Here is a 546,479-nt window from a genome sequence, read left to right as displayed (position 1 = left end):
TATAATCCCCTTTTCTTTAAAACCCTTTTATTGACCGCCCTGGGTCACGGACCAGGTCACTGCCACTGTGACATCCCCTGCACCGACCGGCCCGGCACCGAGTACCCCACGGCCCAGGGGGCGCGTCATATTTGGCGTCACGAACAGGATGCAAACCAACCGTTATAACCGGATAGTGTGCGCCTACAGACTGTGTTTTATACGGAATGTGGCGCCCGCCCCAGAAGAACGGGCGTCATTATGTGCGTGATAAAAGACAACAAGAAACCTCCCATTGTGGGCCGGGTCCCAGAATAGCGCCAAAAGCGCAGCCCGCCCCATGCGCCTGTGGCCATATACCTCCATCAGTCTGGGGAAGCCGCCCCCAGGTGTGGCCGACAGCTAGCAGCCATGGGACCGCCCCAGAAAGGGGAGAGGAGAGAAGAAACCTTGGAGACAGGGCAGGGTCTCCAGCAGAACAGCCAGTCCACACCCGGCAGGCACGATGGCGGAAGACCAGCCTCAAACTCCGGCCCGTGGCCTGCCACCTGGAGCAGTATCCCTCAACCTGGAGGGAGTCGTGGCTAAACTGTTCCTGGAGGATACTGGATTCCTCCGTGATGAGGTACAAGAGCTGGGCCGGCGGATGGAGGAGGCCCAGCAAGCTGCCGTCGCTATATGGAGAAGCGAGTTGCTGGAGAAGTTGGTGACCCGGCAGCAGTCAGCGCTGAGTTTCATCAGCAGCGCCCCAGCCCCGGCGGGGCCCCTCCTGGAGCGGGAGGCGATGGATAATGCCGGAGCGACTGCGGGAGCAGGTAGGAGCAGCATCCCTGTCCCGGGCGCCGGTGGTGCTGATCTACTCCTGGTCCCCCTACAGGAACCTCCTTTCCTCGGTGCTTACAACACTGACCTGCTCCTGGGCCCCCTGCAGGAGCCACCTGCCCCCACACCAGAATGGGTGTACAGACATGCGGACTGGGATTGGTCCGCGAAGGTGGAGGAGAGTGTACCCTTGCCATCCGAAGAAGATGACCCGGCTGGGCCATCTAGTGGTGGGTCAATGTTCCCCCAGAGGGGGCCTGACTACTGAACTGTTAGTTAGAAATAAAGAGACTGTATATAGTTACCCATAAGGGTAAAGCAGGAATGCTGCGTGTTTGAAAAGTTTTGTTTATTTGCCTAGTGTACCCGGTTAAGGCACAAAGAACTGACAGGTTGTGGACAGTGAACAGCCAGGACTTTTATTTGTAAATAGTTTGAACTTCTTAAGGTGCTTCTTATTGGTTTTATACAGACCGCAGAACAAAAACCCGTTTGGAGTGGCTGAAGACGTGGTCCAACAACTGGATTACCCATGCCCTGCAGCCACGCCCAGGGCCTACGTTGAGGGTTTTCGGACAGGTCCCTCAAATTGCACCTTCTCCAGTGAGATGAACACCCGGTTATTGATCTCACTGTATTAAGATGAAAAATGTTTTATGTGTAAAGAAAAATGCTATTTAAAAAGTTTTATATAGTAACCCAGTAACGTTTAAGAAAATGTGCCTCCCATAAAGGTAAGAAAATTTATGATTGTTCTTCTATGTGAATGCATTCTAAAAATTTGCATGTCTTTAAAATACTTTGTTTTTACTTTGTTCCAGCCCGCGGACGTGCTGTGTTTTACCAGGAGGGTATGTGGCGCCTGAGGGTTCAGTCGCCACAGAGGTACTGCATCTCACCCAGAGGTGTGGTATCTCACTCTCAGGTAAGGATGGAGTACTGCCTGGGACCCAACCACTTACATACATTACACTCCACTTCAGAGGGCAGGGCGAGATTGCTCCTAAGGGAGAGCACAGTCCCTGGTCCCTAGCTGGAGGGTGGAACCATGTAGTGGGTGTGGGTGGAGGAAATAGTTTAGGGGAGCACTTCAGAAGGAGTATAAGAAAGCAAGGAACCATCTAGAAGCAGCCAGTCCTGCTCAGGAAAGCAGTGGGGGAGGTCCAGGCTCCTGGCTCCAGTGCTTGGAGCAGGAGTTGAGAGGAGGGGGCCTAGTAAGAGAGGCCCAGGAGAGAGAGAAAAGACGGGAGCAGAGGAAGGCTCCAAGAGGAACAGAAGGGATCCTTGGGGCACGGGAAGTGCGGATGCCACCCATGCATCCGAATCTGCAGGAAAGTAGAGGGATCAGGCCGCAAAGGGGACCGGCCCCTAAACTAGTGGAGAACTACAAGGCTCAGCTAGAAACCGGAGGCTGCTGTACTTTCAGGTTGCAGCTGCCAACCACCACAATTACATCGCCGAAAAGGTGGCCACAGAGGGTCCAGGGGACTGTAGGTTGCCCGACAAGATCCAAGGCTACCGGCTTGAAACACTGATTGTGAGGAGCAGGGCAGGAGGGTGTGAGCCAGCGCAGGAAGACGACCGAGGAAGGCACATAGAACGGGGTCCCGTTTAAGTACTCCTGAGTTACTTGAGAGATTGCTGAATCCCTTCCTTGGTGAACGCAGGATGACATGGGAGGTTACTCTGGTCCTGGTAACCTGGAGTTCAACAACTGTGAGTAAACCTTGAAGACTGCACCCCCACTGTGTCCTAGCATTATTATCTGCGCCATCCCCTGCACTACACTTCACAGCAACATCTACCTCATCATTAACCATCACAGCACTGCCCTGGAGCTAAGCTCTACCTTTGGAGAGCTGAACCAACTCTGCTGCGTCACCATCAGCTCTAAGGGATCTGCACCGCAGCGGCGGCTCCATATAGCCGCATACCACAGGTGGCGTCGCGAACATTAAACTATAAAAACTATAATCCCCTTTTCTTTAAAACCCCTTTTATTGACCGCCCTGGGTCACGGACAGGGTCACTGCCACTGTGACATCCCCTGCACCGACCTGCCCGGCACAGAGTACCCCACGGCCCAGGGGGCGCGTCATTTACGCAGAGTAGTTGCTGATGACCTATTGAATGATGCTGCTGTACCAGTAGCTGATGACATATGAGTTCGATAATGCTATACTCTGCAGAGATACACATTCCCAATGTCCGCTTTTTCTAGTGGCTTCATACCTGCTGAGTGCACGCTTTGTAGATTTCTGGACCTATACAGACTAAGCCAATGTAAATATGCCATCTTTTTCTTAAACCACTTGAAACTTCAGGGAGAAATTCAATGTTCTTACACCCACCCTGTGCCTTTTTTAACCCCTGATGTCTTATTGCTCCATCAGAATTCAGCCAGAATAGAAGCTGTCTCCGCTGATTTAATGATGGGTGAAGTTTTTTTATAGCTTCCCTTTTCCCCCTTTTTTAATTTAGAATCCATAGTATTGCAATTACCTTCTACCTGTTTATCTGAAATTGGTAAAGTGCAGGAAAGGTGCAGAATGAAGAATGCAGGGCCATAACCACAACCGGGGCAGCCGGGGCACTGCCCCGGGGCCCCAACCACCCAAGGGGCCCCAAACTGATGGTAAAAAATGTATTTTAATACTTTAATTTCTCATAAAATACCCAGCTCCTATATTCCTGTCAGACAATGTCACCCGGAGGACATGAGAGACTATCATTTCAATAATTTCCAGGAGCTCTGCCAGCTGTCAATGAATGGAAACCTGCACTGGCCTGGAGAGTCTCATAGCACAAGATTTGTAACAATATGTTAGTCTGGAGATCACAGAGCGTTGGCAAGGCAGGCACAGTGCACACTGACTGTAACAAACTCTCAGCATGAGGGGAGACAGTCTCAGCAGACACAAATATCTCTGTGACAAACTGTGAGAAGCCCTGCTATAGGTCTATACTGCTGCGAGGGGGAGGGGAGGAGGGGGAAGTCTCCATAATCACACATTCCTCCCGGCTCCGGGTCATGCAGTATCTATCTTCTCAGTCATCTGCCTCTTGTTTTCAATAATCAGAGCTGTGTACAACCCCCCACTCTCCTCACAACCGGGAGGGAGCAATAGTGACAAATACAGTTATTTGAAAATTGTGCAATATTTGGAATTATTCACCTTATTAATTTTCCAAACATATTCACTGAATATTTAACTTCTAAAACTTGCATCATAAACAACAAAACCTATTAAAGGTCTTGCGGAATGTGGTGAAGCCTGTGTGTTGTATACAACAATGCGTAGCTGGCTTCACCACGTTCCGCACAACCTCTAGTGATTTAAATGTTAAGGGGCCCCACTATGAAGTTTTGCCCCGGGGCCCCAAAGTTTATAGTTACGGCACTGGAAGAATGGATAATATAATATCCATTAAGGAATTTAAAGGGGTTACCAGTCCGATACACTGTGACAAGGCCTGCACCTGTATGAGCTGGACATGACCAGGATGGGTTTTGAGACTTTGGATGTAAAAAGTAACAGCAAGACGAGAGCTTAAAAATGGCAAAATCCAAAAAGACTATAAAATACAAAGCTTTTCAGAACATGCAGATTATTTTCTTTTCTTAGTTTCTGGCAGGGAGGGCTCTACTCCTAGAGTGTCAGTTCTGGTGAGTAGCAGAGATGTAGTATTGGTATAACTATAAAGCTCAGCATAAGTTCTGCTGTAACAAATTCAGCCATCAGTGATTTTCTCTGAGTCTACACTGTTATTACTGTATTTGCATACAGAGATAACAGGGCATTTGAACAATCACACAGCTCTAGCAGTGATTAGGATAACTGCACTAAAAGCAGCCAATGGTGGAAACTGGTGATTTTACAAGATTTATAACAGCAGCTTGTCAGGAGCAAAGAGGGGGACAGAGATGAGCAGATAACTGCTGTTTTCTAAATCAATGGGCTGGAGAGAGGTTGCTGGTATATTAAAAGTTAACCCCTCTTCTGGATTGTAATTACCGCAGCCTATCAGCCAGGGTCTGGGCAGGCAGTAATGCAAGATAAATAAATAAAAGTTCTTATTGCCAGGAAAATAACAGCAGAGAGAAAAAGCAAGTCAATTGCAAACTTGCTAATTTTCATGATAAGTACAGCTATTTAAAAGCTTGAGCATAGCCCTTTAAAGAGAAACTGTCTCTATGTCAAAAGTGTCAAGTTTTTGCGCTCATTTTATTCCCTCTAGTCCCCTGAATATTTTTTTCTTCTCTAAAATCTGCAATACAGTTTCAGAGATATGGGCCTTTTTAAGTAGTTCTAATTTTTATGTTCTTTTCCAAAGGAGTGTTGCTCACAGGGTAATTATGCAGAGCAGCCTAAAGATTCTCCCCCAGAATTAACCTCTCCCTTGTCCAGGGAAATAAATCCTCTGCTGGACTATTTCTGGATAATTACCATATCATGAGCAGCAATACAAAGGTGTTTTTGCCAGTTTGGGGGGCCTTGAAGAACCAATTTACACCAAGATGTATATTTGTCACATGTATTGCTACAAATACAGCTATGGTATTCCTCTTATTTTCATACCACTTCAGGTACTTGAGTCCCACGTTTCTGCTTCATGAACTATGCCATGTACTTTGTGCCCCTCCTTTCCTAAGTTGTGCCCCCATCCCGATAATGAAGATGCATATTTTCCCTTTAACCAACTGGTTGTATACCAAAGAACTTTTCTGTGGGCGTTTGGCCAGCGTCAACAATGAGAAAAGGCAATCAAAGCATGGCTGCTTCATGGAGGAAAAAAATAAAAAATTGCCCCTGAGAAGGTCCAATCTGGCTCAGCATGGTTTCCGGAGATGAGATTTGTCTCACGTGACCATGCTGAGAACTCTGTAGTCACCACATCTGTTCCTAGTATTGGAGGAGAGAAGAGAAGCACCATTGGAGCGCCAGACCCGTCTGTCTTGCAGGTGACGCGCTGCTGCTCTCCTGTGCTCCAGAATTCCAATAGCAGGAAAGGATGTGGTGACTGTGGAGATCTTGGCTTGGTCACGTGACAAATCCTATCACAGGAGAACACTCTGTGAACTTCTCTGTGGGCGTTTGCTTTTCCCCCTCTATGATGAGGCCATGTTTTGATTAGTCAGCATCATAGAGGAGAAAAAGCAAATGCCCATAGAGTTCTATAGTATATGCCCAATTGATTGAAGAGAAAATGTGTATCTTTATTACTAGGGGAGAGTGCATATTTTTAAAACTAAGGGGCACAAAAGCTAAAAATAAAACTTTCAGAATTTGCTTTAAACCCACCGCCTGACATCCACAAGAGAAGTGTGTTTTTAAGACCCTGCTCTTTCTCGCCTTCATTCCACCATCACCTCTACATGGTGCTCCACATTGTAGTTTGACTCCTCATGTCAGGCAGAAATGGTGCCAGCACCTACAAACCCACATAGGAGCAGCTCATCTTGTTTCCAGGGTTGGACAGGAAGTACCATGTGAAATCCTGTTCCCGGAGTTACAGGACAGAAGATTCTCAATTGATGACTAATGGACATTCTTACATAACTCGTGTCACTTGGCAAGAACGGCTGTGAGCTCCACGTGTCTGCCGCTTGTCTCTTGTTCTAGAAGAAACAACCAGAATAACTGCTATTAAAGATGTATGTGTGTGCATGCCCGAGGTGCTAGTACGGTTCTTGTCATTCTTTACAGCTTTTCAAATTTATGAATATTTTTACTCAACAGAGCACAAGAGCACAGTAGTTAGAGTAACAGTCTGTGTGGTTCAGTCTGTTCAGTGATGTAGTCCAGTCATCCCAAAACTTTCCATTTATCTTGATCATATGGCAACCAACAAAAGTGGCTGAAAAACTGAAGAATTTGCAGATCTCACATTGAGTTTTTATTTATGGTGCTTTGTAAAAAAAATATTTTCAACCTGGATCTGGGTTTACACTTTATTTGATTTTTGGAACAGATAAAACAGAAGGAAGGTACAATATTAGTCTTGCCCTTTCATCAGTTTTTTGTTCAGGTTTTTATTTAGAGTGTATTCCAGTAATGTGCCCAATTTAAGATGCCCCCCTTCCCCATCTATTAACTGGGTCAGACAGCTCCTTTGTAAGAACAGCTCCCATCTGGCCTTTCTATGCATTTAAGTCTGCACAAAAATAAAACTAAATACTACCAGGTACCTGTTTAACATACTGCAAAGTATAACCAATTGGGCATTCTCAAGCCTAACCCTGGGAACCTTTGCCATATCAGGGCGATGACCCATTTGTGATGAGGGTCCATCTTTCCATCAGCTCTGATAAAGGTGCCACAATCATTAAGATAAAAAGTATTTTGGATGCATGTGATACTAATGCCCAATACTGTCATATGCATGAAGCCTAAATCTTGAAAGTTGAGAAAGTTTGGTTTCTTGTTTTTGAACAAATTTTGAATTATTTCATATTCTTTATTCTGTTCATATACACAGCGGCTTTCACGAGTCATCTCCACCCCACCTGCAGCCGTCTGACCTAGTGGCAGGGCCGGCGTCAGCACCTGGCGAACCCGGGCAAATGCCGGGGCCCTGAGCAGGCAGAGGGGCCCACTGGCGGTCGCGCACCCCGCTGGGCTGTGGGCGGAGGAGAGCGGTGTCAGCGCCCGCCCTTCTCCGCCGCTTGCTCAGGGCCCCGGCAGCTGGATACTTACCGCTCCCCATGCCTCCGCAGATCAGCTGTCTTCCTGCTCTGCGCTCCCTGTGATGTCTCAGGTCAGAGGGCGCGGTGACGTCTTTACACCGCGCCCTCCCCTGAGCCGTCACAGAGAGCGCTGAGCGGGAAGACGCAGACAACGCTGGAGTTCGGACCCGAGCAGCGGGCAGCAGGTAGCAGGTGAGGAGAAGGGAGGTGAGTATTTGATTTTTTTTTTTAATGTATGGAGGCATGGGGCAGTATAAAGAGAAGGGGGGGGCATCCTGCATGGGGCATTATAAAGAGAGGGGGGGACATCCTGCATGGGGCATTATAAAGAGGGGGGGGTGACATCCTGCATGGGGCATTATAAGGTGGGGAACAGCCTGCATGGGGCATTATAAAGGGGGGGGAGGGCAGCCTGCATAGTGCATTATGTGGGGGGGAACAGCCTGCATGGAGCATTATAAGGGGGGGGGCAGCCTGTATGGGGCATTATGTGGGGGGTAACAGCCTGCATGGAGCATTAAAGGGGGGAGGCCTGTATGGGGCATTATGTGGGGGGTAACAGCCTGCATGGAGCATTATAAGGGGGGGACAGCCTGTATGGGGCATTATGTGGGGGGTAACAGCCTGCATGCAGCATTATATGGGGTCCAGTATCCTGTATGGAGCGGTATAAGGGGACCGGTATCCTGTATGGAGCGTTATATGGGGGCCAGTATCCTGTATGGAGTTTTATAAGGGGACCAGTATCCTGTATGGAGCGTTATATGGGGGCCAGTATCCTGTATGGAGCTTTATAAGGGGACCAGTATCCTGTATGGAGCGTTATATGGGGGCCAGTATTCTGTATGGAGCCTTATATGGGGGCCAGTATTCTGTATGGAGCCTTATATGGAGGCCAGTATTCCGTATGGGGCCTTATATGGGGGCCAGTATTCCATATGGGGCCTTATATGGGGCCAGTATTCCGTATGGAGCCTTATATGGGGGCCAGTATTCCGTATGGAGCCTTATATGGGGGCCAGTATTCTGTGTGGAGCGATTCACCAGTTTCTGAGCTATTGTGGAATTTACAATAGATATCACTCATGTAATGTAAGAAGTGAAATCTTTGCATTGTACTATATATATATATATATATATATATATATATATATATATATATATATACAGTGCCTACAAGTAGTATTCAACCCCCTGCAGATTTAGCTGGTTTGATAAGATGCAAATAAGTTAGAGCCTTCAAACTGCAAACGAGAGTAGGTTTTATGAACAGAAGCATAAATCTTACAAACCAAAAAGTTATGTTGCTCAGTTGAATTTTATTAAATTTTAAACATAAAAGTGTGGGTCAATTATTATTCAACCCCTATGTTTAATATTTTGTGGAATAACCCTTGTTTGCAATTACAGCTAATAATCGTCTTTTAGACCTGATCAGGCCGGCACAGGTCTGTGGAGTTATCTTGGCCCACTCCTCCATGCAGATCTTCTCCAAGTTATCTAGGTTCTTTGGGTGTCTCATGTGGACTTTATTCTTGAGCTCCTTCCACAAGTTTTCAATTGGGTTAAGGTCAGGAGACTGACTAGGCCACTCCAACACCTTGACTTTTTCCCTATTGAACCAGGCCTTGGTTTTCTTGGCTGTGTGCTTTGAGTCGTTGTCTTGTTGGAAGATGAAATTACGACCCATCTTAAGATCCTTGATGGAGGAGCGGAGGTTCTTGACCAAAATCTCCAGGTAGGCCGTGCTATCCATCTTCCCATGGATGCGGACCAGATGGCCAGGCCCCTTGGCAGAGAAACAGCCCCACAGCATGATGCTGCCACCACCATGCTTGACTGTAGGGATGGTATTCTTGGGGTCGTATGCAGTGCCATCCAGTCTCCAAACGTCACGTGTGTGGTTGGCACCAAAGATCTCGATCTTGGTCTCATCAGACCATAGAACCTTGAACCAGTCTGTCTCAGAGTCTTCCAAGTGATCATGAGCAAACTGTAGACGAGCCTTGACATGACGCTTTGAAAGTAAAGGTACCTTACGGGCTCGTCTGGAACGGAGACCATTGCGGTGGAGTACGTTACTTATGGTATTGACTGAAACCAATGTCCCCACTGCCATGAGATCTTCCCGGAGCTCCTTCCTTGTTGTCCTTGGGTTAGCCTTCACTCTTCGGACAAGCCTGGCCTCGGCACGGTAGGACACTTTCAAAGGCTGTCCTGGCCGTGGAAGGCTAACAGTAGTTCCATAAGCCTTCCACTTACGGATGATGCTCCCAACAGTGGAGACAGGTAGGCCCAACTCCTTGGAAAGGGTTTTGTACCCCTTGCCAGCCTTGTGACCCTCCACGATCTTGTCTCTGATGGCCTTGGAATGCTCCTTTGTCTTTCCCATGTTGACCATGTCTGAGTGCTGTTCACAAGTTTGGGGAGGGTCTTAAATAGTCAGAAAAGGCTGGCAAAAGAGATCTTTAATCCACACATGTGAAGCTCATTATTCTTGGTGCCTGAACTACTTCTTAATACTTTAGGGGGACCAAACAGAATTCTTGTGGTTTGAGGGGTTGAATAATAAATAACACTCTGAATTAACTTTTTACGTTTTAAAAAAACAAACAAAAAAAAAACAAAAACAAAATTTGCTGCAGTGCATTTCCCACTTCCAGGCTGATCTACAGTACAAATGTCACAATGCCAAGTTAATTCCGCATGTGTCAACCAGCTAAATCTGCAGGGGGTTGAATACTACTTGTAGGCACTGTATATGTATATATATTTCTCCGCCGTATCTGTGCATCATGAATCGTGGTATGTGTTAAAGGGGCCCACTGAGACTCTTTCGCCCGGGGCCCAGAAAAACCTGGAGCCAGCCCTGCCTAGTGGCTTAGAATCACTGTATGTAGTTGTTATGAACTGCTCTTCAAAATAGAGAAGAACATTGAGGGAATTTAAGGGGTTCTCCCCTTTCAGAATAGCCGTGTCCATCAGCTGGAGTTCGTTATAAGCAAAAACCCATGGATTCTTTACCCACCCGGGTCCATGGCTCAGTCTCCATCACATCTCCCTCTGTCTGATATACTGGCGCGGCAGCCAATCACTTATCTCAGCGATTCTGCCCGTGCAGACGGAACAGCCCACACAGAGCCGCTGGGCTCACTGACTGGCTGCCACATGGCTGACATTACGTCAATTCTGTAGCCAGTATCAGAAATCGGGAGCAGTGGCGGAGACTCAGAGCTTGACGTGGGGATGGTGAGTAATGCTCAGTTTATTTTTTTTTATAATAATCCCATTAACTGGAATTTGCTGAAAGGGAACAACCCTTTAAACATTTACTCAAGATTTTGTGGTGATTTTAAGGCTCTGAGCGCATTGGAGTTTTTCTTTTGAGCACTCTTTTTGGAGGATGAATTGGGGAGTTTCTGCTCAGTTTCTGCTCCAAAACCTCCTAAAAAAAAAACCTCAAATGCTGTTGTGCACACAGAGTTTTTCGGTTTGTTTTTGCAGCAGAAACTGAGTGGAAACTCTCCAAATCCTCCTAAAAACCTCAGAACTCCTCAAAAACTTTTAGTTTCCAATCAGTTTCTGCTCTGAAAACTCAGCAAAAAGACTCAGTCTGCACACAGCAAACCTACAAAGAATACTTCCATACAAAAACTCATTTAAATAGTTAATCTTTATTTGTATACAAAGAATTTATAAAAACAGGTAAAAAAGATATACTGCAGAATGAAAACAGCTGGTATACAAAACCTATGTGTGTCACATGCATAGAATAAATTCAGATTAAATACCATATAAATATGTTCACTTATATGCAGAGAGACATATATGCACACACATGCCCCCTTAATATATACAGGTAAATATAAATAAACCAATATAAATATGACATCAGTAGAGAAAAAGCATGTATATTAATGGAGATTGTAACTCCGCTATGCAGAAGAAGATCACTTGAACATTTTGCCTAGGTATTTTAATTTGGCAAACAAAAATGCAAGTGCAAATGTAGCGCCCCGAGGGTTCGGTTGCTACAGGGGTATTGCACCTCAACCAGAGGTGTGATATTCCACTCCCAGGTAAGGATGGAGTATGGACCAGGGCCCAGTAGCTGCATACACACACTCACCCCATTTCCGGGGGACAGCTCGACGGTGCTCCCATTTATATATATGCAGGCACAAATGACCATGTCCCTGGCTGGAGTGGGGAGGGGGGAGAGAACCCAGTGATGTAGGAGCAGAAGGGGACGGTTTCTGGAGCATAGGAAGGAGCTCATTGGGTGCTGGTCACCTGAGCTCAGGGACAAAGGAGGTATAAAAGGTGGGCACCATCTTAGTTCTGGGAGAAGTTCAGTGGAGAAGTGACAGGGAGCAGAGGCTCTGTAGGAGCTCTGTTCAGAGGCAGGCCTAGAGAAAAGGCCGGGGCCAGAGAGGAGGAAGGAAGGAGAAGTAGGCCTAGAGAAGAGGCCGAGGGAAAGGGGAGAAGAAGGAACAGGAAACAAGGAGAAGAGACAGAGGAGTAGAAAGGCTCCAGAAACAAGAAGGCAGAAGGGACCCTAAGAACCCACGAGATATCGGGTGAAGGGTCAGGCAGAATAAGGGTACCGGATTCCCAAGTTGGTGGAGGTAAATCATCCCTCAGCCAAAGACCGGAGGTCGTGATCATCTATTGGTGCGACCCCCCGCCAAACCTGCTAGGAAGGCACCATATAGGATAGCGGGAAACGGGGCCCACGTTTGCCCGCATAGATCCGCGGCAGCTGGACAGAAGTTTGGTCACTGGTGGGGCACGAGAGGCCAGAGAAAGGACAGAAGGGGGTCCTGTGCCATACTCCTGAATTGCCTGGGGGTTGATCGAGCCCCTCACCTGGTGGACGCAGCACGGCTTGGGCAGTGACATGGATAACAACTGTGAGTAAAAACCCTGGACTGCATCATCGGACTCTGTGTCATTTATGCTGCGCCTGCACCATCACTCCCAGCATCCTATTACACTGCCCTGAGGCTACACTCTTCCCGTGGGGAGTTATCCTATCCCTGTGCTGCACACTAACACCAGCCTCAGCGGTCTGCCTTGCAGCGGCGGTCATCCCTGACCGCAATCCACGGGTGGCGTAGTCGGACATTCAAAACACTGATAAATAGACTGCCACATAATTTGGTCTGACCACCCTGAGCCACGGGATCGGGTTGCCACTACTACCCCCATCATCGCATAGAAGCCCGGTTCCGAGTGCCCCACGGCCCAGGGGGCGAGTCACAAGTACAAATAAATTCTAAGGAAACCACCTTCTCACATGTGTGCATATATATTTATCTGCTTTACCAAGAAGCACTTGCGGTTGCCTTAGAATTTATTTGTACTTGCATTTGCATTTTTGTTTACCAAATTAAAATACCTAGGCAAAATGTTCAAGTGGTCTTCTTCTGCATAGTGGAGTTACAATCTCCATTAATATACATGCTTTTTCTCTACTGATGTCGTATTTATATTGGTTTATTTATATTTACCTGTATATATTAAGGGGGCATGTGTGTGCATATATGTCTCTCTGCATATAAGTGAACATATTTATATGGTATTTAATCTGAATTTATTCTATGCATGTGACACACATAGGTTTTGTATACCAGCTGCTTTCATTCTGCAGTATATCTTTACCTGTTTTTATAATTTCTTTGTATACAAATAAAGATTAACTATTTAAATGAGTTTTAGTATGGAAGTATTCTTTGTAGGTTTGCAGTGTTTTGCGCTTCCAGCTAATATATGACCGCTTAGGTTTATTTTTCAGTGTGCACACAGCCTAAGTGTGGATTGTTGGTCAATAGCAGACTTTTCCTTTAAAGTTCGTCAACTTCCATATGACAAGTGCTGAATATGTTAAAAATAACTAATAAATAAATGATGTAAAAGGAAGTAGCTGCGCTCCATAATTAATAAAGAAAACAATATGCAGGTGGATAAAACAAAAGGTCATGTTAGCACAGTTGTGGGCAGTGTGAATGGGCTGAATGGCCTTATATGCTAATTATTCATGGAGCTGATGCAATGTAATACAGATTCCGAGTATGTGGATTTTTAATTGAGTATCTGAAAGGAAAATTCATTAAACTAGCTGCCGATGTCTGAATATCACCTATTTCTAGACTACACAACACATACATAATAATTGCAGCTTGACCTCGTTCCCAAGAAAATGAAAAATGATTAACGGGTATGTAGACTTTTGCAACATTTTGCTTTAATACATCTACAATAATAAATGATGCAACTCTGGGTGAGATATTTTAAGAAGACATTCCCTTTTTTTTTTTCAAAAAAATTATTCGAAAATAATCTTGGATCTGGGTATCAAACGATATGGCCGTTGTTACATCTCTGTTCTTTCTATTCAGGACCATGAATAGTAAATTTTCCTAGTTTTGTTTGTATATGGTAGCGGGAACTGTCTCTTCACATATTTAGGAAGTTTTGTTATTCAAGGCTGTAGGAAAGCCGGTGGCAGGAAGGTCAGCGGCAACCTTATTCCTATTTGGGTGCATGTCCCCCAATGCCCTAGTTGGAGCCAAAGCTAACACTAGAGGATCTGATTGTTCCATACATCACAGAGTAGGCCATTGATTTTTATGGACAGCATATATTGCAATAGTGATGAGATAAAAACTGGATATGGTTGTGCTAAACAGTTAGTGAATGGACATGAAACAAACAGAAAAAAATAAAAAGGGGAGTGCAATGATAAATAAATCAATAAGAATTGCTCAGATAATCCCTTCAAAAATCATGATCATGAACACAAATTCGACCTACCCCTTCGTTTTCCATAAGGGCTCTTGCGCACATCACTTTTTTGTTTCTTGTGCTATCCCTTATTTTTCCATTTTTCCCATTACAATCAATGTGCTTTTTCGCTTTTTTTTTTTTACCAATTTCCCCCACCCCAAAAAAGAAAAGAGACGTCCTACTTTGATCAAACTTGCCAATGAATGTCAATGCCCCTAGAAAGAAAACGGATAGGAAAGAGATGTCATCCATGTGCACATTCTACTGGTTGATGGGTAGGAGAAGGGAAAAAATGTTTTTCTTCATACAAGAAAAATGGATGCAACGGACTGTAAAAACTGAGACATAGACCAAAAGTAGGTGCAACACAGTGAGAAAAAATATGGAACCTTTTTCATATCTAACAAAAATGAAATGACGGGTGAAACCAGCGTTATAGATGATCTCTGGATTTCCGTAAGCACAATTATAAATAAGGGCTGTAGATGTTTAGATGAACCATGCAGGGCCTGCCTTCCTGTGCATATGGCTTGTACATGGAGTAGCACCCTAAGAACATGTTTACTTCATTAATAATAATTGCTCCGCCAACAGACGAATGCAATAGTTGCATAATATAACAGTGCGTAAATCTGAAGACATTTTTCAGAGGAGATGAAAGTTCCATCTTCCATAAGCATTTGAGATTATCTATGCCATTGTAGCTTATGAGAGCCATGAATCACGGTATAATACACACATCCTACAGTCTCATCCCACGTATAGACCTCTTCTTTTGTCTCAAAGTTGCGAGACAGACAAAGTGCATTCTCCTTTCTAGCATGGAGGCTGACTGACAGCCCTTTATTCTATGGCGTTATGACATCAGTTGGACAATCAGTTGGACACATCTATCAATTAATAACATGGGGGTGTGCATTCCTTTAGTGATTGTGCTACACAATATGAATAAGCCATGAATCTGGGGTGAGTGGTCTGTCGTGAGAGGACTCATCTCAGCAGAGCTCTGCAGAGCTGTTTGGTTTAAGGGGCATTTTATGCTTTGTAAGCCTCACCCACCCAAAGCTAGAATCGGCACCGAGGGACTGATAGGAACACTTTCAAACCCCTCCAGGGCTAATCTCTACTGTTTCCATTGCAGCTTAGCAAAACCTAAGACTAAATTTGTATTAGGCCTTCAGCACACCAGCGGCAAAGTAGCGGCTTGTGCATGCGCGATAGCACTTATATAGTGCCAATTACTGTACGAGCAACTACTCAGCCCTTGGCCTTTCTGGAGCTTCTTATTATAGTGGAATTACTTGGGCAGTCATTTGAAAATCACCACTACATAAAAACCAACTTAAAGGGGTTGTAAAAAGTTTGGAAGTTATCCTGTATCTATAGGATACTGATGTATTAGACACTGGCTGTATTATTTCAATCATATATGTTTGACTGTGAAACATTAGGGTGCCGGGAGAGACCTGTCACTCAAAAAAAAGTGGGCAGGGAGAAGCCACTGGGACCCGCATGTCTTATTATTCTCCTGTGTGGCTCAATCCTTAGGGGCTTTTACAGAATGTTTTCCTCTGAAACACCGCAGTGTTTTAGAATCAAAAATACCTGGCTGCAATCATACAGGCAGTGTCTGATACATGCTCCCCATGGGCAGCATGTATCAGCTGTCAGGTTCCCTTTAACCATTCACCTAGGGGCTGCCACAGAAAATGTTGGCTTATGTGCTTCAGCTGATACTCAGCTTTTGGTGTAGCTACTGAAGGGTTGACATTTTTCTATACTTATTTCTACTTTCTTTGTTCTCAACCTCCCACCCTATACCTATCCTTTCTTCCTTTTTTTCACTCCCTCCCAGTCTCCCTATTGATTGCAATTGAAAATGTGTTCCCTGAAGATCAGGGGGATTTAACATTCCCAAAAAACGCTCTGTGCAGAAGGAACAGATATTTTTTTTCACAAGATGCACATTGTAAAATGCGTCACATGCCCCATTTTGTTAACAGGAATTTTCCAAACTAGCTCCATAACACTGATTCTGGTTCTAAGTCAAAAGGGGTTATCCATTGGCATTGATAAGCCTTTGCCAAAATGGTATTGGAAGTACAGCACAAAAAGACAATATATTTTTGTTAAAATACTGCTGCATTCTGGATTTTTTACATTGGCTAAATTTTTATCCTCCAAACCAACATCAGGTTTGAACATGTATATGATTCGGTCGACAGGGTAGGGGTACTCGGATACCGGGATGGATGGGCTACTTCGGTGGGGATCACGGTTGGTTGGTTCCCGGTTCCGTGCCCTGGACCCTCAGTGAAGTGATGGGGGTTAGGATGACACCTTCTGTGGTAACTGGTAAAATCGGTTACCAGCGCTGTGAATGGTCGCTGAGGTGATCGGCATACGGCTTGTCCGAACGCTATAGGCAATAATCACAAAATAGGCAATAATCACAAAGTAGGCACACACACACACATTAAGTCTTTGTTTCAGTACCTTTTTTTTTACTGATGTCCGGTAACAAGTACAGTTCAGGAGGGTAACCAAGTTTTCGGTGCAGGTAGAGTTATTCACCTTGGAGATTTGTGAGACCTCCTCTAACACTGTGTGCGTTGTTTGGGGTCAGTCCTGCCTTAAGCTGAACCTGCCACCTTGACTTTCTTTGGGGTCCTTCTCCACAACTGACAATGAGGACCTTTCCTTGGGGCTACCAATTCTCTTTTTGAGCCCCTGGTCCTATACTTGGTCAAGTTTGGCAACTCTTTCCCCTTCTTCTTCAGGGAGAACAGATCCTCCTGATCAGTCCAGGTTTTCTATGCTATTCCTAAATTAATAGCAATCTCGGACTCCGGTGTCCAGGTGAGCTAAAGGGATAATCGTTTTATCTCTTTCTTTTTCCTTCTAGCCTCAGTCCCTCTCTCTAGGGCACTTTCACAATGCAGACTGGTTTCCTAGTTCAGGGCTTAACTGGTCCCCGGCCAACAGCTCTGTTTTTCATCCTTCCTTCACCCCTGTTTTCCAGACTAACTGCCGCTTTGCTGTCTCCCTGGAAACTGACTCCTCCCCTTAGACCTGGGGTGGAAGGTGTTGTGTGTGCCCAAGTGTACATCTCCCCCTGCACCTATGGATCCTGTGGTAATCCCCCGCAGGGGTGACACATTCCCCCCTAGTCAACTTCAGTCCTCCGGGACTGAAACATTTTTTTTTTTAACAAAGATAACATAACATTAACATTACATTTGTAATTTGAACAGAGTCCCAAAAATAAAATTTACAATAACCAAGTAAAATGGGAAAACCAGATAACCAGTCCATACAACTCTAGTCGATCTGCTGCAGGCTGTTAAAGGGAATGTGTTTTTGCTACCACCAATCCTGTGGCTTCAGTCCATTCTTAAAAATTTGCAAAAAGTTTCAGACGTCCAAACAGGTAAAGTCTCTGTAGGCTTAAAGATTCAAATAGACTTAATAATTCGCAATACTCAATAAAACATTTACTACGTGTGCCTTGGCGCAATAGTCCTAGGTACTGCAGGGGCCTCTACCGGTCATAAGCACTGCAGGCCTTTTGGCCCTGGGGTCACCTATTGGCCAAGATTTTGCTCTCCCTAGACAGCTTCTTACACCCACCCTACTCACCCCTTTTTTATGTTGTGTACCTGGTGTAACCTGTTTTGGTCTACTCGTCACCCTTCTATATACTGACTTTAACCACATATTTACATTTTTGAACCTATTTACATTTCCCACTTGTTATGGTTTACTCCCTGTATCTGAGTGGAGGGTGTCCAAAATTAATACATGATGACCTCCGTAAAACTGGTATCCCACTGGTGCGTAAGCTTGGTGTGGAGCGAACACTACTTACTGACTCATGTTTTGGTCTACGTAGCACAGGTATGCCAGAGTGTCTTCCCACTCCTCTAGTGGGAATGGCAGGATTCCCTAGCTCGGCTGCATCAGGTGGTTCTTCTGCTCTTGATCCTTCTACTGGTTTTGGGAATGTCAACATGGGAATTAAATATGCTCCTTCTATTTGGGGCCAATCTGCGGGTAACTCTCCTAAGATTGTCTTAATTGTCCTTGGCGTCTCTTCTTCTGGTATGGGACAAGGGATATATTCTTTTTGTTGTAAGGGTTGAGGACATTTCTTTAAGTGGTCTTGGGACACTGTTGCTGTTGTTTTTCCGTTATCCTTGCTGATTAGACATGTTTTCTGGTTGTCAAAATTGGATGGTAATACAGTGTATGGTTCTTCTTCCCATTGATTATCTAGCTTATGAAGTCTCTTTTTCCTTTTCAAAACCAATTCTCAGGGAGTTAACGGGATTCCTTGTGCGTTTTTATTGAAATTGGTTTCTCGTCTTTCTCTGGATTTTGCTAGACTTTTATCAACACACTCCTGTATTTTCTTGTATTGTTCTGTTCTTCTAGTATCCCAATCTGCACTTGAGGAGTCTTCCTGAGGAACTACAATGCCCATTTCAAAGTCCACTGGCAATTTTCCTGGTCTCGCTCTCATCAAGTATGCCGCGGTACAATTAGTTGAGCTTACTGGGATGTTGTTATAGATGTCAATAAGATCTGGTAATTTCTCTGGCCATCTGTTTCTGTCTTCCAAGGGTAGAGTCTTCAGCAATTCTATTACCACGTGATTCATTTTTTTCGCACATTCAGTTAGTTTTGGATGGTAAGGCGTGGTACGAATTTTCTTGCATCCATACATGCTACAGAACTCTTGAAATATTTCCGCTTCAAAGGCAGGACCCTGATCTGTCAATACCTGTTCTGGATATCCATGTGGCCTGCAGAAATAAGCTTGAAAGGTTCTTGCTGCTGTCTGAGCTGTCAAGTCCTTCACAGGAGCTACCACTAGGAATCTGGAATAGTGGTCCACCATTGTAAGAGCATAAGTATAGCCTGATCTACTGGGTGTGAGTTTGACATGATCCAAGGCTACTAGTTCCAAGGGCTGTTTGGTTATGATAGGCTGGAGTGGTGCTTTCTGGTTGTTACGATTTCCTCTTCTTAATGAGCATGGAGCACAATTTTTACACCATTTTTCTATGGAAGACCTCATGCCCATCCAATAAAACCTCTCACGTAACAGTATTTCCAGTTTTCTCCATCCAAAGTGTCCTGCTCCATTATGGTACGCTTCCAATACCATTTGGACGTCTCTCTTTGGAACCACAACTTGCCATACCATTTCATGTATCCTTGGATTGATATGCCGTCTGTACAATTGGTTTTTTATAGATAAATATACTGCTTCTTTCTTTCCACAGGTATTGGGCCTCTGGGGGAGCATTCTTCTCAAATTTGGAATCCGGTTGGGTTACCAGCCTCTTCACTAGGCTCACTGCCGGATCACTATCTTGGGTCTCTTTCCATCCATAATGAGGCAGCGGGTTTAGTGCAACATCCTGACGGTTCTGGTAGATATGGGTTTCTGTCATTTTCCATTTTCTACTTTTATGGAAAGCTGGAAGTTCTATTTCCTCCAAGTCATCTGCTTCTTCCTCAAGCCCTTGCAAATGTACTTGAGGGTTTCTGGAGTGGGCATCAGCATTTGCATTTCCACGGACTGCTCGGTACTTGATGGCAAAGTCATAATTTGATAGCCGGGCCATCCAGCGCTGCTCCAATGCACCAAGTTTTGCAGTATCCAAGTGTATATAACGCAATGGTCAGAGTAATACTTCCTAGAAACTAGATATATACCACACAAGCATGAGCTACATCAGCTGAGCTTAAAAGAAAGGTGTGATGCAAATAAATTAAAATAAATATTTTTATTAATGTATATTTTAAAGCAAAAAATTTTTTTTTTTTTTTTTAAAACAATTAAAAAGCAGAGACCTTCAGGTTCCCTTGGCATAGACACTTCACAGCTGTACAAATATTGCACATAGCCCAATAAATGGATAGATGGTAGTAACAACTATACCTACTGATTCATCTTTATAAATAATCAAGTATAAGATAATAAATAGAATAATGTCTTTAAGCCCAATAATGGAATGACAAAATCAATTATCCCCACAATCATTTGCAAGTGCGTGTACAGAAAAAGGGTTAATTGAAATGTATCCAGAATGGGTCACAGGCTAGTACTTACATATGAATAGAAGGAATACTAGGGAACTTGCCCCGACGACGCCGTTTCGTGAGTGCTTCTTCAATGGGGGCGTGTTTTTTAAAGGTAGTGTCCTGTCTTATATATACTACAATACAGCTGCTAAGGGTTGCTTTAATTGCGTGGAGTGACTGGGCGCATGCGCTCATTACTTGGATCTACTGCTATGAATAAAGTGACTTCCGGTTTCAAGCATCTGACACGCATGCGATGGAACGCATGGCATGTCTATTGCGCATGACAGGAAGTCAAGCAGGTCCGTTCATGCGCGCTCTCCGTTGCAGAATCCACATATGGAAGTAGCGTCGTTTAAAAGGGGCGTTTAATTTATTTGCATCGCACCTTCCTTTTAAGCTGAGCTGATGTAGCTCATGCTTGTGTGGTAAGTATCCAAGTGTGTTAGCGGATTGTTGTCCGTAAAGATGGTAAATTTTGTAACTGCTAAGTAATGCTTGAACCTCTCCGTGACTGCCCAGACCAAGGCCAGAAACTCCAACTTAAAAGAGCTGTAATTTTCCGGGTTCCTCTCGGTAGGTCGAAGTCTTCTACTGGCATAGGCAATTACTCTTTCCTTGCCTTCTTGTATTTGGGACAGTACTGTTCCCAGGCCTACATTATTTGCATCCGTGTAGAGGACAAATGGTAGGCTATAATCTGGGTACGCCAAGATTTCCTCACCGGTCAAGGCCTGTTTCATTTGTTGGAAGGAGTCTTCTTGTTTCTTTCCCCATTCCAACGGCGGCTCTGAAGACCTTCTCTTCTTAGCTTGGCCTACTAGAAGATCTTGTAGGGGCGCTGCCATCTTCGTGTAGCCCTTAATAAATCTTCTGTAATACCCAACCAAACCTAAGAACTGAAGTACCTCTCTGACAGTGGTCGGCCTCTGCCAGTCCTGGCTAGCTGTCACTTTTTCCGGATCTGGCGCTACGCTATCCGCGCTGACCACATGCCCTAGGTATTGGACTTTTGGCTTCAGCAGGTAACAATTAGATGGTCGGAGTTTCATTCCATACTTTGTTAGAGCTGTAAATACCTCTACCAGGTGTTCCAGATGTTCTTCATAGGTTTTGGAATACACGATGACGTCATCCAGGTATAAAAGTACCGTCTCAAAATTCCGGTGTCCCAGGCAGCACTCCATGAGTCTCTGAAACGTCCCCGGTGCATTGCATAACCCAAATGGCATGCTATTGAATTTGCATAGGCCCATTGATGTTGTGAATGCTGTTTTCTCCCGGTTTTCTTCTGCAACGGAGACCTGCCAATACCCACTAGTGAGATCTAATGTGGAGAAATACTTAGCAGTCTTTAATGCAGCAAGAGACTCCTCTATCCGGGGTAACGGGTAAGCATCTTCGTGAGTGATCTTATTGACCGCCCTGTAATCCACACACATCCTCATAGTGCCATCCTTTTTTCTGACTAAGACTAAGGGGGAAGCCCGGGGACTATAGCTATCTCTTATAACCCCGGCCTTCTTCATGTCCTGCAGCATCTCTTTAGCACACTGGTAGTGGATTGGTGGGATGGGTCTATGTCTCACTTTAATCGGGGGATGATCTCCTGTGGGTATGTAATGGCGTAACCCTTTTATCCTCCCAAAATCTAATGGATGCTTGCTGAAAACTTGGCTAAACTCTTGTACCATCCGGTAAACTCCTTGCTTCTGGTGGTAGGGAGTGGCCTCCATCCCTATGTGCAACTGCTGACACCACTCCTCCAGCTGTCCCTTGGGGTTGTTGTCCTCCGCCTGACCTGATGGGGGCAAGGGCTCTAGTGTCTGTATGTTGTTATTACTGACAGTGTACAGCTTTGCTACAGTAGCATACCGGCGTAGTTTCACTTCTTCCTCCCCGCAATTCAACACACGGATTGGTACTCTTCCCCTGCGTACATCCACCACCCCTCTAGCTGTCAGCAGTGTAGGTCTATGCTCTGAATATATTGGTTCTACAACTGCCTGATATTCCTTTCTTCTGATACCCATAGATGCTTGACACCATATCATCATTTCACTGTTTGGTGGTAATACAATGGGAAACGGGTCTGTTACCCGTGCACTGCCAATCTCACCCCCCAGACAGATTTACATGTTGCTTGTGAATTAAAGCACAGATTTCTCTTTGAATGGGATGAAACTGAATGGGAGGAGACACAGATTAGATATTAGAAAAAACTTTTTGACAGTTAGGGTGATCAATGAGTGGAACAGGCTGCCACGAGAGGTGGTGAGTTCCCCTTCAATGGACATCTTCAGACAGAGGCTGGACAGATATCTGTCTGAGATGATTTAGTGAATCCTGCTTTGAGCAGGGGGTTGGACCAGATGACCCAGGAGGTCCCCTCCAACTCTACCATTCTATGATTCTATGACTCTCCTCCGCCCAATGCCAGCAGTCTCTGTAATCTGTTGGAGTAAAAACAGCACTTCTTCAGTTTTCAATCACATTAGTACCAAGCACCATGTAAGGATATTTGTTATTGGGGTCATCTTCTACCACACATAACCCTTGGTCCCTCAACTCCACCCTCCCTAGCTTTATTGTCACTTCTCTAAACCCCACCTGATTCAGTGGTCGACCATTAGCTGCTAAAATGACAAGACTAGAGTCTGGGGGGCTAAGATCAGAATCAGACCAAAATTGTTTGTAAAGGATATGTGGGATGGTGGTGACTTGTGACCCAGTGTCCAATAGGGCCGATGTGGGGATTCCTTCTAGTGTAATGTTGAGGTACGGACGTTCTCCCACATACCGACTATGCCAATCATATGGGCGATGCCGTTTTATTCCTGGGGATTGGCCCTGGAACCCAGGAATAAAACGGCAGGGCCCATATGACTGGCGTAGTCGGTATGTGGGAGGCCGTCCGTACCTCAACATTACGCTAGAAGGAATCCCCACATCGGCCCTATTGGACACTGGGTCACAAGTCACCACTATCCCACATATCCTTTACAAACAATTTTGGTCTGATTCTGATCTTAGCCCCCCAGACTCTAGTCTTGTCATTTTAGCAGCTAATGGTCGACCACTGAATCAGGGTTTAAACGACATCCTCTTGCAAAGTGGCCCGGTTTGTTGCAACAAAGGCAAACGGGTTGTCCTGAAGAATCCATGTGGTCGGTGGCTCTGCGTCGGAATGGTGCGTTGGACTCCTGAACGGGCGACTTGTTGGTCTCCTCCACGGGCGACATGGCTCTGCGTCGGAATGGTGCATTGGTCCCCTGCACGGGCGACATGAGCTTTCTCCTCATCCATGGAACATCCTCAGGGGATTCAGCTAACTGGATTTTGCTTGGTGGTTGTGCCTCCGGTCTGGCTTGCAAGAGTTTTAACACGTAGTCCATGTTTTTGGTTAGTTGTAACACCTGATTACGTAGGTCATCAGCAGATTCGGGTGCGACAGCTTGTCCTACCGCTTCTACAGAGTTTTTAGGGGTAGACTCCAAGTTCATGTGAGAGGTATTAACCTGCCAGGATGGAATTGCAGGTTTTGCAGGTAATGGGTCTCGTAGTACAGTTATAGCACAGTCCTTTAAGGTATTAAAATCCACATCTGGATGATCTAGGACCCACATGTGCATCTGCTGACGGTGAAAGTCTGATCTCAACCCATTCATAAACTGTTCTGCAAGCAATTTATCTTCATCTTGCACACTTGCTGGATCTACCTGTTTTATGGACCAGAGTGACGCTTGTAAACGTAGGGCAAAGTCTCTGATGGTATCTTGCCGTCTCTGCTTGCATTGGTAGAATAGCATCCTTAGTTCAGACTGTGTGCGTTTTTCAAAAGCAGCTTTGAGCTTATCAAACACATTTTCTATAGAGTCTCCATCAACATCGCTCCAAGTCTCAGCTTCTAGCTCCGCTGCACCTATTAATTGTCCCTGCACAACGGAGGCTCGCTGCTTTCCTGTCATCGCATACATGTCCAGCACCGCACACATTTTACGTTTGAAAGCTGCCGCTTTGCTGTCTCCCTGGAAACTGACTCCTCCCCTCAGACCTGGGGTGGAAGGTGTTGTGTGTGCCCAAGCGTACATCTCCCGCTGCACCTATGGATCCTGTGGTAATCCCCCCGCAGGGGTGCCACATATATCTTCTCTATGAAAACTGGAGGAATTGGTAGATGGGCTTTTAGTGATCGGAGGGGACTTAAACTTAGTTTTTGAGCCTTCTTTGGACGTGTATTCTAGTAGGAAGTGTTCCATCCAGGGGTTATGAATTTTACATATTTTTCCCCATTGACTTCCACTTATAGTAGTTGTGGCCTCTTTCTAATAAGTCACCACCTATTGACTTGACACCCTTCGACATTGATAGAAGTTGTTCCGACCATTCTCCATAGGTTGTACATTTGTGGTCCATGGTTCCTCACATAGCTTTAGGCAATGGAATCTAAACTACAACTTGTTAGAAGATAAAATATGTGTCTCTGTGTTGCAAGAAGCTACCAGGGATTTCTCTACAAGACATGTACAGGTTAATATTGCATAACCACTACAGTGGGAAGCACTAAAATAAGTATTACAGTATTAAAATAAGTATTACATGGCATAAGGTTAAAGAAAGAAAAAATAATTTCAATTTCTTGCCAAAGAGGGGAAAATTAAAATCCTATAGACCCAACATAAATCTACACTGTCCACTCAGATTCTGACAGAATTGCTTTTGGCTAGTGACAAATTATGTACTCTTATTGATCAGTTACATGACAGGTTTATGGATTGAAAGAGTCATTGTGATTATTATGAGCATGCTGACAAGTGTGGTCATCCTATGATGAGACTGTTGCTTCCATGATCACAGAGAAGGGTTTGGGAAAGTTAGTAACTTCAAAGTTAACTACTGTATACTAAATCCGAAGCTCTTAACATCTCCTAAAGTCCTAACTTAGTACAGCGTCTATTTTTCCATTTAAATGGCATTGAACGTGCATCAATTATAGGTATTCAAATCCCAGCTAATCTCTATGAATTTTTCGGCTGAGCCCTGTGCCTATCCTGCAACACATTTTTAACGTTTTAGCCAATTACAAAATGAGACAGCTCTCTTTGATTGGCTGTATTAACACAATTGAAATGAACAGTTTACAAAAAATGTTACACTTATTTCTAACAGTTTCTGACTAAGTGTCAGTGTTTTTTTTTCTCATCGTATTACAAAAGTTATCAGCAAATTTGCTTGCGGGATGACTCACCCTAAGTTAAGATGGCAGGTGCTATATTGCTTTAACTTGCAGGAAGAAGCTGGTTTAACCAACCTTCTAAACTACAGTACTATCAGTAGCTATGCGAGTAAGCTGTAGGTCTTTAACTACTAAACAATGGGTAAAGTTGGAAGAAGACTTGTCTCCGTAGACCCTAATGTTTCTTCCTTGCATTAATAAAATGCAACAACTTTGGAGGTTCCTCTTACTCAATCAACACTTCCTATCCACCTGGGAAAAAATATTATTTCAACTATCTTTTAAAACAGGTCCCATTATTTCACAATCCAGAAATCCCTTTGGATGGAAGAAAGGAGACCCTATTGACATGGGATAGATCCATCCGTCCTCGGAACGGATTCTCTGCCTTCTTTGGGACTCATCCCCAGAGAGACAATATATTGGAAGGATACATATCTTATTTACAGCTTTTGTCATATTTGAGGTCCTTCCTTCAGATTCACATAGTCTATCAAACTTGTACTTCTATGGAGAACATTATATTACAGTCGGAAACTCCAAAGAATCTGTACTACATACTATGAAGTCTTTCGAAATCTGCTCCATTCATCCAGCCCTGAGAACAGAAGATGGGAATAAAGCTATCTGCAGATGATTGGCATAAGATATATGTCCTTGTGTATAAAATACTTCTAGACTGTAATGCACAGGAGAAAAATTATAAAACCATGACTCATTGGCATCGTTGTCCCACTTTATTGCATAAACATTTTTCTTCTGTGTCTGAATCATGTTGGCAATGTGACAATGCCCCCAGATCTATGTCAAACATCTGGTGAAAATGTCCTACAATTAATCGATTTTGGAATAAAATTCTTTCACTGTTCAATAGTCTTGCTGGTGATGATCTCAGTGCGTCTCCTTAGATTTGCCTCGTGTCAATCTTACCAGGTTCTCTTTCTTGTATAAAGAGAGGAATAATTCACCATTTTCTTAACTGCACCTAGATTGGTTATCCATAGACATTGAAAGTCTTCTGTTACTCCCTCACTAAATAAGTGGGTTGCTGAATTGAATTACCTTATAAGAATGGAGAGAATGACTGTGGAGGTCAATGGCTGAAATGATGCATTTATACGTAGGCAGTATGGGAAATGTTCATATTTCTCAATTGAGTCATGTTCTAATCCTCCCTTCCTTTCCTCCTCTTCTTCCTCGTCATCTTCTCCTTTCCTCCTTCCCTCTTTACTCCGTTTCTCTTTTCTTCCTTACTTCTTTACTATCTCTTCCTTCCTTTGTTCCTCTCTTTACTGTTTATCTTTCATTTCTTCCTTCATTCTTCCCTTCCTCCCGTCCTTCCTTTCTTTCAACCCTTCCTCTCTTTCCTCACCTCTTTCCTTCCTTCCAATTTTTTCTCCATTGCTCTTTCTTCTCTTACTCTTTCCTCACTTCATTACTTTACTACCGTCCTCGTTTTCCTGTCATCTTTTATCTTTTTACTTTCTTGCATTCTACCTATCAATACTGAAAGAGGATAAAAGAATACAGTGCTCACTTGCAGCGCTGTACAGCACAGTTCTTTCAATGATATAGTGGGCTCGGCAGTACTCGGGTACTGCACATCCACTCCTATTGATTCCGGAAACAGCTGATCGGAGGAGGTGCCAGGTGTTGCACTCCCATTGATCAGATATTGATGACCTACGGATAGGCTATTAATGTAAAAATCCTCGATAACCTCTTTATGAAACTGTATATAGTAATGTTGAGGAAGAAATACCTTAAAAAAGTGCAAAATTAAAGGGAACCTGTCAGCAGGATTTTGCTAAGTAAACTACAGGCAGTGTCATGTTGGGGCTGTTGCACTGATTAAAATGATACCTGAGGTGAAGAAATCTGTCTTGTGGTTCTTGGGTAAACAGTGTTTGCAGTTTTGAGTTAATGAGATTCTCGTGCTCTGGGGCGGAACTGTAGGCAGGGACTTATCTTGGTGCTCTAGGCCCAACCAGCAAGAAAAGATCTGACCACAGGTCACCCCAAAGCACAAGTATGTTCCTCATCATAGAGACAGACACAGAGAGAGACTGTCTCTCTCTCTGTCTTATACATCTGTGGCACCCCAGAGGGTCTGGTTGCCACAGTGGCATTGCTTCCCTTAAAAGAAGTAATGCCATGTCTGGAGGCAAGCAGGGGTTTCCTGGTCAGGAACACAATACATGCAACACTTCCTGTCTCCAGGCCAACAAGGGGAGGCACCTCCCCTTGGCAACTGATATCTGGGGGCAGGGTTAGTTAGTCTCAGTGTGAGGAGTTGAGTTTAGGACATCAAGGAGTGAGGAGCTAGGGACTGGAGCTGGAGATAGCTCGTCCTAGCTGGACTACACAGAGAACCGGACACCGGAGTCCGAGGCTGTGGGGAATTCTAGACCCAGCAGCAGATACCGTAGGGCAGGAGATTGCAGGTCTCCTGGCCCCCATCAGACGCCCGGAGGCTCAGCAGCACCGAAGGACCAGTACCGCTAAGGAGGAGCGAGGCATCCACAAGGCCCGTGCTGCCAGCCATACGGGTGAGCACAGCACGTTACACTCAGGGACGTGGGCTACAACACAGCTATAAGCAGAGAAGCCAAAAGAGTATAGTAAGGATGGCAGGCCTACAACTCCACCTGGCCAGGAAGACTCTATGCTTGCTCCCAGACTGACCAGGCTCTTATCACTAGCCAGTACTCCAGTCCAGGCCTGTCCAATTGCTACCAGTAAAGACCCTGGGACTGCACTATACGGACTCTGTGGTTATTTCTGCACCGCGATACCCTGCACAACCACCATCATCCACACACACTGCCCTGAAGCTAACTCTTCCTGTGGGGAGTTATTCCACATTTGCTGCTATACCACCGGATTCAGAGGACTGTTCCGCAGCGGCGGTCTCTATTAACCGCACTCCACAGGTGGCGTAGTCGGACATTATATAACCTATATACATCTACTAACCTTGGATTGACCACCTGGGTCACGGACCAGGTTACCGCCACGGTGACTACAACCCCCAGCATCTACAGGCCCGGCTCCGGGTACCCCACGGCCCCGGGGGGCGCGTCAACTTTGGCGTAGTCGGCATGATTACGTGCCCGTTACCACCGGGTACTGTGCGCCTTCACAAACTGTGTCGCATACCGTGGTGAAGTTTTCCCACCATTGCCGCTGTTTTCCCGCCATTGTCCGCCATTTTCGGGTCGCCGCGCGGGAAGAAGGGGGGCGTGACCGCTGGAAGCGCGCGAAGCCCAAGCCCCGCCTCACGCACTGATGCAGCGCCAGGTCCTGGAAGGAGCCCCAGCGAGCGCTGACATCAGACGCGTGCGACGCCAGGTCCTACCAGGAGACCATCACCTGCGGAACTGCGGCCTACGGAAGAAAAGTGAAAGAAGGTAGTCTACGGTTCACTAGGGGGGAGGAAGACGCCCGATATGGAGGGAACTTCATCCGCAGGCGAGGCCGCTGCCGCAGTAATGCCATTCTCCATGCCATATATACCGGGGGCGGCGTGGTTGCCCCAGTACTCAGGAGAGTCACACACCCTGAGTGACTTTAAAGAAAGATTGAGCAGCTTGTTTATAGTGTACTCCCTGTCCGAGGAGCAGAAAGTGAGCATCCTCATGGGCCAGTTAATTGGAGCAGCCCAGAGAGAAGTGAAGTCCTGGTCAGCCAGAGACAAAGGGACTGTGAAAGAGATACTGGCATGCCTAAAGGACACCTTTGACACCCGTACTATAGCTGAGATAAAAATGAAGTTTTATGGGTGCAAACAACGGGCGCAGGACAGTGTACGGGACTATGCTTTAAACCAGCAGGAGGCGCTGAGGGTCATCAAACAGGTAGACCCCGACAGTGTGCGAGATGAGAACAGACTGTTAACCGAGCAGTTTATTGAGGGGCTCCTGTCCAGCGCTCACCGGACACAGCTGCGCATAATGGCTCTGCAAAACCCTGATCTGGACTTTGCACAATTCAAAGACAGAGCCATCCGGGTGCTACGAGAACCAGCACCAGGTGGCGCCACATCCCACCGGCGCCCAGCTATCACCTACCACCAGGAGGTGGCCCCCTTTTCCCCAGAACCTGTAGGAGCTAATGCACAGACTCTGGACAATGCTCCGTCTACAGACCTGCACCTTCAGGTCCAAGAGCTGACTAAAAGTGTGGCTGCTCTAACCAAAACTGTGCAGTCCATGCAAGTGTCCCCCAAGGAAAAGATCCAGCTGGCTTCCAGTCCAGAGGACGTCCCGTGGCGACGACAGAGGAGGATTCCACCAACCAGAGGGAGGAACAGCGACCGCTACGACCAGGACGGACAACCCATCTGCCGCCGCTGTCACAAGCCAGGACATTGTGCAAGGTACTGTAATTTAAACGAGCAAAACCTGGGTCAGAGGGCCAACCCCCAGGCGTAAGACCACCAGGCCCACACAGCTGGCGAGATAAATACGTGGGAGGACGGCCGGCCCTACCTGTCGTGCTTGATGGCATCCCAATGAGAGCGTTGCTGGACACTGGATCCCAGGTGACCACCATCCCCTACATTCTTTACAAACGGTACTGGACTGATTCGGACATAACCTGCCGTCCGGATGAACATTTAAGTATCTATGCCAGCAATGGTCAGCCCGTACCTCAGGTGGGGTTTAAAGAAGTGACCATAAAGGTTGGCAAAGTAGAGTTGCCATCCCAAGGACTGATAATTGTTGACATTGATCGCCGAGAAAGTCATCCCATGATAACCTTAGGCACTAATGTCATTGAAAATTGTCTTTCAGAGATTATTGTCTTGTTACAGCAGGTTGCGGAGACCGCCAGTTCCAGCCAACAGCGGGTTCTGCAGAGAGAAATCAGAGCCCTGATGAGAAGACAACAGGTAGAACTGTCTGGTGGTGAAATTGGCAGCGTCAGGATGAGTGACCCATTACCCATTGCCATGCCCCCAAGAAGTGAAATGTTGGTATGGTGTCGGGCAGCAATCGGTCTCAGGGGTAGAGATTACCAGGCCCTGGTAGAGCCCGTATACTCCGACAGTAGGCCCACCATCTTGACAGCCAGGGGGGTAGTTGATGTCCGCCATGGGAGAGTGCCAGTCCGCATCCTGAATATTGGGGAAAAAGAGGTCTATTTGCCCCGGTATGCTACCCTTGCCAAACTATTCACTGTCAGTAACAATTCCTTAAAGACAGTGGAACCCTTACCTCCATCCAAACCGGCGGAGGATAATGGCTCCAAGGGACAGACGGAGGACTGGTGTCAGAAGCTACATGTGGGCACTGACTCCACCCCTCAACACCAAAAACATGGAGTATACCGTGTGGTCCAGGAGTATGAAAGGGTCTTCAGCAAACACCCACTCGATTTCGGGCAGGTGAAAGGGGTACAACACCATATCCCCACGGGAGACCATCCACCCATTAAAGAAAGGTACCGGCCTGTACCACCAGCACACTACCAAAATGCCAAAGGGATGTTACGAGACATGAAGGAGGCTGGGGTGATAAGAGATAGTTGTAGCCCCTGGGCAGCTCCATTAGTTCTCGTAAGGAAAAAAGATGGCACAATGAAAATGTGTGTAGACTACAGGGCAAATTAACTGCATTACACATAAAGATGCATACCCATTACCCAAGATTGAGGAGTCACTAGCTGCATTAAGATCTGCTAATTATTTCTCTACTTTGGATCTCACTAGTGGATATTAACAGGTTCCTGTGGCAGAGGCGGATAAAGAAAAGACCACGTTCACAACCCCGATGGGCCTCAGCGAGTTCAACTGCATGCCATTCGGGCTCTGCAACGCCCAAGGAACCTTCCAGTGGTTGATGGAGTGCTGTTTAGGACATAAGAACTTCGAGACAGTCCTGCTGTACCTGGATGACGTCATAGTATACTCCAAGTCCTATGAAGATCATCTGAAGCACCTGGAAGAGGTGTTTGAAGCCCTAGCTGGTTTTGGCCTAAAGGTGAAGCCGTCAAAATGCCACCTGTTGAAGCCCAAGGTAAAGTACCTAGGCCATGTGGTAAGCGCTGAAGGTGTAGCACCAGACCCTGACAAGGTCACAGTAATCAAGGACTGGCCAAGACCCTCCACTATCAAGGAAGTGCGACAGTTCCTCGGGTTGGTGGGCTACTACCGAAGATTTATCCAAGGCTTCACCAAGATGGCGGCACCCATGCAGGACCTCCTAATAGGCCAGTCCAGGAAGGCCAAAAACCCGAAGCCTCCATTCAAATGGGGTAATCTGGAAGATGAATCCTTCAACAGGCTGAAGATGGCTCTCACGGGAGACGAGATCCTGGCCTACCCTGACTATGGCCAACCCTTCATACTCCATACAGACGCGAGCAACATGGGGCTGGGAGCGGTGCTGTCCTAGATACAGCAGGGCAGAGAAAGAGTGATTGCCTATGCCAGCAGGAAGCTCCGGCCCACTGAAAGGAACCCTGATAACTACAGCTCCTTCAAATTGGAGTTCCTCGCCGTAGTTTGGGCCGTGACAGAGCGCTTCAAGCATTATCTCACCTCCTCCAAATTCACCATCTTCGCAGACAACAACCCGCTGATGCACCTGGACACTGTGAAACTTGGTGCCCTGGAACAAAGATGGATGGCCCGACTGTCTAATTATGAGTTCACCATTAAGTACCGGGCTGGGCGCAAGAATGCAAATGCTGATGTGCTGTCCAGGATGCCTAACTTGCCAGACGGGGGAGAAGTCCCGGAGGAACTGGAGGAGATAGAGATCCCCGCTTTCCACCGTCATGAGGTAACCCAGTGCTCCCACTGTGTGAAGAACAGGTGCTCCGCCAACAGAAAGGCCACGTTCAATCCATTACCCCACCATGGATGGGCAGAAACGCAAGATAGTGACCCGGCTGTCCGCCTAGTCAAGGAGTTGCTGACACAAGCTGACTCACACCCTGATACAGATGCTCCAGAGGAGACAAAACAGTTGTGGAAGGAGAAGGGCAAGCTATTCATCTATGAAGGGAAGCTGTGTCAAAGAGCCATCAACTCCCGGACACATGAGCTGGTCTGGCAGGTGGTAGTCCCGAGGCAAGATGTGTCTATGGTCTTAAAAGCGTACCACGATGGAGCAGGACACTTCGAATGGAAGAAGATGGAAGTCCTGCTACGTGAACGGTTCTACTGGGCTGGCATGAGGAAGGCAATCGAGAGATGGTGTTGAGAATGCAGACCATGCAACCTGAGACGAAAAGACCGCGACAGCCAGAGGGCTCCCCTGCAGCCCATCATCACCAAACAGCCACTCGAACTGGTAGCCTTGGACCACGTGAAGCTAGCCCCAAGCAGGTCAGGCTATGTCTACGCTCTCACCATCGTAGACCACTACTCCTGGTTCCTAGTAGTAGTGCCAGTAAAGGACCAGACGTCTCAGACAGCCGCCAGAGCTTTCCAACAGCACTTCTGTCGCCCGCACGGTTACCCTGACCGTGTGCTGACTGATCAAGGTCCAGCCTTCGAAGTGGAGGTGTTCCAGGAATTCTGCAACCTGTATGGCTGCAAGAAAATCAGGACAACGCCGTACCACCCCAAAACTAACGGGTTGTGTGAGAAGATGAACCAGGTGGTGATAGACCTGTTGAAGACGTTGCCCCTGGAAGAACGCAGTCTGTGGCCAGAGAAGTTGCCAGATCTGGTGGACCTATACAACCATATCCCAGTGAACTCTACCAACTGCACACCTGCTTACCTGATGAGAGCAAGACCGGGTAAACTGCCCATCGACCTGGACATGGGAGTCCTAACACCAGAGACCGCCTCACCAGATGCAGATTGGGACACTGAGTGGCAGCAACAATACCACAAAGTGCAAGAGAGTGTTGAAAGGAGTCTGTCCAAAGCGAGACAAAAACAAGAGAAGACTTACAATCAACATGCACCTGCTGTTCCCGTCACCTGGAGAGCAAGTCCTTAAGAGGAAGAGGCGACTCCACAAATTGGATGACCAGTGGGAGGTAGAGCCGTACACCATCCTACCCTCGAGTCATGATAACACCAAGGTGTGCCTCATTAGTAAGGATGGAGGAGAAACATCAACAACAGTTTCAACAGACCACTTGAAGAAATGTCCCAAGCAACTGCAACACCCTAAAGAAGACCAAGAAAGCCCTCAACCCACAGAAGAAGTGGAAGAAATGGTCAGAACGGTACTCGGAGAATTTCCCCGGTCGTGGACGCAAATGAACAATGCAATTGTTGTGCCAGTCCTTACCTTACTCCAACCAGCCCCTCAGGAAGCTGCAGAAGTCCCAGAAGAGTTGGAAGAACAGTTGGCCCCGGAGGCAGAAGTTTCATCAACAGCAGACCCGGAGAATCTACCCTCTGCTAACAGTGAACCTGTCGTACCCACGCCAGCAGACCCTCTACAGCAAGTAGAACCTGTAAGTGCCCCAGAAGAGCCTGCTCAAGAAGAATCCCAGGAAGAAGGATCCCCGGCTGGAGAGAAGCAAGAAGGCCCAGCCAATGGTACACTTGTCAGTTCCATGGACAGGTTAAGGCAGTTTTACAATCTACCCACACGTAGGACTGACAGGGTAGCAGATAGTGCAGAAATAGATACCATCCACACTCCCGTACTACGCAGATCAACACGTAGCACCAAAGGCCAGGCCCCTGTCAGGTTCAGTGAATAAGTAGAAATACCAATAGTATAAATAGTTGCCCCTGGGGTATATTATTCTTGTGCGATTTTCATGTATTTAATTATTGATGTGTTTTGCCTTACAATGGACAATTTAGGTGACTTGGACACTTTTCTTGTTGCATTTAGTTACCCGTAGGGGTATATATATAAAAGACTCGGTGGCTGAGAACTGTGAGCAGCCCAAAAACTGTCCTGTAAATAGTTGCAGTTGTAAAAGTGCCCCTTCGTGACAGACCACAGAACGAAAACCCGTTGGAGGTGGCCAAAGACGTGGTCCAACACCTGGATCAACTATGCCCTGCAGCCACCCCAGGGCCTACGTTGAGAGTTTGGGACGGGTCCCTCAGATTGTACCTTGCGCAGTGGAATGGACACCTGGTTGCAGATCATACTGTAACCTGTTAAAGACTGTAATGTTTGTAATATTCTAATGTACCTTGTTTATTGTTACCTGTTATTTTGCAAAATATTCTCAGTCCCGGAGTGCTGAAATTAACTAGGGGGGAACGTGGCACCCCAAAGGGTCTGGTTGCCACAGTGGCATTGCTTCCCTTAAAAGAAGTAATGCCATGTCTGGAGGCAAGCAGGGGTTTCCTGGTCAGGAACACAATACATGCAACACTTCCTGTCTCCAGGCCAACAAGGGGAGGCACCTCCCCTTGGCAACTGGTATCTGGGGGCAGGGTTAGTTAGTCTCAGTGTGAGAAGTTTATTTTAGGATATCAAGGAGTGAGGAGCTAGGGACTGGAGCTGGAGATAGCTCGTCCTAGCTGGACTACGCAGAGAACCGGACACCGGAGTCCGAGGCTGTGGGGAATTCTAGACCCAGCAGCAGATACCGTAGGGCAGGAGATTGCAGGTCTCCTGGCCCCCATCAGACGCCCGGAGGCTCAGCAGCACCGAAGGACCAGTACCGCTAAGGAGGAGCGAGGCATCTACAAGGCCCGAGCTGCCAGCCATACGGGTGAGCACAGCACGTTACACTCAGGGACGTGGGCTACAACACAGCTATAAGCAGAGAAGCCAAAAGAGTATAGTAAGGACGGCAGGCCTACACCTGGCCAGGAAGACTCTATGCTTGCTCCCAGACTGACCAGGCTCTTATCACTAGCCAGTACTCCAGTCCAGGCCTGTCCAATTGCTACCAGTAAAGACCCTGGGACTGCACTATACGGACTCTGTGGTTATTTCTGCACCGCGATACCCTGCACAACCACCATCATCCACACACACTGCCTTGAAGCTAACTCTTCCTGTGGGGAGTTATTCCACCTTTGCTGCTATACCACCGGCTTCAGAGGACTGTTCCGCAGCGGCGGTCTCTATTAACCGCACTCCACAGGTGGCGTAGTGGACATTATATAACCTATATACATCTACTACCCTTGGATTGACCACCTGGGTCATGGACCGGCTCACCGCCACGGTGACTACAACCCCCAGCATCTACAGGCCCGGCTCCGGGTACCCCACGGCCCAGAGGGCGCATCACATCTCTTATACATCAATCACTCATACGTACACAGCCCCCTCCAGAGACCCTGCCACAGCAGCACAGAGTATGTCAGCGACTCCACCACAACAGCACAGAGTATGTCAGCAACTCCACAGCAGAACAGAGTATATCAGTGACACCACCACAGCAGCATAGAGTATGCCAGCGACTCCGCTACAGCAGCACAGAAAATGTCAGTGACCCATGTCTGAGACAGACAAAGAGAGAGAGAGACAGACAGAGAGAGACAGACAGAGACACACAGACAGAGACACAGAGAGGTACACAGAAAGAAAGAGAGAGACAAAGAGACAGTGACACAGACAAAGAGACAGAAAGATAAAAAGATAAGAGACAGATATAGAGAGAGATACCGTATTTTTCGGACCATAAGACGCATCTAGGAAAATAGAAAAAAAAATTGAAGACTAAAATGTGGTCATGATGCCCTGTTAAGGGGGAGGGGGTCTGCTGCTGATACTGTTTTAGGGGTAATGTCCCCCAATTCTGTTAATATCCCCCATCCTGGTATATATGGCCCCCTCCTTCCTGTTATACGTTGTCCCCATCCCCATCCTGGTATGCATGGCACCCCAATCCACCATCCTGGTATGCATGGCCCCCCTCATGCTTCATCCCTGTATATATGGCCCCCTTCATCCCTGTATGTATGGCCCCCTCATCCTGGTATGCTTGGCACCCCCTGATCCCAGTCACACTGCACAGAAAAAAAAATAAACAATCATACTCATCTCCTCTAGTGCTGTGTCTCGCTCTGTGCTGGAATAGTCACTGCTCCCCAGGCCGGGACTGCATGCATGGGGAGCAGTGTCTATTCATTCTCCCTAATAACGCGCACACTGAAGCCACAGCGCGGTTCCTGCTGCGCTCGGCGTGCCCACTATTAAAGGTCATGAATATTCACCAAACCTATGGGTGTGGGGAGCAGTGAATATTCATTTTGTTTAGTAGTGTCACAGAGTTTTTCCCGCAGCTGGCAGCGGCTGCCTCCTGTGCCCCGCTACTCCACCACCTGTCGCTTCCCCCACATCCCCCACCACCCACAGTATTTATGTATATCGGACTATAAGACGCACCCCCCACTTTTCTCCAAAATTTTGGAGGAAAAAAGTGCACCTTATAGTCCAAAAAATACGGTACATAGAGAGATACACAGAGAGAGACAGACAGACAGATGCTGTGGTGGGGTGGCTGACATACTCTATGCTGCTGTGGTAGGGTTGCTGACATACTCTGTTCTGCTGTGGCAGGGGTCACTGATATACTCTGTGCTGGTGTGTCAGGGTCGCTGACATACTCTGTGCTGCTGTGTCGGGGTCGCTGACACACTCTGTGCTGCTGTGTAGGGGTCGCTGACATACTCTGTGCTGCTGTGTAGGGGTCGCTGACATACTCTGTGCTGCTGTGGCGGGGTCGCTGGCATACTCTGCGTTGCTGTGGCGGAGTCCCTGACATATTATGTGCTGCTGTGGTGAAGTTGCTTACATACTCTGTGCTGCAGTGGTGGAGTCGCTGACATACTCTGTGCTGCTGTGGCGGAGTCGCTGACATATTCTGTGTTCCTGTGGCGGAGTCGCTAACATATTCTGTGTTGCTGTGGCGGAGTCGCTGACATATTCTGTGTTGCTGTGGCGGAGTCGCTGACATATTCTGTGTTGCTGTGGCGGAGTCGCTGACATATTCTGTGTTGCTGTGGCGGAGTCGCTGACATACTCTGTGCTGCTGTGGCGGAGTCGCTGACATATTCTGTGTTGCTGTGGCGGAGTCGCTGACATATTCTGTGTTGCTGTGGCAGAGTCGCTGACATATTCTGTGTTGCTGTGGCGGAGTCGCTGGCATACTCTCTACTGATGTGGCGGAGTCGCTGGCATACTCTGCTGATGTGGTGGAGTCGCTGACATACTCTGTGCTGCGGTGGTGGAGTTGCTGACATACTCTGTGCTGCTGTGGCAGGGTCTCTGGAGGGGGCTGTGTACGGATGAGTGGTTGATGTATAAGAGAGAGACAGTCTGTCTGTGTCTGTCTGTCTACACAGAGACAGAGAGATACGCAGAGAGAGACAGACAGACAGATGCTGTGGTGGGGTCGCTGACATACTCTATGCTGCTGTGGTAACGTTGCTGACATACTCTGTTCTGCTGTGTTGGGTTCGCTGACATACTCTGTGTTGCTGTGGTGGAGTCGCTGAAAGACTCTGTGCCGCTGTGGCAGGGTTTCTGGAGGGGGCTGTGTATGTATGAGTGGTTGATGTATAAGAGAGAGACAGTCAGTTTCTGTCTCTATGATGAGGACCATACTTGTACTTCGGAGCGGCCTGTTGTCAGGTCTTTTCTTGCTGATCTGGCCTAGAGCACCAGGATAGACCAGGCCTGCAGTCCCACCCCGGAGCACGAGCATCTAATTCTCTCAAAACTGCAAACACTGATTACACAAGAACCACAAGACGGATTTCTTTACCTCAGGTATCATTTTAATCAGTGCAACAGCTACAACATGACACTGCCTGTAGTTTACTTCGCAAAATCCTGCTGACAGCTTCACTTTAATTATTAGGTGCTCAATGTGAAGCGCCTGAGCCAAATACTCCTTAAATACTGGTGATGCTGCACAGAATTGTGTGTTAGCAAATAAGGGGTTAATTGCAGTGAACTCCGTGTGCAGCATTAATGAAGTGAATGGTGCTCCTGTGAATGATAATTAGGCTAGGTGCCCACGATGCAGAAATGGCCCTCGGTATTTTCTCCGCTCCGTCTGGTCTGTTGTATGGGTCGCGGTGGTGTGAAAGGACCTGCGATGACGTCAGCGGTCGCGTGACCTGTCACATGACTCAATGACGTCATGGCAGGTCCTTTCACACCACTGCGAGCCGTACAAGAGACCAGACGCATCGCTGAGGAGACCGGGGGACATCGGAAGGCAAGTATAATCTTTATTTTTAATTTTAAATTCTTTTTTTAACAGGTTCTATGGTACCTGGGTCTGGAGGAGAGTCTCATCTTCTCCAAACTCGGGTACTGCGTATTTTTCCACAGTGATAATCCGCAGCGGAAATTTCTGCAGCATGTGCACAGCATATGCGGATTATCATTGGGGATCATGGGGCACGTATTACCAAGCGTTTTCGCTGCGGAAATTCCGCGGCAAAAACGCTTGAAAAACGCATAGTGGGCACGCAGCCTTAGTGAAAGTGTCTCGTGCTGATGACCCTGCGCAGTGATGTGAGTGAATGGCTAATTTTACAGGAACCCTCCACACATCCTGCAGCAGATATTCTGGACATTGTTGTGGACTCTCAGCCATCCATTCAGTGAATGAAGACTACGTTATGCAACAATCAGTAGCAGGCTTGGTTGTTTCTGCAGCAGGCTTGGTTGTTTCTGCAGCACAATCAGACGTCAATAAGCCTGCAGCTGGGAAGAGCTCCAGCACTGATCCACCTGCTGACCGACCTCAGCTCAGGAGACTGTTCTTCAGCGTCACAAGGCAGGCTAATCCCTCATCTCAGAGGAAGAACAAGGTCAGGATAAAGTACACCGGACCAGAGGAGAACATCCCCTCCAGGATCTTTACTGGGCAAGTTCTGCTGAAAGAGTTCATGAAAATTAAAGCGCATGACGCATACGCTCTGATCCACATTGCCTCCAACAGGGTCTGTGACATTAGCCCTAAACTGCAGTGCCATCTCGATCTGTTATGGAACATCTATAATGACACTAAATAAAATATAAAAATAAGATGAGATAATTTCCATTGCATCTGTCTAAATTGCAGGTAATAACAGCCACTGTCCTGTTGCAGTCGGAGGTGGTGGCGCTGGTGTATCTGCAGCACTGGCTGAGCCGGCAGTGCATGGTGAGAAGTCATAAAGAGAAGATCTATGACGAAGAGCAGATATGGAACAGAGGATAATCAGTGAAGATCCAGCTCATAGCAGAACGGTGTGAAAAGACCACTCCTTGTACCTGGGCTCAGAGAGAGGGATATGCTGCTACCCCGCTCAGCCACCTTGAAATGAACTGCTCTTTTAACTGCGCATTACGTGGATAGTCCAGAAGTCTTGGAGGAAAGTCAGGAACATATTGAAATAGGGAAAGAAGTGCGCTAAGAAAATTGAGATCACCAAATAAAATATAATGCAAATTTATTTAAACAACACAAGCCAAACAATGACATATATTAATTAAAAACATTTAAAAAGCAAAAATAGCTGCAAAGTGAATAATCCACTGGGTGCATCCGTGTTGGGATTAACACTCCTCCTCGAGTGTCCACTACGAGGTTTACCACTATGAGGTTTAAATAACCTCAAATAGTATCATGATGTAAAAAAAAACATGTACTGTATGTTGGCAAAAAGATAGATAGCAGGGCTGTGTAAGAAAATCAATGAGAGACACTGACACTGCATGAACAACCTAAATAGACACACTCCATGTTTGGAGTGTTAACCACAGTTATTGTACAATAATATTTAAAAGACCATGTATAATGACACAGAAGAAATAGAACTATATATTTTCTGTCTATAAGAAAACACCATATAGACACCCCAAAAAATATAAAATAAAATGTCAATATATCATGGATCAATAAGTTAAGACATAAGAACCAGGTCTTGTATACTATGTGGCTGTAAAGAAAAAATCAGTGCCAATACTCTGTAAGCACAGAATAATAAGTGGTAGAAAATATAGATAAGAGGGACCAATGGTTATGGAGAAGTGGAAAAACCCCATGCGTATCGCCACCTATAAGTGTAGCTTCATCAGGGGTAAAGGGCACTATAATAATAGTTATATTCTTGTACATGTAATATTGCCCATAATATACAGTAGTAGTTACACTCAAAGTTATTGAACCACCATTGCAAATTAAATTTATTACCAAAATTTACAAACTTTCTGCTGTTTGCAATAAACCAATCAACAATTTAATTAGCTGAATAATATGGTTTCTCCAAATTCAATACAAAATGCCCTTTTTAATAACTAGTACAGTCTCAAAATTAATCAAGCTCTTCATGGCAAGTATCTTTAGTACTCAGTATAGCACCTTTGGCTGTTATGACCTGCTGCAAATGTGATGCATGACCAGATGCCGGCTTCTGGCAACATTCTTGAGAAATGTTAGCCTATTCCTCATGGGCACTTGCCTCCAGTTCACTAATATTCATGAGTTAGCATGAAGCAATTGCATCAAAAATGTGCTGTGGGGTTTAAGTCAAGTGACTGTGACAGCCACTTCAGAATTTCCAGATACCTGATTTAATCCATAATGTCTCCCTCATGCTGCAGGTTCACAGTGTCAGGGGAAGCAAAGCAGCCCCAGTGCATCACCATGCCACCCCCATGTTTTACTGTATACATCACCGAGCCACCACTGTGTTTTACTATAGGCAGTGCATTTTTTAGCATATGCTTCATTCTTCCTCCTAAAAAGGCTTCTCCGGGAATATAAAGAAATAACTAAATTGAAATGTCATTATAAATAAATTTGTAAATACTTTTAATTAGCAAATCACAATTGTTTTTCTAGGGAGGTAATCATTATAAAATTAAAGCGGCTGCCTTCTTATTTCACAGACAGAAACCTGTCTTGGAATGTTATTAGGACAGGTGCTTATGAACATTTGTAATGGAAATTTCCACTGTTCATTCATATAGACCAGGGATGTAAAACTCAAACAGACAGTGGGCCAAAATGAAAAATTTAGACAAAGTCGCAAGCCAACCAGTATACAGTATAATTGGTCCCACGTAGTCTTCCATACAGAATAATTGGTAGCTCATAGTCCTCCATACAGCATGGGCCCCCCATAGTCCTCCATACAGTATAATGGGCCTCACATAGTCCTCTATACAGAATGGGCCCCACATAGTGTTCCATACAGTATAATGGCCCCACATAGTCCTCCATACAGAATAATGGTCTTATATAGGAGTCGATCGCAGCATTGCGGTGGCAAGGGGAGGTGATCGCAATACTCACCTCCTCTTCTGGCCTCCAGCGCTGTCTGCCACGGCTTCCCGGATGTTGCCATGACGACACGATGTCGTCATGATGACACGATGTCGTCATGACAACATCCGGGTCACCAGACAGCAGGAAGATAGTTTGGTCATGCACTGCGCATGACCAAACTATCTTCTCCCTGTGCAGCATTGACAGCATGCATAGCACAGGGATGGTGCTCCATTCCTGTGCTATGCAGGCGATCAGAATAAAAAAAAGTGAAAGTCCCATAGTGGGACAAAGTATAAAAGTAAAAAAAAGTGTCAGAAAGTGAAAAAAAAAAATAATCCACAAAAAATAAAAATATAAATGTAGCCATCAATAAATATTATTATGAAAAAACAAATAAATAAATAAAAGTACACATATTTGGTATCGCCGCGTCTGGAACGATCTGACCTATAAAATTGTCCCATTAGTTAACCCCTTCAGTGAACACAGTAAAAAATAAAAATAAAAGACGAAGCAAAAAACAATGCTTTATCATCATACTGCCAAACAAAAAATGGAATAACACATGATCAAAAAGACGAATATGAATAAAAATGGTACCGCTGAATACGTCATCTCGTCCCGCAAAAAATAAGCTGCGATACAGCTCCATCAGCTGAAAAATAAAAAAAAGTTATAGCTCTCACAATAAAGCGATGCAAAAAAATATTTTTTTTCTAGAAAATTGCTTTTATTATGTAAAAGCGCCAAAAGATACAAAAACTATATAAATGTGGTACCGCTGTAAATGTACTGACCAGAAGAATAAAGCTACCTTATCAATTTTACCACACGCGGAACAGAATATAAAAAACAAACAAAAAACAAAAAAAACACAAATTCCTGAATTGTTGGTTTTTGTTTATTCTGCCTCCCAAAAAATCGGAATAGAAAGCGATCAAAAAATGTCACATGCCTGAAAATGACACCAATAAAAACGTCAACTCATCCCGCAAAAAACAAGCCGTCACATGACTCTGTCGGCCAAAATATGGAAAAATTATTGCTCTCAAAATATGGTGATGCAATAACTAGACTTTACAAAAAAATGCGTCTTTTAGTGTGTGACTGCTGTCAATCATAAAAACCCGATATGATTCTGGTATCGCTGTAATCGCACCGACCCGAAGAATAAAGTCGTCTAATCACTTATACCGCACGAGGAACGGCGTAAAAAATAAACTCTCGGGTTAGGATTGTGATTGGGTTGGGATTTTTTTCAAAAGTAAAAAAAAAAAAAAAAAATATGGCAACTAGTGTTGAGTGCAAGTGCTCGCTACTTGAGTTTACATCGGGTGCTCGGGTATGCACAGAGTATCGCGGGTGCTCAAGTGACATGCTTGAGTCTTCGCCCCATATGCTTCGCGGCCAAAAAAAACCTCGCGGAGATTGCCAGCCATGCACAAGTGATCCCCACATGTTTTTTTTGGGTGTCTAATAACCATGAAACATGCGGGCGGGGACTCGAGCATGTCACTCGAGCACATCAGGGGCTCTCCAAACGCGACATGGCGTCCGCTCTCGATTCCTGCCAATTTTGCGTTCAAAAAGTCACACAGTGCTCCTTCCCTTCTGAAATGTGCCGTGCGCCCAAACACTGTATTTTCCCCACATATGGAGTATTGGCGTACTCAGGAGAAATTGCACTAAAGTTTTTGGGGTCCATTTTCTCCTCTTACCCTTGTGAAAATAAAAAAATTGGGGCTAAAACATTTTTGTGGAAAAAGTTTGAATTTTTTATTTTCACGGCTCCATGTTATAAACTTCTGTAACGGACTTGGGGGTTCAGGGTGCTCACCAGACATGTAGATAAGTTCCCTGAGGGGTCTAGTTTCCAAAATAGTGTCACTTGTGGGGGGTTTCCACTGTTTAGGCACATCAGGGGCTCTCCAAACGCAACATGGCGTCCGCTAATTATTCAAGCAAATTTTACAATCAAAAAGTCAAATGGCACTCCTTCCCTCCCGAACCCTGCCATGCGCCCAAGCAGTGGTTTTCCCCCACATATGGGGTATCTGCTTACTCGGGAGAAATTGCACAACAAACTGCATGGTGCAATTTCTCCTGTTACGCTTATGAAAAGGCAAAATTGGGGGCTGAAAAACATTTTTGTGGGAAAAATGTGAAAATTTTATTTTTACGGCTCAATGTTATAAACTTTTGTGAAGCACCTGGGGGTTCAAGGTGCTCACCATACATCTAGATAAGTTCCCTGAGGGGTCTAGTTTCCAAAATGTTGTCACTTGTGGGTGGTTTCCACTGTTTAGGCACATCAGGGGCTCCCCAAATGCAACATGGCGTCCATTAATTATTCAAGCAAATTTCACATTCAAAAAGTCAAATGGCCCTCCTTCCCTTCCGAACCCTGCCGTGCGCCCAAACAGTGTTTTTTACCCATATATGGGGTATCTGCGTGCCCAGGGGAAATTGCACAACAAATTTTGGGGTCCATTTTTTCCTGTTACCCCTGCGAAAATAAAAAAAATTGGGTCTAAAGTAACATTTTTGTGAAAAAAGTTAAATGTTCATTTTTTTCTTCCACATTCCAAAAATTCCTGTGAAGCACCTGAAGGGTTAATAAAGTTCTTGAATGTGGTTTTGAGCACCTTGAGGGGTGCACTTTTTAGAATGGTGTCACTTTTGGGTATTTTCTGTCATAAAAGACCCCTCAAAGTGACTTCAAATGTGATGTGGTCCCTAAAAAAATGGTTTTGTAAATTTTGTTGTAAAAATGAGAAATCGCTGGTCAACTTTTAACCCTTATAGCTCCTTAATAAAAAAAATTTGGTTTCAAAATTGTGCTGATGTAAAGTAGACATGTGAGAAATGTTATTTATTAACTATTTTGCCTGACATATCTTTCTGATTTAAGGGCATAAAAATTAAAATTTTGAAAATTACAAACTTTTCGCCAAATTTCCGTTTTTTTTTTCACAAATAAACGCAAGTGATATTGAAGAAATTTTACCACAATCATGAAGTACAATATGTCACGAAAAAACACAGTCTCAGAATCAGTGGGATCCATTGAAGGGTTCCAGAGTAATTACCTCATAAATTGACAGTGGTCAGAATTGTAAAAATTGGCCTGGTTATTAACGTGCAAACCACCTTGGGGTGTAAAGGGGTTAAAGGGAACCTGTCAACAGAAATAACACTATTAACCTGCAGATATGTGTTATTATGCTGCCCGGCGCCAGCACGCAGCCGAATGCATCAGGGAGAAAATGAATTTTATTCACCACGTCAGCATTCGGTATTCAGTCATGGAGGCGGGGGCACCACGGATTCAGTCATCGCTCTGAGAATACAGAGAAGCCGCTGTAACAGCCGGCCCTAATGCAGGGGGCGCGGTTACAGCCGCAGCTCTGTATTCTCAGAGCGATTACTGAAACCGCGCCCCTGACTGACCCTCCCTCTGCATTGGGGCTCAGCTGTCAGTCAGGGCTGGGGGTGCGGTTACAGTTGCTGCTCTGTATACTCAGAGCGGTGACTGAATCCACAGCGTCCCCGCCTCCATGACTGAATACTAAATGCTGGCGGGGAGATTAAAGTTCATTTTCTCCCCGCTGCATTCGGCTGCGTGCAAGAGCTGGGCAGCATAATAATGCTATTATCCTGCATATTAACCGCATATCTGCAGGTTAACAGAGTTATTTCTCATGACAGGTTCCCTTTAAGGGCGATAGCAACATGTTAGACATTTCCAGTCACTGGAATCATGTGGAATTTTTAACTGTTTTGAAATCAAGATTTTGGATTTTTAGAAAATGGATGAGCCGGTACCCCGTATTTCCATTTGTGCATGAAGTTTACAGTTGGAGTAGCAGCAATAATAATATGATTTTCCTGACTTACTTGGTGAGCTCTGTCTATAATCTCGTTACAAACAAGTGCACCAGTACATAGTGTGTTCACAGTTTCACAGTGCAGTACTCAGTGTGCTTCCATACAAGAGGTCTACGGAGTATTGGCTAACTGGTATATGCCCTGCTTTCAGTCCATGCATTGTGGAGGGACAGTTAGGTGGAGGATGAAGTTTTTTTCTGCTACTTTTCTATTTTTCAAAGTTTGCTCCTTTATTTAAGTTTTGTTCCATTTTATAACCTACTTTTCCTGCACATTATATCAGTCGAGTCTTCATCGACAATGCCTACTAATATAAATTACACTGCTGATACAATGTATCCTCAGGTGTACAGTGTGGAAATGTTACTTTGTGAGGTCACAATGAGTGAAAAATAACTTTTTATATCTATATAAGGAGCCTTGTTTCTATTTCTAAACATCCAGCAGAGTAATTACTATTAAGATAATTATTTCTTCCCTCCCCTGCTCTCTATAATAACTCCAGATTTACAAGACTGTCATTTACAAAGTGTAAAGAATGTAATTTGGATGGAAATATGACACAATCAGGCATTTTGAATATAAATGACTTTGTTATGTGTTATTATGAAACAGCCAGGCTTCCACATAGAACTAAAAACTCCGGCTGGCGTCATCAGACTCTCATGAATGGCAAATGAGTTATTTTACTGTATCAAAGAGCGGAAATCATTATTTAAATTAGCAAATAAATGATAGGATGATAGGTGTCATAATTGTAACGGGATACCCCTCACACAAAGGTTGCAATGTCCTCTCATTTATAAATACAGATCACCTTTGTAAAGTAGAGAAGAGTAGACGAGGACCACTTATGTGTGAGTAATCTCCACTTCACATGGAATATTAGTGCAAGTATATGAACCCAGGGCAGGATGATACTTGGAAATACATAAAATGACAAAATAAGCATGAACTACTGGAAGATAATCAAAAATCATGGAGATCATACAAAATGCTAGAAGTATTCGTTTTTGATGTGGTGTGTATTCATTTTTTGCATCAATTAATTTATGGAAAACTGGAAGATTTTATAATGAAAGTTATACTATTAACCTTATTTTCATGTTATGGGTTAATAAAATGTTCTATGAAACTCAGTCTTTTGGAAATTGTTCTTGTGTCAGTGAGACATTAATTAAAATTGTACTTTTCAAAAGGGGAGTGTACTCATTTATGCTGAGCACTGTATGTATAGGAGCTGAGGTACTCACCAGGTTTTGCTGTTTTCAGTTCTGACCCCAAAAATGTTTAATAGTATGTTGTTTTCCATTTCTTCAGCTACTAAGGTACCAGTACAGAGGAAACCCCCAGAAGTGGTCACATTTTAAACTACACATCTTAAGGACAGTGTAGTGTGGTCTCAGCACCATGTGTGTTTTGTAAAACTATTACATTTGGCTCTAAAAATTGTCTTTTTTCTAACAATATTTAGATTTAATTCCAAGTTCTTATTCTTCACAAGATGTGATAGGTAAAAAAAACAGAATACGGTTTGTTAAGAAATTCTTCTTGAGTGCGGCAATACACCTTATGTGGCTGCAAAATAACAAAAAAAAAAACAAAACAAAAAAAAAACACGTCATAGGATCCGAGGTGAAACCAATAAAAACAAAACTAGAAATAACACAATTTTGGAAACTACAACCTCTAAAAGGGTTTATCAAGGTTTGTAGAGAACATTTTGACCTCATGTGTTTTAGAGAATTTAATTTTCCAGAAACTAATGACCAGCGCAAAGTAAAAATTGCAATTTTTCTACATTTTAGCACCCAATATGTTGTGCTCAACTTGTGCCACCGGAGATACACAGCCCATAAATTCTTAAGCAGGTTTTCTAGGACAATACCACATATCTTGACTGCTGTTTGGGCACACAGAAGGGCTCAGAAGGGAAGCAGAGACATTTGTCTTTCAAGGTGAGAAGTTTGCTGAATTGTTTTTTGGCACTATGTGGCTTTTGCAGAGCATGAGATACCATGTACAGTGTAAACCCACCAGAAGAGACACCACTCTGAAAACTAATAACCCTTAAAGGGGGTTTCCCCGAATTTAATGTTACCCCCATAGCGTAGGAAATTTTTATGTAATTTCTCTACTGCAATTCATTTAATGAAAAATTCTAAGGGTTCTGGGGCGAGTGAGTATTGAATAAGGGGCCTAGGCACAGAATTAATAAATTGGGGTGAGAGGCACAGGGGGGAAATATTGGGGAGAGCACAGTGGGTAATAGATATATTCAATAATTGAGAGAACAATGGCTAATAAAATTATATTTTTAATGGGGGCACATAGTAATTACCTTATAATTGTTTGGGTTGGGGGAAAAATAGCTTATTAACTTGAAGTTAATAGGGGTACGCAGCATGCTGGCTTATTAACTTATATTTACAGTAATAAGTGGCTAATTATACATTAATCATGTTGTGCTTATTTATATTCAGGCACAGTGTGGGAAATGTTGTAGTCAGGAGTGTGCATATATGCAGTGAAGGAAACAATTATTTGATCCCTGTTTTTGTAACTTTGTCCACTGACAAAGACATGAACAGTCTATAATTTTAAGGGTAGGTTAATTTTAACATTGAGAGACAGAATATCCCAAAAAAAAATAAAATAAGAAAATCACATTGTATAAATTAGATAAATTTATTTGCATTTCGCAGTGAGAAATAAGTATTTGATCCCCTACAAACCATTATGAGTTCTGGCTCCTACAGACCAGTTAGATGCTCCTAATCAACTCGTTACCTGCATTAAAGACAGCAGTCTTACATAGTCACCTGTATAAAACACTCCTGTCCACAGACGCAATTAATCAGTCAGACTCTAACCTCTACAACATGGGCAAGACCAAAGCGCTTTCTAAGGATGTCAGGAACAACATCATAGACCTGCACAAAGCTGCAATGGGCTACAAAACCATAAGTAATACGCTGGGTGAGAATGAGACAACTGTTGGTGCAATAGTAAAAAAATGGAAGAAATACAAAATGACTGTCAATCGACATCGATCTGGGGCACCATGCAAAATCTCACCTCGTAGGGTATCCTTGATCATGAGAAAGGTGAGAGATCAGCCTAAATCTACACGGGGGGAACTTTTTAATGATCTCAAGGCAGCTGGGACCACAGTCACCAAGAAAACCATTGGTAACACATTGTGCCTTAAAGGTTTAAAATCCTGCAGTGCCCGCAAGGTCCCCCTGCTCAAGAAGGCACATGTGCAGGCCCGTCTGAAGTCTGCCAATGAACACCTGGATGATTCTGTGAGTTATTGGGAGAAGGTGCTGTGGTCAGATGAGACAAAAATTGAGCTCTTTGGCATTAATGCAACTCGCCGTGTTTGGGGGAAGAGAAATGCTGCCTATGACCCAAAGAACACCGTCCCCACTGTCAAGCATGGAGATGGAAACATTATGTTTTGGGGGTGTTTCTCTGCTAAGGGCATAAGAATACTTCACTGCATCAATGGGAGAATGGATGGAGTCATGTACCATAAAATCCTGAGTGACAACCTCCTTCCCGCCGCCAGGACATTAAAAATGGGTCGTGGCTGGGTCTTCCGGCAAGACATTGACCCAAAACATATAGCCAAGGCAACAAATGAGGGGCTCAAAAAGAAGCACAGTAAGGTCATGGAGTGGCCTAGCCAGTCTACAGACCTTAATCCCATAGAAAAATTATGGAGGGAGTTGCCAAGCTGAATCTGAATGATTTAGAGAAGATCTGCAAAGAGGAGTGGACCAAAATTCCTCCTGACATGTGCGCAACCCTCATCATCAACTACAAAAAACATCTGACTGTAGTGCTTGCCAACAAGGGTTTTGCCACCAAGTATTAAGTGTTGTTTGCCAGAGGAATCAAATACTTATTTCTCACTGCAAAATGCAAATAAATTTATCTAATTTATACAATGTAATTTTCTTGATTTTTTTGTTTGGATATTCTCTCAATGTTAAAATTAACCTACCCTTAAAATTATAGACTGTTCATGTATTTGTCAGTGGGCAAATTTACAAAAACAGTGACATACAAAACCACTGATAATCTCCCTCGATCTGGGGCTCCACACATGATCTCACCCCATGGGGTCAAAATGATCTCAAGAACGGTGAGCAAAAATCCCAGAAACACACGGGGAGACCTAGTGAATGACCTGCAGAGAGCTGGGAGCAACGTTACACTGGCTACCATCAGTAACACACTACGCCGCCAGGGACTCAGATCCTGCAGTGCCAGACGTGTCCCCCTGCTTAAGCCATTACACGTCCGGGCCCGTCTAAAGTTTGCTAGAGAGCATTTGGATGATCCAGAAGAGTATTGAGAGAATGTCATATGGTCAGATGAAACCAAAGTAGAACTGTTTGGTAGAAACACAACTCGTCATGTTTGGAGGAGAAAGAATGCTGAGTTGCATCCAAGAACACCATACCTAGTGTGAAGCATGGGGGTGGCAACATCATGCTTTGGGGCTGCTTCTCTGCCAAGGGACCAGGACGACTGATCCGTGTACATGAAAGAATGAATGGGGCCATGTACTGTGAGATTTTGAGTGCAAACCTCCTTCCATCAGCAAGGGCATTGAAGATGAAACGTGGCTGGGTCTTTCAGCTTGACAATGATCCCAAGCACACCACCAGGGCAATGAAAGAGTGGCTTCAGAAGAAGCATTTCAAGCTCCTAGAGTGGTCTAGCCAGTCTCCAGATCTAAACCCTTATAGAAAACCTTTGGAGGGAGTTGAAAGTTCGTGTTGCCCAGTGACAGCACCAAAACATCACTGCTCTAGTGGAGATCTGCATGGAGGAATGGGCCAACAGACCAGCAACAGTGTGTGCCAACCTTGTGAAGACTTACAGAAAACGTTTGACCTCTGTCATTGCCAACAAAGGATATATAACAAAGTATTGAGATGAACTTTTGTAATTGACCAAATACTTATTTTCCACCAAAATTTGAAAAAAAAAAATTCTTTCCAAATCAGACAGACAATGTGATTTTCAGGATTTGTTTTCTCATTTTGTCTCTCATAGTTGAGGTCTACCTATGATGTCAATTACAGGCCTCTCTCATCTTTTTAAGTGGGAGAACTTGCACAATTGGTGGCTGACTAAATACTTTTTTTCGTGTGCGTGCGTGCGTATATATATATATATATATATATATATATATACACACACACACATACACACATATATATATATATATATATATACATATATATATATATATATATACACATACAGTACAGACCAAAAGTTTGGACACACCTTCTCATTTAAAGATTTTTATGTATTTTCATTACTTTGAAAATTGTACATTCACACTGAAAGTATCAAAACTATGAATTATCATATGTGGAATTATATACTTAACAAAAAAGTGTGAAACAACTGACAATATGTCTTATATTCTAGGTTCTTCAAAGTAGCCACCTTTTGCTTTGATGACTGCTTTGCACACTCTTGGCATTCTCTTGATGAGCTTCAAGAGGTAGTCACCGGAAATGGTTTTCACTTCACAGGTGTGCCCTGTCAGGTTTAGTAAGTGGGATTTCTTGCCTTATAAATGGGGTTCGGACCATCAGTTGTGTTGTGCAGAAGTCAGGTGGATGCACAGCTGATAGTCCTACTGAATAGACTGTTAGCTGTTTTTTTCTTGCCATAATACAAATTCTAAGTAAAGAAAAATGAGTGGCCATCATTACTTTAAGAAATGAAGGTCAGTCAGTGCGAATAATTGGGAAAACTTTGAAAGTGTCCCCAAGTGCAGTTGCAAAAACCATTAAGCGCTACAAAGAAACTGGCTCAGATGAGGACCGCCCCAGGAAAGGAAGACCAAGAGTCACCTCTGCTTCTGAGGATAAGTTTATCCGAGTCACCAGCCTCAGAAATCGCAGGTTAACAGCAGCTCAGATTAGAGACCAGGTCAATGCCACACAGAGTTCTAGCAGCAGACACATCTCTACAACAACTGTTAAGAGGAGACTTTGTGCAGCAGGCCTTCATGGTAAAATAGCTGCTAGGAAACCACTGCTAAGGACAGGCAACAAGCAGAAGAGACTTGTTTGGGCTAAAGAACACAAGGAATGGACATTAGACCAGTGCAAATCTGTGCTTTGGTCTGATGAGTCCAAATTTGAGATCTTTGGTTCCAACCACCGTGTCTTTGTGCGACGCAGAAAAGGTGAACGGATGGACTCTACATGTCTGGTTCCCACCGTGAAGCATGGAGGAGGAGGTGTGATGGTGTGGGGGTGCTTTGCTGGTGACACTGTTGGGGATTTATTCAAAATTGAAGGCATACTGAACCAGCATGGCTACCACAGCATCTTGCAGCGGCATGCTATTCCATCCGGTTTGCGTTCAGTAGGACCATCATTTATTTTTCAACAGGACAATAACTCCAAACACACCTCCAGGCTGTGTAAGGGCTATTTGACCAAGAAGGAGAGTGATGGGGTGCTAGGCCAGATGACCTGGCCTCCACAGACACGAGACCTGAACCCAATCGAGATGGTTTGGGGTGATCTGGACCACAGAGTGAAGGCAAAAGGGCCAACAAGTGCTAAGTATCTCTGGGAACTCCTTCAAGATTGTTGTAAGACCATTTCCGGTGACTACCTCTTGAAGCTCATCAAGAGAATGCCAAGAGTGTTCAAAGCAGTCATCAAAGCAAAAGGTGGCCACTTTGAAGAACCTAGAATATAAGACATATTTTCATCTGTTTCACACTTTTTTGTTAAGTATATAATTCCACATGTGTTAATTCATAGTTTAGATGCCTTCAGTGTGAATGTACAATTTTCAAAGTCATGAAAATACATAAAAATCTTTAAATGAGAAGGTGTGTCCAAACTTTTGGTCTGTACTGTACATATATACACACGCGCTCACTGTTATATATACACTATATATGCTACCACATCCTATATATACTTTCGGCGATGTATTAATCTACAGAAAAATAGATAAGCATCAGACTTCTGTGCAGCAAAATCTGGTTGGAAGAGGTAGACATGAAGGTCTTACTTGATTAATAAATGAAAGAATAGACTCCCTTATGTATAACACCATCTATTTTTACAGTGTCCTCCCCTATGACATATTGCTCCATCCATTATTACAAAGTGTTCTCCCTTACTATATACAGTAACACATGATATGGTTTCTAGTCTCCTAGGGTGTGACCTGTATTCATTTTGAAGAGTTATCGGCAATCAGTAGGGCAGTATATAATGGAGGAATAAAAATTCTCCCTCTCTTTTATTGCTTCACAAATGTGCACCTGAGCAACGGTGTGCTTGAAGGATCATCTAATCAACACAGTTAGGTGACTGGGGGCTCCATACAGACTGAACAGCCAGGGACCCTGGCTACACTTAATTTTGCCCCTGCCTTTCACGTTACTTTCTAGCTCATCAGCCAATTCAACCACGGATATCCAATGCCTCAAGCAACATTTAGACTCGTGACAATTTCTCTCTCTTGCATCTGAAGCTTTGTGAGTCCTTATTTCTCAATTTTCCTTTGAAGAACTCAGTAATACTGTTTAAGAGCTTCCCCAAACGAAGTCCCGTGGTCCAGATGTTTTTTTCCCCATCTGTATTAGACTTTCCTAGACATCCTAGCCACACATATGTTATATGTATATTTGTCACGGGGGTGTCAGAAGTGACAGACAGTCGCCCTGCAGTTGGTTGCAGGAGATCTCTTTGTTTGGCATTACAGACACCTTCTTAGAGACTGTCTCTCTAGGACCCAGCGGCTACATTTCTCTTGCTAATTAACACCCTACCCTGGGTGTATAAATAAATACCTGCTGTCTGCTAGAGAAAGGTGCCGGTGATACTCACATTACCCCTTGTGAAGGCTCGGAGCAAGTGCATTACTTCTCCCTCTATGGAGCTATGAGGACAGGTGTTCATCTCTCTGAAGTCGACTAAAAGCTAAGCTATCTTCCCTTGTTTGTTTCCCCTTGTTGTCTTTAGTTGTCAATGGGGATCGACTAGCGCTCACCCCCCTCCCTTCCCTAGCCAGGGGCATACACCAGGGAAAGACAGGGCGAGGTTTGCATGCGGCGATTGGTGAAGAACCAATATAGGGACATTAGTGGAGACAGGGTGATATTAGATCAGCCTAGGAGGTCTCCACTCCCCCCTTTCCCTAGTGTCTGGGTTCCCTTTCCGTTGCACTAAGTCTTTTTCACACCTTGCATGACCATATTATTGTGTGACCTATAGAATTTGACTTTGTTAGTAAAACTAAAGCTTCAGATCTTGTTGTCTGTGTTGACACAGAGAAGGTGTTTGACTGCTTAGTTTCATGCTCCTGGGTTTGAACCCTTGAGCCTGTGTTTTGTGGTCAGCTTCTCCATTCATCAAACCACAGCAGAGACACCTTTTCTCCAGGCGTTTAGGTTCTGTTATTCTGGCTGCAGTCGGTTTAGCATAAGAGGTGTTTTCATTTGTCAGCCCTATCACCTTTTGGGTGCGGCTTTATATTATTTCCCCCTGCTGGCATTTCCTGCTGGTGATATTCTTATTTGGATGTTCAGCCATTCTGCTGTAGCCAGTCAGTGAAATTCCAGCTAGGGTTAATCTCTTTGCTGTTTCTGTTCTTTGCTCTGCACCAATCTTCTGATTCTTTTTAGGAAGTAGGCAGCATATTTGTTACGCTCGTGTCCGGACTGACTGGCGTGAGCATGATTAGTGATCCCACTGTACCATGAACCGAGCAGTGCCTGGAGGGGCGTAACTAAGTATCAACCCGATCCGACCAAGGTCGCATGGCGGCTTAGTCAACTCCGTGGACCAAGGAGGAACCGAGCAGAGGGACAATGGTGCGACTCCAGGTCAGACCCCGGTCACAGGTGTTGACCCACACCGGGGAATGCAGGAACAGGCAGGTTAAATTGGCATACAGGCAGGTGGGTATTGGCAAGAACGGCTGGTATGCACACAGGTGGGTACTGGCAAGTACGGCTGGTATGCAGACAGGGAGATACTGGCAAGCACGGCTGGAGTGCAGACAGGGAGGTACTAGCAGGTTGGAGCGCAGGCTGGATAGGGTCCAATACAGACCGGGAGACAGGTACAGAGCCGCAGATGCGGTAGACAAGCAGAGTAAAGCGAAACCGCCGGAGCGGAGGACAAGGCAGAGCAGAGAGGAACTGCTGGTGCAGTGAGCAAGCAGAGCGGAGTGAAAACCGCAGGTGCGGTGGGCAAGGCAGAGCAGAGCGGAACCGCCGGAGCGGTGGACAAGGCACAGCAGAGAGAAACCGCAGGTGTGGTGGACAAGGCACGGCAGAGAGAAGCTGCCGGAGCGGTGGGCAAGTCAGAGCAGAGAGAAGCCACCGGAGCGGTGGGTAAGGCAGAGCAGACAGAAGCCGCCGGAGCGGTGGGCAAGTCAGAGAAGAGAGAAACCGCTGGCGCGGTGAGCAAGCAGAGCCAAACAGGGCTGAAGGTGCAGGCAGAGAGGACAGGGCTCTGTTCACATGGAACAGACTGGAAAATACAGGAAGATGACTAGAACACAGGAGTAAGATACGGAGGAAGGGAAAAGGGACAAGCAGAACCAGATACACACAAGGTACTTGCTATGAAGCAGCGAGTGGACACGAAACTCACAAACAGAAGTACAGAGACAACGAGTTGGAGTTAGGTGCAGGTTCAGATACTGCAGGAAAAGGGAAGGTACGGACATAGAGACAAACAGGTAACAAGCTAGGATACAGTTCAGACAGGAACTGCTACTGCAGAGAGATACAAGAACGAGCCTGGGTGTACAGCCCCCAGAGTGGCGGAAACAGACTAGAAGTCACACATAACAGGCCTGGGTATACAGCCCCCAGAGTGGCGGAAACAGACTAGAAGTCAGAGATAACAGGTCTGGGTATGTGTGATGCACTAGCCCTCCCTGGAAAATGGGGTACCCAGAGCCGGGCCTCTTGCTGATGTTGAGGGGATGCAGTCGTGGCTTAGACCCGTTCCGTGCCCAGGGCTGTCACATAAAAATAATAGGCTTCTTTTAGGATGAGTGGTATTTTGACTATGCCACTTGTGGTGTCTGGTGAGGACCACCAGCGCTGCTACAGTCCACTGAGGCTGGTGATATGGGCAGCTAGGGTGGGATGGCTCCCCACAGGCGGAGCAGGCCTCAGGGCAGTGTTTGGTGATGATGGGTGCAGTGCCGCGCGGGAAATGACAGGCTGAAGCGGGGTGTGAAGTCATCCAGGGTTTTTACTCACATTCAGATGAACTTTAGCCGCAAAGCTTCCCTCTACTACTCGCAGCGTGCTGCAGCCACCAGGAAGGGGGTTCAGCACTTTCCAGGTAAATCAGGAGCACCTGTCGAGACCCCTCTGGTGTGTGTTCCTCTCCTTGGTAAGTTCTCCCACTAAGTCTTCTCCTGACTGCATACGTGGTGCGAACGTAGGGTAAGGTTGGGTCCCACTGGGTGAACGCAGTGTGAGCGATACAGGTGGTGTATGCCGCTCCGTCCGTATCCCCCTGGGATCCACTAAGCCTCCGGGCTTTTCTGACTGAGATGTGAAGTAATAGAGTCAGATATCGTGGGCCGGTCACCCCTCTTGCAGCAGGAATCCCTCTGACTAGGCCAGAGTGAGGTATACAGGTGGCGTAAGCCGCTCCAGCCGCATCCCCTGGGATCCTTTTGCCTGTGGAGCCTATCTCCTCTGCTCCCCTCCGAGGCCTTCTTTGGTCAGGACCTTGACCGGGTAGAGACAGTGATTAACTCTGATCCGCTCCTCGTCTCAAGGCCAGAGAACGAGGACTGTGTATCTTCAGTCAGATGAGGCCTATAGATGAACTCTGGTGGGTGACCACAATCAGAGATGGAGACCACTATCACTGATGAAGATAACAATCAAAGACCTTGAACTTAAGATGGCCGTTGGTTAAATATGATGCTGTTAGTGCATCCTAAAACTGTGTCGTCCACCCTCACCCACTACATGGTTCCCCCCCATCTCCTCTATCCCGGGCCGGGGCAGCACCCTGGTGCATTTAGGCCCCCTACAGGACAGGAGTGGTGTAGTGTTGAGTTGTAAAGTAGGGTCCTGAGAAATGCTCCATCCTTACCTGGAAGAGGAGATACCACACCTCTAGCTGAGGTGCAGCACCCCTGTGGCGACTGAACCCTCAGGGACGCCACATATGCAGCCCCAAGAGAGGCGTAAACAGACTAGAAGTCAGAGATAACAGGTCTGGGAATGCAGCCCCCAGAGTGGCGGAAACAGACAAGAGACAGGACAGGACCTGGCAATTCAGTAGCAAAGACTAACTGAGTGAAGGTGTTGCTCAGGCACCTCCTTCTGGGTGGAGGGGGTTTAAATATCCAGTGACTCACAGCAATAGGCTGGAGACGCATTAGGGGTGCGCCCACAGCAGCTATAAGAATCAGGAAGTAACCGGGCCGCCGCCCTAAGCAGTCAGTCAAGAGACATGCACACAGCATGAACTGGAGCAAGGTTTGTAGGCTGGACTGACAGGTAAGATTGCGGTCTTGCATAGTGGGAGGTGGTGCACTATGCAAGCACGCCGCCAGGGATGTTACAGTACCCCCCCCTTTACGCCCCCTCTTCTTCAAGCCTGCAAGAGTCTTCTGCAGAGAATTTGGAGGCCAATCCTTCTCTTCAAGAGGATTACCTCTTCGGTCCATTAGAGGAAAAGAAACTGGCCTCATCATCTTGGTGACTAGGATGCTTCCTCCTATCAAGCCATCCTCAGCAACAGATGAAGTGGGTGAAGTAGCAGGAACAGCACACAGGAAAGTCTCTCCGTTTGTTATCAGGTAGCACCCTGGTGGATTCAGGAGACAACTGGAGGTCCTCCACCTGGTTGGAGGGGTGCAGAGACTCGGGGGTAATCACGGCTTCGAAGTTCACTTTGCCAAGCTTACTGGATGAAGTGGGCGGCGTACCAGGTACCGGGTGTAGGAAAGTCTCTCTCCGTTTAACAGGTAGCACCCCGGGAATTCAGGAGACAACTGGAGGTCCTAAGCCTGGTTGGAGGGGTGCAGAGACTCGGGGGTAACCACCGCCTTGATGGACGTAAGAACAGATTTATTAGAGACGGAGGGTCCTGGCTTTGGGACCATCTTCAATCTGGTTTCAGAGATGACATGTCTGTAAGGCGGGACGGTACCTGAAGCCAGATCATTGGTACAATCGTCGAGACTGTGTGGGGACATCGCCTCCGCTTCTCTTCCTTCGGAGACTTCAGCGCACAAAGAGTCAGCGACTAGCAGATCTGGTGAAGAAGAAGAAACTGCTGACTGTCCTGAAGATATGGGGACTGGACACCCCTTGTACCTTAGCAGTCACCCAGGATACACCATGCAGGATCTCGAGACCTGAGCGGGCACTAGATCTCTCGGCTCTGGACGACCTGTGGGTAAGCCAGTCAGCACCTGGAATGTGAACTTCTTCATGTGTAATGCTCCAATCTGGAGCTTAATTTGTACAGACATATTTTGACTGCTTGAGTACAGCTCGTCCTTCTGCTGACAATGCCCAAACCGGCTTCTGGAGTTGTCGGACGGGAATCAGACACTGACTCTTCAAGGCTTTAAGCCCGAAACTTCCGGTTAATCCGAGGCCTTCACTTGCCATGGAGACAGTCATGGTCATCTGTGGAGAGGAAACACTAACGCCAAGGGCAGCCTCTCCTACAGGCCTAATGTCTTGGGATTCTCCAACCTTCGCTGGACAAAGTCAGTCAGGGGGTCCCAAACCACCGCAGTGGGACCGCAATCCGATTTTGTGACTGAGTTCTGGCTTCTGCTTTGCTTGACGTATGTAGTCATCCTTCATGGATTCTGTGCGGAAAGCTGCCTCTACAGGCTGGGGAACAGGAGGTCTTTGTGAGGACAGAACCTGGCGTGACGGTTTACTTCTACGCCTTGCACGTCTGGACTGCCTCTTGAGGTTGGGAAGAGAAGTATTCTGTGGAGCATAGTCATCCTGTGTGGATTCTGGGTGGGCAGCAGTCTCTTCGGGCTGGAGGACTGGTAGGCTACCTACACACATTACCAATCTGGGCTGCTCCGGGATATTGGGAAGGGAAGCTTTAGCAGAGGCTTCAGGATTAGGGTCATCGAAGACCATTAGAAAGGCCACCAAGAAGGCCTGCAGGTCAAAGATGATAGGATCCCATGCTTCCCATAGGGGGGGTGATCCATTTCAAGGCGTCACCCGCTAGGTAGGACATCATAAATGCCACTTTAACCCGATCGGTAGGAAAATAGTGAGCATAGAACTTGAAATGCAGCATGCATTGCTCCACAAATGCACGGCTTCGTTTTGGATCCCCATAGTACCATGGTGGATCCGCAGGAACGAGTGCTGATAGATCCATTTGGGCTGGTGCGTAAATCGCCGGGACCTCGGCTTGCGCAAAAATTTTTTCTTGGTGCACGTATTCGCCACACAAGGATTCAAAATGTCTCTGAGAGCGAAGGGCCATGGGGCTCAACGGGAACCATGGCCTGAGCAAACTGTTACTCTCGCGCCCGGACTGACTGGCATGAGCGTGATTAGTGATCCCACTGTACCATGAACCGAGGAGTGCCTGGAGGGGCGTAACTAAGTATCAACCCAATTCGACCGAGGTCGCACGGCGGCTTAGTCAACTCCGTGGACCAAGGAGGAACCGAGCAGAGGGACCAGGTGCAACTCCAGGTCAGACCCCGGTCACAGTTGTTGACCCACACCGGGGAATGCAGGAACAGGCAGGTTAGACTGGCATACAGGCAGGTGGGTACTGGCAAGTACAGCTGGTATGCAGACAGGTGGGCACTGGCAAGCATGGCTGGTATGGAGACAGGTGGGCACTGGCAAGCACGGCTGGAGTGCAGACAGGGAGGTACTAGCAGGTTGGAGCGCAGGCTGGATAGGGTCCAGTTCAGACTGGGAGACAGGTACAGAGCCGCAGATGCGGTAGACAAGCAGAGTAAAGCGAAACCGCCGGAGCGGAGCACAAGGCAGAGCAGAGAGGAACTGCTGGTGCGGTGAGCAAGCAGAGCGGAGTGAAAACCGCAGGTGTGGTGGGCAAGGCAGAGCAGAGTGGAACCGCCGGAGCGGTGGACAAGGCAGAGCAAAGAGAAACCGCAGGTGCGGTGGACAAGTCAGAGCAGAGAGAAGCCGCCGGAGCGGTGGGCAAGTCAGAGCAGAGAGAAGCTGCCAGAGCGGTGGGTAAGGCAGGGCAGAGGGAAGCCGCCGGAGCGGTGGGCAAGTCAGAGCAGAGAGAAGCCGCCGGAGCGGTGGGTAAGGCAGAGCAGAGGGAAGCCGCCGAAGCGGTGGGCAAGTCAGAGCAGAGAGAAACCGCTGGCGTGGTGAGCAAGCAGAGCCGAACAGGGCTGAAGGTGCAGAGAGGACAGGGCTGTTCACATGGAACAGACTGGAAAATACAGGAAGATGGCTAGAACACAGGAGGAAGATACTGAGGAAGGGAAAAGGGACAAGCAGAACCAGATACACACAAGGTACTTACTATGAAGTAGCGAGTGGACACAAAACTCACAAACAGAAGTACAGAGACAACGAGTTGGAGTTAGGTGCAGGTTCAGATACTGCAGGAAAAGGGAAGGTACAGACAAAGAGACAAACAGGTAACAGGCTAGGATACAGTTCAGACAGGAACTGCTACTGCAGAGAGATACAAGAACGAGCCTGGGTATACAGCCCCCAGATTGGCGGAAACAGACTAGAAGTCAGAGATAACAGGTCTGGGAATGCAGCCCCCAGAGTGGTGGAAACAGACAAGAGACAGGACAGGACAGCAATAGGCTGGAGACCCATTAGGGGTGCGCCCACAGCAGCTATAAGAATCAGGAAGTAACCGGGCCGCCGCCCTAAGCAGTCAGTCAAGAGACATGCACACAGCATGAACTGGAGCAAGGTTTGTAGGCTGGACTGACAGGTAAGATTGCGGTCTTGCATAGTGGGAGGTGGTGCACTATGCAAGCACGCCGCCAGGGATGATACAATATTATCTAACAGTACGTACTTTGTACTTTATTTTGAATTTTGTGGTTTATATTATCAGGAGTATGATGTCAACACCAGTAAAACAGAGGCAACACCCCTTAATCTTCATACCTCTATCTCCAATATTCTCTGTCCAGGCTATAAAGCTTTTCCTATAAGGAATCCAAGCTGAAATACCTGGGGATTAATCTAACAATGGCACTTTGTATAACTAACACTTCCTGTGACACTTTGTCTAAATCTAATTTCCCAATTTCAAGATGTCAAAATCTTAATTTCTAAATTTAATTTCCTAACTCTTTTCTTTCTTGAGGGAGTTATGATAACATAGACCATTCTACCAAATTTTTAGATCTCCTGGAGACTCCGCTAGTGCCGATTTGATAAGCAGCTCTCATTAAATTTCAGTAATCTCTTAATGTCGTAGCAGTTAACAAACGTCACCATATTCTAAAAACTGTTCACCTGTGCAGAACCCTGTAAGGCGGATTGGCTGTCCATTATATATTTCGCTATTATATAGCAGTTTATCTACATAGGATTCCAAATTGGTCCTTAAAGGGGTATTCCCATCTTCAAGATCCTATTCCAATATGTAGTAGGTGTAATAATAGTAATATTAGCAAATATCTCCAATTAGAAATGTGGTATATTTTTTCTGATTTGCTATGTCTCTTTCTTCATGTGCAGGCATCGCACGACCTTGGGTATCCATGGTTACATCCACTGATAAAGTCACAGTTAGTTAGCTAGTTGCTAGTGGTCGTAACTGTGGATACCTAAGGTTCTGCGATGCCTGCACATGAGGTAAGAGAGATAGTGAATCAGAAGAGCTATACTACATTTCTAATTGGAGGTATTTGCTAATATTATTATTATTACACCTACTACATAATGAGATAGGATCTTGGAGATGGGAATACCTCTGTTTGCCTACAACAAATGGACTGAGATTGGCTGATTCCCTCCCATCCTCAGTTTTTCTAACTCACTGTTGTTGTCCACAAGCTCAGACTCTCCTCCAATGCCTTTACTGAGCCTCATGGCATTTAGTTGTTTGGTTGGCTAGCATTAAAAATTACCCTTCAACTTCTCCTAAGTAGAGATGAGCGGTGTTCGACTAGAACTGTTCGCCAATCTCAAATTCGAGCTGTTTTGGGCGGTGTTCGAGTTGTTCGACGAACCCGAACGATTTGCAAAAAATTCGGCTGTTCGAGGTTATGTTCGATAACTGTTCGTGCACCAAAAGCGTGTCCTGCATGTCTGGCGCTATTTAGAGCACCAATCATGCAGGGATTGTCTGCCACTCACTGTAATGCCACAGCCATGGTGGTTGTGGCATTACAGTGATTGCCCAAATCGATGGGAACAGTGCTCACAGTGAAACATGAAAAGCCGGCAATTCAGCAGCGGCATACACCGGTACCCCACAATTTAGAACCGAAAGAATAGAGCTTCACACATAGATTAGATAGATAGAAACATGTCAGCCACATATATATGAAGTACAGTGACAGTGTTGCTTACTGTACTTGTCATTTAGTGTAAAGGATTTATCAAAAAAAATAATAGTGTTTTCATGCACCGTCTCTTTAAAAAAGCCGGCCGGCAATTCAGCAGCGGTACCCGACAATTTGGAATAGAAAGAATAGAGAATCCAGGGCCGGCGTCAGCACCCGGCGCACCCGGGCAAATGCCGGGGCCCTGAGCAGGCAGAGGGGCCCACTGGCGGTCGCGCACCCCGCAGGGCTATGGGCAGAGGAGAGCGGTGCCAGCGCCCGCCCTCCTCCGCCGCTTGCTCAGGGCCCCGGCAGCCCGATACTTACCTCTCCCCGTGCCTCCGCAGATCCGCTGTCTTCCTGCTCTGCGCTCTCTGTGACGTCTCAGGTCAGAGGGCGCGGTGACGTCTTTACACCGCGCCTTCCCCTGAGTCGTCACAGGGAGCGCTGAGCGGGAAGACACCGACAACGCTGGAGTTCGGAGCCGAGCGGCGGGCAGCGGGCAGCGGGCAGCAGGTAGCAGGTGAGGAGGAGGGAGGTGAGTATTTGATTTTTTTTTTTAATGTATGGAGGCATGGAGCATTATATAGAGGGGGGGGGCAGCCTGCATGGGGCATTATAAAGAGAAGGGGGGGGGGCATCCTGCATGGGGCATTATAAAGGGGGGGGGCATCCTGCATGGGGCATTATATAGAGGGGGGGGGACATCCTGCATGGGGCATTATATAGAGGGGGGGGGACAGCCTGCATGGGGCATTATATAGAGGGGGGGGGCAGCCTGCATGGGGCATTATAAAGAGAAGGGGGGGGGACAGCCTGCATGGGGCATTATAAAGAGGGGGGGGACATCCTGCATGGGGCATTATATAGTGGGGGGGGACAGCCTGCATGGGGCATTATAAAGAGAAGGGGGGGGCATCCTGCATGGGGCATTATAAAGGGGGGGGGACATCCTGCATGGGGCATTATATAGAGGGGGGGGACAGCCTGCATGGGGCTTTATAAAGAGAAGGGGGGGCATCCTGCATGGGGCATTATAAAGGGGGGGGGGGACAGCCTGCATGGGGCATTATAAAAAAAGGGGGGGGCATCCTGCATGGGGCATTATAAAGGGGGGGGGACATCCTGCATGGGGCATTATAAAGGGGGGGGCAGCCTGCATGGAGCATTATAAGGGGGGGCAGCCTGTATGGGGCATTATGTGGGGGGTAACAGCCTGCATGGAGCATTAAAAGGGGGGGGACCTGTATGGGGCATTATGTGGGGGGTAACAGCCTGCATGCAGCATTATATGGGGGCCAGTATCCTGTATGGAGAGTTATAAGGGGACCGGTATCCTGTATGGAGCGTTATAAGGGGACCGGTATCCTGTATGGAGCGTTATATAGGGGACCGGTATCCTGTATGGAGCGTTATATGGGGGCCAGTATCCTGTATGGAGTTTTATTAGGGGACCAGTATCCTGTATGGAGCGTTATATGGGGGCCAGTATCCTGTATGGAGTTTTATTAGGGGACCAGTATCCTGTATGGAGCGTTATATGGGGGCCAGTATCCTGTATGGAGCTTTATAAGAGGACCAGTATCCTGAATGGAGCGTTATATGGGGGCCGGTATTCTGTATGGAGCCTTATATGGGGGCCAGTATTCCATATGGAGCCTTATATGGAGGCCAGTATTCCGCATGGAGCCTTATATGGGGGCCAGTATTCCGTATGGAGCCTTATATGGGGGCCAGTATTCTGTGTGGAGCGCTATATGGGGACCAGTATTCTGTGTGGAGCGTTATATGGGGGCCAGTATCCTGTATGGAGCGTTATATGGGGGCCAGTATTCTGTGTGGAGCGTTATATGGGGGCCAGTATCCTGTATGAAGCGTTATATGGGGGCCAGTATTCCGTATGGAGCCTTATATGGGGGCCAGTATTCCGTATGGAGCCTTATATGGGGGCCAGTATTCTGTGTGGAGCGTTATATGGGGGCCAGTATCCTGTATGGAGCGTTATATGGGGGCCAGTATTCTGTGTGGAGCGTTATATGGGGGCCAGTATCCTGTATGAAGCGTTATATGGGGGCCAGTATTCCGTATGGAGCCTTGTATGGGGGCCAGTATTCTGTGTGGAGCGATTCACCGGTTTCTGAGCTATTGTGGAATTTACAATAGATATCACTCATGTAATGTAAGAAGTGAAATCTTTGCATTGTACTATATATATATTTCTCCGCTGTATCTCTGCATCATGAATTGTGGTATGTGTTAAAGGGGCCCACTGAGACTCTTTCGCCCGGGGCCCAGAAAAACCTGGAGCCGGCCCTGAGAGAATCACACATAGATTAGATAGATAGAAACATGTCAGTCACATATATATGAAGTACAGTGACAGTGTTGCTTACTGTACTTGTCATTTAGTGTAAAGGATTTATTAAAAAAAATAATAGTGTTTTCATGCACTGTCTCTTTAAAAAAGCCGGCCGGCAATTCAGCATCTGTACCCGACAATTTAGAATAGAAGGAATAGAGCATCACACATAGATTAGATAGATAGAAACATGTCAGTCACATATATAAGAAGTACAGTGATAGTGTTGATTACTGTACTTGTCATTTAGTGTTAAAATAAAGGATTTATTTAAAAAAAAATTGGCGTGGAGTTCCCTGTAATTTTAGGCTCTAGCGGAGGTTAAGCAGACGGCTGGGGCAGATGTTTGAAGCCTGGGAAGGGGGTAATACCCACGGAGGTTCCCAGGCTACTAATATCAGCCCCCAGCGGAATACTTAGCCTTTACTAGCTATTAAAATGGGGGACCCCCCCCCCAAAAAAAATGACATGGGGTCCCCCCTATTTTAATAGCTAGCAAAGGCTAGGCAGACAGCTGGGGGCTGATATTAATAGCCCAGGAAGGGTGCCATGAATATTGGCCCCCTCCCAGGCTAGAAACACCAGCCGTCAGCCGCCCCAGAAATGGCGCATCCATAGGATGCGCCAATTCTGGCACTTAGCCTCGCTCTTCCCACTGCCCTGTAGCGGTGGCAGTGGGGTAATAGGGCTGGGGTTGATGTCAGCTTATAATGCCACCTGACATCAAGCCCAGGTTAGTAATGGAGAGGCGTCTATAAGACACCCCCATTACTAACCCCATAGTCAAAGTTAAAAGAAAACACAAACACCCAGAATGAAGTCCTTTAATTGAAATAAAGACACAATCCTTTATTGTTCTAAATTAAACCATACTTACCACCACGCCCATTCCAGCTGAAGCTAACGATCTCCTGCAATAAAAGTAAAATAATAAAGCAACCTCATCCTTACCTTTTGTAACGGGTCTGGGAGGCGGAACCTCTGAGCTACTATACAAGGGGGCGGTCCTTGTAAGGGAGCGGGTGGCGACCAGGCAGGCAGTCACAGCAGGTGACCGGGACAGTCTCTGGGTGTACGGGCAGGAGGTCACGGCAAGTGACCGGGACAGTCTCTGGATGAACGGGCTGGAGGTCACGGCAAGTGACCGGGGCAGTCTCTGGGTGAACGGGCTGGAGGTCACGGCAAGTGACCGGGGCAGTCTCTGGGTGAACGGGCTGGAGGTCACGGCAAGTGACCGGGGCAGTCTCTAGGTAAAGGGTAGGTACGACCTGTGATGGCTGAACCTCCAGGTAGGCTAGCAAGGCAGATGGAGGATGTGTGCTCCCAGGTGAGCAAGCGAGAGTCTCTGGAATAGCAGGTGGTCACAGCACGTGACGGCGAAGCCTCCAGGTAGGCAAGCAGGCAGGTAGCGGAGAAGCGCTCCCAGGTGAGCGGGCAAGAGTCTCTGGAATAGCTGGTGGTCACAGCACGTGACGGCGGAGCCTCCGGGCAGGCAAGCAGGCAGGTAGCGGAGAAGCGCTCCCAGGTGAGCGGGCAAGAGTCTCTGGAATAGCTGGTGGTCACAGCACGTGACGGCGGAGCCTCCGGGCAGGCAAGCAGGCAGGTAGCGGAGGAGCGCTCCCAGGTGAGCGGGCAAGCTGGTCCATAGACAGACTGACAGGAGTAGAAAGGCAGACCGTCGGACCTCAGGCTAGCAAGCAGGCAGGTAGCTGATGTGCGCTCCCAGGTGAGCGGGCAAGCTGGTCCTTAGACAGACTGACAGGAGTTGTAAGGCAGACCGTCGGACCTCAGGCTAGCAAGCAGGTAGCAGGAATAACAGGCAGGAAACAGACAGCAAACTGGCAGGACTCTGGCAGGAATCAGGCAGGTAACTGGCAGGTAACTGGCAACGGGACCTGAGGGCTGAAGCAGAGTAGAACAGTGCAACAACATTGCTCGGGCACCTCCATTTTGGAGGAGGTGCCTTATATATGGTGAAGTCCTCCGGCCATTGGCCGGGGACTCCTTAGGACGGCGCGCGCGGCCCCTTTAAGAGGAAGGGAGAGGGCGCGCGCGCGCCCTAAGCACAGTGGCCGGGAAGGAGCGCGCGCTGCCAGCAGAGCGGGAGGAGGACGCCGGGCACGGAGCAGGGAGGTGAGGGGAACAGCGTCCCTGCCTAGCAGAGGGCAGGGACGCCGGCGCTACAGTACCCCCCCCCCCTTTAGGCCCCCCCTTTTTTAGGCCAGACAGAAATTTAGCAAGGATAAGAGGGGCATGGATGTTCTCCCGGGGCTCCCACGTTCTCTCCTCAGGACCAAACCCCTTCCAATCTACTAGAAAAAAGGTCTTTCCTCTTACCCTTTTGGTGGCAAGAATGTTCTCTACCTCAAACTCGTCCTCAGCAGAAACCGGAGCAGGAGGCGTACCTGTAGACTTGGAAAAAGAGTTAAGTACCACAGGTTTGAGGAGAGATACATGGAAGGAGTTAGAGATCCGTAAGTTGGCCGGGAGTTTCAATTTATAGGCCACCGGGTTGATCTGACTGATGACCTCCAGGGGGCCGATGAACCGAGGCCCTAACTTGTAAGAAGGTATCTTGAGTCGGACATATTTAGATGAGAGCCAGACTTTATCTCCGGGACGAAATTGTGGAGGATCCAGGCGTTTTTTGTCAGCGTGTCTTTTCATCCGTTCGGACGACTGAAGGAGTGCGGATCGGGTACTCTCCCAAATGGAGGAAAATTTGCCAACGAGAGATTCCGCAGCCGGGTTGTCCACAGAGGTGGAGACAGGAAAAGGAATCCGAGGATGCTGACCGAAGACTACAAAAAACGGGGATTTGGAGGAGGATTCGCTCTCGTGATTGTTATAAGAGAACTCGGCCCATGGTAGGAGATCCACCCAGTCTGAATGATGGGCATTAACGAAGTGCCGGAGGTAACTGGTCAGGTTCTGATTGATCCGCTCCACTTGACCATTGGACTGTGGGTGGTAAGCGGAAGAGAAGTCCAGGGTGACGTCTAGCAGTTTACAAGTGGCTCTCCAGAAGCGTGAGGTGAACTGTACCCCACGATCCGACACGATGTGGAGGGGCAGGCCATGAAGATGGAAGATGTGACGAATAAAGTCTTTAGCTAGCTCGGGTGCAGACGGGAGGCCTGGCAGGGGAACGAAATGAGCCATCTTGGAGAAGCGGTCAGCGACCACCCAAATGACCGTACAACCGGCAGAGACTGGGAGGTCTGTTATAAAGTCCATTGCTATATGCTGCCAGGGGGCAGCAGGTACTGGGAGCGGAAGGAGGCGACCGGCTGGCAGATGTCTCGGAACCTTGTTGCGGGCGCAGGACACACAGGCAGAAACAAAGTCTATTACGTCCTTGTGCAGGGTAGGCCACCAGTAGTGCCGGGTAATAAGCTGGAGGGTCTTTTTCTGACCGGCATGGCCAGCCAGTTTAGACGAGTGACCCCAGTGAAGGATCTTCTCCCGATCAGGTACTGATACGAACGTCTTTCCGGGAGGGAGACGATTTAGACTCACGGGAGCCACCTGCATTACTCTGGCGGGATCGATGATGTGTTTCGGATCTTCCTCGAGATCAGACACCAGAAAGGATCGAGACAAGGCGTCCGCCTTGACGTTTTTGTCAGCCGGGCGAAAATGAAGAACAAAATCAAAGCGAGCAAAAAACAAGGACCACCGGGCTTGGCGCGGGTTAAGTCTCTGGGCATGCTGGAGATAAGCCAAGTTCTTGTGGTCAGTGTAAATTATTACCGGGTGAAGAGCCCCCTCGAGCAGGTAACGCCACTCCTCCAATGCCAGTTTGATGGCCAATAACTCTCGGTCTCCTATGGAATAATTGCGCTCTGAGGAGGAGAAGAGTTTAGAGAAGAAGCCGCAAGTTACCATCCTCCCGGAAGATGATTTTTGAGTAAGTACCGCTCCGGCTCCAGAGGAGGAGGCGTCAACTTCCAGGAAGAACTGCTTGTTGCCGTCCGGGCGATGCAGCACCGGGGCGGAAGAGAAGGCCTGTTTTAAGGAAAGAAAGGCCTCCTCTGCTTCGGGCGGCCACTCTTTGGGATTAGTACCCTTACGGGTGAGCGCGGAAATTGGGGCAGTCCGGGAAGAGAAGTGTGGTATGAAGAGGCGGTAGTAGTTGGCGAAGCCCAGGAACCGCTGAATGGCCTTCAACCCCTCCGGTCGAGGCCATTTCTCGATGGCAGACAGTTTCTCTGGATCCATTCGTAGGCCGGTCTGAGAAATAATGTAGCCCAAAAACGGAAGCGAGGTCTGCTCAAAGAGGCACTTCTCGTATTTAGCGAAGAGGTGATTCTGCCTGAGCCTGAGCAGGACCTGACGAACGTCCCTCCGGTGAGTCTGGAGATCCGGAGAGAAGACCAAGATGTCGTCCAGGTACACCACTACGCAGGAGTAGAGAAGGTCCCGGAAGATGTCATTGACCAACTCTTGAAAGACGGCAGGAGCGTTACAGAGACCAATGGGCATTACCAGATATTCATAGTGGCCGTCCCGGGTGTTGAATGCCGTCTTCCATTCATCCCCCTGACGGATACGAACCAGGTTGTACGCCCCACGGAGGTCCAGTTTGGTGAAGATTCTAGCCCCTCTCAGACGATCAAATAACTCCGGAATGAGCGGAAGGGGGTACTTATTCTTCACCGTGATTTGGTTAAGGCCTCTATAGTCTATACAGGGACGGAGAGAGCCGTCCTTCTTTTTTACGAAGAAGAAGCCTGCTCCCGCCGGGGAGGTAGATTTCCGGATGAATCCCCTGGCCAGATTCTCCTCAATATATTCGGACATCGACCGGGTCTCAGCAGCGGATAATGGATAAATACGCCCACGGGGAGGAGTAGTACCGGGTAACAGGTCGATAGGGCAGTCGTATGGTCTATGAGGGGGTAGTGTCTCTGCTTCCTTTTTATTAAAGACATCAGCATAAGACCAATAAGGAATCGGAAGTCCAGGTAGATTAGCTGGGGTAGGAGAAGGACGGACGGGATGGACGGGAACCAGACAGGTCTTATGGCAGTCCTGTCCCCAGCGAAGGACTTCTCCGGTCTGCCAGTCAAGCACGGGTGCATGTCTCTGGAGCCAAGGTAGACCTAGCAAGAGGGCGTGAGAGAGTCCAGGCAGAACATGAAAGGAGATACTCTCAGAATGCAGCATTCCCACCTGTAGAGTAATGGATTCGGTGATGAGTTGGATGGGGCGTGGTAAGAGACCCCCATCCACGGCAGCAACAGACAAGGGTACAGCCAGAGGTTTGGTGGGGATGCGGTATTTCTCTACCAGGGACTGTGAAATAAGATTCCCGGCTGCTCCAGAGTCCAGTTGGGCTAGTTCGAAATAACGGTTCTCCCCGCAGACGATTGAAACTGACAGCAGCAGAGATGGAGAGGATTTATTCTTGTCTAGGTCGACCTCTCTGAGCGAACCTAGACACAGGCGTTTCCCGACCTCTCTGGGCAGGCACGGATCCGGTGCTCCTTACTGCCACAGTAGAAGCAGCTCCCCTCGGCACGGCGTAAGTCCTGACGGGTTTTGACCATCTTGGTCTGGTCGACCTGCATAGACTCAGGAGAGTGTACCTGGGGAGAGACGGAGGGAGTGACGGGTTTCTGAAAGGTAGGAGCTAGACGTGGAAACCTCCTCTCACGGGTGACCTCTTTGGCACGCTCCTGGAACCATAGGTCAATCCGGGTGGCAAGAGTTATTAGGTCATCGAGAGTGGTAGGAATGTCCCGACCGGCAAGTTCATCTTTAATACGGCCGGACAGACCCTCCCAGAAGACGGATACCAGAGCGTCGTTATCCCAGGCCAGCTCCGAGGCAAGGGTACGGAACCGTATGGCATATTGGCCCACGGTGAGACTTCCCTGACGGAGGCGTAGCAGAGATGATGCGGATGAGGTCTTCCGTCCGGGTTCGTCGAAGACTTTCCGGAAAGCCGTGAGGAAGGCAGGCAAGTCGGACACCAGGGGGTCTCCTGTCTCCCATAGAGGATTTAGCCAGGCCAGGGCCTCCCCGGTGAGATGGGACATGATGAAGGCAATTTTGGCCCGGTCGGAGTTAAACTGGTGGGACAATAGTTCAAAGTGCAGGGTGCACTGATTTATGAAGCCTCGAGCCTGGGCGGAGTCGCCTCCGAAGCGAGGAGGTGCAGAAAGCCGGGGTCCGGGGTAGGATACCATGGTATTGGTGGGCAGCGGAGCTGCCGGGTTGCGAGTCATGGCACTGGCGGTGGTTGCTGGTGGAGCAGTCAGAGTATCCAGGCGAGAATTGACATTCCGCAGGTGACCCAGGATGGACTCCTGTTGGGACCTCTGACGGGACAGTTCATGACAGAGGTCCGAGAGCGAGGGAGCTTGGGTGCCACCGGGTTCCATGGCCCGAGCAAACTGTAACGGGTCTGGGAGGCGGAACCTCTGAGCTACTATACAAGGGGGCGGTCCTTGTAAGGGAGCGGGTGGCGACCAGGCAGGCAGTCACAGCAGGTGACCGGGACAGTCTCTGGGTGTACGGGCAGGAGGTCACGGCAAGTGACCGGGACAGTCTCTGGATGAACGGGCTGGAGGTCACGGCAAGTGACCGGGGCAGTCTCTGGGTGAACGGGCTGGAGGTCACGGCAAGTGACCGGGGCAGTCTCTGGGTGAACGGGCTGGAGGTCACGGCAAGTGACCGGGGCAGTCTCTAGGTAAAGGGTAGGTACGACCTGTGATGGCTGAACCTCCAGGTAGGCTAGCAAGGCAGATGGAGGATGTGTGCTCCCAGGTGAGCAAGCGAGAGTCTCTGGAATAGCAGGTGGTCACAGCACGTGACGGCGAAGCCTCCAGGTAGGCAAGCAGGCAGGTAGCGGAGAAGCGCTCCCAGGTGAGCGGGCAAGAGTCTCTGGAATAGCTGGTGGTCACAGCACGTGACGGCGGAGCCTCCGGGCAGGCAAGCAGGCAGGTAGCGGAGAAGCGCTCCCAGGTGAGCGGGCAAGAGTCTCTGGAATAGCTGGTGGTCACAGCACGTGACGGCGGAGCCTCCGGGCAGGCAAGCAGGCAGGTAGCGGAGGAGCGCTCCCAGGTGAGCGGGCAAGCTGGTCCATAGACAGACTGACAGGAGTAGAAAGGCAGACCGTCGGACCTCAGGCTAGCAAGCAGGCAGGTAGCTGATGTGCGCTCCCAGGTGAGCGGGCAAGCTGGTCCTTAGACAGACTGACAGGAGTTGTAAGGCAGACCGTCGGACCTCAGGCTAGCAAGCAGGTAGCAGGAATAACAGGCAGGAAACAGACAGCAAACTGGCAGGACTCTGGCAGGAATCAGGCAGGTAACTGGCAGGTAACTGGCAACGGGACCTGAGGGCTGAAGCAGAGTAGAACAGTGCAACAACATTGCTCGGGCACCTCCATTTTGGAGGAGGTGCCTTATATATGGTGAAGTCCTCCGGCCATTGGCCGGGGACTCCTTAGGACGGCGCGCGCGGCCCCTTTAAGAGGAAGGGAGAGCGCGCGCCCTAAGCACAGTGGCCGGGAAGGAGCGCGCGCTGCCAGCAGAGCGGGAGGAGGACGCCGGGCACGGAGCAGGGAGGTGAGGGGAACAGCGTCCCTGCCTAGCAGAGGGCAGGGACGCCGGCGCTACACCTTTCCATGGTTCCCAGGACAGCTTCAGCTCTGCTACATCGAGATGACAGGCTGGACCGCAGCAGAACGCTGCCATCCAGCCTGTCATCCCGCAGACACTGAGAAGCGCAGGCATGCTTGCGCTCCTCAGTGTCTCGCTGTGACGGCATCCAGATGAGCCGACAATGAACTCGGCTCACCTCATGCACGTCACTGACAGCGTGGGAGAATTCTCCTGCACTCAGCGCTTCAGCGTGAGAATTTTCCCACGCTGTCAGTGACGTGCATGAGGTGAGCCGAGTTCATTGAACATGAATGAGCTCACCTCATGCACGTCACTGACAGCATGGGAAAATTCTCTTGCTGAAGCGCTGAGTGCAGGAGAATTTTCCCACGCTGTCAGTGACGTGCATGAGGTGAGCTCATTCATATACATTGAACTCAGCTGACCTCATGTACGTCACTGACAGCGTGGGAGAATTCTCACGCTGAAGCGCTGAGTGCAGGAGAATTTTCCCACGCTGTCAGTGACGTGCATGAGGTGAGCTGAGTTCATTGGACATGACCTCGGCTCATCTTTATGCCGTCACAGAGAGACACTGAGGAGCGCAAGCATGCCTGCGCTTCTCAGTGTCTGCGGGATGACAGGCTGGATGGCAGCTTTCTGCTGCGGTCCAGCCTGTCATCTCGATGTAGCAGAGCTGGAGCCATCGTGGGAACCATGGGAAGGTAAGGATGAGGTTGCTTTATTATTTTTCTTTTATTGCAGGAGATCGTTGGCTTCAGCTGGAATGGGCGTGATGGTAAGTATGGTTTAATTTAGAACAATAAAGAATTGTGTCTTTATTTCAATTAAAGGACTTTATTCTGGGTGTTTGTGTTTTTTTTTTTAACTTTGACTATGTGGTTAGTAATGGGGGTGTCTTATAGACGCCTCTCCATTACTAACCTGGGCTTGATGTCAGCTGGCATTATAAGCTGACATCAACCCCAGCCCTATTACCCCCTGCCACCGCATCAGGGCAGCGTGGAAGAGCGAGGCTAAGTGCCAGAATTGGCGCATCCTATGGATGCGCCATTTCTGGGGCGGCTGACGGCTGGTGTTTCTAGCCTGGGAGGGGGCCAATATTCATGGTACCCTTCCTGGGCTATTAATATCAGCCCCCAGCTGTCTGCCTAGCCTTTGCTAGCTATTAAAAAAGGGGGGACCCCACGTCATTTTTTTTGGGGGGTCCCCCATTTATATAGCTAGTAAAGGCTAGGTATTCAGCTGGGGGCTGATATTAGTAGCCTGGGAAGCTCCATGAGTATTACCCCCTTCCCAGGCTTCAAACATCTGCCCCAGCCGTCTGCTTAACCTCCGCTAGAGACTAAAATTAGGGGGAACCCCACGCCAATTTTTTTTTTAATAAATCCTTTATTTTAACACTAAATGACAAGTACAGTAAGCAACACTGTCACTGTACTTCTTATATATGTGACTGACATGTTTCTATCTATCTAATCTATGTGTGAAGCTCTATTCTTTCTGTTCTAAATTGTCGGGTACCGCTGCTGAATTGCCGGCCGGCTTTCTTAAAGAGACGGTGCATGAAAACACTATTATTTTTTTAAATAAATGCTTTACACTAAATGACAAGTACAGTAAGCAACACTGTCACTGTGCTTCTTATATGTGTGACTGACATGTTTCTATCTATCTAATCTATGTGTGATGCTCTATTCCTTCTTGTCTAAATTGTCGGGTACCGGTGTATGCCGCTGATGAATTGCCGGCCGGCTTTTTTAAAGAGAGCGTCTTCTGAGCAGTTTGTCAGCTTTTGGACACCTTTGAAGGTGTTTTCTATGTGTTTCTATGTGTTTTTGTTTGCCTGCCATTGGTTTTAACGGTGTTCGACGGTGTTCTAAGGTGTTCGACGAACAGTTCGACGAACAGTTCCTCGAACATCCCGGTGTTCGACGAACCGAACCCGAACACTACGGGGGTGGCTCAACACTGCTCCTAAGTCACCATCGACCTCATTCCTTTTTGCAGCAGCAATGACCAGACCCGTTTTATTCCTTCTCATACACTTTAAGTGAAATTTGTCTTACCAACTTCAGCCCATTTTCACGGTTTGCAGATTCTCTACTTTGCATCCTCACTACACAGTGACAGTAGATTTTCCATGTTCACGACCTTTGGATGCCCATGTAAACATTGTCCCTCCAGGAAAGGCATAACCAAGGACATCTATTAAAATTCTCTCTACTGATCCACCAAATACCCCAAATAGGAGGAATATCTAAGTTTAGAACTTTCTCCTTCATTTTGGCAATTTATCTGGTCTACAGCTGCTACATGCCCCCTTTGAACTTCTCTTACAAAGAATCAATAAAAAGTCTACATGCACTGGTCTCACACATCAGCGTTACTACAAAAATAATTCCCTACAATGCAGTGTTGAAAACGGTGGAAATGTGATAAATCGCTAATATATTTTGGGAATGTGTAGGGATGTGGACTGTCTTAGCTGTTCCTGTCCTTGAACAGACACACTATACGAACACCGTTGTGCGGTTTTATACAGTGGCATGTAAAAGTTTGGACACCCCTGGTCAAAATTACTGTTATTGTGAACAGTTAAGCAAGTTGAAGATGGATTGATCTCTAAAAGGCCTAAAAGTTAAAGATGACACATTTCCTTTGTATTTTAGGCAAAAAAAAAATATATAGTCATCTTTTACATTTTAAAAAAATTACAAAAAGGAAAATGGGCTGATGCAAAAGTTTGGGAACCCTGCATAGTTAGCACCTAGTAGCGCCCCCTTTTGAAAGTATCACAGCTTGTAAACGCTTTTTGTAGCCAGACAAGAGTTTTTCAGTTCTTGTTTGAGGGATTTTCTTCCATTCTTCTTTGGAAAATTCTTCCAGTTCTGTGGGATTCCTGGGTCATATTGCATATACTGTTATTTTGAGGTCTAACCACAGATTTTCAATGATGTTCAGCTCAGGGGACTGTGGGGGCCATTCCAAAATCTTCAGCTTGCGCCTTTTGAGGTAGTCTATTGTGGATTTTGACTTGTGTTTAGGATTAATTATCCATTTGCAGAATGGCCATGATGACCCTCTTTTCAACTTCAGCTTTTTTACAGATGGTGTTATGTTTGCATCAAGAATTTGTTGAAATTTCATTGAATCCATTCTTCCCTCTACCTGTAAAATCTTCCCCGTGCCATTGGCTGCAACACAGCCCAAAAGCATGATTGATCCACCCCTATACTTAATGGTTGGCGAGATGTTCTTTTCCTGAAATTCTGTGCCCTTTTTTCTCAACACATACTTATGATCATTGTGGCCAAAGAGTTCTATTTTAACCTCATTGGTCCACAGAACTTGTTTCCAAAATGCATCAGCCTTGTTTAGATGTTCTTTTGCATACTTCAGACGCTGAATTTTATGGTGAGGGCGCAGGGGAGGTTTTCTTCTGATGACTCTTTCATGAAGGCCATATTTGTGCAGGTGTCTCTGAAGAGTAGAACAATGTACCACAACTCCAGAGTCTGCTAAATCTTTCTGAAGGTCTTTTGCAGTTAAGTGGGGGTTCGGATCTGCCTCTCTAGCAATCCTATGGGCAGCTCTCACTGAAAATTTGCTTGGTCTTAAAGACCTTATCTTGACCTCCAATGTTGCTGTTAACAGCCATTTCTAAATTACATTTCAAACTGAGGAAATGGCAACTTGAAAACGCTTTGCTATCTTCTTATAGCCTTTTCGTGCTTTGTGGGCCTCCACCATTTTAATTTTCAGAGTGCTAAGAAGCTGCTTAGAAGAACCCATGGCTGATGTATTTTGGCACAAGGTTAGAGGAGGCTGAGTTTTTATAAAGCTGGGAAATTTGCATCACCTGGCCTTTCCTAGCGATGATAGTGAACAAGCCATAACCCTAATAGGCTAATTAAGGTCTGAAACCTTGGTCAAAGTTATCTGAGCACACAAATCTACAAAGGTGCTCAAAGTTTTGCATCGGCCGATTTTCCTTTTTGTAATTTTTAAAATGTAAAAGATGAAAACTTTTTTTTTTTTGGCCTAAAATACAAAAGGAAATGTGTCAGCTTTAACTTTAGGCCTTTTAGAGGTAATTTCATCTTCAACTAGCTTAATTGTTCACAATAACAGAAATTTTGACCAGGGGTGCCCAAACTTTTACATGCCACTGTATGTGAAAGTAACATGTGTCTAATGTAATGTGATATAATGAATTATGGTTATGTAGAGTATATAAAGTGTTAGAGCATAATGTGAGTATAGCATAAGGATAAGTTTAGGAGAGTATAGCATATAGAATAGGTTAGCAGGTAGATAGGAAATGATTAAGGTTAGGATTAGCCCAGTGGGAGGGCACTAGTGCTGATAAGAAGGGGGGCACTTCTTGGTTAGAGGGAGTACAGTATTAGCCAGTGAAGTGTGGAGGAAAGTTCAGGTTCAGGAGGGGTGCTGGGTTGCTATGGGCAGCATGGGCCAAACAAACGTTCAGGGCAGTGGGTGCACAAATGAGAATCCCTAATGGACATTCCAACAGCGCCCGGAGTCTAGGGCTTGGGCAGGTACCATGTAGTGGGCCTGCCTTTCCGACATCACGAGGTCAGTGGACATGGAGGTACATGGGGGACAGGTGGCTGGTGCCGGGTGCTCTGCCAGAGTGGATAAGGAATCCGTGAGGCTGATGGAGTCAGTGGGCTTAGTTGTAGTCCAGAATGAACAGGTGGCCAAACAGAAGAGGAGTTGTGCCAAGGAGTAAGGAAGTGTGAATTGCTGTGCCCTATTCCACCTGTGCAAAGAATCTAGTATCCCATGCATTGTGTGCGGTGGCTCCTGAGGACAGAAGCCTGGAGGCAGCGGAGACCTGCGGCCTACAAGTGAGTGTGATGCACCCCAGACCCTACTGCACACTCGGACTGGGACACCGTTTGTCTGTAAAGTGCCAGAGCGCAACTGGACAGCAGCTCAGTCATGACTACCGCTCAGCAGCACTTTACATTTGGCGTAGTCGGCAGGATTGGTCCATGCTTCAAGAAAACTTGAAAGAAGTGGGGAAAGATCCAGCTAAAATGAAGATCGTGCTGAACACCAACAACAAGATGGCGGAGTATGGTGCATAATGGCTAGAAGAGAAACCGCTCGTAAATCTGTCCAGCCTAGGAAGAGGTTGTCTATAGAGGCCGGCCCATGGTGAGCAGTACCAGTCCTCAATGAGCACAACAAAAGAAGAAACCACGCCCGTTGCAGCATGTCAATGGAGAACAGGCGGAGACTGCCAGAAAAAGGGCAGGTGAGCCGAATGAAGCCCCACCCCGGAAAGGGTGGATCTGTGTTGGGTCTCGGAAGCTGGAAAGGACAATGCCATTCGTGGGCGACAATGCGAAGGCTGACCGAAGACGGGTGTGCCAGCTGATGGAGATGGCGGACAAAAAGGTGAGACCAGGCGGCATGTTGGAGAGGTACAAGGCAGAGACCCCGCAGGCTCAGATGCTGGAGAATGCACCACTGACTCCGAAAGTTCCTCCACCCAGCCCAGAGGTGACCCCCGACCTGGGGTACACACCTCTTGCCACATAGGCAAATTGGGCTGTGGTGGTGATGCTACAGGCCGCAAAGGAAGGTATAGACGATGGGGATGTCACCATTGAAATTCAGTTGAAGGTGCATCTCCTATGCGGGAGACACGCCAGGAGATGTCATCTGTTTCTCAGTGGTCTCCTGCAAGCTAGGTGGCGAAGGGGGGCTGCGGCCTTTGCCTGTGCATCAGGAGCCTCCTCCATATTTGAGGAAGAAGGAGATAATGCAGATGCCTTAATCCAAAATGGTCATAAGTAAAATGCGGCCTGAAGGCTTAGATGTGCCTGTTGCACAGGAAGGAGCCACTAAAAGGAACTGTTCAGCGTTCCTGAGGGCAGGAGGCCCTAAAGTGTGCCGAGGACTCCCGGATGCTAGCCTGGATGGTGAAAGTGTTTTTCTTCCCCATCCCTCTCCAAGTTTGTTTTGCGCACACCCCTGCTGGATAGCAGGACCATGAACTCTTAAAGGGCCAGAAACCCTTTTCTGTCCCTATGAACTGTGTAACTTAAAGGGAATGTTTTTGGATGCAGTTTTTTTGTATGCGTTTTTCAACATGAGTTTTTATTGTGTTTTTGACGCAGTGTTTCTTGTCTGTGTTTGGTGTGTCATGCTGTAAATAATGCTGCTTTGTTTTTGACACTTCCTGGTTTTTTTCTTTGACTAAACTTTGACATACTTAGGTGCAGATTACATGTGTTTTTTGATGCGTTTCCGCAGCGCAAACGCACTAAAAACGCCTGTGTTCTGAACGCATGAGAGGATCGCAGCACAGCTGCGGAGGAGACATAGAAACTAATTTCTCCATCTCCTTTGTGGCCTGACTCGCCGTATATCGGACTGCACTGAGCTGACATGCGAGTGCAGTCTGATGTTTCACTCGCACCCATATACTTGTATGGGTGCGAGTAAATCGATTCTCGCTGCGAATCGCAGCATGCTGCAATTGTTCTCTCATGCCGAATCAACATGAGAATATAATTGCTGATCTGCACTGCCCCATAGTGTAACACTGGGCCAAGCGCAATGCGATGTTTAATCGCATAGCACTCGGCCCTGTTATACGGTAGTGTGACGCCGGCCTTAATCTAAGTCTCCTGCCCCCAGAAATATACTTACCCTCCGGGGTCTTCATAGTTTTTGCGGTGCCGCTCCAGTTCCCCCGCGCCTTCTTCTGACTGGCCGGAAATCAGAAGCTAGGTCACAAGCTCTATGAGAGCCAGAACGAGGATCTCATAGACTTGTATTGAAAAGTGACCTCCGCGCTGCTCCATGAAACACTGGAGCTGCTGGAAGGTCACTTTTCGCCGGAGACCGACCGAAGCGACGGTGGAAATGGATGAAGGCGGCGGCAGGTGAGTATGAGACAGGGGAATTACATTTAAAGGGGTATTCCTATCTCCAAGATCCTATCCCAATATCTAGTAGGTGTAATAATAATAATAGCAAATACCTCCAATTAGAAATGTAGTATTTGTTATGCCATTTACCTCATGTGCAGACAATACAGGACCTTAGGTATCCACGGTTACGACCACTAGCAGCTAGCTGTCACTTTATCAGTGGATGTAACCATGGATACCTAAGGTCCTGCAATGCCGGCACAGGAAAGAGACAGTGAATCAAAAATACTATACTACATTTCTAATTGTAGGTATTTGCTAATAGTATTATTACACCTACTACATAATGGGATAGGATCTTGGAGATGGGAATACCCCTTTAAAGCACCACTCCAGCAGTGCAATAAAAAAATGCTGGAGTGGTGCTTTCAGGGTTAAAAAGCAGTGACCTACTCATACTTTGGGCAGCCTCTGCTATGAAGCCGCCCGTGCTCTATACAGAGAGTACAGAGTGAAAGCTGAAAGCCGACGGTGGCCGAGCCGCTACAAGCATGGCGTCGATGCCGCCTCAGAAAAACAACAGCCGATGCCCTCCTGAAGCGGCATTGCCTGGGGAAACTCAGCGGCTGTAAGAAGAGAATTCACTTGCTGCATTTTTTATTTTAAAAAGACATTTTTAGTTTCAGGTTAAAAAAAAAATCATTAATATGCGCTTGTCTGTTGCCTCTCCTGGTGTTTCTATCTTGCTTATCTCTTCTTTTTTTTTTAATTTTTGTATTATAAAAATGTAAATAAAAATATTTTTTAAAAAAAGCAATAAAAAAATGGGATTATAGAAATCATTCTCATTTTGCTGTTACTGCATAACTCTGTAGCTCCCCCCCCCCCCCACATAAAAAAACAAAGGGGAGCAGCATAAATGCAATGTGTGAATTAGTTCCTCAGGCTATATTCAAAGCTCAGGGAAGGAAATCTCTTCAAACCAAGCACAGCACTGTCCAATCAAAAGGCAGCAGAAATACTCTTGTTTGGGGGCTTTTTTTTATTTTCCTGAGGTGTTTTGCTGCCTTTTGCTTGGACAGTGCTTGGTTTGAAGAGATTTCCTTCCCTGAGCTCCCCCCTCCCCCTCCCAATACGTTTTTTTCAAAGCCTGAAATAAAAATATAAATCCCAGAAGCTTCTCATATGAACAGCAAAGGGGATTTCCCATAAAATGAATAGGAAGAGATTCCTGAGGAAAAGTTATATCAGGAAAGAAAAAAAAACCCTCAGCAAAAAGGAGCATTTCCACACATGGATTCGCCCACCTCAAAAATCTCTGTGTGAACATAACCTGAATCTGTGCAGTAAAGTAGAAATCAGCGTGTGAGCACAGAGCAGATGAAGGCTGAGTGCCCACGTAGCGTTTTTCAAGCGTTTATGCTGCGGAATTTCCGCAGCGTAAACGCTTGTGAAACGCATGGTAATCCGCACTCCATGGTCCCCAAGGGGATTCCGCATGTTCTATGAACATGCTGCGGATTTTTCCGCAGCGTTTATGCTGCGCACAAAAATCCGCAGCATGTCATTTAATTTTGCGGAAGTGCAGCGGAACTCCCGCCATTGACTTGCATTGAGACGCATAGAAACCGCGACTGTACATTTGTACAAGCGGCTTCTATGCGTCTCTATGTGCGGATGGTACCCAGTTCTGGAGGAGAGGAGACTCATCCATACCTGGGTACCATTGTACCTGTAAAAAAAAGAATAAAATAACAAATAAAGTTTATACTCACCTGTCCGGCGTCTTCTCTCTGAATGCCAGCAGCGCTGAAGGACCTGCGGTGACGTCACAGTCATGTGACCGCAGGCCCTTCACCGCTCTGTCTCGCGATATGCCGGCAGCCGGGAACCAGACGGGAACGAGCGCTGCAGCCACGCCGGGGCCTCGGGGGTGAGTATAGCTTTAGGCTGTGTGCCCACGTAGCGTTTTTCAAGCGTATATGCTGCGGAATTTCCGCAGCGTAAACGCTTGAAAAACGCATGTAGATCCGCACCCCATGGTCCCCAATGGCATTCCGCAATGTCAATGCCCATGCTGCGGATTTTTCCGCAGCGTATATGCTGCAGTCAAAAATCCGCAGCATGTTCATTAATTTTGCGGAAGCGCCGCGGAATCAATGTGCGGATGGTACCCAAGTCTGGAGGAGAGGAGACTCTCATCCAGACCTGGGTACCAAAGAACCTGTAAAAAAAAGAATAAAATAAAGTTTATACTTATCTTCTGATGTTTTCCCTCCGTCGCGCTGTTGTCTGAAGGACCTGCCACGTCATTGAGTCATGTGACCCACCACATGACTCAATGACGTCACCGCAGGTCCTGCACACAGCAGCGTGAGCCGCTCAAGCCTCCGGACGGGGCAGAGAATGCATCAGAAGGTGAGTATAAAGTTTATTTTTTTATTTTTTACCATTCTGAACAAGTTGTCAAGCACTTTTCCAAGTGATGCTTGGAGAAGTGCTTGATAACCCGCAAGCGGAAATGCATGCAAAGACGCCTCACAAACGCTTCTACCTGGCGGGAAAACCGCATGTAATATCCGCATGCGATTTTCCCGCCAGGGAGAAGCGTAAAAAATATGCTTCAGGTCCGCAACGTGGGCACATAGCCTTATTTGTTTTAATTTTTACGGTTCACACTGTATATCCATGCTGTTTCCATGGATTTATACAGTGTAACCTAGTTGTCAAGCACTTTCCAAGTGATGCTTAGGCTATGTGCCCACGTTGCATTTATGAAGCAGAAAATTTCTGCTGCATAAATGCAAGTCCTCTCCCGGAAAAACGCATGCGGAATTCCGCACGCGTTTATCGCGCTTTTTTCGCGCGTTTATCATGCGTTTTCCACATGCGGAATTGCCTTGCGTTTTTTATGCATTGGACAAAGGCAATTCCGCTTGCGGAAACGCAAAATTAAATGACATGCTGCGGATTTTTGAACGCGGCATAAACGCTGCGGAAAAATCTGCAGCATGTGCATAGAAGTTGCGGAATCCCATTGGGGATCATGGGGTGCGGGTTACCAAGCATTTTACAAGCGTTTCCGCTGCGGAAATTCCGCATCAAAAACGCTTGTAAAACGCTATGTGGGCACACAGCCTATCGCCTGGAAAGCGCTTGTCAATCTGCATGCGGAAACGCATGTGAACCCGCATTTGGATCCGCATGTATTCTGCAGGAAAAACGCATGCACAATCTGCATGCGTTTTTTTCTGCCAGGGAGATGCAGAAATGCTGCAGAAATTTTCTGCTTCATTTCTGCATCGTGGGCACATAGCCGAAGCCTCCATGCCGCCTCCCGCAGGCTGTGCTCACTGCGGCCGGGGCGGCCCCTATACAGCACGAGGCGTGTCGCTCACTCGCCCCGCCCCCCGTGCTCTGCTCCTCGGCTGTTCATGTAACGTGCCTAGACAGGTGACAGGCTACCGTGTCCCGGAAGCAGCACCAATGGTCGGCTGGAAACCCCGCCTCCTCTGTCACGCCCCAACCAATGAGAACAAGGCGTGCTGGAATGTGCAGCCAATGGGAAAGTGGAGGGTGTGGTCTCGTCACGTTGCACGGTGAATGTGTGTTGTGTGTATGTGAGAAGATGGGGAGTCAGACGGGGCGCAGAGTGTGAGACGGGCGGCGGACAGAGAGCTGTTCCCTGCTGAGGTGACCGACCCGACCGGGGAGCACCCGAGCTGTGCTGCCAGTGCCAGGTATTGGGGGTCACCGCCTGCTGTGAGGCCTAGGATACAACATGAGGCACCCTGGGAGCTGCCACCTGGGTAAGTGCTGGGCATATCTGAACTATATATATATATATATATATATATATATATATATATATATATATATACACACACATACACACACACACACACACACTGTGCGTGCTTACATCTACTATGTGTTTTTATATCTGTATAATATATGGGAGTACTATGTATATAACATATATGTCTAATTATTTGCATCTGTGTGTTTATCTGTATACAGTGTGTGTGTGTATATGTGTATATATATATATATATATATGTACTGTGTATAGGTAATGCATGTGCTGAATATACATACACTTGTAATTTTGTGTACCTATGTGCAGTCCATATAAACTATTTACCTACAGTAGACACACTAATTATATATATATTTATTAGAGGAGTGGAGTATGCACTGTTAGCCTGGCATTGCCCATGTCAGGTGCCCGCACATCAAGCCTCCTTTCCCCCTTCAGCCCTTGCAGTTTACCAGCCTGGACATTTATAATGGTGGTAGACATCTTTTGCCCCCCCTCCCCCATTATACGACCATTGTGGTCCTGGTTAGTCGCCAGGACAGGGCACCTCCCTGCTAAGATGCCAACAATGCATAACAAATTGCCACCACAATGGCACTGCCGTTGGTAGAAGACAAGAGATGATTGGCTTTTATCCTTCCAGGCCGCCATGTGCCCACTGTCCGTATATCGGGGAGGATGCCCCCAGATGACACCACTGTTACCCACTTGGTTATTTCACCTCTAGAAATCAGTGACTCTGCCAATTTTGAAAATGTAAAGCAAATGGGGTGTTGTTGCGTGCAGGCGTGCTTGTGCAATGGGTGCTGGGAGCCACTGTTCCTGAGGTCTCTGCTCGCCATTCCTGTAGATTTTGCAAGTTGCTGGGAGTTGTAGTTCCTCAGTTCAGGCTGCACATGGCACTCGTGACACATTGTTGGGTGCTCACAGCTGGTGGGGGTCGTGCCCATTGCTCCCTATATTTCCTGGTGCCACTGTTTGCAGGGATTTTGTAGGATTGGCGGATTATTTCTTTTCTTGTTGATTGATCATTAGGACGTCAGAGGGCGAGGAGCCGGTGACAGGATCATGTGGAGGCGACACCTGACCTCATGCCTCACTACCTGTGCTTGCTGGTGCTCATCTATGTCCTTACAGTATGAACCTGAGCAAGCTGCTGGTAAACTACATCTCCCAGCATGCTCCAGCAATTGCAGGCCGTTAGAGCATGGTGGGGATTGTAGATCCCAGGCAACTGGAAAACGTTAGGTTGTCTATCATTGCACTGGAATGTATTTTGTTCGTTCATTGATCATAATTTATTTTACTAGCAAAAGAAATATACAACAAAAATAATACATTTGATTTGAAACTCTGCTGGGAGTTTTACTTTCAGTGATTGTATTTCTATAGGGGTTATTCAGTGGGGAAAGAAGCTGATGAATGTAAAAGCAAAGCATGCTAGGAGTTGTAGCTGTACAGAAGCTGGCAATAAACAGGTTGCTGACCCCTAATTGCATTGCTATAAGGGGCAGCTTAGTAAACTAAATTGGTTGGGAATGTCAGTGCATGCTGGGAGTTGTAGTTGCACAGCAGCTGGAGATCCACATGTTGTTGAGCCCGATTGCATTGCTATAGGGGTCTGCTCAGTGGTCTACATATGTAGGAAGGGTCAGTACATATTGAGAGTGGTTGTTGCACAGCAGCCGGAGAGTCTCAAGTTGCCATTTACTTTCTGAAGGCATTGCTAAACGTGTTATCTGGTGGGCAGACTTGATGGGGGCGGTCAGAGTATGCTGGGAGTTGTTGTTCCACTATAGCCCGGACGATATCAGGTGCAGATTACTGCCTCATTGTATTATTATGGTGCACATAAAGCCAATGGGGGTATCATTTTGACATGTATAGGTGGGTATGGGCCTTCTACTCTCCGGTGTTCTGCTGAATCTACTAGAATTCATGTATTCCTCTTCCAGAATAAGGGACGAGGATAAACCTCATCATTGTAGGTCTGCGCCAGACACATGCAGCAGATTGGCACTTAGGGCACAGCCAATGAGAGCGGCTGGGCTCAGCCTGGTCTCTCTATTGGTCCTTCCCTGATTGGATACTCTTAGGCTGGGGGGGATTCACGTGGAGCAGACATGCTTTTCTGAGATGCTGGGCTCTGCACATGCCTCCCCCAGCAGCAGCGGCTGCAAAGTCTCAGCACTTGCAGAAAAACCCTCTGTCGGCCATTGGCCTGGCTGAGGTTTGCTAATTGCCTGTTGTTTTCTGGGCTGCAGATTTTGCAGAACAATCCGCTCTTCTGTCGTTCCAGAACACAGTGCATGGTCTTTTCAAATGTGTGAATCCAGGTGTATATGTTGTGCAGATATATAGAAATGCCTCTATCCGGCAAAAGTCTTATTCCTGAACCACAGTGTAATGTGATATGGCAGAAGAGAAAACAATGTGTAACATTTTTCAGGCCGTTATATTGTGGATGCATTTTTAACATCTGTTTTGCGCCCCCATTACCCGGACCCTTCAGAAATATTGCACCGATGTTTTATTTTGATTTTCATATTGAGTCTCCTCCCTGAGTATAATGGACAACTGCATAAATGGCAATTCCATAATATTAGAGTCTCTGGTGGCACAATGGTACCTGATGGCAGCTGAGATATAGGTGGTTTTGGATTGGTATTTCACAGGTGAATTTTTTTTTTTCCAGTTTAATGTCAAAACTCTACTAGAATCGGGAGCGAAGCTGCCAGGGGATGTATTAATATCCCCAGTTTCTATGAGTACTCCCTACAGACTCTTAGGCTATGTGCCCACGATGCAGAAATGCTCCGGATTTTTCCTGAGCGTTTCTGCATCTCCCTGGCAGAAAAAACTCATGCGGATTGTACATGCATTTTTTCTGCCAGGGACATGCGGATGTGAAGCGTTCTTCACATGCATTTCCGCATGCGGGTTGTCAAGCGCTTTCCAAATGATTTTAGCATCTCTTGGAAAGTACTTGACAACTTGGTCACACTATATAAATCCATGGAAACGGCATGGATTTATATAGTGTGACCTTAAAGAATGGTAAAAAATAAATATATACTTACCTTCCGATGGCCCCTGGAGTCTTTATTCGATCCGTCCTGGCTGCTGGCTGCTCGCGGTACACTGAAGGACCTGCCTTCACATGACTAAATGACGTCAGCGCAGGTCCTTCAGTCCACCGCGATCTGCCGGCAAGCCAAAACAAGGACACCGGGGGCCATCAGAAGCCAAGTATAATATTTATTTTTTAGTTTAATCTTTTTTTTTTTTTTTTTTTTTTTTTTTTTACAGGTTCTTTGGTACTCGGGTCCGGAGGAGAGTCTCCTGTCCTCCAGACCCGGGTACCATCTGCACATTGAAACGCATGTACAGATCCAGTGATGCGGATTCCATGCGTTCCAATGCAAGTCAGTGGCGGCGAAAACGCAGCACTTCCGCAAAATAAGGCTGTGTGCCCATAATGCGTTTTTTAAACGTTTCGGCAGTGGCAATTCTGCTGCAGAAACGCTTAAAAAACGCTTGGTAGAAGGCCTGCCATGGTTCCCAGTGATAATCCGCATGTGCTGTGCACATGCTGGCGAAATTTCCGCTGCGGATTATCATTGCGGGAAAAAACGCAGCGCTACCAATTATTTTGCGTAAGTGCTGCGTTTTCGCCGCCATTGACTTGCATTGGAACACATGGATTACGCATCACTGTATATGTAGATGCGCATTCCATGCATTTCAATGTGCGGATGGTACCCGGGTCTGGGGAAGAGGAGACTCTCCTCCGGACCCGGGTAGCATAGAACCTGTATAAAAAAAAAAAAAAAAAAGAGAGAGAATAAAATAAATATATTTACCTTCTGATGGCCCCCGGTGTGTTTGTCTTCGCTTGTCGGCAGATTGCGGTGGACTGAAGGACCTGCGCTGACGTCATATAGTCATGTGATGCAGGTCCTTCAGTGTACCGCGAGCTGCCGGCAGCCAGGACGGATCGAATGAAGACTCCGGGGGCCATCAGAAGGTAAATATATGTTTTATTTTTTACCATTCTTTCGGTCACACTATATAAATCCATGCCGTTTGCATGGATTTACATAGTGTGACCAAGTTGTCAAGCACTTTCCAAGTGATGCTAAAATCACTTGGATAGCACTTGACAACCCGCATGTGGAAATGAATGTGAAGAGCGCTTCACATCCGCATGTCCCTGGCAGGAAAACGCATGTACAATCCGCATGAGTTTTTTTCTGCCAGGGAGATGCAGAAACGCTCAGGGACAAATACGGAGCATTTCTGCATCGTGGGCACATAGTTTAATTGGTAGTGCTGCTTTTTTTTCCGCAATGATAATCTGCAGTGGAAATTTCCGCAGCATGTGCATAGCACATGCGGATTATCATTGGGGAACATGGCAGGCCTTCAAGCTTTTTTTTAAACGTTTCTGCAGCGAAATTGCCGCTGCGGAAACGCTTAAAAAACGCATCGTGGGCACACAGCCTTATTATATTCTGTAATCTGCATCCCTGCTGCTAGATTAGACTGCTACATTCAACAGCCTGGTGGGTGTATAATCCTCCAGATAAGAGGGAATTTCTTGTCGGATCCTTTAGAAATAGAAGACAACGGTTGCCGCATTAACGGATTCGTTGTCCATTGACTCCGATGTTAAAAAAAACAACTTATCCCTCAGAGATCAGTTAGTGAAAAACGGACTAAAAAGTTGTCAGCTCAACCTTTTTTCCTAAGGGATTTCTGCTGGATCCGTTCGGACCGATCATTACTCTACATGTGAACATAGCCTAAAAATGATGACTTTTTCAATTGGAAACCGTTTCAGGAAATGCTGAGTTCTTTATTTGAGCTTTTGAAAGTTTTTTTTTTTTCCTTTTATAATATATATATTTTTTGATAAGGAAGCCTTACATTGGAATTTTACATTGCAAGCATGTGTGCACCGTGCCTGATATGTGCTCCTTTATGTGGGTCAGTCATTTCTAGTGTGTGGTGGGAAATTCCACTTTATAGTCCAATTGTATGAATGTCCTGTGCCCAGGTGGCTGTCAGTAGGCGACACCCTTTGTGTGCCAGCCCTGGGAGCGGGTGTCTGTTGTGTAATGAGTACAGTGTGGGCCGTGTACCTGCAGCGTGTTCCTTAGAAGAGCATGTTCCCACATCCTAATCACACCCTTACCTGCTGGGCGGGCGGCCACACTCCGGATCCACCTCCCTCTATGTACCTTTCGGCCAGTTTGGAGAGATGCTACTGTGCTTCTTCCCTCACCCGGGCTCAGATCTCTTTTCCTAATGGTAAGCTCTAAGGACTAATTCTCACTATTTCTGATCTAGTTAAATTCCAGAACAATACTTTAATTTCGCCCTGACTTCTTAGGTGTCTCCAGTGACTCAACTTTTGGCATCTGTTGTCTAGGAACAGAGATGAAAGCTGCGCTCTGTATTAACGCTTAGATGTCAGCTCTGTTTATGTATTTAGCACCTACATATTTTGGAGGGCTTTACTTGGAGCACACTGACATTGGACTGCAGCTGTTCCCTGAGGGACATAGGATTACTATGCTGTTTTGAAGCACTGTGTATGGCTGATATCACAGGAATCTTATAAACCTATGGCTATGTGGATGGAGTACAAGGAGGAATTGATCATCGGTTTTTAGTTGTGGGGTGTGAACTCCGATTATAAAAATTGAGTGGCTCCAATTCTGATTTAATGCTGCATCCACCCATAAGTGGTGGTCACCGCCATGCGGATGAAAACGGCGAAAGTGGCGCTGTACTAAGTTAGCGCCGTGGTCCCTTCATTCTAAATATCGGCTACAACTCAAGAGGTTTGATATTATCTAATGTAAGTTTTGAACTATATATTATATATTTATATTTTTGTCATTTTCAAGATCGTCGCTGCCGTCATTGAATGGCACGCTGTAAGAGCTCCATGTTCACTGGATGTGAACATTAATAGCTCCATGAGCAGAACTGCTGATGAAAAAGTTTTACTTTCTAACAAGGATGCTTGGAGAACATCTCTAAATAGATTCCTGTGACTTTGCAAAATCTACAGTCTTGCATTCCCTGTCTTGAGTTGGCGAGGTTCTGCAGGAAATCGGGGTGAGCTGCTTTTTAGTCTGAGGGTTTCTATGTCCACAAGGAATTTTTTTCAGGCGTTTAAAAATACGTTTTTCATAACACTTCAGGAAATGCTCTATTTTAAGGGATTTATTTTTTTTGGAAGAGTATTCTCTTTTTCTTAAGTTGTTTTGGAAGAGGTTTTTTTCCTGGACCTTTCTTTCCAGCCTCTTGATTGGACAGTGCCTATTTTGGAGTGGATTCCATCAGGATCTGTTTCAGAGAAGTGACATGCACTATTTTTTCCTACAAGGTGGTATTTCAAACCTTTTCAGGTGGGGGAACAAAAAAAGCTAAACACCCCCTCCCCCAATATAAGTGAAAAGTAGTGTATCGGCCAGCAGAGGGGGCCCTTTTTGTATGGATGGTGCAGGCAGATCATGGGACCTTGTTGCTGCATTTGCCAGTAGGAGAGTTCAGATTTCTCAGCATTTAGCAATTTGTGGACATTTCATCTTGCTCCAAAGTGCCATAATTCACCATATCTGAGGAAAGCCCCACATACTGGGAGGGGGTACAATTTGTACTTTGCATGTTACACGTGAGCCCTCCTTAGTGCTCCTTTTCTATTCTGAACAGCCATTTCCTGGAGTTGAAGGCAGGTTATTTACTATCCTTAGAGTACAGCCTGTGCAGCCTCTCGTTCCTTTAACCTGGCAGCCTTTAGCTGTTGTCACTGACTCGGTGCCAGCTTTCTGTTCCAGCTTTGGGTTATGTAATGTTGCACTTTCTACACATGCAGCATTGAACATTATGTTCAGATGTGCTTTTTCTCGCCCGTCCTACAAATATTCTGTTAAGATAAGTTCCAGAACAGGGAGCAGGGCACGTGGACGGCACACATGGGGTCTGGCCATAAACTAGAAACACTGTGGCAGAGGTCACCTCTTATTTAGGAAATAAAATGAGTGGAATTGTGGTTTTGGTGGTGGTAGTAGTAGTATTGAACCTGGCTGGCCCCTACATTAGATGAGTGAAATGATGGGGTGTACTACAGTTATTGTGTGCAATCAGATGCCCTCTGAGAAGGGTTTGGTATGAGTTCTTTCTCTTGTTAAAGGGGTTCTCTACTTTGGACAATGTTTAATTGCTAGAACTGTCCTTGATAATCGGTAGAGATGAGCAAACCCAAACTTAAGAGAGAGAATTTTTCCTACTCAAAAGTTTGGGTCTCTATTGTTTTCAATGGGGTTCTGGTTCAGGTACAGTTCTAGTACCCGAAACGAACTTTGAAATAAAGTCCAGGTCCGGTACCAGAACCCAAACTTCCACTGGTCCACTCATCCCTAATAGTGGGCTCGGCAGAGTGTCCCTCAGCTTGCACCCTGAGTGGTTTGCTGTTGTGTGGGAGATCCTGGTAGTTTAATGTCATAGCGCCACCACTGGGGATAGTTTGGCATTACACAGTGCATCCAGATGGAGGTCACTTGAGGATCCTGAACAACAAGGACTTCTCCTCTGTAAACTATTCCAAAGGATGTTTATATGAAAATACATTTTCAAAACTGGACATTAAGCACAGTGTCGGGGTAATTTCTTACTTGCTCCTTTTTAACAAAGGGGATTGTACAGATGCATCCTACTTATAAACTGTTGCTGCACAGCAAACTGCAGTGCTGAGATCAAATCCAGTGTAGGGTAAGCTCGAGATCAGACTGTGTGGCTGCCCACCTGGCCGAAAATTTCACCCAGTCACAGTGGTCAATGGCCTCACAAATTTAAAAAAAAAAAAAATGCTCATCAGCCATCGTGGTGGGCTGAGGCTCGGCCGCTTTCTGTGTCCGCACCGTCTGATCTCACTTTTTTTTTTTTTTATCCCCCAGCATGTTAAGACCATCTTGCATGTATCGGTATTGGCTTAGTTTGCATTGTACTTATTTTCTTTTCCATATCTATTTTTTTTTTTTTCTTGTTCTATTGGGGACGATGTGTTGCTTTTGGTTTAATGTTGCAGAGTACTTTTTATGCACATCTGCCAGGGGGTGCAAATGCAGGTTTGTGTTTTGTTTTTTTTAATGAGCAAGTGAAGGGATCTGAGTAACCTAGACATGGGCTGAATTGCAATGGTTAAATGACTTTGCCAGAGCATCTCCAAGGTGGCCTGACTTGTAGGGTGTTCCCAGAATGCGGTGACTAATACCTGCCTAAAGTGGTCACAGGAAGGATGTCCAGTTTACCCAGGGCACAGTCATGAGCACAAATTGCTCACAAATATTATGTAGACTATGGTAGAAAGTTAGTTTTATATACATTATATTTTAATTGTTGAAGATTAATTTGTGGTTTAATATACTCTTAGTGTTTGGGCTTTTCTTCATGCTCGTAGTTTTGCTTTATTGATAATTTTTGAGTTATGGCCCTTGTTATAATTGTGACTCCATATGGGATTTACTTTAGTCTGTATGATAGAAAGGAGTCAGAGTACACCCTGCATCAGGGCCTGCTGCATAGGGGGCTTTACATCCCTCATGTTACACACAACACATGATGTCAGGGTCAGTAGAGGATCCGGCATCTCTGATTTTGGACTTTTAATCCTTTTTTCTTTTGGTGCAATAAGCCGGCACTCAGCGTCTGTCGTCAGCACCAGCGCTCCTATGTATTGAATAGCCAAAGAGCTGCCAACCATACGATCGGCTGAACCATCATTCGGCCGGCAGCCTTCTATTGTAAGAACTTGGAAGTAACTTGTTTACTACGTTTTCTGCAGCGTCTGAACTTCCTCATCAGATGTTTGAGAACAGCCTCACGTGGAGCGGCACTCCCAGTGTACAGTACATTCAGCCAGTAGGTGTGTCACCAGACTGTACACGACGTGCTGATTAGTACATCGCTGGCTGCTTTACAGTACCAGCAGATAAATATAACCTCACCACAACTCATTACGTCACCGGCAAGACTCCTGAAGATGAAGAGGTTTTTATTTTTGCAGAATCGTTACTTCCTAACCAAACCTAATAATTGCCCCACTCATCCCCCAAACCAATTCTTCCCTTGTGCCCTGCCATCAGCAAAAACGCAAATGAACAGAAGGGGGGAAGCGCTGCCTACATAGAGTTAGAAAATGCTTTAAATTGCTGGTTAAATATAAAGGGGCTTGATAACCGGTTGCATTTAGCCGCCTAATAACGAACTAATTGCAATCATTACTTTTTTTTTTGTTTGTTTCCGAGTCTTTTTTTCTTATTTTCCTGTTGCACATTAACGTCACAGAACGGCTACAGGGATGACGAGGGCTGCGGTGCTCATGAAATGGACTTTATGAAAGAAATCTGCAGGAGCGTTTTGGACATTAAATAGAGATCGCAGGCATTGGAACACTGCTCCTCTTTAGGCAGTATCAGTAAAGTTACTGTAGATCCAGTATTCAATCTTGAAGATTTTTTTTTTTTTCTTTTAAAGCATTAAAAAATGATTCCAAAGGTGTTCACACCCTTCATGCTGGTCATAGATGTAAAGAGTTTTCAGTTTGTTTGTGCACTTCCATTTTCTGAAGAGGCGATCTTCCAAGTGTGCTAATTGATGGAGCCATTGGAACAATTTCTAAGATGTTCTGTGAACTGTCAGTGTTTCATGGAAATGATAAATTCAGTTGGCTGAATGTGCCCTACTCAAGGTCTCAAAGTTGTATCTGCATGTAGTGTTAAGTCACATAAGGTTGGCACATAGTTACCTGAAAGTACCCTGTGTCGCCACCACGTAGGCGGCCAGCTGACAGCTGTGCACTGTCCATGATTCATTTCCCTGCAGTATTATGAAGCTGATGATAGAGGTGATCACGTCCCATTGCCCTAAAATCTACATCAGTGTTTGCTAATTGTGTGATTCCTTTTAGCTCATTGTCATTAATCGTTTCCTGCACATATTTAGAATTAGCTGCACTTACATAACGGCTCTGAGGAGGCAGCGTGGGCATCAGATATCAGTGATGGTAGCCTGCTCCTGAGTGCTTCATCTGGGGTGTTTTGTCTTTTGTTTGTTTTTTTGTGGCTACTGCAATAAAATTAGCCATGGTCACTGGCCAGACTGCCGCTGCTCCAGATTGTGTCATGGGTGCTCCAGACTACGGGTGCTCCAGACTACGGGTGCTCCAGATTGTGTCATGGGTGCTCCAGACTGCCGATGCAGGAGGGTGGGCGCTTCAGGCGTGCAGAAAAGAAGTACATAGCACAGACTATAACTTTGTATTGAAGTAATTCAGTTTGATTTCATTTTCTTTCTTTTTTTTTTTCCATATAGGACACTTATAATACTTTGTGAACAGACTTCGTGCTTCTGAAGCTGCTTAGATAACCACAGGAGAACCACAAATGCCACAAACTTGGAAATCTCCTCTAAATCGTTTTGTTCTCATCATCTTATACCAGAGGTTAGAGGCGCATATAGAAACCTGAGCAGTATTATTCCAGATCCTCATCATGAGCGCAGAGGCCCAAAGTGAGGACTTGATCCAAAATGAGGTCTGGTCTACAGCCACTAGAACAGAGGAGGGAAGTCCTCCCGAAAAGACTTTTAGCTGTGAAACTTCAGAGGAGCAAAGCTCCGAGCACCATGAGGATATGGAGATGAACTCCAACAGCAATGAATCCAGTGGCAATGACTGCAATGGTCACGAGTCTAGCGGAACAGATTCCAATGTGAATGAATCCAACAGGAGATCAAGCTGCAACTTCCGGAGACCGAGCAAATCCATTGGCAGCAGCAATTACAGGTAATTACGGAATAGTATTTCTATCCAGCGCGGTAAGAAAGAACAGGAGAGGTGAATTCACACCAGATGCATACACTGGATTTGTGGGTGTAAACTTTGCATCTTGTTCCAGTAGTAAAGCAGATGCCCTGTGCAAATCTGCAAAAAAATCATGCAGAAATTGACAGGTGGCTACAACATTTTTCACTGTTTCCGATGCATCGGGTGAAATCTGCAACAAAAGCCACCACATGTTATGCATGCAGATTTTGCGAAGCTTTAGCCTTGCATCCACTACGTGTGGACATAACCTAAACGTGGAAAAGGGTCATTGTTTCACCAGTGTATCCTATCACCTTTCAACGCTTGTTTTATTCATCTCCTACAGTGAACAAATGGACAGGATCCGTTCACACAAGGAGCTGATGAATGTGGTGCAAGAGATGAAACGGCGGCTCCCATCTGAAAAGCTGAACCACAGCAAACCCAATACTTTCGATGCGTTGAACTACGCTTTGAAGTGTGTTCGACAGGTTCAAGGTGAGAGGAGCCTTTGTGCTTTGCTGTTGATGGAATTATGTGTCATCTGGTTGTATTAAATAGAAATTTAGCCGTGGGTAGGGTTTTACACACAGAGCCTCCATGTGCATTAGGTGAATTTTATGAAAGTACCGATTTTGTGGTGATTGGGTGACCATATATTCTGTATGGGGGTCTCTCCAATCTCTCAGATGTCACAGGTCATAAGGACGGGGCGGTCAGACTTCAAACTCCAGATGCTTTTTGTTTTTTGAGTATCTAAGCTGCTCTCCCCAAAGAGAACACAGGAATGCTCACTTGAGCATAGCGTTCCTGTGTACAGGGGGAGTCGGAAGAGATGACTGCCGGCCAAATGATTATTCAGCCGACGGTTATCTAATGTGCATGGCTAGCTTTATTTAGTGTTACTCATTTTGCAGCTTACTAATTATATATTTTTTGTAGCTGGCTAAAATCCGCCTCTTTTCTGGGCTTACCCCTTCATGCTTTACACTGCAGCTCTGCTTGTCCAGATTGGCTGTAGTGTAGTAGCCCAAGTACACCTTTTGGAAGTGGATGAATTACTGATTTCCATTACAGTAAGAACATAATAATGATAATGTTGAAACAACTAAACCACGTTGCATAAAGTTCTTTAAAGGGTTTGTCCAGAATTAGGAATACACCTCCTAAGAAAACTACCATATCTGTCCACAGGTTGTGTGCGGTATTACAACTTGGCACCATTCACATTAGTGGAACTAACCAAACATGGGCAAGTGTTTCTCTGTTTCTGAAAGAAGGCAGACATTTTTTTTCTAATCCAGTACAACCACACTTTCTGGCCAAAAGTATCTTCTTTGCATCCAAAGGTTCCTTTTTCAGGTTTACCAAATTGATTTATCATTTTTTGGAGTTTCATAGCCTTTTTTTCTTTTCAGCAAACAGCGCCTTTTTCCAGGTCCTCAGTGACAGCAGTACATCGAGAGTGGACACAAATGTACATACAATTGAAAATCTTGGGACCATAACATCAGAGCATCCACCGGTAAGCCGCTGTGCCCAATATTTCTAGAGCAACACACGCCAAGTATTTGGAAAGTGGTAGGAATCATTAGTTAGACACTATAGCATCGGATCCTCTGCTTATACAAGCCTCACTCTTGTGGGCTCCATCTGACACATGGATATGCTCGACAGATGTTCCTGGAGCTATCACAGTGTATATGCCAAATATTCATTGAACATTAGTTTTACATTGGTTTAAGTAAAAATTGTTTTAAATACTTGTTAAAGCTCAAATGAAACCAATAACGCATAAACTGCCCCATTTCCCATTCTGTAAATTTTAAAAATAAAAATCTAAAGGAACATCCTACATCCCCCAAACATTTGGTATCACTTTATTCGTAAAAGTTCTCAATTTTAGAAAACATCCCATTGCTTGTCCTGTGCCCAGGTTTCACAAACAGCAGGCATTCCTAGTTTTGCAGTAATCCATCTCCACCAATATAAATATGGTAGCTGGCCTGTTTCTACAGCCGCATCTGACTTGGATCCTTCTTTCCCCCTTCCTCTCTTCTAGGACACCTTTGTGATCGTGGTTTCTCTGGCGTCTGGGAAGATGGTGTACATCTCCAGTCAGGCGGCCTATATCCTGAACTGTAAGAAGAAGCTGCTGGACTCCTCTTGCTTTGTGGAGCTTCTGGCCCCTCAGGACGTCAGCGTCTTCTACAAGCACACAACGCAATCTCATCTTCTACCTTGGAACATCGGAGCAGAAACTGGTAAGAGCCTCAAAACGCAGCCATTAAGGACCAACCGCAGTATTGGGAAGGATCCTTTCAGTTAAACTAGATTTGTCCCCAATGTTCAGTTCTTAATTTCTTGCTGAAGGTCAAATTTATAGTTCGTGACATACCTATAGATGCCGGTGACTTCTATTGGGTTCAGTATTGTACTGGTTCTGCCACTAGAGGGAGCTCACTGCAGACAAGACTATTCATGTGCCGTCTGCTTCCCCTAATGGTGGCTACATGTAACTAGAATAATTCAAAATAAAATAATATCTCCAATATACAGATATCTTGTATAATTAGTCAATTATTTTTTAAATGTGGAAATCACAGAACATGTGCTGAAAACACGGCTGTCTTAATGAGGCCTAATACATACCATCGCTCTATGATCAGCTTCATGGGCCATGCTGCTGTCTGTGCACTCCGTCACTTATTGCTTAGATGATTATTGCACAGAGTTTCTTGTAGAAACTGCACATCCCAGAAAGCAAGCTGTAGGTAGACCCTGAACCTGCAGGGCAGGGGGGTGATTTCAGTTCTGATGCTGTTTGCTATTAGTTTACTAAACTATGTACATCTCTATATTAACCTGTGTTTTATTTTTGCAGCTTCGGTTTATGAATATACTCAGGTGAAGTCCTTTTTCTGCAGAATAAGGTACGATTGCTGTATGTTTACACACATTTTGGAGAATCTGTTTAATGCAGCATATTCCTTTTGTGTCATTTTAGATTTGTCCATAAAATTTAAAGGGTTTGTCTGGGATCCACTTATATTTCAACATTGTCTTGTAGAAAATAACAAACTTCAATACTCAACCTCCCCAGGTGTAGTGCTGCTTCCCAGCTACTGCCCCTGACTTTTTTTTTTACAGGCTGCAGTGATGACATCAGCACTGGATGGCAAGTCACCACTGCAGCCAATCAGTAGGCTCAGTAGCTTGTGCCATCTACATCGGCGTTGAGAAGATTAGATCAACAGCTGCTTTAACTAGGAGCGTTTAGTGGGAGTCACATGGTCCTGCATTTGCATAATAATAGTCTTGTAAATTGAGTTTTATCCTTTTTTATTTGTATCTCGCGGCAGATGTCAGCACATTGATGGTGAAGCAGCTTCACACGCTGTGCTACCTCATTTGTAACTCTTGTTTAGAATCTTTAAAAGGAGCTAAACAGAAATGGACAAGGAAAAAAACTAATAAAAACGGAATGTCAGTCCACAGGGATTAAAAAACAGGGATAATTGGGTGGGGCTGAACATGATGTGGGGTCTATACTAGCCCACACAGCACAGCAGCCACTCAGCATTTGGAAAGACAGGGTGGACCGCAGTGTGAGCAGTCTCTTCCTACCTCAGCACCCCTGGTATCTCCAGTATTAGATCAGATAGACAGGGTGGACAGCAGTGTGAGCAGCATCTTCTTACCTCAGCACCCCTTGATTGTCAATTTGTCTGAGAACACATGCCCGCTCAGCTATAAGTGCATATGTATGGGGGTTGCTTTTGGCCAAATAAGTATTTGTCCGGCCACTGTCTTCAGTGTGCTTAGGTTCATGGCTGAACATGTGGTTTCTCCTGTTTGTGTAGCAGTAACAGAAATAATTATTGGAATCATCTTCTCTAGCCGCACTAATCAGCCCATTGTAGATCAGTGAGAATGCTGGGTTTTCTAAGTGCCGCCGCCTTTTGTGTACTTGTGGCAACACTTGGAGCCGCAGCTATTGAATCACATTACTTGTTGAACACGATTTCCTTTTCAATCAATCTCTCATCAAAGCAACTAGCAATTAAGCACGGTCCATCCATGCCTCCCCTCCTCTGAAAAGCCCTCCATTCGTCTTACATAACCGTATGCCACAAAGTGACAGGAACAATGTTTACAAAAAAACGCAGCATCTGTAGCCTTCACAATGGAAGCACCGACCTTCTGCTGAAAAGACAGGAGACCTGTCGTTTTTAGCCTTGTATTATCACAATTAGAGGAAGCATAGTGAAGTCGCTAAACCTCGAGCTTTATGCAAACACTGACACTGATGAAAATAGATTGCAGGTTCCTAAAGTAAACCCATTATTATCTGCTGCAATACACGTCACCCTGTACAGTTCAATGTAATGTTACCTCCTGCTCCAGCTTGGCTCTCATCCTCTCCGGGCATTGTTGTCTGCTCATTACATAATGCTGACACTTATACCTTATAAAGGGGCTTTAAAGACTAGATTTTGTTTTGCAACCAGACTTAATTGCTCTAATACATCTAAAATGAAAAAATGCATATAGCCTTTGTCTAAAGACGTACTTCCGTCTCCATGATTAGACTTCATGCAGAATTGTGTCTAGCCTGACTGCAGTTTTTCTCCCCTCCATCTGTTTCTTCTGCTCTACTTTTCTCTTGCTTTACGTCTGACTCTTTGCATTTTAATTCCTTAAGATCTTTGACTGCCATCAGTGTATTGAAATTATTTTAAGAATATCTGGAGCCTAAGAATTGAAAATGTGCCGCTTATTACCAGATTTGGGCCGCTGCATTTCCATGGCCCATGGGTCTATGTGTGGGCACCCAGGGGGATTTCTATAACTTAATTTATTCATTTTGCATTAAGGTAACGGAGGATTGTAATTTCTTTTCTTTCAGAAATGGCAAGGACCGGGATCATGAAGTCCGATACAATCCCTACCGAATGACACCGTACGGTGTCAGGGTCCGCAGTTCTCCTGATGTCGAGCCAGAGCCTTGTTGCCTTGCTTTGGTGGAAAAGATTCACTCAGGATATGAGGGTAAGTGGAGACACAGCTTCTGCCATTAGGACAGGCCATCAGTAGGTGATTGTGGGGCCCTACCCTATTATAGAATATTATTAGTCCCTCTAGAGGATATGGACCTGAAATCTCACTTAGTCGTTGGTATCGTAAAAGTACCACAGATTGGGCTTCATAATTGTACAAACATGGCAGATACTGGGGTCTTAAGCAAGCTCCTGGCTGCCATAACAATGCCATCGGCACACTACAATTGCGTTGCGACGAGACTGATGAGCATCAAAAGGGATACCTACCCTTATTTCCAACTGCATAAATACCACTATCATCATTTGACAGTAGCATCTAGATGGTTAACAAATGCAATCACAGCTGTAACGCCGCCTGCACCTGCACTGTATGGAGGGGGCTTAGCTACACACATGCTGCGTGCACATCGCCATACGTGTAGGACAAATGTCGCCAGTGGAAATCTGGGCTGAGTGGACCCCCAGCCTCAGTGGGTTGCTGGGGTGCCTTACTGGCCAGGCCCTCGCCATACATTCAGAGAGCTCCTTTCCCTTTTGGAAACACTCCTTTATAAGACTGATGTGTATTCTTTTTGCAGCTCCCAGAATCCCCCTGGATAAGCGGATATTTACCACCACACATACGCCCGGTTGTATGTTCCTGGAGGTAGACGACCGGTGAGTTGTTGTTTTTTCTCTTTCTCTTCTGTATGAAGCAATGGCTTTCAGGAGAGCAGATCTGAGTCATGTAGTGACCATCTCTGAAGTCACCACCGCTGTTGCATACCTGCTGGTTTCTTCATTGTGAACATGGCCACCTCATGTACCCAGACTGTATTAACCCCTTATGACACAGATTCTGTCAGGAGGCTCTGTTCTTGCATTTTGAGTAAGCTTCTGCTGTCTTCTCTCTTCTAGAGCCGTACCATTATTAGGTTACTTACCACAGGACCTAGTAGGAACCTCGGTCTTATCGTATTTACACCCCGAAGATCGTCCTTTGATGCTGGCCATGCACAGGAAAAGTAAGCTGGTTATAATTCGTAACAAATGAGACGGTTGTAGTTTTGGCAATGAGATTTTGCTAAACGTCTTGGTGTAATATCCCACTCTTTCCACTATCTAGCTGTAACATCCTGAAGTATATGGATGATTACGTTTTCTAAAATGCCCCCTATTATTCAGTCACTACTGTATGAAGGAAAAGCACAGTTAGTAGAGCAGTAAATCTGCCACTCCAGAGGAGTACGACTGAAAATGATGTCCCATATATTTAGTTCCTTTAAACCACTGCTTAGTGAATGACGGACTGGATGTCATCATGTGGAAAGCAGATTTAATTTATTTTCTTTTGTGATCATTTGCTATAAAGGAGGTTTCCCTGCTGTCTAATGAAAAACCACACACCTATGTATCCTCATACTATCCCACATCATCCTGAGGCTTGCAGCTGCACTAGTTTAACGATGTATTAAATGTATTAGCCATTGCCTGCTCCTCTCTGATTTGGTGTAAGCAATGATATTTGATTTTCCTTCTCCTTTCTCTCCTCCTGTTTTCTTCAGTCTTAAAGTATGCCGGGCAGCCTCCATTTGAGCATTCCCCAATTAGGTTCTGCACTCAAAATGGTGACTACATCACCCTGGACACCAGCTGGTCGAGCTTCGTAAACCCCTGGAGCAGAAAAGTGGCGTTCATCATTGGTCGGCACAAAGTCAGAACGTAAGCATGGTCAGAGGGGCTTGCCTATCACTGCAACAGGCCCCATGTTTAACTACTTTCCCATAGCAGCTGGACCTTTGGCGATCAGCCCAACTATGGAAAGAGTGAACACCCCTATTAATGGCTGTGAATATGAAGCGATCACTAATGAAATTGCTCATAAGTAGAGTTGGCCCAAATCGATTCGCACATCCTGTTCCATCAGTCACAACAGTGCTCTGTTGCCACTGCATGGGAGCAGACGTACCACCTCTTGCCTGACGTCATCCCCTGCTTCTCTTTTGATTATATGACTTGGCAAGGTTACGGTGCGACCTCGCGGTTAATCAGAAGAAGAGCCACAGATTCCACCAGGCGAGAGGCGGTACACCCGCTCCCATGCAGAGGCTACAGACCACTGTCATGGCCAGTGGAATGGAACTTCACCAAAGGGCGATTTCATAGTTGCATCATTTTGTTTTGACATTAATGAATGTAAAGTCTGATTTCTATAAACGCAAAAAATTCCACTTTCTTTCTTTTTTCTTTTTATAGGGGTCCCCTCAATGAAGACGTCTTTGCTGCCCGAAGCACAGAAATTAACAACGTTGACAAGGAGATTAAGGAATTGCAAGGACAGATCTACAAAGTACTTTTACAGGTACAGTCAGTTTTAGTGAGCTATTAAACATTTAGGCGGTGTAGTATTCCTTTCATTTCCAGTTCTTCTCCAAAAACTAAAGGCCCCCTACTCGCATTAGATAAATGTCGGCAGGGTTGCTTAGTCATCTAATGCCTTTTTGGAAGTTGGATGGGCTTCCTCTGGAGGGCTGGCAGTGTTATTCCTGCAGTTCTCATTTTGTCCCACGGTCTGATCGCCTCTCTTGGTCCTTGTTCATTCTCTATGGATATGGTCCGTATCCAGCGTTACATCAATTTAAGAAGTTTTTCAGAACATAGTTGTTAGTCCGCCAAGTATTTATGGGGTCTCGGAGCAAAGCGATTATGTAAAGACATGAGAAGAGAATTGGTTTTGGGGTTTATTTAGGCCAGTGTGATTGTTTCCAGGCAGTCTCTGAAAGGGCATCCATTGTTCCTTTGCTCCACTGTCATTGTGAAAGGTAATTTGCCGCTGCAGGGAAGAATGGGGTATTACGTCACTGCCCGCCGCACCGAGCTGCTAATATCCTGCCGTCTTACACAGGACACATTTCCCTGACCAATCTGCCAGCAGTGACTCAGTGCCATCACATGGATCTGTATCCGCAGCCTTCTGCTGCCTATCAGAAATGCCGCTCGGCTTTGGCTTTGTCTCTAGTTCTTTTCTCTACAGGTTGTTTTCTCTTTTTGCATACAATGAGGCATGTGTTGAGCCACACAAATGCTTACGAGAGCACGCCATGCATTGCTAAAAGGTTCCAAAGCTTGCAAATAAAATGTTAGTTTTCTTTTTTTAAGAAGAAAATGTACTTTTTTAAATTTTCTCTCCCTCCCTCCAGTCTTGAGAGTGATTGTGGCTTGGTGTTACTGATGGAAAACATTTTTATTTGGAAAGAATGAAACTTTATTTAAGTAAAATAGAACTTTCTAATATACTTTTTGAATCGGTTCCCTACAATTTCCTAGAACGTTCCTTGCTGTCAATGAATGGAAACATTCTTGTTCATTTTTTATTTATTTCATACCGTTCGCCAAATCGGACCACAATGCTCGGACTGGCTGGCTTTTCTCCCCAATCCAAGTGTGCACGCTTCCTAGATTTCTGTGCCGCTTTCACACTCTGGTCGGGAGAGCCGCTGGCCAGTCTGAGCATTGCAGTCTGATATCTGTCTGATTTATACGGCCGTCTGTGGCTGTGCCCTTAGCCTGAGGGTAGACAAACACTCTGGACTGGAGAGAGATTTGCGTTGCTGATGTAGAGACTCCTTTATCTGATCAAGAGCCCTCTGCACTAATTCATTGAAGTAAATTCTTATGTAAGATGGCACTTTCCTTTATAATGATGACTCTGTGTCAGCCATAATAATGCTTCTTCTCCTGTAATAATCATCCCATGTATACACTTCACCATTCACACCGATCGATAGGGACATTGATCTTGAAGAGGAAAGTAAGTGACTCTTGTGTTTCATGGTTACACAATCCAATGATCCACTTCGGAGACGTAAAGGCTCCATGTGTCAGACTTCTATAGACTCCTCACATAGACTTTATAGACTTCTTCTAAACTTCTTGCTACTCTCCACTGGCTGCTTTTTTGGAATCCAATCTTTTGTTCCTTATTATCAGCCATTTCAGGACTGACCTGAACATTTTCTGAATGATGGTTATTATAGGATGCTGCTAGGTAACAAGGTTCACATTGGATGAACAATAATGTACACAATAGTTTAAAATCAGGTCGTCTCATGCAGAGCCACAAAAGGTCTCATCTGTTCTCCTGACATTCATTTTTATTAAGTATTTATGTTCCACTTAAAATAATTTTTAGGTATTATTTTTTAACTCTATGTTGCAATGTTCCTCTTTTGTTCCTCCTGGAAATGCATGAATGAATTGAAAAAATGTGTTATTATTCCCATGACACTGGCAGAGCATGGAGAGACACTCTGCCAGCTAGTAACACTTTCATCTCCAGGAGGAAAACTAGGAGAGGTGACAAGTAAAGTGTGCAGAGAAATCTGGCCTACCAGAATCATAAATATGGGGACCCAGTGACTTCTCACATGCCCATAGTGTGATCCTACTATACAGCGCATATTAGTACTTGGTTACTCTATCATATATACTTCTATAGCACATGCTGGGGTCTGTAAGATGGCGGCACAGATATAAATGTTGCTTCTTTGTTGGAGATTTTGTTTAGATTGATCATGCAGCAATTATCATAAGATGTTGTGTACCTTTTTATGCATAATTTGGCCGGATTTCACATCTTCAATCATTTCCTTCCAGCCTGTTCACAACAATGGCTCCAGCGGCTACGGGAGTCTGGGCAGCAACGGCTCCTACGAGCATTACATAAGCATGGCCTCGTCTAGTGATTCCAATGGCAACTGTGTGGATGAGATGCACAAAGAACCGGTAAGGATTGTCAATGGCAGGAACATCAATTATCAGACGTGTCTAAATATGTGGTCCCCCTTCCTGTCATAGAAATGTCACAGTTCTCAAGTAGTAGAGGCATTTTAGTGTCCCATCACTGCCATTGTGCCAATGTGGTCACCATCAGCTGCACTAATACCGCCACGTCCGTCCCTGCAATCAGCTTCTTTGTGGCAGCACTGGGTTCTGTTGCTTCAGTGCTTCACTTGTGTGCAGCCCCTTCAAATTTCCAACGCCATTCTGCAAATGTTTTCCTTTCTTGGTGTTTTGTAGTCTTGCCATGACTCGTATGACATTATTGACTTCTCCAGTCATAAAAATATACTGTATTTTGTGACCATGCCGCCAGTACCTTCCAATGTCCTCATGTTGTAACGTGTCCGTGTTAATAGAAAACAAATAAATTAAATGTATATTTACATACATTTATTTTCTTCATATTATATATATTTTCTCTGTGTAATATATATTTATATTACAGAGAAAGTATATATAATATAAAGAAAATATACACTGTTTGCTGTGTATATCTAATTTAAATACTTAATGATGTCTGTAAAGCGCTATAGAAAGGAATGCCATTTTATAAGCGATAGAGAAATACGGTACATTATTTTAATCTATTCTCCATCAGTTTACATGACTTGCTTTTTTTTTCCCCTCCCTTGTTGTTGCAGATGACGTTAAAGCAGGTGTGCACAGACATTAACCGCATCAAGAACATGGGGCAGAAGGTATACATAGATACGAGAAGTAAGCCTCAGCCCAAAAGACGAGAGGTGCTGGACAAGGAGGTTGTGAAAGGTGATTATACCCAACGTCTTCCTAAGTTTTGTTTGCTATGGGTGTACCAAACTGAGCTGTGGACACTTTTAGGGCCCTTGGTTGAGTAGTCATGTGCCACACAATAGACTTGTAGCCACATTGTGTCCTCCGTTGTTGTTGTGGGGTTTTTTTTGTTTTTTTTTATAATTATTAATGGCCCATAATAAAAATTGAAAAAAATGTAATTGCGCCACCTAGTGCTGAAGTAGTAAAATATAAAATCTGTCAGTTATTGACCAGGGAAATGAGGAAAACTGATCATTTGTTCTTTTAACAGCCAAACCGAATCAAAATGCTTTCTTCAGGCCTCATCAGGAGAATGTGATGGTGGAGGGACAAGGAGAGTCCTCGTGTGATGCCTCCAGAAAAGGCCAACACATCCCCTCCTACCAGCAGATCAATTGTGTGGACAGTATTATTAGGTAAGGCACGAGGGTGTGTTTTCTAGGGTGAATTGTCAGCATTTGGGGTTGATGAGATTTTGATATAATTTTTTACTTGAAGTGATGTCATTTTGTTTTCTGCTCCATTTACATCTAAAGCCAAAGAGCAGACAGAGAACAGACATCACCGGCCGTTGGCTACTCGTAAAGGAGCCAGCAGGATCTGACAGTTAGCCCCTGTTCTAGTGATTGTCTTGACTCCTGGGCAAATATTGTTTAATAACCTGTGTCAGAAAAATGATGCACCACAGCGCACATTATCTCTACTGCAAATAGTTCTACATGTAAATCAAAATCATCTGATAAATTGGACAACTAAGGTGTTAGCAGGGAGTGTGGTTGCAAGTTTGCTGATTATTTCCAGCAGGATCTATAATGTAATGTAATGTATGTACACAGAGACTGCACCAGCAGAATAGTGAGTGCAGCTCTGGAGTATAATACAGGATGTAACTCAGGATCAGTACAGGATAAGTAATATGTGTATAATTTTGTAATTCTCCATTCCTCTTCTTCACAGGTATCTGGAGAGCTATAACATCCCAGCTTTAAAAAGGAAATGTCAGTCCTCCACCAATACCACCTCCTCCTCGGAGGACGACAAACAGGGTGTCCCTGGACAGAATGACCTAGAGACTTTGGAAGGTAAAAACTATCTCTGTGTGGGGGTATAAGCAGCTTCATTCAATGGGAACACACTCTATTTTTTACTTTATGAAAAGTTGCCACTAAACACACACACACACACACACACACACACACACACACACACACACACACACACACACACACACACACACACACACACACACACGTACTGTATATTGTGTGTACAAATTAATATGGCTGTGATGACTTGCCTAATTCCTTTTTATGAAGTAGATCTGCTTTGTACTAATATTATCCTATTCTTCCTATTTCTTCTTTCTGTTGCTTGTCTTTTTAAAGGGGAATAGTTGGTTGCATTATCACAATCTTGCCTTACAAAGAATAAAAGCAGACCAGTTGTGTTTTTTTAAATGAAGGTTTTTATTGAGATGGTTGTGCAACCATCTTTACTCTAATTTCTCAATGTGAAAAATGATTCTCTCCACAGTTGATTAGAGGCATAAATATACCATAACCACCATCAGGTGTTTGTGCTTATTATTCTAAGGGATATAGTAGGCATCGTGATTGTTCTTTTTTTAGGTTTGCTATGTTACCAGGATCTTAAAAGTTTTGTATTTACGTAAACCCTATTTCTTCTACCTGGAAGCCCTAGTGATTACATTCTTCAAATATAATTTTCTCATTTTGAAATCTTTGAGAATTTCTATGCCTCTTTACAACTAGTGCAGACAAATAGTCACACGTTTGCCCATACAGACCAATGAGATCACTAGTTTTAATGCAGAGTCGAGAGGGAAAAAAAAAAAAGTGTAGTAAACTCAAATAAAACCTCCTGGCAGCATATAGTATTCCAGTGTGGTTGTTTTTTTTCCTTCCTGATTCTAGTGTGGTTTAAGCTTTTAATGTGCTTTGTCTGTTTACGCTGTTTAACCAAAATAATTTTCTGAGATTGTACATTTTACATCTGCATTGTTTTTCCACACACAAATCTGATGGATTTTCACGGCAGTAAAAGGACAGATCCATTAATAAGGCTTTAGACTGGACCCCAATCGCCAAGCATTATGCTTTCATGAATGTCCATGTCGAGTCTCTCGGGTCATCAAAATTCCACTGCTGAGGAAGAGGGAGAATGTGTGCAAATTTGTGAAGAAACTGGAAAAGTTAAATTCACCTAGTGCCGTGTTGCTAAGACAATGGCCAGTGCTGCGAGAGCCTGTGTGGCATGCTCCCAGAAACCTCTTTCCTAGCAGAGTTCTTTTTTGTTTTTTTTTGGAGAGTAGCTGCTGAGATCCTTAGACAGGACTCTGTCTGAAAGAAACCTGCAGCATTAGACTTCATGGTGACTCGCGGTAAGGCCACGTTCATTCCTTCAGTATTTGGTCAGTATTTTACCTCAGTATTTGTAAGCCAAAACCAGGAGTGGGTGATAAATACAGAAGTGGTGACGTGTCTCTATTATACTTTTCCTCTGATTGTTCCACTTCTGGTTTTGACTTCCAAAATCGGGAAACGTATAATAGAAACACGTCACCTCTCCTGGTTTTGGCTTGCAAATACTGATGTAAAATACTGACCAAATACCGGACGTGTGCAAGTGGCCTAACCTGCCGGTTAGGTTGGTTGTTTTGTTTAGGGAAATATCAAAGTCACTGATTAGTGGTGGTAACACAACTGATTCACGGATTACTCGTGCCACCATGAAGCTAAATAAATGAGAGCGTTTCCTAATCTAGTGGATACGTCTCAGATGCATCATTAATTACACTTATTAAAGGTTTATTCACAAAATGTTAAGTTGCCCTCTATCCTTAAGGGATCCATAACTTACTGATTTCTGTTGATCCAACTGTTGGGCCTCCTCCCCTTCCACACCTGAAATACTGAGATCAGGGCTTGCAGCACTCGGATTTGTCCCCGTCCACACCTGCAATACTGAGATCATGGCTTGGAGCGCTCGGGTTTGTCCCCGTCCACACCTGCAATACTGAGATCATGGCTTGGAGCGCTCGGGTTTGTCCCCGTCCACACCTGCAATACTGAGATCAGGGCTTGCAGCGCTTGGGCTTGTCTTGGTCCACACCTGCAATACTGAGATCAGGGCTTGCAGCTCTTGGGCTTGTCTTGGTCCACACCTGCAATACTGAGATCAGGGCTTGCAGCGCTCGGGTTTGCCCCCGTCCACACCTGCAGTACTGAGATCACTAAGATCAGGGCTTGCAGCGCTCAGGTTTGCCCCCGTCCACACCTGCAATACTGAGATCAGGGCTTGCAGCGCTCAGGTTTGCCCCCGTCCACACCTGCAATACTGAGATCAGGGCTTGCAGCGCTTGGGCTTGTCTTGGTCCACACCTGCAATACTGAGATCAGGGCTTGCAGCGCTCTGGCTTGTCTCGGTCCACACCTGCAATACTGAGATCAGGGCTTGCAGCGCTCGGGCTTGTCTCGGTCCACACCTGCAATACTGAGATCAGGGCTTGCAGCGCTCGGGTTTGCCCCCGTCCACACCTGCTGTACTGAGATCACTAAGATCAGGGCTTGCAGCGCTCAGGTTTGCCCCCGTCCACACCTGCAATACTGAGATCAGGGCTTGCAGCGCTCGGGTTTGTCCCTGTCCACACCTGCAGTACTGAGATCAGGGCTTGCACCGCTCGGGTTTGTCCCCGTCCACACCTGCAGTACTGAGATCAGGGCTTGCACCGCTCGGGTTTGTCCCCGTCCACACTTGCAATACTGAGATCAGAGCTTGCAGCGCTCGGCTTTGTCCAGCAGTCCCATAGACATTGAATGGAGCTGAGATTGAACGTGAGCATTTCCGCTCCACTCAAGGTTGGGCTTTGCAGATGTCAGGTTTCAGAGCCTGGTTCTTGTGATCATGGGGGAATCCAACAGTCAGACCTACTGCAATCCGTATATATGGGATAGGGGATAGCTTAACATTTTAGAAATGGCCATTTTAATGTAACTGTGTGCACCCCTCCGCTCAAATTATGATGCACTGGGACAACTTCCAGTAATCTAACATTTCTGATATTTTGCCGCTTTGCAAGTTATGGGAATGTTACTGTACTGGCTGAGGATCCCTTCATAAGTTTGCACAAATTAGGAAAGAAATCTGGATATTTAAGTGAAAAAAACTCAAGTGTCCTCGATTTTCTTGTATCGTTGCAAGATGTTCCAGCACCAATATCCACGAGTCAGTTATCAGCAGAATCGATGGTCACCGCCGATGCTCAGACAACAGCCGCTGTGGTGGGAGCTCCACTGACCGACCTTACCCTGTCCATCAAGGCAATGAGTGTGGTTTCAGTCACCAGCCAGTGTAGCTACAGCAGTACCATTGTTCATGTTCCTCGGCCCGAGTCAGGTGGGTTACATTCTGGGGAGAATTTCAGAAATTCTCCCTTCTTTTTCTGCAGATTACAATGTTTGACTTATGCTTAATGCATTTGACTCTTAGTTTGCAGGGTTGTGCTCGAGGAACAAGCCACACTTACTTGCTTCATAAGACTCAAAAATATAAAGGAAGCCTCCAGCTAAAGCCTTTGGATTTCAGCACAAAACAAAGCTGGCTGTAGCCAAGCTAACCATTAAAATAGACTAAGTTATGCAGATGGCGCGCAGCAGCAGTTGGATATTGTAGACTCCTCTTGTCGGCAATTCAACACCACAGATCTATGGGATTTTTTTTATATAATATATATATATATATATATATATATATATATATATATATATATATATATGATTATAGATATTTTTGGCATAAAACCTTTTTTATTTTTTTTACTTAACTTTTCTATTCCAATTCAGATCTGCTATGCTGCAGTCTTGGGGGGGATGATAGTCCTCTGATGTCCATGATAGGGTGTTCTCCACCAGTTACAATTTCGCTGCACTGCATATTTGTAACAATGTAAGAAAAAATAAAAGATTTCAAGGAAGATCAAAATATGTAATCAGGTGGAAATTTATAATAATCTTTTCTATTTGTGAAACACGCAAAATCCAAAAATTGGTGAAAAATATTTTTCATAGTCATTTTTAAATAAAATATATATATATTTTTTTTCTTCCATGTCTTTCTGATTTGGATAAAAGTATGGGGTGATGTGGGGGTCTGATATGGATGACTCCGCCCTCCTTTATTTTCCCAAAATGCCTTTTTTTTTTTTTTAAATGGCCGATCACCGGCAACCCCTGTTGGATTCTCTACTAGCACAAAATCCAACTACAGGGACCATGGAAGTGGTGTGAAGCATTCTAATAAATACTGTCTGTTTTTATTTTGTTTTATTTTTGATTTTAATTCATTGTCATCTTCAATCTTTTTGCTGTCAGTGAATAGAAACCATCTTGTTTATAAGCGGAAACTAATCCGTGCATGCCGCAGCTGTGAGAAGTATCAGGTCTGCACAGGTTTTAGCTTCTGGATATAAATAACAATGTTCTCAGTACGTATTGGAAGCAGAGATCTTATTGGATGGTGAGGAACAAAATTGCAAACTATATTAAAAAGTTACATAACTTTTTTTGGTTTTTAAAAAATTGTCCGTTTCATAAAACTGGGGGGGGGGGGGGGCATTTAAAGGGAACCGATCACCAGGAAAATGCAGTCCGATCTTAAGGCACCATGAAGGGGGGGAGCTAAGCAGATCGATTTTATATAGTTTTGTGAGAAAAGATTCAGTATAACCGGAGTTTTAAGCATTTAAACCTCTGGTCTCTGGGTCCAGTGGGTGGAGCCATCAGTGACTGACAGCTGTCTCTGCATGCACAGTTGTACAAAGAAAGCTGTCAATCACTGATAGGACCGCCCACTGGACCCAGAGACCAGAGGTTTAAATTATTAAAACTCCAGTTATACTGAAACTTTTCTCACAAAACGATATCTATCTCCATCTCCTCCTGCTGTATAACATTGTGCCTGCAGAATGTCCTGGTGACAGGTTCCATTTAAACTATAATCGCCATATACCTTGTACACAGGAGGCAGAATGGGAGCAGAGTGTTTATTAGAAAGCTTCACCTAGCCCCATGACTTCAGCCGTACCTCTTATTGGCCCCTGTAGTGCACATATTTACAAGGCAAGCTGCTGATCATTCTTGAGATTTGTTGTATTTTTTCTGCTTTTTTTTTTGTTTGCTGAATTTAATTCTTTTATTTCACAATTAAAAATGTGTTTAGATTTATATGACAATGTTTGTTAGGGGATCATGCCAAAAAAGTTGACAAAGTAACTTGATAATTTGGACTGAAACTGTTTGATTATGGCCACTGTTTACCTGCATTTTTCCTGTGTTTTGTGAATGTGTAATTCGGACAAATAACCCTTTTACTTGCCTTTCCTCTCCAGAGGTGACAGCCATAGAAGACGCTACAGTTGGTAGTGAACTGATAGATATGAAATCTTCTCAAGCTGCGGGCTCCAGTGTGGCCCCAGAGGAGTTTAAGCAGGTCGGATTAACCAAGGAGGTCCTGTCTGCCCATACCCAGAAAGAGGAGCAGAACTATGTGCACAGGTTCCGGCAGAGGATCATGCAGTCTCCATACAGTAGTTACCTACAGCAGGACAGCCGGAGCAAAGCCTGCTCCCATGAACAAGGTTTGCAAGGTAGCCATCATGGCCTACTGTCTGTGTTGTCTCTTATCCTGATAATGCCCAGCGTAGTTCACAACTTTGGCTTTCCACTTGAACGGGGCAAACATCTTTTAGCTCATGTGAACACCACTTAAGTTGAGAGATGTTTTGGTGTGGTGCCTCGCCCCAAAAAAAAAACAAAAAAAAAAAACCTTTTTTTTTTTTTTTTTGCTAAAAATCATGACTTAATGTAAGCAGCTTAGAAAAAGACAAAAAAAGGGTTACAAACTCTCCCATCAGCTGACTGACAGATTCTCAGTTAACTCGTTTAGCAGCCAGCAATGTGGCTTTTACTGGCTCTACAATTCTCTGCAAAAGATGCTATGTATTAAAGAAACACATACAAAAACCACTTTCAGCCCAAAATGCATATATTTAACTGTAAAAAAGTTACAAAAATGTCCCAAAAGGAGGTTTTTTTTGGACTACTTGTAGTTTTATGTTGGTACCATTTTGTGGTGCCGATAACTTCTTTTTTTCCATATTTTTTTTGCCTTTTACCTTGCAGGATAAATAGCACATTAATTTTATAGTCAGGGTTGTAAAGGATGTGATACCAGATAAGGTGTTTTTCTAGGATTTGAATGATTAAATGGCATGGGTTGGAGATCACTCTGATCCTAACCAACACAGCTGACCATTGGTGCAGATGGCACGGGCACAGCTCCTGAGCCTACTCCATCCGAGCGCCATAATAGTATGGCATGGTGCAGGAAGGTGTTAGTTACATTACCATTCGGGTTTCCATAACTTTCGGGATTTTATTGGCTTTGTATTCTCAGGAGAACATTCGCCTCAGCGCACTGCTCCGACTGCTTGGAAAAAAGGTAAAAAACAAAGCAAACACAAGAGGCAGAAACCTATGGAATCATCGGACAGTAACGGATCTCACCCCAATCTACCACCACGACCGAGAAGGCAAGGACCTTTGCCACAGTCTTGGCCATCGTCTGAAGTCTCAAACCCAAGTCCTTCAAACATGGCCTTTCCAGCTCCAATGATGATCCCAATTCAACCAGCTTATCCCATGCCAGGGTTCCAGGTCCCACACATGGGCACCACGGTAGCAGGAGACTGTACCAATTCCACTGTAGCTCCGGAGTCTATCCCACAGTCGAACATCTCCTACAACATGCAGCCATTCCCAGCGTTCCCGTCTCCATACATGGGCCCATTAATGGCTGTGTTCCTCCCCAATTATAATATGTACCCGCCTATCAACCAGCAGATACCTCAACCTTTCTTTCCCGCTCAGTACCCATGCCCACCTTCTTATCCATACACTGGAATGCCAGTTGCTCCCCAAACTGTGCCATCCCAAATTCCCACAGACTTTATGGACCCAGAATCTCGTCCATCATCTCCCATGTCAGCAGATGAGCTGCAGGATGTTCAGAGTGATGATCCGCATCTTTTTAGTAACTCTAGAAGCAGTTCTCCATTACAGCTGGTCCTTCTCCAAGAAGAGTTGCCAAAACCAGCAGAGCTTCCCGAAGGTACCACAACAGAAAACCAAGCGGACATTAAATGTGTGAGTTGTGCTCTTAGTTTGTGTTCTTAACCATGGCATAACATTTTGTACAACATAGATAGTTAGAATGTATCAATATGTAATTAGAATAACTTGTATTTTATGCTTATCCATGTATTATTACTATTATTATTATAGTAGTTATATACTTGTACAACTCCTTTTTAGATGCAGACTAACGGGCAGATCTAATTTGATGCAGGTGTTAGTTTTGGAAATGAAAATTTACAGGGTGATTCCATAATTTTTTCCCTCTGCTTGGTCTGAAAAAAATTACCCTTACGGAGTACCACATTTTTAATCTTGATTTCTTTTAGTGTTTCTTAAAGCCCTAAAGTTGGCATTTGAAATGACTTTAGTTTTGTGCCATGTCTGTGATCTGCTTTTTTTTCAACAACGTTAAACAACTGAATGAACATCCTCCGAGCCCGGTGATTCCATAATTTTTGCCAGAGGTTGTAATATTGGGGCGCTATTGGAGTATTCTTATAAGTACATAGGGAGCAGTATTATAGTATAGTCTTGTACATTGGGTCAATTATAGTAGTTATATTTTTGTATATGGGGCAGTATTATAATAGTCATAACTATTGTAATACTGCCCCCTATGTACAAGAATATAACTACTATAATACTGCCCCTATGTATAAGAATATAACTACTATAATACTGCCCCTATGTACAAGAATAGAACTACTATAATACTGCCCCTATGTACAAGAATATAACTACTATAATACTGCCTCCTATGTACAAGAATATACAGTGGGTACGGAAAGTATTCAGACCCCTTTTAAACTTTTCACTTTGTTTCATTGCAGCCATTTGGTAAATTCTAAAAAGTTCATTTTTTTTCTCATTAAAGTACACTCTGCACCCCATCTTGACTGAAAAAAAAACAAATGTAGAAATGTTTGCAAATTTATTAAAGAAAAACTGAAATATCACATGGTCATAAGTATTCAGACCCTTTGCTCAGACACATATTTAATTCACATACTGTCCATTTCCTTGTGATCCTCATTGAGATGGTTCTACTCCTTCATTGGAGTCCAGCTGTGTTTAATTAAACTGATAGGACTTGATTTGGAAAGGCACACGCCTGTCTATATAAGACCTCACAGTGCATGTCAGATCAAATGAGAATCATGAGCTCAAAGGAACTGCCCAAGGAGCTCAGAGACAGAATTGTGGCAAGGCACAGATCTGGCCAAGGTTACAAAAGAATTTCTGCATTACTCAAGGTTCCTAAGAGCACAGTGGCCTCCATAATCCTTACATAGAAGAAGTTTGGGACCACCAGAAGTCTTCCTAGACCTGGCCATCCAGCCAAACTGAGCAATCGTGGGAGAAGAGCCTTGGTGAGAGAGGTAAAGAAGAACCCCAAGATCACTGTGGCTGAGCTCCAGAGATGCAGTAGGGAGATGGGAGAAAGTTCCACAAAGTCAACTATTACTGCAGCCCTCCACCAGTCGGGCCTTTATGGCAGAGTCGCCCTATTGAAGCCTCTCCTCAGTGCAAGACATATGAAAGCCCACATAGAGTTTGCTCAAAAACACAGGAAGGACTCCCAGACTATGAGAAATAAGATTCTTTGGTCTGATGGGACGAAGATAGAACTTTTTGGTGATAATTCTAAGCTTTATCTGTGGAGAAAACCAGGCACTGCTCATCACCTTCCCAATACAATCCCAACAATGAAATGTGGTGGCAGCATCATGCTATGGGGGTGTTTTTCAGCTGCAGGGACAGGGTGACTGGTTACAATTGAAGGAAACATGAATGCGACCAAGTACAGAGAGATCCTGGATGAAAACCTTTTCCAGAGTGCCCTGGACCTCAGACTTGGCCGAAGGTTCACCTTCCAACAAGACAATGACCCTAAGCACACAGCTAAAATAACAAAGGAGTGGCTTCAGAACAACTATGTGACCATTCTTGACTGGCCCAGCCAGAGCCCTGAACTAAACCCAATTGGGCATCTCTGGAAAGACCTGAAAATGGCTGTCCACCAACGTTCACCGTCCAACCTGACGGAACTGGAGAGGATCTGCAAGGAAGAATGGCAGAGGATCCCCAAATCCAGGTGTGAAAAACTTGTTGCATCATTCCCAAGAAGACTCATGGCTGTGCTAGCTCAAAGGGGTGCTTCTACTCAATACTGAGCAAAGGGTCTGAGTACTTATGACCATGTGATATTTCAGTTTCTTTTTCAATAAATTTGCAAAAATTTCTATTTTGTTTTTTTTTCAGTCAAGATGAGGTGCAGAGTGTACTTTTTAATGAGAAAAAAAGAACTTTTTAGAATTTACCAAATGGCTGCAATGAAACAAAGAGTGAAAAATTGAAAGGGGTCTGAATACTTTCTGTACCCACTGTAACTACTATAATACTGCCTCTATGTACAAGAATATAACTACTATAATGCTATCTTTCTATACAGTTAGGTCCATATATATTTGGACAGAGACAACATTTTTCTAATTTTGTTTCTAGACATTACCACAATGAATTTTAAACAAAACAATTCAGATGCAGGTGAAGTTCAGACTTTCAGCTTTCATTTGAGGGTTTCCACATTAAAATTGGATGAAGGGTTTAGGAGTTTCATCTCCTTAACATGTGCCACCCTGTTTTTAAAGGGACCAAAAGTAATTGGACAGATTAAATAATTGTAAATAAAATGTTCATTTCTAGTACTTGGTTGAAAACCCTTTGTTGGCAATGACTGCCTGAAGTCTTGAACTCATGGACATCAACAGATGCTGTGTTTCCTCCTTTTTGATGATCTGCCAGGCCTTCACTGCGGTGGTTTTCAGTTGCTGTTTGTTTGTGGGCCTTTCTGTCTGAATTTAACAAGTGAAATGCATGCTCAATTGGGTTGAGATCAGGTGACTGACTTGGCCATTCAAGATTATTCCACTTCTTTGCGTTAATAAACTCCTGGGTTGCTTTGGCTTTATGTTTTGGGTCATTGTCCATCTGTAGTATGAAACGACGACCAATCAGTGTGGCTGCATTTGGCTGGATCTGAGCACACAGTATGGCTCTGAATACATCAGAATTCGTTCGACTGCTTCTGTCCTGTGTCACATCATCAATAAACACTAGTGACCCAGTGCCACTGGCAGCCATGCATGCCCAAGCCATCACACTGCCTCCGTCGTGTTTTACAGATGATGTGGTATGCTTTGGATCATGAGCTGTACCACGCCTTCGCCATACTTTTCTCTTTCTATCATTCTGGTAGAGGTTGATCTTGGTTTCATCTGTCCAAAGAATGTTCTTCCAGAACTGTGCTGGCTTTTTTAGATGTTTTTTAGCAAAGTCCAGTCTAGTCTTTTTATTCTTGATGCTTATGAGTGGCTTGCACCGTGCAGTGAACCCTCTGTATTTACTTTCAGGCAGTCTTCTCTTTATGGTAGATTTGGATATTGATACGCCTACCTCCTGGAGAGTGTTGTTCACTTGGTTGGCTGTTGTGAAGGGGTTTCTCTTCACCATGGAGATTATTCTGCGATCATCCACCACTGTTGTCTTCCGTGGGCGCCCAGGTCTTTTTGCATTGATGAGTTCACCAGTGCTTTCTTTCTCAGGATGTACCAAACTGTAGATTTTGCCACTCCTAATATTGTAGCAATTTCTCGAATGGGTTTTTTCTGTTTTTGCAACTTAAGGATGGCTTCTTTCACCTGCATGGAGAGCTCCTTTGACCGCATGTTTACTTCACAACAAAACCTTCCAAATGCAAACACCCCACCTCAAATCAACTCCAGGCCTTTTATCTGCTTAATTGAGAATGACATAACGAAAGGATTGCCCACACCTGTCCATGAAATAGCCTTGGAGTCAATTGTCCAATTACTTTTGGTCCCTTTAAAAACAGGGTGGCACATGTTAAGGAGCTGAAACTCCTAAACCCTTCATCCAATTTTAATGTGGATACCCTCAAATGAAAGCTGAAAGTCTGAACTTCAACTGCATCTGAATTGTTTTGTTTAAAATTCATTGTGGTAATGTCTAGAACCAAAATTAGAAAAATGTTGTCTCTGTCCAACTATATATGGACCTAACTGTATGTATTTTTGTATATGGGTGGCAGTATTCTAGAAGTTATACATAGGCTCAAAAATATTCAAAGGTTCCAATGCAAGATTTCTGGAAAGATGATCGTAGTTTGCGTCTGATAAGTCTTTCTCATGGTATTCCTTTTTTCAGGTGGACACAGGAGAGGACAGCGGGAACAATGACAGCCATTCGGCATCTAGTGAACTCTTCGACCTCTTACTACAGGAGGACTCCCAGTCTGGCACTGGATCGGCCGCTTCAGGAAGCGGATCTGCTAACTCCAGTTCGTTAGGGTCTGGGTCAAACGGTTCTACCTCAAATGAGACCTCAGGAAGTGGCATAGGTATGAAGTGACTGAAAGTTTGCTGGTCACCTGAATAAGTAGTGTTTTATTGTAAGTATCCATTATCCTAGTCTGACGATGCTCAAACAATGGACTTCACAGCACAATTAATATGTCTTGTTCTGCTTTGAACTGTATACCAGATTGTCTGGTATCGGTGCATAACTGAATAAAGCGCGTACATTCTAGGTGGTGGCAGGGCTGGACAGACCTTAGTTGCATTGACCATATAGCCAAGAGCCATGGGTAAGTAACCTGTGACGGCTTTATGTCAAGGCTCTTCCTTTTGTGTCTTTCAACAACAAATTAACCAGTTGTGGAAATCACTAATCATAAACTTCTCATATGAAATTTTTCAATTTTAGGTTGTTACATTTTTTTTTTTTTTTTTTCCTTTTTTTTTTTTTTTTTTTCTTTTTGTTTTGACCATTGTTTGGTTACTTTACTAAAGATAATGTTTCTAATGTGTTTTACAGGTAACACATGTGTCCTTTCCTCCACTTTCACTTGCCCAGAGTGACTGACATTTATGTCTTTTGTTTGGTTTGTATTCACCTTTAAAAGGGATAACATCCAGACAATGGGTGGGTAACGTACAGAGCGGGTGTAGATATTGTGAATTGTGCTGAGGTTTCTCTATATAATAAAGCTGACGGTTGCATTGTAACAGTCTTTGTTTTTCTATACATCCTAAAAAGAAAAATTAAGGGGCACTTCTAATAAGAAAATCCAGGGTGCTACACAACTGTTGGAGACCGTAAAACACAATGAATGTGCACACCCAAAAATGGTGATAATATTACAACTGTATTGATTAATCAAAGTAAAAAAAAAATGGCTGCACACACAGGGCATCATCCAATGTAAGGAAAAGAAATAAAGGGAGTTGGTGATCTACTCACCTGGCAAAGTTATACAAAAACTATACAGGGTGAACGAGCAACTGCTGCTGCCGACAGATACTTATGGAGAGGAGTTATTCCATATGTATAAAACTGTGAGAAAGATGATCTGCTGCGGGCGCCGTAGTTGGAAGAGCTGGTGTCTAAAAGAGTTGTGTCCTCTAGAAGTAAGAGGCTAAGCTCACGTCAATGACTGGGACAACTTTTGTTTTAGCATACAGAGGCAAAAATCGCCACTCGTTTCGAAGCTGACCGGCTCTTTTTTCAGGTGAATTCAGATGTGATCTTACCACTATGCTAAAGTAAAAATCGTCTCAGCCATCTTCTAGTGGACAGGACTACCACCAGCTCTTCCAACTACAGCGCCCGCAGCAGATAGTCTTTTTCATAGTTGGATCTTTTTATTGAATAATGTAGGACCCAACAGCTACGGAACTTCAATGCGATATCAAGAACTTATATGTAAGTGTGTGTGTGTCTATATGTACATACTTGTATGTATGGGACACGTTCTTGACATCGGATTGATGTTCCCTAGCGCAGCTTAGTCAGCCTATCATATAGATAATGGTGAATAATTTGATATCCAGATGCATGCAAAAAGGGAAAGAGATGCACAGAAATCCTGTAAGAGATAGAAGCAATAACCAGCTTGGTGTTGCAGCTTTGTCAAGTAGCCCATGATTTCACAAAGTTGTGATAATGTTGTCATTTTTGACGTGCTCTGTGTTTGGATATATCTTGTGATATATAACTAATCGGCTGTACGTGACGTTTGCCTGGTAACCACCTAAAGAGTTAAAAAAAAAAAAAAACCTATAACGCTCAAATACATATTTAACTACATGTTTAAAGAGTAGGCTCGCTTTTGAGCGTATTGTTAAGATACTTCACAAATTATCCTTTTGCTCCAGTCACATCCAGAACTGCATCCAGAAATCTATTGCACGGCCTCACAACTTGTTACTTTCAGCCCTTTCCACTGTGATGCATCTATGGAGATGTTTGTTTATTATATTTTTTATTTATTTATTTTTATGTTCTTCACATTTGACAGATTGGTGGGGGTCGGGGTTCTGAGACCTTCACTGATCCCTCAGACTGCTCTGAAGTGATGAGCTCAGGAGGTGGAAGCACTCTGCTTCTGTATGGCACGTGCACAAAGAGGTGTTACGCCACGTAGACTTTCTATAAGGCCATGTTCACACCTTCAGTATTTGGTCAGTATTTGTAAGCCAAAGTCAGGAGTGGAACAATCAGAGGAAAAGTATAATAAATACACAAGTGGTGACGTGTTTCTATCTCCTGGTTTTGGCTTACAAATACTGAACGTGTGAAAGTGGCCTTAACCCTGGACACCACTCTGTGTGCATGCACGTGCCAAGAGCTCAACGTTTCAGGGTAGTTTTTGAGCGATTAGTGAAGGTTCTGACCCCCACTGATCTGAGGGATGTTTTATGTATTTTAAAGGGTGGGGGGGGGGGGAACTAAGTGCATTTGTTATTGAGGCTTTGGAGATAGGCATTGTTTGGATGGACAGTGTGAACCAGCTCAAGTACCCCGAGCATCCCCCTTACTCTGGAACTCAATTTGTCTTCCATGATTGAAGACTTCAGCTGCAACCTGAAAACTCATCTCTTCACAAACGCCTACAGCCTGCAATAACCCTGCTCTCACCTCCCCACCACCGGAGCTGCTGCTAGTCAGACCTCCTACCTCCTTCCCCACTACCCTATAGATTGTACGCCTGCGAGGGCAGGATCTTCTCTGAACCAGTCCGTCGCTGTTAGTTTCTGTTTATTGAACATCTTTTATATCGGTTAGATGTATGTGAATCCTTTGCACATGTACAGCAGAACTCTGAATGCAGCTCTGGATATATCTGGAGTAAATGGTGTAGTACAATAGAAGTTAAGCAATTATTTGTGAAGTTACTCAACATTATATGTAAATGTCAAATTGTATTAACAGTGGAGCTACGCTTTACATTCTTCTAAACAGGACATATTAAAGGGGTTCTCCACTAAGATGCTCCCCTTGTAATGTATGTGGCTAAGGGAGAGATTTTATTCAGTGCTTGCTATATATATCCACATTTGTCATTTTAGAGGCTGCAGCATCTGCACTTGTCCAATGCCTTCTACTTTTTGTGAACCTGGATAATCAGATGCACGCTGCACCCTCTGAACAAGCTGTAATGCTGGGAAAGCCTAAAAACCAGCATATCTGATTTACCTCTTTATACATAAATCGTAAATATTAGCCTATCACCACATACATGATCTTATGGGAAATGAGCTTCTAGTGTAGAGCCCTTTTATTTGTGCCTGTCCATTGTGGCGAGCGCAGACCAGGGAGCTCAGACTGCAAACGGAGCCTGAAATGGGGACAGCGGAGGCCGTGCAGAGATGACGGAAAGATAAATCTGCATTTATTTATTCGGTCAAGTACAGACTCTGCGCAGGGACCAGCGATCCCCATTTCAAACCCCCTTTTTTTTGCTTTCAGATGATCAGAGTGCACACAATGCACAGTTGTTTGTACTGATTTACGTATTGTTTTTGCACCCTGAGCATTAATAATCATCTGCAGGTCTAGACCTGGATAATGGTGAGCTGTGTACCTGTATGCATGAGAATGGCGGCCTTCATTATTACTGTGCCATACGACTTATTATTTTATTTATTATTTTTTTTCTCTATTACCCCTTAAAGGGAGTAGTAACAGTAGCAAGTATTTCGCTAGCAAGTCCTCCGATACCTCCAAGAAGGGACGTAAACGTCAGGAGATTGTGCAAGCAAACGCTTTTCCCAAGGCTGCCGGAGACTCCATATGGACGATGATAGAGCGTACACCTACCTCTGTTATGATGACGTATCAGGTCCCCACGAGGTAAGAATGGGCATGGCTAGAGCCAGTATTGTGCTGGCAACTTCAAGGAGCTGCGACTCACTATGCACCCTGTCCTAATGCTGCCCCCCCCCCCCCAGCAATGACCGCAGGTTTTATTGAGAATTAATGTTAGGGCTAGGCAAAACCATGTCACGAAAGTGCAGTATAGGTCATTGAAAGGTTTTTACATAAGAATGTGAGTGCACAGATGAGGTGTGTGTTTTTGTTTTTTGTTTTATACAATTTTAAGCTTCATGATAAAATGGGGCTATATAAAAGAAAGTTGCAACCTCACCCAATTTTATCTTTCCAATCATCTACATGCTTACACTGCCATCATCTGCAGCAGCAGCGAGTGGATTTGTGCCTCTGTCAATCTCACATTTAAAGCGCGCTAATATGGGGTTGCGACGTGACATGCGACCATTGTTCCCACGCGATTTCAGGGTGCCGATGAGTTGCTATTGCAGCCAGAGGTCTGTTGGTGACGCCCCTGCCTGCCATTACAGCCTGTGTCTGTTTTTTAATAGGCCATGATAATTACTATACAGTATACTACATTACTTCGGTACTTCAGTATATAGTTTAAGCGATCTGACGATAGTAGGCTCAAGTGCTGTTAAATAAAAATAAAATAAAATAGAAAAAAAAAAGAAATTAAAAAAACAATCCATTTGTATCATCACCCTCCCTCCCCATTAAATGTAAATGCTAATTTCTCAGGAATGCGGCAACAGATACAAAGGTGACAATTGATTTACATTTTAAATGCCCATATATACAGTTACGGGAGTTGATCTTACTGGCAGATTCCCTTTTAAAGAGGTTATAGTTATAGGAAATTGAAATGCTTATTGTATTGCTCACAAATTTTGGTAAATTTTACCAAATTTCAATATGAAGGCGTCAACATTGAAATTGCAGCACCAAGAATGAAAAGTCTGCGATTTCCAGAATTCCACGTATTGTTTGCTTATTAACATTTCTGTGCATCCTGTGATTTCCATAAAGCCACGACTTTTCCTTCCTGACGTTAGTTTCAGTGTTGAGAAGTGTGTAACATATTTTCTTATTTTATAATATGAATGTGTACATTTTAAGGGCAGTTGCACCTAAACCTTACATTATCATGCATTAGATATTTAGTTACAAAAGTCTTCCTCGTCTGTTTAAAGTGCCGGATCCTTTTTAGATGCTTCCTGGTATATTAATTCTGGGCTCTCCTGCTTCCTTTTTACAGAGATATGGAGACTTTGTTGAAACAAGATCTGGAGAAACTGACTGCCATGCGGAACAAGCAGCCCTGGTTCACGGAAGAGCAAAAGGAGGAGCTGGCGGAGGTGCATACGTGGATTCGAAACCGGACAATCCCACAGGAGATAGACACTCAAGTACGGGTTACAATTCCATTTATTTTTCCTTTAAATTCTCATCTTATGGCTAGGGTCACATCAGCATATATTATCTCATCTGAGAGAATCGGACCATTTGTGCAAATCATACTGTGATCAGAGTGTCATAGTGTGCTCAGATTCTCTTGGATGAGAAATGGGGGGAAAAAAAATTCTCCATCTGAATTGTGTTAGTCTGTGAAAATCAGACTGCATTCAGATGTTATCCGAGTGCAGTCCGATGGTTGCCATGGACTCATTGACCTGCGTGCAATCTTAATATCTGAAACAACTCGGACCAAGGAAAAATATCAGACGTGCACTGCCGCATAGCATAACATTGGTCCGAGTATATCAAGGAACGTAACTCCGCTGCCCCCAATCGTCATGACAATTTCGCAATTCACTGACGAGTGGTGGACAAGGCCACAGGTGTTTTCCCCACTAGGCCACTTGAGGAACATTATATTTATTAATATTATATTCCATGCATTGAAATCGGAGGTGTATGTACCATACGCTCATTGTGAGCTCCCCAATAACTGGCCTAGTAGGGGGAAAAAGCCGCGGCCTCATCCATCACTAGTCAATCAATATATATCCCGATACGATCACTGCCAACTCCACAATAATAAAAGGAACTACTAGCTGCCACCACCAATCATTTATACAGGCCAGTTGAACACCCGTTAGAATGTAACATTGCTTCAGGGGTGTGGTTTACAGAGCAAGAGGACCGGAGCTATTAAATTTTATATATTTTAATCCAGAAAGAAAAAAAAAAAATAACAAAAAGTACTAAATCTGTGTCATGGAAATGGCTCAGAGCTTAGCGGAGGGAAGCACTCCTTAGAGCAATGGACTGAACCACCACAGAGTACTGTCTTCCAGAACTGACACAAACTCTGCTTTTTATTAGATCAAGGTTATGTCCACATACCTTCCCTTGGTGAGCTCATATGGGGGGGGGGGGTGGCTGTTTGATGTGCTAGGTCTTTAGAACATTATGAGATCCCCCAACTTTCAGGATATCTTTGCCCCTGGAGGTCACAGGCGGGAGATACTGTTATAATGTTTCCCATCAGGATTTTATCTTTCTATAGATGAAACATGGCATCTATAGCATCATCCATCTGCCTGATATTAAGTTGGAGGTGTTAGGCCGGCCTTACGGTGATATGAGTGAATTTGAATTTGTTATGTTCATCACTTCGCCACGACTCCGAAAATATATCTCCCATTAATATCGGATCTATGCAAACCCCAATTTTTATCACTGACTGACTCTAGAGTATCTGAGATTCTTTTGAACAGAGGAAGCTCTTACCTCGGAAGTGTACTTCTCCACCTCTGAGTATACGAATCCTAGACTTGGTGGCTAGCTCTCAGAAGAGCCCCCATTGTAATTACCTGTTCATGGCAGGAGGTCGCTATTTCAATGGAGGTTGAAGTGTCAGCACTTTCTCACTTCCCCAGTTATAATTTATCCTGTATGTTCAATGTGAGGATGAGCTGTCCTCTCTCCAGAGATGTCTTTATGGACTCTGATGTTTTGTCGGATCACACACGAACCAAAAGTTCGGTCATGTGCAGGAGCCCTATAGGAGAACAATACAAACCGGCTTCTTTTAGGGATTAATGTAAAAAATGTATAGCTAGAGTAGAGTCCTTACCACAGGGCAATATTGTGAGTGTATGTATTGAGAATCTTATGCCTGTGTCTTTTGATGCCGACAGGGATGCGTCATGTGTGTGAAGGGCATCAGAGCAAATACTCTCGAAGAAAATAATAGGGAAGAGGGAGACTCCACCAAAGCGACAGAACAATCAACGACGCAACATTCTCCGTGCCTGCTCAGTCTCTCTGACCCTGGAGAAAACACATCAAACTCAGAGACTTGACTTTTTTTTTTTTTTCTTTGTAAATAATTTTTTTATTTTATATATAAAACTCTTATTTAATTCCGTTAATTGCTGCACAAAGAGGAAACTTCATATTCCTTCAACAGCTCTCACAGCCCAGGGAAAGAAGCCAAGCGCTTTTATGTTTTATGACCAACCCTGTGCCAAGACTTTCACTGTCCACTCCGGAGTTTGACATTCTGACTATCCACACAGTGGTAGCATTTCCCCGGTGGACCCATACTGACTTATTTTGGAAAAAACATTCTGATTTTCTGTGAACATTTTTTTTTTTTTTTTTTTTTTTTTTTGTTTGTTTGTTTTTTTTTGGGGGGGGGGGGGTTTTGTGCGCACTTGTCCTGTCTGTAAATATCACTGTTATTAAACATGTGCTAGAACAGAGTGAGTGGTTTCAAGACGTTTCGTTTTCCTTTTTATTTGTAAATTTCTATATTGATAAAAATGAACTTTGAGGATTACGTTTGTCAATACTTGCATTTTTTTTCTTGCGTTCTCGTCCCCAAGTCCACGTTCACACACTGCATTTTTAAATACCTCTTGTTAATGCATTACTTATGTTGTACTAAGTTTATAGCCTGTGTTGCACTCCACAGTGGCACTCGCAGTTCTGCAGAGATCAGAACCTCTCAACATTTCCTGCTTGCTCTGGGGATTTGCATTTTGACAGGCGACTTTTTTCAATAGGCATCTGATGTAAGGCGAACATTCCCACCCTATTTCAATCTTCACCAGCAAAATACTGAGCGCGGCTCTTGAGATACAAACTGCAGAGGGTAAGTTTTGTACATAAAGTGACTTCGTGTTTGGGATTAAATATATATTGTGCTTTTAATGGACACTCGCTTGAGGAATATCTTGGAATGGAAACAAAGAACGTAGACATAAAGTGTCTGTGTGCGTGATAATAACTTTTATTTCTATAGCTCCAACAAATTCCGCAGCACTTTACATTTAAAAGGGGACTTGTTCAGACAATAAAGACATTAGAGTAACACATAAATCAGATACCAAATGGCGTGCTTAAATTGTATGGTCCAGCCATTCAACATAATAAATAGGGTATTCGCATAAGTCTGCATGAACCAGTCACCAGCCAGAAAGTGTACATTACATACACAGAGGGCTATTAAGTGCATGTAGGGGGTGTGAACACATGCTACGAGGGTACTGATTTTGAAGAAAATTTTGTATGGGCAAAACGGGGATAGTTAAGTTAGGTGAGGCGATAGGCCAGTCTAAAGAAATACGTTTTTAGGCCACGCTTAAAACTGTGGATATTGGGGATTAATTGAATTGTCCTGGGTAGTGCATTCCAGAGAATTGGTGCAACAGGTGAGCAGTCTTGGAGACAGGAGTGGGAGGTTTGGATTATTAAGGATGTTAATCTTATGTCATTAGCAGAACTGAGGACACGAGTAGGATGGTAGACTGAGACCAGGGAGATGTACGGCGGTGCTGAAGCGAGGAGTGCTTTGTGGGTGAGGGTGATAAGTCTATATTAAACTCTATAACAGGCAACCAGTGCAACAACTGGCACAGGGAAGAGGCTTCGGTGTAGCAATTGGAAAGGAACATGATCCTGGCTGCTGCATTCAGGACAGATTGGAGAGGGGAGAGTTTACTAATCGGTCTTCCTCTTACTAGAGAGTTGCAATAGTCCAGACGAGAATGGATAAGAGCAACAATAAGAGTTTTTGCTGAGTAAAAGGTAAGAAAAGGTTGAATTTATAGAGTTGTTTTTGAAGTAAAGGTATCCCAAGGGTAACGTTTTTCCTTGCGGCGAGTGACGTGTTAAGCATGTCAAGGTGAGGAGACTTTTAAGCCACAATGCTCCTCTGGGAAATGAGGTGTAGGTGACACAAGCGAGTGATCGGATGTGGGGAGGGAAGGAATGATCTGGATCAAATATGACCCCAAGACAGCAGACATAGTGGTAGAACCACACACGGAAATGGCAATATCAGGCGTAGGGAGGAAACACAAGGAGCTCAGCTTTTGACTGATTCAATTTTAGATGTCATCAGCATACGGATGGTACTGAAAACCGAATCTATTGATGGTTTGTCCAATAGTTAGTCTGTAGTTAGCAGTGCTCTACTGGTCAAGGGGTGTTTTTTAAGTAATGGATGTATGCTGGCATGTTAAATGAGGAAACAAAGATAGCAGATGAGCGAGAGAGAGGGCTTGAATATTTTAGTCAGGTGAGTGGTGACAGCCGGTGAAAGGGACTGAAGGAGATGTGAGGGAATAGGGTCATTGGTGCAGGTAGTAGGGCAAGGAGCCTAGTCACTGCTTCCGTGACCTGTTCAAAGACAGAAAGTGAACTAGATGCAGTGCAGGAGCAAAGAGAATGCATGATATTATGGGCTTTGGAGAAAATTGCCTGTCGATTATGGTCAATTTTTCCTTTAAAATAAGTGGCCAGATCGTCAGCACTGTAGTTGGTTGTTGGGGCCTGTACTTTTAGATTGAGGAGAGAATGAAAAGTGTCAGATTAGTTTAGGATTGTTGGATAGTGGGATGATAAGGATGTTGGAGTTGATATGTTTAGAGAGGTGAAGGGCAGAGTTGTTGGTTGTAAGCATGAATTTTATAATGGATGAAATCTCTGGCTAGATTGGATTTTCTCCACAGAAAGTTGAGCACTGCTGGAGAAAATGTGTTTGCAGCGTGTGCCAGGGTTGTCACCGTCTGTGCCCATTTGTTCTAAATGTAGGAGGTGCGGCTTGATTGGAGGTGGGGAAACCTATAAAGATGTGCAGAAAATACTTGGCTGCTCATCTAAAAAGAGTTCAAATGCTTAAAATGTCAAACAAAACCTGAAACCCATGCTAGAAAAAAACTACTCCTATACACATAGATCATAGAATGGCAAAGAAGCATCCAATGATCAGATCCAGGGAGATCAAAGAAAATCTTCCGTTACTACCTGTGAGTCCTGCAACTATCAGAAGATGCCCATGTGAAGCCAAACTATTTCCCAAAGAACACATGGACTAGCCTAAAGGGAAGTGGAGCAACATTCCATGGACAGAAGACAGCAAGACTGTTTTTATTGGATCTGAAGGCCGCAGACAGTCTGTGAGACGACCCATAACCACTGAATTCAAGCCACAGTACACTGTAAAACATGGAGGTGCAAGCATAATGTTTTCGATACGTTTCTGATACTTATGAAGTTGGGCCCATTTATCGCATACCAGGCACCATGGACCAGTTTGAATATAACAAAATATTGGAAGAGGTCATGTTGCCTTATGCTGAAGAAGAAATGCCCTTGAAATGGGTTCGTCAGGATAATGACACCAAACACCAGCAAGCAGGCAATATCCTGGTTCTAGACCAACAATATTGATGTTATGAAATGGCCAGCCGAGACCACAGTCTGATTAACAATTTGTGGAGTGACCTCAAAAAAGCCAGTTTTGATACAAAAACCTAAAAAATGCAAAATAACTGTGGAATGTAGTGCAGTCAGCTTGGGCTGGAATATCTGTCCACAGGTGTCAGATGTTAGTTGACTCGATGCCGCACAGATGTAAAGCAGTTATCAGAAATAAAGGTCATATAACTAAATATTAGTTCAGTGATTAACAGAAAAGCTAAGTCTGGAAACAAATTCCAGTTTATGCTATAAATATTCCAGTTTGTAAATGAAAATGCAGACACAATTTTTTTTTTGAGCAGCCTATTATTCCATTTTCTTCATTTTCAGTTTAAAAATTGATGGTTCATTTTATATTAAATGTGCTAGTCTTAGTGCCTTTGTGTATATGGAAATAAATGTTATGAGAACTGAGTTTTTTCTCCGTTGTTTTCAACACCCTTATTTTGCACTAACACACATGCTGTAAGGCCAGATAAAACTAGATCCATAATCATAAGGTGTCCACTTGCACTCCTTCACGACCTTTGAAGTATATTTACGTCAAAGGTCGTGTCCCTGACTGATGCAGGCACCGACGCTGAGCCCTCATCTTTCACCGCTCTTGATGGCTTTAATCAGCCATCAAGTGCCTTTAACAGCTGCCGGTGGAGCGGTGTTCCACCCGTGGCGGTTAACCAGTTAAATCCCGCTGTCAATCACTGACAAGTTACGTCACAAAATTGGCGGCTCTGTCAAGTGATTGCGGGGCGCCGATGGGTTGTTATGAGAGCCGGGGTCTGTAGAAGACTCCCGTGCCGTCATTGTGAATCTCCTGTGAATGCCGGCTCGTGGCTGGCGTTCATAGGATATCGTGATTTCTGCTATACATAGTACTGAAGCCCTGCTGTGTATAGCACTGTCGATCACACGAACAATTGCAGCTTCAAGTCTCCTTAGGGGACTATTGCTAGTAAAAGGTTAAAAAAAAAAAAAAAAAAAAGGTTCAAATCACCCTCCTTTTGCCCCATTGAAAATAAAACAAAAAATACACATATTTGGTATCCCTGCATTCAGAAATGTCCGATCTATCAAAATATAAAGTAAATTAATCTGATGGGTGAATGGCATAACGAGAGAGAAAATCAAGACGCCAGAATTACGTTTTTTTTGGCCCCTGCAACATTGCAATACTATGCAATAAGAGGTGATCAAAACATCGTATCTACCCCAAAATGGTATCAATAAAAACATCCGCTCGGGGCACAAAAATAAGCCCTCACCCTGCCCCAGATCCCGAAAAATGGAGACTCTACTGGTCTCTGACAATGGCGACATAAGAAAAAATGTTTAGTTCTTACAACTTTCATAATGTTTTTTCACCACTAAAATAAAAAAAATGATACATGTTTGGTATCTGTGTACTCATAGTGACCTGGAGAATCCTATTAATGGGTCAGTTTTACCATATAGTGAACATGGTAAATAAAAATAAAAAATAATTGTAAAATTGTACTTTTTTTTTTTTTTTTTTTTTTTTTTTGCAATATCACCGCACTTGGATTTTTTTTGTCCCATTTTCCAGTACACGAAATTATGAAACCAATGGTGTCATTCGAAAGTACAACTCTGCCCACAAAAAAATCAATCTCTCATACGGCTATATTGACCGAAAAATAAAAAACGTATGGCTCTTGGAAGAGGAGAGGGGGGGGAAACAAAAGCGTAAAAAAAAAAACGGAAAATTGCAAGGTTATGAAGGGGTTAAGATGGACACATTTAAGAGTGTGCTGTCTTCTGCCTATTCTATCACGGGGAGTTTAGAGAGTGACCCCATCTACAGTGGGTACGGAAAGTATTCAGACCCCTTTAAATTTTTCACTCTTTTTCATTGCAGCCATTTGGTAAATTCTAAAAAGTTTTTTTTCTCATTAAAGTACACTCTGCACCCCATCTTGGCTGAAAAAAAAACAAATGTAGAAATTTTTGAAAATTTATTAAAAAAGGAAAACTGAAATATCACATGGTCGTAAGTATTCAGACCCTTTGCTCAGTATTGAGTACAAGCACCCTTTTGAGCTAGTACAGCCATGAGTCTTCTTGGGAATGATGCAACAAGTTTTTCACACCTGGATTTGGGGATCCTCTGCCATTCTTCCTTGCAGATCCTCTCCAGTTCCATCAGGTTGGATAGTGAACGTTGGTGGACAGCCATTTTCAGGTCTCTCCAGAGATGCTCAATTGGGTTTAGGTCAGGGCTCTGGCTGGGCCAGTCAAGAATGGTCACAGAGTTGTTCTGAAGCCACTCCTTTGTTATTTTAGCTGTGTGCTTAGGGTCATTGTCTTGTTGGAAGGTGAACCTTCGGCCAAGTCTGAGGTCCAGAGCACTCTGGAAGAGGTTTTCATCCAGGATATCTCTGTATTTGGCCGCATTCATGTTTCCTTCAATTGCAACCAGTTGTCCTGTCCCTGCAGCTGAAAAACCTCCCCATAGCATGATGCTGCCACCACCATGTTTCACTGTTGGGATTGCATTGGGCAGGTGATGAGCAGTGCCTGGTTTTCTCCACACATACCACTTAGAATAATCACCAAAAAGTTCTATCTTCTATCTACTTTCCGTACCCACTGTAGTGGCTCATTACACCAGATACTCTGATAGTGACATGAAGCCCCACTGGGTTATCGCCGTCTCTCCATTTCCTTCTCATCCTTGATGCAGAAAGCAATTAACCCTCTACTAGTTTCTCACCATTCATTGTGTGAAGAGCTAATCTCCGCAAGTACAGAATCCTTTGATTGTCATGCAAAATGTAAGGCCGGTGCACTTTTAGGCTATGTGCCCACGATGCAGAAATGCCCTGGATTTTTTCCTGAGCATTTCTGCATCTCCCTGGCAGAAAAAATGCATGCGGATTGTACATGCGTTTTTTCGGCCAGGGACATGCGGATGTGAAGCGTTCTTAACATGCATTTCCGCATGCGGGTTGACAAGCGCTTTCCAAGCGATTTTTAGCATCACTTGGAAAGTGCTTGTCAACTTGGTCACACGATATAAATCCATGCAAACGACATGGATTTATATAGTGTGACCTTAAAGAATGGTAAAAAATAAAAAATATATACTTACCTTCTGATGGCCCCCGAAGTCTTGATTCGATGCGTCTCGGCTTGCCGGCAGCTCACGGTACACTGAAAGACCTGCTGTCACATGACTATGATGTCAGCGCAGGTCCTTCAGTCCACCGCGAGCTGCCGGCAAGCGAAGACAAGCTCAGCGGGGGCCATCAGAAGGTAAATATAATATTTCTTTTTTATTTTATTTTTTTTTTTTTTACAGGTTCTATGGTACCCGGGTCTGGAGGAGAGTCTCCTCTTCTCCAGACCCGGGTACCATCCGCACATTGAAACGCTTGGATTCCACATGTACAGATGCAGTGATGTGGATTCCATGCGTTCCAATGTAAATCAATGGTGGCAAAAACGCAGCACTTCCGCAAAATAATTGGTAGTGCTGCGTTTTTTTCCGCAATGATAATCCGCAGTGGAAATTTCCGCAGCATGTGCACAGCACATGCGGATTATCATTGGGGAACGTGGCAGACCTTCTACCAAGTGTTTAAGCGTTTCTGCAGCAGAATTGCCGCTGCGGAAACGCTTAAAAAAACGCATCGTGGGCACACAGCCTTAGGGTATATGCAACCAATGTCTTTTTCAGTCCAGCAAATCATTAAAATATGCTTCAGGAAATTCCTGCTTTTTTTTCCTTTTAAAGCATCTTTTTTTTTTTCCATTTCAAACTTTTTCACCATTGATTTTTTTCATTATTTTTGCATTCCTTCCAGCATTTGAAGCAATCTTTATTTTATACTGCTCTTTTGTTGCTTTCAATTCTATTCAATAATGAAGAAGCCACTATTGTTTTTTTTCAAGCAAAAACTGAAGCCGCCTGAAGAATGGTCAGTTCACTTCTTTTAACCTTTTACCATCTTTGTAAACTTGAATTGCTTAAAGGACAACTTGTCAGCAGTAAATTAGTTGTTTTTTTTTAACATAAAACTACATGTGTTTTTTTTAAGCTTTTAGTTAAGCTTTTTAAGTGTGTTTTCAAAGCGAAATTTGACTGTAAAAGACATTGTTGGCATATAACCTTAGAAACCTGAAAACCTTATCCAATCTCCTGGTATTATTTTTTTTCAAGCCTAAAGTTAGATCCGTGTAATCTGACCCTGAAACCATCCATCCTCCACATGTTGTCACCTGTCGGCAGGGATTTATAATTTTCTAAGAAGTAATGATTGAAAAGATGACTCCTGTATCCAGTAAGATCTATTGATCTGGGGTCTAGACATGTGGGATGTAATCATTCTGAGGCTTCTCTGTGTCTTGGGTGTCGTGCTTTACAGATTTAAAAAAACGCTCCAGCCATTTCCAGCAGTAAATATCCCTGGCTTATTCATGGAATATGATGAAATCCTATAATAAATCGAGTTCAGAAAGATACATGCAATGCAAAGGGTCCTACGTCAAAATGGGTATCTGTCCCTATCTGCCCCTTGGCCTCCGTATTTCATATTTTTAGTTTCCGGTGTATGTGGGCCCTTCCGCAGTGCCACATTGTGGGTTCCCTGCCTAACCTTTTCACTTTTTACAAGCATAGACCATTCCTTTACCCCCAAAATCCTGTTGACTCAGGTGTTCTTGCATACTAGGGAGATGCCAAACGCCTCCACTGAGTACCCAACTTTCCATTTTGTGACATCAATGTAAAATGTCTTTAGTTAAAGGGGTCATATACCTTTGGGGACATCTTTTTTTTTTTAATGTAAAGCATCTATTTGAGGCTAAAAAATAATTTCTGCAACTGGGTTTCATTAAAAATTTTGCACCATTTTGGCTTTTACATGCTCTTTGTTTCCCTGCAAATTAAACTGGTCTGGTATAAATCAGCTGAGCGGAGCTCAGAAAAGTACAGGTAAGAGTTACAAACTCTATGTCAGCTTCTCATAACGGGCTGACTGACAGATTCTCAGTTGACTTATTCTGCAGCCATCAATACAATGCAACTCAGAGGCTATAAAAGGCAAAAAAAAGTGAAACATTTTTAAAGAAACACAATTGCAAAAATTATATTTTTTTAGCCCCTATTACAATGCATATCCAATAAAAAAAAAAAAATTGTCGCCAAAAGTGAACAGTCACTTTTTAAATGTCTCTTAGGGCACAGTCAAACGACTATAAATTGGAACGCAGTGCACGGACTGGCCGGCGGCTCTCCCCACCTGAGCATGACAGCTTCATGTATTTCTATGCAGCTTTCAGTCAGGTCAGGAGAGCTGCCGGCCAGTCCGTGCACTACGTTCTGTTTTATATGGCCACCTGACTGTGCCCTTAGTCATTCACTCAGTTATGAGGGGACTGATCAGCTAGTAGAGAAATGGTGAACGTGCCCCATTAAATTGGTCCTTTTGTAATATGTTTTTACCCCCATTGCGTTTGTTCTGTGTTTTCCTCCTGTGTCATCGGTGTCTCTTCTTGGAGGAGATAGAAGGGTGTATAGCGTGTTAAGCGCACATGTTGCTAGTATGGCCCGAGTAAAAGTGTTTCCTAAGGCTTCATTCAGACATCAGGTTTTTTGACATATGAGAAAAACGGACCAGGTTCCATCAGAGTTTCATCTGTTTTTTCACTGTTGAGGAAATTACAATTCTCAACCTTCTATCAGTCAATAAAAAACAGGCAGCACACGGATGGCATCTGAATGCTGATTTTTTTCACGGACTCATAGATTTGCTTTGCCGATTTTGTTCCAACACTCTGATCAATATCTGACGTGTCTCTGAAATTTTGCACTTGACCCAAGAAAAAAAATCTGATGTGAACAGTCCCATAGACTGTGATAGGTACAAGTTCTATCCATGAAAAAATAAAACTGATAGCACTCATATATAAAAAACTGACGTCTGAATGAGACCTAAGGAGAGGCCCCAAGTGAATACTGTCGTATGTCAGGTGAGGCACTATGTGCTGTAACCCTATGATGTGCCACAGGGACCTGCTGACCGAGCGCTTAGCAAGTAGGACCCAAGGTCAGTGGACTACAGCCAGAATAAAAGTCATGTACAGTAGATGGGGCAGCTGCAGTTTAGACTCCGCTTGACTGACCAGTAAGCTAGTAAGAAACTAAGGATGTGCACACAAAGATTTTTTTTTTCAGGTGGTCAAAAACTACAAGTTTTCTAGTCCAAACATTTCTGAAAACGCTCCTCCTTTGGGGATTTTTTGGAGGAGTTTTTTGTTTCCTGTAGAGCTTTCTGCAGCCTTTTGGTTGGGCAATGCCTAGTTTGGTGCGTTTTCCATCGGGAGCCGTTTCAAAGAAGTGACATTCACTTTCTTATCCCCCTTTGCACTCATTTTTCAAAACCTGATGTGGGGAAAAAAATGTTCGAAAGGCTGAACATATGAACAGCAAACTGGTTTAACAATAGAAATGAATAGGAAGATTCCAGACATTGCTCCAGAGACTAAAAAAGAAAAACCTCTGTGTGCACATACCCTAAAGAATTTGGGAGTCGTTGCTGGTGTGAGTTGCAGAAGTGCCGGCCGTGTATTGGAGTGGCCAGCAGATCGTGAGAGACTGGCTGTCCTAAAGGCCTACTGAGCGGGCTCTTCACCAAAGTCAAGAAAGTGGACTGGATGTATTAAAAGAAATCTCACAAGGTTTTTTTGCTACCTAATCTTGAGAGCAACATAATGTATGCGGAGACCCTGATTCCAGTGATGTCACTTACTGGTCTGCTTAGTGTAAAATTCCTAAAATCATTATTTTATCAGCAGGAGGTTATCACTACAACACTATTTGTCCTGTGGCCAGGTAGTCCAACCACGCCCCATCACTGATTGGCAGCTTTTTGTGTGCACTGTGCATAGGCAGAAAGCTGCCAATCAGTGGTGTGGGCGGGGTTATACAGCATTCAGTAGCCAGAGAAATGGTAGATCTGCAGCAGATAAAACAGTTTTTAATCAAAACTGCATCAACTAATAAAGTGACACCGCTGGAATCAGGGTCTATGACCCTACATCATGCTGCTCCCAGATGGGGGAGCAAAAAACCTGGTGACAGATTCCCTTTGAGAATAAACCACATGGACAACCAGGAAACTAGCTGTTTTATACTGATCTTTTCTTATATAACAAAGTGGAACAACAGCTATATGTTTATACTGCCACCATCAATCATGGCATGCTGCAACCATCACATATTGTATATTCTAACCATTAAGGAAGATGTTTTGTCGCAACTTATTAAATGGGTAAACTGCTTAGTCCTTGCAAAAACAAGCCAATTTTGCAATTTACTTCCTATTAAAAATCCTATCTGTTCTCAAAAACCAGAGAAACTTTTAGTTTTGTAGCTTACTACTCGTTGCCTAGATTACCGGCCACCTCTGAAGTCGGAGAAGTGGCTTCTACATTCTGATTGAAATGTTAAGTGGTAACCTCGAGTTCAGTTCGGTAAGTTTTGCTTAGCTGCAGTTGACCGGTGTGTAACGTTTGGATGTGCGGTCCAGGTCTTTTTCTACAGTTGTGGCTAATAAAGGTTTAGTTATTCTTCAGACCGGAGTCACACAAGCGTAGATTCTCTCATGCGAGAGAATCGAAGCGATTATATAAATGACTCTCAGATCAAACTCTGATCAGATTTTGAGCTGAGTGTCATCATGGTGTGATCCGATTTTCTCGGATGAGAGACCGCAGAACAGGTGCGGAGGAGATGTCATCCAAGGAGGTGTCATCTGAGTGCAGTTCGATGTTTCCCACGTAATTCTTAGACTTGAATGAGTGAGTGCGATCCGGTAGAAACACGTCACCACTTCTGTATTTTTCACCCACTCCTGGTTTTGGCTTACAAATACTGAGGTAAAATACTGAACGTGGCCTAAAAGTGATAAATTCTCTGCCTGTTTGAGTCACATTTGAATCTGTCATACTATTTTCATACATTTGGTTGAGCAAGAGAGCCTTGTTACAATATTATTTCTTTGTCACAGTGTGGTAGTATTATTTGTGCACTGTGTAACAGTATGTGGCACTATAAGGAAAGGAGGTAGGATCTCAAAAGATCTAATTTGGAGCCGCCTTGTAAGCTTCAACACTTGTTACTCAATCTTCCCCTATCCTTTAGCTGGCATACGTGCCCTGCCGACTTCTGCTGTCATTGGCAGCACTGCCTGCTACAACACTAGAGATCAGGAGATACATGACAAAAACTCCATCCATCTGGTTCTCATTAGCAGGGGTGCAATCTGCCTTTATAGTAGCCCACTGATTGGGTGCACAGTCTAATATGAATTTCTGCATACTATGGTTTTGTTCATGATGATTTTTTGAGCCAACCACTGTAAATTGTAATCCATTCTCCATAGTTATACATATATGATCCACAGTGTTTGGTGAACGTTTGAGGAGCAGATTATGCAGAACCTGTTGCCACATTTGTCTTCTCTGCAGACATGTGTTGAAAACCCTGTGAACAAGATTTATATGACAAAGGGTCTGGAGTGTAGAACGCTTGTCGGTGACTGATGCTCGATACCAAAGGGATCAATAAAGCCTATATATAACATGGACGTCGGGCATAAATGAACAATTATAGGGGGGGAATATGTCAGATATCTCCATGGGCCTCATTGAAATGTAGTCAATCAGTTTGCAACTGATAATAATAAAGTTGTTTTAACACATACACATGTTATTGACGCACCCCTGGGCCTGTGTCGCGCAGCGTTGCGCACGCGGGAGCTTACCCGGAGCCGGATCTGTTGAGGGTTGTAGTCTCGTGGCGGTGACCCGGTCCGTGCCCAGGGAGTCAGACTAAGTGGCGCTGTATTAGCGGTAGATGTTGGACGACTACGCCACCCGTTGAGTACAGCTAAGGAGCTGCTGCTGCAGGGCAGACCGCTGAGGCCGGTGGTAGGATTGTGCAGCGTGATAGTATAACCCCCAACGGGAGGGGTATGGCCTCAGGGCAGCCGACGTGGATGATGGGGGTAGCAGGAACCACTCAGAGACGGTACGGTGTAGTTCAGGGTCTTTACTGGTGACAACGATAGACCCTCCCGGAGTACTGGCTAGCGATTGGGGCCTGGTCAGTCCTTGAGCAGATGGGATCTCCCCTGGCCAGGCGGAGTTGTAGGCCTCCCAAACTAACTGTACTCTTCTGGCTACCTTGCTAGAGGCGGGTATAAGTAGCCCACGTCCCTGAGTGTACCGTGTGGTGCTCACCCGTATGGCCGGTGACTCGGGGCCTTCTAGTAGCTTCCGCTCCACGATGGCGGTGCTGGTCCCATGCGTGTGACCGTGCCTTCGGGTTTCTTGGCCAGAGGACCTGAAATCCCCTGCCTGACGGATTCTGCTGCTGGGTAGGAGTTAGTCCCCACAGCCTCGGACTCCGGGTCCGGTAAGAAATCTTCTCAGTCAGGGCGAGCTCTGCAGCTGCCAGCCCCTGACTCCTTGTAACACTGCTCCCACAGAGCTCCTGTTGTTTCTTCCCATAGCTGCTTCTCTTCTCTGTCTCTACTTCTGGCATGGCCCAGGAGCTGGGCCCAGCCGGAGCCACAGCTCCCTGTCAGCCCTCCTGGCTGAACTCTCCCTCTGAACTCTCTAACCCTGCCTCAGCCCCAGGTTTATATAGGGGAAGTTCTTCCCCTCCCAGGACTGGGCAGGAGGTGTGGCATGCATAGGATTCCTGACCAAGAGACCTCCCACCTGCTCTCAGACATAACATTGCATTACTGTGGAAACCAGACCCCTGGGGTGCCACATTCCCCCCTAGTGAAATTTAGTACTCCGGGACTAAACATATTTTTAGAAAAACATAACAAGGTATAAACAATAATAATACAATAAGAAAAACACATAAAGATGGTTACGGCGTGTCCGCAACCGGGTGCAGTCTTTGAAGAAAAGCAAGGTGTCCATTTCACCAAAACAGGGAGACGTAACCAGGTAGGGGTCTGTCCTGCCCCGAGTCCTTAACAGTTTTTTCAGTCCGTCCTGGGTTACGCTCCACTAACTGTACAAAGGATTCCCGGTAAATCCACCAAGGACTCCTATAAATTACTAGAAACACATAATTATTTACAGGATATGGCCGCTCTCAGTCCTCGGCCAGTGGGGATAAGGATTGGCTGCTCACAGTCCTCAGCCTGGTAAGGGATAGGGGATGGCTGCTCACAGTCCTCAGCCTGGTAAGGGATAGGGACACACGGGGAACAATTCACTAATCCCAACGGGGACCATATTTTAATTAGCAGCAGTCCTTGTACCCTTACGGGTAACTATTTACAGCTCTTTATTCACGCTACTTCCCTTCAGTAGCTATGTCCTCTTTGTGCTCCCTCCTGAGGGTAGTCCTCAGACCCGTCCGGGTCCTCTTGGCTTTCCTCGTATTGGTAGTACTGCAGCTCCTCCTCGGTTAGCTGGGTTAGTATCTCTGCGACAGTCCTCCTCCCAGGTGGCCAGGACTTTACCCCCCTTTGGGCTGCCCCGGTTAATTGGGCCACCAGGATGCTCACTTTTTGCTCCTCTGTGAGGGGGTACACCTGGAAGAGGCTATCCAGCTTTTCTCTAAAGTCATGCAGGGTATGTGACTCCCCTGAGTACTGGGGTAGCCAGGCTGCCCCCGGGATATAGGGCATGGTGAAAGGCATGACCGCAACAGCGGTGGCGCTGGCGGGGGTTGAAGCGGTGAAGCTCTCCTCCATATCCGGCATCCTTCTCCCCCCTAGTGGACCGTGGCCTACCTTGCGATGATCCTCTTCCGTAGGCCGCGGCTCCGCAGTGGATCGTCAGGGTTGAGGACCTTCCGTCGCGCTCCTGTGACGTCGGCGTCTGCTGGGCTCCTTCCAAGACCTCACGCAACGTCCGGACGTGAGGCGGGGCTTCAGTTCTCGCGCGCTTTCGGAGTCCACGCCCCTCTTCTTCCCGCGCGGCGTCCTCAAGATGGCGTCCAATGGCGGGAAAACTCCACGTATGGCGGGAAGAAGGCTGAAGATGGCGCCGGATGGCGGGAAAACTCCACCGATGGAGGGAAGGAAGCGGAAGATGGCGCCGGATGGCGGGAATCTTCACCACAGGTAAGTTTGAACAGTCTTTTTCAGGCACGCAGTACCCGGTGGTTGCGGGCACGAAATCCTGCCGACTACGCCAAAGTTGACGCACCCCTGGGCCTGTGTCGTGCAGCGTTGCGCACGCGGGAGCTTACCCGGAGCCGGATCTGTTGAGGGTTGTAGTCTCGTGGCGGTGACCCGGTCCGTGCCCAGGGAGTCAGACTAAGTGGCGCTGTATTAGCGGTAGATGTTGGACGACTACGCCACCCGTTGAGTACAGCTAAGGAGCTGCTGCTGCAGGGCAGACCGCTGAGGCCGGTGGTAGGATTGTGCAGCGTGATAGTATAATCCCCAACGGGAGGGGTATGGCCTCAGGGCAGCCGACGTGGATGATGGGGGTAGCAGGAACCATTCAGAGACGGTACGGTGTAGTTCAGGGTCTTTACTGGTGACAACGATAGACCCTCCCGGAGTACTGGCTAGCGATTGGGGCCTGGTCAGTCCTTGAGCAGATGGGATCTCCCCTGGCCAGGCGGAGTTGTAGGCCTCCCAAACTAACTGTACTCTTCTGGCTACCTTGCTAGAGGCGGGTATAAGTAGCCCACGTCCCTGAGTGTACCGTGTGGTGCTCACCCGTATGGCCGGTGACTCGGGGCCTTCTAGTAGCTTCCGCTCCACGACGGCGGTGCTGGTCCCATGCGTGTGACCGTGCCTTCGGGTTTCTTGGCCAGAGGACCTGAAATCCCCTGCCTGACGGATTCTGCTGCTGGGTAGGAGTTAGTCCCCACAGCCTCGGACTCCGGGTCCGGTAAGAAATCTTCTCAGTCAGGGTGAGCTCTGCAGCTGCCAGCCCCTGACTCCTTGTAACACTGCTCCCACAGAGCTCCTGTTGTTTCTTCCCATAGCTGCTTCTCTTCTCTGTCTCTACTTCTGGCATGGCCCAGGAGCTGGGCCCAGCCGGAGCCACAGCTCCCTGTCAGCCCTCCTGGCTGAACTCTCCCTCTGAACTCTCTAACCCTGCCTCAGCCCCAGGTTTATATAGGGGAAGTTCTTCCCCTCCCAGGACTGGGCAGGAGGTGTGGCATGCATAGGATTCCTGACCAAGAGACCTCCCACCTGCTCTCAGACATAACATTGCATTACTGTGGAAACCAGACCCCTGGGGTGCCACATTCCCCCCTAGTGAAATTTAGTACTCCGGGACTAAACATATTTTTAGAAAAACATAACAAGGTATAAACAATAATAATACAATAAGAAAAACACATAAAGATGGTTACGGCGTGTCCGCAACCGGGTGCAGTCTTTGAAGAAAAGCAAGGTGTCCATTTCACCAAAACAGGGAGACGTAACCAGGTAGGGGTCTGTCCTGCCCCGAGTCCTTAACAGTTTTTTCAGTCCGTCCTGGGTTACGCTCCACTAACTGTACAAAGGATTCCCGGTAAATCCACCAAGGACTCCTATAAATTACTAGAAACACATAATTATTTACAGGATATGGCCGCTCTCAGTCCTCGGCCAGTGGGGATAAGGATTGGCTGCTCACAGTCCTCAGCCTGGTAAGGGATAGGGGATGGCTGCTCACAGTCCTCAGCCTGGTAAGGGATAGGGACACACGGGGAACAATTCACTAATCCCAACGGGGACCATATTTTAATTAGCAGCAGTCCTTGTACCCTTACGGGTAACTATTTACAGCTCTTTATTCACGCTACTTCCCTTCAGTAGCTATGTCCTCTTTGTGCTCCCTCCTGAGGGTAGTCCTCAGACCCGTCCGGGTCCTCTTGGCTTTCCTCGTATTGGTAGTACTGCAGCTCCTCCTCGGTTAGCTGGGTTAGTATCTCTGCGACAGTCCTCCTCCCAGGTGGCCAGGACTTTACCCCCCTTTGGGCTGCCCCGGTTAATTGGGCCACCAGGATGCTCACTTTTTGCTCCTCTGTGAGGGGGTACACCTGGAAGAGGCTATCCAGCTTTTCTCTAAAGTCATGCAGGGTATGTGACTCCCCTGAGTACTGGGGTAGCCAGGCTGCCCCCGGGATATAGGGCATGGTGAAAGGCATGACCGCAACAGCGGTGGCGCTGGCGGGGGTTGAAGCGGTGAAGCTCTCCTCCATATCCGGCATCCTTCTCCCCCCTAGTGGACCGTGGCCTACCTTGCGATGATCCTCTTCCGTAGGCCGCGGCTCCGCAGTGGATCGTCAGGGTTGAGGACCTTCCGTCGCGCTCCTGTGACGTCGGCGTCTGCTGGGCTCCTTCCAGGACCTCACGCAACGTCCGGACGTGAGGCGGGGCTTCAGTTCTCGCGCGCTTTCGGAGTCCACGCCCCTCTTCTTCCCGCGCGGCGTCCTCAAGATGGCGTCCAATGGCGGGAAAACTCCACGTATGGCGGGAAGAAGGCTGAAGATGGCGCCGGATGGCGGGAAAACTCCACCGATGGAGGGAAGGAAGCGGAAGATGGCGCCGGATGGCGGGAATCTTCACCACAGGTAAGTTTGAACAGTCTTTTTCAGGCACGCAGTACCCGGTGGTTGCGGGCACGAAATCCTGCCGACTACGCCAAAGTTGACGCACCCCTGGGCCTGTGTCGCGCAGCGTTGCGCACGCGGGAGCTTACCCGGAGCCGGATCTGTTGAGGGTTGTAGTCTCGTGGCGGTGACCCGGTCCGTGCCCAGGGAGTCAGACTAAGTGGCGCTGTATTAGCGGTAGATGTTGGACGACTACGCCACCCGTTGAGTACAGCTAAGGAGCTGCTGCTGCAGGGCAGACCGCTGAGGCCGGTGGTAGGATTGTGCAGCGTGATAGTATAATCCCCAACGGGAGGGGTATGGCCTCAGGGCAGCCGACGTGGATGATGGGGGTAGCAGGAACCATTCAGAGACGGTACGGTGTAGTTCAGGGTCTTTACTGGTGACAACGATAGACCCTCCCGGAGTACTGGCTAGCGATTGGGGCCTGGTCAGTCCTTGAGCAGATGGGATCTCCCCTGGCCAGGCGGAGTTGTAGGCCTCCCAAACTAACTGTACTCTTCTGGCTACCTTGCTAGAGGCGGGTATAAGTAGCCCACGTCCCTGAGTGTACCGTGTGGTGCTCACCCGTATGGCCGGTGACTCGGGGCCTTCTAGTAGCTTCCGCTCCACGACGGCGGTGCTGGTCCCATGCGTGTGACCGTGCCTTCGGGTTTCTTGGCCAGAGGACCTGAAATCCCCTGCCTGACGGATTCTGCTGCTGGGTAGGAGTTAGTCCCCACAGCCTCGGACTCCGGGTCCGGTAAGAAATCTTCTCAGTCAGGGCGAGCTCTGCAGCTGCCAGCCCCTGACTCCTTGTAACACTGCTCCCACAGAGCTCCTGTTGTTTCTTCCCATAGCTGCTTCTCTTCTCTGTCTCTACTTCTGGCATGGCCCAGGAGCTGGGCCCAGCCGGAGCCACAGCTCCCTGTCAGCCCTCCTGGCTGAACTCTCCCTCTGAACTCTCTAACCCTGCCTCAGCCCCAGGTTTATATAGGGGAAGTTCTTCCCCTCCCAGGACTGGGCAGGAGGTGTGGCATGCATAGGATTCCTGACCAAGAGACCTCCCACCTGCTCTCAGACATAACATTGCATTACTGTGGAAACCAGACCCCTGGGGTGCCACATTATACACATGCATCATGCATATGGTTTCTCCTGCCGTGTGTGTACTGTACGGCTGTATGTGCCATAATGGCCATGTGTGGCTTGTAGAAACTACTCCAGTCACCTCTACCAATAAGCCCAGTAACTTTAAAGGTGCCTTTACGATTGGACTAATTGCAATTGTCGCTCACAGTTGTCCATTTGTCTTCCTACTCGTGCACAGATATATACGAGTCGTACTGGCTGAACTGCTGTATTGCAACCCTAAACACCAGTTTAATGAGCAAAGCTGCGCACGTCTAGTTGGAATGTGGCCGTCTAGTTGGAATGCATATCACATACTTGTGATCACATGACAGCCCACTCCCAGTACCATAGAATCCTGAAATTGTATGCAATGCGTGATGTGAGGATGCACAAGTCTGCAGTCACATAGAGTTACTGCAGACTTTTGTGCCAAATCTAGACAACCCCTTGAAGGTGGTAGGGGAACCCCAAACTCTTAGTATACTTAAGTAACGAGTCAGGTCACATTACAAGAATAAACTTGATTTTACTGTGAAATTTGATTAAAAATATATTCAATTGATAGCAGGTACAAAGCTTAGTGGTTACTTCTTCTGTACTGAACAGAGACACAGGTATAATAATTACGTATGGCAGAACATCACTTTTGAGAAACATTTCAATTACACAGCATAGCTGATCTGAGCCTTCAATACTTTCAGAACTCCTTTCTTTCTTCTGATTACAGCCCCCATCTGCACAGCACCCCTGCTCTGTGTCTTCTTTCACTAACACTTCTGTTGCCTCAGTCCATTCTTTTCCTTTGCTGTCTCTGGGTCCCCACAAATCCGCTGCTATGCCTTCTTGGGCTCAAGACCCACTGCAGCTGAGCTCAACTCTCTCTCTCCTCCACTCTCCATGGCACAAAGCAGTTTTGGACTGGGACTGAAATTCAGCCCTAGCATTTGAAATCATACAGGCTCATGCGGTCCCCACCACTCCATCCCAGGATTGAGGTCTCTATTACATATACAGGTGCATCTCGCAAAATTAGAATATCACCAAAAAGTTAATTTATTTCAGTTCTTCAATACAAAAAGTGAAACTCATATATTATATAGAGTCATTACAAACAGAGTGATATATTTCAAGTGTTTATTTCTGTTAATGTTGATAATTATGTCTTACAGCCATGCTTCCTCAGATGCTCCTGGAACTGCCTCTGTAAGTTCCTGTACTTCTTCGGAATCGCCTGGTTCCACATGGTCTGGTAATTCCGCTTCTCCTGAGTGTTGATCGGTCTCTCCAGTGACCGATGTTCGATCATCAGATCTGAATTGGACTTCATCTGTACTTCTTGGTACAAACTCTGGAGCCTCGGGACTTAGTTCACTTTCTTGAGGATGGTACATCGCTCTCCTTGGCGGTCCGAGAAATACAACGGTGTGCTCTTCTTCATCGGAACTTTAAAGGTCACTATCCACGACCGGAGCTTCAATCTGTGGTGGTCTCTTAGTCGATCTCGGTCGATGTTGGTCTGCTTCTGGGAAGTCTTGTTGTGGTGGGAGATAATCACAGGGTAGTAATAAATTCCGATGGACTATTCTGGTTTTCTTGTCCCCTCTTTCCAATCGGATTTCATACACTAGACTGTCATCGGCTTTCCTCTTTACGACCACATACACCTTGTCTTCCCAGTACGAACAACGTTTTCCTGGACCGCCTTTCTCACGTACGTTCTTGACTAGCACCCGGCTTCCCAGTGCCAATTCTGCTCCATAACATTTTCGATCATAGTGCTCCTTACTCTTGCTCTGTCCTTGCGTAACCACTTTGGACGCTATGTTGTATGCCTCTGCCATCCGTTCCTTCCATTTCCGAACATACTCCAGATACGTTCTGTAAGTCTCTGACACCGGAGTATCGAACATGATGTCGATTGGCAGTCTTGGCGATCGTCCATACAATAGGAAGAAGGGTGGGTAACCAGTTGCATCGCTCTTTAAACAGTTATAGGCATGTACCACTTTTGACAGAGAACTCTTCCAGTCTTTCTTCTCGTCAGCTGTTATAGTGCGCAACATCGGCAATAATGTCTGGTTAAAACGTTCCACTTGTCCATTACCCTCTGGTTGACAGGCGTTGTGTGGGATCTCTGGATTGTACAGTATGTTCCTGGCTTGGCAAAGAGCTGGTTTTCAAATTCTCTTCCTTGGTCGTAGTATAACCTTGTAGGGAGCCCAATTCTCAAAGCAAAATCATTGAAGATCTTCTCTGCCACTGTTCGACCAGCTTCATTGGTGGTGGCATATGCTTGGGCAAATCGAATAAAATGGTCCATCACCACCAATATGTATTCGTAACCACTCTTGCACGTCTCGAGGTGTAGAAAGTCTATTGAGACCATCTCAAACAAATACGTAGTTTGGATGTTGCCCATAGGTGCCGGGGTTGATGTGTTGGGACGTTTCTCTTTCAGACACCCACACTCCCTGGTCACGTACCTCTCAATATCTCTCTGCATGTACGGCCAAAAGAAACGTTCACGGATCAAGTTGGTTGTCCTATCCTCTCCCTGGTGTCCCATGGTTTCATGGAGTTCTTTGAAGACCAACCTACGGAATACTCTGGGTAGTACCAACTGCCGGTTTTGTCCTCCTTTACGATACAGGATACCGTCTTCACTGAGGTAGAGCTTCGTCCATTCTTTACCTAAAACAGATACTGCTGGTGACTCATTATCTCTCTCCCGTTTACTTAGAAACCGATTTTGGTCCTCATAAAGTAGTATTCTACCAATTATCTGATCTTCCCCTTGTGCTCTATGGATTTTTCCTTTTGGTAGTTGTTGAATGGACAGGGGGTGATCTTGTTCTCTCACTTTTATGGTGGTTTCCACTGTCAACGGACACCACAATGGTGTGTCTTCCTCTTGATAAGCTTGCACTGCTTGGGTAGTGCTCTCAATTGCTTCCAGACTGACTTCCTCTGAGCATTCTTGCATTAACTCCTCAGGCTCTAATGGCAATCTCGACAATCCGTCAGCATCCACATTGCATTTTCCTGGCTTGTACTTGATGCTGAAATTGAAGTCAGCTAGTACAGCGACCCATCGCTGACCCGTTGCATTCAGTTTGGCTGTAGTGAGGACATAGGTCAAAGGATTGTTGTCAGTGTATACCTCAAGCTCTTTGCTGTAATAGAGATAATCTCTAAATCGTTCACAGATAGACCATTTCAATGCCAGGAACTCCAATTTTCCGGAATGTAGATAGTAATTCTTCTCAGCGTCTGTCAACGTTCTAGAACCGTAACCGATGACTCTCAATTTTCCATCTTGATGCTGATACAGGGCAGCTCCCAGTCCAACTTGAGAAGAACTTTTCTTCATAATGAAGAAAAAATGGTAAGTTGAAATCAGGATATCCCAAGATGGGTGGTTTTGCAGGTATTCTACTAGTTCTTCCAATACCTCCTGGTGGTCTGCTGTCCAGAGAATGGGCTGTTGGGACGAAACAGCGTTGTTTCTTTTAAACCCGGTCCTACCTGCGTTCTTCTTTTTCTCCGTGGGTGTTGTTGACTCTGTCGTCCCCCCCAAGAGAAGGTATAGTGGGGCGGTAACAGCAATCCTGGAGAAGTTCCGAACGTAAGTACAATAGTAAGAGAGGACCACCTTTGCCTCAACTTCCCGACAGTAGAGGGCCGCTTGTCTTTTAAGGCCAGTACCTGAGCGATTTCTGCTGGGTCCATGGTATATCCTTCTCCGGACACAATTTTCCCTAGAAATCGGACTTGCCTTTTGAACAGTTCACACTTCTTTGGGGTCAACTTAACTCCGTGTTGTAGATACCGCTGTAATACAGTCCTCACTTGTTTAACATGCTCCAGGAAGGTTTTGCTGTGTACCACGTTGTCATCCAAGTACGGCCGGCAGATATCGTCCCTGAATCCTTCCAAACAGGTCTCCATGCTCCTCTGAAATTCTACTGGAGCTGTACTGAGCCCAAAGGGTATGCGGATCCACTCATATAACCCCCACAGTGTGATGAATGCTGTCAAGGGTGTACTGGACTCTTCAACAAACCCTTGATAGTATGCTTCACCCTGATCGAGGACAGAGAACCAGGCACTTCCTGATAGGCTATCCAGCATATCTTGAATATTTGCTATTTGGTGCCGATCAGGTACTGACTTTCAGTTTAGTTCCCGGTAATCACAGCAGAGTCTCAACGTACCGTCCTTCTTCCTAACACAAACAATAGGAGAAGAATAAGTCGACTTCGACTTTTGGACCCAACTTCTTTGATTATATCTTGTAAATACTCTTTCACTTCACAGTGTAATGGTTTCAGCACAGACATGTAACTTCTGGTTACTGGGGTCGTGTCTTTCAAATTGATTTTCAATTGCAATGACGGGATACAGCCTATATCAGAGTCCTCTTTAGAGAATGCATGACACTCTTCTCTCAGCATCTGTTTTGCTATCGCTATATCTTCAGGACACAATTGTTCCAGGGATACTGGGGGATCCCAGGACCCTGAGGTGGGTCGTGCAATTTCCTCCCCTGCACAACTTTTGTTCCTTGGTGCAGAGACTGAATTCACGGTAGACCCCTTGATGGGTCTCACACTGGCTGGATATACCGTTTTAACGGTTTCAATGTGACCTAACACAGTCTTTGGATCCAGTCTAATTTTGTGCTTCGTAGTATTCATCACCAATACTGTCACTCGAGCAAACCCACCAGTAGGAATCGTAAGCATAGTCTGGACTTTTCTTCCCAGTTCTAGCCGGACTCCACACCTCATCCCCACCATTTGGGTTGCAGGGATGATTGTTGGGCGCCAGCCTACCTTGACGTCTTTTAGGTCCATTGTATTCTGTGCTTTCTTTACTCTATGAATCACATTTTCTGCCACGGCGTTGGGTATGGCAAGTGATGTGGCAATTGCATCCACCACCAGAGTCCCTGAGTTGTGTTTCGTGATGACCTCACTGATTTCATTATAACCCAGGATAGGATCCTCTGCCACGTTCTGATCACTGGTCACGAGAAAAGGTACCAAAAGCTCAATGGTGTTGCTGTTCTTCGTGGCCCTCAGTTGGAAAGTCACTTCCACCCAGCCTATGAAAGGGATTTTGGTCTGGTTGACAGCTTTGCCGTGGAGTTCCACTGGTCCTAAGAGTTCTTTTAGCGACCAAAGGCAGGTAGTGCCTTCTCCATTCTTCATTTAAAAGGCTCGCTTGGGCTCCTGTGTCCTACAGTGCTTTTACCAGGAGTTCATCTAGCTAGCACTGTATAAAGCACCTTTCACCGTTTAGGCTGATGAGACTATCTTTACTGACCGAGGAATCCTCCTCCCAGGAGTACATCATTTGACCTCCACACTGGGCATTAAGTAACTGATGCCCCTGTCTCTCTTGCAGCTGTTGTAGACGGGAACACACTTGGGGATAGTACTGATGCAGCCGTTTTACCTCATGCGCCGTTGTGGAGTTTGTTGAGATTTGGATTTGCTTCTGGGGCCTCCTCCGTGTCACGGTTACCAGTCGCCCCGCACGGGCAACCTCCTGTCTTTTAACCCAAACGACCATGACCATTGGCATTCCTTGGCATAATGTCCTTCCTCACCACATCTTAGACAGTGGACACACACCGTACTCTGATTTGATGAATGGCACGCTTCACAAGCCGGGTATCTTCTGTTTTGGAACCCACTCCTGGGTCTGAGGGATACAGGTTCTGGCCTGGACTAATCAACTTTTTCACCTCAATCAACTCGGCTCGTAGTTCTCCTATTACTTCCTCCCAGTCAGTGCTGGCGGTCCTCTCTTTTGTTGGTGATTTAAGGTTCCCTCTCGGAGGTGGCACTGGAGGGTCTCCAAGATGATCTTCGGACTGGCCACCGGGGGTCTCCAACTTCAGCTGACTCATTTTGGTGATTTTAGGAGCAGAGTCTTTCTTTAACTTCTGTTCGCTATCTGACTCCAAACTAGCTGCCTCATTCATTTTTTTCAATTAGGACTTCGTCCAGAATGTCGGGATTTTCGAGGTACTGTTTCAGCTGCAACTTGATGTCTTTGCTAATTAACCCCGTTCCTAATGATCTCAAGAACTTCTGGAATAATCCAGCATCAAACTTCTCCTCCACGTCTACATCTCTGGATGCAAACAACAGTCTATCCTTCAGGTCAATTGGTCTGAACAAGAAACTTTGGGGTGATTCATTATTTTTCTGTGAGAGGTTAATGAGTCGGTGGAACTATTCTGAATTACTCTCTTCTTTATAGTGCCCTTTTAAAATCATCTTCAGCTGTTGCAAGGTCAATTGACTCTTCATTTCTAGCATACTACGGAGGTTCAGTCCTGGGCTTATCGCTTTCACCACTCCCTCAACGATCTCATCTGGCTGGTAGCCTTTCTGTAAGCCTGCATTGATCTGGTGCAACAAGTACATATAAGACAGTTTCTCTTTCTGTTCACACTCTCCAATCTGTCATGGGATCTTGAATTCTTTCCTTATTGTGATTTGTGGTGTTAGAGAGGACTGTCTTCCTGATTTATCTAACCAGAGCAGGTTAAAGGTTCTGTCTGAGTCTATCACCCGTTCAGAGGTTTTGGTCGATTCCTGCCAGGCTGTTGTTAGGGCTTTGAATTGTTCTTTCAATTCCTGTAGGTAATTGGTGCCGCCCCTCCATCCTCCAACTTCAACCTGGTTAGAAACTGTGTTAGCTCCTGGAGGAATGTCCCCATGATGTCTTCAGCTTCTTTCTCCCCCAGCTCATCCATTTTTGCATTAATGGCAGCTAACAGTTGCCTGCGGCTGTGTGCTTTAGAGATCTGTTCTTCTGACATCTTTATATGTTCTGCTACTGTTCTCAATTCTTCAAAGGTTAACTGAAGAAGCAGCTCACTAATTCTGTCCATTTGTATTTCCACATCCATTGCTGCTAGTGAGTTTTCTCTAGGGCTTGTCCCCTTTAACTGGTGTAGCAAAGTTGAATTGAGGTGCTGTTCTGCTGTATTTTTCCAGACACTTTTCCTCTTCTCTCTCTATATGCTAATTCCCACTCAGGACTCCCTTACAGGCCACCAATGTTACACACATGCCGCTAGGTTCAGATAGGGCGAGACGGGTTTCATGAATTCTTTGGAATCCTGGGGGAACCGTTACTCAGGGCGACCATAGGCTGCAGCTTCTCTAAGGCACATGATAGATTAATTTGCTGACCAGGCACATCTGACAAGAGTCTTTTTCAACAGTTTAACAGTGGAATTTAATCTGAAGCATGGTCAATGCAATTCAGGGATATTACAGCAACAATCTTCATTACAGTACAGTCTGAGTTTCTTGAGCAACCGGCTCCATTAACAATACAGTAGTTTCTTCACAAGGCACAGTATTACAGTCTCTTCAGTAGCATAATTCAGCATAGATTAGATCTCTTAGCAGCATACTTCTATGCATACACAACCACAGGCTTTTCCTTCACAAGGACACAAAAGTACACAGCATTCTTTATCCTGCATGGAGATGGAGGGGGGAGGGTTTGATGAGGGAAATGATCCCTGTGGCACAATTCCTTCCAGTCCTTATTTTCCTGCCCGATAATACTCTGCACTGTTAGTTCAGGGAGTTTATCTGACCTGCGTTTAGTTTTTCTCCTGATCTGAATCCTGTTCAGTTGCCTTCTGTCAGATACAGATAACACACTACCTTTCTCTTCGGCTTCAGCCAAACTACAATAGCCAGTTCCCCACAATCCCCCTGGGGCTCTGCTAAAACACTCCCTGTCTCCTGTGACTGTGTTAACCCCTCTAGTTGCTGGATGCTTCTGAAGCACAACACTTCCTGTCTCCTGTGCTTGTGTTATTTGTAATAGTTGCTGGATGCTTTTGAAGCAACAGCACTACTTTTGCATGTCATTAATGCTACAACAGCTGCGGACAGAGGCAGGACTGAGGGGTGAGGCATGGCTGCGGGAGCAGCTTTCCACCATGTGCGTCGGAGCCCCAGCCCGTGATGAGGAGGCCAGCAGGCGAGCCAGGAGAGCGACGCCTGCGGAAAGGCTAAGCTCCGAATTCATGCAACGGAGCAGGCGACGGCTGAGGAGTTCCGCTTTGAGTACAAGAGCCCAGCTTCCGCTCGTCGCTCTTGGCCCTGCAGGAATCCTCACAGCCGGCTTGCTGCGGCGGGAGCGGGTAGGCCGCGGCTTGTTCCGGAGCCACGGCCTTCCGCATCTAGGCCCTCAGGACACGGATCACCAGCGGCATCAGTGGCGGGTGCACCTGACGATGCTCCTGTATGGGTGCCCTCTAAAAGGAGCAGCAGAAGGCGACGGCAGCCAGGTGAAAGTACCGGAGCGGGCGGGCAGCCTGGCTCTACCCAACGCCGAGGACCCACAGAAGTGACAGGCACCAGCACAGACGGGCCTGGCAGGGGGCCTGCAGCCTGCAAACGCCAGAGGAGGCCACCTTCTGGAGGACCCGCAAGATTTTTGGCAGCAAATTTGAATCATCAGACCCACAGTTAGTTGCGCTGGAGCAGGTCCACGTGTGCCAGTGGGGGTTGCCAATCCTACTGGTGGCATGGAATGCAGCCAGTGGGAGCTGATGGAATAGGGAGATTCTGGAGACGAACACAGGGAGGAGACGGATCGTCGGGATGCGGGAAGTACGGCTGGTGGGATCACAACGCCCGGGCAGCCTGGTGAGTATGATTCTCTGTCTTATCTGTCTCAACATGCTGTTAGGCTTGGTCATGGGGTGTGCAGGAGGGAGTAGGTCCAGGTGTAGAAAGGGGGGGGGGTCTGGGTACAGCAGAGGGTCCTGCGATCAGGGAGCTGCTGAATAGAATGTCTCAGTTTTTGGTAAGGTTGGAAGGTGGTGGCGGTGGGGGGGTATCTCCTGAGGGGGCATGGATATCATCGCCGATAGGGTCATGTATTGCTGGTAGTGAGATGGGTGAGACGGCACAAAGTAGTGGTGACATGGCTGCGAGTGGGTATGCCCAGTCAAACTGAAAAGGAAAAAACAGATGCTATAAAGGTCGATGATAGAGCAAAGGTGGAGGTATATGTATGCTTCAAGGGGCCGTTGGGGTCACACTTAAAGAAGGAGGTAAAAGAGAAAATTTGGAAAGACTAATATGTTGACATTTTTTCGATTTTGCCTCTTGAAAAATTTAACCTCAACAATGGCAGAAAGTGTGACAGTAAGAAGGAGGAGGAGGAAAAGCGGAGGTGGCGGTTTATACCACAAACGTTTACTAGCTGGTTACAGGCCTTTGCAACCTTAGCTAGTGTCATTGGGGAGAAGGCGTCTGATAACTGCTCGGGGTTGTTTTGTTATATGGACACAATTGGGGAGGCACATCGAGTTTATGGAGGGCAGACTTGGCTGAGATGTGATGAGCAGTTCAGGCAAAGAAAAGCGGTGCGGCCGAGCATTAGATGGGATCAGAGGAACATAGGACTATGGCTAAAAGTTATGGCTCCTTCCAGATACAAGCAGTCCTTTCCCGGGAATAACAGCAATGGGAGCCACGCAGGTTCATCAGGGGTGTCGGGATACGGAACGCAAGGAGTGAAAGACAAAATGGGAGCGTGCTGGCAGTTTAATGACGGGCAGTGAAAATACGGGACCAACTGCAAGTTTAGGCATGTGTGCTCACACTGTAGTGGAACGTCACATGGGCAGTTAAATGTTTTAAGAAAGGAAAGGGGCTAATCAAGGGGGAGACTCCAGTAAACCATCTCGCGATGGCCCCCCTTCTAAATAGATACCCTGATAGGGAAAAGCCGAGATGCTTTATAAGGGTTTTTTGGACGGTTTTAGAACTCCTCCTCCGGAACATCAGGTCCCTTTTTCTTTAAAAAATTTGTGCTCGGCTTTAGAATATTCGAGGGTGGTTTCTGAGAAATTGGTTAGGTCGCATGGCTGGCCCCTTTAATTGTTTGCCTATTGTTGATGCAGTTGTTTCTCCGTTAGGTGCAGTTCCAAAAAAAAGAGCCGAATAAGTTTAGACTTATTCAGCATCTGTCTTATTCAAAAGTGCTGTCAGTAAACGATGGCATTGCTCCGGAGTTGTGTTCAGTGGTTTATGCGTCATTTGATGACTCAGTAAAATGGGTCCATAGGTGTGGGCCGGGGGCTTTGATGGCTAAAACGGACATTGAATCTGCGTTTAGATTGTTGCCAGTGCACCCGGATAGTATCAAGTTGTTGGGTTGTCATTGGGATGGAAAGTTTTACTTGGATAGATGCTTACCCATGGGTTGCTCTATTTCATGCGCGTTGTTTGAAACCTTCAGTTCATTTTTGGAATAGGTAATAAAGGAAGTTGCAGGGATTTAGTTGGTGATTCATTATCTGGACGACTTCTTGTTCATAGGGGCCCCGGATTCGTTGGTGTGTTATAATTTGTTGGCCACAATGGAGCGTGTGGCAAATTGTTTTGGAGTTCCTCTGACAAAGAAAAGAACCGAAGGCTCATGTACTGAGTTATGTTTTCTGGGTATTTTAATTGATTCGGTTAGGATGAAATGTCGGTTGCCCGAAGATAAGCTGTCTTTCTTAAAACAAGAGTTGGAGAGAGTATTCAGGCTTAGGAAGGTAATGTTGAGGGAGTTGCAATCCCTGTTGGGGAGATTAAATTTTGCATGTCGGATCTTACCAATGGGCAGAATTTTTTGTAGGAGATTGGCAGGAGCAACGGCGGAAGCTAGGGCTCCGCATCACTACATTTGTTTCAAACAGGAACACAGGGACAATTTGTTAGTGTTGTTGAAGTTTTTGGAAACTTACAATGGGCGGTCGTTGATGCTAACCGACGTCGTTGCCAGCCTCGATTGTGAGATTTTCACGGACACGGCAGGTGGCGCAGGTTTTGTAGCGTATTGGAAAAGAAGGCGATGCGGTGGGAAATGGCCAGTAACTTGGAAGGAGCATGGATATCTAAAAAACGTGGCATTGCTAGAACTCTTTCCGATAGTGGTTGCAGTGTCAATTTGGGGTGCAGCTTTTAGGAATAGGAAGGTAAGATTTCATTGTGATAATATGAGCGTGGTTAGTATTATCAATACCCTCTCAGCTGCTTCCCCACCGGTGGTCAGGTTGGTTAGAGAATTAGTTTTCCGTTGTTTGGAATTGAATGCGTGTGTGTCTGCAGTGCATGTTCCTGGAATTTCAAAACTCAATTGCGGATGCGTTGTCTCGTTTTCAATGGGATCGTTTTTGCTTGGAGTCACCAGAGGCAGATGTCAATGGAGAGGATTGTCCAGTGCATCTATGGAGGCTCGTGTTGGAGGAGCAGAAAGATTAATTTGGAAGCTAATATCAAACCAGACCTGGGTTTCATACGAGGCAGTTTGGCGAGTATGGTCCAGTTTGGGTTGAGTATTGGGGAAATATAATATCAGATAAAGACAGGATGCTAGCAGTGGCGAAAATTAATAAATTTATAGCTGGTCTTGGTTAGATGGCGCCAGATATAAATTTTTAGCTTCAAGGACCTCCCTTCCCACCTTTTGTCTTTCATGTGACCCCGCGCTGATGTCACGACAAGTGAGGCGTGACTCAGCGCTGGGGTCCCCACGGTGGCTGCTGGGTTGTGGGCGGGGTTATTCCCCGCGTCACACCCAGCTTTCCCAATGAATGGGGAGAGGGAGAGCGCGCGGTGGATGCCGGGTGTGACACAGGGGAATAACCCCGCCCACAACCCAGCAGCCACCGGTGGAACGAGGAAGAGGGACCCTCGGCTGCAGCCTGGACTTGTCGTGACGTCAGCGGATGTCAGCGCTGGCTGCAGCCGGGGATCACGTGATGCCTGTGAGCGGCCAGTGATAGCGCCGCTCACAGACATTATCTGCAACCCAAGGTATTTACAAATATACTTATGCCCACATGCTGAATACATTGGGCAATTTAAAAAAAGTACCAGACAACTTCTTTAATTTATTTCAGTTCTTCAATACAAAAAGTGAAACTCATATATTATATAGAATCATTACAAACAGAGTGATCTATTTCAAGTGTTTATTTCTGTTAATGTTGATGATTATGGCTTACAGCCAATGAAAACACAAAAGTCATTATCTCAGTAAATTACAAAAATTAACAAAAAGTACCTGAAAAGGATTCCTAAGCTTTTAAAAAGGTCCCTTAGTCTGTTTCAGTAGGCTCCAAAATCATGGGGAAGACTGCTGACTTGACAGATGTCCAGAAGGCAGTCATTGACACACTCCACAAGGTCCCAGAGTTCCAATTTTCATTTGGAAATCAAGGTCCCAGAGTCTGGAGGAAGAGTGGAGAGGCCACAATCCAAGCTGCTTGTGCATTTACTGAACATACATTTCAGTAGGCCAACATTTCGGATTTTAAAAACATTTTTCAAGCTGTTGTTATAATGCCCACATGCTGAATACATTGGGCAACTTAAAAAAGTACCAGACAACCCCTTTAACTTTTTGATGATATTCTAATTTTGTGAGATGCACCTGTATATTCGGCTCCTATGGTGTGCTTAACATTGCACTATCTTCAGCACCCTTGTGGTGCAGCTGATACATCAGCTGAACACCAACACGTTAGGGAGTGGGGTTGATAAATACTCCGCCTCTGCCGTGTCGGCGCCGCTCATGTTTTATACAGTAGTCACATCTGTTGGACACAAGCATAATTTAATAAAGACAGTATGAACCGGCTTTCTACCTGTTCTCTGAGCTGGCTGTCAGCGTAACAGCCTGCTTGGAGAAACAGCTTCTGGGAAGAGGCAAAATGCATCCACCTGGGACATAGCTCAGACCGTCACCTGAGATGAAATGCTTACCTCGTCTCATGGCAGGAGATGTATTCTTCTACATAAAAGTAGAATTATTGTTGTTATATTCTTGTATGTAGCAGTCATTTCTTGTACTTTGGGGGCAGTATTACAATCGTAATATTCTTGTACAATGTATAAAGCAGTATAGCAGTTATATATTTGTATACATGGGGGACATTATTATAGTAGTTATATTCTTGTACACAGGGAGCAGCATTATAGTAGTTATATTCTTTGTACACAGGCGGCAGTATTATAGTAGTTATATTCTTGTACATAGGAGCAGTACTATAGTAGTTATATTATTGTACTTAGGAGCAGTATTATGCTAGTTATATTCTTATACATAGGGGCAGTATTATAGTAGTTATATTGTTGTACATAGAGAGCAGTATTATAGTAGTTATATTCTTTGTACACAGGAGGCAGTATTATAGTAGTTATATTCTTGTACATAGGGGGCAGTATTATAGTAGTTATATACTTGTACATTGGGTGCAGTATTATAGTAGTTTTATTCCTGTACATAGAGGGCAGTATTATAGTAGTTATATTCTTTGTACACAGGAGGCAGTATTATAGTAGTTATAGTCTTGTACATAGGGACAGTAATATAATAGTTATATTCTAGTACACAGGAGCAGTATTATAGTAGTTATATTCTTGTACATAGGGGGCAGTATTATAGTAGTTATATTCTTGTACATAGGGGCAGTATTATAGTAGTTATATTCTTGTACATAGGGGGCAGTATTATAGTAGTTATATTCTTGTACATATGAGCAGTATTATAGTAGTTATATTCTTGTACATAGGAGGCAGTGTTATAGTAGTTATATTCTTGTACATAGGGGGCAGTATTATTTTAGTTATATTCTTGTACATATGAGCAGTATTATAGTAGTTGTATTCTTGTACATAGGGGGCAGTATTATAGTAGTTATAAGTTCTTGTAAATAAGGCGCAGTACTATAGTTGTATTTTTGTTTGTTTGGGCAGTATTATAGTTGTTATATTCTTGTACACAGGAGGCAGTTTTATAGTAGTAACATTCTTGAAAAACAGAAAGCAACATTATAGGTGTTATATTTTTATTAATTTGGGGTACTATTACAATGATGTCAAGACTTTCAGCAGCATAGTTGAGTGTTAAAGTGGGAACCTGGGATATTTAGATCTATTTGGAATAAAATGTCCAGCCCTCAGATCCTTGATAATTATTCAGATACTCAAATGCTCAGTTTAAGGCCACGTTCACACGTTCAGTATTTGGTCAGTATTTTACATCAGTATTTGTAATTCAAAACCAGGAGAGGGTGATAAATACAGAAGTGGTGACGTGTTTCTATTATACTTTTCCTCTGATTGTTCCACTCCTGCTTTGGCTTAGAAATATTGATGTAAGACACTGACCAAATACTGAACGTGTGAACGTGGCCTAAACCACATAATTTGTGTGGCTAAGCTACTGTATATTGAAGTAAAACAATGTGAAGGCAGCCTTAAACTTTTTTGTAAGCCATGTTTTTACCATTGTGCTGTTTGGTTTTATAACACAATTTTGATAATTTTTAGCAATATGGAACATGAAATAATTTGACTGCATAATATTGTCATTATTACTTTTATTAAATAGCTTTCATTGAGGAAAAGAAAATATTTTACCAAATATCAGCAAAACACAAAATATTGTTTCTGAAATGTAAAATAAACTATTTGGCAGAGTTCGTCTTCTCATCCATTATTCCTCTTTTGTTGAGATGAGGCATCATTGTGAATACAGTGGTGTAGAAATAAGCATAAATCCTATAGATACTTCATGTTCCTCACAATCAGACACAATATTTCCAGAAACATTCAGACAAATTCCCTGCTCGCTTCTTATAAGGTTTACGCTCTTTAGATTGTAGGCGGCTCAGTAGTGATATCTGTGGCTGCTTGTTAAGTAATTCCTGCAATATAAAAAATACAATGTTTGTTATTCTTAATTTCACTCCCATCATGTACTAAATTAGAGAACTTTCTCTTGTGCTCGTTATCACCTTCTGTTGAGTAATATAGATTGAAACATAATTCACAGGAAGTGAAAGACTATTTCATAACTGCAAACACTGGCCCTATGCACCTAAATACAAAAATATAACTAATATAATACTGCTCCCTACATTAAAAAATATAACTACTATAATACTGAGAAACCACAAGAGGGATTAACCTCTTAAATCAGCTCACCTCCGGGACGTCTGCTGCACGGAACTGCGATGCATCAAGAGTGGATAGAAAATCAAGGATTCCAGCAGCAGGCAAGTCCCAGAAAATTACAAAGTTTATTGAAGCATGTAAAAGTCCATAAAAACCCTACCCTCCACCACCTATAGAATTAAAAGGCAGACGCGTTTCGGATGTATGTCCTTATTCATTGTAATGAATAAGGACATACATCCAAAAACGCATATGCCAGACCTTTTAATTCTATAGTTGGTGAGGGTAAGGTTTCTATGGACTTTTACATGCGTCAATAAACTTAGGAATTTTCTCGGACTTGCCTGCTGCTGGAATCCTTGATTTTCTACTATAATACTGCTCCTATGTACAATAATATAACTACTATAATACTGCTCCTATGTACAAAAATATAACTACTATAATACTGCTCCTATGTACAAAAATATAACTACTATAATACTGCTCCTATGTACAAAAATATAACTACTATAATACTGCTCCTATGTACAAGAATATAACTACTATAATACAGCCTCCTATGTACAAGAATATAACTACTATAATACTGCTGCTATGTACAAGAATATATAACTACTATAGTACTGCCTCCTATGTACAATAATATAACTAATATAATACTGCTCCTATGTACAATAATATAACTAATATAATACTGCTCCTATGTACAAGAATATAACTACTACAATACTGTCCCCTATGTACAAGAATATAAGTACTATAATACTGCCCACCTAAGTACAAGAATATAACTACTATAATACTGCTCCTATGTACAATAATATAACTACTATAATACTGCTCCTATGTACAAGAATATAACTAGTATAATACTGCTCCTATGTACAAGAATATAACTACTATAATACTGCTCTTATGTACAATAATATAACTACCATAATACTGCTCCCATGTACCAGAATATACAGTGCCTACAAGTAGTATTCAACCCCCTGCAGATTTAGCTTGTTTGATAAGATGCAAATAAGTTAGAGCCTTCAAACTGCAAACGAGAGTAGGTTTTATGAACAGAAGCATAAATCTTACAAACCAAAAAGTTATGTTGCTCAGTTGAATTTTATTAAATTTTAAACATAAAAGTGTGGGTCAATTATTATACAACCCCTATGTTTAATATTTTGTGGAATAACCCTTGTTTGCAATTACAGCTAATAATCGTCTTTTATGAGACCTGATCAGGCCGGCTCAGGTCTGTGGAGTTATCTTGGCCCACTCCTCCATGCAGATCTTCTCCAAGTTATCTAGGTTCTTTGGGTGTCTCATGTGGACATTATTCTTCAGCTCCTTCCACAAGTTTTCAATTGGGTTAAGGTCAGGAGACTGACTAGGCCACTCCAACACCTTGACTTTTTCCCTCTTGAACCAGGCCTTGGTTTTCTTGGCTCTGTGCTTTGGGTCGTTGTCTTGTTGGAAGATGAAATTACGACCCATCTTAAGATCCTTGATGGAGGAGCGGAGGTTCTTGGCCAAAATCTCCAGGTAGGCCGTGCTATCCATCTTCCCATGGATGCGGACCAGATGGCCAGGCCCCTTGGCAGAGAAACAGCCCCACAGCATGATGCTGCCACCACCATGCTTGACTGTAGGGATGGCATTCTTGGGGTCGTATGCAGTGCCATCCAGTCTCCAAACGTCACGTGTGTGGTTGGCACCAAAGATCTCGATCTTGGTCTCATCAGACCATAGAACCTTGAACCAGTCTGTCTCAGAGTCCTCCAAGTGATCATGAGCAAACTGTAGACGAGCCTTGACATGACGCTTTGAAAGTAAAGGTACCTTACGGGCTCGTCTGGAACGGAGACCATTGCGGTGGAGTACGTTACTTATGGTATTGACTGAAACCAATGTCCCCACTGCCATGAGATCTTCCCGGAGCTCCTTCCTTGTTGTCCTTGGGTTAGCTTTGACTCTTCGGACAAGCCTGGCCTCGGCACGGGAGGACACTTTCAAAGGCTGTCCTGGCCGTGGAAGGCTAACAGTAGTTCCATAAGCCTTCCACTTACGGATGATGCTCCCAACAGTGGAGACAGGTAGGCCCAACTCCTTGGAAAGGGTTTTGTACCCCTTGCCAGCCTTGTGACCCTCCACGATCTTGTCTCTGATGGCCTTGGAATGCTCCTTTGTCTTTCCCATGTTGACCATGTCTGAGTGCTGTTCACAAGTTTGGGGAGGGTCTTAAATAGTCAGAAAAGGCTGGCAAAAGAGATCTTTAATCCACACATGTGAAGCTCATTATTCTTGGTGCCTGAACTACTTCTTAATACTTTTGGGGGACCAAACAGAATTCTTGTGGTTTGAGGGGTTGAATAATAAATGACACTCTGAATTAACTTTTTACGTTTAAAAAAAAAAAAAAAAAAAATTTGCTGCAGTGCATTTCCCACTTCCAGGCTGATCTACAGTACAAATGTCACAATGCCAAGTTAATTCTGCATGTGTCAACCAGCTAAATCTGCAGAGGGTTGAATACTACTTGTAGGCACTGTAACTGCTATAATACTGCCTCCTATGTACAATAATATAACTACTATAATACTGCTCCTATGTACAAGAATATAACTACTATAATACTGCTCCTATGTACAAAAATATAACTACTATAACACTACTCCTATGTACAAGAATATAACTACTATAATACTGCCCCCTATGTACAAGAATATAACTACTATAATACTGCTCCTATGTACAAGAATATAACTACTATAATACTGCTCCTATGTACAAGAATATAACTACTATAATACTACTCCTCTATGTACAAGAATATATCTACTATAATACTGCCCCCTATGTACAAGAATATAACTACTATAATAATGCCTCCTATGTACCAGAATATAACTACTATAATACTGCCCCCTATGTGCAAGAATATAACTACTATAATACTGCTCCTATGTACCAGAATATAACTACTATAATACTGTCCCCTATGTACAATAATATAACTACTGTAACTCACCTCTTTCATAACATCATCCATATTATAATTTCCAAGGCTAAGTCCTGGTTAAAAAAGAGAAAGCTATTCATTAAAGTACAATTGAATAATTTGCTAACACTACAAATAATTCATTATTTATGTAAGAACTGATGTGTATGTCAATTTGACTAGTTCCATGTACTTGTCTGTAATCGTTACCAGCTATAGCTAGTATCTGAAGAATGAGGGTATTTTAGAGGGAACCACTAAACCAAACCACTGGAAACCTAAGACTGCTCTACTAAATAACTGAACACCAGCAACTGCTTGTCCAAACCATTGAACCTGTAGACCTGTTCTTCTAAGCCATAGTAGACCAGGGACTACTCAAAAATGGTGACTTTTTAGTAAATAATTAAATTATGGAGCTGCTCCATCAAATTAATGAAGACCTACTGGGGCTTCACCAAGTTGCTAATCATGGAGGACTGCACAAATTTCTATCTCAGCGTAGATGCACTTTCTTCTTGCACACTAATGCAAGGAGCCTGAGAAGATTACGGGAGGGATGACCAATGCTCCCTCCCCATAGCGTCTACAATAGCAGCCTATGTCTTCAATTTTCTGGCTACATTTAAGCAAAAATATCAGCTTTACACAAATACTGCCATAGCAGCAAAAATCATGAGAATGTAATTTGGGTTTGACTCTCTTAAAATCATATTTTAACAAACCCTTTTCAAGTCCTGAAAAATATTTACAAGTTTCTGAGACCGTCGAGCTTGCCTGCAGCATTTTTAGCGCATTTAAATCGCTGCACTTAGAGGCATAATCCCATCTTGTACAATTATAGCATATCCATAGGTTATGCCATAAATATATTTTAGATGTGGATCCCATCGATGGTCATGCATCTATCTAAAAAACGAGGAGCAGTTGCATTATTGTTAGTGGGATTTCCGACCACCTCCCCACTGATAGCAGTGGACAACAGGGCCCCATTCTCGAAATAGATGCAGGTCCCATTGTTGGCCTCTACAATTGAATATGTATGAGTTGTGAATCTCCTGATAAAGATCTGCAAAACCCATTGGGTCTTTGAGTTCCTTCAGGCACCCGGACCTAGGTGCAACTGTATCCTCTTCCCCCTATAGCTATGTCTCAACTTCTTCTATTATTCATGAATCATTTCATGTACTGCACCTTCTTTGCTGAAAATGTCACCTGTATCAATATCTGTATCTCTTCCCTTGCCCAGAAATGAGGGGAGATTCTGTAATAAGTGAGTGTCCTCCCAGCTGCTCACGTCTCCAAAATCCATCTTTGAATCTGTGAAAGGGAAGATAGAATAATAAATGACTAAATCAAAGATTAATCAGAGATTAATTACCTAAAATGTTAGGGCAAAGAAAATGTGCAAAAAAAAATCTACTGTAATCAATGACCAGTAAAAAATAGAACTAGAATTGGTGTAACAGGATAGCGGCCCTTTTTCGTCATTGTTTTTGCACCTTTTTCTCTGGAGTAAATGTGGTTCTAATAGTGACTTTAATGTCCATATTCATTATTGAATTTGCACCTTTTTTCATTTCATCTGTTTTTTTATTCATTATAGGTGTGGTTTCTTATTCATATGTTTTAACCTAATTCATCATTTGCTAATTTTCGAAATGTCACAAAACGTGTGCTCAATTGTACTCCAGTACCCTAGGAGTACAGAATCTGCTTAATTTCATTTTTGAGTAGTTGAAGACTAATCTGCAACATCTTAAAGGGTTATGAGACTTTTTTCTTTAAAGCACCACTCCAGCATTTTTTCTTTTTCAGCGTTGGAGTGCCGCTTTAAATGTAAGTCCCCTACCCCTGGTCATATATTCACCCTCCGGTGTCTTCCCATTTTTTGGCGCCGCTAGGGTCCCATGGCGCCATCTTGTGACTGCAGCTTCTGACTGTCCTGAAGTCAGAAGCTACGTCACAAGCTCTCAATGCAAGTCTATGAGAGCCAGAACGCTGCCAGAATGAGCCTCTCATAGACTTGTATTGAATAGTGACCTCCGCACAGCCCCATGAAACACTGGAGCAGCCGGCAGGACACTTTTCGCTGGGGAGTGGTGGCGAAAACAGATGAAAACACCAGAAGGTGAGTATGACACAATGGGCAGGAGACTTACCTTTGAAGCACCACTCCAGCGGTGCAATAAAAAAAATGCTGGAGTGGTGCTTTAAAAAGGAAAAAAGAAAAGAAATCACATGAGCATCTTTGATTTTGCACAAAATTCATTAACCTGTGTGTGTCATTTTAAAGAACTTGGTGAAAAATATGGCGATGAATAGCATGGAGTCGAAATAGAAAGGTCACTTAAAAAAAAAAAGATACAAAGGAAAAATTTTCCATCCCTAAAGAAACATTGACAAAAAGTCGTAGGGCTTGATATAAAATCTTATGGCTCCATGAGGGTGAAACCCTAGAGTGGCCGATGCACCAAAGAAGTACGGCAGATAGAGATGATGAGTAAGGCAGCAATGAGAAATAAATACTTCAGAGCAAAAGTAGCACTTGTAAACAATGTTAGATGATGGCCATCCTGGGAGACTAATAACAGAGAGCAGTAGTACAAAAATTGTATGAAAATGAACATGCATGAAAGAAGACTCTTAGCGCATCATATGTTAAGAGCAGGTCATCAGCCTCCCTGTATGGACAAGAACGCTTCCGCTCACTGACAGCAAGTAACAATCAATATACATCTTCTAGATAAAGAGATTGTAAATTATTTGCAATCAACAATACAAAAAAAGGAAGAAATGCAACATATAATATAAAGATGATAAAAAAACATGCATTGGTTAGTGACAATACGCATCATAAAGCAGATGCCTGGTGGGTTTTAAATGAATGGCTTAACCTGTTGCTATACTGTTTCTTCACCTACCTGAATATATAAATCTCCACCCTGTATCCCACTATTTTTAAAGGGGGATAATTTTTCCATTGTGAATCACAGTTAGTATAAAGTTTTAACGATGCCATTGGTCTAGTTATCCATATATTGCCCACTCTAATATCACTTATAATATTTTCTTTTGCCAAATATAAATTATTCAAGGTTTTATACATTTCATACACTCAACAAAAGACCATAATAAACAGTGTCGGACTGGGGTGTCAAAGGCCCACCAGTAATGTTAACTCTAGGGGCCCACGGTTCAATGACATATAAATATTACATTATCCTTATGCCCAAATGTACCTATGTCCATATATATTAATTTACTTCGTAGTTTGGGAAATGAATTTATTTATTTTTTATTTTACTCCCTTATATAGCGCCATTAATTCCACAGCGCTTTACAGACATTATCATCACTGTCGCCATTGGGGTTCACAATCTACATTCCCTACCAGTATGTCTTTGGAGTGTGGGAGGAAACCGGAGGAAACCCACGCAAACACAGGGAGAACATACAAACTCCTTGCAGATGTTGTCTTTGGTGGGATTTGAATTCAGGACCCCAGCGCTGCAAGGCTGCAGTGCTAACCACTGAGCCACTGTGCTGCTTTTGTCTGCACAGGGGCCCACCGGGGAACTCACCTGTTCTCCTGTGGGCCAGTCCAAGCCCTTTAAATATGATTTTTGTCTGATAAAAGAGAGCCCACATTAATCATAAGTCATAACATGTCAGGAAAAGAGAGATTGAAAGCTTTGTGATCTGTCCTCTAAACTTATATCTTTGTACCTAATTCCTCTTATATATTTGGAATGCACAATTCCTTTACACCAATATTATAAGGACACTAAATATATGATATAACATTTTTTTTAATTACGGTATGTCAGATGAATTTTCTGAGGATTACCTGTTTCGTGTTTTAGGAAATTTCACATTACAGCCTGGACTGATGTATTTTTCCTGCACTAATACATTGTAGCATACTATTTGGACAGCAGAAATATAATAAATATAAATACTAAATATATACTAAACATACTGCTACTGTTACATGTACAGTATTGTCTAGAATGGACATTATTGTAGCAAACCCTCAGCTGTGAGAAGTACAAGGGCTGCATTTTCTCGATGTAAACAAGAATGTTTTCATTCACTGGCAATAAGCATTTATTGTAAAAGACAAAATATATTAGAAAGCTTCAGAACGTTTCATTAAACAGTGATGAATGATTAACCTGGGGGGAGGGCAGGTAACATGAATTATTAGGGACCAAAATTGGAACATGTAGCCTATATATTGTCTCTGCATATACAATAAACCCAAAATTACACAGTAAAGTGTTCAGTATGTAAAATATATGTTACAGCTGAAAATCTGAGATGTTTCTACCTAAGTATATACACAAATATATATATATATATATATATATACAAATATATATATATATACACATATTATATATATATATATATATATATATATATATATATATATATATATATACATATACAGAAAATCTATCTCTAACAGTGAACTGCAATATAATAATTGACGGTAAGGTATAATGTGGATGTGTCTATATATTTGAAATAAATGGATATAATAATTGCATATAATTTGTATAACACTGAATATTACATTATGAATGGTTAAAAATTATTTTTAAAGAGCACTTTAATAAACCAGATGAATGAAGAAGCAGAAAATAATATAAAATAAAGTAGAAAATAATATTGAACAATTACTAATAATTAGAATTTTAAATACATTCCAGTAATTTTTGTACCAAAATGTAAGTCTTTCTGCAAATTTGACATTCATGTATCCCCTACGTTTATGTGACTTTGTTGCTATGCTGTGAAAAGTCTGAAAATAGGTTAAAAAAAAAAAATAAAACTATTAATTAAAATAATGAAGGTGACTGTAAATGACTTTGCCATTCCGATTCTCCTTCGGTCACAGTCTGGAATATTCACTTAATTTCTTATTACAGTAATATCATCTTAAGAAAAGTAATTTCCTTTTATAAAAAAAAAAATACGTGTATATAATTCTAACTAAGAGACTAATGGAGACATTTTATTCCAGTTAAGTTTTAGCATTTGACCCTTCAGTATGATCAATCATTAGGAATTGGCTGCAGGATAATGAAATGTTCAGTAATTAAACCTTCATGTTAAACTAATTTTATTAGTTGGGGAAGGGGATTGGATAAAGATCTAAGTTTCCTTACCTGGTATTCGATAGGAAATGTCATTGGGGTCCAATAATGGAAGGGATCGAAGTGGGCTGAAGACAATTGCAAGGATGAGTCCGCAGGAGAAGAGCTTGTGCATGGCTGCTGGACCAGGGAGCAGATGCTTCTCTGTCTGGTCTCCTTTAATTGCCGGGTTCATCATTAAAGTGTCATTTCTTATATAGAGTTCTATGACGACATAGAAAACATCACTCTCCTCCAAAAGACAGATGATGAGCCAATGGTTCCTTCCCCATAGAATTCTTAATGCGAGACACTTTGCATTGATGTCATTCTTCAAGGTTCATAGACAATAAATTTACTGTCTCCTAGGCCCTTGCTACAAACTGTTACAGCAAATGTGCCATAGCCAATGAAACAAAGTAACTTTCTCTTATAAATCATCGAGCCAGGAAAGGGTCAACTATTGGTGGAGGAGATGACCGGGGCAATGAGGCCAGTGATTTATGGGCTTGCACCTAGTTTGACGAAAGAGACTGGGCTTTGAAAAGTGGATTTTTTACTGAGGTGGATAGATGAGGTGTCAGGTGTTGTTTGGGGGAGTCACTGTTGATACAGAGAGAAGATGAAATGGTCGTCGCTCACATTCTGTGGATCCAATGAACTTGTTATTAATAATAGATTTTACGTTATTTTTTTCCCAATGCTTTTGGAATAATCAACCAGTGCATTTTAGCTCTTAACCCTTCCTTTCCTACACCGATTAGAATAACACTAAAGCAAGGGTGCAAGGGCACGTTATGCAAAGAGAAGACAAATGTGTGGAACAGGTAAGAATTAAGGTGGATCTGTCAGGGGATTTCATAATACAAACTGTATACTGCATGCACGGTATATTATTAAATAGATGTCTAAGATCTGATAAGGCTAGTGGCCAGGATGAGGCTGGTGTACTTACTTTGAAATTACAGAATGGCTGTATAATCCTTTTTAAAAGCTTTAGGTGGACTCATAAAATGCTCATTGTAATATCACCATAATACAGCTATTCTGACATGGATTTGTACACCAGCCTCTCCATGTCTAAAGGAGTTATTTAATGATGCATGCAACAGGTACTGTGAGAGCTATTAAAATGGCTGCTTTAAAGGAACTGGCTAATTTTCACAACCCAATATCAAATAGGAACAAATCACGGTCTCCTTTGAAGCTAACCCTTTGGCACAGAGAGCCAAAATTTTAGTGACGGAGGCCTTTAGAAGGCACAGGTACATCGTGGGGGCTGGCAGGAGCTGGTGTGTGCACCCATGATTGCTCTTTTTAAATGCCGCTGTGAGAAATTGATAGCAGCATCCAAATGGTTAACAGTAGCTTTCAGAGCTTAGATCCAGCCACTGAAAAGAGAAACAGATGCCGGCTGTGAAACAACTGGCATTTACCACCTGTCAAGAGGAATCAGCTTCTGAGGTAGCTCCACACACTATAACCCTCTCTGCAACCTTACAGAAGCAGAATTTTATGTAGGGATTATTTATTATCGAGTGTGCTCGTTTAACCCTTTAACTGAGCATGCTTGGGTGCTTACCGAGTATCTTCTGCATGCTAGTATATTATGTTCGAGTACTTGCATCTGCACGATTTGCGGCTGTTAGACAGCCTCAACACATGTGAGGATTCCCTAACAAACAGGTAATCCCTGCATGTGTTGAGGCTGCCTAACAGCTGCAAATCATGCAGACGCAGGGACTCGAACATAATATACGAGCACGCCAAAGATACTTGGTAAGCACCCGAACATGCTCGGTTAAAGGGTTAAACGAGCACGCTCGCTCATCACTAGTAGGGATCTCAGGGGGAGGCAGTAGTGGGATTCAAATTTTTAAAATCAAGTTCCTTGTTTGTGCCCTTTTAGACTATGCTCTTTCCTGCAGACCACACTCAGACACCTCTTCCTCATGTGTAAAATAAAAATAATTAACCAAAATTAAAGGCTCCTATTCCTGCAGTTCTATGTAACACCACAAATAACACATAGGGATACCTTCCAGGAGCACTAAAAATGTAGTAGGTGTTATACAAGTAGAGACTCTCATCTTTCTGTGTATCACCAAATATAAAGGTTTCGTGCTCCTAACATATACACACATGTAGTAATCCTAATTTGTCAGATGGCACACTACTTTATTAACATAGTTATGGATTGCTACAGTGTGTACAGGATCAGATTCATTATCAGCACATGAATACAGAACCAGAGCCAACATCGGTACATGAATACAGAATCAGAGCAAGCATCAATATATTAATACAGCACCAAAACCACCACCAGTAAATAAAACTGCACTGGAGCTACAATCAGCACACAAATACAGCACCCAAATCACAATCAATACATGAAAACAACAGAAGAACCGTCATCAGTACAAGAATACAGCACCAGAATCATCATCATTAAATGAATACATCACCAAAATTACCATTAGTATAGAGGTACAGCACCAAAACCGCCATTATTACATGACTACATCACCAGAACCACCATCAGTACAGGCATATAGCACCAGAACTTCTACCGTTACATAAATACATCACCAGAACCTTCTTCAGTACAGGAATACAGAACCAGAACCACCATCAGGACATGAATAAAGAACCAGAGCCAACAGCAGGACATGAATACAGCACCATAACCACCATTAATACTTACAGAACCAAAACTACTATCCGTACAAAAATACAGCACCATAGACACCATCAGTACATGAATACATCACTCAAACCATCATCAGTATATGAATACAACATAAGAACCACCATCAATACTTATATACTTTACCAGAACCTGAACATGAATACATCACCAGAGCCATTATCAGTACATGAATACAGAGCCAGAGCCAACATCAGTCAGTACATGACTACAGCACGAGAACCACCAATCAGTATATACAGAATCAAAACTACTATCCATACAATTGAGCACCAGAACCACAATGAGTACATGGACACATCACTAGAATCATCATCAGTATATGAATACATCACCAGAACCACCATCAGTGCATGAATATAGCATTGAAGCCTCTATAAGTACAGAAATTCAGCAACCACCATCAGTATAGGAATACAGTACTAGAACCATCATTAGTACATGAATGCTTCACCAGAGCCATCATTAGTACATAAAAACAGCACCAGAATCAATATCAGTACATGAATACAGAAACAGAGCCAACATCAATACAGGAATCGAGCTCCAGAACCACCATCAATACATGAATACATCACCCAAACCATCATCATTATATCAATACAGCATCAGAACCAAAATCAATAGATTACCAGAACCATCAGTACATGAATATACCACAATAACCATTATCAGTATATGATCACAGTAGCAGAACCACCATCAGTACATGAATACAGAACCAGAGCCACTATCAGTACAGTAATACAGCACTAGAACCACCATTAGTACATGAATGCAGCATCATAATCATCATTATATAAATAAACCACTAGAACTATCATCAGTGCATGAATATAGAACCAGAACCACCATCAGTACATAAATACAGTATCAGAATCACCATAAGTACCTAAATACATCACCAGAACCAACCACCATCAGTACATGAAAACGGCACCAGAACCATCATCCGTACATGAATACAGAAACAGTGCCAACATCAGTATAGTAATACAGAAACAAAGCCACCATCAGTACATGAATACAGAACCAACATCAGTACAAGAATACAGCACCAGAACCACCATAAGTACATACAGAACCACCATCAATACATGAATACATCACCAGAACAACCATCAGTACATGAATACATCAACATGAATATAGCACAAGTACCGCTATCAGTTCAGGAATACAGAACCAGAACTACTGTCAATACATGAAAATGAAAACCGCATCAGAAGCATCATAAGTTCATGAATACAGAAACAAAGTCAACATCCGTACAGGAATACAGCAGCAGAATCACAATCAGTAGATAAATACATTACCAGATCCAACATCAGTGCAAGGATTGATCTAGCTTAGTACATCAATCAACTTCAAAGTCAGATCAGCACCCACCATATACATTTGTATACTATGAACCAAGAAATTCTAATATGACCTTAAATCATTATTCAATCATTATGTTCCCCTCATATAAAATAATAGCGGCTATGCTCACCTCCAGTGTAGGCGTCATTCCAGCAGTGTTGGCACTGGCTCTCCCAGGGCTAGTGTAACATTGTTACAGTAGCATGTAAAAGTTTGGGCACCCCTGGTCAAAATTACTGTTATTGTGAACAGTTAAGCAAGTTGAAAATGAAATGATCTCTAAAAGGCCTAAAGTTAAAGATGACACATTTCCTTTGTATTTTAGGCACAAAAACAAAAAATTGTCATCTTTTACATTTTAAAAATTGCAAAAAGGGAAATGGGCCGATGCAAAAGTTTCGGCACCCTTCAAGATTTGTGCGGTCATATAACTTTTACCAAGGTTCCAGACCTTAATTAGCTTGCTAGGGTTAAGGCTTGGTCTCTATCATAATTAGGAAAGGCCAGGTGATGCAAAGTTCCCAGCTTTATAAAAACCCAGCCTCCTCTAAACTTGTGCCAAAAAACAGCAGCCATGGGTTCTTCTAAGCAGCTGCCTAGCACTCTGAAAATGGTGGAGGCCCAAAAAGGAGGAGAAGCCTATAAGAAGATAGCAAAGCATTTTCAAGTTGCCCTTTCCTCAGTTTGAAATGTAATTAAGAAATGGCAGTTAACAGGAACGGTGGAGGTCCAGATAAGATCTGGAAGACCAAGCAAAATTTCAGTGAGAGCTGCTTGTAGGATTGCTAGAGAGGCAAATAAGAACCCCCGCTTGACTGCAAAAGACCTTCAGAATAATTTAACAGACTCTGGAGTTGTGGTACATTGTTCTACTATTCAGAGACACCTGCTTAAATATGGCCTTCATGGAAGAGTCATCAGAAAAAAACCTCTCCTACGTCCTCACTTTAAAATTCAGAGTCAGAAGTATGCAAAAGAACATCTAAACAAGCCTGATGCATTTTTGAAATAAATCCTGTGGACAGATAAGGTTACAAAAGAATTCTTTTACCACAATGATCAAAGGTATGTGTGGAGAAAAAAAGGGCACAGAATTTCAGGAAAAGAACATCTCGCCAACCATTAAGCATGGAAAAAGGAGAAAAAATCCAGCTTCATAGATAAAAACATCCAAGTTTATTTTCAAGACAGCTACAAATAGTAAAAATCCATAACAGGGTAAAGCAAACGCGTTTCGAACGCAGATAGCGTTTTTTTCAGAGCTGTGTATCAAATAATCACGTGCATATTTAAACCCCCCATTCTCAATGACAGGTGAGAAATAAGTCACATGATAGAAACATTCAATTTGTGTCCAACACCCAACAAGAAAAAAAAAAATTAGAAAATTCCAATATTAAACATCACATTGATAAAATCCAATTATTCCAAACATAGTTTCACAAAAAATATCAATAATGGGACATTAATTTGCGGTGAAGATTTAATACAGGTATTCAGCTGGTATATCCGGTATGCCTCCCTGTCCAGCAGCCGCTTCCTGCTGTCACCACCCCTTGGAGCTGCCGACACCCTGTAAATTCCGAAGACCCGGAGAGAGGCGGTGCTGCAGTTATGCTGCTGGATAAAGTGTCAGGAAGCCTGAGAAATAGAGCGATTAGTAACCGCAAGATTGCCAATATCAGAAATATGTTCAGCAATGCTTTTTTCATCTTGCGTGTTGTGCACCCTACATACATTTTATCGCATGTTGTGCATTGGATCATATAAACCACACACTGCAATTGATTTAGTTGTAAATATTAAAGTTTTGTAAACCATCTGCACTTTGAAACTGTTTGGCAATATACGCATACCGGCACATACCACACTGATTAAGCTGGATTTTTTTTCTCCTTTATGTCTGCAATACTGCCAAGTGGTCCCTTGGAATCCCTGCTTCAGGCGCCAAAAGTCCGGGTGAGCTGGTAATCTTTTCTATTTTGTACTATTGGACTCTTTTTACCGAGCCCACCCGGACACCTGACTATTTATGCATGTATTGAATTTGTTTAGAATTTTAGTGGTTGAAATGTTACCACAGTGGATTTTTGAACGGCGTTTCGCTCTTCCATTTTTTATTTCCATTGAAATTACTGAATTTGCTCAAGACCGAGTATGAAAGTCTGCACAGGTGTATGCCATGGACACTGGTGAAGGTTCCTCCTTAAACACCATACATGCGGACTTTGACAATTTAGAGAAATTATTAACATCAGAAACGAAAGTATGGTGGGATTATACAACACTTGAAAACTATATCGCAAAAATATGATACCAAGAGGTTTGTGGCTAAAAAATATCCTTACCACCGTTTATTCCTCCACTTTTGTTGAAGCATGGAATCAGCAACTGTCGAGATGCTCTTTGGAGCTTATGAAATTAATTATTAAGGAGGAGGAGACCAAAATGTCCAAACTCCAAGAGGAGATAAATTCTATTAAAATCTCTTTCTGGGAGCAGGTCATTGTTACTGAACATGACACATCACTCCAGCGAATCCAAACCAGCATTAATAAAATGGAAGATATTATTGTTGCTAGGAAAAGAAGCAAATTCCAAAGAGACAATAACGATTACCTGACCAAACAGGTATATGAATGGGGGAGATGGGAGAAAACTCCCAGACTACCTAAATCGATCTTAAAAAATGCTCCAACCCAAGATAAATCCTCCCAAAGGCATCATGTCAGCTTTAGGATGTTGAATCAAGCAATTCTCAGCAGTAATTTTCCTATTATCACCGAAAGAAAAATCGCACCAGAAACGCAAGAAACGCGACGGACGCACTCTAAATACGACAGGCATGGTAACCAGCCACAGGAAACTTTTTTGAATAAAGAGCATTCATCTAATGTTTTAAATCTTTCCAATCATGTTTTCACGCCTCATCAATTAAATGTTTTGTCATATGAAATATGAATTTTGTGCCAAATAAAAAAATCAATCTGTTAAACACCCTTACAGAAATCATTACATTTGTCAGAAATTTAACAGTAAAAAGACATTTTTTTTTCAGAGGACTGCACAGAAGATACAAGGCCAAGTAACATCTTTCAACTTAATGAATATCGATTATTTGATTTCCAGGAACAACAATCTATTTTGAACTTATAGGTGCTGCAAGGAATTGACAATCGTAAGGTAGTTAATTAAGTTGAGTCTTTCAAAACTCACAACCCTACATTTTACCCTATTCAATCTAGAACTGAATCGATGGATCAATTTCAGGAGGTAATAGAACGCGAATTAAAAGCACAATACTCCTCTATATCTCCAGTTGGAAATCGATCCAATTTATCACATCGGGAAAAGGTTGCCTTAAGAGAATTGGATGACATTACAGACATTGTGGTGAAGATGTCTGACAAAAGGGGGATGGTAGTGGTGTTGAAGAAGACTGTATATGAATCACAAATGTTGGATATGTTGTCCAATCAGGACACATACACCAAAGTACTCAGTAATGTAACTGTGTTGTATCTGACAAACAGGGAGACTACTTGATCGTGGAACATCCGACTCTCCCTACAATATATGTGCTACACGCACGCCGCTAGGTTACATGTGCTGCAGCTTCTCTCAGGCACACAGGGGTATTGACCCTCAGGCACAGACACGTAGGTTGTTTCACTTGCTGACCAGACACACATGACAAGAGTCCTCATAAACGGTAGAACAGTAACATTTAATAAGAAGCCGCACGGCCAGTGCAAGTTAATGCTTATGAGCAACAGGCTCCAGTGACAAACAGTACAGTTTCCTTAGCAGCACAGCAGTTCAGTCTTGACTGTGTTAACCCCTCTAGTTTCTGTATGCTTCTGGAGCACAACACTTCCTGTCTCATGTGCTCGTGTTACTTCTAATAGTTGCTGAACACTTTTAAAGCAACAGCACTACTTGTGACTGTCACACTCTGCAACAGCACTACTTCTGCATGTCACATATGGGCTGTCAAAATATATAAAGGAATTGATCCCCCCGATGAGGCCCATTGTCTTTGGTATAGGCTCAGTGACAGAGCATCTTGGTGAGTGGCTTGACTCATTGTTACAGCCACTTGTATATAGATCACCTGCATTTCTTAAAGATACACTGGATGTGTAACATACCTGGCGGCGTCCTTGCATAGTGGTCCATCTCCCACTGTGCAAGAGCGCGCACTTGATTTCCAGTCCAGACTGCCACTCTGGCTTCTTTCCATACTGTCTGCTTTGCTCTGCTCTGGCTGCTTAGGGCGACGCCCGCCGAACTTCCTGTTTCTTGTAGCTGCTGCAGACACACCCCTAATGCGTCCTCAGCCTATTGCTGTCTGTCACCTGGTATTTAAACCAACTCCTCCTTGGAATCCATGCCTGAGCATCTTGTTCTGTCAGTTGGCTTCTAGTTACTGATGTGCCAGGTCCTGCCTATGTTTCCTGCCTTGCGGTATCAGTTCCCGTGTCTGAACTGTGTCCTGTCTGTGTACTCTAGTCAGCTGTCTTTCTGCCTTTCCTGGAGGCTGTATTTCCAGGCCCGTGTGAACACGCTCTTAGCCTGTTCCTTCCGCCCTCTAGGGGCCGCATACCTAGATCTGTTGTCTGTGTCTTTTCCCAGTGTCTGTTCCTGCCCTAACCATCTTCCAGCCTGTTTCCCGTTTCTCTCTACGCCCATATCTTCCCTTTTTCTGCAGAGTCTGAACTCGTACCTAACTCCTGCTCGTTGTCACTGTACTTCCGTTTGTGAGTTTGTGGTCCACTCGCTACTTCACTGCAAGTACCATGTGGGTATCTGGTTCTGCCTTTCCCTTCCTGTCTGTTCCGTGTGAACAGAGCTCTGTCCCCTCTGCCCTGCCTTGCTCACCGCTCCGGCGGTTTCTGCCTGCTCTGCCTTGTTCACCGCTCCAGCGGTTCTTGCCTGCTCTGCCTTTGCTCACCGCTCCAGACAGTCTCGCTCTGCTCTGCCTTTGCTCACCGTTCCAGGTGGTCTCGCTCTGCTCTGACCCTTTGCTCACTGCTCTGGCAGTCTCGCTCTGCTCTGACCCTTTGCTCACTGCTCCCGCAGTCTCGCTCTGCTCTGACCCTTTGCTCACTGCTCCGGCAGTCTCGCTCTGCTCTGACCCTTTTCTCACTGCTCCGGCAGTCTCGCTCTGCTCTGACCCTTTGCTCACTGCTCCGGCAGTCTCGCTCTGCTCTGACCCTTTGCTCACTGCTCCGGCAGTCTCGCTCTGCTCTGACACTTTGCTCACTGCTCCGGCAGTCTCGCTCTGCTCTGACCCTTTGCTCACTGCTCCGGCAGTCTCGCTCTGCTCTGACCCTTTGCTCACTGCTCCGGCAGTCTCGTCCTGCTCCACTCTTGCTCACCGCTCCGGGCGGCCTCGTCCTGCTCTACTCTCGCTCACCACTCCAGGCGGTCTCGTCTCGCTCTGCTCTTGCTCGCCGCTCCGGGCGGCCTCACTCTGCTGTGTTTGTCCACCGCATCTGCGGTTCTGTTCCTGAGTCCCAGTCTCTACTGGGACCTATCCACTCTGTGCTCCAACCTGTCGTACCTGCCAGTACCTCCCTGCCTGCATACCAGTCGTGCTTACCAGCATCCACCTGTCTGCATACCGGCCGTACCTGTCAGTACCTCCCTGTTTGTATACCAGTCGTGCTTGCCAGCATCCACCCATCTGTGTGCCAGCCTAACCTGCCTGTTCCTGTATTCCCCGGTGTGGGTCAACAGCCGTGTCCGGGGTCTGACCTGGAGTAGCACCTGGTCCCTCTGCTCGGTTCCTCCTTGGTGCACTGGCGTCGTATGCCGTAGTGCGACCTTGGTCGGATCGGGTGGATACTTAGTTGCGCCCCTCCAGGCATTCAGTTTCCGGTACGGTCCAGTGGAATCACTACATATACACGCACACGCCAGTCAGTCCGGGCGCGTGCATTACAGGATGTACTTGATCAAGTGTCTCATCTGTCTTGGAAGCCATAATATACATGGTTAAGTTGTGACGTTGTCTCATTTTATACGTCTATACCTTATGATGTTTATTTGCAGGCTCTCAGATTCCATCTGTCAAAGTTTTGTGATTATATGTCAGATTTGTGCACATATATAGAACATGTTACATACTTTCTTATGACTCACAATTTGTTTATGTATGATCGCTTGTTTTTTCTCCAATGCAAAGGAGTTTCTATGGGGGCTAAGTACTCGATATCCCTTGCCAACTTTGTGATGTCTTACTGGGAGCATAATTGTTTATATGCTTCCTGTAATCCTTTTGTGGCGCCTATAGTGTGGTATGGCAGATTTATCGACGTCCTCCTGTTCGTCCGGGGGTCCGATATATCTGTCATACCCGCCTTTGTTGAATATATCAATGGCAATATGTACAATCTGTCATTTACCCACAATTGTCACCCGAATTGTATTTCCTTTTTAGATCTAGTTCTGGAGGGAAAAATGATAAAATTTCTACTGCCACCCATCATAAACCAAGGGCGAGCAACACTATTTTGCATGCCAACAGTGGTCACCTGAAACACACCATCAGGGCAATACTGGTGGTGAGTACACGAGAATCAAAAGAAATTGTAGTGATTCTGAGAAATTGAAGGATGAACTAGCTCTTTGTACAGTCAAATTAAAAAATAGACGATATGCTGCTTAATAAATATAATAATAATAATTTTTATTTATATAGCGCCAGCAAATTCCACAGCACTTTACAATTAAGCGGGGACATGTACAGACGATAAATTCAATACAATTTAAGGAAGATTAAACAGTTAAATTAGGAGTGAGGTCTCAGCTCACAAGCTTACAATCTACAAGGAAATGGGTGGACACAATAGGTGAAAAGTGCTTGTTATTTCAGGTCTGGCAGTTATAATAAATAGGGATTTTAATATAAAGTTGCATGATCGGGTCATCAGCCAGGATGTTTAAGTGCAATACTCAAGTATCGAGTGCAGTTATCGTGTGCATGGAGGGTGTGGAGACAGATGAATAGTAGGGTGCAGATTCTGAATAATATTTAGAAGGAGGGAACAGGGGGAAGTTAGTTTACTGAGTAGTTGAGGTGGTAGGCTTGTTTAAAGAGATGGGTTTTTAAAGCGCGCTTGAAGACATGGGGGCTAGGCATCAGTCGGATTGTCTGGGGTAGTCCATTCCAGAGAACTGGTGCAGCACGAGAGAAGTCTTGGAGACGGAGGTGCGAGGTTCGGATTATGGGGGATCTTAGTCTTAGGTCATTTGTAGAACGGAGGGCACGTGTAGGGCGACAGACAGAGATGAAAGAAGAGATATAAGGCGGTGCAGAACTGTGGAGAGCTTTGTGGGTGAGAGCGATGAGTTTATATTGGACCGTGTAGCGAATGGGCAACCAGTGTAATGACTGGCACAAGATGGAGGCATCGGTGAAGCAGCTGGACAGAAATACGACCCTGTCTGCCGCATTCAGGACGGATTGGAGAGGAGAAAGTTTGGTAAGAGGGAGACCGATCAGAAGAGAGTTGCAGTAGTCCAGACGAGAGTGAATAAGAGCGACAGTAAGAGTTTTAGCAGTTTCAAAGGTGAGAAAAAGTTGGATTCTGGAGATGTTTTTAAGATGCAGGTGACAAGAGCGAGTGAGTGATCGAATATAGGGAGTAAAGGAAAGGTTAGTGTCGAATATGACCCCAAGCGGGCGTGCTGCTTGGGAGTTATGGTTGAACCCTCCACGGTAATTTCGATGTTAGATAGGGTTAGGTTAGTAGAGGGGAGAAACACAAGAAGTTCAGTTTTGGAGAGATTCAGTTTAAGATAGAGGGAGGACATGATGTTAGAGACAGCAGACAGACAATCCTTGGTATTTTGTATTAGGGTAGGGGTGATGTCAAGGGAGGAATTGTATAATTGGATGTCGTCAGCATAGAGATGATAATGGAACCCAAATCTGCTGATTGTTTGACCAATAGGGGCAGTGTATAGAGAGAAGAGGAGGGGACCTACGACTGAGCCCTGTGGAACCCCTATAGTAAGGGGACGAGGAGAGGAAGAAGAGCCGGCAAAAGATACAATGAAGGAGTGGTCAGAGAGGTAGGAGGAGAACCAGGAGAGAACAGTGTCCTTGAGGTCAATACAGCGGAGCATAGTGAGGAGGAGCTGGTGATCCACAGTGTCAAATGCTGCAGAGAGACCCAGGAGAATCAGCAGGGAGCAATGACCTTTGGATTTAGCTGTTAGTAGATCATTAGAGACTTTAGTGAGGGCAGTTTCAGTGGAATGTATAGAGCGGAAACCAGATTGTAGAGGGTCGAGAAGAGAGTTATCTGAGAGATAGCGGATCAGACGGGAGTGGACCAAGCGTTCCAGGAGTTTAGAGATGAAGGGAAGATTAGAGACCGGTCTGTAGTTAGAAGTGCAGATCTGGTCCAGGGATGGCTTTTTAAGTAAAGGGGTTATGTGGCATGTTTAAGTGAGGAGGGAAAGATACCTGAAGAAAGAGAGAGGTTAAATATTTTAGTCAGGTGAGTGGTGACCACCGGTGAGAGAGACTGCAGGAGATGTGAAGGAATAGGGTCACTGTTGCAGGCTGTAGGTCAAGAAGAAATGAGGAGCTGGGTAACTTCTTCCTCTGTAACAGGCTCAAATATGGCTAGTGAGCTTGAAATGCAGCAGGGAAGGGGATCCAGGCACTGGGGATATTGGGCTGAGATGTTCTGATGGATGTGGTTGATTTTTTTCTAGGAAATAAGTGGCCAGATCCTCACCGCTGAGGTTGGTGATGGGGGGGGGGGGGCTCAATAGGGAGTTTAAGGTTTCAAAAAGCCATTTTGGATTGTTTGATAGTGAAGTGATGAGGTTGGTGAAGTAGGATTGTTTGGCCAGATGAAGGGCAGAGTTATAGGTTTTGAGCATGAATTTATAGTGGATGAAATCCTCTGCTAAAAGAGATTTTCTCCATTGGCGCTCAGCACACCTTGAGCAACGCTGAAGAACACGTGTTTGCATTGTGTGCCAAGGCTGCCGTTGTCTGTGTCGGGTCTTTCTGCGAGTAGAAGGAGCTACTTCATCTAGGGCGCTCTTCAGTGTATTGTTGTAGTGTGACAATGCTAAGGAGGCAGCATATATACATGGAATGAGAGGAAAGGCAGCATATATATATGGATTGGGGGGGAGGAAAGGCAGCATATATACATGGATTGGTGGGGAAAAGCAGCATATATACATGGATTGAGAGGGAGGGGGGAAGGCAGCATATATACATGGATTGAGGGGGAGGGGGGAAGGCAGCATATATACATGGATTGGGGGGAGGCAGCATATATACATGGATTGGGGGGAAAGGCAGCATATATACATGGATTGGGGGGGAAAGGCATCATATATACATGGATTGGGGAGGGGGAAAGGCAGCATATATACATAGATTGAGGGGGAGGGGGAAAGCAACATATATACATGGATTGGAGGGAGGGGTGGAGGCAGCATATATACATGGATTGGGGGGAGGCAGCATATATACATGGATTGGGGGAAAGGCAGCATATATACATGGATTGGGGGAAGCAGCATATATACATGGATTGGGGGGAAAGAGCATATATACATGGATTGGGGGAGGCAGCATATATACATGGATTGGGGGGAAAGGCAGCATATATACATGGATTGGGGGGAAGCAGCATATATACATGGATTGGGGGGAAGGCAGCATATATACATGGATTGGGGAGAGGGAGGGAAGGCAGCATATATACATGGTGTAACATACCTGGCGGCGTCCTTGCATGGTGGTCCATCTCCCACTGTGCAAGGGGGCGCACTTGATCTCCTGTCCAGAATGTCTCTCTGGCTTCCCTCCATGCTGTCTGTTTGTGTCTGTTTCTGCTGCTTAGGGGCGGCGCCCGATCACTTCCTGCCTTTTGTACCTGCTGTGGGTCACACCCCTTGTGCGTCCTCAGCCTATTGCTGTCTGTCACTTGGTATATAGCTCAGCAGCTCCCTTCTATCCCTGCCTAAGCATAGTGTTTCCTTCAGTGTGTGCTTGCACTCTGAAGGTGCCAGGTCCCGTCTTATGTCTCCTGCTTTGCGGTATCAGCTCCCGTGTCTGAACTGAGTCCTGTATGTCTCCTGCTTTGCGGTATCAGCTCCCGTGTCTGAACTGAGTCCTGTATGTCTCCTGCTTTGCGGTATCAGCTCCCGTGTCTGAACTGAGTCCTTTCTGTGTTCTCTTGTCTGTCCTGTCTGAACACGCTCCTAGCCTGTTCCTCTCGCCTTCTAGTGGCCGATTTCCTAGACCCGCTCCTGTGTCTGGTCTGTCCTGTCTGAACACGCTCCTTGCCTGTTCGTTCCGCCTTCTAGTGGCCGATTTCCTAGACCCGCTCCTGCGTCTGGTCTGTCCTGTCTGAACACGCTCCTTGCCTGTTCGTTCCGCCTCTCTGGGGGCCGTATTCCCAGACCCGCTCCTGTATCCCTCTGCAGTGTCGGTCTCCTCCGTACACTCAGTTCCAGTCTGAACTCTCTCCTGTCCTTTACCTGTTTTACCTCTATGTCCGTTCCCTTCCTTTTTCTGCAGAGTCTGAACTCGTACCTAACTCCTGCTTGTTGTCTCTGCAAGTACTGTGTGAGTATCTGGCTCTGTCTTTCCCTTCCTGTCTGTTCCGTGTGAACAGAGCCCTGTCCTCCCTGCTCAGCCTTGTCTGCACTCTAGCTGTGCTTGCTTGTAACCCTCTGCCTGTATTGTTCCTGAGTCCCGGTGTGTACTGGGTCCTATCCCGCCTGTGTTCCTACCTGCTAGTGCCTCCCTGTCTGCACTCTAGCTGTGCTTGCCTTTACCCCCCTGCCTGCATACCCGCCTGCCTGCATACCAGTCGTGCCTGCCTATACCCACCAGTCTGTGTGCCAGCCTACCAGCCTGTTCCTGTATTCCCCTGTGTGGGTCAACAGCCATGTCCGGGGTCTGTCCTGGAGTAGCACCTGGTCCCTCTGCTCGGTTCCTCCTTGGTGCACTGGCGTCGTATGCCGTCGTGCGACCCTGGTCGGATCGGGTGAATACTTAGTCACGCCCCTCCAGGCATTCACTCTCCGGCACGGTCCAGTGGAATCACTACCAATCACACGCACACGCCGCTTAGCCCGGGCGTGTGCATAACAGCATGCTCAGGCCATGGTTCCCGTTGAGCCCCACGGCCTTCGCTCTTTGAGAAGTTTTTCCAGCGAATACATGCATTAAAATAAATAAATAAATTTTTTTTCCCCCTTTAGCTGAGTTCCAGGCGAATTACGCACCCGTCCAGATGGATCTATCAGCTCTCGTTCCTGCGGATCCGCCACGTTACTATGGGGATCCAAGACAGTGTCGTGCATTTGTGGAGCAATGCATGCTACACTTTAAGGCCTACCCTCTCTATTTTCCTTCCGATTGGGCTAAAGTGGCCTTTATGATTGACTACCTAGCGGGTGATGCCTTGAAATGGGTCACCCCCCTATGGGAAGCATGGGATCCTGTCATCCTTGACCTGCAGGCCTTCCTGGTGGCCTTTCGTATGGTCTTCGAGGACCCTAACTCTGAAGCCCCTGCTGAAGCTTCACTTCCCAATATCCCGGAGCAGCCCCGACGGGTAATGTGTGTGGGTAGCGCAATAGTCCTCCAGCCCAATGAGACTACTGCCCACCCAGAATCCTCACAGGGTGACTACGCTTTCCGGAATACTTCTCTCAACCTCAAGAGGCAGTCCAGACGTGCTAGACTTAGAGGCAAGCCGTCACGCCAGGGTCTGTCCTCCCTGAGACCTCCTGACCCCAACCTTGAAGTCCCTACTGAAGCTTCATCTCCCTGTATCCCGGAGAAACCCCAATGGGTAATGTGCGTGGGTAGTGCACCAGTTCTCCTGGCCGAAGAGACTTCTGCCCATCCAGACTCCACACAGGAGAACTTCCTGCACCCGGCATCAGATGCTTCTTTCTCTTTAACCGGTGTGCATGTCCAAGGATGCTCCAAAGCTGTGGTTACCTCAGAGTCTGTGCACCTCTACTACCTGGCGGAGGATCCCCTGTTGCCTCCTGAACCCTCCGGGATACCACTCGATGACAAATGGAGAGAGCCTTCTCTACACCCGGTACTCAATACTTTGTCCGTTTCGTCCTGTGAGCCTGACAATGGGTACCCCAAAGTGGTAGTTACCTCCGAGTCTCTACACCCCTCCGACCAGGCGGAGGATCTCCAGTTGTCTCCTGAACCCTTCGGGGTGCTACCTGGTAGCGAAAGGACAGAGACTCTCCTATACTCTGTACCTGATACCTCGCTCGCTTCGTCCAGTGAGTCCAACTTAGTGTACTCCGAAGCAGAGGTTACTCCTGAGTCTCTACACCCCTCCGACCAGGCGGAGGACCTCCAGTTGTGTTCAGAATCCTTCGGGGTGCCACCTGGTGGTGAATGGACAGAGACTTTCCTATATCCTGGATCTGATACCTCGCCTGCTTCCTCCAGTGAGTCCGACCTAGTGTACTCTGAAGCAGAGGTTACCCGTGAGTCTCTACACCCCTCTGACCAGGCGGAGGTCCGCCAGCTGTCTCCAGAACCCTTCGGGGTGCCACCTGGTGGTGAATGGACAGAGACTTTCCTATACTCGGTACCCGATACCTCGCCTGCTTCCTCCAGTGAGTCCGACCTAGTGTACTCTGAAGCAGTTGTTTTCTCTGAGCCTCTGCACTCTTCTGACCCGGCGGAGGACCTCCAGTTGTTTCCTGAATCCTCCGGGATACCACCAGATAACAAAGAGACAGTGACTTTTCCTCATTATGTACCTGATAACCCGTCTATTTCTTCCTGTGAGCTTGACAAGATGTACCTCGAAGCAGAGATTACCCTTAAGTCTCTGTCCCCCTCCAACCCAGTGAACGACTGGTCCTCGAATTCCCTGCGGAAGATTCTGGCAGGCCTGAAGAAGAGGGGGCGTAAGGGGGGAGGTACTGTAACATACCTGGCGGCGTCCTTGCATGGTGGTCCATCTCCCACTGTGCAAGGGGGCGCACTTGATCTCCTGTCCAGAATGTCTCTCTGGCTTCCCTCCATGCTGTCTGTTTGTGTCTGTTTCTGCTGCTTAGGGGCGGCGCCCGATCACTTCCTGCCTTTTGTACCTGCTGTGGGTCACACCCCTTGTGCGTCCTCAGCCTATTGCTGTCTGTCACTTGGTATATAGCTCAGCAGCTCCCTTCTATCCCTGCCTGAGCATAGTGTTTCCTTCAGTGTGTGCTTGCACTCTGAAGGTGCCAGGTCCCGTCTTATGTCTCCTGCTTTGCGGTATCAGCTCCCGTGTCTGAACTGAGTCCTGTATGTCTCCTGCTTTGCGGTATCAGCTCCCGTGTCTGAACTGAGTCCTGTATGTCTCCTGCTTTGCGGTATCAGCTCCCGTGTCTGAACTGAGTCCTTTCTGTGTTCTCTTGTCTGTCCTGTCTGAACACGCTCCTAGCCTGTTCCTCTCGCCTTCTAGTGGCCGATTTCCTAGACCCGCTCCTGTGTCTGGTCTGTCCTGTCTGAACACGCTCCTTGCCTGTTCGTTCCGCCTTCTAGTGGCCGATTTCCTAGACCCGCTCCTGCGTCTGGTCTGTCCTGTCTGAACACGCTCCTTGCCTGTTCGTTCCGCCTCTCTGGGGGCCGTATTCCCAGACCCGCTCCTGTATCCCTCTGCAGTGTCGGTCTCCTCCGTACACTCAGTTCCAGTCTGAACTCTCTCCTGTCCTTTACCTGTTTTACCTCTATGTCCGTTCCCTTCCTTTTTCTGCAGAGTCTGAACTCGTACCTAACTCCTGCTTGTTGTCTCTGCAAGTACTGTGTGAGTATCTGGCTCTGTCTTTCCCTTCCTGTCTGTTCCGTGTGAACAGAGCCCTGTCCTCCCTGCTCAGCCTTGTCTGCACTCTAGCTGTGCTTGCTTGTAACCCTCTGCCTGTATTGTTCCTGAGTCCCGGTGTGTACTGGGTCCTATCCCGCCTGTGTTCCTACCTGCTAGTGCCTCCCTGTCTGCACTCTAGCTGTGCTTGCCTTTACCCCCCTGCCTGCATACCCGCCTGCCTGCATACCAGTCGTGCCTGCCTATACCCACCAGTCTGTGTGCCAGCCTACCAGCCTGTTCCTGTATTCCCCTGTGTGGGTCAACAGCCGTGTCCGGGGTCTGTCCTGGAGTAGCACCTGGTCCCTCTGCTCGGTTCCTCCTTGGTGCACTGGCGTCGTATGCCGTCGTGCGACCCTGGTCGGATCGGGTGAATACTTAGTCACGCCCCTCCAGGCATTCACTCTCCGGCACGGTCCAGTGGAATCACTACCAATCACACGCACACGCCGCTTAGCCCGGGCGTGTGCATAACACATGGATTGGGGGGAGGCAGCATATATACATGGATTGGGGGGAGGCAGCATATATACATGGATTGGGGGGAGGCAGCATATATACATGGATTGGGGGGAGGCAGCATATATACATGGATTGGGCGGAGGCAGCATATATACATGGATTGGGGAGGCAGCATATATACATGGATTGGGGGGGAGGCAGTATATATACATAGATTGGGGGGAAAGGCAGCATAGAATCATAGAATGGTAGAGTTGGAAGGGACCTCCTGGGTCATCTGGTCCAACCCCCTGCTCAAAGCAGGATTCACTAAATCATCTCAGACAGATGTCTGTCCAGCCTCTGTTTGAAGACGTCCATTGAAGGGGAACTCACCACCTCTCGTGGCAGCCTGTTCCACTCATTAATCACCCTAGCTGTCAAAAAGTTTTTTCTAATATCTAATCTGTGTCTCCTCCCATTTAGTTTCATCCCATTGCTTCTAGTCTTTCCTTGTGAAAATGAGAATAAAGATGATCCTTCTACAATGTGACAGCCCTTGACATATTTGTAGACAGCTATTAAGTCTCCTCTCAGTCTTCTTTTTTGCAAGCTAAACATTCCCAAATCCTGTAACCGTTCCTCATAGGACATGGTTTGCAGACCAGTCACCATTCTGGTCGCTCTTCTCTGAACTTGCTCCAGTTTGTCGATGTCTTTTTTAAAATGTGGTGCCCAAAACTGTACACGGTATTCCAGATGAGGTCTGACCAAAGAGGAGTAAAGACCGATAATGACTTCACGTGATCTAGACTGTATGCTTCTGTTAATACATCCCAGAATTGTATTTGCCTTTTTTGCTGCTGCATCACACTGTTGACTCATGTTCAGTCTATGATCTATTAGTATACCTAAGTCTTTTTCACATGTACTGTTGCTTAGCTCTATTCCTCCCATTCTGTATATGCTTTTTTCATTTTTATTGCCCAGATGTAGTACTTTGCATTTTTCCCTGTTAAAAAACATTCTGTTGGTTGCTGCCCACTGCTCCAGTTTATTTAGGTCTTTTTGAATCCTCTCTCTCTCTTCTCTAGTATTAGCTATCCCTCCTAGCTTTGTGTCATCAGCAAATTTAATCAGTTTACCCTCAATTCCTTCATCTAAATCATTGATGAAGATGTTGAACAATACAGGTCCCAGGACAGAGCCCTGTGGTACCCCACTTGAGACATTCATCCAGCTGGATGTGAAGCCATTTACAACCACCCTTTGAGTCCGATCACTAAGCCAGTTATGAATCCACCTAACAGTTGCCTGGTCCATTGCATACTTGGTCATTTTTTCAATAAGGATGGTGTGAGATACTTTGTCAAATGCTTTGCTGAAGTCAAGATATACTATATCTACAGCATTTCCCTGATCCACCCAGTCAGTGATTCTGTCATAGAAGGAAATTAAGTTAGTCTGACATGACTTGTTAGTTACAAACCCATGCTGACTCTGGTTAATCACTTCATTCTTATCCAGGTACTTACATACATGTTGTTTAATAATTTGTTCAAAGATCTTTCCTGGTATAGAAGTCAGACTCACCGGCCTATAGTTCCCTGGGTCCACCTTCTTCCCCTTTTTGAAGATAGGAACAACATTTGCTCTTCTCCAGTCTTCTGGGACTTCTCCTGTTCTCCAAGAATTTTCAAAGATTATGGAGAGTGGTTCTAAAATTTCTTCTACGATCTCCTTCAGTACTCTGGGGTGTAATTCATCTGGACCTGGAGACTTGAACTCATTTATGTTAGCTAAATATTCCCTCACAATCTTTCTGTTTACAGATAACTTGGATTCTTCTATTCCTTTAAAAGGACAGTGAAGATCAGTTGATGTTACATTTTCTTTCTGAGAGAAAACAGATGCAAAATAGGAATTAAAAAGTTCGGCCTTCTCAACATCCTCTCTTACCATTTCTCCATTTTCATCCTGTAAAAATCCTATAGCATCTTTGACTTTTCTTTTACTTTTGACATACCCACAAAATCCTTTTTTATTGCTTTTGACATCTCTTGCAAGCCTTAATTCATTGTCAGCTTTAGCTAACCTGATACGTGCCCTGCAGGATCTGCAGACTGCATTATAATCTTCTTTAGATATGCCTCCCTCTTTCCATTTAATAAACATTTCTTTCTTTCTTTTTAGCATGTGTTTAAGTTCTGTGTTCATCCATCCTGATTTCCTTAAATGCTTCCCATTCTTCCTACTTTTCGGGATTGTTAACGATTGTGCTTTGAGAATCTCATTTTTAAAAATTTCCCATCCTTCCTGGACATTTTTGTCCTTAAGGACATCCAGCCATTGGATCCCTCCTATTCTCTTTCTGAGTCTCTTAAAATCTGCCTTTCTAAAATCTAACCTTGAAGTTTGAGTCTTCACATGTCTTCCTCCTCTAGTTATCCAAAATTCTATAATAGCATGATCACTGCCTCCTAGGGTCCCAGCCACTTTTACCTCCTCAACCATTTCCTCCCTGTTTATAAGGATTAGATCCAAAGTAGCAGATCCCCTTGTTTTCTCCCCTACCTTTTGGAAGATAAAGTTGTCAGCAAGAGAGGATAAGAATTTGCTTGACCTGTTAGTTTTACTTGAGAGAGATTCCCAACAAATGTCTGGATAGTTGAAATCTCCCATGACCACTACGTCATATTTTTTGGAGAACTTGGTCATTTGATACATAAAGAGTTCATCCATATCTTCAGCTTGCCCAGGTGGCCTGTAGTAAATGCCTACAATGGTGTCCTTTCCGTTGTTCTCTCCTTGTATTCTTACCCAAACAGTTTCCACAGAACTCCCAGCATATATACATGGATTGGGGGAGGGGGGAAAGGCAGCATATATACATGGATTGGGGGGAAGGCAGCATATATACATGGATTGGTGGGGAAAGGCAGCATATATACATGGATTGGGGGAGGGGGGAAAGGCAGCATATATACATGGATTGGTGGGGAAAAGCAGCATATATACATGGATTGACGGGGAGGGGGGGAGGCAGCATATATACATGGATTGGGAGGGAGGCAGCATAAATACATGGATTGGGGGAAAAGGCAGCATATATACATGGATTGGGGGGGAAAGGCAGCATATATACATGGATTGGGGGGAGGGGCGAAAGGCAGCATATATACATGGATTGAGGGGGGGAAGCAGCATATATACATGGATTGGGGGGAGGGGTGGAGGCAGCATATATACATGAATTGGGGGTGAGGCGGCATATATACATGGATTGGGGGGCAGCATATATACATGGATTAGGGGGAGGCAGCATATATACATGGATAGGGGGGAGGCAGCATATATAGATGGATTGGGGGGAAAAGGCAGCATATATACAAGGATTGGGGGGAAAGGCAGCATATATACATGGATTCAGGGAAGGCAGCATATATACATGGATTGGGGGAGGGGGGTAAGGCAGCATATATACATGAATTGGGGGGAGGGGGGAAGGCAGCATATATACATGGATTTGGGGGAGGCAGCATATATACATGGATTGGGGGGGAGGCAGCATATATACATGGATTGGGGGGGCAGCATATATACATGGATTGCGGTGAGGCAGCATATATACATGGATTGGGGGGAGACAGTATATATACATAGATTGGGGGAAAAGGCAGCATATATACTTGGATTGGGGGGAGGCAGCATATATACATGGATTGGGGGGAAAGGCAGCATATATACATGGATTGGGGGGGAAAGGCAGCATATATACATGGATTGGGGAGGGGGAAAGGCAGCATATATACATGGATTGAGGGGGAGGGGGGAAGGCAGCATATATACATGGATTGGGGGGAGCCAGCATATATACATGGATTGGGGGGAAAGGCAGCATATATACATGGATTGGGGGGGAAAGGCAGCATGTATACATGGATTGGGGAGGGGGAAAGGCAGCATATATACATGGATTGAGGGGGAGGGGGAAAGCAGCATATATACATGGATTGGAGGGAGGGGTGAAGGCAGCATATATACATGGATTGGGGGGAGGCAGCATATACACATGGATTTGGGGGAAACGCTGCATATATACCTGGATTGGCGGGGAAGCAGCATATATACATGGATTGGGGGGAAGGCAGCATATATACATGGATTGGGGAGAGGGAGGGAAGGCAGCATATATACATGGATTGGGGGGAGGCAGCATATATACATGGATTGGGCGGAGGCAGCATATATATATGGATTGGGGGAGGCAGCATATATACATGGATTGGGGGAGGCAGTATATATACATAGATTGGGGGGAAAGGCAGCATATATACATGGATTGGGGGGGAGGCAGCATATATACATGGATTGGGGGAAGGCAGCATATATACATGGATTGGTGGGGAAAGGCAGCATATATACATGGATTGGGGGAGGGGGGAAAGGCAGCATATATATGTAGCACCCTGAGGACTCGGCTGCTACAGGGGTATTGCACCTCAAACCAGAGGTGTGGTATTCCACTCCCGGGTAAGGATGGAGTGTGGGACTGAGCTCAGTAGGCTGCATGCACTACATACATCCCATTTCCGGGGGCCAGAACTACGGTACTCCCACCAAGTAGATGTGCAGGTACGACAGCGTCTGTCCCTGGCTGGAGTGGGAGGGGGGGTGGAACATCCCAGTAGTGTAGGGGCAGATAGGGGAGGGGCTCTGGGCATAGAGATAGGAGCCCATTGGGTGCTGGTCACCTGGGCTCACACATAGAGGGAGTATATATGGTGGGCACCATCTAGAGATAGAGTCAGTCTGTCAGGAGAGTGCTGAGGAGGAGTTCAGCCAGGAGGGCTGACAGGGAGCTGTGGCTCCGGCTGGGCCTAGCTCCAGGGCCAGGCCTGAAGCAGAGAGGACGAAGAAAGGCCCAGAGACGCAGAAAAGAGGGAACCCTAAGATCCCAGAAGCAAACCAAAAAGGGTGAAGGGTTGGCAGAAGAGGGCACCGGATCCCAAGCTGGCGGAGGCAAAAGTAACCCTTAACCAGGAACCGGAGGTCGTGGGCAAGCTTTGCCACGACCCTCACTACATCCACCAGGAAGGTACACCAAGAGTAGGGTCAGGAAAGCCAGAGAAGGTTTTACCATAGAAGGCCCAAGGGAACCGGACAAAGGTGGATCCCTGGTGGGGACGGCCAGGAGAAAGAGAGAGAGAGGGAAGCTCAGGACCACGCTCCGGAACTGCCTGGGGGTTGGCCGAGTCCAGCACCTGGTGGATGCAGCACGGCTCGGGTGGTCACTCAAGGCCAGAGTGACTGAAGGAACACCTGTGAGTAAAAACCCTGAAACTGCATCTCACGTCTCTGACTCTCCTTTCTGCACTATCACTACCCCCATCATCCGCACCAGCTGCCCTGAGGCCATACCCCTCCCGTTGGGGGTTATACCACCATCGCTGCACCCATACTACCGGCCTCAGCGGACTGTTCTGCAGCGGCGGCCTTGTGACCGCAAATCAACGGGTGGCGTAGTCGACACAGAAACAACATCTACCAAGACTGCCACACACTTAGTTTGACACCCTGGGCACGGACCGGGTTACCGCCACGAGACTACTACCCCCATCTGATCCGGCTCCGGGTAAGCCCCCGTGCGCGCGATGCCGCACGACACAGCAGGCCCAGGGGCGCGTCAACTTTGGCGTAGTCGGCAGGATTACGTGCCCGCAACCGACGGGTACTGCGTGCCTGAAGAGAAGTTCACATTTACCGTAAAAAGGAGTCTCCCGCCAATTCCAGAGGGTCCCCGCCATCGGACGCCATCTCGGATCGTTTCCCGCCGTTTGCCCGCCATCTGCAGTCTTTTCCCGCCGTCCACGGAGTTTCCCGCCATTGGGAGACGGTTCCCGCCATCTGAGAAGATTTCCCGCCCTGGCAGAGCGGACGCCATTATGGGCGTGCCAGAGGGTGGTAAGAGACGACCTCCCATCGTGGGCCTGGTCCCAGAAGAGCGCCAAAAGCAAGGACCGCCCCCACCAGCAGAGACTGCAATGATAGAGATGTCCATCAGCGTGGGGGGACTGCCCAAGGACCGCCCTCAGTGTGGGCGGATCAAGAACAAAAGAGTGAGGATGGGTGCAGCCTGGAGGAGTCTGGGGAGGTCGCACCCGGAGATGGAGGGAGAGTCAGGCAGCACCGACCCTGTGGTCAGGAGCCTGTTGCAAGCCACCACCCCACAAGACCTGGTGGAGATCTTGGCACAGCTCCCCCGAGACCGGGAGCGTGCACAGACCGCGCTGGAGGGCCTCGCACGGAGGATGGCCCAGGTGCAGCGAGAAACGCTGACTGAGTGGAGTAGGGAGATGGCCCAGCAGGCTGGAACCCGCCAGCGGAGCACGCCACCCGAGACGAGGAGTCTGACCGCCTCTGAGGATGGTGCAGGAGGAATGAAGGCCGGAGACGACGCCGTGGAAGGGGCTGAAGAGACGGAGGCAGGTAAAGGGGACGTCACTACCCCAAGCCTAGAAACCGTGAGCCTGCCCCAGCTCCCCGTCGCAGAGCCCGAAATTCCCCCTACCGTGCCCGTCGCTGCACCGCCACCGCTCCAGACTAGGCCTCAAGCAGGAGCCGCGGCCACGCCCCCTGTGACGTCACGCGCCTCAACCCCGAGCGCGGCCAAGCAGGAGACGCCTCCGGCCTGGTCGCAGGGCCGAGTACCCCCGGGCGCCGCAGTTCCAACAGAGCCCTCTATCTCCACCAAGTCACTGCCCTGGTCGCAAGGTCGGGTGCCCCCGGGCGCCGCCGTCTCCACGGTGCCCTTTACCTTTAGGGTGCTGCCGGCCTGGTCGCAAGGCCTGGTGAATCCGGGCGCCGCTGCCGCCATCGCGCCCTCGGCCTCCACCGTGCTACCCTTGGGTGAAGACCTGTTCGCCCAGCACACTTGCCCGGATGGGCAGCCCTTTGAGTGGCCACCGGAGTACCTCCATCCCCGACTCCGGAAGGAAAGGCCTCTGTGTGAGCCCCTGATTCCGGCTCCGGCGCCCGCCAAGATCACTCCACTCCCGTTGGAGGAGGCGCAGTTCGAATGGAACCCCACCGGAGAAAACCTCATTGGGTTCACCCATGAGACTCGGGCGGCCGCAGCCCAGCGAGCAGAGTGCTGCCGGCAACAGCTGGAGGTCTTCGACCGGGAACGGCGAGGGAGGCGGGTCCGCGAGGAGCGGCTGCAAGTACAGAGTGCGGAACAGAAAAGCCGGACCAGACGAAACCCCCGTGCAGCCCATGGTCCCCGCGCCACCGGGACCGTAATCAAGTTTCAACTGCAGCACGGTTGGGGTTTTATCCGGGACCACAGAACCCCCGGCGACGTCTTTGTCACCCGCAGGGACGTCGAGAGCCATCTGCCGGAGGGACACAGAGGACGTGATCTTTACCTGGGTGATGAGGTCACCTTCACCCGGCATCAATGTGCCAAAGGTCCATATGCTCTTCATGTGCACAGATTGACTGAGGAGGAGCTGCGGTTTGAGGAAGGTCAAGAGGACCCGGACGGGTCTGAAGATTACCCTCAAGAAGGAGCAGGAGGATGCCGTTATTAAAGTACGGTACAGTGAAGCTGTAAATAGTTACCCGTAAGGGTACAAGAACTGTTACCAGTAAAGTATAGTCCCTGTAGGGACCAGCAAACTGTTACCCGTGTGTCCCTATCCCTAACCAGGCTGAGGACTGTGAGCAGCCATCCCTTATTCCCACTGGCCGAGGACTGAGAGCGGCCATACCCTTGTAAATAGTTGCGCTTCCTAAGGCGCCCCCTACCGGTTTTATAGGAGGATTACTGTTTTCCTCCCAGTGACTGTGGCACTTTACCTGGTCACAAGTGCACAGTGGCCAGAAGCTCAAGAACATTTTATATAAAAGAGTTTTATATGAAAAAGTTTATATTGCTAGAATCTGATAATGTTTATAATGTTTTATATGTTGGTGTATGTTTTAAAAAGTTTGTATGTTTTGGTATGTTTTATTCTTTTACAGCCCGAGGACGTGCTGTGATTTACCGGGGGGGAATGTAGCACCCTGAGGACTCGGCTGCTACAGGGGTATTGCACCTCAAACCAGAGGTGTGGTATTCCACTCCCGGGTAAGGATGGAGTGTGGGACTGAGCTCAGTAGGCTGCATGCACTACATACATCCCATTTCCGGGGGACAGAACTACGGTACTCCCACCAAGTAGATGTGCAGGTACGACAGCGTCTGTCCCTGGCTGGAGTGGGAGGGGGGGTGGAACATCCCAGTAGTGTAGGGGCAGATAGGGGAGGGGCTATGGACATAGAGATAGGAGCCCATTGGGTGCTGGTCACCTGGGCTCACACATAGAGGGAGTATATATGGTGGGCACCATCTAGAGATAGAGTCAGTCTGTCAGGAGAGTGCTGAGGAGGAGTTCAGCCAGGAGGGCTGACAGGGAGCTGTGGCTCCGGCTGGGCCCAGCTCCAGGGCCAGGCCTGAAGCAGAGAGGAAGAAGAAAGGCCCAGAGACGCAGAAAAGAGGGAACCCTAAGATCCCAGAAGCAAACCAAAAAGGGTGAAGGGTTGGCAGAAGAGGGCACCGGATCCCAAGCTGGCGGAGGCAAAAGTAACCCTTAACCAGGAACCGGAGGTCGTGGGCAAGCTTTGCCACGACCCTCACCACATCCACCAGGAAGGTACACCAAGAGTAGGGTCAGGAAAGCCAGAGAAGGTTTTACCATAGAAGGCCCAAGGGAACCGGACAAAGGTGGATCCCTGGTGGGGACGGCCAGGAGAAAGAGAGAGAGAGGGAAGCTCAGGACCACGCTCCGGAACTGCCTGGGGGTTGGCCGAGTCCAGCACCTGGTGGATGCAGCACGGCTCGGGTGGTCACTCAAGGCCAGAGTGACTGAAGGAACACCTGTGAGTAAAAACCCTGAAACTGCATCTTACGTCTCTGACTCTCCTTTCTGCACTATCACTACCCCCATCATCCGCACCAGCTGCCCTGAGGCCATACCCCTCCCGTTGGGGGTTATACCACCATCGCTGCACCCATACTACCGGCCTCAGCGGACTGTTCTGCAGCGGCGGCCTTGTGACCGCAAATCAACGGGTGGCGTAGTCGACACAGAAACAACATCTACCAAGACTGCCACACACTTAGTTTGACACCCTGGGCACGGACCGGGTTACCGCCACGAGACTACTACCCCCATCTGATCCGGCTCCGGGTAAGCCCCCGTGCGCGCGATGCCGCACGACACAGCAGGCCCAGGGGCGCGTCATATACATGGATTGGGGAAAGGCAGCATATATACATGGATTGAGGGGGAGGGGGGGGAGGCAGCATATATACATGGATTGGGAGGGAGGCAGCATAAATACATGGATTGGGGGAAAAGGCAGCATATATACATGGATTGGGGGGGAAAGGCAGCATATATACATGGATTGGGGGAGAGGAAAGGCAGCATATATACATGGATTGGTGGGGAAAAGCAGCATATATACATGGATTGAGAGGGAGAGGGGGAAGGCAGCATATATACATGGATTGAGGGGGAGGGGGGAAGGCAGCATATATACATGGATTGGGGGGAGGCAGCATATATACATGGATTGGGGGAAAAGGCAGCATATATACATGGATTGGGGGGGAAAGGCAGCATATATACATGGATTGGGGAGGGGGAAAGGCAGCATATATACATGGATTGAGGGGGAGCGGGAAAGCAGCATATATACATGGATTGGAGGGAGGGGTGGAGGCAGCATATATACATGGATTGGGGGGAGGCAGCATATATACATGGATTGGGGGAAAAGGCAGCATATATACATGGATTGGGGGGGAAAGGCAGCATATATACATGGATTGGGGAGGGGGAAAGGCAGCATATATACATGGATTGAGGGGGAGCGGGAAAGCAGCATATATACATGGATTGGAGGGAGGGGTGGAGGCAGCATATATACATGGATTGGGGGGAGGCAGCATATATACATGGATGGGGGGGCAGCATATATACATGGATTGGGAGGAAGCAGCATATATACATGGATTGGGGGAAAGAGCATATATACATGGATTGGGGGGGAGGCAGCATATATACATGGAATGAAGGGAAAGGCAGCATATATACATGGATTGGGGGGGAAAGGCAGCATGTATACATGGATTGGGGAGGGGGAAAGGCAGCATATATACATGGATTGAGGGGGATTGGGAAAGCAGCATATATACATGGATTGGAGGGAGGGGTGAAGGCAGCATATATACATGGATTGGGGGGAGGCAGCATATATACATGGATTGGGGGGAAAGGCAGCATATATACCTGGATTGGGGGGGAAGCAGCATATATACATGGATTGGGGGGAAGGCAGCATATATACATGGATTGGGGAGAGGGAGGGAAGGCAGCATATATACATGGATTGGGGGGAGGCAGCATATATACATGGATTGGGCGGAGGCAGCATATATATATGGATTGGGGGAGGCAGCATATATACATGGATTGGGGGGAGGCAGTATATATACATAGATTGGGGGGAAAGGCAGCATATATACATGGATTGGGGGGGAGGCAGCATATATACATGGATTGGGGGGAAAGGCAGCATATATACATGGATTGGGGGGGAAGCAGCATAAATACATGGATTGGGGGGAAGGCAGCATATATACATGGATTGGGGAGAGGGAGGGAAGGCAGCATATATACATGGATTGGGGGGAGGCAGCATATATACATGGATTGGGGGGAGGCAGCATATATACATGGATTGGGCGGAGGCAGCATATATACATGGATTGGGGAGGCTGCATATATACATGGATTGGGGGGGAGGCAGTATATACATAGATTGGGGGGAAAGGCAGCATATATACATGGATTGGGGCAGGGGGGAAAGGCAGCATATATACATGGATTGGGGGGAAGGCAGCATATATACATGGATTGGTGGGGAAGACAGCATATATACATGGATTGGGGGAGGGGGGAAAGGCAGCATATATACATGGATTGAGGGGGAGGGGGGGGCAGCATATATACATGTATTGGGAGGGAGGCAGCATAAATACATGGATTGGGGGAAAAGGCAGCATATATACATGGATTGGGGGGGAAAGGCAGCATATATACATGGATTGGGGGGAGGGGCGAAAGGCAGCATATATACATGGATTGAGGGGGGGAAGCAGCATATATACATGGATTGGGGGGAGGGGTGGAGGCAGCATATATACATGGATTGGGGGGCAGCATATATACATGGATTAGGGGGAGGCAGCATATATACATGGATAGGGGGGAGGCAGCATATATAGATGGATTGGGGGGAAAAGGCAGCATATATACAAGGATTGGGGGGAAAGGCAGCATATATACATGGATTGGGGGGAAAGGCAGCATATATACATGGATTCGGGGAAGGCAGCATATATACATGGATTGGGGGAGGGGGGTAAGGCAGCATATATACATGAATTGGGGGGAGGGGGGAAAGCAGCATATATACATGGATTTGGGGGAGGCAGCATATATACATGGATTGGGGGGAGGCAGCATATATACATGGATTGGGGGGGCAGCATATATACATGGATTGCGGGGAGGCAGCATATATACATGGATTGGGGAGAGACAGTATATATACATAGATTGGGGAAAAAGGCAGCATATATACTTGGATTGGGGGGAGGCAGCATATATACATGGATTGGGGGGAAAGGCAGCATATATACATGGATTGGGGGGGAAAGGCAGCATATATACAAGGATTGGGGGGAAAGGCAGCATATATACATGGATTGGGGGAAAGGCAGCATATATACATGGATTCGGGGAAGGCAGCACATATACATGGATTGGGGGGAGGGGGGAAGGCAGCATATATACATGGATTTGGGGGAGGCAGCATATATACATGGATTGGGGGGAGGCAGCATATATACATGGATTGGGGGGGCAGCATATATACATGGATTGCGGGGAGGCAGCATATATACATGGATTGGGGGGAGACAGTATATATACATAGATTGGGGAAAAAGGCAGCATATATACTTGGATTGGGGGGAGGCAGCATATATACATGGATTGGGGGGAAAGGCAGCATATATACATGGATTGTGGGGGAAAGGCAGCATATATACATGGATTGGGGAGGGGGAAAGGCAGCATATATACATGGATTGAGGGGGAGGGGGGAAGGCAGCATATATACATGGATTGGGGGGAGGCAGCATATATACATGGATTGGGGGGAAAGGCAGCATATATACATGGATTGGGGGGGAAAGGCAGCATATATACATGGGTTGGGGAGGGGGAAAGGCAGCATATATACATGGATTGAGGGGGAGGGGGAAAGCAGCATATATACATGGATTGGAGGGAGGGGTGAAGGCAGCATATATACATGGATTGGGGGGAGGCAGCATATATACATGGATTGGGGGGAAAGGCAGCATATATACATGGATTGGGGGGGAAGCAGCATATATACATGGATTGGGGGGAAGGCAGCATATATACATGGATTGGGGAGAGGGAGGGAAGGCAGCATATATACATGGATTGGGCGGAGGCAGCATATATACATGGATTGGGGGAGGCAGCATATATACATGGATTGGGGGGAGGCAGTATATATACATAGATTGGGGGGAAAGGCAGCATATATACATGGATTGGGGGGGCAGCATATATACATGGATTGGGGGAAGGCAGCATATATACATGGATTGGTGGGGAAAGGCAGCATATATACATGGATTGAGGGAGGGGGGGAAAGGCAGCATATATACATGGATTGGGGGGAAGGCAGCATATATACATGGATTGGTGGGGAAAGGCAGCATATATACATGGATTGAGGGAGGGGGGGAAAGGCAGCATATATACATGGATTGGGGAAAGGCAGCATATATACATGGATTGAGAGGGAGGGGGGAAGGCAGCATATATACATGGATTGGGAGGGAGGCAGCATAAATACATGGATTGGGGGAAAAGGCAGCATATATACATGGATTGGGGGGGAAAGGCAGCATATATACATGGATTGGGGGGAGGGGCGAAAGGCAGCATATATACATGGATTGAGGGGGAGGCAGCATATATACATGGATTGGGGGGAGGGGTGGAGGCAGCATATATACATGAATTGGGGGGAGGCAGCATATATACATGGATTGGGAGGGAGGCAGCATAATTACATGGATTGGGGGAAAAGGCAGCATATATACATGGATTGGGGGGGAAAGGCAGCATATATACATGGATTGGGGGGAGGGGCGAAAGGCAGCATATATACATGGATTGAGGGGGGCAAGCAGCATATATACATGGATTGGGGGGAGGGGTGGAGGCAGCATATATACATGAATTGGGGGGAGGCAGCATATATACATGGATTGGTGGGAGGCAGCATATATACATGGATAGGGGGGAGGCAGCATATATAGATGGATTGGGGGGGAAAGGCAGCACATATACAAGGATTGGGGGGAAAGGCAGCATATATACATGGATTCGGGGAAGGCAGCATATATACATGAATTGGGGGGAGGGGGGAAGGCAGCATATATACATGGATTTGGGGGAGGCAGCATATATACATGGATTGGGGGGGAGGCAGCATATATACATGGATTGGGGGGGCAGCATATAAATATGGATTGCGGGGAGGCAGCATATATACATGGATTGGGGGAGACAGTATATATACATAGATTGGGGAAAAAGGCAGCATATATACTTGGATTGGGGGGAGGCAGCATATATACATGGATTGGGGGGAAAGGCAGCATATATACATGGATTGGGGGGGAAAGGCAGCATATATACATGGATTGGGGAGGGGGAAAGGCAGCATATATACATGGATTGAGGGGGAGGGGGGAAGGCAGCATATATACATGGATTGGGGGGAGGCAGCATATATACATGGATTGGGGGGAAAGGCAGCATATATACATGGATTGGGGGGGAAAGGCAGCATATATACATGGGTTGGGGAGGGGGAAAGGCAGCATATATACATGGATTGAGGGGGAGGGGGAAAGCAGCATATATACATGGATTGGAGGGAGGGGTGAAGGCATCATATATACATGGATTGGGGGGAGGCAGCATATATACATGGATTGGGGGGAAAGGCAACATATATACATGGATTGGGGGGGAAGCAGCATATATACATGGATTGGGGGGAAGGCAGCATATATACATGGATTGGGGAGAGGGAGGGAAGGCAGCATATATACATGGATTGGGGGAGGCAGCATATATACATGGATTGGGCGGAGGCAGCATATATACATGGATTGGGGGGAGGCAGTATATATACATAGACTGGGGGGAAGGCAGCATATATACATGGATTGGTGGGGAAAGGCAGCATATATACATGGATTGAGGGAGGGGGGGGAAAGGCAGCATATATACATGGATTGAGAGGGAGAGGGGGAAGGCAGCATATATACATGGATTGGGAGGGAGGCAGCATAAATACATGGATTGGGGGAAAAGGCAGCATATATACATGGATTGGGGGGGAAAGGCAGCATATATACATGGATTGGGGGGAGGGGCGAAAAGCAGCATATATACATGGATTGAGGGGGGGAAGCAGCATATATACATGGATTGGGGGGAGGGGTGGAGGCAGCATATATACATGAATTGGGGGGGAGGCAGCATATATACATGGATTGGGGGGCAGCATATATACATGGATTAGGGGGAGGCAGCATATATACATGGATAGGGGGGAGGCAGCATATATAGATGGATTGGGGGGAAAAGGCAGCATATATACAAGGATTGGGGGGAAAGGCAGCATATATACATGGATTCAGGGAAGGCAGCATATATACATGGATTGGGGGAGGGGGGTAAGGCAACATATATACATGAATTGGGGGGAGGGGGGAAGGCAGCATATATACATGGATTTGGGGGAGGCAGCATATATACATGGATTGGGGGGGAGGCAGCATATATACATGGATTGGGGGGGGCAGCATATATACATGGATTGCGGGGAGGCAGCATATATACATGGATTGGGGGGAGACAGTATATATACATAGATTGGGGAAAAAGGCAGCATATATACTTGGATTGGGGGGATGCAGCATATATACATGGATTGGGGGGGAAAGGCAGCATATATACATGGATTGGGGAGGGGGAAAGGCAGCATATATACATGGATTGAGGGGGAGGGGGGAAGGCAGCATATATACATGGATTGGGGGGAAAGGCAGCATATATACATGGATTGGGGGGGAAAGGCAGCATATATACATGGGTTGGGGAGGGGGAAAGGCAGCATATATACATGGATTGAGGGGGAGGGGGAAAGCAGCATATATACATGGATTGGAGGGAGGGGTGAAGGCAGCATATATACATGGATTGGGGGGAGGCAGCATATATACATGGATTGGGGGGAAAGGCAGCATATATACATGGATTGGGGGGGAAGCAGCATATATACATGGATTGGGGGGAAGGCAGCATATATACATGGATTGGGGAGAGGGAGGGAAGGCAGCATATATACATGGATTGGGGGGAGGCAGCATATATACATGGATTGGGCAGAGGCAGCATATATACATGGATTGGGGGAGGCAGCATATATACATGGATTGGGGGGAGGCAGTATATATACATAGATTGGGGGGAAAGGCAGCATATATAAATGGATTGGGGGGGCAGCATATATACATGGATTGGGGGGAAGGCAGCATATATACATGGATTGGTGGGGAAAGGCAGCATATATACATGGATTGAGGGAGGGGGGAAAGGCAGCATATATACATGGATTGGGGAAAGGCAGCATATATACATGGATTGAGAGGGAGGGGGGGAAGGCAGCATATATACATGGATTGGGAGGGAGGCAGCATAAATACATGGATTGGGGGAAAAGGCAGCATATATACATGGATTGGGGGGGAAAGGCAGCATATATACATGGATTGGGGGGAGGGGCGAAAGGCAGCATATATACATGGATTGAGGGGGGGAAGCAGCATATATGCATGGATTGGGGGGAGGGGTGGAGGCAGCATATATACATGAATTGGGGGGCAGGCAGCATATATACATGGATTGGGGGGCAGCATATATACATGGATTAGGGGGAGGCAGCATATATACATGGATAGGGGGGAGGCAGCATATATAGATGGATTGGGGGAAAAGGCAGCATATATACAAGGATTGGGGGGAAAGGCAGCATATATATATGGATTGGGGGAAGGCAGCATATATACATGGATCGGGGGAGGGGGGTAAGGCAGCATATATACATGAATTGGGGGGAGGGGGGAAGGCTGCATATATACATGGATTTGGGGGAGGCAGCATATATACATGGATTGGGGGGGAGGCAGCATATATACATGGATTGGGGGGGAGGCAGAATATATATGTGGCACCCCAGGGGTCTGGTTTCCACAGTAACAGCAATGTTATGTCTGAGAGCAGGTGGGAGGTCTCTTGGTCAGGAATCCTATGCATGCCACACCTCCTGCCCAGTCCTGGGAGGGGAAGAACTTCCCCTATATAAACCTGGGGCTGAGGCAGGGTTAGAGAGTTGAGAGGGAGAGTTCAGCCAGGAGGGCTAACAGGGAGCTGTGGCTCCGGCTGGGCCCAGCTCCTGGGCCATGCCAGAAGTAGAGAAGAGAAGCAGCATAGGAAGAAACAACAGGAGCTCTGTGGGAGCAGTGTTACAAAGAGTCAGGGGCTGGCAGCTGCAGAGCTCGCCCTGACTGAGAAGATTTCTTACCGGACCCGGAGTCCGAGGCTGTGGGGACTAACTCCTACCCAGCAGCAGAATCCGTCAGGCAGGGGATTTCAGGTCCTCTGGCCAAGAAACCCGAAGGCACGGTCACACGCATGGGACCAGCACCGCCGTCGTGGAGCGGAAGCTACTAGAAGGCCCCGAGTCACCGGCCATACGGGTGAGCACCACACGGTACACTCAGGGACGTGGGCTACTTATACTCGCTTCTAGCAAGGTAGCCAGAAGAGTACAGTCAGTTTGGGAGGCCTACAACTCCGCCTGGCCAGGGAAGATCCCATCTGCTCAAGGACTGACCAGGCCCCAACCGCTAGCCAGTACTCTGGGAGGGTCTATCTTTGTCACCAGTAAAGACCCTGAACTACACCGCATCGTCTCTGAGTGGTTCCTGCTACCCCCATCATCCACGTCGGCTGCCCTGAGGCCATACCCCTCCCGTTGGGGGTTATACCATCCACGCTGCACCATCCTTCCACCGGCCTCAGCGGTCTGCCCTGCAGCGGCAGCTCCATAGCTGCATTCAACGGGTGGCGTAGTCGTCCATCATCTACCGCTGATACAGCGCCACTTAGTCTGACTCCCTGGGCACGGACCGGATCACCGCCACGAGACTACAACCCTCAAGAGATCCGGCTCCGGGTAAGCTCCCGCGTGCGCAACGCAGCGCGACACAGGCCCAGGGGCGCGTCATATACATGGATAGCGGGGAGGCAGCACATATACATGGATTGGGGGGAGACAGTATATATACATAGATTGGGGGAAAAGGCAGCATATATATGACGCGCCCCCTGGGCCATATTCTTTAGGGGGAATATCCGGAGCCGGATCAGATGGGGGTTGTAGTCTTCCGAGTGGCTGTGACCCGGTCCGTGCCCAGGGTGTCAAACTCAGTTGTATGTGGCAGTCCTACAGATGTTATCAAGTTCTTAATGTCGACTACGCCACCCGTTGTGTTGCGGTCACCGTGGCCGCCGCTGCAGCAGGGTCCGCTGAGGCTGGTGGTGTTGGTGCAGCTTGATAGGATAACCCCCAACGGGAGGGGTATAGCCTCAGGGGGATCAGGTGCAGAGGATGGGAGTTGTGGTGATGCAGTGTAGACGGCAATCAGAGACAGAGTCGGGTTATGCAGTTTAGGATGTTTACTCACTGCTGATGTTCTGGTCACTCCAGCTTCGAGTGACCTCCCGAGCCGTGCTGCGTCCACCAGGTTCTGGATCCAGCCAACCCCCAAATAAGTCCGGAGCGTGACCCTGAGCTCTCCTTCTGTCCTTTCTCTGGCCGTCCCCACTATTGATCCACCCAGGTCCAGCTCCCTCGGGCCTTCTGTTGGGAGACCCTTGGCCTCGGGTTCCCTGACCCTCCACGTGGTATGCCTTCGTGGTGGATGTGGTGGGTGACCGTGGCAAACGCTGCCCACGGTCTCCGGTCTCTGGCTGGGGTGTGTTTTTGCCCCCACCAGCTTGGGTTCCGGTACCCTGTGCCGACTCTTCACCCGGGGATTTAATTTGGGTTCTTGGAGTCCTTTTCTTCTGTTTCCCCCTCTGGGTCTCTCTCTCTCCTCTCTCACTCTGGGTCTCTCTTCTCCTCCGTTCGCTGACTTTCTCTCTGCAACTGACCCTGTTCTTAGTTGGTGCCCACCTTATATACACCCTCTATGTGTGAGCTCAGGTGACCAGCACCCAATGAGCTCCTATCTTTACCCAGGCTGCTCCCCCTATCTGCCCCTACACTACTTGGGATGTACCACCCCCCTCCCACTCCAGCCAGGAACAGACTCGGTCGTACCTGCACATTTCTAAGTGGGAGTACCGTCGGTCTGCTCCTCGGAAATGGGATGTGTGTAGTGCATGCAGCCTACCGAGCTCAGTTCCACACTCCTTCCTTACCCGGGAGTGGAATATCACACCTCTGGGTTGAGGTGCAATACCCCTGTAGCAGCCGAATCCTCAGGGTGCTACATTCCCCCCTGGTAAATCACAGCACGTCCTCGGGCTGTAAGACAAAAACATCCAAACATACAAAATTTTTTTTATTTTCATAAACATATAAAACATATAAAACATTATATATATTTGCATAAAACTTTTCAGATAAAACATTCTCGTCGCCTCTGGCTCCTCCTCCGGTCACTGGGCAACTGTTGACCGGGCAAAGTGCGACAGTTCTTTTTAGAAAAATGGTTTTCCTATAAAACCGGTAGGGGGCGCTTTAGGACGCGCAACTATATACAAGGATATGGCCGCTCTCAGTCCTCGGCCAGCTAAGGAGGGAAAGGGAATGGCTGCTCACAGTCCTCAGCCTGTGGGATTAAGGGTAAACGGGTGAACAGTTCACTCAGCTGGTCCCAACGGGGACTATATTTGCAGTAACAGTTTCTTTATACCCCGATCGGGTAACTATTTACAGCACCTGCTCCGCTGTACTCAACAACGTCTTCCTCCTGCTCCTTCTTTGGGGATCTCAGCTTCAGACCCGTCCGGATCCTCTTGCTCTTCCTCCTCACGTCGCAGCTCCTCCTCTGTCAGGCGATGCACATGGAGGGCGTAAGGTCCTTTGGCACACTTGTGCCGGGTAAAGGTGACCTCGTCCCCGATATAAAGGTCACGACCTCTGTGCCCCTCCGGCAGATGGGACTCCACATCTCTGCGCGTGACAAAGACGTCGCCGGGGGTGTTGTGGTCTCTGATGAAGCCCCACCCATGCTGCATGTTGAACTTAATTACAGTCCCGGTGGTGCGGGGACTGTGCGCTGCACGGGGGTCCCTCCTGGTTCGGCTCTTCTGCTCGGCGCTCCTTATTTGGTCCTGTTGTTCCCGGACCCGCCTCTCTCTCCGCTCCCTCGCAAACTCCTCGAGCTGCTGTCGGCAGCACTCAGCACGCTCCGCTGCAGCTGCCCTGGTTTCTTGAGTGAACCCCATTAGGTCTTCTCCGGTGGGGTCCCACTCAAATTGGGTCTCTTCAAGCGGGGGCGAGATCCTTATCACGGGCTTCGGAGCCGGAATCAGGGGTGCACACATGGCCCCAACTCTCCTCTGGTGCTCCAGTTCATAATATTTCTGGGGCCAGATGAAAGGCTGCCCGTCCGGCCACGTGTGCTGGGCAAACAAGTCCTCTCCCAGACGCGGCACCCTTGGTTTTACGGGTGCGGGCGCGGTGGTGGTGGCGCCCGGGTTGCCCAGGCCTTGCGGCCAGGCCTGGGGCACCTGGAAGGTGAAGGGCACCGTTAGGACGGCGGCGCCCTGGGCTACCTGGCCTTGCGGCCAGGCCGGAGGCTCCGCGGAGGTAGGGGGCGCTGTTGGTGATGCGACGCCCGGGAATTCTAGGCCCTGCGACCAGGCTGGTGTTACTTCCTGTTTTGCCACGCTCGGGGTCGGTGCGCATGGCGTCACAGGGGTCGCGGCGGCGGCTTCCGGTTGGGGCCTAGTCTGCGTCGGTGACATGGCGTTTTCGGGCACAGCAGGGGGACTTTCGGGCTCTGCGACGGGGAGCTGGGGCAGGTAAGCGGTGTCCCGGTTTGGGGTATAGACGTCCCCTTTACCTGCCTCCATGCGTTCGGCTCCCTTCTCGGCGCCGTCTCCGGCCTTGGGTCCTCCCGCGCCATCCTCAGAGGCGGTCTGTCTCCTCATCTTGGCTGGCGTGCTCCGGGTCTTGGTTTGCTGGACCATCTCTCGGCTCCACTCCGCCAATGTCTCTCGCTGTACCCGGGCCATCCTCCGTGCGAGGCCCTCCAGGGCAGTCTGTGCACACTCCCGGTCTCGGGGGAGCTGTGCGAGGACCTCCACTAGGCCTAGTGGGGTCGTGGTTTCCAGCAGGCTCCTGACCAATGGGTCGGTGCTGCTCTGCTCTTCTTCCAGCAGGCTCCTGGCCAGCGGGCCGGTGCTGCTCTGCTCTCTCGCCATCTCCGGGTGAGCTTCTCTGCTACTCTTCTCCAGGCTTCTTGCCTCCGGGTGCGCTCGCTCCAGACTGCTCCAGGCGGCACCCATCTTCGTTCTTTTCTTTCGTCTCCTCCCACTTCGAGGGCAGTCCCGTGGCCACTTGGTGATTGTCAGCTCCAGGGGCGGTTCTTTCACGCTGACAGACACCTCTAGCATCACAGTCTCTGTTGGTGGGGGCGGTTTCCACTTTTGGCGCCATTTTCGGTCCTGGCCCACGATGGGAGGTGGCCTCTCGCCACCCTCTGGCACGCCCATAATGGCGTCCGCTCTTCCAAGGCGGGAAACCTTTGGAAATGGCGGGAATCGCTTCCCAGTGGCGGGAAACTCTGCAGATGGCGGGAAAACGCTGTTAATGGCGGACAACCGGCTGGAATCGACTGGTGATGGGGTCCGATGGCGGGGACCCTCCGGAACCGGCAGGAGACTTCTTCTTGAGGTAAACTTGCACTTTCCTTCAGGCACGCAGTACCCGGTTGTTGTGGGCACGTAATCCTGCCGACTACGCCAAAGTTGACGCGCCCCCTGGGCCATATTCTTTAGGGGGAATATCCGGAGCCGGATCAGATGGGGGTTGTAGTCTTCCGAGTGGCTGTGACCCGGTCCGTGCCCAGGGTGTCAAACTCAGTTGTATGTGGCAGTCCTACAGATGTTATCAAGTTCTTAATGTCGACTACGCCACCCGTTGTGTTGCGGTCACCGTGGCCGCCGCTGCAGCAGGGTCCGCTGAGGCTGGTGGTGTTGGTGCAGCTTGATAGGATAACCCCCAACGGGAGGGGTATAGCCTCAGGGGGATCAGGTGCAGAGGATGGGAGTTGTGGTGATGCAGTGTAGACGGCAATCAGAGACAGAGTCGGGTTATGCAGTTTAGGATGTTTACTCACTGCTGATGTTCTGGTCACTCCAGCTTCGAGTGACCTCCCGAGCCGTGCTGCGTCCACCAGGTTCTGGATCCAGCCAACCCCCAAATAAGTCCGGAGCGTGACCCTGAGCTCTCCTTCTGTCCTTTCTCTGGCCGTCCCCACTATTGATCCACCCAGGTCCAGCTCCCTCGGGCCTTCTGTTGGGAGACCCTTGGCCTCGGGTTCCCTGACCCTCCACGTGGTATGCCTTCGTGGTGGATGTGGTGGGTGACCGTGGCAAACGCTGCCCACGGTCTCCGGTCTCTGGCTGGGGTGTGTTTTTGCCCCCACCAGCTTGGGTTCCGGTACCCTGTGCCGACTCTTCACCCGGGGATTTAATTTGGGTTCTTGGAGTCCTTTTCTTCTGTTTCCCCCTCTGGGTCTCTCTCTCTCCTCTCTCACTCTGGGTCTCTCTTCTCCTCCGCTCGCTGACTTTCTCTCTGTAACTGACCCTGTTCTTAGTTGGTGCCCACCTTATATACACCCTCTATGTGTGAGCTCAGGTGACCAGCACCCAATGAGCTCCTATCTTTACCCAGGCTGCTCCCCCTATCTGCCCCTACACTACTTGGGATGTACCACCCCCCTCCCACTCCAGCCAGGAACAGACTCGGTCGTACCTGCACATTTCTAAGTGGGAGTACCGTCGGTCTGCTCCTCGGAAATGGGATGTGTGTAGCGCATGCAGCCTACCGAGCTCAGTTCCACACTCCTTCCTTACCCGGGAGTGGAATATCACACCTCTGGGTTGAGGTGCAATACCCCTGTAGCAGCCGAATCCTCAGGGTGCTACATATACATGGATTGGGGGGAGGCAGCATATATACATAGATTGGTGGGGGGCAGCATATATACATGAATTGGGGGGAGGCAGCATATATACATGGATTGGGGGGGCAGTATATATACATGGATTGGGGGGAGGCAGCATATATACATGGACTTGGGGGAAGGCAGCATATATACATGGATTGGGGGAAAAGGCAGCATATATACATGGATTGGGGAGGAAAGGCAGCATATATATATGGATTGGGGGAAAGGCAGCATATATACATGGATTGGGGGGGCAGCATATATACATGGATTGGGGGGGAAAGGCAGCATATATACATGGATTGGGGGGCAGCATATATACATGGATTGGGGGGAGGCAGCATATATACATGGATTAGAGGAAGGCAGCATATATACATGGATTGGGGGGGAAGGCAGCATATATACATGGATTGGGGGAAAGGAAGCATATATACAGTGGGGAAAAAAGTATTTAGTCAGCCACTAATTGTGCAAGTTCTCCCACTTAAAAAGATGAGAGAGGCCTGTAATTGACATCACAGGTAGACCTCAACTATGAAAGATAAAATGAGAAAACAAATCCTGAAAATCACATTGTCTGATTTGGAAATAAATTTTTTTTCAAATTTTGGTGGAAACTAAGTATTTGGTCAATTATAAAAGTTCATCTCAAATACTTTGTTATATATCCTTTGTTGGCAATGACAGAGGTCAAACGTTTTCTGTAAGTCTTCACAAGGTTGGCACACACTGTTGCTGGTCTGTTGGCCCATTCCTCCATGCAGATCTCCTCTAGAGCAGTGATGTTTTGGGTCTGTCGCTGTGCAACACGGACTTTCAACTCCCTCCATAAGTTTTCTATAAGGGTTTAGATCTGGAGACTGGCTAGGCCACTCCAGGACCTTGAAATGCTTCTTACGCAGCCACTCCTTCATTGCCCTGGCAGTGTGCTTGGGATCATTGTCATGCTGAAAGACCCAGCCACATTTCATCTTCAATGCCCTTGCTGCTGGAAGAAGGTTTGGACTCAAAATCTGATGATACATGGCCCCATTCATTCTTTCATGTACATGGATCAGTCGTCCTGGTCCCTTGGCAGAGAAACAGCCCCAAAGCATGATGTTGCCACCCCCATGCTTCACAGTAGGTATGGTGTTCTTTGGATGCAACTCAGCATTCTTTCTCCTCCAAACACGACGAGTTGTGTTTCTGCCAAACAGTTCTACTTTGGTTTCATCTGACCATATGACATTCTCCCAATACCCTTCTGGATCATCCAAATGCTCTCTATCAAACTTTGTACGGGCCTGGACATGTAGTGGCTTAAGCAGGGGGACACGTCTGACACTGCAGAGTCCCTAGCAGCGTATAGTGTTACTGATGGTAGCCTGTGTAACGTTGGTCCCAGCTCTCTACAGGTCATTGAGTAGGTCCCCCCGTGTGGTTCTGGGATTCTTGCTCACCGTTCTTGAGATCATTTTGACCCCACAGGGTGAGATCTTGTGTGGAGCCCCAGATCGAGGGAGATTATTAGTGGTCTTGTATGTCTTCCATTTTCTAATTATTTCTCCCACAGTTGATTTCTTCACACCAAGCAGCTTGCCTATTGCAGACTCAGTCTTCACAGCCTGGTGCAGGGCTACAATTTTGTTTCTGGTGTCCTTCTACAGCTCTTTGGTCTTCACCATAGTGGAGTTTGGAGTGTGACTGAGATTGCGGACAGGTGTCTTAAAACTGATAACAAGTTCAAACAGGTGCCAGTACTACAGGTAATGAGGTAATGAGTGGAGGGCAGAGGAGCCTCTTAAAGAAGAAGTTAGAGGTCTGTGAGAGCCAGAAATCTTGCTTGTTTGCAATTGACCAAATACTTATTTTCCACCAAAATTTGAAAAAAAAATTCTTTCCAAATCAGACAATGTGATTTTCTGGATTTGTTTTCTCATTTTGTCTCTCCTAGTTGAGATCTACCTATGATACCAATTACAGGCCTCTCTCATCTTTTTAAGTGGGAGAACTTGCACAATTAGTGGCTGACTAAATACTTTTTTTCCCCACTGTACATGGATTAGGATGAAATGCAGCCTATATATATGGATTGGTGGGGGAAAGGCAGCATATATACATGGATTGAGGGGGAGGGGGGAAGGCAGCATATATACATGGATTGGGGGGAGGCAGCATATATACATGGATTGGGGGGGGAAAGGCAGCATATATACATGGATTGGTGGGGGAAAGGCAGCATATATACATGGATTGGGGGGGGAAGGCAGCATATATATATGGATTGGGGGGAAAGGCAGCATATATACATGGATTGGAGGGGGGAAGGCAGCATATATATATGGATTGGGGGGAAAGGCAGCATATATACATGGATGGGAGCATATACCAAGATGGGGGTGAGCACATTCTTTATTTCTACAGTCTCATACCCCTGCTCCTTTCTGTGGCTGCTCTATGCTGCCATCGTCTGCTCTCTGTATGAGTTTTTTTTTCTAAATGAAAACCTCAGTATTCGGGTTAATTTGCAATGTTGGCACTTGGCGATAAATAAGTGGGTTTTGGGTTGCAGTTCGGGCACTTGGTCTGTAAAAGGTTTGCCATCACTGTCCTATTCTATCTAAAATCATCAGTCCAGGATGTCTGGTAGTAGCTAAAAGGGGTAAATCTTTGAGCAGTTGTTTTTCAAAAATGCAGCTTGGTTTTGGTGAACAACAAGCCCTATGGTTAAATTGCAAAGGTTTCTTCAAGTGTGGCTATAATCAGTGTGGTATATGCCGATATTCGCATATCACCAAACAGTTTCTGAGTACATATGGTTTACAAAACTTTAGTATTAACAACTAAATAAATTGCAAGAACGATTGCGTGATTTATATTATCCAACACAACATGCGATAAAATGTATGTAGGGTGCACAACACGCAAGATGAAAAAAGCATTGCTGAACATATTTCTGATATTGGCAATCTTGCTGTTACTAATCGCTCTATTTCTCAGGCTTCCTGACACTTTATCCAGCAGCATAACTGCAGCACCGCCTCTCTCCGGGTCTTCGGAATTTACAGGGTATCGGCAACTCCAAGGGGTGGTGACATCAAGAAGCGGCTGCTGGACAGGGAGGCATACCGGATATACCAGCTGAATACCTGCTATCCAATTGGATTAAATCTACGCCGTGAATTAATGTTCCATTATTGATATGTGTTGTGAAACCATGTTTGGAATAATTAAATTTTATGAATGTGATGTTTTGTATTGGAATTTTCTTATTTTTGTTTTTTCTTGTTGGGTGTTGGATGCAAATTGAATGTTTCTATCATGTGAATTATTTCTCACCTGTCATTGGGTATGGGGGGTTTAAATATGTACGTGATTATTTGATACACAGCTATGAAAAAGAACGCTATCTGCGTTTGAAATGCGTTTGCTGCACCTATTATGGATTTTTACTATTTGTAGCTGTCTTGGAAATAAACTTGGATGTTTTTATCCATGAAGCTGGATTTTTTTCTCCTTTTTGTCTACAATACTGCCAAGTGGCCCTTTGGAATCCCTGCTTCAGGACCCAAAAGTCTGGGTGAGCTGGTAATCTTTTCTATTAAGCATGGAGGTGGATCAATCATGCTTTGGGGTTGTGCTGCAGCCAATGGCATGGGGAACATTTTCACGGGTAGAGGGAAGAATGGATTCAATGATATTTCAACTAATTCTTGATACAAATATAACACCTTCTGTAAGAAAGCTGAAATTGAAAAAAGGATGGCTTCTACAAATGTATAATGATCCTAAACACATGTCAAAATTCACAATAAGCTACCTCAAAAGGTGCAAGCTGAAGGTTTTACAATGGCCCTCACAGTACCATGATCTGAACATCATTGAAAATTTGTGGCTAGACCTCAAAATAGCAGTGAATGCAAGACAACCCAGGAATCTCACAGAACTGGAAGAATTTTTCAAGGAAGAATGGATGAAAATCCCTCAAACAAAAATTAAAAAGTCTCCTCTTGGCTGGCTACAAAAAGTGTTCACAAGGTGTGATACTTTCAAAAGGAGGTGCTACTAGGCTCTAACCATGCAGGGTGCCCAAACCTTTCCTTCAGCCCATTTTCCTTTTTGTCATTTTTTAAACGTAAAAGATGAGAATATATAATATATATATTACATATATAGACCAAAAAACAAAGGAAGCACTCCAACAATAGATGATTTTTTGCAAAAGAGATGGACTTTAGTCAGCCCAAATGGCAACGTTTCGGTTCATGGAACCTTTCTCAAGCTTATACACAGTATATATTTATTTGCCTAAAATACAAATGAAATGTGTCATCTTTAACTTTAGGCCCTTTAGAGATCATTTTATCTTCAACTTGCTTAACTGTTCACAATAACAGTAATTTTGACCAGGGGTGCCCAAACTTTTACATGTCACTGTATAATATTTGAGCTTGCAGCCAATCAGCAGCCACTTCACTCTACCCTCCGTTGGACAAATCAAACATGCAGAGGAAGTCAGAGCTGCGGCTCCTCTCTCACTTCCTCCGGATGTCTGATTTGACGAAAGGAGGGGAGAGTGAAGTGGCTGCTGAATGGCTGCAGGGCTCACGACACAAATCAATATCACACGAGAACCGGGAGAGCTAGTGCCAACACTGCCGGAACGATGCCAGCACTGGAGGTGAGCATACACGCTATTATTTTATAAGAGGGGAACCTAGTGATTGAGAAGGGGTTGTCCGAGTAGTGAACAACCCCTTTAACAACTCCCAGGAGATACTGAGAGTTGTTACTAGCCATCATCAAATTACAGACCATACAGTAACCACAGTACTGATTAGACATAGTCATTATCACAAATGAACATTTGCACCTAGGTACCTCAGAGGTGACGTCTTCCCTGTTTGGAGTTGTTCTCTTCCCTTTCATTTCTGTCTGGTCCAGATGCCATATCCTCAGCTCATCTCTGCAGACATCTCTTTTCTCTGTCCTTCTGTAGCACATTAAAAATAACAGTATTATTCTAAAGCCTCCTGTATAAAAATATGTACCCGAGTTGTGCCCTTGAATAAAAAAAAATTAACCCTCACTGTGCCTCCTGCACAAAATATGAGCCCCACATTGTCCGTCGTATCATACATTGCCTCCACACTGTGCCCTCTATGAACTATAACCACTACACTGTACGCCCTTATGAGCTACAACTGACACACCATCCTCCATTGTAAGCCTTAACCACCACAAAGTCTCCCCTATTAACTCTAACCGCCACACTTTCTGCCCTTATGAACTATAACCGCCGCAATGTCTGCCGTTATAAAGTATCACTGCAACTCTGTCCAGGGTCTGACTGGGGCACCGGAGAATTCTCCGGTGGGCCCGGGTCCTCAGCGGGCCCCCGAGCAAGACGCACGGGGGCCCCTGGTTAACATGGCCGCCGGTGCTCTGCACTGCAAGGGCCCGGAGGGTGAGGGCCCATGCAGGGCGGCTAATGAGGGCAATCTGGCCTGCCTCTCGGAGCCCCAGGGTCGCCAGATTGCCCTCATCCTGTGCGGCGGGCAGGGAGCGATCCCTCCAGCTCCGCTGCCGACAGGAGGAAAATGGCAGTGGAGCTGGAGGGATCCGTCCTCTGCTTCCTTCCCGGCGCTTCTTCCCTGACACAGGCTCGCGCGGCTTGATGATGTCATCATGCAGCGTGAGCCTGTGTCAGGGAGAAAGATGCCGGGCAGGAAGCAGAGGATGGTGCTGGGGGGAGCACGCTGAGAGGTAAGTTTTTTTGTTTTTTTTTGAGGGAGAACAATGATGATTGAGGAGGTGGGGGGAGATATGGCATGGCAATGGGGGAGGTGAGCGGAGATATGACATGGTGGGGGAAGATATGGCATGGCAATGGGTGAGGTGGGGGGAGATATGACATGGTGGGGGATATATGGCACGGCAATAGAGGAGGTGGGGGGAGATATGCATGGCATGGTGATGGAGGAGATGGGGGAGATATGGCATGGTAATGGGGGAGGTGGGGGGGATATGACATGGTGGGGGAAGATATGGCATGGTAATGGGGGAGGTGGGGGGGAGATATGACATGGTGGGGGAAGATATGGCATGGCAATGGGAGAGGTGGGGGGAGATATGACATGGTGGGGATATATGGCATGGCAATGGGGCAGGTGGGGGGAGATATGCATGGCATGGTGATGGAGGAGGTAGGGGGAGATATGTATGGCATGGTGATGGAGGAGGTGGGGGGAGATAAGCATGGTATGGTGATGGAGGAGGTGGGGGGGAGATATGACATGGCATTAGTGATAGAGGAGGTGGGGGAGATATGGCAATGATAATGGAGCAGTTGGGGGAGATATGGCAATGATGATGAAGTAAGTGGGGAGAGATATGGCAATGATGACGGAGCAGGTGGGGGGAGATATGGCAATGATGTTGGAGCAGGTGGGGGGAGATATGGCAATGATGACAGAGCAGGTGGGGGGAGATATGGCAATGAAGGAGGTGGTGGGGGGAGATATGGCAATGATAATGGAGGTGGTGGGGGGAGATATGACAATTTTGGAGAAGGTGGGGGAGAGCAATGATGGAGGAGGTGGGGGAGAGCAATGATAGGGATGGGGAGAGCAATTATGGAGGTGGGGGAGAGAAATGATGGGGAATTATTTGGACACTATATGCTGTTAATATCTGTTCTGGTCATGGTGTGGTGGTATTTCTCCCTTGTATGTGGTATTATTCAGTCACTATGTGGTGGTAATATGTGGTCTGGTCATGGCGTGGTGGTATTTCTTCCTTGTATGTAATATTATTCGGTCACTATGGGGTGGTAATATCTGGTCTGGTCAAGGTGTGGTGGTATTTCTCCCTTGTATGTGGTACTATTTGTGTTGGTACAGTAGATTGTGTTGTGTATGGCGGTCATTTTTTCTCTCTGATATTAATTAGGAGAAGATTCTTTATTTCCATTAGTGATTAAATACTTGGAACAAGATGCACTTACAGGGGCTCTCCGGGGAAAACAAGTAATCACCTCTCCACAGCATAAGTGATACATTATTGATTAGTGGGGGTCTGACTGCTGGGACCCGCACCGATTGGTAGAATGTGGAGCTTTTTCCCCATTAGACTGGAGCTCATGTGCGACTTGACCACTGATCCATTCATTCCCTCAGTGGCTGTTCTTGTTTTTTTTCTGAAAACCCCAAAGAGAATGAATGTATCTGCGGTCAGACGTCCCACCTGCCGCTGCATTTTAAAATGGGGATAAGTGTCCTGAAAGGGATAAAACTTCCCCATTCTTCCGATCGGTGTGGTTTCCAATGTTCTGACCCAAAAGATCAATAAGTTATCACCTATCCTGTGGAGCCCTTGGATCGGTGATAACTTGTTTTAACCAAAGAACCCCTTTACAGCAAACTACCGTAATTGTACATCCCAATTATAGTGTGAGCACAGTAGATGTGCCAGAGCCGCCTGTGATTTACAGCAAACGCTCCAATATAACGGGGATATCGGCTATCAGGTATTTGCATATAGCTGTAGGGTGGGCCCCGAGGATCAAGTCCTCCTGTGGGCCCCAGACACCCCAGTCCGACACTGACTCTGTCCCCTATTATGAACTATTACCTCCACACTGTCCTCCTATGAACTATAACTGCCATACCGTCCTCCCTTATGAAATATAACTTGCATAGCGCCCTACTTTATGAACTATAGCCTCCACACCATCCTTCCTTATGAACTATAAGCACCATACTGACGCCCTTATGAAGTATACATGCGACACTGTTCTCCTTTATGAACTTTAAGTGCCACACCATCCTATTTTATGAACTGTGGCCTCCATACCATCCTCCATTATGAACTATAATAGTGGTAACCACACTGTCTCCTCCTTTGGCCTCATTCAGATATTGCACATACGTGTTGTATCCGTTTTGTTTCAGAGATACAACACATACCCATTATAATCTATGCTGCTATTCACAAGTCTGTGTTTTTTGCGAACCTTGTGTCCATGCAAAACACAGAGACATGTCCGTTTTTTTCCAAAGCCACAGGTGAAAAGGGCCAATACAAGCCTATGTGTCCATGTAAACCACGTACAGCACATGGATGGCACACTGATGGTAAAAACAGACACACTAATGATACACTGATGCACAATACTGATGACACCGGTACCATTTTTTTCACATTCGTGTTAAAACATGGTTGCGTTAATGAGGCCTTAGGAAGTATACCCTTATAAACTACAACTGCCATACTGCTTGCCCTTATGAACTATATCCACCCTACCTTCCTCCATTATAAACAATAACTGCTACATTGTCCTACTTTATGAATTATGGCCTCCACACCATCCTCCCTTTTGAACTATAATCGCCAAACTGTCCCCCTTATGAACCATACCCCCCATACCATTCTCACTTATGAACTTTAATCACCACACTGTCTACCCTACAACTGTCCCACCTTATGCCCTATAACTGCCATGCTTTCCTCCCTTACGAACTATAATTGTCGCACTGTCTGCCCTTATGAACTATATCCACCACAACTACCTCCCTTATCAACTATAACTGCCACATCATCCTATTTTATGAAAAATGGCCTCCACACCATCCTCTTTTAGGAAATATTACCATCTCACTTTCCCTCCAATGTACAATAACAGTCACATTATCCCTCCTTATGAACTATACCCACAACGCCATCCTCCCTTATGAACTATAACTGACAAACCATCCTACTTTATGATCTGCGGCACCTAAACCATCCTCCCTAAAAAAACATATCTGCCACACCAGCCTATTTTATGAAAAATAACCGCCACACTGACCCACCACTTATGTACTATAATGGTTAAACTGTCCCTCCTTATGAACTATAACTACCACACTGCCCTCATTTATGAACTATAACTGTCAGCAGGAAAGCAGTCATCTGAATGAAAGTGTGGTTAGCAATTTATCAAAGGTGCAAGGTCAGCTTAAAGCGATCATCCACCCCATAAAACAAATTTTACTTTAAATTCCTAATATATAGTCCTAACTAGGGATGAGTAATTTGATTTGCACTGTCCTGGTCTGGTGTCCAGTGTGGTCATCCATGGAAACCGGTCCTCATATCTGCACCTGGCATCCTTGGCAAGAGGTTACTGCGATGCTGGGTGCAGAAAAGTGTCCAGTGTGGTCCTCCATGGAATCCAGTCCTCATATCTGCACCTGGCATCCTTGGCAAGAGGTTCCTGCGATGCTGGGTGCAGAAAAGAAAACTGACTGCCACGGAGGACCAGACTGGACTCCGGATCAGAGCAGCATGAATCGATTTGCTTCAGAATGAAAACTTAAATTGACTTATGAATACCATGGAGTTCTCCAGTTTCTTCTCCCAGCTCAGTCTTGTGGGATTCTGAATTATTATTGCTCCGTGTTACGCTCACGCCTCGACCGTCTGGCGTGTGCGTGGATTGTGGTGCCACTGGGCCGCGGACTGAGAAGTGCCTGGAGAGGCGTGACTAGGGGCCTCACCAAATCCAACCTCGGATGTACGGTGGCTTGACGACTCAGTGATCCGAGGAGGGACGAGAGAGGTGAACCAGGTGCTACATCAGGGCAGACCTCGGTCACACGGCTGCTGACCCACAACGAGGTATGCAGGTAATGGCGGGCATGGCTTGTATATAGACAGGTAGACAGGCTGGGTGGGGTCCAGTACTGATGTGCGGACAGGAGCGGAATGGAGCCGCAGGTGCGGACAGGAGCGGAGCATAGCCACAGGTGCGGACAGGAGTGGAGCGGAGCCGCAGGTGTGGACAGGAAGGAATACCGCAAGCGCGGTCAGGCAAGACAGGGCTATATTCACATGGAACAGACAGGGTAAGGAAAGCACAGGATAATAGCAAGTACACAGAGGATAAATACAGTACAAGGACAGGGTGACGGGACAGACAGTCAGATACACACAGGGTATTTCCTATGAAGTAGCAAGTGGACACACAATACACGAATTGAAGTACAGAGACAACAGATCGCAGATAGGTTCTGGTTCAGACACTGCAGGTTATGAGAGAGGTACTGGAACAGACACAGGAGGTAAAGGGAAAGATCAGACATAGATACAAACAGGTACAGGAGTAGCTCCTAATTCAGACCGAGGTACAAACAGGTTCCAGGATAGGACACAGTTCAGACAGGAACTGACCCAAGAACAGGTTACACGTACAGGCCTGGGTATGCAGCCCCCAGGGTGGCAGAAACAGACAAGATAAGTCACAGGTAAAGGTTTAGGGAACAGGGTACAGGCCTAGGTACTCAGCTCCCAGTGGGACGGAACTGACACACTGTAAGATAGTGTTGCCCACTCACCTCCCAATGGGTGGAGGTGCTTTAAAAACCCAGTGCCTCATAGCAAGCAATAGGCTGGGGACACATTAGGAATGTGTGTACTGTTCCTTTAAGAATCATTAAATACTGGTGCCACCTCCCTAAGCATGCAGCCAAGACACATGCACACAGCAAGCAGAGGAACACAGTGTGCAGCCTGGACTGGTGAGTAAGTCGGCGGCCTTGCATGGTGGGGAATGGAAAGCCATGCCGGCACGCCGCCAGGGATGTTACAATCTGTGCTAGAAAGAGGTGAAGAATAGTCTGGAAGTTCTGAATTATCAAATGTTAGATAAGGGTTTTCTTGTTTTTTTTTATATCCACACTGCCTTTTTATGTGATATTATACAATATTGAAATATTATGTTTTTTTGCCCTCTCTCGCCCCCACATAAGTATTTAGATTTTCTCACCACAAAGAGTCTCTTTCAGCTTCTTCGTACTACGATAAACTCCTCAGTAATGGTGCATATCCTCTCTATTTCTACAGATCACTACCCTTTGGCTTAGGACCATGTTATATTTGGCAGAGATAAGCTGTTTGTATGCACATGTTGCTATCTATTCCATGATGGAAAACCTAGAGGTCTAGTAGGGGGTGCGGTGTGTGTGCCCCCCTTGTTCTCTTCAAGCAGAGCCTTTCATTCGGACCTCTTATGTCATTATTAGCTGATCAGTAAGAGGCTAGGAGACAAATGTCTTCTCTTTATCTTGTTTATATTCATTATGAGCCACAGTCGATTTGGCATGACCGGAACGTGTTGCCCACGCGGCCGCCGACAGGGTGCCAGGGCTCATGAAGATGCTATCAGATGTGCTACAGCTGTAAAGGACACACACTGAGAACTGGCTGAAATGCACTTTCTGTTGGTCTCGTCATATGTTGGAACACTTGTAATCACAAAAACAGAAATAAATGCATGGATCCCATGGCCAAAGAACAGAAGTAATGCATCTGTGTTGTATTAATGCAGGTATCATATTCATTGTGTAATAGTCATAGCATGCACACACAATTACTGTTACGTTATGAATATACAGTATATGTATCTACTGTTGAATAAAGGGGGCTATTAATATAATCACAAAAATAGAAATAAGTGCACAGATCTCAGTGCCAAATATTATTGTTTGTATATATATATTTAATGAATATTTCTGTCAGCAAATGGGACTCCTCACAACTACTGTATTAGTGGCTTAACTTAAAGCTTGTGGGCAAAATCTTCAACAAGGCCCCCAATTATTAAGGGTCTTTAATCACATTGGTCTTATCATATTGGCTAAAGGGATTTTTTAGGCCCCAGTAAGTTCCAGAAACTGTGTGCGCCAGCAACTCCTGAACCCACTGAAGTTATGCCCCTGATCATTCAGATCTGAGTTAGAGGCTCTGTCCCCAATCTGGCAAAAAATTATAGTCCGGTATGTAAGGGGTCATTAATTTAGATTTTCTGCTTACGCGCCATAAGGCTGAGTTCACACGATGCGTATTTCATGCGTTTCCGCGGCGTTTTTGCAGTTGCGTAAACGCCGCGGAAACGCATGAAAAACGCATGGTAGAAGGGAAGCAATGTTCCCCAATTGAAATCTGCATGTGCTGTGTCCATGATGCGGATTTTTCCGCAGCGTAAACGCTGCGCTCAAAAATCCGCAGCATGTCATTTAATTTTGCGGAAACGCGACGTTTTCGCCGCCATTGACTTGCATTAGAACGCGCCAATACCGCAAGACTGCATCTGTACTTGCGCTATTGGCGCGTTCTAATGTGCGGATGGTACCCGAGTGTGGAGGAGAGGAGAGTCTCATCCACACCCAGGTACCATTAAAAAAGCTGTAAAAACAAGAATAAAATAAAAAATATATATATACTTACCATCTGTCGGCCCGCGCACCGCTCGTGCTTTGTTCCCGGCACTTGCAGTGAGTTGTAGGACCTGCGGTGACGTCAGTCATGTGACGGGTCACGTGACGCTGACGTCGGCAGGTCTTTCAATTCAAAGTTGCCGGCAGCCGGGAGAACGGAGTGTAAGCAGGACAGCGCGGGCCATCAGAGGTAAGTATATACACTCTCTCGGGTCACACTATATAAATCCATGCTGTTTGCATGGATTTATATAGTGTGACCTAGTTGTCAAGCACTTTCCAGGTGATGCTAAAATCGCCTGGAAAGCGCTTGTCAATCTGCATGCGGAAACGCATGTGAATCTGCATGTGGATCCGCATGTATTCTGCAGGAAAAACGCATGCACAATCTGCATGCGTTTTTTCTGCCAGGGAGATGCAGAAATGATGCAGAAATTTTCTGCTTCATTTCTGCATCGTGTGCACATACCCTAAGGGGACTGTGCAAGTAGAGCTGTAGCGAGTATGTGCGTCCAGTGCTCCATTCACTGCCTATAGCAGTAATGGTCGCAGATGCTCACTACTGCACTATTAACACAGGAGACTTAAGGATCCCAGTTCTCGTTATCAGTGAGGATCAGACACATTGTGTGGATAGGTGATAAATTTCATTCATAAGGCCCCCTTCACACGTCCTGATATTTCCGATACTGGAAAAAACAGTACCGGTGCTATCCGTGTCTGGTGCTGTGTGCACCGTCCATTTGACACGTACTGGAATACAATGCAGAATAGAAATGACAGATATTTAGGTGTTAGATGTGCTAAGATCAAGATACAGTTGTGCTCAAAAAGTTTACATACCCCGGCAGAATTTTTCTTTTCTTGGCCTTGCTTCAGAGAATATGAATGACAACAAAAAAACTTTTTCTCCACTCATGGTTATTGGTTGGGTGAAGACATTTATTGTCAAACTACTGTGTTTTCTCTTTTTATATCTTAATGACAACCAAAAACATCCAAATGACCCTGATCAAAGTTCACAAACCCTGGTGATTTTGGCCTGATAACAAGCACAGAATTTGACACAAAAGGGTTTGAATGGCTATTAAAGGTAACATCCTCACCTGTGACCTGTTTACTTGTAATCAGTGTGTGTGTGGCGCCCCTGAGGGTTCAGTCGCCACAGAGGTACTGCATCTCACCTAAAGGTGTGGTGTCTCCTTCTCTCAGGTAAGGAGGGAGTGCTGCCCGGAACCCCAACACCTGCATCCAACACTACACTGCTCCAGGCCGGCTGGAAGGGCAAGATGCAATGTATGTTCCTGCTGAGCCCTGTCCCTGGCTGGAGTGGGGGGAACCCAAAGGTAGGGGGGAACCAGTAGTGGGTGTGGGTAGAGGGAGCAGTTTAGTGGAGCACCATGGTAGTAGGTATATAATGGGAAGCCATTTTAGGAGAGTCGAGTAGTGAGAGGAGAGCAGTTCAGAAGAACAGCTCAGGACAGTTCAGAAGAACAGTCCGGTAGCAGAGTCTCGTTAGGAGCTCTGCTCCACAAGTAGGGCCTGGTCTAGAGGCCCCGGAGGGGAGCAGGGAGTAGGCTCCGTTCTAAGAAGGGATCCTAGGGGGTACGGCGAGTGCAGGACGGCACCCGTACGCCCCGAATCTGTCAGAAGACAGAGGGATCGTAAGCCGCATTCTAATCCCCGTGAGGGTCAAGCAGGTCTGTGAACTCCGACAGACAGGAGGGACTTCAGAGCACCCGAGCAGCATTGAGAGTGGGCAGCGCAGGGCAGGAGGGAGAAATACCCAGCGTGAAGTCGGTCTAGCTAGGAACACGAGAAAGTGGGGTTCTGCCAGGTACTCCTAATCTGCCTGAGGAAGAGCTGAACCCCTGCCTGGTGAACGCAGCGCAACGCGGGAGGCTGTAAGCTGACAGTGCACCCTGAGGAACTAAAGAACTGTGAGTAAAGACTCGGATGACTGCACCGCACTGCCTCCGTCCATTCTTTATCTGCGCCATCTTTCCCCCTGCACTACAAAGCCCAGCGCAACTTACACTACCTACACTGCCCTGGAGCAAGCTCTACCTGTGGAGAGCCACACCATCCCTGCTGCCGTAACACCAGCTCCAGAGGACTGCTTCGCAGCGGCGGCTCCCTTTTGCCGCATTCCACATGTGGCGTCACGAACAATCCCAAAAACCCCATATAAGAATATCCCCCCTTTTTGCACTGACCGCCCTGGGTCACAGACCGGGCCAGCCACCGTGATATCCCCCACCGGCAACCAGAGGCCCGGCTGCCGAGTACCCCACGGCTCTGGGGGCGCGTCATGTTTTTGTGTCACGAACAGGATTGTGTGCCCGTTGCCACCGGGTACTGTGCGCCTTAAAAAGACAGTAACACTCACTGTGGTGAAGGTTTCCTGCCATTCCCGAGATTTCCCGCCATAGTCCGCCATCTTCCTGTCGCCGCGCGGGAAGAAGAGGGGCGTAACCGCGGGAATCGGAGAGGCGTAACCGCTGGAAGCACGCGAAGTCTAGGACACGCCCCGCCCCTGACATCGAACCAGGAAGCGTCAGGTCCTGGAAGGAGCCCAGAGGACACTCTGACGTCAGACGCGAGCGACGCAAGGTCCTGGAAGAAGACCGTCGCCCGCAGAGCTGCGGCCTACCTGATAAAAAGTGAAGAAGGTAGGCTCCGGTTCACTATGGGGGCGCAACCATGGCCGACGACCAGCAAGCCGCCGGAGCACCGGTTAATGCTCCTGATGCTCAACTTGCGCCCGGCGCTGCACAGGACGGAGCAGCCGCCCCACCAGCAGGGGTCGTGGCTCCAGTGATACCCATGGCCTGCCGTATGTCCACAGGGTGGTGGAGGAGAGCAAACCCTCGCCATCTAGAGCTGATGACCTGGCTGGGCCAGCATATTGTGGACAGGTGCTTCCCCGGAGGGAGCACCATTATTGAACTGCTGAACATTTTGTGTGCATAATTACCCATCAGGGTATACAGACTCCAGGCTAGGGACTGTGAACTGCCAGAAACTTATGTTGTAAATAGTTCTGCACTTCTTAAAGTGCTTCCTATTGGTTTTATATCAGCAACAAAAGACCTCAGAAGAAAAGCCCTTTTGGCGTGGCGGAAGACGTGGTCCTGCACCAGGATTATCTATGCCCTGCAGCCACGCTCAGGGCCTACGTTGAGGGTTTGCGGACGGGTCCCTCATGCTGCTACTTGTTGCACCTGTTTGAAAGTAAATGGACGCCCGGTTACAGAATGAACTATAACCTGTTACAAGAAACATTATGAAAAAGAAAAAGTGCTCTTATAATGTTTGATACTCTGTAACGTTAAAGTGATCTGCCTCCTATAAAGGGAAGATGTTTTATTGTCTTATATGCGAATGCATTAAAAAATTTGCATGTCATGTATACCTTGTTTTACTCTGTTCCAGCCCGCGGATGTGCTGTGTTTTACCAGGGGGGAGTGTGGCGCCCCTGAGGGTTCAGTCGCCACAGAGGTACTGTGACGCACCCCCTGGGCCGTGTGTGTGTGTGGGGATACCCGGAACCGGACCTTTTGTGGATGCTGGGGGTTGTAGTCCTTGCGTGGCGGGGACCCGGTCCCGTGGCTCAGGGTGGTCAACCCAAATGGCAGTGTGTTTATAGGGTTTTGTGATTAAATGTCCGACTATGCCACCCGTGGATTGCGGTCAGAGTGAACCGCCGCTGCAGGGCAGACCGCTGAGGCTGGTGTTGTGGGTGCAGCAGAGGGTAGTATAACTCCCCACGCGAGGAGTATAGCCTCAGGGCAGTAAATAGAGATGTTGGTGGTGATGGTGCGCGGGAGCAGCAGTAACCACACGGAGTCTGTCATGCAATTCAGGGTCTTTACTGTGGGTGGTATTAAGGCACCCGTCTGGAATACAGGTTAACAATGGAGGCCTGGTCAGTCTGAGAGCAACTGGGAAATCCCGCTGGTCAGGGGGAGTTTGTAGGCCTACCGTGCTGACTCCACTCTTTCTTGGCTATCCCGCTGTAATGTAGTGGTAGCCCACGTCTCTGAGTGCACCGTGTTGTTCTCACCCGTATGACTGGCGACTCGGGCCTTCCGTACCTCTCACCCCTCCGGGGCAGTAGTGGTCCCTCTCGTGTGGCTGAGCCTCTGGTCTTCCTTGGGCCAGAGGACTTGAAGTCCCCTGCAAGGTGGTTTTGCTGCCGGGCTTATAACCCTCACAGCCTTGGACTCCAGTGTCCGGCTTTGTAAGTCTCTAGCCAGAATGAGCTCTTCTAGCTCCCCTCCTGGCCTTGTGTTCCTCCTCTGCCTACAGGGACTCCTCAGACTGCTGCTGACCTGTCCCTATCTGCAACCTCACTGGAACTTTGTCTGGAACTTGTCTCTCTAACCCCGCCCCAGATCCAGTTTATAAAGGGCAGATTTCTCCCCTCCCTGGACTGAGGCAGGAGGTGCTGCATGCTAATTGTCCCCAACCAGGGAACCTCCCACCTGCTCTCAGACATGACATTGCTGCCACTGTGGCGGCCAGACCTGGGGTGCCACAACTGCACCTCACCCAGAGGTGTGGTGTCTCCTTCTCTCAGGTAAGGAGGGAGTGCTGCCCGAAACCCCAAACACCTGCATCCAACACTACACTGCTCCAGGCCGGCTGGAAGGGCAAGACGCAATGTATGTTCCTGCTGAGCCGTGTCCCTGGCTGGAGTGGGGGGAACCCAAAGGTAGGGGGGAACCAGTAGTGGGTGTGGGTGGAGGGAGCAGTTTAGTGGAGCACCATGGTAGTAGGTATATAATGGGAAGCCATTTTAGGAGAGTCGAGTAGTGACAGGAGAGCAGTTCAGAAGAACAGCTCAGGACAGTTCAGAAGAACAGTCCGGGAGCAGAGTCTCGTTAGGGCCTGGTCTAGAGGCCCCGGAGGGGAGCAGGGAGTAGGCTCCGTTCTAAGAAGGGATCCTAGGGGGTACGGCGAGTGCAGGAAGGCACCCGTACCCCCCGAAACTGTCAGAAGACAGAGGGATCGTAAGCCGCATTCTAATCCCCGTGAGGGTCAAGCAGGTCTGTGAACTCCGACAGACAGGAGGGACTTCAGAGCACCGGAGCAGGATTGAGAGTGGGCAGCGCAGGGCAGGAGGGAGAAAGACCCAGCGTGAAGTCGGTCTAGCTAGGAACACGAGAAAGTGGGGTTCTGCCAGGTACTCCTAATCTGCCTGAGAAAGAACTGAACCCCTGCCTGGTGAACGCAGCACGACGCGGGAGGCTGTAAGCTGACAGTTCACCCTGAGGAACTAAAAAACTGTGAGTTAAGACTCGGATGACTGCACCGCACTGCCTCCGTCCATTCTTTATCTGCGCCATCTTTCCCCCTGCACTACAACGCCCAGCGCAACTTACACTACCTACACTGCCCTGGAGCTAGCTCTACCTGTGGAGAGCCACACCATCCCTGCTGCCGTAACACCAGCTCCAGAGGACTGCTCCGCAGCGGCGGCTCCCTTTTGCCGCATTCCACAGGTGGCGTCACGAACAATCCCAAAAACCCCATATAAGAATATCCCCCCTTTTTGCACTGACCGCCCTGGGTCACGGACCGGGCCAGTCACCGTGATATCCCCCACTGGCAACCAGAGGCCCGGCTGCCGAGTACCCCATGGCCCTGGGGGCGCGTCATGTTCATAAAAGCTGAGTGAGTTTCTGGGATCCAGACAGACTCTTGCATCTTTCATCCAGCCACTGAAGTTTTAATGTAAAAACCAGGTCCAAAGTAGTCCAACTAATTTGACGTAGTCCCGAAATGGGAACCTGAAAGACAAAAAAAGAGAAAAACAAAAAACACTACACTCCTCCCTCGTTTACCAATTCATGTCTCCAGCGACTGATTTTTGCAGATCGTATATTGCCTCAAAATGGGCTCTCCATTACATATTATTCCTGTATGATAAAAATTAATCCACGGGGTGTCCTTACTTCCTCTTCTGGCAGGGAATGCCATGTACCTGCTGCAGCCATGTACCTGCTGCATCCAATGAGTGACCACTGATTGACTGCAGCCTTGTCGTTCCATTCCAAGACAGAAGCGAGAGCCAGGAGACTTTTTCTTCCAGTTGGGATGGAACGTCAAGTCTGCAGTCAATCAATGGTGACTTCTCTTTCCAGAAAAGGAAGCAAGGAGACCGGCAGAGGACACAAGCAACAATTTGTTACATCAGTATCTGTTTTTGTTTTCTTTTTAAGATCCCTATTTACCATATTTAACCCCTTAAAGACCGCCGATACGCATTAAAACGGCGGCCGTTAAAGGGCCTTATTCCCTCATTGTCGTTTTAAAATGGCGATCGGGAATACGGGTATTGCACACCCCAGAGATGGAAAATCTCCGGGGTCTCAGCTACTGGGGGTAGCTGAGACCCTGGAGAACATAATCAGGGCCGGATTTTACAGGCCCCGATCACGGAAAAAAAACTGTGTCCGCTGTTAAAATCATTTCTCTCTCTTCTGACATGATATACATGTCAGAAGAGAGAGAAATGATGTCCCCCGAGACTCCCCAGTACCTCCACCATCCCCCGGTCTCTCCGGCTCTATCTCCCGGCCCTCTACATCATCTTCCTGAAAAAAGATGGTGGCCAGATCTGCCGGCAACAATAGGGAATTTTTCCGATAGGTTCCTTTTGATCACTGTGATAGATCCTAGAAATCGCTGGTCAATTTTTTACCCTTAAAACTCCCTAACAAAAAAAATGTATGTATCAAAAATTGTGCTGATGTAAAGTAGACATGTGGGAAATGTTATTTATTAACTATTTTGTGTGACATAACTCTCTGGTTTAAGGGAATAAGAATTAAAAGTTTGAAAATTGTGACATTTTTCAAATTTTCGCTAAATTTCCGTTTTTTATTCACAAATAAATGCAAGTCATATTGAACAAATTTTTACCACTATCATGAAGTACAATATGTCACAAAAAAACAGTCTCAGAATCAGGGGGATCCGTTGTAACATTCCAGAGTTATTACCACATAAAGTGACAGTGGTCAGAATTGTAAAATTTGTCTTGGTCATTAAGGTCAAAACTGGCTCTGTCTCTAAGGGGTTAGTATATTCAGTAATAATATACAGTGGACGTTAAGGTTAGACATAACATATATTCTAAGTTATGTCTGGAGTAAAAAATGAAGACACTGGGAGGTTACAGGGAACGTCAGGGGAGATGAAGGAGAATTAAATGCAGGATGGGATGAATCAGCTATAACTGGAGCTTTTTAATACAATAACTATGGTTGATGATATCCTCTCATTAGTCTGCGGCTCTGCCAGACGATCGCTGCCACCTCACATTGAATGAATCACTTTGCTACTATAAGAGCAAACATTAATATACTCAACAGGTTTGTCCGGCAAGATTTATTTTCTGCGTTTCCCAACTTTATGCCCCAATGACATCATGTTCTGTGAATGAGGACTCCCGTATATGCAAATCATTGATGTCTATGACTCATATCTCTACAGAAATGCCATTGTGAAGATATCATGATGTAGCAAGGGCAAAACTAATTACAACATTTCAGCGCATCACCTTCCGGAAGTCGAAAACATTCTATTTTTTTAGAGATTCTTGTATTGGAAAAATTTTTAAAAAGTTTTTATAGCTGTATTCACAACTTAGACATGGGAGAATGTTGAGAGAACTGGGGTTCTCTGCCCTGATGACCAGCTGCAGACCACCTCTCCATCTAGCTTGTATCTTGGTGAGGATGCCGCGGTTGTCACTTAGCGGTGTAGCAATAGGACATGCAAAGGTTACAGTTGCGTCGGTGCTCATGCAGGCCAAAATCACCATATTAAATGCTAGCTGAGCGACTACTGATGTCATGGGTGTGTCAAGTGTGACAGACAGTCACTCTGGATCCGGCTGTAGAAGGTCACTGCGCTTGGCATTGCAGACGCCTTCTTGATCCTCTCATCTCTGTAGTATTGTTATATCCTTCTTCATTTAGGACCCAGCAGCGACCTCCACCTTCTGCTGCTGATTGACACACCCTTGCTTGGTAGTTAAAAACTCTCAGTTTCTCCAGAGAGTCGCTGGTGATAGTTCTATGTACCTCTGTGCAGGCTTGGAGCACTAGCAGTCAGCTAGTTTCTTCTTTGGTGCCCTTGGAGGACAGTTGGTGTTATCTCTCTGATGTCTGCTAAAGCTAAGTGTATCGCTTTTGTTTGTTTACCTTGTTGTCTTTAGTTTGTAGTGGGGCCTGACTAGTGTTCACCCCGTCCTTTCCCTATCTAGGGCTTAGCTCTAGGGACATTCAGGGATTAGGTTCCTGCTCGGCGATAGGTGTGGAACCAATATAGAGACGATAGGGTAGGTAGGGTGATATTAGATCTGCCTAGGGGTCTTCTCTTCCCCTTTCCCTAGTTGTTGGGCTCCCTTCCCCCTTTCCCGTCGTTGTACACTTGTGCCTTCCCTCACCTTGCATGACAACTGACTGCCAGTGTGTGGTAGAGTTAAAATCCTACATTTGTACTTAAAGGGGTTTTCCGGTTTTGGAAGATACTTGTTCCCTGGCTGCAGTTTTGTAAAAAATAAACTGCGCTTTACTTCTCCTTTCAGGGTTCAGATGCAACTGGCATGGATTTATATAGTGTGACCAAGTTAATAGTTAAAAAAAGAATAAAAATGGTAAAAAGTAAAAAAAAAACATTATACTCACCTTCTGATGGCCCGCAGTCTTCTCTCCGGTGCGTCCTGGCTCCCCGGTGGCTTGCGGTGGTGTTAAAGGACCTTCCATGACGTAATTTAGTCATGTGACAGGTCACGCGACCACCGACGTCAGCGGTCGCGTGACCTTTCACATGACTAAACTACGTCATGGAAGGTCCTTTTACACCATCGCGAGTCACCGGGGATCCAGGACGCACCGGAGAGAAGACCGTTGGCCATCAGGTGGTGATTATAATGTTTTTTTTTTTTTTTTAATTCTTTTTTTTTACAGGTACTATGGTACCCGGGTCTGGATGAGAGTCTCCTCTTCTCCAGACCCAGGTACCATTCGCACATTGAATGGCTTAATATCCACATGTGCACATGTAGTCATGCGGATATTATGTGATTCAATGCAAGTCAATAGCGGCGAAAACCGCGTTTCTGCAAAAATAATGGACATGCTGCGATTTTTTCTGCAATGATAATCCACAGCGGAAATTTCCGCAGCATGTGCACAGCACATGCGGATTATCATTCGGGACCATGGGGCACGTATTACCAAGCATTTTTTAAGCGTTTTCGCTGCGGAAATTCCACGGCAAAAATGTTTGAAAAACACATAGTGGGCACGCAGCCTCAAAGTAAGAAAAGCCCACAATGGTTACTGAAATAACTTGAAACTGTCAATAGTAATTTTTAATTTAAATTTGCTTAATATCAACTAATGAGAATCAGAAATTGCTTTTGAGTTTTGGTTCATCAGAAAAATTAAAGAAAAAAGAAACTAATGGAACTGACCTGGACAAAAATGATTGTACCCTTAACTTAATATTTTGTTCCACAGCCCCTTGAGTCAATCAATGCAAACAAATGATTTCTGTAACTCTCAGTGAGACTTCTGCACCCATCCACAGGTATTTTGGTCACTTCTTGTGAGCAAACTGCTCCAGCTATCTCAGGTGTGAAGGCGTCTTCTCCTGACTGCTGGTTTCAGCTTCCACAAATGTTCAGTAGGATTTAGATCGGGGTTCACAGAAAGCCACTTCAGAATAGCCCAATGCATTCTTGGAAGTTTTTAGCTGTTTGTCTTGGGTCACTAGTCTGCTGGAGGACCCATGACCTGCAGTTCACACCAAGATTTCTGACACTGGGCAGCACATTTAGCTCGAGAATGTCTTGATAGTCTTGAGATTCAAGACACCATGTTCCAGGAGGAGCAGAGCAGCCCCAAAGCATAAATGAGTCTTCTCTTTGCATGCTTCATTTTTGTGTCTGTGAACATAGAGCTGATGTGATGCCAAAAAGCTCCAGTTGTGTCTCATTCATCTCCCCAAAGGGCATTCTCCCAGAAGCTTTGAATGCATTTTGACAAATTCCAGTCTCGCTTTTTTTATGATTTGCTTTCAACAGTAGTTTACTCCTCAGTCATCTTCCATGAAGTACATTCCATTTTGGCCAAAACAGCGACAGATTGTTCAATCTGACACTAATGTACCTTAATCGTGGAGGTCACCTCTAATCTCTTTGGAAGTTGTTCTGGGTTCTTTTAGTTACCAATCGCATTTTCTGTCTCTTAAATTTGTCACCCATTTTCCTCTTGTGGCCACATCCAGGGAGGTTGGCTACAGTACCGTAGACCTTAAACTTCTGAATAATATGTGTCACTGTAGTAACAGGAACATCAAACTTTTTGGAGGTGGTCTTATAGCCTTTACCTTTAACATATTTGTCTATAATTTTCTTTCTATCCGCTTGAGACACCTCTCTCTAAGCTTTTTTGGGTCTGCGTTCAGTGTGGCACACACAATGATACCAAACATCACAGTTGCTATTTTTCACCCTTTAAATAAGTTTACCATGTCTCTATGGTCAAATTATATTCAATGTTTTTAGGGTTACCATTATTTTTTCCCCCTGTTGAATTGCAATTCAAAAGCAATGTCTGATTTTCATTGGTTGATTTCAGTAAATTTAATTTGAAAATTACTTTTGTCAGTTTCAAGCTATTTCAGTGACCATTGTGACGGTTTCTTACTTTAACAGAAGGGTAATAACAATTTTGCCCTCGTATGTACAATATGTCAGTGTTAGGGTCTTCTTTGGTCTGGACCGATGCTTGTTCCTCCTCCTGGTTTGGGATCTGTACTTGTTTAGGAGGATCTGAACTTTTTTCTAGAAATGGTGTTGGAGGCCAGGTCTGTGTCTGCATTTATTTAAGGGGTTCGGTCTAGTGTCTATATGTGTGTGTTGGGTGACTGGGGAGCCAGTATTTATTATGGTGTCTGATCTGCAGGCTGCGTTCATTTAGGAGGTCCAGTGTTTTGTTGGTGTGTAAGGACTGTAGAAGTCTGTATATTTTGGAGTTCTGCACTTGTCTAGTCTGAGGTCTATAATTGTTTGGGGGGCTGGTTTGGGGGTCTGAATTTGTAAAGGGGGTCTGAACTAGGTTTGTATTTATTTAGGAAGTCTGGTTTCTGTTTGTAGAAAGTCTGGAGATCTATATTTTTTCAGGGGGTCTGTAATAATTTTGAGGCGTGAAGAAGGGCCTTCCCTTACTTACTTATTTCCCTTACTTGCAATTACAATGACTTAGGGGCGTGTGCCATATAGGAACAGTTGGGGCAATTAATAAAGCATTGTTCAGAGTTTCCTAGACTTCTAACTTCCCAAAAGTTAGCAAATATAAACCACCATTGCACCCCATTCTGTGGCATCTGTCCCCAAAATCTGCCCAATGTTTGAGCAGCACTAGACATTTATATTCTATAATTCACAGTCTCTGAATGAAAGGATCTGACTGCACGCTAGTGATTTTGCTTTGGTTGATGTGACCTTGAGCGTTTCATACTGAGCCTCATTTACAATACATTAGTCCAGATCTTCAGTCGGGTTAATGAAATGTCCTCTTGGAACGTTCTCCCTGCTCAGAGATAGTGTTAATCATTCCTCCAAGTTGAAAGCATTACAATAAACAGAATTGTCCCTGCCTTTAATTCTAGATAGAAATAAAATATATTATTTTATCACGGAAGCAGTAAATACATTGAAGCACAATGCCGAGCTAAGAGCCGACACTGATGGCCTTTTGGCTGCGACATCCCAATCAATAAGGTTTCTGATGAGAGTATGGATTGACTGCTGACGTCAAACCTTGTAAAATCTTCCCAAGATTAATGGTCGGCCACACTTTTTTGTCAAAGTGGACAAAGTGAAGTTTCATTGACAGGGCTGTGAGATATGCAGGAGAATGGATGTTACACAGCGAACACACAGATATATACCAGCTTGATGGTGAAACATGTATCAACGTTCACATTTTTTTTAAAAGCTTTATTTTTTAATTTTAAACTGTCAACTGTCCTCCCTCCATCTGCTAAAAGCTATCTGAAAGGGATTAGCCTCAGAAGAGCGCAAGATCTCGTACATACAAGTCAATGGCTTCTTTACATTCTCAATTCTCAGCAAAGTTTCACGTTTTTTAGGACCCATTTTTCACCTGGAGGAGAAAAATTGCATCCGAATTGCATGACGTATTTGAAGATGCTAAAATAAAGCAAACTTAGGTCACTCAAATCTAGCCTTTATATTCTCAAAAGTTGGAAAAACTTGAGACTCTTCAAATAAGTGTACTAAATATTTCATTCCTCTACCTGCCCAGAAACCAGCTGCAGGATGATTCATGCGATGCAGGTGATTAGGATTGTGCCATAAGTGAACATAAGGTGAAAATACAGTTGTATCCGTAATAAATAAGTAGACCAAGGAAGCACAACAGTCCATAAGGGGAGAAGTCCGGGACAAGAGGGGGCCTTGTACTGGTATATATAGTTAGTGAGGCGCTCATACGAACCCAAAAAGTGCACCATGTAAGGCAGTGGCAGCATTACTATAATCAATGTGCAATCACCAGTAGGCATAAACCAATAAGACTGCAAACTGGGGGCAACCAAACCACCGGCATGTTTTAATGCCTACAGAATCGCAGACTTACATCTACCGGAACGTCCCTCCCTATAGAATTCGAAGGAATTCCTTGGGTAAATTAATAGGGCAGGCATGAAACATATAAACTTAGGGAGATGTATCATCTATATAAATAAAAATGTAAATGTTTGTTTGTTCAAAATCTTAAATCTCCGAAAGTTCTTCACCGATTGCTTTGAAACATTGCATTCGAATACACGCTTATTTTTATATACCTACTATGTTTTTATATACAGTTGTGCTCAAAAGTTTACATACCCCGGCAGAATTTTTCTTTTCTTGGCCTTGTTTCAGAGAATATGAATGATAACAAAAAAACTTTTTCTCCACTCATGGTTATTGGTTGGGTGAAGCCATTTATTGTCAAACTACTGTGTTTTCTCCTTTTAAATCTTAATGACAACAAAAACATCCAAATGACACTGATCAAAAGTTCACATACCTGGTGATTTTGGCCTGATAACATGCACAGAATTTGACACAAATGGGTTTGAATGGCTACTAAAGGTAACATCCTCATCTGTGACCTGTTTGCTTGTAATCAGTGTGTATGCATAAAAGCTGAGTGAGTTTCTGGGATCCAGACAGACTCTTGCATCTTTCATCCAGCCACTGACATTTCTGGATTGTGAGTCATGGGGAAAGCAAAAGAATTGTCAACGGATCTACGGGAAAGGGTAGTTGAACTGTATAACACAGGAAAGGTATGCAAAAAGATATCCAAGGAATTAATAATGCCAGTCAGCAGCGTTCAAACTGTGATTAACATATGGAAAATCAGGGGCTCTGTAAAACCAAACCACGGTCAGGTAGACCAACAAAAATTTCGGCCACAACGGCCAGGACAATTTTTCGGGATGCAAAGAAAAACAAACAAATAATATCAGCTGAAATTCAGGACTCTCTGAAAACTAGCGGTGTGGCTGTTTCAAGATGCATAATAAGGAGGCACTTGAAGAAAAATGGGCTGCATGGTCGAATTGCCAGAAGAAAGCCATTACTGCGCAAATGTCACAAAGTATCTCGACTTCAATATGCCAAACAGCACAGAGACAAGCCTCAAAACTTCTGGAACAAGGTAATTTGGAGTGATGACACCAAAATTGAACTTTTTGGCCACAACCATAAATGTTACATTTGGAGAGAGGTCAACAAGGCGTATGATGAAAAGAAGACAATTCCTACAGTAAAGCACGGAGGTGGATCGCTGATGTTTTAGGGATGTGTGAGCTACAAAGGCACAGGAAACTTGCTAAAAGTTGAAGGAAAGATGAATGCAGCACGTTATCAGCAAATACTGGAGGCAAATTTGCACTCATCGGCCCGGAAGCTGCACATGGGACGTACTTGGACGTTCCAACATGGCAACGATTCAAAACACAAGGCCAAGTCGACCTGTCATTGGCTACAGCAGAACAAAGTGAAGTTTTTGGAGTGGCCACCTCAGTCTCCTGACCTCAATATCATTGAGCCACTCTGGGGAGATCTCAAGCGCGCAGTTCATGCTAGACAGCCCTGGAATTTACAGGAACTGGAGGCTTTTTGCCAAGAAGAATGGGCAGCTTTACCATCTGAGAAAATAAAAAACCTCATCCACAACTACCACAAAAGACTTCAAGCTGTCATTGATGTTAGAGGGGGCAATACACTGTATTAAGAACTGGGGTATGTGAACTTTTAATCAGGGTCATTTGGATGTTTTTGGTTGTCATTAAGATTTAAAAAGAGAAAACACAGTAGTTTCACAATAAATGGCTTCACCCAGCCAATAACCAAGAGTGGAGAATAAGTTTTTTGTTATCATTCATATTCTCTGAAACAAGGCCAAGAAAGGAAAAATTCTGCTGGGGTATGTAAACTTTTGAGCACAACTGTACCAGCTGTTGGACGCAAAAGCAACACACACTATACCCATCTGTTGGACGTAAAAGCAACACATGCTATACTAAATATTTTATGATTCCATTTCAATGTTTCCGATTGCATTGTTAAATTGAATTTTCATAGATTTCGATTTATTTTCATTTAGATTTAATTTTATTATTTCATGTGACATTGCATTGGAATTAAGCTGTGTCGTTTACCGTAGCGTTCATTTTGTTAGTATAGTTTATTGTGCGTTTGAATTGAAATATTTTGTTACTTTGTTTTATTTTTTTTGTTTTTTCTTTCTATTTTAGTTCGTGTTTTTTTCCTTTTTTAACTTTCTTTTTTCTTTTTCAGTGCAATCGATCTGCTTTAGTTCACCCAAATAATGCCTGGCAGAACATCAAACTTAGGTTGTCGTACTCGCGGAGCGGAAGCAGTGCGACGAGTAATTGTAAATCAAACTGAGGAAGAATGGACATCCGCGAACGAGCGAAACAGACAAAGAATGGCTCAAATACGTGCCGAGGAAGCAGCAGAGATATCGACATGCAGCCAGACTTGAGGATGCACGGCGATCGCGTTCTGTAGCTTCAGATCTGCTTCGTTCTCAACAGAATGAACGCGACAGGCTGAGAGTGGCTGAAAGACGACAGCGAGAAACAGCAGATAAGGGTCAAACACGACTCCGTGCTCAGCAATCACGCGATTACAATCGCCTTGTGTTACGGATCCGGGTAGTGGAACCTCTGTGCTGCGGAGCAAGGAGGGACCAGAGGGGCGTAACTAGGTATCAACTCGGACTGACCAAGGTCGCATGGCGGCTCAATCGACCCCGTGAACCAGGAAAGGACCGAGCAGAGGGACCAGGTGCTACTCTGGACCTGTCCTTGTATGAGAGCAGGTGTCTCCCACGGGTAACTGGCAGGAGCCTCTGGGTAGGCACGGCAGGTAACTGGTAGGAACCTCCAGGTAGGCTGACAGATAGGCACGGCAGGTAACTGGTAGGAGCCTCCAGGTAGGCTGGCTGATAGGCACGGCAGGTAACTGGTACATTCTCTGGGTAGGCAGGCAAGCCAGGCCCATAGACAGACTGGCGGGTTTGGATCGTTGGCAGGCCGTCGGGCTGGAGAGTACACTTGGCTGGCGGAGACAGGTAGTCAGACTTTCGGACTGGACTGGTAGTCAGGCTGGCGGACTGGACTGGTAGTCAGGCTGGCGGACTGGACTGGATGTCAGGCTGGCGGACTGGTCTGGTAGTCAGGCTGGCGGACTGGACTGGTAGTCAGGCTAGCAGCGGGACCTGAGGGCTGAAGCAGAGTTTAGGACACAAAGCTACAACCTTGCATGGGCACCTCCATTTTGGAGGAGGTGCCTTTTATATGAGAGGTCCTCCGGCCATTGGCCGGGGACTCCTTAGGACTGTGCCCTAAGCACAGTGCCCGGGAAGCTGCGCACGCCGGCAGCAGCAGCAGGAGAGCCGGAAGACGCCGGGCCGGGAGCACGGCGGTAAGAGGGACGGCGTCTCTGCCTGTCAGGGGGCAGAGACGCCGATACTACAGTACCCCCCCTTTACGCCCCCTCTTTTTTAGGCCGGAAAGAAATTTTTTAAGGAGAAGCGGGGCGTGGATGTTCTCCCTGAGTTCCCAAGTTCTCTCCTCTGGGCCAAACCCCTTCCAATCCACCAGAAAAAAGTTTTTTCCTCTTACCCTCTTGGTGGCCAGAATGTTCTCTACCTCATAGACGTCCTCATCGGAGACCGGAGCTGGGGGGATACCTGGATTGTCGGAAAAAGAATTAAGCACAACTGGTTTGAGGAGAGATACATGGAAGGCGTTGGGAATCCGTAAGGTGGCCGGGAGTTTTAACTTGTAGGCTACTGGGTTGATTTGCTTGAGGACTTCAAATGGACCGATGAACCGAGGACCCAACTTATAGGAGGGTATTTTGAGACGAACATGTTTGGAGGAGAGCCAAACCTTGTCTCCCGGACGGAATTGAGGTGGGTCCAGGCGTCTCTTATCAGCATGTTTCTTCATCTGCTCGTAGGATTGAAGAAGTGTGGACCTAGTGTCCTCCCAAATGGTGGAAAATTCGCTGACCAGAGACTCTGCGGCAGGGTTGTCCACTGAAGCAGAGACGGGGAACGGAATCCGGGGATGTTGACCGTAGACCACAAAGAACGGGGACTTGGAAGAAGATTCGCTCTCATGGTTGTTATAGGAGAACTCGGCCCATGGTAGGAGCTCCACTCAATCGGTATGGTGAGCGTTGACGAAGTGCCGGAGGAAGCTGGTAAGGATCTAGTTGATACGTTCCACTTAGCCATTGGACTGCGGATGGTAAGCTGAGGAGAAATCCAGGGTGACGTCCAGCAGCTTACACGTAGCTCTCCAGAAACGCGAAGTAAACTGGACCCCGCGATCAGACACAATGTGGAGGGGTAGGCCCTGGAGACGAAAGATGTGATGGATGAAGTCCTTAGCCAGCATAGATGCAGACGGGAGACCAGGCAGAGGGATGAAGTGGGCCATTTTAGAAAAGCGGTCAGCGACCACCCAAATGACAGTACAACCAGCAGAAACAGGGAGATCAGTAATAAAGTCCATAGCAATGTGTTGCCACGGGGCAGCAGGTACAGGACGAGGCAGGAGACGGCCGGCTGGAAGATGTCTGGGAACCTTGTTGCGGACACAGGACGAACAGGCCATGACGAAGTCTACCACATCCTTGCACAGGGTAGGCCACCAGTAATGCCGGGTAATGAGCAGGAAGGTCTTCCTCTGGCCAGCATGGCTGGCTAGTTTAGATGAATGACTCCAGTGAAGAACCTTCTTACGATCCGGAACCACTACAAACGTGTTACCGGGTGGGAGACGAGACAGGTCCAAGGGGGCCACATTCATCACTTTGGAGGGATCGATGATATGCATAGGCTCCTCCTCTTGATCGGAAGACAGGAAGGATCGGGACAAGGTGTTGGCTTTAACGTCCGCAGGGCGGTAATGTAGGGTAAAGTTGAAGTGGGCGAAGAACAAAGACCACCGGGCCTAACGCGGATTAAGTCTTTGGGCATTCTGTAGACATGCCAGGTTTTTGTGGTCAGTGTAGATGACCACTGGGTGCAGAGCCCCCTCAAGCAGGTAACGCCATTCCTCCAGCGCCAATTTGATGGCTAGCAGTTCTCGGCCTCCTATGGAGTAGTTGCGCTCGGACGAGGAGAAGAGCTTGGAGAAAAAGCCGCAGGTTACCATTTTCCCGGACGGAGATTTCTGGGTGAGCACCACTCCGGCTCCGGAAGCGGAAGCATCAACCTCCAGAAAGAACTGTTTGTTGCAATCCGGACGGTGCAGCACTGGGCAGAAGAGAAGGCTTGTTTTAAGGAGAGGAAGGCCTCCTCCGCTTCGGACGGCCATTCCTTAGGATTTGCTCCCTTACGGGTGAGCGCAGAGATGGGAGCAGTCCGGGAAGAGAAATGTGGGATGAAGAGACTGTAATAGTTGGCGAAGCCCAGGAATCGCTGAATCGCCTTCAACCCCTCCGGACGGGGCCACTTTAAGACGACAGAGACCTTCTCGGGGTCCATCCGTAGACCAGTCTTAGAGATAATATAGCCCAGGAACGGAAGAGAGGTCAGCTTGAAGAGGCATTTTTCAAATTTTGCGTATAGGTGATTCTGCCTGAGCCTAAGCAGGACCTGACGAACATCCCTCCGGTGTGTGGGAAGATACGGAGAGAAGACCAAGATGTCATCCAGGTACACCACCACGCAAGAATATAAGAGGTCACGGAAGATGTCGTTAACTAATTATTGGAAGATTAAATAAGTATAAAAAATTCGCGCTGAGCTGTCGGAAAAGAAAGTGGGAGGGTGAGTAGATTGTCAATAAAATTAATTTATTTCAAATAAGTTAAAAGGCATAAATAGTAATTCAAAAAATAATTATGAATGTGTCCCAAGAGGTGGGTAAGTAAAAAGTCCGATTGATAGTAGCCAGTCAGGGTTATCAGAGGGACCATAGATTAGCAATGATACCTAAAGGAGGAAAAAAAAGGGGGGGTATATCAGTTAGGGAATATTTATGTTCTTATTGTAAAGGCTGATGAAGAGGAATAGTTACCTTCCTTGTATAAGTGTATTCCTATATTGCGTATTCCCGCCGGGAGTGATATCCAAGTGGCTAGAATATATAGGTGCCTATTGTGCAAGAGATTTAAAAATATATTCAATAAAATTAGTTAAAAAATCTTACAGTAGTTCTTTTTATGATTTTTGAAAAAAAAAAACGGAATACCTAGTATCGAAGTTCTGTGTGTGATCCTGGGATATTGCTTATAGATAAAAAAGGATCTTATTGGAGGTAGAGCAGAGCACTTAGTTATCCTAGAAGGAAATAGAAAGTGATAACTAGACTAAAATGAATGCGTTACTACATAGGTCTCCCCAATGAGTGGTAGTAGCGGGAGGAGGACCCAATATGCTGTCAGTAACCACGGGTGTCCACCAGATTGGTTATATTATACCCAACGCTAGTATATAGCCAATGAGTGTACTTATAGGTACTGATAAGTAGATTGTATAATTACTTTAAGAAGTGATCAGTACCTCTAGCGGACATCAATATTAGTCCTTATGGCAATGAGAGTCTTACGGCAATGAGAGTCTTACCTCCTCTTTGATATAGACGGTTGCAGGGGTCAGCAGGAATGCAAGCCTAAGAGTGCGTTGCGGGTACTGCTGTTATCCTTGAATATATGGATGATATCTGTTTTACCTCGTGGGTTGTTGAGTAAAGCGGCAGGAGGAAGCAGAGCCCCGGCCGGTGGCTATGTGCTTCCGTCGGTATAACCTCGTTGGCGCGCAGATACGGTGGAGCCGGCAAGACGAGTAGGACCACCGTATCTGCGCGCCAACGAGGTTATACCGACGGAAGCACATAGCCACCGGCCGGGGCTCTGCTTCCTCCTGCCGCTTTACTCAACAACCAACGAGGTAAAACAGATATCATCCATATATTCAAGGATAACAGCAGTACCCGCAACGCACTCTTAGGCTTGCATTCCTGCTGACCCCTGCAACCGTCTATATCAAAGAGGAGGTAAGACTCTCATTGCCGTAAGACTCTCATTGCCATAAGGACTAATATTGATGTCCGCTAGAGGTACTGATCACTTCTTAAAGTAATTATACAATCTACCTATTAGTACCTATAAGTACACTCATTGGCTATATACTAGCGTTGGGTATAATATAACCAATCTGGTGGACACCCGTGGTTACTGACAGCATATTGGGTCCTCCTCCCGCTACTACCACTCATTGGGGAGACCTATGTAGTAACGCATTCATTTTAGTCTAGTTATCACTTTCTATTTCCTTCTAGGATAACTAAGTGCTCTGCTCTACCTCCAATAAGATCATTTTTTATCTATAAGCAATATCCCAGGATCACACACAGAACTTCGATACTAGGTATTCTGTGGGTTTTTTCAAAAATCATAAAAAGAACTACTGTAAGATTTTTTAACTAATTTTATTGAATATATTTTTAAATCTCTTGCACAATAGGCACCTATATATTCTAGCCACTTGGATATCACTCCCGGCGGGAATACGCAATATAGGAATACACTTATACAAGGAAGGTAACTATTCCTCTTCATCAGCCTTTACAATAAGAACATAAATATTCCCTAACTGATATACCCCCCCCTTTTTTTTCCTCCTTTAGGTATCATTGCTAATCTATGGTCCCTCTGATAACCCTGACTGGCTACTATCAATCGGACTTTTTACTTACCCACCTCTTGGGACACATTCATAGTTATTTTTTGAATTACTATTTATGCCTTTTATACTTATTTGAAATAAATTCATTTTATTGACAATCTACTCACCCTCCCACTTTCTTTTCCGACAGCTCAGCGCAAATTTTTTATACTTATTTAATTTTCATTTTTAGACAATTGTGGTTTTGTTTAAATTCGCTGCAGACCTCTCGGTTTTATTCCCAGGAGCGCCACTGATATAGACTTTTTCTTTTTTTAATTATTGGAAGATGGCTGGAGCATTTCATAATGACCGTTCCGGGTATTGAATGCCATCTTCCACTCGTCTCCTTGGCGGATCCGGACCAAGTTATATGCCCCACGAAGATCGAGCTTGGTGAAGATCTTCACGCCTTTAAGGCGGTCGAACAGCTCAGAGATGAGCGGCAGGGGGTATTTGTTTTTGATAGTAATCTGGTTGAATGCTCTATAATCGATACAGGGGCGTAGTGAACCGTCTTTCTTTTTTACGAAGAAGAATCCGGCTCCAGACGGGGAGGTAGATTTATGAATGAATCCCCTAGCCAGATTTTCTTCGATGTACTCCGTAAAGGCCCGGGTTTTGGCCAACGACAAAGGGTAAATACGCCCACGGGGTGGCACCGGGTACCAGGTCGATAGGGCAATCATATGGCCTATGAAGTGGCAGTGTCTCTGCTTCCTTCTTGTCGAAGACATCTGCATAGGACCAGTAAGGTGCCGGTAGACCAGGTAAATTAGCCGGAGTAGACGGAGGTCGAGCCCGGCGAACCGGGGACCAGACAAGTCTCATGGCAATCCTGCCCCCAACGGAGCACCTCACCAGATTGCCAATTCAGAACGGGTTCATGTCTCTGTAGCCAGGGTAGACCTAGCAAAAGGGAGTGAGAGAGTCCAGAAAGCACATGGAAGGAGATCCTCTCTGAGTGCAGCATTCCTACCTGAAGGGTTACGGGCTCAGTGACGAGCAAGATGGTCACCGGAAGGGGTCTTTCATCCACGGAAGCAACTGCCAATGGTTCAGCCAGAGGTTTGGTAGGAATCTGATATTTCTCTACAAGGGACTGGGAAAAGAGATTCCCAGCGACTCCGGAATCCAGATGAGCGGTTTCAAAGAAGCGGTTCTCTCCACAGGAAATAGAGATGGATAAAGTCAAGAACGGAGAGGATTTACTCTTGCCTAGGACAACCTCTCCGAGCGGTCCTAGACACTGGAGTTTCCCGGCTTCAACGGACAGGAACAGATCATGTGCTCCTTACTACCACAGTAGAAACAGCTCCCCTCGGCTCAGCGTGTTTCTTGGCGAGACTTGACCATCTTGGTCTGGTGGATCTGCATAGGTTCAGGCGAGCGTGCCCGGAGAGTTGCTTGTTGGGAGGCAGGTTTCCGGAAAACAGGAGCAAGACGAGGAAATCTTCTCTCCCGGGTAGTCTCCTTAGCACGTTCTAGGAAACGGATGTCAATCCGGGTAGCTAGTGACACCAGGTCATCCAGGGTGGTAGGAATGTCCCGGCCGGCTAGCTCGTCCTTAATCTGACTGGAAAGACCCTCCCAGAAGGTGGACACCAGGGCCTCGTTGTCCCAAGCAAGCTCAGAAGTGAGGGTATGGAACTGTATGGCATACTGGCCCACGGTGAGACTCCCTTGGCGGAGACGGAGCAATGAGGAGGCAGTAGAAATTCTTTGTCCGGGCTCATCGAAGACCCTCCGGAAGGCTGCGAGGAAAGCCGGGAGATCGGACACCAGGGAATCCCCTCTCTCCCATAGAGGGTTTAGCCATGCCAATGCTTCCCCGGTGAGGTGAGACATCATGAACGCCACATTGGCCCGGTCGGAGGGAAACTGATGTGCCAGAAGTTCAAAGTGCAGCGTGCACTGGTTCAGAAAACCCCGACATAAGACGGGGTCACCCCCAAAATGAGGAGGCGCAGAAAGCCGGGGTCCTAGGCTGGATGCCGTGGTATTGGTAGGCAGTGGCGCCGCCGGAGATGGTTTCTCTCGGCTCGAGGCGGGCACAGGTGGGACAGACAGCGTGTCCAGGCGAGAGTTGACAGACCGCAGGTAGGTCAGGATGGTTTCCTGTTGGGATCTCTGGCGAGAAACCTCCTGGTACAGGTCAGCAAGCGAAGAAGCTTGGGGGCCACCGGGTTCCATGGCCCGTCTAAACTGTTATGGATCCGGGTGGTGGAACCTCTGTGCTGCGGAGCAAGGAGGGACCAGAGGGGCGTAACTAGGTATCAACTCGGACTGACCAAGGTCGCACGGCGGCTCAATCGACTCCGTGAACCAGGGAAGGACCGAGCAGAGGGACCAGGTGCTACTCTGGACCTGTCCTTGTATGAGAGCAGGTGACTCCCACGGGTAACTGGCAGGAACCTCCGGGTAGGCACGGCAGGTAACTAGTAGGAGCCTCCAGGTAGGCTGACAGATAGGCACGGCAGGTAACTGGTAGGAGCCTCCAGGTAGGCTGGCTGATAGGCACGGCAGGTAACTGGTACGTTCTCTGGGTAGGCAGGCAAGCCAGGCCCATAGACAGACTGGCGGGTTTGGATCGAAGGCAGACTGTCAGGCTGGAGAGTGCACTTGGCTGGTGGAGACTGGTAGTCAGACTGGCGGATTGGACTGATAGTCAGGCTGGCGGACTGGACTGGATGTCAGGCTGGCGGACTGGACTGGTATCCAATCACCATAAAAAACTGCGTTGCATAAACCAGATTTTTTGAAAAGAGGATGTGAAACAAATAATATTAAAAATTATTTATTTTTTATTACATCAATTTAAAATTTTCAATAAAAAGCATAGCAGAGCAGTGACCTATCGATCCCATGCAAAAAGTCTTCCAATTGATAGATCATAGTAATCATATATTGTATTATTGCACAACAAGGAGGGGGGGAAAGTTGATGTAAACATAAGACCAATAAATATATTATATATCACAATTCATGTAAATATTTGTATAAATATATATATCACCTAAAAGAAAATTATTTTTCCCAACCATATTCTATCAATTGGATGAATCTAGTATTAATAGCAAGTGTAGAAGTAGCCTTCCATTCAACAATGTATCATCATTTACATAGCTCTCCAAGAATTTATAATGGTGTGACCGGTGGAAGTAAAAAATCTATTAATTACAAGTGTAATGATAAGCTACCATCAGTCTCCCCATTCTAGTTATCATGACAATATCCTGGAATGATCATGATCATACAAAATAGCCAATCTAAAGGAGGTCCAAAAAATACACTTATCATGACAATATCCTGGAATGATCATGATCATACAAAATAGCCAATCTAAAGGAGGTCCAAAAAATACACTTACTGAGTGTTTCTAAGACATGGAGACAATCTCACAGGGATCCGCCCGACGACGCCGTTTCGCTTGTGTGCTTCTTCGATGGGGCGTTTTTTATGGTGATTGGACATCCTTATTGAGGTAGTTAAAGTTTATGACCTTTTTTTGGAAACGGACTGGACTGGTAGTCAGGCTGGCGGACTGGACTGGTAGTCAGGCTGGCGGACTGGACTGGTAGTCAGACTGGTGGACTGGACTGGTAGTCAGACTGGCGGACTGGACTGGTAGTCAGGCTAGCAGCGGGACCTGAGGGCTGAAGCAGAGTTTAGGACACAAAGCTACAACCTTGCACGGGCACCTCCATTTTGGAGGAGGTGCCTTTTATGTGAGAGGTCCTCCGGCCATTGGCTGGGGACTCCATAGGACGGCGCGTGCGGCCCCTTTAAGAGGGGGGGAGCGCGCGCATGCGCGGCCTAAGCACAGTGCCCAGGAAGCTGCGCGTGCTGGCAGCAGCAGCAGGAGAGCCGGAAGACGCCGGGAGCGCAGCGGTAAGAGGGACGGCGTCTCTGCCTGTTAGGGGGCAGAGACACCGATACTACACCTTGCATTCTGGTACAACCCAGATGATGATTATAATTTGAGCCGGCATGTTCTCATTGGCAGTATCACTGAAGTGTGTCCTTATTGCAAGGCTCTGAAATTTAATGGAGAAACTAAAGGAATATGTTGCGGCGCCAAAAAAATTAAACTGCCTCAACTTGGAGAACAGCCAGAGCCATTAAAAACTTTGCTTGCCTAGAATTGATACATAACATGGAGACCATGAATAAGCTGCTGTTGCTGCACCTGACACTGTTATTGAGTACTTTGCCTGCATGGCTCTGCCCTGCTGTGTGATTTATTGGAGAGTATGACTTATTACTATAGGAATACCCAGTGCATGTGATTACTCTAATTCTAAGGTCACGTGACTCAATGACGTCATGGCAGGTCCTTCACAACACTGCGACCCATAGAGCAGACCAGACAGAGGGGAGAAAACACCAGGAGGACATCGGAAGGTGAGTATAAACTTTATTTTTTATTTTATTCTTTTTTTTACAGTTTCTATGGTACCCAGCTCTGGATGAGAGTCTCCTCTCCTCCAGACCTGGGTACCATCCGCACATTGAACCGTGTGATATCCGCATGTGCAGATGTAGTGATGCGGATGCCACGCGGTCCAATGCAAGTCAATGGCGGCGATTACGTTGCGTGTCCGCAAAATTAATGGACATGCTGCGTTTTTTTCTGCAATAATAATCCGCAGCGGAAGTTTCCACAGCATGTGCATAGCACATGCGGATTATCATTGGGGACCATGGGGCACGTATTACCAAGCGTTTTTTAAGCGTTTTCACTGCGGAAATTCCACGGCAAAAACGCTTGAAAAACACATAGTGGGCACGCAGCCTTATAGAATTGACATTTTATGGTGCACAATTGTTCCTTCTGAGGCTACACATAACCAGAATATCTCACCCAGTGTATATATAAGTCATTCCTTCTGAATTTTAAGATTAGACTTAAAGGTTGTGTTCTTTATATTGAGCAAAACTATTGTATCCCCCGGTCTGCACTTATCCATCATCCACATTTCTGCATGCAGCATTTTTTTTTTTTTTTTTTTTTTTTTTTTTGCACACAGCGCTGCAATGCGATCAGCCACCGCTAGATGCCGCTAGTTCTGATCACAACACCGAGGCGTCCACGCAACTCTATGCTCCGCTTTCAACTTCCGGTTCATATAAAGTTCCGTTTCCGGGTCAGCTAAGTGGTCGAGTTAGGAGCAGTAAACTCGGTTGGAAGTGCCTGGGAGTCTTGAACTATGTGCGGGGGAAGATATTAGCGACTGCACAGTAGGAAGGCTGTGGAGCTCCTGTATACAGTTTATATAAGGAAAAGGAGTGGGAAGGGTATCTGTATAGTCAGGCACTGAATGGTGACAGAGCTGCATACACACCCATGGGGACAATATCATTTATCACCATGGTAACCTGTATATTATAGGAGCTGCCCCTCCCCCAGTGATCATTATAAACTGCTGCTGTGTCTGGATTGTGTAGTGTTTTCAGATATTAGTCATTGTAATATATGATCGAAATTTATATAATTTAGTGCTAAATTTAAAAGAAACAAGAAATATTTATCGTTATGATCCGAGGACGCGGGGGTCCTGTGAGCACATGGGGCGGGAGCTAAACCCACAAGAGGGGCTGATTTATTCTAGTGGGGGTTTTATGTTCTTAAATAAAATAAAAGGGATAGGAGCAATAAGAATCAGTATAATGTGAATTATGTCATTTCATGAGGAATTGGACACTAGGGGGCGATGATGAGTGGGGATTATTTCCTATAGAAGAGCGTCACATTATGAGATATGAGAAGGCAGCATCAGAAAGTATCCAGAGACCCCCGCACCGACATATCTTGGACTCTCTCTACGTTGCTCTGAACTTCTCTAGTCTTTGTTTGTTTTTTTTCTTTTTCGTCATGGGACGGAAAAGGAAAACGCTGCATGACTATGCTGCGGAGTTCACGGACCTGGCGGTGAGGAGACACGTGATAGAACATGATGATACGGAAGAGACCTCTGTGGTGGAGACTCTGTACTGTAAATCCTGCGAGCTGCCCATGCGGGTGAGACGGGATCGCATATTGGAGCACTTGGCCTCAGGAAGGCATTATAGGAACCGGAGACTGATCAAGCAGCACTGGAACCGAGCTCCTGTGCTGGTGTAAGTAAAAAATGGCTGCAAGTCATCAGCCACAAGGCCACATTCACACGTTCAGTATTTGGTCAGTTTTTAACATCTGTATTTGTAAGCCAAAACCAGGAGTGGGTGAAAAATACAGAAGTGGTGACGTGTTTCTGTAATACCGTACTTTTGGACTATAAGACGCACTTTTTTCCTCCAAAATTTTGGAGGAAAGTGGGGGGTGCGTCTTATAGTCTGATGTACATAAATATTGTTGCTGTGGGTGGTGGGGGATGTGGGGTAAGCGACAGCGGCTGAGTAGCGGTGCACAGGAGGCAGCAGCCGTCTGCTGCAGCCTGCACTGTACACGCTACTAAAGAAAATGAATATTCGCTGCTCCCCACGCCCATGGACGTGGGGAGCCGTAAATATTCATTTTCCTTAATAGCCAGCACACTGTGCCTGCAGCGTGGCTTCTGTTATGTATAGCACCCTTCATCCCTGTATGTATAGATGTATGGCCCCCCTAATCCTCATATGCTTGGCACCCCCTGATCTCTGTCACGCTGCACAGAAAAAAAAATAAACATTCATACTCTCCTCCTAGCGCTGTGTCCCGCTCTGTGCTGGAATAGTCAAGACCCATGGAAGTGGTGAATATTCATGGACTTTAATAGCGGGCATGCAGACCGCGAGCGCAGCAGGAGCCGCGCTGCGGCTACAGTGTGCGCGCTATTAGTGAGAATGAATGGTCACTGCTCCCCAGGCACGCAGTCCCGGCATTGGAAGCAGTGACTATTCTGCCACAGCATCTCCCTTTGTGATGGTGCATGGCAGTTTCGCCATGCATGGCTCACACAGTGAGAACCCTGTCGGTAACTGGGGGAGATAGGAGGTGAGTATGATTGTTTATTTTTTTTCTGTGCAGCGTGACGGGAATCAGGGGGGGGCAGGCATACAGGGATTAAGGGTGCCATACATACCAGGAAGAGAGATGAGGGGGGCCATACATATCGGGATGAGGGGGGCCATACATATCGGGATGAGGGGGGCCATACATACAGGGATGAAGGTACCATACATACCAGGGTGGGTGTGAGGGGGGCCATACTTACCAGGATGAAGGATGCCATACATACCAGGAAGAGGGATGAGGGGGGCCATGCATACCAGGATGTTGGATTGGGGTGCCATGCATATCAGGATGGGGGATGAGGGCCACGTATTACAGGAAGGAGGGGGCCATATATACCAGGATGGAGGATATTAACATAATTGGGGGACATTACCCCTATAACAGTGTCAGCAGTAGACCCCCTCCCCCTTAACAGGTCATCATGACCACATTTTTTGCTTACATTTTTTTTCTATTTTCCTCCTCTAAAACCTAGGCGTGTCTTATGGTTCGGTGCGTCTTATAGTCCGAAAAATACAGTACTTTTCCTCTGATTGTTTCACTCCTGGTTTTGACTTACAAATTCTGATGTAAAATACTGTCCAAATACTGAACGTGGCCTAAAGTAAAAATATGGATAATTTACAACTACTTATACAGTTTATAATTGTTAAGGTTGACCCAAGTATGTCAAGTTTAAACTATAACCTAATGTTGATCCAGAGGAAGGCAAAATCTCCATGAGGCAGATACTAATTGCCCCATATTAAGGGAAAATACCTTCCATTCTGTATATGACAACCAGACTAGCTTCCTGGATCAACGTCCCAATCACAGAACCTAGTACGCATAACAGAATGAGTGGACCCATGGAAGTTCGGGTTCAACCGAACATTAGTCCAAAGTTCGGTTCGGGTAACAGAACTGTTCCAAAACTTGAACCTGAACCCCTTAGAAATCAATGGTGACTCGAACTTTGGAGTCTCTGTCTCCCTCTCCCTCTCTTCCCCTCTCTTTCTCCGTCTCCCTCTTTCCTCCCCCCTGGAGAAAGTCTGAGTTCAACACCGGATACTACCAGTAACCTATAGTATTATATGTATCAAGAAAGGCATCCAGGCCTCTTTGTACTTGTTTAGTGATTCAACCATGACAACATCATGTGGCAGAGAGTTCCATAATGTCACTGCTCGTAGAGTAAAGTATTGCTGCCTGTGTTGATGAAAAAGTCTTTCCTCTAGACGTAGAGGATGCCCCAATGTCCTCATTGCAATCCTAGGTATAGAAAGATCTCTGTACTGTCCATTTAGAATACTCTTGCTAATACTTAACTTTTCTTATCTTTTTTTGGGTTGCTTCAGATTTTCTACTCCAGTCACATCCATTTTAATTCAGAATTCTTCTGGTGATCAGTTGGAGTCACTCAACATTGTACTGACAGATGCTTCTATTTATTCCCTATGGGGATGGGAGTGTTTCCTACATGTGGGATATCTGTTGGTAATTTCTGACAAATTTTGTGTAAATACCACTTTAAAGGGAATCTGTCAGTAGGATGAAAAAAAATCAAACATTTAAAAAAAATAATTGAAGATCAAAACCTGTTTCAAACAGGTAATTTTGTGACCTATAAATCAGCACTGACTCAGTGTATTACATGCTGGATTGTGGCAGAAGATCAGCAGACTTCTGAATGAATCTTTGAGGTGACTGGAGTATGATACAGAATGTAACTTGTTTCAAGGTAAAGATGATTGGATTGAAATGTTTACTCATCTTGGCAATAGGAATATGTGTTGTGGATCCTGGCATGTATTCGGATGGAGATGTGTATAGATGGTAATGTATCCTTCTTTTTTGTAGAACAACAGGTGCAAACCATGTTGAGGACCTCTCACTGCCTCTGGACTCCTCTTTTCAGCCTCAGCCCTCCTTTACACTGCCGCTCAGTTCTGTCAGCAATACCATCAGCACCAGTAATCCAATTCTATTACCTCCGCTCCATAGTCACCATCAGTCCTCTTTTCCTGGTCACCCAAGCATCAGTTCTACCACCAACATTATGTCTGGAAGAGAAGATCCAGCGCCTTCTACCTCCTCCTCATTGCCGTCATCATTTGGAACAATCCATATCCAGCATCCGTCTATCTCTTCCAAGTACACCAACCAAAGGCACGTTATCTCAGAAGCCTCCAACAGCATTGTCCCAGGAGGGCTCTATAGCAGAGATGGATCTAAGGAGGGTAATATTGGCCTGGCTGTCATAGGGGTGAGCTACGGCTGCCAGGCTTTGCTTCAAAACATAGCAGAAGAAAATGGCTGCCACCTGTACTACATCGTCGAAAATCAACGCTTGGCGGTGGAGACGGCTTTTAGTGAAGGACTCTTGGCCAAGACGCTAGTGCTGCAGGAGCAAGATGTGGACATTGCTCTTAGTGACCAAAGGTGAGGATCAACCCTGTACAGTAAGGCTAGATTTAGTCTTATAGCTTCTTTGTGGCGTAATCTGCTACCAATTTTACCCTATAATTTATTTTTTATAAGGCTGACTGTATGATTATGCTTAAAAGGTTTATCCAGCATTAAAAAAAAATTCAACAAGTGCCATGGATGTAATAAAGAATAAAATAAGCAATACTCACCTATTCTTTCCTCCAGCAATCCGACTTTAACCCTCCTGCGGTCCTCCTGTCTTTGTTTACATATGGTCGGCACATGACCACTGCATCTAGTGAGTGGCTGCAGCAGTCATGTGCTGTATTAGTTCCTCTTGTTTTTTTATTTCTTTTTACATCTGATTTTTTTTTTAATCAAATGTTGGCTTACACCTTTAACATTTCTACTCTGCAGTTGTTATAGTATACCTATTGTATTTATTCTATTTAATCAAAATGGCAGATTAATTTTAATGTTGATGAAGTCCCAATAATCGCAGAGCCTCCGTCTGAATGACGTGACCGTTTCTTTCTCCAGCAGTCTTATAGACAATGAATGGAGCGAAGGCCGAGTGTTCACACCTTCACTCCATTTAAGACCAGGTTGCAGAGCGCCATAATGTGGATACGGGAGCTCTTTTCTTGGGATCCCTGGAGGTCTCAGTGATTTGGTGAAAACCCTTTAACTATCACTATACTGGCTACAGATCAGTACTTTCATTTTATAGAAGTACTTCTCACACTGTGAGGTTGGCCTCACAAGTGAGGCAGCAGCTAGGTTTTGAGGAGGCAGTTTTCATAGGGGGTGATAATAACCTGCACAGTCATTTTAGTTTAGCGGCTTAGCAGACTCATTTTGTACTTATATTTGGTTTAGAAGAAAAAAAAGGAAAAATTAAGAGAGATTGTTTATTTAGTATGGACTTCAACCACAGATGGTGCAGCCCAGGTGCCCTCTAGGTTTGCCTATTGAGGCCTGGGTGTTAGCTTTGTCTTTCTTATGAGCCCCAAGTAGAAAAAGTTTGAAAAGCCACACTTTATATTCATATCTGTGACATTTTTATCTGCAGAGTGTCTGGGGTGGTTATTTGTTCTCCTCCAGAACTTGCAGCTGCCATGACCCTGGAGACTTTGAAAGCTGGTAAGTGATCGATGTCGTTATCTCCTCATTTACTGAATGTTCATCATCTCTTTGACTTCTCCAGCTGTTGAAAAACCACAACCCTCAGCAGATCCTTCACCATCGAAGGGTTTATTTGACACTTGGCTGGTAACCAATATGACATTTTGCTAAACTAATTTGTTAGATAACACTTTTTATATTCGTCGTGTGCGTGTTTTGTCTCCTCTGTGTGGTTTTGAAGTGCAAAAACCTGGTGACTGGTGCAAATTAATTATGTAAAAATCATACAATGTGATTTTCAGGCTTTTATTTTTAGATTCTGTCTCTCACAGATGAAGCGTACCTACGATAAAAATTACAGACCTCTCCATTCTTTGTAGGTGGGAAAACGTGCAAAATCGTCAGCGTATCAAATACTTATTTTCCTCACTGTATATGTATTCTTGTATTGCAGTATAAAATATTTGCAATTGAATGATCGCAGGTTCAAGTCCCCCAAGGACAAAAACACTCATAAAAGTTCGAATCACCACCTTTCCTTCCCCCAATTGTAAAAAATATATACACGGTATCGCCGTGTCTGTAAAAACGTTCCGAGTGTCAGAAAAATGGCGATGTAGACCAATTTAGAATTATTTATTTATTTTTGATACTTTAATATAAAAAAAACTGTATACAAATTCGATATTGCCGTAATCATAGCGACATGTCGAATCGCTCTGCCTGGTTATTTTTGCCATACAATGAACTCCGTAAAAACAGAACCTGAGAAACAATGGTGGAATTGCATTTTTTTTTCTTTTAATCCCACTTGGATTTTTTTCCCATTTTTCAATAAATTATACAGTAAAATATTGTTCAAAACTAAAACTTGTCCCACAAAAAAATGAGCCCTCATACAGCCATGTTGATATGGCATATGAATGCCTGTACCCAAGGATACCTGAGAATGATTGCCCAGGATAGCACATTGCCTTCACCAGCTTGTGTTCTTCCCATAGTGCCATCTCTTCCCCAGATAAGTGACGCACATACTCCCGACTGTCCACCTGCTATAAAAGAAAACATGGCTGACCAAATACCAGCTTCTTTAATTACGTCACGGTCCAGTCTGATGCTCACAAGCCCATTGTAGACGAGCTTTGATTAACGTGTATTCTGACACTTATATTTATATACAGCGATCACATATAACACTACATGTTGTATAATATTAGGATGTAAGTGTATTGCTCTTTAGTATCTGATGCATTGCTGCTGTACATGAATTGACAAATATTTGCACAGATCTGTGTGTTTATTTCAAGGAAAGGCTGTGCTGTGCGAGAAGCTGCTGAGCGCGAGCAGGCAGACGGTGGAAGCATGCTTTGATGAGGCTGAGAAACAAGGGAAACCTCTGGTCTGTGGCTTCTATAAGTAAGTTATACATCGGGGATATGTCCTGCACATAGGTATCCTAGTGATGTGACAAGCCGCAGTCTTTGATCACAGCTATGTAATCTTCACCATTAAAGGGGTTCTGGGTTGGAGAGACATAAGTTGGAGACGGCATTCTTAAGGTTTTTGTGTCTTCACAGGCGTTTTGATCCTGCCTTGCAATACCTGTTTAAAAAGATTCACCAGAAAAATGCTCTGGGCCGAATCCAGAAATTATCTACAGTCAGCCGCACTTTCCCCTGCTCTTCTGTCAGCAAGATCAGGACGTCAGGTAAAGACGATATGGCGGCTGAGCAAAGTGTGGGGTGAAAATAGCGAGCGTCATTGGCTATGTCTGCAGTTCTGGGATTGGTGCTACTCTGAACACAGAATTATTTGCATTATGTCTTAAGCAAGTGACCAAATGCTGCCATAGGTACTGACATAAGCAAACCAATCATGGGAGTCCTGAATGATTAAACACTTTTCAGTGATTTTGCACCAGTGAAAGACTCAAGGCCATAACTTTGTTATTTGTTGGGACACTGAAATCATTTTATAGACTTGCCCTTCTTTTTTTTACCCCTTCACAACTGGGCGATTTTCAGTTTTTTTGTTTTTGTTTTTTCTCCCCTTTTTCCCAGAGCCATAACTTTTTATTTTTCCTTCCACATACCTGTATGAGGGCTTTTTTTGTGGGACAAGTTGTACTTTTGAATGTCACAATTAATTTTATCACTTGACACATTGGAAAGCGGGAAAAAAATTCCAAGTCAATACGATTATGCAGATACCAAACATGTCGTTTCTTTGTTTTTTTTTTATTTAAGTAGTGAAAAAAAATTGGAAATTTGTAAAAATAATAATTTTGCTTGAGTCCCGTCTCCATTTTCCGGAAACCCGGAAAGCTTTCAGTTTTTGGGATATAAGGCTGTGTGAGGGCTTATTCTTTGCGCCCTGAGCTGATGTTTTTTTCTGATACCATTTTGGGGTAGATACGATGTTTTGATCGTCTTTTATTGCATTTTATTGCAATGTTGCGGTGACCAAAAAAAACGTAACTGTGGCATTTCAATTGTTTTTTATTTCACAGTTATCCAATTGGATTAATTCATTTTATATTTTGATAGCTCTGACTTTTACAAACGCAGCAATACCAAAGTGTATTTTTTTTATTTTAACAATTGTTTATTGTTCACTTTTTACTGTATTTAATAGTCTCCTGAGGGAACTTGAAGCTGCTATTGTCTGATCGCTTGTGCTATACATAACAGTGCATCTGTACTGCTATGTATAGAGAAAATCACAATCTCCTATGAACGCCAGCTAAACACTGGCTTTCACAGGAGGATCGTAATGATGGGCACGGAGGTCATCAGCAGACCCCCGTCTGTCATGGCAACCCATTGGCACCCCGTGATCTTGTCACAGGCTCGCCTATAGGCGGGTGGAATGATGCATACCCCTGCCGGAGCATGTTAATGCCACTGTCAGAGATTAACAGCGGCATTCAACAGGTTAACTGCAGCAGGCTGAGCACCCGCAGCTGTTAAAGGCAAATGATGACTGATTAAATCAGCCATCATCTGCCGGGAAAGGTGCAGGCTTGGCATGCTGGCCCCCATCAAATGCAGGGACACGACCTTTGACGTACTTGCTCTTCAAAGGTCGAGAAGGGGTTAAGTATTGATCTATTGATTATTAAAAATGATAAAAGGACAAAAATAAAAAAAACATTTGTGTCCTAGACTGTCCAAACTATAGAAAATGCAGAATATAGGCATATTTATTCCCTATTGTATTCCCTAAGAAACGTACCGTATTATTTCGGTCACTTTGATATGTAACATGTATGTATAGTATGACGAACAGAGCAGCTATGGTGAGGATTTGAGTTGCAGTGTGTTTATTTTTGTTAACATATGTCCGTCTTCTATATATTTTTTTAACACCTGTCATCTAAAGGGTCATAAAAGACCTCTTTGGAACATTCAGTTTTTATAATTTTTATTTTATTTTTCAATTATCCATTGTAACTGAGGCAAACAATTCCCAATGGTAAAAATAGTGACTATTATATCATTCTGAGCCTGCTAAAATCCAGTTCTTCCATGTTCAGAGGCACCTGGTAATCATGTGACCCCTGAGTCCAGTGCACAGTGTACATTGTACAGTGCTACTCACAGCTCACCTCCTCCCCCTCACAGTGATCTTTGCTCAGATCAGAGCATGCCTAACGTATACTTCTGTACAATCAGTATCTTAGTCAGGCCATTGCTACTAATTTCCATGTGAAAAAAAACCCAGTCTAATATTAGACCTAGTGACTGGTGTGTACATTGCAATATTTTTGCTTTCTTTATATTCTCAGTTATGTCAAAAATAACCAAACAAAAAAAAATACATTACCAGTCAAGTGTGGATTCACCTGTTGGATTGTGAACATAATAGATTCAGACAAAAGGCAGCAAAACCAAGAAAGAACAACTATCGATACAAGGAGTAAAGATACCCGTGTTAGATAACCAGAGTATGTGCTAAATATAAGATTCCTCAAATTACCCCCTGTCACTCTGACAGCTTTACACGTCATTGGCTTTCTCTCATGCAGTTCCATCAGGTCGTCACCTGGAATGGCTTCCAACAGTCTTGAAGGAAGTGCTGATCACTTGTTGGCTGCTTCGTCTTCACACTGCATCCAACTCATCTCAGTCCATCTCTATTGGGTTGAGGTTGGGTGATTGTGGAGGCCATGTCATCTGACCCAGAGTCCATCCCTCTTCTTCTTGGTCACACAGCCCTTATATAGCCTGGGGTATGATTGGGTCATTGTCTTGTTGGAGTTCAAAACATACTGGTGTCTCACTAAGTGCAAACCAGATGGGATGGGATGTCATTGCAGAATGTTGTGGTAATGTGCCTTTAATTTGAAATATATTGCTAAGTGTCACCTTTAAAGCACCCCCATACCATAACCTCCCCCTCCATGCTTCACGGTGGGCACCAGACATGTAGAAACCATCCGCTCATCTTTTTTGCGTCTCACAAAGAAATGGCGGTTGGTCCAAAAAAAAACTGTTTTTGACTCCTCAGACCAGTAAAGTTTTCTTCCGATCGAATGTCCAGTCCCTTATGTTGCTTGGCCCGAACTAGTATCTTCTTGTTTGTGGCCCTCGGCAGTGGCTTCTTTCCCACAATTTAACCATACAGGCCTGCTTCTTGTAGTCTTTGGACAGTGGATGTTTAGATGTGTCTGCTACTTGAGGTCAGTGCATCATTTATGAGGGCTGTTATCTGAGGTGCTGTCATTTTGCTTCTGAGGCTGTTAACTTTGATGAACTTATCCTCTGCAGCAGGGGTAATTCTTAGTATTCCTTTCCTGGGGGCGGATGATAACGAGAGCCAGTTTCATCATAACGATTGACCAGTTTTGTGACTGCATTTAAGGATACCTTCAAGGTTCTCGCAATTCTACAGACTGACTGACATTCATGTCTTAAAGTAATGACGGACTGTCATTTCTCTTTGCTTAGTTGAGTGCTTCTTGCCAAATTCTGGCTTAGAATAGTTGTAGAATAGGGCTCTGCCCTGTGTGGAGCTGTGGACCAACACTGCCTCTACAAAACACATATGATGGTCGCAAACACTTTATGAAGGTCGGTGATTCCATAAGTGAGCTCTTGATGAGGCACACCTGTTCATTGTAAGTTATTCCAGGAGATGACCTGATTAACTTGAGAGAAGGGGGTGTGAAGCTGGCATCTGAGTAAAGAGGGGTTGTCACAATTCCACCACTCACGGTGTCCTATGGACGCTGTGAATTACAGCTGTGCTGCCCTATAGGATCAAGGGCTTTCTGAGCTGTCTGGATTGTGACAGGTCAACCGACCAATCTGAGGCAGAGGTGTGAGTATTGTGAATGACAGCTCAGCCATCCTATCTGGCTGGGTCTGTGGGATCTCCTCCAGGTGTCATCCATTCTGGGTGATCACTGGGCTATATAGGGCTATGTTCACGCGTTGCGTTTTTGCTACTTTTTTTTTTTTCCTGCGTTTTTTAATGCAAATTTTAAGCTGCGTTTACAGTACCATCAAAAGCTATGAAATTTCAGAAATCACACACACACACATTGTTTTGTTTTTTTTTCCTGATTGAATTGGAAAACTGCTGTGTTTTTGAAAACTGCAGCATGTCACTTCTTTCAGCTTTTATGCAGCATTTTTCAACCATAGAAAGCAGTGAGTAAGTGCAAAAATCGCAGGTATCAGGTTTTGCTGCGTTTTTGGTGCAGAAAACTCAGGACTTTGCTTCATGTTTTTTTTGGGGGGGCACTAAACTTTATCAGCATGCACAAGAGACAATAAAAACACAGCAAAATCTGCTTTTTGTAAGTAGCTTCTTTACTGCCAAGAGAGCAGGTTTTGCCTGCAGAAAAAAATGCAGCAAAAATGCAACATGTGAACATAACCTAGCACTCTAGTGGTGAGGTCAGACCATTGCTAATTGTAGTTTTGCTCAAGTAGTGTGTGTGTTTGCTCTGTGCTCTGAGTTGCATTCTGATCCCAGTTGCCGACCTTGGATTTACCTTTGACCATCCGTTTGACTTACCCCTTTGTCTTCATCCGCTACCTTCATAATACTATGACCTCGGACTGTTACCTGACTATGCTTTTGTCTTTTCCCTTTGTCTATTACGAGCCCTCTTGGTACTTACTCCGGACCTTTTGACTATACTGCCTCATGGTAAGGCCACGTTCACACATTCAATATTTGACATCAGTATTTGTAAACCAAAACCAGGAGTGGGTGATAAATACAGAAGTGGTGATGTGTTTCTATTATACTTTTCCTCTCATTGTACCACTCCTGGTTTTGGATCACAAATACTGAACGTGGCCTAAGTCCGTGAGTAGTGACTAGAGTCACCTTGGTACTGTGCGGAATCTAAGGATTAACACATATTCTAGTTTGTTTCACAAGTGTTTCTTTACTCTTTGTTACCAATGTGTTCTTTTGTGTTTTTTGCATATTCCGATAAGAAGGAGGAAAACCTTTGCATGAACAGTTGTGTCCAAACATTTGACTGGTACTGTATATTTAACATACAAAAGGTCACATGTCACATTCCCTTTAATACAGTCCCTGACCTTATTTGTTGCTGTCAGTACATATCATGTCACAAGCAATGTGAATGAAACAAACAGCTCTTTAATCTCTCCCCTTTTTCTGACAGGAGGTATTTTCTATAACTCAGCATTGCACGATATAGACATTGTCTTCTGGTTACTTGGAGGGAGCCTGCCGGACACGGTCTTCTCCCTTGGACATGCTTTCTGCACAGGTAGGTCTCAATACACAGTCACATAATGAGCATACACTTCTTTTACTTCTTATTTAGGAAGGTTTTCTATATTCTGATATTGCATCTGATTTAACATGAGGTGGCAGATTTGTCTGCAATTAAGGCCTCATTTCAGACGTCTATGTATCACGGTCTAAGGGGGACTGTGATACATGGACTGGCTGCAGGTGTCCTGACCTAAACCTTATTGCTTCGTGTATATATATGAGCCTGTCAAGTTCAGGTCAGGAGACCTGCGGCTGGTCTGTGCATCACAGTCCGCCCTCAGACCATGGTAGACGGACGTCTGAATGAGGCTTAAAGATCCAGACATGTGAATGAGGTTGTTTCTACTGAATGTACATTTATTTGTATAAACTCCCAATATATGGAATATTAGATTTCTGCAACAAATCTGCCAATTGTGATCATAGTTATAGAGTGGAGCCTCATCTTTAGGCCACGGCCCCACTATCAGTATTTGGTCAGTATTTTTTCTCAGGAGTGGGAGCTAAAACCAGGAGTGGGTGATAAATGCAGAATTGGTGACTTGTTTCTATTATACACTTTCTCTGATTGTTCCTCATCTATTTTTGGCTCCCACTCCGGAGAAAAAATACTGACCGAATACTGACCAAATACTGATGGTGGGGCCATGGCCCTAGGTTCAGGAGTGATATGGGAGAAAACTGATTGCTTAGCATATGATCTTGCAGTAATATGAGAACTGCTTTCTGCCTAAGACATGACTACCTCGAAGGATGTGGACACTGTCAGCATCAGCATGAAGTTCTCCAGTGGAGCCATCGTGAACTTAGACATCAGTCAGCACTGCACCAAATCCTGTGATCAGAGACTAGAGGTAATATCACCTAATGATTGCTGCAGGGAATATATGGCTGAATGAACCATGGAACGCTGCTCTGCCATATACAGCATGTCTTCATGTCTATTCTCAGCTGAGTCAGTAAAAGCTGAGGGAGGATTTGAACTTTAATTTTTTTTATGCTAGTACCCCAGGAAATAGTATAGTATTACATTCTGTTGTAAAATTATTGATCTCCTAATAAGTACAAATCTGGGAGGAAGCTCGCTACTGTCTTCAAAAAAGAATGTATTCTTCTAGGTACAGTTGTATATATTTTTTGACAGAGCTCGGCAGAGAAGTTGTACCAAACATCTTAGAGAGCTAACCACATAACTTCTATGGATGTAGACTGGTGCAGATCCTTCTGTGTCTGCATGTATTCTCAGACAGACTCGATAATGTTGATATTAGGTCCACATCATCACTTCCAGGACTCCTTTGGTTTCTTTTACTCTGAAGATAGTTCTTAATGACATCGGCTGTATGTTTCGAGTAATTTTCCTGCTGCAGAATAAATTTGGCGATGCCTCCCAGATGTGTAGGTGTCTGTATGAATTTCTCAGCATTGAAGACGCCATTAATCTTGACCAAGTCCACTTGCTGAAATGTAGCCCCAAACTTGCAACGACCCTCCACCATTCTTTACTGCTTCCTGCAGACACTCATTATTGGACTACTCCCAGCCCTTTGGTGAACAAACTACTGATGGGCTGGATGTTCTCACTCATCAGTCCAAAGCACCTGCTGCCATTTTTCTACACCCCCATGTATATGTGCGTTACTTGGTCTTGTTTCCATGTGGAAGGTGTGGCTCTTAGAGTGCAGGTCTTCCATGAAGACCACTACTGGTCAGACTTCTCTGAACAGTAGTTGGGTCCCATTGGTTGCTGCCAATTTTGAGCTGATGGCACTGCTGGACATGTTCCGAGTTTGAAGGCAAGTACGCTTTGTGTCTTTCATCTCCTGCAATAAGTTTCCTTTGCCAACCACTGCGCTGCAGTCCTCAACATTGCCCATTTTTCTGTGCTCCTTCAAAAATAAATTGAACGGCACATCTTGAAACCTCAGTATGCTCTGAAGCCTTTGCCTGGGAAACACCTTGCTGATGCACTATAACTACCTTGTATCTTGTTGCTGTGCTCAGACTTTCAATGGTGTATGACCTGTGACATGACACTGTCATCCACAACTTCACTTTTGTAGCAGAGTTTGGCTGTTCCTCACCCAGTTTTAAGCTTCTTACACAGCTGTTTCAGTTAACAACTGTGTTTCAACATATTTCTGAAAGGTGAAAATAATAATCATTATCACGTGTTTGGTGTAATTGGTTACTTATACACCCGACTATAATCCTACAAAATTCCTGACTTTGTACAAGTGTACCTAGAAGAATTGATGGTTTGATGCTGTTTTGAAAGCAAAGGGCAATCATACCACATATCAATGTGATTTAGATTTGTCTTTTGTTCCTTCACTTTGCATTTTTTTTTAATTGCTAAAAATAAACTATTAACACTTCTGTTTTTGAAAGCATTCTTACTTTGTTGCATTTTTTCCCACACCTGCCTAAAACTTTTGAGCAGGACTATATATTTTTTTCATTTTATAGTTCTTTAATTCATTAACCCCTTAGTAAATGTAGTCGTAATTATATGTCTGCGCTATGGCAAATGTTAGCTGTGTTATACTGCCGACATCTGCCTGTAACAGCAGCAATCACAGCCATCTCTGATTGCTGCTGTTTAACCCTTTAAATGCCATATACATGCTAGCTGATGGCTCCATGGATCACATCTTGGTACTCCTGTGAAGCCCAGCCATCATTTACACTATATACTGAAATACTGAGGTATTGCAGTATGTAAAGCTCAGGTTCAAGCCCCACTAAAAAGATAAAGTAAAACATTTAAAAAATGTTTTTAAAAATATGTATAAAAAAATTGAATCACACCCTTTTCCAATTTAAAAAAATAATTAAAATAATGTAAAAGTCTGGTCTATCTAAATAGATAAGGGTAATTAAAGCATACAGTAAATGTCATTTAACTGAGGGGAAAAATGAAACTCCACAATTGCCGGTTTTTAGTTGCTGCGCGTCTCACAGAAAATGCAATAAAAACTAATAAAACATAAGTACCTCAACACGGTATCAGTAAAAACACCATCCCGCCACTCAAAAAATATTCCCTCACCCAGCTCCCATTGGCAAAAAATAAGAAAGTTACGCGTCTCAGAAAATAGCCACCAAAACCAAATTTTTTTTTTTTCAAAGTTCAGAATTTTTTTTTAACCACTAAAATAAAAATAAAAAACCTACACGACTTTGATATCGCAGTATTCATACTGACCTGAAATATCATATTGCCAGGTCATTATATGAACTTCAAATACAAATCCCAAAATCCAATGGAGGAATTGCATTTTCTTCACCATTCCATCCCACTTGGATTTTATTTTCAGTTTTTTTAGTAAATTATATGGTCAGTGGAATTGTAGCATTCAAAACTACATCTCACCCAGCAAAAAGCAAGCACTTATATACCTAAATCGATGGAATTTTTTTTAAAAAAGATATGGCTAAAAGAAGGGGAAGAAAACAGTTACAAAAAAAATTGTCTAGTCTTGAAGGGTTAAGGTGTTAAATAGCTATGGCATTGTTTTTTGTTGGAGTGGATAGTGCTTTTTTTTCTAAATATGTACTGTATGTTATAAGTATTTTTTATTTTACTTATGCTTTTTTTTATACTTTTTAACACGTGTCCTCTTTGAAGCCACACTTGACATCTTGGGGACAGTCACAATTTTATTTTATTTTGCATTTTTCACTGTAACTGGGGCATTCATAGGAGCCCTAGTTACAGAGAAAAATAATTTCTTATGATGACATTAGTCACGGGAAGAGCTGATCTGGGTCTACTAAGATACAAAGGGGCTTTGCTATAATGAAGGGCACACCGCAATCACATAATCAAGCGTCCAGTAGCGACAGTGGCGCTAATCACTGAATAGCACTCAAGGTCCCTGTCAAAGATTAATGGGCACTAGACGTGCTCCTGCTAGATTGTGAAGGTCTGGTCAAAATCGGCAATGCAAGTCTATAGTTCTGTGAAAAAAATCAGACAGCACTTGGATGACATCCGAGTGTGGTCCCATTTTCACGGACTGACAGAATGGAGAAGGTAGAGAAACTTTTTCTCTCCACGTACGAGAAAAACTGATGGCACTCAAACTGACCTCTGATCAAAGTCTGATCAAAATAATCAGTTCATTTTTCGTGGAAAATACTGACGTGTGAATGAGTCTTTATACAGGACTGGTCCTCCAGAGGAGAGACACTTACTGTAGCCACTTCCACACTGACCAAAAAATGAGGATCCTCAATAAAAGACCCTCCCTCTCATTAAACATGGTGTTTAAATAGGGTTTTCTCAAATGAGAAGGGTCCTGATGATGTTTGATAAAGGCCAGCTCAGACGATGTAACATATCATTGCTTTCTTCTTCCTAGTTGTATGGTTTACAAGGATCATTGCGTTTAGACAATCAGAACCCGTTGTGCATTATAGAGAACGGTTCATCGTTCCCTACGCCCTACCAGACACACAACGAGAGGTACACAGAAGCCTACAAAGAGCTCTTCCGACATTTCATGCGTACCATCAAAGGTCAGTGGGAAAGTCTCCCTTGTCTGTTCTTAATCCAACTTATCAATGAACTCAGTGAAGAAGTTATACCAACAATGATAAATCGTCCACTCCTCTGTAACAGCGCAGATATGGTTATATAATACAGGCTTTACTTCAGGATCGCTACAGATTGGATAACGTGATGTATGTACACAGTGACTCCTCCAGCAGAATAGTGAGTACAGCTCTGGAGTATAATACGGGATGTAACTCAGGATCAGTACAGGATAAGTAATGTAATGTATGTACACAGTGACTGCACCAGCAGGATAGTGAGTGCAGCTCTGGACTATAATACAGGAGGTAACTCAGGATCAGTACAGGATAAGAAGCGTAATGTATATACACAGTGACTGCACCAGCAGAATAGTGAGTGCAGCTGTGGGGTATAATACAGGATGTAACTCAGGATCAGTACAGGATAAGTAATGTAATGTATGTACACAGTGACTGCACCAGCAGAATAGTGAGTACAGCTCTGGAGTATAATACAGGATGTAACTCAGGATCAGTACAGGATAAGTAATGTAATGTATGTACACAGTGACTGCACCAGCAGAATAGTGAGTGCAGCTCTGGAGTATAATACAGGATGTTACTCAGGATCAGTACAGGATAAGTAATGTAATGTATGTACACAGTGACTGCACCAGCAGAATAGAGAGTGCAGCTCTGGAGTATAATACAGGATGTATCTCAGGATCAGTACAGGATAAGTAATGTAATGTATGTACACAGTGACTCCACCAGCAGAATAGTGAGTGCAGCTCTGGAGTATAATACAGGAGGTAACTCAGGATCTGTAATGTAATGTATGTACACAGTGACTGCACCAGCAGAATAGTGAGTGCTGCTCTGGAGTATAATACAGGATGTAACTCAGGATCAGTACAGGATAGGTAATGTAGTGTATGTACACAGTGACTGCACCAGCAGAATAGTGAGTGCAGCTCTGGAGTATAATACAGGATGTAACTCAGGATCAGTAATGTAATGTATGTACACAGTGACTGCACCAGCAGAATAGTGAGTGCTGCTCTGGAGTATAATACAGGATGTAACTCAGGATCAGTACAGGATAGGTAATGTAGTGTATGTACACAGTGACTGCACCAGCAGAATAGTGAGTGCTGCTCTGGAGTATAATACAGGATGTAATTCAGGATCAGTACAGGATCAGTAATGTAATGTATGTACACAGTGACTCCACCAGCAGGATAGTGAGTGCAGCTCTGGAGTATAATACAGGATGTAACTAAGTACAATATAAGTAATGTAATTTATTTACAATGTAACTTTATATATAGGTTATTTCTTTATACATTAAAAAAATAATCTCAGCAGTCGGTGTCAGTTTCAGCCACAGACTTTCAGGTTGTCAGAATACATAATACCTGCAGAAGTTACATGACTTGATGTTCTTTTGTTTTCCAGGCATATCACACCCAATCATTACCAAAGAGCAGTATGTCTGTGCGCTGAGGGTGGCGTCAGCTGCTGAAAAGTCCTGGCAGAGCGGCTCTGCTGTCGACTTGACAAATGAAGCTGTGGACATTATCAAGACTGAGGTTATATGACGCTGTAGCCTTTCCCAAAGCTCAGTTCTGGGGGAGATATTGGCCTAAAACGCCTTGTATTTTCCCCGAGTATTACCGTGGCCTCTGGAAATGCTAACTTGCACTTGACTTTCTATTTGGCGCTGCCTGACAGTGCACAGTGATCGCCTTCCTTTTTATCCAAAGTAATAATTTTTAATTTTGCTTTTCTTCATGACGGAGATCATTTTATGCTAAAATCATCAATACAGAAACAAAGAAATTCTTATGTTAACATGAACAGGTCCTCGGTCAATTATGGAAAAACGAGGGTCAGGGTTACTGTTACGAGCTGACACATGCAGCTATGAAGTGGACATTTTCTACTCATGATGCTTAGCACAGAAATGTTGTTATTGGTGAAACATGGAATTTACAAGATATGAGTACACCCCCTTAAGTTAAATGTTCATCCTTTTTTTTTTTCTTTTTTTTTTAAACCTGAAAGGTTACAAAATTTGGTGCTGATTAATTTCTCTATAGCCTCCAAAGCTCCACTTATTCTTCTGAGCTCCACCAATAGAGGGAGCTTACTGCATACTGCGTTATTATTGAGCTCAATGTATAACTACTGTAATCCCAAGCTCCCCCTAGTGGGGGCAGCAGGCAAACAGGAGAATAACTGTTATCATGATGCCTATGCAGAGTATTTGGAACTCTTTGAGCTTGACTACTTTATCAGCACCAGATTTTGGAACTAAAAAAAAACAAACAGTGTATTTAAAATGTGGATATTCACTTTAAAATAAAAAAATGATCCTCTCCACTTTCCTCTCCCCCTACAGTCATCATGTTTGTGTTGGAAAGTGAAAATGACAATCATGATAGGAGAAATTTCTGTGTGTAAGAAGGAAAGTGAAATTCCATGTGCTCATCACTTCTGTGCTAAGAAAGGAAGCTCTAGCCTCTTTGTTGCCACCCCCTTATGGGGAGCTGACTATCTTGAAGGGAATCTGTTACCTGTTTTTTGCCTCCTCATCTGAGAGCAGCATAATGTAGAGAAAGAGACACTGATTCCAGCAATGTATCACTTTGTATCATAACCGCTGCACCCAGTAAACTATCAGTTTTTAGATGTAGCATGTAGCAGTGCTCAGAAAGCTTCCTTGCCCACACCACAGCTCTCTGTGTACATTGTATATTGACTGTGAGCTGCTAGGTGTTGTTGGACCCCTTGGCACAGGAGAGCTAGTCCAGCAGTGATAATCTCCTGCTGATAAAACACTCATTGTGTTGATACAACAGCACACAGCCTAATAAGTGACACCTCACTGAAATCAGTGTGTACCTCATGCTGTCCTCAGATTTTATAGCAAAAATTTGCTGACAGATTCCCTTTAAATATATCTCAAAATGCACCAGAGCTTTTTTTAGTATTGATTGACCCAGTACATGATCATCAACAATGATGAACCACAATACCCAGTCTTTTATCACACAGTGTTCTGCAGCCTGAACCTGTCCATACATTTTACAGCTGCATTGTTTGTTCCTTTGTGTCGGTGTAGAAGCCAGGCGTTTATACTATGCATTTTAAAAACCAAAAATTCTTGTTCTTATTATCACTGCCCCGGTAGTTACAGGTAAATATTATCTTTTCTTATGGATTTACCATAGATTGTGTCCAATAATTACAGAAGTGAGCCTTTAGCCAGTTGTGACTGTAGCCTATATAAGAGCTGTATATACTGTACACATTATTTATGACGTATAAAGATAATGCTCTATCTCTCTTTATTAGTGTTCATGGTTTCTCCTTGTAATATGGAGGCTACATAATACCATTACATCACCCCGCCGCTTCCTCCATACTGCCTCCATGTTAAATCGTAACTTCACGGCTGCAAGTCAATATGTGACCTAGCAAATAACGGCATCAGAGGGTAGAAGTAGCCATGTATCAGGCTGTAGAGTTCATGGTAAGATATCATGTAGGAATAATAGCCCGCACAGACAGATTTGGTGAGTTATTGTTCCTTCCTCACACATACACATACTTGTACACATCTAGACTGCCTGTTGTCACCACTAGGGGGCACATTTTTTACTGCACAGGCTTGCTCGTCGTAAATAATAAGAAAATGAGCTTTTCTTAACCTCCGATGCCTCCACACTTTGTTGAAAGGCTGGAGCAGTGATGTCATGACTACAGCATGTGACCGCTGCAGCCAATCACTGGGCTCAGTGGTGATAGCCCGATAATAGTGGCAGCAGTAAATAGTGTAAAATAAAAAAACAGCTTCATACACATATCCAAATGGTGTATGCTGCAGTGAGTGTTCGGTTGAGTAAGGCTATGTTCACACATTGCGCTTTTGCTATGTTTTTTCTGCAGGCAAAACCTGCTTTCTTCGTAGTAAAGAAGCTGCTTAACCCCTTAATAACATCTGACGTATTAATACGCGTCTGTGCCCTGGGACTTAAGAGCCAGACCCGTATTAGTACGTCATCGCGATCGCGTGCGCACACAGGCTGTGCGGGCGCAATCGCCGCCGGGTGTCAGCTGATTGTCACAGCTGACACCCGGTACTATGTGCAGGGAGCGGTCCTGCACCGCTCCCAGCACATTAACCCCCGCGATGCTGCGATCGAAGTCGATCGCGGCATTGCGGGGGCAAGGGGAGGTGATCGGCGATACTCACCTCCTCTTCCGGCTTCCAGCGCAGTCTGCAAAGGCTTCCCGGGTGTTGCCATGACGACCCGATGTCGTCATGACAACATCCGGGTCACCAGAGAGCGCAGTGCATCTCCAAGCAATCTTCACACTGTGCACTTCTGACAGCCTTCATGGCATAGGGATGGTGCTCCATTCCTGTGCCATGCAGGCGATCAGAAAAAAAAAGTGAAAGTCCCAGAGTGGGACAAAGTAATAAAGTGTATAAACTGTGTGAAAGTGGGAAAAAAAAAAAAAAAATGTGCAAAAATATTATAAAAAAAATAAAAAAAATAATACACCAAAAATAAAAATATAATGTACCCACCAATAAATATTATTATAAAAAAAATAATAAAAAAAACAATAAAAGTACACATATTTGGTATCGCCGCGTCCGGAACAACCTGACCTATAAAACTGTCCCACTAGTTAACCCCTTCAGTGAACACGGTAAAAAAAAAAAAAAACGAAGCAAAAAACAATGCTTTATCACCATACCGCCAAACAAAAAGTGGAATAACACGCGATCAAAAAGACGCATATAAATAAAAATGATACCGCTGAAAACGTCATCTCGTCCCGCAAAAAGCAAGCCGCCATACAGCTCCATCAGCCGAAAAATAAAAAAGTTATAGCTCTCAGAATAAAGCGATACTAAAAAATATTTTTTTTCTATAAAATAGCTTTTATTGTGTATAAGCGCCAAAACATAGAAAAATGATACAAATGTGGTACCGCTGTAAACGTACTGACCCGAAGAATAAAGCTACCTCATCAATTTTACCACACGCGGAACAGAATAAAATAAATAAATAAAAAAAAAACCATTCCTGAATTGTTGGTTTTTGTTTATTCTGCCTCCCAAAAATCGGAATAGAAAGCGATCAAAAAATGTCACGTGCCTGAAAATGGCACCAATAACAACGTCAAGTCATCCCGCAAAAAACGAGCCGTCACATGACTGTCTGCCAAAATCTGGAAAAATTATAGCTCTCAAAATATGGCGATGCAAAAACTAGATTTTACAAAAAATGCGTCTTTTAGTGTGTGACAGCTGTCAGTCATAAAAACCCCATATGATTCTGGCATTGCTGTAATCACACCGACCCGAAGAATAAAGTCGTCTAATCACTTATACCGCACAAGGAACGGCGTCAAAAATAAACTCTTGGGTTAGGATTGGGCTAGGGTTGTGCTGGGGCTAGGGTTGTGCTGGGGCTAGGGTTGTGCTGGGGCTAGGGTTGTGCTGGGGCTAGGGTTGTGCTGGGGCTAGGGTTGTGCTGGGGCTAGGGTTGTGCTGGGGCTAGGGTTGTGCTGGGGCTAGGGTTGTGCTAGGGTTAGGGCTGGGGTTGGGATTTTTTTCAAAAGTAAGAAAAAAAGATGACGATATGGCGACTAGTGTTGAGAGCAAGTGCTCGCTACTTGAGTTTGCATCGGGTGCTCTGGTATGCATTTAGTATCGTGGGTATTTGAGTGACATGCTCGAGTCTCTGCCCCATATGCTTCGTGGCCAAAATACTTTACGGGGATTGCCTGCCATGCACGAGCGATCCCCGCATGTTTTTTTTTGGGTGTCTAATAACCGTGAAACATGCGGAGCAGGGACTCGAGCATGTCACTCGAGCACACGCTGTACATGGTGCATACCTGAGTACCCGATGCAAACTCAAGTAGCGAGCACTTGCGCTCAAGAATAATGACAACTTATTCAATATGATGACCAAATGTAAACAAATTCTGTGCCGTACCTCTGGGTTCAAAATGTTCACTATACACCTTAATAAAATCCTTGAGGGGTATAGTTTCCAAAATGGGGACACTTGTGGGGGAGCTCCACTGTTTAGGCACATCACGGGCTCTCCAAATGCGACATGGTGTCCGCTAACAAATTGAATGGAAAATCGGCTCAAATTGTTAGCGGACGCCATGTTGCGTTTGGAGAGCCCCTGTGTGCCCAAACATTGGAGCTCCCCCACAAGTGACCCCATTTTGGAAACTAGACCCCCCAAGGCACCTATCTAGATGCATAGTGAGCACTTGGAATCCCCAGGTGCTTCACAAATTGATTCGTAAAAATGAAAAAGTGAAAAAAAAAAACACTTTTTCATTTTTATGAATCAATTTGTGAAGCACCTGGGGTTCCAAGTGCTCACTATGAATCTAGATAGGTGCCTTGGGGGGTCTAGTTTCCAAAATGGGGTCACTTGTGGGGGAGCTCCAATGTTTGGGCACGCAGGGACTCTCTAAATGCAACATGGTATCCGCTAACAAATTGAATGGAAAATCGGCTCAAATTGTTAGCGGACACCACATTGCGTTTGGAGAGCCCCTCCCTCTGTGCCCAAACTTTGGAGCTCCCCCACAAGTGACCCCATTTTGGAAACTAGATCCCCCAAGGCACCTTTCTGAATGCATAGTGAGCACTTGGAACCCCCAGGTGCTTCACAAATTGATTCGTAATAATGAAAAAGTGAAAAAAAAAACACTTTTTCATTTTTATGAATCAATTTGTGAAGCACCTGGGGGTTGCAACTGCTCACTATGCATCTAGATAGGTGCCTTGGGGGGTCTAGTTTCCAAAATGGGGTCACTTGTGGGGGAGCTCCAATGTTTGGGCACACAGGGGCTCTCTAAACGCAACATGGTGTCCGCTAATTATTCAAGCAAATTTTACAATCAAAAAGTCAAATGGCGCTCCTTCCCTTCCGAGCCCTACAGTGCGCCCAAACAGTGTTTTTTTCCCCAAATATTGGGTATCTGTGTGCCCAGGGGAAATTGCACAACAAATTTTGCGGTCCATTTTTTCTTGTTACCCCTGTGAAAATAAAAAAAAATGGGTCTAAAGTAACATTTTTGTGAAAAAAGCTAAATGTTCATTTTTTTCTTCCACATTCAAAAAATTCCTATGAAGCACCTGAAGGGTTAATAAAGTTCTTGAATGTGGTTTTGAGCACCTTGAGGGGTGCAGTTTTTAGAATGGTGTCACTTTTGGGTATTTTCTGTCATAAAGACCTCTCAAAGTGACTTCAAATGTGATGTGGTCCCTAAAAAAATGGTTTTGTAAATTTTGTTGGAAAAATGAGAAATCGCTGGTCAACTTTTAACCCTTATAGCTCCCTAACAAAAAAAAATTTGGTTCCAAAATTGTGCTGATGTAAAGTAGACATGTGGGAAATGTTATTTATTAATTCTTTTGTGTGACATATCGCTCTGATTTCAGGGCTTAAAAATTCAAATTTTGAAAATTGCAAAATTTTCTAAATTTTCGCCAAATTTCCGTTTTTTTCACAAATAAACGCAAGTGATATCGAAGAAATTTTTCCACAATCATGAAGTACAATATGTCACGAAAAAACAATCTCAGAATCAGGGGGATCCATTGAAGCGTTCCAGAGTAATTACCTCATAAAGTGACAGTGGTCAGAATTGTAAAAATTGGCCCGGTCATTAACGTGCAAACCACCCGCGGGGCTTAAGGGGTTAAATAAAGCAGGTTTTGCTGCTTTTTTTTGCTGCATTTTTCAAGTACATTTGTCTCTTGTGCATGCTGATACAGTTTAGTGCCTGTTGTTCCTGAGTTTTCGGCACCAAAAATGCAGCAAAACCTGATACCTGTTTTTATGCTGCGTTTTTGCACTTAGCAGTGACTATGGGTGAAAAAACACTGCATAAACACTGAAAGTGACATCCTGCAGTTTTCAAAAACGCAGCAGTTTTCTAATTCAGTCAGGAAAATAAAACAATGTGTGTGCATGAGACTTCTGAAATCTCATAGCTTTTGTCAGTAATCAGCTTTAATTTGCATACAAAACGCAACGTGTGAACATAGCCTAAGAGTATGTGCACACGTTCAGTATTTGCAACAGAAAATTTGCTGCAAATACTGATGTGTTGGCAGGAAAACTGCAGCATAAAATACATGTGTTTTTGATGCTTTTTTTCTCATTCATTAGTATGGGAGAAATCTGCAAGGAAAAAATAAGCAGCGTGTGCATTAGACTTCTGAAATCTCATTCACTTTGTTGGTACTAGGATATCTTTCAACTTTAATGACAAATCTGCATAGAAAAACTGCGACAAAACCGCAATGTGTGCACACCCTTTAATGTACCAACATCTATTTGCCCATGGCAGGTAACCTGTAACGCAAGGTAATGGGAAAGGCTAAGTGCAACATGAAGGGAAGAGGGCGAGGAAGCCCAAACAATAGGGAAAGGAGGATTGGAGACCCCTAGGCAGATCTAATAACACCCTGCCTATCCTACCATCCCTATATAGTTTCTACACCTATCTCCGAGCAGGACCCTAAACCCTGTATGTCCCTAGAGCTTGACCCTAGATAGGGAAAGGGAGGGGTGAGCACTGGTCAGGCCCCACTACAAGCTAAAGACAACAAGGTAGACAGAGGGGATAAGCTTAACTTGAGCAGACACCAGAGGAGTAATGCCAAATGTCTTCCAAGAGAAGAAGTGAGCCAACAGCTAGTGCTACACGCCTGCACAAAGGTACATAGAAGTATCACCGGCGATTGCCTGGAGCAAACTGAGTGTTTTTAACTCCCATGCAAGGGTGTGTCAATCAGCAGCAGGAGGGAGGTCGCCGCTGGGTCTTAAAGGAAGAAGGATTAAGAAAGTGTCTGCAATGCCAAGCACAGTGACCTTCTACAGCCAGATCCAGAGCGACTGTCTATTACACCTGACACATCCGTGACATCACCCTGTCCTACTCTCTGACTGTTCAACTGTTTCATACTGACATTGGGAAGTGTAAAGCATCTTTTACATCACTATTCAGCTACTTCATTATCTTCCTGTGATAAGACTGAACTGTTATAAGGAAGCATTGACATAGGGACAGAAAAGCTGTAGGTCTGTGACTTTCAACACTTTATTCATAGGGATCCGATCTGCACGCACCTGCCCATTAGGCATAGGTAAAGCAATCGCATTTTTCCAGTGTAGCATTTCCATAGATGCCATCAAGACATTAACTTCATCATCAGGTCACCATAGTATGTGTGATTGTCTGCTCAGTGTATAGTGTGATACAGATGTAGCCGAGCTGAGTCTAGAGGGCCAGAGACAGAAATATAAATAGATACAAGTAATCACTTTCATTATGAGTATGGCACAATGAAAATGGAATCTGAGCCATGAAAAAAATATATCTTGAATGCTAGTAAAATTGAAGGAAATGGTCCCAATTATGGCCTTTTTTTAATCTGGCTAGACAGGTCTGTGTCAAAAAGAGAGGCAGTCTAATGTACAGCCAATCAAACATCTTGTGACCATCACAACATAGCATAATGCCCTAAGGAGAACATGCAAGAGGTATAAATATAGAGTATATGAATTCAGTGTCCACAGGCCATAGTTGGCCTAAAACAGATTAACATGAAGTAATATGCTTAAAGAGTTTGTTTTATCTTCATAGATGGATACTGCTTATAAATAGAACCACTTTTACAATTTACACCATGTTAAAATGTTCAGTCGTTCTCAAGATATTAACACTTTACTTTTGTTTACAGCATGTTGCCTAGGAGACCGACCACCGCTGCAGATTAGCTTGTAAGCACTGCACTGAAGCTGTCTGGGATTAGGACGTAACCAAGAAAATACAGCTGCACTCTGAAATGCTATAATATGCAAACATTGAATGTTGGAAAAGGAGTACGCCTTGCCGTGGCTGTTGGGCTCTCATGACTTGGCCAATTGGTGCTCTAAGTACCTTAATTTTTTAACATATTCTCTAAAGCACTAATGCAATTCAAAATTTCATATATTCAATGTTTGCATATTATATCATTTCAGGGTGCAGCTGTATTTCCTTGGTTATATTGAATATTGGTGACGGCTTGCACCTGTTCACACTTGTCTTATGCTTTTTTATATTTGTAATACACGCCCGCTGACTGAGCACTCTTCCCATCAGCCTAAGACATTTTTAATTAGCGCTTTTTTCTGCCAGCCCTTAAAATTGTAGGGTAGGCTTTCAGCCCAGGAGAGGCATCATGTTAGGTTTAGGGTCCCAAGAAAGGGGTACGCCATTCCACGGCTAATGGGCTCTCATGAATTGGCCAATTTGTACTCTGAGTACCTTCATTTTTCAACATATTTACTATAGCAGTAATGCAGTTCCAATTTAAAAAATTCAATGTTTGCATATTATAGCATTTCAGAGTGCCGCTGTATTTCCTTGGTTATATTGAATAGTCGTGACGGCTTCTACCTGTTCACACTTGTCTTATTCTGTTTGGAGGTACTGGTCACTTTTTTGATGTTTGGGATTAGGAGGTAGCCGCATACTCCAGCGATCCTTGCCAGCTTCAAAGCAGTGCTTACAAGCTCAATAGAAAAGTTCTCCTAAGACTGTGTATGGTCTCCTCTATAACAGAGGAGGTCTGTTTCCAAGGCAATGAGTTGTAAACAAACAATAAGAATAGTACTGTCCCAAGAACGGCTGAAACTTTTAATAAGCAATAAATTGCAAAATTGCTTGTGTGTACAAGCACGATCCAACAATATCCATCTTAATATTAGGAAGGTACAACATTTCAAGTGCAGCTCATGGTCACATCGCCATGTCTGTACAGAGTATGTATATATTTATGTATGTATGTGTGTATATACCGTGAAGGAAATAAGTATTTGATCCCTTGTTGTTTTTGTAAGTTTGCCCACTGACAAAGACATGAACAGTCTATAATTTTAAGGTTGAGTTAATTTTAACATTGAGAGATAGAATATCCCAAAAAAATCAAGAAAATCACATTGCATAAATTTGATAAATGTATTTGTATTTTGCAGTGAGAAATAAGTATTTGATCCCCTACACATCATTATGAGTTCTGGCTCCTACAGACCAGTTAGACACTCCTAATCAACTCGTTACCTGCATTAAAGACAGCTGTGTTACATAGTCACCCGTATAAAACACTCCTGTCCACAGACTCAATTAATCAGTCAGACTCTAACCTCTACAACATGGGCAAGACCAAAGCGCTTTCTAAGGATGTCAGGGACAAGATCAAAGACCTGCATAAAGCTGGAATGTGCGACAAAACCATAAGGAAGACGCTGGGTGAGAATGAGACAACTGTTGGTGCAATAGTAAGAAAATGACAGTCATTTTGTATTTCTTCCAATCGACATTAATGTGGGGCACCATGCAAAATCTCACCTCGTGGGGTATCCTTGATCATGAGGAAGGTGAGAGATCAGCCTAAAACTACACGGGGGGAACTTGTTAATGATCTCAAGGCAGCTGGGACCACAGTCACCAAGAAAACCATTGGTAACACATTACACCTTAAAGGTTTAAAATCCTGCAGTGCCCCCAAGGTCCCCCTGCTCAAGAAGGCACATGTGCAGGCCTGTCTGAAGTTTGCCAATGAACACCTGGATGATTCTGTGAGTTATTGTGAGAAGGTGCTGTGGTCAGATGAGACAAAAATTGAGCTCTTTGACATTAACGCAACTCGCCGTGTTTGGAGGAAGAGACATGCTGCCTATGACCCAAAGAACACCGTCCCCACTGTCAAGCATGGGGGTGGAAACATTATGTTTTAGGGGTGTTTCTCTGCTAAGGACACAGGACTACTTCACCGCATCAATGGGAGAATGGATGGAGCCATGTACCGTAAAATCCTGAGTGACAACCTCCTTCCCTCCGCCAGGACATTAAAAATGGGTCATGGCTGGGTCTTTCAGCAAGACAATGACCCAAAACATACAGCCAAGGCAACAAAGGAGTGGCTCAAAAAGAAGCACAGTAAGGTCATGGAGTGGCCTAGCCAGTCTCCAGACCTTAATCCCATAGAAAACTTATGGAGGGAGTTGAAGCTCTGAGTCACCAAGCGACAGCCTCCAAATCTGAATGATTCAGAGATGATCTGCAAAGAGGAGTGGACCAAAATTCCTCCTGACATGTGCACAACCCTCATCATCAACTACAAAAAACATCTGACTGTAGTGCTTGCCAACAAGGGTTTTGCCACCAAGTATTAAGTGTTGTTTGTCAGAGGAATCAAATACTTATTTCTCACTGCAAAATGCTAATAAATTTCTCATTTATGCAATGTGATTTTCTTGATTTTTTTGGATATTCTATCTCTCAATGTTAAAATTAATCTACCCTTTAAAATTATAGACTGTTCATGTCTTTGCCAGTGGGTAAACTTACAAATACAGCAAGGGATCAAATACTTATTTCCTTCACTGTATATGTGTATAATTATTTCCTTCACTGAATATATATATATAATATATATATGCACACTACCGTTCAAAAGTTTGGGGTCATTTAGAAATTTCATTATTTTTGAAAGAAAAGCACATTTTTTTCAATGAAGCTAACATTAAATGAATCAGCAATACACTCTATACATTGTTAATGTGGTAAATGACTATACTAGCTGCAAATGTCTTGTTTTTATTGCAATATCTACATACAGTAGGTGTATAGAGGCCCATTTCCAACAAACACCACTCCAGTGTTTTAATGGTACATTGTGTTTGCTAACTGTGTAAGAAGGCTAATGGATGTTTAGAAAACCCTTGCACAAGTATGTTAGCCCAGCTGAAAACGGTTTGGCTGATTTGAGAAGCTATAAAATTGACCTTCCTTCGACAGTATTATTGTTCTTAGAAATTAAGGCTATTCCATGCGAGAAATTGCCAAGAAACTGAAGATTTCCTACAACGGTGTGTACTACTCCCTTCAGAGGAGAGCACAAACAGGCTTTAACCAGAGTAGAAAGAGAAGTTGGAGGCCCCGCTGCACAACTGAGCAACAAGACAAGTACATTAGAGTCTCTAGTTTGAGAAATCGACGCTTCACAGCTCCTCAACTGGCAGCTTCATTAAATAGTACACGCAAAACGCCAGAGTCAACTTCTACAGTGAAGAGACTACTCCGGGATGCTGGCCTTCAGGGCAAAGTGGCAAAGAAAAAGCCATATCGGAGACTGGCTAATGAAAGGAAAAGATTAATATGGGCAAAAGAACACAGACCTTGGACAGAGGAAGATTGGAAAAAAGTTTTATGGACAGATGAATCAAAGTTTGAGGTGTTTGGATCACATAGAAGAACATTTGTGAAACGCAGAACAACTGAAAAGATGCTGGAAGAGTGTCTGCCACCATCTGTCAAGCATGGTGGAGGTAATGTGATGGTCTGGGGTTGCTTTGGTGCTGGTAAAGTGGGAGATTTGTACAACGTAAATGGGATTTTGAATAAGGAAGGCTATCACTCCATTTTGCAACGCCATGCAATAACCTGTGGACAGCAATTGATTGGAGCCAATTTCATCCTACAACAGGACAATGACCCAAAGCACACCTCCAAATTATGCATGAACTATTTAAGAAAGAAGCAGGCAGCTGGTATTCCATCTGAAATGGAGTGGCCAGCGCAGTCACCAGATCTCAACCCCATTGAGCTGTTGTGGGAGCAGCTTGACTGTATGGTACGCAAAAAGTGCCCATCAAGCCAATCCAACTTGTAGGAGGGGCTTCAGGAAGCATGGGGGGAAATTTCTCAAGATTACCTCAGCAAATTAACAGTTAGAATGCCAAAGGTCTGCAATGCTGGAATTGCTGCAAAGGGAGCATTCTGTGACGAAAGCAAAGTTTGAATGAGAAAATTATTCTTTCTAATAAAAATCATTATTTCTAACCTTGTCAATGTCTGGACTATATTTTCTATTCATTTTGCAACTCATTTGATAAATAAAAGTATAAGTTTTCATGGAAAACACAAAATTGTCTGGGTGACCCCAAACTTTCGAACGGTAGTGAATACTGCTGAAAAAAATAAAGGGAACACTCAACACATCCTAGATCTGAATGAATTAAATATTCTCATTGAATACTTTGTTCTGTACAAAGTTGAATGTTCTGACAACAAAATCACACAAAAATCATCAATGGAAATCAAATTTATTAACCAATGGAGGCCTGGATTTGGAGTCACCCCCAAAATTAAAGTGGAAAAACACACTACAGGCTGATCCAACTTAGATGTAATGTCCTTAAAACAAGTCAAAATGAGGCTCAGTATTGTGTGTGGCCTCCACGTGCCTGTATGACCTCCCTACAACGCCTGGGCATGCTCCTGATGAGGTTGCAGATGGTCTCCTGTGGGATCTCCTCCCAGACCTGGACTAAAGCATCCGCCAATTCCTGGACAGTCTGTGGTGCAACGTGACGTTGGTGGATGGAGCGAGACATGATGTCCCAGATGTGTTCAATCAGATTCAGGTCTGGGGAACGGGCGGGCCAGTCCATAGCTTCAATGCCTTCATCTTGCAGGAACTGCTGACAGACTCCAGCCACATGAGATCTGGCATTGTCCTGCATTAGGAGGAACCCAGGGCCAACCGCACCAGCATATGGTCTCACAAGGGGTCTGAGGATCTCATCTCGGTACCTAATGGCAGTCAGGCTACCTCTGGCGAGCACATGGAGGGCTGTGCGGCCCTCCAAAGAAATGGTACCCCACACCATTACTGACCTACTGCCTAACCGGTCATGCTGAAGGATGTTGCAGGCAGCAGATCGCTCTCCACGGCATCTTCAGACTCTGTCACGTCTGTCACATGTGCTCAGTGTGAACCTGCTTTCATCTGTGAAGAGCACAGGGCACCAGTGGCGACTTTGCCAATCCTGGTGTTCTGTGGCAAATGCCAAGCATCCTGCACGGTGCTGGGCTGTGAGCACAACCCCCATCTGTGGACGTCGGGCCCTTATACCACCTTCATGGAGTCGGTTTCTGTTTGTGCAGACACATGCACATTTGTGGCCTGCTGGAGGTCATTTTGCAGAGCTCTGGCAGTGCTCCTCCTGTTCCTCCTTGCACAAAGGCGGAGGTAGCAGTCCTGCTGCTGGGTTGTTGCCCTCCTACAGCCCCCTCCACGTCTCCTGTTGTACTGGTCTGTCTCCTGGTAGTGCCTCCAGCCTCTGGACACTACGCTGACAGACACAGCAAACCTTCTTGCCACAGCTCGCATTGATGTGCCATCCTGGATGAGCTTCACTACCTGAGCAACTTCTGTGGGTTGTAGAGTCTGCCTCATGCTACCACGAGTGTGAAAGCACAACCAACATTCAAAAGTGACCAAAACATCAGCCAGAAAGCATTGGTACTGAGATGTGGTCTGTGGTCCCCACCTGCAGAAACACTCCTTTATTCAGTGTGTCTTGATAATTGCCAATAATTTCCATCTATTGTCTATTCCATTTGCACAACACCATGTGACATTGATTGTCAATCAGTGTTGCCTCCTAAGTGGACAGTTTGATTTCACAGAAGTTTGATTTACTTGGAATTATATTCTGTCGTTTAAGTGTTCCCTTTATTTTTTTGGAGCAGTGTGTGTGTGTATGTATGTATGTGTGTGTATATATATATATATATATATATATATATATATATATATATATATATATATATACAGTACAGACCAAAAGTTTGGACACACCTCATTTAAAGATTTTTCTGTATTTTCATGACTATGAAAATTGTACATGCACACTGAAGGCATCAAAACTATGAATTAACACATGTGGAATTATATACTTAACAAAAAAGTGTGAAACAACTGAAAATATGTCTTATATTCTAGGTTCTTCAAAGTAGCCACCTTTTGCTTTGATGACTGCTTTGCACACTCTTGGCATTCTCTTGATGAGCTTCAAGAGGTAGTCACCGGAAATGTTCTTCCAACAATCTTGAAGGAGTTCCCAGAGATGCTTAGCACTTGTTGGCCCTTTTGCCTTCACTCTGCGGTCCAGCTCACCCCAAACCATCTCGATTTGGGTTCAGGTCTGGTGACTGTGGAGGCCAGGTCATCTGGTTTAGCACCCCATCACTCTCCTTCTTGGTCAAATAGCCCTTACACAGCCTGAAGGTGTGTTTGGGGTCATTGTCCTGTTGAAAAATAAATGATGGTCCAACTAAACGCAAACCAGATGGAATAGCATGCCGCTGCAAGATGCTGTGGTAGCCATGCTGGTTCAGTATGCCTTCAATTTTGAATAAATCCTCAACAGTGTCACCAGCAAAGCACCCCCACACCATCACACCTCCTCCTCCATGCTTCACGGTGGGAGCCAGGCATGTAGAGTCCATCCGTTCACCTTTTCTGCGTCGCACAAAGACACGGTGGTTGGAACCAAAGATCTCAAATTTGGACTCATCAGACCAAAGCACAGATTTCCACTGGTCTAATGTCCATTCCTTGTGTTCTTTAGCCCAAACAAGTCTCTTCTGCTTATTGTCTGTCCTTAGCAGTGGTTTCCTAGCAGCTATTTTACCATGAAGGCCTGCTGCACAAAGTCGCCTCTTAACAGTTGTTGTAGAGATGTGTCTGCTGCTAGAACTCTGTGTGGCATTGACCTGGTCTCTAATCTGAGCTGCTGTTAACCTGCGATTTCTGAGGCTGGTGACTCGGATAAAGTTATCCTCAGAAGCAGAGGTGACTCTTGGTCTTCCTTTCCTGGGGCGGTCCTCATGTGAGCCAGTTTCTTTGTAGCGCTTGATGGTTTTTGCAACTGTACTTGGGGACACTTTCAAAGTTTGCCCAATTTTTCGGACTGACTGACCTTCATTTCTTAAAGTAATGATGGCCACTCGTTTTTCTTTACTTAGCTGCTTTTTTCTTGCTATAATACAAATTCTAGCAGTCTATTCAGTAGGACTATCAGCTGTGTATCCACCAGACTTCTGCACAACACAACTGATGGTCCCAACCCCATTTATAAGGCAAGAAATCCCACTTATTAAACCTGACAGGGCACACCTGTGAAGTGAAAACCATTTCCGGTGACTACCTCTTGAAGCTCATCAAGAGAATGCCAAGAGTGTGCAAAGCAGTCATCAAAGCAAAAGGTGGCTACTTTGAAGAACCTAGAATATAAGACATATTTTCAGTTGTTTCACACTTTTTTGTTAAGTATATAATTCCACATGTGTTAATTCATAGTTTTGATGCCTTCAGTGTGAATGTACTATTTTCAAAGTCATGAAAATAAAGAAAAATCTTTAAATGAGAAGGTGTGTCCAAACTTTTGGTCTGTACTGTATATATAAATTACATACAGTGGGGAGAATAAGTATTTGATACACTGCTGATTTGCAAGTTTTCCCACAAAGAATGGAGAGGTCTGTAATTTTTAGTTCTTTCAGGTTTCGGGGCTGTCACTGGGCAACATTGAGTTTCAGTTCCCTCCAAAGATTTTCTATTGGGTTCAGGTCTGGAGGCTAGCTAGGCTACTCCAGGACTCTAAAATGCTTCTTACAGAGCCACTCCTTTGTTGCCCTGTCTGTGTGTTTCGGGTCATTGTCATGCTGGAAGACTCAACCACGATCCATCTTCAATTCTCTTACTGAGGTTGTTGGACAAAATCTTGTGATACATGACCCCATCCATCCTCCCTTCAGTATGGTGCAGTGGTCCTGTCCCCTTTGCAGAAAAGCACCCCAAAGTATGTTGTTTCCCCCACCATTCTTCATGGTTGGGACGGTGGTCTTGTGGTTCTCAACTTCCCCCAAAAGGTCATGTGGTCAGATGGGACCAAAATGTTATATTTTGGTCTCATCTGACCACATGACCTTCTCCCATGCTTCCTCTAGATCATCCAGATGGTCATTGGTGAACTTCAAACGGGCCTGGACATGTGCTGGCGTGAGCTGGGGGACCTTGCGTGCCCTGCAGGATTTTATTCCAAGACGGCGTAGTATGTCACCAATGGTAATGTTTGAGATTGTGGTCCCAGCTCTCTTCAGGTCATTGACCAGGTCCTCCCGTGTAGTTCTGGGCTGATTCCTGACCTTTCTCACAATCATCCTTACCCCACTTTGGATCATCAGAGATTGGAATATTGTTTTATAACCCAACCCTGACTTGTACTTTGTCTTTGACTTGTTGAGATGTTTGGTTAGTGGAGCCTCTTGCATAATGGTGCTGCAGCCTCTGTGGCCTTTCAGAAAACGTGTGTATATACTGACAGACATGTGACATTAGATTGCACACAGGTGGACTTCTTGTCACTAAGCATGTGACTTATGAAGGGAATTGCTTGCACTGCAAATTTTTAGGTGCTTCATCGCAAAAAGGGTGAATACATATGCACAAGCAATTTTTTAATTATTTGATCCCTTAAATGTAATTTATACCTATATTTTTCTTACTTCACCAACTTAGACTATTTAGTGCTGATGCATCACACACAAATTGGATTACAAAAATATTTATACACAGATTGTAATGTAACAAAATGGGTAAAACCCCTTGGGGGTGAACACTTTTGCAAGCCCCTGTATTTGTGAGTTGTAAGTGATTTCCTAATATATCCCTTAAAGAATTTGCAATAATCCAGCGTACCACAACACAATGATTGCTTGAGGTTTGTTTTTTTTTATTATGTGACATAGGAAAAAAAAAAAGAATCACAACAAAAATACAATTTCAGTTCTCCCATGAATGTTACATTGTACAGATTACAGTATTTACAACCAGGTCCGGACTCCAGGCACTAATACTGCCCGTCAGAAGCATCGGCGTGCCGCCGACCACGAGGATCTTAAAGCAATAAAGTGCTTTAAATCGCTACAGCATCATCCACATGTAAAAAAAGAAAAATAAAAATATTAGGAGACAGGAAAATAAGTCTTCACTGAAATGTTGCATTCTGTCTATTACAAACCTACAACTCCCATTATGTGGGATTTGATGGGAGTTGTATTTTCGCAATAGCAAGGTACAGATGGCCACAGGTTGAAAACAACTATTAAATGTTGCGTGTGATTGTCTATGACCCCGATTCATTATTATTATTATTTATTTTTTATCACTTTTTTTTTTTTTTTATCTTGTGGTTTTTTTGCGCCAAATTATTCAAAATGGTGCATGAAGTTAATGAATTTTGCACAAAATCAAAAATGCTTTTTATTTTCGTCTTTAAACTTTTTGGGGAAAAAGTTTGCTATTTAAAAAAAGTCCCAATTGCGTCAGACAAAAACAACATCTGGGAACCTCAAATGCCGACAATGATGGTGAATATAGGAAAAGAAAAAAAAGGCGAACACACAAAATAAACTTTAAAAAAAAACGCAAATTAAAAGAAAAATAAATAAATTAAAACTCAACAAGAAAAGGTACACATGCAATAATGAATCGGGCCTTATGTGGTGACTGAGGCCACTGCCAGGATCTCAGCTGTCATGGACACATCTCTTTTCTTTCCTGTTTGCTACAGTGTATCAGCGTAGGTAGCGATACATCAGCGAGTTTAGCTCAGAGGATTGTCTACACTGGATATAGATGCAGCACATAATTATTTGAATCAGTGATCCCAAATTTTTATTTTTTACTTTTCATCACTGTGACCAATTTTTTTTATTCATTTATTTTTTAAACATTAATACAATATTTATTAAGTTAAAAAAATCAGTTGAATGTGTTTTATTTTACATAATGCGGCGGTGACATGGGATTACAAAGCTGCATGTAATGTGTATTAAATGTCCTTGCCCTGCAAGGTATACCCAACAAAATATACATACAAAATCCTATATCATGAAACAAACTGGAAAATGTAGAAAAAATAAAATAAAATGCACATATTGTATATACATGCACATTACAGGGCCTTGTATACAATAAAAACACAATGCGGAAAATAGACGACTGGTCACATTGGGAAACTCTTCCCCTATTTTATAGTCTGTTTTTTTTATACAAGGTTGAGTATATAGAAAATACATAATTGGGTTAAAAAAATGGCCCCTTTGTATAAGAACCAGAGCAGACAAGAGGTGCAACAGTTGCCTATAAGAACCAATCAGAAGTTAGCTGTTCTAATAAAGCAGGATTCTGATTGGTTGCTATGGACAACTGTCCACCTTTATGTCCACACTGGCCTCAGGGCCACAGTGAAATATGAGGACCTTTATATTCACAGAGGTGATTGCAGTGAGCTCATAGCATCCAATCAGATCACTGCTTGTATCTTTAAGCGAAATAATGAAGAATTAAAGCTAAAATCTGATTGGTTGATATGGGCAATAGCGATATTTTTATGCATGATGGCTGCTGTTATCACAGGTTCCCTATATTGCATTGAATATTCTGCCTCCTGTTGATCTGTTTTTTATGTGTCACTGAGAAAAATAGGCCTCTGGTGCCCAATTATTCAGTGTAGGAAATAAAATAATTATTCTGATTAGTAACTAGTTGTTATGAGACATTTTGCAAGTTATTGCCTTTAAAGGGATATACCGGTCAGTAGAAGTTATCACCTATCCAAAGCCAGGGTACTAACTTTTAGATTAGTAGCGCTCCATCTGCCAGGACCCCCACATATCCCCATTAAAAAGGAGCAAATGTGCCACTGCCACTCCATTCTCTTAAGGGGACTCCTGGAGAAAACAGAGTTCAGCACTCCGGCAGCCCCATAAAGAATGAATGAAGCAGCAGTCACATGGGATACAAATGCGCTGTTCTGGCAAGTGGTGGGGGGTCCCAGTGGATGGACCGCCACTGATCTATAAGTTATCAGTTTTTGGATAGGTGATAACTTCTTCCTACCTGAACATCCCTTTAAAACACAAACCTAATGTAAAGAATGCAGAAGTAACGGGTGTAAATATGGAAATCCCAATTCACTGATGTGTACATACACCAATGGAAGAGGGGAAAAACAGTGTTAGCAAATATGGGGGCAGGGTCCATTCTGACTTCCATCATTATGTAACGTGATTACACAAATGTTGCACGAATAAGATATTTTCTTGATTGTTTGTTTTTAACAAGACTACATTAAGTTCAGAGACCAAAATTAAGCCCATAATATATTACTAAGTGTACCCCACATGCCAATCAGATATGTCATAATCAGTGGAGATCTGGCAGCTGCGACCCCTATAAGTTCTTACTGTTCCCAATAGACAGGAGACTACACATGGCCGAGATGATGTTTCCTTAGTAGTCTCCAAAAATAAAGAAATAACACTAGTGACCTTGCGATAGGCAAAAAAAAAATCCAACAGGGAGCCTGGGCCTAAATGTGACTTGGAATCTTGGAAATTATAACAGCACAATGCAGCAAATTGTGTCCTACTGTATACGACACAAAACACAATATAGACAATTACTGTAAATTTTTCCCAGTTTGTCATATTCATTCACAAATACCAAAACTGGTTGTCACCCCTGAATCCGGGCGTTCACAATCTTAATAAAGAGTCAAAAACCTCTGAAAAATAAAATTAAATATATCAATTAGTCAAATAAAGCACAGCTTGTGAATGAATAATACAGCTTACAAGGTATCAAGCTTTATTTCCTACCCGCACTGTATAGGGGTCCGCACACCCCTACACTGGACTACTCACTACTACTCTACAAACAATGAATAGTTTATATTACAGATAAATAATAGAAACAAGAATATTATGGGACTGAGGAGATAGGAGATATTTACATCGTAGGTTACAGCCATAAATTACAGATATTTATGCCCCTAAAACGCAGCTGAATTGACTGAACCCAGTTATATATAACTTTTTTTTAATAAAAACACCCTTTTCGGTGCAGGTCTTTAGATATCTCATGTTTTGTCGAAAACATGTTCTCAAAAAACCATCAGAAATGTCTGTAATGAAACACAATGAACAGTCAGCGGTTTGAATACTTTTTTTGGCAGTTCATTGGAAAGGAAAGTCCTTCGTGTTATACACCTTGAAGAGTTGTCGCGTCAGCAACGAGCAGACATCTTAGGATATGGAAAATTCCCCCAGGTTATGTGAAGCCATTGAGATGTCCAAGATGAATCAGGAACCCCTCAATGATGGTTGCCTACAGAGATTTATCCACTTATAAGGTACCTGCTAAGGACCTATATCATTAAGTTCATTCTTTTTGTGTGCTTTCAAAAATACCTAAAGATTAAAGAAGCACTTGGATCATCCCCTTTTCATTGACCTTACTGTGGACCCTACCAGATGAAACCAAAGCCACCACTAGTAGAACTTTCGTGCTGACTTCTGAATCGAATTGTCGTTGGCTTTAGTAGGTTGAGAAAATCTGTATAATTTGATCAACGCCATCCCAGTTCTCTGTATATTAGTTCATATCAGATTCTGCAAACTCTTCTTTTATAGACTGTTTTCGTGCTTTGCAGTCGGGTAAATCGAATCCAAAGTCGGCCCAATCATCGGCTCCATTCCGATTAGGAATGGTGATGGTGTGTCGTACTCGAAAATGTACAGCCTCCATAACACGCTGACGCTGGAGCTCACCTGAGCTGCCGATGGAAATAGTGGAAGCGTTACTGCTGGATCGAATCAGCTGTTGGGCTCCATAGTCGTGGCTTTTGTTTAGCTCTTGGATTCCTCTCCATATTAAACTTCTGTAGTGCTCTGGAATCTTCAGTGCTGCAAGATCCTGCAAGAATAGACAGAGCAGATTAAGATCTGGAATGGTCCCAAAAACATATACAAAGATCAATTTAGGAAAGTCAAGAGACACACACAAGGGGAGATGAAGCTGAAGACTATGTGAGTCTGTATACAGATATATGATTGGATAGCCTGACTATAGAGACATAAACCAAAGGCAGAAATATGTAACTGGTAGTCCAGCTTTCTTGGAATCTGGATCACAATGCCAAGGAAAATCAACTGATTCCTGAAGGAGAATTCTACGTTTTCATAGAAAAAGCAGAAACCGATATCCCACCAACAACAACGGTCATCTTCACAACCGTGAGAAGTGAACACCTTCTATTCCTTCTCATGCTACCTTTTAACTCCACCTTTAATGCCCCCAACCCATCATGAGTTTTGCCACCTGGAGATGTTTGGTCCCTGTGAGCTTCTATAGATAGCCACGGCAGCAAGTAGAAAGTGTGCGTTTGATGGATAGCAGTCCCAAGAGGAGGCAGAACGACGAGAGCACAGCAAGCAGAGTTGGGGAAACCAGCCAAACTGTAGGATAGGACCGCAAGGATAATAGAGATGTGGCCAGTATGGAGGCAAAGGAAGAGTTCAGCAACCAGAGTCGGGAAACCAGCCATACTGTAGGATAGGACCGCAAGGATAATAGAGATGTGGCCAGTATGGAGGAAAAGTAAGAGTTCAGCAAGCAGAGTTGTGAAACCAGCCATACTGTAGGATAGGACAGCAAGGATAATAGAGATGTGGCCAGTATGGAGGAAAAGTAAGAGTTCAGCAAGCAGAGTCGGGAAACCAGCCATACTGCAGGATAGGACCGCAAGGATGATGGAGATGTGGCCAATATGGAGGTAAATGAGAGTGCAGCAAGCAGAGTTGGGAAACCAGCCATACTGCAGGATAGGACCGCAAGGATGATGGAGATGTGGCCAATAAGGAGGTAAATGAGAGTTCAGCAAGCAGAGTCGTGAAATCAGCCATACTGCAGGATAGGACAGCAAGGATAATGATGTGACCAATAAGGAAGTAAATGAGAGTTCAGCAAGCAGAGTCAGGAAACCAGCCATACTGCAGGATAGGACCGCAAGGATAATAGAGATGTGGCCAGTACGGAGGCAAAGTAAGAGTTCAGCAAGCAGAGTCGGGAAACCAGCCATACTGCAGGATAGGACAGCAAGGATAATGATGTGACCAATAAGGAAGTAAATGAGAGTTCAGCAAGTAGAGTCAGGAAACCAGCCATACTGCAGCACAGAATGACAAGGATTGACACTGGATTGTGGAGATCCAGCCAGTGTGGTGAGAGACAAGGTTTTACGACCAAGACATATTGCATTGGACAACTTTTTGGTTATGTTTAATTAGAAAAGAGTAACAGTTGTTTTAATTTCCTTTCCATAAACCTATACTAGACATGAAAATAAGAAACCTTGTAATATATCTTATCTGCTTATTTCTACTCCTGGTCTGATCTTTCATTCTTCCATTACTAACATAGGAGATGACAGGTGGTGCTCATGAAGTTCTTTGGAATGACTGTGTCTGCCTTTAGCTCCTCCCCGCTCCATAGAATTTAAAAGCACCAACTGCCAACTATCTCAGAAATGTGAACATCTCTCTTCAATGAATACAGATATTACCCATGAATTGAGAGTGAAAGATCAATCCAGGAGGAGAAAGAAGCAGATTTCTCTGATAAGATTTATTATAAATGTTCTTATTTTCATGTGTATTATTGACCTATATAATAAAAACTGAAACAACTTTTAGGCTTTAATGAAGGAAGGTGAGTGAATCATCTCATGGACATAGTGCCTGCCATCTGTTATGGTTAAAATTGCAAGGTTTTTAATAATAGTAGTTCTGAGCTCTGGAGAATTGTATATTTGATGCAACTAAAAAATATTATTTGTGAGCTACTATATGATAATTTTTTTAGGAAGTGGTTTTGATCCAATCTGCACTACTTTTTCTTTTGTAACAGTGATGTGCCACGATTTGCACATGCTCGGCATCTCATAAAGTTCTGGCAGCTCCATTGACTTTGCCATTTACAGAAAACTATGAGTAACCAAACTTGTGCAACTAATTGTAGCAGGGCTCTGCTCATGAAGAAGAGGGGGAAGCATACTGTGCAGACTCAACCAGAAGCAAGACGACATCCTGGCATTAGAAGAACATCCTGCAAACTACACAGGCTAAAGCTATTTAGATGCCTAACAAATACTTTTAACTAAACTACTTTACAACGTTGTTTTATTTTTAAAAATATACTTTATGAAGGGCACATGTGCTAGTAGAGGTGTGTACGGAATTAATCATCACAGTTGTTTTACATCCGAGACTGACCACTGACAATTCTAAATAAAGGTGGATTTTAAAACATGAGGATAAAGCAGACATTGTACAGAAATGGAAAGTTACTCTGGAATGAAGAGAAAAAGACAACCTAGAATTAAGACCAATATTAATGAGTTTTTTTCATCACTCTCTCACTTCTACATCCCTCTTATAGGGATACAAGGGGTGAGTTTTCCCAGCTGGAACTGATATTACTGATATTCTTATATCCAGTAGAGTTCAAGAACAAGTCCAGACTGGTGCTATCACATATAGAAATAAGACTTCAATGATATGGACACCATTGCAGTCACTTGTTGGCTACAGAATGAGTTAACGGAGAATCCATCAGTCTTCTTGCTCTGACAAGTTTATAACTTCCTTTTTTCAGAACTCCTCTTGTGCTGATTTATGACCACATCAAAGTTGAGCTGAACTTTGATTTGGCCAGTAAAGAAGCACTCCTCTTCCTCCTCCCACCAAAGTTTTTATCCTCTTAATATATTGCAATCATCATATTATACAGCACTGTGTACTTACAATTGCTCATTTTGCCTTTCTACCCAGATAATTCTTCTCTTTTCCATTAGGTCTATGACATCACATGATTAAAAACTGACTAGCTGAATCCTTCTAAGCTCTATGTAGAAGCAGGAGGTCAACTTTCTCTGCACAAGTCATGAGTCACTGCAAAAGTCCCTGGGAGAAGGGAGCAGCTGGGTCAGGCGTTGAACAGGGAAATGATAAATGCAGGGAAAAGAGACTTCCTGTTTCTACATAGAGCAGAGAAAAGAGAAGAATTATCTGGGTAGAAAGGCAAAATGAGCAATTGTAAGTACACAGTGCTGTATAATAAGACTACAGTATATTAACAGGATAAAACTTTGTTGGGAGGGCTTCTTTAATGAGTTGACAGGAGCTCAGAAAAATACACATAAAAGAGTTAGAAACTCTCCTATAAAATGGAGCTCACTGACAGATTAACAGTCTTTTTAGCCCAAAGTACATGCATTTAAGTGAACCCCTCACTTATGAAACACTTTGAGCCAAAGTAATACAGCTGATGCCTAATGCTGGGCTATATGAGAAATACCTTGACACAGGGGAGTTTGGTTAGCTCCTTGCCACCAGACCTTGCACTCATCAATAACAATGTATACCCTTCGTCTGGAGACTTCCTTTAGGGACTACTTGGAAAAATGCGTTTTGGGATCAAGGAGACCTGTACAGTCGTATTCACACCTGCTCATACACAGTCTGTTACTACAGGCTACAGGATAATCAAGGATCTTGGGACGTACGGTAGCAAGAGCTCAAGGCCATCAAACATCTCAATTTTTTTCAAATCAACATGGCTTCTCGGGAGAAGTAATATGTCTGTATTGATTGTGGTGAGACATCTCTTGTTGCATGGCGGCACCTACACTACACAGTGACTGCTTGCTGTGGCTATACTGCGGCTGCATGTGCTAGTCCAGGAGGTCTATAGCCTCAGCTGTAGCTGGTTGTGAGGTCCCTGATTATAAGAGGATCCCCCTCCCATTATTTACCTCCATAGTTAGGTTCTGCAGGTGGTATATGTTCTGTAAACCTTGTGATGTGAAATACTCGATGCAGTTTGGACACCCCAGTCCTGTCAAAAAACTGCAGAAACAAAAAAAGTTTGGAAAAAAAAAAAGCAGAATTAACTGACAGATAAACCACCGATTCTCATAACAGGACATGAACTTCACAGAGTTGTCTGTGCCAATCAAGGGCACTGCGTGAAAAACTGGTGCAAAGGGGAGTACAGAAAAGATGCTATAGCCAACAGCAACCTCTAAGAGTATGAGAATATTTGAGAAGAAAATATTTGATAGGTTGTCATGTCACCACAAACTGCTCATTATGACACCTAACCATGTAAAAAAAAAGGTCCCAAAAGCCCTCATTCTGAGTTTCAGATTGTATTATACTCCAGAGCTGCACTCACTATTCTGCAGGTGCAGTCACTGTGTACATACATTACATTACTGATCCTGTACTGATCCTGAGTTACATCATGTATTATACTCCAGAGCTGCACTCACTATTCTGCTGGTGCAGTCACTGTGTACATACATTACATTACTTATCCTGTACTGATCCTGAGTTACATCCTGTATTATACTCCAGAGCTGCACTCACTATTCTGCTGGTGCAGTCACTGTGTACATACATTACATTACTTATCCTGTACTGATCCTGAGTTACATCCTGTATTATACTCCAGAGCAACACTCACTATTCAGCTGGTGCAGTCACTGTGTACATACATTACATTACTTATCCTGTACTGATCCGGAGTTACATCTTGCATTATACTCCAGAGCTGCATTCACTATTCTGCTGGTGCAGTCTCTGTGTACATACATCACATTACTTATTCTGTACTGATCCTGAGTTACATCCTGTATTATACTCTAGAGCTGCATTCACTATCCTGCTGGTGCAGTCACTGTGTACATACATTACATTACTTATCCTGTACTGATCCTGAGTTACATCCTGTATTATACTCCAGAGCTGCACTCACTATTCTGCTGGTGCAGTCACTGTGTACATACATTACATAACTTATCCTGTACTGATCCTGAGTTACATCCTGTATTATACTCCAGAGCTGCGCTCACTATTCTGCTGGTGCAGTCACTGTGTACATACATTACATTACTTATTCAGTACTGATCCTGAGTTACATCCTGTATTATACTCCAGAGCTGCGCTCACTAATCTGCTGGTGCAGTCACTGTGTACATACATTACATTACTGATCCTGTACTGATCCTGAGTTACATCCTGTATTATACTCCAGAGCTGCACTCCCGATTCTGCTGGTGCAATCACTGTGTACATACATTACATTACTTATCCTGTACTGATCCTGACTTACATCCTGTATTATACTCCAGAGCTGCGCTCACTAATCTGCTGGTGCAGTCACTGTGTACATACATTACATTACTGATCCTGTACTGATCCTGAGTTACATCCTGTATTATACTCCAGAGCTGCACTCACTATTCAGCTGGTGCAGTCACTGTGTACATACATTACATTACTTATCCTGTACTGATCCTGAGTTACATCCTGTATTATACTCCAGAGCTGCACTCACTATTCTGCTGGTTGAGTCACTGTGTACATCATTACATTATTTATCCTCTACTGATCCTGAGTTACAACCTGTATTATACTCCAGAGCTGCACTCACTATTCTGCTAGTTGAGTCACTGTGTACATACATTACAATATTATAATACTATTAAGCATTGCATAATCTTACCTCTGCCTTAGTGTGTTTGGTGGTCTGTCTGCTAAGATTTTCAGTATTGATCAGCAGAATTTTAAGAAATGCTCTGGAGTACAATGCAGGATGTCACTCAGGATCAGTACATGATAAGTAATGTAATGTATGTACACTGTACACAGTGACTGCACCAGCAGAATAGTGAGTGCTGCTCTGGAGTATAATACAGCATGTAACTCAGGATAAGTAATGTAATGTATGTACACAGAGACTGCACCAGCAGAATAGTGAGTGCAGCTCTGGAGTATAATAGAGGATGTAACTCAGGATCAGTACAGTATCAGTAATGTAATGTATGTACACAGTGACTGCACCAGCAGAATAGTGAGTGCAGCTCTGGAGTATAATACATGATGTAACTCAGGATCAGTACAGGATCAGTAATGTAATGTATGTACACAGTGACTGCACCAGCAGAATAGTGAGTGCAGCTCTGGAGTATGATACAGGATGTAACTCAGGATCAGTACAGGATAAGTAATGTAATGTATGGACACAGTGACTGCACCAGCAGAATAGTGAGTGCAGCTCTGGAGTATAATACAGGATGTAACTCAGGATAAGTAATGTAATGTATGTACACAGTGACTGAACCAGCAGAATAGTGAGTGCAGCTCTGAGGTATAATACAGGATGTACCTCAGGATCAGTACAGGATAAGTAATGTAATGTATGTACACAGAGGCTGCACCAGCAGAATAGTGAGTGTAGCTCTGGAGTATAATACAGGATGTAACTCAGGATCAGTACAGGATCAGTAATGTAATGTATATACACAGTGACTGCACCAGCAGAATAGTGAGTGCAGCTCTGGAGTATAATACATGATGTAACTCAGGATCAGTACAGGATCAGTAATGTAATGTATGTACACAGTGACTGCACCAGCAGAATAGTGAGTGCAGCTCTGGAGTATAATACAGGGTGTAACTCAGGATCAGTAATGTAATGTATGTACACAGTGACTGCACCAGCAGAATAGTGAGTGCAGCTCTGGAGTATAATACAGGATGTAACTCAGGATCAGTACAGGATAAGTAATGTAATGTATGTACACAGTGACTGCACCAGCAGAATAGTGAGTGCAGCTTTGGAGTATAATATAGGATGTAACTCAGGATCAGTACAGGATCAGTAATGTAATGTATGTACACAGTGACTGCACCAGCAGAATAGTGAGTGCAGCTCTGGAGTATAATACAGGATGTAACTCAGGATCAGTACAGGATAAGTAATGTAATGTATGTACACAGTGACTCCACCAGCAGAATAGTGAGTGCAGCTCTGGAGTATAACACAGGAGGTAACTCAGGATCAGTACAGGATAAGTAATGTAATGTATGTACACAGTGACTCCACCAGCAGAATAGTGAGTGCAGCTCTGGAGTATAATACAGGATGTAACTCAGGAGCAGTACAGGATAAGTAATGTAGTGTATGTACACAGTGACTGCACCAGCAGAATAGTGAGTGCAGCTCTGGAGTATAATACAGGATGTAACTCAGGATCAGTACAGGATAAGTAATGTAATGTATGTACACAGTGACTGCACCAGCAGAATAGTGAGTGCAGCTCTAGAGTATATTACAGACCTCTCCAATGACTTATTTGATGCTCATTTTACTGAAAAACTGGACAGTGTCTTAGAAACGTCTGTTTTGGCTGCATGACAGGGCAAGCTAAATACATATAAATTTGAATAGCTCTCTATATATTTTAATAAGGTGTCATATAGAGGTGAGTTTGTCATTTAGGGGCATAGTGGTGATAAGCCAATGTGTTACCTGTTCTTTACATTTACATAAAACCGTGTAATCTGCTTCATTGTCTTCAATACGAGATTTATTATAATTCTCTTTCAGTGCAGCAGCATTGACTTAAATTAGAAATCCAGTAATGCGATAACCCGGCTACAAGTTATTATAAATATTTTGAGAGAAATGTTCCAAAATCTGTGAATTAGTTATGAATCCAAAAATTGTATATGATATATATATATATAGAAATGTCCTATAGAGTGTTTAGATTTGAAATAATTGTTTGGCGGTGAAGGTATCACACGTAGTGATTCTGTATTTTGTGATCCTGTAAATAGGAGTTTCCATTACTGGGGAAAACGGCTGTCCATCACACATTTTCCCTGCAGCGTCTTCTACTGGGGAGATGTGATGTTTTCGGCTATTTCTTACTCTCCCATTGATCTAAGGGAGCAGTCCCTCCGCAGACCTCCCTCATCTCCTGGAGATGATTGCAGTTTTACTACGATGAATGTTTCCTTCAGCACTTTAAGACATTTCTATGACATCCCCAGCCTAAATATGGTTAGCCCCGTTTTCCATCTTGCTCTCTTTCTTTCTTCTTTTCTCCCATCTATATTTTTAGATGAAAAATGTACAAAAATTGGTATAACGCAGTGGGATCAATACAGTCAAGAAGGCCTAGCTCAAGCTCTCCTCCGATTCCTGTTTTAGTAAATATTACAATTCCCCATAAATAACAATTCTGGAGCACCATTTTATTGTTGTTCCTCTGTTATTCCCCCTGGAAATGCATGAGTAAGTTGACAATTGCCTGCTACCATTTTCCTTATCAGTGTCCCATCAGTGTTGATACTTTTCTGAAGTTTATGTTATAGGTAGTTTATCATGTGTTGTGCGCTACATGACCACGATTGTTACGACAGGTAATTTAGGGGGCAGGTTAGTCCACAGAGGATGTATCTACATTAGATCTATGCAGAGTATGGGTGACAACCATGTAAGTAACAGAGCAGCAGGCGTACCTGACAAGGCTGGGGTCAGCGATGTAGGGCGGTGGGGGAGTGCAGTGTGACCCCGATACCATAGACTGGGAAGAGTGGGCGCCGTTCATCTCCCCATTTGGTTGCATGGAGTGGTTGTTCAGCATACCAGATCCTGGAAACACAGGAGGAAACAGAGTATTACATGACCTTAATGACCATATGACACAATACCATAGAGGTAATAACAGGTGGAGGGTGTGGATAATATTCTTACCCATGGGCATCATCCCTGGTGCAGGGTTTGCGCCGTGCTGGTTGGGCTGCCCAACTAGCTGGTTGACGGATGGCAGCTTGTTGATCCCTCCATGGACTTTATTCATTGGAGACATGACAGGACCATAGGATGACTGTGATTGCAGGTGGGCACTGGGAAGGAACATATGTCGTTACTATAGATGACTCCTTTTTGTAGCTTATACATTCCCAGAAATGTGTTATATGTCAAAAGATGTAATGTATCGGTTTACCACTGAGCAAACATAGAGGAGACGTCAGAAAAAAAAAAAACCACAGCCTCCCTGCTGGTGTGGGATCTTATCATTGCACTTCACCATGATGGGACCTGGAGGTCCAGTGCTTGGTGCCTGTCTTCCCCAGGTCCATCCTCTATTCATGTGAAGGTTCACACAACCCAGGATCGGTTCTTATCCTGTTTTGTGCTAAGTTTAGAATCAGGAAAGCTGCAAACATGCACAGTGAGCTCGCTCATGAGCCTCTATTGCCAGGTGGAGGCCAAATAAGTCTCCCTGTGGCCTCTGTCTGGTCCTCATACATTAGTATACCGCAAGAAATGAACAGAACAGCGCAGAGGACTTCATTATTCCATTGTGCAAAGTCCAGTATAAATTGTATCTGTAAACAGATGATGAATAGATGGATACAAGTGTATCAGTCACAGGAGGCTGCTGCTTCATAAGATGTCTCATGGCTTTTAGTGACTTCTGTATTAAACAGATGCCATTGTAGTCTATAGGTGACAGATTCCACCTATAGACTTCAGTGTCGTCTTTTCTTTGTCATGTTGAAAATGATATCTGATGTGCAGGCTGGATGTTATAGAGCAGGACGAGCTGATCAGGATGATAGACATGCTTGTGGGAAAATGTTCTGTAAAACTTGTATTTTATTCAGTGAAATCCCTGGTGTTATATAGGAGGACCGCCCACTGGACTCACTAGTAGGACCAACCACTGGACTCACTAGTAGGACCGCCCACTGGACTCACTAGTAGGATCGCCCACTGGACTCACTAGTAGGACCAACCACTGGACTCACTAGGAGGACCAACCACTGGACTCACTAGGAGGACCAACCACTGGACTCACTAGTAGGATCGCCCACTGGACTCACTAGGAGGACCGCCCACTGGACTCACTAGGAGGACCGCCCACTGGACTCACTAGGAGGACCACCCACTGGACTCACTAGGAGGACCAACCACTGGACTCACTAGGAGGACCAACCACTGGACTCACTAGTAGGACCAACCACTGGACTCACTAGTAGGATCGCCCACTGGACTCACTAGGAGGACCGCCCACTGGACTCACTAGGAGGACCGCCCACTGGACTCACTAGGAGGACCACCCACTGGACTCACTAGGAGGACCAACCACTGGACTCACTAGTAGGATCGCCCACTGGACTCACTAGGAGGACCGCCCACTGGACTCACTAGGAGGACCAGCCACTGGACTCACTAGTAGGACCAACCACTGGACTCCCCCTAGTAGGACAGTTCACTGGACTCACTAGGAGGACCGCCCACTGGACTCACTAGTAGCACCGCCCACTAGACTCACTAGTAACACCGCCCACTGGACTCACTAGTAGCACCACCCACTGGACTCACTAGTAGGACCGCCCACTCGACTCATACATACAAACACCAGGAATTTCAGTTAATAAAACACAAGTTTTACTGGATCTTTTCTTACAACCCTACATATAATTCTGCTCAGCTTCTCCTTCTCCTGTCCACAGATCGGACAGCATGTACAACATGACCGATTCCCATTAATGTACTTGTTGGGAGCTTTTCCCAGTGTATACCTTAAATGGGGGTAAAAGAAAAGATGATTTGAAAACGGCCTTATACGACAGGATATTGGGCTGGGCTGAGCAGGAGCCCCCACTAGTGAAGTGACATTAGTGGGCACAGAGATGGGTCAGTCTGCCCATCCTACATCCATGATAAGTATTTGTCTTACTGTCTCTGGAGCAGCTGCTGCTGTTGCTGTCGGTAGGAGTCCACTAACTGCTGCGGCACCAGCTCCACCAGCTCCAGACTCTCCTTTATCTTCATTAAGATTTCAAAGTTCTCCCGACCACGAACCTGAAACAAGCGAGTCTGGTCAGGACATCAACAAGGGTGGGGGGGGCAGACATAAGAAAAATCACAGGAAGAAAGTGGGACTGGTCATGATGTAGATACGTACGGCCACAGCACATCTTACTGTAATGTCACATACATTGTGTGTCTTTATGCACATAGTGCACTTTACTGACGTGTATAGAGTAGTACGCCCTTACTGACGTGTATATACAAGTGTATATAGTAGTATGCCCTTACTGACGTGTACATAGCAGTATGCCCTTACTGACGTGTGTATAGTAGTATGCCCTTACTGACGTGTATATGAGTGTATATAGTAGTATGCCCTTACTGACATGTATATAGTAGTATGCCCTTACTGACGTGTATATAGTAGTATGCCCTTACTGACGTGTACATAGCAGTATGCCCTTACTGACGTGTACATAGCAGTATGCCCTTACTGACGTGTATATATGAGTGTATATAGTAGTATGCCCTTACTGACATGTATATAGTAGTATGCCCTTACTGACATGTATATCCGAGTGTATATAGTAGTATGCCCTTACTGACATGTATATAGTAGTATGCCCTTACTGACGTGTATATACGAGTGTATATAGTAGTATGCCCTTACTGACGTGTACATAGCAGTATGCCCTTACTGACGTGTATATAGTAGTATGCCATTACTGACGTGTACATAGCAGTATGCCCTTACTGATGTGTATATAGTAGTATGCCCTTACTGACGTGTACATAATAGTATGCCCTTACTGACGTGTATATAGCAGTATGCCCTTACTGACGTGTATATGGTAGCATGCCCTTATTGACGTGTACATAGTAATATGCCCTTACTGATGTGCATATAGTAGTATGCCCTTACTGACGTGTACATAATAGTATGCCCTTACTGATGTGTATATAGTAGTATGCCCTTACTGACTTGTATATAGTAGTATGCCCTTACTGACTTGTATATAGTAGTATGCCCTTACTGACGTGTATACAGCAGTATGCCCTTACTGACGTGTATATAGCAGTATGCCCTTACTGACTTGTATATAGTAGTATGCCCTTGCTGACTTGTATATAGTAGTATGCCCTTACTGACGTGTATATAGCAGTATGCCCTTACTGACGTGTACATAGCAGTATGCCCTTACTGACGTGTACATAGCAGTATGCCCTTACTGATGTGTATATAGTAGTATGCCCTTACTGACGTGTACATAGTAGTATGCCCTTACTGATGTGTATATAGTAGTATGCCCTTACTGACGTGTACATAGCAGTATGCCCTTACTGACGTGTATATGGTAGTATGCCCTTACTGACGTGTACATAGCAGTATGCCCTTACTGACGTGTATATAGTAGTATGCCCTTACTGACGTGTACATAGCAGTATGCCCTTACTGACGTGTACATAGTAGTATGCCCTTACTGATGTGCATATAGTAGTATGCCCTTACTGACGTGTACATAATAGTATGCCCTTACTGATGTGTATATAGTAGTATGCCCTTACTGACGTGTATATAGTAGTATGCCCTTACTGACTTGTATATAGTAGTATGCCCTTACTGACGTGTATATAGCAGTATGCCGTTCCTGACGTGTGCATAGCAGTATGCCCATACTGACGTGTATATAGTAGTATGCCCTTACTGACGTGTACATGTGTACATAGTAGTATGCCCTTACTGACATGTACATAGTAGAATGCCCTTACTGACGTGTACATAATAGTATGCCCTTACTGACGTGTATATAGCAGTATGCCCTTACTGACGAGTATATAGCAGTATGCCCTTACTGATGTGTACATAGCAGTATGCCCTTACTGATGTGTACATAGCAGTATGCCCTTACTGATGTGTATATAGTAGTATGCCCTTACTGACGTGTACATAGTAGTATGCCCTTACTGATGTGTATATAGTAGTATGCCCTTACTGACGTGAACATAGCAGTATGCCCTTACTGACGTGTATATGGTAGTATGCCCTTATTGACGTGTATATAGTAGTATGCCCTTACTGATGTGCATATAGTAGTATGCCCTTACTGACTTGTATATAGTAGTATGCCCTTACTGACTTGTATATAGTAGTATGCCCTTACTGACTTGTATATAGTAGTATGCCCTTACTGACGTGTACATAGCAGTATGCCCTTACTGACGTGTATATAGTAGTATGCCCTTACTGACGTGTACATAGCAGTATGCCCTTACTGACGTGTACCTAGTAGTATGCTCTTACTGACGTGTACATAGTAGTATGCTCTTACTGACGTGTACATAGTAGTATGCCCTTACTGACATGTATACTGTACACTTATACTTTACGTACACTTTATATAGTAGTATGCCATTACTGACGTGTATATACGAGTGTATATAATAGTATGCCCTTACTGACGTGTACATAGTAGTATGCCCTTACTGACGTGCACATAGTAGTATGCCCTTACTGACGTGTACATAGTAGTATGCCCTTACTGACATGTATACTGTACACTTATACTCACTGGGACATAGTAGATATCCTCTTCCCCATGACGCCTTTTCTTGATATTTGGCCCCACAGCCAGCACTCCTTGGGGACTCTGCTTACAAGACACTGTTAAAGAATTATCCATTTAATGATAAAGTCCTAGACACTTGGAGATTATTGAAAGGAAAATTAGCAAAGTGCGGACAGAAAAGAAATTCTGTATGTTACATTAAATAATGATCAAAATAAATGATGAGATAATATCTTATAATATCTTAATGATAATAACTGTCTAACTCCATATCAACATGGATTCATGAGAGATCGCTCCTGCCAAACAAACCTGATGGCCTTCTACGAGGAGGTTAGCTCACAGCTGGACCGGGGAGAGTCAGTGGATGTTGTATACCTTGACTTCTCCAAAGCGTTTGATACCGTGCCACACAAAAGGTTGGTATATAAAATGAGAATGCTTGGTCTGGGGGATAATGTGTGCAAGTGGGTAAATAGCTGGCTGAGTGATAGAAAGCAGAGGGTGGTTATCAATGGAGTAAGCTCAGGGTGTGTCAGGGTTACTAGCGGGGTGCCTCAAGGGTCTGTCTTGGGCCATATATTATTTAATATATTTATTAATGATCTAGTGGAAGGGTTGCATAGTAAAATAGCAATATTTGCAGATGATACTAAACTTTGTAAAGTAGTTAATACAGATGAGGATAGGGCACAGCTACAGGAGGATTTAGATAAATTGGGGAGTTGGGCCAAAAAGTGGCAAATGGGGTTCAATGCCGATAAATGTAAGGTCATGCACATGGGAAAGAAAAACAGCAGTCACCCATACATATTAAATGGGAAACCGTTGGGGAAATCTGACATGGAGAAGGACCTGGGCGTCTTGGTTAATAGCAAATTAAATTGGAGTGCCCAGTGTCAGGCAGCAGCTGCGAAGGCAAATAGAGTCATGGCATGCATCAGAAGAGGAATAGGGGCATATGATGAGAACATTGTTCTTCCTCTGTATAAAGCGCTGGTAAGGCCGCACTTAGAATATTGTGCACAGTTCTGGGCTCCGGTGCTCAGGAAAGACATATTGGAGCTAGAGAGGGTACAAAGGAGGGCGACTAAGGTAATAAAGGGAATGGAGGGACTAGAATACCCAGAGAGGTTGTCAAAATTAGGCCTATTTACATTGGAAAAGAGAAGGCTTAGGGGAGACCTCATAAACATGTATAAATACATCAGGGGGCAGTACAGAGATCTCTACCATGACCTGTTTATACCAAGGATGGTGACAAAGACGAGGGGGCACACTATGCGTCTGGAGGAAAGGAGGTTCCTGCACCAGCATAGAAGGGGATTCTTTACGGTCAGAGCCGTGAGACTCTGGAACTCTCTGGGAGAGGAAGTGGTGATGTCCAAGTCACTTAAAGAGTTCAAGAGAGGCCTGGACGCCTTTCTTGAGAACAATAAAATTACATCTTATGCTTAGTTAATTAATCCAGGGATTTAATCTGACTGCCAGATTGGTGTCGGGAAGTGAATTTTTCCTCAATGATGTAAATTGGCCTATACCGCATGGTTTTTTTTGCCTTCCCCTGGATCAACGCTGCGGAATAGCTGCAGTGCACAAGAAATAGGCTGAACTGGATGGACGCTTGTCTTTTTTCGGCCTTATAAACTATGTAATATATAAACTATGTAATATAAACTACTACTACTAAACTACTACTACTTTGTGTTACACTCAGTGCAGGGTCAGACAAGGCAAAGAATAACCCGGGGATTACTATTCTATGTTCAATGAATGAGAAAGACAAGTAAATGGACTGAAGTATATGACATCATTTTATGGTTGGTTCATAACATCAGAGTGAGATCTATAAATGTGCAATACTGACATGGAGCTCTAGAGGGCAGCAGAGACAGCGTACGATTAGATGGATGGAATGAAATATACTTATCGTACACTCACTGCGCTTGTTGGCATTGCCATTTTTGGCCGCTGTTTCATTCAAAGCTGCTTGTTCTCGGAAATGATCTTCATCTGCTTTCCGGTCCCTTCCAGGACAAGCACAGATTCGACCTTCAAATGATCTTCTGCCCAGTACTTGTCCACTGCAAAACAATGCAGTTCTTAAAGGGATATTGTCATGTTATTAAATAGCTTTAATTACACTGCATGAAAATAAGCAAGTTTGTAATTGACTTGCTTTATCTATCTGCTGTCATTCTGCTGCTGTGAGAGCTTTTATCTTACATAATGTACAGCTAGTTTCCACTGAGTCCTGTTCAATCCCTGTCTAAATCGTATCGCTAAGAGTGTACATTTATTTTTTTCACACCAGTCTCAACCTATAGGACTTTTTATGGCAAGCTCTTTTTTGTGGTATTTGGGATTCATTTTTCTATTATGGTTTTTCAATAAATTATATATTCTTTAAGTGGAGATTTTCTTTACACATGATCTCAAAATAGTGCCTATAAAAACGTCAGTTCACCCTGCAAAAAACGAGCCCTCGTACTGCTTCATTGACAGAAAGAAAAGTTATGGGTCTTAGGAAATGATGATACAAACCAAATTTATTTGAAGTTATACATTTTTAAAAGCAGTAAAATACATAAAAATAACTATAAAAGTTTGGTATTGCCATAATCGTGCTGACCCGGAGAATAATTACCACTTCATTTTTACCGTCCTAAAAACTAAACTGAAAAAACAATGGCAGAATATCATTTTTGTTCATTCTTTCACCATTTTCTTGTTTTTACAGATATTCAGTTCATTATATTGTAAAGTGAATGTCATTCAAAACCACAACTCGTCCTGCAAATAACAAGTCCTCATACGGCTGTATTGACAGAAAAGGAAAAAATATGGTTTTGAAGAAGAGGAGGAAAAAAATAAAAGTTCAAAAATAAGGAATGGCGCAATTGGGAAGGGGTTACAGGCTAAGCCCATTTTTCGTTAACTTTTGATTTTGGGAATAATATAAACTAAAATGAGCAACGGTCTGTGTGCTGGGACCTTACTGATCATAAGAATGAGGGCGACTCGGTACTCTGTATATAGGTAACTACAAGAGTCCAGTGCTTGACGGGCGACCCAGTGACGTGTGAACAGGTGGCTACATACAATGTGCCCGGACATTAATATAAAGAAGGTCACTTACTCTCTGGTCTCCAGAGTGATAATAATCAGGATGGGTCTTCTGTTCATTCCCCCAACACAACTGCTGTTACACATGAAATTATAGAGAATTGTGGTGAACTCTGTGCCAACCTAAAAGAGACGAAAAAAAAACAATTTACTACAACAATGAACCTAGCGCCATAGAAGTAACTCTGCCCACAATATGGGATATTCTGATTTCTGCAAATAAATAGTATTCTATAGATTCTCTATATAATAAATAGTTATAAAGTATCCACAATATTTTCTGCTTCAAAGTGAATCAAGTTCATATTAAAATTGCAATAAAGCTTGTTATTTTGCAGTTTCCATCCTAAAATATATATTTTCTACAACCTTTTTGTATCTTCCCCAGCACTACTGCTAAGCTGCGCTATAGTGGGCAGTCCACTGGCAGTGCCATCTGATCCTTTTCTGCTTACAACTCCTAAAAACCTCCAGCATGCCCTCTCTTTGTCTTTACATCCCATCCAGTCCATCTCCTTCCCCCTCTAGCAGTTTAAAAAAAATACATCCCCAGTAAGTTCCAAGTCAGTCTCCCTCTCACTCTGGCAGCTGTAAATATAGTCTCAAGTAATCCCATAGCATATAGTCAATGTAGGCACAATTTACACTTCAAGTCTCTAGTGCCACAATATAGAAGAGTATAGAGGTTTGATTTAGGAGTATGGAGAACGATCAAACACCAATCTTCAGCGATGCTCAGCAAAAAGTTAGCAATCATATAGATACATCATAGAAGAAAATGAAGCATCAAGGAAGCATCATGGAGGACATGAAACAGCCGTAGGCTATGTGTTGTTTGCTTTTACTACCCATCCTGTATATGCCACTATAAAGACGATTTGTTTCATTTGGTAAGTGCAGCAATTTAATTTTTCTTCTACAAAGTATCTACAATCCCTAGTAAGTTTCCAGTCTTTCTGCTTCCCCCTCTGGAAGGAATAAGTATAGCGTCTTGTAAGTTCCCAAGTCAGTCTCCTTCCCACTCTGGAAGGTATAAGTAGCATAGTGTCTTGTAAGTTCTCAAGTCAGTCTCCTTCCCCCTCTGGAAGGTATAAGTAGTATAGTGTCTTGTAAGTTCTCAAGTCAGTCTCCTTCCCTCCTTCCCCCTCTGGAAGGTATAAGTAGTATAGTGTCTTGTAAGTTCTCAGGTCAGTCTCCTTCCCCCTCTGGAACGTATAAGTATAGCATCTTGTAAGTTCCCAAGTCAGTCTCTTTCCCCTTTTGGAAGGTATAAGTATAGCGTTTTGTAAGTTCCCAAGTCAGTCTCCTTCACCCTCTGGAAGGTATAAGTAGTATAGTGACTTGTAAGTTCTCAAGTCAGTCTCCTTCCCCCTTTGGAAGGTATAAGCATAGCGTCTTGTAAGTTCCCAAGTCAGTCTCCTTCCCCCTCTGGAAGGTATAAGTATAGCGTCTTGTAAGTTCCCAAGTCAGTCTCCTTCCCACTCTGGAAGTTATAAGTATAGCTTCTTGTAAGTTCCCAAGTTAGTCTCCTCCATTCTCTGGCAGCCATAAATATAGTCCCCAGTAAGCTCCCCTGCAGATAGTGACATAATAATCATATCACAAGAGGTAAAAATTAATAATATTTGCTTGTTCTGAATAATTTACATAATATTTTCTGGGGCATGGAAATTCCTTTATTCCTTGCAGTTATCGAAACCTCTGCTGTAATAACAGTATTAATCTTCATGGTTTACCTCCTGGGATAAAACTCTGTCCTGGTCATATGATGGTCACACAGGTGACATTACTGTACCGATATTACAGCTGTCTTGTAACAACTCCATCACACGTCCAGAACAGAATTGTAAGAATTAACAATGAAGGGGGCTATTCATTGACAGCAAACAGAGATCTGGGAAAAACAGCACAGAAAGTAGAATGGAAAATAGTAAAACTTTTCATCACACAAAAATATTTGTTTTCTGAAATCGGAATATCCCTTTAACTTAAGAAATGTATAGGATTCATCAGCAACAGACGCAGGCAGCGGCTGGAAGTTACCTGTGGCGGCTCATAAGGCACCATTACGCTTTGTCTACCAGTCACAGCGTCATCTACATATTGCGACAAGTTATTTCCCTCCACACGGATTAAGTGGCTGGCTGGTGCTGCTTGGCCTGAAATAAAAAATAAAAGTTATTAATTCATTCAGTAACCACTAGGTGGCACTGCAGAGTCCAACTATTCTAACAACAGGTTGAACTTGACGGCACTTTTTCATTTTGGAATCGTAGTAACTATGTAATCATCACATTGACCTAAAAATGGTGCTGACGAGCCGCACCTTCTAGATCAAAGACTACAAAGCTTAAAGAGGGTGTCCATTATTAGAAAAAGTGTTTTGTTGTTTTACATCCCCAGCAACTTTCGTGCTCATGTGTGTCGGGTGTTGCTGCTCACTGCCATTTAAGCAAATATTTTTAAGAAAATAAAAAAATAACATACCCTATTTTCTAATCCTGGACAACCCTATCAATCATATTACAATGAAACATTTTGCAACTTTGCATTTCAGTGTCACTTAAGGCTGTGCTCACATCATGTTCGGGACATTTTTTTGGGCTGTAACAGGTGGTTGGAACCAAATCCCATCCGTGTGCTGTATGACTTTTGTAGGTTCCCATAGACTTGTATTGGTATTGGATTTAATGCCAACGCTGATACTGAGAATGAAGAGGATGAAGCCTTGGATCCTCCGCTGCGGTGAACACCGCGTGACCCATTCACTTGTGCATAAAAAAAAATGTTTAAAGGGGGTGTAGTATCAGTGTGGGATCCAAAGGTTGGACCCCCAGATCATATTGTGATAGTGTTTCTTAGATGTTTGCTATCATTTTATAACATGGGAAAAATCCCTTTAAGAGTTACAGATTGTCAAAGGCATGATGGGAGTTGTAGTATCACAATGGTTGGGAAGTATCACAATGGTTGGGAACCACTACACTAAATTGTGCTTTTTGTGGCCCATATTAACAAACTCCATAAAGATGTACCCCGAGACCCTAGTGCTGCTCACTGATGCACTGCAGATTTCCGTAGGATATCCAGATCCCTTATTACAGGACACTACTGATCTCACAATTGAGAATGTCTCAGGCATCCAAAACGGTGATACGTCTCCATTATTGTGTAAGACATGATAAGACAGTGCCGAGCTTCTTCCTCAGGGTCCTAAACTCCAATCTGCTTTGTGTTTCTCAAAATCAATCACAAATTACAAAATATTATGCAACAAAGAATGGAGTCCGCCACCATCACCCACTCATCAGGAGAAATATGTATCCGCATGCCACACAGCGCAGCTTCCCGGGTGTCTGCTGCTGCACACAGTAGACATGTCAAAGGATGCGATCAGTAGGGATCAGTACCCTCCGCAGAGCTCTGCACAGGTACTGAACCCCCTCTGCACAGGTACTGAACCTCTTCTGCACGGGTACTGAACCCTCTCTGCACAGATACTGAACCTCTTCTGCACGGGTACTGAACCCTCTCTGCACAGGTACTGAATCCCCTCTGCTCAGATTTTTCTATCCCTGGAAGTCCCTTTGTTTTTGGAATTGCGGTGGTCCCGTTCACAGTCTCCCACATCCCTATGTGTGCTGCTTAGTAAATCAAGGTCCCTCTTACCATCATTAAAATCTCGTCCGAGCTCATGGTTGGGGCAGCGTTTTACAACTTCCGTCACATGTTCCGCTTTTTTGTAGACTGGCATGGCCCGAATGACTGTGCCAGGAGGAGGTGGGCTGGATAATTTGATTTGGATTGGACATGTCTTAGCGATCTGGCAGTAGAGTTTCTTCAACAAGGGGGAGTACTGAAAGAGACAGAAAGCAGACAATCAGAGATAAGGAACATAATGGAAGGTGTCATTCTGGAGATTTATGCTTAGTAGGTGCCTATTATAAAGGCATTGCTCTGCTCTCGATTACAGGTCACAGTATGGATTCTACATTGTAGCAACCTGCGATTGACACATTATTTCCCAAAAACGTCAACTTTTTCTTTGTCGGTATCAGTTACCCTCTAAACACAATCATATGACAGTTAGGCTGTGTGCCCACGATGCGTTTTTTAAGCGTTTCCGCAGCGGCAAAAGCGCTGCAGAAACGCTTAAAAAACGCATGGTAGAAGGCCTGCCATGTTCCCCAATGATAATCCGCATGTGCTGTGCACATGCTGCGGAAATTTCCGCTGCGGATTATCATTGCGGAAAAACCACAGCACTACCAATTATTTTGCGGAAGCGCGGCGCTTTCTCCACCATTGACTTGCATTAGATCGCATGGATTATGCATCACTGTATATGTAGATGCGCATTCCATGTGTTCTAATGTGAGGATGGTACCCGCGTCTGGGGAAGAGGAGACTCTCCTCCGGACCTGGGTACCATAGTACCTGTAAAAAAAAGAATAAAATAAAAAATAAATATATACTTACCTTCTGGCGGCCCGCGATGTGCTCCTCCTTGCTTGCCAGCAGTTCGCGATGGACTGAAGGACCTGCGCTGACGTCATAGTCATGTGACGGGTCACGCGACGCTGACGTCGGCAGGTCCTTCAGTGTACCGCTGCCAGCAGCCGGGACGGTGCAGCAAGACTGCGGGGGCCATCGGAGGGTAAGTATAGATTTATTTTTTACCATTCTTTAAGGTCACAGTATATAAATTCATGCCGTTTGCATGGATTTATATAGTGTGACCAGGTTGTCAAGCACTTTCCAAGTGATGCTAAAATCGCTTGGAAAGCGCTTGTTAACCCGCATGCGGAAATGCATGTGAAGAACGCTTCACATCCGCTTGTCCCTGGCAGGAAAAAGGCATGTACAATCCGCATGTACAATCCGCATGTACAATCCACATGTACAATCCACATGTGTTTTTTTCTGCCAAGGAGATTCAGAAACGCTCAGGAAAAAATCCGGAGGATTTCTGCATCGTGGGCACATAGCCTTAGGCTCCTGTCACTATACGGAAACTGGCAGCTGCAAGTGGTGCATCATGGGAAGTAAGGAAATAAAAAAATAGGGATTTAAATGGAATCTGTCACCAGGTTTTTAACACTTAATCTGAGAGCAGAATAATGTAGGGGCAGAGACCCTGATTCCTGTAATGTGTTACTTACTGGGCTGCTTGCTGCAATTGTGATAAAATCAGTTTTATCAGCAGGTGATTATCAATAGAGGACTAGTAAACCGGCTGTGCTGCCATGTAGTCCTCCATATACATGAGCTCTATATAGCCCTGCCCCCACCACTGATTGGCCGCTTTCTGCCTATGCACAGTAAGTGACCAATCAGTGGTGTGGATGGGATTATACAGGGCTCAGCATTCAGAGAACTGGTAGATGTGCAGCAGAGAATGCTGTGATTTTATCAAAACTGCAGCAAGCATCCCAGCAAGTGACACATCGCCGGAATCACGTTCTCTGGCCCTACATCATGCTGCTCTCAATTGGGTTAGCACAAACCTGGTGACAGATTCCCTTTAATAATTTCCAATCAAGCCTGGAAGAGACTACAACATCAATCCATTAAGATTGGGGCTTTGCAAGCTGGAGCAAGATGTGCCTGAATTTATAGCATGCACAGCCACCAGAAATGTACTCCAGTCATTAACTGGCATACAATCCTCTCATACTTTTCGCCACATTTCTGACGTAAAGAATGATTAATTTGTCTGACCTGCTTGGTCACGCCCCGTCCCCCATCACACTCAAGCGCACTCACACTTTAAAAAAAAGTTGTTGGAGATGCCCAGTAAAAACAGCAATATTTTGCAACATTTCAAGCAGTTTTACCCCAGAACTCTGGTGAACATTGCTTGATGAATCAGTGTCTATGGCAGCAAACTCAGACTACACATGGTTTGTTTGTAGTCTGTAACCACAGAGACAGACAAGTCTGCATAGGAGAGCCAGCTGATATTAATTCATTTTTTTATTTTATGTTAATTGGAACAATAGAAACAATTAGCTGCAAGGATGGACATTTATAAAGTGAACTTCTCTTTTAAATACAAGTCACCCCAAGATTGCACCAGGCTTAGCTCTGACTCCAAATGGGGTTTGGTTTAGCCTGAATGATAGGTTGCGTTTTAATGTTTTTTACTCATTCCTTACAGTTTTACGATATATTTGAAATGCTGAGAATTGCATATGAATATTATATTGCATTAAAGATTATCAGCGACGGGTCAGGACATGTACTATTATGTCTTATAGATGATCCCAAATATTCACCTGGAGACATTGCCTGGTTCATCACTCACATCCTGCCAGGGCAAGTCTGAAGGAACTGGATATTATTGATGCACAAAGGACACAGAACGGCCCTTAGAGTGTTCATGTAATGGTTATAGAGGACTCCGATATTATTCAAAGAGGGAAATTTTATCTTCTAAGCTGAGGAGCTTCATATACACACGTCATTTCACAGCTTAATCCTCATAATACTTCTCAGGTACTGAGTGTGTGTGACATCATGCTTTATACTCCAGTTACATCCAAAGCTGCTGTCAGGATTTTGCTGGCTTAGCCTAGGTTCACATTAGTATAGTGCATTCTGCTCAACATATACTTGTATGTCCGAAAAAAAATATTCAGATGTTTATGGCAAAACATCCATAGACTAAAATGGGCAAAACGTACTTAAAAACGTTTTATCTTTTGACTACATTTTGTCAGGTTGCTGTTGAATTGCTTTTTATTTTTGGAAGCACAAAAAACGTAGGTGACCAAATTTTTTTTGGACCATAAAAAAACAAATGAAAGACATATATATTTTTTACGTATTAGAATGTGTAGCAATATGTATCAATACCTCTAAAACATATGTTTTCCTTTCTGTAGCGTTAAAAACTAGCTGATAATAGAATAAATAAAGAATTATACATTGAAATTCAAAATTCACAACACATGCATATGTTTTTGATATATACGTATGTATAGGTGGAGACGATGGCACAACATCCCTCTGAAGACCACTGTTGCTTAATGTGTGAAAAACGTACTGTATTACATGTTTTTATCCTCCTAGAGGCTGCAGTTCCTGTTAGTCAGGGGTGACAGGGTAAACTCTAGGGGCGGCCCATAGTTGGGGAGGAGTGTTAGGGACCTGTGTGTTAGTTCCTGGCTTGTAATTAGTTGTTAGTGAGCGAGAGACAAAAAGGGACAACCACATTCATCACTGGGTGAGTGTGTGGGAAGAGTACAGGAAAAGGGAGCAAGTTTTAGCAAGAGATCTTCAACAGTGGCAGTTCCCCATTTCAGGCAAGGTTGGGGTACTTAAGAGCTGGAAAAGCTAAAGGAAGCAGTGGTGTTAGCCAGGCCTGGAGATCAGCCGTGCAGGAATATGGGGTCATCCAGGCTGGGGCACATTAGTGAGGTGGTAGTCTGTGAAAGCTCCCTACACTGTTTAACAAGAGTGTAGTTTGGGTACAGTGGCACAGCGAAACACATTGACCTGTGTGGCTTTGTACCAGGAAGATGGAGTTACCCAATTTGTCCTGCTGTTTATCTGTAAGGTTTGCCAGAAGTATTGTGCCGCCGTCCCGAATCAATAAGAATATGCCTCTCTATTGTGCAGGAGAAAACAGCAAGCTTATTTCCTGCTCCCCTCTGTATATAAGTTTTATCATTAGTAAAAAGGACTTTATTTTTACAAACTTGTCTCGTTTCCTCAACATGGGTTTAAAGGGGTCCAGCGCTGCACAAATTGTGGCAGAGCTGAACCTGAAGGGGTCCACAGCAGCAATACAACCACACACACACGCCCCCAGGGACCTTTGTGTAGGGTGTTTAGGGAGCGGATATAAGTCTCGGCCGAGATCCCCCCCCTTAAATGCAGATTTACAATGTGAACCTAGAATTATTCTTACCACAAGTATGATATTTTGCTAATGCCCTCTGCTGATACAGTATACGTACTAATCATTTTGTGGTACATTGTGGATGATATATTATGCTTTACTTATAAAGTACCATCATATTCCGCAGTGCTTTACAGATATCATCATCACTGTCCCCATTGGGGCTCACAATCTACATCCCCTAGCAGTATGTCTTGCGTGGGAGAAAAATGGTGAACCCGGAGGAAACCCACGCAAACAAGGGGAGAACATACAAACTGCTTGCAGGTGTTGGCTTTGGTTGGATTTGAACCCAGGACGCCAGCCCTGCAAAGTGCTAACCACTGAGCCAAGAGGTACCCGGTTTCCTAGACAAAGAGAGCGCGCTTACAAGCATTTCAGGGCTCATTCAGACATCAGTTTTTCATGTACAACCATTAACCATTTTTTTCATCGATATCACTCACATGTTCTGTTCACATGTCCTTCAAAATTGCAGAGGTCTAATATTGATTTAAGTACCGGATCAAACTTGGCAATGAAAGTCTAGCGGTCCGTGAAAAACTCGGACAGGACTCGGATGCCAACCCCATGCTGTCCATTTTTCACTGATTGATAAGAGAAGGTGGAAAACCTTTTTTTTATCATTAGTGAAAAAAATTATGAAACTCTGACCACATTCTGATGAAAATCACTGTTGAAACTTGGTCCGTTTTTTCTCGTACGTAAAAAAACCCTGACTTCTGAACGAGGCCTTACTCTATAGCTTGCAAGTATTGCTCTGAAGCTGGCAGGATCACTCACTGACTCTAGCCAACTTTAATATACATGTGCTCCTCCGATGCAGCAGAGGCAAAGCTGCCGATACTTGCAGCGTCGGAATGTGCACAGTTCGGACCAACAACACTGTTAATTTTTAGAAGCCTACTGCAGCCTACCAGCAAGCAGGAAGCTGGGAGGCAGGGGAGAGGTGTGCTCCTGAAGATAGATGTGGATGATGTACTGATGATGATGTACTGATTACACCAGGCTCTATACAGATTTATATATCTCCTACAATATAATGCAGCAATTGCAAAATTTGAAGTAAGGTGTGAGTGGTGTGATATTTGTTTTTCATGTTGCTACAAATATGACTGGAGCATTAAAGGGAGTGTATCACCAGAAAAATTACCTATTGCTTAAATCAGTTTTTTCTGCTACATGTATTTAAAAAAAATCTTTTTTTTTTCATATCACGATCTTTATTAAAAAAAACAACATCTTCACATTGGCCAATATTGCTTTTTTAGAATTAGATTTCCTGTACTTTCAGAAGAGTTCACGGGAGTTTTCTTTTCATCAGAGGCAGAATTATAATGACAGGTATAAAAGTGATAACACAGGATCCACTAATCACAGTAGGTGATGGCACAACTGATTAGATGCTTCAGTACAAAAGATAGGGTCAGGGTCTGATCATTGTGGCTATATACATGTGCTATTTCCTGAAACAATAGCAAGTTTAAGTTTAACAAATTCCAAAACAGCCCCAGTGGCCAGTGAGAAAATCGCAAGATAACAACTCATATAAGGAGAAGAAGTGCTCGCCCCCAGTGATAACAACTCATACAAGAAGAAGTGCTCACCCCCAGTGATAACAACTCATATAGGGAGAAGATGGGCTCGCCCCCTGTGATAACAACTCAAAGGAAGAAGAAGTGCTCGCCCACAGTGATAACAACTCATATAGGGAGAAGAAGTGCTCGCCCCCTGTGATAACAACTCATATAGGGAGAAGAAGTGCTCGCCCCCAGTGATAAAAACTCATATAGTGAGAAGAAGTGCTCGCCTTCAGTGATAACAACTCATACAAGAAGAAGCGCCCGACCCCAGTGATAACAACTCATATAGGGAGAAGTGCACGCCCCCAGTGATAACAACTCATAAAGGGAGAAGAAGTGTTCACCTCCAGTGATAACAACTCATATAGGGAGAAGAAGTGCACGCCTCCAGTGATAACAACTCATATAAGGAGAAAAAGTGCTCGCCTCCAGTGATAACAACTCATATAGTGAGAAGAAGTGCACGCCTCCAGTGATAACAACTCATATAGTGAGAAGAAGTGCACGCCTCCAGTGATAACAACTCATATAGGGAGAAGAAGTGCTCGCCCTCAGTGATAACAACTCATAAAGGGAGAAGAAGTGTTCACCTCCAGTGATAACAACTCATATAGGGAGAAGAAGCGCTCACCCCCATTGATAACAAATCATAAAGGGAGAAGAAGTGCTCGCCCCATGTGATAACTCATATAGGGAGAAGAAGTGCTCGCCCCCAGTGATAACAACTCATACAGGGAGCAGTGCTCGACCCCAGTGATAACATCTCATAAAGGGAGAAGAAGTACTCGCCCCAGTGATAACAACCCATACAGGGAGAAGTGCTCGACCCCAGTGATAACATCTCATATAGGGAGAAGAAGTACTTGCCCCCAGTGATAACAACTCATATAAGGAGAAGACGTGCTCACTCCCAGTGATAACAACTCATATAAAGAGAAGAAGTGCTCGCCCCCAGTGATAACATCTCATATAGGGAGAAGAAGTACTCACCCCCAGTGATGATGACTCAAACAGGGAGAAGAAGTGCTCGCTCCCAGTGATAACAACTCATATAGGGAGAAGAAGTACTCACCCCCAGTGATGATAACTCATACAGGGAGAAGAAGTGCTCGCCCCCAGTGATAACAACTCATATAGGGAGAAGAAGTACTCGCCCCGAGTGATAACGACTCATATAAGGAGAAGAAGTGCTCACCCCCAGTGATAACAACTCATACAAGAAGAAGTACTCACCACCAGTGATAACAACTCATATAGGGAGAAGTGCTCGCCCCCTGTGATAATAACTCATGCAGGAAGAAGAAGTACTCGCTCTCAGTGATGATAACTCAAACAGGGAGAAGAAGTGCTTACCCCCAGTGATAACAACTCATATAGGGAGAAGAAGTACTCGCCCCCAGTGATGATGACTCAAACAGGGAGAAGTGCTCGCCCCCAGTGATAACAACTCATATAGGGAGAAGAAGTACTCGCCCCCAGTGATGATAACTCAAACAGGGAGAAGAAGTGCTCGCCCCCAGTGATAACAACTCATATAGGGACAAGAAGTACTCGCCCCCAGTGATAACGACTCACATAAGGAGAAGAAGTGCTCACCCATAAGTGATAACAACTCCTACAAGAAGTACTCACCCCCAGTGATAACAACTCATATAGGGAGAAGAAGTGCTCGCTCCAGTGATAACAACCCATATAGGGAGAAGAAGTTCTTGCCCCCAGTGATAACAACTCATATAAGGAGAAGAAGTGCTCACCCCCAGTGATATCAACTCATACAGGAAGAAGTACTCACCTCTAGTGATAACAACTCATATAGGGAGAAGAAGTGCTCGCCCCCTGTGATATCAACTCATACAGGAAGAAGAAGTACTCGCTCTCAGTGATGACAACTCAAACAGGGAGAAGAACTGCTCGCCCCCAGTAATAACAACTCATATAGGGAGAAGAACTGCTCTCCCCCTGTGATAACAACTCATATAGGGAGAAGAAGTACTCGCCCCCAGTGATGATGACTCAAACAGGGAGAAGAAGTGCTCGCCCCCAGTGATAACAACTCATATAGGGAGAAGAAGTGCTCGCCCTCAGTGATAACAACTCATAAAGGGAGAAGAAGTGTTCACCTCCAGTGATAACAACTCATATAGGGAGAAGAAGTGCACGCCTCCAGTGATAACTCATATAAGGAGAAAAAGTGCTCGCCTCCAGTGATAACAACTCATATAGGGAGAAGAAGTGCTCGCCCTCAGTGATAACAACTCATAAAGGGAGAAGAAGTGTTCACCTCCAGTGATAACAACTCATATAGGGAGAAGAAGTGCACGCCTCCAGTGATAACTCATATAAGGAGAAAAAGTGCTCGCCCCCAGTGATAACAACTCATATAGGGAGAAGAAGTGCTCGCCCTCAGTGATAACAACTCATAAAGGGAGAAGAAGTGTTCACCTCCAGTGATAACAACTCATATAGGGAGAAGAAGTGCACGCCTCCAGTGATAACTCATATAAGGAGAAAAAGTGCTCGCCTCCAGTGATAACAACTCATATAGTGAGAAGAAGTGCACGCCTCCAGTGATAACAACTCATATAGTGAGAAGAAGTGCACGCCGCCAGTGATAACAACTCATATAGGGAGAAGAAGTGCTCGCCCTCAGTGATAACAACTCATAAAGGGAGAAGAAGTGTTCACCTCCAGTGATAACAACTCATATAGGGAGAAGAAGCGCTCACCCCCATTGATAACAAATCATAAAGGGAGAAGAAGGGCTCGCCCCATGTGATAACTCATATAGGGAGAAGAAGTGCTCGCCCCCAGTGATAACAACTCATACAGGGAGCAGTGCTCGACCCCAGTGATCACATCTCATAAAGGGAGAAGAAGTACTCGCCCCAGTGATAACAACCCATACAGGGAGAAGTGCTCGACCCCAGTGATAACATCTCATATAGGGAGAAGAAGTACTTGCCCCCAGTGATAACAACTCATATAAGGAGAAGACGTGCTCACTCCCAGTGATAACAACTCATATAAAGAGAAGAAGTGCTCGCCCCCAGTGATAACATCTCATATAGGGAGAAGAAGTACTCACCCCCAGTGATGATGACTCAAACAGGGAGAAGAAGTGCTCGCTCCCAGTGATAACAACTCATATAGGGAGAAGAAGTACTCACCCCCAGTGATGATAACTCATACAGGGAGAAGAAGTGCTCGCCCCCAGTGATAACAACTCATATAGGGAGAAGAAGTACTCGCCCCGAGTGATGATAACTCATACAGGGAGAAGAAGTGCTCGCCCCCAGTGATAACATCTCATATAGGGAGAAGAAGTACTCACCCCCAGTGATGATGACTCAAACAGGGAGAAGAAGTGCTCGCTCCCAGTGATAACTCATATAGGGAGAAGAAGTACTCACCCCCAGTGATGATAACTCATACAGGGAGAAGAAGTGCTCGCCCCCAGTGATAACAACTCATATAGGGAGAAGAAGTACTCGCCCCGAGTGATAACGACTCATATAAGGAGAAGAAGTGCTCACCCCCAGTGATAACAACTCATACAAGAAGAAGTACTCACCCCCAGTGATAACAACTCATATAGGGAGAAGTGCTCGCCCCCTGTGATAATAACTCATGCAGGAAGAAGAAGTACTCGCTCTCAGTGATGATAACTCAAACAGGGAGAAGAAGTGCTTACCCCCAGTGATAACAACTCATATAGGGAGAAGAAGTACTCGCCCCCAGTGATGACTCAAACAGGGAGAAGTGCTCGCCCCCAGTGATAACAACTCATATAGGGAGAAGAAGTACTCGCCCCCAGTGATGATAACTCAAACAGGGAGAAGAAGTGCTCGCCCCCAGTGATAACGACTCACATAATGAGAAGAAGTGCTCACCCAAAAGTGATAACAACTCCTACAAGAAGTACTCACCCCCAGTGATAACAACTCATATAGGGAGAAGAAGTGCTCGCTCCAGTGATAACAACCCATATAGGGAGAAGAAGTTCTTGCCCCCAGTGATAACAACTCATATAAGGAGAAGAAGTGCTCACCCCCAGTGATAACAACTCATATAGGGAGAAGAAGTGCTCGCCCCCTGTGATAACAACTCATATAGGGAGAAGAAGTGCACGCCTCCAGTGATAACAACTCATACAAGAAGTACTCACCCCCAGTGATAACAACTCATATAGGGAGAAGATGTGCTCTCCCCAAGTGATAATAACTCACACAGGAAGAACTGCTCGCCCCCAGTGATAACAACTCATACAAGAAGAAGTGCTCGCCTCCAGTGATAACAACTCATATAGGGAGAAGAAGTGCTCGCCCCCTGTGATAACAACTCATACAGGAAGAAGAAGTACTCGCTCTCAGTGATAACGACTCATATAGGAAGAAGTGCTCGCCCCCAGTGATGATAACTCATATAGGGAGAAGAAGTGCTCGTCCCCAGTGATAGCAACTCATATAGTGAGAAGAAGTGCTCACTCCCAGTGATAACAAGTCATATAGTGAGAAGAAGTACTCACCCCCAGTGATAACAACTCATATAGGGAGAAGAAGTTCTCGCCCCCTGTGATAACAACTCATATAGGAAGAAGTACTCACTCTCAGTGATAACAACTCATATAGTGAGAAGAAATGCTCGCCCCCAGTGATAACATCTCATATAGGGAGAAGAAGTACCAGCCCCCAGTGATAACAACTCATATAAGGAGAAGAACTGCTCGCCCCCAGTGATAAAAACTCATACAGGAAGAAAAACTGCTCGCCCCCAGCGATAACAACTGATGCAGGAAGAAGAAGTGCTCGCCCCCAGTGATAACAACTCATATAGTGAGAAGAAGTGCTCGCCCCCAGTGATAACAACTGATACAGGAAGAAGAAGTGCTCACCCCAGTGACAACAACTTATATATGGAGAATAAGTGCTCACCCCCAGTGATGATAACTCATACAGGGAGAAGAAAGGCTCACCCCTGTGATAACAACTCATACAAGAAGAAGTGCTCGCCTCCAGTGATAACAACTCATATAGTGAGAAGAAGTGCTCGTCCCCAGTGATGATAACTCATACAGGGAGAAGAAATACTCACTCTCAGTGATAACAACTCATATAGGGAGAAGAAGTGCTCGGTTCCAGTGATAACAACTCATGTAGTAAGAAGAAGTGCTTGCCCTCAGTGATAACAACTCATATAGGGAGAAGAAGTGCTCGCCCCCTGTGATAACTACTCATACAGGAAGAAGTGCTCACCCCAGTGATAACAACTCATATAGTGAGAAGAAGTGCTCACCCCAGTGATAACAACTCATGTAGTAAGAAGAAGTGCTCGCCTCCAGTGATAACAACTCATATAGTGAGAAGAAGTGCTCGTCCCCAGTGATGATAACTCATACAGGGAGAAGAAATACTCACTCTCAGTGATAACAACTCATATAGGGAGAAGAAGTGCTCGGTTCCAGTGATAACAACTCATGTAGTAAGAAGAAGTGCTTGCCCTCAGTGATAACAACTTATATATGGAGAAGAAGTGCTCGCCCCCTGTAGTGCCGGCGTCCCTGCCCTCTGCTAGGCAGGGACGCTGTTCCCCTCACCGCTCTGCTCCGTGCCCGGCGTCCCTCTCCCGCTCTGCTGGCAGCGCGCGCTCCTTCCCGGCCACTGTGCTTAGGGCGCGCGCGCGCGCCCTCCCTCCCTCTTAAAGGGGCCGCGCGCGCCGTCCTAAGGAGTCCCCGGCCAATGGCCAGAGGACTTTACCATATATAAGGCACCTCCTCCAAAATGGAGGTGCCCGAGCAATGTTGTTGCACCGTTCTACTCTGCTTCAGCCCTCAGGTCCCGTTGCCAGTTACCTGCCAGTTGCCTGCCAGATTCCTGCCAGCTTGCTGTCCTAATCCTGCCTGATTTCCTGTTACCTGCCTGCCTGCCTGAGGTCCGACGGTCTGCCTTACAACTCCGGTCAGTCTGTCTAAGGACCAACTTGCCCGCTCACCTGGGAGCGCACATCAGCTACCTGCCTGCTTGCCTGAGGTCCGACGGTCTGCCTTACAACTCCGGTCAGTCTGTCTATGGACCAGCTTGCCCGCTCACCTGGGAGCGCTTCTCCGCTACCTGCCTGCTTGCCTGCCCGGAGGCTCCGCTGTCACGTGCTGGGACCACCAGCTATTCCAGAGACTCTTGCCCGCTCACCTGGGAGCGCTTCTCCGCTACCTGCCTGCTTGCCTACCTGGAGGCTCCGCCGTCACGTGCTGTGACCACCTGCTATTCCAGAGACTCTCGCTTGCTCACCTGGGAGCACACATCCTCCATCTGCCTTGCTAGCCTACCTGGAGGTTCAGCCATCACAGGTCGTACCTACCCTTTACCTAGAGACTGCCCCGGTCACTTGCCGTGACCTCCAGCCCGTTCTTCCAGAGACTGCCCTGATCACTTGCCGTGACCTCCTGCCCGTACACCCAGAGACTGTCCCGGTCACCTGCTGTGACTGCCTGCCTGGTCGCCACCCGCTCCCTTACAAGGACCGCTCCCTTGTATAGTAGCCCAGAGGTTCCGCCTCCCAGACCCGTTACAGTTTGCTCGGGCCATGGAACCCGGTGGCACCCAAGCTCTCTCGCTTTCGGACCTACGTCATGAACTGTCCCGTCAGAGGTCCCAACAGGAGTCCATCCTGAGTCATCTGCGGAATGTCAACTCTTTCCTGGACACTCTGACTGCTCCACCAGCAACCACCGCTAGTGTCATGACTCGCAGCCCGGCAGCGCCGCTGCCCACCAATTCCATGGCATCCTGCCCCGGACCCCGGCTTTCTACACCTCCACGCTTCGGAGGCGACCCCGCTCAAGCTAGGGGCTTCATAAACCAGTGCACCCTGCACTTTGAACTATTGTCCCACCAGTTTAACTCCGACCGAGCCAAAATTGCATTCATCATGTCCCATCTCACCGGGGAGGCCCTGGCCTGGCTAAATCCTCTATGGGAGAGAGGAGACCCCCTGGTGTCCAACTTGCCTGCTTTTCTCACGGCTTTCCGGAAAGTCTTCGACGAACCCGGACGGAAGACCTCATCCGCATCATCGTTGCTACGCCTCCGTCAGGAAAGTCTCACCGTGGGCCAATATGCCATACGGTTCCGTACCCTTGCCTCGGAGCTGGCCTGGGATAACGACGCTCTGGTTTCCGTCTTCTGGGAGGGTCTGTCCGGCCGTATTAAAGATGAACTTGCCGGTCGGGACATTCCTACCACTCTCGATGACTTAATAACTCTTGCCACCCGGATTGACCTACGGTTCCAGGAGCGTGCCAGAGAGGTCACCTGTGAGAGGAGGTTACCACGTCTAGCTCCTACTTTTCAGAAACCCGTCACTCCTTCTGTCTCTAACCAGGTACACCCTCCTGAGCCTATGCAGGTCGACCAGACCAAGATGGTCAAGACCCGTCAGGACTTACGCCGTGCCGAGGGGACCTGCTTCTACTGTGGCAGTAAGGAGCACCGGATCCGTGCCTGCCCGGAGAGGTCGGGAAACGCCTGTGTCTAGGTTCGCTCAGAGAGGTCCACCTAGACAAGAATAAATCCTCTCCATCCCTGCTGTTGTCAGTTTCAATCGTCTACGGGGAGAACCGTTATTTCGAACTAGCCCAACTGGACTCTGGAGCAGCCGGGAATCTTATTTCACAGTCCCTGGTAGAGAAATACCGCATCCCCACCAAACCTCTGGCTGTACCCTTGTCTGTTGCTGCCGTGGATGGGGGGCTCTTACCACGCCCCATCCAACTCATCACCGAATCCATTACTCTGCAGGTGGGAATGCTGCATTCTGAAAGTATCTCCTTCCATGTTCTGCCTGGACTCTCTCACGCCCTCTTGCTAGGCCTACCTTGGCTCCAGAAACATGCACCCGTTCTTGACTGGCAGACCGGAGAAGTCCTTCGCTGGGGACAGGGCTGTCATAAGACCTGTCTGGTTCCCGTTCATCCCGTCCGTCCTTCTCCTACCCCAGCTAATCTACCTGGACTTCCGATTCCTTATTGGTCTTATGCTGATGTCTTTAATAAAAAGGAGGCAGAGACACTACCCCCTCATAGACCATACGACTGCCCTATCGACCTGTTACCTGGTACTTCTCCTCCCCGTGGGCGTATTTATCCATTATCCGCTGCTGAGACCCGGTCGATGTCCGAATATATTGAGGAGAATCTGGCCAGGGGATTCATCCGGAAATCTACCTCCCCGGCGGGAGCAGGCTTCTTTTTCGTCAAAAAGAAGGACGGCTCTCTCCGTCCCTGTATAGACTATAGAGGCCTTAACCAGATCACGGTGAAGAATAAGTACCCCCTTCCGCTCATTCCGGAGTTATTTGATCATCTGAGGGGGGCTAGAATCTTCACCAAACTGGACCCCCGTGGGGTGTACAACCTGGTTCGTATCCGTCAGGGGGATGAATGGAAGACGGCATTCAACACCCGGGACGGCCACTATGAATATCTGGTAATGCCCTTTGGCCTCTGTAACGCTCCTGCCGTCTTTCAAGAGTTGGTCAATGACATCTTCCGGGACCTTCTCTACTCCTGCGTAGTGGTGTACCTGGACGACATCTTGGTCTTCTCTCCGGATCTCCAGACTCACCGGAGGGATGTTCGTCAGGTCCTGCTCAGGCTCAGGCAGAACCATCTCTACGCTAAATATGAGAAGTGCCTCTTTGAGCAGACCTCGCTTCCGTTTCTGGGCTACATTATCTCTCAGACCGACCTACAAATGGATCCTGAGAAACTGTCTGCCATCGAGAAATGGCCCCGACCAGAGGGGTTGAAGGCTATTCAACGGTTCCTGGGCTTCGCCAACTATTACCGCCTCTTCATCCCGCACTTCTCTTCCCGGACTGCCCCAATTTCCGCGCTCACCCGTAAGGGTACTAATCCCAAAGAGTGGCCGCCCGAAGCAGAGGAGGCCTTTCTTTCCCTAAAACAGGCCTTCTCTTCCGCCCCGGTGCTGCATCGCCCGGACGGCAACAAGCAGTTCTTCCTGGAAGTTGACGCCTCCTCCTCTGGAGTCGGAGCGGTACTTACTCAAAAATCATCTTCCGGGAGAATGGTAACTTGTGGCTTCTTCTCCAAACTCTTCTCCTCTTCTGAGCTCAACTATTCCATAGGAGACCGAGAGTTATTGGCCATCAAGATGGCGTTGGAGGAGTGGCGTTACCTACTCGAGGGGGCTCTTCATCCGGTAATAATTTACACTGACCACAAGAACTTGGCTTACCTCCAGCATGCCCAGAGACTTAACCCGCGCCAAGCCCGGTGGTCCTTGTTTTTTGCTCGCTTTGATTTTGTTCTTCATTTTCGCCCGGCTGACAAAAACGTCAAAGCAGACGCCTTGTCCCGATCCTTTCTGGTGTCCGATCTCGAGGAAGAACCTAAACATATCATCGATCCCGCCAGAGTAATGCAGGTGGCTCCCGTGAGTCTAAATCGTCTCCCTCCCGGTAAGACGTTTGTTTCAGTACCTGATCGGGAGAAGATCCTACACTGGGGCCATTCGTCTAAACTAGCTGGCCACGCCGGTCAGAAAAAGACCCTCCAGCTTATTGCCCGGCACTATTGGTGGCCTACCCTGCACAAGGACATAATAGACTTTGTTTCTGCCTGTGTGTCCTGCGCCCGCAACAAAGTCCCGAGACATCTGCCAGCCGGACGCCTCCTTCCGCTTCCTGTACCTGCTGCCCCCTGGCAGCATATAGCAATGGACTTTATAACTGATCTCCCCGTCTCTGCCGGTTGTACGGTCATTTGGGTGGTCGCTGACCGCTTTTCCAAGATGGCTCACTTTATTCCCCTGCCAGGCCTTCCGTCTGCACCCGAGCTGGCTAGAGACTTTATCCGCCACATCTTCCGTCTTCATGGCCTGCCCCTCCACATCGTGTCGGATCGTGGGGTACAGTTCACCTCACGTTTCTGGAGAGCCACTTGTAAACTACTAGACGTCACCCTGGACTTCTCTTCCGCTTACCACCCACAGTCCAATGGTCAAGTGGAGCGGATCAATCAGAACCTGACCAGTTACCTCCGGCACTTCGTTAATGCCCACCATTCTGACTGGGTGGATCTCCTACCATGGGCCGAGTTCTCTTATAATAATCACGAGAGCGAATCCTCCTCCAAATCCCCGTTTTTTGTAGTCTTTGGTCAGCATCCTCGGATTCCTTTTCCTGTCTCCACCTCTGTGGACAACCCGGCTGCGGAATCTCTCGTTAGCAAATTTTCCTCCATATGGGAGAGTACCCGGTCCGCACTCCTTCTGTCATCCGAGCGTATGAAAAGACACGCTGACAAAAAACGCCTGGATCCTCCACAATTTCGTCCAGGAGATAAAGTCTGGCTCTCATCTAAATATGTTCGACTCAAGATACCTTCTTACAAGTTAGGGCCTCGGTTCATCGGTCCTCTGGAGGTCATCAGTCAGATCAACCCGGTGACCTATAAATTGAAACTCCCGGCCAACTTACGGATCCCTAACTCCTTCCATGTATCTCTCCTCAAACCCGTGGTGCTTAACTCTTTTTCCAAGTCTACAGGTACGCCTCCTGCTCCGGTTTCTGCTGAGGACGAGTTTAAGGTAGAGAACATTCTTGCCACCAAAAGGGTAAGAGGAAAGACCTTTTTTCTGGTAGATTGGAAGGGGTTTGGTCCTGAGGAGAGAACGTGGGAGCCCCGGGAGAACATCCATGCCCCTCTCATCCTAGCTAAATTTCTATCTGGCCTAAAAAAGGGGGGGCCTAAAGGGGGGGGTACTGTAGTGCCGGCGTCCCTGCCCTCTGCTAGGCAGGGACGCTGTTCCCCTCACCGCTCTGCTCCGTGCCCGGCGTCCCTCTCCCGCTCTGCTGGCAGCGCGCGCTCCTTCCCGGCCACTGTGCTTAGGGCGCGCGCGCGCGCCCTCCCTCCCTCTTAAAGGGGCCGCGCGCGCCGTCCTAAGGAGTCCCCGGCCAATGGCCGGAGGACTTTACCATATATAAGGCACCTCCTCCAAAATGGAGGTGCCCGAGCAATGTTGTTGCACCGTTCTACTCTGCTTCAGCCCTCAGGTCCCGTTGCCAGTTACCTGCCAGATTCCTGCCAGCTTGCTGTCCTAATCCTGCCTGATTTCCTGTTACCTGCCTGCCTGCCTGAGGTCCGACGGTCTGCCTTACAACTCCGGTCAGTCTGTCTAAGGACCAACTTGCCCGCTCACCTGGGAGCGCACATCAGCTACCTGCCTGCTTGCCTGAGGTCCGACGGTCTGCCTTACAACTCCGGTCAGTCTGTCTATGGACCAGCTTGCCCGCTCACCTGGGAGCGCTTCTCCGCTACCTGCCTGCTTGCCTGCCCGGAGGCTCCGCTGTCACGTGCTGGGACCACCAGCTATTCCAGAGACTCTTGCCCGCTCACCTGGGAGCGCTTCTCCGCTACCTGCCTGCTTGCCTACCTGGAGGCTCCGCCGTCACGTGCTGTGACCACCTGCTATTCCAGAGACTCTCGCTTGCTCACCTGGGAGCACACATCCTCCATCTGCCTTGCTAGCCTACCTGGAGGTTCAGCCATCACAGGTCGTACCTACCCTTTACCTAGAGACTGCCCCGGTCACTTGCCGTGACCTCCAGCCCGTTCTTCCAGAGACTGCCCTGATAACTTGCCGTGACCTCCTGCCCGTACACCCAGAGACTGTCCCGGTCACCTGCTGTGACTGCCTGCCTGGTCGCCACCCGCTCCCTTACAAGGACCGCTCCCTTGTATAGTAGCCCAGAGGTTCCGCCTCCCAGACCCGTTACACCCCCAGTGATGATAACTCATATAGGGAGAAGAAATGCTCACCCCCAGTGATAAAAACTCATACAGGAAGTAGAACTGCTCGCCCCCAGTGATAACAACTCATACAAGAAGAAGTGCTCGCCTCCAGTGATAATAACTCATATAGTAAGAAGAAGTACTTGCCTCCGGTGATGATAACTCATACAGGGAGAAGAAGTGCTCGTCCCCAGTGATAACAACTCATACAAGAAGAAGTGCTCACCCCCAGTGATAACAACTCATATAGGGAGAAGATGGGCTCGCCCCCTGTGATAACAACTCATAAAGGAAGAAGAAGTGCTCGCCCACAGTGATAACAACTCATATAGGGAGAAGAAGTGCTCGCCCCCAGTGATAACAACTCATATAGGGAGAAGAAGTGCTCGCCCCCTGTGATAACAACTCATATAGGGAGAAGAAGTGCTCGCCCCCAGTGATAAAAACTCATATAAGGAGAAGAAGTGCTCGCCCCCAGTGATAACAACTCATATAGTGAGAAGTAGTGCTCGCCCTCAGTGATAACAACTCATACAAGAAGAAGCGCCCGCCCCCAGTGATAACAACTCATATAGGGAGAAGTGCACGCCCCCAGTGATAACAACTCATATAAGGAGAAAAAGTGCTCGCCTCCAGTGATAACAACTCATATAGTGAGAAGAAGTGCACGCCTCCAGTGATAACAACTCATATAAGGAGAAAAAGTGCTCGCCTCCAGTGATAACAACTCATATAGTGAGAAGAAGTGCACGCCTCCAGTGATAACAACTCATATAGTGAGAAGAAGTGCACGCCTCCAGTGATAACAACTCATATAGGGAGAAGAAGTGCTCGTCCTCAGTGATAACAACTCATAAAGGGAGAAGAAGTGTTCACCTCCAGTGATAACAACTCATATAGGGAGAAGAAGCGCTCACCCCCATTGATAACAAATCATAAAGGGAGAAGAAGTGCTCGCCCCATGTGATAACTCATATAGGGAGAAGAAGTGCTCGCCCCCAGTGATAACAACTCATACAGGGAGCAGTGCTCGACCCCAGTGATAACATCTCATAAAGGGAGAAGAAGTACTCGCCCCAGTGATAACAACCCATACAGGGAGAAGTGCTCGACCCCAGTGATAACATCTCATATAGGGAGAAGAAGTACTTGCCCCCAGTGATAACAACTCATATAAGGAGAAGACGTGCTCACTCCCAGTGATAACAACTCATATAAAGAAAAGAAGTGCTCGCCCCCAGTGATAACATCTCATATAGGGAGAAGAAGTACTCACCCCCAGTGATGAGGACTCAAACAGGGAGAAGAAGTGCTCGCTCCCAGTGATAACAACTCATATAGGGAGAAGAAGTACTCACCCCCAGTGATGATAACTCATACAGGGAGAAGAAGTGCTCGCCCCCAGTGATAACAACTCATATAGCGAGAAGAAGTACTCGCCCCGAGTGATAACGACTCATATAAGGAGAAGAAGTGCTCACCCCCAGTGATAACAACTCATACAAGAAGAAGTACTCACCACCAGTGATAACAACTCATATAGGGAGAAGTGCTCGCCCCCTGTGATAATAACTCATGCAGGAAGAAGAAGTACTCGCTCTCAGTGATGATAACTCAAACAGGGAGAAGAAGTGCTTACCCCCAGTGATAACAACTCATATAGGGAGAAGAAGTACTCGCCCCCAGTGATGATGACTCAAACAGGGAGAAGTGCTCACCCCCAGTGATAACAACTCATATAGGGAGAAGAAGTACTCGCCCCCAGTGATGATAACTCAAACAGGGAGAAGAAGTGCTCGCCCCCAGTGATAACAACTCATATAGGGACAAGAAGTACTCGCCCCCAGTGATAACGACTCACATAAGGAGAAGAAGTGCTCACCCAAAAGTGATAACAACTCCTACAAGAAGTACTCACCCCGAGTGATAACAACTCATATAGGGAGAAGAAGTGCTCGCTCCAGTGATAACAACCCATATAGGGAGAAGAAGTTCTTGCCCCCAGTGATAACAACTCATATAAGGAGAAGAAGTGCTCACCCCCAGTGATATCAACTCATACAGGAAGAAGTACTCACCCCTAGTGATAACAACTCATATAGGGAGAAGAAGTGCTCGCCCCCTGTGATATCAACTCATACAGGAAGAAGAAGTACTCGCTCTCAGTGATGACAACTCAAACAGGGAGAAGAACTGCTCGCCCCCAGTAATAACAACTCATATAGGGAGAAGAACTGCTCTCCCCCTGTGATAACAACTCATATAGGGAGAAGAAGTGCTCGCCCCCAGTGATAACAACTCATATAGGGAGAAGAAGTGCTCGCCCTCAGTGATAACAACTCATAAAGGGAGAAGAAGTGTTCACCTCCAGTGATAACAACTCATATAGGGAGAAGAAGTGCACGCCTCCAGTGATAACAACTCATATAAGGAGAAAAAGTGCTCGCCTCCAGTGATAACAACTCATATAGTGAGAAGAAGTGCACGCCTCCAGTGATAACAACTCATATAGTGAGAAGAAGTGCACGCCGCCAGTGATAACAACTCATATAGGGAGAAGAAGTGCTCGCCCTCAGTGATAACAACTCATAAAAGGAGAAGAAGTGTTCACCTCCAGTGATAACAACTCATATAGGGAGAAGAAGCGCTCACCCCCATTGAGAACAAATCATAAAGGGAGAAGAAGGGCTCGCCCCATGTGATAACTCATATAGGGAGAAGAAGTGCTCGCCCCCAGTGATAACAACTCATACAGGGAGCAGTGCTCGACCCCAGTGATAACATCTCATAAAGGGAGAAGAAGTACTCGCCCCAGTGATAACAACCCATACAGGGAGAAGTGCTCGACCCCAGTGATAACATCTCATATAGGGAGAAGAAGTACTTGCCCCCAGTGATAACAACTCATATAAAGGAGAAGACGTGCTCACTCCCAGTGATAACAACTCATATAAAGAAAAGAAGTGCTCGCCCCCAGTGATAACATCTCATATAGGGAGAAGAAGTACTCACCCCCAGTGATGAGGACTCAAACAGGGAGAAGAAGTGCTCGCTCCCAGTGATAACAACTCATATAGGGAGAAGAAGTACTCACCCCCAGTGATGATAACTCATACAGGGAGAAGAAGTGCTCGCCCCCAGTGATAACAACTCATATAGCGAGAAGAAGTACTCGCCCCGAGTGATAACGACTCATATAAGGAGAAGAAGTGCTCACCCCCAGTGATAACAACTCATACAAGAAGAAGTACTCACCACCAGTGATAACAACTCATATAGGGAGAAGTGCTCGCCCCCTGTGATAATAACTCATGCAGGAAGAAGAAGTACTCGCTCTCAGTGATGATAACTCAAACAGGGAGAAGAAGTGCTTACCCCCAGTGATAACAACTCATATAGGGAGAAGAAGTACTCGCCCCCAGTGATGATGACTCAAACAGGGAGAAGAAGTGCTCGCCCCCAGTGATAACAACTCATACAGGGAGCAGTGCTCGACCCTAGTGATCACATCTCATATAGGGAGAAGAAGTACTTGCCCCCAGTGATAACAACCCATACAGGGAGAAGTGCTCGACCCCAGTGATCACATCTCATATAGGGAGAAGAAGTGCTCGCCCCCAGTGATAACAACTCATACAGGGAGCAGTGCTCGACCCCAGTGATCACATCTCATAAAGGGAGAAGAAGTACTCGCCCCAGTGATAACAACCCATACAGGGAGAAGTGCTCGACCCCAGTGATCACATCTCATATAGGGAGAAGAAGTACTTGCCCCCAGTGATAACAACTCATATAAGGAGAAGACGTGCTCACTCCCAGTGATAACAACTCATATAAAGAGAAGAAGTGCTCGCCCCCAGTGATAACATCTCATATAGGGAGAAGAAGTACTCACCCCCAGTGATGATGACTCATACAGGGAGAAGAAGTGCTCGCCCCCAGTGATAACAACTCATATAGGGAGAAGAAGTACTCGCCCCGAGTGATAACGACTCATATAAGGAGAAGAAGTGCTCACCCCCAGTGATAACAACTCATACAAGAAGAAGTACTCACCCCCAGTGATAACAACTCATATAGGGAGAAGTGCTCGCCCCCTGTGATAATAACTCATGCAGGAAGAAGAAGTACTCGCTCTCAGTGATGATAACTCAAACAGGGAGAAGAAGTGCTTACCCCCAGTGATAACAACTCATATAGGGAGAAGAAGTACTCGCCCCCAGTGATGATGACTCAAACAGGGAGAAGTGCTCGCCCCCAGTGATAACAACTCATATAGGGAGAAGAAGTACTTGCCCCCAGTGATGATAACTCAACAGGGAGAAGTGCTCGCCCTCAGTGATAACAACTCATATAGGGACAAGAAGTACTCGCCCCCAGTGATAACGACTCACATAATGAGAAGAAGTGCTCACCCAAAAGTGATAACAACTCATATAGGGAGAAGAAGTGCTCGCTCCAGTGATAACAACCCATATAGGGAGAAGAAGTTCTTGCCCCCAGTGATAACAACTCATATAAGGAGAAGAAGTGCTCACCCCCAGTGATAACAACTCATACAAGAAGAAGTACTCACCCCTAGTGATAACAACTCATATAGGGAGAAGAAGTGCTCGCCCCCTGTGATATCAACTCATACAGGAAGAAGAAGTACTCGCTCTCAGTGATGACAACTCAAACAGGGAGAAGAACTGCTCGCCCCCAGTAAAAACAACTCATATAGGGAGAAGAACTGCTCTCCCCCTGTGATAACAACTCATATAGGGAGAAGAAGCACTCGCCCCCAGTGATGATGACTCAAACAGGGAGAAGAAGTGCTCGCCCCCAGTGATAACAACTCATATAGGGAGAAGAAGTGCTTGCCCCCAGTGATAACGACTCACATAAGGAGAAGAAGTGCTCACCCCCAGTGATAACAACTCATACAAGAAGTACTCACCCCCAGTGATAACAACTCATATAGGGAGAAGATGTGCTCTCCCCAAGTGATAATAACTCACACAGGAAGAACTGCTCGCCCCCAGTGATAACAACTCATACAAGAAGAAGTGCTCGCCTCCAGTGATAACAACTCATATAGGAAGAAGAAGTGCTCGCCCCCTGTGATAACAACTCATACAGGAAGAAGAAGTACTCGCTCTCAGTGATAACGACTCATATAGGAAGAAGTGCTCGCCCCCAGTGATGATAACTCATATAGGGAGAAGAAGTGCTCGTCCCCAGTGATAGCAAGTCATATAGTGAGAAGAAGTGCTCACTCCCAGTGATAACAAGTCATATAGTGAGAAGAAGTACTCACTCCCAGTGATAACAACTCATATAGGGAGAAGAAGTTCTCGCCCCCTGTGATAACAACTCATATAGGAAGAAGTACTCACTCTCAGTGATAACAACTCATATAGTGAGAAGAAATGCTCGCCCCCAGTGATAACATCTCATATAGGGAGAAGAAGTACCAGCCCCCAGTGATAACAACTCATATAAGGAGAAGAACTGCTCGCCCCCAGTGATAAAATCTCATACAGGAAGAAAAACTGCTCGCCCCCAGCGATAACAACTGATACAGGAAGAAGAAGTGCTCACCCCAGTGATAACAACTCATATAGTGAGAAGAAGTGCTTGCCCTCAGTGATAACAACTTATATATGGAGAATAAGTGCTCACCCCCAGTGATGATAACTCATACAGGGAGAAGAAATGCTCACCCCTGTGATAACAACTCATACAAGAAGAAGTGCTCGCCTCCAGTGATAACAACTCATATAGTGAGAAGAAGTGCTCGTCCCCAGTGATGATAACTCATACAGGGAGAAGAAATACTCACTCTCAGTGATAACAACTCATATAGGGAGAAGAAGTGCTCGGTTCCAGTGATAACAACTCATGTAGTAAGAAGAAGTGCTTGCCCTCAGTGATAACAACTCATATAGGGAGAAGAAGTGCTCGCCCCCTGTGATAACTACTCATACAGGAAGAAGTGCTCACCCCAGTGATAACTCATATAGTGAGAAGAAGTGCTCACCCCAGTGATAACAACTCATGTAGTAAGAAGAAGTGCTCGCCTCCAGTGATAACAACTCATATAGTGAGAAGAAGTGCTCGTCCCCAGTGATGATAACTCATACAGGGAGAAGAAATACTCACTCTCAGTGATAACAACTCATATAGGGAGAAGAAGTGCTCGGTTCCAGTGATAACAACTCATGTAGTAAGAAGAAGTGCTTGCCCTCAGTGATAACAACTCATATAGGGAGAAGAAGTGCTCGGTTCCAGTGATGATAACTCATATAGGGAGAAGAAATGCTCACCCCCAGTGATAAAAACTCATACAGGAAGTAGAACTGCTCGCCCCCAGTGATAACAACTCATACAAGAAGAAGTGCTCGCCTCCAGTGATAATAACTCATATAGTAAGAAGTACTTGCCTCCGGTGATGATAACTCATACAGGGAGAAGAAGTGCTCGTCCCCAGTGATAACAACTCATATAGGGAGAAGAAGTGCTCGCCCCCAGTGATAACAACTCATATAAGGAGAAGAAGTACTCGCGCCCAGTGATAACAACTCTAACAAGAAGAAGTGCTTGCCGCCAGTGATAACAACTCATACAAAAATAAGTGCTCGCCTCCAGTGATAACAACTCATATAGTGAGAAGAAGTGCTTGCCCCCAGTGATAACAACTCATACAGGAAGAAGAAGTACTCGCTCTCAGTGATAACAACTCATACAGGGAGAAGAAGTGCTCTCCCCCAGTGATAACATCTCATATAGGGAGAAGAAGTACTAGCCCCCAGTGATAATGTGGCACCCCAGGGGTCCGGTTGCCACAGTGGCATTGCCTCCCTCACAAGAGGTGATGCCATGCCTGGAAGCAACCAGGGGTCCCCTAGTCAGGTATACTAACATGCAACACGTTCCTGGCTCCAGACCAGCAAGGGGAGCCACTCCCCTTGGCAACTGGGATCTGGGGCCGGGGTTAGTTAGACTTAGTGTGAGGAGTTGAAGTGAGGACCTCAACGAGAGAGGAGCTGGGGAGTGGAGCTGCGCGGCAATTCACCCCAGAAGGAACCGACACAGAGGAACCGGACACGGGAGTCCGAGGCTGTGGGGCACTGAAGGCCCAGAAGCAGAAATGGGAGGGCAGGAGACTGCAGGTCTCCTGGCCCCAGCAGACACCCGGAGGCTCAGGAGCACCGCAGGGCCCAGCACCGCCACGTGGGCGCGACGCATCAGCAAGGCCCAAGCTGCCTGCCATACGGGTGAGCACAAAGACGTTGCACTCAGGGACGAGGGTCACCGCACAGCTACAAGCAGCAGGGCCGAAGAGATTAGTGGAAAGGGAAGGCCTCCAACTTCACCTGGTGAGGTGGATTCCTTACTTGCTTCCAGGCTGCCCAGACTTCCACTTCTAGCCAGTACGCTAGTCCCGGTTTGCCTAATCACCGCCAGTAAAGATAAGAGGAAACCGCCATTAAGTTGTGGACTGATTATTGCTGCGCCATCACCACTGCACTACAATGCCCAGCATCACCTATAACTCCTATAACATCTACACTGCCCTGGAGCTAAGCTCTACCTGTGGAGAGCCACACCAGCTTTGCTGCACTAACATTAGCTCCAGAGGACCTGCTCCGCAGCGGCAGCTCCCTTAAGCCGCATACCACAGGTGGCGTCACGAAATTTGTACATAAATCCCCTGTAAATATCCCCCTTTTGAATGACCGCCCTGGGACACGGACTGGGTCACCGCCACTGTGACATCTCCCCAAGCGACGACCGAGGCCCGGCACCGAGTACCCCAAGGCCCAGGGGGGCGCGTCAATAACAACTCATATAAGGAGAAGAAGTGCTCGCCCCCAGTGATAAAAACTCATACAGGAAGAAAAAGTGCTCGTCCCCAGTGATAACAACTGATACAGGAAGAAGAAGTGCTCGCCCCCAGTGATAACAACTCATATAGTGAGAAGAAGTGCTCGCCCCCAGTGATAACAACTGATACAGGAAGAAGAAGTGCTCATCCCAGTGATAACAACTCACATAGTAAGAAGAAGTGCTTGCCCTCAGTGATAACAACTCATATGGAGAAGAAGTGCTCGCCCCCAGTGTTAAAAACTCTTACAGGAAGAAGAACAGCTGGCGCCCAGTGATAACAACTCATACAAGAAGAAGTGCTCGCCTCCAGTGATAACAACTTATATAGGGAGAAGTGCTCGTCCCCAGTGATGATAACTCATACAGGGAGAAGTGCTCGCCCCCAGTGATAACAACTCATTTAGGGAGAAGAAGTGCTTGCCCTCAGTGATAACAACTCATATACGGAGAAGAAGTGCTCGCCCCCAGTGATGATAACTCATCCAGGGAGAAGAAATGCTCGCCCCCAGTGATAAAAACTGATACAGGAAGAAGAACTGCTCGCCCCCAGTGATAACAACTCAAACAAGAAGAAGTGCTTGCCTCCAGTGATAATAACTCATATAGCGAGAAGAAGTGCTCGTCCCCGGTGATGATAACTCGTGCAGGGAGAAGAAGTGCTCGCCCCCAGTGATAAAAACTCATACAGGAAGAAGAACTGCTGGCGCCCAGTGATAACAACTCATATAAGAAGAAGTGCTCGCCTCCAGTGATACCAACTCATATAGGGAGAAGTGCTCGTCCCCAGTGATGATAACTCATACACGGAGAAGAGCCCGCCCCCAGTGATAACAACTCATTTAGGGAGAAGAAGTGCTTGCCCTCAGTGATAACAACTCATTTACAGAGAAGAAGTGCTCGCCCCCAGTGATGATAACTCATCCAGGGAGAAGAAATGCTCACCCCCAGTGATAAAAACTCATACAGGAAGAAGAACTGCTCGCCCCCAGTGATAACAACTCATACAAGAAGAAGTGCTTGCCCCCAGTGAAAACAACTCTAACAAGAAGACGTGCTTGCCGCCAGTGATAACAACTCTAACAAGAATAAGTGCTCGCCTCCAGTGATAACAACTCATATAGTGAGAAGAAGTGCTTGCCTTCAGTGATAACAACTCATACAGGAAGAAGTACTCGCTCTCAGTGATAACAACTCATACAGGGAGAAGAAGTGCTCGCCCCCAGTGATAATGACTCGCCCCCTGTGCAGTGGGGCACTCTGATCCGGGCAATAGGGGGAACGATGGGGGTAGTAGTGGCAACCTGGTTCCGTGGCTCAGGGTGGTCAGACCAATGGTAGTCTGCTATGCTCTATTGATAATGTCCGACTACGCCACCCGTGGATTGCGGTTATTAGGAACCGCCGCTGCATGCAGACCGCTGGGGCTGATGAGGTGTGCAGCTAGGGTAGTGTGACTCCCCACGGGAAGAGTGCGGCCCCAGGGCAGTATAATGGATGGTGGGAGTGATGGTGGTGAGAGTCCCAGTACCGGTAGTGCTGGAGGCGCGAAGGAGCACACAGACAATAGGTTGCAGTCCAGGGTCTTTACTGAAACAGGTAAACTGACCCACAAACAGTCCCAGCTAGGAGGGGACCTGGATGTCTGAGAGCAATGGGGAAATTGGCCCTGGCCAGGGTGAGGGTGTAGGCCTACCGTGCTTTCTGCGCTCCTTCTGGCTATCTCCTCGTTATAGGGTAACAGCCCACGTTTCCAAGCTTTCCGTGTATTCTCGCCTGTATGGCCTGCGACGTGGGTTCCTTTCTGCTCCCAGCCTTGTACGGCTTTACTGGTCCGTTCGGTTGTGGCAGGGCCTCCAGGCTTCTTAGGCCAAGGAATATACAGTCCCTTGCGGACTGGTTCTCTGCTGGAGGATGTAGAATCCTCCCAGCCTCAGACACCAAAGTCTGGTAAAGTCAGTCTCTTATCTGCCAAGACAGGCTTGCTTCGCCTCTTGTCTCTGGCTTGTGGCTCTCCTCCTGCCACACTTCCTTTTAGGTGCAGTGCAACTGTCTGTCCCTGCTCTGCTCTGGGACAAGTCTCAGTGCTGAGACAGGCCATCAAGTTCTCTCTAACCCTGCCCCCAGCACCAGCTTTTATAGGGGCAGCCTGCTCCCCTTACTGGCCTGAGACAGGAGGCATTGCATGCTAATGTTCCCCTGACTAGAGAACCTCCCCTTTGCTCTCAGACACAGCTTTAATTACACTTGTGGCATCCAGGCCAGGGTGACACAATAACATCTCATATAAGGAGAAGAAGTGCTCGCCCCCAGTGATAACAACTGATACAGGACGAAGAAGTGCTCACCCCAGTGATAATAACTCATATAAGGAGAAGAAGTGCTCGCCCCCAGTGACAAAAACTCATACAGGAAGAACTGCTCGCCCCCAGTGATAAAAACTCATACAGGAAGAAGAACTGCTCGCCCCCAGTGATAACAACTCATATAGTGAGAAGTCCTCGCCCCCAGTGATAACAACTGATACAGGAAGAAGAAGTACTCGCTCTCAGTGATAACATCTCATATAGGGAGAAGAAGTGCTCGCCCCCAGTGATAACAACTGATACAGGACGAAGAAGTGCTCACCCCAGTGATAACAACTCATATAAGGAGAAGAAGTGCTCGCCCCCAGTGACAAAAACTCATACAGGAAGAACTGCTCGACCACTGTGATGATAACTCATACAGGGAGAAGAAGTGCTCACCCCCAGTGATAACAACTCATATAAGGAGAAGAAGTGCTCACCCCAGTGATACCAACTCATATAGTGAGAAGAAGTGCTCGCCCTCAGTGATAACAACTCGTACAGGGAGAAGAAGTGCTCGCCCCCTGTGATGATAACTCATACAGGGAGAAGAAGTGCTCACCCCCAGTGATAACAACTCATATAAGGAGAAGTGCTCCCCCCAGTGATAACAACTCATGTAAGGAGAAGAAGTGCTCGCCCCCAGTGATAACAACTCATATAAGGAGAAGAAGTGCACGCCCCCTGTGATAACTCATATAGGGAGAAGAGGAGCTCACTCGCCCCCAGTGATAACTCATATAGGGAGAAGAAGTGCTCACCCCCAGTGATAACAACTCATATAGGAAGAAGAAGTGCTCACCCCAGTGATAACAACTCATATAGGAAGAAGTGCTCACCCCCAGTGATGATAACTCATATAGGGAGAAGAAGTGCTCGCCCCAATGATGATAACTCATACAGGAGGAAGAAGTGCTCGTCCCCAGTGATAACAACTCATACAGGAAGAAGTACTCACTCTCAGTAATAACAACTCATATAGGGAGAAGAAGTGCTCGCCCCCAGTGATGATAACTCATATAGGGAGAAGAAGTGCTGGCCCCAATGATGATAACTCATACAGGAGGAAGAAGTGCTCGTCCCCACTGATAACAACTCATATAGGGAGAAGAGGTACTCTCCCCCAGTGATAACAACTCTTATAAGGAGAAGAAGTGCTCACCCCCAGTGATAACAACTCATACAAGAAGAAGTGCTCGCCCCCAGTGATAACAACTCATATATGGAGAAGAAGTGCTCGCCCCCTGTGATAACAACTCATTTAGGAAGAAGACGTGCTCGCCCCCTGTGATAACAACTCATACAACAAGAAGAAGTGCTCGCCCCCAGTGATAACAACTCATATAGTGAGAAGAAGTGCTCGCCCCCAGTGATAACAACTCATAAAGTGAGAAGAAGTGCTTTTCCCCAGTGATAACAACTGATACAGGAAGAAGAAGTGCTCACCCCAGTGATAACAACTCATATAGTGAGAAGTGCTCACCCCAGTGATAACAACTCATGTAGTAAGAAGACGTGCTTGCCCTCAGTGATAACAACTCATATACAGAGAAGAAGTGCTCGCCCCCAGTGATGATAACTCATACAGGGAGAAGAAATGCTCGCCCCCAGTGATAACAACTCATACAAGAAGAAGTTCTCGCCCCCAGTGATAACAACTCATATAGGGAGAAGAAGTGCTCGTCCCCAGTGATGATAACTCATATAAGGAGAAGAAGTACTCGCCCCCAGTGATAACAACTCTAACAAGAAGAAGTGCTTGCCCCCAGTGATAACAACTCATACAAGAAGAAGTGCTCGCCTCCAGTGATAACAACTCATATAGTGAGAAGAAGTGCTCACCCCCAGTGATAACAACTCATACAGGAAGAAGAAGTACTCGCTCTCAGTGATAACAACTCATATAGGAAGGAGAAGAAGTACTCGCTCTCAGTGATGATAACTCATACAGGGAGAAGAAGTGCTCGCCCCCAGTGATAACATCTCATATAGGGAGAAGTACTCACCCCCAGTGATAATAACTCATATAAGGAGACAAAGTGCTCGCCCCCAGTGATAAAAACTCATACAGGAAGAAGAAGTGCTCGCCCCCAGTGATAACAACTGATACAGGAAGAAGAAGTGTTCACCCCAGTAATAACAACTCATATAAAGAGAAGAAGTGCTCGCCCCCTGTGATAAAATCTCATACAGGAAGAAGAACTGCTCGCCCCCAGTGATAAAAACTCATACAGGAAGAATAACTGCTCGCCCCCCGTGATAACATCTCTTATAGGGAGAAGAAGTGTTCGCTCTCAGTGATAAAAACTCATACAGGGAGAAGAAGTGCTCGCCCCCAGTGATAACATCTCATATAGGGAGAAGAAGTGCTCGGCCCCAGTGATAAAAACTCATACAGGAAGAAGAAGTGCTCGCCCCCAGTGATAACTCATACAGGAAGAAGAAGTACTCGCTCTCAGTGATAACAACTCATATAGGAAGGAGAAGAAGTACTCGCTCTCAGTGATGATAACTCATACAGGGAGAAGAAGTGCTCGCCCCCAGTGATAACATCTCATATAGGGAGAAGTACTCACCCCCAGTGATAATAACTCATATAAGGAGACAAAGTGCTCGCCCCCAGTGATAAAAACTCATACAGGAAGAAGAAGTGCTCGCCCCCAGTGATAACAACTGATACAGGAAGAAGAAGTGTTCACCCCAGTAATAACAACTCATATAAAGAGAAGAAGTGCTCGCCCCCTGTGATAAAATCTCATACAGGAAGAAGAACTGCTCGCCCCCAGTGATAAAAACTCATACAGGAAGAATAACTGCTCGCCCCCCGTGATAACATCTCTTATAGGGAGAAGAAGTGCTCGCTCTCAGTGATAACAACTCATACAGGAAGAAGAAGTACTCGCTCTCAGTGATGATAACTCATACAGGGAGAAGAAGTGCTCGCCCCCAGTGATAAAAACTCATACAGGGAGAAGAAGTGCTCGTCCCCAGTGATAACAACTCATATAGGGAGAAGAAGTGCTCGCCCCCAGTGATAACAACTTATACAGGGAGAAGAAGTACTCGCCCACAGTGATAACAACTCATATAGGGAGAATAGTGCTCGCCCCCAGTGATAACAACTGATACAGGAAGAAGAAGTGCTCGCCCCCAGTGATAACAAGTCATATAGTGAGAAGAAGTGCTCACTCCCAGTGATAACAAGTCATATAGTGAGAAGAAGTGCTCACTCCCAGTGATAACAAGTCATATAGTGAGAAGAAGTGCTCGCCCCCAGTGATAACAACTCATACAGGGAGAAGAAGTACTCGCCCACAGTGATAACAACTCATATAGGGAGAATAGTGCTCGCCCCCAGTGATAACAACTGATACAGGAAGAAGAAGTGCTCGGCCCCAGTGATAACAAGTCATATAGTGAGAAGAAGTGCTCACTCCCAGTGATAACAAGTCATATAGTGAGAAGAAGTGCTCACTCCCAGTGATAACAAGTCATATAGTGAGAAGAAGTACTCACTCCCAGTGATAACAACTCATATAGGGAGAAGAAGTTCTCGCCCCCTGTGATAACAACTCATATAGGAAGAAGTACTCACTCTCAGTGATAACATCTCATATAGGGAGAAGAAGTGCTCGGCCCCAGTGATAAAAACTCATACAGGAAGAAGAAGTGCTCACTCCCAGTGATAACAACTCATATAGGGAGAAGAAGTTCTCGCCCCCTGTGATAACAACTCATATAGGAAGAAGTACTCACTCTCAGTGATAACATCTCATATAGGGAGAAGAAGTGCTCGGCCCCAGTGATAAAAACTCATACAGGAAGAAGAAGTGCTCGCCCCCAGTGATAACAACTGATACAGGAAGAAGAAGTGCTCGTCCCCAGTGATAACATCTCATATAGGGAGAAGAAGTGCTCACCCCCAGTGATAACAACTCATATAGGAATAATAAGTACTCACCCCCAGTGATAACATCTCATATAGGGAGAAGAAGTGCTCGCCCCCAGTGATAACAACTGATACAGAAAGAAGAAGTGCTCACCCCCAGTGATAACTGATACAGAAAGAAGAAGTGCTCACCCCTGTGATAACAACTCATATAGTGAGAAGAAGTGCTCACCCCCAGTGATAACAACTCATACAGGGAGAAGAAGTACTCACCCCCAGTGATAACAACTCATAGAAGGAGAAGAAGTGCTCGCCCCCAGTGATAATAACTCATGTAAGGAGAAGAAGTGCTCGCCCCCAGTGATAATAACTCATATAAGGAGAAGTGCATGCCTCCTGTGATAACTCATATAGGGAGAAGAAGTGCTCGCTTGGCCCCAGTGATGATAACTCATATAGGGAGAAGAAGTGCTCGCCCCCAGTGATAACAACTCGTATAGAAAGAAGAAGTGCTCTCCCCCTGTGATGATAACTCATATAGGGAGAAGAAGTGCTCACCCCCAGTGATGATAACTCATATAAGGAGAAGAAGTGCTCACCCCCAGTGATAATTCATATAGGGAGAAGAAGTGCTCGCCCCCAGTGATGATAACTCATATAGGGAGAAGAAGTGCTCGCCCCCTGTGATGATAACTCATATAGGGAGAAGAAGTGCTCGCCCCCAGTGATGATAACTCAAATAGGGAGAAGTGTTCGTCCCCAGTGATGATAACTCATATAGGGAGGAAAAAGTGCTCGGCCCCAGTGATAACAACTCATATAGGAAGAAGAAGTGCTCGCCCCCAGTGATAACAAGTCATATAAGGAGAAGAAGTGCATGCCCCCTGTGATAACTCATATAGGCAGACGAAGTGAAGCCGCTTTATACTTTACAATACAAGTTAATGGGAAGGCTCAAAAAATGCCTGGACATCATATGAAGCATATTGTCATCATTTTTGCTTAAAAGATTGCTTTTGGTTTCTTCATTCAATGGAGTTAAAATAAAATTACAGTAAAAAAAAAGTCAGAAAAACCCTCCAAAACCATTGGAAAAACTCTCAAGAAACAACACAAAAATAAGTCTAAGGAAAGAAAAGGAGAGAGTTTCCTGAAGCATCTTTTGCTTGAAAAACCTCGTTGTTTCGTCTAAGTTTAAAAGGCGTTGTGTGCACATACCCATTCATAGGAAAAGCTTGAGAAACCTGCATCAGTTTTTTTTTTTGCAGAAGAGGAAAATTTTTATAAGGTTATGTTCACACTCAATTTTTTCAGTAGCTTTTGGAGCAGAAATTCTCAAACTCTCCAAACAAATCTCATAGTTTTTGAACTTCTTATGGTTTTTGGAGAATATCAGCTTCAAAAACTGCTGAAAAAAAACTCTGTGTAAGGTCACGTTCACACGTTCAGTATATGGTCAATATTTTACATCAGTATTTATAAGCTAAAACCAGGAGTGGGTGATAAATACAGAAGTGGTGATGTGTTTCTATTATACTTTTCCTCTGATTGTTCCACTCCTGGTTTTGACTTACAAATACTGATGTAAAATACTGGCCAAATGCTGAAAGTGTGAATGTGGCCTTAATATGGCCTTACACTGATGGTAAAATCTGACACTCTGACCAAACGGACTTTTACAATTGTTTCCAGTCCAAACAATCCTCTATGATTACCTGCACTGATACATAGCTGTAAACTTCCAGGGGAGGAGGGAATCCTGCTGATTTGTTGAGCTCTTGGAGACTTGTCTAGATTGGACACAATTGTAACAAACTCTCAACTGTAATAGATATCACCAAAAAATCCACTTAAAGGGGTTTCCAGGCTTTGGTTTCAAGTCTGCAGTCACTCTATGTGACTGTAGACTTGTGAATCCTCACAGAGCGCAGTGTGCCCTCTGTCAGGATTCTCCGGTGCTGGCATTAGGAGTGAGCGGGCACGTGACCACAAGCATGTGATTTACATACATGCGGTCACATGCCAACTAGATGTGCGTTGCCTTGCTCAATACAAATTAATTGAGCGAGGTCGGACACGTGGTCTAAATGTGGCTGGAAGTATGTAAATCACACCGCCACCGGAGAATCCTGACAGCGTGCACTGTGCGCATGATGTGAGGACTCACAAGTCTGCAGTCAGTCACATAGAGTGACTGCAGACTTAAGCCCCAAGCCTGGACAACCCCTTTAAAAAATATTAAACAAGGAGTAATGAAAACTAAACATCCAGACTGTCAGAAAATAAAAACGTAAATTTTATTGTGCCAGTTAAAATATTCCAAATTCGGTACAGAAAAATAGCCTCAAAATAGGGCCAATATCCAAGATGTGTATCCAAAAGAGCAGGCTAGTAATTGGTCATAGCAATAATTAAGGACCATATTATAATGTCCAACTGCCGTAAATGAGAAAAAATAATAATCCCCCCCCACCAAAAAAAAAATAGAGGAGAAAGGGAGTGCACCAAATTTGGAATACTATTTTTGACTGACACAATAAAGGTTAAGTTCTGATTGATTACCCCACCTGATGAAGACGGCTTAGACCGTTGAAACGCGTTGTGGCAGTGGTATTGGAGGAAGAATAAAAGTCGGTTGACATCTACTAAATTGTCCAGTATTCCTTTGGCGCTCCCTGAGACCGCTGCACCATTGTTTACTTGTGAGATATCTCCATGCGGAGCTAAAGCGGCAGGAGCGGCCTGGTCTATTTGGATGTTTGAGGACCTGCGGTATCCAACCACCGGGTTAAACTACTGAGGACCTGCGTTGACGTGGTATCTGGTCCAGCAGGATCGTGTGACCACTTGAGGAGCACGGAGTTGCGAGGCAAACACCGACAGGACGGTACTACAAATAGAGGTGACCCGGAGCCTCATTAATTACACGCTTAATCTTGGTTGTGTAGACGTACACAACCTTCACAGGTGAGTGTACTGGCACTTTTTAAATTCAGCAAATAGCCCTGTGAGTCTACACATGCGCCCTTTCTTTTCTTTTCACATCTGATTGATTAGATGTCACTGACAGCAAGCAAAAACCCTGAAAATGTTGAATAGTGACAACACTACGGCCCCGATTCATCATTTGCAATTTATTGAAGTCACTTTTATTTTTCTTTTATCTTGTGGTATTTGCTGACATTTTTTGTTCCAAATTTTTCAAAATGATGCATGCGCTTCATGAAAAACTGTTTATTTGCAAATTTTTAGCGCAAAAAGTTGCAAATCCTACAAAAAAAATTGCACATTTGTCTAAAAATGCACCAAATTAAAAACTTCACCAGAAACCTTACTCCAAAGGACACTGGAGTGATTGGGGCTGCACGGTGCCTCAGTGGTTAGCACTACAGCCTTGCAGCACTGGGGTCCTGGGTTTAAATCCCACCAAGGACAACATCTGCAAGGAGTTTGTATGTTCTCCCCGTGTTTGCATGGGTTTCCTCCCACAATCCAAAGACATACTGATAGGGAACTTAGATTGTGAGCCCCAATGGGGACAGTGATGATGATGTCTGTAAAGTGATGTGGAATTAATGGCACTACATAAGTGAGTAAAATAAATAAATTGCACAAAAAAATGTGACATTTGGTAAAAGTGTCATTTCATGGATCTGTCTAAAACATCTGGGTAGGCAAAGTTGTCAAGGAAAAATAAAGACAACTTAAAAAGTGGCACAAAACTAGAGAATAAGGTGCAAATAATAAAGCCACATAAAAGGAGTAACTTACTCCAGAAAAGTGGAGAAACAACAATAATGAATTAGGGCCAAAGTGTAAAGGAAAGTTGGCAAACTTATTATACAGCCAATAGGTAAATCACAACTTACCTTTTAAATGTGGTTTTACATAGGACTGCATGTAAACCAACTGCACTATCTGTTCTTATGATATCATTGTGCACACAAGAAACAATAAACTCGCCTCTGTTACATATGTCACATGTCACAGGTTCCTTCTGCATTTCTCTTTTTTCTTCCAGCTATCAATCTTTTCCTGTCTGTCAGGCACATCTCATGTAATAGCTGCTAATTGACAGTGTAATTGACCATTAGCCTCTGCAGTGTCAGCCTGGCCTGGGGCCCTGGAGTTAACAGCTGGACAGACACTTTATATATCTGAGATCTGGAGACAATTGTAGATGAATCCCAGCCTTATTTCCAAAACATGTTTCTCTGTTTGGATGTGACTAGAGAAATCCAGACAACACAGCAACATCAGATACAAGCCGCAGGATGTCAGGAGTGAAGAATCACCATAAATCATGGGAACATTCACAACAGCATATTCTATTCATAGCAAAATCCCTTTAATTTAGCATCTGATAATCTAGAAATTCCAATATTCTGATGCTGGATTCTGTCACAGAACTGCCGAACAGTCTAAAATATCCACAGAGTAGCAGAAGTTCATTCTCATAATGCTGAATTAAAGGTATTTAATTGTATATTGGAGAATTACTGAATGGTTATTATATACATCTAATGGATGTGCCATTTCTGGGGTGGCTGAGGGCTGGTGTTATTAGTTTGGGAGGGGCCAATATCCGTGTCCCCATCCCAGCCTATTAAGATCAGCCCACAGCTGTCTGTTTAGCTTTTGCTGGTTATTAAAAATAGGGGGGACCCCACGTCAGTTTTGTTGGGGTCATCCCTTTTTTAATAACCAGTAAAGGCTACGCAGACAGCTGTGAGCTGATATTAATAGGCTGGAAAGATGCATGGATATTGGCCTCTTCCCAGATTAATAACGCCAGCACCCAGCTGTCTGCTTTCCCTCAGCTTGTTATTAAAAATAAGGGGGACCCCACATAATTTTTTTCATTCATTTATTTATTAGATAAATACAAGTACAGAAAAGTACACACGCAAAGCACTAATTATATATCACACTGACATATTTCTATCTATGATCTTTCTCTATCTTTTCACATCTAACACCTAAACATCTGTCATTTGTATTCTTCATTCTATTCCAGTACTTGTCACATTGATGGTGCACACGGACGGCATACGAATGGTGTCACACTGACACACGGATGGCACATGGACACCAGACCTTACTGTTACTGTTTTTTTCCAGTACCAGAAATATCAGGACGTGTGAAGGGGGTCTTAAGTGAATACAGACTTTCCCATTCCTGAGATAGGAGATGACGGTTGATGCTCATAAAGTTCTATGGAAAACTAACTATCCTTTCAGCAGAACTTGCCGCAGAATGTCTGTATCTGCCTCTAGCGCCTCCTTCCTCCCGCCTCTCATCCCCATAAAATCTTATGAGCACCAACTGTCACCTCCTATCTCAGTAATGGGAAAGTCTGTCATCACTGAATACAGATTTTACTCATGAATTAAGAATAAAAGATCAGTCCCGGAGGAGAAAGAAGCAGATTTCTCTGATGAGATATATTACAAAGTTTCTTATTTTCATGTTTACAATTGATTTATAAAATAACAATATGATGGTTACAGTTTAGTGAATGCATCATGTCCAATTAGATATCTGGGAAGGCTGAGGCTGGGGTACGTGACAACTTTGGCAGCAACACAGGTCACAGCCAAAAATTGCTATGTTTCGCTGCTAAAATGCAACCCTTAGAGTACCGTGACCACAACAAGCAAAAAAATGTCATCCGGTTGGAATTTTTGTGACTTGTCAAGGTCGGAGTACTCTAGTGGTCGCATTGTGACCATGATTTACTTGTAATACACTTCAGTGTAGCAACGACACATAGCGATCTTTGGCCGCACAACTTGTGCCGCAGCGAGCATCGTCTTGGGTTTATGTTGATAAGTGTTGGGGGGCTTTCCTCATCAAAGCTTATCATAGACTTGCCATTCAGGACTCTGGGAAAGCTGGGAGATACCTCAGTGCTTTCTTCCTGGCCAGGTGTTGCCAGGCTGTCAGTTCTCGTCAATGGACCCTTTTCACGTAGACATTCCCAGACAATCCTGGACATGTCCTGGAGATAAAACTTTCCAGGAGAGGAGCTGTGGATTCCGAGCAGCTCGGAGGTAAGTCATGCAGTCATGATGCCATGTTATGACACGGATAAACCTGCACCGAGCAGGAATAGTGTAGCCTGCAGGAGACACACAGCACACAACCCCAACACAACATGTCTGTGCCGACAACCGCATCAAGTCCGGACAGCTCCCCACATCCCCAGCAATAACATCAGGTGACCAGGGATGTACGTAATGTGGGGATCAGGCTGGGACTATACTCTACCACCCATTACAGAACAATTCCTGTAAGCCATGTTCCCACGTAGCGTAAACACTGCGTTTTTTCTTTGTGCAGAAAATCTGCAGTGTAGAACTGTCCAAGCAAAGTGGGTGTGATGTCATGAAAACTCCCGCCACTGCGCGCTTATACACGCTGCTGAACTGTGCGGTATTTTTGGTGCATTTTTTTTTCTCTATGGGGATCCTGGAAAAACGAATGTAAAAAACGCTGTTGCATTTTTAAGTGCATAATCAAAGTTTTTTTTACAGTACCTTAAAAGAAAAAAAAACATTAAAAACTATTGCTTCAAATCTGCACCAAAAAAGGCATCAAATAAAGGGGAAAATGCAGAAAAAAAAAAGCAAAAAACTGAAAATTATTGTTATTGTGTATTATTGTGCAGTCACCTGCAGAAAATATGTAGATAAAAATCAGGATGCATCAGATATAGATAAATAATGTGCATTCTACAAGTATCACTACAGGCAGTGTTCTGGGCAGGACACGCATAATCCATGTATGGTTCAGCAAACTCCCAAAATATATAAACTTTGCAAAAATAAAAAGGATACCTTATTTTTAAACTGATTCCTGAAGCCAGAAGTTTTTCTAGCAGTGGAAATCTGTTTTTTTCTAGTTCCTATTTCTTTTAGATCCACTTAGGCACCAAAAGTTGTGTGTGTGATTCCAGTCTTTAGGGTTGCGTTCACATGAAGTAAAAATGCTGGTATTTTTCTGCTCCTTTTTATCCGCATGTTTTCTGTAGGTGTCGGCGGTAATATATGCAATAACAATCATCTCTAATTATTGTTTCTTTACTGCATTTTTTATGCATTCTGCCCTTTTTTTAATACCTTTTTGGTGCAGATTTGAAGCATTTATTAATGCCGCTTTTTAGTATAGAAAAACTTTGATACCGCACTTAAAAAGAGCTGTGGATTTTATATGCTTTTTTTTTCAGGCTCATAGAAGCCTGTGGAGAAAAAAAGCACCAAAAAACACAGAATTCAACAGCATTAATAATAGCACGATGGGTATGAGTCTTCAAGAACTCACATCCATTTGGACAGTTAAAAACGGCAGATTTCCTATGAACCAAAAAAATGCAGCGGAAAAAAGCACTATTTACGCTACGTGTGAACATAGCCTTAGGGTAGTTTTACATGCTATATTAATGTTGTGTTTTATGTGGTTTAAAAAAAAAAATAAGACGTGCAATCTTCCTTATCATAACGCCTTTCTTTTAAAAATGATTCCTGACATTGACTCTAAAAAAGCCTCCTATCTACATGATAACAGGTGGAGTAATTGTGGTTGGCCTGGCCTCGACAGGCGCGACTCCACCATCGACAGGCAAGTCCAGTTGCTCGACACTTGAGCGCAATTATCAATATGCATTGGCTCAACACAAACTTCACTTTTGACCCTACAAAAACAAGGAGCCCGAGCCACCAGGTCTCTGTAGATCCGCTAGCTGATGTGTCCCAACACATTGAGAGCTGATAACATCGCAGTTATCTTCGATTGCTGTCCGGACTTGTCTGTTTTGGGTTATTTTATTTTTTTTCTTGAAAGGAAATGATTTGCCCAAACAATTACATTTTCCCACCCATCACCCCCGATCCCCCTCCTACCATACATTCCAGTCTGTGCAGAGACGACTAAACTCAACTTGCCTTTCAGTGTAATCATTGGATCCAAGCAAAAGCCACCAAGAAGCTCTAGAGAGAGAGATGGAGCCGCAGGCTGTTAATTCTTTTTGCACTCCTACCAGGCAGCTGTATTTGTGTCCTGGGACAGGTTCGGACAAGATAGCGCCACGGTGGTGATAATAATGTGTCTGTCATCCGACTCTGGCATGTAGGATCTTGCAAACCGCAAATACCGTTAACTGGCTTGAGCGAATCTGTTACGACAGATCCTGGAAATAATGCAGGTATTGCAGTACATATCTGAAGGGTTCAGTAACCAGCATGAATAATTTTACCTTGTTTGGTGCTATCCTGGAAAAGCCTAGGTAAGGACATAAGTGTACTGGTCACGGGCACCATTGTACATCACTTTACTGTTATATAGGATTAACCTACATCAACTAGGATCACCCAGCATATACTCCAGAGCTGCACTCACTATTCTGGTGGTGCAGGCACTGTGTACATACAGTACATTACTGATCCTGAGTTACATCCTGTATTATACTCCAGAGCTGCACTCACTATTCTGCTGGTGCAGTCACTGTGTACTTACATTACATTACTGATCCTGAGTTACATCCTGTATTATACTCCAGAGCTGCACTCACTATTCTGCTGGAGGAGTCACTGTGTACATACATTGCATTACTTATCCTGTACTGATCCTGAGTTACATCCTGTATTATACTCCAGAGCTGCACTCACTATTCTGCTGGTGGAGTCACTGTGTACATACCTTATATTACTGATCCTGAGTTACATCCTGTATTATACTTCAGAGCTGCACTCACTATTCTGCTGGTGCAGTCACTGTGTACATACATTACATTATTGATCCTATACTGATCCTGAGTTACATCCTGTATTATACTCCAGAGCTGCACTCACTATTCTGGTGGTGCAGGCACTGTGTACATACAGTACATTAATGATCCTGAGTTACATCCTGTATTATACTTCAGAGCTGCACTCACTATTCTGCTGGTGCAGTCACTGTGTACATACATTACATTACTGATCCTGTACTGATCCTGAGTTACATCCTGTATTATACTCCAGAGCTGCACTCACTATTCTGGTGGTGCAGGCACTGTGTACATACAGTACATTACTGATCCTGAGTTACATCCTGTATTATACTCCAGAGCTGCACTCACTATTCTGCTGGTGCAGTCACTGTATGAATATATTACATTACTTATCCTGTACTGATCCTGAGTTACATCCTGTATTATACTCCAGAGCTGCACTCACTATTCTGCTGGTGCAGTCACTGTGTACATACATTACATTACTGATCCTGTACTGATCCTGAGTTACATCCTGTATTATACTCCAGAGCTGCACTCACTATTCTGCTGGAGGAGTCACTGTGTACATACATTACATTACTGATCCTGTACTGATCCTGAGTTACACCCTGTATTATACTCCAGAGCTGCACTCACTATTCTGATGGTGGAGTTACTGTGTACATACATTACATTACTGATCCTGAGTTACATCCTGTATTATACTCCAGAGCTGCACTCACTATTCTGCTGGTGCAGTTACTGTGTACATACATTACATTACTGATCCTGTACTGATCCTGAGTTACACCCTGTATTATACTCCAGAGCTGCACTCACTATTCTGATGGTGGAGTTACTGTGTACATACATTACATTACTGATCCTGTACTGATCCTGAGTTACATCCTGTATTATACTCCAGAGCTGCACTCACTATTCTGCTGGTGCAGTCACTGTGTACATACAGTACATTACTGATCCTGTACTGATCCTGAGTTAAATCCTGTATTATACGCCAGAGCGGCACTCACTATTCTGCTGGTGCAGTCACTGTGTACATACATTACATTACTGATCCTGTACTGATCCTGAGTTACATCCTGTATTATACTCCAGAGCTGCACTCACTATTCTGATGGTGGAGTTACTGTGTACATACATTACATTACTGATCCTGTACTGATCCTGAGTTACATCCTGTATTATACTCCAGAGCTGCACTCACTATTCTGCTGGTGCAGTCACTGTGTACATACATTACATTACTTATCCTGTACTGATCCTGAGTTACATCCTGTATTATACTCCAGAGCTGCACTCATTATTCTGCTGGTGGAGTCACTGTGTACATACCTTATATTACTGATCCTGAGTTACATCCTGTATTATACTTCAGAGCTGCACTCACTATTCTGCTGGTGCAGTCACTGTGTACATACATTACATTATTGATCCTATACTGATCCTGAGTTACATCCTGTATTATACTCCAGAGCTGCACTCACTATTCTGGTGGTGCAGGCACTGTGTACATACAGTACATTACTGATCCTGAGTTACATCCTGTATTATACTTCAGAGCTGCACTCACTATTCTGCTGGTGCAGTCACTGTGTACATACATTACATTACTGATCCTGTACTGATCCTGAGTTACATCCTGTATTATACTCCAGAGCTGCACTCACTATTCTGGTGGTGCAGGCACTGTGTACATACAGTACATTACTGATCCTGAGTTACATCCTGTATTATACTCCAGAGCTGCACTCACTATTCTGCTGGTGCAGTCACTGTATAAATATATTACATTACTTATCCTGTACTGATCCTGAGTTACATCCTGTATTATACTCCAGAGCTGCACTCACTATTCTGCTGGTGCAGTCACTGTGTACATACATTACATTACTGATCCTGTACTGATCCTGAGTTACATCCTGTATTATACTCCAGAGCTGCACTCACTATTCTGCTGGAGGAGTCACTGTGTACATACATTACATTACTTATCCTGTACTGATCCTGAGTTACATCCTGTATTATACTCCAGAGCTGCATTCACTATTCTGCTGGTGGAGTCACTGTGTACCTACATTACATTACTGATCCTGAGTTACATCCTGTATTATACTTCAGAGCTGCACTCACTATTCTGCTGGTGCAGTCACTGTGTACATACATTACATTACTTATCCTGTACTGATCCTGAGTTACATCCTGTATTATACTCCAGAGCGGCACTCACTATTCTGAAGGTGGAGTTACTGTGTACATACATTACATTACTGATCCTGTACTGATCCTGAGTTACATCCTGTATTATACTCCAGAGCTGCACTCACTATTCTGCTGGTGCAGTTACTGTGTACATACATTACATTACTGATCCTGTACTGATCCTGAGTTACACCCTGTATTATACTCCACAGCTGCACTCACTATTCTGATGGTGGAGTTACTGTGTACATACATTACATTACTGATCCTGTACTGATCCTGAGTTACATCCTGTATTATACTCCAGAGCTGCACTCACTATTCTGCTGGTGCAGTTACTGTGTACATACATTACATTACTGATCCTGTACTGATCCTGAGTTACACCCTGTATTATACTCCAGAGCTGCACTCACTATTCTGATGGTGGAGTTACTGTGTACATACATTACATTACTGATCCTGTACTGATCCTGAGTTACATCCTGTATTATACTCCAGAGCTGCACTCACTATTCTGCTGGTGCAGTCACTGTGTACATACAGTACATTACTGATCCTGTACTGATCCTGAGTTACATCCTGTATTATACGCCAGAGCGGCACTCACTATTCTGCTGGTGCAGTCACTGTGTACATACATTACATTACTGATCCTGTACTGATCCTGAGTTACATCCTGTATTATACTCCAGAGCTGCACTCACTATTCTGATGGTGGAGTTACTGTGTACATACATTACATTACTGATCCTGTACTGATCCTGAGTTACATCCTGTATTATACTCCAGAGCTGCACTCACTATTCTGCTGGTGCAGTCACTGTGTACATACATTACATTACTTATCCTGTACTGATCCTGAGTTACATCCTGTATTATACTCCAGAGCTGCACTCATTATTCTGCTGGTGGAGTCACTGTGTACATACCTTATATTACTGATCCTGAGTTACATCCTGTATTATACTCCAGAGCTGCACTCACTATTCTGCTGGTGCAGTCACTGTGTACATACATTACATTATTGATCCTATACTGATCCTGAGTTACATCCTGTATTATACTCCAGAGCTGCACTCACTATTCTGGTGGTGCAGGCACTGTGTACATACAGTACATTAATGATCCTGAGTTACATCCTGTATTATACTTCAGAGCTGCACTCACTATTCTGCTGGTGCAGTCACTGTGTACATACATTACATTACTGATCCTGTACTGATCCTGAGTTACATCCTGTATTATACTCCAGAGCTGCACTCACTATTCTGGTGGTGCAGGCACTGTGTACATACAGTACATTACTGATCCTGAGTTACATCCTGTATTATACTCCAGAGCTGCACTCACTATTCTGCTGGTGCAGTCACTGTATAAATATATTACATTACTTATCCTGTACTGATCCTGAGTTACATCCTGTATTATACTCCAGAGCTGCACTCACTATTCTGCTGGTGCAGTCACTGTGTACATACATTACATTACTGATCCTGTACTGATCCTGAGTTACATCCTGTATTATACTCCAGAGCTGCACTCACTATTCTGCTGGAGGAGTCACTGTGTACATACATTACATTACTGATCCTGTACTGATCCTGAGTTACACCCTGTATTATACTCCAGAGCTGCACTCACTATTCTGATGGTGGAGTTACTGTGTACATACATTACATTACTGATCCTGAGTTACATCCTGTATTATACTCCAGAGCTGCACTCACTATTCTGCTGGTGCAGTTACTGTGTACATACATTACATTACTGATCCTGTACTGATCCTGAGTTACACCCTGTATTATACTCCAGAGCTGCACTCACTATTCTGATGGTGGAGTTACTGTGTACATACATTACATTACTGATCCTGTACTGATCCTGAGTTACATCCTGTATTATACTCCAGAGCTGCACTCACTATTCTGATGGTGGAGTTACTGTGTACATACATTACATTACTGATCCTGTACTGATCCTGAGTTACATCCTGTATTATACTCCAGAGCTGCACTCACTATTCTGCTGGTGCAGTCACTGTGTACATACATTACATTACTTATCCTGTACTGATCCTGAGTTACATCCTGTATTATACTCCAGAGCTGCACTCATTATTCTGCTGGTGGAGTCACTGTGTACATACCTTATATTACTGATCCTGAGTTACATCCTGTATTATACTTCAGAGCTGCACTCACTATTCTGCTGGTGCAGTCACTGTGTACATACATTACATTATTGATCCTATACTGATCCTGAGTTACATCCTGTATTATACTCCAGAGCTGCACTCACTATTCTGGTGGTGCAGGCACTGTGTACATACAGTACATTACTGATCCTGAGTTACATCCTGTATTATACTTCAGAGCTGCACTCACTATTCTGCTGGTGCAGTCACTGTGTACATACATTACATTACTGATCCTGTACTGATCCTGAGTTACATCCTGTATTATACTCCAGAGCTGCACTCACTATTCTGGTGGTGCAGGCACTGTGTACATACAGTACATTACTGATCCTGAGTTACATCCTGTATTATACTCCAGAGCTGCACTCACTATTCTGCTGGTGCAGTCACTGTATAAATATATTACATTACTTATCCTGTACTGATCCTGAGTTACATCCTGTATTATACTCCAGAGCTGCACTCACTATTCTGCTGGTGCAGTCACTGTGTACATACATTACATTACTGATCCTGTACTGATCCTGAGTTACATCCTGTATTATACTCCAGAGCTGCACTCACTATTCTGCTGGAGGAGTCACTGTGTACATACATTACATTACTTATCCTGTACTGATCCTGAGTTACATCCTGTATTATACTCCAGAGCTGCATTCACTATTCTGCTGGTGGAGTCACTGTGTACCTACATTACATTACTGATCCTGAGTTACATCCTGTATTTTACTTCAGAGCTGCACTCACTATTCTGCTGGTGCAGTCACTGTGTACATACATTACATTACTTATCCTGTACTGATCCTGAGTTACATCCTGTATTATACTCCAGAGCGGCACTCACTATTCTGAAGGTGGAGTTACTGTGTACATACATTACATTACTGATCCTGTACTGATCCTGAGTTACATCCTGTATTATACTCCAGAGCTGCACTCACTATTCTGCTGGTGCAGTTACTGTGTACATACATTACATTACTGATCCTGTACTGATCCTGAGTTACACCCTGTATTATACTCCACAGCTGCACTCACTATTCTGATGGTGGAGTTACTGTGTACATACATTACATTACTGATCCTGTACTGATCCTGAGTTACATCCTGTATTATACTCCAGAGCTGCACTCACTATTCTGCTGGTGCAGTTACTGTGTACATACATTACATTACTGATCCTGTACTGATCCTGAGTTACACCCTGTATTATACTCCAGAGCTGCACTCACTATTCTGATGGTGGAGTTACTGTGTACATACATTACATTACTGATCCTGTACTGATCCTGAGTTACATCCTGTATTATACTCCAGAGCTGCACTCACTATTCTGCTGGTGCAGTCACTGTGTACATACAGTACATTACTGATCCTGTACTGATCCTGAGTTACATCCTGTATTATACGCCAGAGCGGCACTCACTATTCTGCTGGTGCAGTCACTGTGTACATACATTACATTACTGATCCTGTACTGATCCTGAGTTACATCCTGTATTATACTCCAGAGCTGCACTCACTATTCTGATGGTGGAGTTACTGTGTACATACATTACATTACTGATCCTGTACTGATCCTGAGTTACATCCTGTATTATACTCCAGAGCTGCACTCACTATTCTGCTGGTGCAGTCACTGTGTACATACATTACATTACTTATCCTGTACTGATCCTGAGTTACATCCTGTATTATACTCCAGAGCTGCACTCATTATTCTGCTGGTGGAGTCACTGTGTACATACCTTATATTACTGATCCTGAGTTACATCCTGTATTATACTTCAGAGCTGCACTCACTATTCTGCTGGTGCAGTCACTGTGTATATACATTACATTATTGATCCTATACTGATCCTGAGTTACATCCTGTATTATACTCCAGAGCTGCACTCACTATTCTGGTGGTGCAGGCACTGTGTACATACAGTACATTACTGATCCTGAGTTACATCCTGTATTATACTTCAGAGCTGCACTCACTATTCTGCTGGTGCAGTCACTGTGTACATACATTACATTACTGATCCTGTACTGATCCTGAGTTACATCCTGTATTATACTCCAGAGCTGCACTCACTATTCTGGTGGTGCAGGCACTGTGTACATACAGTACATTACTGATCCTGAGTTACATCCTGTATTATACTCAAGAGCTGCACTCACTATTCTGCTGGTGCAGTCACTGTATAAATATATTACATTACTTATCCTGTACTGATCCTGAGTTACATCCTGTATTATACTCCAGAGCTGCACTCACTATTCTGCTGGTGCAGTCACTGTGTACATACATTACATTACTGATCCTGTACTGATCCTGAGTTACATCCTGTATTATACTCCAGAGCTGCACTCACTATTCTGCTGGAGGAGTCACTGTGTACATACATTACATTACTTATCCTGTACTGATCCTGAGTTACATCCTGTATTATACTCCAGAGCTGCATTCACTATTCTGCTGGTGCAGTCACTGTATAAATATATTACATTACTTATCCTGTACTGATCCTGAGTTACATCCTGTATTATACTCCAGAGCTGCACTCACTATTCTGCTGGTGCAGTCACTGTGTACATACATTACATTACTTATCCTGTACTGATCCTGAGTTACATCCTGTATTATACTCCAGAGCTGCATTCACTTTTCTGCTGGTGGAGTCACTGTGTACCTACATTACATTACTGATCCTGAGTTACATCCTGTATTATACTTCAGAGCTGCACTCACTATTCTGCTGGTGCAGTCACTGTGTACATACATTACATTACTTATCCTGTACTGATCCTGAGTTACATCCTGTATTATACTCCAGAGCGGCACTCACTATTCTGATGGTGGAGTTACTGTGTACATACATTACATTACTGATCCTGTACTGATCCTGAGTTACATCCTGTATTATACTCCAGAGCTGCACTCACTATTCTGCTGGTGCAGTTACTGTGTACATACATTACATTACTGATCCTGTACTGATCCTGAGTTACACCCTGTATTATACTCCAGAGCTGCACTCACTATTCTGATGGTGGAGTTACTGTGTACATACATTACATTACTGATCCTGTACTGATCCTGAGTTACATCCTGTATTATACTCCAGAGCTGCACTCACTATTCTGCTGGTGCAGTTACTGTGTACATACATTACATTACTGATCCTGTACTGATCCTGAGTTACACCCTGTATTATACTCCAGAGCTGCACTCACTATTCTGATGGTGGAGTTACTGTGTACATACATTACATTACTGATCCTGTACTGATCCTGAGTTACATCCTGTATTATACTCCAGAGCTGCACTCACTATTCTGCTGGTGCAGTCACTGTGTACATACATTACATTACTGATCCTGTACTGATCCTGAGTTACATCCTGTATTATACGCCAGAGCGGCACTCACTATTCTGCTGGTGCAGTCACTGTGTACATACATTACATTACTGATCCTGTACTGATCCTGAGTTACATCCTGTATTATACTCCAGAGCTGCACTCACTATTCTGATGGTGGAGTTACTGTGTACATACATTACATTACTGATCCTGTACTGATCCTGAGTTACATCCTGTATTATACTCCAGAGCTGCACTCACTATTCTGGTGGTGCAGGCACTGTGTACATACAGTACATTACTGATCCTGAGTTACATCCTGTATTATACTCCAGAGCTGCACTCACTATTCTGCTGGTGCAGTCACTGTATAAATATATTACATTACTTATCCTGTACTGATCCTGAGTTACATCCTGTATTATACTCCAGAGCTGCACTCACTATTCTGCTGGTGCAGTCACTGTGTACATACATTACATTACTTATCCTGTACTGATCCTGAGTTACATCCTGTATTATACTCCAGAGCTGCATTCACTTTTCTGCTGGTGGAGTCACTGTGTACCTACATTACATTACTGATCCTGAGTTACATCCTGTATTATACTTCAGAGCTGCACTCACTATTCTGCTGGTGCAGTCACTGTGTACATACATTACATTACTTATCCTGTACTGATCCTGAGTTACATCCTGTATTATACTCCAGAGCGGCACTCACTATTCTGATGGTGGAGTTACTGTGTACATACATTACATTACTGATCCTGTACTGATCCTGAGTTACATCCTGTATTATACTCCAGAGCTGCACTCACTATTCTGCTGGTGCAGTTACTGTGTACATACATTACATTACTGATCCTGTACTGATCCTGAGTTACACCCTGTATTATACTCCAGAGCTGCACTCACTATTCTGATGGTGGAGTTACTGTGTACATACATTACATTACTGATCCTGAGTTACATCCTGTATTATACTTCAGAGCTGCACTCACTATTCAGCTGGTGCAGTCACTGTGTACATACATTACATTACTGATCCTGTACAGATCCTGAGTTACCTCCTGTATTATACTCCAGAGCTGCACTCACTATTCTGCTGGTGCAGTCACTGTGTACATACATTACATTACTGATCCTGCACTGATCCTGAGTTACATCCTGTATTATACTCCAGAGCTGCACTCACTATTCTGCTGGTGCAGTTACTGTGTACATACATTACATTACTGATCCTGTACTGATCCTGAGTTACATCCTGTATTATACTCCAGAGCTGCACTCACTATTCAGCTGGTGCAGTCACTGTGTACATACATTACATTACTGATCCTGTACAGATCCTGAGTTACCTCCTGTATTATACTCCAGAGCTGCACTCACTATTCTGCTGGTGCAGTCACTGTGTACATACATTACATTACTGATCCTGTACTGATCCTGAGTTACATCCTGTATTATACTCCAGAGCTGCACTCACTATTCTGATGGTGGAGTTACTGTGTACATACATTACATTACTGATCCTGTACTGATCCTGAGTTACATCCTGTATTATACTCCAGAGCTGCACTCACTATTCTGCTGGTGCAGTCACTGTGTACATACATTACATTACTGATCCTGTACTGATTCTGAGTTACATCCTGTATTATACGCCAGAGCGGCACTCACTATTCTGCTGGTGCAGTCACTGTGTACATACATTACATTACTGATCCTGTACTGATCCTGAGTTACATCGTGTATTATACTCCAGAGCTGCACTCACTATTCTGATGGTGGAGTTACTGTGTACATACATTACATTACTGATCCTGTACTGATCCTGAGTTACATCCTGTATTATACTCCAGAGCTGCACTCACTATTCTGGTGGTGCAGGCACTGTGTACATACAGTACATTACTGATCCTGAGTTACATCCTGTATTATACTCCAGAGCTGCACTCACTATTCTGCTGGTGCAGTCACTGTATAAATATATTACATTACTTATCCTGTACTGATCCTGAGTTACATCCTGTATTATACTCCAGAGCTGCACTCACTATTCTGCTGGTGCAGTCACTGTGTACATACATTACATTACTGATCCTGTACTGATCCTGAGTTACATCCTGTATTATACTCCAGAGCTGCACTCACTATTCTGCTGGAGGAGTCACTGTGTACATATATTACATTACTTATCCTGTACTGATCCTGAGTTACATCCTGTATTATACTCCAGAGCTGCATTCACTATTCTGCTGGTGGAGTCACTGTGTACCTACATTACATTACTGATCCTGAGTTACATCCTGTATTATACTTCAGAGCTGCACTCACTATTCTGCTGTTGCAGTCACTGTGTACATACATTACATTACTTATCCTGTACTGATCCTGCGTTACATCCTGTATTATACTCCAGAGCGGCACTCACTATTCTGATGGTGGAGTTACTGTGTACATACATTACATTACTGATCCTGTACTGATCCTGAGTTACATCCTGTATTATACTCCAGAGCTGCACTCACTATTCTGCTGGTGCAGTTACTGTGTACATACATTACATTACTGATCCTGTACTGATCCTGAGTTACACCCTGTATTATACTCCATAGCTGCACTCACTATTCTGATGGTGGAGTTACTGTGTACATACTTTACATTACTGATCCTGTACTGATCCTGAGTTACATCCTGTATTATACTCCAGAGCTGCACTCACTATTCTGCTGGTGCAGTCACTGTGTACATACATTACATTACTGATCCTGTACTGATCCTGAGTTACATCCTGTATTATACGCCAGAGCGGCACTCACTATTCTGCTGGTGCAGTCACTGTGTACATACATTACATTACTGATCCTGTACTGATCCTGAGTTACATCCTGTATTATACTCCAGAGCTGCACTCACTATTCTGATGGTGGAGTTACTGTGTACATATATTACATTACTGATCCTGTACTGATCCTGAGTTACATCCTGTATTATACTCCAGAGCTGCACTCACTATTCTGGTGGTGCAGGCACTGTGTACATACAGTACATTACTGATCCTGAGTTACATCCTGTATTATACTCCAGAGCTGCACTCACTATTCTGCTGGTGCAGTCACTGTATAAATATATTACATTACTTATCCTGTACTGATCCTGAGTTACATCCTGTATTATACTCCAGAGCTGCACTCACTATTCTGCTGGTGCAGTCACTGTGTACATACATTACATTACTTATCCTGTACTGATCCTGAGTTACATCCTGTATTATACTCCAGAGCTGCATTCACTATTCTGCTGGTGGAGTCACTGTGTACCTACATTACATTACTGATCCTGAGTTACATCCTGTATTATACTTCAGAGCTGCACTCACTATTCTGCTGGTGCAGTCACTGTGTACATACATTACATTACTTATCCTGTACTGATCCTGAGTTACATCCTGTATTATACTCCAGAGCGGCACTCACTATTCTGATGGTGGAGTTACTGTGTACATACATTACATTACTGATCCTGTACTGATCCTGAGTTACATCCTGTATTATACTCCAGAGCTGCACTCACTATTCTGCTGGTGCAGTTACTGTGTACATACATTACATTACTGATCCTGTACTGATCCTGAGTTACACCCTGTATTATACTCCAGAGCTGCACTCACTATTCTGATGGTGGAGTTACTGTGTACATACATTACATTACTGATCCTGAGTTACATCCTGTATTATACTTCAGAGCTGCACTCACTATTCAGCTGGTGCAGTCACTGTGTACATACATTACATTACTGATCCTGTACAGATCCTGAGTTACCTCCTGTATTATACTCCAGAGCTGCACTCACTATTCTGCTGGTGCAGTCACTGTGTACATACAGTACATTACTGATCCTGTACTGATCCTGAGTTACATCCTGTATTATACTCCAGAGCTGCACTCACTATTCTGCTGGTGCAGTTACTGTGTACATACATTACATTACTGATCCTGTACTGATCCTGAGTTACATCCTGTATTATACTCCAGAGCTGCACTCACTATTCAGCTGGTGCAGTCACTGTGTACATACATTACATTACTGATCCTGTACAGATCCTGAGTTACCTCCTGTATTATACTCCAGAGCTGCACTCACTATTCTGCTGGTGCAGTCACTGTGTACATACATTACATTACTGATCCTGTACTGATCCTGAGTTACATCCTGTATTATACTCCAGAGCTGCACTCACTATTCTGATGGTGGAGTTACTGTGTACATACATTACATTACTGATCCTGTACTGATTCTGAGTTACATCCTGTATTATACGCCAGAGCGGCACTCACTATTCTGCTGGTGCAGTCACTGTGTACATACATTACATTACTGATCCTGTACTGATCCTGAGTTACATCCTGTATTATACTCCAGAGCTGCACTCACTATTCTGATGGTGGAGTTACTGTGTACATACATTACATTACTGATCCTGTACTGATCCTGAGTTACATCCTGTATTATACTCCAGAGCTGCACTCACTATTCTGGTGGTGCAGGCACTGTGTACATACAGTACATTACTGATCCTGAGTTACATCCTGTATTATACTCCAGAGCTGCACTCACTATTCTGCTGGTGCAGTCACTGTATAAATATATTACATTACTTATCCTGTACTGATCCTGAGTTACATCCTGTATTATACTCCAGAGCTGCACTCACTATTCTGCTGGTGCAGTCACTGTGTACATACATTACATTACTGATCCTGTACTGATCCTGAGTTACATCCTGTATTATACTCCAGAGCTGCATTCACTATTCTGCTGGAGGAGTCACTGTGTACATATATTACATTACTTATCCTGTACTGATCCTGAGTTACATCCTGTATTATACTCCAGAGCTGCACTCACTATTCTGCTGGAGGAGTCACTGTGTACATATATTACATTACTTATCCTGTACTGATCCTGAGTTACATCCTGTATTATACTCCAGAGCTGCATTCACTATTCTGCTGGTGGAGTCACTGTGTACCTACATTACATTACTGATCCTGAGTTACATCCTGTATTATACTTCAGAGCTGCACTCACTATTCTGCTGTTGCAGTCACTGTGTACATACATTACATTACTTATCCTGTACTGATCCTGAGTTACATCCTGTATTATACTCCAGAGCGGCACTCACTATTCTGATGGTGGAGTTACTGTGTACATACATTACATTACTGATCCTGTACTGATCCTGAGTTACATCCTGTATTATACTCCAGAGCTGCACTCACTATTCTGCTGGTGCAGTTACTGTGTACATACATTACATTACTGATCCTGTACTGATCCTGAGTTACACCCTGTATTATACTCCAGAGCTGCACTCACTATTCTGATGGTGGAGTTACTGTGTACATACATTACATTACTGATCCTGTACTGATCCTGAGTTACATCCTGTATTATACTCCAGAGCTGCACTCACTATTCTGCTGGTGCAGTTACTGTGTACATACATTACATTACTGATCCTGTACTGATCCTGAGTTACACCCTGTATTATACTCCAGAGCTGCACTCACTATTCTGATGGTGGAGTTACTGTGTACATACTTTACATTACTGATCCTGTACTGATCCTGAGTTACATCCTGTATTATACTCCAGAGCTGCACTCACTATTCTGCTGGTGCAGTCACTGTGTACATACATTACATTACTGATCCTGTACTGATCCTGAGTTACATCCTGTATTATACGCCAGAGCGGCACTCACTATTTTGCTGGTGCAGTTACTGTGTACATACATTACATTACTTATCCTACACTGAAACTGCTTCAAAACTGCAAGGAAAAAATAATTTCAGAAATCTCATTTAGTTTGCTGAGACAGTAAAATGCTGCTTTTATCAAAGCAAACATGCACAGAAAAAAAAGTGCAACAAAAACATGACATGAACATAAGAGTCTAAAAAGGCCCAGTGGCTACTGTGAAAATTGCAAGATTTCTAATTCTTATTTTTAGTAAAGATCGTGATATAGAAAAAAAATTGCCCAAAATTACAAAAAATATATATACAGTATTTAACACAAAAACCTGATTTAAGCAACACTGAATTTCAACATGACACATTCCCTTTAAAATGGCCATACAGATTAGATAGAAGTAGGTTGATGTGTGAAAATCCATTGAAGAAATGATCATCTGGTGAACTTACACAGTTAAGGGAGCACCTGTCAGCAGGATTGTGCTTAAAAAAACACATACACTCTCAGGTGGGCGCCGTTACACTGATTAATATGATACCTTAGTTGATGAAATCCGTCCTGTGGTTCTTTTTTAATCTTTATTTTCATTTCTGAGATAATGAGATGCTTGTGCTTTGGGGCAGCCTTTGGGGAGGCGCTTTATCTGGTGCTCTGCTTGTTTATTCAGCTGTATGGCTTCTGACAGGTATCATTTTAATCAGTGTAATGTCGCTCACCTGACAGTGTATGTGGTTTACTAAGCACAACCCTGCTGACAGGTGCGCTTTAATTCCATAATGGCCATTAAAGTTGGAAAAATACAGTTAGAACATGTTGAGTGACCCCGAGAAGAACGAGTGATCTTTCTGGGAATACTCGCTCAACAATAGATATTTATCTATACACCAAAAAAATCATCAAACACTGAGGAATTGGTTTCATACAATGAATTATAACCTGTATTACTATACTCCAGAGCTGCACTCACTATTCTGCTGGTGGGCCCTGACACTTTCTATGCTATTCCTGTGTCTGCATAGAGTATGCTGTGGAGATCACCTAAGCTGATAGGGGATACTTCTGCAGACAAGCTTGCTGACAGTCTCTAATGACAGGTGGCAGATTTATGAATGCATTTGTGGCATATAACTCAGGATCACTACTGGATCTGTAATGTGTCAGTGACTCTTTTATGTAGATTTATTCTATTGTGTATACAGTGCCTTGAAAAAGTATTCATACCCTTGAACTTTTCCACATTGTTTCACGTTATATTCACAAACATAAATGTGAGTATATGACAATTTTTGGGACTATTATGATTTATCGCTGACCTGACTGGTGTGCTCCTTGGTATTGATGATGCTGTTTGATCCCTAAGGCTGGAGTCACACTAGCATGTAAAAAATCGGTCCGATGTTGATCCAGAAAAGTAGAACGAGTGTCATGCGAGTACAATGTGATTTTTCTCAACTAGCATCCGTATGACATCTGTATGACATGCATATGCAATCCGTATACAATACGTTTTTAACATCATCTTTTGCATACTGAAATTCTCTATGTAATTTAAAGTTAGTTTACAAACTAATAAAGCAATCTTACTGTATATACAGATAGAATAGATAAATAGAATACATAGATAGATAAATTAGATAGATAGATAGATAAAAAGATATCAGTGAGATACATAATTAGTGCCGTGCGTGTGTAGTTTATTGTACTTATATTTAGCTAATAAATAGATAAATAAAAAAAATGGTGAGGGGTCCCCCACATCTTTAATAACCAGTAAAGGCTAAGCAGACAGCTGTGGGCTGATATTAGTAGGCTGGAAAAGTCCATGGATATCGGCCCCTTCCCAGCCTACTAACACAAGAGCAAAAAATGGTTCATCTATAAGATGCGCCAATTCTGGCGCTTAGTGTTCGGCTCTTCCCAGTTGCCCTGGTGCGAGGGAAATTGGGGTAATGGTTTTGGGGTTTATGGCAGCTGTGTAATGTCCGCTTACATCAAGCCCAGGCGTTAGTAATGGAGAAGTGTATATGAGACACCCCCATTACTAACCCCATAGTCAAAAGAAAGAAACACACACACACACACACACAAGTCCTTTATTTGTAAAAAGCACTCCTCAACAACTTGCCTCTTTCCCCCATTTATCACCAAGAAATCCACAGAGTCCACTGTAATCCAACTGGAGGTCCCACGACGATCCCCGTCTTCTTCGTCTAGTGTATCGAGCCCCATTCAGAGAACGAAAGTCCATAGACTGGAGCAGCTGCCACAGTTGGTTCTCAAGCTGCGCAGCGCAAGAAGCCGGCTGCTGTGATGAGCGGTGACATCAGTGAGAACCAGAGACTGGAGCAGCAGCCAATGCCAGTTCTCACACTGTGACGAGCAGTGATGTCAGTAAGGTTACCGCAGGTCATAGCCACTGAACTGCGGTAACCTTACTGACGTCATCACTTGTTACAGCAGCCGGGTTCTCGCGCTGTGGAGTGAGACCCGGCAGTGGCTGCTGCTCCAGTCTATGGAGCTTTGTTCTCTGAATGGGGCTCCATACAATGGGCAAAGAAGATGGGGATTGTCATGGAACCTCCATTTGGATTACGGCGGACCATGTGGATTATTTTTTATGCTAATAAATGGGGAGAAAAGAGGACTTGTTGGGAAGTGCTTTTAACAAATAAAGGACTTTTGTGTGTGTCTATGTTTTTTTTTTTACAACGGGTTAGTAATGGTTGTGTCTGACAGACGCCTCTCCATTACTAACCCCTGGGCTTGATGTCAGCGAACATTACACAGCTCACATCAACCTCAAAACTATTACCCTGATTGCCAAATACCAGGGCAATCAGGAAGAGCTGAGGCTAAGTGCCAGAACTCGCGCATTTCTAGGGTAGCTGAGGGCTGGTCTTATGCTGGGAAAGGGCAAAAATCCATAGCCCTTCCCAGTCTATTAATATCAGCCCGCAGTTGTCTGATTAGCCTTTGATGGTTATTAAAATTAAAACATTTCTTAGAGTACCCCCTTTTTTACTAACCAGTAAAGGCTAAGCAAACAGCTGTTAGCTGATATTAATAGACTGGGAAGGTCCATGGTTATTGGCCCCTTTCCAGACTAGTAAGAACTCACAGCTGTCTGCTTTCCTTTAGCTGGTTATTAAAATAGGGGGGACCGCATGCCATTTTTTTCATTTATTTATTTATTAGCTAAATACAGGTACAGAAAACTACACACACAAAGCACTGGTTATATATCTCACCAACATATTTCTATCTATCTAATCTATCTTTATATCTATTCAATCTATTCTATTCTGACGGTTCAGCCTGTGAATTTACGGTACTGTACTTTGCTGATTATATGTCAGGTTTTCTTTGAGATGTGTGCGTAAAAATCGGACAGCAAATGCATGTTCCGTGTGCTGTGCAATTTGTTTCTCGCACCCATTGACTTGCATTGGCAAGTGCAAGCCTATCCTCACAGACAATCTCAGCATGCGGCAATTTTTTTTGAACACTGAATCATTGAATAAGATTGGTCAGAGTGCAATGCAATATTTTCTTGCATTGCACTCCTCTGTATTATACACCAGTGTGAGCGAGCCCAATAATATTATCAAACAAACCTCTGAGGCCTTGACATAACAGCTGTAGTTACACTGAGAATAAATTACACATAGGTGAACTCAATTTACTAATTATGTGACTTCTGGAGGCAATTGGTCACGCAAGATTTTATTTAGGGGTATCAGGCTACAGGGGGCTGAATACAAATGCCCGTCAGAATTTTCAGATTTATATTTTTTAAATATTTAGAAAACCATGTATCATTTCCTTTACACTTCACAAATACTCGCTACTTTGTATTGGCATATCACATAAAATCCTAATAAAATACATTTAAGTTTGTGGGTGTAAAAAATGTGGAAAAGTTCACGGTGTATGAATACTTTTTCAAGGCACTGTATACACTTTGTAATCAAAGGTGAACATTTTCTTTTAGGAATGTCGGCCTGGCCTTCGCTCCTCTGTACTGGGGATCTGTTGTATTATTCATAAGAAATGGCCCATTAAATAAAAAAGAATAAAACATTAATGATCCATGCATTTATAACCCATCTATCTATTTGTCTACCCATCTACCAGTCTCTTACATTATTTAGGGACATAGGGGGGCATTATTAAATTCTTAAACAAGACAGAAAAACAACCGGTTCATTAATGAAAATCTTTTTATATAAGGAATCCCAGTCAAAATCTTCACTGCGGCACCAAATTGATGAAATATATATAACGTGCTTTGGGTTCCTATAGGCGAGAGGGCAGAATATAATAATAATAATAATAATAATAATAATAGAATATAAGAATGTTTTCCCATACTGTGTGGGAATCTTCTGTTTGGAATTTACAAATAAATGATCCTGTGCTTGTAAGTACGGATGATCCTTGGATGCTGGTTGGTTTATAGAAGCAGCTTGGATACAAGCAGCGGTGCCGGCTCCTGCTGTGTATACAGTGCACAAGTCTGTGCACACAATAGATCTGTCTAGAAGCTGTCACAATGTCCTGCACCTGCTGTGTTGTCCCAGTGCACAAACCTGTAATTATACCCCAAGGGCCGCAGACCCAAAACATCTCAACTATTCTCAGGGTTTCCAGAGCATCTCTGGCTGCAGATCCTGAAACATACCCGGTAACCAACCCGCATCGTATGGGATAGTACACAGGGGAAGTCTGGTGCTGTTCACAAATAAATAGATTAATAGATACAAAAATAAGCACCTAATGCAATCCTCAGTGGGTGCAGGGCCTCCAGGAACTAGCAAAAAAACTCTTCATACAGACTTCAATTAAGGACTTATTCATATGTCAGTATTTGGTCAGTATTTTACATCAGTATTTGTAACCAAAATCAGGAGTGAAACTTACAGAGAAAATCCAGAATTGAAAGATTGGCATCTTTTCTGTGTTTTTGAGACACTCCTGGTTTTGGCATACAAATACTGATCAAATACTGATCTAAATTACTGATGTGGAAATAAAGCCTACGGCAGCACAGCAGGGTTAGATACAAACGGATACATTTATTTAGTCAGTGTAGTGATGTTTAGGCTCAAGATAGCAGAGCCTTTCTCGCTCTGCTTTGAAAAAGGCTCTGCTATCCCGGGTCAAAATGATGTCATGTGGGCAAAATAAAGTCAGTGTTCTTCTGTTTCTAATACTAGGTACAGTCAGAGATAGATAGATAGATAGTTGATAGATAGATATAGATAGATAGATAGATAGATAAATGTATAGATAATTAGATGGATAGATGATAGACAGAATATAGATAGATAGACAGATAGATAGATAGATAGATGATAGATAGATAGATAGATAGATAGGAGATAGATAGATAAATTGATAGATAGATAATAAGATGGATAGATGATAGATAATAGATAGATAGAGATAATTAGATGATAGATAGATATGAGATAGAGAGATAACAGATAGATAGATGATAGACAGATAGATGATAGATAGATAGAAAGATAGATAGATAGATAGATGATAGATAGATAGATAATAGATAGATGATAGATAGAAGATAGATACCTATTACATTAATCCAAACCTATCTAACTGAAGACAGAAAAAGGAAAAACACACTTTTCAAGCAAAGAAAGATACAAAGTCCCCAAGATATGTTCTACTGCACATATAGACTTTGTAATGAACATTTGCTTTTAGGAATATCGGTCTCCTCTGTACTGAGGATCTGCTGTATTATTCATAAGAAATTACACATTAAATAAAAAAGAATATAACATTAACGATCTCTGCATTTACTGTGTCATGTAAAAGTTTGGCCACCCCTGGTCAGAATTACTTTTATTGTGGACAGTTAAGCAAGTTGAAAATGAAATGATCCCTACAAGGTCTAAAGTTAAGGATGACATATTTCCTTTGTATTTAAGGCACAAAAAAAATAGTCTTTTTTTTTCATTTTAAAAATAACAAAAAGGAAAATAGGCTGTTTAAAAAGTTTGGGCACCCTGCATTGTTAGTACCTACTAGCACCACCTTTTGAAAGTATCACAGCTTATAAACGCTTTTTGTAGCCAGCCAAGAGTCTTTCAATTCTTGTTTAAGGGATTTTCATCCATTCTTCCTTGGAAAATTCTTCCAGCTCTATGATATTTCTGGGTCGTCTTGCATGCACTGCTATTTTGAGGTCTAGCCACAGATTTTCAATGATGTTCAGATCAGGGGACTATGAGGGCCATTGTTAAACCTTCAGCTTGCGCCGTTTGAGGTCATCTATTGTGGATTTTGACGTGTGTTTAGGATCATAATCCAGTTGTAGAAGTCATCCTCTTTTCAACTGCAGCTTGAAATTTCATTGAATCCATTCGTCCCTTTACGTGTGAAATGTTCCCTGTGCCATTGGCTGCAACACAACCCCAAAGCACAACCCCATGCTTAATGGTTGAGCTGTTGCGAGATGTTCTTTTCCTGAAATTCTATGTCCTTTGTTCTCCACACATACCTTTGATCATTGTGGCCAAAAAGCTCTATTTAACCTCACCGGTCTACAGGACTTGTTTCCAAAATGCATCAGGCTTGTTTAGATGTTCTTTTTCATACTTCTGACGCTGAATTTTATGGTGAGAATGCAGGAGAGGTTTTCTACTGATGACTCTTCCATGAAGGCCATATTTATGCAGGTGTATCTGAACAGTAGAACAAACTCCAGAGTCAGCTAAATCTTTCTGAAGGTCGTTGCAGTCAAGCGGGGGTTCTGATTTGCCTCTCAAGCAATCCTACAAGCAGCTCTCACTAAAATTTTGCTTGATCTTCCAGACCTTATCTTGACCTCCACTGTTCCTGTTAACTGCCATTTCTTAATTACATTTCGAACTGAGGAAAGGTAAACTTGAACATGCTTTACTATCTTCTTATAGCCTTCTCCTGCTTTGTGGGCCTCCACCATTTTCATTTTCAAAGTGCCAGACAGCTGCTTAGAAGAACCCATGGCTGCTGTATTTTGGCACAAGGTTAGAGGATGCTGGTTTTTTAAAAAGCTGGAAATTTGCATCACCTGGCCTTTCCTAACTATGATAGAGAACAAGCCATAACCCTAACAGGCTAATTAAGGTCTGAAACCTTGGTAAAAGTTATCTCAGCACACAAGTCTGTGCCCAAACTTTTGCATTGGCTCATTTTCCTTTTTGTAATTTTTAAAAAGAAAAAAATGACAAGAAATGTGTCTTTAACTTTAGGCCTTTTAGAAATCATTTCATCTTCAACTTGCTTAACTGTTCACAATAACTGTATATTTGGTTACATACAAAAACTCAAAATAATCCATTTTTTCATCATCTGACTTTGGAGTGCTGCCCCTATTCTTTTGGAGTATCTATCTATCTATCTATCTATCTATCTATCTATCTATCTATCTATCTATCTATCTATCTATCTATCTATGTGTCTGTCTGTCTAGTTCATCCATCTAGATAATGTACCACTGTCCTAATGCTCAATGTCACATTTTTCTAACTCCATCATACTGGCAGCACTAGTAAGATCTTCTGCAGATCTCTGTATAATCTCCGGGGATCTTCGGATTTCAGCCCTCGGCCTTCCTCTTTGAAAGTGACCAGACCATGAAATCATAAAGCAGGAAAGTGTTTGCACTGTATTTAAAAAGATTACGCTCATAAAACAATCATGACTGAAAGGATAAACAGTAAGCGCTGTGAAGCCTGATACAAGCCCCAGCAGCTCCATGCAGCATCCCATCCTCGTAGATCCCAGGGTCTGCATGTCCTATCATGTATGCCAAGAATCTCACTCTGCTCTGGAGGGGGCTATACACAGCCGAGGTGCCAAAATCTAATTTACAATGTATGCAGCGCCTCCATCCATCCACAATAGCATCAGGAACGATTTACTACCCATATGCAAACCCAACTGGCCTTACACGGTAAACAAACCAGAACGTATCTCCGTCCAGGTCGGGCTATATGGGCTTAGAGGTCGTAGTTGCTTCCAGACGCTGGAGCCAGAGAGGGCCCCTCTCCCATAAAAGAAGACACCAGTATTATAAATGGTATTAACATTGATGCAGATTTTGTCCCAAATGGCCAATTTGTGACCACCACCAATGGCAGTCGTAACATTGCCCATGAAAGTTGTCATTCAATCGAATGGCATACAAATATACTCCATCCTTCCATTGTCTTGCTCCTTATGATGATGGAGTCTGAAAATACCAGGGTGCACGAAACACTGGAACAAGATGAAAACTCAACTGAAAGTGACTGGCACCAGAAGATAGATGACATCTGGCAAAAGACTTGGGGCACATATACTTAGTTCTCAACATTGGCAAGACCTCAGCTCCCAGCGCTCTGCCTTTGTGTACCAGTAGTTAACTTTAGAAAAATACTACTATAGACACTGGCGGATACAGACAGAAAAGGGCACCTGTGTAAGAACAATGTATGGGCCCTTTGCAGTCCAATAGCTCCTTGTAATGCACAATTCCACCTGCTTTGGAGATGGAAATGGAGCTCTAACCTCTTGGGCCCCTGACTATAGGCTCCTCCGACATTGAGGAAAGGTGTATGGTGTGGGGGAATGTTGTATAGCAGGTGAATGTAGGTGGTAAGAGAGCAGTCCAAGAAGAGGGCATCCACAATGTTAGGGCAGGAGAGGGCAATACGGGGCACAGGATTTGTCTTTGGTGTTCTCGAATATCTGCGTTACCTTCTCTTCTTAGGTTCCGTGTTTGGCATAATAGTGCATCAACTTTGCTTGGAGCGTTCTTTTAACTATTTTCAGCTTCCCCAAATAATGTTTAAAGAGGACTTAGGACAGTTCCGGATATTGCTAATTTACTAAATACTCGTTTCTCCATAAAATATCACGTCTGGAGTATTTCTTTTCAGGACTTTTTATTGTGCCGTTCCTCTGTTATTCCTACTAAAAATGTATTAATAAATTGTCAACTGGGTCATCACTTGTCAAATGTCTGATTGGTGACACCCAGTTGACAATATATTTTGAAGTTTCTAAGAGGAACAACAGAGGATCAACGCAATGTAGAATTCGAAGGAAAGATGCTCCAGAATTGTTGTTTCATGGGGAATGCAACAATTTACTAAAACAGAGATGTCAGGAGAGCAAACAGATCAATATGTGCAATAAGGCTGATAATTAATATGGTCTAATATGGCTTTAAAAGAGAAATGGGGGAAAAGAGGGAATATAGACTACCAGTGTGTGTCGGGGGAATATTATGAATACAGAGAAATAGTCGGCACTCGGTAGTCCTCGTTAGTAATAGTGGTGCACGTGGAGAGATTACAAGCAGAATGAAGAAATCCCGGCACTCTCGTGTATTCGATCAGTTCATTTATTCCACATGTAGGAAAACTACAACAAGACGTTTCAGCCCCTTACAGGCTTTTTTCAATTGAAAAAAGCCAGTAAGGGGCTGAAACGTCTTGTTGTAGTTTTCCTACATGTGGAATAAATGAAGTGATCGAATACACGTGAGTGCCGGGATTTCTTCATTTTGCTTGGGGGAATATTATGGACCTTTAGGAAAGACACTGGCCCCGAATCATTGAGTCTGGAGTTTTACTTGCCAGTCTTAATGAGGGGCGTGCAAGAATATGATGTGCCAAATTCATTAAGAGGCGCACACCCCATAGGTGCAGGTGGAGATCATTGAGGTCCTGAGAAAATTGCCCCATTTTTCTACTGTAATCCGCCCTTTATACAGGAGCGGGAGATGTATTACTGCATAACTAGTAATTTCTGCTATAAGGAAGCCTAAAAAAAGTTGACTGTACTGGAAGCCATATTGGTCATACTGAGGAGGGTAGGAATAAGAGGATGACTTTACTTGTATCCGACTTGTTGATCTCTGTAACCAGTAAAATAAATCTCTATCATAAGGAGGCATCGATAGCGCATTCCTTGTCCACGTGCTGGAAGCCACCGCGTTCTAACACAAAGGAAGGCATTCTAGACTCAGAGTCTTCGCTATGAAGTCACGGCCTTTGAAGTGGGATTTTCCTCATGTCAACTCTGCAAAAGTGCCTTGTCTTACCGAGCCTCGGGCAGGCAAACACAAATCAATGGAGCAGGTACCTGTTAACCTCAATGAGAAAAAAAATAAATAAATCCATAGGTCGTGCAGTGTACACTGCCGGGAGGTGTCAGCGACTAACTAACCCTGCATACAATGTCCACGTGATGTCAGCGGAGCTCAGAACCAGGGGCTGTCCATTGTCCAGGCTTCTGGGTTACTAAGCACTTCTGTATGACAAATATTTATACCGCATGTGCAAAAGTATGTGCCCCTTATAATATATAGCTCACCTAGCCCTGCAACAACCATTGGTAACAGGTGCATCACCTGAAGCCAGCAGCCAGACAGTCTCCATAGACATAGAGAACGTGCCCCACCTGGCACCGCTGTAGGACGCCATTTTTCTTACAAATGCGGGCCTGATTCATTATTGCCTTTTTGTATTTTCTCTATCTAGTTTTTGGTGATTTTTGCATATTTTTCATTTGCGCCTTATTCTTCTTTTAATTTGCGCTGTTTTAAAAGAGTTTTCCCTTTTTATTTAATTTATATCACTGTGGGTGGTTTTGGGGGTTTCCAAGTATTTTTCAGCTGACTAATCAATTGCAACTTTTTAAAAAGTCATAAAAAGTCGCATAATTTGGTACAAATGTGCTCCAATCCCCCCTTCGCTGGAGAAGTTTTATGTATGTCAAATATTTTGACACAAAATTTTGCACCATTTAGTGAAACAGGAGACTTGCTGCACTAAAAAGTCACAAAGCAGATTAAAGACAAAAATAAACGCCATTTTTTACTTTCAAAAATTCATGAACCGCATTGCGCCTTTTTTGAAGAATTTATACATACAAAAAATAAAAAGAACAGCACTTCATAGGGTAATACTTCTGGACAGAAAATATCATAGTAATATATCAGCATGAAGACTCTCATCTGGTTACAACGGCAACATTTTTTTGTCAAACCTCACATCTCCCTATTTATTACAGGTGTAACAACCATGGGGGGCAGCCTTGTTTGCCAGACTCTCTTTGATAAAATAAGGCCCGTCTATTTACTTGGTAAGCATGCAGATAAGACATGACATCTCTGTACCCACCATTCGGCTAGGGGCATCATATTTGGGGAGAACACCTCTAGTAATTAATAACAAACCTACGCAGATGAATGACAAGGGGATGTCTTTGATTTAGACTGCGTTTTATACAGAGAACATGCCTTGCCTGCATCTGGAGAACACAGAGCCATAATGGCATTGCCAGCACAACCTGGACTAGGGTTTTTCTGGCAAATCTCATTTTCTTTTTTTTTTGGACCACATGCATTCACCTTCTGCACCCCATTAATGTCACTGTGGGTGACAGTCATCATTTATAGTCTTAAAGGGGTTGTATAATTTATCAAAACCCCTTTTTCAAGAGCTATTTAAGAGTGTGTTTACTGGGGCTGGACAAATTCAGTGGATGTCCACCAGTGGTATTATGGTTCCCCACCAATGGATGGTTACACACAAGTAACCCATGCAGTAAAATTGTGGCAAGGGGCAATATACAATGCCATCAATATATACAACAGATTATAGGCCATCGTTATGTGATGGGTGGGGGTCCCGGCTTGTCAGCAGATTGAAGGGGCCTCATCGCTCGACAAGCGCAACAGCATCTTCTGCTCTGTCCACCTGCACGCTGTCTACATGGTGGCATCTGTGCTGGGTTTGCAGCGTTGTTCCATGGCCCCTTCACAGTTGGACCTCTACTGATAAGTAGAGATGAGCGTTGTTCTACTCGAACTGTTCGCCAATCTCAAATTCGAGCTGTTTTGGGCGGTGTTCGAGCCGTTCGGCGAACACGAACAATTTGAGAAAAATTCGGCTGTTCGAGGTTATGTTCGATAACTGTTCGTGCACCAAAATCATAACTGGATTTTTTCTCAGTAATGATGAAAATTAATGTTAATACGCAGTTTGAGTGTACAGCGGGGTGGGGGGAGGGGCAGGGGATGGATCTCTGCAGGAACAATGAAGATCTCCATTTTTTTTTCTCTTTCCCGCATTTACAGTGGGGAGGTGCAATCTGTCAGCCTATCAGCAGCGCACACACGGAGCGAAGTGCTTTTTTTCACACAAGCAAGGGCATGTGTCATTGGCTGTGTATGTCACATGTCCTTGCCCTATAAGACCAAGCCATTTTCCCCGTCGCCACCATTTTCTCACTGCTGCAGCTATGTGTTAGACGGCACCGCTGTTGCTGTGTGCGCTATACCTTGTTAATTTCAAGCCAATTTTCGCACAAATCTACAGATAGCTTGGGAGTAGGGAATAGTTGTGATTGCAGTCCTTTTAAGGACTAGGTTACAGCATTTCCTATGACTTTTATCAGGCAGGTCTGTGCTCTTAAATAGATAGGTTGTGGGAGTAAAGACTAATTGTAATTGCAGTCCTTTTCAGGACTAGGTTACATCAGTTCCTATCAGTTTTTGCCAGGCAGGTCTGTGCCAGTGCTGTGCAAGTTTTTTTCACAGCATGTGGCTGAATCTAGCAAAGCTAATCCTTTTTGGCCTATTGCAGAGTGTGTTAGTCAGTGGAGTAGCCTATCTGTGTTGCAAGATATACCACCTGTGTATAGAATACCAATTTTTTTACTGCACCTAGTGAAGTAAAATCTTTTGGGCATAGCATCATTCTATTAGTCCATCTATACTGACCTCCATCAGGTTGCAAATTGAATATAATTTTTTTCTGCATCTAGCTCTGAAAAAATATTGGGCTTCTAGCTGTGTGTGGGACTTATTGTATTAGTCCATCTATACTGACCTCCATCAGGTTGCAAACTGAATATATTTTTTTCTGCATCTACCTCTGAAAAAATATTGGGCTTCTAGCTGTGTGTGGGACTTGTTCTATTAATCCATCTATACAGACCTCCATCAGGTTGCAAACTGAATATATTTTTTTCTGCATCTACCTCTGAAAAAATATTGGGCTTCTAGCAGTGTGTGGGACTTGTTGTATTAGTCCATCTATACTGACCTCCATCAGGTTGCAAATTAAAAATAATTTTTATCTGCATCTAGCTCTGAAAAAATATTTGGCCTTCTAGCAGTGTGTGGGACTTTCTCTATTAGTCCATCTATACTGACCTCCATCAGGTTGCAAATTAAAAATAATTTTTATCTGCATCTACCTCTGAAAAAATATTTGGGCTTCTAGCTGTGTGTGGGACTTGTTCTATTAATCCATCTATACAGACCTCCATCAGGTTGCAAACTGAATATATTTTTTTCTGCATCTACCTCTGAAAAAATATGTGGCCTTCTAGCAGTGTGTGGGACTTTCTCTATTAGTCCATCTATACTGACCTCCATCAGGTTGCAAATTCAAAATAATTTTTTGTCTGCATCTAGCTCTGAAAAAATATTGGGCTTCTAGCTGTGTGTGGGACTTGTTGTATTAGTCCATCTATACTGACCTCCATCAGGTTGCAAACTGAATATATTTTTTTCTGCATCTACCTCTGAAAAAATATTGGGCTTCTAGCTGTGTGTGGGACTTGTTCTATTAATCCATCTATACAGACCTCCATCAGGTTGCAAGCTGAATATATTTTTTTCTGCATCTACCTCTGAAAAAATATTGGGCTTCTAGCTGTGTGTGGGACTTGTTCTATTAATCCATCTATACAGACCTCCATCAGGTTGCAAACTGAATATATTTTTTTCTGCATCTACCTCTGAAAAAATATTGGGCTTCTAGCAGTGTGTGTGACTTTCTCTATTAGTCCATCTATACTGACCTCCATCAGGTTGCAAATTCAAAATAATTTTTTGTCTGCATCTAGCTCTGAAAAAATATTGGGCTTCTAGCTGTGTGTGGGACTTGTTGTATTAGTCCATCTATACTGACCTCCATCAGGTTGCAAATTAAAAATAATTTTTATCTGCATCTACAGTACCTCTGAAAAAATATTTGGGCTTCTAGCTGTGTGTGGGACTTGTTCTATTAGTCCATCTATACTGACCTCCATCAGGTTGCAAATTGAATATAATTTTTATCTGCATCTAGCTCTGAAAAAATATTTGGCCTTCTAGCAGTGTGTGGGACTTTCTCTATTAGTCCATCTATACTGACCTCCATCAGGTTGCAAATTGAATATAATTTTTATCTGCATCTAGCTCTGAAAAAATATTTGGCCTTCTAGCAGTGTGTGGGACTTTCTCTATTAGTCCATCTATACTGACCTCCATCAGGTTGCAAATTAAAAATAATTTTTATCTGCATCTACCTCTGAAAAAATATTTGGGCTTCTAGCAGTGTGTGGGACTCATTGTATTAGGCCATCTATACCAAGCTCCACCAGCTTTGAAATTAATAATAATTTTTAGCTGCATCTAGCCCTGAAAATAATTTTTCCCAATAGTGGTAGCAATAGAAATATGGGGCGCGCGCCTGGCTAACAAAAATATACGCTTCATAACACAAAACACCAGCCTAGCGAACTGCATTAATAAGATGGCATCATCGTCTCTCCCAGTGCTAGGCCTACTACGCAGGCTAGTATTCCTGTGCCTAAAACACAATGTATGGGTCCGCGCTAGCCACTATGCTGAGGGGTATAAAGCTGCTGCTAACGCTTTATAACAATTCAATTGGCAGATTTTCACAGAGCTCTTCCACAACGCCCACCCATCGGGCAACAGTTGCCCACCCTCCCTATGGGATCTAGTGGCGAATAGTTGATGCCATTAATCAGAGCGTCAGTTGCCCCGTCAACGTGGCAAGCATACGGTAAGGCATGGGAAGAGTGGACACGACTAGTAGCAGGCAGACGGGTTGACCAATATGAACAAGCCAGATCACAAGTCACCATAGAATTTCTCCACCAGCTAATGATGAGGGGCATATCAGGGGCGTCAGCGCAGCGGTGTCTGACCGGAGTAGCATTTCACTTCCAACTACTGAATTGGGGAGATGTGACAAAGATTCATCATCAGACAATCCATAAAAGGGTGGAAAAGGGGTCAGCCAAGTCAGGAATGTAGACGTCCCGTCCCGTGTCACTAAAACTGATTTCTCACATCTTATCCCTAACACCATTAACATGACACTCACAATTTGAAGCAACACTAATGTCTACTGCATTTGTGATCGCCTTCTTCGGGGCGCTATGTATAAGCGAATTAGTCCCTCAATCCAAAATTACCACCAGTGGACGCTTATTACACCAGGAAGTAGTCATAGCCAATAATGCAATACGTGTACGCATACACCAATCGAAAACGGTTCCAGCGGGCAGGGGTACTTGGGTACTTCTACAACCCACAAACGGTACACTGAGTCGGGTAACAATAGTAAAAACATATCTAACCATCAGATCACAAAGTAATTTCTTCGTATCACACATTGATGGAACGCCATTATCAAGATACCTGTTCCAAGCTATATTTAATAAATGCATAACATCGGCAGGGAACCACCCCAAAGATTACGGGACACACTCATTCCGCATAGGTGCGGCCACGGAAGCAGCAAGAGCAGGACTGTCAGAAACGGAAGTTCAGAGGATAGGGAGATGGCGATCCACGTGTTTGGCGAGATACATGAGACCGGACTTGTTATCCTAACGTGGTTTGTTTCTTTTACAGGTGACGCTAAGCCAACAGTGTGAGTGATAGGCCACTCGTATATATATTGGGCACAAAAAAGGGCGAAAGTCCGCCCAGGCGGGAGGAAATTAGAGTTTCATAACACATATTTCAACTGGAGAGGTATTAGAGGCCTGCTATGGCCACAGGTACTAATGGAGGTAATCAAGGTAGGGAGAGAGGCAAGAGGTCCGGTCATCTTAGTTATACAGGCCGGGGGAAACAACCTAGGTCATCACAAGAGCGCATAACTAATGGCAATAATGAAACTAGACACTGAGCGCTTCAGAGAATTTTTCACAAAATTAGCTATAGTATGGTCAGAGATTGTGCCGATAGCGGTATGGCAAGGTGCGCGAGACATCACGGCCATCGAATGGACAAGGCGGGTAATAAATATTCGGATGGCAAAATTTAGAAGAGACAGAGGCGGTGTAGTGATACGACACCGACAACTGGAAGGAGATAAAGCAGGCCTCATACGGCCCGACAGTGTTCACTTAATAGATATTGGACTGGGCATATTCCTGTCAGGACTCCAGGACGGAGTGGAACAAGCGTTAAGAGTGATGGGTGGGGGTCAGAGTCCTGCATACGAGTACGCTGGATCCTCCGTGGCCTGGAAATAGAAAGGACATGTTGGAGAGTTACACTTGTTGGCCAACTTGCCGGAGTGGGGACCCAGGGCATGCTGCAACAAGCTGAATTATTTTAGAAATAAAATGCCTTTCTAATGGAATGAGTATAAAGAGTTAATAAAGCTGTGACCGATCCTCACCCATCCAGTTGTAAGATTTACATTATTGGGTTGTCCATGAAAGGGGGGCGGTAGGGGGGCTGAGCATCTGGGTTTGGTTGGGGGTCCCCACAGTCTGCCTAGGCTAGATTAATTTAAAAATTCTTATTAGATACACAGGCGGTGCAGCTTGCTTCGCAGCTGGGCTACTACACCCAAAGTATTGCCTAGGCTAGATGCAGTTAAAAATTCTACGCTGACTAGCAGACACTGAAGATTTGGAGCAGACCTCTGAGTAAACAGCTCTTCAGACTCAACCATCTGTGTTACCCCAAGCCATAGTGTATGTAGTTTCTTACAGTTAAAAGGGGGGGGTGCGACCCAACCCACCTGGAATTGACGATGCCAACGTCACGTAAGACACAGCAAGGGGACTCCCAAAATTGTGGCACAGACACCACTTAACCCTAGAACGCATACCTGTGGCCTTGCAGGCCCGCCCAGTTAATTGTTTTCTATTTTCTGCAAGATTGCTTTAGTTAGAATTTTGAAACTCTAGGTATTCTTCATGTATATAGTTGTTTGTCATTTGAGTTTGAGTTGTTCCATGTTATTTGCACACGGGCCTAAAGGGCCCCAGGTATGTGAAAGTGTAGATTTTTATGGTCATGCGTTCTAGGGTTAAGTGGCATCAATTGCCCCACTGTTGCTTAAAACGGTTGGTGAGGTGATTTTACCAAACCCCCAAGCTTTTAGTCTCCCAAGGATGACACAGGGGTAGAAATGTCCTTGCGAATCCATGATTTGATCATCTTTATGAACGTGAGTCTGTCTACATTCTCAGTGGACAGCCGCGTGCGCTTATCTGTCAGCACACCACCAGCAGCGCTGAACACACGTTCAGAGAGAACGCTGGCTGCATGGCATGACAAGATCTCCAAGGCGTGAGTGGCGAGCTCCGGCGATTTTTCAAGATTGGAATACCAAAATGAGCAAGGGTCCAGTGACACAGTCATGGCTTCGATGTTCACTTGGAGATTCTCCTGTACCATCCTCTCTAGACATTGACTATGTGTCAGACTTCTTGTCTCCTGTGGCCTTGCAAAGGATGGTCTAAAAAAGTGGTGAAACGATTCCACAAAATTGCTGTTACCAGCAGATACTGTGTTACTGTTACTATTTGAGTGATGAAGACTCGACAGTCCCACTGTTGGCAAGTTAGAACTGTGAGATTCACTACGTGCACCACTGGTGTTTTGTGGAAAAGCACATGTAAGATTCTGCAACAGATACTCCTGCATTCGTCAATACCTTTTTATGGCAGGAATTATTTCGGCAAATATACCTTTGTACCGGGGATCTAAGAGTGTGGCAACCCAGTAGTCGGGATTACTTCGAATTCTGACAATCCGGGGGTCATGTTGCAGGTAGTGCAGCAAGAAGGCACTCATGTGTCTTGCGCATCCAGAAGGACCAAGTCCTTGTTGTGTTGGTAGCGAGGTAAGAATCATGCTTCTGTAGCACCCTGAGGACTCGGCTGCTACAGGGGTATTACACCTCAAGCCAGAGGTGTGGTATTCCACTCCCGGGTAAGGATGGAGTGTGGAACTGAGCTAGTAGGCTGCATGCACTACATACATCCCATTTCCGGGGGACAGAACGACGGTACTCCCACCAGTTTATGTGCAGGTACGACAGCGTCTGTCCCTGGCTGGAGTGGGAGGGGGGTGGAACATCCCAGTAGTGTAGGGGCAGATAGGGGGAGTAGTCTGGGTAAAGATAGGAGCTCATTGGGTGCTGGTCACCTGAGCTCACACATAGAGGGAGTATATAAGGTGGGCACCATCTTAAAACAGGGTGAGAGTTTAGCCTGAGGAGCAGAGTAGAGGAGCTCAGCCAGGAGGGCTGACAGGGAGCTGTGGCTCCGGCTGGGCCCAGCTCCAGAGCAGAGCCTGCAGAGAGAGAGAGAGGAGTGAGAAGGACCCAGAGAGGAGACAAGAAGGGAACCCCAAGATCCCAGAATAAAGACAAAAGGGTGAAGGGTTGGCGGACAAGGGTACCGGATCCCAAGCTGGCGGAGGCCCAAAACGAACCTTAGCCAGGAACCGGAGGTCGTGGTCAGGATCTGCCACGACCCTCACCAAATCCACTAGAAAGGCACACCGAGTATAGGGTCAGGGAGCCCAGAGGAGGCTTGACCACCAAGAGACCCGAGGGAGCCGGCCAAAAGTGGATCCCTGGTGGGAACGGCCAGAGGAAGGGAGAGTCAGAAAGGAGCTCAGGACCACGCTCCGGAATTGCCTGGGGGTTGGCCGAGTCCAGGACCTGGTGGACGCAGCACGGCTCGGGTGGTCACTCAAGGCCAGAGTGACCAAGAGAACACCAGTAAGTAAAAACCCTGAACTGCATCTCCTGACTCTGAATCTTCTTTCTGCATCATCACAACCCCCATCATCTACACCTGCTGCCCTGAGGCCATACCCCTCCCGTTGGGGGTTATACCATCACTGCTGCACATATACCACCGGCCTCAGCGGACTGCTCTGCAGCGGCGGCTTCAAAGCCGCACTCAACGGGTGGCGTAGTCGATCAAATTAACATCTACTGCCATAGACTGCCACTGAGTTTGACACCCTGGGCACGGACCGGGTCACCACCACAAGGACTACTACCCCCATCGAGATCCGGCTCCGGGTATCCCCTACAGCACTGTCCCAGGGGCGCGTCAACTTTTGGAATAGTCGGCAGGATTTCGTGCCCGCAACCACCGGGTACTGCGTGCCTGAAAAAGAGACTTTTAAAACTTACCATCCGTGAAGTTTTCCCGCCATCGGTGAAGATTCCCGCCATCCGGCGCCATCTTCAGCCTTCTTCCCGCCATCGGTGAAGATTCCCGCCATCCACGAAGTTTCCCGCCACTGGGAGACGATTCCCGCCATTTCAGAAGATTTCCCGCCCTGGCAGAGCGGACGCCATTATGGGCGTGCCGGAGGGTGGCAAGAGGCCACCTCCCATCGTGGGCCAGGTCAAGGAATGGCGCCAAAAGCGGAAACCGCCCCCACCAGCAGAGACTGTGATGTTAGAGATGTCCATCAGCGTGAGGGGACTGCCCCTGGAACTGACAATCACCAAGTTACCCCAGGACCGCCCTCAGTATGGGCGGATACAAAACAAAAGAGAGAAGATGGGAGCAGCCTGGAGGAGTCTGGAGGAGCCGTACCCGGAGATGGAGGGAGAGGCAGGCAGCACCGACCCAGTGGTCAGGAGCCTGTTGCAAGCGACAACCCCAGAAGGCCTGGTGGAGATCCTGGCACAGCTCCCCCGAGACCGGGAGCGTGCACAGACCGCACTGGAGGGCTTGGCTCAGAGGATGGCCCGAGTGCAGCGGGACGTACTGGCCGCATGGAGCAGAGAGATGGCCCAGCAGGCTGGAAACCGCCAGCGAAGCACGCCACCCGAGACGAGGAGTCAGACCGCCTCTGAGGATGGCGCAGGAGGAATCAAGGCCGGAGACGACGCCGAGGAAGGAGCTAAAGAAATGGAGGCAGGTAAAGGGGACGTCACTACCCCGAGCCGAGAAGCCGTGAGCCTGCCCCAGCTCCCCGTCTCAGAGCCCGAAATTTCCCCTGCCGTGTCCGTCGTTGCACCGTCACCGCTCCCGACTAGGCCTCAAACAGAAGCCGCGGCCGCGCTCCCCGTGACGTCACGCGCCTCAAATCAGAGTGCGACCAAACAGGAAGCGCCATCGGCCTGGTCGCAAGGCCGAGTACCCCCGGGCGCCGCAGTACCAACAGCGCCCTCTACCTCTGCTGAGTCACCGGCCTGGTCGCAAGGTCAAGTAACCCCGGGCGCCGCCGTCTTCACGGTGCCCTTTACGTTCAGGGTGACCCAAGCCTGGTCGCAAGGCCTGGTAAACCTGGGCGCCGCTACCACCACCGCGCCCTCAACTTCCACTGTGCCGCACCTGGGTGAGGACTTGTTTGCCCAGCACACTTGCCCGGATGGGCAGCCCTTTGTGTGGCCACCGGAGTTCCACCATCCCCGACTCCGGAAAGAAAGACCTCTGGATGAGCCCCTGATCCCGGCTCCGGCGCCCGTCAAGATGACCCCGCTCTCGTTAGAGGAGGCGCAGTTTGAGTGGGACCCCGCAGGAGGAGACCTCATCGGGTTCACTCAAGAGACCCGGGCGGCTGCAGCGGAGCGTGCAGAGTGCTGCCGCCAGCAGTTGGAAGCCTTTGACCGAGAAAGAAGAGAGAGGCGGGTCCGCGAGCAGCGGCTGCAAATAAAAAGTGCAGAACAGAAGAGCCGGACCAGGAGGAACCCCCGTGCAGCCTACGGTCCCCGTGCCACCGGGACTGTAATTAAATTCCAGTTGCAGCACGGTTGGGGCTTCATTCGAGATCATCACACCCCCGGCGACGTCTTCGTGACCAGAAGAGATGTCGAGTCCCACCTACCGGAGGGACACAGAGGTCGTGACCTTTACCTGGGTGATGAGGTCACCTTTACCCGGCACCAGTGTGCCAAAGGACCCTATGCACTTCATGTACATCGCCTGACGGAAGAGGAGTTGCGGTGTGAGGAAGGTCAAGAGGACCCGGACGGGTCTGAAGCCTACCCTCAGGAAGGAGCAGGAGGGCAACGTCACCATTAAGAGGTGAACTGAAACTGTATATAGTTACCCGTAAGGGTATATGCCATGCTGCTAATTTAAATATGTTCCCCGTTGGGACAAGTGTGAACTGTTCCAGTGTGTCCCATCTCCCCACAGGCTGAGGACTGTGAACAGCCATCCCTTTTCCCCACTGGTCGAGGACTGAGAGCGGCCATACCTCTCCTTGTATATAGTTGCGCTTTCTAAGGCGCCCCCTACTGGTTTTATGGGAAAACTGTTTTTCTTGAAGAGACTGTTGAACTTTACCCGGTCACAAGTTGCACCGTGGCCGGAGGAACAAGAATGTTTACTATGAAAAGTTTTATGCTGATGATATATATAATGTTTTATATGTTTATGATGTTTTTGAAAAAAAAAATTTGTATGTTTGTGATGTTTTTATTCTTTTACAGCCCGAGGACGTGCTGTGATTTACCAGGGGGGAATGTAGCACCCTGAGGACTCGGCTGCTACAGGGGTATTACACCTCAAGCCAGAGGTGTGGTATTCCACTCCCGGGTAAGGATGGAGTGTGGAACTGAGCTAGTAGGCTGCATGCACTACATACATCCCATTTCCGGGGGACAGAACGACGGTACTCCCACCAGTTTATGTGCAGGTACGACAGCGTCTGTCCCTGGCTGGAGTGGGAGGGGGGTGGAACATCCCAGTAGTGTAGGGGCAGATAGGGGGAGTAGTCTGCGTAAAGATAGGAGCTCATTGGGTGCTGGTCACCTGAGCTCACACATAGAGGGAGTATATAAGGTGGGCACCATCTTAGAACAGGGTGAGAGTTTAGCCTGAGGAGCAGAGCAGAGGAGCTCAGCCAGGAGGGCTGACAGGGAGCTGTGGCTCCGGCTGGGCCCAGCTCCAGAGCAGAGCCTGCAGAGAGAGAGAGAGGAGTGAGAAGGACCCAGAGAGGAGACAAGAAGGGAACCCCAAGATCCCAGAATAAAGACAAAAGGGTGAAGGGTTGGCGGACAAGGGTACTGGATCCCAAGCTGGAGGAGGCCCAAAACGAACCTTAGCCAGGAACCGGAGGTCGTGGTCAGGATCTGCCACGACCCTCACCAAATCCACTAGAAAGGCACACCGAGTATAGGGTCAGGGAGCCCAGAGGAGGCTTGACCACCAAGAGACCCGAGGGAGCCAGCCAAAAGTGGATCCCTGGTGGGAACGGCCAGAGGAAGGGAGAGTCAGAAAGGAGCTCAGGACCACGCTTCGGAATTGCCTGGGGGTTGGCCGAGTCCAGGACCTGGTGGACGCAGCACGGCTCGGGTGGTCACTCAAGGCCAGAGTGACCAAGAGAACACCAGTAAGTAAAAACCCTGAACTGCATCTCCTGACTCTGAATCTTCTTTCTGCATCATCACAACCCCCATCATCTACACCTGCTGCCCTGAGGCCATACCCCTCCCGTTGGGGGTTATACCATCACTGCTGCACATATACCACCGGCCTCAGCGGACTGCTCTGCAGCGGCGGCTTCAAAGCCGCACTCAACGGGTGGCGTAGTCGATCAAATTAACATCTACTGCCATAGACTGCCACTGAGTTTGACACCCTGGGCACGGACCGGGTCACCGCCACAAGGACTACTACCCCCATCGAGATCCGGCTCCGGGTATCCCCTACAGCACTGGCCCAGGGGGCGCGTCACTTCCTTCCTCTGCCCTCTCCCTCCAACCTCGCACAACAGAAATGTGATCAAGGTCTCCCTCATCTGATGAGTCTTCCATGCCCATTGCCAGTTCGTCCTCCACTTCTTCCTGGGCTCCTGCACCTTCCTCAACAGTTTGGCTGCTACCATGCGCCCTGGTTAATCCCTCTCCCCCACTCTCTCATGCCTGCCGCCTTGGTGCTGCCAACCGTCTGGACCTTGGAGATGTTATCCCTTCCGCATACGACTCCTCCTCTACTTCCTCCACCTCCTCTTGTCCCACCACCTGACTCCGAATTCTGTTTAACATGTGCTCCAGCATGTAAATCACCGTAATAGTCATGCTGATAATGGCATCGTCAGCACTAAACATCTTCGTCGCCATTTCAAGACTGTGCAGAAGAGTGCATAGGTCCCTGATCTGAGACCACTCCTCCAGCGTGATTTGCCCCACCTCTGGATCTCGTTGGCCCAGGCTATACGTCAGAACGTATTGCACCAGGGCTTGTCGGTGCTGCCACAGTCGTTGCAACATGTGCAGAGTTGAATTCCACCGTGTCGGCACATCGCATTTCAGCCGGTGAACTGGCAGGCCCAACGACTTCAGTAGAGATATAAGTCGTTGAACTGCGGGATGCGAACGGCGGAAGTGAGCACACAGCGACCGTACACTCTGCAGAAGGCCATCTAGTCCGGGATAGTGGGCTAAAAATTGCTGGACAACCAGGTTCAACACGTGAGCCATACAAGGCACGTGTGTGACATTGCCCCGGCGAAGTGCCGCACCCAGGTTTGCAGCATTGTCGCACATGGCCTTCCCTGGTTGCAGGTCCAGTGGAGACAACCTTTCATGAAACTGGGTCTCCAGAGCTGACCAAAACTCCTCAGCTGTGTGACTCACATTTCCCAGACATTTCAAAGTAAACACTGATGCGTTGAGCCCTGCTGCCAGCATAGTAAGGAGGTGTGCAGGATTCCTTCTGCGCAGTTAGAAAGCAGGTGGCATTACCAGACAGGCTTTGGGTGCAGGTGGAGGACTGAGAGGAGGTTGAGGAGGCAGAAGCAGTGGAGGAAGTTCGAGATAAAGAGGATTAACACACAACTCGTGGGGACGGTAAGACTTGGACAGCAGCCCCTTGTCCTGCTGTCACCATAGTTACCCAGTGCCCAGTCAGCGACATGTAACGCCCCTGTCCATGCCTTCTCGTCCAAGTGTCTGTGGTGAAGTGCACCCTGTCACACACAGAGTTTCTCAAAGAAGCGGTGATGTTGTGTGCGACATGCTAGTGGAGCGCAGGCACACCTTTCTTTGAGAAGTAGTGCCGACTGGGCATCTGGTACTGGGGCACTGTGACGGACATAAGGTCTTGAAAATCCTCTGTGTCCTCCAGGTGGAAAGGCAGCATTTCTGTAGCCAACAGCTTGCAGATGGTGAAATTCAACCTCTTAGCTTTCTCATGGCTAGGAGGAAATGGTCTTTTACTTTTCCACATCTGAGGGACCGAGGGCTGGCTGTTGTGCTTAGACGGTGTTGAGTAGGGTGTCCCCGGCAACTGCCGGTCTGTGAGGAAGATGCAGGCGGACATGTTAGGTTGCCTTGATCCAAAGGTGGTGCTCTCGATGTCGGAGAGCGCTCAACACTAGCAGGTGTTTCCACTTCCCAATGAACTGACGACCTGCCAATCACACTGGCTGTTGCGGGTAAAGAGGTGGCAGGTCTGCGTCCAAAAACATGTGTGACTGCTGTCCCCCCAGTCACAGAGGATGAAGAGGCTGCGGATGCACAAGATGGGGCAGACGGTGGTTGGCCCAGCCGGCTAGGCCGCATTGTAGCACAGTGAGCTTCCCACTGCAACTTATGCTTCATATCCATGTGACGGTACATGCATGAAGTACTCAAACTATGTATTTTTTGGCCTCTACTTAGCTTTTGCTGACAAATATTACAGATAACACGAGTTGGGTCATCCTTATCGATCTGAATAAATGCCCAGGCTATGCAAGGCTTAGAGCCCATGTGACCTGAAGAGCCACTACGACTTGTGGTCAGAGGCAGAGTTGTGGTTGAGGATGCAGTTGTTGACGTGCTTCCAGTACTCCGTCTCTGTTCAGGAAGGCGCAACCTAACCTCGTCGTCAATAGCATCTGTGATGCCCCGCTGCGCTTGGTATCACAGATCCTACAAGAGTGCATTGATGGAATCCTCCACAAGAGGCCCCCATAAACATTCACACATCTCCACCTTCCACCTCAGACCAGCAGAGGGAGCCCGTTAGGGATATAAATAGGGAAGGTGGAGCTAGGCAGTTCAGTTCCTCTGAAGAGTTCCTGCAGTAGAGAAGCCTAAGAGAGGTCAGTCTGCAGTGGAGCTCAGTCTAGTCTAGAGAACGCAGTTAATAGTTCAGCAGTGGAGCACGAGGCTCCTGCTTGCTAGATTCAGGGAGCCCAGATAGAGCTTAAAGTGTGCCGGTGCCGTAAGATCAGTGAAGCGCGGCAAGCTGCCGTTAGTGTGTATAGCCTAGTGAGGGCCCGAGTAGGCCGAAGGCGAGTGGCGAGTTAGTACATAAGGGGCAGAGGAGCTTAACCAGCTCACCCCGAAGCATTTACCGGACACAGGATCCGAGCTTACCGGTATCTCTATGACCCAGTAAGGCATAACCGGAATCCCTGGAGAACTACAAGTCCCAGGATCGCTAAGGTGCTGATATATAACAGAGCCAGGAGACGCTTAGGCCCCGCATACTGGGAGCGTGAACTCCAAGAGAAGGCCCTACCACAAGGTCAGCCAGCGCAGGACAGAGACAAAGTTAGGCCTAGCTCCAGGCAGGTCAGAAACTTACTATGCAGAGGCAAGAAACAGGAGGCCCTACACCCGCTCATTGGGGAGGATCCTGATATGCACCCTTCACCCTACAGTGCTCCGGGATGTGCCTGAATTTCCACCAGTAAAAGGTACTGAAGTGACTACCGTGTCCGTTCCCGTTCTTGCTCTGACCCAGCTGGGTCTCGCCTGTCCTGCATTCCCCCTGCATACGCTGCCCTGAGACCTAGCTCCACCTGTGGGGAGCTATACCATCGAGCTGCCTTATCACCGGCCTCAGTGGACTGCTGCAGCGCTGGTGCTTGTCACCAGATACCACAGTTGGCGTCATGAACTCTTAGAAAATTAACAATTATCCACCCTTTTAAAGAGAGACCCCAGGGTACGGGCCAGGGAGCCGACCACCGCGACATCCCCAAGGCCAGGCAAATGTCCGGGTACCGAGTCATCCCCATCCCCAGGGCTAGTCACATCCTCCTCCACCTCATCTGCTGACCTCATCGACTGTCTGACTGTGGGTTGACAGTAAGTGGGATCTCCAACCTCGTCATCATCACCCTGTGTGTTATCACACCCGTCGCCCTCAGAGCCAACCTCTTCCTGCCCTGACCGAAAAGTCAAGTTGTCGCTCCAATCAGGTATTTGAGTCTCATCATCGTCTTCATCATTGTCTCCACCAACAGGAGTTACAGTTTGGGAACAAGGGTCTACATTATGCTCAGAACCTTCTTCATCTGGTCCTGGATCCAACTTATAAAGATTCTGGGCATCGGATCAGATCATTTCCTCATCTGGATTAACAGAAGCTCTGGAGCAGACCTCCGTTTCCCAGGCTATAGTATGAGTAAACAGCTGGGCAGACTCAGCTATCTGTGTTACCCCATACTCAGACGGGCAACTGGAGACTTGGGAGCTGTGAGGAAGCAAGTGCGATTGGGGTGACACCTCTGAGGACTGGAGTATTTGTGATGTTGAAATTGAGGTGATGGAGAGCCCACTTGAAGGAGCACTTGATATCCGTTGAAGCACCTGCTGTTTTTGTGCCTCATCTAGAATTTGTAGCGATGGGCGTGTCCGTAAGAATGGGATCGTATCACATTGTCCACGAAAAGGAGTCGACATCTTAGTTTGGCTGGAAGATGGTCTTTCTTCTGCAGATGTTACTCCCCCCCCACCGTGGGGGGCCTCGACCCACCGGCGGACAGGCACCAGTATTGGGATAGGGGGGCTGGCCGTCAGGGTCCACCGCGGCTCTGGCACAAACCCGGCGACACAGAGGTGGCACAGGCAGGAACGGACTGGCCGTGTCGGCTTCTCACTTTTTGGATTTTAGAAGGGCATGACATGCCTATATCTGTGTCTCCCCCTCCTTTTACTCCTCCACCTCTTTTCTTTTCGCATGACTATATGTACTTGTCACTTTTCCATGTGTTAGTTGTGTCTTCTGAGCAGTTTGTCAGCTTTTGGACACCTTTGAAGGTGTTTTCTATGTGTTTCTATGTGTTTTTGTTTGCCTGCCATTGGTTTTAACGGTGTTCGAAGGTGTTCGACGAACAGTTCGACGAATAGTTCGGCGAACACACGGGTGTTCGACGAACCGAACCGAACTCGAACACTACGGGGGTGGCTCAACACTACTGATAAGATACTGATGACCAGTCCTGAAGATAGACCATCAATATTCTGATCCCGGAAAACGCCTTTAAAATTGCAGAACTAGAGGTGAACGAATCGATTATGAAAAACCCTGGTCCACATTCCATGGCCGCTGGATGGGAGCCTTGTGAACCACCTCCTACCTGGCGGCATCTCCAACTCCTCTTTTTTATTTGCCGGCCTGGTATGACATGATCGTTATAGCAAGACGCACACAGGGTTACAAGCCACGCCGGCTAATTAAAAGAGGAGCCAGGGATGCCGACAAGCAGGAGGCGGTTCACAGGGCTCCCGCCCAGCAGCCATGGGATACTGACATCTCTATATAGTAACTTTTAGCCCCTTAAAGACATAGTCAGTTCTGTCCACTAAGACCAGAAGTTTTTTCTTATGTTCATTGCAACGTAGCTGTATAAGGCATTTTGTGTGGCAAGTTGAAGCTCTTTTTTTGGCATCAATTTGGAGGACACACCCTTAATCTATAGATTTATATTAATAAGATGACCTATTCATGCTATTGATCATAATAAAATGTACAGGTGGCAATAGTTATGGTCAGGGGTATAACTATCATGGGTGCAGCGTTTGCATTTATACCTGAGCCAAAAAGGTCCATTTGGCCCATATGAGAAGAGCAGCACTATTAAAGACCTGTGATAGTTGGGGGCCATGTTTTAGATTCTGTATTGGGGCCTAAGTGATGCTGTTTGTTATGGTGCCCATTGTACTGTATGACTTGTCCATGATGAGACTAATGACGTTACTGCCTGCCAAGGGATTATATCACTTAAAAGTGAAATCCTACAAATATGATCTTCCGATGAGTCTTATGTAAGGGTCACCGATGTTCATCCAGTATACAGTATATAGGCCAATAACATATATGCTTCCATTATTTAATGTGAATTTTTGGAAACAAATTGATGGTCAATTGAATTATTCTATTATTATGTTCAAAATTTGGAGAAATTGGTTATGTGAGCAGTATTTGATATCTAAGTACTGACTAACATAATAAATTGAGACAGATGATCATCTATAGATATTGCAGCGTTTACTACTGAGTAGGTTTACCCGCAGTCCAATGAAAAACCCTATGGTGGGGTCACAATGAGTTGTGCCACCTGACGGACACAGCGCGGGTACATCGGAGGGGTGGGCAGTGTCTGTATATGATGCGTTCTTCTTAAATAATTTCTGTTTCTTAAAGGAGTCCTCTAAATTTCAATAAAATTAGTTGTAAGTGCATGGAGTGCTCTTAGAGTGCTTGTGTTTGGGTCGTATCGTCGGCAGTTCTGTGGTGTACAATTGGATGCGGATATAAAAGTATAACTGCGATTTACAATGTAGACCCTCAGAGCAGAACTCACTGCTTGATTACATACAGAGCATCTTCATATACTTACAACCTACATTTTTAAAAACTCTGACCCGGAACAGTACAAAAATATACAAGTCCCCTGGAGAATACAGTGCAAATAAAGTTTCATGTACAAAGTTTGCAATAAGTCCTAAAAAAAACAAACAGGGATTAACATCAAACCGTCAACCCTAAAAAATGGGGCAAATTATTTCAGAAATGTCTCAAAAATTGTCTTCAACAACGTTACACACTAGACACCTAGACTAGACGTTTTATCTGTCAAGTATGACTTATATGACAAACCCTTAGTGATGTGACCCTCCCAAAAGGTGTCAGAGATGTTGGATCAAGTTGCAAAAAATGTACACCTTTTTCTTTTTCATTCAATACAAGAGGGGTTTGCAACCTACAACACTCCATGTCTTATGAAACTACAACTCATAGTGGCAGACTGTTCGACAGGTGTTAAGGAATGCTGAGAGTTGTAGCTTCACAACTATGATACAACATACATCATCATTTTATCAAAGGGTAGAAAAGTGATGGGTAACTCACGGTCCATGTCGCTGACTTAGCTGTGCTGGATTGTTGGAACGTAACTTCGAAGTTGTGGGGTCCTGGGTAGTCGGTGTTGGATGGGATGACCGGTGCTGGAGACATGGCATCAAAGGTAGAGCTGGGCTGAGAGTAGGGGGAATGTGTGGGGACATTGGAGTTGTGGTCGGGGTTGTACGGACTCGTGGAGGCTGCTCTGCTTCCGATACTCTGATCCATGGTGTTATTCAGCAAACTGAACTGAGACTGCAGAAAGGGAGAAAAGGGGAGGAGAGAGAAAGAACACACAGGTAAGAGGGACTGAAGCATCAGCGGCATCTTAGCACTGGAGGGATCTTGTTACAGGACTCTTAAAGGACTTTCTCGCTTTGGAGTCATTTAAAAAATTTCCCGAGGGTGTTTTTCTCTTTTTTTTTACCTTTTTGGTAACAGGTCAACACTTGTAAGAGGATAGAGTGACAGGTTTTGTTGTGAGCACCCTCTTAGTAAAGGAATATCTCAGTGCTACTCAGTACAAGCTGCACCTTTAGAAAGTCAAAACATGATCTTAGAAAGATCAGGAAAATCCATCAAATTAACAAAAAAGCACTATTTACTGAGTCATTTATGTGTTATCATCTAAAATTACCCAGAAATGAGCGTTTCATATTTTATTCAACTCTTTCTTGTCTGTCTTGATTTCCTATAAGATGCCAAGGACATGATAACATGTCTATATTTTGAAAAGATCCACCAATGATAAGTAGGCTACAGGTTGTCTCACTATGGAGACACAGAGTGGTCAGTTTAATCTGTGGGGTAACCCTGCTGCAAGTGTTTCGTTATTCTGCAGTGCTACCACATGTGAAATAAAGCATTGCAGGTTACATATTTCAATCTATGGACTGTCTACATAGTGTACACACTGGGTCCTCCAGTGAAAGAAACACTTTTCATAGCCATTTTGTGCTTCATCCCATTGATAGACGTCTAGAATGAGGACCTCCCTCTTTGGTAGGTCAGAATTTTCTACTTTGGTACTTGAGAAAAAGATTGCTAAATCAGACAACTGCGGAAATATACAATTGCATACTGGTGGAATTTTGAAATATATATAGTATGTAATGGGTAATGGATACTGGGGACTGAAATACACATTTTAATACTAATATATGATTTCAATATGGCAGAACATATCTTCAATCAAGGTTGATTTGCTATGGGACACCCATCAGTATTTGGTAATGTGCCATAGTCACTTTGGCAGTGGTAAAGCACTTGTTCTGCAGAAGAACTTCAATGGCCCCATGTTATAAAGCATTATGAAAGCCCAATACCCTCCTGAAAACTCATGTTGGAATTTTGTAGTTTAGGAAGTTTACAACCACCATCCAACATATGGATTTTGAGGGAGAGTTGCTGTTTTCATTAAGGTCGATTTTTTGAACTAACACATCTTCAAGAGTGTTTCAAGACTTCTGAATAATGCAAAGATGTTGGCTGCATCGCACCCCCACTATGGTCCCTTTTTTTCATGCAAACCTTTCATGGTCACTGCTTAATGAGACTCACCTATGTGTATAACTTATAGTACTAGCTACTAACAACCATGACGTAAATGCACCACAGTTTCAAGTAAAGTGTCTACAACGTGTTTATTTTTCAACAAGACACATTCTTTCCCATGACATGGCCATGACAAGGAGAATAGTCACACCATGGGTTGTAGTCTCCAGACATCAATGAGATTGTATTACCTGCCCAGGATAATGTGTGTTTTAAACATTACATTGACAGGTAATGGCGACGGATTAGGGGTGAGTGCACTTTGTTTATTGGTGTAAGTGCCTATGGGTATGTAGACAAAGAACTAAAGGAAAAGGGCAAATAAGGGAATGGATTGACTATTTAATGATCCATCAGCCCTAATCCCCTATTATGGCACAAAAGTAGCATTTTCTGTTGGATCGGAAAAGAAATATCTGAATAAGCAAACAAAAATGTAGAGTATTTTTGAGTCAATTAGAAAAAATCTTGAAGCCAAAGAGAAAAATGGCTGAAACTGTGAGCCTGCAAATCACTGACCTCCAATTTGACGTATATCATTCTTATGGCCATGCTCTTTACAGACACAGGAAGATCTGTAAATAATTCCCAATAAATCTAAGTAATTAACTTATCCTATAGTCACCCGGTGTTTATACATCTGGAAATTCTTTAATCTGAGAAGTCCAAAATTGTGATCCTATAAACTAGGAAGATCGAGAAGGAGTATCTGAGCCTAAGAAAGATGGGTTTCATCAAGCCTTGTGGAGTTGTAGTGATGGCCATAATGGTTGCCAATCAATTGTCTCAGACACAAATTTAACAAAATTATTTGTATTTGTATTTACCAGGAATGAGAATGCAACCCTTCTGGGCAACACACAATGGGGCTATTACATGAGGGTTCAGTTAAGAAATTCTATAGGGGTCAACTATATTAACTTTGTAGTATTTATCTTCTTGCTGTATGGATTATTACAAGTTATTTTGGATGCTGGACTATTGGGAAAATACAGCAGCCATTCTTTTCCACTGCCTGAAAGTCGACACTAATGACATCATACAACTCTACTTGAAATGATCTCACATCTACAAAACACAAACTGCCTCATTAACTCTGAGCTATCACTCTGGTCTCGGCCCCAGAAAGGGAAACTAAATGAAAGTTACAAAGATCTGGAAATGTTAGAAGCTGAGATGAGGATCAGTGTAAAACACGGCTCATTTCACCTGGTTAATGATGACTTCAGAATGAGTGACAACATTCATTTAATAATAAAAGGATTCTTATGTATCCAAATTTTTAATTGTTTCTTTTTATATGAATTTCCCATAATTCTCCATATCTCAGCTTTCCCATAATTTTGCCATATCTCAGCTTGCTCTCCTCAGTGACTGGAATACCAAAACTCTACTGGACAACCTCTTTCAAACAGTTGTCCATTTTACACCACAAATTTCAATATGTGACTGAGGAGGTGGCTATCATGGTGTATCACACAGTTAATTTATCTCGGAAAAAAAGCATTAAATGTTTGGCAATCAAGGACAGATAAAAAATTACCTATGAGCCTTCCCCTAAATGGGGGTCATATATTGCTTGGTTCTCCAAATTCAATTCTAAGATATGACAAGTTGTAGACCTTGTTAATAGAGAGGCACCGACTGCACTGATATCTGTAGCATAAAGTAGACTTTTACTGTAATAACATGGTAAAAAGTAAAAACATTTTTGGCCTTGATGCATCAAGCGGGTTTACTATATTTCTGGTGTAAAACTGCTTGAAATTTGACAAAATTTTTGTGCAAAGTGAAGTTGTGCAAAAATTTACAACTTTTTTCGTTTTACTCCAGTCCCATCCGATCTCGCCAACTTTTATAAAAGTTGGCAGAGCTTGGGCGGGACAGGGCATGGCCAAACGCTCCTAACAAATTTGTAATAATTCAAGCAAAAAAGTGGCGTAAATTACAATACAAATGTTACTCTTGGTGGTGGTGGAGCACAGTAGTTGAAAGAATTTGTATAATGAATTTGGTGCATCTTACTCCAGTGTATATTTCATCAAGGCTGACGTGCAAAATGCCGGTCTTGATGAATCGGTGTCTTTATCATCTAGAGCATCCAGTCTTTCCTTAGAAAAATATTTAGTCACTTTTTCCAACTCCGAAGGATAAATGATTTATGAAGACTACTGAGGTGTGAGACAATGCAACGTGCTCATCTGACTGTGGCTGGCCCCTTGTGAATATTAATAATAGAATTAACACTGTTTTCCTAGGTGGCTCAAAGCTTCATTCCTGACTGTCACCTGTGTCCAGCAAAGGAGCTGTGGGATCTGGTTATTACTTATTATGTGAGTATTGTTTGTTGAGCTCTTTTTGTGTGTTAATTTTCATGTGTGTAAGGAATCGTATGTGTGTGTGGTTGTGAATGTTTTTTTCCATCTGAACATGTGCACGTTCTACAACATCCACTGTAATTCTACAGTTGAAAACAACCATCGTCATTTCATGTAACAGGTGCAACGTTCAACATCATGGAACAATTACATGATCTGCCGTCAAATAATATTTACAAGATACATCATAATGTGACATCTGCAAGGTCCACCATCATGTAAACTCTACAAGATACACCATCATAGAAAATCTATGAGATCCACCATCATGAAACATCTACGAGATACACCATCAAAAAACATCTAGGAGATTCACCACCATGTAACATTTATGAGAACCACCATCATGTAACATCTATGAGATCTATCATCGTGTAACATCTATGAGATCCACCATCAGGAAACATCTGCGAGAACCAACATCATATAAAATCTACAAGATCAAACATCAAGTAAAATCTAAGAGATCCATCATCATGTAACATCTATAAGATCCACCATCATGTAAAATCTACTAGATCCACCATCATGTAACATCCACGAGATTCACCATAATGTAACATCTAGGGGAGCCACCATCAGATAAAATCTACGAGAGCCACCATCATGAAACATCTTTGAGAGTCACCATAATGTAACATCTATGAGACTCACCATATGTAAAATCTAGAAGATATACCATCATGTAACATATACAAAATCAAAGACAGTGTAATACCTACAAGATCCTCCACCATGTAGCATCAACAAGGTTCACCATACTGTAATATCTACAAGGTACATCTTAATGTAAAATGTAAAAGGTCCACAATGATGATGTATGTTTAAGATCCGCCATTATGTAACAGCTACAAGATTCACCAAATTGTAACTGTTACTCACCTGTCCTGGCTCCACTGCTGGACCCTGCTCCCTTCTCCTATGGTTTTCTGCCTTTGCAAACTCCTTTGACATAATCACCTAAGGCCCTGATTTAGACAAAAGATGGTGTCTGAGAATTAAGTAAACTTTGCATTCAATTCTACATGTACTCCTGTAGTTTGCCTCACTATTCATTTTTCTCAGCTGGATAATCATCTCTTCTGCAAACTCTTGCTTATTTATCATCTACCTGCATTTACTTCCTAGCTCAGAGCTGTAGTTAACCATTTGTCTGCTGCAAGCATAATAAACTCTTCTCAGCTATATTGGTGCTGTACAACAGTGTGTAATCATCTCTGCAAGCAAGTATTCAGTTGCCTGTTCGTCATTGCTAAGCGGTTAACCGTTTGTGATATGCATACAAACTCTTCTTTGATATACTGGTGCTGTTCACACTACAATGCTGCTCCAATAGTGTGTAATCTTTTCTTCAAGCAAATATCCAGTTTACTTGTTTATCACTTCTGCCTGCCATAAACCATTTGTCTCCTGTAAGTTCCAGACTGTTCCTGCTCGGCTTGTCTGCCTGCAAATCTATTGAAAATGTTTTCTCTGTTACATGTGCCGTTCAACAAGTCCTGCCCTTTGTACCAGCACCTTCAGTCCTTGTTGCTCTCATGGCATGAGACTTAGAAAATCCACATCACAAGGTGAGCCTATAACAGTAAAGTCTAAAAGGTCCATCATCATGTAACACTTAATAAAAGGTGCACCATCGTGTAAAATCAACATGATCCACCATCGTGTAACGCTTATAAGATCCATTATCATGTAAAATCTAGTAGATCCACCATCATGAAACATCTACAAGATCTACCATGATATAACATCTAATAGGTCCACCATTATGTAACAGAATGCCTTTAAATAGTTGACAAAGTTTTCCCATTGTGCCATATATTCATTACTCTTCATAATGCTTCCATGAGTAGCACTATCGTGTAGTGAATAAAAGGTTTATCATAGAAATGGTGACATATTTCACTGACACTATATATACAAGATTCACCATCATGCTCCAGATTCACGATCCATTCTCATGCTACTAATTCCACTGTCATGTTCACGTAGCACTGAGAAGATCTACCATAATACTATCATCACAAGTTCTATGCTCATGCTAAAGGTAACACATACAGCATCATCTTGGTTCTGCCAAAACAAGTTTCATCATGTAACAAGCTCAGAGTCTCCCATCTGATAGCATATACAACATGCTGTAATAGCCACAGCTTTCTCAGTCATGCTACAGATACAAGGTCCACCTGCAGTTTCATGTAATAATAAATCCAATCTTATATTTCTATATGAAAAATACTGCAATTTTGACAAAATTTCCAATTACAGTAACATCGACATTTATAGGCATTTGTTTTATGTTGTTGTTTTTAAATATGTGGAATTAGACACCAGGGATCTCCTAGTCATTATCCACGAGTTCTGTTTATTGATATTGTACTTTCATTGTTACTAGGATATTACGTCATGTACCCCACATGTTGAGTTCTCCAAGCTTCTGACATACACAATATCAACAAGAGTATAAGAAGATCACCACATCACATCTACTAGATCTTTTCTGACCTCTCATTCTACATCCATTATTATAGTTGACCTGCACCCTTTTCTGCAGCTAAAACAGCTTTCACTCTTCTGGGAAGGTTTTCTACAAGATTTTGGAGATATCTTTGAGAATTTTGGCCCATTCATCCAGAAGAGCATTTGTGAGGTCAGACACTTTGGAGGAGAGGCCGGGATCACAATCTTCATTCTAGTTCATTCTAAAGGTGTTGGATGGACTTGATGTCCAGGTTCCTCAGGTTCTTCAAAACCAAACTCCCCCAACCATGGCTTTATGGACCTGGTGCACCAGACATAGTCATGGGGAAAAGAAAAGGGTTTTCACAAAACTGTTCTCACAAAGTTGGAAGCCAAAATTGTCCAAAATGTCTTGTGCTGAAGTATCAAGATTTCTCTTCAAGGCTGAGGTCGACCCTTGAAAAACAAGCAATATCCCTCCTCCACTAAAATGGACAGTTGGCACAATGCAGTCAGGGAGGTAATGTCCTCCTGACATTTACCAAACTCAAACTCATCCATCAGACTCCAGATAGAGAAGTGCGATCCGTCACTCCACAAAATACAGAATCACGAAGCAAAACCACCAGTGGTTTGACATAAATTGCCACAGACTTGAGGCAATTATAGAGGAAGCACGAAGAACGTGGCAATTCACAGTAAACCACGTTGTTTTAGCACACGGTTCTTGGCCATGCAACGTGCTCCCCTCTGACAGCGATGTGTGAACCCAGCCTTCACGTATCTACCCTTTTTTATCCTAACAAATGGAAGGCCATTGATATGAGGATATTTGTTTTCATTACCTTTTTGCAACAAATTCTGCCCAGTGCTTACAAATTCAAGTCCATGTAATTATAGTACTTGTCTCCTTAAAGTGATAAATGACGGCATAGCACTTTAAACGCGCAGTCAGATAATGGATGGTAGGAGCAATATCATTTTTCATTATGGCAATTAATAAAATTCACATGGACATGTCTTGAGGATGGCGGTGTCATACTCTTATCTTGATGGGAAGAATTCTGAGCAGACATGTGTGAGCTGCCCCGTATTTACTTTCTAATTATCCCTCAATTGAGCTTTCAAAGACTGGGAGGGATAAGTATCCTCAGCCCACAGGCTACGTTTTACTGAGCAATTTATCAGTATAGGGATCAAATGTGTAAAGACAGCTTTGTAAATTTTAGATGACATTCAAACGCTTTCCCTATCTGTTGGGTCATAGCCATTTAGAAATAAATATTTTGCTTTGCATAACCCCCAAAAATAGGATCCATGGTGGAAAAGTTCTCAGATATCAGGTTACTGAGGATGGGAAGAAATTGCATCTGATCCTTTGTTGCCAACCCTCATTAATATTCACCTTATCCAGTTATTTCTCCCAGTACCAGTGGAGCAGTATGGTTTTCTAGCAGCGGCTAGACAAGTATTGGGCCCCCTAACCTAGTAATAATTTCCCCTTAGTGCCCCCTTAAAACAAATATTGCACCCTAAGTGCCACACCCACCAAAAAATAGTTTATACTCACCTTATCCAAGCAAGTAAATCCTCCCCTCCCATCACATAAAGGGTTAGCACAGGAAACGCAATACAGTGACTTAATTCCGCTGTCTGTATCATGACGCTGAGCAGTCTGTGGCCTACAGGATGGAGAATGATGGGCATGGAGTGAAAAGCTCCCTGCTCTATCATAGGCTGATAGGGCATGTCCTGGCCAGAAATCCAGGACATATACATCGTCCCAGAACTTCAGAGCTATCGAAGCAACTGCTACGTTCTGTTTTTTCTTTTAAAATTTTGCATCTCTAAGAAATTTGCACCCAAGGCAACTGCCCCTGTGACTCACCCCCCGTTATGCCACTGCCCAGTGCTCAACATTTCTAAACTGATTATTCTAAAATAGTGACATCAGCATATAAAAACCGCTGCTCAAAGTAGTGACCGACCATGTCTATCATGTCATCTGTCATAGCAAACTATAATTTCCCAACATCTGGAGAGCCACAGGAATGAGACAGTTGATTTATAGAGAATATCTTTTACATTTTCTTAAAGGAAAACTTCATAATATCTGTCAGGAGATGCAACTCCGCTGCCTCCAACCGTCAGGGCAATTACGTAGTTGGCTGACAATTATTGGACAAAGCCGCGGCTGCTTTCACTACTAGGCCAGATATTAGGGAGTTCACAATGAACGAATAATATATACGCATCTGATTCCAGCGAATGGAATATATATATATACAGTACAGACCAAAAGTTTGGACACACCTTCTCATTTAAAGATTTTTCTGTATTTTCATGACTATGAAAATTGTACATTCACACTGAAGGCATTAAAATTATGAATTAACACATGTGGAATTATATACTTAACAAAAAAGTGTGAAACAACTGAAAATATGTCTTATATTCTAGGTTCTTCAAAGTAGCCACCTTTTGCTTTGATGACTGCTTTGCACACTCTTGGCATTCTCTTGATGAGCTTCAAGAGGTAGTCACCAGAAATGGTCTTCCAACAATCTTGAAGGAGTTCCCAGAGATGCTTAACACTTGTTAGCCCTTTTGCCTTCACTCTATGGTCCAGCTCACAACAAACCATCTCGATTGGGTTCAGGTCTTGTGACTGTGGAGGCAAGGTCATCTGGCGTAGCACCCCATCACTCTCCTTCTTGGTCAAATAGCCCTTACACAGCCTGGAGGTGTTTGGGGTCATTGTCCTGTTGAAAAATAAATGATGATCCAACTAAACCGGATGGAATAGCATGCCGCTGCAAGATGCTGTGGTAGTCATTAGTGTTGAGCCACCCCCATAGTGTTCGGGTTCGGTTCGGTTCGTCGAACACCGGGATGTTCGAGGAACTGTTCGTCGAACTGTTCGTCGAACACCTTAGAACACCGTCGAACACCGTTAAAACCAATGGCAGGCAAACAAAAACACATAGAAACACATAGAAAACACCTGCAAAGGTGTCCAAAAGCTGACAAACTGCTCAGAAGACACTCTCTTTAAAAAAGCCGGCCGGCAAATTCAGCAGCGGCATACACCGGTACCCGACAATTTAGACAAGAAGGAATAGAGCATCACACATAGATTAGATAGATAGAAACATGTCAGTCACACATATAAGAAGCACAGTGACAGTGTTGGTTACTGCACTTGTCATTTAGTGTAAAGGATTTAGTAAAAAAAATATTAGTGTTTTCATGCACCGTCTCTTTAAAAAAGCCGGCCGGCAATTCAGCAGCGGTACCCGACAATTTAGAACAGAAAGAATAGAGCTTCACACATAGATTAGATAGATAGAAACATGTCAGTCACATATATATGAAGTACAGTGACAGTGTTGGTTACTGCACTTGTCATTTAGTGTAAAGGATTTAGTAAAAAAAATATTAGTGTTTTCATGCACCGTCTCTTTAAAAAGCCGGCCGGCAATTCAGCATCTGTACCCGACAATTTAGAACAGAAAGAATAGAGCTTCACACATAGATTAGATAGATAGAAACATGTCAGTCACATTTATAATAAGTACAGCGACAGTGTTGGTTACTGTACTTGTCATTTAGTGTTAAAAGAAAGGATTTATTAAAATAAAAATTGGCGTGGGGTTCCCCGTAATTTTAGTCTCTAGCGGAGGTTAAGCAGACGGCTGGGGCAGAGGTTTGAAGCCTGGGAAGGGGGTAATACCCACGGAGCTTCCCAGGCTACTAATATCAGCCCCCAGCTGAATACCTAGCCTTTACTAGCTATTAAAATGGGGGACCCCTCAAAAAAAATGACGTGGGGTCCCCCCTATGTTAATAGCTAGCAAAGGCTAGGCAGACAGCTGGGGGCTGATATTAATAGCCCAGGAAGGGTGCCATGAATATTGGCCCCCTCCCAGGCTAGAAACACCAGCCGTCAGCCGCCCCAGAAATGGCGCATCCATAGGATCCAAAGGTAGCTAATTTGAAGAATCTAGAATATAAGACATATTTTCAGTTGTTTCACACTTTTTTGTTAAGTATATAATTCCACATGTGTTAATTCATAGTTTTGATGCCTTCAGTGTGAATGTACAATTTTCATAGTCATGAAAATACAGAAAAATCTTTAAATGAGAAGGTGTGTCCAAACTTTTGGTCTGTACTGTATATATATATATATATATATATATATATATATATATATATATATACACACAGTGCCTTGTGAAAGTATTTGGCCCCCTTGAACTTTTCTATCTTTTGCCACATTTCTGGCTTTAAACATAAAGATATAAATTTTTTTTGGGAAGAATCAACAACAAGTGGGACACAATCGTGAAGTGCCACTGTGACATCCCCAGCCCCAACGACCGGCCCAGCTACCGAGTACTCCACGGCCCAGGGGGCGAGTCATCTTTGGCGTCACGAACAGGATATGAACCCACCCATTATCACCGGCTATTGTGCGCCTAGAGACTGTGTTCTATACTGAATGTGGTGCCCGCCCCAGAAGAATGGCGCCATTATGTGCGTTATCAAGGACAACAAAGAGCCTCCCATCATGGACCGGGTCCCAGAATGACGCCAAAAGTGCAACCCGCCCCATGCATCTGTGGCCATATACCTGGATCTGTCCATCAGTCAGGGGGAGCCGCCCCTACGTGTGGCCGACAGCAAGCTGCCATGGAACCGCCCCCGAAAGGGGAGAGGAGAGAAGAAACCTGGGAGACAGGGAGGAGACTCCAGCAGTCTAGACAGACCGCACCCGGCAGGCAGCATGGAGAGGAGTCAGGACCGAACTCCCGCCCGTGGCTTGCAGCAACCCGAGATGCCCCTCACCCTGGAGGAGGCGATCTCCAAATTATCCCTGGAGGATACGGAGTTCCTCCACACCAAGGTACAAGAGCTAGGCCGGAGGATGGAGAGGGCCCAGCAGGATGCCATCGCTAGCTGGAAGGAGGAGCTGCTGGGGAAGATCGTGACCCGGCAGCAGCCAGCGCTGCGTTCCACCAGCAGCGCCCCAGCCCCGAAGGAGCCTGAACGGAGCCAGGAGGCAGAGAGCAGCACAGGAGCCGCCGCGGGAGCAGGTAAGAGGAGTCTCCCTGTCCCAGGCGAAGAGAGTGCTGACCTGCTCCTGGGCCCCCTGGCGGAGCCTCCGATCCTGGGCGCCTGCTCCGCCGACCTGCTCCTAGGCCCCCTACCAGAGCCACCTGCCGCCGCACCCGAGTGGGTGTACGGAAGCCCCATCTATGACTGGTCCGCCAAGTTCGAGGACCAGCAGGGACTCCTTCTGACACCCACACCCGCACCCCCGGTTGCCTGCCAAGGAGGAGAGGAGTTTTGGTGGGACAACCGGGAGGGGGACCTCATGGGGTTCCCGTGGGAGACCCAGACCCAGGCCCTCAGGAGGGAGTAGCACTGTAGGTGGGAGCTCCTGCAGTTAGAAAAGGAGCGGCACGACCGGCAGGTGCGTTGGGAGCAGATGGAGGCCCGGAATATGGCGGCCAAAACCCAGGCCCGCAAGACAAGATCTGCCACGTCCAGTCCCCGTCTGGAGTGGATAGTGGTGAAATTCGACCTGGAAGCCGGGTGGGGCTTCATTAGAGAGCCGCAGATGGCCTGGGACGTCTTTGTGAACCCCATCTCCAACAGGGACATCCCGGCAGAGACCTCTACCCCGGTGACCGTGTCACCTTTACCCAACACAAGGGAGAGCGCGGGTGGTATGCCCTCCAGGTGTACAGAGTAGTGGAGGAGGGAAAGGACATGCCCCCGCAGTACAAGGCTGATGACCTGGCTGGGTCAGCCAGCAGAAATCAGGTGTTCCCCAGGAGGGAGCACCACTATTGAACTGTTCAGTTAAAAGACTGTATATAGTTACCCGGAAGGGTACAGCACTGCTTAAGTTTATGTTGAAGAAGTTTGTTTTTGTGTGACTTTAAAGTTCTATAAGTGTACCCGGTAAGGGTAAAAGGACTGAAGGGTTATGGACGGTGAATAACCGAAAAACTTTCAATGTAAATAGTTTGCACTTATTAAAGTGCCTCTTATTGGTTTTATATACAAAGACCTCAGAACAAAAACCCGTTTGGCGTGGCCGAAGACATGGTCCAACGACTGGATCATCTATGCCCTGCAGCCACGCCCAGGGCCTACGTTGAGGGTTTTCGGGCGGGTCCCTCATGTTCATCAGAATTGCACCTTGTTCAGTGGAATGGACACCCGGTTACAGATCGCGCTGTAGCCTGCTAAAAATGTTTTATATGAGAAATATTTTATATGTGTGAAGAAAAATGTTCTTTAAAAGTTTTATATAGCAACCTGTAACGTTCAAGTAATGTGCCTCCCATAAAGAGAAGAAAAGTTTTGGTTATTATCTTCTATGTGAATGCATTCTAAAAATTGTATGTCTAAAACCGTGTTTTACTCTGTTCCAGCCCGCGGACGTGCTGTGTTTTACCAGGGGGGTATGTGGCGCCCCTGCGGGTTCAGTCGCCACAGAGGTACTGCATCTCACCCAGAGGTGTGGTATCTCACTCTCAGGTAAGGAAGGAATACTGCCCGGGACCCTAACACCTGCATCCAACACTACACTACTCCAGACCGGCAGGAGGGGCAGGATGCGTCGCTCTCCTGCTGAGCCCTGTCCCTGGCTGGAGTGGGGGGAACCAAAGTAGGGGAAACCATGTAGTGGGTGTGGGTGGAGGAAGGAGTTTAGGGGAGCACTTCAGCTGGTGTATAAGAAGGGATGGAACCATCTAGAAGGGTTCCAGTCAGAGGAGGACAGTGAGTGGGAGCAGGAGCTCTGCTCAGGCGGAGCGGGCCTGAGGGAGAGAGGCCCAGGAGGTGAGACTGACTGAGGAGAGGAGAGGAACAGAAAGGAAGGCTCCAGGAGTGAAGAAGGGATCCCAGGGGTACGGGCAGTGCTGGAGGCCACCCGTACGCCCGAATCTACCAGGCGGTGGAGGGATCGAGCCGCAGAGGGGACCGGCCCCTAACTAGTGAGAATTACAAAGTTCAACTAGAAACCGGAGGCTTCTCTACTTTCAGGGTGCAGTTGCCACATCCGCACTCAAGTCGCCAAAAAGGTAATAGGATCCAGGGAACTCCAGGTTGCCCAGAAAGATCCGAGGATACCGGCTTGGGACACTGTTTGCGAGGCACAGGGCAAGAAGGGTGAGAGCCAGCGCAGGAAGACGGCTGAGAAGGGCATATAGAACGAGGTCCTGTCAGGCCCTCTTGAAATACCTGAGGGACTGCTGAACCCCTGCCCGGTGAATGCAGCACAACATGGGAAGTTATGATCTGCAGTTGTAACCAGGAGCAAAGTGAGAACTGTGAGTAAATCCGGAAGACTGCACCCCACTGTCTCTGTGAATTATTACTGCTGCGCCATCACCCCCTGCACTACACTGCACCACAACCGCTACCTCAACATCTACAACATCTACACTGCCCTGGAGCTAAGCTCTACCTGTGGAGAGCTAAACCAACTCTGCTGCATTAACAACAGCTCCAGAGGACCTGCTCTGCAGCGGCGGCTCCCTTTAGCCGCATACCACAGGTAGCATCACGAACATTAAAAGAACTTTAAATCCCCTTTATTAAATCATTCCCCTTTTCATTGACTGCCCTGGGTCACAGAGCGGGTCACTGCCACTGTGACATCCCCAGCCCCAATGACCGGCCCGGCTACCGAGTACCCCACGGCCCAGGGGGCGAGTCATCTTCATATGGGCTGCTGGTCGTGCGATCTGCTAGATCTTTAAAAGATTATGAGATCCTTAATTTTCAGACTATCTTTGCCCCTGGAGGTTCCAAGTGGGAGATATTGCCATCATGTTTCCTATATGATTTTACGCCCACATATCGTCCCTTGGTGAGCTCATATGGGCTGCTGGTCATGTGATGTGCTAGGTCTTTCGAAGATTATGAGACCCTTAATTTTCAGGATATCTTTGCCCCTGGAGGTCCCAAGTGGGATATTGTCATCATGTCTCCTATATGATTTTATCTTTCTATAGAGATGAAACATGGCATGGATAGCATCATCCATCTGACGATATTAAGTTGGAGGTGATGTTCGTCATTTCGCCACAACGCCGAAAATATATCTCCCATAATCTCCGGATCTATGCAAACTCCAATATTCATCAGTGACCACTGGATCCAGAGTGTCTGAGTTAATTCCTTTGAACAAAGGAAGCTCTTACCTCGAAAGTGTACTTCTCCGCCTCTGAGTATACGAGTCCTAGACTTGGTGGCTGGCTATCAGTAAAATCCGTGTTGTAATTACCTGTTCACTGCAGGAGGTCCTACTTCAATGGAAGTTGAAATGCCAGCTCTCACTTCCCCAGTTATAATTAATCCCATATGTTCAATGTGAGGGTGATATGTCCCCTCTCAGAAGTCTTTATGGATTTTATAATTTTACAACAATATCCTATAGACTTTATTACAATGAGGAAATAGAAACCAAAATTGCATTTTTAAACAAAGCTCCAAAAGTAGCAATTATGGGTTGGATAAATCTCGTCATGTATACTCCCCTTCTGAGCTGTTCTAGCCAAGCAAAGTGCTAAGAGGGATCAGATAACCGACTCCACTGTAACCCTAGATCCTTAGGGCCCCCAAACAAATTACATGAAAGTCCGCCAAAAATCCCTGATTTCAGCAAGACCGGCTGACCATCTGATGTGTATGGAGGCCTCCTGAGATTCCCCTGACTGATAATGTCGAGAGGAGAAGGATCGGTATGTTAGAGTTTCCTTTTGTTTTCAGGGGAGATAAATGGCTGAAAACATGATGACCAACATTTATCTGGTGTGTATATGGTCATTTTTCTGAAATAGAGAAAGTTATAAGGAGGGTGGGATTACCTTGCTGCCCCTTGTTGCACTCAGTGGACACAACAGTCTCCATTAATTTAGATTTACTGCAATCTCTAACAGATATTCTCATGTAAAACAGGCAATTCCATTGACAGGTTCACGTTCATTGCAACTATAATTTGCAAAGCATTTGTAGAATACAATTAGTAAATTGCTTATTTAGCAATTGAATGTCATTATTGGTAGTGCTCCATAAAGTTGCAGTAATGATTACAGACCATTGGGAAACACTTCTAATATCAGGAATGGCTACTTAAAGGGAAATTCAAGTCTCTGACATTAATAGCTTTTCCAATTGGAGTTTAGAAAATTGACAACCAAGTGTGAATGAAAAGAGCTGTACATGTACATATTCATTCTTAGAGGTAAGAAATGTGGCCCCATTCTCTAGATGGGAGTTTTTCTTAAATGTGGGATATCTGTTAGTTATTTCTGACATTTTTTGTGTCACGTGAATCTGTAGGGGAGCTGTGTGATTATAACTAACAGAGTACAGCAGAGCTGAGCTTAGTCTCATTTCAAACACATTTGCAGCTGCAGTTTTCTTCTCATAATGCTTCAATTTCCATCTCACAGGTAGTCAGGGGAAGGGCTGACTTCATTGTAAGAGGAGAGCTACAATGGCAAATGTGTATGAAATGAGACAAGGTTAAACTCTGCTGTATTTATAGTTATTATCACACACAGCTCTGCAGTGAGATCAGGAGAGCAGCCGTTACATATCACACTGGTAACGCCGCTTTTGATTTAAAATAAGCCATGGAGGCAGATTCTTAGGGAGATTAGTGTCCCGCCCAGAGATCTTAACAGCTCATTTACATATTAAGAAAAATGTGAATTTCTCTGGAATAAGACATTGGTTCGCAGATATCAAGGTATCATTTTATTCACCTTCCTATGATCTACATGCCCATATAGACGGCTCAGGAGGGTTGATCCTACTGACAGATGCCCTTTAAACAGAGTCTTGATATATTTTTTAAATCTATTAAGCAATGAATAAAATGCATTTTTGAGGTGAAACTACTTATAAAATGCTGAAAAAGCCCCCAGGCGTCTTTCAGGCATTATTTTGCTTTTCCATTGACTTCTATTATAAGCTAGGGAGCGTCTTCCTAGCAGAAAATGGCGGAAGAATGGACATATCACTTCCGTGAAATGCCTGCCATTTTTGAAAGCAGAAAGCAGGTAAAAGACGGAACATATGAAGAGCAAGTCATTTTTTTATTTCATTTGCTTATAAAGCGCCATTAATTCCCAAGCACTTTGCATACATTATCATCACTGTCCCCATTGGGGCTCACAATCTACATTGCTTATCAGTATGTCTTTGAAGTGTGGGAGAAAATCAGAGGAAACTTTCTAAAACACTGGGAGAACATACAAACTCCTTGTAGATGTTGTCCTTGTGGGTTTTGAACCCAGGACTCCATCGCTGCAAAGCAACAGGGCAAACCACTGAGCCACCATATTTTCCATGGAAATTAATAATGAAATTAATTTGATTACTTTGTGACCTGTAGAAGCGCAGAGTGAACATACCCTTTGGGTATGCTCACCATGAGTTTTATGAGGAATTTTTAGAGCAAAAACTGAGCTGAAACTCTCCAAATGTTCCTCAAAACCCTTCAGTTTCTGCTCAGTGGTTATGTGCACACGGAGTCTTTTTACTGACTTTCTTTTAGAGGGAACTGAGTAGAACTTCCAAGTTTTTGAGGAGTTTTGCATTTTTGGAGAAGCATTTGAAGAGTTTTTTCTCAGATCCATCTGCTCTAAAAACTCCTTGAAAAACTCTGCATATAGGCAGTTTCCTTAGGGTAAGTGCACATGGAATTTTTACGAAACAGTAAAAAATGAAGAGTTTTCTAATGGAAACCGCTAAAGGATATGTGCACACATAATTTTTTTGGAGGATGTTTTGGTGCAAAAATTGAGCAGAAACTGAGTAGAGACTCTCCAAATGGTCCTCAGCAACTCCATATTCCTCAAGAACTGAGTTTCGTCTCAGTTTCTTCTCTGAAAATCCTACAAAAAAGACTTTGTGTGCACATCTCCAATGAAAACGCTCCGTCTTTGAGGAGTTTTTGGAGGAGTTTTTTGTTTCCTGAAGCCATTTAAGAAGCTATTTAAAGATGATCAGTCATCAGGATTTCATACCCCAAACTAGCAACATGTATGTAAAGGCACTTTAATGCTGAGTAAATCCTTACCTTACTTGTAGAAATCCGTTTTACTGTTTTAGAGAAATCCATAGTTGAAATTGTATGCTAATGAGTTGTAAGTGCAGTGACATGTGTGACCTAGAACCAGAAGGCAGTAGGCAGGGAAAAGCCAGAGAGGCAGGAGAGTTCTAAGTCCAGAGCCTGCCCATTGCACTTGCAACTCATCAGCATACAATTTCAACTATGGATTTTTCTGAAACAGCACAATGGATTTCTAGAAGAAAGGTAAGGATTTACTAATCAGCATTAAAGCGCCTTTACATTCATGGCATTAGTGTGGTGTACGAAGTCCCGAAGACAGGTTCTCTTTAAAAGTTTTTGAAAGCTTTGAACATATGAAAAGGAAAGTGGTCTTACAATATAAATGAATAGGAAGAGCGTGAGGCAAGTCACTACTCACGGACAAGCCATAAGGCTGAGTAGTCAAGAGGTCTGGGGTAAGATACCGAGAGGGCTCATCATAAACAAAAGGGGTAAGGCAAAGGCGTAGTCAGGTCACAGTCCAAGGTCAGAATTCCAGGAAGGTAGTGGATCAAGGCAAAGGGGCTAGGCAAACAGATGGTCAGAGGCAAGGTCCAAGGTCAGGTAGCAATAGATCCGAGACACAACACTGAAGAACAAGGCAAAGATGCACTACTCAGCTAAGGCTACAACTGGCAGTAATCAGAGGCAGACAGCCAGCTAAATAGCTAGGGAATCACTCAGAACAGGAGACACCTGTAGGAAACCCAGCATGCCCTGATTGGGCAACTGGACTGTCACTCACAACACTGACAGCTCAGCACGCCCCCACCCAAGATTGGACGACTGAGCTGTCTATCACAATACCGACAGCTCAGCACGCCCCCGCCCCAGATTGGATGGCTGAGCTGCCACTAACCACACTGAGTGGAGGAATCATGACAAGTAGCCTTTCAAGGATTTTTTTGAGAGATGTTTCAGGTAATTCTTGAGTGGACCTGCTCTAAAAGATTCCTTCAATATGTATGTTCTCCACATATTTGCTTGAGTTTCCTTCCACACTCAAAAAAATATATTGATAACTAGTTTAAAAGTTAGATTGGGAACATAGGCCATTGTGAGGGATGGCGATCTCTGTACAGAGCTGTGACATATGTAGGTACTATATAAAATAAATGTATTAAATTAAAAAAATATATATCATCTCAGCACCCTAAACAAGCTTAGGCGAGGAGGCGTATATATATACACGTGTCCTGAATCTTAAACTATTTAATCCTCATGAGTTGTTCCTGCAAGCAGGCATTTGAAATTTGGGTTGTTCAAACACATTAATCTACATTCTTGCCGACCACAATTATTAGCTGTGTCAATACGAATCTCCTAATAGCAGTCAAAGACAATTACTCCATTCACATTAAAACATCCCTAGCAGGCAGATTTTTCTAAACAAATTCCATCTGAAAAATCAAAAAAGTTACTCTTTTTTTTATATTGTTAGGAAATACGGACAAGTCATAACAGATAAGAGGCAAAGATATCAACAGATTCACTGGTAATAAAATACTGTATGACACTAGTACTTCAGCATCAGTATAACTGCTGGACAACAGTTAAGACACCAACTTCTACACAGAGGGACAAAAATATCAAGGTTGAAACTTTTGAGTGATTTTGAAAATGTTCTCAAGTCTAAGGGAATATTGAGAAGTACTGTACATTTCTACTAACGTCAGTCATCCAACAGTCGGATCACATCGACCTGTAGTAAAATTGCAGCTAGCTGTAGGCAATTCAGGGTTAACCTATAGGACACAGCATAGTACCATGTTGTCTAGCCTATTAACCTATTGCAACAATATTGGACTGGGTTGGCAAAGGCCCATCAGTGACATTGATTCTTGGGGCCCACTCTTCAGCTACATGCAAAAATAACCTGACCCTAGTACACAAATTTATTTTTGTTTCTATGTAATATTAATTTGGCTAGCTTATTTAATGAATGATTAGGTGCTACCTTTTTCTGAAAATTGTGAATGAAGTGTAATAGCACTGCTCATTAGCACTCCTTCACAGGGGCGGCCTACCGGAGGATTCTCCTGTTCAGCTAACGGCCAGTCCAAGCCTGTATAGCAACCATTACTTCTGGCTCCATTGCAAACATAATAAAAAGTAACTTCTTTTTAGCTGCTTCTTGACTCAAGCACAACGCTTCCTACCTGGGGTAAGATGTCCTCTTCTCCCTATCAATTTTCCATGTTTTCAAGTTTGCTACTATTGCAGCACCAGTGGAGACCACATCAATCTGTAGGTTTATACCACCATATGGAGAACATAGTCATAAAACCAACATGGAATGAGCCCCAATTTTCCAATGGCCCCATAGTAACTGCATTGGCTGTTTTTATAGTATGTCTGTTCTTTATACAAATTACACCAACAACGATGTGATGATGATTTTAATAATATTCATGCTGTAGACTGGCCCCATTGCAGTACCATGCGTCATCTCCATAAAGGAGTTGTTCACTCCATAGGATAGGGCATCAATGTATGATCGGCACCCCGCCGCTCAGCTGTTATCGGTGCCAGCAGCGGTGGCCGCCGGCCGGAAGTGCTTACCTGTGGAGCTTGGCCGTCAAGTTGTAGTGGCTGATGTGGGGTACTACATATCAGCCTCCCATTCAATTGAATAGGAGGCGGATGTGCAGTAACAAGCGCCTTCCACTACAACTTGACGGCCAAGGACCGCACGTAAGCACTTCCGGACGCCAGCTGCTGCTGGCACCGATAACAGCTGATCAGCGGGGTGCTGCATGCGGGACCCCGGCCGATCATACATTGATGCCCTATCCTATGGATAGGGCATCAATGTGAAAGTAGTGGACAACTCCTTTAATGTTGGCTATACAAGATTTTAATGAGACTGTTACCTGGGCTAAAGGTTCACCAAGTACATGCGTCAAACCACCTAACATTCATTCAGTTTTTAATTTGATTTATATATCTATTATTATTTTTTAATAGACAATTAAAAGACTAGATATCACTCCTCCCAGTGAAGACCCCAAGGGACCCTAATGGGCGGAGGTGAACAGCAGTTACTGTAAGGTGCAGCATCTGTTGAAAGTACATGAAACAGCTGGGTGACAGGAGTATAGGAGACAAATCTGAACCCAGGACTGTAGGCAGATGAATTATTATTAAATACTCAGTAGTCACCAATGTAAAAAACACATAGGATTTATATAAGAAAAAGTAAAAAAAATAGATAAATAAAAACAGAGACATAATAATAAATTATATATATATTATTTGTTTTTAATTAAAAATAAATTATAAAAGTTACTTTAACATTTAATCCTAATATAAAGAATAAATATTAATAATCAATGTATAACAATTAATTTGAATTTTGCATTCTTTATTTTTTAACTAAACATATAAAAATAATTATAAATATAATACATATACATAATAATTATAATAATAAATAAAATAATAATAATAAACATAATAATAATAATAATAATAGTTATATTGATAATGTTTCATTAATAATACTAATTTATAAATCCTAAAAATGAAACTATTAGTTCTCAATAAATTGCAAATATTGGCTTATAATGAATAAAATAAATGAAAATGTATTTATCTTAAAAATACTTGGTATCCTTAGTTTATTATAGAAATTCTAAAAACATAACTATTCTTCTAATTTACTACACATAATATTTATATATTTAGTAAACCTTTTTTTACATTTCTAAATCTGAGCACGACATTAATGTACCGACACAAATATAAATTTTGATAAATTGGGTGAAGCTTTGGGTAATCTGTATTACATGGTTTTATGGCGGAATCAGTACGATCATAATGAAAATAAGCAAACACAAAGCGTATTAGCAGGTAAAGTACACACTTGTGCACAGTTTTGCACTCTTTCACTTCTTTTCTATTGATTGTCAGACTCTAAATCATTCCCAAAAGAAGCCTCTAATTTCCTAATCTCACGCATGGAAGCCTCTAAATGGCAACAGGTGTGAAAACCGCACAATGACAGAGGCCGTCGTGGTCGGCTCAAGGGCATTTTGCCAATTTCTTTCCTTTAATATATATATATATATATATATATATATATATATATATATATACATACACATATATATATAATAAAATGCATACAGGTAGACAACCAAAATAACCTACCGTGTACGGCTGCATGGGGTCACTTATATACAGCATCTTAGTCTTCCTGGAATACAAATGCAGAAGGCAAGTGTCCCAGCAGAGCAGTCATAGGGTCAGTAGAACGCAATGGAGACTAGGTAAGAAATGCAACATGTAGACAGTGCGCAGGTATACGACCCAGTGCATATGTCTTAGAGGATGCTGTGGTACATGGAAGCAGTTTGTTAGGTTTTTTTTTCTTTTTTTTTCTCATCTCCCTTGGTTCTGTCAACTAGCTGCATCCAACAACAAACTTGAGTCCACCCCCTTTCCTCATGACTATTCATTAAACCACCAGGCAGGCCCAGGCTTGCCCAGTGTTGTATTGGACGATACCATGTACCCAAGGAGGGGGGGGTTTCTATTCTTTAATATCACTAAAAGCAATATATTTTAAGTCTGTAAAGATGGATTTTAAATGCCGGTAGGTGATATGTCGTATTTAATGTGACACGCGACTGTGTTACACATGGTGTAAAAACAAGGTATTAATATAAGAAGCCTCGTTGGTTGGTTACTTGTCACCATCGCGAAGGTAACATCAATAAGTCTCATCTCCAAGCCAAGATTACGGGGACACAAAGTTTAACTTCATAACACAAGAAGTCTCTGGGTTAACAGGTATTAATCTGTTGACATTCTGCATTTGCTGTGGTATTAACCTGCCTGAGTGATGTGGAAGGACAGATAAAATGCCGCTATCCAGGCGGAAACGCGCGTATTGTTTTAGTTTTCATCTTATAGAATAACGTAATAGGTGGTGATGGATCCAAAGTCCACCTGAAACCTAACAGATCAGGCGTGAGTGTACTTGACCCCAGTATTTAACCCCCCACCACCACCACCTCCACATTCAAAGTGGTCCAGGTTTGGTGCCATCAGCTTTTACCATCCCTGCCCATGTTTGTGGAGGGAAGAATGAAGTCACCGGGGATCTTCTTTCCTTGTATCGGCTCTGCAGGGTGAAGGTGCCAACAACAGAATTCTTCCCCTGCAGGTCTGCTGCTTCATTAGTGACTACACAGCAAACAAGGCAATCGGTTGGCAGCCCTCTCCATAAAGACGCAAAATTCAGAGATCCAATGAACCCACTTGAAAAAATCCAATATATGCAAAATATACAAAGCCCATGTGAAGATATCAAAATGTGGTTTATTCTGCCAAGAACATCAGTGACAACATTTCGACCCATAATAGGTTCTTGATAAAGACCTATTACAAGTCGAAATGTTGTCAATGATGTTCTTGGCAGAATAAATCAGATTTTGATATCTTCACCTGAGATTTAGACACTGTCTATTTTGCATATATCATTCATTAGTCTTCTCCATCACAGACAGCTGATCTATAGCAGGAGGACCCTCAAACAGCTCCCAATATCTCAGTGTCTGGGGTTCCGGTGAGTATAAACGTAGGAAGTGGCATTAAGGTGTTAGATGCACCTGAGATTTTTGGTTTTAAAGGGAATCTGTCACCAGGTTTTTGCCACCTAATTTGAGAGCAGCATAATGTAGGGGAGAGGTTCTGATTCCAGTGATGATGGTGGCAGCATCATGCTGTGGAGAGGCTTTTCTTCAGCAGGGGCAGGGATACTGGTCGGAGTTGATGGGAAGTTGGTTGGAGCTAAATACAGGGCAATCCTGGAAGAAAACCTGTTAGAGGCTGCAAAAAACTTGAGACTGGGTTGTAGGTTCACATTCCAGCAGGACAACGACTCTGAACATACTGCCAGAGCTACAATGGATGGTTTATGTGTGTGAATGGCCCAGTCACAGTCCAGACCGAAATCCCATTGAGAATCTGTGGCAGTAATGAAGTTCTCCTGACCGTCCGCACTTTCTGCCTTAGTTGACATTGTGCATCGTCTTACCAGCTTTCCTAAATCCCTTCTATGGTGTCAGAGTGAGAATGTCTCCGTGGAGGGTGTGATGAAGCTGCCATCAAAGGCTTGGCTTGGCCTATAATTAGTATTGCACCCTACACCTGATCCTGCTGCATTATCTTTTCCCGGTAGTGACAACAAAGCCTTGAAGGAGTTGGGAAGCCAAGCGGTGAAGTGAAGGGGTTGCCTGCCAGGAGAGGTGTCAGGGACCTGACAACAAGAGGCTGACACAGAGATCGGGCCGAATACCCACATTAATGGCAGATGTCACTGCATCAGTTTAGTGTATGTCTGTGACGTGTTATTCATGATGTATATGTTACACAAATTCCATTGTAATCCAGCATGGATATGAGCCTTGCACCCTCTTTCTTCTTGTTTGGAGGAGTACGGTGCAACATTTTTCTTTTTATCTATCCATCTATCTAATATTTAAGTATGTGTATATCTATGAAGACTGAGAGGAGACTTAATAGCTGTCTACAAATACCTCAAGGGCTGTCACATTGTAGAAGGATCATCTTTATTCTCATTTTCACAAGGAAAGACTAGAATCAATGGGATGAAACTAAATGGGAGGAGACACAGATTAGATATTAGAAAAAACTTTTTGACAGTTAGGGTGATTAATGAGTGGAACAGGCTGCCACGAGAGGTGGTGAGTTCCCCTTCAATGGACGTCTTCAAACAGAGGCTGGACAGACATCTGTCTGAGATGATTTAGTGAATCCTGCTTTGAGCAGGGGTTGGACCAGATGACCCAGGAGGTCCCTTCCAACTCTACCATTCTATGATTCTATGATTCTATGAAATATCTATGTATTCAATATCTATACATATCATCTTTCTTTCTGTCGTTCTTTCTTTCCATCACTTCTATCTATGCATCTATCTATTTAAATAATATTTTCTATGTATTCATCTATCTATCCATCTATCTATCTAAATCATATTCATGTATTCATATCTTTCATGTATCTATCTATCTATCTATCTATCTATCTAAATCATATTCATGTATTCATATCTTTCATGTATCTATCTATCTATCTATCTAGCTATCTATCTATCTATCTATCTATCTATCTATCCATCAATCTATTCATCTATGTAAAGAAAGGCTGAAGCAGCACCATAGTAGCAAAGGGTGCAAATCAAGGGATTGCAATCAAATCCACATGTAGATATGATGTAAAAAAATGGCAACACTCCATGATTCAAGTAAAAAGAAAATGTTGTGGCTTTGTTAAGCTATGTGGTTACATTTGTGGCTCAATAAAGGCACAACTTTTTCTTTTTACTTGAATCTTGGAATGCTTCCATTTTATGCATCATTTCTATATACCTATTTACAGTATATATCTACAGTCCTGCTCATCGTTATTGGCACTCATGAATTTTAAGTACATAATGTGGAATATCTCCTGGAAAAAATGAATCAAGTGAAACAGTTTTTTTGTATAGAGACTCGTGTTAAATACAAAAGAGCAAATGATAAATAATAATTTAAAACAAAAAACAATAGGAGGGAAAAATAGCGAAACCTAAAGCTTGCTGTGTCACTAGTATTGGCATCCTTTACATTAATTTAGTTTGGAAACACATTTTGACTCGCCTGTGATAAATCACAAAAGAGATTCACCTGTGATTAATTGTTGGTGCCCATGTGACTGTAGTATCGGCGTCTCTGCCCCCTGACAGGCAGAGACGCCGTCCCACTTACCCCCGCGCTCCCTGCACGGCGTCCTCCAGCGCTCCTGCCTCTGTTGCTACCGGCGCGCGCAGCTTCCCGGGTACTGTGCTTAGGGCGCACGCTCCCTCCCTCTTAAAGGGGCCGCGCGCACAGTCCTAAGGAGTCCCTGGCCAATGGCCGGAGGACCTCTCATATAAAAGGCACCTCCTCCAAAATGGAGGTGCCAGTGCAAGGTTGTAGCTTTGTGTGTTAAACTCTGCTTCAGCCCTCAGGTCCCGCTGCTAGCCTGACTACCAGTCCAGCCCGCCAGCCTGACTACCAGTCCAGTCCGCCAGCTTGACTACAAGTCCAGCCTGCCAGCCTGACTACCAGTCCTGCACGCCAGCCTGACTACCAGCCCTTCCCGCCAGCTTGTCTACTCTCCAGCCCAACAGTCTGTCTACAGTCCAGTCCGCCAGTCTGTCTATGGGCCCTGCCTGTTACCTGCCGTGCCTGCCAGCCCACTTTCCTAGAAGCACCTGCCTGTTACCTGCCGTGCCTGCCAGCCAGCCTACCTGGAGGCTCCTGCTTGTTACCTGCCGTACCTGCCAGCCCGCTTACCTAGAAGCACCTGCCTGTTACCTGCCGTGCCTACCAGCCCGCCTACCTGGAGGCTCCTGCTTGTTACCTGCCGTGCCTGCCAGTCCGTCTGCCCGGATCACCTGTCAGTCTGCCTGCCGTGCTCACCTGCTGTACCGGTCAGTCCCTGCCTTCTGACCCGTGGGAGTCACCTGCTCTCATACAAGGTCGGTCCCCAGAGTAGCACCTGGTCCCTCTGCTCGGTCCTTCCCTGGTCACGGAGTCGATTGAGCCGCCGTACGACCTTGGTCGGTCCGAGTTGATACCTAGTTACGCCCCTCTGGTCCCTCCTTGCACCGCAGCACAGAGGTTCCACCACCCGGATCCGTAACAGTTTGCATGGGCCATGGAACCCGGTGGTCCCCAGGCCCCTTCGCTTGCTGACCTGTACCAGGAGATTTCTCGTCAGAGATCCCAACAGGAAACCATCCTGACCTACCTGCGGTCTGTCAACTCGCTGTCTGTTCCACCTGTGTGTGCCTCAAGTCGAGCGACACCTGTTCCGGCAGTGCCGCTGCCTACCAATACCACGGCATCCAGCCTAGGACCCCGGCTTTCTGCGCCTCCTCGTTTTGGAGGTGACCCCGTCCTATGTCGGGGCTTTCTGAACCAGTGCACGCTGCACTTTGAACTTCTGCCACATCAGTTTCCCTCCGACCGGGCCAAGGTGGCGTTCATCATGTCTCACCTCACCGGGGAAGCATTGGCATGGCTAAACCCTCTATGGGAGAGAGGGGATTCCCTGGTGTCTGATCTTCCGGCTTTCCTCACTGCCTTCCAGAGGGTCTTCGATGAACCTGAACGAAGGATTTCTACTGCCTCCTCATTGCTCCGTCTCCACCAAGGGAGTCTCACCGTGGGCCAGTATGCCATACGGTTCCATACCCTCGCTTCTGAGCTTGCCTGGGACAACGAGGCCCTGGTGTCCACCTTCTGGGAGGGTCGTTCCGGTCGGATTAAGGACGAGTTAGCCGGCCGGGACATTCCTACCACCCTGGATGACCTGGTGTCACTGACTACCCGGAGTGACATCCGTTTCCTAGAACGTGCCAAGGAGACTACCCGGGAGAGAAGATTTCCCCGTCTTGCTCCTGTTTTCCAGAAACCGGCTTCCCAAACAGCAACTCCCCGGGCACGCTCGCCCGAACCCATGCAGATCGACCAGACCAAGATGGCCAAGTCTCGCCAAGAAACACGCCGAGCCGAGGGGAGCTGTTTCTACTGTGGTAGTAAGGAGCACCTGATCCGTTCCTGTCCAGTGAAGCCGGGAAACTCCAGTGTCTAGGACCGCTCGGAGAGGTCGTCCTAGGCAAGAATAAATCCTCTCCATTCTTGACTTTGTCCGTCTCTATCTCCTGTGGAGAGAACCGCTTCTTTGAAACCGCACATCTGGACTCCGGAGCTGCTGGGAATCTCATTTCCCAGTCCCTTGAAGAGAAGTATCAGATTCCTACCAAATCTCTGGCTGAACCATTGGCAGTCGCTTCGGTGGATGGAAGACTCCTTCCGGTGACCATCTTGCTCGTCACAGAGCCTGTAACCCTGCAGGTGGGAATGCTGCACTCAGAGAGGATCTCCTTCTATGTGCTTTCCGGACTCTCTCACCCTCTTTTGCTAGGTCTACCCTGGCTACAGAGACATGAACCCGTTCTGAACTGGCAATCCGGTGAGGTGCTCCGTTAGGGGCAGGATTGACATAAGACCTGCCTGGTTCCGGTTCGCCCGGCTCGACCTCCATCTACTCCGACTAATTTACCCGGTCTACCGGCACCTTACTGGTCCTATGCTGATATCTTCAACAAAAAGGAGGCAGAGACACTGCCACCTCATAGGCCATATGACTGCCCTATCGACCTGATACCCGGTGCCACTCCACCCCGTGGGCATATTTATCCGTTGTCGTTGGCCGAAACCCAGGCCATGTCGGAGTACATCGAAGAAAATCTGGCTAGGGGATTCATCCGGAAATCTTCCTAACCGGCTGGAGCTGGATTTTTCTTCGTAAAAAAGAAAGATGGTTCACTCTGCCCATGTATCGATTATAGAGGTCTCAACCAAATCACTATCAAAAACAAATACCCCCTGCCGCTCATCTCTGAGCTGTTCGACCGCCTTAAAGGCGCGAAGATCTTCACCAAGCTCGATCTTCGTGGGGCGTATAACTTGGTCCGGATCCGCCAAGGAGACGAGTGGAAGATGGCATTCAATACCCGGGACGTCAATATGAATACCGCGTGATGCCCTTCGGCCTCTGTAATGCTCCCGCTGTCTTCCAAGAATTAGTTAACGATATCTTCCCTGACCTCTTATATTCCTGCGTGGTGGTGTACCTGGACGACATCTTGGTTTTCTCTCCGGATCTTCCCACACACCGGAGGGATGTTCGTCAGGTCCTGCTTAGGCTCAGGCAGAATCACCTTTATGCAAAATTTGAGAAGTGCCTCTTCGAGCAGACCTCCCTTCCGTTCCTGGGCTATATTATCTCTAAGACAGGTCTACGGATGCACCCCGAGAAGGTCTCTGCCATCTTAAAGTGGCCCCGTCCGGAGGGGTTGAAGGCGATTCAGCGATTCCTGGGCTTTGCCAACTATTACCGTCTCTTCATTCCACATTTCTCTTCCCGGACTGCTACCATCTCTGCGCTCACCAGAAAGGGAGCAAATCCTAAGGAATGGCCGTCCGAAGCGGAAGAGGCCTTCCTTTCCTTAAAACAAGCCTTCTCTGCCGCCCCTGTGCTGCACCGTACAGATAGCAACAAACAGTTCTTTCTGGAGGTTGATGCTTCCTCTTCCAGAGCCAGAGCTATGCTCACCCAGAAATCTTCCGGGAGAATGGTAACCTGCGGCTTCTTCTCCAAGCTCTTCTCCTCGTCTGAGCGCAACTACTCCATAGGAGACCGAGAACTGCTAGCCATCAAATTGGCGCTGGAGGAGTGGCGTTACCTGCTTGAGGGGGCTCTGCACCCGGTGGTCATCTACACTGACCACAAAAACCTGGCATATCTACAGAATGCCCAAAGACTCAATCCACGACAGGCCTGGTGGTCTTTGTTCTTCACCCGCTTCAATTTTACCCTACATTACCGCCTGGCGGACAAGAACATTAAAGCCGACGCCTTGTCCCGATCCTTCCTGTCGTCCGATCAAGAGGAGGAGCCTATGCATATCATCGACCCCTCCAAAGTGATGAATGTGGCCCCCTTGGACCCCCCTTGGTCCCACCCGGTAAGACGTTTGTAGCGGTTCCAGATCGTAAGAAGGTTCTTCACTGGGGTCATTCATCCAAACTCGCCGGCCATGCTGGCCAGAAGACCTTCCTGCTCATTACCCGGCATTACTGGTGGCCTACCCTGCGCCAGGATGTGGTAGACTTCGTCACGGCCTGTTCGTCCTGTGCTCGCAATAAAGTTCCCAGACATCTTCCAGCCGGCCGTCTCCTGCCTCTTCTCGTACCTGCTGCCCCATGGCAACACATTGCTATGGACTTTATTACTGATCTCCCTGTTTCTGCCGGTTGTATGGTCATTTGGGTGGTCGCTGACCGCTTTTTTAAAATGGCCCACTTCATCCCTCTGCCTGGTCTCCCGTCTGCATCTGTGCTGGCTAAGGATTTCATCCATCACATTTTTCGTCTCCACGGCCTACCCCTCCACATAGTGTCTGATCGAAGGGTCCAGTTCACTTTGCGCTTCTGGAGAGCTACGTGTAAACTGCTGGATGTCACCCTGGATTTCTCCTCTGCTTACCATCCGCAGTCCAATGGCCAAGTGGAACGTATCAACCAGATCCTTACCAGTTACCTCCGGCACTTCGTCAACGCTCACCATACCGATTGGGTGGAGCTCCTACCATGGGCCGAGTTCTCCTACAACAACCATGAGAGCAAATCTTCTTCCAAGTCCCTGTTCTTTGTGGTCTACGGTCAACATCCCCGGATTCCGTTTCCCGTTTCTGCTGCTGAGGACAGCCCTGCCGTGGAGTCCCTGGTCAGCGAATTTTCTACTATTTGGGAGGACACTAGGTCCGCACTTCTTCCATCCTCTGAGCAGATGAAGAAACATGCTGATAAGAGACATCTGGATCCGCCTCAATTTCGTCTGGGAGACAAGGTTTGGCTCTCCTCCATACATGTTCGTCTCAAAATACCCTCCTATAAGTTGGGTCCACTGTTCATCGGTCCATTTGAAGTCCTCAAGCAAATCAACCCAGTAGCTTACAAGTTAAAACTCCCGGCCACCTTACAGATTCTCAACTCCTTCCACGTATCTCTCTTCAAACCAGTTGTGCTTAATTCTTTTTCCAACAATCCAGGTACCTCCCCAGCTCCGCTCTCCGCTGAGGACGTCTATGAGGTAGAGAACATTCTGGCCACCAAGAGGGTAAGAGGAAAAACTTTTTTTCTGGCGGATTGGAAGGGGTTTGGCCCAGAAGAGAGAACTTGGGAACCCAGGGAGAACATCCACGCCCCGCTTCTCCTTAAAAAAATTCTTTCAGGCCTAAAAAAGAGGGGGCGTAAAGGGGGGGGCTACTGTAGTATCGGCGTCTCTGCCCCCTGACAGGCAGAGAAGCTGTCCCACTTACCGCCGCACTCCCTGCCTGGCGTCCTCCAGCGCTCCTGCCTCTGTTGCTGCCGGCGCGCGCAGTTTCCCGGGCACTGTGCTTAGTGCGCGCGCACGCTCCCTCCCTCTTAAAGGGGCCGCGCACGCCGTCCTAAGGAGTCCCCGGCCAATGGCTGGAGGACAACTCATATAAAAGGCACCTCCTCCAAAATGGAGGTGCCCATGCAAGGTTGTAGCTTTGTGCGTTAAACTCTGCTTCAGCCCTCAGGTCCCACTGCTAGCCTGACTACCAGTCCAGCCCGCCAGCCTGACTACCAATCCAGTCCGCCAGCTTGACTACAAGTCCAGCCTGCCAGCCTGACTACCAGTCCTGCCCGACAGCCTGACTACCAGCCCTTCCCGCCAGTTTGTCTACTCTCCAGCCCGACAGTCTGTCTACAGTCCAGTCCGCCAGTCTGTCTATGGGCCCTGCCTGTTACCTGCCGTGCCTGCCAGCCCACTTTCCTAGAAGCACCTGCCTGTTACCGGCCGTGCCTACCAGCCAGCCTACCTGGAGGCTCCTGCTTGTTACCTGTCATGCCTGCCAGCCCGCTTACCTAGAAGCACCTGCCTGTTACCTGCTGTGCCTACCAGCCCGCCTACCTGGAGGCTCCTGATTGTTACCTGCCATGCCTGCCAGTCCGTCTGCCCGGATTACCCGTCAGTCTGCCTGCCGTGCTCACCTGCTGTACCGGTCAGTCCCTGCCTTCTGACCCGTGGGAGTCACCTGCTCTCATACAAGGTCGGTCCCCAGAGTAGCACCTGGTCCCTCTGCTCGGTCCTTCCCTGGTCGCGGAGTCGATTGAGCCGCCGTACGACCTTGGTCGGTCCGAGTTGATACCTAGTTACGCCCCTCTGGTCCCTCCTTGCACCGCAGCACAGAGGTTCCACCACCCGGATCCGTAACAGTGACATGAATTAGCCAATGAATGATAACTTCAGTGTTTTAAAAAGCCACAAGGTAGGCCCTGTTCCTTGGTCACAATGTTGAAGACAAAGGAGCTGTAGTAGATAGAAAACTCCAGCACTCAAATTCATGAAATGCAAATAGTTTATTGATAAAGTAACAAAAACAGGGAAAATCAGACCCAAAATGAAGTCAGATACTGGTTTCGATGTTTTGGCCTGTCATGGCCTTTTTCAAGGTATCTGAATGCAGGAGCATCCCAGCGTGTGGTTACACGGTCTCTGTGAGCACCCATTTTCTATGCTCTCTGAAGACAAATGAGCTGTCTGACGACATCAGAACTGTTATTATTAGCAAACATAAGATTTCCAAAGGGTATAACGCCATCTCCAAAGAACTTAGTATCCCAATTTCAACAGTGCTCAATGTTGTTAAGAAGTTTGCCAAGCATGGAACTGTCAAGAACCTCCCTGGACGTGGGGGAAAGAGGTAAATTGACAATAGATGTCTTCGAAGGTTGGTGCGAATAGTGGAAAAAATACCACGTCGAACATTAAAAGACCTGAAGGCCAAACTGGAACAGTCTGGTGTCATGGTTTCAACAAGTACCATACGCCGCACACTAAACGAAGCAGAGGTTTATGGGCGAAGGCCAAGGAAGAAACCATTGCTGAAGAAAAGACATAAAAAGGAACGACTGATCTTAGCCAAAGAGTACCTTGACAAACCACAATCCTTCTGGGAAAATGTTCTGTGGACAGATGAAACAAAAATAGAGCTTTTTGGCAATGCAAAGCAACAGTATGTTTACAGATGGCGCAATGAAGCTTATAAGGAAAAGAACACCTTACCAACAGTTAAGCATGGAGGAGGATCCATAATGCTGTGGGTTTGCTTTGCTGCGTCTGGTACTGGAGGCCTTGACAGTATCACAGGAATCATGAAATCAGAGATTTATCAAGAGATTTTAGAGCGAAATGTCCTACCCAGTGTAAGAAAACTTGGTTTGAGTTGAAGATCATGGGTCCTCCAGCAAGACAATGACCCAAAGCACACATCCAAAAGTACACAGGAATGGTTGAAAAAGAAAAAATGGACCGTTTTAAAATGGCCAGCAATGAGTCCTGACCTCAATCCCATTGAAAACCTTTGGGGTGAGCTGAAATCTGCCATTGGGAAAAAGAACCCTGCAAACATTCAAGAGCTTGAACAAACTGCAAAGGAAGAGTGGGAGAAAATTCCAGCTGAGAAGTGCAAGAAGCTTATAGATGGCTACAAGAAACGTTTGGAGGCTGTCAGAAATGCCAAAGGGTGTGCAACCAAGTATTAATTAGGGGTGCCTTTATTGCTGCACATGCTGTTTATTCTGTTTCTTCTTTGAAATTGCAACATGGAAGCTGAAAAACAATGTTTTATTGTTGGATTACTTTGGACCACTAACTAAAAAATCCTGAGGATATAACTTTGGTACATTTGCATTTATTTATGAAGATGTTGTACAGTCAGAAAAAAAATAAAAGGGTGCCAATAATGGTGAGCAGCACTGTAGCTATCTAATTCATTCTATTTATATTATCTATCTATCTTTCTATCTATCTCGTTCTTTTTCGGACAGTAGCATACTTTACATTTTTTACATTTTATAAGAAAAGAATGTAATGAACATGTTTAGATTAAACTTGCAGCAAGTCCATACGGAGCCACATAACAGACCAGGTCTCATTCTTGCAGGTATGGCGCCACATGTGAGGGTGCCAGCTCTACGTGTCATGGCATAAACTTTTCTTGAGTATTTTAGCATTACTGTACAGTGTGAATCTCTGCCAACAGTGATCATGCTCGGACAAAGCCCTGCCCTGCTAGCAACATTTATCCCTGCAAAGAGCATTTTCCAACAAAGTAAAAAATATCTAAGTGATGATAAACGGTTTTATCACAATGCCATCACATGGAATATAAATATACATGAATGAAAATCAATATATGGCTGTTATAGCTGCTTCTTGTTGATTGGTAACAATCATTATGCTCCCATATATCCTCCAGCTTTCCTACAGTCCAGAATGACAGATTGACATATTTCCCTAGTCAATTAAACATGTAGGAGTAGGGGACACGTAACTCCAATACTAGACACATCTGACATCCAAAAGTCTGGGAACAATGGATAGTAGCAGGTGTTGGATATGTGGCCATATTAGTGTCCACCCAAGATTTAGTTTTCAATAACATACAACATGCAAATGACGCTCTTAGTGAGTTTATATACAGTTGTGCTCAAAAGTTTACATACCCTGGCAGAAACATAAGGCCAAGTCGACCTGTCACTGGCTACAGCAGAACAAAGTGAAGGTTCTGGAGTGGCCATCTCAGTCTCCTGACCTCAATATCATTGAGCCACTCTGGGGAGATCTCAAGCGCGCAGTTCATGCTAGACAGCCCAGGAATTTACAGGAACTGGAGGCTTTTTGCCAAGAAGAATGGGCAGCTTTACCATCTGAGAAAATAAAGAACCTCATCCACAACTACCACAAAAGACTTCAAGCTGTCATTGATGTTAGAGGGGGGCAATACACAGTATTAAGAACTGGGGTATGGGAACTTTTGATCAGGGTCATTTAGATGTTTTTGATTGTCATTAAGATTTATAATGAGAAAACACAGTAGTTTTACAATAAATGGCTTCACCCAACCAATAACCATGAGTGGAGAAAAAGTTTTTTGCTATCATTCATATTCTCTGAAACAAGGCGAAGAAAGGAAAAATTCTGCAGGGGTATGTAAACTTTTGAGCACAACTGTATATATATATACAGTATATGCATATATATATACACACAGGTGTTTCTCACATCATTAGAATATCAAAAAGTTAATTTATTTCAGTTCTTCTATACAAAACGTGAAACTCATATATTATATGGAGTCATTACTAACAGAGTGATCTATTTCAAGTGTTTATTTCTGTTAATGTTGATTATTCTGGCTTACAACCAATGAAAACACAGAAGTCATTATCTCAGTAAATTAGAATACTTTATAGCAACAGCTTGAAAAATGATTTTAAAACCTGAAATGTTGGCCTACTGAAATGTATGCTCAGTAAATGCACTCAATACTTGGTCGGGGCTCCTTTTGTATCAATTACAGCATCAATGACATGGAGGCGACATGGAGGCGATCAGCCTGTGGCCCTGCTGAGGTGTTATGGAAGCCCAGGTTGCTTTGATAGTAGCCTTCAGCTCGTCTGCATTGTTGGGTCTGGTGTCTCTCATCTTCCTCTTGACAATACCCCATAGATTCTCTATAATAGATTCTCTATGGGGTTAAGGTCAGGCGAGTTTGCTGCCAATCAAGCACAGTGATACGGTTGCTTGTAAACCAGGTATTGGTACTTTTGGCAGTGTGGACAGGTGCCAAGTCCTGCTGGAGAATGGCATTTCCAACTCCAAAAAGCTTGTCAGCAGAGGGAAGCATGAAGTGCTCTAAAATGTCCTGGTAGACGGCTGCGCTGACTTTGGTCTTGATAAAACACAGTGGACCTACACCAGCAGATGACATGGCTCCCCAAACCATCACTGATTGTGGGAACTTCACACTAGACCTCAAGCAGCTTGGATTGTGGCCTCTCCACTCTTCCTCCAGACTCTGGGACCTTGATTTCCAAATGAAATGCAAAATTTACTTTCATCTGAAAACACCACCTTAAACTACTGAGCCACAGTCCAGGTCTTTTTCTCCTTGGCCCAGGTAAGACGCTTCTGGCGTTGTCTATTGGTCACGAGTGGCTTGACACAAGGAATGCGACACTTGTAGCCCATGTCCTGGATACGTCTGTGTGTGGTGGCTCTTGAAGCAATGACTCCAGCAGCAGTCCACTCCTTGTGAATCTCCCCCAAATTTTTGAATTACCTTTTCTTAATCCTTTCAAGGCTGCGGTTATCCCGGCTGCTTGTGCACCTTTTTCTACCACACTTTTCCTTCCACTCAACTTTCCATTAATATGCTTGGCTACAGCAGTCTGTGAACAGCCAGCTTCTTTAGCAATGACCTTTTGTGGCTTACCCTCCTTGTGGAGTGTGTCAATGACTGCCTTCTGGACATCTGTCAAGTCAGCAGTCTTCCCCATGATTGTGGAGCCTACTGAAACAGACTAAGGGACCTTTTTAAACGCTTAGGAAGCCTTTGCAGGTATTTTTTGTTAATTATTCTAATTTACTGAGATAATGACCTTTGTGTTTTCATTGGCTGTAAGCCATAATCATCAACATTAACAGAAATAAACACTTGAAATAGATCACTCCGTTTGTAATGACTCTATATAATATATGCGTTTCACTTTTTGTATTGAAGAACTGAAACAAATTAACTTTTTGATGATTTTCTAATTTTGTGAGAAGCACCTATATATGTGTGTGTGTGTTTTACAGGAATCAGCAAAGTAAGCAGAGCATAAGGCAAAAAGGATTAAGTCACCCTCCTAAACAAGAGAATTTCAAGCGCATCGAGTCATTTTACCTGCTTCTGGCCGTAACTGTGCAATGGAAGTTTAGCTTGTAGAAGTGATATAGCCCTAATCTAAAAATTATAAAAAAAATGTTTTTTACAAGACTGTAGTACTCAGCAACAGCCTCTAGGAGGAGTCTGTGTCCTGTATGGACACATGGAGCACCGCAGCAAGCAGGAAAGCGGAAGCAGTCGTAGCATCATGATAATAATAATTAAAGTAAAAATACCATCACTGCCGCAATAAAATCATACTTGATTCCATGGGGTACTTTAAGGGTGCAAAGATGTTAAATATGTTTTTGCAGTGTAAAAATAATAGAAGTACCTCAGCAATCACTTTGCTTTACTTCTGCTGATCCTAATATACATTATGACCCCGATTTATGAAGACTGGCATTTTACACATTATTCTTGATGAGGTCTGAGCTGGAATAAGATGCGGCAAGTTAATTAGCAGGCGTGTGCAATCAAAGTTGAGCTGGAAGCAGCCTGGAGAATTTTAGAATGACATCTAATCACATCTACTTATTTTCATGCCTGAGAGCTGATAGGAAAATAGCAGGCTCTTGAATGCAGCTCTGGGTGTGAGTAGAGTAGTTTACATTATGAGCTAAAAGTGAGCGCAATTTCTTCCTCTGCTCCATATATTCATCCCACTTCACACTTACCATGATGGATTCATTCATGTTCCTCATCTGATAGGCGTCCATGTTCACTTCGGTCTGATTGGAGACCTCGGAGTTGCTTGAGTGACTTGACTGAGGCAGATCGAAATAATTACTGTCTGGTTCCCTGCCGGAAAGAAGAAATAAAACGTGAGTTACCAGTAGGTATGTCATTGTGATGCTTCAGGTCATAGACAATCCATAGGTCAGAGAAATCCAGAAATATACAGCGGGTGTGGAACTACAACTGCCAGCATACAAAGTGACAACCAATTTAAAGGGAATCTGTCAGCAGGTTTTTGCTATGTAATCTAACAGCAGCATGACATAGAGGCAGAGACCCTGATTCCTGCGATGTATCACTTAGTTTACTGGGTGCAGCAGTTGTGATAGAATCATAGCTTTCTCTGCTGCAGATCTCGGAATGTTGAGCTCTGTATAACCCCGCCCCCACCACTGATTGGCTGCTTTCTGTGTATAACCCCGCCCCCATCACTGATTGGCTGCTTTCTGTGTAATAATCCACCTGTTGCTATAGTAAGTGGAAAAATCCCAAAAATGCTGTTGGTGGATCTGATGTCCTGGGTATACCTGGCTTTTCCAGGTCTTGCAGTGAATGGGCATGGAATCTGCTTGGCTCAGTAAAGGGTTGGAAACAAAAAGCACTGTTTCAGGCAAAGAAAGCAGCTATGTGTTTCTGATCATGTACAATCCCTTTAAGGCTCCTCCTTGCAGCCCCGCTTAATAATTTAAACGCCCAACACAAACTTTAAATCTTTATAGTTTTTTTTAGACGATATGGGTATTGCTGGGGTGATTAGCACCAGGCTGTTATTAGTTAATAAGCGAAGCTGTCCTAGTGATTTACACATGCCAACAATAAGCCACAACAGCTAGCCATATTTCTTATATATATATATATATATATATATATACTGTATATACAATGTCAATGTTAAAGGACATCTGTCAGCCCAAACTGACTGTATAATCTAAGCATGCAGCCTTAAAGCCTTAAAGATCTGATTCATGAAGTTTTCTGGTGTAAAACACCTTCACTTCAAATGTTGCATTTTTATTTTTTCGCACAACACAAAGTTGCGCATAAATCTTGCGAATTTTGACATTTTCAAAGTGAGCGGAACTAGGTCAGGATGGGGGGTGGCAAAGCCCACCAGACAAAATCATGAAAATTAGTGGCATGTCTTACGCCTAACTTATTCCAGAAATATTATTCCACTTCTTGTGTGGAGTAAATTTCTGGCCGAGGCTCACGGAGGCGCATACCAGTTGTATGATCCACTTAATTCATTAAGAGGCGTGCACCTCTTACCCCAGCATGCCCATCATTAAGACCGGTGTGCGCAACTCCATTTTAAATGTATCGGGCCCATAGTCCCTGTGAAAATTGCTGCATTACTCTTCTAATCGCTGCCTCTGTTCTGTTAGAAACTGAGGTTTAATCAAATATGCTAATTAGGGTGTTCTGTACACCCTGGGTGTGGCCAAGATACTCAGTGCACTGGTCCACCCACTGGTTTTCCTGCCTCCCTTACTGATGGCTGACAGGGCCTGCCCAGCCCCTAGCTTTCTCTACAGATGGTGCTCGCTCCAGGCAAGCAAGTGCTGTCAATCACCAGTGATGCAGCTGGGGACATGGGAAACCAGTGAAACAGAGCACTGAGCCTCTTGGCCACACCAAGGGTGCACTGAGTATCCTGAATAATATGTTTGATTAAACTTCAGATTTTGCAGACCGGAGGCAGCGGTTAGACCACTAAAGGTGCAATTTTTATAGGGGCTATATCCCCTACAAGGCTATGGGCTTAGTTTATAATGTCAGACTCCTTTTAACAATGCAGTGCCAAGCACAGCTCTACTACATCTGTATGATAAATCACATGACTATAGTTATAGCTCCATCCGTTACGGATGCAATATTGAGACATTTACTGTAATGAGCAAACACTGTAGCCTTCTAGCTCATAGTGGGCACTGTGCTCGATCCGCCATACGGTAATAGCGCTACCTGAGCGCAGAGACGGACACCTACAGCAGAGGAAGGAACTCTGTAATCATCAACTAAGCAGAAGAAATACCCAAAGGCATAAGATGAACCTCCGGGATTCTAATGCAAAATTTTAAAAAGTCCCCATCTATTGTGCCATGTAAAATACTGGTGTATTTGTATTTGTATGTGGAATAGAGGCCTATGGGCCCTTCCAAACACCGGGGCCCAAGTGTCATTGTCACTGTCACACTCCTTATGGGCCCCAGGTAACAGATAACTAGGAATCCTCTGTTTCCCTACATCAGTAACAGACATGAATAACAGAACAGCAGCATGCCACTGTGTGACTTACAGGGTGCTCCAGAGGTGCTCAAATGTCGTCCCTTCATCAGCAGGGGAAGAATTAGACATCTTCACCAAGGGGGGATCAGACAAAGGATATATCACTCTGTGAAAGACAGTTACATATATTACAGAGCGCACCGCAAATGTTAGATTGTATCAGATCCAACAACTAAGCAACTCTCATTATCACTTATTAGTAGTAGTTATTGTAGATAGATGATAGATAGATGATAAATAGATAGACAGATAGATGATAGATGATAGATAATAGATAGATAGATAGATAGATGATAGATAGATAGATAGATAGATTGATAGATGGATAGATAGATAGTTAGATAGATAGATAGATTATAGATAGTTAGATAGATAGTGATAGATAGATAGAAAGATGATAGATAGATAGATGATAGATAGATAGATAGATGATAGATAGATAGATAGATACATGATAGATAGATAATATATAGATAGATAATAGATAGATACATGATAGATAATAGATAGATAATAGATGATAGATAGATAGATAATAGATAGATAATAGATTATAGATAGATGATAGATAGATGATAGATAGATAGATAGACAGATAGATAGATAGATGATAGATAGATAGATAGATAGAAAGATGATAGATAGATAGATGATAGATAGATGATAGATAGATAGATAGATAGATAGATAGATGATAGATAGATAGATAGATAGATAGAGATAGATGATAGATAGATAGATAGATAGATAGATAGATGATAGATAGATAGATAGTTAGATAGATAGATATAGATAGATGATAGATAGATAGATAGATAGATAGATAGATAGATAGATAGATAGATAGATAGATAGCTGTCGATGGTATAATAAAACCGCTATCTTTTCCATGGATAACTTGGACAACTTTTTATTGGCTCATGTGGCATCTTTTCAGTTCTATAAAAAAAAAAACTTTTAAACACCTCAATCTTTTGGAGTGCTGCCTTCTTCCCCATGTTTGCTTAAGGTCACGTGCACACGTTCAGTATTTGGTCAGTATTTTACCTCAGTATTTGTAAACCAAAACCAGGAGTGGGTGATAAATACAGAAGTGGTGACGTGTTTCTATTATACTTTTCCTCTGATTGTTCCTCTCCTGATTTTGTCTTACAAATGCTGATGTAAAATACTGACCAAATACTGAACGTGTGAACACGGCCATAGAAAGACAAGGGCCCATATACTTTTCTTACACAGGGGCCTTTTCCTGTTTGTGACCACTACTAGATACATAGATGATAGATAGATAGATAGATAGATAGATAGATAGATAGATAGATAGATAGATAGATAGATAGATAAATAGATAGATAGACAGACAGATGATAGATATATAAACCTACATATGTAAAATGGGCACAGAGTAAAGGACCAAGAGTACAAGTCACAATATCTATGGAAAATATATCAATTCAATTTTATTAGATAATAGTTAAAATAGTACATACAAAGTTAAGACATAAAAAAAAAACGCAAACCAGTGAGTACGGATGTCATTAGATCACAAATAAATTTGTAGATCAATACAAAAAATACATAGTAAGAGTATAGTCACAATATTGAAAATGGATATTTAATCGGAAATAGGTCCAAGAAAATAGATATTAGGCATTGTGTGCCGATGGACCAACCAGAGAATGTATAAGTAAAAATGGATGTCAAGCAAGAGTAAATATAAGTAAGAGTGCACAGTGGCATACAGATAACCTCACCAGTCAGGAAAACCGCACCCGACGCGCGTTTCGCACCTAGCTTTGTCATGTGGCTCTTAACTTTGTATGTACTATTTTAACAAATATCTAATAAAGTTTAATTAATTTAGATAGATAGATACCTGCCCTTTAAATTTGTAGGCTTTTAGCTCAGGAGAGGCATGATAATAGGTTAGGGTGCCATCAAAAAGTCGCCTTTTCATGGCTGGTGGGCTTTCATGAATTGACCAATTAATCAGCTAATTATCTTCATTTTTGAGTATAGTCTATATAGCAGTAATGCCGCCCACATTTATATATTCAATGTTTGCACATCTTAGCCCTTACAGAGTGTTTGTAGATAGATAGATAAATGTAACAAAGGTAGATCGGCAGATAGGAGATAGATATAGGAGATAGATAATAGATACATTTATTTTATGATTTAATATCACATGTATTCTCATGGAGTAGTTAGCGGGCACCATGGCATGTCGGCCAATCTGACACAGCTCGGCAGTGATTAGGAGAGTGTGGGTACAACTGCAGGAGTCAATTACATTAAAGTGCTCTCACTTCCGTCATGGCTGCTCTTCTCAGCTCAGTCATCAGAGAAGCCTCAAGAGGTCTTCAGCCTGTGGAAGACTGAATTAGAAGTTGCACTTCCCATCGTTAAGATGTGCCAAGACTGGCAAGCCTGGGCCTGTCCATCGCTGGCCATAATGTGTCACTTTATGCCTTCGTTTCCTGCACTTACAGCGAATGTTAGTCTGTCAAGAGGGCTCTGATTGGAAGATTTGACGACACTTGCTGTGATAGTGACTACAAGCCGCTGCCCTGCTGGGTGCCCTGGTAATTCTTCGTCTGGAGGCTGTATACCCCTAATATCAGCACACACACAATACAGACGTGACCATAGTTGTCAATTGTCTCTTACTTTTCAAGAGTCTCAGAACTGAAAGTGTTACAAGACATAAGGCATATGTCTACAAGGAGGATAGAATTAGAATATAGAATTGTATTATGTCCATGATAGGAGTTGTAGTGTTCCATACTATCCCCTTAAAGGCACCGACACATTTTGTTTTTACATCTTTATTTCTTCCTTCTCTTCTTCCATACGTTTTATTTATTTATTTTGTGCAAATTAGTAAATTCTAATAATAAATAACTTTGGACTCAGGCTCCTGCGATTGCTCCAGATTCTGGTTGATATACTGTGATACTTATAGAATATTATTTTAATTTTCAATTAAATTAGACATAGGAGGGCTCGATTTTGCTTTGCATGGCAAGTTGTAATTTTGAATTCATTTTTATAATACAATGTACTGAAAAAATTCCAAGTGATGGTGAAATAATTCTTCCATTGTTTTTTTTTATTTGTTTGTTTTCTCCAGGACAGTATGATTACATTCATACCAAACATGTATATTATACTTTAACTTTATTATTGGCCTAAAAAAAAACTGAACTTTATTAGAAAAAAATTGGTTGGTCCTGCGATTTTCTAAGACCCATGACTATTTTATTATTCTGTCGATGGACCCGAGTAAGGGCTTGTTCTTTATGTGCCGAGCTATAGTTTTTAATTGTAGCATTTTGGGGTACTTTATTTTTTTTTACACTTTATTTTTTAAATAAGTGATCAATAGGACAAATCATGGTCTCTTATGAAGATCACCCTGTGGCTGGGCTTTCTAGAAGTACCAAGGTGGCTTTCAGCTGGCCCCTAGCTGTCATGGAAAATCATTCGCACCTCGAGATCATGTCATGGGAGGCAGTGATGGGTGCCCGAATGGATGAGTATGTAGCATCAGTGAATGACAACGGGGTCTATTAGCAGAGCCCAGAAAGAGCATTATAGAATTTTATTCAGTTCATGTCCAGTAGTCGGATCATGTTGGAGGTTGTAGTACTATTTGCACCGAGTATAATAGAATTGTATTTATATCAGAACTGATTAATTGAAGACTTTTTAGAAATCGCATTGTGTCATCTTGAAACACTTGCACCTTTGCAGCATTGCGATACAAAAACGGCTCAGTTTATCTGAATTCTACAAAAATGTTGAGCATAAATACAAGGAATATGTGAAACGGGAAGGAAAAACTATTTGGTTACATGAATGAGATTGCGGTCAGTTGTAGACAGCCTCTGTACAACACTGCCACTGTCAGGCCATTATGAGTACTGCCCACAAATCTTCCTAGTAATAAAAACTGATTCTAAACTCTCGATTTTAACAAAATTATATCATACATTTATTGATTTGAATATAATTATATAGTAAATTTATTTTTTTTGGGTTACAAGATGATATCATCTATCCTGTGGACCCCCATGATCACCAGAACAGGGCACTTTTATACTCCGTGTGAAAGGAGTAGACGGCCTCTCCATTCATTCTATATGGGACTGCCGGAGAAATAATAATAATAATAATTTTTATACAGCGCTAACATATTCCGCAGTGCTTTACAATTAATCTGAGCCCAGTCATACATATTGTAACTGGAATACCCCTTTAAACAATAGTGTTCCTACTCACTGACAGATAACAGGGATATTAAAAGTATGAAATACAATGGTTTGATTTCCTAAACTGCATGTTTCAGAATTCTTACATGGCGTGCACCACATTTCTGTTTTAGACACGATTTTTGACCTGCTCGAAAAGGAGTGTGGTCTAATGAAATGTGAGAAAGAGACCGTGTGGCCTAAAGTCTAATATTTATTCTAATATTCCAAAATTATACATAAATTGCAGCACAATTTTGCATAACTAGCCAATGGATGGTGTAAACTTAGATGAAACAGTCTAAAGATACGAATCCATATATGTCACACCAGCAAGAATCATTATGATAAATGTGGCGCATTTTAGGATTGTCTAATCAAAGTTTGTACTATCTAAAAGTTATAGATTTAGTAAATCATAATATTAAAAAGTCGTCTAATTTCTCATTACACAATAATTAACTTACCTAAAAAAAACAAACCTTTTCTCTTTTAATATGGGAAATCCAAGCACACAATACAGAGCAATGAGAGCATCATGTATGTATATAATACGGAGGTTAGGAATCATTAAAGGTAAGGAGTGAGGACATGTCTCCAGTGCATTACAGGATATTAAAAGCATCTGATCTGTAAATCTCTGAGGATATACAAGGCACGGGTGTGCAGAGCCATCTGTGCATACAGACTACTTGTCAGTCCATGTGGTCTGTTGTTTTATAAACTATACAGATATATGGCAAAACATTATTATTAAATATATGCTCAAAAAAATTATTAATTTCTTAATTAAAAGAAAGCATCCTAGGCAGACTCCGAAAGGCTATGGTGGAAATCACATACTTCTCAGCATCTTACCAGCATGCTTCATATGGAAAGGGAATCTCTCATAGGCTGTAGATGGAAAAGCATACGCTTTTTTATGTACAGGACACATCCAACACGTTTTAATGGAACACCCTATCAGAAAAAAAGTCTTTTTTTTTCCTATCGATTTTTGAGATGTATATGTTGATAAGCATCAGGGTTGGACACAGACAATAGAGGGTCCTTGTGCAAGAACAGTATAAATGCCCCATGGTCTCCAGCTGCTTCTGGATTCTGATGATGGCTTATCTTCATGCCAAAAAAGGATCAGCTGTTGAAATTCAACAGGTCAGATCCTTCTCTTCCCCAACATTATCCATCAGGGGAGTGTCGGTAGGCCCCCATGTACATTAGATGGTCAGCATATCACAAAGACATTGTCAGGTTCAGCCAATTTTTTATCTAACATGCATGGGGCCTTACCTCCTTTTGTCTGATGATGCTTCAGTATTGAGTTATATTAGCTTAGTCGCCTATATGCAAAACAATAGACAAGAGAAAACGGTTTTAATGCAGCTCTGGGCCTGTGCAAATGTTCAGTTCTTTTTGTTTTTTGCTTTTTTGGAAGGGGAGATTAAGAGGTGCTGAACCAATCAAGATGCTGTAACGGGACCTGGAATATGCAGTTCTTACAGTACAACTTAGGGACATTTTAGTCCCACCTCTCTCTCCAACCAACCCTGACGGAAACCGTCTATTTGTGGGCAGGTATTTGCAACCCCATCCCCTTTGCTCCAGGAAGCTTCAAATTTTTCAGAATTGTTTCCAAAAAGCTGGCAAATTTGGGTCAGTTATGATACAGTATATATATATTGTAGGGATTCACTCGCTTTTTAGACCGCTGGTAGCGATCACACAGGCACGAAAATTCTCAGTGCAAACTTCATAAACTTTCCAAACGAAAACAAAACAGCCTTTTCCAGGTACAACTAGTAAGGGAAGGAACAGAAAATATACAGTTATGGCTTCACAGAGGAGCTGGCTTGCTCGTTCAAAAGTACATCCAGACTTAGTCAGGCACTGGCAGGGGCTGACCAGTATACAGCAGATCTTTCACCTTCATACACAGAGCCAAGTCCAGAGGTGTTTCCACCTCTCCTCCCAGACACTTGTGGAGCAGCTCAGCTGCCATTTTATCCCAGCTGCACCTCCCGGATTGTAGGATGGGAATGACCAGTCCCGCCCAGCTCTACCAGTCGTTCCTAAAGCCCGGACCCAAAATTTTGGGCCCATTAACAACCCTCTCAGCACCCATTGTGCTGGAGCCTTCTCTCTGGGTTTCACATCACCAAGGCTTGGCACATCGGTGACACATACACTCCATCTAGTATGTATATGTATATCTGTCAACTGACCCAATTATATACATATTTGCATATAAATATATATATATATATATATATATATATATATATATATATACACTCACACACATATGTATATATATTTACTCTATCATGAAATAATAAAGAATCTGTATTATCATACAGTTAGGGACCAGACTGATGTCCTCTGTGGCAATAAGGAAAGTATATTCATAGTCCCATTACAGGGAGAAGAAAGAAACAGAGGGTTTGGGTGATGATTGGGATTGGGCTTAAAACTGAGACCAGTTGTATATACATATCTATGCCTTTATGTTTTACCGTACACTACTATGCCTGATTACTCAGTGCACTACATCTACAGGATATGAAAGTGTCACAGATCACGTGCATCATTCATTGCGAGAAGAGGCCAAAACTGTTAAGGGCGTACCAATTGGTCTACTTTCCACATTTAGCTTAAGCCTGAAGTCATAGACACATTTGATCTGCAACTGAATACGCTCTATTGCTCCCTGTTATCAGCCCTTTCAGGCTGGGGAGAGACTGACTGTAGTGTTCCTCATTAGGATAAGTAACAGGAAGTGCAGAAATATTCCCGCCCCCGTGATCAGTATAGAATCACTTACCTCTATATGTGTCTTTATATACCCTGCTGCACTGTAATAATAAAGGGGCGCACATAAACTTTAGATGCACAAGGCACCATGCAACTATGACCTATGAACACATTCAGTTAAGTGCATACGTGGGCAATAATAAAACATAACTGGAATTAAATCATACTTGTAATTATGTGCTGCTTAACCCCCCAGCGACTCACATTCCTCCTCACTGCCAAGGATTAACACTTTTCAGGTACTCTCTACTGGCATTAGGCATAAACCACACTATAAACACAACTAACATTAATGCAAATGGTGCTTAGAAATAAAATAATAATAATATTATTTTTCCAAAAACAGTCTCCATGAGCAAAACACACATGGATAGAGTATGGACCCATAGCGGGACCACCACACCATAATATGGCCATATGCGAGGGACACCAAACTAAGGCAGTGCAGGTACAGTGCAGTTGGATATAACTTATTTTTCTCTGTTATCAGCCATTTCTAGCAAGAGGCCGACTCTAGGGTTCATCAATGCCACTGATGAGAGGAAGTCCAGAAAACTCCCTGCCCCCATGATCACGACTTTATCTCATATCTCCAATTCCGAGAACCTCCAGATTAGTTTATATACTCAGATTGATGTGACTGATATCAGCAGCTCCGCTTATAAAGCTGCTGTACAATTATAATATAACATGAGATGTAGCGGCCCTTTAATTGTGCAAAATTGTAGCAATGAATGGAAATACATCCTCATCGCTTTCACTCTGTGCTCATGTTCGGGTAAGAACAAACACGTCACTTTAAAAATATTTTTGGTAAAATCTCTGCCATCACCAATAGTGTGCTGAATATCACCTATGAAATGGCGCCCGGCGGATAACGAAGCAAACACGTTTATGAAAATGGCGAAAGTTCCTCCAAGCAGTTTTGCCGACTGGACCAGATCTTGATCGGACTGTGACACCCATAAACCAAATGTATCCTAATATAAAGCAGCGGCTGATCTCTTACCGGGATCCACACAGGAGGTTTCCATGAAAAAGAAAAAGGATTTTGACGAACTTTTGGTTGAATTAAGAAACCCAGCGAGCGTCCGGGTCACGTGGTCTCATTCATTACACAGAAGTGTCCTGGCTTAAGGTGGATTTATAGAGTTCCTATTCTCACAAAGAAACAACTACAGAAAGGAATGAAAATAGAAGTAATAATAATGTAGATATCTAATCAGCCGCTGTCCACAAGAGGGATTACATGTGATAGGGGTCTGTCTATGGGGGGAGTCAGGAGCCCTCAAATATCTGCAAGACTGATTACCATAACGTACTAGACCAGTGTATAAAACCCTCACCCCTCCGCCATCTTGAAAATCGCCATCTTAAATACAACTGAAATATTTTGCATAGAAATGGGGTCATATCTGAGCTCGACATTAACCCTATATGTTCAGCAAATGTCATATACAATATACGTTTTACAGTACAGTGTCTGCACAAGGTATCACTAACAAAGCAATCACATATTATTCTGCACCACGTGCAAGATGAGCAGCATTCACCACCACTATCTATTATCTATCTAGCTATTATCTATCTATCAATTTCTATCTATCTATCTATCTATCTATCTATCTATCTATCTATATCTCTCTATCTATCTATCCAGTGTCAGATTGAAGAACATTGGGCCCACCAGAGGTTTTGATTCTGAGGGCCCACCTTTCTCCCCACTCAAGAGCCCCATAGCAGCTGCAAGGCTTGCACTATGAGCCAGGGCCCACCGGAGGATTCTCCGATTCTCTGGTGGACCAGTCCATCCATCTATCTATCTATCTATCTATCTATCTATCTATCTATCTATCTATCTATCTATCTATCTATTATCTATCTATCTATCTAATTATCAGTCTATCTATCTATCTGTCTATTATCTATCTATCTAATTATCAGTCTATCTATCTATCTATCTATCCATATATCTATCTACTGCTCTCGTCTTATTTGATGTATATGGGAATGTTGCCTCTCTATAATGGCAGATTACATATAATTCCATTTAATACTGCACCAACGTGCACGGCAATCATCTAGATGGATAGATAATAACTTGTATTCTAGATAGATCTATCTATTCTCTATCTTTTATCTATCGATCAATCATATATCTATCTGTCTATTATCTATCTATTATCTATGTATCATTTATCTATCTATTATCTATCATCTATCTATCTATTAATCTATATCTCTATCTATGTATTTATCATCTATTACCTATCTATCTGTCTATTATCTATCTATCTATTTATATCTCTATTTAGCTATCTATTTATCATCTATTATCTATCTACCTATCTATTTATCTCCAGAGCTAATGTGTATAGGGGGTCCCAACTCTCCATAATAACAGACTACATATTATTACATCTTATCCTTCAACACGTGCAAGACCCTCAAAGTGCTCGGCAATTCTCTAAATAGTAAATGGTATCCTATCTATCTATCTATCTATTATCTATCTATCTATCTATCTATTATCTATCTTTTATCTATCTATCATCCATCTATCTCTCCAGAGCTACTGTGTATAGGGGGTATTCTGACTCTCCGTAATGACAGACATCACAGGAATTCAGTTGTATCATAACATGTCTGATCCTTTGTTCTCAAAGGAAATAAGCCTCCACCTAATGAGTCTTACCTCGGCTTATCACTGTCTTCCTGATAGGAACACATGCATGCCCGGCCGTGTGGTGCATTTGCATGGAGAGGTCTGGGGTCTTTACTGTTTGAACATTATCTAATGAGTAAGGTCACCCTAAAACTCGACAACTGCAGCCCCTACAACCGCTACACCACTACTCCTATGTAAACCGATAGACAACACATTATCAGAGCTCTGCTACAGGCTAGGTGTGTATATATGTATATATATAAGCAGTAATGGCGGAGGCCTGGGCCTGGTATCACTTATACTATTACTTTGTCTCCCTCCTTCGTTCCATGATTCCCATTCACTTAATTTGGGGGAGGCCTCACACATGGAGCCTGTTCTACTCTCTGGTTATGTGGGTTTAGGAGTAATCCTACTGAAACAATATGGTGAAAAAAACCTTTTTATGTAAACGGCCATTGACAATACAAGCATGTGGAAATGGCGCAGGGAACATTTGGCCGTAGTTCTGCTTTTTAGTCACAGGCCAGTGTCCTGCTGTCCCCACGTGCTTGCACTCATTTTACTGAAAATCAAAGTATTAGTGCTTCTTTCTCTACAGCGTGAGACAGTAGCAGGGGCGCAGTTATCCCCAAACACGTGGCGTGCATCATTCGTGCATGGGAATACGTGACGCCCAGTATAGAAGTACACAGATGTAGCAGAGCTGACTATGTCACCTGGCAGCACGCAGCATTATATCAGGATTCGTGGTTTACTATAGAACTGCATTATCTTAAATGTTGCACAGGAGGGGCCGCTTAAGTGACAAACTCAGCACTGCTCCATCTCTAAGAATATACGATACCAGAAGAGATATAATAAGGAAGCCGTATAGTGATTTCATTCCCATTCACTGATGACATGGCATCTCTTCTTTCACGTGGTGGACCTCTCTGACTGCCCTAATGTAACAGTGAGAACCCGAGGAACCAATATCTGCCCAGCAAGAAAGTATTAAAGTACAGACTTACCCCTCTTCCATTCGTTTTCTTCTAGATGGTCTGTCTGTGGTTGGAAATAGTACATTTAGGGCGCCAGTATCTCTCCATTTATAATGCAGAGTGGGCGGCAATGTCACAGACCACGTGATCTTATTTGTCATCAAAATGCTGAAAAGTTTTAAGGACGTTTTGAAACTTCCACTTCTCTTAGTGTTACAGCGAGAGATTTGGCTTCAATTTGTTAATTGTTCAGTTTCAGTCTTAGACGACGATGTTTATATAGAGGACAGGCCTGTAGTCCGTGACTATACTCATTCACCCACGGCAGACCATGACACGCCGTTCTGGGCTATTTTCATTTCTGTTATTTAACAATGTATCATACAGTACAATGCAGATATAATCTACCCTCAAAGTCAAATGACACAAGAAAAGTTAAGTTCACAATAATCTAATATTCCTCTGGTGCTCCAGAAATAAGAGCGCCAGACACCTGCAGTATACTATGGCGCACACATACCTCCTTTTTTTTGAAAATCAGAGCTTTATTAATAAGAAAATCAATAACAAACACTGATTAAAGAGAATTAACACAAAATGCAACTGATTGTGAGTACAAATGCTAATTCAAAATATGTCACTTATGAATAGAATCGATTAAATGAAACCAAGGTGTAGATGAGTATAATCAAATAACAAGAGTATATGTAATAAAAAGTAGTAACCACTTGATGATATGAAAAAGGAAGAAGACCATAGAGAGAGAAGAGTAGAGAAGAAGTGAGGAAGGAAAAAGAATAAAAGAGGGAAAGATGTGAAAGGGAAGGGAGAGAGGGGAAGTGTAAGGTGGTTGGATTTCTCCCTCCTCCGGGTAAGCCCCGTCCTGTGGCTCTATAGGTGTGATGAGCCAATCCACTAATTAAAATGTCAATTGTAGGTCATATAAAACCAGAGTAGGGTGTATACTGATGATTAAATCAGAACATTGGTTGGAGATCAGTTCAGCCAGATGCTTAAGTCAGGTGTTTCCCTAAAAGCTATCTACGGAGCCCATGTGTTGTAGATCTTGTCAGAATTTCCAACAATTTGGCCTATCAGAAGTTCCATTCTGTATATTTTGTTAGGTACGGACACAAACTCTGAACGTGATGGTGTTCTTTCTTGTTTCCAATATCTCGGAATTAGGTTCCTGGCAGCAGTGAGGAAGTGTCGGAGCAAGCCCTTCTTGAATGTGGAGATAGAGATGTCACTTAATGATAGTAAGGCTAACTCTAGTGAGGGTTGTATTCTGTGTATGGAGAGTTTGTTATACAATTCGAATATTGCCAGCCATAAGTTCTTGATAGGTGGGCAGGACCACCAGATGTGTGTGTATGAGCCTCTATCTCCAAAACATCTCCAACAAATATCAGGGGTTGTAGAGTACATTGAGTGAATGGTGGCGGGACATCTGTACCACCTTGATAGAACCTTATAACTTCTCTCCTGTGATACCAAACATAAAGAAGACTTAAACATACTTACCTACTTTTGATAAATGACTTCAATGATAAATTGTGGTCAGTGTTTCACATTTCCAAATGTGCTGCCCTTAATATACAGACAATGCCCCTAAATAAACCATGGTAGCACACATGTGCTATATTGCTATATTCTGCTATATCAGCATGGAACAAAAACTTTCAACTAACTGTAGAAAAATACATTGACCGCAGATACACATATTATACATTGATTTATTGCAGCTATTGCAAGTCTTTAAAAAAAAAAACAATAAGCATGAGGATCTTAGTTATCATTTTGATCAAAATGTATCAGACCACTGCCACGTCACGGCAACTTCTCTTCTCAAAATCAAAAATGTATTTATTTTATAGAAGGGAATGGATACAGTGGCAACAATCACATGAACCGTAGATATATGATTGACAAGTGATGAGTAAAGTCCTCAAAAACAATCATCAGAAGCAACAATTCATTAAGTGGATTTAGTGATTCTAAGGATTGTAAGAAGATGGACATACTGCCCATGTTCCCCCATGAAGAACATGTGTATTGTTATATTGTATAATGTGAACTGTGCTATGCCTTATTGGTGATAATGTTGCTCTCTGCCCGACTGTAGGGAGAGTTAGAGTTAATGATTGGGACTAGCCCAGAGTGTAAAGGGCTAATGTGAATGGACAGAGACAGTTTCCTTTCAGGACATCAGATAGGGCCCAGTGTGCATCAGAAGCAGACCTAAGGTCTGGACAGTAAGCAGTGCCACATGACATGGGTGTCCTGAAGTGAGGAGAAACAGAGACGGTGGTTAGCGTGAACCGGAGTAAAAAGAAAAGGAAAAAAATGACAGGAGGACAGAATAATCAAACAGAGATGGGACCTGAGGGAGGACGCCTAGCAGTACGGCCTAGAATTTATAACTCTGAGAGGTAACGGGCCAAGACGGGACAGAGGACGGGAGACAAAGAGACTGCCCCGAGTGGGAATTCCAAGGCGTCAGTGACAGAGAAGTTAAGTACCGGCCATATAGGCAACCTAGTTCCCTTAAGAAGGAAGAAAACGTGGAACTGCAGGTTGAGGATAGCACTCTTGCTAACTAGACTGTAGCACTGAGCTGAGTTGTGGTGAAGTAGAGTGAAACAATGAAAATAGAGAGCGAGTAAAGAGAAAGGAATAGAGACTGTGTGTGAAGATGCTCCATATGGTGAAGGAAACGTTCATTAAGCTAGGTATCCGTTACCTACTGTACATAATTCCCACAAAATTATCGTTAAGTAAAAGGTTTATTTTAGACTGGTGGTTTCCCTCATTGAAGTCCTGAACATCAGGTCCTGGCCAACCAAAGTCATCTGCAACATGAGACCTGCAAGAGCATAGCACCCACATAGCACAAGTTCACACACCGAGCCAGGACCCCCACTTTCATGTAACGTGCCGGATTGTAAGAGAAGAGAACCTCGCCTATGACTATCGCCCCACTCCACGTTACAGGACCACATTGTAGGTGGTTCTGTACATGTAGTACATAAACCGGAAAAGGAAGTACAGAGGAAAGAAGGGAGAGAGGAAGAGAAGCAGGAAGAGAGAGAGAAAAAGAGGGAGAGAGGGTAGACCTGTGTGGCAGGGGGCCGAATTGAGTAACATCTATGTTCCATCAGAACCAAGAGATGCCGCTGGATGAGAAAGAATAGCGCTTTGGGCGAAGTGGACTAAACTACTATTTTTGGTCAGGTCATGGAGTAGAAGCAGTCCATAATACTGAGGTACGCTGGTGAGCATTGGAAGGTGTTCCAATAGAACCATATGATGTTATATTTGTGGATTTCCTTAGGGGTTTGCACAATCAGATTTTCCATTCACTGCATCAGGTAGACCTCACTATACCACTCTTCCTGGGTTGCTGGGTCTACAGATTTCCAATGTCTTGGAATAACAGTTTTGGCAGCCTAGAAGAGATGGAGTACTAAAGATTTTTTATTTCTGGATTAGGCCATAGGATACATGAAGAGGTGGATGGCAGCAGGATCTTTGGGAACTGAAATCTCTGTTACCTTGAGGATAAACTGGAGAACTGCAACACAGAACAGATCCACCGGATGTGCATCATCGCTCCTCCCGCGACTCCACAATGCCAACATTTATCAGGAACCAAGAGGCACCATTTGTTGAGAACAGCAGGAATCCAGTACCACCTTGACTACATTTTGTAGCCTTTTTCTTGTCCCTATGTAGCAATTCATGGCAACCTATTTATATGTGGGTCCCTATTGTTATAAGTGTGATAGTACATGGCAGCCACTGCCACCACCACACTGTACCAGCAGGAAGCGCCACCCAGGTGCCCAACTGTACCCTAGGTTGTGCCGGCCATGTCTTTTTATCTACAGTTATGGCACCAAATCTAAAGGTGGCCATACACATTAGAAATACCGTAAGTAATTTGATGGTTGAGCAACCAATGAAAGAATGATCATCTGAAGAATCATCATCTCACAGACGCAGTCATACACAAAATAGTCGTCCATTACAGTTGATCAACCTGGCCTCACATGTTCAATGATCCACTAGGACACAAACAAGTGATCTTTTTGTAAATATTCTTTGAAAGAGGATCATTTGTCCGACTAATGGACTAAAAACTAAAACATGGCAAACTTATGATGAACAGTCAGCTAAAATGGTCTTTGTTGTTGAATTTTACATGGCGAGCGATCGTTTTGGTTAGTGTTGTCCATTTTTACCTACTAAAATCTAATGTCTATGGGCAGCATAAGACTGTACAGTGCACTACAGACTATACCAGCGCTCAGGGACAGTTTTAGACAAAGTGGGGCCCTGGGCAAAATGTAAAAGTGGGGCCCAAAATGTCAACATATTGTACCATCACACAGAAACATTTAGGGTGCACTTACATGAGCTGATTTCAGACCATTGAACGAACGCCAACTATATTCAAGTCGTTTGGCGCTTTTCTACTGACTGCGTTACAGAGGCTGATGGAGAATGATAGGGGTAGAAAGATCACTAATAGATTAATAATCTGTCCTTATGCAGTACCATGTTATCGGTAGCACATCTCCTGTTTACATCGGGCCATGTGCTGCCGAGAACAATAATTTTTGCTAAAACGATCCAACACGCGATGAATGAGCAACATTTTCCAGTTTGGTGATTGTAGACAAACTCTTGGCTGCGGTGCTGGTATTTATAAGTGTGGATGCTGCACACACACACACACATACACACTGCATGTATAGCTCATACACACACACATGCGCTGTAAGCTACACATACTGTATCCTACACAAACTGTGCATGTTACATACACACCAGTATATAATACACACACCAGTGTATAACACATATACCAGTGTACCACATATACACACACATAAATATATAACTCCCCAGTATAAAAAAACAGATCAGTAAATAACACACAAACACCAATATATAACTCATTAATATATAACACACACATTAATATATAACACAAACATATCAGTATATAACAAACAGACATCAGTATATAACATACATTAGTATATAACACACACACATCAGTATACAGTATAACACACAAACCAGTATATAAATCACACATGCGTACATCAATATAAGGCACACAAATACACACATCAGTATATAACACACTCATCAGCATATAACACACACATATCAATATATAAAACACATTAATATATAACATATACAACAGTATATAACACACATCAGTATATAACACATGCACATCAATATATCATCAATAAATAACATACACCAGTACATAACACACATACATATATCCGTATATAACACACACATCAGTGTATAATACACACACATATCAATATATAACACACACATCAGTATGACCCACACACGTCAGCATATAACACACATTAGTATATTGCACACACATACATTAATCAGTATAAAACATCATATGACTCACACCATCAGTATATAACACACGCATTAGTATAAGACCATGTTCACAAGTCCAGTTTTAGTTCAGTATTTTACCTCAGTATTTGTAAGCCAAAACCAGGAGTGGGTGATAAATACAGAAGTGGCGACGTGTTTCTATTATACTTTTGCTCTGATTGTCCCGCGTCTGGTTTTGGCTTACACATACTGAGGAAAAATACTGACCAAATACTGAACGTGTGAACGTGGCCTAACACACACATTAGTATAAAACACACCCATTAGTATATGACACACACATAAGCATGTAAAGCACACATCAGCTAATAACAAACACATTAGTACATAACATACACGTACCTCAGTATATGACACACGCATACATTAGTATATAACACACACATACATCAGTATATAACACACATACATCAGTATATTTCAGACATACATCAGTATATGACACACATATATCAGTATATGACACACATACATCAGTATATGACACACACATACATCAGTATATGACACACACATACATCAGTATATGACACACATACATCATTATATGACACACACATAGATCAATATATGACACACATACATCAGTATATGACACACACATACATTAGTATATGACACACACACATCAGTATAAGACACACACATACATCAGTATATGACACACACATACATCAGTATATGACACACACATACATCAGTATATAACACACATACATTAGTATATTTCAGACATACATCAGTATATGACACACACATACATCAGTATATGACACACATACATCAGTATATGACACACACATACATCAGTATATAACACACATACATCAGTATATAACACACATACATCAGTATATTTCAGACATACATCAGTATATGACACACACATACATCGGTATATGACACACATACATCATAATATTTCAGACATACATCAGTATATGACACACACATACATCAGTATATGACACACACATACATCAGTATATGACACACACATTCATCAGTATATGACACACACATACATCAGTATATGACACACACATATATCAGTATATGACACACACATATATCAGTATATGACACACACATACATTAGTATATGACACACACACATCAGTATAAGACACACACATACATCAGTATATGACACACACATACATCAGTATATGACACACACATACATCAGTATATGACACACATCCATCAGTATATGACACACACATACATCAGTATATGACACACACATACATCAGTATATGACACACACACATACATCAGTATATGACACACACATACATCAGTATATGACACACACATACATCAGTATATGACACACACATACATCAGTATATGACACACATACATCAGAATATTTCAGACATACATCAGTATATGACACACATACATCAGTATATGACACACACATACATCAGTATATGACACACACATACATCAGTATATGACACACACATACATCAGTATATGACACACATCCATCAGTATATGACACACACATACATCAGTATATGACACACACATACATCAGTATATGACACACACACATACATCAGTATATGACACACACATACATCAGTATATGACACACACATACATCAGTATATGACACACACATACATCAGTATATGACACACATACATCATAATATTTCAGACATACATCAGTATATGACACACACATACATCAGTATATGACACACACATACATCAGTATATGACACACACATTCATCAGTATATGACACACACATACATCAGTATATGACACACACATACATCAGTATATGACACACACATACATCAGTATATGACACACACATACATCAGTATATGACACACACATACATCAGTATATGACACACATACATCAGAATATTTCAGACATACATCAGTATATGACACACACATACATCGGTATATGACACACATACATCATAATATTTCAGACATACATCAGTATATGACACACACATACATCAGTATATGACACACACATACATCAGTATATGACACACACATTCATCAGTATATGACACACACATACATCAGTATATGACACACACATACATCAGTATATGACACACACATACATCAGTATATGACACACACATACATCAGTATATGACACACACATACATCGGTATATGACACACATACATCATAATATTTCAGACATACATCAGTATATGACACACACATACATCAGTATATGACACACACATACATCAGTATATGACACACACATTCATCAGTATATGACACACACATACATCAGTATATGACACACACATACATCAGTATATGACACACACATACATCAGTATATGACACACACATATATCAGTATATGACACACACATACATTAGTATATGACACACACACATCAGTATAAGACACACACATACATCAGTATATGACACACACATACATCAGTATATGACACACACATACAACAGTATATGACACACATACATCAGTATATGACACACACATACATCAGTATATGACACACACATACATCAGTATATGACACACACACATACATCAGTATATGACACACACATACATCAGTATATGACACACACATACATCAGTATGACACACACATACATCAGTATATGACACACACATACATCAGTATATGACACACACATACATCAGTATATGACACACACATACATCAGTATATGACACACATACATCAGTATATGACACACACATACATCAGTATAAGACACACATACATCAGTATATGACACACACATACATCAGTATAAAACACACATACATCAGTATATGACACACACATACATCAGTAAATGACACACATATACATCAGTATATGACACACACATACATCAGTATATGACACACATACAGTACAGACCAAAAGTTTGGACACACCTTCTCATTTAAAGATTTTTCTGCATTTTCTTGACTATGAAAATTGTACATTCACACTGAAGGCATCAAAACTATGAAATAACATATGTGGAATTATATACTTAACAAAAAAGTGTGAAACAACTGAAAATATGTCTTATATTCTAGGTTCTTCAATGTAGCCACCTTTTGCTTTGATGACTGCTTTGCACACTCTTGGCATTCTCTTGATGAGCTTCAAGAGGTAGTCACCGGAAATGGTCTTCCAACAATCTTGAAGGAGTTTCCAGAGATGCTTAGCACTTGTTGGCCCTTTTGCCTTCACTCTGCGGTCCAGCTCACCCCAAACCATCTCGATTGGGTTCAGGTCTTGTGACTGTGGAGGCCAGGTCATCTGGCGTAGCACCCCATCACTCTCCTTCTTGGTCAAATAGCCCTTACACAGCCTGGAGGTGTGATTGGGGTCATTGTCCTGTTGAAAAATAAATGATGGTCCAACTAAACGCAAACCGGATGGAATAGCATGCCGCTGCAAGATGCTGTGGTAGCCATGCTGGTTCAGTATGCCTTCAATTTTGAATAAATCCCCAACAGTGTCACCAGCAAAGCACCCCCACACCATCACACCTCCTCCTCCATGCTTCACGGTGGGAACCAGGCATGTAGAGTCCATCCATTCACCTTTTCTGCGTCGCACAAAGACACGGTGGTTAGAACCAAAGATCTCAAATTTGGACTCATCAGATCAAAGCACAGATTTCCACTGGTCTAATGTCCATTCCTTGTGTTCTTTAGCCCAAACAAGTCTCTTCTGCTTGTTGCCTGTCCTTAGCAGTGGTTTCCTAGCAGCTATTTTACCATGAAGGCCTGCTGCACAAAGTCTCCTCTTAACAGTTGTTGTAGAGATGTGTCTGCTGCTAGAACTCTGTGTGGCATTGACCTGGTCTCTAATCTGAGCTGCTGTTAACCTGCGATTTCTGAGGCTGGTGACTCGGATAAACTTATCCTCAGAAGCTGAGGTGACTCTAGGTCTTCCTTTCCTGGGGCGGTCCTCATGTGAGACAGTTTCTTTGTAGCGCTTGATGGTTTTTGCAACTACACTTGGGGACACTTTCAAAGTTTTCCCAATTTTTCAGACTGACTGACCTTCATTTCTTAAAGTAATGATGGGCACTCGTTTTTCTTTACTTAGCTGCTTTTTTCTTGCCATAATACAAATTCTAACAGTCTATTCAGTAGGACTATCAGCTGTGTATTCACCAGACTTCTACACAACACAACTGATGGTCCCAACCCCATTTATAAGGCAAGAAATCCCACTTATTAAACCTGACAGGGCACACCTGTGAAGTGAAAACCATTTCCGGTGACTACCTGTTGAAGCTCATCAAGAGAATGCCAAGAGTGAGCAAAGCAGTCATCAAAGCAAAAGGTGGCTACTTTGAAGAACCTAGACTATAAGACATATTTTCAGTTGTTTCACACTTTTTTGTTAAGTATATAATTCCACATGTGTTAATTCATAGTTTGGATGCCTTCAGTGTGAATGTACAATTTTCATAGTCATGAAAATACAGAAAAATCTTTAAATGAGAAGGTGTGTCCAAACTTTTGGTCTACACTGTACATCAGTATATGACACACACATACATCAGTATGACACACAAACATCAGTATATAACACACATACATCAGAATATGACAAACATACATCAGTATATGACACACACATACATCAGTATATGACACACACATACATCAGTATATGACACACATACATCAGTATATGATACACATACATCACTATATCACACACACACATATATCCGTAAATGACACACAAACATCAGTATATGACACACACATACATCAGTATATGACACACATACATCAGTATATGACACACACATACATCAGTATATGACACACACATACATCAGTATATAACACACATACATCAGTATATGACACACACATACATGAGTATATGACACACATACATCAGTATATGACACACACATACATCAGTATATGACACACACATACATCAGTATATGACACACACATACATCAGTATAAGACACACATACATCAGTATATGACACACACATACATTAGTATATAACACACATACATCAGTATATGACACACACATACATCAGTATATGACACACAAACATCAGTATATAACACACATACATCAGTATATGACACACATACATCAGTATATGACACACATACATCAGTATATGATACACATACATCACTATATCACACACACACACACATATATCAGTATATGACACACCAACATCAGTATATGACACACACATACATCAGTATATGACACACATACATCAGTATATGACACACACATACATCAATATATGACACACATGCATCAGTATATGACACACACATACATCACTATATCACACACACAAACATCATTATATAACACACATGCATCAGTTTATGACACACATACATCAGTATATGACACACACATACATCAGTATATGACACACATACATCAGTATATAACACACACATACATCAGTATATGACACACACACATACATCAGTATATAACACACATACATCAGTATATGACACACATACATCAGTATATAACACACATACATCAGTATATGACACACATACATCAGTATATGACAAACACATAAATCAATATATGACACACATGCATCAGTATATGACACACACATACATCAGTATATGATACACATACATCACTATATCACACACACAAACATCATTATATAACACACATGCATCAGTTTATGACACACATACATCAGTATATGACACACACATACATCAGTATATGACACACATACATCAGTATATAACACACACATACATCAGTATATGACACACATACATCAGTATATGACACACACACATACATCAGTATATAACACACATACATCAGTATGACACACATACATCAGTATATAACACACATACATCAGTATATGACACACATACATCAGTATATGACACACATACATCAGTATATGACACACACATAAATCAATATATGACACACATGCATCAGTATATGACACACACATACATCAGTATATGATACACATACATCACTATATCACACACACAAACATCATTATATAACACACATGCATCAGTTTATGACACACATACATCACTATATCACACACACATACATCATTATATAACACACATGCATCAGTTTATGACACACATACATCAGTATATGACACACACATACATCAGTATATGACACACATACATCAGTATATAACACACACATACATCAGTATATGACACACATACATCAGTATATGACACACACACATACATCAGTATATAACACACATACATCAGTATATGACACACACATACATCAGTATATAACACACATACATCAGTATATGACACACACATACATCAATATATGACACACATGCATCAGTATATGACACACACATACATCAGTATATGATACACACATACATCAATATATGACACACATGCATCAGTATATGACACACACATACATCAGTATATGACACACATACATCAGTATATGACACACATACATCAGTATATGACACACACATACATCAGTATATGATACACACATACATCAATATATGACACACATGCATCAGTATATGACACACACATACATCAGTATATGATACACATACATCACTATATTACACACACATACATCATTATATAACACACATGCATCAGTTTATGACACACATACATCAGTATATGACACACATACATCAGTATATGACACACACATACATCAATATATGACACACACATACATCAGTATATGACACACACATACATCAGTATATGACACACACATACATCAGTATATGACACACACATTCAACCTGACCATTGTTATTGTACCTACAATAATCCTAGGAGAGTTGGGACACCCCAGTGTATAGGACATTAAATGGTCTGCTGGAATGGAGAGAGGATTATATAAATGGATAGGATACCATCTTACTATGTAGATTATGTCTTACATGATGTAGAATCTTGCACATGGTGCGGTAAATGATGTAATTGCAAACACATGAAAAAGTAGGCATGAAAAATCAGTGGGTTTGAGAGGCCTTCATCTTCTGTGTATGGCTACCTTAAAAATTCAACCAAAAATAACTTCTACAAAGTATGAAAAATAGGGTTGATAATAAGCATTAGCTGAGGTGTTTTTTTTTTTATCCTGTGCGCTATTGTAAAATATTGAGGCCCCATTTTTGCTATGGGCCAACCCTTGAAACAATTGAATATAGTTTTTAACATCTTGAGGAATAGACTCTGGTCATGCCTGGATTTCAAATGCATATGCTTTGGTGTTTTATCTCACTCCAGGGCTGGATTCACAGCTACACTGCTCAGTACTGCTGTATAATGTTCTCCAAGCTGCTGCTGCTTCTGAGCATATACTAAATAGAGACGGGAGAGCAGGATCCCCCTATTTCTGTGTGCTGCATATGGAAGACATCATAGCAGATATATTTTAGAGCCTACAAGGTGCACCATCTATCTACAACTATCCTCGTCGTCCCTGACTCCTGACTAGTAAGAGAGAAAGACACAAGAAGTCGTCCTGTCAGTGCAGGACACGATGCCCTACCTGCTCTGTGGTGGTTTGTAAACCTGCAGGAACTTCTTACGGAGAGGAGCGGCGGCACATTCCTGTGAAAGAGCCGTCAGTGCACAAGAGCCGTGTAGCGTCTTTGTCTCCTTGGCGATGACATGGAGACTACTGACGGAGAGGTGAAAGTGTGGCTTGGTTTGTATGCTCTTTCCTGGAACAGTGAGCACACACAAACTGGGAGTGTTATTCTTGGCTTGTAAGGAGCCTCCGAACTGCAAAGCACAGGCCAAATTTATAAAAAAAGAAGAAAACATGAAAACCATTACCTATCAGATTGCAACGCTTGGTCCTAGTGGCTGACCTTCCTGCATGTGAAGGGCTGATTATTGTAGGGTTATATAATAGGAAAATGGTCTGGTTTTACCGGATGAGGAAGAAGCTAGTTGGACTTTCAATTTATTTTGTGTAATATAAAAGGTCAGCTGGCAGAATTCACCATCATTATGGGAATGACAGTTCTTGCATTACATTTCCATGATGCAAGGTGGGCCATTGGCTCAGAAACAAATTGTCTCTTCAGAGAGGAAGAGGGCTAGAACTCTAGTGCCACCTATAGGAAGTAGCAATCCTAAAAGGCAATATCCACTCTCTAACGAGCCTTGTCACATGATTTAGGATTAAAGCCAAAACCAAAATCTCAATCTGTAGACACTATGTTTCGGGGTACAGATCTTAAATCCTTCCTCCTGCACTCAGGGACCTGTGCTTTCTGATTCAATCAAGCCTGTCATGGCAAGGTGAGGAGACTTTTAAGCCGCAATGCTCCTCTGAGAAATATGCAAATTGTCTCTTCAGAGAAGAAGAAGACTAGAACTCTAGTGCCACCTATATTCCCCCCCCGGTCCCATGGGGGTCGCCATGACCAGGCGGAATGGCTTACGCATTATTTTGATCAAAATTATGCTAAATAAGTACCCTTTATTATTTTCATGCACTGTTGCGTTTTATTTACTTATTTCAGGGTATTTGTGCATTGTTTTCTGTCTTTGTTTTTTTCTGCCTAGTGGCCATGTGTGAACGTGCTCTTACATATATTGCACGCACACCAATTTACATTCCAGTTCAGATCTTCTGTTTTTTTCCAGTCTAATGCACGTGAGTGCATATAAGGGTATGGCCACCTTTTGCCTGAGCTGGAAAGTCTATCCCATCTTGCTTCCATGTCTCTGATTCCATCAGTGGCTCAGTCTCTCTGCCCTTATCATACATGTATGATGTCACTTGACAAACGGTAAGGTTTTTAATATTAGAGTTAGGACTGTCCCATGTGGGTCGCTATGACGAGGTGGGATGGCTTGTGCATTATTTTGATCAAAATTATGTTAACGAAGTACCCTTTATTATTTTCATGCACTGTTGCGGTTTATTTACTTATTTCAGGGCATTTGTGCATTGTGTTTCTGTCTTTGTTTTTTTCTGCCACCTATAGGAAGTAGCAATCCTAAACGTCAATATCGACTCTCTAACGAGCCTTGTCACATGACTTAGGATATAAGCTAGAACCATAATCTCAATTTTTAGACACTCTGTTTCGGGGTACTGCCCCTCGTTAGTGCAAAGTGTGAGATCTGGTTTGGTTGGGTGAGAGGCGTCTGAACGGAATCCAAGGGGTAACGTTTCTAGTCGCGGAGAGTGACATGCCAAGCCTGACATGCCGAGGTGAAGAGACTTTTAATCCGCAATGCTCCTCTGAGAATACTTGGGTCCCATTCAGATGCCTCTCATCCAGCCAAACCACATCTCACACTTTGCACTGACGAGGGACAGTACTCCGAAACACAGTGTCTGCAAATTGAGATTTTGGTTTCGGCTTTAATCCTAAGTCATGTGACAAGACTCATTAGAGAGTCGATATTGCCTTTTAGGATTGTTACTTCCTTTAGTTGGCACTAAAGTTCTAGTCCTCTTCCTCTCTGAAGAAACAATTTGCATATTTCCTAGAGGAGCATTGTGGCTTAAAAGTCTCCTCACCTTGCCATATCAGGCTCGATTAACTGACAAAGCACAGGTCCCTGAGTGCAGGAGGAAGGATTTAGGCTATGTGCCCACGATGCAGAAATGAAGCAGAACATTTCTGCAGCATTTCTGCATCTCCCTGGCAGAAAAAACGCATGCAGATTGTGCATGCGTTTTTCCTGCAGAATACATGCGGATTCACATGCGTTTCCGCATGCAGATTGACAAGCGCTTTCCAGGCGATAGCATCACTAGGAAAGTGCTTGACAACTAGGTCACACTGTATAAATCCATGCAAACAGCATGGATTTATATAGTGTGAACCGTAAAAATGAAAACAAATAAAGCTATACTCACCCCCGATGCCCGGCGTGGCTGCAGCGCTCGTTCCTGTCTGGTTCCTGGATGCCGGCATATCGCGAGACAGAGCGGTGAAGGGCCTGCGGTCACATGACTGTGACGTCACCGCAGGTCCTCAAGCGATGTCGGCATTCAGAGAGAAGCCGCCGGACAGGTGAGTATAAACTTTATTTGTTATTTTATTCTTTTTTTACAGGTAGAATGGTACCCAGGTCTGGATGAGTCTCCTCTCCTCCAGAACTGGGTACCATCTGCACATAGAGACGCATAGAAGCCACTTGTACAAATGTACAGTCGCGGTTTCTATGCGTCTCAATGCAAGTCAATGGCGGAAGTTCCGCTGCGCTTCCGCAAAATTAAATGACATGCTGCGGATTTTTGTACGCAGCATAAACGCTGCGGAAAAATCCGCAGCATGTGCATAGAACATGCGGAATCCCCTTGGGGACCATGGGGGGCGGATTACCTAGCGTTTCACAAGCGTTTATGCTGCGGAAATTCCGCAGCATATACGCATGAAAAACGCTACGGAAATTCCGCAGCATATACGCATGAAAAACGCTACGTGGGCACTCAGCCTCAAGACCTGTCCTATAACCTGCACTGCCCCAGCCTTAGAAGAACAGAACATCGCTCTGGTCACCTCTCCTGACATGTCTTATTTAAAAAATACTTGTATCCTTCTTTTCTTACAATTCTTTGTTTGGTTATTCCTCCTAGAAATCTATGAAAAAAAAGAAAACTGAGCGTTACTACTCGGGGCTTTATCTCTACACATTCTGACAAGCTCCAAACAGTACTGACAGTGCCAGACTGTATAGGGAACACTTTTACGAGGGTATTAGTAACACAACGTTTTTGTTTTTTTCATAAATTTGTGCAAGACATAATAGAGGAACTACACAATAAAGAGTTGTAATAAAAATTACTCCAGAATTGTCATTTTATGCATAAAAGAATAAACCAGACAAGTGGTGGACATATAGGACCCGATTCATCAAAAGTTTTCCGCCAAAAAGTTTTGAAAAGTCACACAATTTTGGCAGAATGGAGGCTGCACTGCGACTTTTGACCTTCTTACGCTATTTTCTTCCTACTCCAACAAAGTGGACAGAGCTGTGATGGGGTGTACTGATGAGTGGCAGCATTCGGTATGCTACAAATCTCACTCCAGCAGGGACTGGAGCAGGATTTGTGGCGAGGCGCACACTGACGTGCATGCCTCTCGTCCAGTGCTTCTGATTCATGAAGAGGCGTGACTCCAGCACATCTCATCATCAAGAACAACGCCGATCCTGATGAATCGGGCCCCTAGCCTGTTCAGCTGAACAGGGGCCCAGAGGAGAAGGGGACCCTTTGCAACTATATTTTTAGAATTAAAATATTGCAGTACCTGGGCCCCAACCAATGAAAAGTAGCCTATGCCCTAGGAAGTTAAAGGATTTGCATAAAGATATGAAGCTATCCCTTATGAATAGGATAGGGCATAACTTTCCAGTGGTTGGATCCCCAGCGATCAGGAGAATGGGCCAATGAAGAGATCTGTCTAAATGGAGTGGAGGTCATACATGTGTACTTCCGCTCCATTCAATATTAATGGGACCATTGGTGATAGCTGAGCGCAGCACTTGGCTGCTTCCAGCATGGAGGGGGACCAAGCCCACTTCTTACTTAGGGGCCCATTGCTCCCAGTGTCTGCCCCAGAAACAGACATTTAAACAGTGGCGACTTTAATTACATCTAAACTAGGCCTGATTTACATGGCAATATTTTGGTCAGTATTGGGCATCAATATTTGTAAGCTAAAACTAGGAGTGGGTGTTGAGCATATGAGAGTTACACATCTTTCCTTATAATTCTCTGTCTGTAACTTATATTTCTGGTTTTGGCTTGCACATAATGATACAAAGTGCTGACCAGAATACTGTCGTGTGAATGTGGCTATACAGTATATACGGATCCTGTCCACTGGGCTCCTGTGCTTGTATCTTAGCTGGGTTTATAGAGCAACAAACAAAGAACAGCCCAAGGCAGGACATATGACAAACTATATTTTTCTGTAAAAAGACATGATAAAAGTTAATTAGTGAATCATCATCTTATGAAACATATCCTCCCCACAGATATTCCCTGTACAGAAGGTGTACGTGTTTGCATATTGCTAACTTCTGTGTTGTCGCTGGCGGAGCACAGGACTTTTATCCCATACAGCGCCGTCCTGACGAAGCAGAGCATTTCATGAAAATACCGAACAATCTTCACAGGTAACTGTAGCAGAAAACAAATCAATGTATAACAAATCAATCTCCAGCAAACCTTGCATTGTTTAGGATACTAAACCAAAGTAAATGCTTACAAATTACTGTTTTCATTTGCTACATTGTTACATTCCAACCTATTGTCCTTTCATGTGTAGAATATCTCTAAACCAGATCTGTCATCAATTTCAGCTAAAGAAACACTCTGACAGCCAGACACTATGTCTCCAGTCTGCTCTGGTTTTCTCTTTTCCTATAGGAAGCCGCAATTAAAATAAAGAAATAAATGTTTTATTATTTTATTATTTCTTTCCCCAGCAATGAAGACCAGCGGTTATAGTCCTTGTAGAAATTCTATGTCACAATTCCACCTATCAGTGAATGACTGTTCTGCAGTCCAATCTAGGAAGGTGTGCTGAGCTGTCAGTATGATGATTGACAAATCAGCCGTTCAATCTAGGCAGGGGTGTGCTGAGCTGTCAGTATGGTGATTGACAGATCAGCCGTTCAATCTAGGCAGGGGTGTGCTGTACTGTCAGTATGGTGATTGACAAATCAGCCGTCCAATCTAGGCAGGGGTGTGCTGAGCTGTCAGTATGGTGATTGACAGATCAGCCGTTCAATCTAGGCAGGGGTGTGCTGTACTGTCAGTATGGTGATTGACAAATCAGCCGTCCAATCTAGGCAGGGGTGTGCTGTGCTGTCAGTATGGTGATTGACAGATCAGCCGTTCAATCTAGGCAGGGGTGTGCTGAGCTGTCAGTATGGTGATTGATAGCTCAGCCAGCCAATCTAGTACAGGGGCGTGCTGAGCTGTCACTATGGTGATGGACAGATCATCCGTCCAATCTAGGCAGGGGCGTACTGAGCTGTCAGCATGGTGATTGACAGCTCAGCCAGCCAATGTAGGACAGGGGTGTGCTGAGCTGTCACTATGGTGATGGACAGATCATCCGTCAAATCTAGGCAGGGGCATGCTGAGCTGTCAGTATGGTGATGGACAGATCATCCGTCCAATCTAGGCAGGGGCGTACTGAGCTGTCAGCATGGTGATTGACAGCTCAGCCAGCCAATGTAGGACAGGGGTGTGCTGAGCTGTCACTATGGTGATGGACAGATCATCCGTCAAATCTAGGCAGGGGCGTGCTGAGCTGTCAGTATGGTGATTGACAGCTCAGCCAGCCAATCTAGGACAGGGATGTGCTGAGTTGTCACTATGGTGATGGACAGATCATCCGTCCAATTGGGAGATGGCGCGTGCTAAGCTGTCAGTGTCTTGAGTGACAATTTAGGGCCAGGTTGCGCCAAGGCTTCCTGCATGTGTCTCCTGTTAGGAGTAATTACCTGGCTATTTAGCTGGCTCCCTGCCTTAGATTGCTGCCAATTGTAGCTTTGCTCAAGTGGTGTGTGTTTGCTCTGTCCTTCTTGTCTTGTATTCTGATCTTTATTGCTAGATCCTGGATTAGTCTTGACCATCCGTTTGCCTAGCCCTTTTATAGTGATCCACTACCTTCTTGGAATTCTGACTTTGGACTGTGACCTGACTACGCCTTTGTCTCACTCCTCTGTCGATGAAGTACCATCTTGGCTTTTGACCACGGACCTCTTGACTACCCAGCCTCACGGCTTATCCATGACATTACAATTGGCCTGTACTCTCATCTTTTTCGCTAGTATGGATTCTGTTCACACGCACTGTGACCAGATGGCAATTCTGACTCAGATGAAAGGCCTCCATCACCTAGTTCTTGCAGTTCAAAGCTCACTCTCAGTTGCGTAACTTGAATCTTGTGGGCCCCAGTACAACAGTTCCAACGGGACCCCTAATTATTGCAAGTCTTTAATAGTACTGGTCTTTTTATATGGGCCAGTTTGGGCTTTTGGGCCCCTTAGGCTCCAAAGCCCAGGTGCGATTGTAGCGCACCTATTATAGTTACGCCCCTGCTCACTCAGTTACCTCCCCAACTGCAGGGCCACTATAGTATGATACTGTTATATAGAACTTTTAGGTGTCATACAGCATTATAATTTTGGCAGTATGGTAGAGAAATGAGACAGGGTCTTCACACGTTTTATACCCACAAGCTTTGATAGATTTTCTTCTGGCCCACCAGCCATTCTAGAGACTAGTGGATGACAATAATGGCCTGTCTAGAAGCTGCAAGTCACATCTATGTTAGACTTAACCCAAGCACTAAAGGTGGCCATACACTTTAAATAGCTGGTGGTCAAATGCTCGTTTGGCCACCATCTAATTCTCCTGACCCTATCACATACATACACAAATGGCTTGGCCAGGCATGCATCAGTTCTTGTGTTCTCAATAGGGAGAGTACAAAAAGATGATTCACACATCTAGTAGCAGCTTATCTCCCACTATAAAAAGGATCAAACATGCTAATATTCAGCTGCACAGCCTTTATTTTCCTTGAGAATTGGGAGACTAAGGTATAGATGGGTACAAACAGAATGGATAAATGAATATTCGTTATTCATGGAATATTAATAGTGTTGTACACCGTGAAATAGTAAGTGAAAGTCATTTACATAGAGGAAACCAAGCTGCGGAGCCTCTGGGAATCCACCGAGCAGTCATCTCACAACACCTTGCTTCTCTCTAAACAATTAGCATGAGCTGGTGTCTTGGGTATCTATGAATGAGCTGATTATAGGAGGACATTAGGAGACTTTAGTGAAGATGCACGATGACTGCAATAACTGAATCACAAAAACCACTGTTAGGAGAGGAACTTACTGCCTATGTTCCCCCTTGAAGAACAAGTGTGTTATTATATTGTGTAATATGAATTGTGAAATGCATTAATGATGTTGGTATATTGTATTGCCCAACAGTAGAGAGAGTTATAGTTAACGATTGGGACTAGCCCAAAGTGGGAGGGGCTACGGTGAAGAGACAGAGACAGTTTCCTGTCAGATAGGGCCAAGTGTGCATAGAAAGCGGACCTAAGGTCTGATCAGTGAGCTGTGCTGCGTGACGTGGGTGTCCCTAACGTCAAAGGAGACTATGAAAGAGGATAGCGAGATCCTAGTTGAAGGAAGGGAAGAAGTGACCGAAAGATGGAGATGGTTCCTGGGAGAGGACACCTAGCTGTACGGCCCAGAGGTTATGACTCAGATGGTAACGAGCCTAGATGTTACAGAGTTCATGAGACGAAGAGAGTGCTCTTGGTGGAGTTCCAAGGTGTCAGGGACAGAGAAGATAAGTACCGGCCATACTGGAAATATAGTTCCCTAGAGGGGAAAGAAGACATGGAACCGCGGGTTGAGAATAGGACTCTCACTAACTGGACTGTAGTACTGAGCTGGGTTGTGGTGAAATAGAGAGGAACGGTAAAGAAAGAGAACAAGCGAGTAAGGAGGAAGGAATTGGAACTGTGTGGGGAAAATGCTCCATATTGTGATGGAAACGTTCATAAAGTTGTGTGCCCGCTACCTACTGTATATAATTCCCAAAAAGTTATCATTTAGTAAAAAGTTTATTTTTGACAGGTCGTCTCCATCATTGAAGTCCTCAACATCTGGTACTGGCCAACCCAAATCATCGGTAACATGAAGCTTGCAAGGGTGTAGCGCCTCCATAGCACAAGTTCACACACCCAGCCAGGACCCCTATCTTCATGCAACGTGACGGGCGTAAGGGACGAGTACCTCACTGTTGCCCCGCACCATGTTACATCACAATACAACGTCCGGAAAGGAATCCAAATTTAGAGCTTTTTTTCTTATTTAATTTAAATACTCATTTCTTTCTTTTATGGCTGCAATAAAATACCATCTTCCGGGAAGGAGACCCACATTTGGATAATGAGTTATTAAACTGTGAAGCCCTTTTAAATGACAATTCATTTACAAATATTGGAGTCTCCATACTATTTTCGAAATTTCCAACAGAAATGGAGAAAGCCGAGATATTCATCTCTCCTTTCACAGCTGCACAAGACGGGGACCTGTTCTCAAGATAGGTGAGGGTCCTAAAGGTGGGACTCACATATGACACTTACTGCATATCCTGTACATATAATAACTAAGATGGAAATACCCTTTAATAGCATTATAGTAGATTAAAATGAAAATATGGGGAAAGGTGTGGCTAAAGCACGATGGCTCAGTGGTTAGCACTGCAGTCTTGCAGCGCTGGGGTCCTGGGTTCAATCCCACTAAGGACAACATCTGTAAGGAGTTTCTATGTTCTCCCAGTGTTTCCATGGGTTTCCTCCAGGTTCTCCAGTTTCCTCCCACACTCCAAAGACATACTCTGGCAGCTGACTATATTGTCTCTTCTTCCTTTCCCTGCAGAAGGAGTCTTCTCAGCTATACCACCATGCTATTGCAGTGGCTCTGCTCCTTCCCTGACAGGCAGGACAGAAAGCTGTTTATTCTGCATAGAGGATCTCTATGCAGAGACCTGGCTGTAGGAAGAGTCACTGAACCCGTGTGCCCACAAACACTCAGCTTATTAGGTGGATGTGCTCATTAGTATAAACTCTGAACATGTGGCACCATGCTACGTAAATACATTGGAAAACATCAGTCATTTTTTATTTTCTATTTAGTGTATATGATATTTAATATTGGGACAAACCCTTTAACCCTCCGTCACATACAATATCGGTTCTAACGAGTTCACATACAATGTGACTGTCAGGCGCAGGCTAGAAAAATACCTATAATATCTAATGTTTGCAATTTCAGTGCTCTAAAAGTGATCAGTGACCTTCATAGGGATGTAATAAAAGAGACTACACATAATCAGGTGCAAAAAAAAAACCATTTACTTAACATAAAACTAATAACTCTGAAATACAAACATTTCAAAACTCCCGCCAAATAGTCCCCAGTTCGACTCTGTCAAAAAACTCTACAAAGAAAATTTATGGAAACAAACTTAATTTTAAGGTACCTTAAGTACTATTAAACACATATTCAATCAGAATTAGATCCTGAAGTTTCCCCAGAAAAATTACACTTGCAGAGCAAAGAGCAAGAATTACACATTATTTTTGCATTGTCAGGCAGATTGCATTATGACATTTGTGACATTCATAATTAGAAAGCCTTCTGATTCCGCTTTCCGTGGTGCAGATGGTGCATCTCCTTCTTTTGGGAGGTGGTGCAGGTGGTGAATTTTCACTATCATCTTCTGGGCGGAATCTTTTGAGCTGAACTTGAAGGTGAGAGGGGATACCGATTGTTTTCATACTTCTCCTGCGTAGCTCTCCAAGCACTAGTTCATGGGCCAATTTTTTCAGATAGAATCGTCTACGGAGTGGTTCAAGCTTGTTTTCAAGGTAAATGACTTGTGAATTTATACCACCCAAATTCAACATAGCAAAAAATATGACCATTGGCCAGCGTTTGGTGTTTCTGCTGACGTTGAAAGTTGAGCACATCTGATCAGCTGTATCAACACCCACTTTGGTTGCATTATAAAATGTAATTATCTCCGGGTTTTTTTGTGCCTCAGTCCCAGGATCGATGGCATCATCATCATGAAGTGTTGATAGAAGTACAATTTTTTTTGCTTGTGGTACATAGGAAACCAAAACCTTTCCATTATGGAATGCAAACATACTGCTGTACTGTTGTCTCCCTTTCACACTTACAAACTGTGTAGGCAATTCTTTTTTATTTTTTCTTACAGTTCCGACATATGAAAGCTTCTGCATTTTCAGATAATCAATCAGATCACAATTTGAAAACCAATTGTCAGCTGTTATATTGCGACCCGATCCAAATAAGGGCTCAGCCAGTCTTTTTACAACATCACTGGGTTTGTTGCTGACACAGTAAGGACCTTCTGGTTGTTTTCCTGCATAAACTTCCAGGTTGTAAGTGTAGGTCTTACTGACATCAACAAGGGCATACATTTTTATTCCATATTTGTTAGGCTTTGATGGAATATATTGACGAAAGGCACATTTACCACGAAAACCAGGGAGCATTTCGTCAATAGTGAGATTCTCCCCAGGGCAATAGCTTTTTTTACAGTTTTCAACAAATTTTTGGAATATATCACGAATTGGAGCAAGTCGGTCATGTGTTTTACGTTCGGTTCGGGTAGTTCTGTCGTCAAACCGAAGGCAACGAATTAGAAGCTTGAATCTGTTTATGGACATAACAAGGCCAAATTTTTCAACTCCATCCCCATCTTTACTCCAAAGTTCCTCCAAACTTTGTCTATTTGCCCTATAAGCTCCTGCAAGGTATAATAATCCAAAAAAAGCACGCAGTTCTATTTCATCTGTGGCCTTGATGGTTCTGTTGCAGATGAACTTGTCCTTTATGTCTATATATTGGTTGGTATATGTGACAATAGAGTCCAGAATGTCATCTGTGAATAAACTATTCCAGCATTCAACTGCAGTTTTTTCATTACTTGCAGTTCCTATAACTGCAGGAAGGTGAGTAATAATGTTTTGAGGTTCCCTGCGTTTTTTCTGGAGTGGCTTCTTGTTCCATTGTTTTTTTTTATCTTTTCCCATATAATAAGATTCTACATCTTCATCCTCATCCCCATCACCATCTTGCTCTGTTTCAGAATCCACTTCACATACTTCCACCTCATCATGAGAATCAATCTCACTTTCCTCTCCTAAATCCTCATTCAGTGTGGGGTCTGCATCATCTAACAGCATGTTTGTTACTTCCTCAACATCAAGGTTTTTTGATAAATTGTATATTTTCCTCTCCATTTCAGCAGATAATCTGAAGCAAGAGAAGGAATATCTGTTAGGGAACTACTGTATATGCCTGAGCAGCACACTTTCTTAATTAATCTGCCTTATTTTTATGAAATATCCTCACACTTTGTGCTATACATTCATAAAACAAGCTAAATAAACAATTGTGATGAATAAAAACATAAAATACCAACCTTATTGAGTGTGACGTGTTCACATACAATGAGCCTGAGAGATTAGCGCAGTTATATCTGTCCTACTGAAGCTCTGCAATCCAACTGTGGTATGAGGTTTCACAGAGCTGCTAGAGACAGGAGACTACCTGGAGGGAGGGGATTTCCTCACAATCTGGTGAGGAAGGAGAAATGAAAGTAAAAGAGATGTGCCTGTCAGGCCTATTGTATGTGACGGAGGGTTAAAGGGCTATTCCAATCCTATCCACAAGGGAGGTGATAACTTGTTGATAGGGAGGTGTCAAAATTCCTGGATCCCCACCAATCCCAAGAATGGGGCTCTTCGGATTCAATTGTCTTTTGAAATGGAGGTGTGGAGTGCACGCCACCGATCATTTCATTGTCTGTAGGTCGACTGAGCATTGTATTCGGAAACGTCTGTCGAATGAACATAAAGAATGAATGGAGCGGTGGTCTACATTCACGGCCACGGCTTTATTCTAACGGGGACATTTCAGAGTGCCATTCTCAGTGGGGGTCTCACCAGTCAGATCCCCATGGATCATCAAGTAACTACCTATACTGTGGACATTTCAATATTGGGAATAACCCTTTGTGATATGGTATGATAGCGTCCATGTCTCATCATCCTGTATATTTAATAATATACCTTCCAATTTTGAAACATTTTCTTGGTACTTTTTAATTTTAGATTTATTTTTTTTTTACTCTTTGACTCAATATTTATTTTATGTTTATTTTATCGCTAAGCCAATTAGCCCTTTGTTTACCACTTTGTCTTCTTAATTTGCACTTTCCTTCAAGACAGTAGAAATGATAACAAGTTGGAGGCTTTCAAACTGTAGAGAAATAATTAGTCTGAATATTGTCTGAGGGTAGAAATTAAGGGAGACAATGCATGTACGGGCACGTTTCTATAAAGGGAAAAAAAAGGAGAGAAGATCAGCAATTACCAGACTGTTGTGTTGACATAGTTAGGACTACTGGGAAGAAAATGTGTGGAAATAAAAATATAAATGAAGGTTTAATCATATAGTGTTACCGATCAGGACCTAATGGGGAATTGATTATTTTTTTTGTTAAAATCAGGGGTACAATAATATCCCTTACAGCTACCCAGAGTGAAGCAGCTTTGGATACATTAGTGGGGTAATTGTTACATGTGCTCTAATTTGCAACCTTAGGATTGTACCAGCGAAAGTCCAAAAAGTCTTTACTGGTGACTGGATCCCATAAAAAGGAATGTCAGTCATTCATCACCATTGGCCTTCTTGCTTGTGTCTTTTTTATTTTTGTTATTAAAAGATCAATAATTCTTAATACATATTTACAGTGATTGAGGCTCTGTTTGTCTAACAGAAAGCACCAAATCGCCTGCAGATCTGCAGCCACCACTAGGGGGAGTTTGGGAGGTTACTGCATACTGTTGATACATTTAAGCCACTGCCCCACTATCAGTATTTGGTCAGTATTTTTTCTCAGGAGTGGGAGCCAAAACCAGGAGTGGGTGATAAATGCAGAATTGGTGACTTGTATCTATTATACCTTTTCTCTGATTGTTCCTCACCTGGTTTTGGCTCCCACTCCTGAGAAAAAATACTGACCGAATACTGACCAAATACTGATAGCAGGTGTCCCCTCGAACTGCCGGATTAAAGTAGTTTTTGGAACTACAAAACTGATAGCCAATTCTAAGGCCTCATGCACACAATCGTAGTTTAGGTCTGAGTGCGATCTGTTAAAAAAAAACGGACCTCACTCAGACCAATGTTATTCAATGAGGTGGTGCAGATGAATGTTTTTTTTCACTGACTGCATCTGCATGTGAAAAGAAATCGCAGCATGGTCGATTTTCCTCCAAATATTGGATAAGACTCACCCATTCAAGTCTATGGGTGTGCAAAAAAAATCGGATGGCACAGTATATTTTTACGGATACATTCCAATTCTGTAAGTTGGAAACTGCAAACAGTCTTGTAAATGATTAACAGCTGCTGCGGTAAAAAAACCTGATTGCATACGGATGATGAGTGAGAAAAAAACGTCCCACTTTTCTGGATGAATATTGGACAGATTTTGTTATACTGTTGTGTGACCTTGAGATAAGCCACTAATATCTGATTGATGGGGGCGATATTGAATTGCAAAAGTCTTCCACAACTCTGGAGATCTGCCCAAGTAAGGAAATGGTCTCTGAGTCTTCAGGGGTCCCTCGTTTCCTCCCCACCGATCTCCCTGCACACGCTGAAATGTCAATCTGTGGCCAGCTAACAGAGCACTGTTGGGATGGGTGGCAGAGGTTTTGGGCTAGTCCGAGTATGACGAGTATGGCGCACATCGAAATTAAACTTTATAATAATAATGTTTTTATTTATATAGCGCCAACATATTCCGCAGTGCTTTACAATTCATACAATTTACGGACATCATTATTACTGTCCCCATTGGGGCTCACAATCTACATTCTATATCAGTATGTCCAGGAGGAAACCGGAGAACCTGGAGGAAACCCACGCAAACATGGGGAGAACATACAAACTCCTTGCAGATGTTGTCCTTGGTTTACTTTTACAATGACTGAAGCAACATGTATTTATAACAAGGGGATAATTACAAATTAGGAAGCTTAACTAGCATTCCTTATGCATTATTAGGATAAATCCTGATAACAGGTTCTTTTTCAGGACACCCACTAGCACAAGAGAACATATCATGTCCATGTTTTTGCTTAGTCTTTCATAGACATATTCACAAAATGACTGAGTAGAGAAAACAGCAGAACAGCTGCTTCAGTGCATATGTGACTCCCCAGGTACCGGCTCCCAGGATGGTACCTCTACGCTGAGAAACACCACAAAGGCAATTAATTTCACCATGCCCAGCCTCAGCAACAAAGAGAATTGAATCTCCAGATGTAAAAGATACAGAGCAAGATGTTCCCATGTACCATGGGTATAGTGCAAGGAAGACAAATACGTTTATTCACTGGTAAGGTGGAAAATAGGGGACATTCCCTCATGGGGATAACAGGGTGTCCCGGGTAAATGGCAACTACATGAGATGCACAGAATTATGCCACTTTGATCAAAAATCTATTTTGTGTATACAGCTCCTCTGCGGACTTATGTGCCTCCATGGTTGGAAACTAACATTTTGTGAAGTCTTTTTCGGCAGTTGTATGTTACTGCATTCCTTCAGACTCCATTTCTACTTTATAGAAAGGACTATTTTTAATGGACTAGTTTTATGGACTATTTCTTAAAATGATTTCCCTTAACCCCTTCCTGAAACTCACCATACATAAAGTATATGTTGCATGTTGTGTCTAGTTGTATGAAGCAGGCTCACGAGCTGAGCCCGCATCCTATTCTACAGGTCCCAGGTTCTGATTACTGCTGTTCAGCCACTTAAATGCCATTGCCTAATTCTGACAGTGGTACCTAAATGGCGCTATCCAGGTGGCACGCCGATTCGGTCAACTATTGTAAACTTGAAGGTATACTGCAATACTACAGTATTGCAGCTTATAGTACAAGTGATTAAATAATCATAGTTTCACGTCCCCATTGAGAACTTAAAAAAAGTGGAGTAAAAAAAAAGAAAAAGTTATTAAAAAAAGACAAAAAAAGCATTGGAATGACCACACTTTTTCCAACACACAAATAAAAAAAAATGGCGTATGGTAAATGCCATAAAGATAAAAATCATAATGCCAGAATTGCCGTTTTTCATTTGCCACACATCTCCCAAAAACTGTAATGAAAAGTAATAAAACACTGTAAGTGCCCAAAATAATGCCAATGAAATCTACATTTTGCCACACAAATAAATAAGCCCTCACACAGATTCATCAATGGAAAAATAATAAAGTTATGAGTCTTAGAAAATGGGGCCAAACAACAAATTTTTTTTTTGTTTTTACAAAGTTCAGAATTTTTTTTGTAACTCTAAAATAGAAAGAAAACTATACAAGTTTAGTTTCGCCGTAATTTTAGTGACCTGGAAAACCATATTGCAAGGTTATTTTTACGCTATAAAAACTAAACCCAGAACAACAATGGAAGAACTGCAGGGTTTTGGTTTTTTTTCACTTTTTCATCCCACTTGGAATTTTTTTATATATTTTTTTTCAGTAAATGATATGGTACAAGGAACTGTATTATTCAAAACTACAAATTGTCTGGCAAAAAGCAAGCTACCATACGGCTATGTTGTCGGGGAAAAAAAATGGCTCCTAGAATAGGGGGAGGAAAAAGAAAAGCTAAAAAAAAAAATTCACCTGGTCGGGAAGGGGTTAATATTACCCAATAGAAATACATGCTTAAATAAGACCTGTCGCTATGTCAAAAGTGGCCAGTTTTTACTCTTAATTGATTACTCCTATGAGTATTCTGTTTTATTTCTTTAAATCTGTCATACATTTCCAGAGATATGGGTCTTTTCATTCAGCGCTGATTTTTATGGTGTTTACTCATGGGGTGGTGCACTAAGGGTAAAAATGCAGAGAAACCCAAAGACACGCCCCTAGAAAAATCCTGTGAGCCACACCCTCTTGGTAAAGACTATAAAAATTGACATTAACTAAAAAGGAACTGTATGGCCGAATTAACCCCCCCCCAAAAAAATTTAACTTTTATTAAATACCATAAAAATCCCCATAGACGTCCCGTAAATCACAAATAAATCTATGCACAAGACTATATACAATAGCTCCAAAAATGTCTTAGATTTGGTTCAATTTTACGGCTATGGACAGACTTTCTTCTGATCTGCCCCTTGCGTTGCTTCTTCCTAAATCCCAAGTAGGTAAAGACACCTAGTGCTGTAATAATAGTGGCCCCGTAGCCATCCTTCCCCTTATATAAAAGCCTTGCCCGGTTATGCCTTACTCGTTTATTCATAAACTTTCAAAAGGAATAACAGAGGAATGGCACAATGTAGAGTTATGAACAATGATGCCTCAGAATTTTTATTGTTAGGGGTGGTGACAGCGCGTCTTTACATAAAAAAAATTCTGAAAGCCTGCAGCCACCACTAGGGGGAGCTTATAAGCTCACTGCAGACTAAAGGTTAATGTATGCACAGTATGCAGTGAGCTTATAAACTCCCTTAGTGGCAGCAATAATTATATATGTTACCTCTATTCCTATGCAAGGTATTTGGATATCCAATTCACAGATATATAAAGTCAGAGTTGCCAAACTAATTTTTTCTTTTCTTCAGGACAACTTATCCGAATATCAATGACCAGTAACATTTTACAGACACTCTGAAAAACGGTAATGAATCGTAGAGATTTTAAGGGATACAAGTCTACATTTAAAAACTACTGTCACCGTCGTTTTAATTTTTATTTCATAAATCAATAATACAAATGAAAATAGGAAACTTTATAATATACCTTATCAGAGAAATTTGTTTCTTTCTCCTGGACTTATTATTAATTTTTAAAATTCTCAATTCTGGGGTAAAATGTGTCTTCAGTGAAGACTGATTGTTACATTACTGAGATAGGAGATGGCAGTTGGTGTAAGATTCTATGTAGATAGGAGGAGAGGAGGAGCTCTGCATCTCCCATCTACACAGAAGCAGCAGCTGCCATCTCCTATCTCACTAATGTAACAATCAGTCTTCAATGAAGACACATTTTACCCCAGAATTGAGAATTTTGAGAATGAAAGATCAGTCCAGGAGGAGAAAGAAGCAGATTTCTCTGATAAGATATATTACAAAGTTTCTTATTTTCATTTTTATTATTGATTCATGAAATAAATATTAAAATACCGGTTACTCTTTAAGAAGAAAGTTGTAGCTTGGTAGTACATTGTAGATCTGACGCTTCTGGTAACACTTCTGGTTAAAAAAACACCAGCACTATTGATGAATTTGATGGGTGGGCATTGCCATGCCAGACCGGGCTCCTTCGCAGCTCCACCCGTTTTGGCAGAGTTGTCCGAAACTCGAGTAAAAAAGTCACAAAATGTTTCCACCAAAAATTTTTGTGCCTTTTCAAAGTATTTTACTACAATTTTCTGGTGTAAACACTTTCATGAATCAGGTTATAATTTTTTTTCATCATGGCAAGAGGGAAAAAAGTTTACTATTTAACAAACTGTCCAGGAATTTACAGTCGTTTGCCAACAGAGCCCCAACTCTTAAAGGATAAATTAGTCGACACAGGCTATTAGGTCACGACCCCACTATCAGTATTCGGTCAGTATTTTTTCTCAGGAGTGGGAGTCAAAATAATAATAATAATCTTTTTATTTATATAGCACCATTACAATTCAGACAATTTACAGACATCATCACTGTCCCCATTGGGGCTCACAATCTAGACTCCCTATAAGTATGTCTTTGGAGTGTGCGAAGAACCCGATGAGCCTGGAGGAAACTCACTCAAACACGGGGAGAACATACAAGCTCCTTGCAGATGTTGTCCTTGGTGGGATTTGAACCCAGGACCCCAGCGTTGCAAAGTGCTAACCACTGAGCCACTGTGCTGCCCACAAACCAGGAGTGGGTGATAAATGCAGAATTGGTGACTTGTTTCTATTATACCTTTTTCTGATTGTTCCTCACCTGGTTTTGGCTCCCACTCCTGAGAAAAAATACTGACCAAATACTGACCAAATACTGATAGTGGGGCCATGGCCTTAGACCTAAACACAACATAATGATAAAAGTTAGAAATTCAGATTTACGGATAGTGGGAGTCTACAATCTGATCACAAATGACGATCAAATAGAAATCTTATAGAGTTCTCAGTCCACTGTATAAAACGTGTTCCTGATGTTACATATCTTGCATGGCATTTTTCTGGGCCAGTCTGTTCTTATGGTAATTCCCACAATGGCAATATTTTTTACTAAGCACAGTATCAGTATGACTATTATATAGCACAAGCACAACATAAAGATTCTTTCTTCTACTTTTGTGTCATTTTATTCATGTCTATTGGCCCCTTTGTATATGCAGCTTCAAAGAACTGAAGGGGCAGACCTATTCTTATCTGATAAAACTACATTTTCCAGCAGCCCTTGCTTCTCCTCAGTGCTGCTGAGCTCAACATGGGCAGGTTTTATCTCTTTGGATGACGGACCATTGATAGTTTTGAATGTAGTGACTGTGACCCACTATTTGCCCAATATTCATTACTATTTACAAACTCTACATTTTGTTGGTGGTCCAGGAGAATCTTCAGATCATGATCATGCTCCTCTCTGCATGCATAGCAGAGCTGAGCAGTCCCATGTAAATGTCAGAATACTGATGATGAAACTGTCCCATTATATGCTCTGCTCTTCTGGAGCCATATTGATGTCTGTAGTAATCTGTACACAAACATCGTCTACAATTACTTACTTTCTTCCTGACATAGGTCGCAATTACTTGAAAGTTTACCAAAATAATGAGATTGAGTGACAGGTCGGTGATGACAACACTGCTCAGCAACTGAAGATCTTCATTCATTAGAGGAGATGGAAACATGCCGGAACTCTCCCGACATCCTCCTCAGGACACAATGTGGGAGAAAAGGCCACGTGTTGTGGAAACAGTCAGCATTCAACAAAAACATCAAGTAAACGGCAGCGGCTCAGATTAAAATCCTGGGGAAAAAGTATAACATGGGAACCTTTTCTTAGATTTTGTTTGAGGCATTGTCTTGCACTCACATATTGAAGACCTCCCTATAAGGTAGTTCATCAATATGAGATCGTGGGGGTCTGACTCCCGCCACCCTCACTGATCATCTGATATCTGCTCCATCGGTTACTGGATATAACTGATGTACAGAGCGGAACAGCACAGCCCTGTTCATTGCTTAGTGCTTGCTGCCCACTACTACACTTTATATCCCTTTGGGTTCGTGCACATGACTGATTTTCTCGTACGAGTGCTATCGGTGGTTTTCACGCATAGCGCTGATACCTATGATATTCTATAGGGCTGTGTACATGTCCGATTTTTTTCTCGGACTGAGTGGTCCGCGGAAAAAATTGGAGACATGTCTGATTTTGTTCCAAGTGCCGGATCAAAATCGGCAATGTAAGTCTATGCATCTTTTTTGAAAAAGAAAAAAACGGACTGCACACGGATGACATCCGAGTGCGGTCTAATTTTCCCAGACTGACAGAATGGAGAAGGTGGAGAAACTTTTTTTTTTTTTACACGTCCGAGAAAAACTGATACCACTCTGATCAAACTCTGATCAAAGTCTGATCAGAATAATCAGACCGTTTTTTTTTTTCGGATGTGGAGACATTGGTCGTGTGAACATATCCTTTCAGTGATGCTCGCACAAAGCAGCTCTCCATTCTGGTTCATTCAAGGTGGTCTTCAGCAGGGGACCACCCTTTATGACGTTCACTGCAGAATGTCCTGGACCTTTTTTTGGTCGTTGCCCTCCCGCTGGTCAGCACACATCGCTGTGTGTGACCAGCGGGAGCAGCGATCAGGCTGGTTACTAGCCTGCAGAAGCAGGAGCAGGCTGGTAACCTTGATAAACAGCGGGTTACTAGGGGCGCACGCGCACTTAGTAACCCGCTGTTTATCATGGTTACGAGCCTACTAAAGTGAGCGGTAACCTCCTGCTCACCGTAGCAGAGTGGTAACCATGAAAAACAACGGCTTACTAGGTGGGCGTGTGCCCCTAGTAACCCGCTGTTTATCATGGTTACCAGCCTGCTCCTGCTTCAGCAGGCTGGTAACCAGGAGCAGGACATCGTGGAAAGATTCTTTCCACAATGTTGCTGCTCCCCTGATCGCTGGTGAGCCTGCCTGTATGACAGCTCACCAGCGATCACATAGCGACACAGCAACGATCCCTGACAGGTCATATCGTTGTCAGGATCATTGCAGCGTCGCTAAGTGTGACGGGGCCTTTAAGTTCAAGGTCTTTGATTGTGATCTTCATCAGTGATAGTGGTCTCCGTCTCTGATTGTGGTCACCCACCAGAGTTCATCTACAGGCCTCATCCGACTGAAGATACACGGTCCTCCTTCTCTGGCCTGGAGATGAGGAGCGGGTCTGAGTTAACCACTGCCTCTACCCGGTCAAGGTCCAGACCTAAGAAGGCCTGGAGGGGAGCGGAGAAGGCAGGCTCCACAGGCAAAAGGATCCCTGGGGGATACGGACGGAGCGGCATACGCCACCTCTATTTCTTACTCTGGCCAGCCAGAGGGACTCCTGCTGCAAGAGGGGTGACCGGCCCCCGATATCTGACTCTGTTACTTTACGTCTCTGTCAGAAAAGCCCGGAGGCTTAGTGGATCCCAGGAGGGATACGGACGGAGCGGCATACGCCACCTGTACCTCTCTACCTGCGTTCATCCAGTGGGACCCGGCCTTACACCTAGTTCTAACCACACAAACAGTCAAGTGGAGACTTAGTGGGAGAACTCACCAAGGAGAGGAACACACACACCAGAGGGGTCTCGACAGGTGCTCCTGATCTATCTGGAAAGTGCTGGACCCCCCCTTCCTGGTGGCCGCAGTACGCCGCGAGGAGCAGAGGGAAGCTTTGCGGCTAAAGTTCATCTTAATGTGAGTAAAACCCTGGATGACTTCACACCCCGCTTCAGCCTGTTATTTCCTGTGCGGCACTGCACCCACCATCCTTCCTCACACTGCCCTGAGGCCTGCTCCGCCTGCGGGGAGCCGTCCAATCTTAGCTGTCCGTAACACCGGCCTCAGTGGACTGAAACAGCGCTGGTGTCCATCACCGGGAACCGTAGGTGGCGTAGCCAGAAAATTACCACTCAATCCTGAAAGCCCATTAAATCTTTTATGTGACCGCCCTGGGCACGGACCGGGTCCGGGCCGCGACTGCAACCCCCCCAACATCTGACCCAGCTCCAAGTAACCCCACTTCCCAGGGTGAGGGCTGAGAGCGTCACACTATCAATTGTGGAAATATTACGGATTTTCACTATGAATTTCATTTGTTACTAAAAGTGAAATCTGCTGCTATAGTGGCACCAAAATCCATGATTATACAGTAAAAACAAATATAGAAATTCTAGATTTTGGTTTGGATTTTAATGAGAATTCTCTTCAGGATAAATGACTTGATGTGTGAACGAACCCTTAATAATCTTGGAGCACATTGTAGCTAATTTTCTCGGGGCACGGATAGCCCAACAGATGTGTTAAGAGGAGCGCATCTGCTAAAAATGATATCCAGCGGGTTGTAAGATCAAGACTGACATATCTACTTCAGTGTTCATTGATAACAAGACTGCACCACTATTCAAAAATGGCAGAGCCCTCGCAGTCATGAGCTCTGGTTGGCGCTGGTAAAGCCTGTTATTAAAGCCCTTGTATATGGCGTGGCCTCACCTGTGTCCTACTCGCTCGCTCGGCTACATTTGCATCCATGGAGACAACCATAGTAACACAGTGCAACTTTCTCTTGCTCAGCCTTAAGTGTTTCCCATTAGGATTAAACGCACTGGGAGGCAAAATGTTACAAGACTGGCAAATAATTCATTGAGACATGTGACACTTTGCCACAACTTTGGGTGTTTAAAGGGAACTAGACATCAAAATAACAGGGAATGTGAAACTCTCACATGTTCTTGTTAGGAAATAGGATAGTGACTTTGTGGATTGGGGAACTAGGGATATAAAGTATAACGTATAGCATGGACAAATATAATGGAAATAGGGATTGGCACTGCAATTAACTCTGTAATATATCCACAATTAGAGATGAGCGGACCCGATCTTAAAAGTTTGGCTAAACGGTGCTAAACGCCGAACATAGACTTTCCCCCCAAGTCTGTTGCAATGTTCGGAGTTCCGGGGGAAGAGAGAGAGGGAGGGAAGAAGAGAGGGAAGGAGAGAGAGAGGTAGGAAAGGAGAGAGAGAAAGGGAGGGAAGGAGAAAGGGAGAGAGGGAGGGAAGGAGAAAGGGAGAGAAGAGAGAGGGAGGGAAGGAGAAAGGGAGAGAGGGAGGGAAGGAGAAAGGGAGAGAGAGAGAGGGAGGGAAGGAGAAAGGGAGAGGGAGGGAAGGAGAAAGAGAGATGGAGGGAAGGAGAGAGAGATGGAAAAATAAATAAATTCCAAAACAGGTTTGTCTTTCTGCTTACGGCTGTGTTTTGCAGGCACTCCTTATTAATGCAGACCAAAATACTGCTGTGTGACAGTGGCCTGAGAAAAGAACACAGGAGGATTCCAATAAAGTATTTTGAGCCATTCAAAAGGAATGGGAAATATAAAGAAAGGACTTCTGATTTTCCTCCCTGCCAAATCCTTTTTTTTGGCTTTGGCCGACAAAACCTCTATTTTATTTTTAAACTATGGATGTTTTTTATTTCTAAACTCTGCAGTTTTGATGCAATTTTTCTTTTCAGAAACAGTCAAAAGTGGATCCAGCGGTAAGGAGTAGTAGTCAAGTGTCATGTGTCACCGAGTGTCATTCCCTCTGAATCCACTCCTGGTTTTGACTTAAAACTTTATAGAAACTGCAGTGACTTGTTTTATTTTTTTGTCCAAATTTTTTTTTGAAATGCCCATGAGTTTTCCTGATTTTTTACCTTAGTATTATTTTCAAATTATTAGGGAAATTTGCTAAGACTTTTTGTTGCCAACAATTTTGTGGTGTCAAAAAGCCAAATATTTCATCTCACTTAGTTTTTGCAGAAACGATTGCCAATTTTTATGATTTTACACCACACGCACCACTTTTAAAAGAAGGGTGAGCAAGTGGTCATTGTTAGTTTTGCAAATAAGATCTAAGCCAGATGAGTCGCAATTTATTTTTTTTTAAGTGATAAAAAAATTGTAATTGCTCCAGTAGAGAAGTAGCGTAAAGAGTTGAAAAGCATCTCTAGGCAGAAGTGTTATTTCTAAAGATATCCCAATACTATCAAGCGTTGTAAGACACTTTGATAAATTTGGCGTAAATAACAGCAATGTTACCACAAGCAAAACTGATTTTACATTTTACTCTCATGATGAATTTGCCTCATAGATTTTTTAATATCTGCCTTTTTCAGTCATTTTTTAAATTCTTTTATTTCTGTGACAAATCACGTGAATTGGCCGGTTTCACACATTTGGACAGTTTCACACATCCGACATTCCTAGTCTCATTTCTAGCCCTGATATTTGGAATGGCTGCAGGTCTCCTGACCCAAACTCAAGAGATTTATGAATATATACAGTACAGACCAAAAGTTTGGACACACCTTCTCATTTAAAGATTTTTCTGTATTTTCATGACTATGAAAATTGTACATTCACACTGAAGGCATCAAAACTATGAATTAACACATGTGGAATTATATACTTAACAAAAAAGTGTGAAACAACTGAAAATATGTCTTATATTCTAGGTTCTTCAAAGTAGCCACCTTTTGCTTTGATGACTGCTTTGCACACTCTTGGCATTCTCTTGATGAGCTTCAAGAGGTAGTCACCGGAAATGGTCTTCCAACAATCTTGAAGGAGTTCCCAGAGATGCTTAGCACTTGTTGGCCCTTTTGCCTTCACTCTGCGGTCCAGCTCACCCCAAACCATCTCGATTGGGTTCAGGTCTGGTGACTGTGGAGGCCAGGTCATCTGGTGTAGCACCCCATCACTCTCCTTCTTGGTCAAATAGCCCTTACACAACCTGGAGGTGTGTTTGGGGTCATTGTCCTGTTGAAAAATAAATGATGGTCCAACTAAACGCAAGGAATAGCATGGAATAGCATGCCGCTGCAAGATACTGTGGTAGCCATGCTGGTTCAGTATGCCTTCAATTTTGAATAACTCCCCAACAGTGTCACCAGCAAAGCATCCCCACACCATCACACCTCCTCCTTCATGCTTCACGGTGGGAACCAGGCATGTAGAGTCCATCCGTTCACCTTTTCTGCGTCGCACAAAGACACGGTGGTTGGAACCAAAGATCTTAAATTTGGACTCATCAGACCAAAGCACAGATTTCCACTGGTCTAATGTCCATTCCTTGTGTTCTTTAGCCCAAACAAGTCTCTTCTGCTTGTTGCCTGTCCTTAGCAGTGGTTTCCTAGCAGCTATTTTACCATGAAGGCCTACTGCACAGTCTCCTCTCAACATTTGTTGAAGAGATGTGTCTGCTGCTAGAACTCTGTGTGACATTGACCTGGTCTCTAATCTGAGCTGCTGTTAACCTGCGATTTCTGAGGCTGGTGACTCAGATAAACTTATCCTCAGAAGCAGAGGTGACTCTTGGTCTTCCTTTCCTGGGGCGGTCCTCATGTGAGCCAGTTTCTTTGTAGCGCTTGATGGTTTTTGCAACTGCACTTGGGGACACTTTCAAAGTTTTCCCAATTTTTCTCACTGACTGACCTTCATTTCTTAAAGTAATGATGGCCACTTGTTTTTCTTTACTTAGCTGCTTTTTTCTTGCCATAATACAAATTCTAACAGTCTATTCAGTAGGACTATCAGCTGTGTATCCACCAGACTTCTGCACAACACAACTGATGGTCCCAACCCCATTTATATGGCAAGAAATCCCACTTATTAAACCTGACAGGGCACACCTGTGAAGTGAAAACCATTTGCAGCGACTACATCTTGAAGCTCATCAAGACAATGCCAAGAGTGTGCAAAGCAGTCATCAAAGCAAAAGGTGGCTACTTTGAAGAACCTAGAATATAAGACATATTTTCAGTTGTTTCACACTTTTTTGTTAAGTATATAATTCCACATGTGTTAATTCATAGTTTTGATGCCTTCAGTGTGAATGTACAATTTTCATAGTCATGAAAATACAGAAAAATCTTTAAATGAGAAGGTGTGTCCAAACTTTTGGTCTGTACTGTATATATGATGTAGTTGAATTTGTGTTAGGAGACCAGTATTGGACTGGAGTGGCAAGGGCCCACCAGTAAGATTGAATCTAAGGGCCCACTGTTCAGCTACATCATAAATACCTTGACCATAGTACACAAATTTACTTTTCCTTCCATGTAATCTGAAACAAATAGTTTGTATAATGAATGATTAGCTGATTCCTTTCTCGGTAAATATTGAATCAAGTATGTTAGTACTGCTCATTAGTACTCCTTCACAGGGGCCCACCGGGGGATTCACCCGCTCCTTGGTGGGTCAGTCCGAGTCTGTAGGAGACCCACAGCCAGTCAGACATTGTGGGTTGTACTAAGTCCATCAATGTCAGACATGTTTAACCAGCCCTAGAATCATGATTGCCAATGGTAAAACCTCAACAAAAAAAAACGCAAGACATAAAAACAGTCTGGTGAGGGGTCTGCAAGTGTGAAGGGGGCTCAGGACCTGAGCTCCATCCACACACAAGTGTGGTAGATGCTAGCTATGTTGCATAGCTGATATCTGTACAGCCACTGGGAGCTGTGCACTGGCAGCATCTGTTAACCATTTAGATGCCTCTGTCAATCTCTGACAGCAGTGTTTAAATGGAAAGTGCATTAATGTTTGAACACTGGCTCCCATCGGCCAATGCGTTACATTGGCTGCTATCTTGGGCCTCCTGTAAAACTCCACAGGCTGATCTCCATAGGTAACCATGAATATTCCTTTATACTGCAATACTATGGTATTGCAGTATACAGTATAAGTGATCAAACGATTGCAGGCTCAAGTTCCCCAAGGGGCCGAAAATATAATGCAAAAAAAAAAGTTTTTAAAACATAAAAATGTAAGCACTGCTGTACCATAAAAAACAATAGCAACAAAAAAACCCTCACTTATCCCTATAATCTTGGAAGGTACAGAATGGCAGAACATTGCTATATTACTTTGAAAATGGGTCACACATTGCGGAATGGTGCACTCTTGATAACAGATTCTATACACAGTTTTCAGATTTCATACACTAGTGAGAAAGATGATAAAAACACGGTGTGCACCAAATGATATGTTGTAGATGCTTTTTATACCTACCCTGAGAGTTTGGAGAAAGTGCTTAGAAGAAAAGGTGATGCCTAAGAGTCCCAATATGGACCAAATTTACTAAATGATGTACAACATATTTTATGCAAAATCTTGATGTTAATGAATATGAGCCATTTGATGACATAAGGAAAATAGATAAGTCTAGCCTGCCTAGCAAGCTGCAATGGCTGTTTGTGTGCATATATATATTATGCGATATACAGTACAGACCAAAAGTTTGGACACACCTTCTAATTTAAAGGTTTTTCTGTATTTTCATGAAAATGAAAATTGTACATTCACACTGAAGGCATCAAAACTATGCATTAACACATGTGGAATTATAAACTTAACAAAAAAGTGTGAAACAACTGAAAATATGTCTTATATTCTAGGTTCTTCAAAGTAGCCACCTTTTGCTTTGATGACTGCTTTGCACACTTTTGGCATTCTCTTGATGAGCTTCAAGAAGTAGTCACAGGAAATGGTTTTCACTTCACAGGTGTGCCCTGTCAGGTTTAAGAAGTGGGATTTCTTGCCTTATAAATGGGGTTGGGACCATCAGTTGTGTTGTGCAGAAGTCTGGTGGATACACAGCTGATGGTCCTACTGAATAGACTGTTAGAATTTGTATTATGGCAAGAAAAAAGCAGCTAAGTAAAGAAAAACGAGTGGCCATCATTACTTTAAGAAATGAAGGTCAGTCAGTCCGAAAAATTGGGCAAACTTTGAAAGTGTCCCCAAGTGCAGTTGCAAAAACCATCAAGCGCTACAAAGAAACTGGCTCACATGAGGACCGTCCCAGGAAAGGAAGACCAAGAATCACCTCTGCTTCTGAGGATAAGTTTATCCGAGTCACCAGCCTCAGAAATCGCAGGTTAACAGCAGCTCAGATTAGAGACCAGGTCAATGCCACACAGAGTTCTAGCAGCAGACACATCTCTTCAACAACTGTTAAGAGGCGACTTTGTGCAGCAGGCCTTCATGGTAAAATAGCTGCTAGGAAACCACTGCTAAGGACAGGCAACAAGCAGAAGAGATTTGTTTGGGCTAAAGAACACAAGGAATGGACATTAGACCAATGGAAATCTGTGCTTTGGTCTGATGAGTCCAAATTTGAGATCTTTGGTTCCAACCAGCGTGTCTTTGTGCGATACAGAAAAGGTGAACGGATGGACTCTACATGCCTGGTTCCCACCATGAAGCATGGAGGAGGAGGTGTGATGGTGTGGGGGTGCTTTGTTGGTGACACTGTTGGGGATTTATTCAAAATTGAAGGCATACTGAACCAGCATGGCTACCACAGCATCTTGTAGCGGCATGCTATTCCATCCGGTTTGCGTTTAGTTGGACCATCATTTATTTTGCAACAGGACAATGACCCCAAACACACCTCCAGGCTGTGTAAGGGCTATTTGACCAAGAAGGAGAGTGATGGGGTGCTACGCCAGATGACCTGGCCTCCACAGTCACCAGACCTGAACCCAATCGAGAGATGGTTTGGGGTGAGCTGGACCGCAGAGTGAAGGCCAAATGGCCAACAAGTGCTAAGCATCTCTGGGAACTCCTTCAAGATTGTTGGAAGACCATTTCCGGTGACTACCTCTTGAAGCTCATCAAGAGAATGCCAAGAGTGTGCAAAGCAGTCATCAAAGCAAAAGGTGGCTACTTTGAAGAACCTATAATATAAGACATATTTTCAGTTGTTTCACACTTTTTTGTTAAGTATATAATTCCACATGTGTTAATTCATAGTTTTGACGCCTTCAGTGTGAATGTACAATTTTCATAGTCATGAAAATACAGAAAAATCTTTAAATGAGAAGGTGTGTCCAAACTTTTGGTCTGTACTGTAGATAGATAATAGATAGATGATAGATAGATAATAGATAGATAGTGATAGATAGATAGATAATAGATAGATAGATAGATAGATAGATAGATAGATGATAGGTAGATAAATAGATATTAGATAGATAGATAGATAGATAGATAGATAGATAGATAGATAGATAGATGAATAGATGATATATAAATAGATATGAGAGATAGATATGAGATAGACAAATAGATGATAGATAAACAATAGATAGATACATAGATAAATAGATATGAGATAGATTGATACGAGATAGACAAATAGATAGATGATAGATAGATAATAGATAGATAAATAGATATGAGATAGATATATGGATAGATAGATATGAGATCGATTAATAGATAGATGATAGATAGATAGATAGATAGATAGATAGATGATAGAGAGATACATGATAAAGAGAGAGATAGATAAATAATAGATAGATAGATGATAGTAAGATAGATAGGCATCCCTGCATATAAGATAAATGTAATCTGAATCTGCCAATTTTGGGGCGATCTGCCAACCATATAATGTGTTTGGAGTCCTCCCAACTGTACCCCAATTATGTAGGAGGACATAAGGATCATCTGATCTATTTGTTTTTTGGATACATATATAATAATAATCTTTATTTTTATATAGCGCTAACATATTCTTCAGCGCTTTACATACGTTATTGTTGCTGTCCCCATTGGGGCTCACAATCTAGATACCCTATCAGTATGTCTTTGGAGTGTGGGAGGAAACTGGAGGAAACCTACGCAAACACAGGGAGAACATACAAACTCCTTGCAGATGTTGTCCTTGGTGGGATTTGAACCCAAGACCCCAGTGCTGCAAAGCTGCAGTGCTAACCACTGAGCCACCTTGCCTCTGCCAGATGCTTCTGGCAGCCGCTTAAGATGCATATACCCTGCAGTGTAAACAAGCTCTTGATTACTGGACAAACTCCCAAAAGATCATTGTACTCGGCAGCTCAGCTGATTGTCCGGTGTAAACAGGACTTGTGCTGCAGAGAACAATGGCAGCCTATGTGCACTGAACGATCTATTTCTGATCATTCTGTGCACATCTGAAGCGGGGTCTGCCTGTCTAAACAGGCTATTAAATGACCATTTACCACTGCAATATTAGTAAATGTAAATGCACCCTTACTTTATTCTCCCCATAGAGAATACAGCCACACTGGGCTGAGCAGAGTGCTCCTGTGTATGGGGGAGTTGGGAGAGATAGCTGTCTGCTGAGCAATCGTTCTGCTAATAATTATCTAACATGTGATGTAACAGATTATGATTGATACATAGATAGGAGTCTGTGACACATGAGAGTGATTCTGCCCCACACAATGCCTTTCTTTCCTGTTATATCTGTGTGTTTGCTAAATGTTTAGTCAGATTGCTTCCCTGGAGATATTTGGATAGAGCACAGGATTATTACCTGGTTATACAAACTCTCAGGAACAGCAGAAACAATATCAATATAAATCTATACAGGGCAGACTGGAGGCAGCAGACTGTCAGACTCCACTGTACATATAATCTACAGTCATAGGAAACGTTACAAGAATAGGTGAGCAAAACACACACAGAATGGGCCTGATGTATAAAAACCTGATGGATGAGGCCCAATATGGCCCCTCAGCTGTTGGGAGACTACAACTCACAGCATGCCCTACCAACCATAGAACATACATGTATTGGCAATTGCTCACCTAGTGAAATAGAGGTTTAGACCAAATAAACATGTCAATTTTAATAGAGCACGGAAGGCTAGGTACTGCCATTGATGCTGATATATATATATATATATATATATATATATATATATATATATATATACGGAGGGTTCGATCTCGAGCAGTGATGACCTAACCGGCATCATTTTTGTTAGCCAGACTGAGGTATATGGCTATCACTGCAAAACAATTATGTCTCCAGTGGCATGAGTAAGAGTCACAGGCCTATGCCCACAGAACTATTGGTGACTATGAATATCTAAAAAAAAACAAAAAAAAAAACTGCACTTGTGTAGCCAGGCTGACAACAATTCCACACATACAGAACGATCGTTAATATGATCGTTCTGTGTATATAGAATATCATCACTATCGTCAGTATATCTCCTGTTTATATGGGACAATGTGCTGCCAAGGACTGCCAGTGATTTTAATGCCAGGATAAATGATCCAACCATGTGTCGAACAAGCATTTTGCTCGTTCATTGGATGATTGCTGGCACGTTTACACAAGCAGATAATTGGTGAACAAGTGATCTATTGACATTTGTTCCCCATTATTGGCTCATTTAAATTTGCCTTAATTACTAGTTCACTTCAAAAAGCTTACAAGGTATCTGCCACAAGATGTCACAATACAAACTGTATACCTTACCAGATAAATCTATTAGACCTGAAGATTCAGGTATGCTTACTGTGAAAATACAGGTCAGAATAGATGTAATATCCTCAAACTAGAATAAGCATTTTATTAAAGTGATACAAAGGATTATACAGTGATTCTGACTGATTTTCAGAGTGAATATACCAGTCTCATCAGGTCTGAGAGATTTATGAACTGAATGTATTTAGTTAGCATTGTGAAATCTGGTGTCAGATCCACAATATAATATGACAATAAAATAGCTTACATGTGAAGATTTCCATAGTTCACACGAATAATTATTCACTATTCATTATTAAAATGTTTGCCCTCTTTGGAGTTATTATGGTTTACTACGTTCTAACAGTTTTTGGCTTGCCCAACTTGCCAATGTGCATTAATGGCATATTGTCCTATAGTAATAAATAGGATACATCATGATCAGTCCTATTTTCTAAAACATGCAGCCCTTATCATCTACTTTTTAAAAAAGTGAACTACCTCTTTAAGAATCTCCTGTATGTAACAAGTAACCAGCAGCAACAACTAACATCATATACAAAGTAACATTTACAGGAAATGTCACAACTCTAGTGTATACTAGGTATTTAAATAAATGGATCAACCCCATCCATAATACCACTAAGCGTGTACAGATGCAATACAATATACTGCAGGGATAACCACCATCATCCAGATCAGCTGAGGAATTCTTACACATTGGTTGTTACTCACCGGCAGCCAAGGAAACACTATGCAGATAACAACACTAGACAGCCCAGTGTGGGACTCACCTGATAGGAATGATCATGGGGCATGGGTACAAGTTCTGCCCTGGCCACACACATCACAGATCACTGCTGTACCTGAGATCCCAGTCTGTCCTGATGGTGCCCCGCACAGTCCTCTCTCTGATCAGTGTCACTGGCATGAAAGTGGCCGGGCAGGGGGTGAAGTCTGCAGGCAAAAAAAGCCAAAGTACTGCAATCCTTCCACTTATCCGGGGGTGCAGGCTCTGGGCAGTAGTCCCTTGTAGGGAGCTTGGCTAGGCACCAGAATGTGTCCCTTTAACTCCTTGTTAGCCGGTAGCCTCCATTTGGCAGATGACACCTGTCTGGCAGTTGCAAGCTTTGCTTGGGAATGAGATGTGCGGTATAGGAGGTGACTGGGGTGGGTGGGATTGCTCAGATTACAGGGTTGCGACAAGGGATGAAGGTGACAGAGCTGCCAGGAAGTAAAAAAAGGGGGAGGGGGACCTGGCACAAGGCGCCTCTCAACAGCATACCAGGCGGGAAGAGAAGGCAGAAAGGGGGCAAAGCACTGCAGCCTCGGGAGAAAACCTCTGCAAACTTCCCCAGGACCGGGCTGAAGATAGGGAATTTAAGATCATCAGGGAATCCGGCATCCACCGATTTTTTGCAAGATCGCCTATAACTTTTCTTTTGTCCCACAGGGAAGTCGCATACGCATCTTGCGGCAGTGCGGTAATTGTACTGAAAGTCGCAGGCGACTACGGGTTGAGCAGCTATAGCTATGCACTGATGCCTGCCAGGCTTGTAAAAACCGACCTCTGAATATCATTTTAATTGATCGGTTAGAGATTGCCCGATCCGATGCGACCGCTTCCGATGTAAAATCCTCTGAAATACAACATAATCTGCATCGCTCACCTACTGCTAGCAAGTGCGCCTTGTATAGATAACACAGGGGATCACTGTGTCTCCCATCATCTACCACATAGGGACAAATCTGTATGTTCCCGGCATCATCAGATTATACTAGTGCACAAGCCATTCTTCTGCACACACACACACACACATATATATATATATATATATATATATATATATATATATATATATATATATGTGTGTGTGTGTGTGTATATGTATACATAAATAAATGCATACACATAGTTAGATAGTGTCAGTATATCGATATACCAATATATATGTATGTATATATATATATATATATATATATATATATATATATATATACAAACAGTATCTATCTAAATATATCTGTATATATTTATATATATATGTATATAAATTTATATGTTTATATTTAGAAGCTTGACATTTAGATTTGAGATTTCGGTGATTTGCCTCTGTCAGTGAATTAAATGTTTGTAAAGCTTAATTTTTTTTCCTATGTTATTTTTATATTTGATTTTTTTATATTTTTTTAATCATTTATGTGACTACTGAATTTAAAAACCACTTCTAGGAATTGGTTATTTGATTCATATATTATTATTATTTATTTTTTTTTCATTTTAATTTTAGGTAAAAAATTATATTTCATATTGTTATATATGGTTATGCATCTCCATACCAAATGTGTATTTTTCTAGTTTTACACTCCATGGGCTTTAGTTGCATTATATATACCTTATTTTCTGTGTGATAAAGTGGGAAACTTGAATGAGTACTGTTCACATAAATAATGCACTAAATAATATGCTAATCAGTGCAGCAGGCGTTTACTTCCAGATCATATTCATTTTTGTGAGGTTCCAAATTGTAGCAAAATTGAAGCAAGATCAATTTAAGATTTATAAAATGTTGAATACTAAATTTTAAGAATAGAATGCAGAAAAAATAAAATTATCAAAATAGAGAAGCAAAAAAATATATACTGGAAGAAAAAAACACCAGAAGAAAAAAGTCAATAAATGTTGGTATTTCTGTTAATAATAGTATTGTATTATATGCAAAAAAATAAAAATGTAAGAACAATTTAAAAATCTTGTGATTTTTTTTTTTTTTTACAAAATTTACTGCAGCTAAACTATGAACTGTCACTTTAGATATAATTACATGAAATCTCAGGTTAAAACTCTGATTGAGAATATTCTACAATGGCCTCTAATTGCTGTACCCATAGGGATTCTTAGAAACTTTTCAGCAATATTACTGATAACCAGCATCTGCAGCAAATAACTTTGCAAGTATTACTATAAAACAATCTGAGCCAACCAGCTGAAATAATTTGCTTATAAAATTTCTGAAACTGTTTTACAAATTTTTCATATTACTGTAACAGGATGGAAAATGACACAAAAATACATTCTGTTACAAGACTAAGAAAATTATTGTCATTATATTAATATTTTTATATCTCATGCTGTGAGAACAATACATTTCATCATCTGTCTGAAATTGATCTACCTATCTCACATCTATCCATCTCAAATCTATCTAATTTACAAAAAAATAAAAAGGTGCCTGTTTTGAGGGGATTTATATACAAAAGTAGCTGATTTACAACCTATGGACTTGCACCAGTTACTATATGGAACCAGTGCTACTTTGATTCATTCATTTTTCCTCTTTCTACCTTTCTCCTGATTCCTTTTTGAAATATTGTGAGGATATTGGCTATTTTATGTGTGGAATGTGCTGCTTGTCTTTATCTAGTATCTATCTATCTATTTATCTATCTATCTAATATCTATTTCCTATTTAGATATTATTATATTATTTATTTTTCTTATATCTATCTCATATGTATCAATTATTTATCTATCTATCATTCTATCTAGTATCTAGCTATCTAGCATTCTATCTGTCTATCTATATCCAAAAATATGAAGGCAGCACTTCAAGGTCCAAAATTAAGAGTTGTTTATTGACCCATAGTGATGGAGGCGAAGTTTCTTTCTGGAACTTTCTCCTTTCTCCACACTTGTAACGAAATGTTGCTACCATCACTATGGGTCAATAAACAACTCATATGTTTAGACCTTGAAGTGCTGCCTTGCTGGTGCTGCACCTATACTTTTGTACTTCTATCTATCTATGAAAAATAGTGGTTTATTTCACCCAGCAACATTTCAGGCTCTGAACAGAAGCAATGCTTGATGAAGGCTTCAGGTCAAAAGTTGAAATGTTGCTCTGTGATATAAACCACTATTTTTCACTATTACTCTGGAGTCCTGCTTCTATTTTTTATTTTTATACTTTGAGGGACTTTGCAAGCCATCTTGGAGGATCTTGTTTGCACCCTATGCTGAACACAGTACTGCTGTGGCTTTTTAATTCATCTATTTATGCATTCATCAAAATCTATCTGGTGTTTATCACACCTATTTTTTCATCTATCTATCTAGCTAGCTATCATCTATCTATCTACCTGAGGTGTAAGTGAAGGTTTGCAGGTAAAAATAGGTGCAAGTCCTCCTGCTTATTATCTATCAGTGATTGGCTGCAGAGGTGGTGTGAGCTGTTGATGTGATGTCACCAATGCAGCCAAAACACAGAGCCCTGAGCAGTGGTGGGAGAGGGCGAGTACAATCCAGCTAAAAGTGGACTACCTCTTTAAGGTGGCCATATTTTGGAGGAACCAATATTCACATGTAAAGCGCCATGGAATAAAAGGAATAAATAATAATAATAATAACCATCTGACCCTCCAGTGTGTATAGAGGTTTCACATCTCTCGCTGGTGGCAGATGTTGGTTGTCAGAATGACTGAACAAGTTATACCTACCTCCACCAATCAGCCCTCTAATGGTATGGCCACACCAAATTTTTTTATCGAGTATTTAGAAATAGATTATACTCTGAAATTCACGTAAAATAAAGCATCAAATACTCTTCCAATTAATTTTAATAATAAAAAGCTCCCATATTGCATTGCTTTCTTTTTCACATTATTTTGAGCATTTCCCATTAAAACCACCAGTAGGAATATTTGAAGCAATATCTTATTTAAATGTGGATTTTGTAGTAAAATTTGCTTCTAAATCCTCGTAAAAAAAAACTGTGTGAACATATCATAATAAGGAGGAGGTCATGCATGCCCATGGCTTTCTACAACAGAGCTTATGGGTTACTGCCTAACATCTCACTACTATCATAACCTCCAGTGTCCAATTCTCATACTCCTTTCTAAACTGCCAAACAGGTCAAGAGACCCCATTCTCCTGATGTATGAGACATCCAGACATGTCTATGCACCCTTAGTACTTGCCTCTACAGTCAGCCATATAGTCAACCTGTCACAAAAGCATTTCTGTATCCATATGGTTGAGGGCCACACAAAAGGGCATCTTGGGCCACTTGTGGCACCCAGGCCACTGGTTGTGTACCCCTGATTTAAAGTTTAGTGAGATCCATTGATATCAATGTGATATCACCATGTAGCTTGCCATATAACAATCTCGCATCGCAACTGCAATATGTGAATAAGTGCTAACGGGAGTATAATTAATATAACATAGAATTAATCATTATTGCTGTTTCAGATGAGTTTGCATTTTGACTGTATTTTTTATATTTCTGAGAATTTACTGTAAGAACTGCTGTTTTTCTTCTTTAATTTTATTTTATCAGTCCCTATACATTTTTGTATACCTTTGTCTTAACTGTATAAGAGCAATTGACTATGTTATACGGGAATCCTACAAAAAAAACATTCCATGCACAATGTACTAAATGTCAAACATAGGCAATGTATATTGCTCTTAAATTATTATGTAATTATTATGGTATGTTCTAATTATTATGTCATTTTGTATAATGATTACAGTTATTATAATCTTTGGTTTCACATGCTTTTATCCCTATTATTATATTCACAGTGTATTATTTGGCAGCACTGTATAGAATTGTTTAGGTACGGAGGAATGGCGGTTGCCAGCATGTGGCCAATTCAGGCAAGTGTTTTATTTAGAAAACACTATATTTTTCCCGGAACATTATTATAATCTAAAGAATGAATATATTTACGTTTAATACTGTCGCATGCGTAATATTATAATATTTAGCCAATATGGTAAATGGCATCATTTTTTAAAATATGGCAGATTTACTGTTTTTTGCTCATTCGCCTCTCAAAAAATGAAGTAAAAAAAAAATCAGAAAGTCACATGGACCACAAAATAGTGATGACAAATGTACAGCAAAAAACAAACCCTGGTACATTACGAAAAATAAAAAAGTTATAGCTCTTGGAAGGCAAGGAGGAAAAATGTAAATAGAAGATTGTGGACTCTGTCAACCAAGAGCCATAAACCAGGAGCCAGCTCTGTGTGACACTGTTATCTGGGCACCATACTGTACGGCACTGTTATCTGGGCACCATACTGTATGACACTGTTATCTGGGCACCATACTGTACGGCACTGTTATCTGGGCACCATACTGTATGGCACTGTTATCTGGGCACCATACTGTATGACACTGTTATCTGGGCACTGTACTGTATGGCACTGTTATATGGGCACCATACTGTATGACACTGTTATCTAGGCACCATACTGTATGACACTGTTATCTGGGCACTGTACGGCACTGTTATCTGGGCCCCATACTGTGTGACACTGTTATCTGGGCACCATACTGTACGGCACTGTTATCTGGGCACCATACTGTATGACACTGTTATCTGGGCACTGTACTGTATGGCACTGTTATCTGGGAACCGTACTGTATGGCACTGTTATCTGGGCACCATACTGTGTGACACTGTTATCTGGGCACCATACTGTATGACACTGTTATCTGGGCACCATACTGTGTGACACTGTTATCTGGGCACCATACTGTACGGCACTGTTATCTGGGCACCATACTGTATGACACTGTTATCTGGGCACCGTACTGTATGACACTGTTATCTGGGCACTGTACTGTATGGCACTGCTATCTGGGCACCATACTGTATGACACTGTTATCTGGGCACCGTACTGTATGACACTGTTATCTGGGCACCATACTGTATGACACTGTTATCTGGGCACTGTACTGTATGGCACTGTTATCTGGGCACCATACTGTATGACACTGTTATCTGGGCACTGTACTGTATGGCACTGTTATCTGGGCACCATACTGTACGGCACTGTTATCTGGGCACCATACTGTATGACACTGTTATCTGGGAACCATACTGTATGACACTGTTATTTGGGCACTGTACTGTATGACACTGTTATCTGGGAACCGTACTGTATGGCACTGTTATTTGGGCACTGTACTGTATGACGCTGTTATTTGGGCACCATACTGTATGGCACTGTTATTTGGGCACCATACTGTACGGCACTGTTATTTGGGCACTGTACTGTATGGCACTGTTATTTGGGCACTGTACTGTATGACACTGTTATCTTGGCACCATACTGAATGGCACTGTTATTTGGGCACCATACTGTACGGCACTGTTATCTGACACCATACTGTATGGCACTGTTATCTGGGCACTGTACTGTATGGCACTGTCATTTGAGCACTGTACTGTATGACACTGTTGTCTGGGCACTGTACTGTATGACACTGTTATTTGGGCACCATACTGTACGGCACTGTTATTTCGGCACCATACTGTACAGCACTGTTATTTGGGCACTGTACTGTATGACACTGTTATCTTGGCACCATACTGAATGGCACTGTTATTTGGGCACCATACTGTACGGCACTGTTATCTGGACACCATACTGTATGGCACTGTTATCTGGGCACTGTACTGTATGGCACTCTTATTTGAGCACTGTACTGTATGGCACTGTTATTTGAGCACTGTACTGTATGACACTCTTATTTGGGCACCATACTGTACGGCACTGTTATTTGGGCACTGTACTGTATGACACTGTTATCTTGGCACCATACTGAATGGCACTGTTATTTGGGCACCATACTGTACGGCACTGTTATCTGGACACCATACTGTATGGCACTGTTATCTGGGCACTGTACTGTATGACACTGTTATTTGAGCACTGTACTGTATGACACTGTTATTTGGGCACCATACTGTACGGCACTGTTATTTCGGCACCATACTGTACGGCACTGTTATCTGGGCACTGTACTGTATGGCACTGTTATTTGGGCACCAAACTGTACGGCACTGTTATTTCGGCACCATACTGTACGGCACTGTTATCTGGGCATCATACTGTATGACACTGTTATTTGGGCAATGTACTATATGGCACTGTTATCTGGGCACCATACTGTATGACACTGTTATTTGGGCACCATACTGTATGGCAGTTATTTCGGCACCATACTGTACGGCACTGTTATCTGGGCATCATTACTGTATGGCACTGTTATCTAGGCATCATACTGTATGGCACTGTACTGTATGGCACTGTTATCTAGGCATCATACTGTATGGCACTGTTATCTGGGCACCATACTGTATGGCACTGTTGTCTGGGCACCATACTGTATGACACTGTTATTTGGGCACCATACTGTATGGCACTGTTATTTCGGCACCATACTGTACGGCACTGTTATCTGGGCATCATTACTGTATGGCACTGTTATCTAGGCATCATACTGTATGGCACTGTACTGTATGGCACTGTTATCTAGGCATCATACTGTATGGCACTGTTATCTGGGCACCATACTGTATGGCACTGTTGTCTGGGCACCATACTGTATGACACTGTTATTTGGGCACCATACTGTATGGCACTGTTATTTCGGCACCATACTGTACGGCACTGTTATCTGGGCATCATTACTGTATGGCACTGTTATCTAGGCATCATACTGTATGGCACTGTACTGTATGGCACTGTTATCTAGGCATCATACTGTATGGCACTGTTATCTGGGCACCATACTGTATGGCACTGTTGTCTGGGCACCATACTGTATGGCACTGTTGTCTGGGCACCATACTGTATGACACTGTTATTTCGGCACCATACTGTATGGCACTATCTGGGCACCATACTGTATGGCACTGTTATCTAGGCACCATACTGTATGGCACTGTTATCTAGGCACCATACAGTATGGCAGCACACTATATGTGCAACACTTGGCACTGAGCTGTGTAAGGCCAGCCTGGCTGCAGGTCCTGGGCAGTGTGTCCCATGGTATTATGGCTGCTGTGGGCGATGTCTTTCCTGACCTCTGGCCGGCACAGCAGGGCTGTTACTCAGGTGCTTTGTGCATTTGGGATGTGGTAACACAGCGATGTTCTTTGTATGTAGATTATGATTAGTCACTGTGTAATGTATTGTGGGTTTTATTACCTTCTGTGTCAGTATAAGGCCGGGGTAACACAACAGTAGTTTCTCTCATCCCAGAGAATCAGGCGATTGTGCTAATCACACTCTGATCACAGCGTAACCTGATTATCTCAGATGAGAAGATAGAGAAAACAAATGTCTCCATCTTCTCTATTCTGTCAGTCCTTGGTAATCAGACTGCACTCAGATGTCACCCGAGTGCAGCAGATGCTTTCCCCTCACACCAGTGAGTTGTATGGCGGAGTCTCGGCCAATTTACTCCTCACATTGCAGCATGCTGAGAGTGTTCTCTCACGGCGGTGATTGTTTCTGTACTGTCCGGTAATGATGGCAGGCGCCAGTGAAGTCGGATACAGTGGTATTACTCCAGCCTCACGGTGACCGTTATGTGGCAGCCGTCCTCACCACTTCCTACCTTACACTTATTTGCAGACTCGCTATAATATTTAGCAGCTGCTAATTAGTGGCCACTAATTCCACGTCCCAGATGTCAGAGGCGACACCGGGAAAGAGCCCGGGACCCGCTCCCGCCTCCGCTCCCGCCTCTCCCTCACAGCCGCATTCCCGCCTCCCTTCCCGCCTCTCTAGTATAAAACCCCGCCTCCAAATCATAACCACACCCCTCCGATGCGTCACGCCTTCGTCTCCTATTGTACAACACGTGACCCCGCCCATTATGTTAAGCTGAAAAGACACGCCCGCATATGACGAGATTATCCTACACAGCCACGCCCACAAATGTGTATAGGGCTGTTAATTATAACAAGCCACGCCCTAGATGTACGTCTACGCCCACTAACTTCCTTTCCGCAGCCGTTGACGTCCGTGCGCTCCGCCCTCAGCCCAGACATGGACCCTGCTGCTGTGTAACTGCACAGACCGAAAACCATGAATTTCTCCGAAGTGTTCAAGCTTTCCAATCAGCTGTGCAAGTTCTCCCCCAATGGGAAATATCTGGTGAGTGCGGTGCACGCGCAGCCGCCGTGGAACTACAAATCCCAGCATGCTCTACGTGAAATGCTGCCACTTGTGGTACCACTGGTGCTGGGGAAATGCAGGTGTATCTGGTCTGCGCATGTGCAGCTCCAACTTTACCACTTGTTCACTACATGGAACACAGAGGACGGCACATAGTGAGGTTATACTGACTGCTCAGCCCAAAGGCATCATGGGAGTTGTAGTTCACCAATGCAGCAGCAGAGGCCTGAGCCATGTAACCACTAATCCAATAAATGGCTTTACAGGAGCCGCTGTGACAATGGTCTGCACACACTGGGCAGTGCCAGGCTGCAGGCGGTCACCAGGCATTAGGATTTGTGTTTGGAGAAAGGGGTTGTCCACTACTACAACCCTTCCTCAATCCCTATGTTTGTAACTTTTCACTATTGCTTTCTACACTAACAATACAGTTTTACTTTTCTCCCATTGCTCTCCCCAAATTGTGTGTGTGTGTGTTACGGCGAGCACTGTGTGTGTATGTATGTATATATATATATATATATATATATATATATATATATATATATATATATATATATATGTTCCTGCTCCGTTGTCTGATTCCACTGTGAAGGCGTGAGACTCTGATCTCTGTACGGACGACCTAGGAGACGTCATCCATGTCCACCAGAATAGAAGAGTGACATTCATAAGGACCGGGGCGGCGCTGAGCGCCATCTGGATTCACCCGTCGGGCTGAACGACGAAATTTGCATGCAGCGCGGGACGTGAATAAAACACTTTTTCAGAGGTCTGCAGGGGCACCTATGAGGGTTTCCATGATTTTATGGGTGATGGCCATGGTTTATAAGGTATAAAGCTGGTGACAGGTTCTCTTTTAGATAATACCAGACAGAGCGTTACCTCCTGGCACTCACCCGCTTCCAGCGCAGGCCGCTCTGTGTTTACATCATTTGGACGTGGTGACTGATCTAAGCTGCAGAGGCTGATGATTGGCTGCTAAAGACAGGGGATGTCTGCAGCGTATCATCGGTGGCCTTACTGACATGCTGCAGAAGTCCCCTGACCACTGCAGCCAGTCACAGACTGCAGCGGTCCTTGCTGCTTCTTGATTGGTGATGCCTCACCTCGGATTCAGGTGAGTGCCGGGAGGGGAGTATTGCTCCGTCTGGTATTTTGACTTTCCGCAGTGTGCCGTGCCGTAATAATATTGTCTGTGTAGGCCAGGGGTAAATGGCGACATGTGGCACACGACAGCAGTTCCCTGACAAGTTGCGCAACCAAAAACACTTGTGCAACCTGTCTACGACTTGCTGTCACACGACCATTTTAGAGCTGTAATTTTGCTATTAAAATATCTTAACTGCAGACACGTCACGTGACGGTACCAAATCTATAATTTTTTTAAAATTATTGTGAACCATTTATTTGGAAAAAAAAAAAAAAAAAAAGTTAATAAAAAAACAAAAATTTAAGGCGTGAGAAGTATCAGGTGTGCAGGGGTTTTCAGCCTTTGGATGTTGAGGAATGTTCCATACAGATCAGGTGGAGATGGCTGTGATACGACGAGACCTTTTCTCACGTTTCTGCTCTCTCCTCAGGCCTCCTGTGTCCAGTACAGATTGGTCATCCGGGATGTGGGCACGTTACAGATCCTGCAGCTCTATACCTGCCTGGACCAGATCCAGCACCTCGAGTGGTCTGCAGACTCCATGTTCATCTTGTGTGCCATGTACAAGAGGGGGCTTGTACAGGTGTGTGCCGTAGGGTTGGGGGAGTCGGGGAGGGTCTTGATTGACTGTGGTTACTTTCTGAAAGCGAGTGCTGCCTAAGCTCAAATTCCTGATCCTGCACTTGCACACTGACACTGCAGGAGCCAAGCGGCATGATGTCGGTAAGGGCACGCTCTGATTCCCAGCTCTTCTCTGAAGGCCATAAACTAACAGGATCCGGAGCCCGAGCATGCCCGCACTCACACTGCCACTACACCCGCTATTACACTGAGCGCACCTGTGAGCTTCCCCAGTGTCCGTGCGCATTTGTAGGAACAGGGATCTGAGCTTAGGAAGAGCTCGCTGTGAGAAAGCGAGATGCAGAGGGTGTAACTATGCATCAATTGCCTGGCCACGCCAAAACCACCTCATTTGGATTAAAAGTAAATTTTTCTGCAACTGCACCACTAAAATCTGATTTTTATGAGATCTAAGTCGCCAATATAGATGTTTAAAGGGAATCTGTCACCCCCCTGGGCGATATCAGACCTCTATTATGGGCATACAGGGTATAGAAAAGTAAATCTATACATACCTGTATGGCCCATGGCAGAGGTCTGATTGCAAAGAAATCTGGTTTATAAAGTCTGTTTTCCAGATGCTTGGCGTCTGGGGGACTCCAAGCAAACCCCTCCTATCTGCTTACTGTTCCCCTAAATCACCACCTCTGTGCTAAATTACCATATTCCCCCCTCCCCTTCATGTCACAGGTCCCTGTGATGTGCCCTGCTCTGCCTTCCCTCCCGCGCATGCGGAAAGCATGCCTCCGGCCCCGTCTGGCTGCGTACTGCGCCACAGCCTTGTATTGCGCAAGCGACGGTGAGTCACTGAGACTTCCGCTCCGCTGGCAGTACGCAGCCAAACAGGGCCAGAGGGAAACAAAGCGCACTCCATGGGAGAAGCGCTCTGCTCATGCGCGGGAGGGGAGGCAGAGCAGGGCCTGTCACATGGCCATGTGACGTGACGTGAAGGGGAGGGGGGGAATATGGTAATTTAGCACAGAGGCGGTGATTTAGGGGAATAGTAAGCAGATAGGAGGGATTTTCTTGGAGTCCCCCGGACGCCAAGCCTCTGGAAAACAGACTTTATAAAAGTAGATTTCTCTGCAATCAGACCTCTATGGGCCATACAGGTAAGTATAGATTTACTTTTCTATCACCTGTATGCCCAGAGTAGAGGTCTGATATCGCCCAGGGGGGTGTCACATTTCCTTTAAATAGCTGAATTTGCGTTTTGGGGGTGACACTCCTGTAAACCAGTTCAGCATCAGGCCATCTATCCTTATACCTGACCAGGCACATTTTCAAGTTTTTTTCTTATGTGGTTTAAAGACCTGTAGATATATAATTTTTTTACGTTAGAATATTCAACTAAGTTTTGCATTTTTTTTCTGTGAAACTTCATTTTTGTTATTGTCAAACTCCTTTTTTTTTTTTTTTTTTTTAATGACCCCAGAAGACTGCAAAAATACATTTAAATATGTGTTACATTTTGTGTAACAATTATCTTTCATATATTGGATACTTATTTTATTTTTTATTTTTCCTATGGGGTGGGACTTGTAACAGCGATTTGGATTGCCAGTGACTATTTTTTAAATTTCTTCCTTTCTTTTTCATCTATTTCCAATAAATAATCATTATTTCTGTTCACACCTGATCTCTGTTTGGAGGTGACGGTCAGTCTTTGATATGTATCTAACATGTCTCAGTCACTAGGGCCGGCCATACACATTAGATGACTGTTGGCTGAATGATGCTTCCGCCATCTCAGCCCACTCTCGCACACAGGGCCTCGTTCAGCCGAGGGCCCCTCTGTTCTCTGAGAAAGCCACCAACTGACCCGTCGTCTGGCGGCTTACCTCAGGGAGAACAATGTGATTGGCAGTCTGAAATCAGACATGTATGATTGACATCTCTCCTGACCACACCACCATATAGATTAGACTGTCAGCCAAATTCGTTGATCTCTGCGGGTTCAGCCAACATTTGTCTAATGTGTATGGAGGCTTTGAGGCCAAGTTCACATGACCAGTAATCATCCTTGTAAAGCGGATGTAGTAAGGAAAAAAACTGATTTGTTTCAAATGGAAGAAAAACGCATCTAAAGCCCCATACCTCATCCGCCGCCCTCTACATTGGACATTACACCAAATTAAATTCTTCTTATTAGTATACTCACCATTGTGTGTTTTGGGCGTTTCTGTAGAACTCTTTAGGGCTACATGAGATAACTTTCCTTCTAATAGATAAGTCCGTCTTATCTCCCTGCACCAGTCAGCTTATTCTTCTCTCTTGTACGGTCAACTATGAACTATTACAGATCCCCCAAAGGCAGACATAAGCCCTGCTGCTGACAACTTCAAGGAGCTGAAAATCCGCTGGCAGCACAGAGCCCACTTATTGCTTAGGCTGGCGTGCACCTGCAATAACGGTCAACCAAATACTCCTGTAGGGTATGTGCAGGCGCACCCGCCGAGGTATTTCGGGGTGAAATCCCTTTAGGAAAGAGCCGTCTTTTTCCCAAAGTGGCTTCTCTGGCAGTTTTGTAGCTTTTTTTTTTTTGTAGTTTTATACTATACCTAGTGAGCACATGAACATGCTTCTACTTTTAACCGGTCATTGTTTCCAAACCCTGAAGCAGTAGTACCAAAAGACTGAACATGTGCACAGCAATGTCGTCTTTACATTGCTGTGCATTATGTTCATTCTTTGCGGCACTTTTTCAGGTGGATTCTAGGTGGCATCCGCCCGAAAAAGATGCCATGTGCACATACCCTGACAGCTATGCCATACACATCACACTCATCTTAACTGAGCATGCATGTGTCCTTAATAGCAGCGACTTATCTCTCTTAAGAACAAATAATCAGACATGTTAAAATACACATTAGATGATCGGCCCATCTTACCAAAATTGAGTGGTTGTACTAATTTTGCTCTTGTATGTATGGGCACTTTTAGACACTTTTAAAAATTAATTTTCTTCATAAAAAAAAATATGTTGAACATTTCCTGCTATATACCTTCCAAGGAAGGCTGTAACTTATGTCACTATATAGGTACCATTGAATTGTATTGTAAAAATAGCATATGTTTGCAGTATATATTTTCTTACTGTATCCCGAATATAGCAAAGCGTAGCAGATTTGTCTTTCTTATACATAAACAGGTATGCAAATGCACATGGGCCTAACACATGCAAAAAGGACACTTTTGGCACAAACTTATATTAAATGTTTATGCAATGGACATGCGCCAAATGGAAGGAAAAGGAGCAGTCTGAACAGAGCCCTAGTCCACAGTATGACAGTGCATGTCCTGCTTTACTGTTACCATGCACAGCGAGATATTAAGAGCACTTCATTATGGATTTTCCAATATTTTGCAGCAGTGCAATACTTCACTGTTCAGATAAGCTGGACCCTGCGGTGCCATCTGCGGTTTAAAAAATGGAGGGGTATTCAGATGCCATGCAAGTAAAGTGTAATCATTGCATCCTGAAAAGTTCTACAACTCAAAGTTTTACTTTTTCTGCTTGCTGTCAGTGAATGAAAACCATGTTTCCACCCCAAGGCTGGGAACCCCTCCTGATCACGACCAGATAACTCTGACCTGTGTAAAGAGCTGTGGAGCACTAAAGACAAACCATGTTTCCATTCACTGACTGCTAACGGAAATCTTGTGAAAAAAAATGGGTTCGGACCTGTACCATGTCTTTTTTGTTTTGGGCACACAACGCCCATCAAGCATGTGTTATAGTGACAACTATGGGAGAAATATGTAACAAGTTGATTTTGTTTAGGAGCCTGGCAGCAGAATTTCTATAGAAATCTGCAGAAAATGACCCAAATAGTTAGGAATTGGTAGCAGGATTGTAGGATTATTATTTTTCCAAACTTTCATGCCCCTCCACACACATACAAGTAATATCAGCTTGCACATCAGAACGACCGATTGTATAGGTAGTGGTCCGCTGTGTGGCATCTCCTGGGACCCCTAGGGTTGTGTTCTGGAGAGCAGCATTAGTAGCAGCCAGCATGGTTTAGTGCAGGGATTGTACACCAGGCGGAATTAATGGATGTTCCAGCTGCCATGGCTCGGAATGTGGAGTATTACAGCCAGCACTTACTTCTGCAGCGGGATCCAGCGCCAGTCCTTCATCCTTCACAAGATCTGATGTCCCGTACTCTGTACAGTCATTAATATCACTCTCCCTTTTCTCTCTTCTTTCCCCCCAGGTCTGGTCTCTGGAGCAGCCCGACTGGCACTGTAAGATCGATGAAGGCTCGGCCGGGCTGGTGTCGTCCTGCTGGAGTCCAGATGGCCGTCACATTCTCAACACAACAGAGTTTCATGTAAGCGTGGGCTGATGCCTCCTCCACTTGGTATCAGATGTTGATGTCTGCCCCTCTCACTCCCGTTCTGAAAATAAATCCCAGTGGGCTCAAAGATATCGGGTTCCCGAGACGGAAGCGCAGTACTATGCTAGTCCTTATTTGATAGCCCTTCTTATGGGACGTCACTCAGGGTGCTGGCATTCCTCATGTCCGACCTCAATGCTTCAGTATTTAATTTTTAGTGATGGCTCAGTAAATCCCTGCCCTTTTTCTATATGTTCAAGGGGTTGGTGGGTCTAGGTATTCTGGCATCCCCACTATATCCTATCACTATGCCATCAATGCTTATGGTGAGTAAATCCCCTTTAAATCTGGTGCTGAGACTCCCACAGGTAATCACCCTGACCTGTGGGGGCTGCATCACCCAGACCCTCACCAACTAAAACAACCCCAACATACAGAGGGATTGTCGAGGACTGAAGTACCAGTTATTGTCCTGCATTCTCTGCAATGCATGCTCCATGTCCGTGTGCTCCATACACTTCTATGGGGAGACACACATCCATACTGAGATCAGGGTCACATGCTGCTGCATAAAGTAACAAAGGCATTAAATGGGAACTCTGCTTAGAACCGTAAATCCTTCAATAGAAAGTCTTTCACATAGTTGTCCTGCCATCTCCTTAATAACTAGAATTTTATTTAGTCCTGAATGACCAACCATTTTCTAATTTCTAACAATTTTGTGATTTTTGGGACAAACCTTTTTTTTTTTTACTTATTTTTTTTTCTCCACCTTAAAGGAACTGTACATCCTCCAAGTCTATAGGCACTATATATGATTGCAGACTTGTGAATCCTCACATCACTTACTCTGCCCACTGTGAGGATTTTCTGGAGCTGGCGGTCCTGTGACCACAAGTGTGCGATATGTATTGTTCCAGCCATTGACTGAGGCTGCTCCCACATGACCCCATGTATGCAAATCACATACTTGCAGTCATGCACTTGCCACTCCTGGCAAAGGAGAATCCTCACAGCATGCAGTGCGCACGATGTGAGGATTCACAAGTCTACAGTCGCACATGGTGACTGCAGACTTGTAGCCTGAGGCCGGTCAACTCCTTTTAATATTTTATTTATTTTATTCGCTTATATAGCGCCAATAATTCCATAGTGCTTTACAGACATTGTTATAATATAATTGCTTTCTTGCACAGAACCATTGCCCGTTGTCCTTAAAGGGAAGCTGACAGCTGATAAATGCTGCCCGATCAACATGCAGCATGTATCAAACCTTTGCTGCACGATTCTAGCCATATATGTTTAACTCTGAAACGCTGCAGCAAAAAACATAAAAAGCATACTTTAATAGCTGCTGGGGACACAGCCACACGGGAGACTAGTTGGCAGCGGCTTCTCCCTGCCCTTTACCCTGGAATGACAGGTCTCTCCCTATATATGCACACAGGGAGAGACCTGTTACTCCAGGACAGCGGGCAGGGAGAAGCCGCCAGGGACCCTCTGTCCGGCTAGTCTCCTGTGCAGCTCGGTCTCCAGCGGCTATTAATCTACAATTTTCTCTTAAATGCTGCAGCATTTCAGGGTTAAACTTATATGGCTGGAATTGTGCAGCCAGTGTCTGATACATGCTGCCCATGGATAAGCCCTTTGTATTGTATGTGCAGGGAATCTCTGCACTCTCCGGCTCTCTTTCTGGAGGGCGTTGGTCTGGGGCTGTCAGAGATTTAGTGCTACACTTGGTTTATGTCGTTTACGACCGGTCTGGGAAGAATTATATATCAACACCTGGCGGGTCCGCTCCTTGGAGCAATTTTCCATCCTATAAAACAATTAATTGGTCTGAATCCACTGACCGTATGAATTCCGCCACTTGTTCGAAATGATGGGAAAGAACATGTTGAAGACGAATCAATTAGGTGCATGTGTCCACTGTGCGGTGTGACTGGGCTGCGGGGCTGACGCGCTGCCTGCTGGTCACATAAGGTGAAGCTGGCATCAGGACAGCAGGCTGTAAATTACTCCTTCATGTCTCCATATCATATAGAAAACATGAGCCCCCATTAGGGTTGGGGGACCGCAGTGAGCTCAATGGGATCCCGCACATCATCGCTTCTTTTGCGCAGATCTGTTCCCCATAATTTGATGGTTCTCTGGTGGCATCTCGGGAGCTTTACACCAAGCGGCGATGAGAGACGTTCCCCGTGTTGTGCCACGACTTGTACAGCGGGATTTGTACTAATTATGAAACTTGAGAGGATCATTTTTCTTGCTTGTTCATTCAAAATTGTATTTCTAGGCCAACTATTCGGTTCTAGGAGATGTCACTGGACTAATAAGATGGTAATTCAAGCAGCGGCAGGCAGGTATGTAGAAGACCTGTAATCCGGAGGAGTTTGGTTTGGAACTTCTAATAATCTTGATTACCAGGAATTTAGCTGAAAGTCACAAATTTAATTGATTCATGGAAATTTTTCATGTAAAATAACACTATTAACCTGCAGATACGTGGTCAATAGTGGTCTGACACTGACCGTCGCCGACACTTAGTCTCCTGCTGCCAGGAGGAAATTAACTTTATTCCCTCTAGCAGCATTCGGCTTCCAGTCATAGGGGAGGTGCCGGCACGCGTTCAGTCACCGCTCTGCAGTGACTGTAACCATGCCCCTTCCCCCGGCACTGACTGACAGCGGCTCAGCATTAGGGCCGACTTGGATGTCCTTAAGGACAAAAATGTCCAGGAAGGATGGGAAATTTTTAAAAATGAGATTCTCAAAGCACAATCGTTAACAATCCCGAAAAGTAGGAAGAATGGGAAGCATTTAAGGAAACTAGGATGGATGAACACAGAACTTAAACACATGCTAAAAAGAAAGAAAGAAATGTTTATCAAATGGAAAGAGGGAGGCATATCTAAAGAAGATTATAATGCAGTCTGCAGAACCTGTATGGCACGTATCATGTTAGCTAAAGCTGACAATGAATTAAGGCTTGCAAGAGATGTCAAAAGCAATAAAAAAGGATTTTGGGGGTATGTCAAAAGTAAAAGAAAAGTCAAAGATGCTATAGGATTTTTACAGGATGAAAATGGTGAAATGGTAAGAAAGGATGTTGAGAAGGCCAAACTTTTTAATTCCTATTTTGCATCAGTTTTCTCTCAGAAAGAAAATGTAACATCAACTGATCTTCACTGTCCTATTAAATGAATAGAAGAATCCAGGTTATCTGGAAACAGAAAGATTGTTAGGGAATATTTAGCTAACATAAATGAGTTCAAGTCTCCAGGTCCAGATGAATTACACCCCAGAGTACTGATGGAGATCGTAGAAGAAATTTTAGAACCACTCTCCATAATCTTTGAAAATTCTTGGAGAACAGGAGAAGTCCCAGAAGACTGGAGAAGAGCAAATGTTGTTCCTATCTTCAAAAAGGGGAAGAAGGTGGACCCAGGGAACTATAGGCCGGTGAGTCTGACTTCTATACCAGGAAAGATCTTTGAACAAATTATTAAACAACAAGTATGTAAGTAACTGGATAAGAATGACGTGATTAACCAGAGTCAGCATTGGTTTGTAACTAACAAGTCATGTCAGACTAACTTAATTTCCTTCTATGACAGAATCCCTGACTGGGTGGATCAGGGAAATGCTGTAGATATAGTATATCTTGACTTCAGCAGAGCAGTTGACAAAGTATCTCACACCATCCTTATTGAAAAAATGACCAAGTATGGAATGGACAAGGCAACTGTTAGGTGGATTCATAACTGGCTGAGTGATCGGAGCCAAAGCGTGGTCATAAATGGCTTCACATCCAGTTGGATGAATGTCTCAAGTGGGGTACCACAGGGCTCGGTCCTGGGACCTGTATTGTTCAACATCTTTATCAATGATTTAGATGAAGGAATTGAGGGTAAACTAATTAAATTTGCTGATGACACAAAGCTAGGATGGATAGCTAACACTAGAAAAGAGAGAGAGCGGATTCAAAAAGACCTAAATAAACTGGAGCAGTGAGCAGCAACTAACAGAATGGTTTTTCATAGGGAAAAATGCAAAGTACTACATCTGGGCAATAAAAATGAAAAAAGCATATACAAAATGGGAGGAATAGAGCTAAGCAACAGCACATGTGAAAAAGACTTAGGTATACTAATAGATCATAGACTGAACATGAGTCAACAGTGTGATACAGCAGCAAAAAAGCAAATACAATTCTGGGATGTATTAACAGAACCATACAGTCTAGATCACGTGAAGTCATTATCGGTCTTTACTCCTCTTTGGTCAGACCTCATCTGGAATACTGTGTACAGTTTTGGGCACCACATTTTAAAAAAGACATCGACAAACTGGAGCAAGTTCAGAGAAGAGCGACCAGAATGGTGACCGGTCTGCAAACCATGTCCCATGAGGAACTGTTACAGGATTTGGGAATGTTTAGCTTGCAAAAGAGAAGACTGAGAGGAGACTTAATAGCTGTCTACAAATATCTCAAGGGCTGTCACATTGTAGAAGGATCATCTTTATTCTCATTTGCCTAAGGAAAGACTAGAAGCAATGATGAAACTGAATGGGAGGAGACACAGATTAGATATTAGAAAGAACTATTTGACAGTGAGGGTGATCAATGAGTGGAACTGGCAGCCACAAGAGATGGTGAGTACTTCAATGGAAGTCTTCAAACAGAGGCAGGACAGACATCTGTCTGAGATGGTTTAGTGAATCCTGCATTGAGCAGGGGGTTGGACCAGATGACCCAGGAGGTCCCTTCCAACTCTACCATTCTATGATTCTATGACTGTCAGTCAGTGCCGGAGACACAGTCACAGCCACCGCTCTCTATACACAGAGTGGTAACGAAACCGTGCTGGCGCTGCCCTATGACTGGAAGGAAGCCGAATGCTGCCAGCGGAAATAGTTAATTTCCTCCCAGCAGCGGGGCTCTCAGTGCCGGCTGCGCACGGTGTCAGAACGGTGTTAACCTGCAGATTAACTCCATATCTGCAGGTTAATAGTGTTATCTTGCATGACAGGTTCCCTTTAAAGGGTTATTTTCAGAAACACATTATTTTTCACAAAGACCAGTAAATGCATACTTATTGTTAAAGGGGTTGTCCACTACTTTTACATTGATGCCCTATCCATAGGATAGGGCATCAATGTATGATCGGCCGGGGTCCCGCACGCGGTATATCTTAGCCCCATCCTGCAGTGTGTATATCTCTCCTCACTGCCTCTGTACACAGAGCCCCCTCCTGCAGTATATCTTAGCCCCATCCTGCACTATCTATATCTCTCCTCACAGCCTCTGTACACAGAGCCCCCTCCTGCAGTATATCTTAGCCCCATCCTGCAGTATGTATATCTCTTCTCACAGCCTCTGTACACAAAGCTCCATCCTGCAGTATATCTTAGCCCCATCCTGCAGTATGTATATCTCTTCTCACAGCCTCTGTACACAAAGCTCCATCCTGCAGTATCTATATCTCTCCTCACAGCCTCTGTACACAGAGCCCCCTCCTGCAGTATATCTTAGCCCCATCCTGCAGTATGTATATCTCTTCTCACAGCCTCTGTACACAAAGCTCCATCCTGCAGTATCTATATCTCTCCTCACAGCCTCTGTACACAGCGCCCTTTCCTGCAGTATATCTTAGCCCTCTCCTGCAGTACATCTCTCCTCTTAGTTACCAACACACACGCCCGGCTGCTTCCTGTTATGGGCTCTCTGCATTGTAATGAAAGAACTGGAACATCGCAATGGCACCTGGATGGCCATCCTTAGGGGGTGATATGTGCAAAAGGGGCAGATTTATGGTGCTATATTGGCACAGTCAATAAATATATGTATACATTGTTTTAAGACCACATTGTGATTTTGGGATTACTCCTTTAAAGGGGTGTTCCCATCTCCAAGATCCTATCCCAATATGTAGTAGGTGTAATAATAAGAATATTCGCATATACTTCCAATTAAAAATGTAGTATAGTTCTTCTTATTCGCTATGTCTCTTTCCTCATGTGCAGGGCATTGCAGGAGCTTAGGTGTCCATGGTTATGACCACTGGTGGTTAGCTAGTTGCTAGTGGTCGTAACCATGGATACCTAAGATCCTGCAATACCTGCACATGAGGAAAGAGACATGGTGAATCAAAAATACTATACTACATTTCTAATTGGAAGTATTTGCTAATATTATTATTATTACACACAGGGCTGTGGAGTCGGTAAGCTAAACCTCCGACTCCCTCATACATGGCTCATGTCTAAGTGATAAATTTACTGTAGCACAGATTCATCTCAGCTAAAAGTCTACACCCTTAGATCAGGAATAGGACAGACATTTATAGGACATTTCATAACTTTCCCAAATTCTTATGAAAAAATATTCCCCACAAACTGCATTGAATTACTGTACCCAATTTATTATATGTTTTAGGAGTTGGAATCGGTCCATTTTATACCGACTCCACCAAAATGGACTCCGACTCCACAGCCCTGATTACACATACTACATATTGGGAAGGATGTTGGAGATGGGAATATCCCTTTAACTCCCCTGCACTCCTCCACAATGGCAGTGCAGAATTGTTTGCCTGCTGCTGACAGATCAGTGATCTGAAACTGCAAATGCTGCACTGTTGATGTATGTGGCAGAATATAATCCTTTTACATATGCAGTAGAGCAGCATTTGTAGATTCACATCACTGATCTCTCAGCAGCAGACAACAAACACAGTCCCTGTATATAGCCCTATCTTAAAGGATATATTTACTCTTAGAACCCTGCGTGTAGCCCCATCCTGCAGTGTGTATATCTCTCCTCACAGCCTCTGTACACAGAGCCCCCTCCTGCAGTATATCTTTACTCTTAGCCCCATCCTGCAGTGTGTATATCTCTCCTCACAGCCTCTGTACACAGAGCCCCCTCCTGCAGTATATCTTTACTCTTAGCCCCATCCTGCAGTGTGTACATCTCTCCTCAGTCTCTACACAGAGCCCCCTCCTGCAGTATATCTTTACTCTCAGCCCCCTGCTTATAGCCCCATCCTGCAGTGTGTGTATATCTCTCCTCACAGCCTCTGTACACAGAGCCCCCTTCTGCAGTATATCTTTCTGTATAGTGAGACCCTGACCGGCCAGACAAAGCACCTCTCTGTTCTTGTGATAGTGGTGTATGGACCCATAGACTTACTATTGAGCGCAGTTTAGGGCCGTTTTTGACTGATCAGCCTCAACCTCCACCAATCAGCAGCACTGTGCAGCCCCTATAATATATAACAAGTTGTTAGGTGTCTTATGAGGACCTTTCTATGACTACTGTAATGCCATGGCACACAGATATATTGAAAAATAAATGTCATTAAAATCCCGTAAAGTTGTTTTCCCACTATTAAATGTATTCATTGTATATTTAAAAAAAATAAAATCACACTTGTATCCCATTAGTATGGCACCAGGAGCGGATACAGACAGAAGAGGCTTCTGTGCAAGAACAATATATGGGCCCTTTACAGTCCAATAGTTTCATCATAATGCACAATTCCACCTGCTTTGCCGGTGACTGTGGCCCCTTACTTCCTGGGCCCCTGTGTGGCTGCACACATCCGCCTCTTTGTGGCACCAAACTCTCCGCCGCCTGTTCAGTGCAGAGCAGCCAATAGAAATGGCTTTCTGACTTCCTTGTCAGGGCAGGATCAGCGCCTCTGCAGTAGCATGGCGGTATAGCGGAGAGGACTCCTTCTGCAGGAGGAATAAGTAGGGATGATATCGTCAGCTGCCAGAGGGGGAAGGAGACTGATTTTGTTCAGACACCATCCCCTGCAGCTTTGATTAGTAGCAGCGCCATAGGTCACCTGTAATAAAAATCATTATTTTTTTTTTAAATACTGGAAATTACTTTTAGCGCACTACCAGCTATTCATGACTGTTTGTAAGAACATGAGCCCTGCAATATACAGTTATCACCTATTACAGATTTTTTTTTTTTCCCTCCGCACCACTTTCTATAATAAAAATGTATACAATTATTCTTAAAGGGGTTTTCCAGCCACAAGCTCCCCAGTGATATGATAAATGGCAATGGGTGGGGGATCTACTAGCACAGAGCTGCAGCCCCTAAGCTGCTCTGCCGCTCCATTGTAACGTGTAACCGGGGAGGTGACTGAAGACCCCTGTTCTAGTGATTGGGCCCAAATGCCACTTTATCTTAGATAGATCAAATGGTAACTTGTATACTGTATATATCCAAATCATGGCTGATTGTACTTATTGCATCCTATAAATTAGGAGACAAAAAAGTTATGACTATCAAAAAGTAAAAAGGGAAAAATGAATAAAACTTTCTTCTGGTCTGGAAGCCCCAAATAGTCTGCTTCCTTCCACAGTTAAGGACCTGTTGGCATATTCTGCCAGTACGCTATGTGCCGTTATCTGCGGTCATGATCTTCCCAATTGCTGAAGTGAAGTCGGATTGTGAGACCCCTCATCGCTCGGGTACCTGTCCGGCCGGCAGCCGATCCCTGGCAGCATGTGTTGGTGTGGGCGGCGTGTATTTCTGACCAGTCGTCAGAACTCTGCACGACCCCCAGAAGATTTTATTAAGGTTTTACCAAAATGGCATCTGTGTCTGGATAGATTTACTCTCCAGCTGTAAACAGGTTGCATAGTGACCTCCTTTCGGACAGCTGGTGAGATGGTGTCAGCCCCTGCGGCATGTCTGTCCCCCAGTACAGTATATCCAGCGTCCACAGGGAGCCATTGCCGGAGAGTAAGAGCCTGGGGTGCCTCACCATGGGGTGTAAACATGATGGTGCCGGCCGCGCAGCCACCGCTTCACCCCGCACTTGACGTTTAGGATGGCAGCTCATGTGCGTGGATATTAGTGCATTAAACATCTGAAACTCGATACTTGCTGCCTCTTTGAGTGTTCGGTCGTTATCACCCTCTCACTCCTCGTCTGCCGAACTTTTATGGGGTCATGATATACAATTAATTTGCATCATGTTTAAGGGACTGAGCCAAAACTAGCACAGGCGAGAGATGGGGCAGAGCATTAACTACACCTTTATGTCAGCTCCTCTTATAGAAGGAGATGCTAAAAGCTATTGCTTTCTGTTATCAATCACTTCCGGCAGAGCAGAGGCTGTGGGGTGACTGATGCTGATTGGAGGTACAGAAACTTGGCCATGTTAAATAGTTTTTTTTTGGGTTTCGGGAAAACCCTTGTTCCCAAGTTGCAGTTAGTTTTTTAAACAAACTGCTTTGTTCACCCTCCACAGGTCCAACAAATAAGTATCTGCTTCTACTTCCGGAGTCTGTTATTGTCTACAGTGCTGATGTCATGCTGATAGCGCTGCAGCCAATCAGTGAGCTCAGTGGCTTTGCCAGAGTTGATGGCACAAGTCGCTCCGAGAGGCTGGGATATCTGATTGACTGCAGTGCTGCCAACATGATATCAATGCTGCAGACAATAACAGACACCAGAGACTCAGCGCTGTACATGGAGTAAATCACAACTGCAGCCGGGGGACAGTGGTTTTCCAAAACCAGAAAACCCCTTTTAGATGTTGCTGATTTATAATGGTCAGTCCTCTAGGACTATTACATAAGACTCGCGTAAGTCACGACTCCCGTCCGCCAGTGACCGGCAGTCTGGCCATTCTCTGTTCATCTTCATTGAATGGGATGGAAGTTATGGCAGCTGGAATCTCTGCTTACCAGTCATAGTGGTTACCTACAGCGGCCTCTAGGGGGAGCCCACTGTATACAGATCTGTGCAGCAGCTCCTCCTAGTGGTGACTTCAGTCAGCAGAATTGTGTCCTTTATCATGGCCAGAAAATAATGATTATTAAAGCAGAATTTTAGGCAAAAGTACAGACTGTGGAGCTCTTGGTGGGAAGTGGGGCTCAGTCTGAGCTTTGCGATGTGGCCCCAGGATTTCTGTATGTCGCTGCTATGAACGGTCATTTTCTTTTCTATTAAGACTTTGCGGACGCTTAGAGCCGTGATGAAAGTCATTAATTCTCCCTGATCTTTTTTCACTTACTGTTGTGCAATAGAAATGTTTTGCAATCACCTCAGATAACCCAGGACAACATTTTTAGATGTGCCGTACCCGGCGATGACAATGTCTCATTAATTGCCAGGGCTATAAAGGAGCACCTGTCCGCTGGTGCAAAACACTCGCCGGGACAGCGCGTCTCCGCTGATCTTTTGGGTTCAGAATTCGATCCAGGCCGCCTTAGTAACCTGACAGATTTATATCCCAAATCGAATTGTTCACACGCACAGCTACTTGTATATTGATTTATATGGTTAAATCTTGGCAACCCTCACTATATCCAGTGCCAGGGCGGCTTTAAAGTTTAATGGCTTCTTATGTTCGCTTGTTTTTGCTTGTTCGCCGCTGTGGAATAATTTTATTGATTTAAAAAAAAATAAAAAATGGCCGATTTTCTCCTTTTAGATTTTTGTAAAATCTTAAATGGAAAAATTTAAAGGGAATCATCCGGGATTTAAAATTCTTATCAATTTGGGTTCTACTTTGCAAAATTTTAGTGTTTTGCAATATACCATACAAATTTCCCTCCCCTGGTGCCCACGGTGACTACACAACAGATGACCATAGTGGCAGTTGCTGGCCATTGCCATCCATCCATTGTGGGTTTTCACAATGAATCATTTTTATCTTCTCGCAAGCTGTGCAAATCCTGATCAGGACCATTTTGTTAATGTGAAAATTTACTGACAACAAACCATCATTGTAAAGGGGGTTGTTGCTTCATTTTTGAGAAGATCTCTTAGGCCTTAGTGCTTACTTTAAAATCCATCTTAGAATACCTATAATCCTGATAATAAGGTCATAATTTTATGAGGACAGCCCATGAGTCCAGTGTATTTAGTCTCCGCTTGCACAGCCAGACTGAGAGCTGCAGCTTGTACTGAGTAGTGTGAGATCTCAACAGGGAAGAGGGTCACTGAGGCACTGTCAATCAGGCTGGTTTAGTGGCATTATTGAGTAAAATTTTCATAAAGGATTGTACAGCAATTCTTACATGGAATTTCTTAGTTATTTCACCAGGTCTAAGAAATCTGTTTAACGTAAACAGTCTGTGTTGTGAAATCTGGTGAGGAATTTAAAATTATTTATTCCTTTTTTCTTAGACTTTCATATAAACCCATTTAAAGATCTGACTGCAAATGATCATGATTCATCTACTGAATTATAGGGATTATTTAAAACTTTTTTCCCCCACTTTCAGTTATGGAACTAGGTTTGGAATTCATCAGCCATTAGTATACATTGTTCATATTAATTTTGCCAGGCTTGAGATTTACTTTTGAGAAATTTAATAGAATAGAGAAATTAATTTGTCCATTCTATGGATTGAGTTATCTGTGAATAGGCAAAACGTGGAAAATTAGTTGCTGAGCCTCTTAGTTTTGACGTTTGGATTTAAAGGGGTTTTGCCATATAAAGATTAATGACCAATAGTTGGGATATATCCTCACGTTCTGACTGATTCGGTCAGTAGGAAAAAAAACAATGGTCCAAGTGCTATCCGATAGAATATCAGATAGCACTCACCCGCGTTATATGCTCGTATGAGCGGGCCCTAAAAGGGTTGCTTGGGGTTAGAAAAAGGTGTTTTTTTATGTTACAGGCAGAAACATAGTGTCTGGGTTTGTAGTTCATCCTCATTTGGGTGAGCTAGAATGTCTGACACATCCCATGGACAAAAGGATTGTGTTATTTCTCCCTCCTTTTTTTCTCTGTCCATTGCTAATTAAAGAGGACCTTTTGCTTGCTCCAAAAATTCAGTTAAATACTTTGTAAAAATCATCAAGTGCCTCTGATTCTTCTGTTCTTTTCCATTTTCTGCTGCGTCGCTCCATTGCAGAGAGATTCACATTTGTTTCTTCTGGAGCGCAGTATGAGAAATCTTTGCTTGTAGACCAACCCAACTGGGCATTTCTACAGATTCTTTTCTGGGGCTAGGCACTTTCTCCTCTGCCTCTGCAAAACTGTATAAATTGCAAGGCTTAATAGATTAGCTTACGACTTGCCTACTTTGGACACATAATACGAAGAAAGCAATCACTGGGGAAGGACAACAATAGAAGGAACAAAGCGAAGAGGAAGACCAGCAACCCAATAAAGAGAAGACCCTGGTGGACCGATCTATCTTGCACAAGATCGATCTTCCTACAGAACGTTCATCCATCAAGTCGCCATGACACGAGATTGAGTTGAAGGCCATTAAATAAATAATAATTTGGGGCCTTTGTTTTTGTACGTCAAGGGGGAACCTGACCTCAAAATAATATCAAGGATCAGGGGTGGAATCTGTCTCTTCTTTTGCTTGAAATGGACATGTTCTTTTTGGGTATTTTTTTCAAATTTTTTTTCCTTGTGTCCAGCATCAGTCAGGTTTTTTATTTTTTTTAAAGGGTTATTCCAAACATAGAAAGTTATCAGCAATATTTGCAGATCAGTGGAAGTCCAGCTGATCCCCACAAATCCTGAGGAAGGGGATCTGAAATGCCCCATTAGAGTGGAGCAGTGGCCATTTATGCTCATTGCACTACTCCATACATTGTCTATGGGACTGATGTAACAAGACAAGCTGTACTTGATTAGCAGTCCCAAGAAGAATGAATGGAGCCTTGTCGTTGGGGCATTCCAAAAGCATCAACAATGCGGCATAATATTCCTTTAATTTACCCATTCACAGTTACCTGAGGTCCGACTTAAGCGTCATGCAGCAAATTGAGCAATTGTCCCGAATAGCGGGGGCAGATGTCTGAATTGCGGTGCCCCCCAAAGGCCCCGACGACTGATAATGTATTAATGACAGCCAGTGATTAGGCATGAAATTAAGTTGGATATTTTCCATCCCCCATAGAAGCCAGTAATTAACCCGCTGTGCGAAACATCACTCGTACCCACTGGCACCGGGCAAGGAATAAAAATCCATTGTAATTGCCAACGACTTGCATTGAGTGAAATGCTTTGTGTCGAGGAATGTGCAGGAATATAATCCGTCGAAATCCCGTGCTGACAGACGCAGCTATGTAAAGGGCCTGTGTGACCCAGTCAAGTCTGGGACACAATCTGACAGTCACTTGAGAAGGCAGGTTCTGGAGAAGTGATTCTTGTACGGTGAAAATCACCCGTCGCTCACACCTGCCGCCGACTGTCAAAGCCGCGTCCACTCTGTCGCATTGCACCCACGGCAGGGGCAGTTCATCACATTACCGCCTCAATACTTTTATATTTCTCAGCTGTTTGACATTCTTATTTTAGAAACACATTAGCTTTCTTTACAGTTTTTTCTCCAAAACAGCAGCTGAAAGTCTCCCAGGGAGACAATGGTTATAATATCTGGCTACCTGGAATTTCATGGGACTAAGTGAAATTTTTTTTTTTTTTAATAACCGTCTGAGTTTTTCCCGTTTTGCCTCGTGAGCAGAGGTCACTCAGAGGTGTTTTTTTACATTTTTGTATAAATAAATATTTAAAAAAATGATGACCTAAAAGGCTAGGGTTTACGTCCGATTCTGGCTTTCCATTGTTAATGGACCTGATTTTTCACAGAAGGTGACATAAAGATGTCGCAAACAAAAGCATAAGGGGTTGTCCAAGACTTAAATATCGATAACCTATCCAAAAGATAGGTCAGCAATATCAGATCAACGGGGGTCCAACACCTGGTGCCCCCCACTGTCAGCTGTGTGCAGTTCCCACTATGTTCAGATGTGAGGCGCAGGGAGAGCCCAACTCCCAGCACTGTGCAGTAACTGCTCTCAGGTGATGCAACTTGGCCACCATTGAAATGATTTTTAAGAGATTCAATTTCCTTTTTCTTTCCTATAAATAAATATTATATCCAGCAGGTGATTTTTTTTTGCAAAAGATCTTAACCCCTACCTGATGTGAGACGTATCTATACATCCCTGTCCCCTGGACCTTGCCCCCCCCCCCCCTCCACCCCGAAAATTATGAGCCACTCATTCCTGATTTTGTGGCGGTATCAGGAATCAACAAGTTTGACGCCACCGGCCTCACAGAACTAGACTTTTTTTTTAAGTCTTTTTCTCTGAGGATTTTGTAAACCTCATCATGGACCAAACTAATTTGTACCCTCATCAATTTTTGGCACAAAACTGTTCATCATTTTCTAAGTGGTCTCCTGTAGACGCAGTAGAAATGATGACATTTTGGGGCCTGGTCCTTCATATGGGGATCCTGAAGAAGCCAGAAGTTCGGCAATACTGGAGTGTTGACGTTTTGTATAACACTCCAGTGTTCCAAATGGTCATGACCCGGACACTTTTTGAGGCCATCCACAAATTCTTACATTATAATGATAATTCATGGTGTCCTGCACGCGATGACCCGAAATTTGATAGTCTTTTAAAAGTTCGGCCGGTCATCGAGCACTTCAACAACAAGTTTGCTGAGGTGTACTTGCCCCAAAGGAACATCTGCGTGGATGAGTCCCTAATCCATTTTAAGGGGTGGCTTGGATTCGGGCAGTACCTGCCCAGTAAGAGGGCCAGGTACGGAATCGAGCTGTAGAAACTGTGTGAGAGGACTCCCTGATTGAACCTCCTGAATGCCCCACTGTCCTGCGAGTGAGTGGGAAAATGGTGTGGGATTTGGTGCACCCACTGCTGGATAAAGGTTGTCACCTGCACGTGGATAGCTTTTATACCAGCATCTCACTCTTCAAGTCCCTCTCTGCGCGAGGTACCGCAGCCTGCGGTACTGTCCACAAAAATCAGAGGCCTCCCTAAGATGCTAATTGGACAGATGCTCAGAAGGGGTGAGAGCAGAGCCCAATGTAGCGACCACCTGCTGGTGATCAAATACAAGGACACGAGGGATGTCCTTTTCTTGACCACCATACATGGTGATGGCAGCACCTTCAGCACTGTACGAGATTCCACTACACAGGTCGTCAAACCAGACGCAGTGTGGTACAACAAAAACATGGGGGAGTTGATCTCTCTGATCAAGTCCACCAGCCGTACAGTGCTTTGAGACAGGCCAAGATGTGGTACAAGACGCTGGCCGTGCATGTCATACAGATGGCAATGCACAACTCTTTCCTATCACGATGTGCAGGCCTGAGCACTACAGCGTATTTTCAGTTTCAGGAGGTAGTGATCAAGGCCCTGATATTTGGCAGTGGTGACGGAGTGGGCCACAGTACTTCCGGAAGTGAAGGTGCTTGTGTTGTACTAGGCCAGCATTTCCCGGGGGCGGTCCCTCAAAGCGCAAAAAAAGGTAAGTCACAAATGAAGTGCATAGTAAATTAATTTCTGACTTACACACCTGACGATTAACAACCTCCCGAACACTACACAACTCGTGTATGCCACTACATTATAAAATTCACATACCAGGAAACTCTAGGTCAGTTCCAAAAAGGGGGCACTTGTTGGGCATTTCCACTGTTAAGGCACATCAGGGGCTCTGCAAACACGACATGACGCCCGCAGACCATTCCATCAAAGTCTGCATTCCAAAACGTCACTCCTTCCCTTCTGAGCCCGGACATGTGCCCAAACAGCAGTTTTCCTCCACATGTGGGGTATCCGCGTACTCAGGAGAAATTGCACAACAGATTTTGAGGTCCACTTTCTCCTGTTACCCTTGTGAAAATAATTTTTTTTTTGGGCTAGAATAACATTTTTGTGGAAAAAATGTTTGTTTGTTTTTTACATTTTTTTTATTCTATTTTCACAAGTCGACGTTACAATTTTCTGTGAAGCACCTGGGGCTTCAAGGTGCTCACCACACACCTAGATACATTCATTAGGAGGTCTAGTTTCCAAAAGGGGGCACTTGTTGGGCATGTAATCTGTTTAGGCACACGCGACATGACGCCTGCAGACCACTCCATCCAAGTCTGCATTCCAAAAACGTCACTCCTTCGCTCCTGAACCCTGCCGTGCGCCCAAACAATGGTTTTCCACCACATGTGGGGTATCCGCATGCTCAGGAGAAATTGCAACACAACTTTTGGGGACCAATTTCTCCAGTTACCTTTGTGAAAATAAAAGAAATTGGGGCTTAAAAATCATTTTTGTGAACAAAAAAAAGGTGATTGATTTATTTATTTTTTTTCCAACGGCTCTACGTTATAAACTTTTGTGAAACACTTCGGGGTTCAAAGTGTTCGCAACACATTTAGATACGTTTTTTAAAGGGTCTAGTTTCCAAACTGGGGTCCCTTGTGGGGGTTTTCACTATTTAGGCACATCTGGGGCTCTAAATGCGACATGGCGTCCACTCTCAATTCCAGCGAGTTTTGTGTTGAAGTCAAATGGCGCTCCTTCCCTTCTGAACCCTGCCGTGCGCCCAAACAATGTTTTTTTTCCCCACATATGGGTTTTCAGCGTACTCGGGAGAAATTGCCCAACAACTTTTGGGGTCCAATTTCACCTGTTACCTTTGTGAAAATAAAAAAAAATTGGGTCTAAAGTTAAATTTTAGTGAAAAAAAAGTTAAATGTTCATTTTTTCCTTTCACATTCAATTAATTGCTGTGAAGCAAGTGAAGGGTTAATAAACTTCTTGAATGTGGCTTTGAACACCTTGAGGGGTGCAGTTTTTAAAATGGTGTCACTTTTGGGTATTTTCTGTCATATAGACTCGTCAAAGTGACTTCAAATGTGATGTGGTCCCTAAACAATGTTTTTGTAAATTTTGTTGGAAAAATGAGAAATCGCTGGTCAACTTTTAACCCTTATAACTTCCTAACAAAAAAAAATGTTGGTTCCAAAATTGTGCTGATGTAAGTAGACATGTGGGAAATTTTATTTATTAGCTATTCTATGTGACATATCTCTCTGATTTAAGGACATAAAAATTAAAATTTTGAAAACGATAAAGTTTTCTAAATTTTCGCCAAATTTCCATTTTTTTCACAAATAAAGGCAAGTCATATCAAATAAATTTTACCACTATCATGAAGTACAATTCTCAGAATCAGTGAGAACTGTTAAAGTGTTCCAGAGTTATTACCTCTATAAAGTGACAGTGGTCAGAGTTGTAAAAATAGCAATAATAGTTATAACAATATTTTTATTACTGGCTTTTATGTATTACAGTATTAATACTGTAATATAAAAGGCAATAATAAATATTACTATTAGTACTAGTGTTGTTGTTAATACGATTATTGCCATTAGTAGTAATAATACATAAAGGCTAATACAAATATTAATATTTATTATTACAAATAGTACTAAATGTAATAAATATCATTACTATTAGTATTGGTAGTAATAATAACAGCAGTAGTACTACTAGCAATAACATTTTTTATTGCCTTTATGTATTTTTATTAAATTATTAATAATGCAGTAAAGCTAATAAAAATATGTATTATAGTATAATACTGTAATACGTAAAAGCTAATAATAATAAATATTGTTGTTATTGCCAGTAGTAGTAGTACTACTGTTGTTGTTGTTACTACTAATAGCAATAATAACAATATTTTTATTATTACTGACTTTTATGTATTATTACAGTAGTATTCTCACCTGCTTTCCTATTTTATACGCATTATACACTGCTCAAAAAAATAAAGGGAACACTCAAATAACACATCCTAGATCTGAATGAATGAAATATTTGTTCTGTACAAAGTTGAATGTGCTGACAACAAAATCACACAAAAATCATCAATGGAAATCAAATTTATTAACCAATGGAGGCCTGGATTTGGAGTCACCCCTAAAATTAAAGTGGAAAAACACACTACAGGCTGATCCAACTTTGATGTAATGTCCTTAAAACAAGTCAAAATGAGTCTCATTATTGTGTGTGGCCTCCACGTGCCTGTATGACCTCCCTACAACGCCTGGGCATGCTCCTGATGAGGTTGCGGATGGTCTCCTGTGGAATCTCCTCCCAGACCTGGACTAAAGCATCCTCCAACTCCTGGACAGTCTGTGGTGCAACGTGACGTTGGTGGATGGAGCGAGACATGATGTCCCAGATGTGCTCAATCGGATTCAGGTCTGGGGAACGGGCGGGCCAGTCCATAGCTTCAATGCCTTCATCTTGCAGAAACTGCTGACACACTCCAGCCACATGAGGTCTGGCATTGTCCTGCATTAGGAGGAACCCAGTGCCAACCGCAACAGCATATGGTCTCACAAGGGGTCTGAGGATCTCATCTTGGTACCTAATGGCAGTCAGGCTACCTCTGGCTAGCACATGGAGGGCTGTGCGGCCCTCCAAAGAAATGCCACCCCGCACCCTTACTGACCCACTGCCAAACCGGTCATGCTTAAGGATGTTGCATGCAGCAGATCGCTCTCCACGGCGTCTCCAGACTGTCACGTCTGTCACATGTGCTCAGTGTGAACCTGCTTTCATCTGTGAAGAGCACAGGGCACTAGTGGCGACTTTGCCAATCCTGGTGTTCTGTGGCAAATGCCAAGCGTCCTGCACGGTGTTGGGCTGTGAGCACAACCCCCATCTTTGGACGTTGGGCCCTCATATCACCCTCATGGAGTCGGTTTCTAACCGTTTGTGCAGACACATGCACAGTTGTGGCCTGCTGGAGGTCATTTTGCAGGGCTCTGGCAGTGCTCCTCCTGTTCCTCCTTGCACAAAGGCGGAGGTAGCGGTCCTGCTGCTGGGATGTTGCCCTCCTACGGCCCCTTCTACGTCTCCTGGTAGCGCCTCCAGCCTCTGCACACTACGCTGACAGACACAGCAAACCTTCTTGCCACAGCTCGCATTGATGTGCCATCCTGGATGAGCTGCACTACCTGAGCAACTTCTGTGGGTTGTAGAGTCCATCTCATGCTACTACGAGTGTGAAAGCACAACCAACATTCAAAAGTGACCAAAACATCAGCTAGAAAGCATTGGTACTGAGATGTGGTCTGTGGTCCCCACCTGCAGAACCACTCCTTTATTGAGGGTGTCTTGATAATTGCCAATAATTTCCACCTATTGTCTATTCCATTTGCACAACAGCATGTGAAATTGATTGTCAGTGTTTCTTCCTAAGTGGACAGTTTGATTTCACAGAAGTTTCATTTACGTGGAGTTATATTCTGTTTAAGTGTTCCCTTTATTTTTTTGAGCAGTGTATCTTTAATTTTCATTTGTCTCTGAGCTAGCAGTTGGAGAATAGCTGCTGTGATGTCTCCCATACGTTCCACACAGACTTGGGGAATTCCTGCTGTCCTGTCTCCATGTAGCATATGCTCAGAAGCAGCATCATGGAGAACATTATACAGCAGTGCTGAGCAGTGCAGCTGTGAATCCAGCTTGAGGATGAAATATAATGCTTACTAAATTGCAAAAGACTCTGTGTGTCACCCTCTGCCTGTCCTCTCACTGTGCTTTCCCCTCTCTATAGACTTCAATAGAAATCTGTAATCTGATCAAATAGAGAGCTAGTAGTCCATTATGTTTTGTTTCTGACTGTTTTAAACTGTTAGTCTAATACAGTGATGGCGAGCCTTTTAGAGGCCGAGTTCTCAAATTGCAACCCAAAACCTACTTATTTATCACAAAGTGCCAACATAGCAATTTAACCTGAATACGAAGGTTTATGTCGCCCCTCCTGGTATAATGCCCCCCGTTCTGGTATAATGTTCTTCTTCAGCACATTTTAAACAAACAAATAAACTATTGTGCTCTTTCCTCTGCCCCCACACCCCGCGGCGTCCTATTTTGTAACCGACGCAGGAGTCAGCAGCTGTCTTTGGCGTGCCGGCACGGCCACCACATGATGGACACACATCCAGGTGAAATTGGCATCGGCATGCCCTCTGGCATGCGTTTCATAGGTTCACTACCACTGGTCTTGGATATCTTCAGGAGGCAGGGGAGAAAGTTTTCAAAAAGTGGAGAAAGAAGCATGTTTCTCTGATAACTTTTATATTAACAAGGAGTCTTGGAAGTGATATGGCCCCCACAGAGCCCTGATCTCATCATCATACAGTCTATGTAGGATTACATGAGGAGACAGAAGGATTTGCACGTGCTTCATACACAGAAGATCAGTGTTTAGTTCTGCAAGATGTTTGGAACAACTTACTTGCACACTGTTTTTGAAGGAACTCTGCAAGTACAAGTGTACTGAGAAGAGCTGAGCCTGTTTTGAAAGGAAAGGACTTTACACCAAATATTGATTGTGTTCAGACTTCACTCTTGTCTATTCACTGTTGCATTGTGTTAATTGATATCTTTCAGTTAACATTTTCATAGATTGTACCTTAAATATCACTGTAACGGCACTAATGGGGAAACGAAATCAAATTTGATAATACGCTGTAAAACTCCTGTAATCTGACACATAGCACCTAATAGATGTCATATTATAAGATAAGAGAAAACTCGTTTTTCTCTGCCAAGTCTTTTACTTGAGTTTTTAGGACTCTTATATTGTAGAACTGTACTTTTTTTTATTGAATACCAAATTAAGGCTGTTTTACTTGTTAATCTTTATTATATTTATTTTTCCTTTATTTTGTACTTTTATTTGTCTTTATGGCAAAGGTTAAGATTCCTTCAGGGCACAAGTGCATCCTAGTCTTAGTCCTGTTGGCATTTCCCATAGTTCTCTCTGATAGGGTTGGGGCCCTATTAATCAAACATAAGCCAGGAAACGATGGTGAATGTCTGTTTTAAATCTCGACATCTGAGCTATGCAGCTGCTGAGGTCACGCAGAGTGGGCGCAGAGAGTGGGCTCTTACTTACACCAGCTCCCCAAAGAGCTGAGAATAGGTCCCTGTGTAAATTCCCAAAAGTGTTCTCGTTCTACATAACCTTTATACATGGAATCTCCAAACTTCCTTGATCAATCCTGTCATTTTTTTTTATTTTTATTTTTGCAATATTACCGTTATTTATGACCGTTCTTTTCTCCTGACCTGTTTGCTTTAGTAAATACAATCCCCTTGATATAACAGTGCCAGAGCATATTTTCTTAAAGCTCTCCATTGTGCCTCCTGAAATATATAGGATGTTACAATTTTAGGGGAGTCCTTGCAAATTCTGATGCTATCCAAGCAGGCCTAATAATGCCACCATGCGCAGAATCACATCCCTCTGCCAAGAGGAATGTCTATGCAGTTGTCAATTTGTTGTCATAAATTTCCAGGAGGAGTAGCAGAGTAAAGGTACAAGAAAAGGAGTCTTAAAATTGGTATTGACTAAAACGCGTCAGGACAAAGATGGGATATCACTAGGAATCCGTGGGATAACACTAGGAATTCCCATCAATGTACACAAATCGGCCCTGTATAAGCACAAAGCAAAAAAACTTGCTGAAAGACTGGACACTGCCAGAATCAGCTGCAATATACCAACTCCAGAAGCATAGTCAAACAAAGAGGAATAGAGGAGCTAAATGGTAGAAAACAGTGAATAATTTTATTATATCAAAAAGTTTAACATAATATCCTAAATAATTGGATCATAGCATAGATGAACAGAGGAGAATGATGTCAGAAACACACAGCACCGATTGGCCCACAAAGCCATACCCACTGCATGGAGATGTAACCAGTGGGATTAGGAAACCTGAGTAAGGTGAACAGAGTAAATGAATACAGGCTATAGGCAATAATAGTATGCATTTATAAGCCGCAGTCTGCGGCAACATTAGAATGTGCCCATAGTCAAATAAAATATCAGAAACCTTACCAAGAATTAAATTGGAAGGGCCAAAGGGTGCTGGAAGACAGAAATCTCTGGTAGAAAAGCCTCAGCGCACGTTTCGCTTGAGGATTGTTGGCTTTCTCAAGAGGCTGGTCTAATCATGCATACAAGGACCTTTAAATACGCCCCCGTTGTGGTCATGTGACACAGCACATGACCACAGGTAAAGTATAGCAGCTAAAAGCTTGAATGTAGCGCTATAAGTGGTGCATGCGCCGTCGTTGCTCGGTCACTGGCACGCGTGCCTGGGCCGTCACGGCGCCCGCGCATGCGCGTTGCACACAGAGCGGGAGGCAGAAGATAGCCGGGCGCTATCTTCAGTCTGGCGGGGCACGGTGAGAGAGCTCGATGAATTTATGTCACGGCTTAATGCCAACTCACGTGGTATCAAATTAACGTATATATACCATACCAAACGTATCGACTTTCTGGATATCACCCTGGAGGTGGATAACGATTCCACCATCCAGACTGATGTGTTTAGAAAGTCTATGTCAGTGAACGCTCTGATCCACGCTGAGTCGGCACATTACTCACCCACGATTCGGGCCGTCCCGGTTGGCCAGTTCCTGAGGATGAGGCGGATCTGCTCTACCAACTCTAAATTTGAAGCCCAGGCCGCTGATTTAACAACACGCTTTAAGCAATGCGGATATAGCAATCGCAGCATCAGTCGTGGCTATGAGAGGGCACCCTGTAATAGCCTGTTATATTCCAGTCAAGCCAAATTGGGGAAGGATGCACAGGGCAAGGTCCGCTACATCTCATCCTTCAACCACGAGTAGGATGCTATGCGGCAGATTCTTGCCCGCCACTGGGCAGTCCTCGGTAAGGAGTCTTCACTACGGGGTCACCTTGGCGATTTTCCATTGATGACAGCCCGCCGTGCAAAAAATCTGGGCGATTTATTGATGTCCAGCCATTACGTTCCCACCATGTCCAATCAGTTTCGGTCCCGTGGACCCACCGTGGAGGGTTTTCCCTGCGGTCGCTGCCTTGCCTGCCCCAATGTCCTGCGAAGTGCGTCCTTCACGTCCTCTGATGGCTTACGCAAATTCAAAATTTCTCATTACATTTCCTGCAGTACGAGCAATGTGATATACTATGCCTCCTGCGGATGTAATTTGATTTATATAGGTTTGACATCAAGGGAGTTACGTGTGAGGGTACGTGAGCACGTGCGGGACATTGGCGCGGCCAGGACAGCGACTGAGCCCAGAGAGCTCAAGACTTTACCACGTCACTTTAAGGCATCACATGATTGTGACCCAAAAACTTAACAAGTACGTGGGTATAGATGTGGTGCACCTTGGCTCCCAGGGAGGTAATATCAAACAGGTCCTGGTCCAAAAGGAGGCCAGATGGATGGTTAACTTTGACACGGTGAGCTCGCAGGGCCTGAATGAGGCTTTGAGCTTTGCCTCGTTTTTGTAATTTGTACGTTCAGTTCTCCTGCTGACTCTGTGTTACATTTCTGTGGCATTGTTATTTTATTTTTTTAACAGCTTTTCTTCCTCTTACAGAATAATTTTTTTTAATACAGTGCCTTGTGAAAGTATTTGGCCCCCTTGAACTTTTCTACCTTTTGCCACATTTCTGGCTTCAAACATAAAGATATAAAATTCCAATTTTTTGTGGAAGAATCAACAAGTGGGACACAATCGTGAAATGGAACGAAATTTATTGGATATTTTAAACTTTTTTAACAAATTCAAAACTGAAAAGTGGGGCGTGCAATATTATTCGGCCCCCTTGAGTTAAAACTTTGTAGCGCCACCTTTTGCTGCGATTACAGCTGTAAGTCACTTGGGGTATGTCTCTATCAGTTTTGCACATCAAGAGGCTGAAATTCTTGCCCATTCTTCCTTGCAAAACAGCTCGAGCTCATTGAGGTTGGATGGAGGGCGTTTGTGAACAGCAGTTTTCCGCTCTTTCCACCGATTCTCGATTGGATTCAGGTCTGGACTTTGACTTGGCCATTCTAACACCTGGATACATTTATTTTTGAACCATTCCATTGTATATTTTGCTTTATGTTTGGGATCATTGTCTTGTTGGAAGATAAATCTCCGTCCCAGTCTCAGGTCTTTTGCAGATTCCAACAGGTTTTCTTCCAGAATGGTCCTGTATTTGGCTCCGTCCATCTTCCCATCAATTTTAACCATCTTCCCTGTCCCTGCTGAAGAAAAGCAGGTCCAAACCATGATGCTGCCACCACCATGTTTGACAGTGGGGATGGTGTTTTGAGGGTGATGAGCTGTGTTGCTTTTACGCCAAACATATCGTTTTGCATTGTGGCCAAAAAGTTTGATTTTTGGTTTCATCTGACCAGAGCACCTTATTCCACATGTTTGGTGTGTCTCCCAGGTGGCTTGTGGCAAACTTCAAACGAGACTTTTTATGGATATCTTTGAGAAATGGTTTTCTTCTTGGCCACTCTTCCATAAACGCCAGATTTGTGCAGTGTACGACTGATTGTTGTCCTATGGACAGGCTCTCCCACCTCAGCTGTAGATCTCTGCAGTTCATCCAGAGTGATCATCGGCCTTTTGGCTGCATCTCTGATCAGTCTTCTCCTTGTTCGACATGACAGTTTAGAGGGACGGCCGGGTCTTGGTAGATTTGCAGTGGTCTGCTACTCCTTCCATCTCAATATGATCGCTTGCACTGTGCTCCTTGAGATGTTTAAAACCTGGGAAATCTTTTTGTATCCAAATCCGGCTTTAAACTTCACCACAACAGTATCTCGGACCTGCCTGGTGTGTTCCTTGGACTTCATGATGCTCTCTGCACTTGAAACAGAACCCTGAGACTATCACAGAGCGGGTGCATTTATACGGAGACTTGTTACAGACAGGTGGATTCTATTTATCATTATCAGTCATTTAGGACAACATTGGATCATTCAGAGATCCTCACTGAACTTCTGGAGTGAGTTTGCTGCACTGAAAGTAAAGGGGCCGAATAATATTGCGCGCCCCACTTTTCAGTTTTTAATTTTTTTAAAAAGTTTAAAATATCCAATAAATTTCGTTCCACTTCACGATTGTGTCCCACTTGTTGATTCTTCCCCCAAAAATTAGAATTTTATATCTTTGTTTGAAGCCAGAAATGTGGCAAAAGGTAGAAAAGTTCAAGGGGGCCAAATACTTTCACAATGCACTGTATATATCTTCTTATGAATATCTTTCCATTTAGCATACACTATTGAGGAATTGATGTACCCTCTTAAATGGACCTCTATTTGGAATTCTATCTACTTTCATTATTCTACTATGATACCTTGGGATGAATTTCCTTATACACACCCAGAAAATCAATATCTACCATTGTGATGTGGACTACATATCAGACTTGTATGGTTGTCATTCTCTGTTTTGTTTTTAATATATGTAATATGTACAGATCTAGATTAATGCTGGCTGTGAAGACATATATTTTTTTATGAGCATTCTACTTATTTCTTTTCTGGCCACTACCTCTGCTCCTGGTGCTGTGCGCATGCGTTCTGGCGGTCTCCCTCGCTTGCCGCGCGCCCGTCTATCTTCTGCCTCCCGCTCTGTGTGCATCACGCATGCGCGGGCAGCGTGACGTCCCGGGCGCGCGTGCCAGTGACCGAGCACCGACGGCGCATGCGCCACTTATAGCGCTACATTCATACTTTTAGCTGCTATACTTTACCTGTGGTCATGTGACACATGACCACATCGGGGGCGTATTTAAAGGTCCTTGTATGCATGATTAGACCAACCTCTTGAGAAAGCCAACAATCCTCAGGCAAAACATGCGTTGAGGCTTTTCTACCACAGATCTGTCTTCCAGCACCCTTTGGCCCTTCCAATTTAATTCCTGATAAGGTTCCTGATATTTTATTTGACTATGGGCACATTCTAATGTTGCCGCAGACTGCTGCTTATAAATGCATACTATTATTGCCCATAGCCTGTATTCATTTACTCTGTTCACCTTACTCAGGTTTCCTAATCCCACTGGTTACATCTCCATGCAGTGGGTATGGTTTTGTGAGCCAATCGGTGCTGTGTGTTTCTGACATCATTCTCCTCTGTTCATCTATGCTATGATCCAATTATTTATGATATGATGTTAAACTTTTTGATATAATAAAATTATTCACTGTTTTCTACCATTTAGCTCCTCTATTCCTCTTTGTTTGAATTCCCATCAATGTCTGATCTGCCAAAAAGTGACTGGTGTGATGCCGCTAAAGTTTCATTCTACTAATCAGTGGGGGTCTCAGTGGTTTGACCCCAAAAAGCTAATTTTGTGTATCTCTTTAATAGTCCAGCTGTAATGAGACTAGCCAATCCTTCAATCATATTCCCTTCCCTATGTCCCCTAATACTAATATATGATTTTTTGGGTTACTAAGTGGTAGGGGGTAGTTGTATGCAGTATGACTGCAGAATCAGACTACACATGGTTTATTTGTAGTCTGTTACCATGGAAACAAAGAGGTTTGCATAGGACCTGAAAACACAATAGATTTTTAGTCATTGTGCCTTATGTATAACTTTTCCAAATATGCCCCCAGCCCCAGGTCTTCTGCACATGCCGCTCGTGATGTATCTGATTGAATATTTATATGGTTTTCTTTTCTTTTCACAGCTACGAATAACTCTGTGGTCACTTAGTGCAAAGTCTGTGTCATACATAAAGTATCCGAAAGCGTGTCAGAAAGGTAAGTCCTCTGTAAGAGAGGTCCTCTGGTTCTGTGATTTACCTGTGCACCATCTGCATCTGCCAGGGAGAGATCCGATACCCTGTAATGAAACGTACACAGCCTGACGGGTCCAGGACAGGTATTTTGGAATGTGAACACAAAGTGGAATTTTCACTGCCAGCAAGCAGAGATATTAAAAAACGGTCTGAAACTGAAGCACAAAAAAATATTAAGCAGTTTGTTTTTTTATGCCAGTTCTGCCAACTTTTTGAGTGGGTGGAAGTTTGGCCAGGAAGGGACATGACCGAGCAGCCCGACAAATTCATCATAATTTACACTACAAGGGTGGTATAGCTGCTATGCTACAATTACGGAAAGATTTTGCGACCTTTCAAAAAATAAGCCGAAAACATCTAGATAATAACCACACCCACATTGTGAAGAAAACCTAAAAAAGTAGTGTAAAAACCGCACAAAAACTATTTGGTGCAAAAAAGTGTTAGAAAAGATGAATCACAGGCTTTAAAAAAGTAAATAAAATATATATATCTCTATCTCTCTATCTATATACCTATACACACGTGGTCAAAATCGTTGGTACCCCTCGTTTAATGAAAGAAAAACCCACAATGGTCACAGAAATAACTTGAATCTGACAAAAGTAATAATAAATTAAAAATGTATGAAAATGAACAAATGGAAGTCAGACATTGCTTTTCAACCCTTTCAGCCTTTAATTAAATAGACGGGAGCCTAACAAATTGTATTATAATAAACAACACCTGGAAGGAAGCAAAGGTCATCACAATTCCTTATAGTATTTTGATATGCACATCAATATACATAAAAAAAGATTGTTTTTGAGGTTCATACCCTTGGGAACCTTAGTATCAAGCTTTAAGATCCAATAAACTTCACTTAACAGATGTAACTTTGCCATCCTCCTCTTTTTGGGAATCCCACCTTCTCTATTCCATAAAAGGTCTGAATTGTGATCATTGCCGAATGATGCCGCACCTGAGTATGTGCTGTTTCGGTTGGCAATATGCTCAGCGATGCATTTTTTTTAAAGTTTTTGGGTTGGGCACCCTTTAAACCGCTTTTGGCAAACATCACATTCTATACAATGTATCGCATGGTGATGAGAGTCACAGTTGATAAATGATTTTTTTTTTGGTATGATTAACACCAAGTGAAATGGAAAATTGATACTTTCTATTGACAGCATACCTGCAAAGTGCAAACATCTGAAGAAACCCATAGCTCAGTGATGGTGAACCTTTTAGAGACTGAGTGCCCAACCAGCAACCCAAAACTCACTTATTTATCGAAAAGTGCCAACACGGAAATATAACTTGGGGCTGAAACAGACATCACAGGAGACTTGCAAAATACTCTCCTCACACACTGCCCTCTGCAAAATACTCACACATACAGCCCCTGTGCAAAATACACGCACGCACTGCCCCCTGTGCAAAATACGCGCACGCACTGCCCCCTGTGCAAAATATGCGCACGCACTGCCCCCTGTGCAAAATATGCGCACGCACTGCCCCCTGTGCAAAATACGCGCACGCACTGCCCCCTGTGCAAAATACGCGCACGCACTGCCCCCTGTGCAAAATACGCGCACGCACTGCCCCCTGTGCAAAATACGCGCACGCACTGCCCCCTGTGCAAAATACGCGCACGCACTGCCCCCTGTGCAAAATACGCGCACGCACTGCCCCCTGTGCAAAATACGCGCACGCACTGTGCGCAGACATTTTTTAATATGGTGACTCCGGCAACAAGCCTTGGTCACCTTCCCCCGGCTTATGTAACGTCCAGCATCTCTGGCATGTGGCTATGGAGGGCACGCTGCTTTATTGCCATCACTTAAATAGACTTGGCCGTGCACAGTGCACTGTGTGACTGTGTCTACTAGTAATGACGCGGCCGGGTTGGCACTGCACCTTTAATTTTGCTTGTGCGTCGCCCTGGCTGTGCCATTAGTAGCAGACACAGCCGCACAGCGCACTGTGCTCGGCCATCTCTGTTTATGTGACAGCAATCATGCAGTGCCGTTGGCCCTGCAAAGCTGCTGGGGAGAAGCCCGGGCCCTGACTGCGAGTGGACCCCCCCCCCCCTTTGTCCAGGGCCCTGGCACTTGCCTGGGTGGTGACACTGGCCTTGAACACACACACACTGCTCCTCTGCACAATATACACACACACTCGCTGTTTCTCTGGAGAAAAAATAAAAAAAATAATTATCTAATGTGTGTGTGTGTGTGTGTGTGTATGTATGTACACTGTGTTCCAAATTATTATGCAAATAATATTTTAATATTTTTATTATTTTTAATGCCCTGTCTCATGCTGCACATAACACATCTGCATCTCTGGCTGCTATGGGCATAAAAGGGGACAAACTTATGGTGTGGCACCCATGCTCCCCTGACCTCAACCCCATTGAGAACCTCTGGAGCATCATCAAAAGGAGTGTCTATGATGGTGGGAGGCTGTTCACATCTAAGCAACAGCTCTGGGAGGGTATTCTGTCCTCATGCAAAACAATTGAAGCAGAAACCATCCAAAACCTGACAAATTCAATGGACGAGAGAGTTCAGAAGCTCCTTTCGAACAAGCGGTCCTATGTGCAAATGTAACATCACCTAGAATAAAGTTTTGAGTTGAAAACTGTTTGATTTCAGTTTGTAATAACCTGCTAATGCTTATAATTTCAAAAATGACCATTTTTTTGTTCTTTATTAAAATGAAAAGGTTGAAAACTCTGCTGTGCATAATAATTTGGAACATGCATTTTGAGTGCAGTTTCAGTTTTTTATTTTTTTAAAAATATACTGTTATCATAGGCAGTTTGTACAAAAACCTTTCAATTATACTCTAATAGTTATTTGACTGGAAAATTACAATGACTGCAATTCATATAGGTAATTTGGGAAAATCTGAGAAAATATTATTTGCATAATAATTTGGAACACAGTGTATGTATATATACATATACACATACACACACGCTGCCCCTCTGAATAAAGCAGCCCCCCATCCCCACCTCTAGCCAAACTCCTGCTGGAGATCTTACCAATTCCCCACGCACAGCGCGTTGTCTCTGCTCCTCTGCGGCCCCGGCACAGGCAGCAGTGTGATGGGGTCAGTAGCTGGATGATATCATCACACTGCTGCACGTCAGACCCTGGGCTGACAGGCGCTCTCTCTGCCCCAGTCCCAGCGCAGCACTGTTCATATGTATTTGCGTCTATAAGACGCAAATGCATGTGAACATGGGGGTGACGAGCGGGCGGTGGGCATGCGTGTGCCATAGGTTCGCCACCGCTGCCCTTGACTCTAGGGATGTCATGCTCAAACACACAGAGGGCCAAAATTAAAAACTTGGACAAAGTCATGGGCCAACCAGTATACGGAATAATAGGTCCCACATAGTCCTCCGTACAGAATAATGGTCCCCACATAGTCCTCCGTCCAGAATAGTGGGCCCCACGCAGTCCTCCGTCCAGAATAGTGGGCCCCACGCAGTCCTCCGTCCAGAATAGTGGGCCCCACGCAGTCCTCCGTCCAGAATAGTGGGCCCCACGCAGTCCTCCGTCCAGAATAGTGGGCCCCGCGCAGTCCTCCGTCCAGAATAGCGGGCCCCGCGCCGTCCTCCGTCCAGAATAGCGGGCCCCGCGCCGTCCTCCGTCCAGAATAGCGGGCCCCGCGCAGTCCTCCGTCCAGAATAGCGGGCCCCGCGCAGTCCTCCGTCCAGAATAGCGGGCCCCGCGCAGTCCTCCGTCCAGAATAGTGGGCCCCGCGCAGTCCTCCGTCCAGAATAGTGGGCCCCGCGCAGTCCTCCGTCCAGAATAGTGGGCCCCGCGCAGTCCTCCGTCCAGAATAGTGGGCCCCGCGCAGTCCTCCGTCCAGAATAGTGGGCCCCGCGCAGTCCTCCGTCCAGAATAGTGGGCCCCACATAGGGGTGGCGGTTCTGGTGTCATATACCATATAAAACCCCCCTGTGGGCCAGAGTTTGACACGTATGCTGTATAGGATAAGTAGGAAGAGTCACCAGTGTGGGTTTGAAAAAGACTGTGGGAAAGGATATTACCTACAGATCATCCTCTTCTAGCCACGTATCTACATCCATTCTGTATAACCTTACTTAACATGACATCTTAATTAATAATAGGTAGGTACTGGGAAATCATAGTATGTTTTATGCTGTTAAACTACAAACTGTAAGGCTACATTCCCACCATGAATTTTTGGTGAGTTTTTGATGCATAATTTCTGCACCTATTACTTAAATTAGGTTACTTGTGTTATTTCATTGCGGTTTTTTTCCATGTATTTTTTGACACGTGCGTTTTTTTACCTGCAGAATTTCTGCACCTAATGCAAGTCTATGGGGATAATCCGCATATAAAACTCAGCGTATCCGCAAAGATTGATAAGCTGCAGATTTGAAACCTGCACCACAGATCAATATACGCAGCATAAAAAAGAAGCACAGCGGGCAGGAGATCTCTATAAATCCCATCCACTTTGCTAGAACTGTAAGACGCTGCTGTTTTGATGCAGGGAAAACGAGCAGCGTCAAAAACGCACCAAAAGCTCATCGTAAACTCTCCATGATGAATCGCTTTAATCTGCTCTTTTTCTGTCAGCTTTGCATTTCTGGTATGTACTAACTTTATTACGGTCGGTGTGAACACAGAGGTGAGTGCTGACCCCCATCTCTTCCTGCAGGGATCGCCTTCACCAGCGATGGGCGGCACATGGCCCTGGCAGAGAGACGGGACTGCAAAGATTACATTAGCATATTTGTGTGCAATGACTGGCGCCTTCTAAGGGTGAGAAATGCCTGCGTCCACATGCTGCGCGCCCGCCTGTTCATTTAATACCTACGTATCTTTAGTACTTAGTTTGTAGAATTTACTACGCTGCTTTCAGGGGACTTTCCTGGATTCTTCCCTGGCAGTCAGCAAGGTGTCTATACATAGCAGCATTATTTCCACCCGCCCGCGCACATTCATTGTACCAGGCCATTATGTAAAGTCATTACATTAATTAGGAGTCAAGCATCCGTGGCCACATGAGCGCCCCCTGCTGCTCTGTAATAGTAGGACAGCTTCATATACAGCCATAGGTTGCTGACATGAACCCATTATAGTCACTTCTATAATCCATTGAGGGCATTGATTCTTCTGTTTTGATATCAATTTCCAACATTTTTCTCAAATTAACGATGACAGCGACACCTGCAGGCTACTAAGTGCATGATCATTAGGGTAAGCCGCCAGGTTGTTTGTTTTTTTTTGGCTCTAAAGCCCCCGTCTCACATAGCGAGATCGCTAGCGAGATCGCTGCTGAGTCACGGTTTTGGTGACGCAACAGCGACCTCCACAGCGATGTCGCTATGTGTGACACTTTGCAGCGATCAGGCCCCTGCTGTGAGGTCGCTGATCGCTGCAGAATGTCCTGGACCATTTTTTGGTCTTTGCCCTCCCGCTGGTCAGCACACATCGCTGTGTGTGACCAGCGATCAAGCTGGTAACCATGATAAACAGCGGGTTACTAGGGGCGCACGCGCACTTAGTAACCCGCTGTTTATCATGGTTACCACTCTGCTACGTGAGTGGTAACCTCCCGCTCACCGTAGCAGAGTGGTAACCATGATAAACAGCAGTTTACTAAGTACTCTTGTGCCCCTAGTAACCCGATGTTTATCATGGTTACCAGCCTGCTCCTGCTTCAGCAAGCTGGTAACCAGGAGCAGGACATCGTGGAAAGATTCTTTCCACGATGTCGCTGCTCCCCTGATCGCTGGTGAGCCTGCCTGTTTGACAGCTCACCAGCGATCACATAGCGACGCAGCAACGATCCCTGACAGGTCGTATCGTTGTCGGGATCGCTGTAGCGTCGCTAAGTGTGACGGGGCCTTTATTCAGGGTGAATTCACACTTTGTATTTGTAGAGGTTTTTTTTTTTTTGCTGCAGTCCTTCCAAAATCACAGCAAAGATGCTGTGGGTCTGAAATCCACTGGAAGAATAAATGGCACTGGACGCAAAGGGCGTCCCCGCCCTGGGGCTTTGGCCCTCCCCCCTTGCCCTGGGGCTTTGGCCCTCCCGCCCTACCCCCACCCTGGGGCTCTGGCCCTCCCGCCCTACCCCCACCCTGGGGCTCTGGCCCTACCCTACACCCCCCATCCCCCGCTCTGGCCTCCCCCCGCCCTGGGGCTTTGGCCCTCCCCCCTTGCCCTGGGGCTTTGGCCCTCCCGCCCTACCCCCACCATGGGGCTCTGGCCCCTACCCTACACCCCACATCCCCCGCCCTGGGGCTCTGGCCTCACCCCCCCCCGTCCACTCCACCCCCCACCCCCCCCGCCCTGGGGCTCTGGTGGCCTTCCACTCCATCCCCCTCCGCCCTGGGGCTCTGGTGGCCTTCCACTCCATCCCCCTCCGCCCTGGGGCTCTGGTGGCCTTTTACTCCATCCCACCCTGCCCTGGGGCTCTGGTGGCCTTCCACTCCATCCCCTCCTGCCCTGGGGCTCTGGCCCTACCCCCCCCCTCCCCGCCCTGGGACTCTGGCCCCCCCCCCCCCTGGGACTCTGGCCTCCCCCCCCATCCCCCCTGCTCTGGGGCTCTGGTGGCCTTCCACTCCATCCCCCTCCGCCCTGGGGCTCTGGTGGCCTTCCACTCCATCCCCCTCCGCCCTGGGGCTCTGGTGGCCTTCCACTCCATCCCCCTCCGCCCTGGGGCTCTGGTGGCCTTCCACTCCATCCCCCTCCGCCCTGGGGCTCTGGTGGCCTTCCACTCCATCCCCCTCCGCCCTGGGGCTCTGGTGGCCTTCCACTCCATCCCCCTCCGCCCTGGGGCTCTGGTGGCCTTCCACTCCATCCCCCTCCGCCCTGGGGCTCTGGTGGCCTTTCACTCCATCCCTCTCCGCCCTGGGGCTCTGGTGGCCTTTCACTCCATCCCCCTCCGCCCTGGGGCTCTGGTGGCCTTTCACTCCATCCCCCTCCGCCCTGGGGCTCTGGTGGCCTTCCACTCCATCCCCCTCCGCCCTGGGGCTCTGGTGGCCTTCCACTCCATCCCTCTCCGCCCTGGGGCTCTGGTGGCCTTCCACTCCACCCCCCCCCCCTGCCCTGGGGCTCTGGTGGCCTTTTACTCCACCCCCCCCCCTGCCCTGGGGCTCTGGTGGCCTTTTACTCCATCCCCCCCCCCCCTGCCCTGGGGCTCTGGTGGCCTTTTACTCCACCCCCCCCCACTGCCCTGGGGCTCTGGTGGCCTTTTACTCCATCCCCCCCCCCCTGCCCTGGGGCTCTGGTGGCCTTTTACTCCATCCCCCCCCCCCTGCCCTGGGGCTCTGGTGGCCTTCCACTCCACCCCCCCCTGCCCTGGGGCTCTGGCCCTATCTCCCCCCCCCCCCCCCCTGTGCCCTGGAGCTCTGCCCCCACCTCCCTGCCCTGAGACTCTGGCCCTATTCTCCCCCCCCCCCCCTGCCCTGGGGCTCTGGCCTTCCCTCCGCCTCCCTCCCTGCCCGGGGCTCTGGCCTTCCCCTCTCCCTCCCTGCCCTGGGGTTCTGGTGGCCTTCCACTCCATCCCTGCCCCACCCCCCGGGGCTCTGGCCTTCCCCTCTCCCTCCATGCCCTGGAGCTCTGGTGGCCTTCCTTCCACTCCATCCCCGCCCCCTCCCCTGGGGGGCTATGGCCTTCCTTCCTCCCTGCCTTGGGGCTCTGGCCACCCCCCCCCCACCCGGGCTCTGGCCCTATTCCCCCCCCACCCTCCCTCCCTGCCCTGGGGTTCTGGTGGCCTTCCACTCCATCCCTGCCCCACCCCCCGGGGCTCTGGCCTTCCCCTCTCCCTCCCTGCCCTGGAGCTCTGGTGGCCTTCCTTCCACTCCATCCCCGCCCCCCCCCCCGGGGCTCTGGCCTCCCCTCCCCTGCCTTGGGGCTATGGCCTCCCCCCCCCCCCCCTTCCTCCCTGCCTTGGGGCTCTGAACACCCCCCCCCCCCACCCTCCCTCCCTGCCCTGGGGTTCTGGTGGCCTTCCACTCCATCCCTGCCCCACCCCCCGGGGCTCTGGCCTTCCCCTCTCCCTCCCTGCCCTGGAGCTCTGGTGGCCTTCCTTCCACTCCATCCCCGCCCCCCCCCCCGGGGCTCTGGCCTCCCCTCCCCTGCCTTGGGGCTATGGCCTCCCCCCCCCCCCCTTCCTCCCTGCCTTGGGGCTCTGGCCACCCCCCCCCCCCGGGCTCTGGCCCTATTCCCCCCCCCCCACCACCACCACCCTCCCTCCCCTGGGGTTCTGGTGGCCTTCCACTCCATCCCTGCCCCACCCCCCGGGGCTCTGGCCTTCCCCTCTCCCTCCCTGCCCTGGAGCTCTGGTGGCCTTCCTTCCACTCCATCCCCGCCCCCCCCCCCCTTCCTCCCTGCCTTGGGGCTCTGGCCCTATTTCCCCCCCCCCCCCCCCCCCCACACCCTCCCTCACTGCCCTGGGACTCTGGCCTTACCCCGCCCTTGGGCTTGGGCGCTCCCTCATAGCATAGATGTTCTGAAAACCACTGGAAAAAAAATGGCACTGGACGTGATGCAGCATGGAAAGGGCCAAATTTGTGTACAGCACTGCGGAATATGTTGCAGCTATGTTAGCAGTGGGGAAATAAATTTTGAACAGCATCACAGCGTTGTATGCTCCCATCTTGGTCCATAATTCTGCCCTTGCCCACCTGTGATTTCTGCTGTAATCAGCAGATGGCGCTGGTCACACACATGTGACTTTTACGAGGTCTACGGCCCATATTAGCGCATCTGCCGGGAGTTTGTTGCACATGTTGGCAGCGAGGACTGTTGGGGTCTCGGTGAACACATCTCCTTTGCCAGCTGTCACAATATGTATTTAGAACGATGTGATTGCTCTCTGGACACGGACAACTTCAGGGTTTAATTTGACAGTGAAGTGAACGAGGTCCTGGCATGACCAACACAGGCAGGAGCATAGAATAAAGGCCGACACGCAGGGCTTTGTGTATATTACACCATATAGAATGTTATACTGCCCCTGATGTACATAGAACCTACTTAAACCCCCCCTCCTGTGACCAAGGATACAGCTCCAATACTGCCCCACGTGTACTAGAATACAACTGCTATGTCACTGACATGCATGTATATAAATGTAGTGTTTTCCCGGCTTATCATATTAAGAACCTGTCCCTGGATATGTCATAAATATCAGATCAAATGGAGATCCATTCCCTCCAGTAGGAGCTGGGCTGTACTACCTGAGAACGTCCACCACACAGTGGAAGGAGCTGTGCAGTTAGTCTCCGTCTACTGTTTGTCTGACCACGGCTGATCGGTTGGGGGGTGGAGTTGTCTGACCCCCACCGATCTGATATTGATGTCCTAAGGATAGGCTATCAATGTGATAAGTTTTTCCTACAAGACACATGGAGTCATAGTCCATCAATGTGATAAGCCTAGAAAACCCCTTTTAAACAGTAACTGTTATATTATTCATTAAATGAAAATAAATAAAATAAGTAAAGGTTAAAAAAAGTGTAATATATCTCATCAGAAAAATCTGCTGCTTTCTTCTTCTTCTGTACTGATCATTCACGCTCAATAAAATCTGTCACCATTGACTATAGATTTTACCACTACTAAGATAGGAGATGGCAGTTGGTGCTCATTAAGTTGTATGGAGCTAGAGGCTCAGACTTTCTGCTGCACGTTCTCCTAAAATGACAGTTACTCTTTATATATACAGTGTAAGTTATGGTCTAAGACAGAGGGGGCAGTATTATAATAGTTATATTCTTATACATAAGGGGCAGTATTATAGTAGTTATATTCTTGTACATAGGGGCAGTATTATAGTAGTTATATTCTTGTACATAGGGGCAGTATTATAGTAGTTATATTCTTGTACATAGGAGCAGTATTATAGTAGTTATATTCTTGTGCATATGAGCAGTATTATAGTAGTTATATTCTTGTACATAGGAGCAGTATTATAATAGTTATATTCTTATACATAAGGGGCAGTATTATAATAGTTATATTCTTATACATAAGGGGCAGTATTATAATAGTTATATTCTTGTACATAGGGGACAGTATTATAGTAGTTATATTCTTGTACATAGGAGCAGTATTATTGTAGTTATATTCTTGTACATAGGGGCAGTATTATAGTAGGTTATATTCTTGTACATAGGGGACAGTATTATTGTAGTTATATTCTTATACATAAGAGGCAGTATTATAGTAGTTATATTCTTGTACATAGCAGTATTATAGTAGTTATATTCTTGTACATAGGCACAGTATTATAGTAGTTATATTCTTGTACATAGGGGACAGTATTATAATAGTTATATTCTTATACATAAGGGGCAGTATTATAGTAGTTATATTCTTGTACATAGGAGCAGTTTTATAGTAGTTATATTCTTGTACATAGGGGGCAGTATTATAGTAGTTATATTCTTGTACATAGGAGCAGTATTATAGTTGTTATATTCTTGTACATAGGGGCAGCATTATAGTAGTTATATTCTTGTACATAGGAGCAGTATTATAGTAGTTATATTCTTGTACATAGAGGCAGTATTATGGTAGTTATATTCTTGTGCATAGGAGCAGTATTATAGTAATATTATTATTATTATTTATTATTATAGCGCCATTTATTCCATGGTGCTTTACATGTGATAGGGGTATACATAGCAAAAACATTTACATAATCTTAACAAAACGAATCAGCGAATGGTACAGGAGGAGCGAGGACCCTGCCCGCGAGGACTCAGTCTACAAGTAGTTATATTCTTGTACATAGGGGCAGCATAATAGTAGTTATATTCTTGTACATAGGAGCAGTATTCTAGTAGTTATATTCTTGTACATAAGAGGCAGTATTATAGTAGTTATATTCTTGTACATAGGGGCAGTATAATAGTAGTTATATTCCTGTACATAGGGGCAGTATTATAGTAGTTATATTCTTGTACATAGGGGCAGTATTATAGTAGTTATATTCTTGTACATATAGGACAGTATTATAGTTATATTCTTGTACATATAGGGGGCAGTATTATAGTAGTTATATTCTTGCACATAGGGGTAGTATTATAGTAGTTATATTCTTGTACATAGGGGGCAGTATTATAGTAGTTATATTCTTGTACATATAGGGGGCAGTATTATAGTAGTTATATTCTTGCACATAGGGGTAGTATTATAGTAGTTATATTCTTGTACACAGGGGCAGTATTATAGTAGTTATATTCTTGTACATAGGAGCAGTATTATAGTAGTTATATTCTTGCACATAGGGGTAGTATTATAGTAGTTATATTCTTGTACATATAGGGGGCAGTATTATAGTAGTTATATTCTTGTACATAGGAGACAGTATTATAGCAGCTATATTCTTGTACATAGGAGGCAGTATTATAGCAGTTATATTCTTGTACATAGGAGGTAGTATTATAGTAGTTATATTCTTGTACATAGGAGCAGTATTATAGTAGTTATATTCTTGCACATAGGGGCAGTATTATAGTAGTTATATTCTTGTACACAGGGGCAGTATTATAGTAGTTATATTCTGGTACATAGGGGGCAGTATTATTTGCTCAATGATTGGATTATATGGTTATACCTCTTAACTTTGCCTTGGTTTCATTGCAGCATTTTGAAACGGACACCCAGGATGTGACTGGCATAGACTGGGCTCCAAATGGCTGTGTGCTGGCTGTGTGGGACACTTGCTTGGAGGTAGGATGATTTTTTTCTTGTCTTTCTGTCCAGTCCACGATCTTCTGGTCGGTGCATAAAAATAAAACAAAAAAGAGTGTTGTTCCTGTGGAATATAAGGTTTTGCGTTTCCTAGTGACTTTCCTCTTTCTATACCAGTACAAGGTGCTGCTGTACTCGCTGGATGGTCGCTTGCTGTCCAGTTACTCTGCATACGAGTGGTCGCTGGGCATCAAGTCAGTGACATGGAGTCCCAGTAGCCAGTTTTTGGCTGTCGGCAGCTATGATGAGAAGGTATGTAAGCTGACATCCTAGGCCTTTACTTTACTCTTGTATAACACGAGGCATATGTAAAAACATTTGTTTTTCTTTATTAGGTCCGAATCCTCAACCACGTGACATGGAAACCAATCAAAGAACTGGTCCATTCCGCTACAATCTCCAATCCAAAGACTGTAAGCATCGCAAAGCCCAACAGGATCCTGTCTCGCGCTTATACAGAAGGGACGGTCTTCAGTATATGGGGGCACCATTCTGTGCCAGCCTTGTAAGACCCCCCCAGGGACATCGGGGATAATGATTTATGATGTGTCATTGGATTGCTACAACATTGGTTTCCAACCTGTATCTCTTTTGGCTGTTGCGAAACTAAACTCTGGCTGTCATTGCATGCTGAGAGTTGTAGTTTCACATCAGCTGGATGACTACAGCACTGTAATAGACTTTCTCAGCTCTCTTCCTTGTCATGGCGCTGTAGCCTTTGCAAAGCCTATGAGTGTGTATGACACATAGACCGTACGATATGTACTCTTTTTGAGAATTTAGCATTCCTGTGAATCACTAACCTAATATTTAGTTGTTGTATACCCACAGTTTTTTAGAACTGCTTCACATCTATGTTGCATAGACTCCACTAACTTCTGGCACCTGTCAACTGTTATTCCAGCCCAGGATGCTTTGACTACATCCACAATTTTCTGGCATTTGTTGGCTTTGCCTCAGAAACAGCATTTTTGATGTCGCCCCACAAGTGTTCTATCGGATTAAGGTCCGGGGATTGGGCTGGCCACTCCATAACCTCAATTTTGTTGGACTGGAAACAAGATTTTGCTCATTTACTGGTGTGTTTAGGGTCGTTGTCTTGTTGAAACACCCATTTCAAGGGCATATCCTCTTCAGCGTAAGGCATCATGACCTCTTCAAGTATTTTAATATATGCAAACTGGTGCATGATCCTGGTATGCGGTAAATAGGTCCGGCCTAATAGAGAAACATGCCCATATCATGATGCTTGCACCCCTATGCTTCACTGTCTTCAGAGTGTACTGTGGCTTGAATGCAGAGTTTGGGAGTTGTCTGATTAACGGTTTGCGGCCCTTGGACCCAAAAAGAACAATTTTACTTTCATCAGTCCACAAAATGTATCTCAATTTCTCTTAGGGCCAGTTGATGTGTTCTTTGGCAAATTGTATCCGCTTCAGTACATGTCTTTTTTTAACAGTGGGACTTTGCAGGGACTTCTTGCTAAGAGATTAGCTTCACACAGGCGTCTTCTAACTGTCACAGTACTCACAGGTAACTTGAGACTGTCTTTGATCATCCTGGAGCTGATCATTGGCTCAGCCTTTGCCATTCTGGCTATACTTCGATCCATTCGAATGGTTGTCTTCCATTTTCTTCCAGGTCTCTCTGGGTTTTCTTTCCATTTGAAGGCATTGGAGATCATTTTAGCCTAACAGCCGATCATTGTCTGCACTTCTTTATAAGTTTTACCCTCTCCAATCAACTTTTTAATCAAAGTACACCGTTCTTCAGAACAATGTCTCGAACGACCCGTATTTCTCAGGCTTTCAAGGAGAAATGCATGTACAACATGTGCTGGCTTCACCCTGATTCATACCTGTTTCTTCACAGAATGATTGACCTCACTAATTGAACTCCACACTGATATTATTTTGCTTTCAATTAATTGTTCAAATACACAGACTCAAAAACCTGCAGATCATGAATGCGGAGTCTGTTGGTTTTCTTAGAATCTACTGCACCAATTAGTAAATTGTTTGACTTGTGGTAATATAATTTATACCAAAAACAGTGATTACTCTGGTTAGTCATATGGGACTGCTATTATTTTGAACACTACTGTACATCTTAGTTAACTGTTGGTCACATGCTTTTTCAGCTGCTTGTGTTCGCCCATCTTCCCCTTACATATGAAGGATCGGCTATGCTGAGCGCTGGTGTCTTCTATATGGGGTGAATGGAGGGAGCTGCAGCGACTTTTCTGCCTGGTTGATAAAAGAAATGAGTTGAATTCATTCTGCAGGATCCTTATCTCCCCCCAACATCATCTGTTGGGGAACAGTCAGGAGCCCCCCATGCACATTAGATGTTCTGCCCATCCTGCAGAAGTATAATGTGAATAGGGGCTTTCAGTGTATAAGTACTCCCACAGTTCATCGCTGTCTGGTAGCAGGAAAGCAGCTGATCTCCAATTATTACTTTTGCTTGAATAGAAAAGAAAACAAGATTGCTTTGTCTCAGATTAATTAAAGAGGTTATCCACCACCCTTACTCAATTACTGGCAGGGCTATGGAGTCGGTAAGCCAAACCTCCGACTCATCAATTTCCCTGACTCCGACTCCCTCATACTTGGCTTGTGTTTAAGTGATAAATTGACTGTAGCACAGATCCATCTCAGCTAAAAGTCTAGACCCTTAGATCAGGAATAGGACAGACATTTATAGGACATTACATAACTTTCCCAAATTCTTATGAAAAAATATTCCCCAAAAACTGCATTGAACTACTGTACCCAATTTATTATATGTTTTACGAGTTGGAGTTGATCCATTTTATACCGACTCCGACTACACGACTCTGACTCCACAGCCCTGGTTACTGGTTTTGCCATAAATACTTAAAGCGGTTGTCACAAGAACAAAGTACATTTTAATCAATAGCTCTTGGTATAAAAGTCAATTCTACAATTGGATGCGCTAAAAATATTGTCCCTGTGCCGAGGTAATCTTGTAAATGTGCCCCTGCTGTGTACTGTGTAATGGCTGTGTCTGACCATACAGGAACATGGTCTGATCATACCACATCTCCTGGGCAGGGGAGGAAGCAAAAAAGAGTATACAGACATTACAGCAGGGAAGAAAGCATAAGAGAGTATACATGCTGGACTGCAGAGGAGGAAGCAAAAGAGAGGCTACAGACAAGACAGGAGGGGAGGAAGAAAAAGAGAGGATACAGACAGGACAGCATGGGATCTCAGCACAGGGACATTTTCTTAACATATCCAATTGTAGAACTTATTATTCCAAGATATATTGATTAAAATGTACTTTGAACTATCTTTGGCAGTTAGTTCACATGAAAGGGACTTTTAACATAGTGGCCAACCCCTTTATTGTGCAGTTACTGAACATTTTATGTCGATTTCAGTGAAGGTTTCTTTTTCTATTTAGTAATAGTAATTTTTTTTTTTCACGGTTTTTATATTTCTATTTTGCATCTTCCATTCTTTTTTAGGTAGTGTACCGAGAAGTGGACAAGTGTCAAAGCATTGAACCCAGTCAGCTCATGTTCCCTCCACGAGGAGCCCCCAATAGTTTGTTTGCTGTCCACAGTAAATGTAAGTGGTGAGGGGTTCTCTAGTTCCCGCCAAGATGTTACATTTATATGAATTGTTCTTACTGTTTATTCAGGGAAAAAGCTTCTTCCCAAACACTCCTGTCATTGTTTCACATGTCCGGTGCTCTCCGCATCTTCGGGTCACTGCCTCCTGTGAGGTCCGGGACATTTCTGCACGTGTGTGTACAAGGCCATGGCTCACGCCGTGACGTCATGACCTTTCGCGTTTGCACAGAACCCTTCCCGGGCCTTGTGAACAGAGGTGATGTGAAGATGCAGCAAGGACCGGACAGGTGACTGTGAGGAGCGGAGGGACTGGAGAGGTGAGCGATAAGGCAAGTATAAGGACTTTTTTTTTTTCAAACATTTTGATTGTCGTCTTTGATTTATAAAAATGGCGGCCAGCAAATTTTTGTAAAATTTGAGTAGATTTCAATTCTATACAAATTTATTAGCTCACCTTTTATTTCTAGGCATAGTACATTATTTTTAATGACTCCCAAGTTACAAAAAAAAATGGGAAGTGGAGAGTCGGCTCACCATAAAGCTGTACACTTGCTCGGATTCCTTTGCACGCAGCCAAGGCTCCAGCAAATATGCAGAAAAGTATAAACTCCAGCAATGGAAAAAAATGTTCTTTTGTAGATAATAAAACTTCATATTTATTTTAGGTATTTAAAAGACCAATAGTAAGTACAGACTATTCCACACCAGACCTACGCTTTTCAGCGTATAGCCTTAATCATGGTAACTCTGACATTACATCTTATATTCAACTTCAGAGCTGCATTTGCAATTCTGCAGAGATGAAGCCCAATACCAAACACAGAGGTTTACCTTCAAATAATTTTTGTTACAAATCATTGGATAACTTGATGTAAGAGAGAAAGGGAAGAAAAAAGCCACCTTGCTGATTCAACCTTGATCTGAAGGCCTGAGTTTCCTGACAAACTAAGGGAGCCCATAAATATTACATCAAAGTAGTCTGAACGTGCCGATTATGGGGGAAGAGAGGCTGCTGTCCACCATTCAGCCAACCCCATCTGAATCCCTATGTTTTCCCCCAGTAAAATAATAACACTTATACTCCCCTCCGTTGCCGGCGCCATTCCAGTGGTGTCGGCACTGGCTCTCCCAGGGATTGCGTGACACTGTTATGTCATGTGATCACTGCAGCCAATCAGCGCTGGCTTCACTCTACTGTCCTTCGAACAAATAAAGACGCAGCTGCCGCTCCGACTTCCTTCGAATGTCAATTACGTCCATAGAAGAGGAGAGTGAAGGATGTGCTTAATAGGGTGCAGGGACTGCGGTCCCAGGGGGAGCCAGTGCTGGAAAGGCGCTGGCACCAGAGGTGAGTATGGGTGTTATTATTTTACTGGGGGAATACATAGGGGTTGTTCAAGTAGTGGACAACCCCTTTAACCATAGGCAGAGTAAATCAGGTCCAGGCTGCATGATTGTAGCAAGGTTTATTTTTCTGTGAAAGGCTCTGGTATATCAGGCAAAATCTAGTTAGAAGATCCGGCCAGGGACCATAGTCAGAGAGCATATTATTCCGGTGGAGGTAGCAGTTGCGTCATGCAACTCTGTACTCCTGGCTATATTTGTATGGTGGAGAAATTTGGTACTTGACACTGGTAATCAGTGTGTATCCAGACTATTAATATTTCCAATATCGAGAGACTGGAATAACTTCTTTTTTTTTTTCTGCCCACAGATGAGCTCATGGAGGTGCCAGTGACATTACGCACCATTAAACCAGACACTGACCGTGCAAATCCAGAACTTGGGATTGGGGTACTGGCCTTCAGTCCTGATAATCGATATTTGGCCACCAAAAATGGTAACTTTTTTTTTTTACCTATTCAAATTTTGGAAAACCTAGTAAGTATCACTACAGCTATCAAATCACTGTTTGTGGTGCCCAATGTCTCGTAGATAACATGCCTTGCTGCGTGTGGATATGGGATGTTCAGAAGATGAGGTTATCGGTGGTGTTGGAGCAGACGTCACCTGTCCGCTCTTTCTATTGGGACCCTGTCCAGCCAAGGCTTGCCATTTGCACTGGAAATAGCAAAGTGTATTTGTGGTCTCCATCTGGCTGCGTCTCCGTCCAGGTCCCCGTAGAAGGTGAGTGACCCCTTCATATAAACATAGATGACCCTCAGGATTGTCGGTGTCCATTGCAGGAACTGTCTGGCCACACACAAACACTGACATCTACACCAGTCCTCATCTTGAGTCCATGTTTGTGGCCAGCAAGGAAAATATATTTCAGTAATTTGTTATAAATTCTTATCCAGCTTCCTCTGGGTGGCAGGCGGCATTTCTTACACAGCCTTCGTAATTATACCGCACCATTCTGCTATAGCAGCTGGCAAACCTACCTAGTGAGAGCTGTGGTGCAGCCATATTGCATGCCCCTATAAGATGCATGCTGAGCCATTGCATGCATATGTAGGAGAAAGCAGCCGACACAAGTATTCACCACATAGCATGGATAATTTGGGCCAGAAAGTGATTCACCTTGTAATGATTACTTGCATATGTTCCAGAAACAGCTGCTTTCTTCCAGAAACAGCGCCACTCCTGCCCTTGCATTGCGTCCGGTATTGCCGCTCCCTTTATGTACTTTGTGACATAGCTGTAATACCACAAACAGCCTGTGGACAGGTGTAGCACTGTTTTTGCAAAAAGCTGCCATGATTTTGGTAAACTTTTTTAACATTTCCATATATTTTGGTGTGACTGCATTTAAGTATCAACGCTGCTGTAAATGGTTTCCATCTTATTTTCCCCCCCAGGTACTTTTAATGTTCTGACGCTCGTCTGGCACCCGCTGGGAGAGGACTCTCTGCTGCTCGTCAGTAAGGATCAGCTCTGTATTTGTTACTTGGAGACTGAGGAGGATCACTGACCTCAGCAGGAAGCTAGCCTAGAAAGAACATGTTTACACTGTGGGCTTATGGACCCCCAGGACGCGGTGACAGACTGACCCGCGGTGTATAAAAATAATGCGCTCACTGCTGGACACTGAGCAGCCGCCTGTTATCCCAATCTGTTTGCAGCCATTGCTGGGGCTAACGGTAGAGATTTTAGATCCGGTAGCTCTTGAGTCCGCTCTAGAGTGCTCAGCATTGCCTGTTAATAGTGTACATTGTGATGTATATACATGTAGAAATGTAATTTATATCCATGCAATAAATTCTTTATTTTCACTTGAGAGACTGATGATTAGTACCGGGCAGTGTCAGCACACACGGACACGGACTGCAGGACACAAACTGATGAGTTAACGTCTCTGTAGATGTCATTTTGGGCAAATTCCAGTTATGACCATGTCGCCTCTAGAGCAGAAATCTCATTAAACAATGCATACATGCATACAGACCACCAACATGCACAGTGGTGTGAAAAAGTGTTTGCCCCCTTCTTGATTTCTTATTCTTTTACATGTTTGTCGCACTTAAATGTTTCAGATTACAAAGCAAATTTAAATATTCGAGAAAGATAACACAAACAAACACAAAATGCAGTTTTTTAAATGCAGTTTTTATTATTAAGGGAAAAAGAAATACAATCCTACAGGGCCCTGTGTGAAACTGATTGCTCCCCCTTCCTTAAAACCTAAATTAACTGTGGTTTATCACATCTTTGGATGGCGGAGTTCAATTTCCCTAGCAACACACAGGCTTGATTACTGCCACACCTGTTCTCAATCAAGAAATCACTTAAATAGGATCTGCCTGACAAAGTGAAATAGACCAAAAGATCCTCCAAAAGTTACACAACATGCTGCGATCCAAAGAAATTCAGGAACAAATGAGAAACAAAGTAATTGAGATCTATCAGTCTGAAAAAGGTTATAAAGCCATTTCTAAAGCTTTGGGACTCCAGGGAACCACAATGAGAGCCATTATCCACAAATGGTGAAAACATGGAAAAAAGTTTCAAGACGAAATCCACTGCTAAGCAAAAAGAACATAGAGGCTTGTCTTAGTTTTGCCAGAAAACATCTTGACAATCTCCAAGACTTTTGGAAGAATACTCTGTGGACCGACGAGACAAAAGTTGAACTTTTTGGAATGTGTATGTCCAATTACATCTGGCGTAGAAGTAACACCGCATTTCAGAAAAGGAACATCATACAAACAGTAAAATATGGTGGTGGTAGTGTGATGGTCTGGGGCTGTTTTGCTGCTCCAGTACCTGCAAGAGTTGCTGTGGTAAACGGAACCATGAATTCTGCTGTCTACCAAAAACTCCTGAAGGAGAATGTCCGGCCATCTGTTCATGACCTCAAGCTGAAGCGCACTTGGATTATGCTGCAGGACAATGATCCAAAACACACCAGCAAGTCCACCTCTGAATGGCTTAAGAAAAACACAATTAAGACTTTGGAGTGGACTAGTCAAAGTCCTGCCCTTAATCTGATTGAGATTCCTCCAGAGTGTTGTAAAAGACTCGTTGCCAGTTATCGTAAACGCTTGATTGCAGTTGTTGCTGCTAAGGGCGACCCGACCAGTTATTAGGTTTAGGGGGCAATCACTTTTTCACACAGGGTCCTGTAGGTTTGGATTTCTTTTTCATTTAAAAAATGCATTTTGTGTTTTTGTGTTATCTTTGTCTAATATTTAAATTTGTTTTGTGATCTGAAACATTTAAGTGTGACAAACATGCAAAAGAATAAGAAATCAAGAAGGGGGAAAACACTTTTTTCACACCACTGTACATCTGTCCTTTGAGTGCTGAAAATATGGTGACCCCCTTAGAACTGGAGACTATTCAGACAAACACAAGGGAGTAAAAAAAACAAAACGTCTGCAAGCCACCATTGGCCGTACAATTAGTATATCACATGACTGAAAAACAACTGATGACTTGGATGTTAATGTGGTAAGCGTATAGTCGGCACTCAGTTTTTCCAAGGTGTGTTGAAAATCAATTTATATATTCAACATATCCAATGAACAACAAGATGTTTCAGCGCTTCCAAGGCTTTTATCAGTTGATAAAAGCATTGGAAGGGCTGAAACGTCTTGTTGTTCATTAGATATGTGGAATAAATGAATTGAATTGATTTTCAACACGCGAGTGCCGGGATCTTTTGCTTCCTTTGGATATTAATCAGTCAACATGGATTGGAAGCTGAGCCAGTAGGCTGCCAGGGACTGGAAACTAAACCACTAGACCAGCAGGGACTGGAAACTAAACCACTAGACCAGCAGGGACTGGAAACTAAACCACTAGACCAGCAGGGACTGGAAACTAAACCACTAGACCAGCAGGGACTGGAAACTAAACCACTAGACCAGCAGGGACTGGAAACTAAACCACTAGACCAGCAGGGACTGGAAACTAAACCACTAGACCACCAGGGACTGGAAACTAAACCACTAGACCACCAGGGACTGGAAACTAAACCACTAGACCACCAGGGGCTGGAAACTAAACCACTAGACCACCGGGGACTGGAAACTAGACCACCAGGGGCTGGAAACTAAACCACTAAGCCTCTACTTGCAAGGCTGGAAGCTAAACAATCAGGATGCCAGGGACTGAAAGCTAAACAAAAAGACCAAAAGGGACTGTTGACATTTTTTTTTTTAACCTAAAGTTATGAAAACTTGGGAAACTGTGATTGAGAACGTTTGTAATTATGAAGTCTGCAGATTGGCTCTCGTGGTAATGAGATCTATTGATATTTAAATAGTCTGTATTTCTGATCTCACGAGTGTTTGCTCAGCTCTGCTTGGCTGACAATGCTGCCTGATTGCTAGTAATGAGCTTGGCTGGACCCCATTCATTGTCCTTTATTTACAATTTAAATGTATTTTTTTTATTTCTACTCAAATTAATTTTCATTTATAAAGCCTGGAGTTTACGTATAAGAGGGAGGAAAGAGCACCGCTAATGGACCGCTCACACTACTCACCCTGCTCCCTCCCAGGGAATGGGATAATAACTGGATTTGTAGTTTTACAACTGCCTGCGAGTCATTGATCGGTGACAGGTATCACTAACCAGCAGAGAAAACCTCTTATAATGTAAAAAATGTAACTTACTTTGGATTGGTGTAACCACTGGACACTGCTTTTTTTCTGTTCATTTTTGGGTTATCGATTACTCTTTTGTGTTGCTCTTTATAAATACAAGGGTTTTACATTGTTTTCTTCTATCAGCTACCTAGTTTTAAAGGGGTTGTCCGAGCACAACATATCGATGATCTATCTGAAAGATAGACTCCATCAATCTGATACTGACGACCTAAGGCTGTGTGCCCACTATGCGTTTTTTAAGCGTTTCCGCAGTGGCAATTCCGCTGCAGAAATGCTTAAACGCTTGGTAGAAGGCCTGCCATGTTCGCCAATGATAATCCGCATGCGCTGTGCACATGCTGCGGAAACTTCCGCTGCGGATTATCATTGCGGAAAAATCCGCAGCACTACCAATTATTTTGCGGAAACGTGGGGATTTCGCTGCCATTGACTTGCATTGGAGCGCATGGATTCTGCATCACTGCAGATGCGGAATCCATGCATTTCAATGTACGGATAGTACCCGGGTCTGGAGAAGAGGAGACTCTCCTCTGGTCCCAGGTACCATAGTACCTGTAAAGAAAAAAAAAAAAAAAGAATAAAATAAAAAATAAATATTATACTTACCTTCTGATGGCCCCCGGTGTCCTTAGCGATGCGTCCTGGCTCCCCGGCAACTCGCGATGGTCTGAAAAGGACCTGCGGTGATGTAATTTAGTCATGTGACGGGTCACGCGACCGCTGACGTCGGCAAGTCCTTTAGTCTACCGCGAGCTGCCGGCAAGCCGAGACGCATCGGATAAAGACACCGGGGGCCAACGGAAGGTAAGTATAGATTTATTTTTTTATTTTTTACCATTCTTTCGATCACACTCTATAAATCCATGCCGGTTGCATGGATTTATATAGTGTGACCAGTTATCAATCACTTTTCCAAGTGATGCTAAAATCGCTTGGAAAGCGCTTGACAACCCGCATGCGGAAATGGATGTGAAGAACGCTTCACATCCGCATGTCCCTGGCAGGAAAAACGCATGTACAATCCGCATGTACAATCCGCATGCGTTTTTTCTGCCAGGGAGATGCAGAAACTCTCAGGAAAAATCCGGAGCATTTCTGCATCGTGGGCACATAGCCTAACACCCAGCACCCCAGCCGATTGGCTGATATTGGCCCCAGCAGATGCTGGATGTAAACACATTGAATATAGCTGTGGTTTAGAGCTCCATTCAATGTGTAGTAGTCGCTCCTGGGTGCTTCAGAATAAGCCCTATCCAATATATAGCAGTTGTCCTGTAGTACCTGGCACCGGCCGCTACACAGTGAATGAAGTTGCACTCTGCAGCTCCGATCAATGTGTTTACATCCGGCATGGGTTCACTAAATGCTAATGTGCAGTCAGATGGACGAGTCCGGGGTTGCTGAACGCCAGGAAATCATTAACTGCCTGAATGCATTGAGTCAACTGTAAAGTTTGGAGGAGGTATAATGCCATAAGTTTGTTTTCTAGGGGTCCAGATATGGGACATTTTAATATTTCAATATTTAATACTTTTTTGATGAAGGCCCTCCACCCCTCTCCATGACTGTCAATTACACAAGGTCCATACAGACATGGTTGGAGGAGTTTGGAAGAACATGACTGGCCGCACAGAGCCCGGACCTCAGCCCCATCCAACACCATTGGAATGAACTAGAAAGGAGATTGTGAGCCCGACCTCTCCTCCATCAGTGTCTGACCTCACAAATGCTCTTCTGGATGAAGGGGAGAAAATTCCCACAGACGCCTCCAAAATCTTGCAGAAAGCATTCCCAAAAATATTTAACTGCAAAGGGGATAGCCATATTTATGCCTATAAATGTAAGGTGTCATGAAAGCTTCTGTAGGTGTAATGTAGAGGGAGTTACAAAGTCACTGGCAGAGTTCTGGAGGGGAGATATGTTTCATTGATGCTATTAGCTTCAGTGATGTGAAACGTGGAGGTCTTCTCCAGCATGGTAGGTGCAGAGAGGGTTAATCAGCCTGATTTAAAAGGGCATGTTTTGTGGAGAACAACCATAGAGCAGGCGGGAGGTTGTTCTCCATATCTCCACCATAGGGTGTGGTCTCGGCTATAAATAGCCAGCCTTTTCACGCAGGTGTTTAGTGTGTGGAGAAGCTAGCTCCTGAGAGTGAGGAGCTTGTGTTTTGTGCTAACCTGGACCGTGTGCTATTGTTAACCCTGAGTGGCCGGACCCCAGCCGACATATGGACTGTGCTGTATCTTTTATTTTGCTTTGCCTTATGCCGAATGGGCTGTGTTTACTTTATAAACTCTAGATTGGTTTATGACATTTTTAATAAACCAATCTGAACCTTAAAGAGACAGTGTTTCGTGTCTACCTCCGTGTACAGCCGAGCAAGCCGCTCTACCATAAGGGGCACAATACCTTTGTCCATAAGTCAG

At 44.3% G+C, this 546,479-nt stretch overlaps 5 protein-coding genes and 1 long non-coding RNA gene across 14 annotated transcripts; 4 read left to right on the top strand and 2 right to left on the bottom strand.

Annotated features, from left to right (window-relative positions):
• The first annotated feature begins 82,683 nt into the window (after nucleotides 1-82,683).
• On the top strand, nucleotides 82,684-124,545 carry PER3 (period circadian regulator 3). 2 transcript variants are annotated; one of them, XM_073656512.1, is made up of 22 exons: nucleotides 82,684-82,926; nucleotides 93,324-93,795; nucleotides 94,163-94,314; nucleotides 95,235-95,341; nucleotides 95,879-96,080; nucleotides 96,701-96,749; nucleotides 98,726-98,868; nucleotides 99,458-99,536; nucleotides 99,777-99,883; nucleotides 100,424-100,580; nucleotides 101,115-101,220; nucleotides 103,515-103,643; nucleotides 104,342-104,468; nucleotides 104,767-104,911; nucleotides 105,453-105,577; nucleotides 108,717-108,911; nucleotides 110,902-111,159; nucleotides 111,969-112,717; nucleotides 116,936-117,128; nucleotides 120,745-120,922; nucleotides 122,163-122,313; nucleotides 124,051-124,545. In XM_073656512.1, the coding sequence occupies exons 2-22, from the start codon at nucleotides 93,503-93,505 to the stop codon at nucleotides 124,213-124,215; spliced, it is 3,810 nt and encodes a 1,269-aa protein (XP_073512613.1). In that variant the 5' UTR covers nucleotides 82,684-82,926; nucleotides 93,324-93,502; the 3' UTR covers nucleotides 124,216-124,545. The 2 variants fall into 2 exon arrangements, with proteins under 2 accessions (XP_073512613.1, XP_073512614.1); XM_073656513.1 differs by lacking the exon at nucleotides 82,684-82,926 and adding an exon at nucleotides 88,106-88,250.
• A 32,358-nt stretch (nucleotides 124,546-156,903) lies between these two features.
• On the bottom strand, nucleotides 156,904-173,861 carry UTS2 (urotensin 2). Its single transcript, XM_073657814.1, has 4 exons — nucleotides 173,720-173,861; nucleotides 161,571-161,675; nucleotides 160,386-160,429; nucleotides 156,904-157,107 (listed from the first exon to the last, which is right to left on the bottom strand). Exons 1-4 carry the CDS (start codon nucleotides 173,745-173,747, stop codon nucleotides 156,988-156,990), a joined length of 297 nt encoding a protein of 98 aa, XP_073513915.1. The 5' UTR covers nucleotides 173,748-173,861; the 3' UTR covers nucleotides 156,904-156,987.
• A 70,187-nt stretch (nucleotides 173,862-244,048) lies between these two features.
• LOC141172375 (uncharacterized oxidoreductase YrbE-like) lies at nucleotides 244,049-264,101 on the top strand. Of its 2 annotated transcripts, none has more exons than XM_073656511.1 (9): nucleotides 244,049-244,954; nucleotides 247,769-248,350; nucleotides 249,411-249,481; nucleotides 250,771-250,879; nucleotides 251,041-251,171; nucleotides 256,113-256,220; nucleotides 256,964-257,082; nucleotides 260,596-260,752; nucleotides 262,208-264,101. In XM_073656511.1, exons 1-9 carry the CDS (start codon nucleotides 244,887-244,889, stop codon nucleotides 262,348-262,350), a joined length of 1,488 nt encoding a protein of 495 aa, XP_073512612.1. In that variant the 5' UTR covers nucleotides 244,049-244,886; the 3' UTR covers nucleotides 262,351-264,101. The 2 variants fall into 2 exon arrangements, with proteins under 2 accessions (XP_073512612.1, XP_073512611.1); XM_073656510.1 differs by having other exon boundaries at nucleotides 244,049-245,052.
• Nucleotides 264,102-279,427: 15,326 nt separating this feature from the next.
• Nucleotides 279,428-481,260, bottom strand: TP73 (tumor protein p73). Of its 7 annotated transcripts, none has more exons than XM_073656505.1 (14): nucleotides 480,889-481,260; nucleotides 425,734-425,829; nucleotides 423,374-423,497; nucleotides 386,798-387,043; nucleotides 303,599-303,785; nucleotides 301,973-302,088; nucleotides 299,943-300,052; nucleotides 298,739-298,887; nucleotides 296,807-296,898; nucleotides 294,163-294,287; nucleotides 292,167-292,318; nucleotides 291,932-292,064; nucleotides 287,371-287,464; nucleotides 279,428-283,472 (listed from the first exon to the last, which is right to left on the bottom strand). In XM_073656505.1, the coding sequence occupies exons 1-14, from the start codon at nucleotides 480,903-480,905 to the stop codon at nucleotides 283,152-283,154; spliced, it is 1,962 nt and encodes a 653-aa protein (XP_073512606.1). In that variant the 5' UTR covers nucleotides 480,906-481,260; the 3' UTR covers nucleotides 279,428-283,151. The 7 variants fall into 7 exon arrangements, with proteins under 7 accessions (XP_073512606.1, XP_073512604.1, XP_073512605.1 ...); XM_073656503.1 differs by having other exon boundaries at nucleotides 480,961-481,260; XM_073656504.1 differs by having other exon boundaries at nucleotides 298,745-298,887; nucleotides 480,961-481,259.
• LOC141172374 (uncharacterized) lies at nucleotides 343,517-391,900 on the top strand. Its single transcript, XR_012252465.1, has 3 exons — nucleotides 343,517-343,618; nucleotides 390,601-390,675; nucleotides 390,842-391,900. It is a non-coding gene; the product is annotated as an uncharacterized lncRNA (long non-coding RNA).
• An 8,627-nt stretch (nucleotides 481,261-489,887) lies between the features above and the next one.
• WRAP73 (WD repeat containing, antisense to TP73) lies at nucleotides 489,888-541,212 on the top strand. The gene is made up of 12 exons (XM_073656502.1): nucleotides 489,888-490,065; nucleotides 491,670-491,822; nucleotides 496,081-496,197; nucleotides 522,539-522,611; nucleotides 527,339-527,442; nucleotides 534,286-534,372; nucleotides 534,511-534,645; nucleotides 534,729-534,806; nucleotides 537,890-537,992; nucleotides 539,712-539,837; nucleotides 539,933-540,124; nucleotides 540,799-541,212. Exons 1-12 carry the CDS (start codon nucleotides 489,997-489,999, stop codon nucleotides 540,909-540,911), a joined length of 1,350 nt encoding a protein of 449 aa, XP_073512603.1. The 5' UTR covers nucleotides 489,888-489,996; the 3' UTR covers nucleotides 540,912-541,212.
• The last annotated feature ends 5,267 nt before the right edge of the window (nucleotides 541,213-546,479 follow it).

This window comes from Phyllobates terribilis, unplaced genomic scaffold (assembly GCF_046119375.1).
Source record: "Phyllobates terribilis strain yellow unplaced genomic scaffold, ASM4611937v1 Scaffold_12__6_contigs__length_324123572, whole genome shotgun sequence".
In the NCBI taxonomy this organism is placed as follows: domain Eukaryota; kingdom Metazoa; phylum Chordata; class Amphibia; order Anura; family Dendrobatidae; genus Phyllobates; species Phyllobates terribilis.
The sequence above is the reverse complement of the archived record's forward strand: the minus strand, read 5'-3'. Positions and strand labels throughout refer to the sequence as shown.

Coding starts and splice junctions, on each gene's coding strand:
- PER3 (XM_073656512.1), top strand. CDS start 93,503: ATGAGCGCAGAGGCCCAAAGTGAGGACTTGATCCAAAATGAGGTCTGG. Junction 96,081..96,700: donor GAACATCGGAGCAGAAACTG/GTAAGAGCCTCA, acceptor TTATTTTTGCAG/CTTCGGTTTATGAATATACT. Junction 122,314..124,050: donor CACAGGAGATAGACACTCAA/GTACGGGTTACA, acceptor TGATGCCGACAG/GGATGCGTCATGTGTGTGAA.
- UTS2 (XM_073657814.1), bottom strand. CDS start 173,747: ATGGACCACTATGCAAGGACGCCGCCAG. Junction 161,676..173,719: donor CTATGCAAGGACGCCGCCAG/GTATGTTACACA, acceptor TCCCTTTCACAG/ATTCAAAGATGGATTTTGGA. Junction 157,108..160,385: donor TGGATGATGTTATGAAAGAG/GTGAGTTACAGT, acceptor TTTATATTGCAG/GAATTACTTAACAAGCAGCC.
- LOC141172375 (XM_073656510.1), top strand. CDS start 244,622: ATGAGGAATTGGACACTAGGGGGCGATGATGAGTGGGGATTATTTCCT. Junction 251,172..256,112: donor CAGCAAGATCAGGACGTCAG/GTAAAGACGATA, acceptor TTTTTCTGACAG/GAGGTATTTTCTATAACTCA. Junction 260,753..262,207: donor TTTCATGCGTACCATCAAAG/GTCAGTGGGAAA, acceptor TTTGTTTTCCAG/GCATATCACACCCAATCATT.
- TP73 (XM_073656503.1), bottom strand. CDS start 481,025: ATGCCAGTGACACTGATCAGAGAGAGGACTGTGCGGGGCACCATCAGG. Junction 294,288..296,806: donor AGGATATCTACTATGTCCCA/GTGAGTATAAGT, acceptor CGCTTGTTTCAG/GTTCGTGGTCGGGAGAACTT. Junction 283,473..287,370: donor TGCAGAACCTAACTATGGAG/GTAAATAATGGG, acceptor CTATTCTTGCAG/GATCTTGCAGCACTGAAGAT.
- WRAP73 (XM_073656502.1), top strand. CDS start 489,997: ATGAATTTCTCCGAAGTGTTCAAGCTTTCCAATCAGCTGTGCAAGTTC. Junction 496,198..522,538: donor TCAACACAACAGAGTTTCAT/GTAAGCGTGGGC, acceptor TTCTTTTCACAG/CTACGAATAACTCTGTGGTC. Junction 534,807..537,889: donor CAATCTCCAATCCAAAGACT/GTAAGCATCGCA, acceptor ATTCTTTTTTAG/GTAGTGTACCGAGAAGTGGA.